Source organism: Stegodyphus dumicola, chromosome 4 (assembly GCF_044657685.1).
Source record: "Stegodyphus dumicola isolate Sdum_Otavi_A_Nest chromosome 4, ASM4465768v1".
NCBI lineage: Eukaryota > Metazoa > Arthropoda > Arachnida > Araneae > Eresidae > Stegodyphus > Stegodyphus dumicola.
In genome coordinates, this window is record NC_140771.1 from 58,392,546 (window position 1) to 58,969,261 (window position 576,716).

General features: G+C 33.6%; 6 protein-coding genes and 1 non-coding gene across 16 annotated transcripts; 3 read left to right on the forward strand and 4 right to left on the reverse strand.

Moving 5' to 3' along the window:
- Positions 1 to 2,854: 2,854 nt before the first annotated feature.
- LOC118179717 (uncharacterized) lies at positions 2,855 to 27,736 on the reverse strand. The gene is made up of 3 exons (XM_085814956.1): positions 27,367 to 27,736; positions 24,443 to 24,589; positions 2,855 to 3,868 (listed from the first exon to the last, which is right to left on the reverse strand). Exons 1-3 carry the CDS (start codon positions 27,586 to 27,588, stop codon positions 3,239 to 3,241), a joined length of 999 nt encoding a protein of 332 aa, XP_085671082.1. The 5' UTR covers positions 27,589 to 27,736; the 3' UTR covers positions 2,855 to 3,238.
- An 84-nt stretch (positions 27,737 to 27,820) lies between these two features.
- Positions 27,821 to 87,064, forward strand: mr (anaphase promoting complex subunit morula). Of its 2 annotated transcripts, XM_085814954.1 has the most exons (12): positions 27,821 to 28,087; positions 49,337 to 49,802; positions 52,631 to 52,736; positions 59,361 to 59,493; positions 60,095 to 60,190; positions 67,938 to 68,130; positions 68,729 to 68,846; positions 70,381 to 70,556; positions 71,709 to 71,995; positions 79,583 to 79,841; positions 80,628 to 80,857; positions 86,783 to 87,064. In XM_085814954.1, exons 1-12 carry the CDS (start codon positions 27,986 to 27,988, stop codon positions 86,993 to 86,995), a joined length of 2,379 nt encoding a protein of 792 aa, XP_085671080.1. In that variant the 5' UTR covers positions 27,821 to 27,985; the 3' UTR covers positions 86,996 to 87,064. The 2 variants fall into 2 exon arrangements, with proteins under 2 accessions (XP_085671080.1, XP_085671081.1); XM_085814955.1 differs by lacking the exons at positions 49,337 to 49,802; positions 52,631 to 52,736 and having other exon boundaries at positions 27,868 to 28,087.
- On the reverse strand, positions 50,774 to 50,846 carry TRNAT-UGU (transfer RNA threonine (anticodon UGU)). The gene has a single exon. It is a non-coding gene; the product is annotated as a tRNA-Thr (tRNA).
- An 18,096-nt stretch (positions 87,065 to 105,160) lies between the features above and the next one.
- On the reverse strand, positions 105,161 to 164,965 carry LOC118195396 (spliceosome-associated protein CWC27 homolog). Its single transcript, XM_035366699.2, has 11 exons — positions 164,713 to 164,965; positions 154,538 to 154,747; positions 151,605 to 151,748; positions 151,420 to 151,518; positions 142,862 to 142,953; positions 139,068 to 139,137; positions 129,161 to 129,390; positions 126,638 to 126,732; positions 120,397 to 120,509; positions 119,253 to 119,356; positions 105,161 to 105,471 (listed from the first exon to the last, which is right to left on the reverse strand). Exons 1-11 carry the CDS (start codon positions 164,854 to 164,856, stop codon positions 105,327 to 105,329), a joined length of 1,446 nt encoding a protein of 481 aa, XP_035222590.2. The 5' UTR covers positions 164,857 to 164,965; the 3' UTR covers positions 105,161 to 105,326.
- Positions 164,966 to 165,181: 216 nt separating this feature from the next.
- Positions 165,182 to 288,940, forward strand: LOC118202658 (uncharacterized). Of its 4 annotated transcripts, XM_085814964.1 has the most exons (8): positions 165,182 to 165,439; positions 186,260 to 186,331; positions 262,533 to 262,868; positions 269,864 to 270,028; positions 278,598 to 278,664; positions 281,996 to 282,160; positions 282,595 to 282,694; positions 286,503 to 288,940. In XM_085814964.1, the coding sequence occupies exons 1-8, from the start codon at positions 165,367 to 165,369 to the stop codon at positions 286,602 to 286,604; spliced, it is 1,080 nt and encodes a 359-aa protein (XP_085671090.1). In that variant the 5' UTR covers positions 165,182 to 165,366; the 3' UTR covers positions 286,605 to 288,940. The 4 variants fall into 4 exon arrangements, with proteins under 4 accessions (XP_085671090.1, XP_085671093.1, XP_085671091.1 ...); XM_085814967.1 differs by lacking the exon at positions 186,260 to 186,331 and having other exon boundaries at positions 165,190 to 165,439; XM_085814965.1 differs by lacking the exons at positions 165,182 to 165,439; positions 186,260 to 186,331 and adding an exon at positions 195,921 to 196,056.
- Tsc1 (tuberous sclerosis 1 protein hamartin) lies at positions 286,405 to 473,465 on the reverse strand. 6 transcript variants are annotated; one of them, XM_085814959.1, is made up of 23 exons: positions 473,322 to 473,465; positions 446,977 to 447,118; positions 442,697 to 442,800; positions 436,762 to 436,914; positions 433,685 to 433,829; positions 429,731 to 429,897; positions 427,558 to 427,599; positions 418,853 to 418,926; positions 401,627 to 401,772; positions 382,377 to 382,559; positions 372,821 to 372,906; positions 365,636 to 365,708; positions 364,258 to 364,410; positions 349,924 to 350,658; positions 343,592 to 343,758; positions 342,330 to 342,460; positions 324,669 to 324,765; positions 318,287 to 318,524; positions 308,842 to 308,930; positions 301,097 to 301,165; positions 300,494 to 300,596; positions 289,469 to 289,591; positions 286,405 to 286,575 (listed from the first exon to the last, which is right to left on the reverse strand). In XM_085814959.1, exons 2-22 carry the CDS (start codon positions 447,116 to 447,118, stop codon positions 289,485 to 289,487), a joined length of 3,204 nt encoding a protein of 1,067 aa, XP_085671085.1. In that variant the 5' UTR covers positions 473,322 to 473,465; the 3' UTR covers positions 286,405 to 286,575; positions 289,469 to 289,484. The 6 variants fall into 6 exon arrangements, with proteins under 6 accessions (XP_085671085.1, XP_085671084.1, XP_085671089.1 ...); XM_085814958.1 differs by having other exon boundaries at positions 289,469 to 289,609; XM_085814963.1 differs by lacking the exon at positions 442,697 to 442,800 and having other exon boundaries at positions 289,469 to 289,609.
- Positions 473,466 to 553,994: 80,529 nt separating this feature from the next.
- Positions 553,995 to 555,278, forward strand: LOC146997557 (uncharacterized protein F54H12.2-like). Its single transcript, XM_085814346.1, has one exon. The coding sequence runs from the start codon at positions 553,995 to 553,997 to the stop codon at positions 555,276 to 555,278; it is 1,284 nt and encodes a 427-aa protein (XP_085670472.1).
- The last annotated feature ends 21,438 nt before the right edge of the window (positions 555,279 to 576,716 follow it).

A 576,716-nucleotide genomic window follows, 5' to 3' on the forward strand; every position in this document is an offset into this window, starting at 1 on the left:
CAATTCTTATACAAATAATGTTTGACAAACCTTAACTGAAAATTTTAATATTTATAATATTCAAGATGCCTTAGAAATGAATGTCAGAATGCCACCTATCTTTAGAACCTTCAAAGTTACAGTAATTCGTCTCCTTTACACAGTCAATTATATAAGCTTAATTTGAGCATAACACATTAACCTTTCAGATATTAAAAAATCTATTAACACAGATTTAAATTCTAAAATTTACACTTTTTATTGTAACATAAAACCCAAACAGCACATTTCTTTAAGCTTTACAAAAAACAAAGTTGACTTAAAACAGTTATGTGAACTTGTATACTAAATTACAGAAATAAATTAAATTATTTTACTACCTCAATATAAAAATCCAAACTTACCAGTCTGAATTGTATAAGTACTCAATATAAAACTTACCAGTCTGAATTGTAGACTTGAATGGTTGATGCTTGGAAAAATGAATGCTGTCATAGCTTAAGATTTCTCACATTTTTATGGACGCTGAAGATCCAAGCACTTATATCACAACACACTACAACTTTCACAGCACTAAATTTTCTCGAGCACAAAGATGTTCACACACGTATCACTTTTTTTTTTCTCACTACACTGCACCTTCACAAAGATATGATGATCTTCAGACAAGGCTGGTCCGCATACTTCTGCATTAATTTTTCTCGAACACAAAGATGATTGCACAATTTATGCTGCTGAAGATGAGCTGTATTCAAGAGACTGTCGTTCCTTTTTAAACTTTTTTGTCTGGACTGGTGTCACTTCACTGCTTTAAAGAGCTGTAAATCACTTTTTCGAACTGATGTTCGTAACTTTTCGTGCCACACTTCAGAACCTGACGGTCTGTAATATCTCCAAAACACTGATGAAGTTCAGACAATGGCTGTCCTACAAACTTGAGATGAATTTCAGAGCCTTACGGTCTGCAATCTCTGCATGGATTTTCTTATTTCATCGTTTCGGAGAGCTATAATCACTTTTTTGAACTGATGTTTGTAACTTTTCGTGCTCTTCAGAACCTGACGGTCTGTAATATCTGCAAAACACTGATGATGTTCGGACAATGGCTATCCTACAAACTTGAGATGAATTTCAGAGCCTGACGGTCTGCAATCTCTACATGGATTTTCTCATCCCACCACTGCCACCATTTTAATTAAGCCGTAACGTAAGAACACCCGTGTTGGGTGCAAGGAAAGACAGGTTGCCTTTTAAAATATTTATTTTGAAAACTTAATAAGAAATTCTTGAATTTTAAAATAATTGAATAATTTCATCTATAATTCATGCAAAGGCCACTGATGCGACAATGCTAAAATGCGTCTGCTTTCACTCGTTTACAGCATCAAAAGCTTTCTACACAACAGTTCCAGACAGTGCTTTAAAAAGAGGTCCCATTGCCCAGAAAAAAAAAAAAAAAAACTGAGACTAGAGACAATATTACAAGAACTCCCAAATCTTCCAGTTCTGTCTCCTTGTCAAAATGTGTCGGTGGAGCCAGAGGGAGAGGTTATAACCATTCCTTTAATATAAACTCCTGCTAATATAAAATGTTGGACTAAATGTAACAACAAGGGTGCCGTCTGGTGAGTAGCCAGAAAAAGGCTTCAGTAAAAGCCAAGTGTTTAACCTAATAGGTTGTTTCAGACTCTTGCTCTGTAATTTTCTTAATATTAAATGTAATGACCGTGTGTAACTTAAACCTGTTAATAAATAATTGTTACACTATAAAGGACTCTTATATGAATTAACACGACCCCTTATAGCTCTCACAATTTTAGCTCCTGAATGTTAATTATATTTATTAATATCTTTTTTATTAAACTTACTTGATTTTTTCTTCCAGAATTAGAAATTTAGGTTTAATCCAAATATGATTCGCACATTTTCATGACCTTTTTAAAATTTGTATTTTTGAATATCTTTTATAAATTTTTCCAAAAACTTTTTGTATTATAACCTATAAAATTTTTAACACTATCTTAAAGTAGACATATTTCTAGGTGCAAATGCAAAAAATTAAGCGTTTTTTTGATCAAAATTTTGTAAGATATACATGACTTTATATATTGGCACGTTTTGAAATATGTTATAAGCCATAAAATGCCAAATGTGGTTTACGCACTTTGTTAAAATTATTTGAAAGTATGTTTTGATGACTTTTTTCCCGCTCGTGTACAATTAAAAAAAGGGAAAGGAAAGTAGGCTGCTATAGATTAAGAAGTTTGCCAAGTGCCTTGCCGCAAACCCCCCAAAAATGCGTCAAGATAAATTTTTGAATTTCTCCGTAAATTTCACACCAAATTTTACAAAAATTAATATTTAGGCATCATTTGAATCGTAGAATCGAAATATAGAAAAACATTGGCATGCCATTTCAGAAAAAGTCCGATTTTTGTGTCAAAATACTTAATTACAACAATGCTATATATAAATCTAATACATCCTAAGTTGCGCTTTCGAGACATGAAAAACGCAATTTGAATTTCGTCAATCGGCCCAGTAGAACAAGAGATATAGAACTGTCCCTTTATTCTTCTTTTCTTTTGCACACGCTCAGTGTATGTTCTAAGCTATCTACATGTTATGCCATCAACATTGCTACTATATATGTATAGATATTTAATATGATGAAACTGATGGGCATCTTGCATTTTCATCTACCGCTATATGGAGCTTGCTGTAATTGTGAAGAACTGCAACACTGTTGCTGAGCCTCATGAAGTTTGTCATGTGAACAATTTTTTACGAAGTCCAGTAATGCAATATAATAAATACAAAAACCCATTCTGTAACCAATAATTACTTGAAAGATAGCAAACAAATGGACACAAAATATATAAATAATATTTATTATTAGAATACATATTTTTACATTTAGAAATTATTTATAGAAATGAATAAAACTAATGCAAAATATAATTTTACAGATGAATTTTTTTTTATAAATAGTAAAATTATGAGAAAATATGAGCTATGTAAATAAACTGATCTTGCTTTAAGAGATTAAAAAAGATTATCTTTCACATAAAAATGCTTAACAAGCTTCAAACAATATTTGCAGCAACTGCTTGAAACAAAGGGTAAGAATTTTAAATGATTTCAAAAGCAAAAAATTGAAAACTAATTGTAACAGTCAAAGCAATTTATGATCTTTTAAACTAATTTTTTTTTTTTTTTTTTTGTTTACAAAATAATACATTAAGACAATTATTCTAAATCACCTATTAACAAATGCATATATACTAAATGCTAATAATGAGCCTAACAAAATTAAGCTTACTGATGAATGAAAATTTAGCCTGGAATTAATGTTTTCTTCAAAATTATTTAACATGTGTTTAATATGCATATCACTAAAAATTTCACCATTTTCTTCTGAACCTTTATTTAGTTTATCACTTACTAACACACTTAAATTTTTTATACAATTGTCAAGCAATTCTTGATGAAGTTTTACTTTTGATAACAAATCTTCTCCCTGTTTTCTATCATTCTGAATCAGAAATGGATTTATAAGTTCTCCATTGAACAAGAAAGGAAAACTCAATTTATCAATTGTCTTCTTTAATTCGTTAACATCACATGATATGTTACCTGCACAATTTTTGATATCTTTGACCTCTTTCCTGTATCGCCATACATTCACAGTAGATGCAATTAAACCTAAAAAGGCACCTACTGTACCAGCTATCAAAGATAAATACTTTGTTTTTTCTCGATACATCTTCTCATGATCTTGACTGTTGTTTATTGCTTGTGCTAAATTTATCTGTTGTTCTCTTTCAGTTTTGTCACATATAGAAAACATCTCTTGGAGTTGCCTTTGCTTTTTAAGTAGTTCATGAACCTGAAATAAAAATTAAAATATAGTATGTATTGACTGTAATCATAATATATTACTTTGTGCTAAGTTAGAAATTTTGAAATTTAGAATACAAATTTGCTGTTAAGATATCAGTTGTATGACACAAAATATTTAAAACTCATTGTTTACTATTATATATTACTAAGATTTAATATTAGAACAATTAACCAAACTTTACATATTAGTACAACCACCAGAGTAGATGCACAAAATTTTCAGTACATGCCATACTCTAGTAACCATGAACATTGCAATTCCTCAGTTTTATGTCGTATTCGAAGTTCCAACAGTTTTTATAGATAAATTATTTTATGCTTTCATTTAAGGTATAAGCTTGTGTATTTTATCTGCAATTTAAAAAAAAAACTACAGTAAAATTTCTGAAAAAATGCAGTATTTTGTGCAAAATTGCCAAAGGGAACAATGGCTTTGAATTTATTCTTATGGGAACAGCCAAAAAATTTCCACCAGAACAAAACAAACAAAAACATTCTTGTAAGTAAATTTATTGATTTATTTTCAAGATAAGTACCTAATTAACACATGAAATATGATAGCAATAGTTTCTTGCAATTATTAATTATCATTCCTTTTCTTCTGTGTGTATGTGTAATTGAAAACTTAAACTCAACCAAGGTGGTTGTGCTAATACATAAGCACCATTATTTTCAGGCAGCTGGTCTAATAAAATATCCCTCATTTAAAGCAGAAAATATATGATCTAGATTCTTTTTCAAAATCATAAATATATAAATAGTTCTAGGATGTTAAAACTTTAATATCAACATAATGTTCACAATAGAACATGTGGAGAGTCTCTATTCTTAACTTCACTTTGGCATTCCTGGTAAATCATTATCACCACATGACTATTAACACATTGCAGTTTAAGAAATAATGCACACAGCAATGCTGAATCATACACTTTCAAATACTTGTTTTAACATTTCAATGTAACAAAATCCTTCTGTCATCAACTGATTTGATCTCTATTTATGTTAGTAACACTGTTTCCCTAAAACTTGGACAATAGATATCCATGATTTATTATTTACAGTCCCTCAGTTGTTTTTGCACTTTCAATGCATGAAGATCCAATCAAAAGTCATTCTGTTTATCAGCTATAATATAAATCAGACTAATTACAAAACAACATTCACACAATTTCCATTTGCATTCTGGTAGCCATTAATAACCAATTAAAACAATAGAGGGTAAAAACAGCAAAACTAACATTTTCCAATTTGTTATATAATAGGATGCGACAGCTAAGGTTAACTGACTGATCCTTATAGGAAGGACTACTGTGGCCAGAAAAATCTCCTTTTTACTCAAACCTGTGTTTGATAAAGTTTACACAATATTTTTTTAATGCACATAATTGAACTCTGAATTTTATACTCAATTCTGCATAAAATTCTTTTTCATATTATATAAAACATTTCAGTTTAATTAAACATTACAATTGAACTCTGAATTTTATACTCAATTCTGCATAAAATTCTTTTTCATATTATATAAAACATTTCAGTTTAATTAAACATTACACTTCTATTGCATACACTATAAGGTATTTCTCTCACTTCCCTAGCATGCCTTCGTGGTGTAACGGTAGCACGCTGAACCGATACTCTAGAGGTCTGTGGTTCGATTCCCGGTGAAGGCGGTTGCATATTTTTCATCTTTTCTGCTTCCAATTAACCTAATGACTCTACAACACAAGTCCAAAATATGAAAATTAAAAGAAAAGTATACACAGTTTGGTCATTTGCATACACATATTTATAGAATAAAGTCCGAAATTTTGATGTCCACTTTCTAGAATGATTTAAAATTGAACCAGGAACTTTTTTTATGCTTTACACTTGCACACTTGGTATTGTTTCATAATAAAATATGTGGAAAGTCTTTTTTGCACTTTGGCACTGATGCCAACCCTGTGAATAATTATCATCACATGACTATAAACACATTACAGTTTGAGAAATACAGTAGAGTCCCACAAACTTGACATAATGTGGACTGAAGGACTGTCAAGTTTTACTGAATAAGGGATGGGCTTTTCAGAACTCTTAATATTTAACTGTAAATTACTTTGGACATTTGTACCACATTTTTGGACACGGAAAATTACAGCATACAATTAATTTAATATTGATTTTTTGTCAAGTTCTAGTACCATAGGAGTCATAAAAAGAACAAATACCCTAAGATAACTGAGCAAAAAAACTTATACACAAAAATGAAGAAAAATTATTAACAGTTCTTGATAGAAAATATTATGTGATGGTCTCTCAAATATCATTCCATCATCGTGAATTTTCATTCCATAGGTGACGGATCAACAAAATGTCCATACCAGATGCATCTTGCTCCTCCATGTAATGCAGCATTCCTTCAGCGGCCTTCAGTCCGCCACTATGACTCAGCATTTTATCTTTCCCATTGTCTTCAATCTCTTCGATTTCTGATTCATCTTCATTTTTATCCACATTGTATTTTACCAGTGCAACTATTTCTGCATACCCTAAAATTTCACACTTTTCATCTTGTCCCATCCATTATTCCAACATTACCTTCAGTAACTTCTTCGCTGCCAGAAATTTTCTGAAGTAAATCAACTATTTCACAATTTTTTGTCTCTTCTCTACTTTCGTGAAATTCATTTCCTGAATTGTGAATCCTTTCTCTAGGAATGAATGAGGCTTATCTGCTCAATTTCACTCCAAGAATGAACTATCCCTTCAACATATCTATTTTCTTCAGTTTCTCAATCATATCACACACTTCCTCCATGGCTAGGACATGAAAGTTTATTTCTGTATTTTTTCTTCAATGCCTCCAAAACAACCTGGTCCATCGGCTGACACATTGAATTTACGTTAGGAGGGAGAAACATGTCTCTTATATCTTCGTCTCTTCACCATTCTACATCAGGATGGGATGAAGCATTGTCTAAAATGAGAATTGCCTTCCTGAGTAGTTTTTTTTACTTTAAAAACATTTCCAGCAATGGAACAGACTGCTGATGAAACCAATCATTAAATATTATGCCATTCATCCATACATTTGATTGATTAAGGTACCAAACAGGAAGATCACAGTTTGTTTTCTGTCCCATTAGTATACTTTTTTAAGTTTTTAAATGCCCGGAGATTTTTAATTTGTCTATAAGCGTTAGTTCGAGCTTATGGCTGCCTGTTGCATTGCTGTATGCCAATATTGACGCTCTAATTGCTTCTTTTGTAGCCAGGTGCTGATATTTCTTCCCTGGTCGGTGACGTTTTCGAAGAAGTCTCCTTTTCATCAATGTAAGGAAGAAAATCGTACAAAGTAGAATTTTTTCCAACCGAATTACCTTCTTTAAGGGATTTATATTCTTCGGCAAAAAACTTCTTTTACTCTGATCTTATCCAGAAATTTTCTGCTTCTTGTAACTCTTAAGCTGTGAGAGTTCCTTGAATGTCGCTAGTTTTTCTTAATTTTTTAATGAAACATGTTGTTCAAGCAGTGACTCTTAACACCTCCTCTAATTTGCTATATTTTGATATGTCGAAAAGATCATCTGTACTTTTTTCGATTGTACATTCAAGTTGATGTATGTCACTGGATCCCTTTCGGTATTCCAGCTTGTTTTTATCTATTGTTTCTTTAATATCTAATCATGGCCAAAGTTCGTGAGGGAGTTGAAGGCACTGGGGACCTTGCGTTCAAATGGTCTCGGGGAGAGGGGGAATTTGGGGAATACGAGATCTGCAGGGTTGTCGACACCTGGGCAATAATGCCAATCTTGAGATGAGCTCAATTTTTGTATTTCTTTAACACAATTCTTGACAAAGGGTTTGAAAGCTTCAGGTTGTTTTTGGATCCAAAAATAAGTAATTGTTGAGTCTGTCTAAAAATAACACAGAATTTTCAGTTTCAGTACTTTCAGAATATTGCTGACTAACTTAACCGATAACAATGCCCTCATTAATTCTAACCTCGGTAAAATAAGGGATTTTAGTGCGGCTACCCAAATTTTAGAAGAGACAAAGGCCATTTTGATTTCTTTATTTTCTGTCGTGAAATGTAAATATGAGACTGTACCATAGGCTTTGACACTTGCATCTGAGAAGCAATGTAATTCGAGATTTTCGACATTAAAGTTCGAGGACATGAAAAAGTAACGAGCAATGGAGAATTCAGCCATTTGAGATAGCTCTTCACACCACTTTCTCCATTCAGAGGATAAATCTTCAGGCAACGGTTCATCCCAATCTATTTGTGATAACCCAATCTTCTGTATTAAGCACTTTATTCTAACGGTGAAAGGTTCTAAAATTCCAATTAGATTGAAAATCCGACCCAACACTTGTAAAAGAAATCGTTTTGTTTCTATTATTTTAGATGTGAAAGACAATAAGTTCCGAACATCAAAATACAGTAAGTCTTTTGAATTATCCCATGCCATACCTAATACCATAAATGGGAAATTTTCTCTATTAAAATCTTCAGAATTTTCATCTGGAACGATACCCTGTTTTACACACAATTCATGTAGTTGTCTCGAGTTACTATGCCATTTGTGAAGCTGCATGCTTGCTTCCTTAAATACTTGGACCGATTCTAGACTCGTAGTTAATGCTTCATTGATCGTTGGTTGGCTTCCTATCACATCATCTATATTTACATTCTTATTCAAAAAGTGAACCATTGTAGGATAAAGTGTATTATATTTTTTCAGATGATGTTTAATGGTAGCGGCTAATAGAAATGGACTACTATTTATTTCGAATAAAACTCTAGTGAACCTATATATGTCAGGAGAAATGGTTTCATCATTAGGGAATTCGGAAAACGGAAACCTCTATACATCCCGATCATTTTCATGTATGAGAATTTGTAAAAAGGCTTGTTTTGTATCTGCGGTGAAAGCTATTGGATTATACCGAAATCTTAACAATAATTCCAACATATAGACAGTTATTTAAAGAAATGGATCCCGGGACATGTGATGATGCATCATAAACAATACGTAATTTACTTGTAGCTCGATCCTCGTGTATAACTTCCCTATGTGGTAAGTAAAACATGACATCCTCTTCATTTGAAATTTCTGTAACTGGTTCGATAATATTTTGTTTTAATTGATCTCTTAATACGTTCCTGTATTCGGAAAATAGATTAGTATTTTTTAAAAATCATTTTCTAAGTTGATTAAATCATTGTTCTGTGATTTCCCTATTATTATTTAGATTTGATGTGTCATGTTTCCAAGGCAATCTAACTTTATAGCGAGAATTTTCATATGTTATATTTGATTCGAAATATTTGACGACTTCATTTTCAGTTAAACAGAAGTTTTCCCTTTTATGAATAAGTCCTGAGTTTTCCAAGTGAAAAAAATTTTGTTATTTGTTGGAAATCAAATCTTTCCCTACAACTACTTTGAAAGCTAAAGAGACATCATCATCACCTTTTTGTCCATGTAGGCACCAGCCGAAAATAGTTTCCACTGCAACAAGATTTTTCCTTAAGTATTTAACGTGTCCCATTACTATGTTGTAATAATAATCTGCACCAATTAGAATGGCAATGGGTTTTTTACAATCGGGAAAATCTGCAAGCATCAAATTTTTTAATTGTCTGTTTTGCTTAATTTCTTCTGATTTAGGAGAAGGAATATCTGTACCTGATATATGATCAGTTACTAATAATTCAACTTCTATTTTAGAATCGGAAGAACTTGTATGTTCTAAATTTAACTACGTCATAATTTTTTTGGATAGGTGAGGTATTCTTAAAAGTGTAGACAGACAATTTTTCTTTTCTTATGACTTCGAGGTTTAATCTGTCCGCTAACTCACGAGCACAAAAACTTTTCATACTTCCACTATCCAAGAGAAGTCTGGCAAACACCTTTTCCTTAGCTGTTTTAACTTTTATCGTGCAAGTCTGTAAAAGAATAGTGTTATTTACACTATGCGAAATGGCCGAAAAAATTTCTTTCTTCTGTTCTTTAGTTTGTGTATCAATTGTCGAAATTGATATACTATCCTTTTTATCACTTGGTGTATTTTTAACTATTGAACAGGATTTAAAACATATGGCTTCCGAATGTTTACCTTTGCAAATTTTACAAACTTTAGTTTGACGTTGCCGGCATTGCGAGATTTTATGCTTAGGGGCAAGACAAAGGAAACAATGCACTTGGTTCTTCAAAATATCTCTCTTCTCATTAACTGTGAAGCATAAACAGGACTCTGAGTCATGGTTTTGAAAACAAAAAATGCAGTTTCGATTTGATGACGGTTTGATGATGTGTGGTGACAGTTTGTTTATGTTTCGGTGTCAGTGGATATCTGTTAATACTTTTCATTTCCGGTTTGACTTGCGTGGAAAGGATAAGGAATTAATTTTTTCTTGCGATTCTATTTCTAATGAGAGAGAGTCTAGAAATTTGTTTAAATGATAGGTTGAAGGATTTCCAGTATTTGTACAATGAAATTCTAAAGTTATATCGTTCGGGACAATTTTCATCAAAATTGGAATAAACATGTTCGAATATATTTCTGGTTTCACATCGAATGCTAAAAGGCTTCTTACTTGAACGTTAATTGTATTCGCAATGTAAGCTTTCGCAATTTTGCCACTTCACTTGAACTTTGAATGGGATTTAATTTTAAGAGATTAGAAATGTGTGTATTGATAATAAGGTCACTTTGACCAAATCTATTTTTAAGAATGTCTATAGCAGTAGCCTCTGAGCTTGAGAGACCCTCTATGGCTGATGCTGCATTTCTACATAAATAAGTTTTCAAATAGTTAAATTTTTCGAGCTTCTAAATTGTAACATTGCCATGAATAGTGACCTTGAATGAATTCCAAAAATTCATCCAATCGTTATAGTGTCCGGAAAATTTGTGAATTAACAGTTTGGGTAATTTCACATTGCTTTCAATTTGTCTTTTGGTTTCAACTTCTGCAGATGAATTATTTAAATTCATGTTAATATTTTGAGTATTGTATTTCCTTAAATAACAGTTGATTTTAGACTTTGTTATTATTATTTATCGTTATATTCCATAGAAGTGTTAATATCTGTTTCTAATTTTGATTCATCTTCAATTAAATTTTGTATTTTTTCGTTTAAATCATGTAATTCCGTTTCTTTACTATTTAACAATACCAAACAATTTTCTAACTCTTCTTAGTTTTCTTCTTTTAAATACTCATCTACATTTTTAATAATTTGAGTTACAGAAGCATGTATATGTGCTCGATTCTTATTTAGTGTCTTCTGTTCCATTTTAATATATTATCTAAAGAGACTTACTGTGAGTAGTCTTCACTTACAAAGCTACCAAAAGGCGAAAAATACAAAATTTCAAATTAATCAGATTCTTTCCCGTAGCGGATGCACCATTTGAAAACGAAAGTTATTCTAGATCAAATTTGAATCACTCATAATCCAAAATGAGATGCATGGCCTGGAGGGTTTTATGTAAATTTTAATTAAACTTAATATTTACATATATACAATGTAGGCTAAAATGCCTGAATTGAATATTAAGGTTCAAAAAGCAAGAACTGAATAGTTCCATCAAAGAATCTAAATTGAATTCTATTGCGTAGTGCATCGAATTCCACCTTCAAGAAGAAGATTATTTTTTCAAGTCACGTGTTCAGAAGGGGACGAGTCAAGTAAGCCAATAGATGACTTCTAACGCCATCTCTCAACGATATCAAAGAATATTCCTTAACAGAACAAAACAATTTTGACTGACAACTTAGTGAGAATTCTTGATGTGACAATAACAGAACTTGAACAATGGAACTTTGCAACTGAACAAAAAATTATATCTATCTATAGAATTAAAGAGAAAGGAATAGCACAAAAAATGAAGCAAATTAAACAACTTACATTCAAAGAAATGTTTAATAAAGAAAATAAATAAATAAATCCTTCTTTCTTTCCCTTTTTTTTTGGGGGGGGAGGAAATTTTGATTCCCTTAAGGTAAAAAACATTTCTTTATTTCATAAATCACTATTTCATGTTTCTAATTTTATAATTTCTACCTGTTGTCTTATTACATTTAAGCTGATGATCTAATTTCTGGAATCGCCAAAGTCCCAATGAGTCTGGATCCCACACTTTATACTGCATACAGTAAAAAATTTGAATGATCTAACATCTGGACCAAATCTAATATCCAAATAATAATATCATATTCAGAATATTCTAATAGCTGGACAATCATCTTTTTAAAAAATTGTAATGTATTTATTTTTTTTTACAAAGTCCAGGAATGGATGATACTCAAAACATAAAAGCAATTCTTCTCCCCATCAACTGAGATTCCTGCATGCAGGGACGGCGTCAGAGCATGTGCAACTGGTGCAGCCAAATGCATGGGTGCAAAATTCATAACATTTAGGAAGTTACTGGCATCAGGTTTTGGGAATCAAAGTGATTGCACTGGGTGGCAAAAAGCCTGCTGGCACTGCCTGCATGTCACTTTGAAACACATGCTGGCTACAGAATTACACAATGATTAATGAAAATACACTGATTGATACTGGCTGAGACTAAACTTTCAGCCTTTAAGTAAATGTGGGTGCGCATGAGTGAGTATGTGGGCAGGGAGCTAAATGTTTTTCTAAATAATAAATGAAGAACCAAGACATATTTATTTGGAGTAAGATTCTGAGGAAATTAAGTTCAATTAACATAGAAATTTGTGCTCTTCCTTAACTTTCTATATTTGAGCTCATTATCTTTTTAAGGCTATTAAAGCTCTCTTATCAAAATTAAGGTTTGCATTTTCAATTATATAGAACAGAGTGCCTAATTCTGGAGCTGCAGTAGGACCTGTAGAGCAAAAGCATGTTCCAATATCAATCAAGTAAAAAGTGGAATTGCTGCAAAACATAGATAGAAGTACATCCATTTCAAAATTGCGCAAGTATACAATGGCAAACCATACTAAAAAAAGTCTGGACAGCACATGACTTGCTGCAAATTCCGTGTTAAGACATGGAACTGGCTTTTTTGTTTGGATATGAAATTCGCATATTCAGTGTCAGTGGCATACATGGAATTAGTAGAATAGCAATGAAAATTATGATTTACAGAAAGTCACTTATAAATGAAATCTAATCTATCCATAAACTTTATGGGTCAGTGTTGATTACTCATTTCTTATTAGTCTATTCTCCCATACAATAGACAATGATAATTATATGTTCTCATCCTTTGATTTGAAAATATTGCATCAATTGTTATATATCCTCTGGTCATAGAGTGTTCTGGATTCATAAATCAGTGACTTAACAATCACAGAATTTTTAAAAGGAGTGTATCTTCAGAATTCTTATTAAAGTGTTAAGTGTTTTCATACATGGTTTTTTATATTCACTATATTATTTATATTTGCTATATTATTTCTTTACAAATAATACATAACAGTAACATTTGATAGCAGCATCTTTTTATTTGAAAAGAGATTTGACAGTAAAACGAAATGTACACAAAATTGAGGCTAAACATTTAATTGTTTCATAAAAAAGCTCATCTTGATAAAGATTATTCTTGTTGCGTTTTACAAAATTCCAAGAATGCATTTTATGTTTATAAATGTAATATGCTGTTCTCAATTACATGTATATTTTAAATAGCAAATTTGAGAAATTTTGGATTATCTCATAATACATTTTTTTATGAAAGTATTCATAACTTCAAGTACAGTATCGTTTCCAGGTTATCAGTTTTAGCTAAAACCTAATACATCGGTATAAAAGTCTTAAATACTAAAATTGGTTAAAAAAAAAAGGAGAGATTCTCTTTATAACAAGTATTTCTGGAAGTTTCATATAAGAGTTAATATGGAGAAAACAAAAATTATTATACACATACAGACACACAGATATAATAGTAAAAAATCATATAAAAATATTATAGAGACCCTAAAGTGGTGTTAAAGATTCCAAAGCAAGGCTAATGATTTTGCCATGTGCTACAAATAAGGAAACCACAAATGTAAATTTTTCCAAATTGGAAAAAAATACATGATGTTGGCATTTAAAGGATTAAAGATTTCTCACATCATCTCTCATTCAAATAAAACAGCACAAATAACACATATATTAATGAATAATAAATTCTGAAATAATTCGTTTGAAAATAATTTCATACACAAGGCTGGGCAATATTTGAAATTGGTTAGTTTACCACATGATGTAAAAATTATCCTAATTATAAACAACTGTTTAGCTCCCCTTTCATTTAGTTTAAAAACACCCAGTCTAAGTTTCAGTTAAAAAAATCTGTCTTATTTTTTCCTCCAAACTGTAAACCCATCATTCAGCCAATGGATATCAGAGAGCTCCACATACTGAAATGCACTTATAAAGCTGCCTTTTTAAAATTTTCTGAAAAAACAATACCATTTAAACATTACTGAAATATTTAACATAAAATAGTCTATGTGGAGCACTGCAAGATCATGGAAGGATGTATCTGCAGATATTATAAAACATATTTGGTATAACTTTATGGCCAGCTACTGCAGTTCATGGTGGTAATGGTAAATAGCCAGGAATTTCAAGGTTTTTAGATATCACAAGCAAAACACTAAATTTTCTATTTAATAGAATTTGTTATGAAATGACAAGTAGTGACAATAAATGAAGCTGATAAATGATGATAGTGTAATAAATGATAAATAGTGATAATAAATGATGATGAAGAAGTTTTCCATTGTGATGACAATGCCCAAATCATCCATCAAGTAACATGTGGCAAAATGTGCAGTATGGTTTTAAAAACCAAAAAATATCACTTCTGATAGCAAAGAAAGTGACAAAGAGATTGTTAAGAGAGAAAAAAAATGGACTGAGAGTTTAGAGGAAATTCTTAACATGGCAATTACAGGATTTGAAGAGTGGAACTTTATAACTGAACAAGAAATTATTTCTGTCATATTAAAATCTATATCTATCATATTAAAGTATTAAAGTTTCATATTAAAGTATCATATCTGTCATATTAAAGTCTATATCTGTTAAACTAAATATATGTCATATGACATTAATTATTATTAATTTTTTGATATTAAAGAGGAAGTATTAGCACAAAAATGAAGCAACTTAAATTATATTGAAAGAAATGTTTAATAAAACAAAAAAATATTGAGCTTTGTTTTGTAAACTTTGATTAGCTTAAGGTTATACGTGCTTCATTATTTAAAGAATTCTAGGGATACGGAAATTTCTGGAATTCTAAAGATTCTGGATCTTGGTCTTTGTATTTTATAGATACAGAAAGAAAAAGAGAGCAATAATGTGTCATAAAAATCTCCACATACAGTCAAAAGTCGTTAATTCGGACACCCATAATCCGGCATGATCTATAATTTGGACCTCAAAGCTACAAACTTTCTGTGCATGCGTCACGTTGACGCACGCGCGTAAGACCTTTACGGCTGCGAATATGCGCATGCGCATAATATGTTTACGCATGCGTGTTTAATGTATAACGGACGGTATAAGCTAAGCTAAAATTATCTAATTCAGTTAATATTGCAGATTGCGTTATTCCTTCATCTTCGAATTGGATCCGGCTTATTATTTTTTGCAGACTGTTAGAGCAATTTTATAAAAATAAGCTTGAACTTTCGATTATGTCAAATAGAATTTCTGATATATATTTACCAATATGTAAAGGATCTACAAAGCGAAAGTATGTTTCGAAGTCCATTAAACAAAAAGTGGAATTGCTGCAAAAAATGGATAAAGGCATATCCTTCGTTTCTCTAACCATTCCGAAATCTGTTTATCAATTTCACGCTGCTCTGCGGCGGAGAGAAACGCCGCAGCGCGCAATGAATTGGAAGTTGATCTGTCAGCACTATCCTTATCTTCAAGGCAGATGTTTTTATTTAATTTGACTTATAATTCCTTACTAAATGTAGTATTTCATCTCGATGTACTCCGTCTTTGATATGATTTAAATCAAATTCCTCCTCATTATAATTCGCTTCCGATAGTGAAGAAAGTGACACAGAGGTTATTGAAAATGAAAAAATTTCGATTCACAAATTAGTCGGTATTCTCGACACAGCAATTATAGGACTTGAACAGCGGAACTTTTTAACTCAAGAAGAAATTATGTCTGTTTATAGAATTAAAGAGAAAGTATTATCACATAAAATGAAGCAACTTGAACAATTTACATTGAAAGAAATGTTTAATAAAGTAAACAAATAAATATTAAGTTTTTTTTTTTTTTTTTTTGTAAATTTTGATACCCTTTCGATCATAATTGTTCTTTATTTCATAAATTACGGTTTCATATTTTTAATTTTATAATTTCTGCATGCTATTTTACCAGATTTAAACTGATGATCTATAATAAGGGAAAAATCGATAATCCGGAATCGCCGAAGTCCCGACGGGTCCGGATTAACGACTTTTGACTGTAATACATGTTCAATGCGCATGTAAAAACGCATGTTAATATGCACACCATCAGTCTCAATGAATTAGCTAGTTTTTATGTTCATTCAGGAATTGACTACATATTAGGTAATCAGATCATAAACCTTACAGAAGAGATAGTATGCTTCACAGCAATTAAACATGAACTGAAACCAAATCATTCGGAACCAAAGCTTTCATCTTGAACATATAATATTCCTGCACTTTATGTGCTGTTCTTCCAACATGTCACCACTTATCTCTTTCATAAATCGTATAACCATAATGAAGTAAAAATGTCATCAAGAATGCTATTCCACATTGCATCTAATGCACTATTACATTCAAGTTATAATTGTTCTTTTTAAGAACAAAGAAATATTAAAATTGACCACAGCTGCAGCTACTTTATGCATCGCCATGTCAACAGCTTCTAAGTCATTACTTTCTGATTTCTAAATTATTCACACATGTACATATACACAACTGGTGCTTATAATAATGATCCCTCTCATCCAGAAAGAAAAGGAAGTTACTACGAATGTTGCTGTAACAGACACAATACACTCTTACTGACTGATTGCTTTTCGTACTGTTCATTGATTTAAGATCCAGCAGTCGATATAATTATAACATGCACTAATTGTATACATATATATATAGAGAAAATTAATATGGGATAGAATGTTACAAAAAAAGATAGCTATAGGCTTTATTTCCTTTAATATTAGTCCTTGCTATGTATTTCCAGTTATAAAGTTCCTCAAAATAAGTATGTAGAGAAATTTATGAAAAGACTTTTAGTGTAATTGGACACAAAAAAGACTTATAAGCATAAAACTTATGCAGAGATACATAAAATCAAATTTACTGTTTATGCATAACATAAATGACTTTTTTTTTTTCGATTAATGGTTTTGTAGTGAGCAAAAATATCTATCTGTTATTAACTTTGTACTAATTTTATAAGTCTACATAAATTATTAATTACAAATATTTAACTTTGCTTAAAAACCTATGGAATTCTCTGCACTTATGAAAGTATAATGAACATTTTATTCATTTAGTTTTTCTGCTTTAAGGGAATCATACTGAGAGTTAGATTTTGCGCACTTACAAAATCAATTTCCTCTAGTGTTTAAATTGTTCACATACAATTATCTTTAAAAAACAATTATAAGTTACTAAATATTAAATGTTGCCATTTACAAATTATTAAATATTACATCTCCCTTTTTTAAAAAAGAGTGCAAAAGTTTTCTTTTTAACAGTCTAAAATCAGTCCAAATACCTAGCCAGCTTTCCAATCACTCTCCCATTTCTAGTTTTTTGCTCACCATCAATTGTTTCTGAGTTAGCAGAATTTCGTAGTTGATCTTCTAAACTTTGCCCTTGACAATATTTGGAATCATATCCTTTCACATCTGTTTTCTGTGCATTAAGTCCTTGTTCTGTTCCTCTGATATTCTCTTCAACAGCTGAACTGTTTTCTCCAATGTTTTTTCTATTTCTTCTCAATATTGATCCTACCTGATCTCAGTAAATACCATCTAGGTGTCTTGTACACTTCTTCTACAACTGCTGGTTTCCAGCAATTATCTTGATATACCCTAACACAATCTCCTTTGCTTAGTGATGGTAATGTTTTTGTATGATAATCATAATATGACATCTGCTTAGTCCTTTCTTGGGTGATTTTTTTCTTTTACACAACTTTTACATTTTTACGTTTTTCACAACTTGAGGTTAATTCTTTGGATGTAGGAAGAATCGTTCTTGTTCGTTGAGGTGGTGATCCTAACATCTCATTAGTTGAGGTGTTCCTAAGAGCTAATAATGCTAAATAAGGATCAGCATGATCTGCTGGAGTTTAGACTGTGGACTGCTCGTTATATGTTTAAATTGGTATTTCTTTCCAAATTCCGCAAATTCTTTACTTGCAAACTGAGGTCCATTATCAGATATCACTATCAATGGTATACCGTATCTTGCAAAATGAATTTTCATGTAACTGATCACTGTCTGACCTCGAGTATCCGGTAATTTGGAGATTTAAAAAAAGTTGGAATAGTGATCAACAATTAATAAGTACAATCAAAAGTCTTTAATCCGGACTAGTCGGGACTTCGGTGAATCCGGATTATAGATCATCAGTTGAAATCTGGTAAGATAGCATGCAGAAATTATAAAATTAAAAATATGAAACTGTAATTTATGAAATAAAGAGCAATTATGATCTAAAGGGTACCAAAATTTACAAAAAAAAAAAGCTTATTATTTATTTGTTTACTTTATTAAACATTTTTTTCAACGCACGCATGCATAAAGCATACATTACGCATAGTCGAAATTAGAAAATTGCAACCAGAAAACTATTTGATGTCATCTCTAGTTCTTTTCTTACAATTTTCTATCCAAAATGACCCTCATGAAATGAATTTAACATATCTTTTTGCATTCATAAAGGAATAATTACCTTCCTCCTTTGAAAAATAAGTCATTTTCCATTGTCCGCTCATCTCTATAGTCCCCAAATACTTTCACTTAAGGTTCCACCTGATGTTTCCCTTCTGGCCAATCCCTCAGAATATAATTCTTTAAGCACTGTAGTGTAGCATCACATTCGTTTTCTTTCTTCAGTTCATAAATGTCGTCATCAGATGCTGGAATCAGAATACAAATTTCTGTATCTTCATCATTACCTTCTTCAGTTGTATTCAAATATGCTTTACTCAAAGTATCTGCTATTAATAAGTCTTTGCTCTTTTTGTATTGTACATCTAGATAATTTTTTTTGTAAATTTAACAGCATTCTTTACAATTGCTGCGGTGCCTTAAAAAGAGGTTTCTTAGCTATGTTTCTAATGGTCGTTGATTAGTTTCAACTGTAATATGTTTGCCATATACATACATATATATATATATATATATACAGTCAAAAGTCGTTAATCCGGACTCGTCGGGACTTTGGCGATTCCGGATTATAGATCATCAGTTTAAATCTTGTAAGATGGCATGCAGAAATTATAAAATTAAAAATATGAAACCGTAATTTATGAAATAAAGAATAATTATGATCTAAACGTATCAAAATTTATAAAAAAAAGCTTCATATTTATTTGTTTACTTTATTACACATTTCTTTCAATGTAAGTCGTTTAAGTTGCTTCGTTTTATGTGATAATACTTTCTCTTTAATTCTATAAACAGACATAATTTCTTGTTCAGTTACAAAGTTCCGCCGCTGTTCAAGTCCCGTAATTGCTGTGCCGAGAATACCGACTAACTTGTCAATCGAAATTTTTTTGTTTTCACCAAACTCTCTGTCACCTTCTTCATGTCTTTATCCATTTTTTGCAGCAATTCCACTTTTTGTTTGATGGACATCGAAACATACTTTTGTTTTGTAGATCCTTTGGGAGCTCCGGCATCGGAAATTCTATTTGACATAATCGAAAGTTCAAGTTTCCTTTTATAAAATTGCTCTTACAGTCTGCAAAAAATAATAAGCCGGATCCAATTCGAAGATTAAGGAACAACGCAATTATCAACATTAACTTAAAGAAATAATTAGATAATTTTAGCTTATACCATCCGTTATACATAAAACGCGCAAGCGAAAACGTATTCTGCACTTGCGCACACGCATATGCGCAGTCGTAAAGGTCTTACGCGCACGCGTAAATGCCTATGCGCATGTGTCAACGCGGCCGCATGCGGAGAAAGTTTTTAGCTTTGAAGTCCGGATTATGGGTGTCCGAATAAACGACTTTTGACTATATATATATATATATATATTACTAATTTAATCAATATATATATATATATATTGATGAAATTAATAATCATATTTTTTTACATATGACATCTAGATCATATATACTCAGATCAGGTGGATCAGTATTGAGAAAAAATAGAAAAGACATTAGAGAAAACAGTTCAGCTGTTGAAGAGAATATCAGAGGAATAGAACAAGGAGTTAACGCACAGAAAACAGATGAAAAAGGATATGATTCAAAATATTGTCAAGGGCAAATTTTAGAAGATCAACTACAAAATTCTGCTAACTCAGAAACAAGGGATGGGGAGCAAAGAACAAGAAATGGGAGACTGATTAGAAAGCCAGCCAGGTATTTAGACTGATTTTGGACGGTTAAAAAAAAAAAAAAAAAAAGCACTCTTTAAAAAAATAAAGATGTAATATTTAGTAACTTGTAATTGGCAACACTTTGGATAGACATATAAATATAGAACTATGCCCGCATTGCACTTCTCTGTAATATAATACATTCTATGATTTATAAATAAACAGTTTCTATAATCTAAATAAATCTTTCTATAATACATTGTAAGCTAAAAGTGCACTCTCATTATTTTACACTTATTCAGATAAAATTTATAATTGGAAGTATATCAAAAAGATCAATAGCTAAGAAAATAAAATATGTTGATATCTCTTTTATTTTTTTAATAAGAATTCTTTGCTTTTAAGTAATATTACAACAAATACATATTTAACAATACAGTCAAAAGTCTTTAATCCGAACTCGTTGAGACTTCGGCGAATCCGGATTATCGGTTTTTCCGGATTGTAGATCATCAGTTTAAATCTGGTAAGATGGCATGCAGAAATTATAAAATTAAAAATATGAAACCGTAATTTATGAAATAAAGAGCAATTATGATCTTAAGGGTATCAAAATTTACAAAAAAAAAAAAAAAAAAGCTTAATATTTATTTGTTTACTTTATTAAACATTTCTTTCAACGCACGCATGCATAAAGCATACATTACGCATAGTCGAAATTAGAAAATTGCAACCAGAAAACTATTTGATGTCATCTCTAGTTCTTTTCTTACAATTTTCTATCCAAAATGACCCTCATGAAATGAATTTAACATATCTTTTTGCATTCATAAAGGAATAATTACCCTTCCTCCTTTGAAAAATAAGTCATTTTCCATTGTCCGCTCATCTCTATAGTCCCCAAATACTTTCACTTAAGGTTCCACCTGATGTTTCCTTTCTGGCCAATCCCTCAGAATATAATTCTTTAAACACTGCAGTGTAGCATCACATTCGTTTTCTTTCTTCAGTTCATAAATGTCGTCATCAGATGCTGGAATCAGAATACGAATTTCTGTATCTTCATCATTACCTTCTTCAGTTGTATTCAAATATGCTTTACTCAAAGTATCTGCTATTAATAAGTCTTTGCTCTTTTTGTATTGTACATCTAGATAATTTTTTTGTAAATTTAACAGCATTCTTTACAATTGCTGTGGTGCCTTAAAAAGCGGTTTCTTCGCTATGCTTTCTAATGGTCGTTGATTAGTTTCAACTGTAATATGTTTGCCATATACATACATATATATATATATATATATATACAGTCAAAAGTCGTTAATCCGGACTCGTCGGGACTTTGGCGATTCCAGATTATAGATCATCAGTTTAAATCTTGTAAGATGGCATGCAGAAATTATAAAATTAAAAATATGAAACCATAATTTATGAAATAAAGAATAATTATGATCTAAACGTATCAAAATTTATAAAAAAAAGCTTCATATTTATTTGTTTACTTTATTACACATTTCTTTCAATGTAAGTCGTTTAAGTTGCTTCGTTTTATGTGATAATACTTTCTCTTTAATTCTATAAACAGACATAATTTCTTGTTCAGTTACAAAGTTCCACCGCTGTTCAAGTCCCGTAATTGCTGTGCCGAGAATACCGACTAACTTGTCAATCGAAATTTTTTTGTTTTCACCAACCTCTCTGTCACCTTCTTCATGTCTTTATCCATTTTTTGCAGCAATTCCACTTTTTGTTTGATGGACATCGAAACATACTTTCGTTTTGTAGATCCTTTGGGAGCTCCAACATCGGAAATTCTAAATCGAAAGTTCAAGTTTCCTTTTATAAAATTGCTCTTACAGTCTGCAAAAAATAATAAGCCGGATCCAATTCGAAGATTAAGGAACAACGCAATCATCAACATTAACTTAAATAGATAATTAGATAATTTTAGCTTTTACCGTCCGTTATACATAAAACGCGCACGCGAAAACGTATTCTGCACTTGCGCACACGCATATGCGCAGTCGTAAAGGTCTTACGCGCATGCGTAAATGCCTATGCGCATGTGTCAACGCGGCCGCATGCGCAGAAAGTTTTTAGCTTTGAAGTCCGGATTATGGGTGTCCGAATAAACGACTTTTGACTATATATATATATATTACTAAGTTCATCAATATATAATTAGTAATCATATTTTTTTACATATGACATCTAGATGATATATACTCAGATCAGGTGGATCAGTATTGAGAAGAAATAGAAAAGACATTAGAGAAAACAGTTCAGCTGTTGAAGAGAATATCAGAGGAATAGAACAAGGAGTTAACGCACAGAAAACAGATGTAAAAGGATATGATTCCAAATATTGTCAAGGGCAAATTTTAGAAGATCAACTACAAAATTCTGCTAACTCAGAAACAAGGGATGGGGAGCAAAGAACAAGAAATGGGAGACTGATTAGAAAGCCAGCCAGGTATTTAGACTGATTTTGGACGGTTTAAAAAAAAAAAAAAATTGCACTCTTTAAAAAAATAAAGATGTAATATTTAGTAACTTGTAATTGGCAACACTTTGGATAGACATATAAAAATAGAACTATGCCCGCATTGCACTTCTCTGTAATATAATACATTCTATGATTTATAAATAAACAGTTTCTATAATCTAAATAAATCTTTCTATAATACATTGTAAGCTAAAAGTGCACTCTCATTATTTTACACTTTTTCAGATAAAATTTATAATTGGAAGTATATCAAAAAGATCAATAGCTAAGAAAATAAAATATGTTGATATCTCTTTTATTTTTTTAATAAGAATTCTTTGCTTTTAAGTAATATTACAACAAATACATAATTAACAATACAGTCAAAAGTCTTTAATCCGGATTCGTTGAGACTTCGGCGAATCCCGATTATCGGTTTTTCCGGATTATAGATTATCAATTTAAATATGGTAAGATGGCATGCAGAAATTATAAAATTAAAAATATTAAACCGTAATTTATGAAATAAAGAGCAATTATCATCTAAAGGGTATCAAAATTTACAAAAAAAAAAAAAAAAAAAAAAAAAAAGCTTAATATTTATTTGTTTACTTTATTAAACATTTCCTTCAACGCACGCATGCATAAAGCATACATTACGCATAGTCGAAATTAGAAAATTGCAACCAGAAAACTATCTGATGTGTATTCGTGATATTTATAATGACGAGGAATTCAATTTAAATAATATCAAAGATGGAGTACATCGAGATGAAATACTACATTTAGTAAGGAATTATAAGCCGAATAAAATAAAAAACATCTGCCCTGAAGATAAGGATAGATCAACTTCCAATTCACTGCGCGACAACGTTCAGAGCAGCGTGAAATTGATAAACAGATTTCAGAATGGTTAGAGAAACAAAGGATATGCCTTTATCCATTTTTTGCAGCAATTCCACTTTTTGTTTGATGGACATCGAAACATGATTTCGCTTTGTAGATCCTTTGGCAGCTCCAGAATCGGAAATTCTTTTTGACATAATTGAAAGTTCAAGCTTACTTTTATAAAATTGCTCTAACAGTCTGTAAAAATAATAAGCCGGATCCAATTAGAAGATTAAGGAACAACACAATCTACAACATTAACTTAAATAGATAACTAGATATTTTTAGCTTAGCTTATACCTTCCGTTATATATTAAATGCGCAGGTGTAAAGGTATTATGCACATGCGTAAAGGTATTATGCGCATGCATAAACGTATTATGCGTTTACGTATGCGCAGAAAGCTTGTAGCTTTGAGGTCCAGATTATAGATCATTCCGGGGTCCGGATTAAAGACTTTTGACTGTAATTGAAGAATGAAATGCATAAATGTCCCTTTCCAGTTTTAATTACGTTTAAATATTTAAAATTTCTCGAATACTAAAGGAATTAAATGAGCAATTGTTCTAATTTTAAAAATTTTTATAATATGCAGAAGATGAACAATTAGATACATGAAAAGAAAAAATGAACTTCTACCTGTGTAACAACAGAAATATACATGTCATCACCCATGGATGTTTTATGCAATATATCCTGCATTTCTTGTAACTTCTTTTGAACAAAGAATATTTCTTCTTGCACTTCACGACGTTTCTCCTGGGTATTTTGGAGTTTTTCTTGAGCCTATAAAATGATCATTCTTTACTTCATTAACATAATGAATAATTAATTAAGCCAAAGAAATATAATGAAACTTTAATAAAATAATAGTTGACTGACTGGCTGCCAATCAGCTTTTATTTATTTATTTTAGTCATTTTTATAATGACATTATGCTTGAAAATTACAAATAGAAAGGAAAAAATCCTCAGTGATTAGTTCATATTGTTTAATAGGTATGGCTAAACTGCAGCTGTCCGACAGCTTAAAACTACAGCTCTTTCAGGGTTTGTACACATTTCTGCATATGGAAATTAAATACTTTTAAGGACCATTAATGAAAAAAAAATTAAGGACCCATCAACAAATGGGAAAAAATAAATTCAATTAAAGATATTAGTTATGCTGAACTTCACTTTTGTGATACCCTCAGGCAGATGCAAACCTAGGAATCAATTTAAGGCTTTTCTTTTTCATCAAAAAAAGTGGTACTTCCAGCAGAATTGGTGTTTTGAATGGATTTAACTGCATTAAAGGCACAACAAAAGGGACAGAGAAAGTCATTTACTCTCAGCCTGTAGAAAGTTGAAAATGATTTGGTTAAAGAAGTTATAGATATAAATAAAGTTTCCATTTTAATGCTGCAACTTATTGATAAGTTCCAGAGACTTGAACATTGTCAGTCACTGAAGTTTACTGAAAATTGAATATGGTAGGAAACTGTACACTGATGATTTTGAAGAAGCTAAAACCTACAGAGACGGGCATGCAGAAATTTGCAGAAAACTGTAAAAGCGACTGCAAAAAGCTTCTGCAGCTAGAAATGAAAAAATTTAAATTACTGAAAATTGAGCTGAAGAAATTTTCGAATGACCCAAAAGATTATTTGCGCTTCTGGAGCGCATTTCAGAAGATTCATGAAGACAAGTCTCTAATTGATGTAGATAAGGTGCAATATCTGAAGCAGTCTGTGGAGTTAAAATCGAAAGCAGAATGTCTAATTCAGAGTTTTTCAGCAACAACAGAGAATTACTCAAAGGCCATTGAACAGTTGAAAGAATGATTTGGAACAGACAATTTGCTGGTCCACATTCACATTTGTGATTTATTAAGCATCTTCCAGGTAATGAATGATGAAGATTGACGTATCTGGACAAACCAAAGCTGATTCGACAGCTTTATATGATAAGCTGGAAGCTAAATCGGGTGCTTTGGAGAGTTTAGTAAGAATGAAAAAAAGAATTTGGGAATTTTCTAATTTCTGGAAAGCTGCCTCATGGAAGAAGTTCTGCTTACCTGGGAAAGAAAGAGAAATTATGAGTCAAACCACTCTAAGAATTCTGAATGAATGAACTAGCTGATGAATTTTCTTCGCTAAGAAATTCAAGGTGAAATGATGTCATTAGTAAGATCAGTGTTTGGTTCTCACCTTAATCTTAAAAAGAGGAGCCTCTGACGTTCAAACATACACTTTTCTTCCTACAAGCAGGACACTCATAATGACTACTAAGTAAACCTTCATTTAAACAACCAGTCAATTAATGTTTTTTCCCTTTCGTTCGAAATCGTACAGAAACTTCAAATTAACCTCATTTTAGCTATTTTACCATGTAAATCCTCAAATAACATACATCTTATCCAAAATCCAACACATAAACAAGCCTTTCCAAATATTTTTCCATCATTCAAATTCACAGCAGTCAAACAGCCAATTACATTATAAGAGTTTCCATAGAATTCAGCTGCTCAGGTTACCATAAATGACAGAACGACTTGGCGATAAATGAAACAACTCAGCGATAACCCAAGGGGCACCCTTAAATCTACTCTAACTGCTGATTCCTGTTAATTTTACTTAATAAAAGCAAAAGTTAATCTGGGATAGAAATCAGAAATTTTAATCAAATTATGGGCCAGAGTTTATGGTACTTCCATATTTTCCCAATTATTGTGAAAGTTAATGGAGACTTCCACCTAAATTCCAGAATATTTAGGTTACTGCCACACTTTTGCTTCCAATTAAATAACTGAGACAAGAAATAAACTGTGAATATGCCAATAGTAATTACTTTCAAATTCCATCTATGTGGAATTAAATTTCCCAAATTCAATATCTTCACTCAGACAATCATTCTTGCTGTAAATCCAGGAATAATGAAGTTCTGCGGGAGAGATGGAATACCTAATACAATTATTTATAATCAATTTGACGATATTCCGAGACGTTTGCCAAGGAGTGAAGGTCACTTTGGTTAATTGCTGGGTTAAATCTAGCTGTATACTAAAGCACACTGCAGTTAATAAGAGTCATAGATTTCACATTTACGTTATAGGCTGTCATTTTAAACCATTTTAACTCTTATTTATTTACTTAATTCGGCTCTAGTGTAGAATTGGGTGCCCCTTTGATTAGCAACAATTTTTTGTAAAATTTTGGCGATGAAATCTCATTTCTGGTTACCATGATAGTTTAACTTTGCTTTAGCTTCCTAATTTTTTTAAAAAGAAAAATAGATTGATGTGTACATGGACAAATTTAAAGCAGTGCACAATGCCTAGTTTGTGCAATTCTGGGATGTTTTTTTAAGTGAAAGCAGATCGATGTGTACATGGACAGAGTTTATGCAATTCTTTGACTTCTTATTTTGGTTTTGTATACCGCCCATCTTGCAATTGTGTCTTCCTGGCGCCGATCTTGGCGTCAAAAAAGAATCGCGAATAAATAAGAGGCACCTAGTTGTAAACTTTTACCCTTAATTCTGAGGAAGGAGAAAAATGCAACTTTTTGAAACTTCACTTACTTCTAAGACTTTTTCATGCTCTTCTGACAACTTCGTTATTCCAAATAAATCTTCGTATTTTCTCATCCAAAATTTTATTTTTGTCTCCCACTTTCCTGGCACTTTATCACTTATATTTATATTACGTTCTTCTTGATATAGAAGAGAGAAAACTTGAAATTTCCTTTTTCTAATAATGTTTAAAGATGAATAGAAACCGCGTTGTTTATTTAACTTCAACATAATTTTTCGTATTAAACTTAAACAGAGAACATAACTGTTAACTACATAACATTTAAATAGCTACATAACTACATAAATTTCTTTGATAATCCTTCGCTCCTCAACAGCCTTTATTTTCCCTTTTCCCTCCCAACTTTTCCCTTCCACATTTTTTTTAAAGAATTGTTGCAGCCATTGGCAGTTCTTATGGCTGGGCTATCATAAGTAGAAGCATGGAATGGATTTAACTTTAATGTTGCATATTATTATTTTGGATACAAAGTTGGTATTTAAAAACAAATTATGTGTTCATAAGTATTCTGGAAGTGCAAAATGTGCATTATTTCTGTTCCTATTTTACCATTAGTATACTTTTGAATGGCAACCACGAAACAGTTATTTGAAAAACACATATTGTATGTTTTTTATATACGTTTCGCGCTTTGATGACATGGAGATAAACTCTGTGTCGTCTGCATGGAAAGTAATAACTGATGCTCTAAGACCAACTAGAAATGAGGTACTTTATAATGTTACGGTTTCTTTTTATTTATTCGCTGTTGTTTAAATTCTTTTTGCATAACGTTTGATTATCAGAAATGTGTTAATTTAGTTATACTATTTCTTTTCGGTAAATGTAAGACTTGTATTAAAAAAATATTTCGCTTTAAGATACTTAAGGAGATAGATCTTTTTTAATGTTTACAGACAATTGTTTCTTGAGAAACATGTTTAGTATGCTTAAATGTAGGAATAACTATATTAAAAAAAGGTTTTTTTTGGCTTTACTAACTGGGATAAATAAGTATGTATAGTGTTTATATACCGTGCAAGTTCCTTTAAACAGTTTTTTTGCCTGCTAAAAATGGCTTGTTTGAATTGTGGCATCAGTTCATTGACGTAAAAAATGTATTCTTATTACTGATCAACAACTTACGAACATTTTCTTCATTTGACAAAAATTTGCTTGACAGATGAAAATAATAATGTATTTTTAAATTATGTTTTGAAAACTATCCGGTTCAAAATTATCCAGTTCACTACTTCAGAGCAGAATTTATTGGTAATTGCAGTGTTATTAGTATTTCAGAATGTATTATAAGAAATAAGGGTAATCTTCTGTTATCAGACCTGGACTCAGAAGTGTGTGTATGTACATGTGTATGTGTGTATATATATATGGGTACACAAGCACATTTGTATGTACATACATGAACATATCCATCCATTTATGCATGCATACATGCATTTCTGGACCCGGTCACATGATAACATAACAGTACCGGAATAAGTGTCAATCTGTATTTCCACTAGAAAAACTCTGTACGTGGTCTCAGAATAGGGACTAGGGTGAGTGCCTCAGGTAAACAAATAGAAGTGGTGCCAAGCAAAAATTTTAAAAGAAATTTTGATTTTAACTTTGGAATAGACCAAAGAAAATGAAAAGAGTTTTGTGTTATAAACAATCTTACTAGATTAAAAGAAAAATTAATAACTTTTATTTATTCACAAAAGAGACGAGGTTTCAAAGTAGTGTATATGTTATTTTCTAACATTGAAATTTATTATTGAAATTAGCATAATGAAATTATTTTGCACTTGTGTAAAATCCTAGTATACGGTGCAGCCTTTGCATGATTTTGAAAATTATCACCAACACCAAAATGATCTGTTTAACTACTCATTGTATATGTCTCATTTACTGCTCATGATAAAGTAGCCAAATCCCTTGTGCACCGGATACTAGGATTAAACCTGCACTTGTTGCAAAGAGCTGTATAAGCTAAACTTTCATAGAAAATACTATACTGCTAACATTATTCTGTTTACCAGTAATTTTCATTGCTTGTACATCACCACAACAAGCTTTCCAAAGTCCACTAACTGAGCATAGACAGTGACATAAATGGTAAGTTTCTTGCAGCATAACTCACAAAGGCCCGCTGAAATAATATCGGAAGATTGCACAACGGTATATAAAAATAAAATGTACCTGATTTATTTTTTGTATAAAATTTGCCATTGAACAAGTTGCAAAGATGGAGGTTTCTTCTTGTATCCATATTTAGTTTGCATGGGAACTGTACATATGGTTTCATTTATGGTCTTTTCTGAACCAGATGCATATTGCTAGATGGATTAATTGAACTGGTATGTAAGTTTGCATCTTTATCAACTGGAATGTAACTTGTAAAGGAAGATATAATTTTGCCCCCTTTTTTTTAATTTTTATTATTTATAGTGAAATAGTAAAATGAAGTTTTTAGCTTCAAAGAAATAAAAAAGGAGATTTAAAATTTTGAATATTTTGTGGAAGATCTAAAACTGTTCTGGCTAATTCTAATGTATTTGATTTTGATGCAAAAGAACATACTTAAAAGTTTAATTTTATTCCTTGGTTGTAAGGATATTCAATATAAAAAAACATATCTAAAAGAAACTTTTTTTTACTGAAGATAGTTTTAAAAATACAATTTAGAGAAAGACTGAAATATGAAGAAAGACATATAAATGAACTGTTAATTTAAGATTTAAAAAATATATATATATACATATGTGTGTGTAAGCTAAAAAATTTGTAAATCATCTTCATTTTTAATTTGGTATGTCCTCTCTATTTTAAAAATAATAACTTTTCTGGACTGTGCCATTTCTACATTAATCTATGTCACATGGCTTACGTAACGCCAATGATGTAGCTAATGGGAACTTGAACTGAAAGTTTGAGAACTGAAACTTTTCTAAACTGAACCAAAAGTGGTTAGAGTAGAGAGAAGGTCACTCTTGTATTATCACGAAGTTGTTGTTTCATTTATGATAGCTTGAGTAGTTGAATGTTATCGACACCCTATTATGATGTAATCGGTTGCATGATTGCGGTAAATTCATCATGTTTATGTGTGTTGGTTAGGAAGTATATTGCTTGTTTTGTGGTTTAGACAGTAAAATGGCTGAATATGTTAAGATTAATTTGAAATTTCTGTACGATTTGGAAAGAAAGGGGAAAAGAGCATTATTTGACTGGTGTGTACATGAAGATTTACTTGGTAGCCATTATTAGGTGTCCTGTTTGTAGGAAGGAAATGCATATAGTTGAATGCCAGAAATGCATACTGTTGAATGTGGCTACAGAGGCTATTTTTTACCCTGATTTTGTGAAATTATGTGGCGATGCCAGTATACACATTTTAGTTCAGATAATTTTAGGAAGTTTTTGGATAATTAAGACACAATAACACGCCAAACAAATACTAATTCGGAAGTCAAACAACAAAAATCAGCGTTATATTTTCGAAATTTTCACAGGACTAGTTTCGATGGTTTTACCGAACCACCATCCTCAGCTGCAAAACCGCAGATGAACAAGATAGGAAATGATGGTTAGATAAGATAAAAAAGCCTGGGCAAGAATAATCAAGTGGCACCATCTGTTCATGAAACCAGAACTAAAACATAATTTCTTTAAAGGCCGAAGGCAAAGTTGGACTAGAATTAGGATCGTTAACTAGAACAGAAAGATTTTTTTGAATGTGAAATGCCTCTAGAAAATCCAGTTCTCCAATGGAAGATGTTTTTTGAATAATTTTGGCAGCAGAAAAATTGAGTGTGATTTTCGGACCAACAATGTTGAGCAACAGAAGACTTCTGTGTTTCCTTTTTTCTAACATATGCCTCATGTTCCTTGACGCGAAATTTTAAGGCTCTCTTAGTTTGACCAATGTAAATTAAACCACACTGGCAAGGAATCCTATAAATACCCCAGGAATTCATATCCGGAATGGGGTCCTTGAGTATGGAACTTGAAATTTTATTGATGGGAGTATAAACGACCCGAAAGTTAAATTTCTGCAGAATATGTGCAACTTTATAGCTAATTGATGGAAAGAAGGGAATGACAACAGAATTTTTATAATCTTCTAAAACAAGAGTGTGCCTTTTAGTGTTGAGATGAGAATTTTTTAACTGCTTTATTAGCAGACATGCTAAGATATGGAGATATACCACAATAAGAAAGGACAGCCCATCTGGGTATCGTGCCTGTGGTGGTGTGAGCCTTATCGCCTCCCACAATCACCCATACATTGCTCTCCCTTTGATGACCTCCCTTCAAGCTGTGGCAGTTCAGATTAATTTACGCTTTTCAATCTCTGTATGCACCATTTATTTACCCCCGCATGAACATGTTGATCAGCGAGAGTTGGGCAGAATAATAGAGCAGCTGCCAGAACCTTTTTTTGCTTTTAGGTGACTTCAATGCCCATAGTACCTTAGGCTGCGTTCAGACGGCAGCTTAAAGGCGGCAGACGGGCATAGAGGCATTGTCATAAGGGCATAAAATACAGGAGTTCCGTTCACACCTGCGAGAATGGGGTGTGTAGAATGGGGCCAGTAGTGTATATGTTATTTTCTAATATTGAAATGTATTATTGAAATGAGCATAATGAAATTAATATGCACTTGGGTAAAATCCTAGTATACGGTGCAGCCTTTGCATGATTTTGAAAATTATCACCAAAACCAAAATGATCTGTTTAACTACTCATTGTATATGTCTCATTTACTGCTCATGATAAAGTAGCCAAATCCCTTGTGCACCGGATACTAGGATTAAACCTGCACTTGTTGTAAAGAGCTGTATAAGCTAAACTTTCATAGAAAATACTATACTGCTAACATTATTCTGTTTACCAGTAATTTTCATTGCTTGTACATCACCATAACAAGCTTTCCAAAGTCCACTAACTGAGCATAGACAGTGACATAAATGGTAAGTTTCTTGCAGCATAACTCACAAAGGCCCGCTGAAATAATATCGGAAGATTGCACAACGGTATATGAAAATAAAATGTACCTGATTTATTTTTTGTATAAAATTTGCCAATGAACAAGCTGCAAAGTTTGAGGTTTCTTCTTGTATCCATATTTAGTGTGCATGGGAACTGTACATATGGTTTCATTTATGGTCTTTTCTGAACCAGATGCATATTGCTAGATGGATTAATTGAACTGGTATGTAAGTTTGCATCTTTATCAACTGGAATATAACTTGTAAAGGAAGATATAATTTTGCCCCCTTTTTTTTAATTTTTATTATTTATAGTGAAATAGTAAAATGAAGTTTTTAGCTTCAAAGAAATAAAAAAGGAGATTTAAAATTTTGAATATTTTGTGGAAGATCTAAAACTGTTCTGGCTAATTCTAATGTATTTGATTTTGATGCAAAAGAACATACTCAAAAGTTTAATTTTATTCCTTGGTTGTAAGGTTATTCGGTACAGTCGAAAGTCGTTAATCCGGAGTCGTCGGGACTTCGGCGATTCCGGATTATAGATCATCAGTTTAAATCTGGTAAGATGGCATGCAGAAATTATAAAATAAAAAATATGAAACCGTAATTTATGAAATAAAGAACAATTATGATCGAAAGGGTATCAAAATTTACAAAAAAAAAAAAAAAAAAAAAAAGCTTAATATTTATTTGTTTACTTTATTAAACATTTCTTTCAATGTAAATTGTTCAAGTTGCTTCGTTTTATGCGATAATACTTTCTCTTTAATTCTATAAACAGACATAATTTCTTGTTCAGTTACAAAGTTCCGCTGTTCAAGTCCTATAATTGTTGTGTCGAGAATACTAACTAATTTGTCAATCGAAATTTTTTCGTTTTCAATAACCTCTGTGTCACTTTCTTCACTATTGGAAGTGAATTATAATGACGAGGAATTTAGTTTAAATCATATCAAAAACGGAGTACATTGAGGTGAAATAGTACCTTTAGTAAGGAATTATAAGCCAAATAAAATAAAAACATCTGCCCTGAAGATAAGGATAGTGTTGACAGATCAACTTCCACTTTATTGCCCCCCCCCCGGCATACCACCATGAAATTGATAAACAGATTTCGGAATGGTTAGAGAAACAAAGGATATGCCTTTATCCATTTTTTGCAGCAATTTCACTTTTTGTTTAATGGACTTCGAAACATACTTTCTCGTTGTAGATCCTTTACATATTAGTAAATATATATCGGAAATTCTATTTGACATAATCGAAAGTTCAAGCTTACTTTTATAAAATTGCTCAACAGTCTGCAAAAAATAATAAGCCGGATCCAATTCGAAGTTTAAGGAACAACGCAATCTGCAACATTAACTGAATTAGATAATTTTAGATTAGCTTATACCATCCATTATACATTAAACGCGCATGTGTAAACGTATTATGCGCATGCGAACACGCATATTCGCAGCCATAAAGGTCTTACGTGCACGCGTAAACACCTATGCGCATGCGCAGAATGTTTGTGGCTTTGAGGTCTGGATTGTAGATCATTCCGGGTTATGGATGTCCGAATTAACGACTTTTGACTATACTTCAATTTTCTCAGATATTCGTACAGTATTACAATATCTCACAGTAGTTATCTTTTAACTACTCAAACGTTCAATAGAACTTAATTCAAAACAGCTACAGAAAGCTAATCCGCGAATTTGCTACAGTCAACAAGAGCAGTTTTCTAAACAAACTAACTAAAAATAACAACTACGAATTGAGAGGTTTTCATGCCGCTTATATAAGCTTTTTAAATCGCGCACGAGAGTTTTCTGGAACTTTCTCGAAAGAGATATTTATTTATTAAATTTTAAATGCACGTGCTCCTGTATTTTTTATTTTCTGGCTTAGCTTTCCTTTAATATTCGTCACGCGCTGCACTGTATAGGGATTTAAAACAATTTAATTTATAATTCAACTAACATTAGCTATTTAAACACCAAATACGTAATACTGCCCCCTTCCCAAGGACTGCACGTCCCGGGCAGTGCAATCCCTGGACAGGATACCAAACTTACAACTAAAGCATAAATGCAGTAATAAGCATTACATTACAATAACAAACAACATGAACAATAAATGCAATAACTATAACCTTTAACAAATTAAATGCTATCAAATACTAAATACAAATCAAATACTAAATGCAAATCAAATCAAATACACATTTAGAAACAAAAAAGACTATGGTCTTGCACTATTTACAAGTATTTACACTACGTACTGTGGTCATAGTAATGAGCTAACCTGTCGTAATTAACAACTTTAGGTTTAGAGTTTGAAGAGTTACGGATCCGAACCACAACGTCATTCAGCCTGTTTAGCACTGTGTACGGCCCATACCAAGGTGACTGTAATTTTGGACAGAGTCCCTTCCGTCGAATCAGATTCCACAACCATACCTTGTCTCCTTCCTGGAATTGATGTTCAGTAGCTTTTGTGTCGTATCGAGTCTTTATCTTCTCCGTCGCCAAGTTGACTCACTCTCGTGCAAAATTGTGCATCACTTCAAACCGGGCCTGGAGATCTTGAATATATTCCTCAGGCGATGAAGGAGCATCCGGAGGGCGACCAAACAAGAGATCAGAAGGCAGACGAAGGTCACGACTGAAGAGCATCTGTGATGGGGAATAGCCGGTAGTCTCGTGGACAGCCCTGCAGTAAGCCTATAAAAACAGTGATAATTTCTTGTTCCAGTCCTGCTGGTTTCTGGAAGTCACTAATGAGAGGTTATTAAGGATGGTTCTATTGGACCTCTCTACCATGCCGTCCGACTGGGGATGCAATGGCGTCGTTTGGGTTTTGTAAATGCCGAGTAGTTTGCATAGTTCTTTGATTACTGCCGAAGTAAAATTCTTTCCCTGATCGGAATGTAACTGAAGAGGCACTCCGAACCTGAAAATCCAGTGCTGTATCATCACCTCAGGTACTGTGACAGCCTCTTGATCAGGAATAGGATACGCTTCAGGCCGCTTGGTGAAGTAATCAAAGACAACAAGTATGCATTTGTTGCCATCAGCAGTTCGTGGAAGAGGTCCCAAGATGTCAAAGGCGATACGTTCAAAAGGCACACCTATGTTGTAATGTTGCAGCTTGCCTCGGCTGCGTTTCCTTGGTCTTTTCTGACCTGCAGAGGCATCGCAAGTCGGCACGACTTTTGCACGTCATCTTTTGCATTATTCCAGTAAAAGTGCTCGCGAACTCTCTGCAAGGTCTTCATTATTCCAAAGTGACCTCCTGTAGGGCTGTTATGTAGTTCTTTAAGGACATCAGGAATCCTGGATCTTGGAAGTATCAATTGCCATCTGAACATCTTCCCATCATCTGATTTGAATTTCCAATATAAGACGCCGTTTCGAATGTGAAGTGAATCCCAGAAAACCCAGTATTGTTTTATGGTAGGAATATGGATAAAAATGTCCTGCCATGTAGGTTTTCTGTTTGATGACTCCATTAAATCGTTTATGGGTTTAATGCCACAGTCTTCCTGCTGGTCTTTCCTGACTTCGTCATTACTTGATACATGGGTCTTGATTAGTCAATGTTGATGTTGTAATTTGTCGTGCGACCGGACTTAACAGCTTGTATTTTGCTTCCACTCTGGAACAATATCAGCAGCTCTCTGAGCAAGGTCTTCTAGACAGGGCGTCGGCATTTCCGTGTGATGATCCCTTACGATGACAGATAGTGATATCATATTCCTGGAGTCTCTGTATCCATCTGGCTATTTGACCCTCAGGATTCTTGAAATTTAAAAGCCAGGCCAATGATGCATGGTCTGTGCGGAGCAGGAATTTTCTGCCGTATAGATAATGATGGAAATGTTCTATGGCTTTGACTAATGCGAGTAACTCTTTCACACAGTAATTCCTCTCCTCCTGGTGACACAGTAATTCCTCTCCGGTTTAGACAGGCACTTGCTCCAGTAAGCTACTACATGTTCTTGGGACAAAACAGCACTTTCATTGCTCCCGTCCATGTTGAGAATAAATGGTCTGTCGAGCTGAGCATACGTCAGGATTGGAGCAGATGTTAAAGCTTCCTTTAAGTTGTTAAATGCATCCTTGCATTCTTTTGTCCACAAGAACCTTTGCTGGCTGTCTTTCAACTTGTGAAGGGGTCTTGCGATGGAAGAAAAGTCCTTCACGAATCTCCTATAGTAGGTGCAAAGCCCTAGGAAGCTTCTCAGCTGATGGACATTTTCAGGACTTTTCCAGGATTTAACGGCTGACACCTTTTCAGGATTCGTGCACACACCTTCTGCAGAGATGACATGTCTCGGGTAAGTCACTTCCTTTCGGAACAATTTGCATTTAGCGGGACTCAGCTTCAGATTGGCTTCTTTCAGTTTCTGAAGATCTGCGAATACCCACTCTTTAAATCGAGTGTTGAGAACCACTTGCTTCCAGAAAGAGTGTCTAGAATTTCGTCAATTCTAGGAAGAGGGTAACTGTTTTTCTTTGTAACCTCATTCAACCTGCGATAGTCAATGCAAAATCTTGTTCAGCCGTCTTTCTTCCTGACGAGAGCGATGAGAGATGCCCATGGACTTGCTGAAGGCTCGATGACATTGCCTTCTTTCATATCTTTTAACAATGTTTACACCTCTTCCTGTTTAACAAACGCTAGACGTCTTGGATATTGCTTGATTGGGGAATAATCGCCGGTATCAATTCTATGTTGTGTCAAACTAGTTCGACCCACATCAGAAGACGAGCGGGAGAAAACAACTTGAAGATCTTTAATGGCGCAATCGGCAGCATTCCTCTCTTTATCGTTTAATTGCGTATTCTGCAATAATTCCAATGTTATGCTGTCTGAGGACACTTCTGGGATGTCACTCTTTCTGTCAACGCTGGTTACTGGAGTACATGCTGCAACCACTTCACCTTTCTTAATAACTCTTGCCTTCTCAGTTACATTAGCAACTCTCACCGGGATAATCGTTTTGGATAGGTCGATGAGTGTTGAGGCTACTAGTACTCCTTTCGAGCTATTACAGTTAGTGGGATATTCTATAATGCCGTAGCGGAAATTTCTATTTTCGGCTATGGATCCAGGAAGTAAAAACTCGGTTCTTGTGGGTATTGTGATATTATCTTGAGCTATAATTTTGTGGATAGATTTCACTCCATCATTTATTCCAAATAGGGCTATGACCTCAGATGTAGAATGCAATTCATTATTTTTAAAGTCCAAGGAAAAATTGTATTTCCTTAGAAAGTCCAATCCGAGTATGCAAGAATCAGTGATCTCTGCTACATATGCCGTGTGATGGTAAGCGGCACTTCCAAACGTGATGTTAACATTTACTTTTCCATCGATGTCGATCTTCTCACCGGACACAGTCTGTAGGGTAACGCAGGGCAGATAAGTTTGCTTCCCAGTTGTTCAGCCAAATCTTTTCGGATGATAGTAACGTTGGCTCCTGTATCTATCATCATATTGCAGGGAACTCCGTTAATATGTCCTATTATGAAAAGTCCATTACTGCTGCCTCTTACTGCAGAAATCTGAAGGGCTTTAAACTGGGGCTTTTCATTATCTGGCAACCTCCGCCCCGCAAGATGGCCAGTAATTAGTTTCCCTGCTGTTTGCTAGGAGCAGTCTTAACATCTGTACCCTGGGGTGTTCTGCAGTTCCGCCATATGTGTCCTTCAGCTCCACAGTTCCAACATTTTAAGGTCAGCTTCTTTTCACTAATATTTCTTCTCAAGGCATTGAGTAGTCTGGTTATATCGTCTAGACGAACAAGTGACTTGATCCCTTGGCTCCTGGACATGAGCTCTGATTGGGTGGCGGTCTCTACGAGTTGCTTGCTGGGCTGCCTTGAATTTCATGGCGTACACTAGAGCACTTTTCAAGTATTTAACATCAGCCATTCGCAGTGTTTTCTGTATCTCAGGGTCCTGGATGCCATCGATAAAATATTGCAGCGATAGGATTTCTCCTGTTTCGGTCGGGCACTCCCAAAAGGCGAGATGGGACAGCCTTTCAACATCCGTGGCAAGCTCCTGAAGTGTTTGCATGGGTTTCTGTTGACGAGATTTTAATTTAAGCCTGTTGTAGTTCTTTAAACACTTTTTCCCAAAGCGTAGCTCCAACGTGCCGGACAGAGCTTCGAAATCTAACCTTTTGCTTTCGGGAAGAGTCTAAAGGATATCTGCTGAATATGCACTCAAAGAAGCAGCGAGATAACAGGCCTTAGCTTGGGGATCTCATTCATTCGCTTCTGCCACTATTGAGAATTGTGTCTTATACACTAGCCAGCATGTCTTCCCATCATATGTGGATAAGTTCAGTGAGGGATGAGCAGGCATGGGTAAACATTTAAAACCATCCGAATTGCTCCCTGCTATCGCTATGAATTTCCTTAAAGTATCCACTTCTTTGGCAACTGCAGAAACCCTGTCATCAATTTGTTGTTCGATTTGGTGTTGGACGGCACAAACTCTTTCTTCAATTTGTCCAACCTTACTTTCGATTAAGTCTATCCTATCTTCTATAGCCTCGAATTTGTTTTCTATTACGCAGGTAATTTCTCTTTTCATCTCGTCTTTAACGCATTCCTGTCCCGCTTTCATTTCCTCTTTAACAGATCTCATCTCTCCTTTAACGGAATCTTCCATCTTTTCCTGACCAGATATCATCTTCTCTTTAAGCGATTTAATCTCTTCTCTAATAGAATCTTTCATCTCTTCTTTAAATGCAGCAGAGGCTGCCATGAATTGCCTTTAACTGTTCTTCCATCGCTCTTGTGATTGGCATTCAAATCTCACTTCTGACACCAAAAATTGTTGCGTGTGTACGGGTTCGTTTGGAATTCAGTGCACAAGTCCGATGAAAAATGAATAAGATTTATTAGTATCACAAATAAATAAAACACAATACTTCAATTTTCTCAGATATTCGTACAGTATTACAATATCTCATAGTAGTTATCTTTTAACTACTCAAACGTTCAACAGAACTTAAATAAACAGCTACAGAAAGCTAATCCACGAATTCGCTACAGTCAACAAGAGCAGTTTTCTAAACAAACTCTTAAAACAACAACAAACTAACTAAAAATAACAACTACGAATTGAGAGGTTTTCATGCCGCTTATATAAGGTTTTTAAATCACGTGCAAAAATTTTCTGGAACTTTCTCGAAAGAGATATTTATTTATTAAATGTTAAATGCACGTGCTCTTGTATTTTTAATTTTCCGGCTTAGCTTTCCTTTAATATTCGTCACGCTCTGCACTGCATGGGGAATAAAACAATTTAATTTATAATTCAACTAACATTAGCTATTTAAATACCAAATCCATAACAATATATTATAAATATATGTTTGAATATTGTTACTATTTTTAAATGCATTAATTTATATATGTAAATACAAGGCGTATTCGGAAAATAAGTACCGTTTCGAAAAAAAAATAGTAAAACTATTTTTCGAATCCAATTTTATTTTTACTTGAAAATACATGTCTTAAACTATTTTTCAACATAGTTTCCGCGAATGATCAAACACTTGTCATAGCGGGTGACCAGTTTTTGTATACCACCATCAAAGAAACTTCCCGCCAGTTTCGATGACCACGACTCCACAGCATTTTTCGTGTCATCATCAGATCCAAAGCGCTTGCCACCAAGCTCGCGCTTCATGTGCAGAAACAAGTGATAGTCGGACGGCGCCAAGTCCGGGCTGTACGGCGGGTGATTGAACTGCTCTCAATGAAACTGTCGAATTAACGATTAAATGACACCAGCAGTATGGGGCCGAGCATTGTCATGGAGCAACACAATTCCTTTACTGAGCATTCCTCTTCGTTGTTTTGAATGGCACGCCTTAGTTTTGTTAAAGTCTCACAATATCATGCCGCATTAATGGTTTCACCTCTGGGAAGAAATTCAGTAAGCAAAACGCCTTTCTTATCCCAGAAGACAATGCACATGATTTTTTGTGATGACATTGTCACTTTGAACTTTTGTTTTTTTTTGGAGAATGAGTGTGTCTCCACTCCATTGATTGTTGTTTCGATTCTGGTGTGAAATGACACACCCAAGTTTCATCACCTGTCACAGTTTGGTTTAAAAAGTTTTCTCCCTCATCACTGTACTGCGTGAGAAATGTCAGGGCGCTACCAAGTCGCTTTGTTTTGCGAACATCAGTGAGCATTTTTAGAACCCATCGGGAACACAGTTTGCGATAATCCAAGCGGTCAGACACAATTTCGAACAAAACAGTACGTGAAATTTGTGGAAATGCCTCTGAAAAAGTTGTCATTGTGAAGCGTCTGTTCTCATGAATTGCGTCATCAACTTTCCTTACCAAATCATCGGTGACAACAGAAGGCTGACCACTCGGAGCCTCGGCGTGGACATTTGTTCGATCTGCATTAAATGTTCTTACCCACTTTCTCACCATTCCATCACTTATCGCATATTCACCGTAAATTTCTGTCACTTGACGATAAATTTCGGCCGGTTTAACATTCCTTGCGTTCAAAAATTTAATCACGGCACGAATCTCACAGTCAGCAGGAGAACTAATTGTCTTAAACATTTTGAATGTGCACAGCAAACTGAAAACACAACATAGAGCAACCAAAATGGCGACAATTGAAAGACAATAAAACAACGGTACCTAGAACCATGGAATTTTGAATAACGAAATCCTCCATCCTAATATAGGCATCTTGGAGGGCAAAATTTGGAACTGGGAATTTGTTTTATTATCTATTTCATATTTTGTAAAGCATTTATGAGTGTTTGATTAAGAAACTGAATGATTTCAAAGCGAGGAATGGCAACATTGTATGGAAAAAAAAAGAGGAAAAAAAAAAACATTTTCATTTCTAGCGTGCGAAACTATGTATCGGAAATTCTAAATATATGCTCTTTTTAAATTATATGATCTTGCTGTTGAATTGAATTTTATGGTTTAAATGCGAAGAACATAATATTTAATAAATAAATGTAACACGCAAAAAATTTAAAAAACCGGCCTTTTGGGAGTAATATAAAATCTGAAAGCTATCAGATTTTTTTTTCTTTTTGTGTGTGTGTGTAATTTTATTACGTTTTAAAATTGGTTTCTAAGGGAGGACTTTCTGAGGGAAACTGGCTTGTATACACATTAGACATGGGGAAAGCCACGAAAACGCCGTTGCGGGCAGCTCGTTTGTGGGATTCGAACCTCGGACCAAACTACCTGCGTTCAGCGACTCTACCGCTCGGCCACTGGTGCGCTTATTAGCAGACTTATACTCTATTATTTTTGTTTTATGCTATAATCATATTGTTGCGTGCGTGCGGGTTCGTTATGAAATGAATGCACAAGTCCCATGAAAAATGAACAAAAATTTATTATTATCACAACAAAAATGCTTAAATTTTCTCAAATTATCATGCAGTATTACAATATCTCACAGTAGTTATCTTTTAACTACTCAAATGTCCAATAGAACGTAATTCAAAACAGCTAAAGAACGCTAATCCGCGAATTCGCTACAATCAACAAGAGCAGTTTTCTAAACAACAAACTAAGCAACTACTACGAACTGAGATGTTTTCCTCCTTTTGTAAGATTTTAAAAATCACGCGCTAGAATTTTCCAGTACTTTCTCGAAATCAAAAAGAGATATTTATTTATTTAATGCACGCGCTCTTGTATTTTCAATTTTCCGGCTTAGCTTTCTTTTAATATTCGTCACGCGCTGCACTGCGCGAGAAATAAAACCATTTAATTTATAATTGAACTAACATTAGCTTTTTAAATACCAAATTCGTAGCACTGCCCCCTTCCCAAGAACTGCACGTCCCGGGCAGTACAATCCCTGGACAGGAAGCCAAACTTACAACTGTGGCGTAAATGCATTAATAAGCATTACATTACAATAATAAAGAACATGAAAAATAAATGCAATAGATAACTTAAACAAATGCTATCAAATACAAATCAAATACTAAATGCAAATCAAATACTAAATACAAATCAAATCAAATACACATTTAAAAACAAAAAGGACCATGGTCTTACACTATTTACAATTATTTACATTATGTACTATGACCATAGTAATGAGCTAACCTGTCGTAATGAACAACTTTAGTTTTAGAGTTCGAAGACTTCCGAATCCGAACCACGACGTCATTCAGCCTGTTTAGGACTGTGCACGGGCCATCCCAAGGTGACTGTAATTTCGGACAAAGTCCTTTCCGTCGAGTCGGATTCCACAACCACACCTTGTCTCCTTCGTGGAATTGATGTTCAGTAGCTCTTGTGTCGTATCGGGTCTTCATCTTCTCCGTCGCCAAGTTGACTCGCTCTCGTGCAAAGTTGTGCATCACTTCAAACTGGGCCTGGAGATCTTGAATATATTTCTCAGACGATGAAGGAGCATCCGGAGGGCGGCCAAACAATAGATCACAAGGCAGACGAAGATCACGACCGAAGAGCATTTGTGATGGAGAATAGCCGGTAGTCTCATGGACAGCACTGCGGTAAGCCAGTAAAAAGAGTGGTAATTTCTTGTCCCTGTCCTGTTGGTTTCTGGAAACCACTAATGAAAGGTTATTAAGGATGGTTCGATTGAACCTCTCTACCATGCCGTCCGACTGGGGATGCAATGGCGTCGTTTGAGTTTTGTCAATGCCGAGTAATTTCCATAGTTCTTTGATTACTGCCGAGGCAAAATTCCTTCCCTGATCGGAATGTAACTGAAGAGGCACTCCGAACCTGGAAATCCAGTTCTGTATCATTACCTCAGCTACTGTGACAGCCTCTTGATCAGGAACAGGGTACGCTTCAGGCCACTTGGTGAAGTAATCAATGACAACGAGTATGTATTTGTTGCCATCAGCAGTTCGTGGCAGAGGTCCCAAGATGTCAAAGGCGATACGTTCAAAAGGCGCCCCTACGTTGTAACGTTGCAGCTTGCCTCGGCTGCGTCTCTTCGGTCCTTTCCGACCTGCACAGGCATCGCAGGATCAGCACCACTTTTGCACGTCATCCTTTGCATTATTCCAGTAAATGCGCTCACGAACTCTCTGTAAGGTCTTCATTATTCCAAAGTGACCTCCCGTAAGGCTGTTATGTAGTTCTTTAAGGACATCAGGAATGCGGGATCTTGGAAGTATCAGCTGCCATCGGAACGTCTTCCCATCATCCGATTCGAATTTCCGGTATAAGACGCCGTTTCGAATGTGAAGTGAATCCCAGAGTGCCCAATACTGTTTGGTTGTAGGACTACAGATAGAAATGTCCTGCCAGGTAGGTTTTCTGGTTGATGACTCCATTAAATCAATTATGGGTTTAATGTCGCGGTCTTCCAGCTGGTCTTTCCTGACTTCATCATCACTCCACGGTTCTCGATCAGCCGATGTTGATGTTGTAATTTGTCTTGCGACCGGAGTCATCAGCTCGTATTTCGCTTCCACCCTGGAACAATATCGGCAGCTTTCTTGGCAAGGTCTTCTAGACAGGGCGTCGGCGTTTCCGTGTGATGATCCCTTACGATGACGGATAGTGATGTCATATTTTGAGTCTCTGTATCCCCCTGGCTATTTGACCCTCAGGATTCTTGAAATTTAAAAGCCAGGTCAATGATGCATGATCGGTGCGGAGCAGGAATTTTCTGCCGTATGGATATTGATGGAACTGTTCTACAGCTTTGACTATGGCGAGCAATTCTTTCCTGGTGACAAAATAATTCCTCTCCGGTTTAGACAGGCACTTGCTCCAGTACGCCACTACACGTTCTTGGCCGTCTATTTCTTGGGACAAAACAGCAACGACACTTTCATTGCTCGCTTCGGTGTCGAGAATAAATGGTCGGTCGAGCTGAGGATACGTCAGGATTGGAGCAGATGTTAAAGCCTCCTTTAAGTTGCTAAATGCATCCTCGCATTCTTTTGTCCATAACAATCTTTGCTTGCTCTCTGTCAGCTTGTGAAGGGGTCTTGCGATGGAAGAAAAGTCCTTCACGAATCTCCTATAGTAGGTGCAAAGCCCTAGGATGCTTCTCAGCTGTTGGACATTTTCGGGACGTTTCCAGGATTTAACCGCTGATACCTTTTCAGGATCCGTGCGCACACCTTCTGCAGAGATGACATGTCCCAGGTAAGTCACTTCCTTTCGGAACAATTTACATTTAGCGGGACTCAGCTTCAGATTGGCTTCTTTTAGTTTCTGAAGCACCTTCCTAAGATTTTCTAAATGTTCTTCAAAACTCTTTCCGACGATGATGATGTCGTCCAGGTATATCAGGCAGGCTTCGTAGGAAAGGCCTTTCAAAACAGTCTCCATAAGACGTTCGAATGTTGCCGGCGCATTACACAGTCCAAACGGCATCACCTTGAATTGCCAAAGCCCTTGTCCCGTAGTAAATGCCGTCTTTTCTCGGTCTTCAGGCTATATTTCTACCTGCCAATACCCACTCTTTAAATCAAGTGTTGAGAACCACTTGCTTCCAGAGTGTCTAGAATGTCGTCAATTCTAGGAAGAGGGTAACTGTCTTTCTTCGTAACCTCATTCAACCGGCGATAGTCGACGCAAAATCTTGTTGAGCCGTCTTTCTTTCTGACTAGGACGATGGGAGATGCCCATGGACTTACTGAAGGCTCGATGACATCGCCTTCTTCCATATCTTTTAACAGTGTTCGCACCACTTCCTGTTTAGCAAACGGTAGACGTCTTGGATGTTGCTTAATCGGGGGATGATCGCCGGTATCGATTCTATGTTGTGTCAAACTAGTTCGACCCACGTCAGAAGACGAGCGGGAGAAAACAACTTGAAGATCTTTAATGACGCGATTGGCAGCATTCCTCTCTTTATCGTTTAATTGCGCATTCTGCAATAACTCCGATGTAATGCTTTCTGAGGACACGGACTCTTGGATGTTACTCTTTCTTTCAACGCTGGTTACTGGAGTACACGCTGCAACCACTTCTCTTTTCTTAATAATTCTCCCCTTCTCAGTTACATTGGCGACTCTCACCGGGATAACCGTTCTGGATAGGTCGACGAGTGTTGAGGCTACTAGTACTCTTTTTGGGCTATTACAGTTATTGGGATATTCTATAATGCCGTAGCGGAAATTTCTATTTTCGGCTATGGATCCAGGAAGTAAAAACTCGGTTCTTGTGGGTATTGTGATATTATCTTGAGCTATAATTTTGTGGATAGATTTCACTCCATCATTTATTCCAAATAGGGCTATGACCTCAGATGTAGAATGCAATTCATTATTTTTAAAGTCCAAGGAAAAATTGTATTTCCTTAGAAAGTCCAATCCGAGTATGCAAGAATCAGTGATCTCTGCTACATATGCCGTGTGATGGTAAGCGGCACTTCCAAACGTGATGTTAACATTTACTTTTCCATCGATGTCGATCTTCTCACCGGACACAGTCTGTAGGGTAACGCAGGGCAGATAAGTTTGCTTCCCAGTTGTTCAGCCAAATCTTTTCGGATGATAGTAACGTTTGCTCCTGTATCTATCATCATATTGCAGGGAACTCCGTTAATATGTCCTATTATGAAAAGTCCATTACTGCTGCCTCTTACTGCAGAAATCTGAAGGGCTTTAAACTGGGGCTTTTCATTATCTGGCAACCTCCGCCCCGCAAGATGGCCAGTAATTAGTTTCCCTGCTGTTTGCTAGGAGCAGTCTTAACATCTGTACCCTGGGGTGTTCTGCAGTTCCGCCATATGTGTCCTTCAGCTCCACAGTTCCAACATTTTAAGGTCAGCTTCTTTTCACTAATATTTCTTCTCAAGGCATTGAGTAGTCTGGTTATATCGTCTAGATGAACAAGTGACTTGATCCCTTGGCTCCTGGACATGAGCTCTGATTGGGTGGCGGTCTCTACGAGTTGCTTGCTGGGCTGCCTTGAATTTCATGGCGTACACTAGAGCACTTTTCAAGTATTTAACATCAGCCATTCACAGTGTTTTCTGTATCTCAGGGTCCTGGATGCCATCGATAAAATATTGCAGCGATAGGATTTCTCCTGTTTCGGTCGGGCACTCCCAAAAGGCGAGATGGGACAGCCTTTCAACATCCGTGGCAAGCTCCTGAAGTGTTTGCATGGGTTTCTGTTGACGAGATTTTAATTTAAGCCTGTTGTAGTTCTTTAAACACTTTTTCCCAAAGCGTAGCTCCAACGTGCCGGACAGAGCTTCGAAATCTAACCTTTTGCTTTCGGGAAGAGTCTAAAGGATATCTGCTGAATATGCACTCAAAGAAGCAGCGAGATAACAGGCCTTAGCTTGGGGATCTCATTCATTCGCTTCTGCCACTATTGAGAATTGTGTCTTATACACTAGCCAGCATGTCTTCCCATCATATGTGGATAAGTTCAGTGAGGGATGAGCAGGCATGGGTAAACATTTAAAACCATCCGAATTGCTCCCTGCTATCGCTATGAATTTCCTTAAAGTATCCACTTCTTTGGCAACTGCAGAAACCCTGTCATCAATTTGTTGTTCGATTTGGTGTTGGACGGCACAAACTCTTTCTTCAATTTGTCCAACCTTACTTTCGATTAAGTCTATCCTATCTTCTATAGCCTCGAATTTGTTTTCTATTACGCAGGTAATTTCTCTTTTCATCTCGTCTTTAACGCATTCCTGTCCCGCTTTCATTTCCTCTTTAACAGATCTCATCTCTCCTTTAACGGAATCTTCCATCTTTTCCTGACCAGATATCATCTTCTCTTTAAGCGATTTAATCTCTTCTCTAATAGAATCTTTCATCTCTTCTTTAAATGCAGCAGAGGCTGCCATGAATTGCCTTTAACTGTTCTTCCGTCGCTCTTGTGATTGGCATTCAAATCTCACTTCTGACACCAAAAATTGTTACGTGTGTACGGGTTCGTTTGGAATTCAGTGCACAAGTCCGATGAAAAATGAATAAGATTTATTAGTATCACAAATAAATAAAACACAATACTTCAATTTTCTCAGATATTCGTACAGTATTACAATATCTCATAGTAGTTATCTTTTAACTACTCAAACGTTCAACAGAACTTAAATAAACAGCTACAGAAAGCTAATCCACGAATTCGCTACAGTCAACAAGAGCAGTTTTCTAAACAAACTCTTAAAACAACAACAAACTAACTAAAAATAACAACTACGAATTGAGAGGTTTTCATGCCGCTTATATAAGGTTTTTAAATCACGTGCAAAAATTTTCTGGAACTTTCTCGAAAGAGATATTTATTTATTAAATGTTAAATGCACGTGCTCTTGTATTTTTAATTTTCCGGCTTAGCTTTCCTTTAATATTCGTCACGCTCTGCACTGCATGGGGAATAAAACAATTTAATTTATAATTCAACTAACATTAGCTATTTAAATACCAAATCCATAACAATATATTATAAATATATGTTTGAATATTGTTACTATTTTTAAATGCATTAATTTATATATGTAAATACAAGGCGTATTCGGAAAATAAGTACCGTTTCGAAAAAAAAATAGTAAAACTATTTTTTCGAATCCAATTTTATTTTTACTTGAAAATACATGTCTTAAACTATTTTTCAACATAGTTTCCGCGAATGATCAAACACTTGTCATAGCGGGTGACCAGTTTTTGTATACCACCATCAAAGAAACTTCCCGCCAGTTTCGATGACCACGACTCCACAGCATTTTTCGTGTCATCATCAGATCCAAAGCGCTTGCCACCAAGCTCGCGCTTCATGTGCAGAAACAAGTGATAGTCGGACGGCGCCAAGTCCGGGCTGTACGGCGGGTGATTGAACTGCTCTCAATGAAACTGTCGAATTAACGATTAAATGACACCAGCAGTATGGGGCCGAGCATTGTCATGGAGCAACACAATTCCTTTACTGAGCATTCCTCTTCGTTGTTTTGAATGGCACGCCTTAGTTTTGTTAAAGTCTCACAATATCATGCCGCATTAATGGTTTCACCTCTGGGAAGAAATTCAGTAAGCAAAACGCCTTTCTTATCCCAGAAGACAATGCACATGATTTTTTGTGATGACATTGTCACTTTGAACTTTTGTTTTTTTTTGGAGAATGAGTGTGTCTCCACTCCATTGATTGTTGTTTCGATTCTGGTGTGAAATGACACACCCAAGTTTCATCACCTGTCACAGTTTGGTTTAAAAAGTTTTCTCCCTCATCACTGTACTGCGTGAGAAATGTCAGGGCGCTACCAAGTCGCTTTGTTTTGCGAACATCAGTGAGCATTTTTAGAACCCATCGGGAACACAGTTTGCGATAATCCAAGCGGTCAGACACAATTTCGAACAAAACAGTACGTGAAATTTGTGGAAATGCCTCTGAAAAAGTTGTCATTGTGAAGCATCTGTTCTCATAAATTGCGTCATCAACTTTCCTTATCAAATCATCGGTGACAACAGAAGGCTGACCACTCGGAGCCTCGGCGTGGACATTTGTTCGATCTGCATTAAATGTTCTTACCCACTTTCTCACCATTCCATCACTTATCGCATATTCACCGTAAATTTCTGTCACTTGACGATAAATTTCGGCCGGTTTAACATTCCTTGCGTTCAAAAATTTAATCACGGCACGAATCTCACAGTCAGCAGGAGAACTAATTGTCTTAAACATTTTGAATGTGCACAGCAAACTGAAAACACAACATAGAGCAACCAAAATGGCGACAATTGAAAGTCAGTGAACAAGAAAGACTAGTGTGCATGCGCGGGATGCCTATCACAGCACTGCGACGGCGCTAGAATGAAACGGTACTTAGTTTCCGAATACACTATGTACATAGTATATAAATTGATTTTACTTTTATCTGAGGCTGAGGAAATCTTTTGCATTTTTCAATAGCATTTAAAATGAAATTTTTGGATTTGAAATTGCTATGTCTAACATTATTTTAAAATTGTTTTTCTTCTAAAAATTTTGATTTGCCTATTGCAGGAAGGAAAATTACCCCCATCTGACTCAGAGTTTTCATCTGCTGTTGCAGTTTTACATCAGTATGGAATGGCTCACATAATTAAAGAGTGGTTTATAAATTCATTTCAAGAAGATATGCAAAATGTGATAATACCAGAATTTTGGAAATGTTTCAGAAACTGTGAAAGAGGCAAATTTTGGAAATTTCCTTATGCATTAAATCTTCTTTACAACTGTTTGCAGTCATATTTTCCAGCAGTTATTAAACTACAGTCTCTGCAAGAAAACTTACTGCTTCAAGTACATGCACTACCCCCTGATGCTCAGAGAAGTGTGGAAGCTGTGAAAGTGTCTGTAATGGATGAATTTTTTTCTGTTGCCAGATGCTTACTTTTTGCAAAGTGGCCTGTAGATTTTAGAGCTGTGCTTGTAGATTTTTATACCCAGGCATTTAAAGCATATCAGTCTAAGTTCAAATTAATTAAAGGTATGCATATTTTTGTTTTATATATAATATACAGTATTGTTTTCAAATGGTTGGTATTGATTTGTTTTCTTGTCTTTCAGTTGTAGCTGCATGCAAATCATATTTATTTCTTCTGTCAGTTAAAAATTAATACAGAAGCCAAATGCAATTAATGCCAAATGCAATTTAAGCTAGAAATTATTTTTAGTATTAAACTATTAACTTCTCCTTGCATTAAATACATGAATGCTATTTTATCATTCCTGAATATTTTTGTAAAAGTATACAGAATGAACATAAACTGTTTTTCTGATTACAAAAACTTTACATAAAATAATGTATGACAGAAATTTGAAATTTTTATTTATTGCATAAAACTTGCAATAGATCATAAGCAGGACATATTAAAAAATAAAATGCCATTAATGAAAAAAAAAAAAAAAAAAAAACCCTCAGTTTATGTTATAGTGTAATGAAACAAAATTACTCTTCTCTTTTCTGTGGCAGGTCAGAAGTTTGTGTAGATGTAATCCTGTGGATATTAAGTATTAAATAAGAATATTAGGAGCGGGTAAGAACATTTTTAAAATGGTGTTTGTAACCTTCTGAGAAGTGGCAGGCATACTGTGAGTAATGAGCTTGAGGACCGTATTTGTTATTCGTCTTGGCACAGGCCTGTTAAATTAACTCATGCATTATAGGAACTTCAAATGCCGCAGAGAATAGCAGTCCAAATTTTTCACAAACAGCTTGACTTATGTGCTCTCAAGTGCATTGATTTTGCTGATGAGATGCAAATCCACATGTATTTTTCTGATGAATCAAACTTTCTTGTATCTGGCTAGGTAAATATGCAATAATGTGCATATCTGGAAATCAGAAAATCTAATGCTACTTTTCAAACAGAAAGAGATAGTAGTGAGGTGAATTGTTGGTGTGGCCTAATGCATAACATTTGTTATTTAGAAGCAGAAAACAGGAAAAATTAGCAACGCCTTCGCCGGGGCTCAAACCACGGACCTCTCGAATACACGTCGAACGTGCTGACCACTACACCACGAAGGCATACTAAGAAGGTGGGAGAACTACCTTATATACTCTCCCTTCTAAAAAGCAACTGGTGTTTTAGAGACTCATTCGCCAAATCCTAGTGGTGATAAATCATCATCCACCACCTTTTAGTTCGGGTGCCACTGTAAAGACATTAGGTTATTTGGAAGCAGGAGACATTAAAAATGAGCAACCCCTTTGCAGGGACTCGAACCACGACCTCTCGAATGCGCATCGAGCGTGCTGACCACTACACCACGAAGGCATGCTAAGAAGGTGGGAGAAATACAGTTTAAGGTTACTGAACCTTTTTTATTTATCAGAACAAGCATTGTAATTATTCTTTGCACCTCAGTTAGAAAATGTAAGCCGTGGACTATTTACCTGCAAGATAGTGCATTTTTTTCCTGGGCTCTGTCGTTCATCAATTCCTGTATACAAAAACTTCCAGCCAGATGAATCAGAAAGGTTGATTCAACGTTATGGCCTTCATACTCACCTGTTATTACTCCTCTTAATTTCTTCATCTGGAGTTATAGATAGGCTAGAGTCTTTACCATACTATTTTGTAAAACTAATGTTTTAAAAAACGAGGATAGCGTATGCTGTGTTAAGTATTACAAAGTTAATGTTGAAAAACATGTAGTCAGAACTGGATTTGGCATTGTTCCAGGCTACAAAGGAAGCATATGTTGAATTTATTAAGAAAAGCATTATTCTTAAATACTGGATTACTGCAGGTTACCATTTCCAGAAACCATTAATTTTTGTAGCCAGGGGAAGATTTTATGTTCATTGTATAGCATGACTTTTTTTTTTCCCTTCAATAGATAAATTATTACAACTTTGGAAAATTTTATGTACAATCTTTATAATATATTCAATAATTATGATGTCTGCCTCTCTTTATATAAAGAGAGGTACATATCATTTTCTGCTTTTCCAAATTATCTTTTAACCTTTTTAAATGTCTAATGGAAATTAATTTGTTGAATGGGACTTTTTATTTGAGCATATTGCTAAAAGGAAAAGAATAAGCTGATAACAGGTTCTTCCTGTTATCAGCTTATTCTTTTCTTTAGTTCTTTTCCCGTGTGCCTTAACTAGGTAATTTTCAATTACTACAGGTTAGAATATTCTGAGTATTTGCTGAACTCTGTAAATACTTTGGACAGACATTTGGTAGGTAAGATGTTACTGTGCCTTCGGCATAAGTGAAAAGATTGATTAATATTTATGAATATACATATTAGTACAAATAATACTTAAAATAATAATTTAAAGTATTTTTCAAACATGAATCATTCTAAATAATTGAACATAGTTTTTAAAACATTGGTTGTATGAATTTTTCAGTAATGCCATGCTGGAATCCAGTACCTAATAACATCCTGGAGAAAAGAAAAAAAGATTAAATAAAATAGAAAGTCCTCCACAAAGGCATCCCTCTCCTTAGGCAGCCGTATTCTTAATACACACACACACACACAAATTTTAGGTAAAAATCAAAATAGGTAATATTAATACATATTTTATTTCTATTTACACATGTTTCTAAGCTAAGTGAGTTTATTGTTTGTTGATACACTCATGGCAAATTGAAAATGTCATTAAACCAAAAACTTTTCTAATGTGTCTAATTTAATGACCATCAAAGTAGTTTAGAAATAATCCAATAATGTAAACTGTCAAATATGTCTTTCAAAACTATTAAATTATGATTACTTAATTGTATCAACTAACAGTTAAAATATATCTTGATAAATGCATTCATTTAAAGCAATATAATTATTTTTCAGAAGAAGAATCTGAACCTACTTTGCAGTGTTGTTATTGTGATAATAGTACAGAGGCTTGTTGTTGTCAGGAATATTTGGATGAATTTTATGCTGCAACTAACAAATTGTAAGTATTTTTTTTTTTTTTTTTTTTCTAAAATATATTTTAAAATTTAATACTTTTAAAGAAATGTTAACAGAAAACATTGCAAATTCTTAGACTTATAGAATATATTTATTTTATGTATGTTTTATTTAATTTATCTATTTTATGTATTGAAAAGCTGATATGTCTTGAACTTACCAATGGCCAGATGAAGGAAATATTAATATTTCTCCATGGGTTCAGATCCTTATAACTGAATGCATTATCTGCAGTGCTTTTTCCCATGTAGAATACTAGCTATTTTTTAACCACCAACTAGGTACTGGTTTTTATCTAAAATCTCAGTTCTCCAAAGCTCACAAGAAATGCATATTTTATTGATTATAACTGAAGAAATAATACCCTTTCTATTTTGTATCGATTTCTTTCCCTTGCAAGATACTGATTCATTTATATGGGAATATTTAAAAAGTATTGTTACAGATTTTGTATTTAGTTTGTATTTTTAGTACTAGAATTGTAATTAAAATGTTTTATTTCCCCATGCAATGCAGTGCGTGACGAATTTTAAGAGAAAGCTATGCCAGAAAAGTAAAAATACAAGAGCATTTGCATTTAGCATTTAATAAAAGTTTATCTCTGTAATTGATATTTAATTTGAATAAATGTAATTGACTACAATGTTAACTGTAATTCTTTTGCTTTCCAGAAACCTCAAGAAAATGGAAATTATCAGAATGTTCTTGTTGAACGTTTAAAAAAGCTTCACGAAGCCAGAGTAAAACATCTCAGTTCAGTTGTTTACTAAGTTGTCGTTTTTTACCTAGCTGCTGTAATTTTGAGATCAGATTAGCTTTCTCTGCACTTTGAATTGTATTCTATTTAACGTTTGAGTAGTTAAAAATATAACTATTGTATGATATTGTACGAATATCTGTGAGGAAAAATTTCAGCATTTTGTTTTATTTCTTGTGATAAGAATAAATTTTCATCAGACTTGTGCATTTAATCTATTACGAACTCATACGCATGCAACAGTATGTACAATGAAATTTTGTTTCATAAATTTAATTTGTTCCTGAATGCAGTTCATAAACCTTAAGTATTTCCCCATAAGAATTAATATAAAATGGATTAATTCATTCTTGGACCATCCACATTTATTTAAACTTTATAACAATATTGTATTAAAAAAATCTATAAAATCTAAGGCAGAGAAAGATAAATGTGATATTAAATAGATAACCGATTTGAAAACTTAATTTAAATTTACGGTATCTGGAAGAAGAAAAGTGATGAGGAAGGGGGGAAAAGAGATGTTATTGTTTATATGAGGTATCCCTTTTCAAAATGCACTTCTCTTTGTGGGGCATCTTTCATCTTTTCCTTATCTCTTAGTGCTTACTTATCTCTGCATGAGGCTCATTGAGTCTCCATTGCACCAAAAATTTTTACAAGTGATTTATTGTTATCTATGTTTTAAAGTGTTTCTAAAGTGGCACTTTTATTGATATATGCTCTACTTACTACAGATTTATTAAAATGATATCAAGATTTGAATGTAAATTTTGTATCTTGCCCTCTTTCGTAAAAATTTTACATATTGTGAACTAAGATAATCTTTTCTTTCTTCTTCTGAAGACATTGCCTTCACAGTCGGCTTTTGTTGCAGAACTTTACTATTCTCTAGAAATTCCTTCACATGTTCATTGTTAACTTTAAATCCCAAGTTAGAGACACAATATCATAAAGAACAAGAAATGACCTATGTATTAAAACTAAGTCTGTGCCTGCAATACACTCTGGCCATAACTTCCTCAAGGCCAAGTTCATGCTTCGCTAAGTCACTCGCTACCGGGCTTTATTAATGAGAGTTAAGCAACAGGAAATATTAAAATTTTTCAAGATGTCCCCAAGTGTTAATTTTGTAGTTTAAGTTACTTCAAAACACCTTTGAAGTTCATTTCTTATGAACTTGAGTATTTGTAATTCAGGATACAATTTATTATTTGAGCTATTTTTCGTTTATGATAAATGTTTGTGATATGACGCATTCATAATCCAAGGTTTAACTATATACATGTAGTAGGGGAGTTGAGAATGCTAGTCCAGGGTCCATTAACAAGTCCAATGTTTCCACACCACGAAACATTTAATAAAAATAACAGAAAAGGTACAGATTGAATTAAATACAAGTGCTGTTATGCCTTCTCGCACTTGTTAGATATAAACACCGTTCTTTATCACTTTTAGAATTTTATAACTACTCGCACTAGCTGTCGTATATGCAGTCAAGTTACCACCTTCACGTGGAAACATAGAGTTCATTATTTAACCACGTTCTCGTGGAGAACTACGTCTTACTACCTTCTCGTGGAGACATCTTACCACCTTTGCATGGAATAGAAGACTCTCTGTCTAATGTCATACTCTTGTTTCACCTCGCTCTCGCTGCTGGCGCATAGGTGAGGCCCTCTGGTGGCTTATATACATATAATAGTACCCTTGTATCTGCAATTAATGCACTGATCATCAAAATTAAAGAATAATGACAAAATATGCTCACTAAGTTAATGTTGCAACCAATGCACAGTGCTATAATTATTTATGTCAATTAAAACAATTGAACACAAATTGCACTTTTGTGCATACGTTAGTGCCGGCAATAAGAAAATTCGGTAATTGATAATGTGGTGCACAATGGACACATGTTAGAATTCCAATCTGTAGTGTTGTTTAAAGTGAATGTGGTTTCTGAGAGTGATCACTATTCAGTAGTTATAGAAAATTTAAAATACATACAATTATGCCTTTTAGTTCTGTAAATGTATAACAGATGGCAGCACTGGTATTCATTCATGGAAATAATGTAAAATAAAAATTCTTTGCAGGTCTAATTTTGAAGCAGTTTTTTTTTTTTTTTTTTTTTCTTAATTTCTAATGAAATTTAAATGGTTTGAATAACAACTTTTGTTGTTAGAATGATTATTTTCATGTGAAAGTTTCCTTTTGTAATAGAAATTATTTGAATTCATATATATTAATTAAAAATGGTTGAAATTAAAAGGTGGGACAAATATGTCCCACCGCGCATGTAGGAATTGCTGCTACTAGATGGCAGCACCCGTCCAATTATTTTTAAATTCAAGTATCATGTTCATTTTATATGTTGATAATGCAAATTTATATTTTTTAATGAATTGCAATAACATTAATACTTGAAAAATATTTAGTATTTTTCCAAAAGAAATAAAAATATAACTCTGTAACATGGAATGTCATTGAATACTGAATAAATATGTGAGTGTGATTCACAATAGAAAAATATCCTAAGCAGAGGAAAGAGAGGGGAAATGTAAATATACATGATGGCCTTCTAAATATCTTCCTTTTCAAACCTATAGCAAATAAAGTACTGGAGCAAAAATCTTCTCTGTTTCAAATCTATTATGATATCATTAAAAAATATCTAAAAAGTCATGCTGAGAGTGATTTTTTTTTAAATTAAGTAATTTTTTTTGAAAAAAATATTTTTTATTTTGCCAATATGATCAATATTTTCTAGACAGTTATTCAAAAACGTTTTTATATCTTCATTTTCTAAAACTAGCACTTTAGATAAGCATGTAAGGAGAATTTACGCTCATGCGAAGATGCTATTTTTCTGCTCTAGATGCGCAGTGGGACAAGCAGTATCCCACCATGTCATGGATTACCTTAAAAGTTTACCTGTTTTTTTTTTGTTTCCCCCCCTCCCCACATGAAATAACATTGCATTAGGGGCTCATTGAGCATCTATGGTGTTATAATACTTGCAAACAGAAGGTACCTTTCAAGTGGATTTCGATGAGCCTGTGTGGGATGTTTTACGGTTCTGAATTTCTGTGCGAGAAACACCTCTTTGGACCCTCCAGGAACTGAAAAGTGCACTTTTAGAAGAGTGTCATACAGTTCCACAAGACTTGATCTTTTCCACTTTACACTTTGGTAAAGTCTATGAAATCAAGATGTGAAGTATGCGTATCTAAGGTGACCATACATCATATTAAATTTCCACAAGAGGTGATTTAGTTTTTTCATCATTTTCCAATTTCTATAAATTTGATTTTAATTTCAATATTTTGCAAATAATCAACTGCCAAACGTAATTTATGTTAACTAAGGCTTTTGTGCAAATTCCAATTAATAATTTTCCATTCAGTTATGCTTTATTTCTTTCATTATTCTTTAATTTTGATGATCAGTATACTTTCCAAAACTAATCTTGGATAATAGTAAACACATATATCCAAGCAGGATATAAGCCAGGATGTTTGCAATATGCATAATTCAGTTTACTTGATATACTATTTAAGTAAGATGTTATTAAAATTGATATAATATGATAATAAAGAATTCTGTATACATTAATACATGATATATTTTTAAATAAATTAATTTAAAGCAGACTACTGTGCACCGTTATCTCGTGTACTTATGGCAGCAAGGGGTTCCAACATTTTTTTAACCCATTCCATTAAATGATAAGTGAGAATAATAAGTTCTTTGCTGATATGTTAGTTTTTTAACAGTTTATTAAATAGTCTAAAATCAAGAATTAATAAGAAACAAATGAAAAAGTAATTGGAAAAAAAGTATGTAAAATTTCATGGTAATCGGAGGTTGCTTACTTTTACAAGACATGAAAATATGATATTAATAGAGTCAGTAATTTTGTGGACTGACTGCTGTGTGAGATCCTCTTTGTACTGTATCTCAAAATGCAGAGGCACATGTATATTATGTGTTAACAAGCTATTAGTCTAAGCACAGTGGTTATATCAGCAACATCAGAGTCAGGCAGGCATGTTACAATGGTCATCATCAGGCATGTTACAACATCAAATTTTATTATCATACTAAGCAAAATGACAACCAAGACTGTGAAAATGATCCAGCAAGTATATACTGAAAAAGCCATTGCCTTTTTTGTACTGTTGTGGCACAAATGTTTTGTGGAAGGTAGGAATGGTCTGGATGATTATGTGCGTAACTGGTTGGCCAGGATAGGCGAAAATGGATTTTCAAAGTGGTGATGCTTAATTCTGCTTTCTTTATCACAGCATTTCCTTCATCACATTGAAAGGGGTTATGCGTAGTATGTCATAACTGTCTCATAAGCGTTCACAATAGTTATAGCTTTAAAAAGTTTTGACTTACCTTGTAAATATTGAATTAAAAATGCTTTTGTTGTAGTTTGCATTTTTCTTAAAAATGCCAATAAAAGAGGTAAATTTGAGATAAAGCTATTTTCTGAAAACTTAATTGATTTAATTAAAAATTTTAAATGAGGTTTTGTTTTGATTTAGTTGGTTATGATAAAGCACAATATGGCTATCTGCTTAAGGGAAGGGATACCTTCGTAGAGAACTTTTCAAAGGGAAACTGTCTCGTATACACATTACACATGAGGAAGACCATGTAGTCAGCCCATTCATCTGGAATCGAACCCAGGTCAGAACTACCAGTGTTCAGCGATTTTACTGCAAAGTTGCTGGTAGGCATTTTAAGTTAGGAATAGAACTTTTTGATTATTTGTATCTCCTCTGAAAACTCGCAGATTTGTTGCTGACCATGGACAGCGATAGCAAACTTGTTGGTGGCTGATTTTTCATCAAATTAATGCACAAAGGCAAGAGCCATTTTCAAAACAATGGCATGCCCACCAGCGGCCGAGCGGTAAAGTCGCTAAACACTGGTAGTTTGGTCCGAGGTTCGAATCCTGCGAACGGGCTGGCTGCATGGGTGTTTTCGTGGTTTTCCCCATGTGTAACGTGTATACGAGCCATTTTCCCTTAGAAAGTCCTCCACGAAGGCATCCCTCCCCTTAGGCAGATAGCCCTAGTGTGTTTTGCCATAATTAAATACACACACACACACACAAAACAATGGCATACTAAGAATTCTATAAAAAAGCAATCATCAATAAAATTTTAAAAATAAAGAACATCAGTAATAAATTCTTTACTTTTTCAAGAAATATTTCTGTAATTTTTTTGCACTGTTATTTTCTCCCTGTGCTTAGCAATCTGTTTTTGTTTAAAAATAAAATCAGTACAAACTGGGCACTGGCATAAATAAAGTGAGTAGCTGTTGTAAATGAGATACAGCTGTCTTCGAACCTAACTTTGACCCACATTCTAATACTTTGCTTGAAATTTTTTCTATTGCATTTCTATGAAATTCAGTTGTTTAAGAAACAGAACTTGATAGAATGTGAATTTTTACATTCTTTGTTGTTGAGCAAAACTTCAAATTTCCATTATGATTTGTTATGAGAAAACCAAAATAATCAAAGCAAAAAGAAATGCTAATCAGAAAAATGATGGCTGAGTTTCAAAAGTCAAAATAAAGGTACTTGCTTATGCACATACTTAGAGTGTTAGGTAAATGCTATCAGGTAATATGGGTTGCCACATAAATATTTTGGCAACATACTGCATTGCAACCTGCCAGTGAGAAGTCTATGTAATCAGAAAATACTAAGATTTTTTTTTTTTTTTTTTTTTTTTTTTTTTTTTTTTTTTTTTTTTTGCATGTGTAGTTTTTAAAAATATGTGTTAATTAAGCAGTGTGTGAAACAAACTAAAATTATTTATGTTCCAGGTATGAATTACAATTCTTCCAAATGGCTGTTGGAGATGTTCCTATAAATGTTGCACAAGATGTTGTAGAAAAATATATACAAGATTCTTGCAAAGGAAATTTTGAAATTCCTCTGTTAAAGATCTTGAGATTAGTAAGTATAAGTGTTTGAATTTTATAATTATAATGTATTATTTATATATAATACTGGGTACAATATAAGGGTCTTGAGTTTCTGAGTTATCTTTTCTTGAGTGGATAATAAAAAGATAGGTAGCTAGAAAAAGAAGAAAATCCGCAATATCCCACTGTAAAAGACCATTTGCTAGAAAAAGCAGGAAAACTCATTTGACAGTTGAATTTCAGTGGAACAGATAAGCATATTAATTAAAGTTATAAAGAATGAAGCAATAATAGTAATATTGAATGTGTACTAATAATGTAAATAAAAGATCAACCGGAAGAATCCTTTTGTAGAGAACTTAAAGGAAACTGTTTAAATATTGATCCTTAAAAACTCTGTTTTTAAATTCTTAACATCTGTTATTTCAATTTGCCGTATGTTATATTAAAAATTTGAAATTTTTTTTTTGGTAAAGCAGGTATATTTATTATATATGTAATAATTATAGTATATACTAAATTTATACAGATTATTGTATTTTATTTTACAAAAATGTATTACTTTATGAGTTTATAAGTTTTCAAGAAAAATGTAAATGTGAAGCTTACCTGTTTACTATTTTTAATTTTAGTGGCTAGACAACACAGTTATATCGTGGCTTTCATCATTCTATTGTGGAATAAAAGGTGATGACGATCATGTCAGTAAATTGTTGTCTGAATATAAGGTAAATTTCAAAATTTCCATCAAGGTGACTGATTTTACTATTTTTTAAAATGATTTATTCTTGTGTATTTGCTACTGTAGTCAAATTACACTGTAGCAAACCCAGTTTATGACAAACCCCTGGCTATAACGAAAAAAAGCCTTTTAGTCCTATCTATTTCCTTTGCACTTAATTTTATTTAATATGTCTATAGTGAACCTCCAAATATATGAAAATCGATGTAATTTAAATTTTAGTGGCTATAACATTATGAATATCTTCTACTAAAACTTTTTTTACATTTATGTAGCTTTTTCCAAAATTTCTACAAATTTTAACTGAAAAATTACTACTTTTTAAAATCATCAATATTAAATGTGTTAGATATCATCTAAGGCAGAGAAGTGAAAAAACACTTTTACAAAAAGGAAGTTTAGTTCTTTTTATCTATGCCCTCACTTTTCTCTATGTTCAGAACAAACGCTAAGATAGGTGTAAAAGATAGGTAGCTAGAAAAAGAGGAGAATCCACAATATCCCACTGTAAAAGACCATTTGCTAGAAAAAGCAGGAAAACTCATTTGACAGTTGAATTTCAGTGAAACAGATAAGCATATTAATTAAAGTTATAAAGAATGAAGCAATAAGAGTAATAATGAATGTGTACTAATAATGTAAATAAAAGATCAATCGAAAGAATCCTTTTGTAGAAAACTTAAAGGAAACTGTTTAAATATTCATCCTTAAAAACTCTGTTTTTAAATTCTTAACATCTGTTATTTCAATTTGCCTTATGTTATATTAAAAATTTGAATATTTTTTGGTAAAGCAAGTATATTTATTATATGTGTAATAATTATAGTATATACTAAATTTATACAGATTATTGTATTTTATTTTACAAAAATGTATTACTTTATGAGTTTATAAGTTTTCAAGAAAAATGTAAATGTAAAGCTTATCTGTTTGCTATTTTTAATTTTAGTGGCTAGACAACACAGTTATATCATGGCTTTCATCATTCTATTGTGGAATAAAGGGTGATGGGTCCCATAAGGATATATAATAAGTATATCTTAGTATATCATATGGTGTTCATGACCTTTGAATCAACTTGAATGGATGCTGGGATTCCATTTAAGCTCTTTGATTGAGCTTTTCAGGTGGTGCTTTATTCAAAGCTGATGCTATGACAGAAATTATGAAATTTTTACTAACAAGAAAAGAAGAAATAGTAAATAGATTTGTATGAGCAGATGGCTATATAAACTCTTAGACAAAAAAAAAAAAATAAAATAAATAAAATAAATAAATAAAATAAAATAAAATAAATAAAAAAAGATGCACCGGGAAGATATAAAGCAAATTGGACACAAATTGATATGATTAAAGGTTTCGACGTAAAACGCAAAATTTTACATTTTGGCTGCCAGTGAATGAACGGTTGTCGCTACATCGCATCTGGCAGGATATTTAAGAGGAGAAATTACAATTGCAGGTCATAAATTCTTCATGAATTTCATTCCGTGTACTCTGGTAGACAGTAACTATGCCTTGCATGCAGGTGTGTGAACGATATGCACAGATGTCAGAATTTGAGAGAGGTCATGTAATTGGGCTCAAAGAAGCCAGTTGATCTTATCACCGAATAGCTTGACATTCTGCCACCATCATCTAATAGTGATGCCACTATTAGATGATGGTGGCAGGAATGGGTGAACCATGGCCACACACAGCATCAAGAAGGAAGCAGTAGGCCTAGAGAAACAACAGAACGTGAAGACCGAGCAATCATCAGAGCGGCACTCACAGCCCCAGATGCATCATTATCATCGATTGTACATGCAACTAGTGCTTCAGTGACCACAAGGACCATTCATAGACAGCTTACAGAAAGGGGGCTGAGGTCATAGAGCCCCTTGCGCTGGCTACCATTGAACTCTGTACAACGTCAAGCTCGTTTGCAGTGGTGTCGGGCTCATTCGCACTGGAACGTCACTGACTGGTGTAGAATAGTATTCATTGATGAGTCCTGCTTTGAAATGAGCCCTGATGACCAGCGAAGGCGAGTCTGGAGATGCCCAGATAGCACTGTGATACCAATCTGACTGTCTTCCGGCAGACATTCTTTCCGGCCGACATCCAGGAGTGATGGTCTGGGGTGCCATTTCATTTCATAGTAGGACCCCTTTGGTTGTCATCCTTCGCAACCTTACAGCAACAGCGGTACTTCAAAGTTCTAAGGCCCGTTTGTTGCCCTTCATGTCATGCCACCCTGGGCTTACATTTCAGCAAGATAATGTCCGCTCCCACACTGCACATGTTTCTACTGCTTGCTGAACATTACCTTGGCCAGCAAGGTCACCAGATTTCTCTCCTATTGAGCACGTGTGGAGCATTATGGGCAGGGCCCCCAACTAGCTTGGGTTGTTGACGATCTAGCGCGCTAGTTGGACAGAATTTGGTACGATATCGCTCAGAACATCCGCAACATCTATCAATCCATGCCAAGCCTAATAACTGCTTGCATAAGGGCCAGAGGTGGACGAACACGTTACTGACCTTTTCACTTTGTGAAGCTCTAGCACTTCGATAAATCATCCAATTTTTCTCAAACTGTAATCATTTGTTTTTCTGTACATGTATATCACTTCTACGAATTTTCATCCCATTCGGATTCTTCTTGGTGCGTCCTTTTTTTTTTTTTTTTTTTTTTTGTTGTTGTTGTTGTTGTGTGTTTGTTTGTTTGTTTAAGAATGTAGATTATTCATCTGCTTCAGTACTGAAAACTGTGAAAGTTCTAGCATCTGAATGGGGAGATTTGCATTCTTTAAATCTTTTGTAAGGTTTAGAATATCCTTTATTAGGGCTTTTGTATATTTTCTTTGCAGCTATAGATATCTTGGATGAAACTAATGCATTCTCACTAAACATTAGATAGAGCAGATAAAGAATGAAACCGTTTTCATTTTTCATATTTCCTGTAAAAGTGAAACTTATTTAAAAGGTTATTTAATCTAATTCTCTTCACCCTGTACTGGGGATATTTTAGTGGCTAAAATTCATCTGTAAGCTGAACAGTAAATATGCAATGTTAATCTGTATGCAAATGACTTTGTATTGTAGGCAACGGGAATGTAATTTGAAAAATGCTGAAAGAATATAACCAAATCGGTATCTACCGGGAATGTAGTTTTCTACGATCTAGAATAAAATACTCAAGACTTGATAATTTCTACTCACAGGTAAAAAAAAAAAAAAAAAATTATGTACAGTTAAAGACTGTCATAAGAAATCATTAAGAAGTGTATAACTTTCTAATAAAATTAGTTAACAATTTTTAAGCAGGGGGAATTTTTTTCTGAATATAAGATAACATTTCTGAACTTTAATTAACATTTTTTATTAATCAATGAGGACCGAGGGTCTTCTTAAAAAGTATATTAATGTTCTGCATATTTATTATGGCTTTCTGGCAAATTACATAGAAAATTTTTAATCTATTAAAAAAGTAATTCGAATAAAAATATTTCAAATGCGTTTGTCCACCTCTGGCCTTTATGACAAAAAATTATTTTAAAATATTAATTTTATTGTTGTTTTTATTATAATTTAAAATCATAATTATTGAACAAATCAGCTAAAATGAAACAAAATTATAATTTTAATTCAAAAAATCTGTTTAAGAATTCATTCAAAAATAATAAACTCTGTCATATTGTTTCTGAATTAGTTTTTTAACCATTATTGAAGAACTGAAAGTTTTGGAATCCTCCGTTGGAAAACGAAAAGTGGGCTTGATAATGATTGATGACATCTGAGTTAACTGAAACTGTAATGTTAGCTAGGAGGCTCTGGAGTATGCCATGAATGGGAATCCACTCTCATGTGATTTATTATAATGACGATGATTTTTTTATTTGAATTGAATAAAAAAATTCACATAGTTAAAAATTCTTTGCACTTTATTTACATGTCATGATACTATTAAGTTGTTACAAATGAAATGGTCCTAATGACGTAGTATGCAATCTGCTGTTTTTAGTTAGTTCCTTCACACTATCTCACAGAAATATGGTGGAGATCCATAAATGGGCCATGCTGTATTACATTTGTAATGTATATGGCTGAACGACTCATAAAAATGGTTCTTTTAAGGGCATATCCTGCTTTGGTATTGTAAAATTTGAAGAAATCAAATGTAATGGAATTGAAAATTTAATACATTATTAAATTAATTAAAGAATTTTCATTTAAGTATTCTTGATAATTTTGATTTATTTTCATATATAAAACAGTGCTTTAGTGGCACCATCTAAGAAATAACTAACTAAAAGGAGTAGATCACATACTACTACTTACTTAAATGGTTATTGAATGACATTATATTTCTATTTGTTTCTGTTATTGCAAATACCTGAGGTTTAAGCAAATTTTTTGTGTCATATGACAGCATTACATATGGGTGATGTGACTGAAGTACTTGTATCATCCAATGAGTATTAAACATTGAATTCTACCAATAAATTAGTATCCTACACATTTGAGTTTAAATTTGAAAATTCTTCAGGGGCTGAAGTCAAAACATCAATAAAGCACTAGGGGGAGAAAAAAACTAATGAGCAGAAACATGTAATTTACATATTAAAAAAATGGTAATTCTACACAAAAAGTCAAAAATGATAATTTTGTGTTCATATTCAAAAAGGGGGAAGAATACATAGCAAATAAAATAAAAAATAATGAGAAAAAGTTCACAACTATGTTTTTGAAATTACTGTAATCACTGTAGTTATAGGGGAGGGACTGAAAGTTAACATTTAGTCTCAATATTCTTGTGTTTTTCCCTTTTAATAATAGCTATGATATTGTATGTACTAAAATATCTTTCAGCATCCATGCTAATAACAGGACTATGAAGGCATTGTATAGCTAAATGCCTTTCCAAAATTTTTGTAACAGAATATTAAAGCTTTAAGAATCTGTATGTGATTTTCGTGAATGTCTTGATTGAGCACTTTAAAAAGCTGTGCATGAAAGTGATTGCATCTGTTAATGAGTTCATCTTTTGGTTTTAATCATCTTTAAAAAAATTGTGTCTTAGAGAAGTTTTTGATATTATATCGGGTTTAATAAAAGTTTCCCACCACTGCAAATATCACCTGTGCAAACAGTTCATGCGGCCATGTTTAATCATATTTTGTAAAAAAAATTTTGGCATTTGAAAGAAAGAAACTTGCTTTAGAACACCGTGTTGTGAAATTTGTAAAAAAAAAACATCATTATCATTAAGAACAAGGTGCCTAAAATGAACTATCACACTACCAGATTAGAACTATCATTTACTTCCAGTTCTATTCTGAAAAGTCAGCTACAAAATGTTAACAAGTCATGTGTACAGCTTTAACTACTAATGTCATTCAATAAGCAGAGCGCTCTGGCCGGCCTACTGATGTTGATGAGGCCCATCTGCAAGAATTTATGGAAGAAGACCAATATGCAGCCACTTGAAAGTTTTAGTACCATGTCCATTAGTCGTGCTATGCATCGCATAAACTTCACGTACAAATTCATTCGCTGGGTGCCGCATGAGCCAACTCAAGCAGATGACAGACATGTTTGGGCCTACACTAATCTGCTTGAATATGAATGCAAGGACAAAATTCTGGACTGGATCGTCACATGTGATGAAAAATGGATTTACTGTAACAACACAGGCCGAAAAGGGGGTTGGTCTGTGCTTGGTGAGCATGTCAGCTGCATCGCAAAGTGCAATTTGACTAACAAAAAGATCATGCTTTTTATCTCATGAGAATGTCGTGGTATTATCCACAGAGCATCTAGAAAAAGATAAAATCCTTCACAGTAAGGTGGCCGTGTTGATTTTACTATCAAGGAAAAATGCCGAACTGAGTATGACACAAAAAGGTAATGTTCCAACAAGCTAATGCAAGATGACATGTGTCTGCATTCACCAGCTGTACTCTGAACATACTCAAATGGGATCTTTTGCCACACCCGTCCTGTAGCCCTGACATTTTTCCTTCGGACTTCTACCTTTTTTCACACCTGCAGCTATATCTTGCTGGTGCTATCTTTCATTCGGCACAGAACATCCAAAATGAGATTTATCTGTTTTTGGACTTGTGGCCACCAAGTTTCTGGACCGAAGGCTTTGAAAAACTACCAAAATGTTAGCAGAAAATCAGAGATTTGGGTAGTGATTACTCCCTGCACTAAAGATATTACTTTCATGATTTTTTTCCTGACTTTATTAAGAACTTTTTTTGGCAGAAAACTTTCATTACAACCAGATATTTGGCTTTAATTTAGCAGTGTTCATGTCTGCAGATAGACAAAATGATCTATAAATCTGCTGGTAGGATTTATTTGTTGCATTTGGAGCATAAATGTAGCTAATTTATTTAAACTTTTCTGTTCTGCCGTCATCAACATAATTTTGTGCTTCTGATCAGCTATTCCTCTTTCATTTGTCTAAACAAATTTTGTCTTATTCCCAAAGCAATCGTAATTTTATGCTCAACAGAAAACTTTTAAATCACTTAACTGACTTCACAAGATGTGAGCAAGTATATAGTTTGATCCTTCTAAATTTTGATTCATTATAATTTTTGGGCAGAATTCATATTTCAAAGCCATTTCGCCTCATATTTTATGAAATAAAATTTCATTTTCAAGATATTCCTTTAGGAAACTGACAAATGAGTTGACATCTACATTATTGATTAAGAAATGCAACAATCTATTCCTTATATATTCACTCAGGTATATAACAGAAGAACAAGTTTTCATTCAGAAAGGTTCAGAAACTGTATTTCATATTTAATTGTTAGTACTCATAAATTTTGCATTTATTTGCAAGTATTTTGTAAATATGAAAATTAGGTATCTCTATTAATGAAAGATTCACTCACGATTCATTTATAAAATTTCATGCAGAAGATTTAAGGCTGCAAACAAACCCAATGGCAATGATCATTTTTCCATTCATTTGAATGAATTAAAGAATTTTTGGTGATTGTGTCCTTAATTGCATAATATAATTAAGGTAAATAAGAGTAGACATTTCAACTATAACAAAAGAATATATGAAGTGCTAAAATTACAATCAAAAATACATTACAAAAATTGAAATAGAGCTCAGAACACAGTTCATGCCATTGTCACGTACTGTTTCCTTACAAGAAGTCCAAGTGAGAACTGATGTCACTTCACTGCTCTGATTACCAACTAGATTTGACAGGTGGCACCAGCTCTTGAATAGAAGTTAAAGTATACGTGAGACCATCACAAATTTAATGAAATCAGATACATGACAAATTGTATAAGAGGTCACCCAGACACAAAATGTATATTTTTCAACTGTTTCACAACACTTGGCATTAATAAAAAAAGTAAAAAAGCTTGATAAATGCTTGCCTCATGAACTCATAAAAACAAAGCCAAGTCTTTGGAGATGTTTTCCTTTCTTACAAATAATTAAAGCAGAAAAGTTTTAGCAGTGAACTGGGACTATGGATGAGAAGTGAATATTCTATCATAAGCACATACATTCATTGCTGTAATTGGGAGTGAAAGGTGCTTTAGAATGTGTTTAAAAAGCACATTTGCATCCAAAGAAGATGCTGTTTAGTGTATATTGGTCTTTCCTGGCATTATTCTATGCTATTTCACAGACTGAAGTTTTTTTAAATTCTTGTTTTGTATGTAAAAGTTTTGTAATAGCATAGTTATATTGTTTTTCTTAGGAACGTTTGCTTAATGTTCTTTATGAAGCATTTGCTGATGTTCGTATGGATCAGTTATTTGATATCATCATTGAGTTTCCTGAATCTCAAGATGCCTTAGAAGACTTAAAAGAATGCTTAGCAATAACTAATATGAGATCCAAACTTATAAGTTCTTTGAAATCATCTTTGGAAACTAGATTGTTACATCCAGGTAAAGTAGAATATTTCATAAGTTAAATATGTTATAATAATAATTGATTTTCAAATTGTAAGATTTTACATCGCTTTTGTGCGTAAAAATTTTATCTTTGGAATGTATAATTTTAATTTAAATTCTTTAAAAAAAAACTAAAAAATATATATAAAATAAATTTAACAGTTACTTATCTGCTTTAGGAATGGAATGATCTTTGCAAATGTGTAACCATTTTACTTTTTCCAATCATTCCGTTTTTCTAAATCGTATTTGAGTTTCTTATTATGTATTTAGACTGACTGATAAGCGACATCTGCTGCTGTACACCATTATTAATGATAGGTGTAGAAAATGATCGGCATGTGCTTTTGGTAGCTGTAACTGTTAGGTGCAAATAAGCTTAATATCATTTCATTATTTAACTTTCATGGGTAGCAGCTCTTTTAGGCATGATTACTGCTTAACTATGAGTTACATATAAATAATTAAAAATAATGTAAATAAGTATGGATTGTTGATTGTATTTCCTTAAATTGAAAAATAAAATATAATATTAATATTTTTGAGGAAAAAGTTAAGATTTAAAACTATTCATGCTTAATTTTCTTTTCAGGTGTGAATACGTCTGACATATTAACAGCTTATATTTCGGCTATTAAAGCTTTGAGAGTATTGGATCATACTGGTGTAGTCTTACAAGTAGTTAGTGAACCAGTGTGTAAATATTTACGGTAAAATATATATTTATTACTAACTTAAATGTTTAGTTATCGGATTGTGATTTTCACCTTGCTAAGTATGATAAGTTTTTTACTGCATTTTATGTTTTTTATATAGTTTATTTAAAAAGATTAAAGTTTTTGTAAAAAAAAGTTTTTAACTTTCACTTTATCCCATTTTGTACAAATTTTATGGATCACATAACTAGGAACATCCTCCTTTCTGTCTTCTGAAAACATTTCTTTCACTGCATTTTGGTCTATCATTTGTTGTGAGTTTACTTGTTTGCATCTCAAGACATAGTTTGTCATCCAAAACATTTTTATATTGGAAAATTTGTGTATGTTCCAAGGGTCCACTATAGTGTCTTGTTAGTATTTACTTTAAACATACTTTTTATGTTATGCATTTTTAAAGATAATTTATATAGATATTATTACTTACATAAGTTTAATCACTGGGGGTTTAGTTATTGTCACATTATAACAATAGATATATTCATTTGTGAAAGACTGGGATTATCATTGGCATCACTAATAAATGTCTAGGAATGTTTTGACAGTCATCTTCATGCTGTTTGTAGGATAATGCATAGCTGTGTTAGTGTAGCTTTAATGTTAGGGATTTTGGTGCATCAGCATCTTTATTAAGTCTAGTAGTATTCTTTAAAAAAAAAAAAAAAAAGAAAAAAAAAAAAAAAAAAGAAAGGCCAGAAGGGCTATTAATTTTGTTTTGGTATTTTGCATTGAAAACTTTAAATGTCCGTTTCACTTTTCAAATTGTTGCCACCACATATTATTGCCCTGTGTTATATTCAAAGAAATTAAATAATGAAGAATCTAAATAAATGTGCGTATGTTTCTCGATTTGTAATTAAACAACGATACCTATAGCCATCAAATTTTGAATAACGTATGTTTCCACCCGCATAATGGCATCTAGAAGCCCAAATCTGGAATTTTTTATCTATTTAATATTTTATAAAGCATTTATAAGTTTTTAATTAAGAAACCCAGTGATTTCAAAGCAAGAAATGACAACACTGTATGGGGAAAAAAAAAACATTTTTATCTCTAGGCCGCAAGACAGTGTATCGGAAGTTCTAAAGATATGCACTTTTTAAATTATTTAGCAAGCTTTGAATTGAATTTTCTGATTTAAGTTTGAAGAACATCGTATTTCATAAATAAAGGTAACGCACAAAACGTTAAAAAAAGCCCCTTTGGCCGTAATATAAATTCTGAAAGCTTTCACATTTATTTATTTTTTGTATGTATAAATTTATGCAAGGAATATTTTTTCCAGAAATAAGTAAATAAATTTGAAGGGATATTTATTATATAATGCTTTCTGAGCCATGTTAGATCAAAATAAATCATCGTTTATGAGAGATTTGGATTTTGTTAACCATGTTAAATCAAAATTGTGTAACAAGCATCCTTGGAAAAAAGGGGAATAAAAATACTTTTAGGTACCACTTAAAGAAAACTATTGTATCTTTTGCCATACTGTATAGAGTTTGAAACTATGTTAATATTCCTACAGGTCACGAGAGGACACCGTTCGATGCATCATATCCAGTCTTCGGGAAGACAGCTGTGGAGAGCTAGCTTGTGAATTAATGAAGGGAGTTCCTTTGAAGTTGGAGGACACTTATCAAAGCGATGAAGAAGTTGATGACTGGGAAAAATGGTGCCCAGATCCAGTTGATGTTGACCCTAGTATGCATTTCATTAATCTTTATTTTACATGAGTTATTTTACTTATTTCTCTCCCAAAGAGTTGATCATACTTAGAATATATTATGCAGAAATATGATTTATTTTACAGTGTACTATATTGCATAGGAATATGACACCCTATCATGAAAAATTTTGTAAATAACTTTCACTGGCATCCAGATATAATCAAACATGACACACTGTATTATCAAAAATCTTCTACAGAATGCTTCAGCAATATTGTTTTTTTAAGTTTTATAATAATTGAGGCTCATTTCTGTTACCACAATATTTTAGATATTTGTTTTAGAAAAAAGTCAAATCAGATGGCCACTATCTTTGGTTATTGAAGGAGAAAGGAAATTCGTTCATGGTGACACAGTATATTTAGCTGGTATTTTTCTTTTCTCAAATTTGTGCTGTGTGTCCTTTATAAGTCACAACCAATGTTGTTAAACAAGGTGGTGTGGTGGTGTATTTAATTATGGCAAAGCACACGAGGGCTATCTGCCTAAGGGGAGGGATGCCTTCGTGGAGGACTTTCTAAGGGAAACTGGCTCGTATACATGTTACACATGGGGAAAACCACGAAAACGCCCATGCAGTCAGCCCGTTCGCGGAATTCGAACCTCGGACTGAACTACCAGTGTTCAGCGACTTTACCGCTCGGCCGCTGCTGGGCCCTGTTGTTAAACAAGAAATACCTACTTGCAATAACATATATAGCTATCTTGAACAACTTGTGGGAAGACATCACACCAAGTCTTCACTTTAGCATGAATCTGGAACAGATATTATAGCTTCTGAGATGGTTCCCACTGGGTTTATCACCAAATTGATTTGATCTCACAGAGCATTAGAACTTGATTTTACAGGATTTTGAAGCCTTTTTTTTTTTTTATGGTGTTTAAACCCAGAATATATATCATGGCTTCTAAGATAATTCCCACTGGGTTATCACCAGTCTGATTGATCTCACAGAAACATAAAACTCGGTGTGCATTTCAAAACGTTCAAGGCCACTTTAATTAAAATTTTCTGTATAGAATAAGAAAAGTAATATAGTTAGTTCATTCAGGTACTTCCTAGTAAAATATCCTATATTTATTTCTTAATAAGATACATCCTAAAGATGTTTAATTCTGTTTGCAGGCAAAACTTCTGAAAGTCAACGATCGTCAGATATCATTGGAATTTTAGTGAACATATATGGAAGCAAAGAACTGTTTGTAAATGAATACCGCAGTTTGCTTGCTGACAGATTACTTACGACATTCTCCTATAACACAGAGCGTGAAATCCGGTATCTTGAGCTCCTGAAGTTAAGATTTGGAGAATCGCAGCTGCATTTCTGTGAAGTGATGTTGAAAGATATTGCTGACTCCAAGCGTATCAATACCCATCTTAATTCAGAGGAAGTGAAAAATCGTGAGCAGTGGGTAAGAATTCTCACATTTTATGGAATATTTTGTAATCTTAAAAAATTCTAATTTCTCTAAGTAGTTATCCCTTTATGTTTTATGAGACCTACTGTTCTTAATAGGAACTGTGTATAATATTAAACAATGCCATATTTGTATAACGTGTATAAAATATTGTAATGGCATTTGTAATTTATGGTGTTTCTATTTTTAAAAAGCCATGATGTAATTTTATATGAGGGAAAGGTGAAAAGTTTTAGCCTAACAGTAAGGGTGTATTTGAGCTAGAGTTCCTGATTATTATTTCTCTTCAAAATATTTCCCTATATCAATGTACTTATGCATTCTGTATTGCAATTTGTTTACAATCATCTTAGAAAGTCATTTGTACTGAGTCTGAAGGCCCGTCTACACGAAGCGATTTTCTCAGCTGACTTTCTCGTAGAGCAACAATTTTAAGGATCTGCACGTGCGTCAAAAATTGCTCACATTCTCTGCTGCGATTTCAGAACTAGTGTTCACTGCTCACTAGCATACAATAAAATCGGAGTCTCTAGCCTATAAAATTGCTTTGAGTGATCACGTGCTTTTCACCTCATTTGGAATAATAAACATGGCTGCATTTCGTTTGAGCGAAACTGACATTTTTCAATTAATAGATTTCTATAGAGAAAATGTTGTGTTGTGGGGCACAAGTAATGTAAATTTTAAAAATAAAAAATTAAGGGATTCTCTTATTTTGGTAAGCTTTGTCTTCCCCATTACTTTATATATTCAAATGTTTTCTTTTCGGGGGGAAAGTTATTATAACTTCCCCAAGAAAAGTTCTAAAAACTGTTAATGACGCCATGTCATGGGTACTAGATGAAAATATTCAGAAACTGCGGTCGCACTTATTGAAAAAATTCAAAAAGCAAAATCTCCAGTCAAGAAATTAGGGGTCGATTTAAAGCAGTGCAGAGACTCATTGACTTCACCGAAAATGGGAGTTAATCAAGTGATGAGGTACACAGCTTTTCCGACACCTCCTACGCGAGCAATCATAGCCCAGTGGTAAAGAGCAGAACAAGTTTTCTCCACACATCGAGATCGTGGGTTCGATCCCCCACCTTAATTTTGGACTTTCTGTGCCTGCAAGAACTTCTTAATTTCATTTATCCATCACTAAATTTGAACTTCATGACTTAAAAGTCATTTTTTATTTTTTTGCCTATGGGTGTAGTGTTTATTGAATTTGAACACCTTTCTTTTTATTTTTCAAATGGCCGTTGGCACGTGTTTTAGATCTACTGGTCACAAGAAAGTCGCAAGTCACAAACTCAGTTTTGTGTTAATTGAGTTTTGCGAAAACAAATTACAGCCTAATTTAATACAATATCGCTAAATTTTATTAACTGATTAAAAGAAAGAGTAATATGATCATAGTTTTCTTTTTTTCCCTCCTTCTGTAGCAGTAGCTAAGTTTAAAATTGTAACTGTATCTATAGCAGCAATTTAAAATAGTCATCCATTATTTTAACTATTTGATGACACTGTAAACTTTGGTTACAAATCGTAGACAGTGTGACACTGTAGAGGGCGGGAACACTTCCTTTCACAGTGATTGGCTGAGTGAATTCCTCTGTACTAACAAGAAAATCGTTCCGTGTAGACAGGCGAGTTATCTCAGATATTGTCGGCGAGCTAAGTCGGCCGAGAAAATCGCTACGGGTAGAAGGGCCTTGACACCATTAAATGACTGCCTCAATGACATCATCAAAGCAAATTCTTTAAAAACAAATGAAAATCTGATGGAATCAGGTTAGGGAAATAAAGTGAATGAGAAATTATGTGAAACTGCAGTTGACCACAGCTGCTTGTACAATTGTGGCATGATGAAGAAGTGTATTGTTTTGATGCAGGATGCGTCCATTCTCAGTTTTTCCTGGCTACTACTTCTTCATATCATGTCTCAGATTGGCATGATGTCTCATGTCCATTTCATCCTAAAAGTCAGTCTAAAATTATCCCTTCTTTTACCCCTTCATTTTGGGATAAAATTCTGAAGACCAGTGGCACTGACACTTTGATCATAGACTGTTGTTGATAGATGATATATGACACACATTTGATCAAGATCTGCAAACTTTCAGACATTGTGAGAGCTAGAGTAGACTTTAAGGTACCCCTTGTATTATGGCGAAGTTGTTGTTTGATTTATTGCGAAGTTGTTGTTTCATTTATGGTAGCCTGAGTTGTTCAATGTTATGGGAACCCTATTGTGAGGTAATCGGGTGCATGATTCTGCGAAATTTTGAATCATGGGATGTGTTGTAAGCGTTTTTATGGTGTGTGTTGGTTTGATTCTTTAGACGGTAGAATGGCCGAGTGTAGTAAGATTAATTTGAAGTTTCTGTACGATTTGGAGCTAAAGGGGAAAATAGCTTTAATTGACTTAATGTCTAAATGAAGGTTTACTTAGTAGCCATTATAAGTGTCCTGTATGTAGGAAGGATATGCATCTAGTCGAACATAAAAACAGTTTAGATGGATTTGAATGGGTTTGTAGGAAGAAAGATTCAGATGGTCACTATGTAAAGCATTCGATCAGAAAGAGTACCAGGTTTGAAAAAAGTCATTTGAGTATGATTGATATTTTGATTTTTACGTGGCTCTGGGTGTACGAAGCGAACTCTAAAATCATGGTAAGTGAATATTTGCTTTTGGTAGTGCTTAAATGTATAACATGTTTTTCCTTTTTTATGTTATTTTATTGTTTGGTTTAAAATGTATTTTATTGAGATTATGTATTTTTTTGCTCCTTTGACTTACGTTTGTGCAATTCTGGGATTTTTTTTTAAAGTGAAAATATTTCGACATGTACATGAATAAAGTTAAAAGAGTGCGCAATGCCATTTTTGCGCAATTCGTGGATTTTTTTCAAGTGAAAATAGGTCGACGTGTACATGGATAAAATCAAAGGAGTGCGCAATGCCATTTTTGTGCAATTCGGGGATTTTTTTTTTAAGTGAAAATAAGTCAATGTGTTCATGGGTACCGAGTTTGTGCAATTGTTTGTCTTGTTATTTTGGCTTTGTGTAGCGGCGATTTTTGCAAAAATAACGAGTCAGAGAATTTGCACAAAATCGGTATCCATGTACCGCCAAGGGGTACCCTAAACTATACATTTACCATTGTGTGCACTGTTGTACAGTGATTATACACAGTACAGCATTAATGATTTTCTGCACTGTGTAGTCACTGGGCATACTTCTTGTTTTTCATTCAAAATGCTTTTGCATCCACATTTGAAATTGGCGATCCACCGGTTAACAGTTATAAATGCTAAGGCTTCATTTCTTGATTCTGCAGCATGTTCTGATGAATTTCTGTTGCAGTGAGGCTCTTTTGAAATATGTACTGAATCACAGCCTGTAACTTATTCTGTTCTTTGACACTGCATTCATTTTCCACGTGGTGAGAGGAGACACAAAGAAGAAAATGCAAATTTCGTGAAATTTTGCAAAGTGTATCATTAAGCTTTACCTAACTTCCTATAAAATTTTAACTGTTCATCACTATTTCTTCTCTGTGAGGCTCAAAACATTTACTCTTTCTATTTATATGTAATTTTATTGGAATTTTCCTTAAGTATGCGTTTTTGGTAAGATAGTTGTGTCTGTTATATGATTTATTAATAGCATTCAGTTGAAATATTTTTATTATAATGTTTGCAATTATTTAAATGTATCAGCTCTTACTATCTGATGTTAGAGAGCTCTCGTCTCCACCTAATTTAGTAAATTAGTTATGCGGTCATAAGACATAACGTATATTGGAATAAAGGGGCCAAGAAAATTGTCAAGGTCTCAGTTATAACGTAAAATGATTAATTTTTATGCGACTGTAATTTTCTTCCTTAAGATTTTTTATATTTCTTTCCCATGAGGATTTTTACAGAAAGTAATCATTTCCCAATCTTCTTAGAAAATGTTAGCATTGACTCTTGCTGCCATGTACTTCTGAGTTGATTCAAAGGTGGAAAAAAGGTTCTAGCTAATTCTTTCACTTTTTTTAAAAGTGAAGCACGTGTTTGCTAAATTCTTGTCTGTGAAAAGTCATGACTTAGGGGTGCAGGCTTATGTGATTTCTTGCAAGTTTTGAAGAACGATATTTCGTTGGACCTATTTTGCCTTTGGATGGCTATCTGCCATGAATCAGTACTGTAAGAAAGACATTTTAGGGTTATTAGAAAATGTTGGAAGTGTGTTTTTGCCAGGCAAATTAGCAGTCTCTGATTCCTTGAACAAGGCTGGAGAAGTAGGAAGAAAATGAAAAAAAAAAAAAAAAAAGTAGCAAAGGAGATCTCTACGAGTTTTGAGGGAGGTGGGTTAGATGACCACATAATAGCACTGGTAATTTAGCCTAATATGGGCTTCCTAATGTAAAATTATTATTTTAAAAACACCAGCATTCAGCTTCCAAGTATGGAAGATTCAGATTCTGCTATTAGCAGCTGCTCTGTGTGCTATTTCATCTTCAAGTAAATCTGTCTTTGCAATTTTATTTTGCTATATAATTTATGAAAATTGTACTCAGCTAAATTATATGTAGAATGCATTTTGATAATTTTTAAAAATGATCATTAGTCATTCAAATTATTTACGAGTTTGGTGCTTCCATCAGTGATAATTCAACAACCTTCGACTAGTTCCACTGATCAACAATTCTACAGGTTACAATAATAAATTAAACTTGTTAAGTAAAGTTTTATATATTGTTTAACTGTTAACATATGGGAAGTATTATGTCTTAGATATAAAATTACTGAAGGCTAAATTTGTCAACTGGAGTAATTTGTTTATTTTCTCACTGACCATCAATTGATATTATGTTTAATTGACAATTCAGCATTCCACTGCCTATAGATATATATTTTGTTATATAAAAAGAAGTAAAATTTGTAAATTAGAAATTTTGTTTGCCCTCTCACTGTGTGTTAATATTACATAACAGAACTAGAACAGTAACTAACATTTTAAGTACAGGGTGATCAACGAATAAGCCCTGATTTCAAAGTTAAATATCTCTACAACAAAGATCGATAGAATTATGTAGTAAACTGAACGCTTGTTATCAAAACTGTAAAAATTGTATACAAAAGTTTAGAAAATTTAGTTACGAAAATTGTTAACAGATGGCGCTCTGCGCTGAAAATTCTTTCTCTGATAGGAGTCCAAAAAAAAGTGAAGCAACATTTGCAATCAAAATACAATTTTTTAAAAATGTTCACCGTTCGAAACAATGAGGTGGCGTAAACGAACAAGAAATTTGACATCACGTCTTGCAATGTCTCAACAGAAATGGAATCACATGCAACACTAATCAATGATTCAAGCTCATCTAGAGTAGTGGGATTGTTTTAGACAGTGTCTTTCAATGCGCCCCACAGAAAGAAGTCACAAGGACTCAGATCAGGAGATTATGGAGGCCAAGCTATTCCTGTGTCAGTAAATTGTGGATAATCTAATGCAATTATTCTATTCCCAAAGTATTCATGAAGAAAGCAAAAAACTTTATCTGTTCGATGGGGGTCGATCCTCCAATGCTAGTTGAGTGCTGACAAATTGTTCCAAAATTGTAACGTTCAGTAGTTATCGTTTCTCGTATGAAAAAGGGTCTGATAATGCCTCTGGCGCATACCGCAGCCCATGCAGTAACTTTAGGCAAATGCAGTGCTTTCTCTTCACACAAATAAGGATTTTCAGAACCTCAAAATCTCCAGTTTTGTTTATTAAAGATTACATTAAAATGAAAATGTACCTCATTTGTGAACCAGATGCAGCTCATATCAAATCTGTCGTTGTCGATCATTATTAGAATCTGATTCGCAAAGTCAGCCCTTTGTTGCACAGCTTTCATGGGTATGGCTTGATGACTTTGGATTTTGTATTGAAATAGCTGTAGGCTTTTTTTTTTTTTTTTAATGTTTTTTGCGTGCTCGTGTACTTCAAACCTGTCTCTGATGCAATTCGTCGGATGCTTTTCCTAGGGTTTTGCTGAACAATTCCAGGAACTTTAGCTGCATTTTCAGGAGTGACTACAGTTTGCCTAGGCCCAACATTTCCCTTTCGATCATCAGCCAACCTGCCAGTCCGTTTGAATTTCGCTAAGAGCATGCAAATGGTTTTCGCATCTGCTCCAACTAGAACATTGAATTGGTTTTGAAAACTGCGACGTGTTGTCATAGGACTGTGTTCTAATCGGTGAAATTCCAGAACCAAAAAAACATGTTGTTCAATGGAATACATTATTTCACTTTCTACGCTAGCCTCTTTTCACTAGCCAATGGTCGTACTGATCACTTTCAACTTCGAAGCACATTTTAAAGGCTATTGATAGGTCATTGTGATTAGATCGCCATCTGTTAACGATTTTCGTAACTAAATTTTCTAATCTTTTGTACACCATTTTTACAGTTTTGCTAATAAACGTACAGTTTACCTCATAATTCTATCAATCTTTGTTGTAGAGATATTTTGAAATCAGTGCTTATTTGCTGATCACCCTGTATTAGCCTGATATTATGACTTGGATTTCCAGTTAACTGATATTTTATTTTTCAGAAAGATTGCATGAAAAAATTCAATTTCACTTCCAAAAATACTTATGCAGTACCAGAATATTAGATAGAAAACTATGTAGAAGGTTATTGATGACTACATCCAAAGAGAATATACAGATATGAAATGTGTTAAATACTAAAATTATAACCTTCCAAAGTATAAGACATATGGAAAAGAAAAAGCTGGAAACCAGTTTTAAAAAACATTTTTTTCCCCTAAATTCCTTTTATATATATATATATACATATACCTTTCATGGTGATACACAAAATAAGTAAAACAGAAAATTTCTCTTAAACATTTAACAATAGTCCATTTTGAAAGTATGTTAGTGTTAAAAGAAATATCCCTGTGTGTTCCCGTGTGGTATCCTTATTTTGTTTTAGCCACACACCTATATTTTCTTATGGTTCTCAATTCTGGGTTATCAGACTTTTGAAATGCACAGTGCTGCTCATTTAGAATATAAAATATCATGCTTATACAACTTCAATTGGCATGTTAATTAAGTTTGAAAGGATGACAATTAATACTTGTGCTAAGAAGTGTTTTTTAGGTTTTAGCATTTATGAAAAATTGACTTATCTAAAAGTGTAAGATTGACCTATCTAAAAGTGTAAGATTTTATATGTATTAAGTGTATCAATAATCTTAACTAATAGGTACTCACTCATAGTAGAAAATAAGCAAGTTAACAGCAACATATGTTAAAACACTCCTAACCTTTCAGACTGGGACAATTTCATATCACCATTCTGGAGTTGAAAACTGGAATAAGATCAACTGCCACAGGGGCTGCTAACTGCCTCCTGTCCAGTAAGCCATCACGCTGCACAGCCTTTCTGTCTGTGACATTATATCCTGTAATAGACTCCTTTCAGTTCGATCTATGACATGGATGTTGAAAATTATTTATTTACCCCAACTGGTGTACTTCACATGAACTTACTAATTATATACTGAAACTTTTATATATCAAGATAGAAATATTTTTTTGCAGGATTTTCCTATGAATGCTATGATTTTATCTGCTCAATTTTGGCCTTCTTTCAAAGAAGAAAAGTTAAGACTTCCAGAACATATTTGGCAAAATCTAAAAAAATATACAACTGAATTTGAAGCATTAAAAGGTAACAGAACACTTGTCTGGAAACCACATTTAGGGACTGTAGATTTAGAAATTGAATTGAAAGGAAAAACCCTTAATGTCTCTGTGAGTCCAGTTCATGCAACGATTTTGTGGCATTTTCAAGAAAAGTGTAAGTTTTTATTTATTTATTTATTCTACATGTATATTATCAAGACCTTTAATATTTTTTTTCTATTTTTACCTTAATTATTTAAATTTTCTAATTTATTTTTTATTATTTTGTATCTGCTTATTTTCAGCACTATGCCCAAACCACAAATTTGTATTTTTTGTTTGTTTGATTTAAATTATTGTTTTTTTACTGTTTCGCTTTATGTGAAAAAAGAGATATACATATTTTGAGATGAATATACAAAAATTATGTAAAAGTTATAACTATATTTCCTCAATGTTTAATGTTCTTTTTAAGCTATATTTCAAAACAACATTTTTGGATTTGTTAGTATAATGCAAAGTTGGGACCTTTTAAATTTTTGTGACACAAAAAAAATTCAAAAGTAGTAAAAAATTTAAAAGTAGTAGTAAAAAATTTAGAAGTAGTAGTAATTTAAAGTGCAATTAGTAGTTGCTTATTTGTAGCATATGAATCAATGTAATGCTAATAAAAATATCTTCTGGAATACTTTCTTATATCTTTTAACTAATTGCTTGATAATTTTTTTTTTTTTTTTACCTTCGAATTCTGATAAGTTACTAACCGCAGTTCTCAGCAGAATGCAGTACTAACCGCATTCTCAGCTGATAAGTTACTAACCGCAAGATGTAAGTTATGTAAAAAATTTTATTCCAGACTCTATCTTCAAAATATGTGATATTACTTTTTATAATATTATTGTGAACATGATTAGGTAAAAATTATCATAATAGAGAAAATATTTTTTTTCCTATTAAATAGCTCGATGGACTATAAAGGAGCTGAGCACTGAAATGCATATGCAGGCATCAGCATTACGGCGCAAAATAACTCTGTGGCAGAGTCATGGGATATTGCATGAGGAAGAAAGTGATGTCTTTGTTTTATTAGAAGACCAGAAAACATCAACCCGAGATTCAGTTGTGCCATTTGGAGAAGAAGAAGAATCTGTCACAGCATCTTCCCAAGATATGAAAGAAGAAGAACTTCAGGTTAGTTGTTTTATTATACTATTCTTTTTAATATGTGTTCATGTACAAAATTAAGAGAATTTGCAAGTTATTTGTATTTTAATTGGAAAGTATTAAATCAAAGGTAATAATTATGCCACCAAAGAATTATGCAGATATTCAGAGTCGAATATATAATCTTACAGATAGTCTGTGGAGCTATGATTGTGGAGGGGTATAAGTGCATAAAGAGTTTTCGGCAATTTGTGTGCTCATACTCCTTCACGATATTCACCATGTTTTTTGCAAACGTCGGGTGACTTTTATTAGGTATCAGGTAAAATGAGTAGCCTGGAACTTATGGATGATGGAATGAGATGGAGAATTATCAGTAGATTGGAGACAAGCCATTTACAAAAGCAGGTAGCTACAGAGCTCAGTGTAACACTGAGTGTTGTTTGCAATTTGTGAAAACAGTTTCAGGGCACTGGATCCATATCGAGAAGGCCTAAACAAAAGATCAATCAAAATTGACAACAGTGAATAAGGATCATTATTTGGTACTTTAAGTGTGGCGACACAGGACTACTACAGCTTCACAGCAGCTGTATGATGCCACTGGAATGCAAATTTCATAGTCTACAATTGCCCAAAGAATTCATGAAATAAGAGAGCATGTTTAGCATGGTGCAGACAACATGCACCTCTGACCAGACTTCAGTAGAGTACCATCCTTTTTGGAATTGAATCAAAATTCAGCTTCGACGTTGATTTTCGGCATACCTTCATCTGGAGAGAACCTTGAACATGATACTATTCCTTCCTCATCAAGGAAAAGGATCATTACAGTGTTGGAGGTGTTATGGATTGGGCAGCATTATGTTGGATGGCTGCACAGGCCTGCATGTGTTTGATGAAGGCTTCCTGACTACTATCGATATAGAGAGGAGATCTTAAGCCTGATGTTTGACTTTTCAGGGGGGGTCAGTTGGTCCTAGTTCCTGTTAATTGATGACAATGCTCGTCTATTAACAGGAACAGGTCTCAGCTGATTGAAGATTACATAGAAAGTAAAGATATTTGCTGAGTGGATTGGCTGCTCAGATCATCTGACCTTAACGCTATAGAGAATGTCTGGGATGCTCTTGGGAGGGCAATTTCATCTCACCATTCTGGAGTTGAAAACTGGAGTAAGATCAACTGCCACAGGGCCTGCTAACTGCCTCTTGCCCAGTAAGATATAACACTGCACAACTTTTCTGTCTGTGACATTATATCCTGTAATAGACTCATTTCAGTTCAATCTATGACATGTATGTTGAACATGCCCACCCTATGATCTTTACTGATGATCATGTGTACATAAAGTTACTTTTGAATGGTACACTGCACAAAAAAAAAGCAGGGGGGCTTTCTATATCTCCCGATCCATTGGTCCGATTGATAAAATTCAACCTGTGTTTTTCATGTCTCAAAAGCGCAACTTAGGATATGTATTAGATTTCTATATAGCATTGTTCTGATATAGGTATTTTAACACAAAATCGGACTTTTTCTGAAATGACATGCCAATTTTTTCCATATTTTGATTCTACAACTCAAATTATGCCAAACTGCCAAGTTTTGTAAAAATTGCACGAGTAGTTTTTGAATAATTAGCTCTCAAAATTTTAGGTCCTCAATGTTAATTGAATTTGATATATATTTATTAATCTCTCTTTTTTATTAAACTTATTTTATTCTTCCTTTCACATTTCAAAATTTAGGTTCATTCCAATTAAAAATCGCCAATTTTTTTCTGATTTATTTTTAAAATCTGTATTTTTAAACAATTTTTATAAATTTTTCAAAACAAATTTTGAATTCTAATCTGTAGAGACATTAGAATTTTTTGGAAGCAGGAAAGATGAAAAATGAGCAACACCTTCGCCAGGAATCCAACCACGGACCTCTGGAATATGTGCCCAGCGTGCAGATCACCTCACTAAGAAGGCGGGAGAAATACCTTATATACTCCCCCTTATAAAGGATAACTGGGGTTTTTAGGGGACCCAATCGCCAAATCCTGTGTGTGGAGAATCATCATCGACCACCCTTTTAGTTCGGACGCCACTGTAGGGACATTAGGATTTTTTGGAAGCAGGAGAGATGGAAAATGAGCAACACCTTCGCTGGGAATCGAACTATGGACCTCTGGAATACTAGCTGAGTGTGCAGACCACCTCAACAAGAAAGCAAGAGAAATATCTTATATACTCCCTCTTAGAAAGGATGACTGGGGTTTTTAGGGGATCCAATCACAAATCCTGGGTGCAGAGAATCATCATCGACCACCCTTTTAGTTCGGGCACCACTGTAAAGACATTAGGATTTTTTGGAAGTAGGAGAGATGGAAAAGGAGCCACACCTTCGCCGGGAATCAAACCACGGACCTCTGGAATACGCGCCCAGCGGGCAGACCACCTCACCAAGAAGGTGTTAGAAATACCTTATAAATCAATCTATGAAATTTTTACCATCATCTTAAAGTAGATGTATTTCTAAGCATACCTGCAAAAAATTAGAGTGCTGAAGATTCAAAGGTTTTGAAGATATATGTGAATTTATTGGCGCATTTTGAAATTTGCATTTTTGTTGAAAGCGATAATAACATCAAATATGGTTTAGGCACTTTGTTAAAATTATTTGAATCTTGGGAAGTCTGTGACCTTTTTTCACTCATGCACAATGTAAAAAGGCAAAGGAAAATAGGTTGCCATATATTAAGAAGTTTGCCAAGTGAATTATTCTTGGCACAAACTGTAAAATATGCATCAAGATAAATTTTTGAATTTCTCGATAAATTCCGCACCAAATTTTACAAAATTTAATATTTAGGCATAATTTGAGTCAGAATCGAAATATGGCTGAAACTTGGCATGTCATTTCAGAAAAAGTCTGATTTTGTGTCAAAATACCTATATTAGATCGGTGCTATATATAAATCTAATATATACCTTAAGTTGTGCTTTCAAGACATGAAAAATGAGTTTGAATTTTGTCAATCAGCCCAGTAGAATGAGAGATAAAGAACTGTTCCCCCTCCTTTTTCTTTTTGGTGCAGTGTACATATCTTTCTCTCTTATGAATGTAAATTCTACCAAATTTCATTAAAATCTGCCTGTTAGTTTTTCAGAAATTTATCATCTTAATTTTACACACTAATATTTTTTAAATACATATATTTTAGGAAGTGGTATATTTCATTAGTAATGGGAAATACTTTTGATGATTGTATGTTTGTTAACCCCTAAGTGGTAGTAACATCTATCACATGTTAAGTTTATGAGTACTTTATTGTATGGGCATATTTTATTATGTGCTTATAACTTATGAAGAAGACTAGTTAACAGATCTACTTTCTCATGTTGGATGGAATTAATATTGTTACATAGCAGCTTTCTTCAATAAATACTAAATATTTCTGGTTACTTCCTGTGTTTTCCACATAGCATGCTTTCACAAGATCTGGGGAATTGATTTTAGTGTAGCTATTTTAGAGCTCATGTTCAGTGTAGGAGTTTGCTGTCTTTTTTTCTTTTTATGTAGTGGTCTTGCTGCAATGATTGAATGCAGGAAAAGAAATCTTCTTCAGGTATTAAAAAATATTTTTTGAATATGGTGGTTAATGGTGGTTACTTTAGTAATAGCATTGAAAACTCGCATGACACAGAGGGAAACAGAGTTAAGGAAAGAGGTAGTGATTTAGAAACTTCTGAAAATGATAAAACACTGCAGGGGGCCAAAACACTTAAGCTGACATATTTGTTGCAAGACATTTTTCAGACTCTTTTCAACAAAATAGATAAACCAACAAAGATGATGCATAAAATTTATAAAAATATATTTTATTTGGTGTGCAGGCTTTTTTTTTTTTTTTTAATTTAATTTTATTTTTATATATATAATCTTTCTGCAAACTATGTTTAAATAATACCTTACATGAAGTCATCTGTAATTATTTCAAAATAAATTTTTCTGTACTTCTGAATTATTTTATGCATGTGTAGTCCATTTTTATTTCAATTTTAACCCACCTCTCTCTCTTAAAGAGCGAGAGAGAAAGAGAGATCTAGTTGTGCCAGTATACTACTGTGCAAAGTCAGCATAAATGGTTCATCACAAGTCCATGTTCAAGAAACTTAACCCACTGTGCAGGAGGCATGTCGTGTATAAACTTCCATTTAAATGGTTAATAATTATGATAAGCGTTCTATCTACATCTAAAAATATTTTTAAATTTTATGAATTTTAAAATGCATGCATGAAACTAAAGATATACACTGATGAGCCAAAACATTATGACCATCCCCTCATTTTTCAATGAACTCATGTGGATGTCACATGAATAAGTGGGAATGGTATTTAACTGCTGCTGGGGAAGGTAAGGAATCATTCCTGCACTTAACTTTTGTGAGTAATGGAAAAGGCTGCTGATCTAAGCGAATTTCATAGAGAGCAGATTGTAATGGTCCAGACAGAAGACTTGGAACAAGTATCTCCGAAACTGTAAGACTGGTATGTCGTTCACGATCTGCCAGTAATTATGCAGAGTGAATAGATGATGGTGAAACCAGCAGTAGATGTTAAGGTGTTGGGTGTCCATGCATCATCAAAGGATGTTGAAGACTGTCCAACTTGGTACAGCAGAATCAGCACCAGGCAGTGGCACAGCTGACAGCTCAATGCACGTCCAAGTACTTCAGAACAGCCGTGTTGGATATGGGACTGTACAGACATCCCACTCATGTGCCTCTGTTGACCAAGCATCATTGTCAACTATGCCTACAATGAGCCTGGGAACATCAAGACTGGATCATGGGTAAGTGGAAAACAGTTGCCTGGTCGGATAAATTATGATTTCTCATTCATCACGTCAATTCTTATGCCAGGGTTCTTCAGGCGAATAGATGCCCCCCCCCCACTGTACAGCAGGTCATACACAGGCTGGTGGTGATGGTGGTATTATGCTGTAGGATACGTTCTTATGGGCAGCTGTGGAACCCTTAGTTGTGGTAAAATAGACCATGAAAGCTGCAGTCTATCTGAACATAATTGGAGATTAGTTGCACCCTTACATGGCATCTGTGTTCCCAAATAGAAATGGAATCTTCCAGCGGGACAGCATCCTGTGTCACAAGGCTTGAATTGTGTTGAAGTGGTTTAAAGAGCATAAGGATGAATTCCAGTCAATGTCCTGGCCACCTAACTCATCGCATCTTAACCTGACAGAGCACATTTGGGATGTCATGGAGCAGCAGCTCAGAGCTCAACCATCACCATGTCAGAATATCTCGACTATGCGTGACCAACGCTTTGATATTTGGTACAACCTGACTCTAGTCATCTTCCAAGAACTTGTAGCATTCATGCCAAGGTGAGTTGCAGCTGTTCTTCAAGTTAAAGGTAACTCATTTTGTTATTGAGTGTAATGTTTTGGTTCTTCAGTGTATGTTGCATTTATCTGAATCAGTATTTATCAAAATTGCATTCATTTAAAGTGAAAAATTTCATAAATAGCTAGAAGAAAGCTTTATTTGTAACAGATTCAACCAGTGGATGAACAGTTAAAACTGTATTTATGCAGAAGTGAGGGCAAAATAAGTTATGCCTGTAGACTTTTTTTTTTTAATTTCCCTTAAAAATATTATATATTCGAAACAGTTTAATTTTGAAAATTTTCTATATAAAATTTTGTTTTAATATATATATATATATATTAAAAAAACAAGTGAGTTAATCCTACATTTAGCATTTTATTTCACTTAAAATGACTTATATACCAAAATTACCAAAAGAAAACTAAAATTTATTATTAACTTATTTTGAGAGAATTCATGAAAATTTTAAATGAATTTTGTAAATCTATAAATTTATCGTTATTAATCCTTAGGTAATTTTTCACAATATATTTTTATTCTCTTTTAGACTTTCTGGTCATTTATTGTGGGCATGTTGACTAACATGGAATCTCTGCCACTTGAACGAATTCACAGTATGTTGCGAATGTTTGCTCTACCAGGTACTAGTACAAATGAATGCTCTATACAAGATATGAAGCAGTTTTTAGAAAAAAAAGTAAGAGACAGGCAATTAGTTTGCACAGCTGGCATGTTCAAACTTCCAAAATATGATTCTTGAAATGCACGATTAATTTGATTTATTTATATTTACTGTATATACTTTTTCTATTAAAATTAAAAATTATAATTACTTGTAGTCAATTTTTTTTTTGGGGGGGGAAGGTACAATAATCTATTTTCCCATAAAATCATCTTATTTTAAGAAATAAAACTAGAAATTCCAGTGATTATTAATGTTCCAGTAATTTTTCAGTAGCATAATATTTTTTCGTCAAATGAACAATTGGTCAAATTCTTAAGATGTTTGAATAACTATTTTCATGAGTGTTTTTTTTTTTTTTTTAAATATATATATATATAATTAATACAGTAAGCATTATTTTTAGAAAGAGAGATGAGGAATGGAATTCATCAGACTTCTAAGATTTCATTATTAAGATAACTTAAAGCTTAAGTATCTAGTGCTATAGTGATGTATAGTACATTTGTGGTGTTTAGTAAAGATCTGCTCTTTTATAATTTTGTTCATTTCTGTACAATTTATATTAAGAAAACGTGAAAATTCATTGAATAATGAAGTCATAAATGATTAATATACTTGTGAATCAATAAGTAGTTTTCAAAACTAACCTTTTCTCCACTTTTTTAATAATGAAAAATGCGCTGAATATTCCAAACACTTGTGCAAGATGTATAACTACAAGAGAACATTTAATTCTATATAAAGCAAAATTTTTCATTACGTAAAAGTAGCATTCTCTGGTGTAGGAAGCTGAAATTTAGAATATGTAATCCAAGTAAGATAAACAGAAAAACTGTATTTATCAATTTTATACAAAATGGACATTAATGTACTATAGTGGAATAATTAACATGGTTTGTTATCTCCCAATTACAGAGAGATTAAGTATTAATACCAGTTATTTATGTTTCTCCTCCCTCCTTCATTCCACAGGAAAATCACAAGAAAATTATGAAGGAAGGAGTAAAAGCTAAAGGGTAAAAAGATATACAAGGTAAACAAAAAAGTTCTTGCTGTTTCTGATATGACATTAGAAGAGTGAACCATAACATAAAAATAGTTGCCAAGATTGTAGAAGTCCAGACATTGACCAAAAGTATAAAAACGCTTTCCATCAGTACTTCAAACATAACTCACACAGTGGCTGATTGAAATGGACGCGTCAAAGGTGCTCGTTCAAAGTTGTTTGCTGTATGATTTTAAAGTGGACCTGTCTGCAGCAGAATCAAGTCGCTGAATTTGCCAGGCCTTTGGGGATGATGCCGTTAATGCACGAACCACTAGGCAATGATTCCAGAAGTTCCTGTCAGGGGATATGTCTCTTAGTGATACATCACACAACGGTCAGCCACAAGCACAGGACAATGAGACCCTACAAAAGAGTAGCCCTATGAGAGCAGCCATAAAGAATGATAGTAGCCAAACATGTGGTGAGCTTGCTGCACACTTCCAGGTATCTGATGAAACGATCAGATTCAATTTGCACCACATAGGAAAGGCATACAAGCTGAGCAAGTGGGTACCCCACTCACAGTCCGATGGAAACAAGCAACAGCATATTGCTGCCTGTTTATCATTGCTTACTCGGCACCACAATGGCATTCATATTTGATCAAGTACTCACCAGTGATGAAAAGTGGGTCCAATATGATATACCCAGGCATTACACACATTGGTTGTCACCATGGAACCCTGTGTCTCACACTGCGAGACCTCTTCACCCATTCAAAATCATGCTCTGTATCTGGTGGACTAGTCGCCAAGAGGTGCACTATGAGCTACTGCCAGTGGGTCAAACAATCACGTCAGGCCTGTACTCATAGCAGTTGGAATGTATGCATCAGGCATTGATGCATAAAGGGCCACCTTTGATCAGTTGTAGGATTGTACTCCTCCTCCATGGCGATGCAAGACCGCATGTGGCTCGGGAGGCCAGGGACAACCGCAAGCACAGGACAATGAGGCCCTGAGACCATCCAGCGACTGGGATGGGAGACACTACCCCATCTACCATATTCCCCAGACCTCGCACCAACAGACTACCATCTTTTCCATTCCCTGGACAGCCATCTTCATTGGATATGAAATAAATAAAATGACTATTAAACTCATTAATAATTTTAAAATTAAATAGTTCATTATTATCAAATTAATTAATAGCTATCTAATTAATGTTTATAAATTTTTATTTAATAAATATTTATTATATAATTAAATAATTAAAATTAAATGTAAAGAGATAAATTAAAATTTAATAAGCGATTTTTAATATAATTTTATTGCTAAAAATAAAATTTTCGAGATAAAATTTCTACTGAAATTGTTATTCAATTACATAAAAGAAGTGCCGCAACCTTCTTATTAAGAGCTCTGGTGCGCTCCTGCTTGAATTATGATTTATTACAAAAACTAAGAATCATCGGAGCGGGCATCCGGTGGGCTCCGTCGCAATGTAAGCTCTGATCGTAGGAGGGGGAGTTCTTTTATCATCACAAAATTTAAATATACTTAAAATATAGCTGATGAAAATTCAGATAATGCTAAAAGAGGGCGAAGCTGAATGAGGGCATGAATGGATGGAAACAAAAAATTAGGGGAATCTTGATGACAGAGAACGTTCTCTTTCACCACGGCTCTTTGCTGATATAATTATAGCCATCCAGAGGATGTGTATCAAGGTTAAAATGAGTTCTGAATTTGACTCCTAAGGATGAATGTAAAGTTGCTGGTTATGCTTTTTGCCCCCCCCCATATTTGGTTACATTAGTGGATACTCTGGGAAGTCAATGTATAGGACGTGCTTGAGCAATTTATCTCAGTATTTCACTGTTACTGTACTCGCTGTCACTTCACGCACATTTAAGAACACAAATTTTCCTTCCTGAGAGGATAACTAACTGTAACCATTGATAACAATACACTAGATACGATGACATGGCGAGAAATGTACGTTTTCCTAAATGCACTCTCCCAAATTTATTGCCTTCTTAAAGGGAAAGGTTTCCGCATGTGAGTGAGGGGACTTTACTTGAACGTCTCATGTTCTCATGAGCTCGTATTTCTAGGGAAATAGAGTATTGCAAGATCTGCTTATTGTTAAACTAAAACGTTAAGGATTCTAATTTTTTTTCTTGAAATTGTGGCTCAGTTTTGTAAAAAGAAGTACAGGAGCTCATGTTATTTAGGGCTCCGGTGCGCTCCAGCTAGAATTGTAATTGATCTTAAAAATTCAGAAGTACCGGAGCTAGTCTCCGGTGGGCTCCGGTGCAATTTAAGCACTGATTAGATGATTATCTCAAGCAAGGTATTATTGAGAAAGTGTCAGATGAAAATATACGTATCGGTAAACCAGTCTTTTACCTACCACATCAACCGGTATTTAGAGAAACAAGTGCTTCATCGAAGACTAAAATAGTGTTTGATGGCAGCTCACATGAGTTCGTCTATGGACAGGGACAAATTTGAATCCTAACTGTTCCATCTGCTAATTAATTTCGGATTAAATAAAGTTGCAATTTCAGCGGATATGGAAAAAGCAGTTTTGCAGATTGCTTTGGCAGAAAAGGATCAAGACGCAGTGCAATTCCTGTTTATGGAAAACATACAATTAAATGATCTAAAACTAGCGACATATAGATTCAAGCGCGTAAATTTTGGGGATTAAGTCAAGTGTTTTTGTTGGCTGCAACAATTAAAGAAAACATTAGACAATATCGAGATGAGCAGCCAGATGTATTAGAAATATTGAATTCTTGTGTTTATGTTGATGATGTTATTACTGGACAGGATAGTGTAGAGGAGGCTCTAAGCTTATCGCGTACAGCTAAACAAATTATGAGTGATGCAAATATGAACTTGCGTAAATGGGTATCCAATGATCCTGAGCTGATGAAAAAATGGGAAGAAGAGTTCGAGATACATCCACATAAAATCAATGACTCAAACGATACACTGAAGATTTTAGAATGTTTTGAGATACTAATGAAGACAGTCTGAGTATAGACACAGACAGTTTGATGGAATTTCTTAAGAATAAGCGTAATACGAAACGATTCATCTTGAAAACTGCAGGGAAGATTTTTGATCTCTTTGGCTTAATAACTCCATTTACTGTTAGACTTAAATTCTTGCTACAAGAACTTTGAGTTCGAAAATTGACGTGGGATGATGAACTACCTACAGATATCTGTCAAGAGTGGGCAAAGTGGTGCTGTGAGTGTCATCATCTAAGTAAAATTGCAGTTCCAAGATTCATTTTGAAACCCGAAGCCGATTCCATAGAGATCCATTGCTTCTCGGATGCCAGTCAGAGGGCGTATGGTACTGTTGTCTACATAAAACTGCGTAAGCAAGAAGAAATTTCTGTGAATTTCGTTGCATCAAAATGTTGTGTTGCACCTGTGAAAAGAATTACGTTACCTGGTCTTGAATTACTTAAGTGCATTACTAGCTGCGCGTTTAGGTTCTGGAGTGAAAAAAATTGCTCGATCAAAAGAAATCTTCGAGAATATTTTATTGGACTGATGCCAAAATAGTGCTATGGTGGATTAAAGGTTCCAGTACCAAATGGAAATCTTTCATCGAAAACAGAGTTAACGAGATTAGGAAGTTCTTATAGCCGACAGAGTGGTTCTATTGTTCAACAAAAGAGAACCCAGCAGATGTTATGACGCGTATGTTCAAACTGACTTTCTTGTGAACTGTTCCAAATAGTGGTCATGCTGTGACTTTCTAACATGCTCAGAGATTCCTCATCAGGACTTATCAATTGAGGTTGCTGAAGAAGTGTGTCCAAATGAACTTAAAAAAGACAATGAACTGCATAACGATTCTAACTTGTTTTCAATTGCATTTAATGAACCAAACCTCTTTAAAGATATTCTTAATTTGTCTTCTAATTATACTAAACTTATTCGTATTGTTAGTTTCAGGTTTATCCATAATCTTAAGAACTCCCAGGTAAGGAGGTATGGAGTACTTGATTTAGAAGAGATAAAGGATGCTGAGGTGTATATTTTATTAGAGGCTCAAAAAAGTGAGTTTCGAGAAAAAAATCAATTGAAAAGAGGTAAGTGTGTAAACGTCAAAAGTACTAGTGTGGAACTCAAAAAATTGCAAAAATTGGTTGAGTGTCCAGATGAGAATTTAACGAGTTTTTATACCACTGAAGGTATAGAGTAGAAATTTATTCCTCCAAAGCCGCCAAATTTCGGCTGAATTTGGGAGGCCAGGGTGAAATCATTTGAGAGTCATTTGAAGAGAGTTATTGATAATCAGTGCTTAACTTTAGAAGAATTCTTAACTGTTTTAACAGAAATTGAAAGAGTATTGAACTCAAGACTTCTTAACTTCAATTTCAGCTGATTACAACAATTTTGAAACTTTGACCACAGGCCAGTTTTTGGTTGACAGACCTATCACAACTCTTGCTGAGCCAGATTTATCCAAAATAAATGAAAACAGACTTTCTAAATGGCAAAGAATCACTAAGCATACACACACAAAAAAAAAAAAAAAAAAGGAAATTGTGGAAATGTGATTACTTAATAATTTACAAGAACGTCACAAGTGGAAATTTTTAAAAGACGTTCAGTTGGGAACTCCTGTATTATTAAAAGATGAAAATTTGCTTTTAATCAAATGGTAGCGGGAAGAATAGCTGAGGTTTTTCGTGGTAGGGATAACAAAGTAATAGTAGTAAATGTAAGATTGTCTAATCAACATTTGCTAAAACGAAATGTTCGAGATATACGTATACTTCCTGTAGAATGATTGTTTATCTCTATTATAAACAGGAATTTGTTGTAATGATTTGAGTGTATATTCTTCGATATTGTGATTTGTTATTGTAAAGCATTTTATTGTAGTGCCTTTATATTTACATTTATTGTCAATAATTTTGAAATTGTTAATTTCAACAACAGGAGTGTTTTGCATTAGCTGAGAAATACTTGGCGACAGAGGAGAGTTTTGTCTAATAGCGCATGCGCCACCAGAATCGGCGCTGAAATATAGTCTATGAGAAACTTGATGTTTGTTGTATATTCGGAGCTGAGATTCATATGTTACGCTGTAAGAAACCTAGCGCCAGTGTCGCTATGGAAAATAAATGTATTGAAAGTTTGAGTGTGTTATTTCTGTAATGTGTGTGGTGTTATTTTATTGTGATATATAGCTATAGACGGGAAACAGAAAATTCAATTCATATTCCTTTGTCCACAAGAATTTTTGTTTACTTTCTGTCAGTTTGTGAAGAGGTCTTGCGATGGAAGAAAAGTCCTTCACAAATCTTCTATAGTAAATACAAAGCCCCTGGAAACTTCTTAGTTGATGGACATTTTCGGGGCGTATCTAGTCTTTAACTGTTGACACTTTTTCTCAACCCGTATACACACCTTCGGCCGAGATGACGTGTCCGAGGTAAGTCACTTTCTGTCTAAATAATTTACATTTAGCGGGACTCATCTTTAGATTAGCTTCTTTCAGTTTCTGAAGCACATTTCTAAGATTTTCTAGGTATTAGGTATTCTTCAAAACTCTTCCCGACGATGTTGATGTCATCCAGGTATATCAGACAGGCTTCGTATGAAAAAACTTTCAAAACAGTCTCCATTAGACGTTCGAATGTAGCCGGCGCATTGCAGAGTCCAAACGGCATCACCTTGAACTGCCAAAGTCCTTGTCCCGTAGTAAATGCCCGTCTTTTCTCGGTGTTTAAGACGTATCTCTTCTTGCTAATTTCCACTCTTTAGATCAATTATCGAAAATCACTTGCTTTCAGAAAGAGTGTCCAGAATGTCGTCAATTCCAGGAAGAGGATAGCTGTCTTTCTTCGTAACGTAATTTAACAGGCGATAGTCAACGCAAAATCGAGTTGAAGCGTCTTTCTTCCATACGAGAATGATGGGCGATGCCCACGCACTTACTAAAGGGTCGATGACATCGCTTTCTTGCATGTCCTTTAAAAGCGTTCTTACCTCTTCCAGCTTAGCAATCGGTGGACGTCTTGTACGTTGCTTGATTGGTGGATGATCACCGGTATCGATTCTATGTTGCATCAAACTGGTTCGACCAACGTCAGAAGACGAGCGGTAGAAAACATCTTGAAATCCTTGAATGACACGTTCGGCAGCATTGCTCTCTTCATCGTTTAATTGCACATTCTGCAATAACTCCGATATAATGCTCTCTGAAGACACAGATTCTGAGATGTTACTGTTTTTTAAACGCTGGTTACTGAAGTACATGCTGCAACTACTGCACCTTTCTTAATAACTCTCGCCTTGTCAGTAACATTGGCAACTGTCACCGGGATAACGATCCTCAATAGGTCGACGAGTGCTGAGGCTACTAATACTCCTTTCGGCCTGTTACAGTTCTTGGAATATTCTATGATGCCGTAGTGGAAATTTCTGTTTTCGGCTATGAATCCAGGAAGTAAAAATTATGCTCTTGCGATATCGTTTTAATGTATTGATTTTGTGTACAGGTTTAACTCCTTTAGCATTAATTCCGAAGAGGGATATATCCTCAGAGGTAGAATGCAGTTCATTATTTTTAAAATCCAAGGAAAAATTGTATTTCCTTAGAAAATCCAATCCCGGTAAGCAAGCATCTGTAATCTCTGCCACATATGCCGTATGACGGTTGGCGGCACTTCCAAACGTGATGCTAACGTTTAATTTTCCGTTGATGTCGATCTTATCGCCGGACACAGTCTGGGGAGTAACGCAGGGCGGCGTCCAAATAAATTTACCTTCCACTTGTTGAGCCAAATCTTTTCCAATGATGGTACAATGGCTCCCGTGTCAATCGTTATATTGCAGGTAGCTCCATTGATATGCCACATGATGAAAAGCCCATTACTGCCGCCACTCACAGCAGAAATCTGAAGCGCTTTAAACTGGTGTTTTTCATTATTGTGAGGGTGACGTCTTATCATCAAACAGAGATCTCACTCACGATTCAAAGCATCAGATTTTATTCCTTTTTTTATAGAAGAAAAGGTAAACGGAATAAGTTTGTACAAATGGATTAAATATGTTTAGGAGAGTAATCACAACACATTTCAGTATAGAGATGTAAAAGTCACAGCTGACCACCTACGTGCGGTCACTTTAGATAAGTTCCAAGTCCGATCGCCTACGCGCGACCAGTAAGCGTCTAGTTGTAGCTCCTTCGCGAGCGTTCTGTTAGACCGCTTCTCTCGGACTTCTCGAACCAACTGAAGATCCTGGAACCTGGAGAGTTCCTACAGAGTACAGATAGATAGCGACATCTGGTGCTTCGTTGAGGCACGATTCCCACACGCTCGGCCATCGACAGGTGAGGACCTCTGAACACTTGAATACATCTTTAAAATACAAAACAAAAAAAAAGAGAAACATTTGAAAATTAGTTTGCAAAATGATCTCAAGTTGCGATGTCATCAGACGAAGGCTTCATGTGGTCTGCCGAAGTGGAAGTTGCTTCAGGTCCTTCATGAGATCCTACTTTGGCTACATCGTATCGATCATGTGGCTTAATCTTAATCTCTCTATAAGGTCCTAAGAATTTAGGTCTTAGCTTGAGACCGCTTCCTAACTGGGTTCTTTTAATGGCTACTAGGTCGTTGACTTTGTAGAGTGGAGCGGTTCTATGACGTCGATTGTATTGTCGTCGGTTCTCCTCCTGCAGTTTTAAGATATTCGCTTTAGCCTCTTCACGAATAGACTCTTTCTCCTGGATGGTGGAGTTCAGGAATTCTTCATCGAGAATTTCTTTAATTCTTTGGTCTGCCTTTTTTCGCATTTTCACGCCTGTCATCAGCTCGAAAGGAGTGAATTTTGTTGATCTACTGACGGTGCTGTTGATGATTCTTTGGACGTCAGGCACAAATTTGAACCATTTGGCAGGATCATCTACTGACAGTTTTGCAAGCACTGGGATAAGGGTTCCATGAATTCTTTCGATATGGCCGTTGGCTCTTGGAACGCCTGTTGTGATTTGTATGTGCTGAATTCCTTCATCTTTACAGTATTCCTCAAAGTCCTTTGAAGTGAAAGCAGATCCCTTGTCAGAGATAATTCTTGAAGGATTTCCGAAGACAGCTTGTTGGATTTTTAGTTTCTGTACAGCTTCTGTCATTGATGTTGTCTTGACTGGGTAAAACCAGACAAATTTTGTAAAAGCATCTACCACTGTAAATATATGTCGGTATCTCTTATCTGTAGATGTCAGGGGTTCTACAAAATCTATGTGATATGTGCTTAACGGAATATTGTCCTTTGGGATTGGGTTCAATAGACGTGCTTTGCCTCGCTTTTTATTACAGAGGATGCACTCGACACAGTTCACTATAACGTGCTGTATTTTCTTTGTAGCATTCGAAATATGAAAATCTCTTTTCAACAGATCTTCTGTCTTTTGTACAGCAAAGTGTCCTTTGTTATGTATACCACGGATGATATCGAATTCCATCGCTTCCGGCACAACGATGAGTTCTCGACCTCTCTCCTGCAGATACAACACATTATCTTTTAGCAGATAGTCATCTCTAAGGCCTTTCTCGACCAGAGTTTTCAATAATTGAAGACGCTCATCAGCCTGTTGCGATCTTAGTAGTGATTTCACTTTGCGAACGAGTGACCATGCACACAGCATGCCTACTTAATGCGTCGACATGTCTCATCTGTTGATTGGGTCTGTGGATAACTTCATATTCGAACTCTTCGAGTAGCAGTGCCCTTCTAGCTATCTTTGGTGTCAGATCTTTTTTCTGCATTGTCTTCTGAAATGCATCGCAGTCTGTGACTATTTTGATTTTTGTGCCTAAGAGATAACTTCGAAATTTTTTCAAGGCTTCGACGATCGCTAGCACTTCGAGTTCATAACTTGACATTTTTTCTTGTTGAGGTGATGTTTTCTTGCTCATATAATGGATTGGATGCAGCTGTCCATCATCTGAGAGTTGAAGCAAAACTGCACCGAAACCATGACTACTAGCATCCGTGTGTAATTCCAAAGGTTTTGCCTGCTGAAAGATGTTAAGTACAGGACTTTTGCTCAAAAGTTCTTTAAGGTGGTCAAATGCCTGCTTCTGTCTTGGCCCAAATTCAAATTCTACACCATTGCGAAGCATATCACTCAATGGTTTGGCTAATTTCGAATAACCAGGTACAGATTTTCTAAAATAGCCTGCGAGACCTAGGAAGCTTTGCAATTGCTTAACGTTCTTAGGTTGAGGAAAATTTTTAACTACAAGGGTCTTATTTGGAGATGGACGAATTGTACCTTCTTCAATTAAATAACCGAGAAATTCAATTTTTCTTTTAAGGAATTGACATTTTTTAAAAGTAATTTCTAGTCCATATTCTGAAGCTACTTTTAAAACTCGTTTAAGTTTTTCTAATCCCTCTTTTTCATCACGGAAAGGTATGATAAAATCATCCATGTAAATTACAACTGTATTATACCTTATTAATTCCCTGAATACATTGTAGATAAATCTTAAAAATACACTAGGACTTGTGGTCAAACCAAACGGTGCTCTTAAAAATTCAAATAAACCTGCATGACAAATGAATGCTAAATATTTGGTACATCTTTCATCGACTGGAACGTGGAAAAAACCATTTTTCAAATCCAAAGTTGAAAAAACTTTCGCTTCCCCCAAATGATCAAGTACTTCCTCTACCTGGGCAATAGGGAAAGAATCTTTCACTACTTTTTTATTTAACTGTCTGAAGTCTACGCATAATCTGTGTGTTTTATCACGTTTCTTACATAACAGAATTGGAGATGCATATTCGGAACAAGATGGTTTAATTATCCCCTTTTGCAACCACTCGTCTATCTGTTTATCAACAATTTTTTTCTCGGCAAATGGTAATCTCCGAGACCGTTGCGATACTGGAATATCATCTTTTAACACAACATTCAATTTTAAATTCGTGTCTTTAGTTTTATTTGGTTTATAATTATGAATCAATAACGATAAATCTTTATGAATGTTCACATCAATAACATGCAAGAAATCCACATCACATTCGTCAATCACATTTGCAAAATTTAATAAAAAACACTCTTGTAATGATGATTCACTTTTAAAATCATTTTCGGTATCAGGATTAGATGTTTCATTTTTGTCTTCCCGACTTACTTTTAGAAGTTGAGAATAAATGTTTGGTGTTAAAATTAAAGGAACAGATAATTTATTTACGACTGCAACAATGATTTCTAACCTTGGTGAATTGCTATTTAAAGATAATCCTATTCTAGCGATATCTGCCTCTTTTTTTTTCCGTCAAAACATGAGCTAAGTATTATTTTACCGTCCAGCGGTGTCTTTATTTAAATGAATGATGAATTTATGACCGGAACTTCGCCTGAATCGATAAGTGCTTTTATTTCTTTATTTTCTACGAAAATTTCAGCATATTGCAACTCGTGAATAAAACTGACGTTATTAACACTTGTTTTGTTTTTTCTTTCTGTTTCCTTATGCGATTCACTTTGTTTACGTTTTACGCAATCCCTAGCGAAATAAAAATTTTCACCCCTTCCCCCGCAGACGTAACATGATCTCTCTGGCGTCGACGAAATGACATCGTGTTTATTTTTAGATTTGCTACGACGGAATAAGTCATTTTTAATACTTTGGTTTTGAACACTTGGGACTTTCGATTCATTAGACTGAACTTTAGGGTTATGTATTTCAGACAGTAACATGATCTCTCTGGCGTCGACGAAATGACATCCTGTTTATTTTTAGATTTGCTACGACGGAATAAGTCATTTTTAATACTTTGGTTTTGAACACTTGGTACTTTCGATTCATTAGACTGAACTTTAGGGTTATGCATTTCAGATAATGATTTTCCTCGGGATGAAAAATATAAATCACATTCTCGCCCTAACTGTGTTGGAATAAACCATGTTCTCCCCTCGCGAACACCTATGTATTCTTTCGTTTTGAAATCCAAAGTTTCATACAATTTATCTGCAACAATTAAATGAAATAACTTTTTAAAATCCTTTTGTGTCTGCCTAACCTGACAGTAGTATTCAAATGTTGCGGTCAATCGCGATGCAAATTGAACATGCGACTCGTTTGCTGCGCGTTGAGCATGTTTAAAGGTGTTCAGAATCTCTCTTGGTGTCGGCTGAAATTCAGCTAAAAACAACTCTTTTAGTTTTTCGTAATTCGACAATTTTTCTTCAGTTGCATACATTAAAACATTATTTGCTTTAACCCCTAGCAAATTAATTAGTATCTCAGCTTGTAAGTCTTTGGGAACTTCTTTGGTGGCAAAAGCTTTTTCCAATGAAATAAAAAACAAATGCAATGCCTCTGGCCGCTCAGGAACAGAGATTGTAAGCGTTTTAACGCTTTTCAGTAAATTTTCAGCACTAGTCTGTGCGTTTCTGCGATCACCCGATAATGATTGTGATTTTAAATTTTCTAGCTCAATCTGCTTCTCAATTTGGGCTAATTTAAGACGTTCGATTTCTAACAGATAGTGTTCATTACTTGTCTTAGGCGTCCGATCCTCGACGATCGATTTGACAACGCCACGAACAAATTTAATGTTCGTTTTGAAGACATCAGAATTTTCTATAATTTTTCTAATGTCAACTTTTTTAGCATTTTCTGGAACATTCTCTCCAATTCTTTCGGCAATTAATTTTAAATCACTCTTGTTTGAATTATTTAAGAAACTCATTTTAAAACGAAATACTAGTATCACTATGTTAAAGAAGGAAAAAGTTTCACAGTACCTTTTTTGAAGTTCGCTGGCTTGAAGCCCCCATAATTGTGAGGGTGACGTCTTATCATCAAACAGAGATCACACTCACGATTCAAAGCATCAGGTTTTATTCCTTTTTTATAGAAGAAAAGATAAACGGAATGAGTATGTACAAATGGATTAAATATGTTTAGGAGAGTAATCACAACACATTCCAGTATGGAGATGTAAAAGTCACAGCTGACCACCTACGTGCGGTCACTTTAGATAAGTTCCAAGTCCGATCGCCTACGCGCGACCAGTAAGCGTCTAGTTGTAGCTCTTTCGCGAGCGTTCTGTTAGACCGATTCTCTCGGACTTCTCGAACCAACTGAAGATCCTGGAACCTGGAGAGTTCCTACAGAGTACTGATAGATAGCGACATCTGGTGCTTCGTTGAGGCACGATTCTCACATTATCTAGCAATTTCTGCCCCGCGAGATGGCCACTAATTAATTTCCCTCCTTCTTGATAGGCGTGGTCTTAACTTCCGTACCTTGGAGTGTTCTACAGTTTTTTCGTATGTGGCCTTCAGTTCCGCAGTTCCAGTACTTATGGTTTGGTTTCTTGTCACTCTTACTTCGCCTCAAGGCATTGACTTGTCTAGTGAAATCGTTTAGACGAGTAGTCAGTTGATCCACTGGCTCTTGTACTTGAGTAGCTCTGACTGGGTGGCGATCTCTGATAATTGCTTGCTGGGTTGCCTCGAATTTCATGGCGTACATCAGAGCGCTTTTTAAGTCCTTGACATCTGTCATTCGTAGAGCCTTCTGTATTTACGAATATACTGCAGGGACCTTCAGAAATATATATACTGCAGGGGCAGTATTTCCCTTGTTTTTCTTGGGCACTCCGAAAAGGCGAGCTGAGACAGCCTTTCAGCATCCGTGGCGAGCTCTTGGAGTGTTTCCGTGGGCTTCTGTTGAAAGGGGATTTTAATTGAAGCATGCTGTAATCTTTTAAACACTTCCCGTCTCAAAGCGCAGCTCCAACGCACAGGATAGAGCTTCGAAGTCTAGTCTTTGGGTTTCTGGAAGAGCAGCGTCTGCTTTCAGAGAAGCGGCGAGATGACATGCCATAGCTTGGGAATCCCATCTATTTGCAACCGCCACTATTAAAAATTGTGAAAAAAATATTCCCATTATACGTGGATAGCTTCAGAGAGGTAAGAGCAGGCATGGGTAAAAATTTAAAGCCGTCAAAATTGCTTCTTGCTGTCGCTATTCATTTCTTTAATGTGTCAAGTTCGTTGGCGACGAGAGCAGAAACTCTGTCTTCAGTTTGTTGTTCCACGGCAGAAACTCGCTCTTCTATTTGTTCTTTCACAGAAGAAACTCTGCAATCGATTTGTTGTTCCACGGCAGAAACTCTCTCTTTTATTTGTTTCTTGACAGAAGAAACTTTGTCTTCAGTTTGTCTAACTTCATTTTCAACCACGTCTATTCTGTTTTTGATAACATCAGATTTGCTTTTTATTATGCAGGTAATTTTTCTTATTTCTTCTTGACCTGCTTCTGTCTTTTCTTGACGAGCTTCCATCTTTTTTTTAACGGTTGCTTGGCCATCTTTCATCTCTTTTTTTAACGAAATCTGACATTTCGTTTTTAAATGCAGGAAAGGCTGCCATAAGCTGTCTTAACTACTTCTCCATCGCCTTTGTTATTGGCATTCAAATGCCACTTTTGACACCAAAAAGTGTTGCGTGCGTACGGGTTTGTAATAGACTGAAGGCCCAAGTCCGATAAAAAGTTAATAAATTTTATTCTTATGACAAGAAATATAATAAAACGCTGGATTTTTTATCAAAGATATTCATACAATATCGCAATATAATCAGTAGCTATATTTTAAACTATTAAAACATTAAATAGAACGTAATCCAAAGCGCAGAGAAAGCTAATCCGATCTCACCGCGAATTCACTATAATCAACAACAACAGTTATCTAAAAAACTGAGCTGACTTTTTAATGCTGAGAGCAGCTAGTGTAATTAATTAGCTGTGTTCCGGCTCAGTTCAAGCAAAGTTAATATGTAAGTATAAGAAATACATAATACACTGACTACAAATAAGTATTTGGACACCTGTGATAGAAAAAAACTAACTTTATTCAAAATCAATAGTTGGTAGAGCCTCCACGAGAGGTAATTACAGCATGGAACCTCCGGAGCATACTTTCCACAAGTCTTTGTATGACAGCTTGTGGTATTTTCTTCCACTCGGCTTGGAGAAGACATAGAAGTTCCTTCACCGATTTTGCACAGGCAGTGCACCCTTGAATTCGGCGATGCAACTCGTCCCAGACGTTCTCGATAGAGTTCAGGTCTGGACTCTGGGCAGGCCAGTCCATTCGATGAACTCCATTGGCACCATACCAAGCCTTGGTTAACGTCGAAACATGACAATTGACATTGTCGTCCTGAACGTTATAGGGATCCAACCCGTAAAACTGCCACAACGTAGGAAGCACATTGTCATCCAAAATAGTGCAGTAGGCATCGGAGTTGAGCTTACCATGAATAGGGACCAAGGGTCTTAGCCCATACCAGGAGAAACACCCCCAGACCATAATTCCACCTCCGCCGAACTTGACTGTTGACACAATGCATTCTGACAGGAGACATTCTCCAGGTAGACGCCAGACCCAGACCCTGCCATCCGAGCGGTAAAGGGTGAACCTTCATTCGTCACTCCAAAGAACCCGTTTCCACTGATCTATGGTCCAATTTCGATGTGCTTTGCACCACATTAACCGAGCAGCGCGGTTGGACTTTGTGATCAAAGGCTTATGGGCAGCAGCACGACCATGAAAACCAAGCAGATGTGCTTCCTTATGGAAGGTATTCATTGAAACAATACTCCCGGATGCCTGTTGAAACTCCTCGCGGATGAGGGCTATCAGTTGGGTGTGGTTCTTCCGAATTTCTCTGGACAGCACTCGTCGGTCTCTATCTCCCAGTTTCGTTGGTCTGCCGACTCGGGTGACGTTCAGACAATCACCGCTCACCTTCCACTTCTTAATCACATAGGCCACTGTCTATTTTGGGTACTTCAGATCGCTAGATATGTCCCTTAAGGATTGGCCACATTTGTGATACCCGATAACCTTTCTCGAAATCAGAGAGCTCCGAACTGCAAAGCATCTTGCATGTGACTAAAGCCGATGCTGTTTCCTACACGATATATACCGGCGAAGTCCGTGCCGTACCTTAGGACCGCAGATATCGTCATTTGCATAGGTGTCCAAATACTTATTGGTAGTCAGTGTATAAAAATACAAAGTAATAAATGTAAAGGAAACGGCCAAAAACATAACTGGCCTAGGATGAAGAGTCCTGAAAAGTGAAAGTAAAAAGCTATGCTTAAAAGGTGGTACAGCCTGAGGTCTGGTACAGTTGTTACTCTGTAAATATGTAACTGGAATTGTTCTCCACGCCCGCAATGCACCCTTCTTCCATCTTGCACTATCGTCTTCGTCCAGCATTTGTTTGCACTGCCCCCAGCAGTTGCCTTGAGCACAATATGTATTTATAAGTGTGTCTTTTGTTCAAGTTATTTCCGTCAGCGGGGCTACCTGGCCGATATGCGAACTACGGCAGCCGGTGGAAAGAAAGAAAGGTACAGTTGTTCGCAGTCATCCTTCGATATAAGTACAAGAGAATTAAATATTTAGTTCAATAAGTCCACGAAACTGCAGGGCAAGCTGTAGTTTTTCATTCTGCGAGTTCAAATCTTGAATAATCTTGGCAAATTCTACAATTTTGCCGAAGAATCCAGCAAATTTGCTTAATAAATTAGTGACATGCGAATCACACTTTAAAGTAATGTCCGAAGTCATTAATTTAGCATCTGCAGTTTTTGAAGCAGCAGTAACGTCAGAAGTCGATTTTCTAGACTTTTCAGCTTTCTTTTTAAATTTATTGGGCGGCTCGAGAGCAGTCTTAGTTTTTGAAGCAGCAGTAACGTCAGAAGTCGATTTTCTAGACTTTTCAGCTTTCTTTTTAAATTTATTGGGCGGCTCGAGAGCAGTCTTATCATCTTTGCTAGTATTACGAACTTTTAGAAAATATACGCAACCTTTATAAGTTAAAATGCGCGATTTTTTACACCTAACACAGGCGGTTTCTTTTTTCTTCTGTCAGAGCACAAGTGTAGGTTCGGTGCTCAGAATCAATTTCAAACACCTCGGTTCAATGTTGCAGAAAAGCTGTCAGTGGCCAAATCTTTGGCATCGGAAGCATATCATGGCATTTCTATTCGAGCTGAATCGTCGGAATTTAACATGGAGACCCGGAATAGTTTTCAATAAAAGCTCAGAATATATTGGAGATACAAAGTTAAGCAGGCGGAGCTGTGTGTCCATAAATGTGTGGGATTCAGCTTGTGACGTCACAATGTATTCTCGAATTTACTCTATTTGTACTTTCTATTTTCTCCTAAAAACTGACTCTTGACCAGCTCCTATCTTTCTTTAACGGATTCCTGTCCTGCTTTCATTTCTGCTTTAACAAAGTTGACGGCCTCTTCCATCTTTTCTTGGAATGCAGCAAATGCAGTTATTCAATTACCTGAACTCTTCTTCCATTGCTCTTGTAATTAGCATTCAAAACCCCACTCCTGACACCAAAAAGTGTTGAGTGCATACGGATTCATAGTAAACTGAATGCACAAGTACGATGAAAAGTGAATAAAATTTATTCTTATCACAACAAATAAAACAAAATGCTGAAATTTCCTCAGAGATATTCGTACAATATTGCAATATCTCACAGTAGTTATATTTTAAACTACTAAAATAATAGTTGAATAGAACTCAATTCAAAGCAGAAAAGCTAATCCGATTTCACCGCGAATTCGCTACAGTCAACAACAAGAACTAAGTAAACAACTGAATTGAGATGTTTTTCTTCGGCTTTTATAAGCTTTTTAATCCTGCACAAGAACATTCTGGTATTTTCTCGATTTTTCTGGACAGCAAAAGAGCACAATTACGAAATATCTATTTATTAAAATGTTAAACGCGCATGCTCCTGTATTTTAATTTTTCCGGTGTAGGTTTCCTTATCAAATAAGTTCGTGCTACATTGCACGGGAATATAAAACAATTTTAATGACAAATTCTACTAAAAAATAGATAAATACAAAATCCGTAACAATATTAATGATTATGATCCCCCTGTTAATTTTAAATAATATATCTTTTATTTTATTATAAATTTTCATTGTGGTCTTCCTTTTGCATTTTGGAAATTCTAGAATCCTAAAAACAATTTTAAAAATTAACAAGTCTTTAAAATGATTTTTCTCAAGTTAGCACATACAACAATTTGACATAATATTTTTGGAAATAAGAGCTTGATCATTAAGAAATATTAATGTGACATGATGAACTAATTTGACCATAAACATTATTGTCAAATAACCTAAAACATAAAGAATATGAGAATAAAATTTATTTATAAACATCATATGTACTATACATAATTTTACAATGTCCTATATATATCATACCTGTATGTACCTATATATATCATACTTGCCCTATATATATCATACCAAAACAAACATTTATTTACATATGTACAAATGAAATGAAAAACTTCATGTTTTTTGTTTCTTTGCTTTCCTCCTCCTTTCGGTAATAGGATTTCGAGGATCAGATAATTCATATCGATCAGCTGAAGGTAAATTTGCATCTTTGGCCAAAACTACTTTCTGATCCTCAGCACAAAGGGAATGCACCATCCTGAAAATAAATAAATAAATAAAATAAACCAAATGCTAACAAAGTAAACTGTTAATATATATCTCTACAGAGGTTTTCAAATTTCTTAACCTTTGATAATCCATGGATCAATTTTTTCCCCTATATATATTGCTTGCAATCTATTACATGTGTAAGTGTTGTTATTTATTTGAGGCTTATGATTTTATTTGAAGATTGATTTGATATTCACTTCCAAGAACTATAATAATTTCCATAAATTTCTAAATTAACAAAAATCTTTTAATAACTCTATCTATATGATCTCAATCAAACCATTACTTACCAAATCATCATGAAAAATAGGACTCCATTATTAATAAGATTAAGGATTTTCACGTAATCTTAAAATTTTTATTTCCAATGAATACAATAAATTTTCTAACCATTACACTTTTTCCAAATTCCATAAAATACCATTTAAATTCAGACTGCCAATGGGACTTAAAAATTATATATATATATATATAATACATGTTAAAACAATGATTTCTACTTTGTACAAAAATTTAAAAGGATTAATGATTTGATTTTTAACTCTATTAGAAAAGAACACAATTTTTGCTAGAGCATTAATTAGTTTAACAATAATTTCTACTATTAAAGAACTATTTAAGTCTCTTACAACTTAAAGATTAGACTTGTTTTCAAAAATGTTTACAATAATTACAACAGATAAATGGATAACTTACCTCAAATGCATATTGTTTAACAACTGTATTAAATTTAATAATACCATTTTTAAACAAGTAAATGGAATTCCTATGGGCAGGAACTTCTGAACACAACTTTCTGACCTTTATTTATTTACTAAAGAATATAAGTTTCAACAATGTCTTGACTAAAATTTAAAACGTTTTGCAGGTGCCTACAGATATGATATATAGATGATACTAAAAAATTCTGATGCAATAGAAAAATTTCAAATATATCCTTTTTGCTTAAAAATTAATAAAACCAACAAGAATAAAAAAGAAATAGAGTTTCTTGATCTTATATAATTAGTTAAACTTTTCTAGAAAAGGAGAATCTTTAATTTTTCTAAAATTAAACTGTAACTCCAATGTCTTTAGAAAAATTATCATTAACACAATACTCAACCATGCTAATAGATTTAATGAAGAGACAGTTTTACTTACACAAGTACTGAAAGAAAATAACACAATTTCATTAATTATTATCTTAATAAAGCAGGCATTAAATACCTTATCTAATCTTTAAATTAACAGGTAATCATAAGCTTGTCTTAAACCCTTGGGAGGACAAGAAAGGACAACTGTGAGATTTAAAGATTTGCATATTTGTAATTAAATTGTATAAAAAGATGTTCTATTACTATTCTGGCTGTCACCCATTTTTCGCTGAAAATTTTTTCCTCTTGAGTTGACTTTCAACCAGAATTAATTTTAAAATTCAATTTTACTCTGCTTTTTTAATTATGCAGTTCCTATCTTACAGTTAAATAAATAATAAAAAAGTCTTGTTCAGTCCCAGTCTTGTTCAGTCCAACTGCAATGCCTATGACACCACTGCAGATGTGTAATATGGTGCTGAGACAATGAGACATACACAGCAGATCTATGGGCATATAGTCCTTCTTCTTCCATAAATCTGATTACTATTTTTCAGGAGATCTACTGTCCTGTAGCAGCAAAAAAACTCATTTGCTGCCAGCTGAGATATGATGCACTAGTTCTTTTTGCCAATACAGAAATGTACCTGTCTTCGGCAGGAGTCTATCAACACTACAAATAACTACTTGTGTAACGAACTAGTATGCCTGAGGACATAAACAAATAATGGTACTGATGTTTGTAATACTATTCTGTGGATGACCATATCCTAAACATGTCTAGACCATTAAATATGTACTAACACAACCCCAAAATCTCAACTAAATAATGAAATTGTACAGTACAAAGTCCGAGATCCAGAACTGCCCGCAATTTCAGATTTTAGATAATCAGTTTAAATCTAAGTTTAACATTATGATAACATTTAGACATTTAAAAAAAATTATAAATATTTCTTTAAGAAAGATATTTTGTGTCAAGGAAGAATTTTTAAAACACCACCATGAGACTTGAAACCAAAATGGTGATATTTTCCAAATTTAAAAATGTATTATCGATATTTGCTATTCTGTTAATTGTTTGATGTTTGAGGCATTGTCATTGCAATGTAAAAGTTCCATTATATAATCTTCATTTAGCATTTCTTTATAAAAAACCATCAGATGCATGCCTCTTAGCATCAGCATGAAAGCTGTTTTAGCTGGCATCATGTAACTGGTTATTACAGGGGCATAGCTAGAGGGGGGCAAGGAGGGGCATCTGTCCCCACGCATAGAATCCAAGGGGCGCCAAATTGATTTTACGACATTTTAGAATTAAATGTTTTCCATCCTTGGCAAGCAGTAGGGGGTGCGAAATCTTCAGTTGTCCCTGGGCGCTGAAAACCCTAACTACGACTCTGGGTTATTAATTGCACCAAGCACTTAAAAAAATATCTTCATTCACATCCTCTCATGGTCCTGCATTCCCCCACACCATATTTTATATTAAAATGTTTCTAGAATTCATGGATGATATTTCAGCATTGGTTTTTAAAAAGCTACCTGCATTTAAATGTGCAAGTTCTGATATCCAATGGAAAACTCACAGAAGCACAGTTTTGAGTTAAAAGTAAAATGAAGACGTTATCATTTGCTAATAAGATTATAAATAGACTTAACATTAGTAATAAGCTGCTTCAAACCAGAATATTAAAGGGAAAGCACAAATTACTCTGTTAACTAAGCTGGGCTCCTTGGAATCTAATTCTTTCTCCTTTCTGTGCTGCTATGTCAACAAAAGTAAACCGGTATGAGCAACATCCCATTCCAAATAAATATATGTTGGGTTTTACTTATCATTTAAATCAAACAGCAAAATGACAACTTCTGCCCCACCCCTAATTACTCCAAAACTGAAAGTGGGTCATGGCTAATCAATGTATTGTCATTGGCAATGGTGTGATTCCCTAGCCAGGATATGTCTGAAAATACATACAAGAATCTCAGTTAGTTAAAAGAAACTCTCTTTTATGGTACATGTTTCTTTCTCAAATATTATATTTGTTATTCCTAGAATTATTATTATTATAATTTTTTTAAGGAAAAAGAACTGTTAATGGTCTACATAATCCAGATTTCAGACTTTGTACTGCATTACCAATTCTTAACCATAAATAAAGCTACTTTTATGGAAGGCAACAGTTAATCATTCCTGAATCACAGATTTTATTCTTTCGCGTTGTAGTGTGATGCATCATATAAGCTTGATTTGGTAGTTATTGGAATGTTCTTTAAATAATTCATCCCATTCCTAAATCTAATATATTATAGTTATTGTCATTTATTTATTTTTAAAATTTTCTGCCAGAATTGCAATGCATAGCAAATCAACAATCAACTAATACCACAACAGTTCATTACTGTTTTTGATATTATAATTGGCTGGGTTTATTTTGAAGCTGAAAGTTCATTTTCCACAGATTATGATGCATAAGAATAAAAAATTTTAATTTAGAAATATGACTAAAAATTTATGAAGGTGTTGCTAGTGGTCTGTAGAAAAATGAAATAAAAATATAATAGATGGCTGAAAGAATAAGATGCTCAAATTTCAAACTGTTTAAAAAAAACCCGATGTGTACACCACATGACTTCCTTGTAGGGAATATGAAATTATTGCTTTTTCCTTGCATTTCATTTAAACTTATTGGATTGAATTAAATCTACTTCTTCGATAGCACATAAACCACAATAGAATAAATGAACTCCTTAAAATTGACTATACGTATTTACAATAGTGACACTCTAGCCCTAAGTTCCCTTAACAGCCTTACACTTCATTCGTTTTATAACTCAGAATGCACAAAACTTATATCATCTGAAGAACTATCTAATTGTTGCCACATGCTCTTTTCAAATATTATAGTAACTCTAAAACGTTGTATAAAAGAAATTAGAAAAAAAAAAAAAAAAAAAAAAAAAAAAAAAAAAAAAAAAAGGTGTTTTACAGATGATTTTGTATTTCTCAATCAATTAATTCAGTCCTCACTTTGCTACAAGGCTAAAACACATAAAAACTCAAAATATCTATATTAAAATTACTAAATAAGTAAATCTTAAACACTTATTTCCTTGAATAAATTTCAGAATGGATCAAGCATGATTTAATTTGCAATAATAATAAAAGAAGGCATTATCTTTGTTGTTGCAAAGCTTAGTTTCTCTAGATTGACAACAAATCCACTATTCTACCAAGTTTCAAATGTAAACAAACATGGCCACCATGGCAAAAATAATTAGGCTTAGCCTCATTTAAACAACTTTTAAATTGTTGCTAATTCTACAAATATTTCATGCAGATTTACTAAAGGCATAAAAACCTTAACTGGAAGATAAGAACAACATAATTAAATAAATTTTAAAGCAAAAAATGCACAATTTACAAGCATATAAGACTAAAGAAACCGAGCTCACTGAGCCAAGTAACAGAGTGGATATGTATATATAAACATATATTTATATAATTTTTGGTGCGCCCAGTTGCAACCAAAATACGAGGCGCATGTCTACATGTTATAGCAGTCCTACATACAAAATTTTCAATGTTCTCAAGTTATTGGTTTTTGAGTTATGCGAGATACATACTTACGCACAGACGCCATAAAAAATTCTCTTCAGAATTCATTTTAAATCAGTTTTATAATTTTTTTCGGGAAGAGAGTCTTTTACTCTGTCCTTACGTACAGATGTCACGCAAAAACATTGTTAAATTGCATTCAATAGTGGTGAAAATGGAATTTTTGTTGAAATACGATGCCCAAAACTTTTCCTGCTTATAATACTTCCTTTTCACTTTGTACAAGGAAGTAAAAAAAAAAAAAAAAAAAAAAAAAAAAAAAGAAGACTATCTGAAATGTTTCAGATTTTAAATTACGTCCAAAAAGGCATTTTTTTAACATTTTGTGTGCTACCTTTATTTATTAAATATCATGTGCTTCACACTTAAACCATAAAATTCAGTTCAAGAGCAATATCACAAAATAATCTAAAATTGAGCATATCTTCAAAATTTCCGATACGCAGTATCACGCGCTGGAGACAAAAATGCTTTTCTGTACAATGTTACCATTTCTTGTTTTAAAATCATTTAGGTTTTTATTCAGAAATTTGTTGTAGTGTTACAAAATATGAAATCGATAATAAAATAAATTTCAAATTCAAATTAGGGCTTCCACATGCCCATATTCTATGGAAGATTACATTAGTCAAATTTTTATGGTATCGTTGTTTTATCGCAATGCGAGAAACATATATACATTTATGCAGCTTCTTCATTACAGGGCAATAATATTTGGTGGCAACGATTTGAAAAGTAATACAGCCTTTTAAAGGTTTCAACATGAAACAAAAACAATAGTCCTTCAGGGCAAATTGCCCCTTTGGATTAAAAAGAAATTGAGTAACCATAAGAAAAATTAAGCTCACAGATTTCATTGGTTGTATAATGAGTGTTTCTGAGGCTGCTAAACATAATTTGTAATGTAAGACTTTTATATTTTCTAAAAAATTTTATTTATAGCATAAAATGTGTTCTTCATATCTAAAAATGTTAGTCATTTACTGTATCTCAGAAAATTAATAAAATATAATTTTTTCCTAAGTTTCTTTTTTGCTATTTCATCCACCAATTATATTTGTATTTAATTTCATTAATATATCAGTATTAATAAACTAACTAACCACACTTCAGTATTTACCAGTAACAGGTACTAAAAGCCATGAATAGAGTGAATTTACTATGCAAATAGGTAATCACCATCACTGATAGTCATCTTTTCTAACATGATCAGTGGCACAGATTAAAATTATCTAGAAGCATGGGTGACCCTCTTAGAAAGGATTCACTACATTAAAAAATAATAATTATCGAGAAGTTTGGACTTAGTATGTTGCTAATAATCTGATAAAAGTGTAATAAAACACCCATAATGCTGGGTAAACTGATGGTGTTTCCTTTTGCAATAAAACAGCTGCCCAAATAATATCACTGAAAAGTTTTTTTGATTAATGATTATAAGAATGTATTTACTATGATTGCACAATGGCTATCACCCTTAAATACACCCTTTTCTTCTTTTTTTTTTTCCTTCAGAATTTTTGATTGACAGGTTATAACACATATTTTCTTTCCCTTGAAAAGAGAATAAACCAACTGGCATAAAAGTTGGATCAACATATTTGGGATTTCTGACACTGATTCCCATCATCGATGTGGATGATGAAGGTTGTTTACTCACAAGCTAGTAATACCACTAATTCTGCAGTTAATCAATATAAAGTTTTAGAAGAAACACCAGAATTAGCAAGCAATCCTCCCCCGCAGCCAGCCGAAAATCCAACAATAGTCCGTGTTTGACACATATAAGTTTATAGCGATATTTCCCACCTCGGCTTTGCTGTGTGCAGTCGATTTAGCATTAGTTGAACTAAGGAGCCAGTCATTAGATTATCTTAATTTACTACTGAATTGTCATATTATTTTCTGTTACGTATCCACAAGTGGTGGTGATTTGTGAGCATGAAGTGCATGCATCTCTTTTAATTGAGATTTAAATAAAAAAGTTATTTAATCCTTTCATCAGCAGTATTTATTCTTAAAGACATAGCGAGAATTCGCTACTTAGTCTCCGACATAGGGTTTAAGAGTGTATGCTCCCAAATAATAACCGAAGACTCTATATACTGATCTTCAGTTTTCTGATTCCCCCAATCATTAAAATTTAACACCTCAAGATTCGAATTACCTCAAAATTTTTACCTGGAATGCCAATGGCATTATGCATAAAATGCATGAACTCCGAGATTATATTACGGAGAAGGGCTTTGATATTACCCCAGTCTAAAAAACCAGACTTCAACTAGGGAGAGTTCCCAAACCCGCAAACTAGTTTTTATCATAATGACAGGATAACAGACAAGTTCCAGATTATTCAAACTTCACCCTCCCTAGTCCTGATGTCTGCATATCTTCCTCCATTGCACGGAAATGGTGTAAAATTTCTGTTGATTTTAACAAGCTGCTCACTATTTCAAACAATATCATTATCGGCATTGATGTTAACTCTGCTGGTCGTGGCCTCCTAAACAAGCTCAATGCACCCAAATTGAAATTATTTTGCCATATTTCCCAACACGAATTGGAATTTAGGGAGCCCCTAAACACATGATCGTCATGTGACTGTGAAAGTTGCTTATCCTCAGATCATAACTCCATGCTTATTGACCTTAATTGTTATTCTTTTAATCAAAATTCTCCAGCACTCATCTCTACAAATTAGGACAATTTTTTGTTTAAATTAAAAGATAAAAGTTTACCCTTCCTTGAAATTAAATACACTCATGATACTGAAAAGGCTCACTTAACTTCTACCTTAACAGATATTTTTAAAGAATCATCTAGCATCTCGCCTTCGCCTTAATTTTCTTAATTTGCTCCTCAGACTCAAAATCATGATCAAACTCAAAATTCACGAAAAGAATAAAGCATGAAGACTTTAGCAAAGATCTAGGTGTCCTGACTTGAAATTACAACTTTGTACTACTCTCCAATAGGCATCATGTGACCAGTTCACCCAATAACAATACTTAGAATACATTCAGTCTCTAATGAGCAATGAAAACCATGCATCAAATACTGCTCTCCGGAGTTGGCTAGAAATGAAAGGATGCATCTTGTCACCACTTATGTCACAATGTGTATTTAGCTCAGGAGACAACTCCATCTTTAGTAATTGAGTTGCTTTCAGTAGACAGCAGATGATTCAATTTGGGATAATTTTATTGATATTCAGCAATCTGTGCAAAACTTGTTACATCCAGTTAATTAGTAGCAGCAATTTGTGACAACGTATCTGCCACAATATTTTCTGGTCCAGGAATTTTCCAGGCTATATAATGTGTCAGTTTCTGGAACACATTATATATCGGTGCTGAATTGGGTAATATAATTCATATGCCTAATTTACCTGGATGATGCAAAATCTGAATTTTTTACTAAACAAAAATAATAGAAGGAATAATTTGTATATATTGTAAAAACTTGTCCATCAAGATTATGTTGAAAATCCCATACAGCGCAGTAGATAGCGAACAATTCTTTATTGTATGTTCTATACTTAGATTCAAGTGAGTCAATTTTGGGAGAAAAAAGCCAATGGTTAAAGGCCATTATCACGTTACAAGTGCAATGTGGCTCCAATAGCAGCATCTGTGGCATCGACCATCAATGCTAACTGCTGACAAGAGGCATGGTAACCAAGTGTCACTGAATCTGTTCGAACAGTTTTACATTTTCCAAAGGCGGCAGTTGTTTTTCTGTCTGCTGAATGAGATGTTTATCATTTTTCTTAGAATCTTTTAATACAGAATGAAGTGGAGCTTGGATAAATTCTTTGATTCAGACATTGTTACAGGCTTAGAAAAGTCAGAAATGATTTTAATATTTTCAGAAAGAGGCTGAGCACCTAAAGGGATAATTAAATAGCCAAGAATTGATGCCAATGATTTTCCCAGAATACATTTAAAAGGATTCAGTTTTAATTCCTATTTTTGCAATCTATCAAAAATCAAATGGAGGTGGCTCTCCTGCTCATTTTCATTCACTGAAGCCACAAGCAAATCATGAAAGTAAAGAACACAAAAGCTAAGCACTTCTGAATAAATCTTTGGAATGTTTGGCCTGCATTTCGCAAACTAAATGGGGTTTTAAAGAACTCAAACAATCCAAATAGACACAGCTGTTTTATGCATGTCCTCTGGGTTAATAGGGATTTTATGGTACAACCTAGCCAAATCAAGTGTTGAAAATAGTTTAAAAAAAAAAAAAAAAAAAAAAAAAAAAAAAAACACTATTAATTACAAATTTGTAATAGAAAAAAATTTGAAAGGTTTCAGATTTTAAATTATGCCCAAAGGGGCATTTTTTTAACGTTTTGTGTGTTACCTTTATTTATTAAATGTTGTAATTCTTTGCACTTAAACCACACAATTCATTTCAAGAGCACTATTGCAAAATAATTTTAATATGAGCATACCTTTAGAATTTCCAATACATAGTTCTGCGCGCTGGAGATAAAAAGGTTTTTTTCCTGGTAGAGTGTTGCCATTGCTCGCTTTTAAATCATTGAGTTTGTTATTCGAATTTTGGTCTCCCACATGACCATATTCGTAGGAGGATTATGTCATTCAAAACTTGATGGCTCTATGTACCGTTGTTTTATCACAATGCGAGAAATATACATACATTTATGCAGATTTTTCATTAATTAATTTCTTCAAATATAATGCAGGACTCTAAAATTTGTTGGCAAGAGTTTGAAAAGTGAAACGGACATTTATAATGATTCAACGCAAAATCGCAAAACGAAAACAATAGTCCTTCAGGGACAAAGTCCCTTTGGACTAAAAATTTGTACACCCCTGAATATACAGTGTAAGACACTGGTCAGGAACAGTCACAGCATTCAAGTGGCGATAATCACCACAAAAGTGCCAGTCACAATTAGCCTTATGGATCTTGTTAGGAGGGCTTATACAAGTACTTTTGGATGTCCGAATGATTCCCTGCGACATGAGGTACTCAAGCTCCTGTTGTGCTGCTTAGAGTAAATCCGTGACAAACGATGAGGTTTACGAAAAGTGGTGGGACCTTTAGTCTCAGTATAATGGAAAATTGTTCAAGTTTGATTATTATTGGTTACATAAGAAGAATATTGAGCTCAGGATTCTCCGCTAGTAATTTATGAAATTTAGAGTCACCAAGCGGTACAGATATGCCTAAATCAAGTGAACTCTGAAATAATTGGCCATGTAATCACAAATCAGCCCAGAATCTATAAGGCAATTATTAGCAACATCTACAAGAATCCATATTTTTTTAAGGAAATCTCCACTTAAAATTGGCTGATTTATATCCACAACAACAATTAACCAAGTAAACTTGCAATGAAAGTTTAAACCCGAAGTAGGATATTTAAAGCCAAGCATGGGAATCTTACTTCCATTCACAGCGAACAAAACCAAATCTTGAGAAGGCCTAGAACACTTAGCATATTTCGTTTGTAAAACTGTCACATCCATCCCAGTATCAATTAAATATTTTAATTTTGAAAAGGGATCAGCCAAAAATATACGATTTACCTGGTGTCCACTACCTTGGCCAGCAAGTGATTTGAAAATTCCCATTTTATGAAAAGGACTATGGAGACTGACATTTACTGGCATGCTCACCAAAATTTACATGATAGAAACAAAGGTCATGTGTTTACTCTTTATGGTTGTAAATGCTTTTGTATGAGCCACCGTGCTGGTATGAATGATGAAAATTGTGCTTAGGTCTGCGAGAATTATGTCCCAAGGCAGAAGTTAACTTACCAACTTGCTTTGTCAGTTGTGCTACCTGAAGTTTCACACAAGTTGCAGTAAATTCGCTTGGCCCAGGAGTCACAATAGCCATATTTACTTAATAGTGAGATATGAGCTCAGTAATCTTATCAGCGACGTAAGCCAATTTACTAAAATTATCTTCATTGAAAGCAGCCAAAAAAGAAAAAAACAAAAACTATGTATTATTGAAGACCTTTGTAAGCCACAAAGATCTTAACATAAGTTCACCATGGGTATCACCTGCTAAAGCACGCATATGAGTCAACAATTAGAAGGGAACTGGTAACAAAGCTCAAGATTTTGAAACAGAGTACAAATTTTTGACGCTTTGTTTTCAAACGGCACTACAATCATTCTTTGTTATAGGATGCATTTGCTAGTAGTCAGAGATTTCAAAATGATATCACTATTAGAATTTAGAACCACAGCAGCAGTAACATGGCTAAATTTTGTTAAATCCAGTTATATTGAAATCAAGTCATACTGGAAAAGGAAAACTGTGATTCCAATCTAACAAACCATAATGCTCAGTTTGTTTTCCAAAAAATGTGGTAATTCTACTGAAACATGTGTTACCTGCATAGCTGCTATATTTTCAGTTGGAAAATCATCAACAGAACTTTCATTACATGACATGACTATTAAGCTCAAGAAAGATATATGATTCTAATTGCAAACATATAAAAAAATCAAATATACAAGAAAAATCTCAATACTAAAGGATGCTGTAAAAGGATGGAAGAACTATCACGCATCTATATCCATTACGGATACACGAATATTAACAAAATGTAAAATATTCACCTTGTAAAAATATGCTGTGCACATTTTCAATAAAGAAAAACTGACTCCAATAAATGCCAAGAACAAGTGATAAAAAATATTTTCTTTAAAAAATATGCGTTAAAGACATTCTAAAAATCTTTCAAAAATCCAATAAAATTATCAGTTAAAAAACTTCTTCTTCTTTTTTTTTTTTAACATTTACTCTTAGATTCCAAAAAACAATCACATGAAAAAATGATTTAGTCGTACATGCATTAAAAAAACTCATAATTTAAAAGGTAATCCAGTTTCAGCACCAACACCCAAATTGATGAAAATCTTCATCAAAATATTCTTAATCATTTGCATTGATGTAATACCACAGTGAAATCATGAAATCCATCCAGGTTTTCAAAACAATTCCTACAGCAACATGTAAAACTGCCACATATTTCATCTAGATAAGTTCTGGACCACAATATTTTATAATTGGAGAAGCGACTTCTGTACAAAATCATGGGAGAAATCACAAACAGTTTTCAAGGCAGGTATAGCTGCAATGTATGGTGCACCAGTGCAGCTCTTATTTTAGGTCGCCATATATGATAATGTTTCATTGCCATCAGATGCCATCCGAAAGTCATCAGAAAGGCCTAAAAATCACAAACTTCAGCTAATAGTTAAAACCAACTTTATATAATATTTAAAACAGGAAAGCCCATCTTGCAAGAGGTTAAATATTTATACATTAACACATATGCCAGCTAACACCAGATATCAGCAACGAACAGGCAAAAGAAAGGTGAGAAGTTAGTAGTAAGTAAGTCTCGGCGAAAAAGTTCAAATTTTATCTTTATGATATGGAGAACACATATGCATATTGTGCAACAAAGATGAATGTTGCCTCTTAGTGCAATGAGGATTTCCTTGTTTAACTAATATTCAATAAATGCATGTCGTATGGCCAGCTTGTAATTGCCCTCGAAAATTTAATAGCTGTGTTTTATACAATGTTCTGTGACAGTCAACTGCATTATTATTTATAAGTTATTTTGTTGAAGATGTTAGTTTTTTATGTATTTGATGGTGAGATATTTATAGAACTTCTCGTTATGCATGAAACAGTGAATGTTTGTATAATTAAGGAGCATTTTCTGAGGCCGGAGAATTTGATTTTGTAGAAATTGTAATTTATTTAGGTTTTTGTTGCTTATGGTGGTAAGCATTTGAATATATTGGTTGGATGATTGCATTATAAATATGCAGTCTGCACCTTTAAGGATAATTTGAAAATTATACCAATCTGTGGTTTGAGAGAACTGAGGAAGCCATAAACAGTGCTAATGGTTTTACTGATACAGCCAGTTATAATCTCTGTAAATAAAAATTCATTACAATGATTCCGAAGCCATATTGAAAAGACTACTGAAACACTGAGCCATATCGAAAAGACACTAGAAGTTCTTTTAGATTATGACATGTGATACTAACAAAATCAGCTATTAGTTGTTTGTTCACGTCACAGATGAAAAAGGTTGAACACAAGTTAACTCAGGTTTATATCCTATAGATAATGCAAATTTATGCCATTGGAAAAAAAAAAAAAATATCTGCATCTATGCTGTGAGCATATTCATGTGGTCGAGCCTTTAGATGTTTAACCATGGTCTGCCACTGATGCCGGCAATGGCATAAATGAGATATCATGTATTAAATTCTACTATTGTAAGACACAAAATGCTTTTTGTTTAATGAAAATTCATTAACTATTTAAAAATTAATAAATAATTTTCAGTAGGGAGTTAACTCTCACTCACCCTATATAAAATTGAAATAATAATTGCTCAAAATGCATGTAGTTTCATTTTTCTATCTCAAGGGAACAGTAATAAATTATCAACCTAACATTCTAAAACATGACCACGAATCTATACTTGCAGTGACATCCAGTATACCTAAGTAACATGTTCTTTCAATTTATTTCACTAGTGTGCCATGGCAGAAATTTATGCATATTTGTTCATTTTCAGAAGGCTTCAATTTTTTTTTTCCATTTTAAACCTGTAAGACATGATTAATTTTGCATGAACTAATGATAACACTGCTCTTTGTAAAAGAATGATGTTTCACAAATTGCCTCTGAGAGCGAACATCAATAAGGGACAGCTGTGGGATATTGCACAGTAATTAATGTGTTGAACAGACAGTGTTTTGATCACTTTTTAAGTGTATCATTCACAAGCTTTACTGAATGGTATAAGAATGAGAAAACAATTGAAGGTAAAATGTTTGGAGAGGTGCAACCTTCCATCTGAAAATTATAAACATAGTGCAATAATTGATTGGTAACCTATTCATTTCAAAAAACAAAAAATTGAAAAAAGTATTCTGTTCTGTGGAAGCTCACAAGAAGTGCTTCCATGTTTAAAATACCATTCTAAGAACAATAATTCAGAACTTAAATAAATAAATACTACACGAAAACAGTTCCTTTAATTACCATGCTATGTTATCATCATCTTTACCAATAGACTCTTCATCAGAATGGCTTGACCTTTTGGCTGTTTCTAATGAATTTTTAAACTTTTCTAAAAATTTTAAAGTCTGGAAAAGAAAAAAGAAAGCTTTCAGATGCTATTCAGTACAATATTACTCATATGCATAATTAATGAGAAAAATGACTAAATTATTTGCTGAAAAGATGAATGAATTCATCATTAGAATGCTGTGCCATTCATTCTAATGATGAAGATATTAAGTTTTATATTTCAAAGTTAAGTAAAAACTAATTTATTATACAGCAGCAACATACATCTGGATAAATTAATATATTAGCAGTGCCCATGTGAATAATTAATGAACTGTGCATCTGCTCCTGCAGATTAGTGCAAGTATGAGGTCTTACATTTCATTAGGCAGAGGAGGCAGGTTGAGAGAAATGTTGCAACTCTAGCTTGAAACTTTGCCAGCCTAAGCCACATACTGGGGAGGTGGCCCTTTTCAATATATTAAGGCTAGCTGGAGGAATATTCAAATCTCTGGTCATCCACTGTGATGAGTCTGTCCACAGGGATCTAATCTAGGAACCTGATTTGTGAACCCTGAGAAAAGATTTTGTCTGAATAAAAATCTCAATTAATGTAATAAATTACCCTGGAGAAGGGCAAATAGATGACTACTAATAAATAATATTTCACCACAAATGTGATTCACAGTGGTTACTGAAAGGATGGACTTTTCATTAGTCTTAACAATATGCAATGTGAATACAGGCTAATTTTGCTTAGCATATCCTTCACGAAGGTGTCCCTCCCTTACGCAGATAGTCCTCATATGCTTTACCATAATTGTTAAAACAATGAACAAGTAGACATAGGAAATAGAGATAACTTTAAATTTGTAATTTTACTCTTGACTGCCAAATTTCATAATGTTTCACAAATATCTATAAGAATAATGAATAAGTAATTGCACATTAAACATGATCCAAATAATTTCTCCAATCAACAGAGTTATGTGTCATATAAGCCAAAATATCTTCTCAGTATATGTAATTTTATTTAAAACACATAAACATTTACAGATTCAGGTATTACAGATTTACAAATTTTGAAAATAAATTTGTGACAGTTAAAGATTAATACCTGTTGCTCTCTTTCTGTAGTACCCTTACATGAAATAGATTTTGATTTGTTTGCATATTTGGCTAACTGCTTATGATACTCGGAAAGCACACTGTTCTCTTCTTTAACTTCCTCTAAGGGAGAAAAATCAGTTTTAATTTAATATGACTAAACAATGTAAATATTATAATGAAATTATTTTACCAACTGCATGAAGTACATCTTTTTCATTCGGATATTTTAAATTTGATTCTGATGCCTAAATTCCATATATACATAGACCAAACAATATTATGCTTATAAAATACAGCTTATTAATAGTATAACAAGTTTGAATAATGTATCTTTTTTTACTCTATACACAGGCTACTTAAATACAATGAAACCATTGAAGGCATGCCATATATTAGGCCTCAATTAATTGAAGTTTCATTTTCTTAGGTTAAAAATGATATGCTAAACAATGGAACATATAAAATACAATGTAACAACAATGTATCTGCTGTTAATTATCTGTACTGAAAAATAGTTTAATACATGTAATCCAGAATTATTAGCCAGTAAGTTTTATCGTAAGTGACAAAAATTGTGGAAGTAATATACACCGAAGAGCCATTACATTATGACTACCTTTCATCTATAACAATGGGCTTCCCCAGGAACTAAACCACTGGGTGTGTGGGGCTGATGTTGAAGCATATAAAGTGGCTATGCATTCTTTTTCCAAACACAGCACGATTAGCAACATAATGGGGAAAAAACAGCTGATTTATCAGACTTTGATAAAGGTCAAATCGTTATGGCTTGATGACAGGGAACATAATATCAGAAAGGTCGTGTTTAGTAAGTTGTTCACATGCAGTTGTTGTGAGCATATATTGAAAGTGGTGTATGACTGGTACAACGACAAGTTGTCAACCAGCAGTGTGTTGTCAACAGCGCATTGATTCCAGAGGAGAGCGGATATTGCTATGCATTGTTCGCTGTGATCGAAGAACTACAGCAGCTGAGATCACCAACAGTGGCAACCCAGACAGTGTTTCTCAATACACTGTGCCACATACATTGCTGTGTATGGGCACGGAGGGCATAGCATGTCAATGAATTGACAGCACGTCATTGCCAGCAGCATCTGCAATGGGCCAAGAAACATCAGATTTGGACATTAGAAGAATGGAAGAAAGTTGCATGGTGTGATGAATCACATTTTCTGGTTCATCACAACAACAGGCGTGTACTAATATGCCGATTTCCAAATTATACCCTGGTTCCCACAGTTGGATGGAGACAAGCCGGTGGCGGGGTGTGATGTAGTGGCTGAAACTGCTATGCAAACCCTGGGTTGTGACACCAGGTTGAAAGGAACTCAGCATAAAAATGTTATTGAATGCTAAAAAAAAAAAAAAAAAAAAAAAAAAAAAAAAAAAAAAGGGGGGGGCAACATTTAAATTAACAAGAGAAAAACCTATTTTTTTCAAAAATCAAATTCTATACATCAATCGTTAGAGAGCCTTATGTGGCTCTTGAGCCTGCGTTTTTAACATTACCAACAATTTAATATTATTTTAATAACAACTACTGAAAACGTATTTGGAAGTTAAATAATTCTCAGCAGGAGATAGAGTTTACCAACAGGATAATGCACCATGTCATAAGGGTTGAATCGTCAGGCAGTGGCTCGAGGAACATGCCACTGACTTTCACGTCCATGCTGCCATGCTACCCACTTGCAAAGTGCAGGAATTGCAGGACCAGTTGGTGAGTGCTTGGTACCAGATACCTCAGACTAACTATCAGCACCTTACGGAGTCAATGCCATGCTGGATGTTGGTAGTTTTGAGGGCTTAAAGTTGATTCTACATGTCATTAACAGGGTGGTCATAATGTAATGGCCCTTCGGTCTATATGTACAAGGTGTTTCATGAAGGATACCTAAATTTGAAAATAAATAACTCAGAAATGGTGATAGACAGAAGCATAAAACTAGTGGTATGTTTATTAAAAAAAAACTGTTAAGAATCTAATAGATTAATCTCAAAATTTATTTACAAACTGCACTCATAGATGGCATTGCAGATGATATTACGGATTCGTATAAAGAGACAGGTACACCGAGAGAGATCATTCTTCAAAGATTTTGCTATTGAAACAGTAAAAGAAATTCCTTAAATGACACATTCCATGGAGGAACATGTGTTTATTATGTTGAAGTACCACCAATTAAATCACAGCCTTACTGCCACAAGAAGTTTTCAAACGCGATTTCAAGTCACAAAAGGCACAAGTGGTAAAACAACTCAGGCACTATACAAAAATTTCAACAGACAGGCAACATGGCTGATGTGCTAGTCAGTAATATGGATCCCACCCACTTCACCACATCATTATACCTGAAAATGCAACAACACTTGCTGCACTTATTGAGCATCATCTGAATAAATATGTCTGCAGATTTGCAGTTGAATCCAGAATCCCGCCATCCACAATCCTCCAGACGATATTTCTGTATAGGATTTGATACCAGTCCAGAAGAATGACAGGATTTTGCTAAAGAGATGCTTAATATTGTTCCTTTTTTTTCCTGACAAGAGTTGTTACGTTATTTTCTTCTTTCATGTTTGTACGGGGTTCGTGAGGATTTGGGGTGAATAATGACAATACTAGTTGATGAAGTACCGAAACACACTTTATTGGCCAGTATTGTCAGGACAGCTCCAAAACATATTTTTACAGTCGTCGATGAACTACTACAAACAGGCTGACACGATCAGCGACACAGCCTCCAGGCTATCACGGTGGAAACAACTTCACGGCAAAGCACTAGAGTACAGCTCTCGACTCAGCTTGGTCGTTCTCGGAACTCCACGTACTCTCGAGACTCTCCATGCTACAACTCATGATTTTTTCGGTGCACTCAACCACCCAATCGGTACACCGTTCCTGTACATTTCGTAACACTGCCCCCTCCCAAGGACTGCACGTCCCGGGCAGTACAACCCTCGGTCAGAAGCCAAAGTCGATAAAATCGAAACGTTTTACAACATACAAATAACATAACTAAAGAAACAAATATTTACACTATATCAAGAAGCTATATACACAAATTAAACACATAACAATTTTAAGTTATACAAATTAAAGTTCATAATGAATTTCAGTCTCACTCTTTTCAATTATTTATACCCAGGTCAAATACTTTTCCACTGCAGTTCTCAGATTCATTTCTTTTTTGCATATCACAGTATGAAGGTTCAGTCCTTTCAGAGTTTTCATCCACAGGAAGATATGAAACAGTTTGTTCACCACTCTGTAGTTTATTTCCACCATGTATACAGTTCTACTCATTTCGTTTCCTGGAAACGGTGGAAAATGGAAAATGAACATGTACCAACGACTGAACTGTATTTTCAGCCGTTGGTACATGTTCATTTTCCACCGTTTCCAGGAAACCAGCTCCAAATTCTGCATCAGAGTCATGAACGGAACCCGATTCTTTACAAACAGAAGCATCCTGGTTTAGAATCAAGTCCTTGTCTGAAAAATCTGCACTATGAGACGCACACATAATTTGCGAGGTGGGTGAATTTTTTTGCAATACTGGAGCACACTGCTTAAGCTGTACATCAGCTTCTCCTATCTCTGCATCACATGCACTTTCAGATAGTTCAACACTTGCTGACTGCGTTTTCATAACTTCACTATCAGTTTCTATGAACTTGACAGTCAAATTTTCACTTTCTTCTATCTCTACTTCAGGCACATGAGAATCAAAATTTTCCTTCCTGTCTTTTATTTCTTCATGTTTTCGTTCTTTTTCTTTAATCCCGTTAGATATTTCATTGATTATTTCTGGATCTTTCTCAGGCAATTTGTTAGCTGCCTCTTTCATTTCTTCATCCTTGGATTCTCCAGATGCCACTACTGTCATTTTCACATCTTCTTTTATGGCTCTAGTTTCTTCTGCAAGCTCCACTTTCACATGTCTGAGTGGCTCTCGCACCTTTTCTTGGCCTTTTCTAGCACCTTTTCTTGAGTGGCTCTTCTCGTAAAGATTTCATATCAGCTGACATCTCTTCATATCCAGCTTTTATCTCATCATATCTGGCTTTTATCTCAGCATATCCGTCCTTTATCTCAGCACATCTGGCTTTCAACTCCTTCTGTCCAGCTATGATCTTGGCTAAGAAGTCCATCAAAGTCTTTGTTTCTTCTGTCATGGCTTTCCTCTGCAGGCGGGTCACTGGCATTCACTAGCAAATCCCACTTCTGACACCAGTTGTTACTTTTTTTTTTCTGAACGTTATTTTCTTCCTTCACATTCGTATGGGTTTCGTGAGGATTTGGAGTGAATAATAACAATACTAGTTGATGAAGCATCAAAACATAGAAACACACTTTATTGGCCAGTATTGTCAGGACAGCTCTAAAATACGTTTTTACTGTCATCGATGAACTATTACAAACACGCTGACCCGATCAGCGACACAGCCTCCAGGTTATCAGGCTATCACGGAGACAACTTCATGGCAAAGCACTAGAGTACAGCTCCCGACTCTGCTTGGTCGTTCTCAGAACTCCACGTACTCTCGAGACTCTCCACGCTACAACTCATGATGCACTCAACGACAGCTCCCGACTCTTCAGTTCAGTCGTTCCCGGAGCTTAACACGCTCTCTCGACGATGCACTAACCACGATACACTACGAGACTCTTTCGGTGCACTCGACGACCCACTCGGCACTTGCTGCCCGGCTGTCAACTCGATCGACTCCACAGGGATTGACTCACTAGGCGAGACACACTCTCTATCAGCTCGCTAGGCGAGACACTCACTAACTGACTGCAAACCAGCAGGGTTTATATAGCTTTCGGCTTGTGTTCGAGAACATTCTGGGCTAAACCGGTCAGAATTCGTTCCAGAAGGTTCTCCATCCGTCCACGGCATATTGCCAATTTTGTCACCAAATGTGCGATTTATCACCAAATATGGCAAACTTGCATTCCCTTGTCATTTTATAGCAACCCAGAACTGCTTTGCAGGGAAGCTATCTCACCGCTCCTGTACATTTCGTAACAATATGATTGATGGTTCTAGTTTCAATGTTGGCCAAATATAGTTCATAGATAATCTTCCATTTTCATCTGGATGGTGTCATTAGCAGACACAACTGGCAATTTTGGTATACCAAAAACCCACATTTGTCTCATGCATGACTACTCCATTACTGAAAACTAACCATTTGAGTTGTAATCTCCTGCAAAGGAAAGGCATCATTGGGTCCTTTTTCTTGTGAGAAATGTTGGCGACTGACCAATATAGTGCGATTTTGAAACAATTGTTGCTATTCAACAAGCACTAGATGATCAACTAAGCACAGTGTAGTTCATACCACATGGGGTTCACCCACATCATATACAAGACGTTTTTGACTTTTGGTTGAATACTTCAATGATAAAATATTGTGTTGAATTATTTGGCAGTTAAAAGGCATGGATTGACCTCCATATTCACATGACCTCACCTCCTGCGACTAGTTTCTGTGGGGCAGACTGAAGGATGTTACTGACCACAACAATCTTTTAGCATTCAAAGAACCTTAAGGAGGATATCTATCACACTTGTGTGATGATTTTTGGCGACACACTACACAGAGTCATTGACAAGTTCTTTTTTCATTTGTGACATGTGTGTTAGCTGCACATTTTGAATTGCTTTTGATATGAATGCAACAAGGGCTTGTATTACCTACTATGTACATCCTATTTATGGTAAAGCCACCTGTGGCACCATCTATTGGCACAATTAGTAACTAAAACTAAGGTCTCTATATCAGATCCTTAACAGTTTTTTCAATAAACATACCGCAGGTTTCATGCTTCTATATATCATTGTTTCTAAGATATTTATTTTCAAAGTTACAGGTGCTTCAAGAAAAACTCTGTAAAAAGTAATTCAATATTTTATGATTACATAAGATCTTTCAGTGGGCATAAACTATTTAGTTGCACTTTCTCTTGGTTGCAAAATGTTTGGTTAGTATGCTATGTGCTTTATATATTTTAAAATCTTCCTTACAAATAATTACTAAAATGAATGAATAAATAAAAAAGCAAAATATTTTTTAAATAAAACTTCTTTTAAGAATTTAGGATTGCTCTAAAAGACATTAGTACTCTGTGATACTTAATACACATTAATATAGAAATTCAGAATGTTTAATATATCTTAACAATTGTTTTAACTTTTCCGCCTTAATTTTACCTTTTTGAACTTTCTCCTCAGGAACCTCAGATTTTGCAGATTTTTTCTTACTTAATTCTCTTTTTAGTTCTTTAATTTGCTTTTGAATTTCTTTCCTGGGAAAAAAGTGAAGTAAATACTCTCATTCATAAAAAATAATATTAGATATACTATTTAATTATTTGCTTCAAATGCCTACTTTTAAAACACTAAAATTATTGTTACTTATGCATTATTGAAACTTAATCAGTTTAGTGGTTTTTTATGAAAGAAAATTGAAAAAAAAAAGTTTACTATGCACTTACATATTATTGCATATATATATTTGATACTTTAATTAGGTATTTGCCTAAAAATCAACCAATAAACTTAATTCACAGTGATGGCTTAAAAAGTACATTCAAAGCAATAGTTCCCTTTAGCAATTTTAAGACAAAAACTTTACAAATTTTATGCATTTTGTTTCATTGTAGGCAAATCTTGCAAGCTCTTATTGCTCTCTCAGATGCAAGGTCTCAACCTAACAAACGATTGCAACAAGTTAATTATCTAATCAGGGGCTGAATATTGTCAACTAACTCCAACTCAAGGTAGGTTCAATACTATGAAGGTAGCAGTGTTTTCTCCTTCACCATCTTCTATCTCGTCCTCCTGGACTTTATGTGCTGCGCTCATTCTACTTTAAGCACCATTCTATGCGACACAAAGCTCCGACAGCTGGAACACAGCATGAACTTTTCATTCTAATCTCGGCATACAGCGAAGTTGAAGTTAGTTGATAATATTCAGCCCTTGATTAGTAATCCTATCTCCCCACCAGATGTAGAATGTGACCTTGGTATATCTTGTCCCTAAACAGCTTAAAAGTGACATGCAACACAGATTCTTTCCCCCTTTTTGAAAGTCCACTGAAATTACAAAATGTTGTTAATTAAATGGGTATATCTCAAAAACTATTTCAGCCATCAAAATGTACTTTATTGTATGTGAAAATCCTCCCCCATTCCCATTGTTTTCTGCCAAGCGCGTTCAGAAAAAATGAGTGATGCAACGTTGAATCTTAAGTTACAAAAACCAAAATAAAAGGTAAACAAATTAACACATAGATTAATTAAAATACAAGTTGTATAAGCCTAATTTGGAATACAAATAGATTAATTTTTGATAAGACTTAATTAACTTAATTTTGCTACACAACAGAAGAAATCCTCCCTTTCAACTAGCACTCTTCTGTACAGCTACCGTTGGTGGCGTACAATGACATTTCTGAGCATGGGTTCCTGTGCAATTCTTAATTCTTATGATGTGTCCTACCACACTCAGAAGTTTGTCGCAAGATTTACAGGACACACTGTATATTTTATTTCATTTCATTTACTTTGGTACTTTCCGATTATCCACATCTCCATCAAAAAGGATGGGGTCTTTGGAAACTATTTGTGAACTTATTAATGACTAATTTTTTGCCAAGCTTACACAGCAAAGGCAAGAGCCATTTTCAGAATGGTGCACTAAGAATTCCACTGTGCACCACACTGATATTGTGCATCATCCAAAAATAAATAAAGCGAATAGCTGCTGTAAGCAAGATATAGCTATCATCAAACTAATTTCCAAAACATGGATTCTAACACTTTGTTGGCAATTTTTCACATCGCATTTCCATAAAATCTAGCCTGTTGATGAAAAAGAAAGTGATGCATTTGTGCAAAAATAAGACATTCTGCCCAAGAATAGAGAATGCAAAAATTCACATTCTATTGAAGTTCTACTTCTTAAATGACCAAATTTTATGGAACGGTTTGAACATAGCAGTATCTCATTTACAACACCTATTCATTTTATTTATTGTTTTCTAGTATGTAATGTAAAAGTTGTGTTTTTCTCTGATGTTTTTGTAAGTGAAAACATATCATTGGGCTCATGAAGAGAACAAAAGTAGACACACACACACACACACACACACACACACACACAAAAAAAAAAAAAAAAAAAAAAAAAAAAAAAAAAAAATCTCTTGCTTTTTTAACTTTACTGACTGCTTTTTTATGGAAATCTTAGTGTGCCACTATTCTGAAGTTTCTATTTGTCGCAATAATGGCCTAAAGTATAAGAGTAATGACGCTAATAAAGCTAGAGTACTAATAGTGGTGTGCAACTATTATTAGTGCTGCTTAGAAAAATTTAAATTGTGCAATTTACTTTAGATTAAAATGACTGAATCCTTTAATGTTATGCATATGAGAAAGAGAGAAAACAAAACTTTTGGCATTAATTTATTTAGTAATATGGCCCATAATGCAATATACTTGATTAAATATTGTTAATGTCTTTTAGTACATAATGTATCACTATAATTTGACCTTATTTATCCACAGTGGGTCAAAAAAAAAACTTTCAGACATTTGTTGAAAGAAAAATCAACGGGAATTCAATCATGGAATGGAGAGAATCCATGCTTCATAAATACATTTAAAATAAATGGTATTGTGAATACACATCAATCTCAATGCATAGTAATTACACAAAAATATCTAGACTAACCTTTCATCAACTGCACTATCTTCCAATTCCTCTTTTTCATTTGAAATTTTTGGCTCTTCAAGAGATTTATTTGTAATCGCATGCTCAAATTTCTTTTTTACATTCTCAAGAGTTATAGCTTTTGATTCTTGATAGGATGTTCTATTATCAGATAGATTTATTGCTGGAACTGAACTTAGTTTTGGGTCATTAGCTAAATCATGACTACTTTTACTCTGGCCTTTATAAACCTAATGGAGAAAAGAGAACATTACATTATGTAATGATTTAAAATGAGAAATTAAATATTTGATTAACATAAAAATCTCTTCAAAATAACTCTTATACTTTTGTGAACTGGTAAATTACAACTGCATATATTTGTTGAAATAATATGGGTAGTTTAAAGAATTCGAAACATCTGTTTCTTCTAAAATTATGCACATATGCTTTTTTGGAATGTTTTTCATACTTATTTAAAAAAACTTTGGGAGGTGATAAATGCAACATATATTGCATAGTTTATTTTCATTAGCAGCTTTTTTAAATAACTAATATTTTTTATGGTTAATAATAAATTCATATATATACTTTATTTAAGTCTCCCTGAAAATGTTCTCAATTATTTCAGAAAAATGAATTATTTTGATTTAGACATAATCACAAGGGTTATTTGACTGTGCTCCATCCTAATCTGGTCTGAGTCCTCCAAGAGATAGAATCCAAGGGTGTCATACCTCTTTTCTGACTCTGCCAGTTGTCAAGTGATTAAGGCTGGCTATTACTAGGCGTTCCACCTGGGTTCGAACCCAGATGAATGGGATGGCTGCATGGCTGGGTTTGCTCATGTGTAACATAAATATCAGCCAATTTCCCTTACTACTTTTTTACTTAGTCTTCTACAAAGGCATCCCTACACTTAGGTAGGTAGCCACTGTGTGCTTTGTTATGTTCAAATAACATAACTGAATCCATACATCTCTTCTTAGGGTTCACACACACTTTTGCACATAGAAATACTTAAGGACCATTAATGAAAAAAAATGAAGGACCCATCAACAATGGGAACTGAATAAATTCAATTAGTAAAGATATTAGCTATGCCTGAAATTCTTTTTTGTTACACCAGCCTAAGAATAAAATAGATCCACAAGTAGAATGCATTATTATTAAACACAATTTAATAAACATAGTTATAAAACAAATTTAAGAATAAAATCAACTTTATAAAGTTTATCAGGTAGCATTAAATATTTTACCTTTATAATAGTTGGACATATTTGAAAACGAAGATTAGTGACATTTTATTTACGTTTTACTAGATTTATGTTGACTTTTTTCTTTTATGTCGCATTTTGTCACGTACTTGCTCAGTTTAGAGGTTTAGTAAACAGCAGTCTTACGTCTAACGGCATAGGTTAAAATGAGAAGTAAAATCATAATCAGCATGATTCGTTATAGAAGACTGACTGTTGCCACTGCTTCTGCTTGCTTAGAGAGAGGCTTGGTGATCAGAACAAACCTGAAAGCACAGTTGGTGCAGTTAGTGTCATAACTTCGTGTATGGGTTACCTGGGGTTATAACCCAGTTAGTATATTTTAAGGTTCCAATAAGCCACTAAAGCACCAGAGGTGATAAGTTGTTTTGTATTATTTTAAATCTCACTAGAATGCAAAGAATTAAGTTTTACATTTTTGTGCTGTATATTGTGACTATGGTAAAGATTAATGAAAGGCAATACCTCTCTTTAATATGCAGAAATAACATTTAAGGGTGACCAGTTAGTTATAAATAATTAAATTAGTTACTTTGATACTCTTCGTCATTATAGATTTACATGGCCACTATCAAATTTACTTTTAAAATATTTGTTAAAAAAGCACTATTAAAAAAAGTATGAAAGCTTTCAGATTTTATATTATGCCCAAACGGGCGTTTTTTAACTTTTTGTGTGTTACTTATTTTAAATATCCTGTTCTTCCCATTTTAACCATAAAATTCAATCCAACAGCAATATCTCAAAATATTTAAAAGGGCATAGCTTTCGAATTTCCTATACACAGTCTCACAGGCTAGAGATAAAAATGCTTTTTTTCCAGCGTATACTGTTGCCATTGCTCGCTTTGAAATCGTTGAGTTTCTTAATGAAAAACTCATGCTTTACAAAATATGAAATGAATAATAAAACAAATTCAAAATTTGGGCTTCTAGATGCCTATATTCGGGTAGAGACATACATTATTCAAAATTTGATGGCTCCAGGTACTGTAGTTTTTATCGCAGTGTCAGATACATACATATATTTATACAGATTCTTCATTATTTAATTTCTTTAAATATAATACAGGGTGATAATGTTTTGTGATAACAATTTCAAAAGTGATTCCCCATTTATAGTGAACTGACCCAAAATACCAATACGAAATTAATACCCCTTCTGACTTAACGCTGCTTTGGGCTAATTACAATCTATTAACAAGTCACAGCTTAAAATACATGTAATTTATGACATTGACTCTTAAATGATATTAAGATAACCACACATTAAAAGCTACAAAACATTTACATTTTGTAATAACAATACTCAACAAAATATTTGTGCATCTATTTCATTTGAAGCCTTTCCAGACATTCTGGCTAATTTATATCAATTTTCTTCTCTTTAAGCATCTTTTCTAACAATTAGAACTTTGTTTCAATATGCAAACCAATATTCTCACTAGTTTCTGTGTGTTTTATCTCCTAACTTGTCATTCTTTTGACTATGTACCTATGAGGTTTTATTTGATCTGATAAAAGTTAAACAGTCCAAAACCCCTGATAAACATGAAGCAAAGTATCGCTATGTCTGAAAGTAACTACGAAGTCAGACAAAGGTTTAAATAAAAATTCTATTTAAAAATACCTTAGAATATAAAGGCATGTTCTTATGCTAGCAAAATCAACTACAGAAACAAATTCTGTCTTACAACCCCAAAACCTCAGTTTAAAAACTAGCTAAGTGATTTTTCATTCTGATGAGGAAACAGAAAGGGAAAATTACAAACAACTGCTTAATTTGCATAATAATAACTGTACATATCTTTGACGAATACTTTTTCTTGCTCTTTATTAATTTGGTTTCTTTCTTCAATATGTTACTTCTTCATTTTAGAATTTTTGGATCTAATTAAAGATTTCTGTTATTCTAAAAAACTAAATTCATTTAGAATGTAAAAGAAAAGGTGCAAATTTTATTTCCTTAGACATGTGAACATTCAGAATAAATATGAAATGATATATGGTAAGGGTTGGCTACAGAGCGGATGTAGCAGAATTTTCAGAATTTACTGACACACCGAGCAACAAAATCTAGAAAATTCAAAGCAGCAGAATTTATGAGCCACAGGAGACTGCATCAGGTGGGAAAATGCGTAATGCCAATTCTGTGTATGATGCACAGAGCCGAAGCTAGGGTTTTCAGCAACCAGGGACAACTGAAGATTTTTGCAACCCCTTCTGTATGCCAAGAAAGAAAAACATTTCATTCTAAAATTTTGTAACATCAGCTTGGCACCCCATGGATGGCCCAAAGATACATGTCCCTATTCCTTGCCCCACCCTAGCTACGGCACTGATGATGCACTGAGACATGTTAAGATGAATCTTTTAAATTGTCAGTTTTCAATTTCTTAATTAACAGAAAAATTCCTTTCCATAAATGCCTGTCTGTGTGATAAGATTAGATGCATTTTTGATATTTTCCATTCTTGTGTCTAGTGAAAAGTAGAAAATACAAAAGGAAGATAAACATGTTAAGAAAAAGACTTCTAGTATCAGAAGTAAAACATTAAAATATTATGTTTTCATTGTTTTTCCAAAAATTCTCCTAAAAGTACATCACATACTTTCTGTAAAATACATCTATTACGTGTTAATACTATAAAGACATTTTTCTGGAACCTTCTAGATTCATGGGTCTATAAATATTGCCTTGAAATCCTTCTAAACTTTCCAAGTGGCAATGTCTAAAATCTTAAAGAAAAATTATCTCTACCAGAACTGTAACAGCAAAAAGCCAGAAATATGTTGGGGGGGGGGAAAAAGAGAGCAAAAGTGTAAATTTAATTTTAAAGAGAAAACTGATGCATATTAAGAAAATTACACAGGAAAAACTCTTACCATGAAAAAATTAAAAAGGCATCTTCAGTTAATTACATAGCATCTTTTGCTAAAAATTCACAAACTGTGTTAAAGCAAAATTTAAGCAATTATTACCTTAGTTACTTTTCAGATGCAAAATATTGAATAATAAGTCACCAAAATAGAAAGTAATGTCACTTTATAATATGATAGTGAAAAAATTTTTTTTTTCATTTTAATGTTATTTCTTGAATACAATTTCAATATATTAGCATTATTTTACTGAATTTCATCAATGTTATAATGTTTTAAAAAAGTATCCTCGAAAAATTCCTAGATTTCCGAATTTAAAAATTTTCTTTAGGAACTGATCTTAAATTTGCCAAAATGTTGATAAGTGCCAAATTTGGAACCGTTTAATAAAGAATTCACATTTCCAAAAGATAATAGATGTTTAAGAGCTCTTCATTAGAAAAAATGAAATAATTTAAAAATGCTTATGTTTCACTTCTTGCTCAGAAACTTGACCATCCTACCGTTTGTATTAGAAATACAGACAAATTATAACCCATGAACCTATTTAAACATTCAAAAGATTTGTCAATTAAAGATATTTATTTATCAATGAATCGCCGATATTTGTCCAAAATGTTAATCCACATTCAAAATGGCAGTCATAAAAACAGACAGAAATTTCAGATGATTAAAATTAAAGACCTCCTGCCAAATCTGGTTGAAATTAAGGACTTTTAAGGACCAAAAATCAATTTAAAAAAAACCTAAGGTCTTTTAAGGACTCTCATGGACCATATGAACCCTGCTTCTGTGACAATCACTTCTTTCAATATATTTTTGGCCTGACATATGTGAAGAGTCCGCATATCACACAGATATTATAGTTACAAATAATCATGCCTTATTTGGGATTTGCAACCAGATCAAATGTATGAGAATTGATTAGCCTCTGCTACCCACCATACTATTTGGGATGGTAATCCTGGGAAATGAAAAAAAGAACATAGAGCTTATATTATATAGTTCTATCTGGATTAGAATGCAATTCTTTATTGTGCTTACTTTTACTTGTCTTTTCTTTTTTTCTGAATAAGCTAAGTCCATATTATAAAGATATCAGAAATGCTCCAGGAAATAGATTTTGAATTTTAAGCCATTCTTATATTACAATGGTTATTTACAACCCAAAATTAAGTTCATTATGATATATTCATTATTTATTTATGTTCATTACAAGAACATTAAGAATTATAGATTTTTGAAAAACAAAAATGCAAAGTTAGCAAAATATTAAATTCTAGTTGCTCATTTCTTTTTTTCCTTGCTGTTAATATTTTCTGAAAACTTTTATTTTCTTTTAATATGTTCTGCTGTGTCAATATTAGCTGCTAACTTTCTCAAATCATTTCATTACATTTCTATTTCATAACTTACTAGTAAGAAAAGTAATCAAAAACATTTTGCAGAAGCCTTCTTAAGAGCAAATTACATTTATGACACATAAAAAGAAAATTCTTGTTCATATAGAACTAAAATTTGATTTGTTAAAGCAGATAAAATAATTTTAAACAATAAAAAATTTGACTTATCAAAAGTTTACATTAATTTTTAATTCCATAATTCAGTATTCAGATTGACTTATAATAATTTTACTATATTATACATGATACAAATATCAAACAAAAAACAACACGATAATCAAAAACTAACATTTTTAATTGGCCAGACATTAGCATTTAAAAATGCATTTCAATACTTGAATTTCGATTAATTACTCCCAAAACCAGACAGTATGAAAACAAATGGTGTAACAAAGATCTATATGAATAAATTTTATGTTATTTATTTTTCAGTTCTTAAAAAGTTGTCAGGACTAAAGAAAAATGGAAACATGAAAACGTGGGAAATAAAATTTTTACAGCATATTTTAATTCTTTATACTTTTCAATCAATACTTATTCTTAATGCATTTCTAATTCATTTTTCAAATAGATTTTTTGAATTACTTACATAATTTTTCAATTATATATTTCTCCAAAACTAATAAGATATATAAAGCATTTAAAAAATTTATTACTTTTCTCATACATTTTTTGTACTTTTTCTAATCCGAAATTTGTAGATATGCTCTGAAGTTAAGTTTCATTGATAATTATAAGAATACATTATAGTTTGAAAGATAAATACAAACTGATTGAAGAGTACATCATTTAAAAAATGTTTTAGATACACTCTATAACAACAACAAAAAAAAAAAAAAAAAAAAAAAAAAAAAAAAAAAAAAATCGAAGCACCAAGAAGGAATCATTTGATTGCTTTGAATTTTCGTATGTGTAAATGTTTTGACTACATATTCAGATGATTAAAATTTGGTGTTGAATGAATGAATAGTGCAATCTCCAGCACATCCAGCAGATGTGTATAAGGAACTGTTGTTAATAATTTTGGTTGCATTGAAATTTAGGAATACCTTTCAACAACTGAAAAAAATGCCTTGCTGCATGATTCAAGCTCATTATGAGCAACTGTCAGAGTTTGAAAGAGGTTGGATTGAAAGAGGCAGGTTGGGCAAATCGGAGAATTGTTCATCATATGAGTCGAAGCGATTAGAAGATGCTGGCAAGAATGGGTGGACAATGGCAGATTTCAGCATCATGATGGTAGGGGTCAACCTAGGGCTACAACAGATCGGGAGAACAGAGTGATTGTCAGATCAGCTGTCACAGCACCTGATTTATCACTATCAACTATCAGATGTGTGACCTGCACACAAGTGTCCACCATGACCATTCACAGATAGCTGAGAGAGCGAAATCTATGCTCGTACTGACCATTACACCACCTGCTACTCCTGTTGAGCCAGATCACAGTGGTGCTCGGCTTAATCAGGTTGGAATGGCATTGAATGGGGATGTATAGTCTTTAGTGATGAATCCTGCTTCCAACTGTGTTGTGATGATCATCCAAGAGGTGCCTTGAGATGCCTAGAGCAGCATGCCGATCCTGCTTTCAGTATTACATGCCACACAGGCCCTCCACAAGGAGTTATGGTCCGGGGTGCCATTTCCCTTGATAGATGGACCTCTTTGGTCGTCATTAGAGGTGCACTTACAGCACAGCAGTATGTCGACAACATTCTGAGAACTGCTTTACTACCGCTCCTTTTGCAGTACTCTGGCCTTAGTTTTCAGCAAGATATTGCCAGACCACATACTGCACATGTTGCTCTGAACTGTCTTACAGCTTGTCAAACACTTCCTTGGCCAGCCAGATATCACTCCCATCGAGCATGTCTGGGATATGATGGGAAGGCGACTGCATCTACCAGGGAATGTTGATGACCTAGCTCGACAATTGGAGCAAATTTGGCTAGAAATACCACAGGAGACTCTCCAGGAGCTTTATCAGTCTATGCTGTGCCATGTGGCAGCTGGCATCCAGGCTAGAGGTGGGTCAACACCTTTATTGAGCTCGTTATTGTGTAACTATGTAATTCTGAAATAAATCATTCAATTGTTCTGAAATTTTAATAATTTTCTATTCTGTACATAATCTTCCTATCCACCAATTTTTGTCTTCATCGGACTACTCCTTCTTGGAGCATTGATTTTTTTTTTGTTGTTATAGAGCAGGGATGGGCCAACTCCGGCCCGCGGATAGATTTTAATTTGCCCGTCCAAGGCAAATTAAAAGAAGTATATATTTATATATTATATATCCATCTCCTTTTCTACTTTGTTTAAATATTTTTTTCTTCCTTTTTTTTCAAAGAACTGATGATCTTTTTACTTTCTCTATTTTTGTTTTACAAAACATAAATCGACAAAAATTGCAAGCACACGGAGCTTTCAATCGGTAACGTGTTAAAAGCAAAAGGTCTTTGTTAGTTTGTAGGTGTAGACTGGCACCAACAAGCTTTATCTCTTTCTCGAGCAGACATATGGGAATTCAAAATAGGTGAATTAGACCTCTTAGAAAAACTTAATCTTAACTCAATTATCTTAATAAAACTTAATCTGTTTGCTGGGCATCTAGCTAAGAAGTTGTCTCATTTCCCAAGGTTAAATTTACCCTCAGTATATGAAGAGAAGCTTAAGAATTATGAAGATGGCTTGAAAAAACTGCATTTTGAGTTTGAACACAGATTTCAGTGCCATTCAAACAGAACTGGATATTTTTATCATGGCTTTCAACGTAAATTGTGAAGGAGTGAGGTCCTATTTGCACCTTGAATTAATTGATTTGCAATCTAACAATGATCTCAAGAAGTTGTTTCTAAATATGCCAAAGTTTGAGTTTTACAATTCATTATCGAAAGTAAGTTTCCCAAATTTAATATCTCATGCCCAGAAAATCAGTGCTATGTTTGCTTCATCTTATATATGTGAAAAAGTGTTTTCAACTATAAACCTTGGAAAGAATTATTTCAGAAGTAGACTGACAAATGAGCATTTAGCCTCATTCCTTAGAATCAGTTCGAACTTCAATATAAGGAATTTTAAAAATGAAATCGCAATTTCATTCATCTCATAAACATATTTAATTTGTAATACTTGTATATTGTTTTTAAAATTTTAGAAAAACTTATCTTGGCCCACAAAACTGTTTTCTTTCGATTTTTGGCCTGTGACCAAAAAAGTTTGCCCATCCCTGTTATAGAGTGTATTTTGGTGTTTTTGGATTATTTACAATACCATCAAAAAGTTACATAAAAGTATTCATGAGGCAAAGCAGTATGTAAGCAAAATAGTTATATGGTAGTGGTAATGCATGCAGCATATGTCTATTTTGCCCAGTGTACGATGCCGAAGTTGTACGAATGCCGAGTTGTGCAGTTATCTGATTTTTTTTTTTTTTTTAAAGTGAAAACAGATTACTGTGCACATGGAAAGAATAAAAAGGAACAAAAAGAAAATACAGGAAAAAAAGGATTTCTCAAAAAAGGTATTTTGAAAACGGTTGTTTGATATTGCATATTAGCTTGGCGAAACAATAGTCAGCAATGAGTTTGCGAATGCTTTCTAAAATCAGTAACAAGTTCAGAATTTTTTGGTTTGGTTGCTAATAGTCAGAAATTACAAACATTTTATTTATATTTATAATACTTGTGTAGGCAACTGAAATTCAATATTATTTATTTATTCTTCCTTTATTTTTTAATTTGGTAATTATTTATTCTTGCTCTGAGCTAAATACTTAAGCAATGATTTGGAAATTATATATAATTTATTACGGCACAATTTTTAGTTAAATAATCACCAACTTTTATCAGCTCTATAAAACTGCTTTTGAACTTTAAAATACTACTCTTATATTTTCAGTATATCATAATCTATTTTTAATACAGATTTCTTTCTTTATGTTTAAATATATGACTAATAAGCTCTTGGGCCTTGGGCTTTAAAAACAAATTTAATAAACTCAGATAAACATCTATTTCCTAATTTAAGTGATTTAAATTATGATAGGTAATAACTAAATAGGTAAAATCTGACAGATTTGCTTTATACAATCAAATGGATTAAACTACCTATGAGAAATCGCTTTGACAAACATGAATCTAGATTTATGTACCAGCAGATTCAGTATTGATGATGGCAAATTACCCAGATAAACTGAATAAGTTGACTGCTTCTTGAAATGTGAAATGAACAGAAAAATTATTAATGTTTCATAGCACTTAAATACCGTATATGATATGGCACAAAATTCCTCTTAAAACTCCTTGACCATATCTACATATTTAACGAAATATTTGATTGTGAAATAGTACATGAAAACCAGACACACCTCATTTACAGCCTCCATTTCAGCTTCGTCTTCTTCAGCTTCTTCTCCAAAAGACAATAGTTTAAAATTTCTATATCAAAAATTTTAAGAAGACAAATTTGAAAAGAAATTTTAAGTACAAGAAAAATATTTACACAAGATAGATATAAAAGCAGTTAAAAAAACCTCATAAATCAGAAAAGAACAGTTGAAAGAGAAACCTACTTTCTAATTATCTGCATTTCCATTGAAGTCTTAAAAAATGCAGCATGCCACCAAAATAATTGTGAGGCAATTCACAATGGCGGCAGAAAGTATTTATGTGGCAACTCATGTATGTGGGGTAATACACTTCTGTTTAAGTATATGTGGATTTGTACTTTAGAAATTCAAACATCATTTTTCTGATTACTGTTTCTTTTGTAATTGAGTATAAAAAGGGCGAGATTTGGAGTTGTCAGGAACTTGGTGATTCTGGATTTAGTATTTTTCTGGACATAAGATCATCACTTTTAATCTAGTAAGATAACATATGGAAATAATAATAATAATTTAAAAAAAAAAAAAACATGAAATAGAGCATTTATGACCTTAAGGGAATCAAAATTTACAATAAAAAAAAGTTCAATAATTATTTGTTTGCTTTATTAAGCATTTCTTTCAATGTAAGTTGTTAGTATGCTAATATTTTCTCTTTAATTCTGTAGACAGTACATATGATTTCTTGCTCATTACAAAGTTATATTCTTGCTGTAAGCCCTGCAATTGCCATGTTGAGAAATTGTCAATTGAAATTTTTTTGTTCACAACAACCTCTCTGCCACTTTCTTCATTATTGGTTGCAATATTTTCTGTATTTGGAATCATACTACAGATCTGCCATCCATTAGTTGACTGATGACTGGGGCACTGTGATCACAATGAAAAACTTCTATTATATCAACTTCAAAATATTATATTATATCACCACAAAAAAGTTGTTTAGACATGGCTGCAAGAGTCATTTCTCAAGCTGCCTTTTCATTGATAGTTATGTAATAATGAAAGTAAAAAATAATAAATAATAATTTGCCAGGTTAGCAACAGAAGCTATTAATAGGTAGGTGGATATAGAATGTTTTGATTTGAGATGTATGCAAAATAAAAAGGCAGCTAGGGAATTAAATTATTGATCACATAAATAGATTTATGCTAATAAAATACTGTTTCTTCAACATGGAGGTATGTTATTTAGGAAGTGAAAATTGAATCAAGATTCTCCATATTTCATGTGGAAAAAAAAAAAAGAAAAAAGTATCAAATGAGCATGTGTAAAGCAAAAAGGGGGGGGGACTTTCAAAGTTTACGAAGAAAATCTGAAAGCTTTCAGATTTTATATTATGCCCAAAGGGGCATTTTAAAAAATATTTTTGTGTAGTGTTTTAGGTAGCAATCATTTTTAAAGGAAACAAGGATATTTCTAACGCTTTTATGAATTTTTATGCTTCTAATCAAAGTTTGAGTGGTGAACTTAAGAGAGATTAAAAGCTGACGAAGAAATTGATCAAGGACTCCCATAAGACTTTGGACAAGAGATTTTTGATAGAGATTTTGGCATTTTAGAACTAGAAGAAGCTATTATTTTCCTAAAGATAGGAAAAATCCAGGCCCAGATAATATGTATCCAAAGTTTATTAAAAATCTAGGATACAATGCTCAAATGTATTTTTAATCATTGTTGAAACTCTTATGTACTCTCTACATGGAAAAAAGGAAATTATTATCCCTATTTTGAAAAAGGATAAACCTGCAGATAATATTAAAAGCTATCAACCTATTGCATTGATTAGTGTTTTGTCGAAGATTAAAACTCAACTTGGCTTTATACAGGTGGCTAAGACAGAATCTGATGCTTTGGAAATGAACGAAGATTATCTAATTTTACCTCCTTCCCATTTGTCTCTTGGACTTTTTGAATTTGAATATATATCTTGATATCATTCAAATAGTTGTTAAAAACAAAATGAGCATGTCACAATTAAGATCTATTGCAATAGAAACTATTGGGGTTGGCTATCCTCAAAATGAGTGATTGCATGTCTACACTGACGGCTCTAGGTTGGCTATCCTCAAAATGAGTGATTGCATGTCTACACTGACGGCTCTACCTTAGAGAGAGCATGTGGTGCTGGAGAAAGTATCCATAGCGAGCTTTTTAGTTTCTACTTACCAATGGGCCCTCTTAATACTGCCTTTGATGGGGAAATCGAAGCTATTGCTGTGGCTATTCAACAACTGTCGATTTGTAGCCACTCTTTTGTAAAGGCAGTCATATTGTCAGATATCAATAGTGCACTTCAAGCTCTTCTGCGTAATCAAAATAGTTCCCAAAGAATGTTAGTCTGTAGGCCTTTGATTAACACATTCATGCCAGTGTGGGCCACCGGTGGCCCACACTAGTCTGTCTCACTGGGTGGCACGTAACACCGGTGGCCCGCACTAGTCTGTCTTATCGTGCGGCACGTGCGACTGATGGTACGCATTCGATTGTGTTATTAGACACTGATAATTAAAATAATAAAAAATTAATGTTTATTTATTATAAAAACTTTATAATAACAATTATAATTAATAACTATTAGCAAATATACAACTCGTATACAGGTCTGAACAGATAATAATCGCACGCCACCAAATGAAACGCAGCAAAAATTCGTGCGCCGTCTCATGGCGAAGAACATAAATATTGGCCCCGGCGTGAACGTGTTAAGGCAATGGCACCCAGGATTTCTTTCCAGTGGATTCCAGTACACCGTGGAATTATGAAAAAGCTGATACATTGCTTAAGAAAGGAACTTTCATAATTCAACGCATTAATTGACCACTTTCAATTTATACGACTAAACTGTCTGTTAACCTGACTCTTAAGAAAATTCTTAAGCAGGATATGATTCAATATGCTATGGGTAAGAGTTGGAGGTTTCTGGGGGAACACATAACTTTCATTCCCAGTTTTTCAAGAAAGACAGCGGTAACTCTATTTAGACGTCTGAGCAGACATGACTGTTTCCGAGACCACCTCTACAGAACCGAAATGGTGGATTCTCCAAACTGTATTTTGTTTGACTCCAGTCAGCCTACGTTTTTTTTAACATTTCAATAATTGTACTGCACTTTCTCGGTATGAGGACATTGTTAAAAAGTACTGGAGAGCCTGTGAGGGATTGGGATTATTCAATTATGGCAAAGCATACAAGGGCTATCTGCCTAAAGGGAGGGATGCCTTCATGGAGGACTTTCTAAGGGAAACTGGCTCGTATACACATTACACATGGGGAAAACCATGAAAACGCCCATGCAGCAGCCCATTCGCGGGATTCGAACCTCGGACCAAACTACCAGTGTTCAGCATCTTTACCGCTCTGCCGCTGGTGGGTGGAGAGCCTGTGAACGAATGGCTTAAGTGCTAATGTTTGGCAGTTTTAAAATAAATAAATAAATTTGTTTTACTGAATCCAGATCATAGGGAGGACAACAGTAGGGGGGAAATTACAGATTTATGGGACTTTTTTGGAAAGTCAGGTGTTTTATTACCCATGATTCTTCCTTTTAAAATTTTATTGATTGATTGCTCTTTTATGGAATTCTTAACATGCCACCATTTTGAAAACTGCTTTTACCTTTCACACATTAGTTTGGTGAAAAGTAAGTTGACAGTGATTTTACAAATGCTATCCAAAGTTACAGATGAATTCACAAATTTTGGGGGGAGGCTGCAAATAATCAGAAAGTAGGTCCTCCAGAAAAGTAAAAAACTTAATAATAAAAAAACATACTTTTTAACTTTTTCTTTTGGTTTCTCAGGAACATCTTGAGGAACCTGTTCCACTACCCTTGGAATAATATCCGGAAATGGATTAGATAACACCTGTTAAGAATTTTCATTCATTAAAAAATCATAATAAAGAAAAAATTATTAATAGTATAATAAAATAATTTTTATTATGTTATTCATCAATTTAGTCTCAAAAGTAATTTTTATTATCTGTAAAATTTTAGTTTCAATATTAAAAACTAAATCATCTTTGCAACATGGCAATATTAACCACTTGCGCTAAAAACACGCGCCACGCACGTCGAGACGCTTTTGTCTCAAACTGCAAGCGACGTGAACACCACGTCGATAGGGATAGGCATTTATCGCAAAAATGAAAATAACGTGGTGCACACGTCGCCTAACAACGAGATTGTTTATGTTTAGGAACGTGCACGAATTCAGTTAATACACAATAATTTAATAATGCAGATATTTTGTCGCATTATAATGTAGATTTTTCGTGGCAACAGCTGTTTTTTTTTATATATTACTTTGAGCTTGATAACTCATGGAATGTTATTCTTTTTGTAATGTTCAGAATGCTAAATAAATAAGTTCGTTGTTAATTAGGTTTTCTCTGCGAAATATATTACCATTCGTCTGAAGTTACTAAATAAATCAAGAACTGATTTATTTCAAACAGTTTATATCTCAAGTTACAGCTCTGGATCACACTCGCAGATGTGGAGCGGCATAAATGAGACACTTTACTGCTTGTTATATTGTAGCGCACAGCACTGCAAACGTTAAGTTTAATCATAGCGCAAGTGGTTAATAACACAATCAGTGTTTACATTAAATCCCGAATAAAAATGCTTGAAAAGATATTTTATTATGAGTTTATAATAAGAAAAATTCTGGAAACAGAAGTAAATAGAAATACAGGAAAAAATGAATTATACAATTTCCAAACATGTTACACATTATTATTTTAATAATCATGGAGTAAAAGTCAAAATTGTTATAAATCTAATGCAACACATATAATGAATCACATACATAAGACTTTTTAATTTAGTAGCTTATGGACTGATGTGGTTTACTTCAAGATATAAATCTGTGCCAAGTCTGCAATGTAATGAAAAAGAAATACTAATGATCAAAATAATGATAAATATATTAATTATCAAATAATAAATACATATGAATAATATGAAGTGATTTTTGCATTAGAAAACTAATGGGAAAAAGTACAATGTAAAAATTTTATTTTAAATACTTGATTTGAATTAGAATGGGATACTATGATTAAAAAATTAAACACTCTCAGATCTAAATGAAATAAAGTTATACATCAGACGATAAGAAGTAAAGTTATACACTGCTCGATATTGAAAATGCAACACCAAGACGGAGTGGTCAGAAATTTATGCAAATTTTAGAGTAGACACACGTCACTGAGTTATGTGAATGATGTGAAATGTGCAACTCTCCGACGCACGTGACGTAAAATATAAGGTAAGGAACGTGCAGAATGGGCAATATTCGTGTTGTTATTTCTGACAGACAAATTATCAAAGAAAGTTGGTTTTTCTCCTGGAGAATACATGTAATAAGAGAGAATGCTAGGCCACCGTCAACGAAGGCACTTCCAGCAGATAGACGATTTTACGAGGGGTATAGTGATTGGTCTGAGAAGGGCAGGTTGGTCCTTACGTCAAATTGCAGCCGATACCCACATGAATGCGAGCACGGTGCATCAGTTATGGTGAACATGGTTGGAACAAGGAAATGTGGGAAGAAGGAGGGGTGCAGGTGCAGCAAAAGTGATGTCGGCATGCATGGATCGACGCATCCGCCGACGAGGTGTGGCGGTCCCTCAAGTCACTTGTACCGAGATTCTGCAGCATGTGCAAGATACCCTGGATGTTCCTGTGTCGACCAGAACCATTTCTCATCGATTGGTTGAACGTGGCCTGCACTCATGTCGTCTGTTAAGAAGACTGCCATTGACCCAACAGCATACACGCCAACGTTTAGAATGGTGCCGGACTGGAGCGATGTGGATGAAAGATGAAACGTTCATCTGAGAACACGATGTCGTGTTCTCAGATGAGTCCCGCTTTTGTTTATCCAGTGACAGTCAGCGCATACGTGTGTGGCGTCTATGTGGAGGCAGATCTAATCCTGCAGTAACTGCGGAACACCCCACCGTGTGACAATATGGCATAATGGTTTGGGGCGCTATTGCCTATGATTCCAGGTCACCTCTAGTTCGTATTCAGGGCACTATGATGGCCCAACGATACTTGGATAATGTATTGTGGCCGGTGGCAATCCCCTACCTTCAGGGGCTGCCTAATTCAATTTTTCAGGCGGATAATGCCTGACGACATACTGCTTGCATCTACCAACATGCTCTGCAAGGTATACAGATGCTTCCCTGGCCACCGTACTCTCCTGAACTGTCACCAATCGAACATGTGTGGATTGTGATTGGATGCGGTTAGCAGACTCTGCCCCTGCCTCGTTCAGAAGACGAACTGTGGCAAATGGTTGAAAGGGATTGGAGAGCCATCCCTCAGGACACCATCTGCACTCTCATGGACTCTATGCCCAGACGTGTTTCTTCGTGCATCGCTGTCCGCGGTGGTCCTTCATCCTACTGAGCCGATGTTGTTCTCGCTCTGTATTCTGACTATCATTTTGAAATAAAGATCACTTTATTGCTGCTTGCTGTCTCTGTCTTTTTTCCAAATTTCATCACTTTCTGACCACTCCTTCTTGGTGTTGCATTTTCAATGTTGAGCAGTGTACATCAGATGATAAGAAGTAGTGATCACCAAGACCTGGATTTTGATGACATATGCATTAAAAAAATAAAATAAGGTATTTTCTTCTTTTAAAGCATTTAAAAGATTTTTTAGAGCATTGTTTTGACATTTCAGAGCATTCTGAGGTATATTCTAGTAATCAAACTGAAAAACAAAGTTGCCCTTGAAACAATACTGTCAATACTCCTATGAAATCATTTTCACTACGCAGACATGTCCTATCCACAGAAAATTAATTAATTAATCTGTTATAATGTTTCTATCAATAATAACAGGCCTTCCCAAAGACATGAGCATCACTTCTAAAAACTGTCACCTGCACTTCTTAGCTATTTAAGATTTCTGTGCATATTCATTCTATAGAATCACATGCAATCCACAGGCAGTTTCATGGAATTACATATTCATAGTCATGTGCAATATCTTTTTCTACTTGATAGCACCATACATGGTTAAGTAGAAAAAGCAATAAAAGGATTTTATTCCATGCTGGTGCCTGTGGCTTGTCTTGCTCATGAAGTTACATCATTCTTACTAAAGAAATCTGTGCATATTACCCTTATATTTATAAACTCGTATCTAAAACAAAGAAAATGTTTTTTAAAAGATCCATATCGTATACAGTATTTTTAATTCAAGTTGCATACAGATTTGCATTTTCCTCCATAGACAAAACTGAAGGAAATCTTGCATACATAAGATCCACTTTCAAGTTCAAGAGCAAAATATGTCCCCCCCCCCCCGAAAAAAAGCAATAATTAGTTCAAGTAACCAATAAAATATTATTTGAAGTTTAAATTGCAGTTTACGTTCTTCAAAAACTGTTTGTTTGGTGCAAGATGGAAATGAGTTTTCTCAAGGAGGGGGAAAAATATGACTGAACATGGATAAACGCATAAATTTTATTCACAATAAATCTGATTATGATGTTTTCTTTCTCACACTTGATTTCATGAGTGTAACATTTTATTCCTGACTTTGCCCATTTTATTCAAACTCAGACAGCAGATGCTTCATTTTTATTGATAAATGCTTCAAGTTTCTCAAAATAAGGTTACCATAAAAATTCCTTCTGGCTTGGAAATTTTAATCTTGCACCAAATAAATGGTTTTTAAAGCTAATATTATAAATTGCAACTGAAATTTCAAGAGATCTACTATTTGTAACCATATAGGAGGGTCAATCATTAAATTAATTTGCCATTAATATGCATTTCGTAATTTCTAAAATTTTTGAAAGCTTGATGCACACAACATTTTAGATTCATGCACCTTATATATTTAAATTTATATGCATTATACTTTCCACTTGAAAATATTTATACAGGGGGATTTGCTATCAGCAGAACAATCTTATAGGAGATGTAGGAGGCAAAGATGATTCAGAATGACATAGCACTGCACAGGAAGTTGTGTGAACAGCTATCGTGTTTAAAATCAGCATTTGCAAACAGGTCTGTCAGGCAGTAGGATGGATGAGCATTCAAATGCTGAACTGGCTGACATGCACCTCGTGTATGGTGGCACCAGCAGCTGTGAACGGTAATGGACATTATGTACTTGTACTAGGAACATTTCTTGCACAGGTGTGCTCCTCATCATACGATCATCATGTGTTTGCACAGAAGGTTACGTGAAACCTACCATGAATCGAGAGCAAACAAGGATGCTAGAATCGAGAGCAACAAGGGAGAATGCAATGTGGCAGAAGACAATCCAAGAACGAGTACGCGAGCGATAGCCCATTAATTGGGTTTGCCCCAATCCATTATATGGAGGATACTGTCAGGAAACCAAATGCGTTCATACCATCTACAATGCATCCAAGTATTGTAGATTGTTCACTCTGGAGGAATTTTGCTACTTGTTATTTTCCACACAGTGTGACAGATAGTGTATTTGCTGTATATGTATTGTTCATGAATGTAGCATTTTTCACAAGAGAGGGAGCCTTCAATTAACATAACACCAATTTGTGGTCTTTGAATAATCCCATGGTACACGAACATGTGTAGCTCAAAGCCATTTCTCGGTCAATGTGTGGGCCAGCAATGTTGGAGACCACCTCCTTGAACCATGTCTTCTGACCTCTCATCTGGACAGAAGGTATACTTGATCTTCCTATGTGAAGTCCTACCTAAACTTATTGAAGAAACATATGTTCCTCAGTCATTGCATAGCTAGTGTGGTTACAGCATAATGAGGCTTGCTCACACTTCTACAGACACTTCTACCAGGACTTTTTCAGAACATTAAGAATTCCACGTGAAGCGTGTGTGACTGCTTCTGCACATCATTTTGAATATCAAGGCATATAGCCTTTCGCAAATGTAAAACTTGTAATAAAATTAATTCTGTTACACTAACGTGCTGTTGTTTCTCTTTTTTTTATTATTTATTTTTTTAACCTCTTTTAACTATAGCTTAGATAGAAGACATTTCGAACCCTACAATGCTATACGAATCTGAATAAAATGAAATCTGTTACACTAACCTGTTGCTGTTTCTTTTCTTTTCTTTTCTTTACTTTTTTTTTTTTTTTTTTTAACCACAGCTCAGGTGGAAAGCACTTTGGACCTTGTAGGGCTATGTGATTTTGAATCGTCTTTGTGTCCCCTACATCTCCTGCAAGCTTGTGGCATCTGTAGCAAATTACTCTGTATGTACACAAACAATTCTAATTTTCATGCATTTTTTGACTTGGACAAAATAATTTAGCATACAAAGCAGAATTAACAGCTATAAGAGCAGCAAATGAATATATACAGTACCATCCACTGGATACAAAAGTGATATACAGTGACAGAGTCTACAGTCTTGCCACGATCTCAGTAAGGTGAAGTTGGCATAACCCTCAGTTATTCAAATATGTAAAATGGTACTTGGAGTCCAGTCTATAAGAGGGCAACTCTTTGCTGGGTGCTGTCTCCATCTAGCATACTGGAAAATGAGCAGGCATATAAAGTTATGAAGAATGAGCCAATGATGCTTTCCTTTTGGAGCATCCCACTTCACTATCAGGTACATTTTTGTGGCAGATGTATCTATTGGGGGATGCTGAAAGTTAAGACAGAACTGCAAACTGAAAATCAACTCTTACTCAGTTTATAACAGTTCATGGCATTTTTCTGTCCTATCTAAGCCAATCTGGGTGTAGTGAGACAGACAACTGAGAATGTGGTGGGGTTAGCAATCCCAACTACTGCATATTTGAGTGCGCTTTCACTAAAGATCACCATCTCAAATTTCTGGCTCCTGATAGCTTGAGCAAGAATATATTCTCCAAAAACTCTGCAAAGTTTAGGATTGAAAGAGGTATTATTGTGCTATATGTGAAAATTTCTCAATGGCAGTAAAAACTTTGCTTTTTGAGAAATATATATATACATATATATTGTTTCAAAAGAATGAATTGAATGATTGAAGAGTTAGGTTAGGAGGCAACTTCCCCTTGATAAGTCTGTCTTCTGCCTGCTCAACAGTCATTCACTTATGCATTTTTAAAAAAAATTTTAGATTAATTTTAATTCACTAAATTGGTGAATTTATTTTCATGTTTTGGTTTTGCACTTAATTTACTTATGCTATCTGAATTTAAATGCTATTGTAAATTAGTTTGAAAATTAATTCTTTTATGTGTTTGCACATTATTTTAACTTACATTTTTTTTTTTTTTTTTTTTTTTTTTTTTTTTTTTTTTTTACGTATCTACATGTTTGTTAAAATTTATATACATATATATAATAGTCATGTAATACTCCTCCTATATCCCATTTCTGATTTTATAAATTTTGTATGGTATTTTTAAAAAAAATTATTTATCCCATGTATTGCATCACATCTCATTTGTACATTCAAATGCTTTTGAATGTATCTTGGCATTAGGTAAATATTTATAAGGAACTGATAGTGTGTGAGAAATGTTCATCATTACATGAATCCTGAGTGGACTGAGACTTTAATTGTGAGGTTACCAGCTCTACTATTCTCTTTCACCTTAATTTATCTTTTATTTCTTTTATTTAATATTAATAAAATAAAGCAGTAAGTATGCTTTAAATGTGTTCTACTGTGTGTTTTATACTAGGATACAGTACAAACTCTTTAATCTGGACTCTTCGGGACTTTGGGGATTCCGGATTAGGGGTTTTTCCGGATTACAGATCATCAATTTAAATCTGGTAAGTTGGCATGCAGAAATTATACAATTAAAAATATGAAACTGTAATTTATGAAATAAAGAGCAATTATGATCTCAAGGATATCATAAATTAGAAAAAAAAAAAAAAAAAAAAAAAAAGCTAAATATTTATTTGTTTACTTTATTAAACATTTCTTTCAATGTAAGTTATTTAAGTTGCTTCGTTTTTTGTGCTAATACTTTCTCTAATTCTATAAACAGACAAAATTTCTTGTTCAGTTACAAAGTTCCACTGTTCAAGTCCTGTAATTGCTGTGTCGAGAATACAGATTAACTTGTCAATCGAAATTTTTTCATTTTCAGTAGCCTCTCTGTCACTTTCTTCACTATCGGAAGTGGTATTTTCTCGATCTAGAACAATACTACAGATTTCGCTGTCTGTTAATTGATTGACGATTAGGGCATTGTCATCACAAAGAAAAACTTCTGTTATATCATCTTCATTTATTACTGCTTCTCCACATTTCTTTACAAAATCCAATAACTGGAAAATTTCACCTTTAGTTTGCGATGTCAGAAAACCTTCAAATTCGTGGTTATCATCTTCATCATCCTCACTATGAAATATGGTAGCTAGTCATAAATTATGTTAAGCATTTTATAACGTATCTGGAGACACATCCTTCCATGATCTTGTAATGCTCCACACAGCAGATTTTATGCTAAAAAATTTCAAAAAGTCTTGAATTTGGTTAACCAACTTGTCAAAAATGTGCACTCAGTGTTTAAGTTCATTTCTTCATGAAATATTTTGGCTTAAGCCATTAGCATTAGACCTGTCAATGGCCCGTCCTCGCTGCAATGCTGTCTGACCCATTCAATCATCATTTTTAGCATAACGAACCGTTTTTCTGTTATTCATTGCAAGTGGGGTGTCGGAATCCACAAAAAATTCGAAAAGTTTCTTTTTCTTTTTGCTTACGTCATATACAATTGAATTTTCAGTGTCATACTCCTTGCATAATTTTGAGACAGATATGCCTTTATCCATTTTTTGCAGCAATTCCACTTTTTGTTTGATGGACATCGAAACATGCTTTCGCTTTGTAGATCCTTTGGCAGCTCCAGAATTGGAAACTCTTTTTGACATAATCGAAAGTTCAAGCTTAAATTTTATAAAATTGCTCTAACAGTCTGCAAAAAATAAGTTGGATTTAATTAAACGATTAAGGAACAGCACAATCTGCAACATTAACTGAAATGCGTTAGAATCAGTACAGATAATTTTAGCTTAGCTTAAATCGTCTGTTATACATTAAATGCGCATGCGTAAAGCATACAATAAAAAGTTTGTGGCTTTGAGGTCCGGATTATAGATCATTCCGGATAATGGACGCCTGGATTACGGACTTTGTACTATAATAATGATAGCTGAGTAAGATTTACTGCAATAATAATTTTATAAATATATAAAAATTTATACGATACTGCAATAAAATTTTATAAAATTCCTGGAAAAATTAGCTAATAACAAATGTCCAATACCATAATCTTCCCTTCTAGTGCAGGTAGAATTTTAACTATTGTCAATACTTCACATACCTTGCATGATATAATTTTGTGAGGATATAGAGGCTTGTCATCAGCATCAACTAGACCTTCTTCCAGTTTCAGCATGTTATATAAAGTATTTCCAGTAACCTGAGAAACAGACATTTAACCTATATTTGGATATACGAAATATATAAAATCTACTTATGAAGAATGAATATAAGAACACTTTTTACCTTGCCAAATATAGTATTTTTATTCTGTAATTCAGGTGTAGGGCCAAGAGTAAAAAAAAATTGACTTCCATTATCGTTTTTACCGGAATTTGCCATTGCAACCAAACCACGACGAACAAATCGCAGGCGACTGTGAAACTCATCCTAATATTAAATGCAAGAAAAAATTATTTTAGCAATATTACATATATAATAAGTAAATAAGGTAATTATTTGTAATAAATGTCAAATTCCATTCATTTTTTTATCTCTATATTAAAAATATTTCTTAAAAAACTTTATTCAAATTTCAAATTTTGTGAAAATACTTACTTTGCTGAACTGAGGATCAAAATTAAAAATATAACTTTAAAGTCTTATTTATTATTACAATACAAGTTTAGTTAATATAAGTTTAATCACAGATAAGAAATATATCTTAAGAACTTCTAATTCTCTGATTTTTACTTTGTAACTTGCTACACTTATATTTCTATTACATTAATGAAGAATAATGGATACTCTAAATGTTTTTTTAATGTTACTGAAGAAAAAAAATTTTATAATTAACTTTTTTGAGATTTAAAATTCATGAATTTTAAAATAATACAAAATAATAACTTATTTTAAAAAAAGAAGACAAATAATCAGATAAGATTATTACACAAAAAATAAAAGAAATAACTTATCAAAAACAATTATAATAAAATCTCTCATAACCAGCTCCCGAGTCATTGGTAATATTAAAATAATGGCCTTTTTTGAAGGTCTGAATTTAAATTTGAAACTTAGGTCTATAAGATAAAAAAGATATAGAATGGATTAACAATCTGAAATTTAAATGTGGAAAACATTTGTGTTATGTTCTATCACCCATTGTTAGAAGCCTTATCCAACCAATGAATCAAAGAATTATCTCAAATATAAAGATGAATTATCAATTTCTTTTTATGGATAAAATGTGAACTTTGAAGACATTGTCTATAATTTTCAGAAGCAATTCCCACTGAAAGACTACTGATTTATTTCATCTCGTTTTGAAAAAGTAATGAGTATAACTTTATGTCGCTGTTAGTATAAATTGTGGCATGTGGATAACAAGTTGAATGATGAAGGTTCTCTTAATTTTAAAATGCATCTGGTGCCTGAAGTTGACATTCTGGATTCAGTTACATGTTCAGAGAAGTTTAGTACAGTCAAAAGTCGTTAATCCGGACTCGTTGGGACTTTGCCGATTCCGGATTATCGATTTTTTCGGATTATAGATCATCAGTTTAAATCTGGTAAGATGGCATGCAGAAATTATAAAATTAAAAATATGAAACCGTAATTTATGAAATAAAGAACAATTATGATCTAAAGGGTATCAAAATTTACAAAAACAAAACAAACAAAAAAAAAAAGGCTTAATATTTATTTGCTTTTTTTTTTTTATTAAACATTTCTTTCAATGTAAGTTGTTTAAGTTGCTTCATTTTATGTGATAATACTTTCTCTTTAATTCTATAAACAGACATAATTTCTTGTTCAGTTACAAAGTTCCGCTGTTCAAGTCCTATAATTGCTGTGTCGAGAATACCGACTAATTTGCCAATCGAAATTTTTTCGTTTTCAATAAACTCTGTGTTCTTCACTATCGGAAGCGAATTATAATGAGGAGGAATTTGATTTAAATCATATCAAAGACGGAGTACATCGAGATGAAATACTACATTTAGTAAGGAATTATAAGCCAAATAAAATAAAAACATCTGCCCTGAAGATAAGGATAGTGCTGACAGATCAACTTCCAATTCATTGCATGCTGCGGAGTCCCCCTCCCCCTCGGCGCGGAGCAGCATGAAATTGATAAACAGATTTCGGAATGGTTAGAGAAACGAAGGATATGCTTTTATCCATTTTTTGCAGCAATTCCACTTTTTGTTTAATGGACTTCGAAACATACTTTCGCTTTGTAGATCCTTTACATATTAGTAAATATATATCGGAAATTCTACTTGACATAATCGAAAGTTCAAGCTTACTTTTATAAAACTGCTGTAACAGTCTGCAAAAAATAATAAACCAGATCCAATTCGAAGATTAAGGAACAACACAATCTGCAACATTAACTGAATTAGATAATTTTAGCTTAGCTTATACCGTCCGTTATACATTAAACGCGCATGCGTAAACGTATTATGTGCATGCGCACACGCATATTCGCAGCCGTAAAGGTCTTACGCGCATGCGTCAAGTTTGTAGATTTGAGGTCCGGATTATAGATCATTCCGGATTATGGGTGTCCGAATTAATGACTTTTGACTGTATTAGTGAAGAGGTGGAGCAAGCTTTCATGGATGCAGACAATTCTGTTCATAATACACTCTCTCATGATGGTGAATTTATTGGACATATACAGGGAAAGGAGAAAGATGAAAAGGAGGGTGAAGACAGCATGCAGAACAAGGAAATTACATGGAAAGAAGCTGACTCCAGATTGCAGACTTCCATTTTGCCGAGCATATGTTTATCTATGTCAGCACTAGCTAGGATGCTTCATTGTATACACACCAAATTTTTAAAACTATAGTGACAATCTCTTGAACAGCACATCATTTGAAGTTAAATGTCATTACACTACGAAATTTGTAACTTTAATGTGAAATTAAAAATGTTGTTTCATTTTTTTGTTCTGAAATATAAAATAATGTGTAAGTGTTTTAATTTTTAATCATCTCAACTTCTTTCAATGTTATTTAGTTGAGGCCGATACTTCAAAAACACTAATCATGGATACAGCATGCTACAATTTCTACAGATGGCATCACAAAAACATCAGCAAGTAATTTCTAGAAACAGATATTCAATTATCCAGAAAAATTTTTAATCCTATTGGTGATTTACCATTGCTACTTGTTAAAATAGATTTGTAATGTACACTGTGTTACAAAAATTAAATGAATTTTATTTACCTTAAAAGGATGACCATATATAGATTCTCCACCCGTACCATCTCCATTCGGATCACCACCTTGAACTATAAATTCTTTTACAACTCGATGAAAAGTTGTTCCATTGTAATATCCTTCCAGGCATAACTGAACAAAATTACGGCAAGCTTTAGGGGTTTCTTTTGACCACAATTCAATATCTATATCTCCAACAGTAGTATGCAGGAGAATCTGAAACATGAAACATAATCACATAAATAAAAAACAGCTGACCTTTTTTAAACATTTCACTCCTGTTCATACTCGCAACGGAAAGTAAGCTTTGATTTAGCTCAAACCAAACGTCAAAAACTAGTTATGGAATATTAAACCTTTGGAATTTGCCTCACCTTCATTAAATTTATTAAAGGATATAACTGTTGATGTCATTCAAACTTAGAATCAATTTTTTTTTTCAACCAACAAATGAATTAAACTAATTTAGAGTTAATGAACTTTTCTTAGATAAGCTTTTCTACTAAGCGCTTTTCTTAGATATCAACAAATTGGATTCATGAAGTAGGAATTTATTCTGTTGACACACAGCATCCAGTTTCTTGGATGCAGAAATTGAAGAAAACATGTATTTTAACTTTCTATAATTGTTTAGTTCATATTTGTTTGCTTCAAATGCCACAGTATTTTGTACTGTATTTTTCAATGCATATCAGAAAACAATTATGTTTTTTCTCTTGAATATATATATGTATTTTTTGGGGGGTAGGGTTTGGGGGATGCAGAAACAAATTTATATATATATATATATATATATATATATATATTGGGGGGAAGGTTTGGGGCATGCAGAAACAAATTAAATAAAGCTTTTTCTTTCCTCATTTTCTAATCATTTTTTCAAATCATCCTTACTTATTTCAAATGCATATTATTTGAACACTATGCACTACATTCTTTGATGTATTTGAAAGAAAAAAATGTGAATGATAACCTAAACCTTACTGAGTTACCAGCACAATGTATCTGTGATGACTAAAAAAAAGTTAAAAATAAATCAAGTATCTTCTTTGTAAATTGGCATATGTTTAGCATTTGATGGATCAAACAAAGTAAGAGTTTCACCAAAATCAAGAAAATAAATGGAAATAAAAATATTAGTTTATTAATATAATAAAAATTAGTTTTGTACATAGTCAGATAAATTTTAAATACTGGAGATGTTTGAATAACCCATATTTGTAAATGCATGGCATTATTTATTTTTATTCTTACAATAATAGCTTGCAAAATGGTAGAGAATAATTTTACACTTTCATAAACAAAATCCTAAAATCCATTCACATTCAATATAACATTATTGCAAATCTAAGGTTTTTAATTTTGTCTAATTTTGAAGCTGGCAGAATTTAGGGGATTGGTAAATCATGTATTATCAGAATTTGAATATTTTTAAACTTCATATGCCCTTCAGGACATATGCACAGGATAGAAATGAACTTTTATTTTCTGTAATCATATAAAACACTATGAATAAAGAGTAAATTGCAAATTATCATCAAAAGTGTAAAAATAATTTGTATTTTTCGGGTAAGGGTCATGACTAACTGTTAAACAGCATCACTGCAGTTCCTAATCTTAGTGTGAAATTTAACTAGAGACAGGAATAGAAGCTCTAACAATAGGTACAGCTTCATTAAAGAATGACAATTTTACCCAAAACAGGGAAAGGGGAACAAAGACAAATATATAAATTCATAATTAAGAATACATATAATTTCCTCAGTTAACAGTAACTTATTTTTAACTGTAAGCAGTGATTTATTTCTAACTGCAAATGAAAGAATTCTATCAGCTCCAGTAGCAGTAATTCCTTCTTAAGTATGAACAACTGTAGTTCTATTTATATTTCAGTATACCCTCCTCCTTTCAAAAAGCAGAATTATTTTTAAAATGCCTGAACCTAAGATTTTTAAACCAGGCACATCGAAACCATTAATTTCATTCACCAGAAGGCCAAAAATTTTTCCACACTTTTACTCTTAGACACATTTTCAACAGACTAATTAATAAAATGGACAGTCATGAATAATATTTTTAATAGTATGTAGAATGACATATGAAGTAATAACACAGCTTTTTGAAAGGATAATTAGAAGGGATTTAAATTCAAAGTTAGGGACGCACCGCCCATATGGGCAAGGTCGTGGCACAATGGCACCAAGGCCATGGCACAGTGGCACCAAGACCTTAAAGGTTCGTACGAACTACCAGCACCAACCGATGGTAAAATTACCCTTCTTCTTCTAGGGCAGGGGTTCCAACACTATGTCCACGGGCACCATAGCGCCCACCGATCGTTTAACGTGTCCCCACTGCTGTGCGATCACAAGAAAAATGTTTTGGTTTTCAATAAAATTCTATGTGAAAGTTTTCTCATTTTTAATGAAATAGAAATTGTGTTGAACACAGAACCAGCACAAAGCGAAATGCAACCGATCTCTCTCTCTCTCTTTTTTTATGTGTATATATAGTTACGAAATGTACAGGCGTGGTAAGATAGCTTCCCCGCAAAGCAGTTTTAGGATTGCTATAAAATAGCAAAGGAAGGCACGGTTGCCACATTTGGCGAGAAAATTCGCAATATACCATGAACGGATGGAGAACCTTCTAGAACTAATTCTTACTGGTTTAGCCCAGAATGTTCTTGAACACAAGCTGAAAGCTATATAAACCCTGCTGGTCCACAGTCAGTTAGTGTGTGTGTGTGCCTCATCTAGCTAGCTGATAGTCAGTCATTGAGCGAGTATCTCGAAGTCTAGCACTGAGTTGGTCATCGAGTGCATTGAGAGAGTCTTTTAGTGCATCACTGAGTTTTGTCTTAAACTATGCTGAGTCGAGAGCTATACTCTCGTGTATCTTCGGGTGCATCTCGTGGAGAGTCTTGAGAGTATGTGGAGTTCCAAGAACGACCAAGCAGAGTTGGGAGCTGTACTTGGGTGCTTTGCGGTGAAGCTGCCTCCAACGTGATAGCCTGATAACCTGGAGGCTGTGTCGCTGATTGTTTCAGCGATTTATTGTAGATCTTCGACGACTATAAAATGTGACTTTGTAGCTGTCCTGATTAATACCAGCCAATAAAGTGTGTTTTGATACTTCATCAAGTGTCGTTGTTATTCACTCCAAATCCACACGAACCCCGTACGAATGTGAAGGAAGAAAATAACATAACTACTGGTGTCAGAAAAGAAAAACGCAACAACTCCAAATACTAACCTAAAGTGCCTGTAATACTTCAGTTTCCCATCAGCTCTATACCATACGAATCTTAGATAGTCTTTATCCTTCGGGTTGAGACTTATTTGTAAGAATGTTTTTCGTTTATCTGCAGAAACTCCTATCCTGTTCATTCAGAATCTATGAAGAATTGAAGGATTTTCAATAAAATTCTATGTGAAAGTTTTCTCATTTTTATTGAAATAGAAATTGTGTCGAACACAGAACCAGCACAAAGCAAAATGCAGCCGATCTCTTACATGGTACCTACACATACAAGGTATTATCCAGAAGTTTTGAGTGCATAAAGCTAAACTTTACCCTCTAAATACTTGAAACAGAATTCTATTAATTGAAAACAAGTTACTCATTCATAAATCCATTTTGCGTCCCATGCTTTTTCATGTCTGTCCAGGCTCGGCCTACTCTCTTCTCTATAGGAAAAAATTACACGCAGCACTGAACTCTGTTCTCTGACAAATTACTAATGCACCATGGTATATGCACAATACTGCAATTCATGCAGAGTTAAAAACTGAACAGCTTTACACCTTCTACTATTATCTGGGCAAAAATTTTCCTATTAAAATGAGACCCATTCCTAATTTAGAAATAAGAATTTATAATTATTGCAGCACTGAAAACAATAAGAGGCCAATGGCAAATTTTAAATCTCAGTATTGTGGCTGAAATTTAAATATATTTATTGCACCTGTATTATATCTATTTTTTTATTACACTGTATTGCAGTACATTATTTTGTATGCAATAAACTCTTTTATTGGCACTGAGTGATTGGTACTTTATGTCTTATGCACCAGCTTAGCAACTTTCCATACGTTAGATGCTGTTCTCTAGAAATTTTATATATTTAATTACACTATCAAAGTTACCTAAAATATTAGTATTAAAAAAAAAAAAAACCAACCTTAAGATCTTTGATTTAAGTTAATATCGGAATTTATTCACAATTTTTAACTGCATTTAATTAGAGGTGGGGTCTCACATCCAGATATCCTGGTGTCTAACACCAGTACTCCAGAGACTGTTTTTCACCATTTAACTGTGAATCACACATTTAATTTTGTTGGTCCAACAATAGGTGCTCACACCCAAAATATGGAAAGATTGTGAGGTTCTGTTAAATGATGAACAAAAAGAAAGGGATATGGCTTGACATTATCTAAAGCAGCGGTGGTCCATGATAACTTTTTGCTGGTCCGCAGAAAAATTACGACATTATTTATATTTTTATGAAGATCCAGTTTAAAAAATGATGACTAACAACACATATTAAGGAAAATGGATTATACTTAAAAAAAAAAAAAAAAAAAAAAATTAGCTACTAGTTTTAGCAATATTCCTTCTGAATTTAGCAACTTTTTAGCTACTTTTGCAGGTGTATCTAGCAACATTTGAAAGTGAGAGTTAGCATCCATGGAGATGCTGCTGTTATCAATATTAGGATGAACTGGAATTCTCTTTCCTTTTGAATTACAAACATATGCAATTGTAGTCGTTAATAATACAGTTTTTCTCTGTGTCAATGGGCAGCTTGATGGATTATTATGAGAACCATCTGCGTTGCTCTTTATAATTCCACCACTAGAAGTTTCCGTTTTTGTTTTGTCTAATTGTTGATCGATAGCGACATTGCTGAGTAAGCAATGATTATTATCTTTAGAATAATTAAAAACTGGCAGCATAACACTATCAGTTTACTGATATTGCTTTGCGTTTGCTGATTTGTTCTTGCTTTTCGTGAAGTTCCTTATCAGTGATATGGAAACGTGAAGCTTAAGAAGAAGGTAAGATTTTTGTACTTTTCATGTAATTTTTCAACTTGAATGAAATATGTGTAATTCGCTGATTATTACTGTATAAATGTATTTACCTTTTTCCTTAATTCGTATTAGTGGTCCACCAAATATAAAATTATATATGTAGTTTGTGAAGTTCTAAGGGTATCCATGGAGATGCTGCTGTTATCAATATTGACTGCTGATCTAGAGTCGTATCTTTCGAATTCATGTGGCAGAAGATAAGCCTTTTGATGCCATATTAAAAGCAATCGCGTAGATAATGCAGCCAGAAACTAAGTGCGGGTAGTTTAAAGTTGTTGATAATCTTGGCGGCTGTTCTGACAGACAGACAAAGTAGACAGATGTCACGTTTTGCACCCACCAAGTCTTACTGCATCGATGGGTCAAAAATCAAGCTTAGGTGCAAAGTAGAAAATCAAATAGTACCATCAGATACAGTTACATTGGCATTCAAGCCAATCACAGTGATACAAGGACTAGATTAAAACATTACCATTTGGCAACTTCTCACCAAATTTGGCGGCATAAATTAGCTGCAGAAACCATTGCCAGCTTGGCATTATCTTGCCAATATAGTGAGATAGTCATTTATCTTAATGTTTAAATAGACCTGCCTCTGTAATCTTATGTTTTGTATGAAGCTTCACTTCTTGGGGCATTTCATGTTACAATATATAAAATGTGTAACAATATATGGACCGGATTCAGAAACATATGCATGTAATACGTGTTCATGTATGCATGTATATATGCACATCAGAGCTTAAACTGCGCCGGAGCCCACCAGAGCTCGGCACCAGTACTTCTCAGTTTTTAAGATAAATTACGATTTTAGCCGGAGCGCACCGGAGCCCTAAATAAGTTGAGCTTCGGTACTTCTTTTTATAAAACTGAACCACAATTTAAAGGGAAAATATTTAGAATTCATAACATTTTAGTTTAACAATAAGCAGACTTTGCAATACACTATTTCCCTAGACATACGAACTCATGAAAACATGAGACGTTCAAGTAAATTCCCTTCATGCAAAAACCTTTCCCTTTAAAAAAGGCAATAAATTTGGGGGAGTTTGTTTAGGAACGTGTAAATTTCTCGCCATGCCATCTTATCCAGTGTATTGTTATCGATGCTTACAGTTAGTTATCCTTGCAGGAAGGAAAATTTGTGTTCTTAAATGTGCATTAAGTGACAATGAGTACAATAAGAGTGAAATACTGAGATAAACTACTCAAGAATGTCCTATACATCATCTTCCCACAGTATCCACTAAGCTATAATTATATCAGCAAAGAGCCGCAATTAAAGAGAACGTTCTTCCTCATCAAGATTACCCTCATTTTTTGTTTCCACCCACTCATACCCTCACTCTGTTTTGCCCTGGAATTTTCATCAGCTATACTTTAAGTATATTTAATTTTTGTGATGATAAACAAACTTTTCTCCCTACTATCAGAGCTTAAATTGGGCCGGAGCCCACCAGATCTCGCCTCCGGTGCTTCTTAGTTTTTGTAATAAATCATAATTCTAGTCGGAATGCACTGCAGCCCTAAATGCTGCACCGGAGCTGCATTCTAAACGGAACGCACCACAGCCCCGAGAAGGCTGCGGCACTTTTCTTATGTAATTGAATAACTTTTTCAGTCGAAATTTTATCTCGAAAATTTTATTTTAACAATAAAATTATATTAAAAATTGCTTATTAAATTTCAATTTATCTCTTTACATTTTATTTAATTTTAATTATTTTATTACTTCAATCGTTAATTATTTCAATAAATAATAATCAATTATCTAATGATTATCAATTAAATTGTAATTAATTATTATACAATAATTATTAATTAGATAACAATTTATAAACATTAATTAAATAATAATAACCATTTAATTTATTTACTCATGTTCCTCTTTGCTGAGGGTCTTCCATACGGCTCCGGCACTTCTAATTTTGGAACTTAAGCCCTGATGCACATACAAATGTATGTGTGTGTATACATATACACATATACACGGATAGATGCATATACCCTTAACAGACAGAATGTACCAATATATTTACACAAGCATTAAAAAATTAATTTTTAAATTCAGTAGAATATACACATAAAACTAGAGATTTATTGCTGGTGAATGAATAAAATGAAATGAAAAATCGAGCAATTTACAGAAATTCATGATCCATGTGTAATAAAAATAATAACAACACAAAGTACTACTGAGTTAAATATTTTCATTAATGAAACAAAATTCCTTTTTAGATCAATATATATTATGAATGTACTTTTTTAAAAATTCATTTTCACATACGTATAAAAAAATTATAGATAATTTGACGAAAGTGCAGAATCGGCCACTGCTTGGCGCATTTTTAAGAATAGCACATATTCGGTATCTATGTACGCATCAACCTATTTTCCCTTAAAAAAAATTCCCAGAATTTCACAAAAATGGCATTGTGCACTCCCTTGACTTTATCCATGTACACATTGACCTATTTTCACTTAAAAAGGTCAAAGAAAATGGACAAAAATCCAATTCTTCTTATTCTTGTAAAAAGCGCCAAACAAACGCAAATAAAATAAGTGTGCGATTATGTACTTTAGCAGATAATTCTGCCCCATGTTGAACCTTTCATAAGCTGAAATTTTGTTTAAATATGCATTGATAACAGACATTTACAGATTATCTGAGTTCTACTACACTTATGATTCACTATTCTAGCAATTACAGAATTCAGAACTTATTAGTTACATGCAGATTGTAAAGTAAATGCACCGAGTGACTTCATCAGTTCATCAGATAATGAAATCACCAGTTTACTAGTCTGGCTGGATACAGAAAATGAAAATCACATAAAATTTTCCAAACTCTTAATCTTCTAGTCAAGCGATCTTCACATGTTAACAATTCCATAATCATTTAACAAGAATTGGTAAATCGACGGAAATTTAAGACTTTTCAACTCAAAAGAAAATAAAATTTTTTCCATCAAGATATTTTAAAGATTTTTGATAAAATTTCAGTTAATTTTCAGTTGGGAATTAGCTAAATTTCATGAAAATGTATACTCTTTGAACCAGAGAGTTAGATGACTTGGGCAGAAAATGGATGAGAACATTATTTCGGGATAAATTAATTTATACTTTTTGAGTTGATTTCAGAAAATTGAAAATATTTTACAGAAAAAGTATTTATGTCAAAATTATGACATATTCGGAGCAGGAAAGCTCATTCTCAAAGGCCTTGAATTCAGTACAAATTTTCTTTCATATATCATGTTCAACTGGTTAATTTTGAATTTTCACTTACATATGCTTAATATATTGCTTTCTCTGTTAACTTGGATTAATGTTACTTATTCTTCAATGGATGAGCGGCAGATGGTAAGGAGAGAGCAGTGTGTATGGAGCAGGAATTTCCCTTTTCATCAGAATGTTATTATTGATGTGTAAAATAAAGATTATATATTTTATACTTGTGTCTTGCCTCACGATGGAACTCCTACAAATTAATATGGTTAACCCGTAACTGGGAAGGTGCGGTCTCAGAGACCGCTACAGGTGTTGTTCCTATCACCCCTATTCTATATTTAGTCTGACTGAGTGGATTCTCCTGCTAGCTTCTCCTTTTGTGACCTTAATAATTCTCACATACTGGCTAACATTTTTTGCACCTGCTTCATTGTGAAATTCTACTCCATTGTCTGAGAGCGGTATGTCAGACCGCATCTTCCTCTCAGTGTTAGGATTTCTGTCCCAGGTGGAAACATGGCTCTGAGATTCGGTCCGAGAAATATCATATTTCTAATTCGCATTATGCAGAAGTGCTATAAAGAATTCTTGATGAAGTGGAAAGTTAATTTAGCGATTAAGGTGAATGGCAAGAAGATTTTGCAAATGAAAGTTCACATTCCACGACATCAGAATTTTCTGAATCTGACAATGAATGCACTGAACCAGAGACTGAATCCATTTCATCTATAAAATATTATTATGGGAGGAACTGCTTCAAGTGGTCATCTATTGAACCTCAACGAAATGTGAGAACTCCCGTGCATGATATAGTTCATCTTCCAGGATTAAGAGTATATGAAAAATTGGGTGAAAATACGGATCCTAAAAGGGTTTGGGAAGTCCTTTTCACAAACGAAATGTTAGAGAAAAAGAAAGAAATGAAAACTTCGTTTTTATGCATAAGTTGTAAAACGCCAGTTTGTTTGGTATGTACACAAAAATTATGTCATGAATGTGCACAAGAATATACTGAGTAAGTTGATATCTTTTGCAAGAACACAATGGTATTACTGATAATAAGGTACTGTCATGTTTTTTATGTGTCGTACAATATTTGTATTTTTCATCTGAATGTATCTATCATATGTTAAATTAATGGAAAATAATTATAATTCATACAAAATAATAGTTATTCTGGTTTGTTTTGCATAATTTACATTTGAAAGTGGTTTTTCATAAAAAAAGTTCAAGTTGCAGAAAAGATGTTCCTAGTGTTGATTGATTTCTTTGTAAAATATTTTTTCTTTTTTCTGTTTCGAAGATAAGTGTTTTTAGAATGTAAAGGTACAATAAAATTTTAATATTTTGATTAGAACATTTTATTTAAACCATAACGAGACGCGGTCTCTGTGACTGCACGTCCCCGGTTATGTCCCAATATTTGATCTCCCCTGTTACGGGTTAATATACTGTTTTCTCGGCTAACTTGAATTTATATTACTTATTCTTTAATCATTTTGATTATATGCACTAAATACCAGATTTAAGCGGCAAACTTTCATGTGTTTTAATATCTGATAACCGTACGCGGACCATCCTCGGCGTCGATCAACCATTGGTGGACTTGGCGAGTAAAACTGCAACGGCGCCAACGGGTTATTTGCGGATGAAAACCCTTGCAATTAAATGAAAATATGGGATTCCTTGCATTTAAAACTTTATCATATATTAAATGGCGTGCGAGGAAGCTTGATATCTTAAAACTATGATAATCTTAAAGTAATTCATTATACTTTACATTCATTATACATTACATTAAAAGGCATAAAAATTCATTATGCACTTTGAAAACATAGATTAAGGGCTAACCTTTCCATTTGTCGGTGGCTCTTGGATGTAGATCTGGCTCATTTTTCTTAAAGTTGATTGGTATAAAAGTTCAAAGTTATATAAACAAACGCTGCACTTGAATATCAACCTTTCTGCCTGAACATCAGGTGCCATTGGCAACATGGACTTTCGTATTTTCCGTAGTTTCAGAGTGCAGAGAAAATTTTGTTGTATACGAAAGAAAAGTACTTTGAAATAAAAGTAGTAACAGAAACTAAAGCCATCCTTTTATTTCTGATGAAGAACAGAGCTACATTGAAAGTTTTCCTTCATATTTAGCAGCAAGTTTTTTTCCCCCCCCTGGCGGACAGTGGATCGTAATAATTTAGTTTATACATTTTGAACCTCTAATGAAAATTACAGAGCTTTTAAAGCATTTTTTTTTTTTACATTACTATAATAGTGTGCGCTTTGCATTCAAAGGGAGTAAAAATTGTTGTAGCGCTGTCGTAGCGCCTCAGTGGATGTTTGAAATAAGACGGTTAGTTTGTGTTTTATTTACGATTGCTACATTTAGAGATTTGATGATTGGTGGTGTTTACATTTGAGAATTAAAACTTGGAAATGCAGATTTCGAAGATGTGTGGTATCTTCTAGATAAAGTGTGTTATTATAACGTGATCTGGAAAAGCCATGGGATGGATTTTTTTCATATTTTGTGCTGCACTTTGTTCTGCAGCAAAGGATGTTCAGCAGAGTGATGAAGGTGAGAGATTTCAAAAAATTAATTTTTATTCTTAATGTGCCGTATATTTGATTAGAAGGAAATTTGAATACATGGAATAACGAAGCGAGTGAGATATAACACTGCCATTTTTTCATGAAAACTGTATTTTATCATACGTAATCATATTGGTATATTTTTTCATATCTCTTTTTCTGTTATTGCATGCTATACAGCCCAAAAATTTATCTAACATATCTTAACTGCATAGATTTTTCACTTTCTGTATTTTCTCAAATTCGTTTCGTAAGAAATAGAATTAGTATTAAAAGTATACCAATTCTATTTCTTAAATCTTAAAACCAGAATTCACTGAATTGCGAATTGACATCGAATGTAAAAAACGTTGGAGAAAGAAGAAAAATTAATTTAAATTAACTCTCTTTTAGCCGTGGTTCAATGCATTGAACCTTCATTTTTCAATTAAATTGCTCGTTGCTTCCAGAATTTCAATTTTGACTGTACAGGTATTGTGGATGCACTACATGCAGTGTTTGTAAAAGATAATTTTCTGAGATAAACAGTTGTAAAATGCTTTACCTTAATGACATTGTATTGGCCTGGAGTAAAACATCCTGTAATGTAAGATGAACCTAAAATTGTTCAAGGATTGGTTGATATTACTTGTAATGTAAGATGAATCTAAAAGTATTCAAGGATTGGTTGATATATGATAAATTTCATATAAGATATTATATGGCTTGCATCTAAGCTGTTCTATTCACCAGGAAGACACAACAAAAACCTACAGTTCTATGGCACTTCAATTCCATGGGCCAAGCAAGTCCTTTATCTTGGGGTGATCCTCAATAATACTCTTACACGATTCCCACACATCACATCTATTATCCAGAAGTTTCGAGTTCGTAAAGCAATGGATAAAGTCAGAGGAGTGCGCAATGCCATTTTTGTGCAATTCGGGGATTTTTTTTTAAAAGTCAATGTGTACATGAAATAAGTTGAAGTGTACATGGATACCGAGTTTGTGCAATTTTTTGTCTTGTTATTTTGGCTTTGTGTGGATTTTTCCAAAAATCGCCGCTTTGCAAGCCAAAATAACGAGTCAAAGAATTGCACAAAATCGGTATCTGTGTACCGCCAAAAATCGCCAAGTTTCGCCAAGGGGTACCCTAAACTATACTTTTACCATAATATTCTTTCATGGATTTAGACTTCCAATATTTGTGTTTACCTTGTCATATGTCATTCATTACACCAGCTCGACGGCTTCTGGCACCTGTAACAGCTTGCTAAATGCTCAGTTTGTTCATGCCAGTAATTGATTATCAAAGTCTAGAACTAACTACTAATATCCAGAAAATTAATACAAAAAAAAAAAAAAAAGAGCCTAGTGCTCAGGCGCCCAGGTGTAGCAAACACCGTTCCATGGAGGAAATATAAGACGCTTTTACATGTGTGAGTCAATAATGTTGGAGTATTCTGAAAGAAGGTAAATAATATAGTTTTTAAGTATTAAGTTGTGCCCATAACCTGTTAAAAATTGCATTTAGAAAAACATTGCTTTCTTGGCTGAAGTCGTGTTTTTATTGTATTCTGGACTTTTGTTTCGCACATAGGATAATTGCAGTTATAAAAGACATTTGAATTTATTATTTATCTTTACATTATATTAAAAACAAGTATTTTAATTTATTATTTAGCATGAGAAGGCATTAATCATGTTCTTTTCACTTGTTCCACTTTTTGGCATTAAGCATGTTCACAATTTTACATAAGTTTAAGCTACTTCAAAATTAAAACAGCCATTGCATAACATTTTGATGACATTTGAAAGATGAAGATGAAGTCATTAAGGCTGCTGATTTTGGCAATTAAAAACAGTGTTCACTTTAACAAGAATGTATGAAGATTAGGTTTGGCTTAGATCAGTTTTTAGTAACACAAACTGTCAGCTGTATTTTGAGTATCAGATGGGGTATTCATGATGAAACATCAGTGTGTAATTATTATAATGACTACAAAAGGTAACATTTCCAATTTTGAATTGGAGTAAGGATCTTTTGACATCTATATAATAAAAAGATTTACTTCAATGTAGGTGCAGTGTAAAATACTAGTATACGGTACGGTCTTTGTGGGATTTTGAAAGTTGTCACCAACTTCAAAATGACCCGTTTACTGCTTATAATAATGTCGCCAAATCCTGTGTATACCGTATACTGGGATTAAACCTAGTGCAGTAATAATTTAAATAGTTACAAGTTTTCAGTGATTAGGAATAACTGTGATCATTTTCAGGATAATTACGAATCAGTTTTATTTTTTGATATGAATAAAGTAAATATTGGTTATTTATTATGACAAAGTATTAAAATAATTAAACTTAAAGATTGCTTACCTCTTATAATTCAGGGGGGAAAGATCACAAATTATATTGCAAATTTAGTTGATTTGGAGGTAAAAGTTTACAATTGGTCGCCCCTTGTTTTTTGGTGATTCTTTTTTGACGCCAAGATTGGTGCCAGGAAGATGCACGATTTCAAGATGGCTGCTACACAAAACCAAAATAACAAGTCAAAGAATTGCACAAACTCAGTGTCCATGCGCACATCAATCTGTTTTCACTTGAAAAAAATCCCAGAATTGCACAAACTAGGCATTGCGCACTGCCTTAAATTTCTCCATGTACACATCAATCTATTTTCATTTAAAAAAAAATCAGGAAGCTAAAACAAAGTTAAAACTGTCATGGTAACCAGAAATGAGGTTTCATCGGCAAAATAATAATAAAAAAAAATTTCATTAATTGAAGGGGCACACAATTCTACACTTGAGACATTACTTAAAAAGAATTTAACATTTTTGCCAGATATAGTGCTTTTTTAATTAAAAACTCCCCCAATGGTGATAAAATGTGTAATGTGGCTTGTTTTTACTTATATGTAATTATGGCAACCTTTCAACCGGACTCTTTAGTATTGAATTCAGATTTTCTTTTTATGATGCATAATAATTATATATATATATATATATATGAGCTTTAAACTGAATTTGTAATATTCCTTAAGTTCACGTGTCATGCTTACAAAGCAAGTATGCATTCTTTTATTAAAAAAAAAAAAAAAAAAAAAAAATTTGTTCCTTCTTCCAATTTGTGCTGTATTGGTATCTCACCGAGTAAAGTCTACACTTGAGTGTCCAAAGACTAACAGAGTGGTGGAGAACTTTGCTCCATCTCTCAATATATCCAAACCTCCATGTTGGATTCCAGAGAGAGTTAATAAATTGTTTTTGTGCATAAAAAGAACATTCTCTGTAGATTTTTTTTTAAATCATCGAAAGTATCATGAAATATTTTTTTTTTTTTTTTTTTTTAAATGTGAAGTCATTTTATGTTTTTCCTTTTCCTTTTTTTTTTTTTTTTTAACTAATTTACAGTGAAATGAATTCTTTTTGTAAATACTAAGTGCTATTTGTAATAATAGTATATTTTGCAATATATTCAAATAATTAATTAAAGGTAAGAATCGAGTTAGAAAAGCCTAAAACTTGTGCTGAAGCTGCATAAACATTCATTAATAAGAAAATTATCTTCCAGGAAGAGAAAGAAAAAAAAAATGTAATCTTAAATGTTAGTGATGTAAAAATATTTTTAAATTTGTTAAATTCATGAACAACGGAAAATACTTGAGAAAAATATACATATACAGGAAATAAGTTTGTATTTCTTATTTTATTAAATATAATTGTATAAGCAGTATATTTAAATAAACAGCCTATATAAATATAACTATGTTTCTGCACTGTGTGTATACAGACTATACCTATGTTTGTGCACTGTATGTGAAACTGCACTTTAAAAAAAACCATGTATTTTGAGTTGTTTTTTGTATTTGTAAACAATTTCTAGTTATTTGAACGGTTTATAGATAGCAATTTATTATTACAAAGAATTCATTTCACTGTAAATTAGTTAAAAAAAAAAAAAAAAAAAACATAAAATGACTTCACAGTTACAAAAAACCTATTTCATGATCCTTTTATTGATTAAAAAAAATCTACAGAGAATGTTCTTTTTTATGCACAAAAACAATTTATTGATTCTGTCTGGAATCTGACATGGATGTTTGGATAAATTGAGAGATGGAGCAAAGTCTCCACCGCTCTGTTAGTCTTTGGAAACTTAATTAATTTAATTAACTTAATTAACTAAACTTAAACAGACTTTAATCAGTGAGATAGCAATACAGCACAAAATGGAAGAAGGAACAAATATTTTTTTAAAACAAAAGAATGCATACTTGCTTTGTAAGTATGACACATGAACTAAAGAAATATCTCAAATTCAGTTTAAAGCTCATATATAATTATTATGCATCATAAAAAAAAAAAAAAAAAAATCTGAATTCAGTACTAAAGAGTCTGGTTGAAAGGTTGCCATAGTTACATCTAAGTAAAAACAAGCCAAATTTCACATTTTGAATGAATTGCTTGTGTTTATCAGTAATCACCTGTTTCTTGCCAAGGCCAAACAAATATCGGAACTAACAAATATCGGATTATATTATTATAACTAACAAATATCGGATTTAGTGTGTAACATTCATAAACAAACAAACAAACTTGAAAATAAATAGATTTGGTATATTTTTATGATCCATAAAAATACCTGGTAAAAGTATATTTATGGGTACCCCTTGGCAAAAATTGATGATTTTTGCAGAGCTATGGAGTCGGGTAGATTTTGGGGTAAAAGGAGTTGGAGCTTGAGTCGCTAAAAACAGGTCGACTCCGACTAGTTTTTGTTGGACAGTTTGAATTTGAAATTAAATTGAAATTAATTGAAAAAAATTTAATAGTTAATAAAGCTGAGTTATTATTTTTATTTATGGACTATATACATTAATAAATAGTTATTTTCTATTTTATTGACATATTAATAAATAAATATAAGGGAGGAGGATGGATGTGATATTTGCCATTAGTGATTAAATTGATTCATTTAATTACAAATTTCATTGGTAAATTTAGGTAAGCAGCAATACTAGCAAGAACTCCCAAAATTGATGCCATTCTTAGGAAGCGAGCAGGAAAAGGAGCAATAATTGGTCAAGCAACGCAATAAGGAATAACATTATTTGATGATAAAGAGGTTGTTATAATTAAGAACTTTTTTTAGAAGAAACTGATCCCGTTGGAATCAGGTCAATTAGAGATTCTATCTCATTCCTTTTTGGTATATAAGTTGAGAATAGTTTATCTGGAACTATTGTTTTAGTAATTGCATCTTTGGGCATATAGATTATAGAGATCTCATTGCCCAAGTCCAGGCATATGTCAATGTGGCTTTTCAGACCAAAACCTGTCCTTTGGCACCATGTGCCATTTTTATTCAACCTATACATGGCTTTAATTGCTTCTCCGCTCAAGAATAATTTCAAGGGTGGAACTTGCAATAAAAATTTTAATGCAGCAGTAGGGGGACTGTTTAAAGACCCATTAATGCATAGGCAAGCAAGTCTTTGCATCTTTTCTAAATTGTTTAAATGTGTGCTTTTGTTAATAACATTGATCCAGACCACGCACCCGTAAGAAAGCATTGGCCGGACTATGGCAGTATAAATCCATAGAATAGATTTTGGGTTAAGACCCCATTGTTCACTAACGATTTGACTGCAAAGTACGTGAAAACTATGACCTCTGATTTTTCAGCAGAGAAAGATAGGCCATTTGTTTTACCCCAGTGTGATACTTTATTCACAATTTGCTGAGCTTGATTGTGTAGGGTTCCAATATCGAAACCCTGTAGTAACACAGTACGGTCATCTGCATAAGCCTGTGACGTGCCAGGTTCCTCCTGTAGAAGTACTAAGAGTGAGTCGAATATCAGGTTCCACAGGAATGAAAAAAGAACACCACCCTGTGGACACCCTTTAGTAATATCTCTCTTTACTTCACAGTCAGTGAGACTAACGCAAATATTCTTGTTTTTAATCATAAAGATGACCCATCTAGTTATCATAGGATGAATATGACTTCCAATAAGCGCTTTATGTTTTTTCTCGAAACTGATGTTATCAAAGGCTCCTACCAGTAGAATCCAGTACCTATCCAGTAGAATCCCAATGGCAAAGTATCCATCTATAATTATTTTTTCTATTCTCCACACCAGTTGGTGTAGAACCGACTCAGTGGAGAAGCCAGGCTTAAAACAGTGTTGGTCTAAGTCAAAAGTATGGTTCAGATTATTATTTGACTGGAGGTGCCAGAAAATCAATCGCTTCAACAGCTTGTGGAAGGATGTTAGCGTAATCATTCTAAATGAGTTTGGTTTCTCATATGTATCTTTTCCTGGTTTGAGGAGAAACACACCTCGTGAAGTTTTCCACACCTTAGGAACATATCCTAAAACCAAGCTGGATTCGAATATGTCCACGAGAATGTGGCCAAAAATATCCCAGCCTTTCTGAAGCAGAACTGGGTAAATGCCATTGTTCCCTGGAGATTTAAAGGGAAGAAATACATATAGGGCCGCTTTAGCCTTTTCAAAGTTCACTATTGTTTTAGCAAAATCCAAATCTAATGGACTATGAAGGAGTTCCAATGGATTTTCGTGGGAGGGGGGTCAGAGGTGACACTTGTGTCCCCCAGATGAAAATTCAAAATGGTTGTATCCAAAGGGTTTATAGTATAACTGCCATCTGGTCGCATAACTGATGAGAGTTGAGACTCCTGAGACCTCTTAAGAATCTTATATACTCTAGCAGTCTCATCATAGAACAGAATATCTGTGCAGAAGGATCTCCATGAGTTGCATTTAGTTTAACCTGAAGGTTAATGACATTAGAAACCAGGGAGTCCTTATAAAGGTCCCAATTTGTGTTTTTAATGTTTCTGAAAAATTCAGCTGGAATTTTATCTTTAATACAAAATTGTATTAGGCGGTGGTCTGAAAGTGAGGGATTGTCACTTATACTGTTATCACATACGATATTTGTTGACGGAACAAAACGTTTGAAGGAACAGTTCTGAGAATCGCTTTTCCGCAAAATTGGGTTATCATCTTCACTTTGTAAATAGGCTGAAGGCCAAACAAGAATCAGTTATCGATCAGATTGGCGAAAGTGACGTTTGCTTTCAAGTGACGTTTGCTTCTTTGTGTTGTTTTGTATCGCTCACACTTTTTTCGTTTTAAACTTCATTGTTAGTTATGGAAGATTATAGAAAGGTGATTGCTATCAAGTTAATCACTTTGATCTCCACTCTGGCAAAGTAACAGATAAACACACTTCTGGTTATAGCAATCAATTACATCAGTAATAGCTAAATTCTGTATACACTAAGACTAGTTTAAAACATGTGCTGGATAAGTCTGTTTATTAGACATTACTTATGTGTATTTTCTGATGTCTGCATTCCAATGAAAATTTGATGGCTCACTGGAAAATTTGTGACCTGGTGAAAGCATTTTCTTGACTAACTTTATGGCTCATAATTATTGTTTTGTCCGTAAGGATAAACAAACGGACAAAAAAAAAAAAAAAAAAAAAAAAAAAAAAAAAACAAGACCTTCTTTGACAAAAATCTATGTGGCTGATATTTGCATCCTCACAGCCGGCAGATACTATTCAGCAAAATGATTAAATAAAGCATATGAATACATGAGCAATCAAACATGTGCGAGTTGTTTACTGTCCCATATAACACTCGGTAATATACCTAAAATACATTAATTATACCAAATCTAGAAATTAGGTGGTGCACATCATGAGTTTGTTTTATGTGATTACGGCAAAGACTCGAGGGATCCCTTTGTAGAAGAATTTTTAAAACTGGCTCGTATATTAGCTACAAATGGGTTAAACCAAGAAAATGCCCATGTAGCCAGCCCATTCGCGGCATTCTAACCTCAGACAAAACTACCAGTGTTCAATGACGTTTCGGCCACTAATAGGCCTGTGCACATAATTAGAAAGTACAAGTTTTTCATTATGTAAACACACATGAAGGTGATAATCAGTTGTGCACTGTTTTAAGTAATCAAATGTTATAAATGCATAGCTGTTGCATTTCTTATTATTTATTAGTCATGTTTATATTATGTAGATTATACATATGATGTCATTATGAATTAACCCCAAAACAAAATGTGTACACTCTTTAGTAGTCAAATGCTCATCAATTATTTTTCAACTGATTATTACATGTCCATAATAATTTGCAAAGAACTGATCACTACAATTGCTTCCAATTACATGATCGTTATATGAATTAGAAGTAACTTCAAATAAACCTTTTGGCAATGTTCATTTTTGTATTCATACATATATTCTAATATTCTATAATATTCCACACATCTTATAAGTCATATATTTACATACAGATAGAGAGATGCGATGGTTTAGAAGTTGTTGACATATATTTATTAGTATTAACGAATAAGATTTATATTAATGAATGCATGTACAAATGTTTTTCATCATGCATAATCCATAAATTTCCAATGTTTCAATATGTAGCATTTACAGTAAAAGTATAGTTTCTAATGTATTTATAATCCAAAAAGTATTTCATTAATAACATGAAAATAATAGACAAATTTAATGAGTATTCTCATTGTTGCATAAACTATGCTTTTCTTTTTTTATGCTGTTTAAAATGTGTCACTGATTTATGCAATTAACAATTTCAAAGATAAGTAATTAGGATAAAAGCCGCTCATATACTAACGGATTAAAAAAAAAATTCAACTTAAATTTAAGAAATAAAATTCTATTACATAACAGTGATAATACACGGTCGGCACGAAATACGACAAATTTGGCGAACTTTTGGCGACGAACAATTTGTAAACAAAGTCGAATTGCAAGAACGTCGTAAAATACTGTCAACTCTGAAATGTCCACGATTATATATTTCATGAATATATAAACATTTTAAAAATGACTCAAGCAGTTATATTACAACAAAAGAGCAATAATTAAATCGGCCTCTATTTCCACCGTCCATGACTTCACAGTGAGAGCCATCGCCATATTGAAAGTTACCGGTCATCCTTCAGAAGCAGAACTTTCGTCTGATTGGTTGTACGTACGAGGAACACGTCTCCAGACGGAACATTTTCGGGAAAAGTTCAAAATGTTGTTCATAGCCGGGACATTTTCCTCCTATCTAGACGAAACATTTCTCGGAAACCTCCGGCTTAAAGCAGTGCTACTAGAATTTCGTTTCTCGGAACTGCCCGCATAGCCGCGCGCGTCTCTAGAAGTGAAAGCCTCTTTACATGCCAGTTCTCAATATGGTTATAAATGTCAGAAGAAGTTAGTATGAGGCCAGTGACCTCTTCTCTTTTTCTGTTGACAAAGGTAAGGCGATTTTCCCTGTTTACCCAAGTTAGGTTGGTATTCATTATAAGTTCCTTGAGTTTTTCTCCTCTAGGATTGGTATCAGAACTGCCCCATGATAGGTGATGAGCGTTAACATCACCACCAATAACCATAGGAATATTGTTTATTTCACAGAAACTCACAAGATCTATAAATTCTTGCGGAATGTTGAGGTCATGAGCCATGTAAACCGGACAGAAACAAATATTTCCTCTCAGTGTATAAGGTATTTCTCCCGCTTTCCTAGCGTCCTTCGTGGTGTAGTGGATCTGCACGCTGGACCGGTATTCCAGAGGTCCGTGGTTCGATTCCCGGCGAAGGCGTTTGCTATTTTTCATCTTTTCTGTCTCTGCAATTAACCTAATGTCTGTACAAGTGGCGCCCGAACTAAAAGGATTGTGGATGATGATTCTCCGCACCCAGGATTTTGCGACTAGGTCCCCTAAAACCCTAGTTGCCCTTTATAAAGGGGATTATATAAGGTATTTCTCCCACTTCGCTAGCGTGGCTTCGTGGTGTAGCGGTAGCACGCTGGGCCGGTATTCCAGAGTTCCGTGGTTCGATTCCCGGCGAAGGCGGTTGCATATTTTTCATCTTTTCTGCTTCCAATTAACCTAATGACTCTACAAGTGAACTGTTTATGTCCTTGGTTAAAGTAGCAGTCAAGTCCTCTGATGTAAATTAAAATAATGTCATAGCCCATTTATATTTTTTGAAATGTAAATGCTAGTTCTAGGTCTTTTATCAGGTCCTTCTGACGAAAAGAAGTGTGCGTTCATGGGCCTACCAAGGATTTTACCTTTTACCGTTGGTAGACCCAATGTTCTTGAATTAAGGCAACAAAAGTGCCTTGTTTACATAATTGAGCAGCTGAATTGTATAAGGCTGCTGTACTATGTTGCAAGTTTAGCTGACTAACCTTAACCATTAAAACAGGTTAAATGAGAGATAAGAACTTACCCTGGATGATTTTAGGAGAGAGTTAAAAGCCGCCTCTTTAACCCACAACTTCCCTTGAAGTCAGGGGAAACCTATTCAGAGGTCTTCCCCAGAGCCTCCAAAAAAGGATGGTTCCAAAAAAGTCATGGAACCATGACTGGTTCCGACTCCTTTTCGGTCTTCCCTTCTTCCATCAACTGTTTCCTCGGAGGATCCTTGGGCTAAAGAATTGATTTCCCTTTTGTCTTGGTTTCTTCAGCTGTACAGAGCCACGGGCACCACAAAAAGTTTGAAATTATGGGCTTTCAGGTAATCCATGAGGTCAGGTTCCACTCCCTGCACCAGAGTGTTACCTCCATCTCTAGGGATGACTGGCTTGATGGCGATCTTAACATCCAAGCCCTTGTTACAGGCATCAAGGAGCTTGATGTTATCTTATGGTGACCTGTTACTAGGAAACCAAGCGAAAAACCTCTTCATGGGGGGTGAGGTCTGTCCCCGGGAGCCATGGCATGATAACCGGGATGGTTTTCTTCAGGGCCAGGTAGGTCATTGATTAGGGTCTTTAGGACGTCCACAGTCTCCTCGTCCTCACACGCAATGTTGAGTCCGTTCGGCTGCAGGACTGTCTTGTGGACCGTACAGGTGGTGATGGAGCCATCGATAATTGGGTCATCAATCATAGAAGTGATGAAGTCCGAATCTGCCGACGTTATGTATTTGGAGTCATCCTTGCAGACGACCCACAGAGTAATTACCTTTCTCACAGCTTGACTATAAAGCCGTCGTTTCTTGAGAGCCATTTCCGAGGTGTCACCAGCAATGTGTTCTCTCTTACGAGAATCTTCATTGCTTGGAAGGCTTTCCTTCACCAGTTTGGAGGTCGCTCCAGAGGTTCCAGCTTTATCTGTTTTCTCCCTCGCTCCCTTCTCCCTGGTGATCGAGATCCCTTCCATGGCCCTCTCCAGCCGTTTCTGCTCCTTCTGGCGTTGTCTCTTTTCTCTTCTTTTATTTACAACCTCTATCATTGGTGACTGGTCATCCGCTTGCGCATCTGGCTGAACTGTTATACTGTAGTTCTGACTGAAACTGTATTATTTCTAGAACAGAATGCAAAATTAACATATGGAATATTTATTCAAAGCTACCATTAACACGACAGAAATAAACTGTATAATATCTACCTAATTATTCAGAAAATCTTAAACAAATAAGTAGCAAAAAACTTGGGAGCATTACATATATTATCACAGGTAAAAGAATCATGGTTTCAACAGGAAGCTATTTATCGCAAATTGTTACTTTTGGATCCTGATATCAACAAATATTAATAGTGACTAGCGGGCAAGCCCGCCAGCTGAGCGGGCTGAAGACCGCTTATCATTGTTCGTTTTTAAAAGATATCCTATGTTAAATTTGGCCGGTATTGAAAATTTGAACCGAACTACCATTTTTTAGCGGCATTCCGCGGGCTTCCCCCGCTTTTTTCACCTATGCATCCAGAAGTTACCGCATACACTATACATATGCGGAAAATCACGAAAACACCCATGCTTCCAGCCCTTTCGCGGGTATTCGAAATTTGGACCGAAATACCAGTGTTCAGCGCTTTTGGGCGGGAGCCCGCCCAAAACAGTGTTCACGTGTGCATGCAAAAGATACTGCGTACACCGTACACATGCGTAAAATCACGAAAACACCCCTCCAGCCAGCCCGCTGCCGATTCGAAAGTTGGACCGAAATACAATTTTTCAGCGATTTTGCGCGTGCTGTGCCCGCTTTATTCACGTATGCATGCTGAAGATGGTGCATAAACGATACACATGCGTAAAATCACGAAAACAAACATGGAGCCTGTCTGTTCGCCGGTATTCGAAAGTTGGACCGAATTACCAATGTTATGTGGCTTTGCGCGGGCTCTGCCCGCTTTATTCACATATACACCCAGAAGATACTCCATACACTATACACATGCGTAAAATCACGAAAACACCCATGGAGCCAGCCAGTTCGTCGGGATTCGAAATTACCGCATTACCAGTATTCTGTGCCCGCTTTATTCACGTATGCATCCATGAGATACTTTATAAACGATACACATGCGAACAATCACGAAAATACCCATGCAGCCAGCCCGCTCGCCGAGATTCGAAAGTTTGAGCGAACTACCAGTGTTCAGCGGTTTTACCCGGTATCCGCGCGCTGTATTCACGTATGCATCCAAATTTTATATACAGTACCCCGGAATTCGAAAGTAGGACCGAAATACCAGTGTTCAGCGATTTTGTCGAGCGGGCTGCGCCCGCTTTATACACATAAGCATGGAGAGGATACTGCATAAACGATACACATGAGTTAAAGCAAGAAAACACCCGGGGAGCCAGCTCGTTCGCCGACACCGAAAGTTGGATCGAACTACCAGCGTTAAGAGGTTTTGAGCAGGCTGCGCCCACTTTTATCACATATGCATCCAGAAATCACTTTATACACTATACACATGCGGAAAATCAGGAAAACACCCATGCAGCCAGCCCGCTCGCAGAGATTCGAATGTTTGACCGAACTACCAGTGTTCAGCGGTTTTACCCGGTATCCGCGCGCTGTATTCACGTATGCGACCAAATTTTATGTACAGTACCCCGGAATTCGAAAGTTGGACCGAACTACCAGTGTTCTGTAGTTTTGCGCGGGCTGCTCCCGCTTTATTCAAGTATGCATGCAGAAGATACCGCATACACGTTACACATGCGAAAAATCCCGAAAACACACATTGAGCCAACACGGTCGCTTGGATTCGAAAGTAGGACCGAACTACCAGTAATCAGAGGTTTTCAGCGAATTTCGGCCGCTTTATTCACTTATGCATCCAGAAGATGCTGCGTACACGAGGCACATGCGTAAAATCACGCAAACACCCATGGACCCAGCCCGTTCGCCGGGATTCGAAATTAGGACCGAACTACCAGAGTTCAGCTTTATTCATTTATGCATCCAGAAGACACTGCATACACAACAGATATGCGTAAAATCACAAAAAACATGAGTGTAGCCTGCCTGCTCACCGGGATTCGAAAGTTACCGTATACCATCTCAAAGGAGCAAAGAAAAATCTTTAATCTAAAAAAAAAAAAAAAAAAAAAAGTGTGAATTTAATTTCTATTGGTGCGAACTTATTTAAAATATCATTTGCATTAAAAGATAATATCTAAATTAAGTGCACGTATCTAATAACATAAAAAAATATATTATTCCAAAAAATCAAATTTATTATTAAAAAAATAACAACATATTTTTAAAAAATAGCTTTTTCAGATTTTTTAATTAATATCCCAGCTGATTAAAGTTGTACAACTTCAAGAACGTCATCATTTAAATTTAATGTAATATAATAACTTTTATTCAATATCAATAAAAGAATTAACGTGACAATCATCCTAACCTGAAATTAAAAAAAAATTGTGAAAAGCAGCTGTTTATTTAAAATGCCTACATTAACGAAATATTTTTAAAATACAGTTAGGTAACATGCAATCGCGTGCTTTATTCATCTTTAGAATATAACCTTGATTTGTATCGGCGGCGATTCAAGAAACTGTTGCAATCGGAAAAATGAGCCCGAAAATTAGCGTTTTCACAGTTTTTAATTAATATCTCAGCTGATTAACGTCCTACGAAGATGAGAATGGTATCATTGGATTCGTAGAATTTTTTGGAATCCGCAGACGCCTGCCTCGAATTCCAACTCAGCGCCGTTCCATAGAAGTTTAAGAAAAAAGAAATTGACACGTGACCTTTCGCCAGCACAAATCTCGAGCGGAAGCAATTGTCATCCCCCCGGCGCTTTCGAAAAAGCAATTTTATCTCAGCTAATTCCGAGACGGTTGCCACTCCGAAAAATGAAATAACGTTTTGCAGTTTTTAATTAATAACTCCGCCGATTATTGTCGTACGAAGAAGGGACCGGTATCGATGGATTTGTTGATTTTTTTCGAATCCGGAGATATGCGTTTCGAATTCCAACTCGGCGCCGTTCCGCAGATATTCGAGAAAAACGAATTTGGCACTCGGCCAAATCCCTAAAATAGGGGAAACCCGTGAAAGAAAGTGCAAAACGTAGGGAAACGTAGGGGAAAATTCAGTTTTTAATTAATATCTCGGCTAATTAAAGTCGCACGAAGATGCCGATTGTCAATATGGCGAGCCACGGGCATTCTGAATCCAACGGTACCTTCCGCTAAGCTCTACACCCAGCCGTTCCCGAGGAGATGATGTTACAAACACACAAACAGACAGAGGCACACAGATTTTAATAGTATAGACTAGCGGGCAAGCCCGCCAGCTGAGCGGGCTGAAGCCCGCTTATCATTGTTCGTTTTTAAAAGATATCCTATGTTAAATTTGGCCGGTATTGAAAAGTTGAACCGAACTACCATTTTTAGCGGCATTCCGCGGGCTTCCCCCGCTTTTTTCACCTATGCATCCAGAAGTTACCGCATACACTATACATATGCGGAAAATCACGAAAACACCCATGCTTCCAGCCCTTTCGCGGGTATTCGAAATTTGGACCGAAATACCAGTGTTCAGCGCTTTTGGGCGGGAGCCCGCCCAAAACAGTGTTCACGTGTGCATGCAAAAGATACTGCGTACACCGTACACATGCGTAATATCACGAAAACACCCCTCCAGCCAGCCCGCTGCCGATTCGAAAGTTGGACCAAAATACAATTTTCCAGCGATTTTGCGCGTGCTGTGCCCGCTTTATTCACGTATGCATGCTGAAGATGGTGCATAAACGATACACATGCGTAAAATCACGAAAACAAACATGGAGCCTGCCTGTTCGCCGGTATTCGAAATTTGAACCGAATTACAAGTCTTATGTGGCTTTGCGCGGGCTCTGCCCGCTTTATTCACATATACACCCAGAAGATACTCCATACACTATACACATGCGTAAAATCACGAAAACACCCATGGAGCCAGCCAGTTCGTCGGGATTCGAAATTACCGCATTACCAGAACCGCATTACCAGTATTCTGTGCCCGCTTTATTCACGTATGCATCCATGAGATACTTTATAAACGATACACATGCGAACAATCACGAAAACACCCATGCAGCCAGCCAGCTCGCCGAGATTCGAAAGTTTGAGCGAACTACCAGTGTTCAGCGGTTTTACCCGGTTTCCGCGCGCTGTATTCACGTATGCATCCAAATTTTATATACAGTACCCCGGAATTCGAAAGTAGGACCGAAATACCAGTGTTCAGCGATTTTGTGGAGCGGGCTGCGCCTGCTTTATACACATAAGCATGGAGAGGATACTGCATAAACGATACACATGAGTTAAAGCAAGAAAACACCCGGGGAGCCAGCTCGTTCGCCGACACCGAAAGTTGGATCGAACTACCAGCGTTAAGAGGTTTTGAGCAGGCTGCGCCCACTTTTATCAGATATGCATCCAGAAATCACTTTATACACTATACACATGCGGAAAATCAGGAAAACACCCATGCAGCCAGCCCGCTCGCAGAGATTCGAATGTTTGACCGAACTACCAGTGTTCAGCGGTTTTACCCGGTATCCGCGCGCTGTATTCACGTATGCGACCAAATTTTATGTACAGTACCCCGGAATTCGAAAGTTGGACCGAACTACCAGTGTTCTGTAGTTTTGCGCGGGCTGCTCCCGCTTTATTCAAGTATGCATGCAGAAGATACCGCATACACGTTACACATGCGAAAAATCCCGAAAACACACATTGAGCCAACACGGTCGCTTGAATTCGAAAGTTGGACCGAACTACCAGTAATCAGAGGTTTTGAGCGAATTTCGGCCGCTTTATTCACTTATGCATCCAGAAGATGCTGCGTACACGAGGCACATGCGTAAAATCACGCAAACACCCATGGACCCAGCCCGTTCGCCGGGATTCGAAATTAGGACCGAACTACCAGAGTTCAGCTTTATTCATTTATGCATCCAGAAGACACTGCATACACAACAGATATGCGTAAAATCACAAAAAACATGAGTGTAGCCTGCCTGCTCACCGGGATTCGAAAGTTACCGTATACCATCTCAAAGGAGCAAAGAAAAATCTTTAATCTAAAAAAAAAAAAAAAAAAAAAAGTGTGAATTTAATTTTTATTGGTGCGAACTTATTTAAAATATCATTTGCATTAAAAGATAATATCTAAATTAAGTGCACGTATCTAATAACATAAAAAAATATATTATTCCAAAAAATCAAATTTATTATTAAAAAAATAACAACATATTTTTAAAAAATAGCTTTTTCAGATTTTTTAATTAATATCCCAGCTGATTAAAGTTGTACAACTTCAAGAACGTCATCATTTAAATTTAATGTAATATAATAACTTTTATTCAATATCAATAAAAGTATTAACGTGACAATCATTCTAACCTGAAATTAAAAAAAAATTGTGAAAAGCAGCTGTTTATTTAAAATGCCTACATTAACGAAATATTTTTAAAATACAGTTAGGTAACATGCAATCGCGTGCTTTATTCAACTTTAGAATATAACCTTGATTTGTATCTGCGGCGATTCAAGAAACTGTTGCAATCGGAAAAATGAGCCCGAAAATTAGCGTTTTCACAGTTTTTAATTAATATCTCAGCTGATTAACGTCCTACGAAGATGAGAATGGTATCATTGGATTCGTAGAATTTTTTGGAATCCGCAGACACCTGCCTCGAAATCCAACTCAGCGCCGTTCCATAGATATTTGAAAAAAAAAAAGAAATTGACGCGTGACCTTTCGCCAGCACAAATCTCGAGCGGAAGCAATTGTCATCCCCCCGGCGCTTTCGAAAAAGCAATTTTATCTCAGCTAATTCCGAGACGGTTGCCACTCCGAAAAATGAAATAACGTTTTCGCAGTTTTTAATTAATAACTCCGCCGATTATTGTCGTACGAAGATGGGACCGGTATCGATGGATTCGTTGATTTTTTTCGAATACGGGGATATGCGTTTCGAATCGCAACTCGGCGCCGTTCCGCAGATATTCGAGAAAAATGAATTTGGCACTCGGCCAAATCCCTAAAACAGGGAAAACGGGTGCAAGAAAGTGCAAAACGTAGGGAAACGTAGGGGAAAAAGCAGTTTTTAATTAATATCTCGGCTAATTAAAGTCGCACGAAGATGCCGATGGTCAATATGGCGAGCCACGGGAATTCTGAATCCAACGGTACCTTCCGCTAAGCTCTACACCCAGCCGTTCTTGAGAAGATGATGTTACAAACACACAAACAGACAGAGGCACACAGATTTTAATAGTATAGACTAGCGGGCAAGCCCGCTTATCATTGTTCGTTTTTAAAAGATATCCTATGTTAAATTTGGCCGGTATTGAAAAGTTGAACCGAACTACCATTTTTAGCGGCATTCCGCGGGCTTCCCCCGCTTTTTTCACCTATGCATCCAGAAGTTACCGCATACACTATACATATGCGGAAAATCACGAAAACATCCATGCTTCCAGCCCTTTCGCGGGTATTCGAAATTTGGACCGAAATACCAGTGTTCAGCGCTTTTGGGCGGGAGCCCGCCCAAAACAGTGTTCACGTGTGCATGCAAAAGATACTGCGTACACCGTACACATGCGTAAAATCACGAAAACACCCCTCCAGCCAGCCCGCTGCCGATTCGAAAGTTGGACCGAAATACAATTTTTCAGCGATTTTGCGCGTGCTGTGCCCGCTTTATTCACGTATGCAGGCTGAAGATGGTGCATAAACGATACACATGCGTAAAATCACGAAAACAAACATGGAGCCTGCCTGTTCGCCGGTATTCGAAAGTTGGACCGAATTACCAGTGTTATGTGGCTTTGCGCGGGCTCTGCCCGCTTTATTCACATATACACCCAGAAGATACTCCATACACTATACACATGCGTAAAATCACGAAAACACCCATGGAGCCAGCCAGTTCGTCGGGATTCGAAATTACCGCATTACCAGAACCGCATTACCAGTATTCTGTGCCCGCTTTATTCACGTATGCATCCATGAGGTACTTTATAAACGATACACATGCGAACAATCACGAAAACACCCATGCAGCCAGCCCGATCGCCGAGATTCGAATGTTTGACCGAACTACCAGTGTTCAGCGGTTTTACCCGGTATCCGCGCGCTGTATTCACGTATGCGACCAAATTTTATGTACAGTACCCCGGAATTCGAAAGTTGGACCGAACTACCAGTGTTCTGTAGTTTTGCGCGGGCTGCTCCCGCTTTATTCAAGTATGCATGCAGAAGATACCGCATACACGTTACACATGCGAAAAATCCCGAAAACACACATTGAGCCAACACGGTCGCTTGGATTCAAAAGATGGACCGAACTACCAGTAATCAGAGGTTTTGAGCGAATTTCGGCCGCTTTATTCACTTATGCATCCAGAAGATGCTGCGTACACAAGGCACATGCGTAAAATCACGCAAACACCCATGGACCCAGGCCGTTCGCCGGGATTCGAAATTAGGACCGAACTACCAGAGTTCAGCTTTATTCATTTATGCATCCAGAAGACACTGCATACACAACAGATATGCGTAAAATCACAAAAAACATGAGTGTAGCCTGCCTGCTCACCGGGATTCGAAAGTTACCGTATACCATCTCAAAGGAGCAAAGAAAAATCTTTAATCTAAAAAAAAAAAAAAGTGTGAATTTAATTTTTATTGGTGCGAACTTATTTAAAATATCATTTGCATTAAAAGATAATATCTAAATTAAGTGCACGTATCTAATAACATAAAAAAATATATTATTCCAAAAAATCAAATTTATTATTAAAAAAATAACAACATATTTTTAAAAAATAGCTTTTTCAGATTTTTTAATTAATATCCCAGCTGATTAAAGTTGTACAACTTCAAGAACGTCATCATTTAAATTTAATGTAATATAAAAACTTTTATTCAATATCAATAAAAGAATTAACGTGACAATCATCCTAACCTGAAATTAAAAAAAAATTGTGAAAAGCAGCTGTTTATTTAAAATGCCTACATTAACGAAATATTTTTAAAATACAGTTAGGTAACATGCAATCGCGTGCTTTATTCAACTTTAGAATATAACCTTGATTTGTATCTGCGGCGATTCAAGAAACTGTTGCAATCGGAAAAATGAGCCCGAAAATTAGCGTTTTCACAGTTTTTAATTAATATCTCAGCTGATTAACGTCCTACGAAGATGAGAATGGTATCATTGGATTCGTAGAATTTTTTGGAATCCGCAGACACCTGCCTCGAATTCCAACTCAGCGCCGTTCCATAGATATTTAAGAAAAAAGAAATTGACACGTGACCTTTCGCCAGCACAAATCTCGAGCGGAAGCAATTGTCATCCCCCCCCCCCGCTTTCGAAAAAGCAATTTTATCTCAGCTAATTCCGAGACGGTTGCCACTCCGAAAAATGAAATAACGTTTTCGCAGTTTTTAATTAATAACTCCGCCGATTATTGTCGTACGAAGATGGGACCGGTATCGATGGATTCGTTGATTTTTTTCGAATACGGGGATATGCGTTTCGAATCGCAACTCGGAGCCGTTCCGCAGATATTCGAGAAAAACAAATTTGGCACTCGGCCAAATCCCTAAAATAGGGGAAACCCGTGAAAGAAAGTGCAAAACGTAGGGAAATGTAGGGAGAAAATCAGTTTTTAATTAATATCTCGGCTAATTAAAGTCGCACGAAGATGCCGATGGTCAATCCGGCGAGCCACGGGCATTCTGAATCCAACGGTACCTTCCGCTAAGCTCTACACCCAGCCGTTCCCGAGGAGATGATGTTACAAACACACAAACAGACAGAGGCACACGGATTTTAATAGTATAGATTATACTGATTATACTTTACTTTTAATATGCTAAAACAGATAGTTTAAGAAGATTAGAATTCATCTAGCATAATTTGTATAAACCTTAATACACCCTAAGTGCTTGCACTCAGTGTTTCACATCCAAGCTGAGTTGTAACAAATTACAGCCCAGAATGTTTTTATACAAAGCAACAAATTTAAGTATCCCCAATAAAACAGATCTACATATTTTTTTCATTATTCCTTTTTTATTTTTATAGTTTATAATATCATATATTTATTGCATCCTCGTATAGGGATGCTTGTAAAAATATGAATATAAGCTCACATAATTATAGAAGTATGCAACTTATTAATGAAGCGGTGAAGTGTTCCATAACACTTCATAAGATGCGTATGCATTAAAAAATGCCATGGTTTGGCTATCGCTCCATCTCGCCATTTTCGACATTATACAACTCACTGTCACGACGTCTCTGCGAACGCTGCTCGGAGTAACTGCTCAGATCAAGGAGGTTAGAATAGCAGGCGGGAAGGTTCAACTTAAACGATGAAGGTTGGCGGCCATGTTCCTGTTATCGCTGTCATTTGTGTAAGGAAGTCTGTAATTGCAATATATATATATATTTTTTCTTTTCTTTTCGAAGCATGTCAGCTTGTGTTGCATATGGATGCACAAATAGATTTTCGAAAAAGATTCCTAAGATTACTTTTCATCCGTAAGTATTGATTTTCTTTTTCTATGTAATTTGATAAATATGTTAAAAAATATCACAATGTCATGCTGTTTTTTTTTTTTTTTTTCCGGATGTAAAAAAAAAGTACGTAATAATAATCAAAATACCTTAAATATATTTTAATGTTTCTGTTTATAGCTGGTATCTTCGTTCTTTAACATACAATGATATATGCTAGGATTTAAACTGTATAATTTGAACGTTTTAGGTAATTCGTTTTATAATTTTCATTAAAAGTAAGAAATCAATTGTTACTATTTTTATGAATTGTAAAGGTGTTAAATAAAGTAATGCTTTTCTTTATGTATTAATTATTATTCATTTTAAAGAGTTGTGAACTGTTAGGAATATAATTTGTGCATTTGATCAAGATAAACTAACTTTTCTGTTGTTAAAATCTTTTTGCATAAATTCACAAATTTGTGGGCAGTATAGCGATAAAAGTAAGTAAAATATTTACACAACTGAACATGTAGAAAGATGTATTCAAAAATTTATATAGGTATATTTCTGTAATTCAGCTTAATTCAAGGCAATTTCTTTCAGGTTCATAAATATGAAACGCGTATAAACTGAAATCTCTGAATTCACAAAAATCTGTTTTATTTTATTAATATTTATTTTCTTGTTATAAGGTTGTTGGTTGGGAAAAGAATCTATTTAAAACTTTCATTTAAAAAAAAAAAAAATGCAATCTGTGACTATTTTTTTAGATAATTATCTGCTATTAATTTCAGGTTAAAATTATTTTAAATGATTCTTTAATAATTTACAATATTGTGTCAAATCAGAAATATCACTTCTTAAAGGAAAAATTGGAAAGTACATCCAACAGGTTGCTAATAAAACCTAAACAAGTTCTCGAAATATGCAGAAACATTATTTTTAAAGGCTTTAATGTTATGCACATGCATTTGGATTTCGAACTAGTTCCTAATGATTTTCTCTTCATAGTAAATTACGGATATTATCTTTATAACTCTAAAACAAAACAAAACAAAAAAAAAAAAAAAAAAAATAACAATAGCGAAGCATTTCATTATAAATTTAAGATATTTTTACTGGAAAATACATGCACGGAAGAGCTTAGAAACATGTACGTTTCACTGCCGTAATGCAATGTTCTGAAGTTACAAACATGGACGCCGCTTGTTCGGTGGAGTTTCATTCCCCGATAGTGGAGGAAACTGCGAACCCTCCCTCCTTCTATTCTAACCTCCTTGCAGATAGATTTTTCAACAGGTTCAAAGTAGAAACGGAAGCGCTGACTCATCTCCCCTACGTTTCTACTCGGTCGAAGTGAGCGTTTACATTGTTAAAGTAATCGTAACGAGCGGCTCGCTATGAGCTGCTCTGACAGGTGTAAACTGGCCTTCAACCCCGGTATGGCACAGGACTTTGTGGCAGTTACCCATTTAGCACCACCCAGGGGGCACGTGTGACTTAAGGATAATCACGGACGCGGGTAACATTACCCCCTACAGTAGCATATACACTATTATTCGATTAATGAATTTTTTTTTTATCTACCAAAATATTTCCTTGATTGCAGGGAGCCACGCATTCAAACAGAATATTTGCCAACATGGCTAAATAATTCAATACATTTTTATCAAAACATAAAAGTTTTAAAAAAAAGAGAGAAAAAAATAAAGGAACTCATAAAAAGGAAAACTTAGGTAATATTTCAAAATGGCTTTAATCAAACAATAAGATTTAATAAACAAAGCAATAAAAAAACTAGCTACTTTAACAAAATATTCCAAATGCCTTTTTAAAGTTAATCGATTACATTTAATTTTGCTGTGATTCCCAGGGAAAGTTTTCATAATCAACGTATTCTTTGAAATCATCAGTTTATTTTTGCAGAGAAAGAAAAACTTGGATATTAAGATACTTAATAACAGTAAGCTGATGATTATCTGAAATTTCTCTCACTTTCAATGATGATTGACACTGTACCAAGATTTTCACCTAAAGAAAAATTAAACCATACATTTAGTTTTACACAAGAATATTAAAATTTTCACGTCAAAAATGTTTTTAAAGCGTTTTACATGAATTATGAGTTTTTAATTTCTCATGTTCACAAACATCATCACTTGCATTCTTATAGAACACTTTTTAAAAGTTAAATTGACAAAAATAAAGTTTTATTATTATTTTACAATACACATTATGTATATTGTAAAGTAGTTATTATTTGTAATAAAATTAATTCTATAAATAATAGCTAATAACTATTATTTGTTACTTAATAATAACTGTTGTTAAATAGTTAATAACTAACTATTAGTTTGAATAAAATTTTCTGGAACTTGTAAATTTACGTACTTTTTCCGCAATTAACTCTAAAATCATTGACTATGTACATAAAATATACATTCATACACACATAATTTTCTGATTTTTCAAAAGTTTTTAATAAATGTATCAAGACATTACTTACTCAAGGTCACAAGAGTGGATATAATTTTTATTCTATCGCTGTTTACATCCACGAGTAATTATTAACAGTACATTCTATATTTGAATTCTGTGTTTCCAACAGAATGAATATAATGTAATTTACAGAAATACACATTATGTTATGAACAGTGTTTTTACTAAGAATATTTGGGAATTTCTTTTCAGAGTTCTATTCAGCTATGTTAAATACAGTAGTAATAACCAAAGGGTTATTGCTACCATATTTAATATACATGGTAATAACCCTTTAGGTGAAAATAGGCTTTAGTACTAACGCGATTCACCAAAAAAAAAAAAAAAAAAAAAAATCATTAAAACGTTTTAACACTATGTTGTATCTTACATTTCAAAATACACAAATTTTAATGCACATACATAAATCAAAATGGAAACAAACCAAAAATATACATACCTTATAATTATAGAATACACAATCGTCTATCCGTTAACACATGTAAACAGTCGCCATTGCATTTTCAAAAGATCGAATCACGGGAAGACCAGGCATGGACTTAATGCTCTGCTTTGATTGGCTGCAAAGTATTCTTTTAAAAATGGTAAAACGTTTTACTAATTAGATGGTTTCGCCAAATTTTAGCGTAACGGTAAGATCAAGTGAATCATGTTTTGGAGCTACCTCTTACTTTAAACCATTAAAAATGGTGTAACACTGAAGTTAAATTTTTTAGTGTAGCTACGAAGTCAGTATTATTGTTTCCCGAAAACTAAAAGTTGAAAAACTTGGAAAATGCCTCCATGTTCTCTTTGATGCCCAATATACATCAGTACGGATTTGTCCAAATAGCTTCTCATGCAGAGAATTACTTTTCTTTTAAAATTAGATAGATTCATGTAAATAAAAGAAAAATGCGGATTTGGTTACTATTTTATCAGAAGACTTGGAGAACAAATTTCAAGATTTCAAGTTTCTTTTCAGTATATTTGCTACTTCATTCTCTGTTAACATTAAAACTGTGTGCGAACTTGCAAATAGATTGTATAGAGTTATGATATGTAATGTAAATAAAATGAATATAAATGGAATTTTAAAAGATAATCTTGCGTAGAGAAAAATATCTTGTTTTACACAAGCAATTCGTATTCACGATGTATGTTTTTGGAAACATGTATGTTTGCGAGCAATTTTTTTTTTTTTTTTTTCAAAATCCTGGTATGAAACATGTAAAACTAAATAGTGCACATTTCATGAATAGTTACTTCAGAATCCCTGTGTTGCCCATCAGATTATATACACAAGCATTGATATTTAACTGTATTTCCAAAAATGTTCTTTTGTTCTGTTCATATTCCTCTGCCCCTAATAAATATCTTGTATTAGGGGCTTTCATGCTCTACGCCGGCAGTTTCATGATACGTATATCATTCCAACGCCTTTTATGGTTTTCCAATGCATTGATCATTTTACGCAGGAAAAAAAGTAGATGTCGCTTTGGAAAATTTCGAAATTTTTTCACTGTAACTATAACCATATAGAGCTCTATTGTAAACCATTCAGAGCTGTATGGTTCATGGCAGTGTCGAGCGCATACCATCAAATAACTATATCTGGCATTTGCAAACGCTGTTTGCCTGAGCCGACATTTCATTTCGATTGATCGACCGGATATGCCGCTAATTCGTATATCGGAGAAGTTTTTTTATGACAACCTGTATAACACACATATTGAAGAGAAAATAATTAAATATATGCATAAACAAAAACAACAAAAAATAGTTAAATCAAGATTAGATCACGAAAGGGGAACGATCCTGTAACAGAGAGGCCCTCAACTAAGGGGGATTCTCACCTAGAGGATATTTTATAGTTTCAGGGGAAGAATGCGCAGTCAGCCTTTTATTTAAATATTGAGTTTTAATTTATGAATATAAATTTTTTTTTATTATTGTGGTATTTATCGGCATTTTCTGTGTTTTTTTAAAATTTAATTTATCAAACACATTAAATATATATATATATATATTATATTGAAAATAGGGTCAGTTTGAATGCCTAGCAGGCATCAGACCACACACACACACACACACATATATATATATGTATTATATGTGTTTTTCGAATTTTTGGAAAGATGGAAGGGGGAATGATCGTCTAGTAGTGGTAAAAGAGGTGCTTGGGGGCAAAAAGGTCGAAATGTGTGAACAGAAAGTACACATATCAGAATTAAAACAAAAATATTTCAAAATTACAATGTATCATCTTAATTTGAAATTTCTCACTTTTGTTTATATGTATTATTAGACGCACTGGTCATCAGCAAAAGTTAGAAATTGTGCCACGTTCTTCAAATTTACCATTTTCATTTGAAAATTATGTAAGATTACCGGTAAATGTGAGAAATTCAGTGAAATTTGCTAAGTTTACCAAAAAGGATTATTACCTTTCTTTTTAGTAGAATCTCTAACCTAAAAGTGTGTATTTTTTAAAATTTCTATGTGACAATAAAAATGAATGTATATATGTTTCGATTTGGAATAATTGAAAATAGTATTGGAAAGTTTGCAAGAAATTACTTGAAAATTTCTGCCATGTTAGTTTCCCATATGTGGGTATCTGTCTTCAAAATGTATTACGGCGAAGCAGTGATTCAGCTGCTAAAATATAAACAAGCTTTTCTTCAGGATGTGCGTCAAGGTCTAAGATCATGTACTCAGTTTTGATTAAATTCCCATTACAGCGCTATAAAGGGAAACTTATTTTTAAACAGAAAAGCGATGCATGACGCAGTTCGTGGGAGAAACCATTAAAATTTGTTTTCGTGAATATTTTCTAATGCCTATAAAATGCTTCAGATAAGAGTTATTAAAAATGAAAAAAAACTTTAAAATAACTTATTTAATAAGAACGTACGGAAGTAATTATTTTGAACACAGCTGTAAAAACGTTCAGGGAGAAAATTCTGCGTTTGAAATGAATTTTGTGTACTTTTCTGGAGGAAGTCTGGCAAGGTACAAGCTTTTAAAATCGGTTCTGAGTAACGTTTGCTCATACTATAATAAGTATTTTATATAAATTGTTTTGTACTATATGTTTGTAAAAGATGGCTGTGGATTTTATTTCTTAAATCCTGGCCCTAGATAGGTTCATCCAATTATGCACATATTTTTCAGAACATGCAGAATTTTATGAAAATATTTTTTATGTTGTGGATGGTCTTGTGAATAAAATTAACTTTTTGTATGGTTCCGGTAGGTTACAAATTTATATTAGAGAAATGTTAATTATGCTTATTGAAAAAGCTGCATACATTTACGTACTGTATTTCCAGACACAAGTTTAAATGAACCGAGAATATCAAAATAAAACGCTCAGCTAAATTTAATCACCAACGCTCTTTTACCGAATATAGAAACAAAACGAATAACTTTTGATTTATTGTTGTACCAAAAATTTGTTCCAAAGCATTCAAAGCATTGTGAATTGAAATCGATAATAGGTATAGGAAAAGATTTAAGCAATGACTTCTAAAATTCGTTGTCGAATATCTCTGCGAATTAAACACGTAAAAGTGTCGAACTTTTGTTCGTGACTAATTAAAGTAAAAGAATGTTGTGTTAAATGGAATGTACTATACGGAGATGCTGTGAAATACACTGGTGTGCAAAAATTAAGGACGAAGTCGAAAAATTAGCATATCAGCTGAACGAAGAGGCAGAGCGGACAGAAAGACCAGTCAGGAGATTAAGTAAGGTGATGTACGGTAGCACATGCGCAGATATGCAGGTAGACTTAATGGGGGAGTGTCTGAGTAGTATAAAGCATGTTGTCGGTGTAAGATCAGTATTTCTGGCAAAGAGATTGCACGCCGTATAGCAGTTAAAATCACACCGAGTTGCTGCCTCAGCGAAAAATGGCGAATAAATAATCTGTTAGATGACATCTGGATGCTTTTACCCGAGGTCGAATCATTGGGAAGTTGGAGGAAGGCCGCAGTGTGACAAGTGTGGCTGCAGAGTTCGGAATTGCTCACAGCATCGTTTCACGACTTTGGAGACAATTTCAAACTACAGGAACAGCTATCCGGGGGTTTAGTAGTGGTCGTCCATGAGGAACCACACCTGCAGATGACCGGTATATTGCCTTACAAGCCAGAAGAAACAGGCGGCAGTCAGCGGGAGAAATCTCTAGACACACGACACAGGCGACTGGACGACCGATATCGCGTTTTACCGTGGCCAGAAGACTGCACGGTGGTGGTCTGTTTGCACGACGTCCTGTTTGGTGTGTACCTCTAATGCCTGCTCATCGGAGAAGGCGTTCTCTGTGGTGCCGGGAACACCGGAATTGGAGAGACAATGAATGGGGACGAGTACTCTTTACAGATGAGACAGATTCAGTCTGAGTAGCGATTCTCATCGCATACTCATCTGGAGAGAGCGGGTAAGCCGCAATCATGCCTCGAACATCATTGAAAGGGACAGGTATGGAGGTGGCGGTGTTCTCGTTTGGGGAGGCATCATGCTTGGTAGTCGTACAGACCTTCAGAGCTTCGACGCAGGCTCAGTCAACGGGACCCGTTATTGTTAACGAGATTTTTCTTCCATATGTGCGTCTTTTTAGAGGCGCTATGGGTCCGCAGTTCCTTTTTATGGACGACAATGCACCATATCATCGCACAGTAGCTGCCGAACAGCTCTTACAGAGTGAGGATATTGAACGTATGGATTGGCCGGCACGATCTCCGGATCTCAATCTCATCGAGCATGTATGGGATTTTCTAGGCAGACGCTTGGCAGCTCGTACCTTACCACCAGTAACGATTCCGGAACTTCGATTGGCGCTGCAAGACGAATGGGCAGCAATGCCTCAACAACTCATTGACACCCTCATTCTCAGCATGGGCAGACGCTGTGAAACCTGTCTAGCAGTCAGGGGAGATCATATCCCCTATTAAAGACCGGATGTTTCTTGCTGGACACCCATCACAGGGATGTTTCGGCCTTCAGTCGCATTGCGCTCCATGCTACTTTTTCAATAAAGCTTCTTTTTATCCCTCGGATTTCTCTTTTAGTAAGTGTTGCTTACATTACTCATGTCCTTACGTATTGGGGATCTTACGGTATTAAATGTGTTGATTTGGAAAGCTTTTGTACAAAGTTACATTGAAAAAGCCATCTTGTCCTTAATTTTTGCACACCAGTGTATGTCTGACCGCTTGAACTAACCCCACCCATTGTATTTGAGAGTTCTTATAAAACTCTTCGTCTTATTTCTAGAACTCTAAGGACGTATTTTTAAGAAAATCCCATTGCTAGCTGTTTCCACAACTTCATTTAATTCGTGTGCTTCTGTTAATGTGTTAATAGTTAACATAATCACAAAATGGAATGCTAACAGAATTCTGTAAGAGAGATGAAATATTGGGTTTTATTTTTAAGTATTGCTTTAGGCTTTTATTATTTTGTTTATTGTTGAAAACTGGTTTGATCTTTTTAGGTTAAAACTTAATTCTTAGAGAATAGTATGTATAATACTATATATGATCTTGACCAAGACTGACCTGGTTTGAAAGATAATGTATTTATTACAGTCCAAATTGAATGTCCAAAATGAATTGGCCAGATTCCGAAGTAAGCAATAAATGACGACACTTTGTGAATTTGATGAAGAATCCATATGAGTATTTTATCGAGTGTATAAAGTATGTTTATATCCGTAGTCTAATTTTTATCTTTTGTGATGTATGCGCAATTATTTGTGTTATAATTACATAATACGGAGAAATTTTAAGGGATTGATGAAGGCAACTGTTCTTTTAAAACGGGTCAGTGCAAGGAAAAGTTTGAGAATTTCTGGTCCAGTAAAAGTGGGAGAGAGTGGCATTAGAGCGAAAATCAATTGAAAAACTTTGTCGCTTTTTGTTGAAAACGGGATGTTTCAATTATCGGTTCGCTATCTGACCGTTAAATCATTAGAACACGTAAAATGGGTGCGATTTCTGATGAGAAAATAAGTTACATTATATTTTTCATAAAATATATTCATAACATTATGTGTGTATGTTTAATTTGATTTTGCTATAAGTGAATATTAAAAATCAAGCAACTGTATCCTTACTACATGTTCTTCTTTTATATTTGATTTATCAAATAAAAGTTATTCATTTATTTAAATAAATAAGATGGCGTGAAAGTAGTAAAATATATATTCGATTATTAGCTCAAAAGAGACGTTAGTCCTGAATGGGATATTAGTTTCACTATGAATTACTGCCAATGCCAATGATTTGAAAATTTCGGAGTGCCTATGGTTCAAAACCATTTACCTCCACATCAGAATTACTAAAAGTGAGCAGAAATAGGAAAAATTTGGCATAAGTGATTTACTTGATGCTCAATAGAGGGAGCCACAGGCTCGAGAAAGTTTAAGGATAGAGATGAGAAAATAAAAACTTAAGTATCATAATATTTTTTTATAAGTTTTAAGGTTTTTATAATTTTTTTGTATTTTATATTTTATACTTTTTTTGCTTTTTATAAATTTTTTATACACAATACAAACACTAAAGCAAAAAGCGGATAGGAAAGAGTTTAAGATTAATAGGCTCATTGGCATGTGGCTACTATGAATTACTATAAATCAAACGGTGTGTCACTTTTCAAATTATTGCCACCAAATATTATCGCCACCAAATATTATTAAAGTAAATACACAAAACGTTAATAATAAAAAGACCCCCCCCCCGAAAAAAAAAAAGGTTTTGTACAGCCTTTCTTGTTGCGAATGGATAGATTACTAATCTACTTCTTCTTCTTAGAATTTTATTTGGAACTCATTCTTTAAAACCACATAAGCATTGATGCCAGTTGCATCAAGAAAATTATTTCGTTACACTTGTTCCCAAATTTGCTTTGTGGCTACCTAAAGGTGGAGTAATTACGCGACAATTCTTCTTCCTTTTGATTAATAATGTATAATTAGCAATCAAAACGTGCAATCAAGTTCTCAGTTCACAATACTAATTCAATTTAAAAGTTCATTCCAGAAATCTTGAAGGTAACATAATAAGTCACGACAGTTTTTGGTTCATTGGCGAGGCAGAAAGAGATTCATTAGGCAAAGAAAGTTTTCTTTCTTCTTTTGGATCCTCTTCAACTGATGAAGACATCTCCAGAGGGGCAGTTTTCTGAATGGATTGTACTATCTGTTCGTAAGCTGTTCAGAATCTTTCCATCAGAGAAACCTTATAAAATCTCTGTCATCTTCATTCATGGAATTTGTAAGAATGCTTTCCTTCTATCTGAAATAATACCTATCTTCTCTCTAAATTTAAGCAATATTGCTGGAAGCAACTCTAGGAGATTTGGTGCTACTTTGGTAAACGGTTGCACGGATTTTGGAGTTTTTTTTTTTGCGAGTGATACGACTTATGGTAAACCCATTTCTCGACAAGTTATTTATGGTAACCATGGAGGTAGGAAGTAAGATGGTGTCGCCCTAAACAAGTTTCTCCGTACCCTGCTCTGAAGCACCGGCGATCCCTACGTGGTGACCAAAACATTGGGTCATTTACCATTGAGTTCTATGGGATTTGACGCGTTCGGGTGTAAATATTTTGTAACTACGTCGCAAATATACATATAAATGTATATATTTTCTTTTTCTACAACACTTCAGAGTCCTAAGTATGTGAAAACAACATATTTTTAAACAACATTTCATTCTGAACGGAATAAAATGCTATACTTTTCACAGGACAGTTTTCTCAGAATGGTTTAATTTGAATGAAATATTTTCACAAGTTTTCTTTAATTACATTAGAAAAAAAAATTAAGGTAATTCAATTTTATTCGGTTAAGGTACAAAAATTAAGATCAAAGTTTATTGTATTATTAATATTAAAATTATGCATTATTTCTTTTCTATTTATAGAGCTTCTTCCTAAAATACTTTCTTAAATATGACATGATTTTTTGGCTTCTTTTAAATCGAAAAATGTAAGTCAATTTATAATTAATGCTCTATTCGGTTCATTTTAAATTAGAGAATTATTAGGAATTAGCGAAATATTTTAAATAAGTATTTCGCTAATTCCTAATAATTAAATAGGTATTAAATAGTATTTGACTTTCTCTGAACATTTCTGAAAGGGAATAAATAAGTTTTTTTTTTTTTTTTTTTTTTTTTTTTAAGTATTATTTAAAACTTGTAACTGAGTTATTATAAAATGTAAAGGGAATAATTCTTTTAATTATACTTATCAGATTTTTTTTTTACCCTTCATTTCAACAATACATATTCCAAAACTCTTTATTACGTTCTTAAGTGCGCATCTTATAGCATTTGCTTTACAATACCTTTTAACAGATTGCTTTCCAATACGAACAATTCTTGCTTAAATAGTTTTATAACGTATTTGTCAACAGGATTTCAATTTATGTTTACAATTCAATATTAAGGTTATTATACATTTAGATAACATTTATAATCATTATAAATTAGATACATTTAATCATTAGATTTCTTCACGATACTTTCACAGTTGTTTATAAGTGAATAAATTCTTCATTTCAAATACATTTATAAATAATTTAATGAATATTTAAGTATTTTGTCAAAGGCAGATACATGCTTTTTGCAAGCACGTGCATAAATACCCATACATATTTCCTATTTATCATTTCCGGCATGTGCAAATCTTTATAATTTCTGTGTATTCACTATATTTTTCGCGTAAAGTAATTTACACTAATTTAGCACACACCCGAAAGTTTTACATAAAAAATATATATGAATATAATTTGAATGAAAATTATAAGTATTATTTTTAATACCCACTCAAAGGTCAGTTTTTCTTCAAAATTCCTCCACGATGGCATCTCTGTCTTTAGGCAGATAGCCCTTGCATGCGTTACTCTATTTAATAAAAACTTAATCTGACCTATGTGCCTAATTACAAATATTTTAACATACATAATTTTATATTTACATTTAGCCATCAAGTTTCAAACTTTTCAAATCTTCTAGAAAATAAATTTTGGCAGATCTCTTTTAGCAATTTTCTTAAAACCTATATTTTTGTAGTGCAACAGCTTAGAATTTTATAAAACAAATTCATAATCAAAATCGCTGTTGTTAGTTATCGAAAAATAACCAAGATGTGATTTTTGCGTAAATGTCAGTAAACTATACAAATTGCTATTATCCATCACACTATGAATGTTTCTTTCATGCGAGAGTGTCCCTTTTTCGATTTCTATGGAACTGTCGTGTGTCGGAATACTATCAGAATCTTGTCAAGCGAGCTTCTGAATGTAAACAAAGAACACCCCGTCTGGTGATCCAAGCTTCAAAGCAGTGCTTCACTTCTAGCGCGGAATGGCCCCTCCTCCCTTTCCTACCTCCATGATGGTAACCGATACTTTGTTGTCATTTTATTTAAAAAATAATGCGTTTTATTATGCATAAATTCCGTGTTTTAAATATTATTTATGCCTTCTAAATATTAAAAATCAATTTAATGTTGCATTTTATTTGAAATAAAAATTTTATTGTTTATGATATTTTATGAAATTTTATGTTGTGGATGATGTAATCAATCACGTCACCTTACTTTAAACATGGACTTTATAAGAAATAGACTAACCCAAATGGGTTTTCTCCCTCGTCTGAGGCGTTCCCGGCCGTCACCTACATCCGGAGGAGTAGGGACGACTTGCAGAAATTTAACAGTGGTTGCCTGTTGCAGCGTGTATAATTGTCAAGAAAAAGCTGGTTGTAGCGCCTCATTTCACAAATTAGAATTTCTACATATTTTTATTTTTGAAACTTAGATTGATTTTTAAAAATTTAGCATATTTATCAAGCATAATTAGCGTTCCAAATAATTATAAAGCTATTGCATTCTTTCAGGGCCGGATATTTTTTTAGCTTTTCCTATGCTGTAAGGAAATTTGTAACTACTTCTTTTAGAAAATAATATTTTAAATCTGAACTAATAGAAAATTTCAAACAAACAATTTTTATGCTTTTTATTGGTTTAAATAAGTAAAAAATACTAAAATATTTAAAAACGAATTTTTAAAAGTTTTGTTTAAAATTCTTAATTGTGCTGCTTTTTTAAAATTGTAGATAAGTATTATAGCACAATTTCTGTAAAGGAATTAATTATATTTCAATTAATTTCAAAATACATCATAGTGATAAACACTGACTCCTTAAAAATTTTTATACATTTAATTCTAATATTAAAATTGTATGTAACTGTAATAATTAATTTTGCTTGTATTTTATAGTGATTATTTTTTAAATTTATTTTTAGTTCTGCATAAGATTTTTTTTTATTTATTGTTAATTTAATTTATTAGCTCAAAGGGGTTAGTTTCGACGGCATTTTGGGCTCTTTTACTATAAATGTCCGTCTCTCCTTGCAAATAGCGGCCGAGCGGTAAAGTCGCTGAACACTGGTAGTTCGGTCCGAGGTTCGAATTCCGCGAACGGGCTGGCTGCATGGGCGTTTTCCTGGTTTTCCTCATGTGTAAACGTGTATACGAGCCAGTTTCTCTTAGAAAGTTCTTAACGAAGGCATCCCTTCCCTTAGGCAGATAGCCGTAGTGTGCTTTGCCGTAATTAAATAAACCAAATCAAACCGTCTCCTTGCAAATTGTTGTTACCAAATATTATCACCATGTATTATATTTAAAGGAATTAAATAATGAAGAATTTGCATTAATACATATATGTTTCTTGCACTGTGACAAAAACGACAGTATCTAGAGCCATCAAATTTTGAATAATGTAAACCTCCACCCGAACATAGGCCGAATTTCCAATTTGTTTTAATCTATTTTATATTTTTTAAAACTTTAACAAATTTTTGATTAACAAACTCAACAGAGCGAGTACTGTACGGAAAATAACAGTTTTATCTCCAGTGCGGAAATTCTAAAGATAAACTGTTTTCAAATGTATGGGGTTTACGGGCGAAGAACATGATATTCAATAAATATAGGTAACTCACTAAACGTTAAAAAAAGGTTCCTTTTGGGCGTAATATAAAATCTGAGTGCTTCTAGATTTTATTTTACCTTTTATTTCCCCCCCCCTTCATTACACTCAGAAAATTTTATGCTCCGAATTTTATAAATTACTAAAATAAGTATTCCACTTTAATGTTAATAAGTTAATGATGATATATTCAAATAAATGATTGTTTTATAATGTTATTATAGTTTTGAAAATCACTGTTTGAAAATGGTCATTAAATTAAAAAAAAAAATTTCAGATCTTGTTTAATTTTACCTTATTTATTTCAAAGCATCACGTACTATCAATCTTATTTAATTTTACGTTATTTGTACGCAAAATTGAGTTCATAAATTTTGTGCTTAGAGTTTTTACTGTTTTACCAAAGTAAAGATGTTTGTAGAAGAATTACGCGTGAAAAAAATGCGCGAAATGCAGTAAAAAGTGCTTTAACGAGATATATTAAATGCTATTTGGAAAAAACCGTGCCTTTCATAATCTCATCACTATACAACGTATCACATTTAATAATTAAAAACAGTTATGTGATACAAACGCCATAGGTTTCAGTGTTAAAGTAGACCAGATAGTCCCTATTCTTTCTTGCCGACATGTCGGTGACGCGCGCCCTGCCCACTGGGTTAGTCTATCTCTTATAAGGTCCATGATTTTAGAAGTAATTGATTTTAATATCTATAAATTTAATCTAATGTTTTAAACATTATTTATTGCTGTTAAGTATTAAAATACAATTTAATTTTGCATTTTTTTTTGAAAAATGGTTTTATTATGTATGATTATTTAAATAATTTTAATTCTAGGCGTGATGTAATCAGCTCTCTGATTGGTTACAGAATATTTGTGCATTAACGAGCTGTAATCAGCTCCCTGGTTGGTTACTGAAAATTTGTGCATTACCGCGCCATTTTAAAATTTAATTCATATCTTCAAATTCCTTTAAAGATGTCTCTTTCAAGGATGAATGTTGTTATTGGTAGGTACCAAGGATTCTTGGTATCGGAATCAAAAAAATTGTCCTGTGAGAACTTATTTTGGCCAGCCTGGCTTTTCTAATCAAAGATTTATTTATAAATTGTTACAAGGGTCAGAGGAAATTTATTTTAAATTTTTGGAGGAAACCTCGCTAATTGCTTCTTCAATGAAGGGCAAGAAATGTGGATCACAGATGAAGATGGTTAAAAGAGCCGATTCTGAGGACGGCCGTATATGGTATTGTGGTCACGGTAGAAGAAATAACCGCTGTAACGGTAAAAAAAAGTATTAGACATTCCTCCTTTTTACCAGCAGTAAACTTCCAATTGCTGTCATTTTAGCTCTAGTGTACGAAATGTTCATGGGTTCTTCGTGCGATCGAATTCAATGTGAGCTCAGTATTTTTTCAGAAGCTGTAGCCGACTGGCGCAGTTATGTAAGCGACATTTTAATTAATTTTGTAGAAACTAAAACGGAGAAGATCGGAGGACCAGGGAAAATTGTGTAGATTGATGAGGCCAAAGTCTTGAAAAGAAAGTTTATCAAGGGTCGATTCGTTGAAGGGCAGTGGGTTTTGGGGGGAATAGAGCGCGATTCAGGTCGCTGTTTTTTGGTTGCTGTGCCAGACAGAACAGCGGATACTCTTTTCGCTTTAATTAAGGATTGGATCGAACCGGGAACCCAGATTATTTCGGACTGCTGGAAAGGTTATGACCGTTTGAGCGAAGAAGGTTTCAATCACTTGCAAGTTAACCATTCACTCCATTTCGTAGATCCTGAAACCGGAGCTTATACTAATACAGTTGAAAGACAATGGCGTGACTTCAAAAACTCTTTGACGGTTTACAATCGTCGAGGAGATTTTGAAGGATACATAGCCTGGTATTTGTTTAGGAAAATTTGCTCTGCATTGAATGAGCATCCGTATGTTAAATTTCTCGAAATTATTCGAGATATAAACTGGGATGATTGGCATGTACTTCAGGGAGGGTTAAAGGATCTTCGAAATCTTAAAAACAATACCTATTATTGGAGGGGTTTTTTTTTTTTCAAATATTTTAATTTTAATCTTCATGACCCATTAATTTGGCTCTAAATTGCTTTATCTATTTATCTATTTTTTTTGTTTTTAAAATTTTTTTATTCCTGCCCTTGATATTACATTTTTCAAATATTTTTCATTGTTATCTAAATTATGATTCCGATTTTTTTTGTGGTACTTATCAATAAACGACAGGTTAAATGACTGAAAAAAATGTAAGTACATATTTTTCTTTTACTTATCCTTCAATTTTTGTTAAAAAAAATTAATAAACTATTTTCAAAAATTGCTGAGATAATTATTGTCATATATGCTTTAATGTTAATTATATTCTGTATAACGTACTTTAAATTATTTCAATTTAAGTAATATTTTAATTCCTTTAAATGTTGGTATGATGTTTTTAATTTCGATATTCAATTTAAGTGATATTTTAATCCAATTAAACGTTGGCGCAATGTTTTTATAGTAGTGTTTTTATTCTCTTCTTTGCTATATGAAAGTAATAATAACTTTAGTATTTTATACTCATAGTAAATGTATTTATTTACACTTGTCTGCCATCTTAAAAAACGACATTTTTAACAAAAAGTTAATCCATTACTTTTAACGATATTTATTTATTTTTTAAATTTTTTTTAAAGTTTCGAATACTTTACTATGCGTAAAATACGTTAAAAACAGAGTTTTTCAAGATGGCTGACGATTGTAAAAACCGCGCCAACAATTGCGCCAACGTAAATCCCCAAAAATCCGTGCAACGGTCTACCAAAGTAGGACCATTTTTTTTATTAGGATAATTAATATTTGTATTAAGGATATGGCTTTTTTCATTGCAATTTTTTCTCTTGAAAATATAAGATAAATTATCATTAATTATATATACTTTGCTTCTCAGAATTTTTTGTTTTTTGTATTCTTTTATGTTATTTATTCTTCATTTCACTGTTTTTAAGATATTGAAAAGTTTTGAGTGATTTTTTTAGGAACCAAAGTTCTTAACCTCCTTTATACTATTTGAGTTCTGAAGATTTTGCAAAGTGAAGTTGGTTAATTTATTTATTAGGATAATTAATATTTGTATTAAGGAATATTGCTTATTTCATTGTAATTTTGTTATACGTAATAACTTTTTTTTTATGAAGTTGTTCTGCAGAGTAAAATTCTACGCAGTTTTTAAATTTAACATTTGGTGTTTCCTTCTGCCATTTTTCCGGTACATTTAAAAGTCAGACGAAGGCTGGCAGCGAAGCTGCTAGTATCCTATAAAACTTATTTTAAAGGATTCGAATTTAAGAAATATTTTAATTCTTTTAAACGTTAGTATGGTTTCGTTAGTAATTCGATATTCGATAGGTAGTTTAGTTGGTAATTTGATATTCAATTTAAGTAATATTTTAATTCTTTTAAAAGTTGGTATGATGTTTTTAATTCGATATTCAATTTAAGTAATATTTTAATCCAATTAAACGTTGGTGCAATGTTTTTATAGCAGTGTTTTTATTCTATTTCTTAGCTAGTATATGAAAGTAATAATTTAACCTTACTTTAGTATTTTATACTCATAGTAAATGTATTTATTTACATTTGCCTGCCATCTTAAAAAACGACATTTTCAAGAAAAAAATAATCCATTATTTTTAACGATATTTATTTTTTTAAAGTTTCGAATACTTTACTATGCGTAAAATACGTAAAAACAGCGTTTTTCAAGATGGGTGACGATTGTAAAAACCGCACCAACAACTGCGGCAACGTAAATCGCCAAAAATCCGTGCAACCGTGTACCAAAGTAGCACCAAAGAGGTGGCCGAAGCTATCAAGATTTCTAAGTAGTTGGCTCTTAAATATCAAATAAGCTTGGCGAAGCTATAAAGGACCTGAAATACGGCCGAGCGTAGTAATAGCTTAGAGAGAGAGACGTAGCCAAAAGGCAAACACGCGCTCGTCAGTAAAGGCCCGTTTCCACTACTGCGTATGCGTTGCGGTGCGTATGCGTTTCTCCAATCAGCGAGCGAATTCACTTTGATTGACATCTGCAATCCGGTCGGTGTGCGGTGACGGATGACATACGGATGGAGTTCAACAATGTTCAACTTCTATCCGTATGTCTGCGGTTGCGTTGGGGTCACGTGGTGAAAAAGGAGCAATCAGGTGCAGTGACTAAAAATTAATGGCGGCAGAAGTAGCGATGAACGCTCGCTAATAGGGAAAGAATGTTTTGCTAAAAAATACTTATTTCTGAATTAACATTATAGCGAGAAATCTGCGTGCTGAAAATGACAGCAATCAGCTGAATTTAGTTTAAAATGATAAGTAAAACAAGATAACTGCAACTACAGTACTTGTTCATTCAAGAAAATCAGCGGCAAAAATTATCATTCCAAGTCCATGAAATAGCAAAATTTGTTCTGATAATCATTTTTTAGTTCTGCATACTCATTTAGCTTTAATGAAAATGAATGTCTGACTATATCAAACTGCTATAGCAAATTAGATATGATTAAAAGATTTGCTATTTTTTTCTTTTGAAACAGGTAAAAACTAAAAACGTTAATTATAAATTAAATTTGATAGCCTTTTAAATACTCCAGTTCATTGAAGAGTATGTTAAATTTGTATTTCCCTTTATAAATATATCTTTTTGGATAACATATATTTGTAAGCACATGAAATATATTTTTAGCAGCCCGTTTAACTTCAATCGGAACGCCACTTTAAAAGATAATGATTTTTCCAAAAAATGTACTAGAAGCTGAAGAACAAACTCTGGTGAATTTTTCAGACAATAGCAAAGTGAAATAGGACCAAAAAACTTAAGTTTTAAGAATTGATTTACTTGATGATGTATATAACCCAAAATATGCATGCGACTTACGTGTAATCCTAGCTTAGTGGTAAAGCTGATGGTAACGATGTCCACTTTTTGGAGTCGTGAGTTCGAATCCCATACGCTTTTTGCACCATGTCTGCAACTTTCTTACCTTTTTATTCCAATTTGATCTATATTCGTGTTTTATAATTTATTTCTATTATTATATGCATTAAATATATTGTTTTATTTATGCTCTTATTTATTTAAATTTTTCCCGCAAAAAAGTTTGAAAATTATATAATACTAATTTAAAGCATATCCTGTACATATATATTTGAATTTAACAAACATTCTCTATTCGTAAAAAGCAAATTTAAAGTTAATTAAATTTAAATGAAATTTAATGCAAACAAAGAAATGATTAATTATTGCTGTGCAAGTATCAAAATCCATGAATAAATATATAATTCCAAAAATTTATTAATCCTTAAAAAATTTATAAAAATGCATAAGTGAATAATGGGATAGATTATTAATCCTAAAAAAATTATAAAAATGCATAAGTGAATAATAGGATAGATTATTAATCCTAAAAAAATTATAAAAATGCGTAAGTGAATAATAGGATAGCTTATTAATCCTAAAAAAATTATAAAAATGCATAAATGAATAATAGGATAGATTTAATCCTAAAAAACTTATAAAAATGCATAACTGAATAATAGGATAAATAAATTTTTGGAATTATATATTTATTCATGGATTTTGATACTTGCACTTGATTTACATATGCTCTCAGAATTTAAATGATATTGTATATTAGTTCGCAGCAATAATTAATCCTTTATTTGTTTGCATTAAATTTCATTTAAATTTAATTAACTTTTAATTTTTACGAATAGAAAATGTTTGTTAAATTCAAATTTCATTCCTTGCAGCAATGGCGCAAGAGAATTATTTAAATTTAATTTATTTTGAAACCCTGCAGATATATATATATATATTTTCGTTTCACTTTTATGTGAATGTATATACATGTGCTCAGACTTTGGGATGTTTACGACTCTAAACTTTCATTCCAATTAACATGAGACAGTATTAATGCCCTAAACATTTTTTTAACAAAAAATTACTATAATAATTGCTTTTAAATTCAGTCCTCTCCTGCAGAAGCGCAGGAATTAATTAATAAAATATTTCCATTTTCTTTACCTAATGTGTGTATATATAAAGAGAAAAATCTTATTTTTATAACTTCTTGTATAAAAAGAGATATGAATTAAAAATGTTTAAATTAAAAATAATATTTTATGGATTATGTATAAAATATAACTGCCCATAGTGCATTTTAAAACAAACGAGATTTCTAATAAATTATCCAGCTATGACCCTGAAGTCAGCGGTATACAAGCATAGCAAATTTTGCTTAAATATTGTGAACCTTTCCTTACAGTTGCTCTGTACTTTTAAAGTACCAACTATTTTTTAATCCCTTTAACTTTTTTATTTTATGTTATTTATTTGTTTACTTTTTCACTAACAGTACATTTTAGTTTTAATAATATATATATTATTTCATAATATTTAAGGCTTCTAGAAACACAATTTTTTTTTTTTTAAATTTAGTTTAGCTTCTATGGAATTCGTGATGTTCATAATATGCATTATAACCTTACTTATCTAAAATTCCATATCAAATCCAAAACAAACAATACTCGCTTAAGCTGGAAAAATTCAGATGTTCAGCGTCGTAACTTGCGAACTGCTTGCGCCAAAATATTACAGTGACACCTAGCGGCGGAAAATGAAAATATTTTACGCATACGCAGCAGTGGAAACGCTTGTACGGATGCCGTAGGCGTGTCTTCAATTGACGCAACGCGTTCGTACGCAGTAGTGGAAACGAGCCTTAACTCTGGCTTTATTTAACGGAGACAACCAGGGGGGGCCCAAGAGCGATGCGCAGTGCAGGGAGAAAGTTATGCCACATACGCATGACGTCATGTGGGTGACAGAGTTAGTTCTTGGCGTTTGTTTACTTTCGTTGCATCAACAGTTTGATTTGATTTGTGTTGTTAATTTGCTATTATACCTAAGCGGAAGTGGCAAATTGTGCTATAGCGTTGTGTCAGAATTATACACGTTAATACTTTTTTTGGCGGAAAACACTTTTTACAATCAGATAAAATAACTATTTTTAATGAATTTATGTAGTTTTCATACATAACTGTGATGTAATTTTACATTTATTTTTCATTTTACTGCTATTTTACATTTAAATTGAAAAATTTCTCATTTTAAATCATTTTTTATCATAATCTTCATTTTGTGTATGAGACTTACATCGTAGTGAGATATTTAAACTCAGTGTCATGTTTACCAATACTGAGTACCTAAATGATTAGTTAATAAATTTGCGTATCCAACTTCATTCACATGTTTTGGTTACTTTCTTTACATCCCAAACGTAACTCTATGTATTGAAGCAGCGTCTGGGTTAAGCTTTGCGAACTAAGTAAACTAATACATGCCTCACCGTGAGGAAAGGACAATTTCTCGACCACACTATGCTGCAAACATCGAATGAGTGAGTGACATATTTCCTTCAGTGTTATTTAACTGATGCATACAGGTATGTGTGATGTAATTTAATTGATATAACTTACACATGCTTGAACCTGAAGGAAAACAAATCTGTGTATAATGCTAGAATACAAATAGCGAAAGAGAAAGTAAGATATTCTGTTCAGTGTTATTTAACTGCTGCATATGTTTTAATTTTGATTCCATATAACTTGTTTTTAATTATAAGAGAAAGAAAAATAATTCAATACTGAACACATATTTCGAGTATAACAAAAGTATTTTAAGAAACAAGCTAATAAAAATACATTAGTAATTAAAAATATTTAATTTGTGTACAGACTGAATTGAAATTAAGATGTGGTGGTGTATTTAATTATGGCAAAGCACACTAGGGCTATCTGCGTAATAGGTGTGATGCCTTCGTGGAGGACTTTCTCAGGGAAACTGGCTCGTATACACGTTACACATGAGGAAAACCACGAAAACACCCATGCAGCCAGCCCGTTCGCGGGATTCGAACCGAACTACCCAGTGTTCAGCGACTTTACCGCTCGGCCGCTGGTGGGCCGAAACTAAGATGTAAGGCAAGTTTATTATTATTATTATTATTGTGTGTATATGTGTAAGAAAATGTATTTTAATTGTTCCATTTTTAATGTATGAAAGGAAGAATAGGATGCCAATATCGAAGATTATTTACTATAGCAAATAATCACGTCAGGATAAATGTTATATAGAAATCTTGAGAGTGTAAGGGATTATAAGAGTACTTTTAGATTATACTGAAAATATACGCACTTCTGCTAAAATCTGAAGTGAATCAGTATGAAGTGACTTTTCACTTTAAAAAGAATGTGATAAGTATACTATTTAAAAGTATAATGACGGATATTAAGAAATTTGTAGAATTTTATGGTATTTAAATATGAATTTGTTAAGTCAAATCTTTTTATATATATTTTTGCTTGAGATATGTAATTTGAACTGAAAATCACGATCATATATTTCTCATGGAAAGTGCATGAGCAATGAAAATAAATAGAATAATACTTTTTGATTATGTTTCTACCATGGTCTTAGCAGTTATGCCATCATGTGTTCTGTTCAACAAGATTTATTTAGTGCAAACAATACTACGAAAAATATTGAAAAATACCTTGCTTTACAATATTTATTTCCCTTAATTAACTTAAATATCGTTTTTCATTTTCTAATGCTTTCCTTTACGAAAAGAATTTAATGTTTACAATTATTTTCAGCATTCGTACGAATTCTGTGCATAAAATAAACATTTTTTTTAACAAAATACTTAATCGGAAAGTATATACCCGGTATATCTACCACATATAAAATGATCATTTTGCTTTAGTTTACATTTTTTCCATTACCAAAATCATGTAGCAGACGCGTCGGCCGATGCGTCTTGTCTCCCGGGTGACGTCACTACCAGCAACCAATGGCACGCTTTTTCCGTTCCTGGCCTAACCTTAGTATATTAAAGAACCTTGGGAGACAACCCATCTCCTAAACCAGTTTTACTAAAGACATAAAACCCGTACGGGCAGCAAGTTGAAAAATCTGAGCTGCAGTCATAGCAGAGCTAGTCGACACATGGAACTGACTCCGTTAGCTCAGATAAACCCCAGTGGAACGGCCCTTAACTCAGTTGAACTTCGACTTAAATATCGCTCTTACTCATTTGCATTAAACGCAATTCTAAAAACACATTCTGGTAGGAAATTGTAAGCCGAAATTAGGAAGATTAGGAAAGCAGCTTTAACTAAAGATAACTGTTAAAAACTTAGGATAAACCTTACAATACTTACTTTATCTTTAAGCATTACGTCCTTATACCACAGCATTGAGAATTGATAGATACTAATCTACTTTCTTCTTAGAATTTTATTACGAATTTATTATTTAAAACCAAAATTAATTCTAAACATAAACAGTGATGCCAATTGAACCAAGAAAATTATTTCGTTACGCTTATTGCCAGATTGCTTTGTAGCTATCTAAACGTGGAGTAATTACGCAACAAAACCATCTTAATAAGAAAACTGAATGTTGATATGATAAACTTAATTATAAATGTAATCTGCAATGCTGCTTTTATAATTTTCGGAATTTTGCTGTTGAATTGTATATGGCCTAAGTACAAAGTAAGTGATGCTTGATAATAAAACTTAAAAAAAAAAAAAAAAAAAAAAAAAAAGCGAGAGCGTAATAAGTTTCAGCAAACTCGTTTGAGTCAAACTTCTTCGAGATATTTATTGTTTTTACTTCCTTGTACGAAGTAAAAAGGGAGTATTGTAATCGCGAAAAGCTTCAGGCATCATATTTCAACGAAAATATCCACTTTGACCGCTTTCGAATGCAATTTAACGATGTTTTTGCATGATATCTGTACGTAAGGACAGAATAAAAGACTCTTTTCCTCCCCCCCAAAAAAAAAAAAAAAAAAAAAAAAAAAAAAAAAAAAAAAATTAAAAAACTGCTTTAAATTGAATTCTGAAGAGAGAACTCAAAAACGAGTAGCTTCAGAACGTTGAAATTTTGTATATGAGACTACTATAACATGTAGATGTGCACCTCGTATTTTGGTTTCAATCGGCCGCGCCAAACGTATATAAATATATTTATAAATTATTTATCAAGCAAAGCAGTAATAACAACTTTGAAAAACCAATTTTGGTCTAGAAAACATCTTGCGCAATATGCTGCAAAATAAGTAAAATATAAAAATTGTAGAAAGCTCGCCTAAAAGTTACCAAGAGCTGCTGCTCCAAAAGGTTTAAGACGTTTTCAAAAATTAATACACATGAAAAGCAAATCATTAGACACGTAAAACATAAATAAAATTAAAAAACAGAAAAAGTTAAAAAGTAAGCGGAAAATGGTAAATTAGCCCAATTCGACTTCCAAACAGGCTTTTCAAGGTAAATTTCATTTATTTGAACGTCGAATCAAGCTAACCCCATTACGCGTTTCGCCGAAACAGACAATTGAAACTTTTTCGCTAAAAAAATTTTTTGACAAAGTGTCTTGGAAATTTTAATAGTCTCAATTCTCTGTTCCAATTTCCCGACGCGTCCGCTCAGAATGACACATAAAGGTGTTAAAATATGTTAATCAAAATCAAAACTTCCTAAATCTAGTCTAAAATTAAAATCAAAACGAAAATAAATAGCGATGAGCTATTAGTCCTAAAAATACAAAAACATACGGGCTGGGCCTGCAAGCTTAAAGATTAACAATTTAATTTTAAAATAATAGATTTTAGAAAACTGTAAGAAAACCTGTAATTAATATAAATTAAAAAAATTTTGTAATTAATATAAAATAAAAAATTAAGAAAAGAACAAACTCAGTGGGTCTTGCTAAGACCAAGAAAAAGTTGAAACAAAAGAAACAAAAAACTGACCTTTGGCGATGCAAAGCTGTCCCTCTGAAAACATGTAGAAAAATGGCTGCTAACTTCTAGCGTCTTATTTTGGATGACGTACGTAGGGGGGAGCGAAGTGCTGTGGGCGTTTAGCCAATGCGAAGTGATTTTCGTTATCTGCAACTCGTCTCCTATTATCGAAGGGAGCCGGAAACCTCGGAAACCGTGTAAAGATCTCAAAAAATGGCGCTTGGCTTGTAGTAGGATGGAATATAGGGAGATAGTAGGATGGAATATATTTATAAATATATCCACTCTATTACCCGGCTCAGTGATCTCAGTTTCTTTACTCTTATATGTTTGTAAATTGTACATATTTTGCTTTAAAAATGATTGAATTATGTTGTTTTTATCTTCCGGTTAAGGGTTTTATGCCTTTAGTAAATCTGTATGCAATATTTTTAGGATTATCAAGAATTTTAAAATTGTTTAAGTGCCGCTAAACCTAATTTGATGGCGGCCATTGCTCTTGTTTACATTTGAAACAGCTGAGTAGCGGATTTGTTGCCAATCTAGAGAAACTTAGCTTCGCAACAACCAAGATAACGCCTTCATTTATTATTTACATCATGCTTAATCCTTTCTGGAATTTTTTCGAGGAAATAAGCGTTGAAGACTTACTTCGTAATTTTTAATACAGATATTTTGAGTTTTTATGTATTTTTGCCTTGTCGCGAAGTGAAAACTGAATTAATTGAATGAGAAATACTCAATCGTCTGTGAAAAATTGTTTCTTTTTTGTTTTGTTTGCTTAATTTCTTTTATACATAGTTCTAGCTTTATTATAGTATTTGAATAGAACATGTAGCAACGATTAGATAATTCTTTAAATGATATAAATTTTGTGAATTCTGAGTTATAATATGAACGAAATATAATACTGTTAAGTAAACCTAGCGCCAGGGTGTCGGTATGGTAAACAAAGTGAATTTTAAAGAATGCATTTATTCTATTAAGGTTTATGCGCTGTCGGCGAAGTAGGTTTAATTCAATCTAATAAGTTTAAATGAAATGCAAGAAAAAATGCGTATAATTTAATATTCCGTACAAGGAAGTCATGTGATGTACACATCAGATTTTTTACTTTTCGATAACATCCTGTCTGCAATAAATAGATGCTGTTGGCAATCGACTGTGTGCAAGATTTTTTATCAGTCTAGGTATTAACTCTTTAAAATACAGTCGTCAAAAGTGAAATTACACCACCATGAAGGAATGCGCTTAGGGATTTGAAAATATCAGGATCGGTAGATGTCAGAGATATATGCAAATGAATAAATTCGCCTGCGCATCTGATCACATGATACCCAGGTTCTGGCTCTAAAAGCCAGTAGCTGGCTCCCTCTGTGTAGGCTATCACTGGCAGATTGTTGTAACGGAACTATTGAAAAAGGGTAGATGTCCAGGAGACATCATCGAGTTGAATATTAGCAGCTATCGTCTGAGGAACGAGAACGTGTCCTAGAACTGCATGAGCTGTATTTGTCAATGCGCGCAATTGCCAGTCGTGTTGGGAGGGACGTAAGTACAATTCAGCGATGTGTGGCACGATGGACGCAGAACCATCTGAGAAAACGGCAGAGAGGCAGTGAATCATTCAGGCGCACGTCAGATCGCACTGATAAGGCAAATTCAGGGAATGTTTCGTGGGAACCCGTTCGCCATGGTAAGTCATATTCAAACTTGCCTACCATTTTCAGAAGGGGCATCTATCTCCTGCCAAACCATCCGTAATAGGTTGCATGAGGCAGGGATGCGAGCACGGCGGCCAGCCGCTGAAGTTTCTTTAACCACTCGACACAAGGCTGCCTGTCGGGCTTGATGTCGATATTATTGGGGATGGTGGAACGAATGGTATCGGGTATTGTTTTCAGATTAACCTCGAATTGGTTTATGGAGGAATGACGGTCAGGGACGTGTGGCGGCTTCCCGGAGAACGTAACTCACCAATCCATATCGTCGGTCGTCGCACTGGCCCCACATCGGGATTCATGGTTTGGGGGGCATCATGTTCGGACAGCGGACGACCCTTGAGTACATTACTGGCAGTTTAACATCGCGGCGGTGCGTCACACAAGTTGTTATTATGCCTGTGGTTCGGCCATTTGTGCAGGTCGCGACAGGCACGTTATTATTGCAGGATATTGTCCGGCATCGTGTCGTACGTCACACTGTGAACAACATCAATGGAATTGGCATCCTTTCCTGGCCGGTAGCCTCACTCAATCTGTCTCCCACGAGCATATGTTTGGGCTGTCATCGGACATGTGCTGCACAAGGCACCACAGACGCATACCGTAGAGCAGCGGTTCTCAACCTTTTGACTAAGGCGTACCATCTAAACAAAAACTGAAAATTTTTAGTATCACCACTACAAAGTACTACTACCACCACCACCACCACTGAGAAAAGCTCATATCGCAAAAATTTACAGGTCTTAGAGAAAAAAATTCAATCAGGATGTTGAGGTTTTAATTTTTGAATTTAATAGTTAAAAATACTTTGCTTCTTTGCGTACCACCTATTTTTTTCTTGCCTACCACCAGTGGTTTGCGCACCACCGGTTGAGAACCCCTGCCGTAGAGGAACTGAGAGCTACAGTGCACTCGGCTTGGCAAGGAATATCTCAGGAGACGATAGACAATATGCCTCGCCGTTCAGAGGCTTGTAATAACTACTCATGGTGGCCACATTAAATACTGAATAAACAGTTTAATTTTTTTATATCTTTGTTTATTTCTTTAATCATCTGCATATGTGTCTTATGTCTACCCTATCCTGTTATTATCACACCGCTACGCGCATTCAGGGCCTTTTCTAGGCCATTGGCTGCCCGCGTATGAGATTGCCGCCCTAAAATTAAAAAAAAAAAGTTCAATGATTAATATAATTTTTATTTCATGTTCACTAAGTGCTTACATATTACAAATTGTATAAAAAGTACTTACAAGGAATTTAATGAATTAAAAATATTTAGGCGTGGTATCGCGGGAGTCCGGCTGCCTCTGAATTTGGCCGCCCGCGTACTTTTACGCGCTGCAACCCCGCTAGAAACGGCCCTGCGCGCATTCCTTCATGGTGTTCAGTTTGACTTTTGTCAAGTGTAATCATTCATGATACCTGGAGTTTTTAACAATGTTTTCAAGCAAGTATTATTTTATGCCATGAGTGGCATAAATAAAATAGCTTTCGAACAACTTCTAAAACGTCGAAAGTAAATTTCTTATTTGTGTTCATTGTCGTTTTCAGCCAAATAAAATCTTACCAGTTTCGATGAAATTTTGCAGAACATCTAAGTTGCGAGTCATTCTCACTTTTTGGCATTTTACATTCAAAAATAAAATGCAGAAACAAACAAAGATATTAAAATTAAAACTTTTTTAATTGAGTTTTAATTAATTCAATAGTAAATATTCAGTTTCACAAGTTTGCAGCAGTGAATACTGAGAAAAAGTGCGAAATATTTTTATCTTCATTCATATCTTTTAATTTTTTAGTTAATTCTGATTTCGAGTTGTTAGACTGTAAACTAAAATTTTCAGATTCCTTAGTCCCCCCCCCCCCCGCCGACAATCTTCTAAAAATTTATAAGAAAACCTCGTCGAGATGTTTCGTGATTCATTTCGCGAATTTCGTGTTTTGGCAAAATAAAAAGTATTGCCCTTGAAACAATTGTTGCAAGCCTTGTGCACAGGTGATTCAGTGAAATTAAGTGGGCAATTATATGTTGGATAATTTTCTTCCTTTATTAAATAAAGTGCATAAGTCTGTTGTTTGCGAAGAAGTAATATCGTAGTGTATTTCCCCCTCTCTACCATTTTGAACAGCTCATTTTAAATATAATATTCTATATTCACCATCTTTAATTTCTGAGAGACTAAGCCTTAAATTATTTAGCCTGTTATAACTGCTTAGCTTAAAATTGTTTCAGATGTTAAATTGAAATCTGCTTGCCAAAATCAGATTGCAGTTTATTTTTAATCTTATGATTTATATATTTTTTAATGTTTTAGATTTGTTTTTAACTGTTTGGAACTTGAATAGTAAACTCTTCGAAATATTAGATTATGATCTTAAGTTTTTAGATTACATCTCATCCCACTCTCAATAACATTATTTAACAGCACAGAACTGTCGCTCATTTTGATTCAGTTAAGTTTAATCATAGACAGCATATCTTTCGTTAGTTTGCTGTAGGTTTTACTTTTATTTTGAAAGCGCCAAATTTTCGTGAATATCCAATATTTATCATCCGCACTGGATTCCATCTCTTAAGCATTTTTGTACAGACAAATTTTCTGTTTGGAAGGTGCAATTCTTCTTTTGTATTAGGTAAAATTTTGCTGAACACCATCTTCAAAATCGGAATTATTTTGATTTTTTTCGAAAGAGCCTGTTTAGCATTGCTTTCGTATTTACATAGCTTTCTTTTTTGAAAGCAATTTAAAGTATCTCCATCGCAATTCTTCGGACAAATGATATCTGGAGGTCATTGTTACAAATTGGCTATCCCAGATTTCTTTCCTCAATATGACAGCAAAATCTGTATGCTGCAATTTTACTCAGCAATTCTTGTTTGACAACATGTTTAAATTGTATACGGATTGGTTTATTTTTGAACGATTTATCGCTGTTTTTCTGATTTTTCCTTAATTTTTGGAAACCAGTGTATATATCCAATTATTCATAATAGAGATCCACGAAATTGAATTTTGTGAAGACCTTTTTTTTCCCATAATTTATAGTTTGTTGAATTTAGTCTTCGATCATGCACAGTTTCGCTGCAATTTGCGTTGCAGAGTGTTGAAAGTGGAAGGAGTTACCGCATCCTCTCGTGCGTGCGTTTATGATGTAAGTGTTAACAAAATGGAATATCCAGCAAGTAAATTGGAGGATCTGTGGTTCGAATTCCAGGAGGGTACCGCTGATTTTTCATGTTTTCTTCTTTGGCAAAACCTAATTGCCCTTATAACTGCAGCTAAACTGTAGAACTAACGAATTGTGAAACCTCTTTTTCAGGACCCTGTACAATTCAGTAAATAACAGTGAGATATGCTCATTGATGAATTAAATCATTTAAAATTGCTTAATGATTTAATTCATCTATTGTATAAAAAACATTGTAGCAAACTGACAACATAAAAGTTCCACAGTACAGCTATATTGCGTTTTCGCTATTCTATGGTACTGAAATATATCAGTGCTTATAGCTAATCTTGACACTATTCTAGAAGAGTTTCGAAACAGGAAACACGGTTATATAACATACAGTAATTTCGTTTTGATTTCAGGTGTTTGTAACTTTTTGTAAATATTTATGCCTTCAAAGGCGCAAATGTAAATTTTTGTTACATATTTTTTTCATTCCATAGTATATTTCAGTTTGTACTGTTAATGTTGTAATTATATTATAACGAAAGTAATAATAGTAAGAAAAATAAGTGTTATTTTTTAAAATTAGTTGCTCATATTTTCTGCCTAATTGAAAATGTATATATGTGTAAATTCAAAGTTTGAAATAAAAGTCGGAAATTTCCATTTTTATTTTGTACGGAAATGCGTCCAGAGTCTGATTTATGGGGTCGACCAAAGCGGTTTCGCGTCCTTGAGGAACCCCAAAGTAAACATACCCCATGTGTTTAAGCCAAGCTTAGGGGCCCTAAGAAGTCACCATTAATTTAAAAAAAAAAAAAAAAAATTCCAAAATTCAAATGAGAGCTGCTTACTTCATAAATTCGCCATTGAATGCGATTCTCTTCTAAATTGAGAAGAGACGCTTAGATGATTTTCACTGATATTCTTGGAATCATAAGCTCCTATAGTCAGACAATATGATTCTGAAAATATATGTATATTTTGCCGGATATAACAGTATGGTATGTTTCGTAGTTTATTTTTATGAAAATTATATGAATTCAGAATGGCTGAAAATAAAATCGAATTCCTGGTATCTAAGCTTATTGTTCTGTTAAAACTTAATTTGATGAAGATAACTAGTTTTACTGGTTCTGTTTTTCTGAATATCAATAAATTAAGTTTTCAGTAAGAAAACATAAAATAATCATGAACATGAAATCAAATACTTCCAATTATTTCTTGAGCATATTTTCTTTTGCATTCATTCACTGATCGTTTAAGAAAGAGGCATTTGTAGAGACAGCATTCCTAGATGGATCCTAAATGGACTAGGCGGTTGCTAGGGGCAACCAAGACGGAGAGCATCCGTTGCTGGCGGTCTTGTTTCATTATCATAACCTGCACGGTACCGTTTTTATAGATATCCCACATACTGTTGTCCTCCCATGTGTTTTCCGGATGGCTTGCGAACCTGTACTTTATTTGTGGCTGTTACCCTTTTCTGTTGTGGGGGAAGCGAAGGGTGGCACATAGCACGCTTTCCAGGTAAACATATGGTAGAGTATTTTTCTTACGCAGCCTGTTCATTCATTAAACATCTGCCTCTGTGTTTTATATTCACCAATCAAGTGTAATTCGAGAATTTCGTTTTATATTTGTAATGATTTGTAAAGATTGAGGATAATTTAAGAATAGTGTACAGATTTTTAAAATGTCATATTCTTCTGAGGGTACAGAATTTACTATGCGTTTACATTTCTTATCCGTTTACTCGTCGAATTCAGTTACCGTTAAAATTTGTTTATTCTCTTCCTTTTAATTATTTATTCATATATCTTGTGTTTGATTATCTAGTTTGAGGTGTGTGTGTGTGTGTGGAGAGGGAGGAAGAGAAGTACAGTGAGAATCGAATCTAGAATTTTATTTACCGACTGGAGAGCATATACCTAGTACTGTATATTTACAATTGTGAATTTAATGACTTTTAATTCTGCGGTTTTCTTATTCATGTCGCTGATTTTTTAAAAAAAATCATTTATGCTTAATGACCTTTATTAACAATGTAACATTTTATCTGTTTGAACAATTTCTTTAAAAATGTTATCTTATTTTTTAAATCAATTCCTTTCAGTAGTAATTGAAATAAGTCAGCTACTGCTTAAAATCCACACGGTAATTTAAGAAAAAAATTGAATAATAAAATTTGATCATTGAAATGAATTATAAAAATAGTAAGATTTGAATAATAATAGTTTAATATCTTATAGCTTAAAATTTGGGAATATGGGCAGGTAAAATTTGTAAGGTTTATTTTAGCTAACGCGTTTTTCAATATTAATTCTTTTCCGTATTATCTATGTCTTCGTCTACCCACCCTCACCAGAAAGCAGTTAGGCCGAGATTAAATAAGGAATGAATTTTAGTTTATAGAGAAAGAATTGTGACAATCCGCCAGTAGAATTGCTTACTTCGAGATGACCTTTTTTAGCTGAGCTGCCTCTTTGAAGAAAGATTTTTGTGTTTGTTAATCTTACAAGGTTGAAATCTTACATTTGGACGTTAGCTTCTTTATTTTAGTTATTTAAATACTTCATTTACGAAAACTGAAAGAATAGCGTTGGTTAGTATTTCTTAATTTGTAATTGCATAAATTTCAATAAACCTTTTAGTTTAGTTTTATCACTTCTCTGTGTTCCTGAAGTTTATACGTCTGATAAAGACGAATATTCTTGAGAAGATTAGACAGAGTTAAAACCACTATTTTCGCGTGGTTTTCTTAACTCCAATATTTGTATAATTAGACGCGCAAGCAGCTAACCGCTTAAAATAGTTATCATTAAAAGGGAAAATATATAATAATTGTAATGAATTGCGCTAATTTAATTTGATACAAATATTTAATATTTCTAATTTGAAATCCATGAAGTTAAAAAGAGGTAATATATTCTTGAGAACTGCTTTTATTGCTTTTAAGTCGCTTGGTTTCTAACTCAGTAACAGACAGATTAAATATGGAAGTTAAATATCTTACGTTTTGATTGGCAACATGCTTTGGCGTGGAAGGTGAAGGTATTTTATTTCAGGCAGTAACAACACATTGCTTTTAAATATCCAAGTTGGTTGATTTAGATTGAAAGATACACAGATGGATCCAAGTCAAAAGATCAGGTCGGGATGGCATTTGTAATCGAAGATCACATGGAGGATAGACGCTTGCACCATGCTTTCTCTGTCTTAACATCTGAACTAACTGCAATATATTATAGTCTTTTGTACATCTCAAGGCTCTGCCACAAAAAGTTTATAGTTTATACAGACTCCTATAGTGCGCTTAAATCATTAGCTTTTTCTAACACTCAAAATCCAGTCATAGTGGATGTTCTCAAGATACATATAAACTTAACGAGTCGTGGATATGAAATCCTGTACTGCTGGGTTCCCGGTCATGTGGGAATAAAAGGGAATGAGATGGCAGATATCACAGCGAAATGTGCTGTTGAACTGTCCAATTGCCTCATCCCTTTTGGAGACATCTGTTGTGTAGTCAAAGTGAAGATCCGAAAAAAATGGCAGCAACTTTGGGATGTTCAGCTTCAAAACAAGTTAAGACATGTAAAGCCTAGAATTGAGCATTGGGAATTAACTAGAAACCTTAAGGAGGAAGTTCTTTTGCCTCGTCTCAGAATTGGTCACACTAGAGTGACACATAACTACCTTTTAAAAGCTGAGAGTGAGCCTGTTTGTTCAAATTGTAATGTTTGTCTATCTGTCCGTCATATTTTAATTGAGTGTCGCTGTTTTAACAGTCTGGCCATCGCATGATTGTTACTACTTTCAATATTACCTCTAAAAAATCACTAAGGAATTCCGTTAGACACAGAGGGAATTTTACTAAAGCTAATTGAATACCTTTACTCTAGATCTTGAATTTATTTTTGGATCTACTTCTAGTTTCTGTGAAGCAGGCGAGAGTATTGATTGCACCTTTTATAGATTTACTAATATTATTTTTGATATTGCAAAAAAGTGGATACCAAGAGACAGTCAATTTATATATAATCCTTTCTAGAATGAAAGTCTTGCCATTGTTAAAGAAAATCTTCTATGCCTCGTACTGCTGCTGAACATTCCAAGAGGCCTGAGGACATTCGATACTGTATATAGTGTGCTGGTATCCTTCGTAAAGAAATGTTTTTTACTAAAAGGAACTGTTTCAATGGTTTCATTTCTAAAATTGACTATAGGAAGGATGGGGAAAGAGTTTACAACTATGTGAACAAATTACAGAATAAAAAGATTGCATCTACTAGAGAACCGTTGAAAATTGGTAGTCGTGTTTTAACTGATGACAGAGATATTTCTAACGCTTTTAATTCTTTTTATTTTTCTTGACAACGCTTGAGGAGAGACCTCAAGATTCAACAGAAGTTTATTAGACGGAAACTTCGTCACTCTGCCTCTTCGCTAAATTGTGGACATGAGCTTTTTTTTTTTTTTTTATTTTATCAAGGCTTTAATACGGCAGAACTTAGAAGCTATTAGATGTGCCAGGAGTGGCAAGAGCCCTGGTTTCAGCTAATTTTCACCCCGATTTCCTGAGGCACTTTGGCAGAAATGCACTCTCTGTATTATTAGAGCCCTACAACTACAGTTGGAACACTGGTATTCCAGCGATTTGGAAAAAGGCGATCATCATTCCTATACTTAAAAGTAATAACCCTCCCGATAATTTAAATAGCTGCTGACCCATTTCTTTAACTAATGTTTTATCCAAGGTCATGATAAGAATGATTACACCTGGTCTGAGTTGGTTTCTCGAGTCTGATAACCTTTATTTCTCCAACTCAGGCCGGATTTAGAAAATGGCTGTCCACAAGCCAGCAAGTTATCTGAGTCAGTCCATAAAGGGCGCTCTCGTTCAGAGATGCTCTGTTTTGGCTGTGTTTGTAGATATTGAGGCTGCTTTTGATAAAGTTTGGCGAGTCAAATGTATCCAGAAATTACTAAATCTGTGTGTGTGCAGTAATATGCTCTCTTGAATCAGGAGTTTTCTTTCACAACGTTTCTGCCCCACTCGTTTTGGTGATTCGATGTCCATCTTTAAACAAAGTGAAACTGGCTTACCACAGGACACAGTGATCATCCCTATTCTATTTAATATCTTTATTGATGGCATATCGAGTATCTTGACTTCTGATGGATTTACTAACGCTGTCCTTTTTGCAGTCGATCTTGCTATTTGGTGTTATGCAACTAAAGGTGATCAATCCAAGCTAAACATGGTCCTGAAAAAGTCTCTCGAGAGGCTGGAGAGATGGAGTTTGAACTATAATATGACTGTAAACTTGGGGAAGACTACTAGTCAGTATTTTACTTTAAATAGACAGCCGTTCACTTCTGATCTTGTTTATAGAGGTTCTGCCTTGCAGCATAATGATCTTTCAACTTATCTGGGTTGCATCTTTCATAACAAATTGAAATTTACTAAGCATGTTGAATACGTCATCTCAAAAGCCAGGAAGAGACTCCCCATTCTTAAGAGACTAATTGATGCTGAATGGGGATGTGGCAGAGCTACCGTCAACACTGCTTATAAGACTTATGTCCAGCCGGTTTTAAATTATTGCAATGAAGTGCTGGTCTCTGCCTCGGATAGAGTCTTGGGTATACTTGATATTTTCCAAAACCAGGCTTTATGCTTGATCATTGGAGGTGCAAAAACTACTCCCGTACTTGTTATGCATTTCCTTTGTGACCTGCAGCCAATGACTAACCTGGTTCGGAGGAATGCAGCTATATTTTATAATAGACTTACTAGACTCCCAAATATTTCTTTTTGGCTTGAATACGATTGTAATAGAGTACGTAATCTAAAGACTCAGAAGTTCTTCATTCAATGCGCCCAGGAGAACGCTTAATATAATACCATTAACGACAAGGCCTATGAATTATTAATTCATAAAATCCGCTGGAGTTAATGGTTCTCGATGTTAGATTAAACTTGACTTTGATTGTGAGGAAAAACGACCTATGCAAAACTGCTCTTAGTGCCATCGCTTTGGAAACCATTAATATTCGCTATTCTTCGGGTGAGTGGCTTCATATCTACACTGATGGTTCCCTTTAGGATTTCACCCAGGGCGCTGCTGCTGGCGTCTTCTGTTTTCCTTTTACCTACATGTTGCTCTCGTAGAACCCATTTTTACGGTGAAGTCGAGGCTATCTATTTAGCCCTTCAACAGCTTTCTGCCCATCTCTCTCCTCTTGATAAGGCTATAATTTTATCGGACTCAAGTTCAGACTTCAGGCTTTAGCAAATTACCTAGGAAAACAAAGTGCTTATGTCCAGAGCTGCCTGAAGTTTTCGAGCAAAATTCAGACAAAGGTTGCTTTCCAGTGGGTGCCATCACATTGTAGCCTTTGGAGAAATGAGATGGCGGACCTTTTGGCAAAAAAAAAGGTACGGATATTCTCGAAAGGTCTTCCAGAGACCCATCTTTTTACTCTGCTAAACTTGAAATAAATAGGATTATAAAAAAATCCTTTCGTAATACTGCTGTTAGTGCTACTGAAAATAAGTCATGGAGGGTGCTATTAAAAGTCGACTGTGTCTCGGACTCTCCTCGTGGTACTGCTGTGGCTGAGTTTAGATTATTGACTGGACATGACTGCCTTGGTGCTAATTTGTTTCGCTTTAATCAGACTGCCTCACCTTTATGTACTTTGTGTGAACATTATTTTTAAAAACTAGCTTACTTACATAATTTTACATAGTCTTTCTTTGTCAGTTTTCAATACTCTACCTTATGCTAAAAGAAACAAATATATTCTATAACATGCGTATATGAGAATTATTATGCAGACGTCATAACTTGATTTTTTTTCAAAACCAAGAGTATGCGAAAGTCTATTTTTCTGCAAGGAGTGGTTTTGCAGATTCGTGGGATGTGGCATCGTACCGACAAAATATAGGTTTCAGCTTTAAAAAGGTGTAATATAATACTTATTTTATTAATTGCCAGTTATTTCTATTACGCTTTCGTATCTGATGAAGTTTTCTTTGAATTGCTACAGTAACTTATTAACGATTTAATTTTTCATGAATTTATAAGTATAAATCGCAGCCTAGAAAATTTCTCGAAGTTTCGCTATTTGGCCTGCGATAAAATTGTTATCTGAATAATGATAAGCTGCAGTTGCTGTTAAACTTTTTTTTTTTTTCCTAATCAAACACTGAACATAAAAGAAGAAACCCATACAAAGCGTTTAAAAGAAAGATGGAGAAAATAAAAAAATGAATAAATAAAAAACGGTTAAAACAGATTTTCTGTTTTGTCAGTGTATGGCTAATTCGAAAAGGCATTTTGAAGCAAGGAAATAAGCTAACGTTAACCGGAAGATGATTATAGTAGGGAGACTGAAAAAGTTAGAATGAGCGTTGGAGAACTAGAGTTTTGATTCTTTTGCTAGAGGAGTGGGAAAGTCAGTTTGTAGAAGTGTCAATCCCTCCAATTTTTTTAAATTTATTAAATAAACCCTTCGAAGCTGAAGCAAAATATAAAAGTTTTGATCTAATCTAGCGTGTGGATTGCATACCTTTGCCTTCCAACAGCATACGTTTGAAAAAAGAGATAGATGATCGTAAAGTAATTTGATCGTAAACTAATAAATATCTGAACTAACTGAAATAAATGTCTGTTCGTAATGCATAAGTTATTAAAATAGTGAAGTAATGGAAATGAATATACAAATCGCTGCCGTTTTCCTAGTGTTCTCATTTCCATTATGATTTTCTCGTTTAATTATTTTATCGTTATGAGAAACCCGTTCTTATATCGTAGAGAAATAATTTCGTATGCCTTTAATCGTTCATAACCTGGAATTTGTATTTCACTTAGAGAAGACTAAAGAGCAGTTTATAGTGCAAGATATTATATCTAATCCTTATCAACTAAATTCTATAAAGCCGTGTTCCTAAAACCGATAGAATTAAATCCTCAGAAACCAAGTTCGGTGACCGCGTGAGTTCGCTAACTCTTAAAAGCAAAAAGAATGTTATATTAGGAAAAACATTTTTCTCTCGTTCACTGAAACTCTTATTTACTCCATATAAATGGCGGCGCAGTGACCTCTATAACCTTTTCACAACACTTCCCTCCTATACTCTTTAATGAGAGTATACAAAATTTACTCAACAATATTAACATGGCTTAATGCTAAGAATAATATATAGTAACTTAACATCAAAAACACAAATGATACACTATGATTAAATGGATATAATAATCAATGATATAAACAATGTAAAAGCTGAAAATGGCATCAAATATCCTAAATTAAATTTCAGAAGGATATAAAATCTGAATAGCTCATCTGAATTGTCCCTTTGGTGTACAAACGATGCACGCTCGTAAATGTCCATCTCGACCCACAATTACTTCTTCCAACTACTCCCAACAACTATCTCAGAATAGCTTAGATTGTTTTGGCCCTTCTACAAACATAACATCTCTGGTCTTAAGGTTACGCTCAGTTTGAAGGATTAGCAAAGTTATGTGCGTTTCTAAGTAGTAAATATTGCTCTTTCCACTTGATCCATGTTAATTTTAAGAGCTTAGATTGGTAAAGCTTCTGTCTAGTTAAAGTTTCTTTGTCTGGCATTTTGTTGAAAATTTCCAAAAAAGGCTCAGGAAAGTTAAATGTGTCATGTCCTGGCAGTGAAAACTGTGAATGTGTGAGCGGGCGAGAGTCACCCAGCTCGTTGTTCTTGTATGTTAAGGGCCTATTGTTTAACACACACTCAAGTTCATTTAATATTGTAGAGAGCTCTTCGAGAGTCAGTAATATTGGCCCTAAGATTTTCTTCAGAGGTTCTTTGATAGTTCTCATCAAACGCTCCCAGAACCCTCCCCACTATGGGGAACGCTCATGGATGAACTTCCATGTAATTCCTTCGGATGTCAGAAAATCTCTCACGATAGGATCTAGGCCGACTCTTTTAAATATTTAATTATTTCACATGTGCTGCGGAAATCCATGGCTTTATCAGAATAAATCACCCTGCATATCCATCTTCTAGCTATAAAACGTCGTAATGAAAAAAATTAAACTTTTTGCTGACATATCTGAAACCACTTCAATATGTACAACACGAGTGACGGCGCATGTAAATAAGGCTATGTACACCTTTTTGTGAATCTCCAACAATTTTCTCTAACAGTAACACCTCCAGTTAAGTTAATACCTACTACTGTGAAAAGATTACTTTAAACTACACGATTCCTTGGTAACTGACCTGTTAGCTGTTTGACGTCTTCACTGCCAAGTTTTTACACACCAGGCAGGCGTTATATAATTTTCTTTACTATTTGTCTTCCTTTAGATATCCAAAATTTATACCTGACTTTGGACAATGTTGCCATAACTCCTGAAGGGAATCCTTTTATGTGTTCACTAAATATCACTAGTTCTGTGAACTTAGACTTTGGCAATGTAATAGAATGTTTTTCGTCATCTATTAATTCTGCTTGTTCCAAACGACCTCTGACACGCAAAATACCTCTACTTTCCAGATATGGTGCTAAACTGTAAAGCTTCGAATCAGGTGTTATTAAATTATTCCTCTCTAGTTGTTTATCCGAAAAATAATTCTCTCTCTGTACTTGTTTTATCCACTGTTCGTCAGCTTCTTGGATCTCCAATACAGTAAGAGGACCTTCTTCACAGGTACGTTTTCATAGCTTGGCGACAAACCGCTTTACCCAAGCAACATTTTTCCAGACTTTTCTATGTTATTATTTTGGCTGTATGCTAATCTCCTTATTTTATATTAGTTTTAAATTTTACCTTGAAATTTTGTTTAAAATCAAACGGCAAATCGTAGGTGTGCCTAGACTGGACTCGCCGATTATCTAAGACTACTGAGAGTCTGTATTCTTTGTTTCTCCGCTTCTCATCTGTCAGTTCATTGACAACAATGCTCGTTTCAGCACTCTTTTTCGAAGCTCTATTCAATGAGTGTGCCACTTTGGGCACACCCACAGAATTAAAACGATAAGTGCTATCTTCACAAAATTTTACTTGTGTACTCCTCTAGGCCTAATTAGACTGCCTACTTTTTTTTTTTTTTTTAAATCAAAATTCCGACTTTAAAAGGTAGCGTGCCGGAAAGGGTTAATACCGCACCTCTACATCAAAACACCCATCCACTCTCTCTCACTGAAACTCTTATATTAACTCTATATACGTGGCGGCGCAGCGTCCCCTATAACTTTTTCTATAATAGTTGTAGAATTATCAACAAGTTAAATGTCGTTTAAGTGCGGCTAAGCATAATATTTTTACCGTAACAGCCATAGTTGTTTACATTTGGAACTGAGCAGACTAGCGGATTTGTTGCCAATCTAGCAAAACTAAGCTTCGCAACAACAAAGTAACAGCTTCTTTTGTTATTGCGAATTAAATTATGCTTAATTCATTCTGGAATTGTCATTGAAGTTGTTCGCGCCTGCGCATCTGTAATGTAATCCACGCATGCGCATCTGTAATGTGATGATCAAACGAGTTTGAGAATCGCCATCGACGGTATAAGAGGGCTGGTCACAGCTATGAGTTAATTGTAATTAATTATGAGAATTAATAAAGAATCGAACCAGCGAATTTATTTAGTGTGTGTTATTTGGGACGAGACCCAAACATATCTGGTCGTAGTCGACCGGAGCGTGAATAAATAGTGTTTCGTTTTTGAGAACACAGGAGTGTTTGTGTTTGCCAGTATTCCAAGCTTGTTCTTTTTAACGAATATCGCTAATTTTGGATACGGATATTCATCAAAAGTGAATCACTGTAGAGGTAAGTGTACTTTCTGTGCTTGTTCTGTTATAAATAACAATGTTATTTAAGGGTGCTAAAAAAGAAGATTTAAGGCTTATTGCCTTAGAAATAAATCTAAATGTTGACGAAAAAATGACTATAGCAGATTTGACTGATATTATTGAGAATAGTGAAATTTTCAAAACTAAACAAGATTTAGTAAAAGAGATAGCAAACTCTATTATCGAAAATAGAAAACAGGAAGAGCAAAAAGAGCAAAAACTTGTCGAGTTAGAAAAAATAAAACTTGAGAGATCAAAGAATGAGTTAGAGTTGGCTAAGCTTAAAGCAGAAACTAAACTTGATGGTGTAAGCGAAACCGAAACAAAATCAGAGTCACTAGATCAATTAATAAAAAGTATCAGAACCTTAACTGTAAAAATTCCTATACGGCCTGAGAGTTGGGGATTTTTCTTTTCGTCATTAGAACGAGCGTTTATTACAAAAAATGTTTCGGAGGACTATAAAGCAGAAATTCTGTTAAATCTGTTAGGAGACAAAGCTTCGAATATAATAACCTATTTACATGATAAGGATATCGCGAATTATGAAAAAGTAAAAGAAGTAGTTCTGAAGGAGTTTCAGCCAACACCATATTCGTGTTTAGAAGACTTCAGAAAAACTGTTAAACAACCACATGAAACTCATGTGCAGTTTGCGTCACGCTTAGTAACTGCTTGGGATTGTTATTTAAAATTAAGGAAGGTAACTGACTTCGAGACCCTCAAACAACTAATAGTTTCAGATAGGTTATACCAATCTTTAGATACGGGAACAGCTTCTCACATTGCTGTGAGGCAAGGTGATTCATGGTTTTTACCTAGTGAGTTAGGTAAAGAAATAGATTTATATTTCACGTCACGAGGACAACCTCTTATTGAGAATTCTCATGTTAATCGTAAGTATAATAGCTCAAAAAGTGTAGCTAAAGTGTTTTTATCAGATGTTAAAACAGAGAACTGTATTTTATGCCAGGAGAATCACAGATTGGCAAAATGCCCATCGTATTTAAAATTACCAGTACAAGAAAGAGTACAGGTTGTGAAATCTAATAAATTATGTTTTAACTGTCTACATATGCATTCAGTATCAAATTGCCCATCGAAATATTCTTGTTTTTCTCAAAAACGGCACCACAAAACTATTCACTTTCCGAAAGCAAATAATATCGTAAAGGAATCGGAACAAAATAAAAACAAAACAAATGTATCTGACTGCAACATTCCCAAACGAGATGACTCATCGACCTTGAATGTTAATGCGCAGGAGTTCATTCAAAAGGCATTTATTAGCAATTATTCGAATAAACAGAGTACAGTTCTGCTTTCAACAGTCGTATGTTTTCTAATTGATAACGAGGGAAAAAAACACAGAGTGAAGTGTCTGCTGGAGGGGGCAGTATGTCGAACTTTTTGACACGGAATTTTATTGAGCATTTGCAGTTAAGAGAAAGAAAAAACAAACATTTCCGTTTCGGGAATAAATGATGCTACTTTAACAATAAAGCATAAAATTAATGCTTCGATATGCAATAAAGAAGGAACTTTTATAAAGAATTTGGACTTTTTAGTAATTCCAAAAATAACTGCTGATTTAACACCTTCGCGCAAAATTAAAATTTCAGTGCAAGATCTTCCTAATTTAAAATTAGCAGATGAAGGATTTAATGTTCCAGAAAGGGTAGATATGTTGTTGGGAGCGGGAGTTTTTTATGAACTTTTGAAACCGAGTCAAATTCGAATGAATAATCCTGATCTTATTTTTCAAGATACAGTTTTTGGTTTCATCGTGTCTGGAAGTATTCCAACAGAGACTGAAAACAGGGTTCATTGTGGGTTGATAAAGGAAGAAGACAACTTAGATAAAACTCTTAGAAAATTTTGGGAATTAGAAAATATTGATGAAACTGATAAACCCAAAAACAAAGAATTTTTAATTTGCGATAAACATTTCGTAGAAAATTATACACGAGATAAAACCGGTAGGTACGTTGTTAAAATGCCATTAAAGGAGGATCCGGACACTTTAGGAAGTTCTAAACAAATTGCAACGAGTAAATTAAATTCCTTATGGAAACGCTTAGTAAAGAATCCCGAATATTTAAAATTATATTCAGATTTTTTAAAAGAATATCAACAGTTAGGACATATGGTTGAGGTGAGTGAAAGCGAGGAGGAACGAGGTTCATATTACATTCCTCATATTGGAGTATATAGGGGAGAAGAGAAAAGTAAGTCGACTCCCTTGAGGGTAGTATTTAACGCTTCTTCTTTGACAACCAAAGGAAACTCTCTAAATTCTATACAGTGTAATGGAGGTGTGATACAAGATGATTTATTCTCAATTATGCTGAGATTCAGGAAATATATTTTTGCTTTCACTGCTGATATACAAAAGATCTATCGAGCTATTTCTATCCATCCAGATCAATGGAAGTTGCAAAGGATTTTATGGAAAGAAGGCATTGATAAGCCAGTTAAAAACTTTGAGCTAACCACTGTAACCTATGGAACTGTGAGTGCACCATTTTTAGCAATGAGAACACTTGTACAGCTGTCAAAGGATGAAGGAGATAAATTTCCTTTAGCAGCACCTGTACTGAGAGAAGACATGTACATGGACGATATTCTATCTGGAGCTGAGTCGCTAAGTTCTGCGTTAGAACTTCAAAATCAGTTAATAGGCATTTTGAAGAGTGGAGGTATGTTACTCCATAAGTGGTGTAGTAATGCTACTGAACTGTGTCAAACAAACGACAAAACATATCCCTTTGGTAAATCAGAAGAATCTAAAGCATTAGGTATTTTATGGAAGTCAAAAGGAGATTGTTTGAGCTTCAACGTTAAAATCGAAGACAACGTAAAGGTTACGAAACGGCAAGTGTTATCCGTCATATCTCGCATCTTTGACCCGTTGGGTATCATTTCTCCAGTTATAATTGTAGCAAAAATATTTATGCAGAAATTATGGCTGTTAAAATTGAGCTGGAATGATGTTTTGCCAGAAAAGGAGGCTAAAGAATGGAAAGAATTCTCCATTACCTTGCAGCTAATTAACAACATTGAAGTCCCTAGATGTATTTTATTACCGGATAGAATCAAGATTGAATTACATGGTTTCTGTGATGCCTCAGAGGCCGCCTATGGAGCAGTTATCTACTGTAAAGCAATATCAGCAACAAACCATACATCAATGAGGTTGGTGTGCAGTAAATCGCGTGTCTCCCCCCTAAAGAAGACTACAATCCCAAGACTTGAGCTTTGCGCAGCAGTGCTATTAGCTAAACTGATGCATCGAGTGAAATCATCATTAAAATTGGAGCTTACTGCTATTCACCTTTGGACCGATTCTATGATTGTGCTGTCATGGATCAACAAAGAGCCACACCTTCTCAAGACATTTGTTGCAAACCGGATTTCAAAGATACAGGATCTGACTGAAATAGCACAGTGGCATCATATCGCTTCTGAAGAAAACCCATCAGATCTCATATCTAGAGGTATGTCTGCCAAAAAACTGCAACTAAGTCAACTGTGGTGGAACGGGCCTGACTTCTTAATGAAGGATGAGTACCCTATAAGAGTTATACCTGAAGCAATTAATGAAAAGGACAGTAATGAACTTAAAAACTTTGCTGATTCTGAACTATCTACATGTTTAAATCTGAATGTGAATAATTTCATTAATGATTTATTGAATTGCAGTAATAAGTATTTAAAATTAATTCGTATTATAAGTTTTTGTTTTAGGTTTTACAAGAATTGTAAGCAAGAACAAAAGCAGGTAGGTAATTTACAAGTGGGAGAATTGAGAGCAGCTGAAGAAACTTTAATAAAATTAGTACAGGGTGAGTATTTTATAAATGAGATAAATGATCTTAAAAAATCAGGTATTGTTCCAAGAAATAGTTCTATTAAAAGTCTTAACCCTTTCATTGACAGTAATGGACTGTTGAGAGTTGGAGGTAGATTAAAAAATAGCAATTTAACTTATGAGAAAAAATTTCATCATATTCTGCCTTCTAAACATAAATTAACAGAGTTAATAGTTAATTATTATCATTTAAAATATTTGCATGTGGGTCCTCAGTCTTTGTTATATCATATAAGACAAAAATTTTGGATTGTAAGTGGTAGAAATGTTTGTAGAAAAATTGTAAAAAATTGTATAATATGTTTTAAAGCTAATCCCATTGTAGCTCAGCAAATCATAGGTGATTTACCCAAGGAAAGAATCACAGCTAATCTTACATTCAATTGTACTGGAGTTGACCTCTGTGGCCCATTCTTAATTAAATACAAAAACCAGAGAAAAGGTATATATCAAAAAGTTTATGTGTGTATATTCATTTGTATGGTTACTAAGGCCATTCATTTAGAGCTGATAACAGATCTAACATCTGAAGCATTAATAGCCACCTTGAAACGTTTCTTTGCACGAAGAGGTAAAAGTTTAACACTATTTAGTGATAACGCTACGAATTTTGTAGGTGCAAATGCAGAATTAAAGAGGTTAAACAAACTAGTGAACGAACAAGATGAGCTTTTAGCTGGTTATCTGAGTTCTGAGAATATCGAATGGAAATTTCTCCCTCCCAGAGCACCTAATTTTGGAGGCCTTTGGGAGGCTGGAGTTAAATCTTTTAAGTACCATTTCAAACGTGTCGTAGGTAATGCAAAATTGAAATTTGAACAATTTTTAACAATTATGATTCAGATTGAAGGAATTTTAAATTCCCGACCATTGACACCCTCGTCTTCGGACATTGATGATTTAGAGGTTCTAACACCGGGCATTTTTTAATTGGTAGAGCAATTAATTCGATCCCTAAGCCAGATATCACGGAAGTTAACATTAACAGGTTAAAATTGTGGCAACAGATCACAAAACTAGTACAAATTATCTGGAAAAAATGGAACTCCAATTATTTAAGTCATTTACAAAATCGATGTAAATGGCAAAGTTCTAAAAACAATATACAAGTTGGAGGATACAATATACAAATATATGGTCTTAATTAAAGATAATTTGCCTTGTTGTAATTGGGCGGTTGGTCGTATAATAGAAATATTTTATGGTAAAGATGGAAAGGTTCGCGTGTGTAATGTAAAAACTAAAACTGGAACTTTCAAACGACCAATTACCAAATTATGTGTCTTACCAATACAAAAATGAGTATTGTCTTTATAGTTATTGTACAGTATTGAACGTGTTTCACATAAAATGTCATTATGTTATATTGTATTACTGAAATGTTATATTGTATTGCTTTGAGTTGTACGCTAATGTATATGGTTGTCACATTCTTGCCACTAGGTGGCGGGCATCTCTTCCTTTACTTTTGCTGTAATTAAGTTCCGAGAAGCAGTCGAGATTGGAACCGCTTTGAGGAGCGTAAAGACTCAGAGTTAAAAATGTACTGTCTTAAAATAATTATCACTTACCTTGTAAGTAGTGTATATTAGCGTTTTCTTTGAATAAATAATTAAAAGACAAGATGGCCTGCTAATTGTAATAGAAACTCTTACTGGAAAACGTGATTATTAGAAGCCTGGCGTCGAGAACACTGAAGATGCAGCAGGTAAGGAATTTTACATTAATTTTATTGTAAATAGAAGAACCTGATGCAACATTTTTATGGCGCCCGAACAGGGACGCCAGGTATTTTGAAAAGTTCTAATAAAGTGAATTCAAAAGCTGAATATTAAAATTGAAGATTTTAATACTTGTTCTTGAAGTATTCAGCAAAAGAATAATTTTTGTTTTCTAAGTAAGAGTTAAATATTTGTTTTTCATGAGACGTATATTTTTTTTTTTTTGTAAATGTTTGAATCTAAGAAAGATAATGGCTGAAGTAGATAAATTAAAAAAGAAAAGAAGTATCTTAAGAACTGCCGTTACAAAACTATTTAAGAAAATCGAAAGTGAATTAAATAAATCTGAAGGTAGTATTAATGAGCTCGAAGAATTGTTAGAACAGCTTAATGCTAAAACCGAAACGCTATCTAATGCCGATGTGGAAGTTGAATCAATTCTGAGTGTAGATGAATTCGAAATTACAGAACAATATCGCGAGAAGATAACGTTATGGAAATCCAGGCTTAAGAAACGGATTAAGGAACTTATTCATGACTTAAATGCACCGAACACACAGCAAAATATAAAAGATACACCTAATGTTAAATTACCAAAACTTTCGATTCCCGTATTTTATGGGAACAGTAGTCAATGGCTTACTTTTTGGAATAGTTTTGAGTCCTCAATACATAATAACGAATCATTGAACAAAGTAGACAAATTTAATTACCTGAAAGCATATGTAGGAGGAACAGCTGCTAGCTGCGTTCAAGGACTTCCGTTATCGCCAAAGCATTATGATTCAGCAATTCAAATCTTACACGACCGTTTTGGAAGGAGAGACATTCTTATTAATGCGCACATGAATCATTTGCTGAATATTGAATCATTAAAAAATGCGAATGACATAAAAACATTTCGTAATTTGTATGATAAAGTACAAACACAGATTAGATGTCTCGAAGCGTTAGATGTTGTATCGGAATCTTACAGCGCTTTGCTGTGTCCGATGATTTTGAAGTTATTGCCTTCAGAATTAACGCTTGAATTTCATAGAACACAAAATGTTGGCACCGATTATAACATAAAAGATTTAATGTCATTTTTACACGCAGAACTTTCATCCCGTGAACGCACGAGGTCAACGGTTTCGCAACAGCAAAAAGTATCCGATCGGCGACAGTCTTCTTCCCCCCCTGGAACGAAAAGCGCATATGGTTTCTCAAATAGACATAATAAACCAAAGATTCCGACCGCTACTGATTTGTTTACAAAATCCGAATGCAGAGAGGAAAATATGAACTGCGTCTTCTGTAATCAATTCCACAAGATTTATGACTGTAGTTTCGTTTCTGGCTTATCATTACAAGAAAAAAGGGACATTTTAAAAAGAAAATGTGCTTGCTATAAATGCCTAAAATTACACCATTTGGCTCAAAACTGCAGAACAAAAATAACTTGTTCTATTTGTAAAAAACAACATGCAACTATTATGTGTAATAAACAAAATCCTTCTGTCGAGGTTTCGGAAATTAAAAAGACGAACAGATAGAAAATAAAGTACTTTCAAATCAAGCAGGATGTTCAGAAGTATATTTGCAAACTTTAGTTGTTCGCATATATGGAAGAGCGAATAACCAATTTGTTCGAGCGATAATTGACACCGGAAGTCAAAACTCATACATAAGCAGGTATGCAGCAGAAAGGTTACAATTAAGAAGCTTAGGTGAACAACGTGTAACCCACGGACTTTTCGGTGGCATAGAAGTTTCGGAAAAACATAAACGTTATAGAATAAAATTGGGTAGCGTAGATAAACGGTCTAATTGCGAAATCAATGTATTGGATGAAAGAAAAATATGTTCTTCGGTCCCTAAAATAAAAAATATACACTGGATTAGGGAACTTAGAAGAAGAGGAATTTACGTCAGTGATGTTTTTGAAAATGGAAATTGCAGATTATTTCAAGAGAACCCCCAAGAGATTCATTTGTTGTTAGGGGCAGATGTTGCTGCAAATTTATTTACAGGTAAAATCGAAGTTCTTCCTTGGGGAAGATTAGTTGCTGTAAGTACAAGACTTGGGTGGACAGTCATGGGGAAAGCGAACACTGACAATTACGAAATAGAAAATTCCTTTTCCACGCTTTCGTTATCTTTACATATTTCTGATGCCACTCTGTCAGAACTGTGGAGGCTTGATGTTATCGGAATAAAAGATCCAGTTACAAAGAAGGCTAAAGAGGAAAGGGATTTGCAATCAAAATTGCAATTCGAAAATTCTGTATCTCTAAACGAAGAAGGGCGTTATGAAGTCGCACTTCCGTGGGCGGAGAATCATGTACCACTCTCCACCCACAAGGATTTAGCGTTGAAACGTCTACAATCTACCACCCAGAAACTTTTATCTCAAAATTTATTTTCTTCATACAATGCAGTTTTTAATGACTGGTGTAACTTAGGAGTGATCGAAGAAGTTAAAGAAAATATTGCGGTTGACTATGGACATTATTTACCGCATAGACCGGTGATCAAAGAAAATAGCTCAACACCAATTCGACCGGTGTTTGATGCGTCTGCGAGGAAACAATCGTCTCCTTCTCTAAATCAGTGTTTGGAGTGTGGACCAAATTTGATAGAACTAATTCCATCTCTTTTGTTGAGATTTCGGGAAGGCAAGTTTGCTGCTATAGCAGACATTGAAAAGGCTTTCTTACAGATCAGTGTAAGGCCTCAAGATAGAGACTGGCTTCGGTTTTTCTGGTGGAATGATGTGGAAGAAAGGAAAACGAAAATATTTCGTCATACTAGGGTAGTATTTGGGGTCAAGAGTAGTCCTTTCCTTTTGGCAGCTGTTATAGAATTCCATCTACAAAAGTACATGACAAATTCTTCATATGATACGGAGATGATAACTAAACTCTTGCGTAGCTTCTACGTAGATAACGTTGTTGCCAGTTTTGACAAAGAATCCGAGATGATCCAGTTTATAGAAAAATCTCGAGAAATAATGTATGAAGGAAAGTTTAATCTTCGAGGTTGGTTACATAACGGAGATAACTTGAAACAGGAAACTATTTCACCCGTATTGGGTCTGTTATGGAACTCTCAGAAAGATAATTTAACTTTGAATCTGAATTGGCTAGAATATTTTGAAATGGGTATAATAACGAAGAGAACAATTCTCGCTGTAACACACAAAATATTTGATCCTATTGGTATTGTGAGTCCTGTTCTCTTGTATCCTAAAATATTGTTGCAGAACCTATGGAAAACAGGAATTTCTTGGGATACTGAAGTTGACGAGAGTACAAAACAAAATTTTGTGAATTGGTATAAAAGCCTTTTTCTCTTAAAAGAAATATCCCTCCTACGTTGGATACATTCCAGCAAGGACAATAGGAAGTTCTGCAGCATTCACACATTCTGTGATGCCAGTAGTAATGCGTATGCTGCTGCAGTTTTCTTGAGAATTGTGACGAATTCTGGAGTTGAAGTTCATCTGTTGGCATCGAAGTCTAGAGTAGCTCCCGTAAAATCTATTACGATCCCTCGTCTGGAATTGATAGCTGCCACGATAGGTGCCAGACTATGCTCTTCTGTTTTAAATGGTTTGCAATGGCAAAATATGGAAACGCATTTTTGGACGGATTCTACAACAGTTTTGACATGGATTCAAAGGGAAGAGATTGTCTGGGCTGTCTTTGTGGAAAACAGAGTCAGGGAGATTAGGAAACTGACGGATCCAAAAACGTGGAAACATATTGCTGGAACAAAAAATCCAGCTGACCTCCCATCAAGAGGTTGCACCGCTAAACAACTTTTAGTAGTTAGATGGTGGGAGGGCCCCGACTGGCTGAAGAAAAATCAGGAAGAATGGCCTAGACAAAGGGAAATACCGGATATGGAAATAGTAAATTCAGAAAAAAGGAAATCAGTCATTTCTGCACTAAATACGCAAAGGGTAGAACATTTTTTTGAGAAATATTCATCTTACCATAAAATGTTAAGAATAACTGTTTGGATATGCAGATTTATCAACAACTGCAGAAGACCAGATTCTAAACAATCAGGAGAACTCACGGTCCCTGAAATAGAAACTGTAGAAAAGAAAATATGCAAGATAATACAAATAGAAGCATTTGGCAAAGAACTTAAAGTTAGCAACCTTTGTACCTTTTTTGACTCAGATGGCCTTATTCGGTTAAAGACCAAGATTACTAGAAGAGAGGAAGAAGAAAATTTTCTCTGTCCAATTGTATTGCCCTCAAATCATGACTTAGTTCATAGGTTAATTTTAGATTACCATTTGCGACTATCCCACGCTGGTGTGCAATTCGTACTAGCCAATATTCGACAGAAATTCTGGGTCTTGAGAGGAAGAAAAACAGTACGTAAAGTTCTTATGAAGTGTGTTCGCTGTAGAAGATATAGCGCAAAGAATATAGAGACTGTTCCAGCACCTCTTCCTGAAGATCGAGTTCGAGATGCTCTGGTGTTTGAAGTGACCGGAGTCGATGTAGCCGGTCCTCTTTATTTAAGAAAAGGAAAAAAGGCATGGATCTTGCTCTTTACTTGCGCGGTCTATCGCTCGATACATCTTGAACTGATAGAAAGTTTATCAACAAATGCGTTCATCTTGGGATTAAGGAGATTTATTGCCAGAAGAGGTCGTCCAGGTATTATTTACAGCGACAATGGTACTAATTTCGTTGGAACTGAAAATCTGTTAAGATCGATAGATTGGAAAGAAATAGAATGTCATTCAACTAGTATGAGAATACAGTGGAAGTTTAATCCCCCAACTGCTTCATGGTGGGGCGGTTGGTGGGAGAGGTTGGTACAAACAGTCAAGAAGATGTTGAGAAATGTTCTCGGAAAGTCCTGTGTCTCTTACGAGGAAATGTTGACTATACTTTGTGATATCGAATCAGTGATTAACTCAAGACCCCTTACGTACCTTTCAGAAGATCCAAATGATCTTACGGCACTAACTCCTTCAATGTTTCTACAAGATGTGCACGACGTCGGAGTGCCTGACTTAGACTACCTGGATACCATCAATCTGACAAAAAGATACAAGTTCGTGCAGAACTTAAGAGAACATTTTCGCAAAAGATTTCGTGATGAATATTTAGCTATCCTAGTGCAAAAACCATCTAAACGATCTACTCGGACTATCAACAAAAATGACTTGGTGTTTGTCGGCAGCGACAACAAGAAGAGAATAGATTGGCCAATAGGTCGTGTTGTAGAACTATATCCTGGGAAAGACAACGAAGTACGTGTTGTCAAAGTGAAAACTGCAACGGGTGAACTCCTAAGACCTGTGAAACGTATTTATCCTCTCGAACTTGATAGACCTAACTTGTTTAGTGACTTCACCATGAACAGAAAAAACTCTGCCGATAAGTGTGACAGTGATATGAATTATCAAACTAGATATGGACGTAAACCTGTAAAACCTGTTACATATTTTTAAATTGCTATACTAATTTTTGTTTCTTTTCAGTATTTTAGAAATTTAATTGTCCTAACAGTTGTCAATTGGAACATGTTATCTGGATATGGTATGAATGTAATGTAGAAAATGTTTAGATGTGTAATCCTTCTTTGTAAGTATTAATTTTAGAGCATTAGTTACTTTTCATATTTGTGAAAGTTGTACTTGAATTTTTGTTTGATTATTGATAAATTTTGTTTTGATTTTCCCATCTTATCGAGGTAAAATCAAAAGGTGGGAGGATGTCACATTCTTGCCACTAGGTGGCGGGCATCTCTTCCTTTACTTTTGCTGTAATTAAGTTCCGAGAAGCAGTCGAGATTGGAACCGTTTTGAGGAGCGTAAAGACTCAGAGTTAAAAATGTACTGTCTTAAAATAATTATCACTTACCTTGTAAATAGTGTATATTAGCGTTTTCTTTGAATAAATAATTAAAAGACAAGATGGCCTGCTAATTGTAATAGAAACTCTTACTGGAAAACGTGATTATTAGAATCCTGGCGTCGAGAACACTGAAGATGCAGCAGGTAAGGAATTTTACATTAATTTTATTGTAAATAGAAGAACCTGATGCAACAATGGTAAATGTCTAATTATAAAAATGATTTTTATGTAATAGTACTTATTCAAAATTGTTTATGATATACTTGTTTAATTTTTATGCTATATCTTAATTACAATAGTTGAATGCTAAGCATTGCAACGCGGGGCGGCATGTTCGCGCCTGCGCATCTGTAATGTAATCCACGCATGCGCATCTGTAATGTGATGATCAAACGAGTTTGAGAATCGCCATCGACGGTATAAGAGGGCTGGTCACAGCTATGAGTTAATTGTAATTAATTATGAGAATTAATAAAGAATCGAACCAGCGAATTTATTTAGTGTGTGTTATTTGGGACGAGACCCAAACAGAAGTTATTAAATTATCTCATATATTGACTCGGCATAGCGTCCACAACAAATTAAGGCAGTTTCTACGCGTTCAGTGTCCTCCTGCCGAGTGAGATCAAAAGTAAACTTTCAGTTTTGTGCTCCGAAAAATCTACCTTCTTGGCCGCTGGCCGAATTGCTTGTTTTTACGTAGAAATTTTAATTGTAGAAATTGTTTTTTTAATTGTTTTGACTGAACATGGTATTTTATGTTCTTGTATATCTTTCAATTTTTAATGAAAATATTTTGAGTTTTCATGTATTTTTGCTTGCCGCGAAGTGAGAACTGAATGAATTAGTAGCGCATACGCATTAGGTAAGCGGAGCTAAATCGTCTGTGAAAAGCTGTTTCTTTTTTATTTGTTTAATTTCTTTTATGCATCGTTTTAGATTTATTATGGTATTTGAATAAAACATGTAGTAATTCTTCAAATGATATAATTTTTGTGCACTCTGAGTTATAAAATGAATGAGATGTAACGCTGTTAAGTAAACCTAGCGCCAAAGTGTCGCTGTGGTAAATAAATATAGTGAACTTTAAAGAGTTCATTTATTCTATTGTTGTGTATGCGCTATCGACGAAGTAGATTTCAAAATTCGTTAACTGTTTTAATTCAATACGTTTAAGTGAAATGCAGGAAAATTGTGTATAATTTAATATTCCGTACAAGGAAGTCGTGGTGTACACATCAGAATTTTTTCAAGATAATAACCGTTTTAGGACACGATGCGTCCTGGCAGGTGGGCTTTTAAAGTGCAGCCTACGTAAAATTTATAAATTTTCATATTCGAAGTCTGTTTCTGCCTAATCATGAGACGCAGATGGTCTATCTGAAGATTTCTTTCTTGATTTTATTGGACTCTTACGTAACAGACTATATTTAATGGTGTTAATATCAATAAATTTTAGATTATCTATTTTTCTATAAATTTATTAAGAGTTTCCCCACCCATTTGTAGCGTATTTACCGATCTTTCCTTCTACATTGAGCAAGGGCATTAAATACAAATTTTTAGCCCAAAAGGAACAATTTATCCAGAAGGCTTATTAATTTCGTTTTGGCATTTTACGTTGGTTCGCTATAAACGGTGTTTCACTTTTTAAATTGTTGCCACAAAATATTAGAACCCTGGATTATATTTAAAGAAATTAACTAATGAATATATGTGTGTTTCTCAGCACTGTGAAAGAAACAACGTTACTTACAGACATCAAATTTTGAATAACGTAGTCCTCCACTCGAATATGGGCATCTGGAAGCCCAAATTTGGAATTTGTTTTATTTTCTATTTCACATTTTGTAAAACTTCAACGAATTTTTGATAAACTAAACGATTTCAAAGTGATCAATGGCAACATTGTATGGGGGATTTTTTTTTTTTTTTATTTCCATTGCGCAAGACTGTGTATCGGAAATTCTAAAAATATGCTCTTTTTGCTTCTTTGTGCGAAGTAAAGGAAGTATTGGAATCACAAGAAATTTCGGGTACCATATTTCAACGAAAATATCCATTTTGACCGCTATTGAATGCAATTTAACGATGTTTTTGCCTGATATCTGTACGTAAGGACAGAATAAAGGACTCTTTTTCCCCCAAAAAATTATAAAAACTGATTTAAAATGAATTCAGGAAAAAAAAAAAAAAAAAAATTCGTGGCGTCTGTACGTACGTACGTATGTATCTCGCGTAACTAAGAAACGAGTTGCTTCAAAACGTTGAAATTTTGTATATAGGACTGCTATAACATGTAGTTGTGCACCTCGCATTTTGGTTTCAATCGGCCGCACCAAAGGTATATAAATATATATATACACTGTTGGCCATTAAAATTGGAACACCACGAAGGAATGATATGACGAACGTTAAAATCACATGAAAGGAAAAAGAGGCTGGGATATGCAAATGATTAGTATTTAAAGCGCATTTCGTTTCTTAAGTGACGAAGTCATTCGGTCAGATTCCTGGGACATTTCCCTACCCTGTATGTAGCAACGTAAGGTGGTGTGCATATCTTACGCTGCTACATACAGGGTAGGGAAGTATCCCAGGAATCTGACTGCGTGACTTCGTCACTTAAGAAACGAAATGCGCTTGAACTACTAATCATTTGTATACGACGCAGGAGTGAGAAACGACATCTGTAGCACTGCATTAAAAAAAAGTTGTGTAGCGAATTTTTCTTTTAGAAAGCGCTTTGTAAGGACGAAGTTTTCTCAGAATATCGCATTATGCCTCGAAAAAGAAATGCTGATTGGCAAATGTCGGAATTCGATAGAGGCATTATATTTGTTTGTCGAGAGTGCGGATTACCGTTCCGTAATATGACTGTCGCGCTAGTCGAAATCTAACCACTGTCATGCGAATATGGATTCGATGGGTCTGTGAGAGTCATACTAAACGGCATGAACGGCATGCAGGATCTCAACGCCCTCCCATGACTAACTCCCGAGAAGACACATATTCTGAGGTCAGCCCTGCAAAACCGTACAACCACATCGCAGAGCATTAGTCAGTAAATAGGCATGTTTGCAGGACGCCCGTTGGCTATTAAACCTATACTCACGGTATTATCCTTTCCAGCCCCCCGAAAAAAAATCGCACTTAAAAAGAAAAAAAAAAAAAAAAAAAGATTTTTTTTTATTTTGTTTGAAACTTCATAAGTGTTCTTTATGCAATTTCAAACTTATCAGTTTAATCGATTTTTTAAAAAGGTAAATTCTTAACATTGTGAATCAAGTGAATTATTTGACTGTTGTGATCATTTCAGTGTGTTTGGCAGTTTATTACAGCAAACACCTTGTGCCCGCTCCCAAAAAAAATTCTGACAGGTTTCAAGTTTTAACAATTGCCCAAAAGAATTTGTTTTTGATATTCACGCTGAGCCTGTAATTTCCAATCTGCTGTTGCACTCAATTCTGCTAACCCAATTCTTTTTGTTTTTTTTTTTAGCTTTAATAAGCTTTATTAAGATTTTCTTTGCACTTTCGCCATATACAGTACAACAGCAAAATTACATAAATATTAAAAGCAGCATATGTTTAGAATTCCGGATGCAGTGTTAAATGTTGGCATAAAAACATTTTTCAGTTTTGTTCAGTCTTTCCTCAGTTCATCATATTAGTGGCTTGCAGAACTTTTTTTTAAATTTTTTTATTATTATTAACATTTTCTGTGTTAGCTTTATTTATTAAATATCTTGTTCTCCACTTACACCACATAAAATTCAATTCAATAGCAAAACCACAAAATAATTAAAAACAGCAGATCTTCAGCAGTCTCACACGTTGGAGATAAAGATGTTTTATTCCTTACAGTGTTGTCATTGCTGGCTTTCAGACCGTTGAGTATGTTAATTAAAAATTCATTAAAGTTTTATAAAATATTAAATATAAAATACGAACTTTAAAACTCGGCTTCCAAGTGTACATGTTCGGGTAGAGGACTACATTGTTCAAATTTTGATGGCTCTGGGTACCGTCATTTTTTCAGTGCGAGGAACATACATACACGCAGATTCTTAATTATTTAATTTCTTTAAAAATAATACTGTGTGCTACTTAATGGCAACAATTTTGAAAAGTGATTCACAGTTCATAGTGAACCAAAGCAAGGCGGGAACCTGCATTATCTAATGAGTTCTGAAACAGTACTTCGCGAAGGCATACCTCCTTTAGGCAGATATGCTTTGAGTACTTTTCTGTAATCTAACAAACAAGGGGAACACGAGAACCCAGTGGTTCTCGTATTCCCCTTGTTTATTCAACATCCTTTCGCATGTTCCAACTGTAAGTTTATAACTTTAAGTCCCTATCACATATGCTTCCGATACGCGGGAGTGGACGTTGGAAGAAACATTTCTCAGAACCCATACATTTCCACGAAACTTACGTAGCTAGGTTACCATTTTCACTTACTAAAGAGACTTGAACGCCAAACAGTAATCGATTATCGCGTGATCCTTCAGAAACAGAACTTTCTTTCGTCTGATTGGTTGATCTCTACCCGGACAGAGCTGCAGACGGAACATTTTCGGCGAAGTTTCAAAATATACCGCGTAGCCGGGACATCGTTTCCGTAGCTAGGCGGGACTTGGCTTCCAGCGGAGTTGTTTTTTTTTTTTTTAGGAATCCTCTCATTTAAATCAATGCTACCAGAATCTTGTTTCTCAAAGTCCCCCGACTAGCGAGGACCGTCGCTAGATGTGATGACCCCTTTAGAATTAGGCATTTCATGGTAATTTTCTCTCACCCGGCTTGTCTTGTAACCGTGTTAACGACAGCTGCGGCAGATGGTCTTGTCCTTTAATATTTTTCCCTCACTTCATTTCCATGTAGCATGTTTCGCTCACTAAAAGCACACTAATCCGTCTGTAAACCGAACGTTCAGTTACATGGGCATCTAGTTAGAAACATATCCCAGTAGAGCAACATATTTACACTTTTCGAATGTTAACGAGGATAGTAATAGAAAAATAAGATACAAGTCCTTGGGGTAATGTGATAAAAAGCACACTGATGAAGGCTGTATTGAACTAATGAAGTGGAGAAAATAAGTGCTTTGCGATGATGACGGTACGAGAAATGAAGCAATGCTCTTATTTTAAAAAGTAATATACTTTAGCATTGTTCAGGTGTTTTATTCACTTGGCATGAGCCGAATTCGTGTGAAAATGCGGTTCTATGAAAATACGTGAGAATTTTCCTGATTACAATTGCGATTTTGTAATTAATTGTTCCCGCTTTGATATGAAGGTAAGATCGAAAGAGGGAAAGATCCTTTCCTTTCTGCTGTAAATGGAGAGCTAGCACACATGAAAATTGAAATAAAGCTCTCCTTTCTTTTGCTATTTTGTTTGACCTCATGTTATCCATTTGCACAGAAAAAATACTCTTTATGTATTTTTATGTTGAATGTTTTTTACTTGCTTACTTTGTGGTTTTAAAAATTAAAAGATTGAGTTGTAACACGCAGATTATTAACTTTTGAATCGAAATTTAGCGTAAATATTTTTATTCCATTTCTTTCAGACTTTTAACATTATATTATAAACAGAAAAAAATATTTACATAGCTATTCTGCGTTTCTACTCGATCTTTTATTCCATGATGGATATTTTCACCGTAAAACCAGATGTTAGTGGATTTCCAGTACTTCGACATCTGTGGTAAATCATGACATATTTTTCAGTTGTTATTCATTCCCAGCGTCTGTAATAACAGTAAAATTTTGAATAATTCAGTTTTTACCGATCATGTTTTATTAGATATAAAGCTTTTTTTTAGTGCGCAGCAAACTCTAGAAGAAACCAGTTCTGAACTCGCATAAATATTTTATAATGTTTGCACTCGTAAATCATCAAATTTCTTACATCAAAAGGATAGGACTGATAGTAGTTCGAGACTTACTGCTATACCGTAATTTTTTTAATCAAAAATATAGGCAGACCCCGAACAGTTATCAGAAACAGTTGTTCATCAGATCCCGTATACTATACACACTACAAGATATTCCTATTTTTCCAGTCGGCTTTCACCAGAATGCAGATTAAATGTAAATAGAGAATGAGATTAGTCTTTAGAGAAGGTAAGGTAACATCCGTTTGTTTCGGAAGAATAACTGTTTGGAACAATTTTTCTGCTTTGTCACAACAGCCAGTCACCACAGATCGGTTTGGGATTAACACAGGGAAAACTGGTTCTCCATTACAAACAAGCTAATAGCTGATTGGTTGAAAACAACTTGCAATTTTTTTTTTCCGAAAGGAAGGAAAAAATCGCGCGTCTTTCCTTCAATAGTAAACCAGGCATAAAAATTGTCCGAAATGGTTGTTCCTGTGAAACAAATGCGTGTGTGATATGGGCCTTAGCCAAGACCTCGCAACTTTGCCCCCCCCCCACTTATTCCGGTTTTAACTTTTTCTTAAGTCCGATGTCTTAAACTGGCTCAAATTTGGCGAGCGTTTGTCAAATTAGCATACTAATTAATAGCACTAACTTTCACAGTGCAGATTAATTAACGCTTTTTTTTTTTCGGTTCGATCATATTTTAAACGAAATTACTCAGCATACAATACAATTTATTATGATTTGATCGTGTTTAAGAACTAAGCACTGAAATAAACATGAATTGGAAAGACTAAAAATGTTTTTCTTTGTAATTCTGATTTAAAAAAAAAATCCAGACAAATTAAGCTAAGGAAAACTAAAACGCGGGAATTTATAAATAACTCCTTTAGTAATTAGTCTATTTAGCTAGATTGATATTTCTGTCTTTGGCATAAGACAGACAGAGAAAGGTAAACAACAGTAAAGCTTTCATATTTTATTCTTGGAAGACAGTATTTTAATTTACGGTTACTTAATTAAATTAAATTTCATAGCAGAAATTATGAAAATCGTTTCACTGAAATGTGTTATGACTTATAATTGTTATTTAAAAAGGAATCAACAAGATTAACATGTATGACAAACGGCTGCGTTCTGATCATTTAGCTTTTAGCTCTATCAGTGTTAGGCACAGATATTGCAATCAGCATTAATGAATGGTTAAAGCTTTGACACTGAAAATAGTTAAAAAAAGATTTCTATAACTAAATTTTGGAAGATTGATTCAAAGTAATTTATCTCGGGAAAAGGAAATTATATATGAAATGTAAGCATATATATGTATGTACACACACACACACACAAAAAAAAAAAAAAAAAAAAAAAGTTAATTATTCAAAGCATTCGAATAAAATGAGGAAAAACTCAAAATTAAATAAAAGCATATTTCTAAGGGATAAGATCGACTTATCTTTTTGAACATTTTGCATCAGCAATGTTTCCAAAACTGCATTTCAGTTTATTAAAATTTTATTATTTCAGAAAATGCATAGGAGTTTTCTCTATATGTAACATGAATGGAAGCCAGCTTCTCTTAAGATATCTCCACTAAAGCATCCTTAATTTAGGCAAATAGTGCCTTGCATAAACTGTTAAACAAACAAACTGAAAATGCAAAGCACTGATAAGTTTTGATCGTAATTTGTTGTGGTATGGTCGTAAATTTTATAATTAATAAAAACTTCCTCCAGAAAACTGGAGAGTCGCATGCTGCTCGCTTCTTAATAAGCATTAATTTTATTTATGAAGAATATAATTCATTTCTAATGAAGAATATAATTAAAATTTTTCGAAAATATCTTCGCACTACGACGCTTGTTTTTATGTATCAGTAACGTAATTTTTTGATAACATTATTGTGCGTATTAAGTCAAAGTAATAAACGAAAGAAAAAAAAATCGTTTTTGAACTTTGGAGGAATTGTTTTAGAATAGACATTAACTATCGAAGCAGCATAACAGACATATACGTTAGGAATAAACTCTACCAATATATCTTACTGAATAACATCATGGAAATAATAGAAGAAAAACATCATGTAAAAAAAGGCAAGATTTTTCATGTATTCCAGACAATGCACTACCAGAAATAGAAAAATATAAAACTGAATATCATGCAAACGTATTGCAAAGAATTTGGCTGATTTATGAAAAATCGTTTTCTAGATAATTTGATACAGATTTGCATTTCAAATCAGAAATTCTACAACGCCAAGCCGTAAATAGAAATTGTCGTAAAGCTTTAAATATTTCATTATCACTCATTAGGGAAAATATAATTATTTCTAATGAATACAAAAATATTTTTTTGATACACGAAGATTGAGTTCCTTGTCATGCTCCTTTAAAAGAAAAAATGCGGTTGAAATACTCGAAGGTATACAGTGGTCCCTCGTTTTTCGCGGTTAATGGGGATCAGAATCTTCCTCGAAAGCTGAAAAACCGCGAAGTAGGATTTGCCCCTAGGAATTTTCGTGTATGCGGGTATAAGAATGTTTTAAATATGTAAATAGTATTTATACCTTCCATTTCATTACTTGAGACAAAACATTGGAATATTTCAGATTAATTATAAGATATGATCATATATTAATTCAGAAGATGATGGTTCGGTAAAACCATCGAAACTAGTCCTGTGAAAATTTTGTAAATTAACGCTGATTTTTGTTGTTTGACTTCTGAATTAGTATTTATTCGGCGTGTTATTGTGTCTTAATTATGATCATATATGTTACTAAACATTAACTGTATGTATTATAAAGTATTTTCTGTTTTCTTTCTGTATGCCTTCGTGGTGTAACTGGAAGAACTCTCGACCCGTATTTGGGAAGTCCAGAGTTCGAATCCCGGCGAGAACAATTGCGGATTTTTTTCAGTTTCCTTACCAGAATGTAAATTGAGTTAGTATTTAAGCCGAGGCTTTTGGATTGTAAGACAGAGCTTGTTTTCGCCAGTCGTGGCCACGTTCCTGTCAGCTGTGATAAGTTGATAGAATTATTCGACTATGTGTTATTGCTGTCGACATTTAAAATTGATACACTGGTTAGAGTTTTTGAGCCAACGTAGATTTAAATGTAATTGCGTACTACTATTTGACTACTTGTCTACTTTTTAAATTTTAATGACTGTTATTTCAGTTACATCACCTCAATTGGTGAATGTTTCTGTTAGCACAAGAAGTGCGTTTATGTTCAGAATTCTGTTTCAATAAAAAGTTTGTTTATAAACCTTTTCCAAGTGCTGTAGTTATTTCAGACACTGCGATAATTCGCTATAGGTCTGTAAGGAGTTTGGAATTAGTTTATGCTCCCAAAGCAAGGCAAACTTTGCAATATTTTTAGACATGACAAAATGTTCATTATCGCTGTCAATTCATCAATTTGTCGCTCACTTAAACTGGTAAAATATAACTCCTCCCCTTTCCTGTCTCCTTTCTGATTTATAAACAAATCGGATAATTATCAGATAACTGTTGCTTCCTTTTAGGCCGAATATTTACGATACCTCTTGATCTACTGTGGTCGAATAAAATTTAGTGCCTGGATGTTTCAAAGGTAAATGGCCTATCTTTTGTGAATTCACGGTTTGTGTACTTTCGAATGTAGGTTGCGTGATCGAGCAAAAAATATGTATGCACACAGAACCATTACCCGGTGTGCGTACTTAACAAATCTAGAGTGAATGAGGTGCGTTTTGATGCAGACGGGGATGACAGTATATTGCGGATGAATAGTTATCATTGTATATGTGTTTTGCAACGTCAGTATCTTTTTTATTTCTTTACAGTATTTCATACATTATACATTGAAAGAGATCCTTTGCTTTAGGGTATTTTAATCTATTTTCATCTCAGCTGTTTTAAGAGAATTACGTACTATAGTTTTACGGAAAATTTTTTCATTAGAAGCAGCATGCTGCTTCCTGTTTTTGCCTCCGTATTTTCCGATTCGCAAAAATCTCTCCGCGCAAGTTTTATACATGTAAATACTTTTATTTTTTTTATTATATGAATGTGTAGAAATATTTTTTATTTATTTTGTTGTTATATTTATTTTTATTTAACTAGAATAGTACTTTAGTATCTTGTTAATCCACTAGTGATCGAATGAATAAAACCGCTGAACACTGACAGTTCGACTTGGCTTCAAATCACGGCAACAAAGCTTGCTCGTATGTTATTTTCCCGTGTAATTATTGCGTTCTCATATCTAGCGACAAGTGATGCTAGAAGGAGCTGTTTGAAAAAACGAGTTTCTCTGAGCAGTGACTTAACCCATTAACCGCCAAAACTACAAGGGATGTTTCTTTTCTCGTGAAAATAGTAACAAATGTTAAATTTAGCATTTATAACATAAATTTACATTGAAAATAAAAAAAATGGTCTTACCTGTGGAAAAAGCGAGTGTTGCGTTCGCGCAATGTCAGCGGAATAAGACTACGGAAGTTTAAGTGAGTAGGATTGTACTCGTGTGATGTTTCTTTTGAGTGAAGCGCAGGATTACTTTTTAGCTGTGTAACGTTTTATGAATCTACAAATCACTTTACTTGTAATTAATTTAATATTAAAATATACATTGTATTTCTTTTACAAATACAGATTATTTCATTTGAAAGATTCAAGCATGAAAAGCTTGATTATAATCATGATGCAAAGCTACATTACATACTTTGCATCTATAAACAGTCTGGCTATGGTACTCTGTACAACAAAGTCTTTTGTTATCAACGGACTTTACGATAATATGTCTACCATCTCCATGCAATGGTTTTCGAATGCTGAATTTACTAGGTCTTCCTGTTGCTGATTTATTTCTGGCTAATTCTACACTCTCAATAGGAGTTTGCAAAAGGAATAATGTATTCTTGCGTCTGAAATCTAAAAGAGACTTTATATTTCCAGTAGTAAAAAGTAGTGATATTTAGTAAGTTTAGATACGGTCTCACCTCATATAATTTATCAGTATTGTCAATTTGACTGTTGTCAAATGCAAATTCTGCTTCATATTCCTATACTGCAAACATGATATCGATTCTCGTACAACAGGAACAGAAATATTCTTATCAAAAGACCAATACATTTTTTCTTGAGGTAAAGAATATCCTGTAAGCAATAATATTCCAATAAATCTTCAGATGCAATAAATTCTGTGCTTTTTTTTTTTTTTTTTCCTCGGTGCTGAGCGTTATATATTTGTCTGTTCAACGAGAAGAGAGTAAATGTCTAAACCAAAAAGAAAATCGAAAATCTGTGCACTAGTTTTACCTAGTGTTTTGTCTTTTATAATTTCTCTTCTATCTCTTTCTTCATGTTTTTCCTGAGACATAACTAACAGTTCCTTTTTTATCCACTTAGAGATTTCAGTCTTCTGCTTTTTAAATTTTTTAGTATGACTATAACTGCTTTTAGAAGACTGAAACATACTTCTTACGTGAATTTCAACTTCCCCAGCAGTATCATTTGGTAAAATATCATTATCGTTATTTAAAACATTGCCATTCCTTTCTTCTTCGTCACTAACCTCTGCAATTTCTGGGGGAACAACAACAATATCACTTTCATTCTGGTCATTATTAACATTATCATCATATGTTTCTTCATCAAAAATCTTTGAAGGGCTTCTTCTAATGTAAGATACCTCGTTCTAGTCATTTTTAAACAACCACAACATGAACCAGAACATCGAAAGGAATGAGTGAAAAAGTATATTCACTACCCGTTTCCTGCTGACGTTGGATCAACGCAACACCTGCTTTCCCTTCCTTCCCAACACAAATATAAACATCTGATTGATGTAATGTTATGATAAACGGTGACCTTGACTAAAAATAAATCAATCATAAAGACGGCGATTCTTCCGTTAAATATTTTCGGCAAAAATACCCGGTCGAAAGTATGAGATTCATTATTATAAACAAAATGATTGTTGAAGGCAAATATTTTTTTACGGAAATAATCTTCATAATATTCCCTACACAAAATCATCTGCTGGTATAAAATATCTTAGGTAGTTATATTTATATACGCATTTATTTTGACCTTTGCGTCAACGCAACACCAGCGGCTAATTAAATGGGAAGGTTTCTATCCGAAACAACTGCGCCCAAAAAATTAGTTTTCGCGAAGTCAAATAATTATATATCCTGGAAACCAAGATTTCTAAAAATGTTTCTTTCAGCGCTCTGCTGAGGATATTTAATAGACAGCGCCGGACTTAGCATTTTTCCTAGGCGGGGCAAAAACTTAAAACTGCCGCCCTCACTTATCTTCCTTTAAGTTTCTCTAACAAATTTCAATTTTTTTTTTTTAAATAAGCATAGAAATAGGTAGGGTTTGAGATAAAATGTAAAATCCATTTTATAGAAAGAAATTCTTTATGTGCCATTTTTGTTATAAAAGAAATATACATAGCAAGTTGTTTAGTTTCTTTACTTACGGCAAAGCATAAGAGGGCTATCTGCCTAAGAAGAGAGATGCCTTCGCTGAGGGCTTTCGAAGAGTAATTGGCTTGTATGCAAATAACGCATGAGTGAAACGACGGAAACTCTCATGGAGCCAGCAAATTCGCCGGGATTCTAACTCCTGACCGAACTACCAGTGTTCAGAGTTTACCGCTCAGCCGCCGGAGGCCCGACGTACGGTGTATTTAATTATGGCAAAGCACATTAAGGCCTAAAGGGAAGGATGCTTTCGTGGAGGACTTTCTAAGGGAAACTGGCTCGTATGCACGTTACACGTGGGGAAAACCACGAAAATACCCATGCAGCCAGCCCGTTCGCAGGATTCGAACCGAACTACCAGTGTTCAGCGACTTTACACTCGGCCGCTGGTGGGCGGAGGCCCGACTTACATATCAAAAGGTACACGGATAAAAACCTCGCGAACCCTCCTAATGCATCTGTCTCTCCGGTGCAATGAAATAATCAAATTTACATTTTCCCTGAAATAGGCATTTTTTCAATATTTGCAGCAATAGTTACTCATACTAATAAATGATACTAATAGAAAATGATTCAATACAAAACACTAAAATAGTTCAGCACAGTACAAAAACGAGAATCGCACATTATTAAATAATTAAAAATTTCATGTAAACAAATATAAGCGAATTACAAATCACTGATGCAATGGATTGAATAATTTTATACCAATTTCTCTATACTAACAGTAACTTTAACCTAGCACGTTAAAATTCGCAATAATGCCTTTATGTAAACTACTCAAGAACTCTATTATCTTCGTCACACAGCTCGATAACCTAATGAACCAGCTCGATAACATATATTTATATATTCAAAGTATTTACATATTCACACTATTTTTGCACTGTAATTATCAAATTTACATAGAAATTCTCTGAAATATGCAGTTTTGAAATATTTGCAACAATAACTAGCCAAACTAATGGAAAATGATTCAGTCTTAAATACTAAAGCAGTTCAGCATAGTACAAAAAATAGGAATGACACATTACTAATTAATATCTGAAACAAATATATACAAGTTACAAATCACAAATGCAATGGATTTAGTAATTAACACACCAATTTCTCGAAATTAACAGTGATTTTAACCTAGCACTTTAAAATTTCATTTCACTATAACGCCTTTATGTAGACTACTCAAGAACTCTACTATCGTCCTCACACAACCCGATAACAGTATAAATATTTACATATTCACACAAAAGAAAGAGCTCTTGGTTTGTATGTTATGGCAAAGTACCCGAAGGATATCTGCCTCAGCCAACTTGTTCACCTGCGATTGAACTTAGCGTACAGCGGTTTTCATTTCGGTGACTAGTAGGAGCAAATTTTCAAGATAAACTGGCTTGTAATCACGTTACATATGAGGAAAAGCCACGAAAACTGTCATGCAGCCAAATCATTCTCTTGAATTTGAAACTTCAGTCAAATTACCAATGTTTAATGTCTTTACTGCTTGATCGCTGGTGAATGCACAGCTCTTGAAATTAGTCTTATGAGATGCTGTGTGTTAACAATATATTAAAGAAGATAGAAGGTATAATATTAGTAAAAGCAAAAGTGCGCTGAATCTGGTAAATGAATTATATTTATCTCTATGCAATTGTGAAACATTATATCACAAAAATATAAAGGAAGAAGAAAATGTAATCAAAATATTAAGAGCATTTACTATTATTTTCGGTATGGCTGAAAATTTTTATAAAAATTGTAAATGAGCTATACTATTAATCACGTTAACTTGTATTATAAATAGCGACAGTTAGAGATATTATTAGCATAACTCAGCATCATCTCTCTTTAAAAATAGTTTTATTGAAACCTAAACCTAAACTGAAAAGTAAGATGCATACTAACGATTCATCAACATGAAGACGTTAGAAACATCTTCTGTTAACTAGAGTTATGATGCAGAACTTTCTAAAAATTATCATTTAAATACAAATTGGATGAATACAATACAACAATATACAAATTCTCATGTATAGCAAAAAAGAAATATATAATACAAGTTTAAAAAGAAATGGGTGAACAGGACATTAAAAATTTTAAGCGATGAATAGAAGGAAGTTAGAAATTTTTTCTATAATTATGAACATGTTTCATATGTTCATAATGATTAATTAAACATGTATGTGTTTAATTAAATTAAATGTGTTTCATTGCATATCGGTGAGAGAAGTATTGGGAAACAAATTAACATTTCTTATATTTCTTAAAATATGGAGTCTGTAAGAAATTTAAGTAACTTAAAGTTCCGTGATTAAAAATTGGAAAAGTAAATAACGGCTTAATATGACATATATTATAACAATATTTGTATGAATTTAGAACCGTTTAACAAGCCGAATTTCAGGATTCAATGAAAAGAATTTAAAAATTAGAATAGAACTATTTACCTAAAATGTTGAATTTGAAATTTGAGATCTAAGAAAATTCATAAATATTTATCTAGGGGGGAAAAATTAAACTGCGTTACAAATTAATATTAGTACCGTAGTATCTTCTCTTAAATCCGATATTTGATAGGTTGATTTAATATATGTAGTAGATATATATATCAATTTCTTGTAGGTTCATTAATTTATCTGGTTTACATACGTCAAAACTGATATATTAAACATTACCTCCAAAGTGACGTTAAAAGTGGACAAGTAATGTTGAAACTAAATAGGAGAAAATTCAAATCAAACTCGGTTATTACACTTCTTAAAATTACATCAGTAAATATGGATAGTAATTTTAAGAAACATGATAACTCAGTTTAATTTCAATTTTTTCCTATTTAGTTTTTGACATTAATTGACCACTTAATTTCAAGAACTGGGAGATAATATTTTAGTACATTAACTATCGCTTTGCAAGGTTTTAACTACTTAATTCCCAAATTTCTTCTTTACATAATAATTGTCAAAAATAACATATAGCAGCTAAAAGTTGCAACTTGAGAATTTTTTAATTCCTGTGGAGCATAAACAAGTTCTGACTCATCATTCTTTATTATAAAAATATAATATGAGTATAAAAGAAAGTAATTCGTTCGTAATTCATAGTTTCTTCTTTGTGTGTCACCCTTTGTACATTAAAGTGAGGGACTGAAAAGTTGACCATTGTTAGTTGTGGAGGAGAATTGCATGGAGGTAGGAAATAACCTCCTTTCTTATCTCCATAGAGAATTGAGGAGGGCTTCAATTAATTCCGCGAAGTTGGTATACGACCGGGCAAGACATTTTGAAGTGAGCTTGCATAAAAGGGGCAATATTCCCTTTTGGGAAGGCAAGTGAACGGCAGTGAAAAATCAAATGAGGTTGGTCACCCACCCAGATCTATTATATTTCAGCCGAGTTGAGTTGGCAGAGTTGCAAGCCTCGAGGACAGGGTCGTCTGACCTTGTCAGTGACGCCTGGAGTTCCTCGATTATCCTCTCTCTGATCTTATCTTTATAGTCGTATTCGGATGTACTTAGCTTTCTTTTAACTGTTTGTTTCATTAAAATGTTTCTTAGTAATTAATTATAAATATTCTTAAAAGTGGTCTTTAAAATTACTAATATTAAATCAAAAATTAGACAACATTCCAAATACGATCCAGTAACACGCTTGAATTTTCCGCCCGCAGAAGTTGCCGCCCAGGGCACAGACTCTGGCTTGCCCCCCTCTAGATCCTTAGACTGCTTATAGATCGGATAGCGTTTAACATGGATAACCAAGAGCTTTCTTAGAAACTCCTTCAGGAAGGCATTCCTGTCCTTAGGGCAAATAGTCCTTTTACGCTATGCCGTAATTATCTTATTTTTAATGCTACATAAAGTGCATAGTGCATGGACCATCTATTGCGATCTGCATTATTTTGACTGTATTTTTACTATCATTTAAAAACTGTATTAATTTTTAAAATAAAAAAAATTATGTTAGCGATAAAGTAACGTTTTAGAACACACGCAGACTAATTTTTTAATGTATTGATACTGCTAATTCGAATCCAAATGAGATATTAGGAGCCAGTTTAAATATTTAACATTATATATTTAACTATTGGTTACTCACTTTAAATAATTATTATAATATATATATGTATATGCAATATAAACAAAATTTAGAAGTACTGATGAAGGAACACTGAGACGAAAATCGGTAAAACGCTGAGATCGGTAAACGCAGAAATACCGATGGCGTAGATACGAGGGCCATCCAGGAAGTAGATTACGTTTCCGTCTGTGTCCGCTAGGGGCGGGGCTAGCGCGGCCATCTTGGGGTCAGAGCGTTGCGCAGCTCAGTCTGCATCTAGCCGTGCTAGTGAGAGGTTCGTGCTGTGCTCCGTTCAGATACTGTGACGGTTTGAAATGTCTGCGTTAATTGAAAATCCCGCGAGCTGCGAGGTGCGCTCAGTAATAAGGTTTCTGACTGCAAAAAACTGTAAACCGATAGAAATCTATCGGCAGCTTCGTGAAGTGTATGGGGACAACATTATCACTGAAGGTGGAGTGCGTCAGTGGGTCATAAGATTTCAAAATGGCCGAACCAATGTTCACGACGAAGATCGAAGTGGGAGACCCAGCATAGTGACCGCCGAACTTCTCGAAAAAGTCGATGCTAAAGTCCGTGAAAATCGAAATTTCACAATAACGGAACTTTCTTTGAGTTTTCCACAAATTTCGCGAAGTTTGTTGCATGAAATCATCAGCGAAAAGCTTGGTTACCACAAGTTTTGTGCAAGATGGATTCCAAAAATCTCTACAGAGGACCACAAAAATCAGCGAATGGCTGCAGCGTTGAACTTTTTGGACGCTTACTATAAGGATGGTGACTCTTTACTCGATCGCATCGTTACTGGTGACGAAACATGGGTGAAACATGTGAACTGTGAACTGCGACTTCCACCTATTCCCAGCAATGAAGAAGTGGCTGGCTATGCAGCGTTTTGATGACGACGCACAGCTGCAAGAAGAGGTAACGAAGTGGTTGAAGGTGCAGGCGGCCGAATTTTTCGACGAAGGAATTTCCAAGCTCGTACATCGCTACGATAAATGCCTTAATTTGTATGGTGACTATGTAGAAAAGTAGTATTTGAGTGTGGCTTTCATCTGTATATAATAAAATTTGTTTCCTATACTTTGTTTATTTTTTTATTCCAAAACGTAATCTACTTTCTGGATAGCCCTCGTAATATGCCAGGTTACTATTAAAACATTGAGCCACACTCCTTTTTGTTAATTCAATCAAAGTTGAAAATACGTTTTCATTAATATGCTGTGAATGTGATATTTTGCATTTCCCTCGTACTTTGTAGCTTAGAACGTAGTTGATGCATACTGAAGAGGAAGAATTTTGATTGTATAGAATGCTAATCCATAATGAATAGAAAATTTGGCCTTTGGCCGTCGAGGAAGATTATTTACGTTGACATTTGTGGCCACAATCACTTGGCACTGTAATCTTGCCTATTTCCAGAACATTTACAATTTTTAATATCATTTTGATAGGAAGACAGTATAGCGTAATTGCGTCTGAGCAGCACAGAGGTTGAAGCTAAAAGTACGCAGTTATCCAAAAGGGAAGCTCACCAAACTGAAGGTTTTGGTTAGAAAAGTTTTAGTTGTCAAAATTTTAAGTTTAGGTTCCAAATTAACTACATCATCAGCGTTACGCAAGCTGTGTGTCATAGATGGATCTAGAAATGACGTAGTTCAGAAATGTTGTTATTATTTTTAGAATAGAGAAACGAAATACCAAAATTAAAGATGAGGAAGAAAAATAAAGAGAGATGATAGGAGACTATTACTAAGTTAAATTATAAAGCCGATTTACATATTTTTATCTCACACACACACATATATATATTTTTTAATGAGGGCAGTTAGTGTAATAATATTCGAAATGAAGAACTGCGTGTATTGCTTTTAAGTCACTTAGTTTGTGAATCAATAACAGACTGTTTAAATTTGAAAGAAAAAATAAGTATCTGATACTTTGCCAAATAGCAACACGCTGGCGTGTGGAACATAAAGATATTTATTTCTGGAGTGGCAACTAAATCCCTGAGACTGTAGATTAAATTTTAAAGACCTGTATTTTTTGCGTTGTCAAGTGACAACATATCTCAGTTAAATCGCTGAATTTTCTGATTAAATTTGGAACAAATATCTTAACGCTTTGTCGAGTGGTAACACATTACTTTTAAATCCTTGCATTTGGTAATTAAAATTTCACTAAGTTTGCACAAAACGGAAGATAAAAGAAGTAAATAGGAAACAAATCTGAAATCCACAATAGGGGCTTCAAGGTATAGAAACTGTGAATGGGATAGCATCTTTGGAAGATGAAAACAGCTGTGAAAATATATGCCCACACAAAATAAAAAGGAGGTTTCACCATCATTAGAGTTTTAAATATGATGGTTTTATTGGGATGACAGCAGAACTGGCACATTTATATCCGTCATTAATATTTAAGTTGTTCACAAGACATCGTAGTATTAATAAGAATTCAGATACGTTTGTGTATAATAGCTTAGTCGTATGAGTCTTACTTTTAAAAGAAATTATTTAATATTATGGGATCTCATTCAGGTAATAGAAATTATGTCATATTACTAATGAGCAGGGATCCTATTTTACCAAATGATAAACTAGACATATAACTTCGTACAATGATGTGAAAACATGCTTCGAGTCCACTTGTTCAAGAATTTAAGTGAAGTTTGCTCTATGATTTAGCCTTCATGTAACATGAATACAAGCCACCTTTATATATATTTTAACAGATTACTACCAAACAGTGAAATATGATTTCTTTCATCGGTAAAATGTTCCATTAAATGATCCACACATGTTCCATTAAATGATCAAATACATTTTTTTATGTTTGATAATTTGAGCTATGTCATTTGTGGACATGCGCTTTTTTTATATATTCAAAATTATCTTTCTTGTTCTACCGTTATAAGAGATAAACTCTATGAACTCAGCTGAGTTTCAGGTTAAAGAAGCAAGGCCAGCACTTGTGCGTCCATTTTAACATATCGCTGGACTTTGCGAACTGTTATCGTTCCGCATTGGATGGAATTTCAAGAAAGGACGGCCCCTTGGGGGGAAGCAGTCCGAAGGTCTTTCACTCCTCTTCCTTTACCCCCAACCTCTCGAGAGGATTTCGACTCGCCGTATATTTTGAATGCCACCTTACTGCACAGTCACTATACACTTACAAACATTCATGCCTTCTTCGGATTCGAACCTAAGGCCTTTGGTGCGGTTTAGTTACGTTTATTTTATTTACAGCTTGGTCCAGATACATGATATACAGTCAAAAGTCGTTAATCCGGACTCGTCGGGACTTCGGCGATTCCGGATTATAGATCATCAGTTTAAATCTCGTAAGATGGCATGCAGAAATTCTAAAATTAAAAATATGAAACCATAATTTATGAAATAAAGAACAATTATGATCTAAAGGGTATCAAAATTTGCAAAAAGAAAAAGCTTAATATTTATTTGTTTACTTTATTAAACATTTCTTTCAATGTAAGTTGTTTAAGTTTTGCTTTGTTTCATGTGATAATACTTTCTCTTTAATTCTATTAAACAGACATAATTTCTTGTTCAGTTACAAAGTTCTGCTGTTCAAGTCCTATAATTGCTGTGTCGAGAACACCGACTAATTTGTCAATCGAAATTTTTTCGTTTTCAATAACCTCTGTCACTTTCTTCGCTATCTGAAGCGAATTATAATGACTAGGAACTTGTTTGCGTTCCCCCCGCCGAGCAGCGTGAAATTGATAAACAGATTTCGGATTTCAAAACATACTTTCGCTTTAGATCCTTTACATATTAACAAATATATATCGGAAATTCTATTTGATATAATCGAAAGTTTAAGCTTACTTTTATAAAATTGCTCTTACAGTCTGCAAAAAATAATAAGTTCGAAAATTCCAATTCGAAAATTAAGGAACAACGCAATCATCAACATTAACTGAAATAGATAATTAGATAATTTTAGCTTATACGTCCATTATGCATAAAACGTGCACGCGAAAATGTATTCTGCACTTGCGCACACTCATATGCGCAGTCGTAAAAGGTCTTAGGCGCACGCGTAAACGCCTATGCGCATGTGTCAACGCGGCGCAAGCGCAGAAAGTTTTTAGTTTTGAGGTCCGGATTATAGATCATTCCGAATTATGGGTGTCCGAATTAACGACTTTTGACTGTATAATAAAAAGCAATTTAAAAATTACGAGCGGATAAGATCGATGAACACTGGTAGTTTGACTAAGGATCAAATTCTGGCAAACAGGCTGGTGGCCTGGAAGTTTTCTTGGTTTTCCCCAATTGTAATGTGAATACGAGCCATGTTTCATCAGAAAATTCTCCGCGAAGGCATTTCTTCCTCTTAGTAGGCAGGTAACCCTCCTGTGCATTTTCTTAGTAACCTTAAAAGTTATAAAATGTAATTAAATTAAATCACTTTGATTTTTTTTAAATAAATAAATTTTAATGTACAGCATTTTCAAATGTTTGCTTTCTGCAATTATAGTCGGATAGTCTAATATTCCGAATTACATTATTTATTAAATCTGTATTTACAGTTTTAATAATGTGAGTACTTGCTTATTTTGTGGGGTAGGAAATTCTTGGAGAGATTCTCTCTCTAAGAATATTTGCATTCTCTCTACATTTTCTGTTTGTTCCAAGATCTTTTACTTCTTTGATCAAAAAGGCTTTTGCTTTTCTTACATCATATAATAAAGTAAGAGAATTTAAAAGATATTAAGAAAACATATTGAAAATAAGGCTACTTTCACCATAAAATTTATTGTGTAATTATCACTGTAGGGGGTTTCATAACGTGAATGTGCGAGTTTGTGTGCCGTGAGATAATTGATTAAATAAACAACCGACTACACTGAATATGCACTTCTTTATTGAAAATTTTTTATTAGATTCATATCAAATTGCGAAATAATTTCAATTATTTTCATAAAATATTCTAAAAGATAAGAGATTTTTTTCTAAAGGATCCAATATTAAAAATTTTGCAGACTAAGAAAGAACGGCGTAAAATATTTGCATATACTAGCTCGTATAAACTGTTATATAATACTAGAAAGCCCGGCGGTGATACGAAATAACCGCTGTTCTAGATATTATAAATTGTAATTAAAATGATTTGTGCAAAGGTGTCTGTTAATTCAAACTGGATTACCCAGGGCAGGTGGCGAGGATGCCCTTTTGCTTCCTGCCCCATGTGGTTTCTCTCTCCTACTTGCGTAATCGCTTAAAGTAGAGTGCAATGAAAGAAACCACTGGTGGTACATTTCTTAAGAGCCACCGCTACCTCAATAAATAAAAGTGATTAAAAAATAAGATGTTAATTCACATGTCAAAGATGTCTGTGTACACAACATTTCTTGTGGGAATCATTCCATCATTTTTAAGCTTGTCTTGCAGAGGACCATCAATTATTTTTAATTTTACGTCCGTTCTTTCACGAACTCTTGAACAGGCAACATAAAATTTACTGTGTCCAAATGCAGGCTCAGGTAAAAAAATGCCAACACGCTTAAGTGTTTGTCCCTGAGACTTATGGAGGATCATAGCAAAGGCAAGTTATACAGGGAATTGTCTACGTCTCAATTGAAACAGCAACCCTGTGCTGTGGCAACTTCACCCCATTGGCTAGGATGAACTGTACGGAATCTAAGATTTGAAGATAGCATCTTGAAATTGTGGCTGATAGACCCGAGTCAAATACAAGAGCTATTGCACAAAATGGAAGTGTGAGTCATCATACCATTTCGAAATAGTAAAATGAAAATCACTTGCACTCCATCAAGTTTCAGCGAGTACAAGCTTTGAATCCGCAAGACTATCCTCTGCTTCTAAGCTTCTGGTAGCAGCTTTTGGAACAATTTGTATTGCAGCTGGACTTCACAGCTCATGTGCTATTTACAGATGAGGCAATGTTTACCCAGGAGGGTGCATTTATGTGTACAATTCTCATGTGTGGGCAACTGAGAATCCAAATGCAATGAGACCACATGTGTCTCAAGAACAAATCAGTGTGAATATGTGGTCGGGTATCATCCACGACTTTTTAATTGTCCCATGCCTACTACTGCAGTGACTTAGCCGCATATGGTCAATATTATCTTGTTTTTCTGGAACAGGTGTTACCAGAACTGCTGCAAGATGTTCTGATCTCATTTCATAAGAGAATGTGGTTCTAGCATGATAGAGTGCACATGCACTTCAGCACTGATGTGTGAAATTACCTGAATGCCACTTTTGGGGTGTAATGCATTGGCTGTGGTGGACCAGTCGCTTGGCTACATCAGTCTCCCAATTTATGAAGCCTCGGTTATTTTTGTGGGGACATCTTAAGAGAGTAGCTGCTGCATATGGGTGTGAAATACCTGGCATCCTTGCCTGTGTAGCCAGTTGCTCCACTGACACTGTTAAGCATATACTGCTGTTGGTGGGTGTAATTTTGAGAAATATTTGTAAACATCTTGTTTTAATTGAAGTGAGGGACCCTGTATTTATGATTAAATAAATGGATTGCGACCTGGGTTTCCTATGTGAATATTATTCGTACTTTTTTCTGTACTTTCCCTCCACATTTGTACCATGAATTTGAAATCATCCTGATAAACAAAAGGAAAGTAGGACTATTTTAGATTCCTGTGCCTGTGGCTGCAAAGATTTAATTACTAATAAAATTAGTGAAATGGAAATACTTCTATCAGAAGTGCAAATTTATCCAAAAAAGGAATTGCAATTTGAAGTCAACATCAATTTCAATCAACAAAGTAATTTAAGTACCAGTTCCAAAAAGTACAAAAATTGAAAATAAGTAAACAGAAAAGAATTTCTTAAAAACAAACCAAAATTTGTAAAATAATAATAAAAAAAAAAAGTTTAAATGAAAAATAAACATGAAGTGAAGAGGGGAAACAAAAAGAAAAATTGTCTCTCAAACATTAGCTAATAGCAGTGGTAAAGCTAATTCAATTGAAATGCAAATTAAACGAAAATTTTACTTACAGAAACATGAACAACTAAAATGTTAGTGAGACAATGCTGATTCATCAAGGGCGGATTAGTTTATCTCACTCTTTTACCAATTGCTCAGATATTGTATTTCCTCCTTGTCATGCATATATAACCTAAAAACAATATATATATATATAATTTTTATTCATTTTAATTATTAGTGAACCAAAATTAGCAAACTTGCATGTTCTAGATTATTTTAGTTCAAGTTTATTTTTCTTTTACTTTTTTTTTTTTTTTTTAAATTCTTTTCTATTTATTTATTGTCAATTTTTGTTCTTTGGATCCAAAATAATTACTATCTCCTATAGTTTAACATGGTGGTGACTTAGTCGTGGTTTGGGGTTGTATGGCTTCAACTGGGGTAGGGAATTTAGTTTTTATAGATGGCCTTATGAATCATATGGTTTACTTGGATATACTCCACAATAATCTAAAAGAAAGTGCTAAAACGTTTAGATGGAAATTTCATATTCTATCACAATAATGACTCCAAACACATGGCAGATAATGTCAAAATGTGGTGTCGTTTTCATTGTAGTTATACACCACCATCACAGTTCTCAGACATCAATGTCATAGAAAATCTGTGGGCCACACTCTAAACACTGGTTCCAAAACACAAAATTAAAAGCAAATCACATTTAAAATAAGTCTTGTAAGAAGAATAAGATAAAATATCTTCAGATATGACCAAAGGTTGGTTGACTCGGTACCATAACATTTGGAAGAGAACATAACAGCCAAAGGACATGCAACAAAATATTGTATACGAGATATTACAAAAATTTCATTGGTGTATTCTTAATTTTTAGAGGCAAAAATCTGCATATATTTATTTAAAATGCTTCTGAATTTTTTACATTAAATTAAACCATTTGTTATGTGTAAAAATAAAAACATGTTTGCTCTTCATGGTAATGTGTTATTTATATTGAAAGTTAGATTTATCAAGTTAAAGTAAGGTTTATCTCAATTGTTGAGCCACTGTATATCCAACTAAATGACAGCTGGCTTATCTTACCAGTTTTCAGTAATCCGAGATAGCCTTAGTCCTCAAATAATTAAGATTTTTTATACTGAAGCATATGTTACACATTTGTGAAATATGATAAAAATAAATCTTGTAGCATTTCAAGATTTACTCAAGTACATAAAATAATATTTCATTGTTTCTTTTTTTAGCTTCTAATGTTGAAAGAGATCTTGAAGAGTTTGTTAGAAGATTAACGCATCAACCCCTCCAGACTACCCAGGACATGCAAGCAGCTTTGGTACCGCAGTTAAATTTGCCATTATTAAGGCATCGAGTAGATGAATCATCTCGAGACTCTGATGCTTCCATTTCCTTGGGCAAGTTTCCATTTCAAAGTAGTTTAAGTAGAAGTGGAGCACACAGTTTTGCAATAGCATCTGTCTCTCAGAAACGGCCTGATGAAGGTGTTGAAATAAATGCAAAGGCTTCTGCATATGCATCTGTCAAAGATGTGAATGATGAGGAACATTTAGGACAAAATGGAGGTAAGTTCTACTTATTTTATAACTAATACTCTCTCCTGAGGTGCCACAAAACAACTTTTAATATTATGCATCTGTGGTGTAGTGATAAGGAGCATAGAAAAAAAATAACACCTTGACAGTGCAGATTCTTTGAAATATTGTATGATTTGAAGCTGTTACTTTGATTTGCCATGAGAGGAATTGGGGGAAACTCTGCAGTGCTAGAAACTCTTTGGGTGCCTTGTTGCTGCCAATAAATATGAGAACCCTAAGGAAGTTTTTGTAGAAGTGTAGAGAGAACAGATACTGTTCTCTCTGAGGGGTACAGTTTAGTTTATAAGAAAGCACAGCAAAAACATATGTGCAAAAGCACCAAATCTAGCAAATGCACCCATTTAGCCATGTGTTATATCCAGAAAACGTCCATTTAACCAAGCATAAATTTAGATTGTTCTGCATTTTTAAGTCGCCACTAAAGTACTGGTTTCACTTTTTAATTCTTTTTTGATAACACTGTGGATCTAACAATTTGGAAATTGCTGAATGCTGTCAGCTGTAGAATTTTTTTCAAAGATAGAAAATTGTACTCAAACTACTACAGGAATAAATTTTGTGATTTATTGATAGCTTAACAGAGAATTGGCACTACAGAAAAAAATCCTGTAATGAGAAGAAAGGATTAAGAACTCGAAATTGGTTCTAAGGATCAAAAATCCCCTCCCTTACAGCCATGAGATTCATCTATTTTTGGTGTCAGAAGATAACATCTATGATTTTTTTTAAATTCAGGTGAAGATGAACCCTAATACAAGTGTAGCCTGAAGAAGGTACATGCATGATGTGTGTGCCAATGCTTATTTGTTCGGCCAAAGTTGAAAATTGGTGGATGTGACGAGATTATTGAAGTAGATGAAAGCCTTTTCACTAGAAAAAAGAACAATGTTGGATGTGTTCTTCTGTTATAGTGGATTTTCAATGAACTAAACAGAGAATCAAATGATTAATTTTTTATTCATTGTTCCAAACTAATCTAAAGAAATTTGTGGATCCCAAGAATGTATGTCATATACAAACAATAGAGTGGCTATAGGGCAGTGGTACAGCATATAATAAATGGCACTGGGGCACTGCTCGACAGTAATGTCTCGCTTTAACAGGGCTTATGCTTCACGCATGCACAGTAGACATTTCTACAGCATGGTAACCCTTGTCTCTTGGCAACAAATACAGACTTCAGCCATAGTCAATTGATGAAGAATGTGTGTGCTATGTGAACAACAAGAAATTTAGCAGAAATTCCTTTCTATGTGCAGAAAAAAAAAAGGGGGGGAATTAAACAGTATTCCAAGAGAAAAATATTTAATACTGTTTGGATTAAAAATTGCTGATTTATTATTCAGATAAGTCAAGATATGCAGTAGTTTATTTACTTGGGACTTCGAAAACATGCGGAAATAGACTTTTTACTGTTTTTCATTTGTTTATGTTTTTGAATTGCTATAAATTAATGCTGCAGGTTTCTGTAACATGCAATAATCAGCTAACTTTATTTCACAATTTATTTTTGTTCGATATCTCATCCCATAATTACTATTATCATAAAAGTTCCTCTTTTTCAATTTATTTCATTTTATGGATACTTTTTTTCAATCAGAGTTAGCAGTGCTGGGATTTACACTAGCCACTTTGCAGTGCAGAAAACATTAAACCCTGATACAGAGAAGTAAAAAAAAAAAAAAAAAAAAAAAAATTGAAAAAATAAATAAGGTACTTTTAAAATATAATTACTTTCATGATCAGGTATAAATCTTGGATCCGTAGGATGTGGGACAAATGTTCAGAGGCCTGAATCAATATCCTAAGTGAAGCTTGTGTTTTGAAGAACTTGACAGATTTTGAACCTTTAAAAATTCATTGTAGAATATAGATGTAGAAAAAAGTATAATTTTTTATGAATGGTTAAAAAACAGAAGCTGAATTATACAAAAATGACCTTCTGTGAGTGGGAGGTGAAAATTATAAAATTGCTGTCAGATGGGTTTGAACCAGTGATCTGAATTTCTAAAATGAGCTCTATCCACTGCACTTATGCTTAGATGGAAAGAAATGAGAAAAATTGAAGACACTTAAAATAAAGAAATTAAAAAATTTTCCAGAAGAGACAATTATGTAAAGAAGCAATTACATATATTGATATAACATATTGAATAGACATGCTATGCACCATCTGTAAAAATAATCTTCAGTAAAAATTAAGATTCTCACAAAATTTGTTGCATGATTTGTTTTGGCATTACAGCAGAAATTTTTTGTTTAGCTTATTGAGGTAGTCTTTAACATAATCAATCTTTAAATCTTTATGCAGATTCTTGTTTCTGAGAAACCAAAGGGCTCCAGTAATAAGATGAAGGAATTTGTGTTGCAAAATTTGTAGCCTGTCTTCTCTCATATGGTGTCCTTTGTCGCCATTCTCATGATATGTTTGCAATAGTGTATAGCAGATGCCAACCAGTTAATGCCAGCAAATCATAACCTATTTTAAAACAAGGCGCTAATTGTTCAACAGCATTTCGATTCTTTGTTCCAATTTATATGGAGACATTTACACATACACACTTAAAAGAAAAGGGAGGGGGGAAAAAGCCGAAATTTTCTTTCAAAAATCTTATGCCTTTCATTTGATTTCAGTTTAGACATTCTTTTATGAATTATAATAAAAAATGCATTATATGAAGTTAACATTTCATCTAAATTAAAATAATAATCTTGAATAGTTATTTACTATTATGCTCCCTTTCCTGAGTTGGTGTTACCATAATTATTTTAGGCATCGTTGCCATCAACAATTAGTTAGGCAATTTTTTACGGTCATTATAATAGAATTGTACCGATCCTTGATTTGATGGTATTCCTTTGAGTTGCCATCAAAGGAATGGGAGGGAACTGTGTGTTGATAGCAATAAGGAATGTTCCTTATGGCTGCGTTACTGCCGATAAATATGACAACTGTAAGGAGAAGTTTTTGTAGAAGCACACAGGGAACCGTGACCATCTGCCAAGTGGTGCGCATTTGAGGTATTGGAATAAAAAATATTCTGTATTGTTTATTATGTCTGATTTAAGTTCTCGATGAATGCATTGAGAATATGTAATGTGCTATGGACAATGAACATCAGTACCATTCCATAGATCCTTCAGTCAAAGCTAAAGTTAACCCAACTAAAAAATTATTCGCACAACAGAAATGTAACACAGAAAACATATATGGCATTATTATGCTACTGCATTATAATTTCAAACATACCAGTTACATATTATATACTATTAAAATATTGATGCTAAATATAACTATGTACTCGTAGTATGTGTTCTGGTGAAATGTACTATTTTAACAAGGGGGAACTGGTGAAATGTAAACATGGCTTCACTCACACATTTGATAATGAGCATTTTGTGGATGTATTTTAGATTTTTCATTGATGAAAATTTTGATTTTGTGCTCATAGACCCCTTTTTTTTTTATTAATTGCTTGTTTTCTACATGTAAAGAATTGTGAAACAATGATGAATTTAATTTATTAGTGCATTTTAACACAGCTTATTTTCAGATATTGGTAAATCTAGTTATGTATAGTTAAGATTTAATACCATTTGATATAAAGTGTACTTTATTTAATTTTGTGTGAATTAAAAATATTACTGTTTTAATATTTATATATTATTATTATTATTATTATTTTAATTCAAGCTCCTTAACACAGATTTTGTACAATGAACACAATTCACTTGTTTCGTGTTTAAAAGAGTTTTTTCTGATACACATTTGCTACAGGAATTTTGTTAGAAATATGTAAATAACATGGGAGGTTTGAGTAACAAGAGAATAACATTTAGCTATTTTGCAAACCAGGTTTTTCTTATGAGATTTCTTTTTTTTTTTTGGTGTCTAATGTTTATTGGTTATAATGTGTGTTTTAAAAAACAATAATATTCTGTAATTCTAAATGCTTGGTCATTTAAGGCTTCCACTTATATAGTAGCTCTTCATGTGAAAAACTATGTATATGAAAAACATTCATCATGCATGCCCTTTGAATGCATTCTACCCTTTTCTGTTGAATATAAAAATGGAAATTCTGTGTTTTTTTAGATGTAAGATATTGTTTTTTAGTGAATTTACTAATGCTGAAGATGTGATCACTGTTCTAATCTGCTGCTATACTATTAAATATATACTAGATGAATATTTATGTTGAATAAAGCTTCTAAGCTCTAATCTGTTTTAATACATGTTAAATCATTTTTCGTACTGAATATAGACTTTACTAGGTAAGTACTAAATTTTATTGAGTTATTAGTATGAGAGCTGTTCTATTAAGTTTTGGTCACTTTAATGTTGCTGAGAAGTTGATTATTTTATTACTTGAATTTGACATTGGTTTAAGATGTTAAGCTTGCAGGTCATTGCTGTATTTGTAGTGGTTATAAAATAAGCAATTTTAAAATATTGATAACATGACAAAACATTTACAATAAAAAATTTTGTAATTGTAAATGTTTTATCATGTTATCAATAGCTAAAAAACACTATTCAGAGCTGACAGAATGCTACTAGAATACAGTTTCAATACAGTTAGGATTAAGAAAAGTTTGAATGCTGTGCAACTTAAGTCAGAAAACAGGGTAGATGTTAGTGAAAAAGACACATTGTGTAATTTTTGATTAAAACAGTGATTAAGCAATTTTTCAAAGCATGTAGTATTGTTGCATTCTACAGGTTCATGGATTTGGAGTAACTGATGATAACATCTGATGATGAATCAAAGTTCAATTTATTCTTCAGTATTACAAACACGTTTACAGTCATAAAAAAACTATGATAAGCTCTGAAACAATCAGCAACACAGCCTTCAGGCTATAATGGTGGAGACAGCTTCATGGCAAAGCACTAAAGTACAGCTCCCAATCCGGTTAATCACTCTCAAATTAATCTCTGATTTGAAGACACTTCTTTCTCCTCATACTGGCAGTGTATATATAGCTTTAACCTACCTTAAAGAATATTCTCAAGAAAAACCACCAAGAATGCATTTTAGAATATTCTTGCTCCATGAGATAAATATCACCAAATGGGCAATTTCATGCTAAATCTGGCAACCCTAACTTCACTTTGCAGGAAAGCTATCTCAAAGCAGCTGGGCATTTTGCAGCAATATTGTTGAGAATCGAGCATTCAATTAATATTATGTGCAGTTTCAGTGGCATCATTGTTTTATTGTTTTATGCATCAGGCATCACTGTTATTTTTGTCATTCTAAAATTTGTCATGTAAACAGTAAGACGTACGTAAGTTCTCTTTACCATTTTTGTTAATAAAGTCCAAAATTCAATTAGCCATCACTCTGCATGTTAATTTTATAACAGGTTATGGGTTTTAGCGACGTTTAACTGCGTAAATAAATTAACGATGGCTATGTTGACGTATTTGAATCACGAATTTTTTTTTTACTTTCGTTTTCGATTTCAACACTTCCATCTGAACAGTGTGTAGGTAGATGCTACAGTGTACTGATAGCCTTTTTATTTTTGCTGCATATTTCGTGGTTAATAACGACATAATATGGAAGCTAAAAATTTTTTTCAGTGTACCAAATTGGAAGGTTTATCCAACTGGACTAATTGGAAATTTGAAATAAACTCTTTAAGCTGCTGTGATCATTCGCACAAATGTATTGCCAAATGTTTCAAATTTGATCCGTATGCATGGTAATTCTGCACTAGCGATATGGAATGAGTTATTAAGTAACTTTGAGAAGGTGTCAAGAGTAAAATTGGACACTCTTCTGCAACAGTTTTTCACTTTTCGGATTGAGAAAGACGAAAGTTTAATGCAATCACTCGCACGTTTACGTTCACTGTGGGTGGATCTTCAACGTGAGCAAGAGTTGAGCGGCAAAGGAAAGTTGCTGCAGAAGCTGTTACCACCACGAATCTTATCTATTTTTCCTGATGACGAATATATAGAGTTCAAATCACAGTGGGATTCAATGCCAAAGACAGAAAAGTCACCTGAAAAACTGATCGAACAGATCAACATGCGACTGCAAAGAAGAAATCAAGAGCTTAGAAACGAAAGTACAATAACATTTGTAGCAAATGCTAATTACAGCACAAAACATAGTGGAAAGAAATGGAAAAAGGGTAGTAAGAAACCTCAGATGGTCAGCCAATCCCAACCCTTGACAACAAATAATGCCAAAACGATGAACAAACTTAGTAAGACCAGTAATGGCGTGAAAGGTTTCAAACAGTAAGAAGTTCATGTAAACAGTAAGACGTACATAAGTTCTCTTTACCATTTTTGTTAATAAAGTTCAAAATTCAGTTAGCCATCACTCTGCATGTTAATTTTATAACAAATATAAGCATTAATTTTGCTTTTATGTTTGCATATTTAATGTTTATATAGTGGCATTAGCATATAAAAATTTGGCAAATTAAGTTTACAGATAGAAAATAAAAAGCAAGTAAAATCAAGTACTTAGATTTTGAACTTTTCATGTTAATGCATAAAAGTAAGGGTTCTGTAAAATTTCTTAATTGATAAGATAGGCATGTTAACTTTAAAATTAGATAATATTGCACTTGGATGTGAATTAGATTAGACTGGCATTAATTGTATCAAATACATAGAAGGATTTTTTAAAAATATTTGTACTGTTCATGCTTGAATTTAATTTTTCATTATTCCAAATTTATCAGTTATGATGCAAAAATGAAATCTGAATATAATATTATAGAATCATCCTTATTACTAACGAATGCTGTAAAATACTCTTAATGTATTAATTAGCAATAAATTGTGTTTGCGGAACTAAATGAAGAAATATAAAATGAAGCTGGCCAATAATGCTTTAATACCATTTTATGTATTTGATTTTCTGTTTTATATGATTTTTGGACATTTATTGAAATACAAGAGGTTGTTCTTCATTATATTTTGTGTTATCTTACAGTATCACCTGAAGAATTTTCAGACCAATCAGACAAAGTATCTCCTACACCAACTGAAAGAACTGAAGATGCAACTGCAAGAAAAACTGCTCCATATACTCTGAAACGGCAGCAGACTGAGTCTGTCATGAAGGAAGAAGATTCCTTCAGTGATATTTATTTTGTTGGTTAGTATTGTTATATTTGCTGTATCTATTTTATTAATGGTTAATTCTTTTATATATCTGTCATCTTATATATTATATTACATCTTATATACTCATATTTATTTTAAAGTCTTAAATTGTATACGATATTCACATAAATTTAAAATGCACCTATAAACTATAAATTTTATATCAAATAAAGTTATGAATATGTAATAAAATGTAGAAGTGTTTGGTGTGTAATTTATGCAGGAATTGAAGAACTTCTTAAAATATGCTTTTGTTGGTAAATGTTTTCAGCCAGTTATGTTCTGCATCTGGCATGTTTTCAAACTGTAAAACTGAAGGCCTTGCTTTTTGAACAAGCATGTTATTGTGCTGAAACAAAAAAGATCAATTAAAAAATTACTGCCACAGCACAGAAAACATACTGCTTTACCCCACATGTCTTACCTCAATACATGTAAATTTCACTACCAATGCAACAAACCCTATAACTACCATTTGACAAACCCAGGTATGTCAAGTGTTAAACTTCAGATATCAGAGGACCTTAACCAAATAAGCAAAGTCTAGAAAAATTGTTCCCACCAGTAAATTCTATTCCTGGTGCACAAAAACTTCAAAATTTTTATTTCCCAAGCTCATAGTAACATTTTACCAGAATGTCAGTTGTTATACCTTTCTTCACTAAGGTATCTGGATCTGAGCTGAAAATCGTCTTCAGCAGTTGCTAAGGCCCACGGATGTGATTTGTTTTGTTGTACACTTCAGACCGTTTTGATTTCGGTCTGTCAGGATTAATTGTTAAAGATAATGATTTCATGGTATTTCAGTTTCATTCATAGTAGATTGGTGCACGTTCAATTGAAGTTTTTCTGACTAAATGATCAAATATCTGAACTTCAGTCATATTTACTTCATAAAAGCCAACTAAATAAGCTGAATTTCAGATGTGTTAGGTATTTTCTGAGAAAAGATTTTTTTTTTCTGATTGATAATTTGCAAGCACTTTAGTAGCATTGCATAGCTGATGGAATAGCGATTAATGATACTGACTGCCATACTAAAAGGCTCAGGTTTGAATCCCAGAGAAAGCATGGATGTTTGCAAGCATATAGTGTTTATGAAGAAAGGGCACATTCACAATATGGTGCATGCCAAGATCCTCTTGAGAAGTTGGTGGTAGAGGAAAAGGGGTGGGAAACCCTTGGATCGCATCCTGAGTGTTTTTCCTCAGGTCCAGACTTCCGCCCAGGACAGAAGCTTAGCAGTTAGCGAGGCCCAGCAATACTTAATATGCCTATTTGGATGCAGAGGTGCTAGCATTGCTTCAAACTTAACCTGTAGTATTGCACACCATTGTGTTTGCTGTTATAGTAGTGATAACATTAGTTCACATCATGCAGACATTGCTCTTATGTAGCTAAGAAATGTTCATTTATTTCTAGCTGTATCTTATTTACAGTACAAAATTCAGACATCCAATATTCAAACTCCAAGACCACAAGCAAAATATATATATTAAAAAGGACTTTTTTGGGGGGAACAGAAGTACTTGAGAAAAAGAAGGTGGGCCGTAAAGTGATTTTTCTCCTAACTGAGATTCTTGCATGTCACTTTTGAATGCCATCTGGCTAGGGAGTCATGCCATGGCCAATGACAGACATTGACTGATGTTGGCCATGACCACACCTTCAGTCCTTTAATGAATGTGTTATTTTTTTGTCTGACCTAAGCAATAAATGAAACCAAATATATTTGTTTGGACTAGTATATTGTTCATACTGGTTTTCTTTTGTTGGCAAGCAGCAGGAAAGGGAGAAGGAATTTAATTCTGAAAAACTGAAGTTCTGTTAACATAGCAAATTTTACTCCTCATTTACTTTTTAATTTTATCTAGCTTATTATTTTTTGCAGGCTATTATCATTACAGTTATCTTAACAAAATTAATGTTTGAATTTTTGATTATGTTGAAAAGTTTCTAATTTTGGAACTACAAAACATATTTTAATGTCAGTCAAGCAAAAAGTGAATAAAGATATATCTGCCTCAAAATTATCCAATGAGTTAGTTAGTTAGTTCTGATCACTGGCCCCAACCCACCTAGCAGGCAAAACCTGCTATATGGCTATGCCACCAAGGCATTAAAAGAGGGGGGGGGAAACCATAAAGTAGATACATACATTCCAAACACTCTCGGTGAAATATTATATATATGTGTTGTTTCCATTTCTGTGTTTTTTCCTAAGTTTAAAAGCTTTATAAGTTTTACTTTCAATTAATTATTATTATTCAAATCTTCTTTATATTATCAAAATTCATCTTAAATTTTATAAGTTACCTCAATTATTTCTGTTTTCAGTATGATTTTCTGCTTTGTTATATCTCAATACCAATATTCTTCTTATTCTCATTCACAGTTTGCATAATATCTCTTGCAAATTTTTTTAAACAATTTATAATTACTAAATAAATCCTCAAACTTCGCAAATATATATTTTTTCTCTCACACTTCCACTCAGGCAACAGTCCTTGAAGAAATGCTTTGAATCGTTGAATTCATTACAAACTTTACATATATCATTTCTCTGGAGGTGGAACCTTTTTAAGTAAGCAGGGAACCTTCCATGTGCAGTGAGAATTTGATTGACATCTGCATCTCCTAAAATTTACATTTTTTTGCTAATTTTTAAACATTTTAGATAGTTTTTGTTTCTTTCAGAGAGATCCTATAAATTTTTCCAGTCTCTAATAAGCTTGTCATATATTATAGTACATGTCTTCTTTTTCGAATCTGAATAAGAAACCGTTTTGGTCCCAACCCCCAGGGAAGCTTCTTTCGCTAGAGCATCTGCTCTCTCATTCCCATAATGATCAGCGTGAGCTTTGATCCAATGTAAATTTAAAATATGCTTCTTTCGTAGTTCTAAATATATATGCTTAATTTCATTAACAATATTATTCTTTTGCAAGGGCCGGGAAAGTGCCATAAGAGCAAATAAGGCATCTGAGTATAAATTAATGTAATACCCCATGGATAATTTCTTGATCCAGGATAAAGCCAATTTAATTGCCAAGAATTCTGCTTGATAAACTGAATTTCTTGGTTTTAAAGTAAATGTTTTGTAATCAATTTCAGTAGCATGGAAAAATGCAACAAGGGCACAACCGATGCTCTCCACAAACCCTGATCCAACTGTATAAATTTCAATTTCTCCAGCAGAAATATAGTCCTTATCGTGGGATATACCATGTTATTTGCTAGGATGGCTTGAAGTCAGATCATGTTCTAAAAAGGCCTTGCTGGTAATTGCTTTATCTTCATACATTATTTTCTGTTTTATATCATATTTCAGACAAAATAGCTTAAGCTTACTTGTCATAAGTAAACTTAAATTGTAGTGAGAGAGGCGGTACATCAGCCAGTAAGCACGCAACTTCTGTCGGGACTGTTCTAAATGATCTTGTAATTGCAAGTGTCCAGTCCCTCTGCAATGAGTCTAATTTCTGCCTTGTCTTGACCAGCTCCCCTGCTTGATCACCCCATGCGCCAATACCATAAAGAATTTTCAGTATAATAACATTTTTGTAAATATCCCTCAGGGTAGAACTTTTATCAGAAAGAGTGATTAGAGTAACATTTTTTTATAATAATTTTAAATTTTTTCTATCTTTTTTATTGACTTAAAATGCTCTATGAAATTCAACTTATCATCGATCACTACACCCAGGTATTTAAAGGTATTCACAAATTTTATTCTTTTTTGATCATATTTCAGTTTGGGGGTTCTAACATTTCTCCCTTCCCGAGGGAAAAACATACCATTTGTTTTTTCAATATTAAATTCTATATTTTGCTCAGTACTCCATTTCTTAGAAACATTTTCAAGCAGGTTAAAAATAGCCTCTATTTTTCCGAGGGAGTCTCCTGTTATAGTTACCATAACAGGTAATATTCGTATCAGGTACATTTTCTTGCAGTAATTTATTGAGTATGCTAAAAGTGACAAACATGATGATGTGATGATTAAATGGGTGAGACAGAGTCACAATGAGGGCATGTCATTCACGGGTTCTATGCTAATGTCTCAAACCAAAATATTTCATGAGAAGATGAATTGAAAAACTGAGTGCACACATTCAACAGGTTGATTAATCAAATTTAAAAATCAAATGTAAATTCATCAAACTCATTAATAACAAAAAATTAACTCAAAAGCAAATTTATAATAGTGACTAAATTTATAAACACTTGTTCTTTTTTTTGGCAGTATGAGCCCTGAAATATATTGATGTTCTCTGTAAGAACAATGGAACAACACAGGAATGTAAACTTTCTGTTATCGAGGGGGGGATAGCATAATCTCGATCATTTAAAACAATAAATATTTTCCCCATCATCTGTCTTTCAAATAAAACAGCATGGATGACACACAAGCATTAATCAATGATTTGTTTGAATTTGAGGCTCGGCAACATTTGAAATCGGTTGGTTAGCTAGATACAAAAATTGTCTTGATTATAGACAACTGCAGAGTTGCCAACTCTCCCGGTTTAGGCGGGAGACTCCTGATTTTTGACCGCTCTCCCGCCAACCCGATTTACAATAGATTTATCCCAATTTTTTGATATTCTTCAAATTTCTCACGATTTTTATGGAACTTGATTGAATACTTCGTTATGTGACAAAAAAAAAAAAAAAAAGTGATTTTGGATGTCTCAAAGCAATTGCATTTTCTCTAGATTATATCAAAAACAAAACCTTGCGAATCAGATGAGAATTTCTGCTTTGTGAGTGAGTGCATATGTATCCAGAAACATCGTTCTCTAGTTCTCCAATGGGCATCGAGCTCCACTGCGTGTCATCTGGCATATATTAGTCAATGAGCACAAAGCAAGATCAAGCCTGTTATTTGGATGTTCTTTAGTTATTTCGTTCATCTTGTCCTGAGTTGTGTGAGTGCTTCCTCAAGGAAATGTAATAAACTTTCGATGTGTACCATCTGTCGTTGAGATTTTTCGATTTCGCATGGTGGAAGGGCGGATGTTCTCAAACATGTGCGTACTCAAAAACACAAGAACAACATCAGTTGTTTTGAAAAAAAGAAAAAATTAAATTTTTCTTCGGAAACAAAGGACCAAACAGTTATTAATGCAGAATGTCTGTTCCCTGCATTTTTACTGGAGCACAACCTGCCAATGAATGCATTGGATCATGCTGCAGCTCTATTTAGAAAAATGTTTCCCGATAGTGAAATCGCCATGAAATACTCAAGTGCAAGGACCAAAACAGTTGCAATTGTTTGAAGAAATGGGTTTGAAAAATAAATTTTCAATTATTGATAGCATTAAAACAGCTCTGTTCTGCCTCTCTACGGATGGAAGCAATAATACCGATTCAAAACTGTATCCAATTGTTGTTTCTTTTTTTAATCCAGAGTCTTCAGAAATTGAGTGCAGTTTACTTTCTCTCCACACCTTAGAAGGACATTTGACAGACTTTAATATAGCACAGCTAATTATTAAAACTTTAAAAGAAAATTCAGTATCTCTGGATAATTGCTTAGAACTTGGTGCCGATAATGCACCAGTAATGGTAGGCTTGAAGACTGGTGTTGGAGGCATCTTAACAAAGAAAAATTCAGATTTGCAGATTATGAGGTGCACCTGTCACCTTTTAAATTTAGCAGCTTCTTTACCAATAAATGTGGAAGAACACATAGTTGATATTTATTATTATATTGAAAGGAGTTCTAAAACGAAGGAAAAATTGAAACAATTCCAACAGCTGCATAATACTGAAATGAGAAAAATTTTGAAACATGTATGTACACGCTGGCTGTCTTTAAAGAAATGCTTATCTAGAATTCTCAATCAATGGAACCCACTTCTTGCATTTTTTAAAGAAGAAGTAAATGCCGCGAGAGCTAAGATAAAAGGCTCTGTTGAAAGTTATAAAATACCTAAAGTAAATTGAGATGTAGTTACTACTTCCATTGTTAAAAATAGGTTTGAGAAAAATAAAGTAATTTCTGCGCCATTCAGCAATTCAACTGGCATTCTCAAAATAATCCTGCAAAATATAAGCATAAAACTGATACAAATTTCTCTCAAAATAAAAAAATTGCTCAACACACGAAAAATTTTCCGATTACTGTAAGTTTATCTTGTGAAGAACAAATATTTATGTTTTTTTCTTCAGACCTTAACAAAGCTTTCTGCTTTTTTTTTTTTTTTTAAATCATTTTGCCATCATCCGATGTTCTTAACACAGTTCTACAAAGCAGAATTCCATTACTTCATGTTTTGCAATCAGTGATTTATGATCTGTTTAAAGACATTTTATCAAAGTTTTGTAAAACCAGTCTGTGTTTTGTCTTGTAATTCTATATATGATGTGATTTATGGTGAAATAGAAAATGAGAAGAAAGATGAAGATTTGGTAATAGGAACTGCAACTACAAAAGTAGTGGAAGAACGTTCAGAAGACAAAAGTAAGTTTCATCTTCATGTTAGAAGTTATTTCTGTCGAGTATGTGATTACATACTACATAAATTTCCAGTGAAAGATGAAGTGATTTTGCATGCTAAAGTTGTTGATGTTTCTGCTCTAGCAAATGCATCTTTTTCTGATATAAGGTACTTTTTGAACAGATTTCCTGTGTTACTTCATTTAGTCATAAAAGGTGATGATATTGATGTTGCCACTGATAAAATATTGCAGTCGTAATTTTGCAGTTTACAATCAGAAAACTTGGATGAAGTTATAAAATCAGCTAGGATTGACACTTAGTGGAGTGTAATTGGAAAACTGAAAGGTGCTGATGGAATTTTAAAATATAGTGAACTGTCTAGAAATATGTTAGCCATCTTGACTGTTCCCCAGTTGCTGAGTGTGAGAGGATTTTCAGTGTTGTTGCGAAAACAAGGACTAAATTTAAATCTAATATTAGTGATGACACATTAGAAAAAAAAAAACTTTTATTAACGAAAGCAGGCCTATGTGGCAATTGCTATGAACAAAATTTTGAAGTTTCTTAATGAAAGCAAAATCTGCCCCTGTTCATAACATTTGTACAAAAACAGAATAAAGTTTTTTTTTTGTTTGTTTGTTTTTTCTTAAATTGATGCAAGTAATAAAATTTTTTTTTTTTATGTGTAAGGTAATTTTGTATTGCTTGCATTTAAGAATTAGTAACTATTTAAAGTTAATTCATTATTAAAAACTATATTTTTATCATTTAAAAAGTCTTTTTAACATTGTGAAAAATCTCCTGATTTTTGAGTGTCATAGGTTGGCAAGTATGCAACTGTATGGCTCTTACTTGAATTAAAGTTTCAGTTACCGATAACATCTTCATATGATTTTTTCCTACAAATTTTACATCCATTATTCAGCAAATGGAAATATGTGTGCTGCTTACACTGAAATACAGATATAAAGTAGTCTTTTTAAAAGTCTATACAAAATTTTTTGAACAATGGCAAGACCATTCAAGAATTTATGAAATACTTTAACATGAAATCTACTGTGTGGAGCATTGCAAAGTCATGGGAGGACATGTGCACACATATTTTAAAAAAATACTTGGCATAATTTATGCTACTATTTTTTATGATGAAGATGATGAATGCTGCAAAATTAATTATGGATACCACAAGCAAATGGTGAAATTTTCCAATTAATGAAATTTGTGGAGTGATAATAAATGAAGATATAACAAAAGTTTTTTGCTGTGATGACAGTGCCCCAACTATCAATCAAGTACTTTCATTTCAGGCTATTTTTGTGTAAAACAGGAACATGACGAGAGTAATGTATTCAGATAACGTGGTGATCCTGATGAAGAATGCATCTCTTAGTGCAGCTACGAATGCATATTAATGCAATGAGTCAGTATAATTTTAAATCCAGAAAATATCGCTACCCTTACATAAAAATGATAAAGAGGAATATGGGAATAAAACTATTTCATTTGATAATTTAGTGGAACGATGGTCAGAGTTAAAAGGCGGAACTCTGTAATTGAACAATAAATGATATCTTTAAAGTTACTGAGAAAGTATTAGCACAAAAAAAGAAACAGCTCATATAATTTACATTAAAAGAAGTGTTTAATAAAACAAATAAATAAATATCGAAAATTTTTTTGAAATGTTGCTTCTTTTAAAATCATTAATGTTTCATTATTTCATAAACTACTGTATCATATTTTTAATTTTATGACTTCTAAATGTCTTCTTACTAAATATAAACTGATGATCCAGAATAATTGGAGTTCCAGCAGTTCTGGATCTTACACTTAGTTACTATATATATATCCAACTTTTAATTGAAATTTCATTAGTCTTACGGGAAAATTTTAAAAGCAAAAATTTTCACATAATTTATTTTTATGAAAATTGATCAGCTGTGATATTTCATGGTTTCATATTGATTCAAACCATAAACTTATAATATTTCAAAAAAATTTATGCAATACTATACAGAAAAAGCACTCACGTGGTTTTCTGTACAGTGTTTGATTCTTTTTCAGGTATACCAAGTGCTGAAGAGTAAAAAAAAAAATTTTTTTTTTTTAATAGCTATAGTTGCTGGTTGTTGTGCTGCTGGAATATTTGGTGTCATATCAGCTGGATTTTGCTTTTATAGGTATTATTTTTACTTAAAAATGTATCCAAAAATATTTTATGAAAACTGAGGTAAAATATTTAACAGTAGTAGTACTAATATTCTTATTTTATAGATAAAAATTTTTTTTTTTTTTTTAAGTGTGTTATGATAGTTTTCTCTGTCGTATGGTATTATATTATAAATAAAATAAATCAATAAACTTGTGCAGTTATAAAAAAAAGGGGAGACTTTCATGTATTAGATTAGATAAAAGTTGATTAGTGGTAATGTCATTTATACATTTATGCAAGCCAGTTAATTATTCTGGATTTCAAAATTGGTAGCTGTAATTAATTGATAATTTTTGGATATTTGAAAAATATATAAACAAACATTCAAATTAGATTACTTTATATAATTTTGCATAAAATAATTGTTTACAATTTTGTTTTTCTTCTTATCTTTAAAAATTAAATTTTATTTTTGTTACATATTTATGCTTTTAAATATATTTCTGCATATGAAGTTGGAGCCAAAGTAGTGAGTAAAGCATGTGCCTCAGGTAAAAAATGAGAGATTATAAAATATGAAGCATTGAATAAGCTGTAAACTTTGGGTTACTAAACTAATAGTTTTAGGTTGATGACACATGACGAAATGATTACATCATGGAAGTGTAATAAAAAAGCTACTCCCAGTGTTAAAGAAAATCTTAAAATGGGCTGTAATGTCAGTATGCCCACTGAAAAAGGGTGTGCCAAAGTTGAGAATTTTATGATAGAAAACAAAAAAGTGATGTGCTCAAGTTGAGGTGATGGAGTGACATTTTTTCAGATTGCTGTGAAAATGGACACCAGCTTTGAATGTATAGTAAAATTCATAAGAAAATCTGGAGATATCATAAGTCTGCACTAATTGACCCAGAATGTTGACACCAGAAGAGGAGAAACATCTGACTAAATTTCTTGAAAACTGCTCTCTGTGATATTTTCAGATGAGACTTTATTCATGCCCAGAGACAGGAAATATAATATGGCTTCATTACTGTAACTTAGAAAAGAAATTGCTGTCAGGAATATTCACCGTGCTTCCACTCGTTGGATTTTCTTAATCCTACAAGTTCATGACAGAAGAGAGACAGCTGCTTAATGATTCCACATGAAGTAAAATATGACTATGAATAACCTATTAATGCTGCAGTGGCAAGTCATAAAAGGTTAACTGCTATAGAAAATTCAGCAGAAAAATATTGTTTTCCTCCTAAAGTAAAGTGCTCCAACACACAAAGCTAAGATTTCGTGGACTGCTATTTAGCAGTGCAGACTTCAGCTTTCTTTTCTGCCTCCACTATATTTATCAAACTTACCCCAAGTGATTTCTTTTTGTTTTGAAGAGACATTAGGTTAGTTGGAAAAGCCGGAGAGATGAAAAATATGCAGCGCCTTCACCAGGAATCGAACCACGGACCTCTCAATTACGCGCTGAGCGTACAGACCACTACACTACGAAGGCTCGCTATGAAGGCGGGAGAAATACCTTATATACTACCTCTTTTAAAGGGCAACTGGGGTTTTTAGGGAACCCAATCGCCACATCCTGGGTGAGGAGAATCATCATCCAACACCCTTTTAGTTCGGGTGCTACTGTAGAGATATTAGGTTAATTGGAAAAGGCGGAGAGATGAAAAATAGGCAACGTCTTCATCGGGAATAGAACCACAGACCTCTCAATTATGCACTGAGCGTGCAGACCACTACACTATGAAGGCAGGAGAAATATCTTATAGTTTCGAAAACTGAAACAACACATGCATGGTTCACATTATGGTGAAGATGATTTGATGGATGCTATTCAGGAATTGTTTTGATGCCATAAAATATTTTCTTCTTCTTCTTCTTCAATGGCCAGATAACCCAGGATAGGCCCTTGCCTTCCTCAGAATCGAATTCCAAGCTCTTCTATCCCTGACCATGGACATAAATTGGTTATTTTAAAAATTAAGTCTGTTTCCAAACAGTCATGCCACCTAAGTTTAGGTCTCCCTCTTTTTCAGGTGCCGAATGGTCTGGCCGAGAGGAACTTTATAGTTACTCGATTTTCATCCCTTCTGCACAGGAGTCGTGCCCATATAATTCTCTGAATCCTTATATATTTTACTACATCTATTTCGTTAAAGGATTTATAGAGTTCAGAGTTAGTTCTTCTCCAGATATTATTACATTTTATGCCTCCAAAAATACTTTTCAAAATTTTTCTTTCAAAGACAGAATAAATACTTTTAGCTTTTTCTGTCACTGCCTAGGTCTCAGCAGAGTATGTAAGAATGGGTCTGATTAAGCTTTTGTAAATTAAAATCTTCGTTTTTCTGCCAATGAAGTTAGACTTCAAGTATTTTTTTAGACCGAAAAAACATCGGTTAGCATCTGTTACTCTACTACTTTTATTAACTTCTGATCCTAAATATTTAAATTTGCTAACAGTTTCAAATTTGTAATTCCCAATTTCAAAATAGGGATTACTGTTATTACCACATGGCATGTATTTAATTTTATTTTGGTTGATTGCTAGATGCATTTTGCTGGCTGCAGCCTCTAGAGATGTAAAAGCCTCTCTAAGTAACTCGGGAGTGCATACGACTATGTCAGTATCATCAGCAAACGCAAAAATCTGAACAGATTTGTTAAAGATAGTTCCACGAGTATTAATGTTGGAGTCTTTTATGATTTTTTGGAGGGCAGCAAGCAGGCCAATGCATCACCCTGTCTGGGCCCATTTGAAACAACAATAGGCTCAGAAAGATTATGCTGGATTTTAACCCTAAGTTTTGTCGCAGTAAGAGTAATGGTGACCAAATTTATAAGTTTTTCAGGTATTGCAAATTCTCTCATAGCTTTAATTAAATATTTTCTGTTTATTAAACCGTAGGCAGTCCTAAAATCAATAAAAAGGTGGTGCATTGCAATGTCATATTCATTATTTTTTTTCCATGAAATATTTGATTCTTGATGTATAACTGTGCTAAGTGCATTTAAGTCAAGAGGAACAGAGAAAAGGATTTTAAACATTTACCTTAGACAAGAGTATTAGGCTTAAAATATATTGAATGCTCTGTATGATGTGAAAGCAATTTAGAAATTTCCATCCAGTTTTAAACAAGTTGATGCTATTTTTAGTAAGTTTTACTAGTGTTGAACAGATAAATGTGGACATCTTTCCTGTGCCATATCATTTGTCAGTGAACTGTAATTAGTAAATTATTTATTACATATCTTTGAAATCAGATTTTATAACCTTCCTAGGAAAAAGTGAAGTAATTGGAGATATGTGGCTTTATATGATGATGTTCTGATTAAATTCTTATTTTGTACAGGCTGCAGAAAAATAGAAAAGCTGCAATTGATGTTGATTATCCTGCATATGGAGTGACTGGACCATGTAAGGATGTATCTTCACCTAATGGGGACAGAAAGTTAGCTCAGAGTGCTCAGATGTATCATTATCAACACCAGAAACAGCAGATTATTGCAGTTGAAAAGTAAGACATAATACTTTGCTTTTTATCTCTCAAAAAGCATAACATATTGAAATCTTGAATGGGAATATAGCTTTAAAGTGGCTTTAAAACTTGGCATTTTGTATAATCTCCCATCTAATTCAATAGCAATAGCATAATCTAAATATGTATACCGACAACTTGAATGTAATTTAATAAGTTTTGAGTTTGGTGTTGACCCTTTCTTTCATCTTTTAATATTGTGGTAAAACATTTAAGAATATACTATATGTAAACATTCTTTATCCCTGCTTTTATGAAGAAATTGGCATCATGTACATTAATTTAAGAGTGGATAGCCATATTACTTTTAAGCAAAAGAATGTCAATGAAATTTGAGTGAGAGAGTTACACTAATACTTAAATTATTTTAATGTTCTTGGAATGAAGCAAATGAATTTATTAAAAAATTCCAGAGCTGGATCCACAAAGAATGCTTCTGCTTCAGATGTTGATTCAGAAGAGGAAAATGAAGAAGGGGATTATACAGTTTATGAATGTCCAGGATTAGCACCAGTAAGTACCTCATTTCATACATGATGATCATTATTTATTCATAAAAATCAGTCCCTTGAATGCATGTACAGTAAAACTCCACTTCATGTTAAGTTAGGTTCCATCAAAGTACAGCATTATATAAAATGGCATTAAACGAGGTCATCTCATCATGTAAATTATGGGGTTAGGGGAAAATGGGTATAAAATAAAAAAATTGTTCAAGTATTCTGTTATTTCAATTCATTAAATATGTTTTTATAACAATACAAAATAAAGACTTATTTCTTACAAATATTGAAACATAACAAATGAATATATAGAAATAAATAAAATTTTAAGTCACCATTTATATTTTAGATCATTCAGATTTTTCTGCATTTCCAATTTTCTGTTTTTTTATCAAGAAGGTATCTATGTCATTTGCATATTTTGCACTTCGTAAGAAGTTGTCAATAAGGGGACAAGGCATCCATAACACCCTCATCTTGTCTACTCCAACAATTATTAAAATCTGCATCATTTTCAGTAAATAAGTCCATAATTTCTTATTTAATGGAAGCTAAACTGGTTTTTAGAAATGCCATCGAAAGTTCTTTTCACTCTTCTTTAGAGTAGCTATTTTTAATATTTTGGGTTCTTGATCCGCTAATTCCTTGAGCTCGTCATTAGAAAGACTTTTTGCTGTTTCATGCAAAATTTCTTCGAGATCTTCCACATTTACTTCATCTAAACATGTTTGTTTCGCTAATTCCACTATATTGTTCAGAAAGAATCTCTAGTGTCGTCATCCTTGTTTAAATCTGGCCAAATGTTTTTCCACACTCCTTTCAAACATTTTCCCATTACCTCATTCCAAGAAAGATTTTTGTTTTCTATAGCATCCATATTATAGTTCCTCCAAAAATCTCTTATTGATTGTTTATCATCTCTGTCTGTTTTTTCAGACATTTATCCAAATGTTCGCAACCAGTTATAAGTTTTAAAATTTGATATAATACCTCAAGCCACGGGTTGGATTAATGCAGTTGTGTTAGCCAACAAGAAAACCACTTCGACTGGAATCCATGTTATTTAAGTCAGATAAATTCGTTGGGTTGCTTTGAGCATTACCCATTAACCCTTTCACGCGAGCGATATTATTTTTATAATTTTTAAAAATAAAAACTCTAGAAATTGAATATTATGATCCTAGAGACAAATAATATATGAATTTAAAAAAATCTAGTCTTGCCCATTGTTCCGTGGGTGGTGGTCGCACTGTGAAATCACTGCGCGTCTAGGACTTTGAAACTTACCTAGGTAGTAGGGGGGATTTAACTTTCTCAGTGTGCGTTTCCAATAAATGACAAAATTTACGAATTTTTAAAAAAATGTATGTAGGAATTGCATAATATATAATTTTTTTTACATTATTTTACAAAGTAAATTGTCAGAAAAATTAAAAAATAAACATTTATGTAATTTTTCTATAGCAGTGAAAATATAAGTACATACATAATAAGGACGTTTGGCTAAATGAATTAAAAAACTCAGTAAAATAAGGATTAAAAAAAAAAAAAAAAGAGTCCTCTTTTTTTTTTTTTTTTTTTAAATTTCAAAGAACAAATATTTTTTGTGACACTGTTCAAAGCATGTTTTGTCTTTTTGGTACATGCATAGACCCACATTGCACGTTTCGCACATGTATCATACACACTGCCTGGATCTAAATTTCACTGGTACATGTCCAGCGTTATTTAGTTTCTTTTCATCTGGCACATGAAATTTGTGGTTTTTTTTTATATTAATGGGGTGGGGGGGGGCTTGGTCTTTTGGCTGTGGTATGTATCATTCATTTCCCATTCATACTTATTTGTTCCAAAATATTCAGAAAATATTTTTAATTTAAATAAAACTTTACGTGATTCCTATTCTTAATTATAGCAAAGTATATTTACGTTAAATTTAAACCACAGGAAATAAAATTTGTAAAATCACAATACTAGCTTGGGGAGCAAGTGTGTTGAGGTCAGAGAAAAGTCTCTGGAAAAGAAAGACCTTTTCACTGAGCAGGTGCATGTATTGTTTACTAATAAAATAACTCTGTGGTTTCAAAACTCCTTATCTATATATGGGTAAAAATAAACATTCCTATTTGAGAAGCAAGCAAACGCCATTGTGAAGAGCTGTGGTTTCAAGGTGCGACCACCGAGCCTCTAGAGCATTGTGACACAATGCACTAGTGGTGCAATGGTTGCGCCCTGAAACCACAAAGCAAATGCCATACATATAGAGGGTTTTTTTTACATATGTAGTTTAAATATTGCTATTTTTTATTGTTTATGATAGAAATCATAATGTGCGATGAATAACTTTTGAAATTTAAAGTTGTTTATATTAATAAAAGTTATTATATCTCATTGAAAACGAATTTTAAAAGGCATCTGATTTGAAGTACTAAGACCTAAAACATGTATGTTTCTGCAGTCATTTTGTGTTATTTAGAGGTAAAAGATCAGTAATCAATTGATTTTCACTCAAAAATTTCGGAAGGAAGAGGAGAAAAAAATTCGAAAATGGGTGGTTTCAAAGTGCGACCGCCACGCGTCAAAGCATTAAAAGAAGTGCTTTTAGTTCATGTTTTTTGATTTTGAATAGTGTTTAACAGATGGGCAAAATTGTTCAGTGAACCAATTCTGGAAAATTTTGAGTTATCCATGATTTATTTATTTAACTCTCAAATGACAGTTAAAGTTGATTTTGATATTTCTTTCATCAGTCTTGAGTTTTGGCAGTGATAAACCAGAAGTGGCATTAATTTAAAGTCTCCATTAGCATTAGCACCCAGGAGAAGCATTAAGCATTCACAGTTTTAAATCTTGGTGCATGATAGAAATTTATGTTTTGGCATTTTTTCCAAAATAAGTCCGTTTCATCGAAATTAAAAACTAATTATGGAGGATAGTTTCCTTATTCAGTTATTGTTCTTAATGTTGCTGGGAATTCAGCCACCGCTTTTATATCTCTTCTTGCTGCTTCTCCTGTAATCTGTATGTTATGAAGATTATTTCAATGTTTAAATCTTAAACCATCCTCGACTTGCAACAAAAGTTTCAGTTGTGTCACCTGTTTCAATCTGAATGCGATTAAAAATTTTCGCTTTTTCCATTATAATAGCCTGGCTTAATGGCATATTGTATCTTTCTATCACTCTATTTTTAAAAAGGGTTATCCTAGTTGCAGAGTTTTTTGTAGTTGTAGTTGCGGATGGTACTATTTTTCTTTATTGAGAATTGTTCTTATTGTTGAAGTTGTAGCAATCTTATATTCCACTGCGTGCCATGTCAGATGACATCATATTGTTTTCGTAATAATCGCAGGCACGACTAGTGAACTCACTCGCATTGCTCTTATCTTGAGTACGAAAAGTTTATGTAAAAGTTTCACTGTTTTAATGAACAGTTGTGTTTTAGCGATGACTATGTCTTCTAAGAATATCTACCGAGCTATATCCTTTACACCTTAAAATGGTGATCCAGATGCGATTTGAACATGCAACCGTCTGATCAATGCAACCAGATCAATCACAATATATGTATTACAGAGTACTGAAATAGTTAATGCAAGCTTAAGAATATAGGTATAAGTTGTTTTCTCATTGTAGGGCAGGATTGAATAATTTTTTTTTTTAATCTCCTAAGAGGGAAAAATTTTAATAATTCTTTTATTAATGAATGAAAAACACCTGATCACTCTGAATGAATAGATTTTATTGTTTCTTGTTCTAGAATTTTTGCATAATAAAAGCTAATCATAAATCTTGTACAAAACGTATTTTCAATTTCAGACTGGAGAGATGGAAGTGAAAAATCCATTGTTCCATGAAGACTCGACTCCAGTGTCACCTCCTGTACTCTCAACTAAATCGGACAAGAATACAAATAATTAAACTTTTTTTATCCATCCAGAATATATTACAAGCTCATAACTCCCAATTCCTTTCCCCTTTATTTGAAAAGCCATTTTGTCGTACCCTGCATTCCACTTACCAGTTTCTTGTTTATCTTATAAATGCAGTAATTTATTGTTTACATTTTTAAAAAAATTATTTTTGCAACAAAATATAGAAATACCTTGCTAAGTATCAATATACAAAAACACTTTTCCATGTGCAAGCTAAAAAATTTGTTTCAGTTATGGCATTTTAACAGTTAGTATATTTTATTAAGAGCACAGAAGTTATATATTACAAAATGTTGATTATTAATATTTTATATGTATATATTGTTTTCCATTTTCTGAGAAAAATTAAGAACTCTTAATAAATAGTGTTTTATATTTAGGCACTTAATATTCAGGATTATAATTTCACAGATAGTAGACAAATTCTGTTCTAGATTATTGATCCATTTATTTGACTCTTAATTTTACATTCCAGAATAATTTAGAATTGTTGCACTGCTTGTGGTAATGAATCATACAACAGTGCACTTAAGTATGCCTTTATACTTTTATAAAATTTGACTTCAAAACTTGTGTTATACTTCAAAAACCCTTCTAATTTTTTGTCAGTGCCATGAAAAATGGAATATTTAAATGTAGACATTAAAATTATGGTTTTATGTACATAGTATTTTTTGTTCCTTGCATAGATTTCTGCAGTGTTTTAAAGTTCTTGGATTTAAAAATGTTTATTTTTATTGAACTCTATTCTAGTCAGGTGAAAATGAGTATTTACTAGATTTAAATTTATACATGTTTTAGAGAAGTTTTTGTTAACTTCATCCTAGTCATCATTAATGCACACAATAGGAAATTGTTTGTATTTCTTACAATCGGCATTTTCATGTGTTTTAAATATATTGTACAGTTTATGTATTTGAACATTTCATGAAATGGCAGAGTTTATATGCTTATAGTTTATTACAAAATAGTCAAATATACAAGTAGAAAAAGGTTAAAGCTTTCAAGTTTCTGAATTAGAAAGCGATTAAAGATTTGATTACAGTATGAATTAAAATTACATTTTAAATTATGTATGAGAAAATTGTTAATATATTTTATGAAAAATAAGATAAAATAACTATTTGCATTATCCTGTAGTTTGTATTATTTAAATATGTTAGAGCTGACTAAAGATATTGATTGAATTATAATTTTAGTGAAATATAAGTTTATCAATTTATAATGTTAAGAAACATTACTGATGGCATTCAAGCTTTGCATTTTTTATGAAGAATATATATAAATAATGCTGCATTTATTTGTACTTCGATAATTTTATAGAGATGTGTAAAATGGCATTTTGTAGTGAAGTTATCTTCCAATTGAACTCTTAGAAAGTTTCAATTAAATATACATATATGCAAGTCAAAGTGGTTTATGAGCAAACGTCAATATGATGTAACTTCTGCTTACTTAAACTGAATTGTAAATTAAATAAACAGCTGCTTATTCAAATGTGTAAATATAAAGTTTAAAAAATTTGCTGAATTTTATTTTTACAAAGCATAACTGTTGATGAACTAAAATTATCTCCCTCTTCAAAGAACTCTGAAAATTGGATTATGCATATCAAAAAATTGTAAAAGTTATTTATCTACTCAACTTTAGCTTGGGTTTGGCACTTTTAAATAGTAGTGAATGCAGTTATACAATTAGCTTGTGGAAGATGCAATTTTTTTTTTTAAATTTTAAATTGGACAAGCTTCAGAAATGTGAAATTGCATTTGTAATTTTTAAATTAATTACATGGCAAAATAACAATTTATCCTTTAATATTATTTATAAGACTATTCAGTATGTGTTCTCCTTGTTAAGCTGAATGTCTTGATAAACCCAAAACTGTCTCCAGGTGAATGGTTATCTTCAGGTTTAGAATAATTAACCTTTGGTATATGTGTGATATATGGTATTCCCATAAGCAGAGTCAGCTGGTATATGGGTCCAATAGATGACAGTTTGTGATTTATTTTCAGTTTGACCATTTGCACTTTCACATTTCCTATGCTTATTCTTAAATGCAAGTAGGTTATTTTATAATAGCTTTGTAAAACAAAAACATGCAATACATTCTATGCTTAGATCATTATGTATGTTAGTCACTAATTAATGTAAGTGCTTAGTCAATTACGCAGTTTAATTTGTATAGAAGTATTTTTTCCTGAATTTTATTTATCTCAAGAAAATTCTGTGTCAAGAGTTCAATAACTTAAGTCAGCATGGTTGTGCTTCCTGTTGTACATATATATACAAGTACAATATTAATAAATCGTTTTAACCCTTTTTTAGACTCTTCATAAATAAATTGCCCATTACAAGACTAATTACATTAATACTGTTTTATATTACTAAATATTTATTACATTTGTTTTGACATCCATAAAATAACAATGAAAATAACTTATTTGTACAGGAATAATCAATCGGCTTTTAATTTTTTTTTTAACATGCTTGAAAATTATGAGCTTTTTAACAACCATGTATAGAATTCTCTTCAACTAATTACTAATTAATATACTTAATCATATTATAAGTAATACACTGGATACTAAAAACTGATATATTATTATCTTCAAAGCAAATATTCAGTTGACATAGCTGTCAGGATTTGATTTACAAATATGTACTTCGCTAAAAGCATATATAGAAATGTCAACAGTATTTTTATTACAATTTTTATTTTAGGCAAATAAGAATGTAATGTACAAAATACAAAAATAGTCATACAAATGAATATACAATATTTTAAAACATCTAAATAATAAATGATACCGCTTTGAATAAAGTAGCCAACGGTTTTTTTCTCCCTACTTTTTAACTGAATTACTCAGCTTAGACTGCCAGGAAGCTGTTCTGTAACTTGAGAATATGCAGTACTGTCAGATGAATTCATATTCATGCTGGCTTCTACATTCTGTTGTTTCTCAAGAATTTCTGACAAATATTTCATTGCTAGTAATTATTTTTGTTTTATTTACACAGTAATTTCTTTTATCAATTATAAACATAAAATTAAAAATAAATAATTATTTGGTATGGTAGTTATCCATATAAATAAATACAAACATGAGCTTGTTATACATTAGTTAGTAATAGAAAATCTTTTGAAAATATTCTAACAGTATATTTTACATTCAGAGATGCTAACTATACTCTGTAGAAAAATTTATTTCAAATTTAATACATTATACTGTACTACTGCCTACTGAATTCGATAATTATCAATAATGGTCCTGGTCACATAACGGTGTTCTGGTTCTTGTTCTCAAAAGTAAAAAATTATTCTTTTGTTTCAAATTATCATCTGTTTACTTTAACTAATCTATTAAGGAGTGATCACAAAATTTAAAGTATTCAATATTCAACAGTCTTCCATTAGTTTGAATATAGCCATAAAAGAAAATGCAGTATGGTGACGAAAAGATGTTTCTTAAGGAACCATAACATCTCATTCAGCTTGCAAAATGAAGCAAAAAACAAAAAGTTCTTAGAAAGGTATATCACTTCCCCCCCCCCTTCACAGAGATTGTGAATTTTGCAGCTAATACTAAAAGCCAATCTCATTTTTCTTCTAATGATAATAATGGAAACAGAAATCAATATGGAGGGTGATGCTAGAGAACTCCTGAATTCCGTTGATCAGAAACTCAACATGGATAATCTGCAAAATCATTCTTTAATTTTATTCGATTTGCAAAATCAAAGAAATTGGGGAATCTACAGAAAAAATATGATAGTTTTAAAATTAAATCAAATCAAACTCTAAATTTTATCAAAACCGAGATGAAGATCTGAAAAAGGAGCAATTTTAGCAAATGGATGTTAATTAGATAACTGAAACAAGTCACTTTAACCTGAAAATTCTTGTTAATGGAGAGAGCTACAGCTATGCAAGTGAGGTAATGGTACAGTAAAGTAACTACGCCCGACCTAATGCAAATAACAGCAGCGCCCTCTAATGGTGAAATTTGGACGACAGCCACTGCAAACTAAAAATGAAAAGAGAGAAAAATTTCCAATTAAAAAGTTTTAGAGCATCAATTAATTACCAGTGACATTTGGCTCACACGGATAACATAAATTGTCGCCTGTCTACCCAAAGTTGTCTGTAATCGATGCACTCTTTTGTGTAAACGTTTGAAAGGAACAGCCAGAGGTATACAGAAATATGCACCTTTTTATTGCATAAAATACATATTTACGTCAATACAGTTTGATAACATATCCCCCTCCCAAAAATGCGCAAAAGCAAACTGTCACGCAATGATCATACTATTGCAAGCATCTGTAATACGACGACATAGATCCAGCAGACTTTGTATGTGGAGTTGTATAATTTTGATCTTTAATGTTACTCTACAGGAAAAATCCAACGCAGTGAGGTCCATTAATTGTGAAGGCCACTCAACACCACCACCATACCTGATAATTTGCTGTCCAAAACAATGGTTGAGAATGCTTTACACTTCCAGGTATTTGGTGTGCAGGGGCACTGTCATGTTGGAACTACAAGGACCGTAATGCAGACAAGGGAAATATCTAGAAAGTCAGGTATGATGTCCTTTAATAGTTGAAGGAACACTGTGCAAAAAAAGGGGGCCAGTTCTATATCTTTGGTTCTAATGGGCCGATTGATGAAATTCAACTTGTGTTTTTCATGCCTCGAAGGTGCAACTTAGGATATGTATTATATTTATATATAGCGTTGTTCTAATATTGGTATTTTGACACCAAATCGGGCTTTTCTGAAATAACATACCAATTTTTTTCCACATTTCAATCCTACGACTCAAATTATGCCAAACTACCGAGTTTTTCAAAAATCACACGAGTAGTTTTTGAAAAAAATTAGCTCTCAAAATTTTAGCTCCTCAATGTTAATTCAGTTTGATATATATTGATTAATCTCTCTTTTTTTTATTAAGCTTATTTGATTCTTGCTGATTGATGATTGATGTGAAAGGTCACATTTAGAAATTCAGGTTCATTCCAAAAAAATTCACCCATTTTTTTATGATTTAGTTTTAAAATTTGTATTTTTAAATAATTTTTATAAATTTTTCAAAGCTATAAACTTTTTACCATTGTTTTAAAGTAGACATAGTTTTTTTATTCAAACTTTCCGAAGATATACGTGAATTTATATACTGGAACATTTTGAAATTTGGCATATTTGTTGAAAGCGATAAAACATCAGATGCACTAAACTTAATGTTTAAACACTTAGCTAAAATTATTTGGAAGTAGAAACGGTGTGACTTTTTTTCCGCTCATACACAATGTAAAAAAGTAGAAACGAGGTGCCTTTTTTTATGCTTTGGCATAATGGAAGGAAAAGGAAAATTGGTTGCCATATATCAAGAAGTTCGGAAAGTGAATTATTCTTGGCCAGACTGAACAAATTTTGGCAAGATAAATTTTTGAATTTCTCTGTAAATTTCGTACCAAATTTTACAAAATTTAATATCTGGGCATAATGAGTTGTAGAATCGAAATATGGAAAAAAAAATTGGTATGTTATTTAAAAAAAAGTCCGATTTTGTGTCAAAATACCATGCTAGAACATATATATCTAATATATATCCTATGTCGCACTTTTGAGAAATGGAAAATGCAATTTGAATTTTGTCAATTGGCCCCCATAGAATAGGAGATGTATAAACTTTTTTTTTGTGTGTGTGTGCAGTATAGCTGTCTGTTTAATGTGCCTTTGTAGAACACAAGTCCCAGTAAACAATCCTTGTAGATACCATACCACCACATTAATGGACCAGCGCACTTGGTGTGGGTAGTCCCCACGAGGGATTTTCCAATTTCCGACGGTTTAATACCCTGGTAAGCTGAAACACTGCATCATGCACCCAAACAGTGTTAGATAAAAAATCTGAGTGACCTTCAACATTAATCAATGCTCAGTTATACAAATCAAATTGACACTCATTATCCTGTGGCAACCGTGCTTGCTGCAGTGTGACACGATAGGAAAGTGCATGTTGACCCATGTTAAGCCACAAGCCATGCTGATATCTCTTGTACTGCAGTGTGGATGGAGTTAGTGCATATGCCAAAATACTTGCTGGCATCACACGCATACCTGCACTCACTGGTCTTCCAGAATGTGAATGACTTATAGTGCTTCCTGTCTTGCTGAGCCATTGCACTACATTTGCAATGGTAACCACACTTGCATGTGACCCAGCTGGAAAACAAACAGTATATTCACGAGCAGCATACATTGTGTTTCATTGGCATTTGCCATAAATAAGCATCATCTTGTAATATTGGAAGTCAGTGAAGTTCGCCACTCTCACACAGCTCCAAAATTCTAAATCTAAACTTCAACAAAAGATTATTTTTAATACACTACTTTGAGAAATGTACCTTACACCATCTTGCAATATTAAAAGTCGGTACAGCTCACCATTTGCACACAGCTCCAAAATTCTAAATCCGAACCTCAACAAAAGATTATTTTTAATACACTACTTTATGAAATACACTACTTTATGTACCTTTTGTAGGATCTCATTCATTTGATATGATTCATAATTCCATTTACCTTGACACTCTGAAAGAAAGAATGCAACGATTGAGATTGCCACAACACAAAAAATAAAATTGCATTCGGAATAAAATTATTGATTGCCATCGAGATTATAATGAGGTTTGAGATTATGCAGTTTATATGAAGTGAGTGCCAACACCTTTTTAACTAAAATTTTAAGTGCATTGGAAATTTACAGACATTACACTACAGTACAGTACGTCAGAATCTGCATTTGCGCACTGCTACATTTCCAAAATGTGAATATGCAGAGTAGAGTCATTGTGCATTGATTGCGGATATTTTTGGGTATGAAGGTGACAATTTACTGTGTGAATCAAATGCCATTTCATATTAATTTACTGATGCTCTAAAGCTTTATAGTTGGAAATTTTACTGTTTTTGCGCTGCTATTGTTTCTATTAGGTCAGGTGCAGTCGTTTTACTATACCGTTACCTCACTTGCATAGCCATAGTTCTCTCCGTTCACAAGAATTTTCAGGTTAAATGGACTTTCCTATCCACCCTATGTGTGTGTGTGTGTGTATATATATATATATATATACACACACACACTTATTTACACACTTTTATCTTATATATATATATATATATATATATATATATATAAGATAAAAATATGTAAATCAAAATTATAATTTAAACTAGTGATAACCCCAACTCTATTCTAAAAAATGTAACTCTTTTTCTGGACTGCGTCATTTCTACATCATATGACTTGCGTAACACTGATGATGTAGCTAATTCAGAACTTGAACTAAAAATTTCGAAAACTTATTTTACTCTTAATATGCTGCTGTACTGGATAACTGCAAACCTTATGCTTCTAGTTCTCTTGCTGTTAAGATGCTACTTCACCTAGACATGTCACTTGGCTTCTGCTAGCTACTGTCCGTTGTTCTAAAAATATAATTTGTATAAAACTGTGGGGTGCATAGCGCACCCACAGTGTTGACCTGCAATGAAAAGAATACCTATCCTAGGAATTAGTTATCAAGGAATCAAATTATGTATTGGGATTATGGCTACATCTGCCTTCAAGAGTTATCTGCCTAAGAGAAGGGATGCCTTTATGAAATACTTTTTAAGAGAAAATGGTTTGTATTCATGTTCCACAAGGTGAAAAACCTTAAAATGCACTCATGTAGCTAGCTCATTATCTGTTTTCAAAACCCTGGTTGGACTTTCAGTCTTCAGTATTCTTTACCACTTGGCCACTCATGGGGTTTGGTGTCAAACTTCTACCACTTGGCCACTCATGGGGTTTGGTGTCAAACTTCTACATACATATGTTGAGAATAGGTAGTGAACATCGATATAAACTACATTCATACAGAAAAGCAGACAGGAGTGAAAACAGATAGGATTTAAATTTGCTTATTAAGCTAAATGTAAATATTTCAAAATGTGAATTTTCCTCATCTATAGCTAATTTGACAATTATAAAACTTTGATTTTGCAATGTTTGTTAGTTATTAATTTTTTATATTTTTGTTTTTGCTTTTATTGTGTAAAAATATTATGCCAAAATTCTAATTAACAGTACGTTTAATATTATTCCTTTTATAGCGATTAAAAATAAAACTAGGGTGGGGAGAAATCAGCTTCAAATCCGTAGCCTATATACATATTCTTTAAATTTTATTCTAGTTTTATTCACACAATACACTCTTGCTGTTACCTCTGAAGCTTTTTCAGGTCTTAAATTGCTTCTTATTTTGCTGTGTATTAAACTAAATTTAGGAAACGTGGCTTTAGTGCCATCAAATCATGTCTTAGGTGAACATGCTTCAATAACTTTCAATTCCTTTATTCCAATGCAATCTCTTAGTGTAGTTTTGATTATACAATAATTTCTTAAGTGAGATACTTTTGTGAAGGACATATCTAATAACAAATTGACCAGATTGATGAAATAAATAGATAAATTGACAAAATAAATAGATAAAGGCAAAATTCAACTTTAGTTTGGCATTAAATTAAATTAAAAAAAAATCTAATAACAAATGTCAGTTTAAGATTGAATGTTTGTTTGATTTTATTTTTCCATTTTAAACCAATGCCAGGGTAATTTTGAATCTTTACCTAATTTTATATCTGACTTCGGAATACACCATTTCTTATATTCTGTTAAACTGGTTCTCATACAAGGGTCACTTTGAAATTTTTGAGATACACATAGGTTTAAAGTTATACTTACAAAAGTTTAGAAATGTTCAGAGTAGTCTTCTCCATCAGCGCACTTCTGTAGGTAAATTTTACAAAGATTAAAAGCCTCAAGCCATTCATTTCTTGGAAAAGATGAAAAAAATGCATTTATAGCATAATCAATCTCGTCATCGAAATGAAAATGACGTCCATGTAAGTTCTTTTTCAAATTAAAAAAATAACCAAAAGTCACACATAGCTAGATTGGGTGAATGGGGTGGATGATTATCAGTTTGATGTGTTTTTGTTCAAGAAACTCAACTGTCAATCTTGCTGAATGAAGATGCTTTGTCATGGTGCAGCAAGAATCCTCTAATATTTACTTCTTGAAGAATTTATGGTAGACAATGGTGTACCAGATAGCCATGACTGTCTTCTGTCTCTCAAATTTGAAGGCTTTGACCAGTCCTGTACTTCTGAAGAAAATGGCATACATTACTCTTTTCATGGCAAGTTCTTTTCACCATTGTGGCGTGGGGGTCATTATCAAAGATCCATACTTTATTTTCTTGACATGTCAGAATGTCAAAAAATGGTATGTACATATCATCACCAGTTACAATTTTAGAAATAATATGGTGGATATTATCTTTAAATAATCTAAAGCTTTCTTTACTGATTCTGACATGCTCCTATTTCTGGAGATAGGTTAAATTATGGGGAACTCAATGGCAAACTAGTTTTTTCATATAGAATTTATCATGAATAATTTTATGTATGGCAGCAGATCCAATTCTAAGTTACTTCCGTATCATTTAGTAGGTGCAGCCATTATCATTAATTGGCATTTTCTGTATGGCAGACACATTATCCAGGATTACTGCCGACAATGACCTTCCTGTGTATTCTTCATCGTAAAGAAAGTTATGACCACTGTGAAATTCATCTGAATAAATTAGCACAGTACAGACCTTCATTTCCAAATGCTAACTGTAGATGTTGAATACATTCTTCTTGATTTAATCTCATTTTAAAATCGTAGATAATGGTCTCGCATTAACTGCATTTTTTCTTTTGCCTAAAATTTATTCTACAATAAACTGCTTGCAATTGGCAAATAAAAAAACCATCTGCTAGCCTAAAATAGTTCATATTTTCAAATCTAACTTAATTTTTTTCTGCTACTTATCATTTGTGCATATGAAAAATTTCAACAGTGACCTCTGTATTCACATTACATATGGGGAAAAATCTTAGGCATTAAATCTCTTCACTAGGAATCAAACCCAGAAAGAACTATTAGTGCTTGGGTCTTGTCCACTGGAATATCTATTAAAATATGTTACAACCTGTTACTGAATGCATCACATCATAGAATGAAATTACAGAACCACAAAAAATGATCATACAAAGGAGAATATTTACATGGACAACTTAAAGCTAATTCATTTAGAGTTATATAAACATTATTTCTTATATAAAAAAGTAAATTTTTCCATTGTATGTACGTTTTCCCTTCTCTGTAATTTTTTATTTGTACCTAATTAATACGCAGTCCAAATTTGGTACCTGTAGGATCCAGCTGTGGTCGGTGTTGGTGTCTTGCCCATAATTTATTAACTCAAATTAACTTTTTCATTTATTCACACACACAACCTAAACTTTATACACTTTACACAAATAGAAAAACATCAATTGATAAACGGTTTAAAGTTACCACACTGAGCATGCTGACCATTCGGCTTCTCCCGCCGAAAGCCAATCTCCAACTCACCCTTTTTTGATTTAGAGGGTGCTTTTGGGGATTACAGTTTTGGAGGACCAGGCACTACATTACCATTATATTAATTAATAATGATTAAAATTATATTCTGTAGCTTTATTTAACTAGGGGAACTTATTTCTAATGTCTTCACTCCTAGCTACGGAGAAAGAAATTCTCCAGTAGGCCTGTGACATAGGAGCCCTAGCAGGGACAAATGTTACTGTGTGCATACTTTTAGTAAAATAGCAAATAATACTCATAACAAAAAGGTTAGCACTTAGAACATTCCAGTTGATTATGGAATTCTAACATCATTTACTGCTTTTTAAAATTCTAAATAAAATGTTCCATTTTAGCATATTAGTTATGATAAGGTGACACTTCACTCTAGTATCACATTTGATACAATGGAAAACTGAAGCCTAACATATATAATATGCTGGGAATAGAAGCAAACCTATTATATACAGGTCCTTATTTAACATGAAGTGGGTTGTTAAGGCCGAAAAGACGTGAAACCAAGATCTAATGTTTTGTTATTGTTTAACTTGAGGAATCTGGCAACTTTGAGTAGAAGAGAGGGATGTAAGATGGCTGCCATTATTTTGTGTGTTCTGGTTATGGTTCTAAAAAGGTGGTTGTGCTGATTATGTAATATGTATTTTAAGGTGCAGATGGCAAAAGTGTCCATCCAAGTAGATATGTAAAAATTCTTATTTGTGTGCCTAAATTTTTTTAAGAAAAACAACATTAAAAATAATACAGTCCGTTACGTTTGTGTGTGAATTTCATGACATTTGTTTTCAAGTGTCATTAAATAAAACGATTGAACACAGGATAAAACAGCAGACTGAAAAGTGAAGAATGCTATACACTTCTATATTATAAAGTTCGTGATATCTAATTTACTATTAATATTAAAAAAATAACAACTAGCTATAAATGAATCAAGCATAGGAACAATATGGAAAATTGAAGAAAAGATTGTCTAGTGTCAAAACTACAGACAATATTCAGGAAAGGTTGTTCAAATTTTAAGAAGAATTCTGGAGTTGGAAAAGATAGAAGAAATATTAAGAGCTTCATTTAACAATCAAGTAAAAAAAAAAAAAAAAAAAAGGGCTTAGTTATAGATGACATTGCTGTTTGAAATAAAGCTTTAGATATTTTCGCTTTCATTTTAAGTAAAGATGGGCAGTTATTAGACAAAATTTACATTCAAACAAGCAAAAATTGGTTTGAGAACTCTAAACATGGATTTAATTTGCACAGTGTAAAATTTCAAGGACAAGGTGTCTCTGCAAATCAAGAAGAAGTAGATAGATTCAGTCTCCAGATTTTTAAATTCATTGAAGCGATTTTGAAATTTGTTACGTTCCACAACAAGTTTTCAATACAGACGAGACAAGCCTTTTTTATAAGTAAATGGGTTAACAGAGCTACATTACAAAGGCTGCTCTAGATTTTAAAGTTTTTAAGGATAGATTCACTTTATTTTTCTGGGGGGAGCGGTGGAAACAGGCAGCTCAGTTGCAAACTTCTGCTTATTTATTAATCTAAAACACCTCATGCATTGCAGAGGAAAAACTTTGAGCAATTGCTCATTGCATGGAAGGGGGTGCTTCAAGCAGCTCAAGTGCAAACTTCTGCTTATTTATCAATCTAAAACATCTCATGCATTGCAGAGAAAATTCTTATTGCAATTCTCTGAGCAATTCTTATTGCATGGAAGGAAACAGAAAAGCTTAGCCAATAAAATGTTTCTTTAATAACTGGTCTGAAAATTTGTTTATTAAAAATATCAAGCATTACTTAGAACAGCAAAAACACAGCTTTAAAGGTCTGCTAATTTTTGATAATGCACATGCTGCTGAAGGGAAGCAGGACAAACTAATGGAATTTTGAATAAACAATTCAACATAAGTTACTGCATAAAAATAATTAAATTTGCATGCGAACAAGTGAATTCATCAATAATTAATGCTGACTGGCATCACCTCAGGCTAGAAGTTATCAAGAACAATTAAAGCATTTCCAATGAATGAAGTTCCATTCCGAAGTTGAAAATGAAGCTAAAGAAATTGTAGAAATTGCAGGAGGAATTGGTGACAAAGGATTGTCAGACAGGGAGAACAAGTCAAAAAATTAATCAAGAATGATGAATAAAGAACTACAACATCTTATAATACCATCTGAGAGTGAAAGCAGTAACAGTGAAGAAGATAAAATGCTTTTAACTTACAAGAAGTTAAATTATTAAAAGAAGGCATAGAAATTGCTGTGGTTTTGAATTAGAGATTAACCAAATGAAGAAAGAAGAGGACACTTTATGAGAAGCATTGAAAAACCTCTGCACTCTTTACTGCAAAACTTTTTTTAACGAGTAGCCTCAGTCATTGTCCTAAGCAAAAATCATGATCTTTTCAAAAATATATTTGTATCATATATCTACTTATGGCACAGTTTTGAAAATCCTTTTAATTAACAGTTTCATTTTTTCACTTTTACTTAAAAAATATTTAGATTTGTTTAAACAGTACATACTTTCTTAATTTGAACTATACCTAACACATTTTTTCAATAGAAAGTTAACTTTATGGAACATGTTTTTGCCATGCATGCAGTGTATTAATGATGCAACTCCTACATTCAGGAAGAGTTAATTGTATTACAGTTCAACAAAATTATATTTCTCCAGCTATGTATAATTTCTCTCTATTTTTTGTAAACAAGAGTATAAAAAGCCTTTTAAAAATATTCTTCATATAAAAAAGCAATCACTTTAAAATTATTTTTTAAAATATAAATATTAAATTAGATATCATGAACTTTATATATAAAAGTGTATAGCATTCTTCACTCTTCAGTCTGCTGTTTTAACCTGTGTTCGATCATTGTATTTAATGACAGTTGAAAACAAATATCATGAAATTCACACACAAACGTAGTGGACAGTATTATTTAAGTGATAAAATATGTGTATAATTTTTGAACTTATCAACGCTTTCAATTTTCTGAGATATCAAAATTTTGGATCTTTTTTTACTAACATACCATGTATGAAAATAATTCTAACAATGGATAAATTTAATGGAAACAATCAAGATAATGTGTATGTGTGCAAAACTGCATTCTGCAAATCACCCTTGACAAGGTTTGACTATACATGCAACACAATAAGCAAAAATTAATCTTGAATTAATCCTTCTAGTTGTTTTATAGGCCATCCTAAATTTATTCACTGCTTTTATTAATATTAATGTTTTTTCCATATTTTGTGAATTAAATGAAAATTTTTGAGTTGAAAAATTGAGAAATGAAAAATTCAAGTTTTAATTTATATAAGGGAAAGACTTACTTATTTTTTCAGATAAACTATCAATTTCTTTATACAGGTTTAAGATGTGAGCATCTTGCTGGATTGAAATTCTCTTTAAATCTGTAGCATATTCATCCCGTGCCTGCATTAAAACAGTGTTCAACACATAAAGTAAAACTATAGCATTATATGCAAAATAATAAAATATTTACGCGTTTTTGCTATGTTATACAACTATTATATTTGGTAATTCAAATGAAATTGGAATAAGTACAAATCAAATTAAAATCTTATTTATAAACAAACACAAGGAAGTACAAATTTGTACTAAATTACCTATAATTGGAAACCAAATTTGAGCAAAATAGTCATCTGCACATTGAATACAAGGCTTTCAGAATTAGATACAGTTACATAATCAGTTCAAGGTTCAAGACCCATATAAAACTGAATACCTCAGCCAGAATGGTACAGCAGATTTACAGTACTATATAATTATTGAGAGCAGATAACATATTTGTCTGATGGAGGTATTAATATTTTAGAGAGATATTTACAATTTGGGTCATATGATTCTCAAAAGATGATTAAAAGGGTAATTTAACAAATAATCAGAAAAAAAAAAAAAAAAAAATTAGTTACCACAATTTCATCTTTATGAAATGATTTCATGTCTTCAATCATTTGGGCTTGTTCTTTCAATTTTGATTTCTAAAAAAAGTAAATATACTACTTTTCTCCATTATTTTAACGAAACTTTATTTTATAAAAATTTTATTTTTTAACCACATATGTTCAGAGTTATGGCAAACTAATAATATACTAGATTTTATTTTTCAAATAGATTTTCAGAAAAAATATTAATTTTATAAGAAATACTTTCCTTACAAAATAGAAAATGATAAAAGGTACAAACTTAAAAAAAAATTTTACTACGGAAGGAATAACCTCTGCCACACTCTATAAATCGATTTGAAGCCTTGCAGATTTAAAATCACTGTATTTTTACCACTTAGTTTCACCCATGTATTAAAAATCAGTTCAAATTCATGCTTATTTTAGAACAGACACACCAACAGTTCAATTTCTTCAGTATTTCAAATCATCTTAACAGTATATTAATGCCCTCTACTTAAACTATATAAACTGACAATTTAAACTATCTAAACTGTTAAAATATACACCAGCATTTCAGCTACACAATGTAAGAAGTCTCGTAACAAAAGTTCAGTAATAGCTACATACAGAAAGTAGAATGTTTAATGCTTTTTTTTATAATATTATATAAGGTTTTAATTCTGGCTATAACTTAATTTATGTATATTTTAAATTGAAAATCTTTCAATAAACAATGTAACTTCAGCCAAACCTTTGTTTTGACAAACTAAAACTTTAATCATCGTGGAATCAATACAGAAATTAATAACTTGCAAAAATTTCAGTGATCTATTTTTGATAAAATTAATGTCGAAAGGACCTACATGTTAAGCCTTCTCTGCAACAGTACACACTGATCAGAAATTCAAAAACAACTATTATAAGTGAATTATCTAATAATACTCAACATCAGTCAATTGTTCCTCCTCTTGATATCTAAATTCTGCAGTATTTAGACTTCATTTTTTCTCTCTTAAAAGTTTAAAAAATATCTCATTTTTATACTTTTATGCACAAGCTTATGACATGTATCCACTACAAAATCTTAATTTCAATATACTAAACTGTCTAAAAGGCATGAATACATTAAACTGCTCATGATATTTATTCTCAATTCATATATATATATATATATTACCACGTTCATCAAAATTTTTTCTAATTTTCTTTGATAATCCCAAATTTATTAAAAAATATTAAATTAAACAACAAATACAGTACTTTACATACAGGTCTAAAAAGCAATGCTACTCAAGGTTTAAACTGACCTAACTGCATGCATGCTCTGTACACAGCAAATGGATGAAGCAATCTTATTGTATATAGCAGGGGTGGCCAAATTTCATAAGTCTGAGCTGCATTTCATAATTTAGGAAACTTTGAGAACCACAACTAGATTTTCCAAGAATTAGAATTCTGTATTTACATTATTTTAAAAACGTACTTGCCGACCTACAACACTAAACAAATCAGGAGATTTTCTCAATGATAAAAATAACTTTGAAATGATAATGATATATTTTTTAAATAATAAATTAACTTTAAATAGTTACTAATTCATATCTGAAAATTCAATTACTAATTCTTAAATGTAAACTGTGCAAAAATACTTATATGCATGTAAAAAAAAAAAAAAAAAAAAAAAAAAACTTTTATTATTTGCATCTTTTAACAAAAAACAACACTTTAATCAATTTTCATACAAATGCTATGAACAGTGGTAGATTTTGCTTTCATTAAAAAGAAACTTCATAATTTTGTCCATAGCAATTGTCATGTAAGCCTGGTTTTGCTAATAAAAGTTTTTCTAATGTGTCATTACTAATATTAGATCTAAATTATTCCTTGTTTTCGAAACAATGCTGAGAATCCTCTCGCACTCTGCATTACTATGGGGAATTTTCAGAATGGCCAAAATCTTGACTATTCCCCATAGAAATCCTAACAATTCAACATAGGATTAGAGAGATCACTATACTTTCAAATTCCATCAGCACCTTTCAGTTTTCAAATTAAGCTCCATTGGGTATCAATCCTAACTGGTTTTTATAACTTTATCCAAGTTTTCTAATTGTAAACTACAAAATTGCAACTGCAGTTTATCAGTTACAACATCAATATCATGATGAATAAATGAAATAAAACTGGAAATCTATTCTAAAAATACATCAGAAAAAGATGCATTAGAAGAAATGTCTCCAACTTTAGCATGTATAATCACTTCATTGTTGACTAGAAATTTATGTATTATGTAATCCCATTGTAATTATAATATGTAATCACATACTCAGCTAACATGGAAAAATAAAACATTTTTGTCTTCCTCTGAGAGTTCTTCCACTATTTTGTTAGTTACAACCCCTATTACCGAATCTTCATCTTTCCTCTGTTTTTGTGTTTCATAAATCACATTATATATAGAATTAGAAGACAAAGATTCGTTTTATAAACTAAAATTTCTTTAAAGAGATCATAAATCATTGATTGCAAAACATGAATTAATGGAACTCTGCTTTGTACAGCTGTGTTACGAATGATGACAAAATGAATTCTAGAAAAAAGAAAAAAGCTTTGTTAAGTTCTGAAAACAAAAGAAGAAATATTCGTTCATCACAAGATAAACTTACGGTAATTGGAAAATGTTTCTCTATTTGAGCAATATATATATATTTTTAATTTTGAGAGAAATTTATATCAGCTTTATGCTTATATTTTGTAGTACTATTTTGAAAACTGCCGCTTAAACTGCTCACTGGTGCAGAAAATATTTTTCTCAAACTTATTTTTAAGATTGAAAGTTGTAACTACATCTCCATTTACTTTATAATTATTTAATATTTTTTTATATTTATTTTTAACTTTCAGTTTTACAACTTTCTCTTTTATCGTAACTCTAGAAGCATTTACTTCTTCATTAACAAATGCAAGCAGTGCGTTCCATTAGTCAAGGATTGTAGATAAACACTTCTTTAAAGATAGCTAGCATGTATATACATGTTTTAAAATTTTTCTTATTTTAGTAAACTGTATTATTTATTCAGTATGGCATTTTACTTTAGTATGCTGCTGTATTATTTAGTACGCAGCTGTTAGAATTGTTTCAATTTTTCTCTTCTTTTAGAATTCCATTCAAGATAATAAATATCAACAATGTGTTCATGCTCACTTATTGGTAAAAAGGCTGCCCCTTTTTCAGATGCTAAATTTAAGAAGTGACAGGTGCACTTCGTAATTTGCAAATCTGAATTTTTCTTTTTTTAAGATGCCTGAACTTGTCTTTAATGCAACAGTCTTCAAGCCTACCATTACTGATGCATTAGTGGCACCAAATGCTAAGCAATTATCTAGAGGAATTGCAGTTTCTTTTAAAATTTCCAACGATTCTCCGGCCGACAATGGCGGGAGAATGGTTGGAAATCAGGAATCTCTCATCTAAATCAGGAGAGTTGGCAACTCTGTAAAAGTAATGAAACAGCTTTCCAAGTAAATTAATAAGAATTTTCACATTTATATGTAATGAATAGGGTTATATATAATTTTTTTTTTAAAAAAAAGATCTTTTATTTCTCTTGCACTATATATCCTGCCCTTCTCTATGACATACAAATGTGAAACGTTGTAGATGCAAGTGCTTCTTTTTTCTATTTTTCTAACAAAACCCCCTTTTTCATAACTCTTGGCAGATTTTACAGAAGTAAACTGAAATCAAAAGAAAAATTGTAACTGATTTTGTGGGCACAATATGGTAAAAAGCTTTTTATTTGAATGACACATAATTTCTTTATTCTTCACTCAAATTAGAAGCTTTAATCTGAAAAACAGATCTAGTAATTTTTTCTCCTAACTGATAGGCACTTTTTTGGCAAAATAATTTAAATGGAACAGCATGCACTATGGAGAAAGGTTTGTTTGTTTTAGTATGGCAAAGCACGTGACGGCTATCTGCCTATAAGGAAGGCTGTCTCCATTTAGGATCTTTTTAACATTTTGCTTCTTTTAAAGATTGGACACCTGAATATTCAAAAAGATTTGAATTTCCAAAACTCAAATCTCTTTACACTTTTTTCTATCATTTAGAAAACTGCTGACTGCTTTACCTCAAAACTCTAGAAAGAGTAATTTTACTGATGTTCAACTGAAGTATCATTCACGTTATTTTAAAGAAGACTCTTAAATTTCAGTGGCATCTGAATTGCCCAAATCCCCTAACCATACCCTTGAATGCCACACCACTTCAGTATGGCATCGAATGAAATCAGCCTTGAATTTTCAAGAAACAAGTATGCTGTGCTTTCTCAGAAATTCCTGAAATTAATCCTGGAATCATCTCAACAATTCTGGACTCAGATGAACTACTATGAACGGGCTTTAGATGTTTCTAACAACTCACGGCATGATATATGAATGCTGGTTCATGAATATGACTGTACTTGTCTTATCAGTCATACTATTCAGCAATGGTTGCAGAATTTTGAAATGCTAATTGAAATTTAAGATGCTACTTAAATATGTTTCCCAAACTACATTGAAAAAATGAATTTCAAGATTTAAAAGTTTAATTATATGCAAGGAATTTTCTTCTTTCTTACCACATGCCTTTGTGATATAATTGGAAGCACATCTCGCTAGCCATTGGGAAGTGTAGAATTCGAATACCAACAAAAACATCACAGATTTGAGATTTGTCATGTTTCCTGCTTTGGGAAACCTAATAACACTACATAAATACTTTATTATGTATACATAAAAAGAAATTTCATGAAATAAGCCCAACTGAATAGTTGAAGGTCTGAAGAAGGCAAGTGCCCATCCTGGGCTGTCTTGGCCATTGAAGAAGAAGAATAGTTGAAAATGTAAGATGAGGATGATCAGCCATGCAACAGAAGATTCACATCAGTATTGCTACCAAAATTTATTGCAGAAAATGTATTTCAGATGATTATCTTAATCAAGCTTTTACTGATGATGGAGATCTTCCCATATATTATGAAAGGTTTTTGATTGTCTACATTGTAGGCTGGATACTGATGTTACTACGAGGGAAATCCCCAAAAAAAGGTCTCCTATATTTTTAGATGTAAAAGAACAGTTTATTTTCTATAATCGCTACACCACTTTAAAGATTGAAGAATGCTTTATTTTTCAACATAATCGCCACTTCGGTTGGTGCATTTTTGTAGACGCTGTGGCAGTTTTACAATGCCCATATCATACCAGCTTGCCGCCATGCCCTTCAGGAAGTGTTGAACCTCATCTTTCACCTCATCATCAGAGCAGAACCGCCATCCAGACAAATGTTCCTTCAACTTAGGGAACAGGTGGAAATCGCTGGGTGCCAAGTCAGGACTGTAGGGTGGGTGTGTGATGACGTTCCAACCAAAATTTTGCAGGAGATTGACAGTTTGACGGGCGACGTGAGGATAGGCGTTGTCGTGGAGAATGCTTACACCCTTGCTCAACATCCCTCTTCTCCGGTTCTGAATTGCCCTTCTGAGTTTCTTCAGTGTTTCACAGTACCTGTCAGCATTGACTGTTGTCCCAGCAGGCAAAAAGTCGACCAACAGTACCCCCTTCCTGTCCCAAAACACAGTTGCCATGACTTTACTGGCAGATTGTGTTTGCTTGAATTTTCATGGCTTGGGAGAAGAGGGATGCCGCCACTCACGTGACTGTTGTTTTGTCTCAGGTGTAAAGTGGAATGCCCAGGTTTCGTCACCTGTGACAATTGAGTCCAAGAAGTTGTCCTTTTCGTCTCCATAGCGGCGAAGAAATTCGTGGGAAAAATCAACCCGTTACAGTTTGTGGTCTTCTGTCAGCATACGCGGCACCCATCTTGCACACACCTTCCGATATTGCAACTTTTCCATTAAAATCCTGTGGATGGTGCTTCTGGAAGCCTCAGGAACCAAAATGCAGAGAGCATCCAGAGTGATCCTCCGATCTTTACGCATGAGTTCCTCAACTTTCGTGATTGTCTCGTCGGCAATTGACAGCCTCCCGCTCCTTTTTTCGTCGTGAATTTCAGTACAACTGGCTGTAAACTCTCTACACCACTTGCGAATGTTTTTGACATCCATGCACGACTGTCCATACACTTCCGTCAATAGGTGGTGAATTTCAACCGGTTTAACGCCTTTTGCTTTCAAAAATCGAATAACTGTGCGCACTTCACACTTGGCGGTAACGTTTATCAGGAGCTCCATTTCGAGTGGCTAGCAAGCCAAGACTGAGCGAAGTGCCTGCATGCTTATGTGGTAGCGGAGAAGGCACCACTCACAACAGTGTTGCCAACAACCATATTAAAACTTTCTCTACGTTCCCCAAAAATAGGAGACCTTTTTTTGGGATTGCCCTCATAATATTATTCTGAAATTCACTCTTTTAAGTATAGAGAAACTATCAATTAACGATGATAAGAAATTTTTAATATATGATCTAAACAAAAATATATCTAGCATAATTTAATTTCATGAATGTTACATATTGAAAAATAAAGAATTCTGCCATCTGTAAATAACGTACATAATTTTTTTCCTATGTCTTCAGTTCCCCCCTGTTATTATTGTTTTCATAAGTTATGTCATATCTGTCTATTTAAACCTGTTTGACACTGAACTAAGAGGTTCTAGATTTGAAGGCACCTCCATGAATCTTTTAATCAATTTTGATACTGTTCCACATATCCTGTAAGAAATCTTATATTAATTTCTGGTAACCCCTAAGAGAAAGTTGTACACACTTTTGCAGATGAAGTTTTGAGACGAAAGCAAATATCAGCTTGAAACCTCCAAAGTATAAGAATTTGAAGTGACAAGTGTTTGAAATGCAGTATTGTCACTATAGAAACTCAAAAATCATATTTCAAAATTGATAAAATATGGCATTTCAAATTGAGAAAAGTATAGGAAATCAAAAATTTCAAAATGGCAAGATTTTGAAAAAAATTTTATAGTATACTGAATGAAGTTTGCAATAATCAAACATCAGATGATCCAACTAGGTGAATCATAACCCAGTCTTCCATAGAGCTACCCACTTTAAAGATGAATGCATCAGTTACAGGAAGTGACCAAAAGTCAAGATGATCACAATAGAAACAGAAAAAGAATCATCAGGGAACATTCAATAGAAAAATCTCAATGTTTCCACAGTATCAATATAATCTACTTTAAGAAAAGCTTCGCATGGGAAAAAATTTTTGTTTCAAATCAATTCCTTACATCTTGATGCAACTTGACTGAAATGAAGATTTGATGACAGAGGTGACTACAAATATTTATTTTGTATTATCTTGAATAATTTGATGAAATCTGGATTAGAGATTTTGTATCAAAGTTGAAACTGTGATCAATTCTGTGAAAAAATCCATCTCCCACAACACCAAAAATTTCAGTGTGAACAATCTAAGGAAGTGATAATCTCTAAAGATGATTACCAAGGAATCATAATAAAAAAGAGTATATTATACTCTGAGCATGAAATTCATCATCACATAATATGTTTTATCATGTAAAATTTACAACTCTATAATAAGATCCAGCTAATAATAACAATAATACAGCTCATAAAACCATATACCATTTTTAATATTTGGTTTAAACTTTTAGTTTCTAGATAATACAAGATACTTTAGATACTTTTAAAAATAACTTGCTTGAGTTTGAAAAAAAAAAAAAAAAAAAAAAAAAAAAAAAAAAAAAAAAAAATGGGGAAAGAAAAATTTTTATTACCATAATATTACATTGTTGCTCCATATCCGTTACTTTTGACTTATAAACATCCAAGTGAGAGTTTTTCACGTCTAATTTTTGCTTCAAATCTAAAGCAAAAGGGAAAAAAAAAAAAAAAGTTATTTTTGTTTTTAAAAGTTATCTATTCTAAACAACTGCATATCATGTTAAAATTATGATTAAATTTAAAGGGTGCTTTTTAAAGAATTGCATGATATAGACAAATTAAATATGCAAATCAATTTGTAATTATTGTATGTAATTTATTTGATATATTATTAATATAAAATATTTTACAATTTATGTTTAATTTCTAAATACTGAAAAATATTTATTTGTACTGCTATTTTCTGAGGAAGGGAGGCCGTAAAGATTGGCTGTTTAATAAAATGAGCATTGATCAGTAATATATTAATGAAAATTTCATGCAAGAGAATTTAATTACATTGCCATGCTAATAAAAATTTAAAACTAAATATATAAAAAGAAAATTATTTAATTATATAATTTCTGATATTTTTACAACTTTTTAAATATTTTCAGGCTACAGTTTGTTCAGATTTGATAATAAGTCAACACCATTAACAGATAAATAAAATTTCAGCAAATATTATTTTTATGAAGTATTAAAAATTATCATAAATTAAGAGAAATGGATTGACAATTAAAACTTCATAAATCGAAGCAGAAAAAATCCGATTATAATAGTCCTGTCAGATGGAATTCTGCTAGTCAAAGTTGTGTATAAAGTATACCTAATTTGCATTTAAGTTTGAAGTGTTACATATTTTAGCACTTTCTAATGATTTATGCAGTTTTTGATAATACTTTCTGCAGCACATTCAGCTGCAGATTTCACATTCTTATCCTGTTCCTTTTTTTTTTTTTTTTTTTTTAATGCTTATCAAGCTATGTGAATGAGTAATATTTTTAACTGTTATTCTGGTTGCCCATTCTTGAAACCAGATACTACGGCAACTTTCTCATCAAAACACACAATTTTTGCTTATAATTTCTGCAACTTCTCCTCATTAAAGATTTAAATTAAATTTTTAAACACTATATTTCTCATAAAAACAAAATAACAAATGATTTAATATAGGTGTGCATGTGTAAAAGTGCATAAAATCTCTCAGAAATGTAGACTTTCAAAATGAGATTTTACTAGCACCTGTCTCTAAAGATTTTTCACATGAGTATACAACAGATTCCATTCAGATACTTATACAATTTAATTAATATATTTAAGAATAGCATGGGGTCACAATTTTTTTTTTAAACTTTATGTTTACATTCTCTTTGATCACATATGCTGAACATGCATGCTTAAAAGCTAACAAAATGAAAAGTATTATATATGTCTAAATATAAGGTATTATATATGTTTAAATATACACTCATGTCCATAAATTAAGGATAATTCGGAGTCACGGAGAAACCGAACTCTAAAATAAATATATCACCTGTAAAATCACTACACACACTTCAAGAATCAAATGCAAATTTCAGGAAGTAACCAGATGACACCGATGGTACATCACAATGACGAGAGTGTAAGAGAGTGATATATAAAGAATACAGACAAAGAAGTAAAATTGTTCGCAGGCACTTTATAAGCATTTCAGTGCAATAATCGAATAGTTATGACACAAAGGATGCATTTGGATGATTTTTTACATGGTAGAATTATCGGCCGTCTGGAATGTGGGCGTCCCCAACTGGAAGTATCACGAACTTGAAATTGCCCAGTGTCATCTCCAAGCTTTGGCAATGATTCCAAGATGATGGTAATGTGAGTAAACGCGTTACAGCACAGGTCGCCCCAGACTTACAATGCCGAATGAAGACCAGTATTTGGCAGTTACTGCCAAAAGAAACAGGCGAAGCACATCCTCAGACCTGTCTTGTCAGCTCTCTTCAGCCACTGGTACGACAATTTCAAGGCAGACCGTGTACAGACGCTTAGAGCAGATTGGTCTATATGCTCGTAGACCTGTCAGATGCGTTCCACTTACTGCAACTCACTGTTGCCTGCGGTTAGCCTGGAGTAGAGAGCATGCCTTGTGGACACCACAACAGTGGGCTTGTGTGATGTTTTCCCGACGAGTCCAGGTTTAATTTGCAGTCTGATTCTCACCGGAATTTCATATGGAGAGTTCCAGGTACCCGTTACCACCAAGAAAACATCATTGAACGACACCGTTACGGTGGTGCAGGGGTGCTCGTTTGGGGTGGAATTATTCTGGGTTCCAGAACTGACCTGCATGTTCAAATTGGAACCATGACAAGCCAAATCTATTGGGACGTCATTCTGGAACAACATGATAGTTTGTTTTGGGGTGCCATGGGTGCACAATTTGTGTTTATGGATGACAATGCCCGTCCTCACTGTGCAAAAATGGTAAGCGAATGCCTTCAATCGGAGGATATTACCCATATGGACTGGTCAGCATTCTCACCGGACTTGAATCCAGTAGAGCATGTGTGGGACATGCTTGGCCGACGAATTGCGGCCTGTCAACCTCCTCCTACATGTCTACTGGAACTTCGCAGAGCATTGCTTTTTGAGTGGTGTAGTATCCCCCAAGATCAGATCGATAATTTGATACTCAGCATGCCTAGGCATTGAACGGACTATATTGCATCATCTGGGAGACATACAATGTATTAACAATCATACCAACTATGTAATATTGTTTTTTTGTGAATAGGTTTTTTTGGTGATTTCTGCAGGAAGAAAAAATCACTAATTTTTTTTAATAATATCAAACATATAGCATCTTTTTTTGCTCTTTACCTTTTTTTTTAATAAATAAGCTTTACAAATAAGTCAAATTTGTTTTGCTTCTAACTCTTCCTTTGCCTTATTTTGCATTATCCTTAATTTATGGACATGAGTGTATATAATTTTCCATTTTTAAAGCTTTACAAGAACAAAAAAATTTTGAAGATAATCTACATAACTTTTCTTCCAATGCTTGTATATTTGGTCTATAAACACTCATTGGGAACTGCGAATTATTAAGCCCAACAGTCAGTCAGTTGTTTTTTGCCATGAACATGCCCAGTGTGCATCAGGCAGAATGACCAACATTATGCCCAAAAGAAGAGGAACAGACAACTACAAAATCCATGCCTTCTACATGATTTGAGCCCAAGCTAAATGATACTAGCACAAAGGCCCAAGATTCAGACTCATCAAGATCTCAACAATCCTGAGTTTTACATTCTCATTTTAAACCTACCAACATGACACACAGAAACTGTGAAAATAAAAATACAGTCAAAAGTCTTTAATCCGGACTCGTCGGGACTTCGGCAACTCCGGATTATAGATCATCAGTTTAAATCTCGTAAGATGGCATGCAGAAATTATAAAATTAAAAATATGAAAACGTAATTTATGAAATAAAGAGCAATTATGATCTAAAGGATATCAAAATTTACAAAAAAAAAACTTAATATTTATTTGTTTATTAAACATTTCTTTAGAGCGTGAAATTGATAAACAGATTTCGGAATGGTTAGAGAAACAAAGGATATGCCTTTATCCATTTTTTGCAGCAATTCCACTTTTCGTTTGATGGACATCGAAACATGCTTTCACTTTGTAGATCCTTTGGCAGCTACAGAATTGGAAATTCTTTTTGACATAATCGAAAGTTCAAGGTTACTTTTATAAAATTGCTTTAACAGTCTGCAAAAAATAATAAGGCGGATCCAATTAGAAGATTAAGGAACAACGCAATCTGCAACATTAACTGAAATAGATAATTAGATAATTTTCACTTAGCTTATACCATCCGTTATACATTAAACGCATATGCGTAAATGTATTATGCGCATGCGTAAACGCATATGCGCATGCACAGAAATTTTGTAGCTTTGAGGTCCAGATTAGGGACATCCAGATTAAAAACTTTTGACTTTAGCAAATATTTGTTCAGAAAAACAATGAAGCATTTATGATTTTAAGGGAATCAAAATTTACAAAAGAGTTGCAATATTTTCTGTTTGCTTTATTAACCATTTCTTACAGTGTAAGTTGTTTAAGTTAATTCACGTAATTTCTTGTTAGTTACTTCTAGTCCTGTAACTGATGAGTTGAGAATGCCCACTAAATTGTCATTCAAAAATTTTCTTCTTCACAACCTATCACTTTCTTCACTATTGGTAATGATATTTCTCACATTTTAAACCATACTATAGATTTCATGTAATGCCTCATTTTAATGTAGCTCAATGCTGAGTCCATTATATACTAATGCCGATATATTTCGAGACTAGTAACTAACTAAAGACATATTATTCCAGTAAATTTTGTCCTGCTTCTAACCATGTATTGTGGAGTTTAAGCCTGAACTACATTAGTTATTTATTATATTTGAAGGGCTAGCAGACAGAAGAGCCCAACTCAACATTTTTTAAATTTTGGAAAATTAAAAAAAACTTTTCAAAATTTCATTTTTTTACTTATATTTTATACATCTGTGCTCATTAAAAGGCTAGTAAAAATGATTTTTTATGACTGCTGCAATGGCTTTTTACTCCAAGGAACTATTTTTGTTTAAACAAAAAAGACCCATGAACACAAAATCCACGGGCAGAACTTTCTGTTAAATTTTCTCGTCGTTAACACACTGCACAGTTGGCTGAAGTCTGCTACTGTCACCAAAGCCCCGTTTACATACAACACTCCTTCGCACATCTGCCGTTAACAAGAGGAGAAAAAGGAGACATGAAAGAGTTTCGTCTTTAGGACCCGTTCACTGTCTTCCTTTCCTTCACACCTAAGCCTCTGTGAACAATCACGTCTCCGAAATGGCAGATTTCTAATACCGTTTAGACATTTTTAACATTGTTTACTGTTGTTAATTTTGTAATCTGTACTTTCGCAACTGGTACCTGAACTTAATAATGGTTCCTGAAAAATATATGCTTTTTAATTATTATTATTATTACATAAGCTGTTATTTAGCTCACTTTTGGTGCTTGTTGCTATGGTTAAAAGATGGTCATGGATTTTTAAACTGCTTCCTGATGAGATATAGAACTCAAACTTTGTACATAGACTGCTTTTGGATGTGGTGTCACGCCTTTGATTTTTTTCAAATTTAAAGTTAAAACAATTTTTTGCGAATATTAACAAATAAACTGAGAATCTTAGAATATTATAGTTTTCACCATAACACACTGTGGAGGAAAAAAAAAATTAAATGAAATTTTTAGCGTAATTTTTTAAAAAATATTTTGGGAAAATTTTTGAAAATCATTCATTTTTTTAGACTTTTTGACGTCCATTAATTTTAAAATTTCATATCTAAAAATATATCGGTTACAAACTTCCGACATTTTCACAGCTTATAAAACAAACTTTTTGCCTTTAAAAAAATGATAAAGGAAATTAATTGGATGATTTTTTTACTTTTTGAAAGATATGAAATGAAGCAGAATGGGAAATGTTAATTCTTCTTGGGCATCAATTCGAAACATCGGTTTCAAAGTATTAATCTCATTATACCACAGTATTTTTATGACGTTATTTATACTATATAAGTTGTTATTGTTGCCAGTTGTTAGTTCAGTGTGAGATTGGAGATATTTCTGAGTTAACTTTCTCTTAAGATGCGTTTAACATTCCGTTGTGTTTAACATTCTTATTAGATTGAAGCATAACTACTGATTATACTTAGTAATATTCTAAACACTTGTATGAGTATTTCTGTGGAAAATTCCAGAACTTTGAAGTGTTTCTGTTGATAAAATAAATTTAATTAAGCTATCATCGGATTTGAGTGCAATGACAATCATTTACAAACTATTATCAATCTATTACAAACACGTACACATGCAACAATATTATAATTAATTAATGTATTAAAATTGTTTTGAACGTGTTTTACAAAACAAAAAACAGGTAAAGAAAAATTCTGCTTGCGTTTTATGATTTTTTGCAATTTTTCTGGCCACATAAGGTTTTAAAAAAAGGTTTGTAATTTATGTTTATACTTACCAATTGAATAAATAGCACTAGGTTTGATTTATATATATATATATGTGTGTGTGTATTGAAATTCAGTAATAAAATTATGCAAACCTTTTGCATTTTTTTTCAATAAATCCTTTTACATAAATTCCTATGGACTAAATTATTTATTATTTTTACTGCTTATTTAAAATTATATACTTTATAGAAACAAGGATGGGTTTTGCAAGTACTGAAAAGAAAAATTATTTGAAATGAAAATGTGACTGAGATCATATTTGTTTTAAAGACTTTAGATATATGTGTATTTTTATTTTTTCTCAGAAAATAATTCATTAATTGCAAAATCATTCCTTGAAGTTATTAAGAACACTCTAATAATACAATAAAAAAAACTGTGGGGAGACATTGAAAATTGTAGAAAAGAGACATTTTTATTGTAAAATTTTTCTTCAAAAATTTTAATTTAAAAAAAATTACTAGCAAAAACTTTTTTTCAGCTTAAAATTATTTTGTCTCACAAAACGATTTAATAATATTTATAAGAAGTAGATGAAAATGCGGAAATTTTTTTTAAAAAATCATTCAAAAGGTACCGAGTCCCTTGTCCCATTGAAGCCGATTATGCACTTGTCTTAACTTTAGTTTTAATTTGAACAATATTTCTGGAATACCTAGCATCAGGTAACTTTGCTGTATTTGTCTATAATTTCCGTATCTTGTACAGTTTTATTTTTTGGGGGGGATGCTATCACATCCCCAGACATCCATCAGCACGATTTTTTCGCTGACAGTCCAGCAAGCAGTAACTAAGTGAACCCATGCAGTATAGTACGGGAAATCTCCTCATTTGGCCTGCTCCTGAGAGGTAAGGAACATTCAATTAAGTTCTACCTCCAATTTGGTGAGGCAGTTAATGCTTGTTCCATGTGAATGGGACACGTTGGAAGAACCGGTTTTCGCTACCGGTCGAATCTGCTCATGTGAATGGGGCTCAAGTGTAATGACAACATGAAATATTACTATGATGCTTAGTATTCAGTTACTAATATTTGGGAAAACATTTGCATTCAAAGGCATCAGAGTCATTTCTCAAGCAGCGATGAGCCGAGTTACGCTAATGAAAGCAAAAATTAATTAGGTTGTCACCAGGAATATAAGTTATTCAGTAGGTGTAAAATCATTAACCTTACATATTTAAAGCAATAAATGATTGTGATTTGTGTTTCTTCAAGATGCAGTTGTTTTATTTAATGCTAAACTGAAATTAGGAATTGGAACTTTTCACATACTTTATTATGAAAAAATGTCTACCATTCCTGCATGAAGTATTAAACATATACTACAGCAAGATCATATTTTCAGAATTTAATTTTCTCTCTCTTTTTGCAAGAAAATTTCCTTTAAAAACCTGATGTGTACACGACATGAATTCCTTGTGCGGAATATTAAATTATAAGCATTTTTTCTTGCATTCATTTAAACATATTTGAATTGAATTAAATCTTTGTCGATTGTGCATAAACCACAATAGAACAAATGTACTCTTTACAATTCAATATATTTGTTTACCATAGTGACACTCTGGCATTAGGTTCACTTAACAGCATTACAGTTCATTCATTTTATACCTAAGACTGCACAAAATTCATATCATCTAAAGAATTATCTAATCGCTGCCACATGTTCTATTCAAATACTATAATAAATGCAAAACGACGTATAAAAGAAATTAACACGTTGACTGCCGCGTGCATTGATGTGGTTTGCCCATGATGGCAGCTTGAAATTTTTATTATGCGATGTATATTATGTTGAAATATTATCTACAGAAGATAATGTGATTTATATATAATCGTGCTTAATGCATTTTTCGTGAAGGGGGTCACTGGCGACCTCCAAACATCTGTAGATCATTTTTGAGATTTATAATTTACATTTTTACGATTTATTATTCTTCAAACCATTACAGTAACAATGGTACTATTTAATTTATCAGTAATGATATTTACTCTAATTATGTATTTTACTATTGGTCGCATCACCAGTGGTACCCACGGCGCTGTAGCCAAGTCGAGTGCAGGTCACAGGTGACTCCCATGGCAGTCGTGTTAAACAAACAACAAAAAAAAAAGTTTTTCACAGACGATTCAGTATTTCTCATTCAGTCAATTCAGTTCTGACTTCGTGACAATGAAAAATACATAAAAACTCAAAATATCTATATTAAAAATTATGAAGTAAATCTTAAACATGTATTTCCTCGAATAAATTCCAGAATGGATTAGGCATGATTTAGTTCGCAATAATAAAAGATGGTGTTATCTTTGTTGTTGTGAAGCTTAGTTTCTCTTGATTGGCGACAAATCCACTATACTGCTAAGTTTCAAATGTAAACAAATATGGCCACTACAATAAAAATAATTAGGCTTAGCCACACTTAAACAATTTTTAAATTGTTCATAATTCTACAAATATTGCATGCAGATTTACTAAAGGTAAAAATGCCTTCACAGGAAGATAAGAAAACATAATTCAATCATTTTTAAAGCAAAAAAAAAAAAAAAAAAAAAAAAAAAAAAAAAAAAAAAAAAGACAGTTTACAAGCATAAAGAAACTGAGATCACTGAGCCGAGTAACAGAGTGGATATACATATATATTTGGTGCAGCAGACTACAATCAAAATAGGAGGTGCACATCTACATGTTATAGCAGTCCTATACACAAAATTTCAACGTTCTGAGGCGGCTCGTTTTTGAGTTATGCGAAATACATACCTACAAACGTACCTATGCACAGACGCTATGAAAAATTCTCTTTAGAATTCATTTTAAATCAGTTTTATTTTTTTGGGGGGGGTGGGAAAGAGTCCTTTATTCTGTCTTTACATACAGATGTCATGCACAAACATCGTTAAATTGCATTCGCTAGCAGTCACAATGGATATTTTCGTTAAAATATGATACCTGAATTTTTCGCAATTATATAATAATTCCTTTTTACTTCGTACAAGGAAGTAAAAAAAAAAGGGGGGGTAGTTGTCCAGAGGTCAGGATATTAAATCATTCTGGATACTGGATGTCTGGATTTCAGACATAGTACTGTAGTAATTAACTCTGCTAACCACAATGCAGGAATGCACATCAGAGATAATTTAGTGATCTAAACATTATAAGCTAAAATGAAGTGAAGTGAAAATGTTTCCTTTGGAACATAAAATTTATGGAATAAATGATAAATTATTTCATTTTTATTACATTATATAAAATGACTGTAAATTATATTATGGTTTTCAAAATCTTCAGGGAAAAATATCTTACAGTCAGACCAATATGATATGTTGCCTTGTACTTTTACCGTATGTTGACAAGATAATTAAATGTACCCTATCCAAACTGATTAAAATTTAATTCAACTAAAACCTAGAAAAATGCAGAAATATATATCAAAAGTCATACCTCTGATTTCCATCACAGAAGCTTCTTGAAGAAGGTCTAGTTCAATATCTGGAATTGGAGGTTCTTTCATCATTTCAATTTTTTCTTTGTAACGACTGTTAAGCTCTTGCAGAAGAATTAATTGCTTTGATAAAAACACAGCATCCTTTTCAAGATTCTGACACTGAACCATTTCATTGTGACATAGATTTAATTCAACTCTTAAATTAAGCACTTCAGACTGGCACTTTTTATACTCCTTAAGAAAAAATTAAAATTATAACTAAAGATAATAAATGAAAAAAACTTTACATATCTACTGAAAATACACATTTGATTATATATAGTTATATATTTGCTTTTATATAGTTAATGGATGTACCAAAAATAATTTACAAAGCAAATGTTAATCAATTTTATAAAATCTATTATTTTTTAAATAAATTCAGTAAAAGAAAACTTGTAAGGGAAGAAAAAAAGAAGACAACCGGCTTTTCTTTTGTTTTCAGTAACTGAAAGAACATTTCTTCTTTTAGTCTGAAATATTCTGTGTAATGTGAATGTGAATCCTATTAATTGCAAATATTGCAATAAAAACCTGACTTAATTTTCCTTTTCCAGTTCATTTTTACGTGGATGAGGGGGAATTTTGCACCAACTTATGTAATATGCAGCATTACAGTATTTTGTCATAATTACAATGATGTTACAAATGTTCATACAAATTTTTAGTTACACATAGTATATATTAAGTACTGCAATAAATTATTAAGAAAATATATTAAAATTATTAAAAATTAAAACAAACATTTATATTATTAAAATTGTATTTATTGTTTTTCAAATGCTCAGAAGCAAATATACATTTGATTGAACAGAAAATAAATTATAGATCATATGCTTTGCTAAATGACAACACTCTGAGAAATGGGTATTTGTGATGCAAAATGGAAGTAAAAAATCTCATGTTTCTTGCAATTACAATCTTGAATGATATATGCATGGTGGTGTATCATATAATTTATCAGAATGTAATTCGATCATATAAAGGATACATGAAACTTGCCAAAGTTACTCATATTTAAGCATCATCCTAAGAAAGGAACCTCTGCAACCCTAAACACTAAGAAAGAAATTTTAGTACTTTTTCATTAATATGATGCCACTTAACATCAAAACATAAGCACTGGCATGGAATCTAACTAGATGGTGGCAACACTTCAGATACATAAAGTTTCATAAAAGAAAAATTTAAAAATAATATGAAAATTTGAAAAAATGAAATACCACAATTATGTAATGTTTATTGTGTGCAATGCTAAATTTGTGCAGTTCTTGGATCTTTTTTTAAGTGAAAACAGATTGCTGTGTACATCTCCCTATGAACACAGCCCTCTGTATTCTCTGAAATATCCAAGAATTGTACAAATTCAACATCAGGCATAGATTTGGCATTGAGCACATGAAACATTATACAGGGTGTCTTAGGATTATCGGGACAAACTTTAAGGGGAGGTAAAGGATATCATAACGAATTAGACTTGCAGAACAACCCATGGTTGGAAACGTCTTCGTTCGGTGCTATGTGGCATTGTTCACAAGAGCACTGGAAGAAACAGACCTGCGTTGCTGCAGTCATTTGAGCTGCCATCACCACAGAGGAGTACAGAATGTCTTATGAACAACGAGCTGGCAGATATCACCTGATTTAGGGATTGGCAGAAGGAAATGCACGAGCAGCAGAAAGATTGTATCCCACAGAGAGATGCACCAGACCGGGGAATGTTTACTAATCTGCATCACAATTTGTGTAAATATGGATCATTAAGAGGTAATAGTCATAGTGAGGACAGGTCACGAGTGACTCGAACTCCTAGCATGGAAAAAAATGTGTTGGATACCATTCGAAAGAATCCAAGTACCAGCACATGAGCTGTTGCTGCTGCTGTTGGATCTCGGAGTAGTGGTCATCTAGTTTTGCAATGTCAAGGCTTTACACCCATACCTTCTTCAAAGAGTAGCTAGGCATCATGAGCTTGGTGACTAACAACAAGTTCTTCCATTAAATTTTATCTTGCTTCTATCGCGCACTGAGACAATTAAGCCTGAATTGTATTAGTTTAGTTATTTATTATTATACTTATGTGTATTTCTTGCACATGCTTAAGGCTTATCAGAGTTCTTAATAAATAAATTCCATCATATACTTAAGCCTTATTGAGGGCCGGTGCTAGATATCTTACTGCCTGATGCAGTCTCTGTGTGTTCTAAATTCTGCGACTCTATGCGGCCATACGAGCCTTGACGCTGGTTCTGGATTTATGTGAATAAAAAATCAGTTATTCTTCATTCAAAAAGCCCTAAATGTAATCTTTGGGTCAACAAAATCCATTTTTAGCATATGGAAAGAAATTTTTGGTAAATTTTTTCCTCGTTAACATATTTTAGCGCATTTAAATCTGTAATCATCGCCAAGCGTAATGTCAACATAAAAGGTTACTATACTTCTTTATTATTCAATTGCTAACACAAAAAAATTGTTTAGGCATTGCTACATGAGTCATTACTCAAGTTGTCATGTTTTGATAAACATGCGGTGATGAAAGGAAAGTATAATAAATAATGACTCGCCAGGTTGGCATTAGATCAATGATGTCTCTATGTGGAATGTTTCGGTTTGAGATGTTTGCCAAGCAGATATGCAGCAACGGAGCCAAATTACTGATTGTACAAATTTATGCTAAAATGAGTGTTTCTTCAACAACAAAGTATTTTATTTAGTGTCGAAGTGAAATTAACAATCAGAACGAGATATTTTATTATGCAGAGGGGAATCAAATGTGCATGTGTAAATCCTACGAGAAAAACTTTGTTGGTGGTTTTGAGGTCTGGATTTTAGATCATTCCGGATAATGGACGTCTGGATTTCAGACTTTGTACTGTATATCGCATTACAAGTTTAGTGCAACTGTTATTACAAATTACTATATTATTGGTATTACAAGTTTGCTAATTCTGCTGACTAATCTTCTAATTCTGGAGACTGACTAAGATGACCGTTTTAATACGAAAGTACCCATTTGCACCTTTTCATATAATTGGCGCCATATCAATTTGATGAGGTAGGCGTCTAGATTGGTGGCCAGCACTGGTGTAGAGAGGGGGGCAAGGAGGTGTATGATGCCCCAGGCGCCGCTCGCAAAGGGCACCAAATGGTCTCCAAACAAGATTTTCCAGAAAATTTCATTTTTTATTTTGATCGATTTCTGGGAAATGTATTTAAAATTAATAATCATTGTAAGATAATTAATTATTTATTTCCTTGTATTGTCTGATAAAATGTGTAATAAAATGTTTGCAGTTCATCAACCAAATATCTTCGTATACAAAACATTCTTTCTTACCACTTTATTTCTCTTCACTTCTCACCACTTTAGAAGATTCCTGGCTACCGATTCTACTAAGTTGTCTTGTTGAGACATCATATATTGATTGCTACAAAGCATTCCACATGTGTCAATTGTTTTTAATCTCCTACTACAAAAGGAATGCTGCAGGTCACTCCTTATCTAAAACACATAGTTTTCAATGTCACAGACTAAATTTGCATATTCCCAACTTTGTAAACATTATAATTTTCCTTTATAATCTCTTCTATTTCCTTTTCTTAAAAAGGTTGTCAATTATATGGTTATTGCATACCGAACCACAATATCCTTTAATTACTTTGAGTAGTGAATGTGACTGCAAGATGTTCTAAAACTTCATTATAGATCTATAGAGAAAATGTTTTTCCAAACCTAAGAGTCACACTTCAAATACCCCTTACTATTTCATTATAAAATCCTAGCTATGAACATTCGTTCAGCAAATTAAAATAAATTTTGACATATTTACAATCAATGATGAGACAAGATCCCCTAAGTCATCTGGCAGTTTTAAATGTGGAAAGAGAAGAATTTGGAAGGATTGACTTTGATGCAGTAATTGATAAATTTACTTCATCCATTGCAAGAAAAATGTATACATAGTAATTAATTGTGTTAATGTATTATAATATTATATTATTATTAATAAATATATCTACTTATCTATAATATAAACTTTTAATTGTTTAAAAATTGTACTTTTTTAAAAACAATTATAAAAATATGTAAAATAAATAACACTTTTTTAACTAATTCTAGATCATCATATGCCTGATTTTTCCACCAACACAGATACATTTCTGAATCCAATATGCTAATGTAGTTAGATAGTGACTATTTTTAATACATTTTAGAGTATTTTATGGCAGATTCAGTGTTTTAATATCATTTGCATTATTTTTTTATTATGAATATATTCTATACATTATATTACTATAAGTGTTTTTTTTGGGGGGATGCAAAAAGGTATTTTGCCCCGGGCGCCAGTTATGCTTGCTACACCACTGGTGGTCAGTGCTATGGCAATGTTTATTTTGCCATTTTGCACATAGCATTTCATCAGCAGTTGAAGCTGTCTATATCCAGCAACTGACATTACATTTATTTATGTAACTGAAACTATAGAACAAAAAAATTTATGGGTTGATGCTCATTGTCATTTTTCTTGCTTCTTCAGAATGATGTCAATGCACAGCTATTCATGATGAGCTATAAATAGGTTACCACATGGCAACTGGCACCCAGTTAACAGAAAAGTACCAGAATTTTGTTTATGAAATTATGGTCCAAATTTGGGTTAATGATTTTTAAAAAAATACATGACGAGCACTGCTCATGATTATAAGAACATACACAAGGGCTATTTGCCTAAGGGAAGACATGCATTTATGGATTACTTACTGACTTGTATTCAAATTACACATGGAAAAAACCTATGGCACAAGTCACAATCATAGAAATTAAAAAAAAAAAAAAAAAAAAAAAAAAAAAAAAAAAAAAAAAAAAAAAAAAAAAGTGGTGAAAATAAAATTTTAAAAAGAATCTTTTATTGAAATCATATGATAAACCACTTACAGAAAAAATTAGTCCAATAAGATTTTATATTTTGATTTGCAAAAATATGTCATTTATTTTTTTACTAACTCTTGATCTTTCTGGTGAAAATTTAAAATACCATCCATTTGATTGTGGCCCAATACAGAAAAGGCATTAATTTGAAATTGTAAAAGGTTTGGACTGGAAAAATCAAAAATGTTTTCAGGCATTTGTGAATAATTCAAGACTTATTCATATAGTTTAAAGGAATAGGAAGCCTGAAGATATTTAGTCAGAAATGTCAGATGAAAACAATCTATGGTTATAGCTAATATATGATTATTGTAAAAATTACTTCACATAATACCTGGGAATAATTCAAAAAACTGCACTTGAAGCTGGATTGAAATGATCATCAACCCAGAATAGGAATATATATACACACACCCCTTAAATTATTTCTGTAAAAAATCCAATCATATCAACTAATAAATGGTACATCACTACAATAAAGAGAAAATGCCATGAGCTAAGTTGATTGATGTTCCTGGATGTAACAATTTTGTTTATAAACATATCCATCATAAGTTTGTAAACAAAGCTGGCATATCTAGGAAAGAGAAAATCCATATGTATCAGCTCAGCAAACACTTCATGTAAAACATGCCTGTTTGATCTGGGCAGTTTCCAGAAAAAGAATCATAGGACTTAGTTTCATTCAAGATATGATAAATTATTGCAACAGTTTACTGCAATATATATGTCCTGGAAGATACATAAGAAACTTTCAGAACTCCTGCTGTCTTTAAATTCCTTGAAGAATACTTTCAACTCTTATCAGACACATACCAGTAAGGATTAAATAGATTAGCAGAAATCTAACAACATTGGAAGAACTGGAACAAAATACTTGTAATGCACATCTCAGTTTTCATCGATACCTAGCAGCAAATGGCTAAAAATGTAATTGCATGGTTGTGATATGCAATTCTTACAATGTAATCAGTTTGAAAACATATTGTAACTTTCCTTTATTGACAGACATTTATTTAACATCTATTTAACTATTTTATTTAGTTTTATATAACTAACAATTTAAAAATCTACTTTAATGTTTATATACAATGTTCCATACCAATTCCAGGGACACAATTGTCAAAAATATTAACTATTTCTACCACATTATCCAAATTTTATTTACATTAAGTGGCTATTCAATAAACCTAAAATCCCTCCCTTTTATCTGCAGTGATTTCCAAGATACTCAATCTTTAAAGTTAGAGATTCATTTCTGAGACACCCTCAATATGTGGTATACATGCAAATAAAAATACAGTGAGGCAATACAGCATATTTAATTCTTTTTATAACTAGTTGACATTATTGCAATTTATTGAGATTTTACATTTTCTTGAAATCTGCAGAGGGATTTTTCTTACCTCTCTTATTTCATCATTCTCTTGTTTTTGACAAACCAACAAACTCTGAAGTTTTTTATTAGAAAAGAGCAACTGAGAGTTTTCTTGACTTATCTTTCTGCACAAAAATAAATGAAAAAACATTACTTAATGCTCCTAAGAGATAAGGTAATAAACAAAAATTAAAGGTACACACTGCTCAAAAAAAAAAAAAAAAAAAAAAAAAAAAAAAAAAAAAAAAAAAGGACATCTTCTGTTCTACTGGGCTGATTGACAAAATTCAAACTGCGTTTTTCATGTCTCGAAAGCGCGACTTAGGATATATATTAGATTTATGTATAGTACTTATTTAACATAGGAATTTTTACACAAAAGTGGGCTTTTTCTGAAATAACATACCAATTTTTTTACATATTTCGATTCTACAACTCAAATTACGCCTAAATATGAAATTTTGTAAAATTTGGAGTGAAATTTATGGAGAAATTCACAAATTTATGTTGGCACTTTTTTTTTCTAAGACTCAAATTATACCAAAATGCCAAGTTTTGTAAAAATTGTACGAGTAGTTTTTAAAATATTAGCTTCCCAATGTTAATTGAATTTGGCAAATATTTATTAATATCTCTTTTTTTTATTAAACCTTTTTGATTTTTCCTTTCACATTTCGAAATTAAGGTTCATTCCAAATAAAATTTACCCATTTTTTGTGTTTTATTTTTTAAATTTCTATTTTTAAATAATTTTTATAAATTTTTCAAAAACAATTTTGAATTATAACCTATAAAATTTTTATCATCATTTTAAAGTAGGTGTATTTCTAAACATATCTTCACAAAATTAGACTTTTTTATACAAAATTTTCTAAGATATACACGAATTTACATATTTTTGCGTTTTGAAATTTGGCATCTTTTTTTGGAGCGATAATAACGCCAAATGTGGTTTATGGATTTTTGTTACAGTGAATTGCCACAGCTATTCTTAACCTTAAATTTCAAATAAAATTTTACAGAGAATTAATTACTATATGAACTTTTTTTCCCTCAGTGATGCGTAATAAATATTTATTAATACTATATGAAAAGCTATTTTTTTAAATTAAAGATGATATTATTCAAATTTTTAACTATTTTTTTTAATTTATCTCTTTTTTCCTTTTTTTTAAAAAAATAAGAGTTAATTTTTACCTTCGGCGATTTATCGTGTGCTACTTTACTTTAACTTCGTTTAAATCGAATTGTGTCACACTGAGAACTTTCGTTTGATGTTTATTTGAATTTTATGAAAATATTTTATGACATTAACTGCATAATTTATTTCTAAACAAACTGTTGCTTATGAAGTGGCTGAAAGAGCAGCTGATACTATCATCCATATTTTTAAAGCACAGTATATTTTTATAGAAACATAAGATTTAGAATAATCATTTTTATAAAAGTCAAATTATGATATAAACATACAACCCTCTAAACACCGAATTAATATAAGTTCAATGGTTATGTAGAAATGATTTGCAGCTACTTAATGGCTGGATAAGCCATCAGGTTCTGTGGACAAGTAAGAATAATTATATAAACGACACCCAACATTCTGGATTCAATTAACAACGAGGGTACGATGTTTATTAAATGAATTTAAGAAGTTTTTAAACATAAAAAGTCAACTCATTTTTATCCTAAAATGTATTTTTGTGCATAGCGTACTGTCATTATATCCTTAAAATCCTAATTTAGACTGTAATTGTCAAGAACTGAATCCTAATCATCAGTAATATAATAAGTAATTATTACTGTTATTAATAAATCCTTCTTATAAAGTAATTACAAATATTTCAAAAAACTTTGTCTGAATGGGGCCCACCAATGACCGAACGGTAAAGTCACTGAACACTGGTAGTTCGGTCCGAATTTCGAATCCCGCGAACGGGCTGGCTGCATGAGCGTTTTCGTGGTTTTCCACATGTGTAACATGTATACGAGCCAATTCCCTTAGAAAGTTCTCCATGAAGCCATCCATCCCCTTAGGCAGATAGCCCTCCAGGCTTTGCCATAATCACACACACACTTTTTCTGAATGCAAATATTTTTCTATGCAAATATTTCTAATTTATATTAATCAAGAATGCACACGATATTATTTATTTACACTCCAGTTCTTATCGTCAGCTCTAGTAGAAGTTACAAATCAATTATATTTAATTAAGGAATGACCATCTAAGTTTAGAAACAGTGTACCGTAACCAGCAATTCAATTATTGGCGCCTTATCTTTCATGTTACTCCCGATTGGCAAGTTACATGATTTTTAATGAGTATTCGGGTTCTTCTAGTAACTTCACTTGGAAATCGCGCTTAAACTAGGTTAGTTGGTTACATGAACATAGAAAGAACATGGGAGCTATTTTTTTAAGATGCTTTCATAGAAAACCTTTAAAGAGAACCTAGAGAACTAGCAGCCTGGGTTAGACTTAGAAACAAACAATTAATATTTAACAATCTTTCAAATGCTAGGCAACTGGTGAGGCTCCAATTAAATCTCCAAATTAAAATAATATTTGTAAATATTTAAAATATTATTGTATTCTTAGACACAAAAAGCTGAATTTAAGTTTTGTTAACTCGTTAGTAAACTACCAAGCCATAGTGCAAATCAATATTCAATTTCTTTTGCAATAATTGTATTCACTTAATATTCTTGGAATATGAGCTAAGGAAGAAACATTCTCGGAAGATTAAAGAAGTGTTGAAATCCAGTGCTATTGCGTTTGTCTTACAAGCTCAGGATTACAGCGATTCTGCAATTGCCCAAGTAGTTGACTTGTAAATGACTGTGAATTAAGCAGAAGACTTTTAATCTTACGTTACTCGGTCAGAAAATGTATTCCAAATGTTCTATATTGCATGACAATGCATCTTTTCATTATTAAATAACCAATCAGAGAACCGCTTGTGTTCCGAAAATAAGTATGTGTACTCAATCGTCCTGCATGTTCTTCAAATTTGTCTTCTTGCGATTTATTTTCTTTCCCAAAAACTAAAGTTGCCTCTCAAAGGAAAGTTCCTGACATTGAAGAGACAAAAGGAGTATGACATCTACTTTTAGAGGCATGTGAAAAACAGATGAACAAGCCTTCTCTTCCATTACATGTTGTGCATTCAGACAAAAAGTTGCATCAGCGTAAATTCTATAATCTATTTTTATTACACTCTGTTTACTTTATTAACATACAGTGAATATATACTAAACCTTTTACTTCAGCTTCAGTAATTTCTAAATTTTGACGGAATTGTTGTCAGAACTAGGACTTAGATGATAAGTCAAATTAAATATTTTGATAGCCGAATAAATTCAAGGTTGAAGTTTCAATATTTTATTTTCGGAGGGAGGCGAAATTTTTTTAGTTTTGGTCCATTATCCTAAGTATATTTGCTTGATTCTTTATTTTTTCCATAAAAGCAAAAATTTTACACATGGTATACATATAACGCTTAGCTTCAAATTAAAATTTAATAATATACAGAGTAGTTATAATTAAAGTTCCACATTGAAACGGTCATAAAAGGAAAACTACTGGAGCAAATGTTATCAAATTTGGTAATCGTGTAAAGGAGATCATGAGAATTTATTTTCCACGAAAAAACGAAAGTTCGAAACCTCACCATCAGAGGGGAAATGGCACTGTATGCAATATTGTTAAACGAAATATGGGTCGAAATCTAACTTAGCTTTTTGTTACACGGGTTTAATATGTTGTATACCCCTAAGAAACTTTGAAGTAAGCAAATTACCATTTAAAGGCATTAAATTCGATAAAAGTCAAGTGTGCCATCCGTTTAAGTGAGAAATTCGTCCGTGAAAACCAAGAATTAGCGATTAGAAAATAAGAGATCACAAATCACTCGCACAAGTGCGTACAATCTGGAAATTGTTTTTTTACAGATCGCTAATTTGTAATTTTTGAAGCCTGAATTTGGCCCTAAAACATGAAGATACTGATTCAAAACGCTTTTCATTAATTTGGGCCAAAGAAATCTCTCATATTATCTACCTAGTTCCATTGCATTCTCCTACTGCATTTGATTGCATAGCAGTCATTCCAGACAGCTAGATTTATAACTGATCCCCCCCTTTTTTTTTTTTTTTTTGGAAGTGCAGTCGACAGCTGGACCACTGTGATTGCAGCTCACTTAGAGAAAATGTTTCATGATACATGAACTGCAGTAACTTGGCATTTTAGATAATACGATTTTTATGCAGGGCTGGGCCCCACCTCACGTGTGTCGCACAGTTACTTAGGCAACATTTCACGAATGACACTTCCCCTCTTCCCACCAGACCTCAACCTCTGTGACTTTTGGCTATGGGGTTATCTTAAAAGCATTGTTTATGGTGGTAATCTAAACAATTTGGCAGAAATGAAAAGTGTGATACACCGATATGTCCATAACATTCCTCCTGATATGCTAAGAGCTGCTGTTGAGAATGCAGTAACAGGATTTAACTTGCTTTCGGAAAATGCTGGACGCTACATTGAACATTCTTTGTAACACGTATTGGAAACTATTAAACACATTTTAAACAGATGTTTCTATGTCTTATTTCATTTAACAATATTGCATACAGCGCCATTTTTTTCCTGGTGGTGAGTTAACCCCCCCCGGGGAAAATAAATTCCCATAACCTCCTTTACACGATTCCCAAGTTTGATAATATTTGGTCTGGTAGTTTTCCTTTTATGACCATTTCAAAGTGGAACTTTAATTATAACCACCATGTAAATTAAACTTTAAAAGTTTGACAATTTGGCGTAAGTCCCAGCTTTAAAAATATATATATAAATATAAATTTTTATATTAATCCTCTTAGAAAGAATGTTTTAAGAAGCTAATTTTTCTCTCGTGTTATAGATTGTATAAAAAAAAACATAATCTTTTATATGATTTAGAATGTTTCAGCCGATATGAGAATCGGATCACTCAATGGTACAGAATAAACACTGCTGGACTGTTTTATTTCTTTGTCATTTAGCAAAAATCTTTTAATTAAAATATTTATCCTTTGGACTTCGCTTTAAACTTTATTTACAGTTAAAATGACTAGAAAATGAAAAGCTGTCTTCAGCTGAAACTCAATTCATGTAATTGATATTTTAAAAAAATTGACAAGAATGCAAAATTTATGGAAGTCTAGCAATCTAAAAATCTTAATTTTCTTGTGTGAGCACTGAAAATAACTATAGCAGGAAAGAAGAAAATTAGGGAGAAAAGTAAGCAAAAATTTGCAGGGAAGTTTGGCTGTCAGAAATACCAAGATGGTTAAAAAAATTGGATGCTTTTGAATATACTTTCAGGATACTTAAAAGAACTTAGGTGTTCAAAGAGAAAACACTTGGATGTGTACACCAGCAAATACCATCAATTGAGCTTATGGTTAACAGAAAAGACAAAAACGATATCATTGCAAATTAAAGTGAAGAGTGACTGGTTTTAGACTATATGGTTGTATAAATTTAAATTATGTTATAGAACATAATATCGTATCATAAATGGAGAATCCCATGATTTTCTCAGTCGAATTATTTGAAGATTCAGGAGTTTATCCAGTAATGTATGTGGATGTCACCTAAAGACGTTTTTTTTTCCTCCTGATGAAACAGCGGCCGAGCGGTAAAGTCGCTGAACACTGGTTATATCCAAGGTTCAAATCCCGCGAAAGGGCTGGCTGCATGGGCGTTTTCGTGATTTTCCCCATGTGTAACGTGTATACGTACCAGTTTTCATTAGAAAGTCCTCCACAAAGGCATCTCTCCTCTTAGGCAGATAGCCCCAGTGTGCTTTGTCATAATTAAATAAACCAAAACCTCTTGATGAAACCAGTCTTTCCTTTTATCTCATACCTTCAAAATGCTTAGCCTCTAAAAGCTGATAAAGGCTCTGATGAAATGGATTGAATTGAATTATTAAGTTACGGCAAAGCAGGGCTATCTGCCTAAAAGGAAGGATACCTTCCTGAAGAACTTTCTAAGGGAAACCAGCTGGCATACTTTTTACACATGAGAAAATCCATGAAAACGTCCATGCAACCAGCTCGTTTACCGGGATTCGAACCCCAGAGTGAACTACCAGTGTTCAGCGACTTTACCGCTTGGCCATTTGTGGGCCTTTATGAAATGGAAGGCGATAACTTTATTTAAAATGATTGTCAGAAATATCAAGATATTTTGAAAAGTTGGATGCTTTTTAATATACTTGCAGAATGCCTAAAGAAAAAGATCAAGAATAAAGTAGAATGCCTGAAGAAAAAGAGAAGAAAAAATAAATTTTTGCGTAAAATTTAGTATTTGTATCTTTTTTTAATTTAAAACTTTTTAATCTTATGATATTTGATTCTTGCGATTTCAAAAATAAAATATTTGACTAAAATATGAATAACATTTTAAGAAACCAAATGTAGGATAAAACTGTGTAAAGCAATGGGCACAATGATAAAACTGTTTAAAGCAGTGTATGCAAGTCATCATAAGTTAAAATGTCAGTTATACATCTCTCTTATTTGTATATATCTTTTCTGAATGGAACATTGAAAGGCGTGTTAACTGTGCTTTATTGTATTTTCTCTTTTAATATATGCAGTTTTCAAACGCATCGTAGTTTCGGGTACAAAGTATTCTTCCGAAAGAAACACAATTCAAATAAATAAAATAAAATTCAGGAAAATTTATATTAATAAATATATTTAAAATGCTCAGTTCGAAAGAATAAATAGAAAATTTTAAAACAATTATCTGAAGAGACAATGCAACACAAACAATTAAAATAAAAGTATAAAAATTTAAAAATTACCTAAAATATATAAATATACCTATGACCAAAAATATATATAAAGAAAACTATTTGAAAAAAAAATAAATGCTGCACTTTTATTAACGCAGTTCGAATAGGTAAATAGAAATTTTTAAAACAGTTATTCGAAAAAAACCATGCAACTTAAACAATTAAAATGAAATTCGAAAAAAAAATTAGTTAAAATAATAACAGTTGTAATTAAAAATTAATATAAAGAATATTATTTGAAAAAAAGGAACGATTGTGACTTTTTTCCCTCTCACGGGAAAGGAAACTAGGTTGCCATATATTAAAAAGTTCGCCAAGTGAACTATTCTTGGCGCAAACTGAAAAAATAGTGCCAACATAAATTTGTGAATTTCTCCGTAAATTTCGCTCTATATTTTACAAAATTTCATATTTAGGCGTAATTTGAGTTGTAGAATCGAAATATGTAAAAAAAATTGGTATGTTATTTCAGAAAAATTCCGATTTTGTGTCAAAATACCTATGTTAGAATAGCACTATATATAAATCTAATATATATCCTAAGTCGCGCTTTCAAGACATGAAGAACGCAATTTGAATTTTGTCAATCGGCCCAGTAGAACGGGAGATATAGAACTGTCCTTTCTCTCTCTCTTTTTTTTTTTTTTTTTTTGGCAACATATGAAAACATAATTTCGCAATTTAAAATACAAGTTTGAATTATCAAATAAGAATTACATGATACATTAAAAAACTAAAAAGCTCACATTCTTCTTCAGAACTTTCTGCAACTTAGAATAACTAGAATAGCGCTAACCTAGAATTAGTTTCATGCAATGCAATCCTCAGCAACAACTGCTATCACAGAAATCAACTTCCTAGCTGTTCCCTTTAGAAAATTTTTAGCAAAATTCTGTGTTCTTGTAAGAATTTGACTGTAGTTTTTTCCATTGCTCGCAAATTCTCCAAGCTCATACTTTAAAACAAAGTTTAAAGAAAAAAAATCACGATTTATTTATAAAAACTGTTAGAGTTTGGAATACAACAAAAAAAGAATGCATATGAAAATGGTGGCGTTGGACTGAAGGACTGTTATGCGCATGGTTGCCAGAGTTTGGCATATTATGAAAATTTGGCAATTTCTACTTAAACACCCTCTCATATGAAAGATGGTGAACAATAGTTCAATGCATTTGCTTCTGAAAGATGACTTGAATCTAGCAAATGGCAGTGGCAGTACTACCAATCCCTTCCTAAAGTTTGATTCAGCATATCTTTTCCCTCATAATGTCCTGATGACATAATGGTTAAAATACATGCCTGCTAATCCTAAGATGACAGGTTTGATTTCAACTCTAAGGTTCTCCCCACCCCATACCAGGTCATATACAACAAAGATCCATTACATTATGACCACTCCTGTTAATAACATGTAGGACCACATTTAGCCCTTAACATTGCCAGCACCCTGTGTGCATTGACTTCACAAGGTGCTGATACGTAGTCTGAGGTATCTGGTACCAAGCACTCACCAACGGGTCCTGCATTCACCGCACATTGCGAGAAGGTAGCATGGCAGCAGGGATTGGTTTCCCAGGTGGGACCACAAATGCTCCATTGATTAATGACAGGTGAATTTGGAGGCCAAGACCTAACTTAAAAGTCATTGGAATGTTCCTCGAACCACTTCCTGACGATTCGAACCTTATGAAATAGTGCATTATCCTGTTGGTAAACACCATCCCCCACCAGAAATACTGTTGTCATGAATAGGACAACCTGGTCTGTAATGATATTCCCATCAAGGATATGTTCAGATGTCAAGGATAGTTCTATGGGGATTATGGGTCCTAATGTGCTCCATGAAAACATTGCCCACATCATAATACCCCTGCTACCGGCTTGTCTCCATCCAATTGTGCATTCGGGAGCTAGGGTTTCATTTGGAGATTGCTGTATTAGCACATGCCCATCGATGTGATGGACCAAAAAATGTGATTCATCAGACCATACAATTTTCTTCCATTATTCTAATGTCCAATTCCGATGTTTCTTGGCCCATTACAGACGCAACTGGTGATAATGTGCCATCAATGCAGGGACAAGATATGGCCTCTGGGTGCCCATACGCAGCAACGTATGCTGTACAATGTGTTGAGAAACACTGTTCGGGTCGCCACTGTTGTAGCTGGTGGTGATTTCAGCTATTGTAGCTCTTTGGTCAGGGTGAACAATGCGTAGCAATCTCCGCTCTCCTCTAGAATCAATGCACCATCCACAACACTCTGCTGGCCGGCGACTTGTTGCTTTGCTATCCATAACCACTTTCGATATGTGCTCACAAGAACTGCATGTGAACAGCCCACTAAACATGCCATTTCTGATATTAATGTTCCCAGTCTGCAAGCAATTTGACCTTTATTGAAGTCTGATAAATCAGCTGCTTTTTCCATTATGTTGCTAATCACACTATGTTTGAGAAGACAATGCAAAGCTGATTTATATACTCCAACATCAGCTGCGCACATGCAGTGTTTTTGTTCCTGGGTGAGCCCACTGTTATAGATAAAGGATGGTCATAATGTAATGGCTCTTCAGTGTATACTAGCTTAGTTTTACACTCTGACAGTCATGACTCTAGGCGCATATAATACGAGTCTGGTTCTTACTATCTTAAAGAAGCAACTCTGTGCTGTCCTAGAGGGCAGTTAGTTGCTTTTATGGAAACTATCTGACTAAACTACCAGCACTTCACGGGCCTAACCCGGCAACACTTAATCATTTCTTATACTGCCCGCTAGACCTAATCTAGCCTTTACTCGGCATTTACTCCCATGCTGCTAACATTATTTTGGACCTTTTATACTAGGGCCTCTCCTTTGTTCAACCACATCAGACAAATTAAATTTACTTAAATTTTAATCTTTTTAAATCTTATATTACAATAATAAACTTAATCATATCCAAAAGCTGACATCACTTAAAGCATCTTTCAGCTTAAATTAAATATCATTAACTTACAAGTCGTATTTGATTTTAAATTAATTTTCTTTCATTAAATTACTTAATCATGATCTCAGACACTTTTTAATCTTAATTCTAACTCTTAATACCCTTTAGAAACCTCTTATTCGATTAACGCAACTGTAGAACAACTAACTGAACTCCCCGCTTCTTTCTCCCTTTTTATCCCATATTTAGGTCAAGGACCCTTCCTCACCCTCCCCAACCACTGATCAAAACGGTTCGAGCTTGCCTCAACACCTTTTTCAACTGCTCCATAACCATTCATGCTGGCACATGCCATTAATTGATTCCATTTAGCACCTCGATTCACTGCACATTTTATCTCTACAGGAAATTCTCTCCTGCTCTCCACTTGGTAACCGTAGACAATCTTTTATTCTTGTCTCATGGGGAACTCTTATTCAGCTCCTGTGTTAAACCAGTAACAGTTCCCCTTCGTTTTAGCTAATGCTGACACTTACTTAATTTACTTTTCTTAATTATGATGTGGAAGTAATTGCAATTAATTTGCAAAGGTACTCCGGAACCACATGCTAGGTCCTAGGTTCATCTGAGCGGGAGAGTAATAACCTGTCCTTCATCGACTCATCACCCCATGCCCTTCATGGCACTCTGAGTTCTGAGAGTCCACAACTCCTGTTTAGAATGGTGTGAATCAAATGGGTGAGCCATGTACTGTGGCCCTTAGACAATAAACAGAACACACATAGATTTATTTATTCCTTTATAAACAATTGTGAGGTGATTTTAATTGACCACAAATTTGTACTCCTAGAATCTATTGCAAGTTTCCCATTAATGCATGGCTTTCCAATTTTCTTCATGCCTTGCACCCTTAAATTTTTTTAAATTTACATTCTCATACCCCCTAAAACCTTTGGTCATCGGTGAGTTTACTAGCCAGGTGGACCGGGCTTTGCCCTCTCATATCACCACCTGAAACTAATTTAAAAGGGTTGCTCAAAAGTCAAATCGGACTCTTTTAGCTTACAATGATTCAAAATTACTACTTGGAAAATTTGCAGCATTATGCCGGTTGCTGAAATATTTTTGCAATTTAAATAGCTACAGATCTGCATTTGAAAAGACAGCACCACAAAGTATACACTGGGAGTTCTGCACATCAGCAGTTGTTTTGGTATACGCAAAACCAAAGTTGTCAAAGTCATTATTCTATTTTCTTTTGTTTGACATCATGAACATTAATAATAATTTAAATATAACCTAAAAAAAGGAACAAGTTAATCAGAAGAAAAAAAATGATAAGTAATAACATAACCTAAGTATACCACCTATTTATTAAAAGTGGAAGAGAAATGAGCAAGGCATGAAAACAAAATCACTACAGAATGCATTGAGAACTAATTAACGTGTATTATGATGCAAAAGGTATATGATGTTACTTAAGGCCGTACTTTAGGCACTAGATAGCTTCCCTGTAGATTTGTGATAGCTTAGGCTATATCCTTTTAGTTAAGTTCTATTTCTTAGTATTCCTGAGTTCAAGCCCACGTGGAAGCTTTGCTGTAAACTCCAAGAAGGATCAACTGTTAAATTCTTATAGTAAGAAATAAAGAGTATTTAACCCTTCTTTCTGTTCTCTGTCTACTGAACTAAAGCGATTATTCACTTAGCAGTTTTCAAGGTTCCACACATTTAGCTGTAAATTATAGGTTGAACATAACACTGGCACCCAAAGAATTGTGACGAACTATGCCGTTAGAAAACGAAAAGTTTTCATTGACCCTTTCGAACTTTCAAGTCCCTCAGACTTTAATAAATCTGATGGAAGGATTCAGATTTATCATAAAAACTATGCAAGCCGCAACATTCAATGGCAAAGGCTCAATGATGACTTTCCTGGAGCAGCTGGAACTGCATTTTACCCTGTATCCAGTAAACCAGCTACAGAAAATCAGAATAGCTACGGCGAACCTAAAAGGTCAAGCTCTCAGCTGGTACAAAGGAATTGGAAAGTTCTTGTTGGGGGATCCAAGTTCGGAGACTTACAACTAGAAAAATTTCAAGGCTGCTTTGTAAAAGCATTTCCAGTTGTGAAAGACCATGCAAAGCTAGAGTCAATTATTTAGCAAATATCAAACTAGTTTTGATGATATAACAGAGTTAATCTTAAGAAAAATTCAAATTTTTCATCTATTATATGGGAAGAAGCCAGACAGCGAACTTATTGAGGTGATTTTACTGCACCTTCTCCCGTCAGCTCATGACTTTCTTGATGTCCGGAACCCGCAAACATTAGAAAACTTGTTCCAATTAGCGGTAAAGTTCCAAAGCAAAAGAAACACGGAGAACATGCGTCCAACTTTGTTTTGCCAGCAATCAACATTTCCTCTGCAGAAAAAAACCTCAAGGTCAACAGAACTCGTATCGGCAGACAGGGAAATGTGAAAGCCTGAAAGCAGAAAAACTGGTAAAGCTTAAGTTTTCGGATACAAAATTAAGCAGAAAGAAGGGGTGGAAAAACAGAATTTAAACTAACCGAGGTGATCGAACAGGGGTCCCAGTCACTAAGTGAAAAAAAAAAGTCCCCCCAGAAATCCACATGAACATAGTAGTGGTACAAAATTTGGCCTTGCCGAAGATACATATTCTACTAAATGATGTCCCAACTACTGGCCTTCTGAATACAGGAGCTCACTGTAGCTTCCTCTCAAAAGTTTTTAAAAAAGCATTTTTGTCGTTATAGACTTTTCAAAACCGCGGGACAACGGGTAATTGCCACCCAAGGCAAACACTGAAAATGCTTGGGAAAAATCAGGTTGCATGTACAAATTAAAAATGAAATACAGAAAGTAAGCTTTCTGGCAGTAAAGGATTTGTTAACTTCAGTAATCTTGGGGGTTGATTTCTTATGCACAGCTAGCGCGAATGTTAATTTCCAGAATTCTACTTAGATACACATGGACACTGTGGATGAAGATACACATGGACACTGTGGATGAAGAAGAAGGAGCAATGTCAGAAGAAGTTCTTGATCTCCTGGACCAGAGGAGAAAGAAAAAGTTGGTAAGAAAATTTTTCACTTCATTCAATGAAAAACCTGGCTTCTGTCAAGTACTGACACATGCCATTGACACAGGAAACGCCCCTCCAGTCCAGTCTAAGCCGTATAGGTCTGACCGTGTTAAAGAAGATATCCTGGAACATCATATTAAGAACGTGTTAGATAACAAAATCATTGTGCCAAGCACTAGTCTTTACGGAAGTCCGGTAGTTCTTTGCAGAAAGAAAAACTTGTTCTACTAAATTCATGACATTAAAACTGACATCAGGCTATTTTCAGATCGCTGTGTGATCGATGTCAAAAAGACAGCTTTTATTACAAAATCAGGCGTTTATGCCTTTTTAAGAATGCTGTTTGGTTTAAGCAGAGCTATGGCTACACTTCAAAAAGCTATGGGTATAGTTTTCAGGCCAGTTTTGGGCAAAGTACAATAACAATAATTTACCTGGATGATATAATAGTCACCAGTGAGACAATAGACGAACACATTAAACATTTGCAGAAAGTTTTTACCTTGTTAAATGAGGCCGGCTTCAAGATAAACAAAGAGTTGCGATATCTAGGGTACAAAATCTCAAATAAGGGTATCGAGACTGACAATTCCAAGATTTTAGCAATTAAAAGCCACCATTCCCCAAACACAGTTAGGAAATTACTTTCCGTTTTGGACATGTGTTCTAGCGGTACAGAAATTCAGCGTTTATTTCGGAAGTGCTCTGATAACAGTATACTTGGACCATGCAGTAGTTGGCCGCTTGTATTCGGGGAAGAATCTGTTACCCCACTTTATACAGTGGACATTAAAACTACAAGAGTTTATTTGATTATAAAACACAAACTAGGGAAAGAAAATGTAGTAACCGATGCACTTTCAAGAATTAAGATTCATGAGGAGGGGAACACAGTCAAACATGCTATGCTGACCTTGAAAGTTATCGAGTCCCGTGAAACAATAATTGAGGAGTTTAGAAAGGAACCTGAATTTGAGGGTATTTACACATATCTGGAAGACCTCGAACATTTTGAACATGTAGACTTAACAGCTATTCACAATAGGGCGGCTCATTATGAAATAATTAATATACTACTGTTTTACACGAAATTAACTAAAGAAAGTCGAGAATACCAGCCAGTGATCCCAGCAAGTCTATGTTTAAATATTTTAGAGAAATTTCATGATTCGCCAATTCCAGGACATTTAGGAATCAGAAAAACTGTACAGAGGGTCCGCGAAGCGGCTGCGATATTAATTATAGCCTGACCGGGTACTTAAAAAATATAAAGACACCTTTTCCAAATGAGATAATTGGCATTGATTTGCCTGGGCTTACCCTAGAACAAAAATAAATAAAAACAGATATTTGTTAACCATTATAGATCATTTTTCGAAATGGGTTGAAGTAATCCCCCCTTAAACAAGCTTCAGCAAAAGTAGTTGCAGATTCGTTTTTAAATAACTATATTTTAAAATACAGGGTCTCACTAAAAGTAATATCAGCCAATGGCAAACAGTTTGTTAGTAGTATATTTAAAAATCTTGTCACTGGACTTGGCATATGCCATCTAAAAATGGTAGCATATAAACTGCAATCCAATATTGCAGAACACGTAAATAAGACTATTGTAAAAAATATTAGGGGATACGTTAAGAATTACCATGACTGCTGGGACAGCTGTGTCAATGAGTTAAGTTTTACCTGAGAACAGTAAAGCATGATACTACACAAAAAACCCCTGCAGAACTATTTTTAGGAAGAAAGACTTTAATGCCTTTAAACAAGCTGTTCTTTGTACAGCAAAGGCAAGAAGAATTTAAATTGAAAGATATACAGGCAATTATTAATGAAGCAATTAAAAACTCCGACCTAGCAAGGCAGAAACAAAAAGTTTATTATGATAGAAATAGATGGGACGTAAAATACACAGCTGGTCAAAAAGTCCTAAAACACTCTTTATCATCCGCTTTCAAAAACAGAGTAGCCAAGTTTGAACCCAGATTTGAAGGGCCGTATATAGTGGAAAAAATTGAACAGACCACCTTTTATTTAAAGGGGGAAAATGGCCAGCAAGTGATTGCTAATATTGATCAGCTGAAGACATATTACAATCATACTTATTTTCAAGTTTTACAAGATTTATTGCAGGATCCTGGGAAGTAAGCAAAGATTGTCAAGTCAGACGCTGAGCTGGAATCCCCCAACAGCAAAAAGAAATCAGGCCGAGAGATCGAGGAATTGCTGGCCAAGCAGATCCAACCACCGAAAGATCCAGGTTCAGGAAAAAGGAGGAAAACAAAACCCACAAAAGAACCTGCCAAAATAGTGGATTCACAAAGAAGACCAGTACCGGGAGTAAACAGAAAAAGTCAAGCTCATGATGTTTCAATAAAGCAAGTGGAACGTCAAGGGTCAGAGTCAACAAAACACAGTCTACGCTTCCTGGCCAAATCAAGGCCAATCAGGGAGTTTCAGAACAAAGAATAAAAAAGGGTAAATGATCAACCGACACAGGAGCCGTGCCAGCCAAGCAAATGAGAAGGTCAAAGCAGAGATGGAAAGATCCTCAACAACGAACGGCCCCTCAAGAAGTAAAAAGAAAACTTCAATTTCAAAACCCACAGCCATCAGAAGAAGCTGGAACTGCTGAAATATCCTAGTTTTAAAGAATTTTGTCTCATCAGGATGGAGGAATTCAGGAAAAGAAAAGATAAGTGAAAATTTCTTTGTTTGCCTATTTTACAGAGAAAGTTCAATTTATGTCATGTGGCTTTTAGTTGCTAAATGCTGTTAAAGAAAAAGTTTCAATTCGCAAGTTGTGAGAACTTAGTTGTAAATATCCTTTAAACAGAAAAAAATTTTGTATTCACAAGTTGGTGAGAATTTAGTTGTAAATATTTCTTGTTAAGAATTTGCAAGTTTGAAAAAATCGAGTGTGAATATCTTTTAGTCAGAAAGATTTCATTGAATAGTGAAATTTGGTAACTTAAAGATTTTAGTAAGAGATTGTAAATTATATATAGCAACCATAAAATTGATGTAAAGTGAATTTAAAACGTGATGTGTTAAATATATGAAAATTTTGTGTTGAAAGTAGAAATTTTAAATGTCAGTTTTGAAGTGTCTTAAATTTAATAACGTAATGATTAGTATAAGGTTAGGCTCTCCAGCTAACACGTAAAAGTTAAATTAAGCTCTCGTTTAACATATTAGGATAGTTTGGTGCGCAGGGAGTCTTTTGAGATCTAAAGAGTCAAGTTTAATAATGTTAGATGATGTTGTAAAGAAAGAAGTAGAGGGCGCTGCTTGGCAGTAGCGTAATGCATGTAAGTAGAAACGAAATGTCGTTTGATTAGGCAACATGATTTCTGTGAAGGTAGTCCACCTAACAATAGGACAGTTGTAAATATGTAAATATAACGAATAATAAATAGCATTAGAAAACTGAACCATCGGATGTTTTGTGATTGCTCTACGGGCCGCCATGGATAAATGCAGGTTCGTCACAGTGGTGCATCGGCCGGGAATCGAACCCGGGCCGCCCGAGTGGTTGCTCCTCACCTGTGAACTCTTTAAGTTCACAGATGTTTCGGGGTAGTGTGTGTTTGCTGTAACACAACATTATGATGCTCAGTACATTCAGAACAAATTTCTGGAGAGCACTGGGGAAAGAGAAGTTAAGTATGCATGACTGAAAATTTTGTGAGGGCCAAATGATGTCCATAAAAGAGCATTTGTAAGGAAAATGGAAATTTTTTATAAAAAGCAACACTAATACTGTTTCCTTCCAGATAATTTGGAAGGACCAAGACGGATAACGTACCAAAACTCAAGTTGAGGCAGATGATTGTACCAAATGAAATTGCAAATTTGTAAAAATTATTTTTTTTTAGTTTTATTCTAGATTTAGATTTTGAGTAAAGTTGGCCCTAAACAGAAAAGTTTAAAGGAAAACTATGTAATGTAAAGTGTTAGGAAGTGTTATATTTAACTTACGAAGTTTTTTGAATTTAAAATCTTAAACAAGGTCATTTTGAGACCTTATTTTGCGAGTATTTAAATTCTAGTCAGGAAAATTGTAAGGTTTATCCCAAGTTTTTAACAGCTAATTTTGAGCTTAAGACACTTTTCTATTCTTCTTAATTTCAGCTTACAATTTCCTGCCAGAACATGTTTTCAGAATCGCAGTTAAATGCAAATGATGGAAGAGCAAGTACTTAAAGTTGAAGTTCTACTGACTTTGTTAGAGAGAGCCAGAGATTCTGACCAGCGAGAGTTCGACTTTTGGCTATACTCTCTCTAGAGCTATTTCTATGCTCGGCCGTACTTTAGGCCCTTGATAGCTTCACAGTTTAATTAGCGTTAAAGGACCAACTCCTGTAGATTTGTGATAGTTTCAGCTATATCTTTTTAGTTAAGTTTTATTTCTTAGTATTCCCGAGTTCAAGTCCACGTGGAGGCTTTGCTGTAAACTCCGAGAAGGAGTCAACTGTTAATTATCATTGTAAAAAATAAAGGGTATTTAACTCTTCTTGAGTTCTGTTTGTTCTCTGTCTACTGAACAAAAGTGATTATTTGCTTACCAGTTCTCAACACTCCACACATTTGGCTGTTAATTATAGTCTAGAACATTACAGATAAACTTCATAAAAAATTATTAAACTGAGGATCAAAAGCTATTGTCATAAATACTGAATTTTATAAGGTTTTCATGCAAATGAATTTTAAGTAATCTTTGTTAAAATTTTAAAATACTTCAAAGATAAAATAAATAAATTGAAATGTTAATTCAAAATTAGTATAACAGGGGCTTTACTTACGTTATATGTGAATTCAATTCATTTTCGGTTTGCTGCTTTTCTGTTTTTAACTGCTGATATAATTTCAATTGATAAGCAAGTTCATTCTTCAAATCCTGATTATCTTTTTCCAATAGACTTATTTTCTGTTTCTTTAATCAAAAATAATAAAAAATACTTTAATTAAATAAATGTCCACAAAATAATTTAGATTTCTAAAAATCACATTATATTCTACTCATTGTGAATTTAAAAAAAGTCATACATAAATGCTCATCTTCATTTGACATGATTTTTGTAGTTTAAATCAAAAATTTTTAACTTACATTTTATTAACATAATATAATTAATCCTATACAATTTTAAATAAAAAATTTCATGCAAGCATATAATGCAGGATTATTATATAAGATTTAATGGGTTTCAAACCATTATATTTTATAAAGTATAGCAAACATTAAAAAAACACAATAAATGAGACAAAATCTTCTAAAATTTTTGTATATTGCTGGTCATAAGTTTGAGAAACCTTAGTGGCCATAAGGACAATGCAAAGTCCTCTTCTGCATGTGAACTAACCCACTGACACATTCTAGTACATAATTTACAGAATTATGAATGTCTATAAAAAATGCAATACAGAAGAAGTGTAGAAATCCGCATCGCTTGAGAAAAGAGGTTGTGCGGATTTAAGGATTTTGCGGATTTCAGGACAGAAAAGATAATATTCAGACTAAAAGTGCAAAATAAATAAGGCATATTAAGTACATTTAATTAAATTATTCTATACATTAATACAATAATTAATTATATGCATTAAATTATTATTATTACATATATAAACTGATCGAGGTTACATATATAAACCTCGATGCAGATTGGAGGGAAAAAAACTCTTGTCATGATGCCAATAATTTGGTATTTCCATTATGACTCATTATTATTCGGTAATTAGGACATCATTATCCAGTAAGTATTTTTTCTTCGATATTTCGCACTCCATGTTGCGGTTTTCGGAGCCTATAAACTAAATGTTTATATTTTGAGAAGCAACACGGACTTGAGGAGTTGGCAGATTTTTGGTATTTGACTGTACTCTAAAAATTTTTTTCATACATACATTTTTTCAGTTTGAAACACTTAACATTATTTAATACTTTTTATTACAAACTGGTTCATGCTCCCTGATGCACATTTAGACATGCTGGATAAACATAGATACTGAATGTTTTAGAGCTTGATTCTAAAGTGCCAAAATCTTTGAGATAATTAAATTTAATTACCAAAGCAACAATATTTTCTTCTTGCATCTTACATTTCTTAGCTCTTCCTAAAATTCTTCTGTTGCGTTCACTATGCACATTTTTTCTGTGCCTCTCGAATAACAACTGATTATGCAATAATAATATTTGATTCCTTAAAATAGCAATTTCATCAGGAGGTGCCTTTCCTACAATCAAAAAGACATATATTTACAATTTTAGGCTTTAAAACTGATATAATAAAATAGGAATACTTGATAAAATACAAAACATTCAATTTACAGCAAGAGTTCTATTTTACATTTAAAAAAAAAAAAATTATATAAGAAAAAATTTATATCTTGTCCTTAGGGATTTAAAGCTCCTTGAAATGTAAGACATTTCGATATGAAATCTGAATAAAAAAAGTTCCTTTTCTAACACTATTTTGGTCAGCGTTAACTAAATTGAAATTATAACATAAATCACAGAATAGTATCAACTGAAACAACAGTTAAATAATCTGCTTATTTAAAATAGAAAAGTATTAATGTACATTCTAATGCATATAATTAGAAAAATATTAATGTACATTCTAATGCATATAATTAGAAAAATCACCCAATTTTAAAATAAAATACATTCAAATTTTAATAACAAGCTACCCAAATGCCACACTTAGATTTCAACCAGATACCATTGATAATGATCCGAAAAAACACAGGACTACTTAAAATAAAATTTGATTGCATTTTTGAACTTGATAATGTAAGAACTCATTTCAAAGGAAAATGAATTGTATAAACAACTTCTTAGACAAAAAAAGGAAAACCTCCTGCAAAGATCTCTCGGCATGCAGTTGTTAGGCAACATATCTAGCTTCAGAATGAATTTCCATTCTCTACCATAAACAGATGCCTAGTCACAGCAAATTTTCTAAATGAGTCTGGTTGAATTGTATCACAATAATGCAAATAGCATTAAGCAAAAATGTTTTCTATGAAGTTGAGCAAAAATACAGGTAAAACTTTTTTAAAAGGAAAAACAAGCATACAGACAGCATGCATTACTGACAACAACACAAAAAATACCCCTTCAGAAGGCCATGGAACAATTAGATCATAACTGATCAGAAAATTAAAAAAAAAAAAAAAAAAAGAGAGAGAGAGAGAGAGAGAGAGAAGAAGAAGCCTTTTGCCATGGTCATGAAATGAAAGCTCAGAAGATTTTAAACATGGAAATTGGATAAAAATGATATAGGAGTGAGAAATCATATATGGCTAGATCATTAACAATAAGGATTAATGCAGGAAGCAAAATTTGAATTGATTTGCATTACAAAATTTCAATTGATTTATATGGAATTTTAACCCAAAAATAAGCCAAGTGAAAGAAAGATACATACCAGACTTGTTCAGAAAAACCTTATATTCAAGAAGACAGAGAAAACAAAAAAACTGTATGGTAGAGATTTTCTGAAATGCAAATGGAAATTTTACTCAAGACAATTATAAAATCCATATTTTCTAGGATGATCTAAAATAAATTATCACAGCCAGGTGTGACAAACGACTTAGCATATCCCAAAAAACGAACATAATTAAATATGCATGTCTTTCCTAATCTTAGTTTTACAACATATTTTCCTTCACATTTAATAAATTTCATATGAAAACATAATTTTTGCTTTTCAAAACAACTGAATACATATTTTCATTCTAATAACTGCAGGTGTAACAGAATCACAATTTCTTTGTTAACAGATATAGAATCAATTATTTGGAAATAATTTCTATTCTTCATGCCACCATTCAATGGATATAAAATAAATAAATAAGTAAATGCATTCAACATATTAATGGATATAACATCAAATACAAGTTTGGAAACACTGTACAAAAGCCAATTTTCATTAAAAATCCTCATATATGGTGTAAATATAAAAAATATTATTAATATAAAAAATATTAATAATTTAGTAGCTAGAAACAGGAATTGATATTATTGATAAAAATAAATTAGTTAATATATATCTGGCTAGAATAATATTTAAGTTTGTTTGGTTTATTTTATTATGGAAAAGCCTTGAGGGTTATCAGCGTAAGAGGAGTGATGATTTCGTGGACAACTTTCTAAGGGGAACTAGCTCGTATATACGTTACATATGGGGAAAACCATGAAAATGCCCATGCAGCTTGTGGGATTTGAACCTTGGACCAAACTACCAGTGTTCAGTCATTTTACCACTTGGCCGCTGATAGGCCAATATTTCATTATTATTTTTTTTAATAATTAATAAAAGATCAGATATATAAACACTTAAAACTGACATGATTAAAAATGTTTATAAATTTTTACAAATTTATGACTTTGTTATAACTACTTTAGAATTACAGGCTTTTTGAATTCTAGTGATATTATTTCTCCCTATCTTGGAAACAGCCTTCTAATTCATGGCACTGACATGTCATAACACACATCTTCTGATCATGACAGATTGCTATACAATAATTTCATTCTCATTAACTACCATATAATCACTTGATTATGATAACAGAGTGTTAAAATGCAAAAATGCAATACAATCAATATCATGGAATAAACAACTCTATCATCTGCCATCTAAATTATATTTTCCCATGATATAAGCAAATTTCAAATTTGTATCATATACGCTTTGCATTCTTTAAAATATAATATCAATAAATACTGCTAATATGGTTGAAAGGGAGAGAATAACAGAAAAATACTTTGTTATTTATAATATTAACACACCAAAAAGCCTTCTAATGTCCATTTAAAAATACAACAGCTCATAAAACTTTGCAGAGATAACAACACAAGGGGAAAATATCATCGTAAAAATCATCATAATAGAAAAGAAAGGAAGGAGAAAATAGCACCATTCTAAAACATTATGGTAAAAAAATACAATGGTACAAAAATTTGTAATTTTAAAACATTGTCATATAAAATACCACTATGAAAATAAAACAGCTTATTTTCTGACTGGGAGGGAAAAAAAAAAAAAGTAAATTTGTGCATAATCATTTGTGAGTGCAAGAAGAAACAAGTAATATTTTTAACTCAATATTTTATATTTTTGTATTAACTAATGATTTTTTAATGAAGAAGCAAGAAGGAAACTTAAAGCATCCAAAATCTGAAAATCAGAAAAATTAATGCTATATACGAACAGTCCATGGAATTTTAAACTTAAGTAAGTTGCTAATTGCTATTTAATTAATTAATCTCTTTTACAAAGAAGTAATAGTAGATTTTCATTAAAAAATACAGTATAAAAAAGATTAGATTGTAGAAGAGGCATAAGTTTAAAATTCAATTAACTGTAGTAATATGCAATCTACCAGGTTTAGCCATTTATTTACTTATTAGATGGCATCACTAAAATTGGTTTATAAGGAATGTTTTCTCTCCTTTCAACATGCCTTCGTGGTGTAATGGTAGATTACTCAGTACGTATTCAAGAGATCCAGGTCAAATCCTGGCTAGTGCTTTTCATGTCTTCTTCTTCAAATAAACCTAATGACTCATTAGTCATTAATGCATTGGCACCCAAACTAAAAGGTGGTGGACAATAATTCATCAGCACCAGGATTTGACGACTGGGTCCCTCAATCCCCAGTCACCCTTTAAAATGGGGAGTATATATGGTATTTTCTCCCCCAACATGTCTTCATGGTAAAATGGTAGTACATTCAGCATATATTCAAGAGGTCCATGCTTGACTCCAATAAGGGCACTGCCCATTTTTCATGTCTTCTTCCAAAAAAAAAAAAAAAAAAAAAAAAAAAAAAGCTTCTATAGGTTAATGTATTAATAACTTCATTTTTTCTGCCATTTTATTGCATGTTCGATTATGAAATCTATTGAATTTTTTATTTTATGAAGCTATGATTATTGAATTAGCAGATCTCCATAGTAGTTTAGCACAACAGTTTACTTATTTTCTTAATTAATCTTTTCCCTCCCTCCAATTAAAGGTACTGAAATTAAGAGATTTGTCTTAGAACCCATGGCCTCTTAAACTAAAAGAAATATAGTATTAAAAAATGAAAAGCTGAAACAAAATTACATAGTTGAGCTTTGATGTCTAACATTTAGAAGCATACTTTAAAACACATAAAACACAATTCCCGAGACTCAGAGGATTACATTAATATCAAATCATAAGAACTTCCTTACAAGAGCAGCATTTTATTCAAATATTAGTGATGATAATGTATGAACTATCACAGCTATATGTAGAAGATATTCACATTCCACTGATAGATAATGAAGGAAACGAAGACATTAAAATATCTCAGTAAAATTTTCATAATTTGAAAAATGCATTTTCCAAAACATGTACTTTTCATATTTAAACTGTCCATGCAATGTTTCTTAGACCTATCACTGTTTATGCTTTATAACTGTTATAAATTGAATAAACATGGTAATTCAGAAGGAATCATCTAATTTCAAATTTTTAGCCATTAGAAAATTAACACTATCCATGAATAAAAAGGAAAAGTATAAATTTTATTTACAAATGCTTGATATAACCTCCTTTAGTTTTATGTGTAATGTCAAGGCAATATAAAAATTCCTGCCAAATGCATTTATGCCAATAGGTGTTTTTTTTTTTTTAAACATCAACAATGTGTTTTTTAAGTTTATTTATGTTTGTAGATTTGAATTGACCAAACACCTGACTTTTCTCATCTCCCCAAAGGAGGATGAAACAATATATAATATCTGAAACCTGGATGGCCAACTATTTAGAACTAAACCATATCATCCCTTAAGTGGCCAACAAAAACATTTCAATTACAGCACAGCAATTTCAAGATTTTACTTACTTGAAATTCAAGTTTGCATTATTTTCATTTCCATTAAAAACGAACATAGTAATGCACTAGAAAATCTATAAATGGACCTAATTTCCAATGTGATATAAATGTTATTCAAACATTTGAAAATGCATATTCTGTTAAATTTTATTCATACTTGTTAAAAAATAAACAAGCTTTGCTATGAAGACTAATAATAATCACTTTGGGAATACACTTTTATGTGAAAAACATTTTTTCACAATTGAAAATTAACAAGAAAGAATCAGATTGAATAATGAGCATTTACAATTTGTGATAATATTTTCTTTACAGCTAGAAACTTTGTCAGAATGGGAAAGCCATTAAGAGTCAAGCCATAATAAGAAATAAAGAAGTTTACAATTATTTACATATGTATTTATATTTATGCATCCAAGAAAAATTTAATAAGTGAGAGATGTTATGTTGCCATTAATTATTCTTAAGTTTTGTCCCATTTGATAAATGCTCTCTCAATACTCAGAATAATTAAATAAAAGTTTCCATAACCTATTTCCTTTTATTTAAATTTAATGACTAATTAAACACCTTAAATTTATTCAAAAAATGACAAGCTAAGAGTTTTATATATAGCTGTTTATGCTAAGAGTTTAATATATAGCCGTTTATCTACATGTTTAATATATAACAAAAATGTCTAACAGATAACAAATTTTTCATTACGGATAGAAAATAAGATATAAATAAAGAGAAAGAGTTTTTCCATTTGTGATATTATTACTAATGCTATTAATTAGTGATATTATTACTAACGTTTATGCATGCTTTGATAAATATTTAGTGAGCAAAATTTTAAATTAACTTAATATATGTTTTGTTACTAACAGTTTCCATTTTAGGAAAAAAAATGCCCTTCTGTTGTTTTTAGACCATGCATTTGCCCCGCATGCAGTACAAGTTTGAGAACACTGCCTTAAAGAACACAAAGTAATATCTGATGACCTAGGTGACCAGCTGTTTAAAACCAAATCCTCTGGTCTACTACATCTGACTGATATTGTGCAAACGACAACAGGCAAAAAAGCTCTCTGCTCTTTAGATATTATTTTCCCTTTTTTGTCCGAAAAAAAAAAAAATCAATGACAAACCAGGCTTTATCTGTTTTTTATATATTAATGCTCAGAGATTTTTTTTTCTTTGCATTCACGTAATACTCATTATTTTATTCTGTTGATCTTTTAAACAGTAGAAATTTGAAACCAGATAATTCCTTCCAAATTACATTGTGTATTTTATTCAAAAATATACATATTTAGTGCTTTCAAAAATTTTTACAAACACATATTACATTAGAAATGCATTAAAAACACAAGAAAGTAATGTAAAAAATTTTTGCAAGCAATTTAAGATTCACAAGAGATGCTGGTATCATGTCATTTTAAAATGTATTAAAATTATGCATACTAAATGATTACATTGGCATTAACTACCAAACTGCTTTAAAATTTAAAATCTTATAACGTGAAAAATTATATTTACCACCAAAATGAGTCCAGTCAGTATTTATTGTTGAAGTGATGGGTATAGAATTTAAATGGCTGAGATATGTCACACTACCCAGTTGAATATAATGATCCAGTAATCCTGGTGGTGACAAAGTATTAAGAAAGGAATTTCTGTTACAATAATTAGATGAAAAATCTCCAGGTTTATTTGCATTAGATAAAAAATTTAGAGCCATCGGTATTAAATCATTGTAGGTAGCAATTCTGTCCTTGGATATTACTGAACTACTTTCATTTAGGGAAACGTATGTACTTGTTGCATCCTCATTACAGCTAGAAGGCTGGGTAGCATCTGATTTTGAACACTCATTACCAGTCAAAGCAATAGATGGAGATGGCAGTACTGTTGGACAAAAGTTAGCTGGACAAGACCTAGATCGATACGTTTTTCGCCTGATGACCTGAGAAGGAATATCTGGAGGTGGACCACAATGACTAAAATAGCGATACCGACTAAAAGTAGGTACAAAAGCATCCATATCAATGTCTTGTAAACTAGGCATTTCATCATTATCTTCAGAAGTATTGCTCTTAGTCAAACTGTTTGGCCTTGTTGAACTTGAAGTTTCTGTTTTATGTAAATTATCTGGTTCATCTGTCAAATTTTGGGTAGTACAACAAAAAGGTGTATTTTGTCTTGCTTCTACATCATTGGATTTCTCTGGAGAATTTTGATTTGACGTTAAATCACAAACTTCCTTATCAAGATCTAAAAGGAAATACATTAATCATCATATTACATTCACTGTAATTAAAAAAAAAAATAAATAAAAGGAAAAAGGATTTACTCCAAACAAAAATATATTTTAATAAAATTGAGAAAAATTAATATTTTATATTTCTACACATTTAGTGAGAAATTTTTTTTAAATATTTCTTTAATATTTTGCTTCATACATTTCTTTAAAAAGATCTTGTTACTAATCATGCACACTGAATGTATTAGACACCATTTTGATCTGATAAATTTTTTTTAGATAAAAAGAACAACATATTTAAGTACTTTTTAACAAGGCTATAATTATTCATTTCGATAATGGACACATAACCACAACATAGATGGGTCCTTCTATTTCTGTGAAAGGGCAAAAATTCTACAGTGTTAACAAAGGCATCGAGGGTCTAACACAGGAATACCCTTGCTGGACATTTCAGTTTCTATTGCAGCTGCCCAAAATTTACCAATGATTTGGATTCAGCATAGATTTTCAATCTTGTACAGATTTTATAAATAGCAGTGATGATATGGACAAAATTTCTAAATGTAGCATGTACAGCATGAAAATATATTGTACAAATACACTTTAAAATTGATTAAAAATTTGAAAATTATTATTCATATCTAATTTACCATTATCCTAGGTCCATGATCTCCATATACTATTTACATTGTATACACTATGGAGACTACCACGTACTCATAGTGTATAAAATGTAAATAATATGCTAACCATGGACCTATGTGTAGATAAATTTATCAATTCATGCATTTACTTATTATTTTATTAATTGTAAGTTATTTATTGACATTATTGCTTTAGTATTGTATTTAGATTATGTTATTAATTTTCCCCAGGTCTACGTATGGCTTTTTGTCCAGGGACTATACTGCCCGAAATATGTAATCCTTGGAAAGCGTGTAATATTACGAATTTCATATACCTGTAAATAATTTTAATGAAATTAAAGGTAAATTTTAGTATTTTTTGCATACGTAGAATGAAATGCCTCAAAAGGTGAAGCATAATCAGAAAATATGGGTACAGAGGTAGATCCATTTAATATCGAGGTAAATGGATATCTCATGAGTGCCAAAGCTGGTGATGGTTTTGGCAACTATTTTTTTGTCACCAATGTTGTTATGTGTCATTGTTGCCAATTCAATGCGTAATTGTAACTGTATATTTGTGTGGGGGGAAAAAACTTTTTCTCCCCTTTTCTACTGCTATACCCCAAAAGCCTAAACAAAATGGAAAAAAAAAAAAAAAAAAAAAACAATGTTCTCAAATAAAATCTTTGGTTTGCAGATCATGGCTCAAAGTTTCAAAAAATGGCAACATTTTGATATTTATTATCAATTTTCACAATTTTTATATGAAAACATTTTTATTTCCTTTTGCATAGCTAGGCAAAAGGCAACTATTCCAGGGTATTTTGATAAAAAAATGACAAAATGTGTTTTTTGTCCCATCCTGCTGTGTATGCCTTCCAGCAATTTTGAGAAACCGAAGGTACTAGAAATTTCTATGACCGACACGATAAACCATATATAACATCAGTTTTCAATTTAGCTCAGAGTATTGAGAGTTCAAAGAATTGAGAGATCACCCTGCAAGCTTTCACTTTTTGGTGTGCTTTTGCATTGCCTCATGTTCAATGTTTTTAACAGTTTGAACTACTGATTGTGTTCTGTCATACTGAGAACAGCTGTACGAGCACTTTTGTGTGAAAAGTTCCAGAACTGTGAAGTGTTTTTAGAAAATAAACTTCATGAAACTTTTGTCAGTTCAGGATGTTGAAGATGATGTGTTCAAATACACTTAACATAGCAGCTTTTCTTAGCTACATTCCTTGAGTCCCTTCCGGCCCACACAGGCGTTGCAAGAATGGCACCACTTCTGCACGTCAGCCCTTGCTTTACTTGAGTAGAAGTGTGCTCGAACTATATGCAAAGACATCATTATTATTCTGAAGTGGCCTCCTATCAGACTGCTATGCAGTTCAATAAGGACAACTGGGATCTTGGAAGTACCAGCCACCACAAAATGCCTTTGCATGATCCAATTCGAACTTTCAGTACAAGACGTCATTTCAAATATGAAGTGAATCCTGGGGAACCCATACTGCTTTGTCACAGTATTATAGATCGAAATGTCCTGCAATATAGTTTTCCTATTTGAAGACAACAACTATGTGTTTAATGTCACCATCTTCCAATTGCTTTTTTCTTAACTTTGTCACTCCAGTTTGGTTAAATGATATTAAATCTGTAACTTAATGTACAACAGGATTAACCAGTTCACATTTTGCTCTGAGCCTGGAATATTATTGGCAGCTTTCTGGGCAGGGTCTTCTAAATACGACATCAGCATTTCTGTGTGACAATACTTTCTGATGACGGATAATCATGTTATAACCCTGGAGTCTCTATATCCATCTGGCTATTTCGCCTTCAGGATTTTTTACATTTAATAGCCAGGTCAACAATGCATGATCTGAGTAGAGAAGGAGTTGGAAATGTTCTATGGCTTTAACTATGGCCAGCAACTCTTTCCTGGTGACACAGTTAATTCCCGTTTGACTTAGACAGACTTTTGCTCCAGTATCCTGCAACCTGCTTTTGACTATTTAATTCTTTGGATAAAAGAGCATAGACATTCTAACTGTTCACATCAAGAATAAATTGTTTGCAAGTTGAGGATATGTCAGGATTATTGCAGATGTGAAAGTTTACTTCAGTTTATAAAATGAATCTCACATTCTTTCGTCCACAGCCAGTCTGTGAAAAGGTTTTATAATTGAAGAACGTACTTCAGAAATCTCCTCTAGTAGGTGATTGACATTTTTGGTGCATTTCCAATCTTAAACTGGCAACATTCTTCTGGATTGGCAAACACACTTTAAGCAGAGATGACATGTTTGGTAAGACACTTCCTGTCTCAATAGTTTACATTTGGTCTGAATAGTTTATATTACATACTTAACTTTAGATTGGCTTCCTTCAGTTTTTGAAGCATCTCAGTATTTTCTAAATGCTCATCATTTTCCTGACATTGATGATGTCATCGAGATATACCAGTAGGCTTCATGAGGAAAATCTCTCAGCACAGTCTCCATGAAGTGTTTGAACATTGGCGGTGCATTATATAATCCAAATGGTACCACCCTAAACTGTCCAAGTCCTTGTTCGGTAGTAAATAGCATATTTTCTTGGTCATCAGGCTGTATCTCTACCTTCCAATATCCCCTCTTTAAATTAAGCATTGACAACTAGAAAGAGTGTCCAGAATGTCGTCAACTCTAGGAAGAGGATAGCTGTCTTTCTTTGTAATCTTGTTCAACTAACCATAGTGAACCCAAAATCTAGTCGAATCATCTTTCTGACAAAGAGGATGGAACAGGCCCAAAGATTCAATGAAGGTTCAATAACGTTGCTTTCTTGCAAGTCCTTTTGAAGTTTTTCCACCACTTCTAGTTTAGCAATTGGTAGACATATTAGATGTTGTTTCACTGGCGGATTACCTCACACATAACTTTCACTCTGTGCCAAACTCTTTTGACCTACATCAGAAGATGTACGGGAGAAAACATCTTAATTCTTGAATGACCCGTTCTGCAGCACTCCTCTCTTTGTTGCTTAGTTCTGCATTCTACAATAATGTCAATATTAAGTTCTCCGAAGACACAGAGACTGGAGGACTGTATATGGACTGGAGGACATTGAAGTATATGCTGCAGCTACTTAACCTTTCCTAGTGACTTTTGTATTATCACTTACATTGGTACTCTCACTAGAATGATGATCCTCGACAGGTTGATGAGTGCCAAGGCTACTAATATTCCTTTTGGGCTCATACAATTCTTACATTCCATCATCCTATATCTGAAATTTGTTTTCAGCTATGGATTCAAGAAATAAAAATTCTGTTCTTGCTGGTATTACGATATTGTGTTGAGCTATTATTTGGTAGATGGATTTAACACCTTTACCTTCAATTCCAAATAGGATTATGTACTCAGAGGCAGTTCATTATTTCTAAAATCCAAGTAAGATCTGTATTTCTTCATAAAGTGTAAGTTGAGTATGCACGTAATATATACGACATATACCACGTGATGGTAGGTGGCACTTCCGAACTAAATGACAACATTCAACTTTCCCTCGAAGGCAATTTTATCACCGGACACACTGTGGGGGGCAACACAGAGTGGCGTCTTGATGAATTTACCTTCCACTTGTTGAGTCAGACCTTTTTAGATGATGGCAACATTGGCTCCTATACTGATGCCATATTGTAAGAACTCATTTTTATGTTCCATGATGAAGAGCCTACTAATGTCACAACTCATTGCAGAAATCTGAAGCATTTTCAAATGTGGCTTCTCAATAGCTGGCAACTTCTGCACCATAAAACGGCCACTAATTTTTTTCTTGCATACTTGCTACACAGTGGTCTTATTTTCTTTGCTTTGGGGTGTTCTGCAGTTGCTTTGTACATGGCTCTCATCACCGCAGTTTCAGTAGTTTAGGTTCAGTTTGTTGCCAGTCCTATTCTGTCTCAAGGCATTTACTTATCTGGTTAAATCACCTGTCTTAATTTCCATGTTATGGGGTGTTCTGCAGTTCCTTCATATGTTGCCTACAGCACCACAGTTCAAGCGCGTTAGAATCGGTTTGCTGCCACTTCTGTTCCATGTCAAGGCATTAACTTGCTTGGTTAAATCATTTATACGAGCCATCAGCTGATCCATTGGCTCCTGTACTTGAGCAGCTCTAACTGGGTATTGGTCTTTGCGAGTTGCTTGCTTGGCTGCCTCAAATTTCATGCCATACACTAAAGCGTTTTTTAAATCTTTGACATCACCATTCTCAGGTTGGTCTTGCAGAGCGATGCCTGACCTGCAAGATGACTTCTAATTAGTCTGCCCCCTCCTCTTAGTTGGGAGCAGTCTTAGCTTCCATGTCTTGTGGTATTCTGCAGTTCCTTCATACATGGCCTTCACTACTGCAGTTCCAGCACTTTATGATTGGTTTGTTACTGCTCATACTCTGCCTCAAAGCATTGACTTGCCCGTTTTAATCATCTACACAAGCAGCCATTTGACCCACTGACTCCTGGACATGAGCAGCTCTGATAAGAGTGATGGCATCTATGGGTTGCTTGCTGGGCTGCGTCAAATTTCATGCTGTGCATTAATGCACTTTTTAGGTTCTTGACATCTGGCATTTGCAAGGCTTTCTGTATCTCAGGATCTTGGATGCCATCGATGAAAGGTGTAGGATTTCCCTTGTTTCTGTTGGACAATCCAAAAAGACAAGATTAGACAATTATTCAACATCTATGGTGATCTCCCTGAACGTTTCTGAATAGTTTATATTACACTGCTGGCAAGATTTTAGAAGAAGCCTTCTATAGTCATTCAAACCATTCTCACCAAAGCACAGCTTTAATGTGCTGAGTAGAACTTCGGAGTTCAGCCTCTAGTTTTTCGGCAGATTTTAAAGGATAACTGCTGTGTCTATTCTCAGAGAAGTGGGGAGATGGCAGGTCTTAGTTTTGGAACCCATCCATTTGCATCCACCACTATAGAGAATTGAGTCTTCTTGCCAGGAGATCTTTATATGGGACAGCTTTAGAAAGGGTTGAGAAGACAAAGGGAGGAATTTAAGCTGGCGAATTGTTTCCAGCTGTAACTATGGATTTCATCATATTGTCAACTTCTTTGGTGACAGTAGAAACTTTTTCTTCAACTTTAATTTTCACACTTTCTCTTCAGCCTTCTATAGCTTTGAATTTGTTTTCCATCACAGCAGTAATCTATCTTTCCATTTCCTCTCGACTTGCTTCAGTCTCTTCTTGGACTGACTTGATGGCCCTTTCCATCTTTTTCTAGACTGTTCTCATCTCTTCTTTAATAGATTTAAAAGCCCCTTCAATCTTTTCTTGGAACTGTGACGAATTCAAAAGACAAGAGGTAGCGTAACTGAATTTTATTTGGGTTCTTTCTAGGCTATATGCAAAAAAAAATAAACTTTTAAAATATTGTACTCACAGTAGGGTGAATAAAATGAAAGTTCTTGTTTGGAAATAGTTCAAGATGAGGGTAGGCTCATGATGAGGCTGTCTTGAATAAATCGAATCTCTAAGCCGATGGTTGCCAGAGTGAGCTGTGTCCTAGCAGGATGCTCTTTGTAAGGTAGCGGCGAACCCGGCTACCTCGCTGTAAATCTCTTGAAGGAGATATTAATATCACTCTACACAGAGTGAAAAAACATTTTGCTCGTGGCCGAGCTAGAAAACCCGAGAGAAGGTTTCTCTCTCTACTTACTGCAACTAACTCTCACTTTTTTCTCCCTCTCTGGAACTGCGTTCCATGATTTTGTTCAAGTTGTCCTGGGCATGTCGGAAAAACTTCTAGGATCCTTATTTGTCCATAATTTTTAGAAGCGTCTCTTGATTGGCGAGAGCACATTGATTAAAAACTTGATATGATGAAGACAGCCTAGGAAAAAGTCTGTGGGAACTTTTTGATTCCAACTGGGGGTTTCAAACCATGTGGTCTGAGACACTGAACCTATAAACTGATGAAAGAGAACTGAAAAATGTCTCCTTTCGAACACCTATAAGAGGAAGAAAAGGCTGAGATTGTTTTGTAACTACTGGTCACTTCCTCTTTCCGAGAATTCGCTAAGAAATACTCTGTCCGTGGGAACTTTCGAGGTGGTCATTCTTTTTCTCAGAACTTTGTGGTGGTCGATAAAATAGCTTAAAACATTACAGAATATAGCAAAGGATGTCATCAGCTGTCTTAGTTGTTCATTTATCAGTGTTGACACCAGTTTCAATCCCACTTCTAACACCAAAAACTGTCACATGCATACAGGTTCACAATGGCTCGAATGTATACAGATTCGATGAAAACTTGATGAAATTTATGTCCCAAAAACAATTCACAGGTCCTTGAGTGTGGGAACTAAATTGAAAAACTGATGCTCTCTCCAGCCCTATGTATGGTTTTCCCCTGTCCACTAGAAAAATTTCCAGTAGCTTAAGTTTCTCAAAGTGCTGAAAGGTATACAACGTTACAGTCACATAGGGCTTACAGTTACACAGGGATCGGACCAAAGTGTCGCAATTAACAAGAAAGACAACCTTTGTCCCATTATTTTTACAGCATAGTTCGCATTCTGAAGCTTTTTATACTATTTACACAAGATGTAATATAATTTTACTTAAAGTTATTTATGTGTATACAGAATTCATAACAATGTCTTTTACCTTTAAAAAATCAAATTATTCAGTTTGAATTAAATAAGCTATAATTAATCAATATGTTTTACTTTTTCATCTTTATTATCATTAAATACAGAGTAGTATGTGAGGGAGAAATACTTTTTCATAGAAGAGGGGAGAGAAATTGGAGAGGAGGTTTCTGAAACAGTGAAAGTAATGACTGAGAGGTTATTGCTTGTGTTTCTGTTTGAGTAAAACGTATTTTTTTTTTTTATTCTGTGTCTTCCATTTTCATTTATTGTTTATAGCATGTGCTTTTTTTATGAATATGTCTGACAGTGATGACAAATGACTGTGTGGTTATTACTCGTGTTTCTGTTTGAGTAAAATGTATATTTTTTATTCTGTGTCTTCCATTTCCATTTACTGTTTGTAGTAGGTGCTTTCATTACGAATATGTCCGACAGTGAAATATGATTACTTTCCATCATCTTCAGGATCGGACAACTCAGAATATGATATTACATCAGATGAAGACGATTGTGACTATTCTCTAAAAGATGCTCACCATTGGGTACGACTTCCTACGAGAAACTTGCCTGTGGTGTAAGAAATTTTATTTGAAAGTCTATTTTAGTCACCAGGAGCAGGCGTAAATGCTTAATGATGCATATTTCTTGTTTTTGGATCTGGCAACACCAGTTGAATGCGTATTGGAATTGAAAAAACCTGAAGATTGAAACCAGATTCGTATCTTCTTCGCCTTTGATTATATTGCAATTTGAATTGAATATAATGCTTCTTGAACCATGATCATATGAAAACTTTCAGATTTAATCATTTCGATTATTATCCTGTCACCCAACAGTTGCACACGAATGAACTTTTTGAGATTTCAGAATGCATTTTAGAAGCTGACACTAACCCTAAATGATGCAGTATCTATGATGATTAATCTATATTGTTGAAAAATTATTCCTTCGTAATGAACGTGACAGGATCATCAATATAAACAAGCATATAGATTGAGAATATTTACGATTGCTTGCCCTTGGAATAAGAGTTAATAAATTAGGATTAAATAGTTAAAGACTACACCGGGTAAGCGAATAAAACTATTTTTGTTGTTATTATGGCAGACAATATCATTAAATTACAAGCTGCAGAAACACTATGAGAGACTATTTCTAAAAAATGTTTTAGAACCTGAAATTAAAAAAGACATTTGGGATAAAAATATGGTAGAGGAAAATTTGTTTTTACTTACTTCTAAACAACCTGAGTTAAAAGAAATTAATGAAAAAATACTGGATTGTTTTAAAGGGGACGAGTCCAAAATAGAAAAGGAATGTAATACTCTGTTAGATTATGATGAAAAATTAGTTTATGTATCTTTAGGGCTAAAAAGAAACTTAATTTAAATTCTCAGACTGTAAACATTGAAAACCAATCCACTGTTGACTGCAGTGCTGCCATTAAGATCGAAAACAAAACTAACATTTGGTTACCTAAAATTTCAATACCTAAGTATTATGGTGATCGTAGTTTATTTTTGGAATTTTATAATTCTTTTGAAAGTGCTATTGGTAACAATAATGAGTTAACAAAGTTTACTCATATTAAATCCTTACTTGCAGGACCTCCTTTAAGTGCAGCATCTGGGTTCCTTCTACCCAATGAATATTATGATGGTTCTATAAGTTTAATCAGAGGAAGATTTGGACAATCAGATTTGGTTCGCACATGAACAAACTCTTGAATCTTGAACCTGTTAGAAGTTCGTCCAATGTGAAAGGTCTAACAACATTTTACAATTCTTGTAAAATCAATATAAGAAGTTTAAATTCTTTGGGTATTGTGTTGGAAGCTTATCGGAGCCTTTTAGGGTCAGTTATTTTAAAGCTTTTACCGGATGATGCAAATTTGGAATTTAATAGAAAATGAAACTCTAAACAGCAGTTTAGCCTAACAAAACTGCTCGAATTCATTAAATTAGAAGATGAGATTTGGGAAGCTACTAATTTAACAATAAACTCAAAGAAAAGGGACACAAACTATGGTGTTAAGCAGAATAAAATTAATTACTTAAAAGGGGCAAGCGACTGCTTCAGCATTAGCCACAATGACCAAGTCGGACTATTTTTATTGTAATCAAAATACACATGATGTAGGAAAATGTGAGAAAACAAATGAGCAAAAAAGAGTGAAATTTAAAAAACTAGGGACGTTGCTACATATGTTTTAGGAAAGGACATGCATCATCGAGATGTAAAATGAAACTTCAACCTTGCGAGTTACAGTAAGTAGTTGCAGTACCAGATTCTAGCAGATTGTAGTTGCATCTCTATCCTTTAACTCTAAGACTGTTTCTGAAACTGCTGATAAAAGTGTGTATTTACAAACTTGTATTGTTTACGCTTCAGATACAGATAATACTATAAGTCAAACAGTAAAAATCCTAATTGATAGTTGGTCACAGAGGCCATTTATTAGATCAGATTTAGCTAAAGAACTAAAACACTTTATGAAAAAAAGGTTATATACTTATTCCTTTGAGTATATTCAGCGTACACTAATAGAATATAATGTTATTCAAATTACCCTGAAACACATGCATTGCTCTGATGATTCGATCACAATTGAAGCTCTTACAGACACTATTTCTAGAGCGATCATAAAAATTCCCTCGAAAAAAATGTTGGAAATATCAAAATCAGAAAATTTAAAATTAGTCGATAATGGTGACGCAGCTAAAATAAATATATTGTTGGGATCTGATTCACGTTGAGAAGTGCAAACAGGGGAAAAGAAAAGAGTAAGTAAGAATTTATTTGAGGTTTCTTCTATATTTGGTTGATCCTTGGTTGGATCTTTGGAAGTTGATCAGTCTAGTTCCTGTATGTTTTCGACTGGCACTTCTCCTTGCTTGAAAAGAATATAATAATACAACTAATGACTGTTTGGGAAGGTTTTAGACTTTAGATCACTTGGGTTTAGTGGGGAAGGAGAATCCTGATGATAAATCAGTCATTGAGAAATTTGAAAAAGAACTGCATTTCACTAATGGTAGATATGTAGCTCATTTGTTATGGAAATCGCATCATAAAAACTTGGGTAATAATTTAGAAAATGCCAAGCGACATCTAGTGACTTTAATTAATAAACTAAAAAAAATAATAATAACTATAATAGCATAATAAGCAAACAGGTAAAAAATAAAATAATTGAGGAGTGCGAAACTGAAAGTCTTGATAATAATAAAATGTATTACATGCCACATTTTCGAAGGGTAAGAAAAAATCAAAAACTAAAGACTATATAGCGTTTAACGCATCTTGGAAGTGTAACAATGAGGTATCTCTGAACCACTGTTTGATGACTGGTCCAAATTTGAATCCTTCTGTTTTGGACTTGACATTGTGGTTCAGACAACACAAACGTGTGTTTAGCCAATATTCAAAAGGCATTTCTCCAGATTGGAATATCTGAAATTAGCAGAGATGTGTTACGGTTTTTTATGCTTCGATAATAATTACAATTTGAAACATTATAGAATGACTCGCATTCCTTTCGGTGTTATTTCTGGCGTGGACTATAAAGAAACATATAAAGAAAATAGTGGTAGAAAACCCAGATATTTTTTAGATATTGAACAGTTTGATGGGGCTGATTCAGCAAAACAGGTTTTTAAGTTAAGTACTGGAGCCTGTTGTGGCTTACAGATGCCGGAAATGAAGTTGTGTCAGTTTAATACAAATTTAGAGGAACTCAAAAAACTTTGAGATAATAATGGAATAATTAGGTCAAATAATGAATGAAATAACTCCTTAAAAGTGTTAGGGCTTAACTGGTGTACGAGTAGTGATATAATTTCCTTGAATATAGATAACTTGTGTGAAACATTAAATAGTTGTAGAAATACAACAAAAAGAAATATATTAAAGGTAACTGCTACTATTTTCAATCCAGTAGGTTTCCTTGTGCCATTTGTATTATGTGCAAAATTGACAATGCAAAACCTTTGGCAATTGGGTTTAGAATTTGACGACGAGGTTCCAACTGAATGTAAGCAGTTGTGGTTCGAATGGTGCAGTGAAACTGAAAAGTTAAAGAAATTTAAAATTTCTTGCAAATATTTTCCAGGAAAATTGAATCAAAATAAAGGTACTGAACTACATTTATTTTGTGATGCATCTATTAAAGCATATGATGCAGTCACATATTTTACATCAGTTGAGGAAGGGCAAGTAGCATTCATTATGGCAAAATCTAGAATTGCGCCAATAAAATAAAAACTCACACTTCCAAGGTTCATTGGAAGATTAACTTCGGCAAAACTTGCTAAAAATTTAAAAGAACTATTTTCAATTCATGAAAAAAATATCTATCTGTGGTCTGACAGAATGATAGTGGCTCACTGGATCCATAGTGATCCTGAACGTTGGAAAATGTTTGTGAAAAATCGAGTATCGGAAATACAATCATTAACCTGCCCAAGTAACTGGAGACATTGCAGTGGAAAGTCCAATCCAGTGGACATTTTATCTTAAGGCTGTTCAGCTGAATATTTGTTGTCTTCAAAATTATGGCACTCTGGACAAGACTGGGTCAAAAATTATGGCACTCTGGATCAATGGGTGCTTGGCCTAGTAAATCTATTGTGACAACAGACTTTACTGATGCTGAATTAGAGCAGGGAAAAAGTGTATAAATGGTACCACAAATACTCCCATCTATTGCAGAAAAATCTAATCCTCTGCTGAATATTGGAAAATTTAGTAAATTAATTAGAGCTATTAAAGTGACTGCATGGATCTTTAGATTTATTCACAATCTGAAAAATTACACTGACAAGAAAACAGGACCTTTGGTAGCAGAAGAACCCTTTGCTGCAGAAATATGTTTGATAAAAGAAGTTCAATATGAACATATTTTGATGAAATTAAAAGTTTAAAGTCTGAACAGTTGATTTAAAAAAATTCTAAAACTTATGAACTGAATCTTTTCCTAAGTGAGGAAAGAGTTTTGTTAGTGGAAGGAAGATTGCAAAAATCCTCTTTAAGTTTTTAGGAATAGCATAATATAATTATTCCTTTAAAAACTCCTTTTACAGATCTTCTGGTACATAATGCATATGAACGAGTTCTTCATACAGGTGTAGCTAATAATCTCATGTTCCTCCATGAAAAATACTGGATAATTAGATCCAGACAAAATGTGAAACAGGTTATAAGAAACTATGTTTTGGGTCAGCATTATAACTCCAAACCAATCCAACAAGTCACAGCACCATTACCTTCATCTAGAATTGAAAAAGCAAATCCCTTTGATGTTACAAGACTGGATTACGAAGGTCCACTTTTCATTAAAAATGAAGATATGGAGTATTATATCCTATTATTTATGAGTGCAGTAATTAGAGGCATTCCACTTGAACTAACAAAAGATCTTACAACCACATCTTTCCTACTTGCTTTTCATCGATTTATACCAAGAAGAGGATTATGCTTTTTAATATACTCAGATAACGCACATACATTCAAGGCAGATGATGTGGAGCTCAGAAAGATGTGGCAAGCATTAAACCAACTTGATGCAAAGAATTATTATGCCACAAATGGCTTTCAGTGGAGGTTCATCACCGAAAGAAGAGCTTGGTGGGGCAAATTTCATGAGAGACTTGTGCGATCTGTCAAAACAATATTAAGGAAAATCGTTGGTAAAACATCACTGCTACCCGAAGCATTGGAAAGTGTACTGACTGAAATTGAAGTGGTGATAAATCATCGACCCTTGACTTACATCCAAGATAATGAGCCCCAAGTTCTGTCACCTGCTCATTTTCTGCTAGGAAAGAAATTTGCTGAGTTGCCTCCTGTCAAATACACGATAAAGTGTGCAGCACTAATGAAGTTCTTTTAAAAGTGCATCTATGTCGTGAAAAACTATTGAATAACTTTTAGAAAATCTTCTATAAAGATTATTTGCTGAATGTGACATCTGCAAATTGTGTGAACAAATCACCGTACAAAACAAAACTTGAACATGAACAATATATTGATAATACATGATGAACATTTACCATGTAATATGTGGAGGCGTAATATGATTTATACCACATGATATACCATGTAAATATGATTGTGCCCCCAAAATACTGTTTTAAGTTTCCTCACTGTTGAATAAAAACAATTTCTAATCATTATAATACTACATTAAATTTCAAATCTAAAATAAAAATCATAAAATATAACTTAAATATTACAATACATTTGACTATTTTAATCATGCTTTTAAGATTAAGAATTAAATCTTTAATTATATTTAACATGCATTACTAAAAATATACTAACCATCTTCTTTTGCTTCAACACCAGGCAAAATACTTTCTTGTTCAAAGCTTTCATTACAGTGAGTATTAGCCGTTTTCTCTTTTGACTCAATATGTTTACTTACAGTTGGATCTTCAGTAGAAAGGTCATGATCAGTTTCAATATTTTTAAAATCTATAGGAATTAATAATTTAAAAAATAATGAACGCTCTTCAATAAACAGTTTAAAAACTACTACAGTCAAAAGTCGTTAATCCGGACTCGTCGGGACTTCGGCGATTCCGGATTATCGATTTTTCCGGTTTATAGATCATCAGTTTAAATCTCGTAAGATGGCATGCAGAAATTCTAAAATTAAAAATATGAAACCGTAATTTATGAAATAAAGAACAATTATGATCTAAAGGGTATCAAAATTTGCAAAAAGAAAAAGCTTAATATTTATTTGTTTACTTTATTAAACATTTCTTTCAATGTAAGTTGTTTAAGTTTTGCTTCGTTTCATGTGATAATACTTTCTCTTTAATTCTATTAAACAGACATAATTTCTTGTTCAGTTACAAAGTTCCGCTGTTCAAGTCCTATAATTGCTGTGTCGAGAACACCGACTAATTTGTCAATCGAAATTTTTTCGTGTTCAATAACCTCTGTCACTTTCTTCGCTATCAGAAGCGAATTATAATGACGAGGAACTTGTTTTAACTCATATCAAAGACGGAGCATATCGAGATGAAATACTACATTTGGTAAGGAATTATAAGCGAAATAAAATAAAAACATCTGCGCTGAAGATAAGGATAGTGCTGACAGATCAACTTCCAATTCATTATGCGCCCGCCGCGGCGTTCCCCCCGCCGAGCAGCGTGAAATTGATAAACAGATTTCGGATTTCAAAACATACTTTCGCTTTAGATCCTTTACATATTAACAAATATATATCGGAAATTCTATTTGATATAATTGAAAGTTTAAGCTTACTTTTATAAAATTGCTCTTACAGTCTGCAAAAAATAATAAGCCAGGTCCAATTCGAAAATTAAGGAACAATGCAATCATCAACATTAACTGAAATAGATAATTAGATAATTTTAGCTTATACGTCAATTATATATAAAACGCGCACGCGAAAACGTATTCTGCACTTGCGCACACTCATATGCGCAGTCGTAAAAGGTCTTACGCACACGCATAAATGCCTATGCGCATGTGTCAACGCTGCGCATGCGCAGAAAGTTTTTAGTTTTGATGTCCTGATTATAGATCATTCCGAATTATGGGTGTCCGAATTAACGACTTTTGACTGTATCAAAAAAGTAATTTTCTTTTATTACATATGAAAAATTACTCATATACAAAATGTTCTCACAAATTCAAGTTTTAATATTAAAAAAAAAGGCACCTTTAGAAATTATCTTTGGAACAGCCTTTTCCTTTTCATGAATAACAGAACCACCATGCTCCTCTTTCAAAACCTATGAAAGCAAAAAATACATATCACATAATGTTTACCTAAGACTTGAAAAAATTCTTATGCACATTTTTCCCCTCTTTCCCTCACTATAGTACATAACATAGCACATTCATTGCTACTCATGTGCACATATATGTGTGTATATATTTATAAAATATATAAAAGAGTAAAAAATTTAGAACTTATTTCACACAAAGATAAAAAAAAAAAAAAAAAAAAAAAAGTGAAATTCAATTTATTCACAATGTCTGGAAATCTATATATAAGTATGGGGTTAAGACCAATTTTGTGAAAAGGATTCAGATTTCGGGAATTAAACTCCCGGATGGCAGTGTTACTTTGAGTTTGAGTGATACAATTGTTGCTATAATGACAAAGAATTTCCCAAGAGATAATGTGCTTGATGATAGAAATTCTCATAGAACTATGTGAGTCTGATGGACCTTATATTTCTTTTATGGACTGTCTGTTCTCTACTTTAGAAGTTAACAGTGTTATTAAAAATCTCAAGAAGAGCAAATCACCTGGGCTTGACGCTCTTTCTAATGAAATTGTACAGCACTTTCATGCGGTGGATAGCACATTTCTACACAGACTTTTCAACCTTTGTTTACAATTAGCAGTTTTTCCAGCACAATGGAAGCGAGCTCGGATTGTTTTGATTCCTAAAACTATAGATACAAGAACCCCTTATCTTGATAATATTAGATGCATTAGTCTTTTGCCTACTTTGGGAAAATGTCTTGAAACTATCTTCATTAACAGAATAAATTGGTATTTGAGACAAAAATGCTTTTATAATGATTCTCAGTTCGGATTTACTCCTCAGAAGTCCGCTGAAGACGCCATTATTCGCCTTTGTAATATCTTCCAGTGTGCAAAGAAAATGAAGTATACTACACTTCTTATTTTCCTGGATTTCAAAGGAGCTTATGATAATGCTTGTTGGCCATCTATCTTAAAAATTTTAAAAGATGCTGGTATACCACATAATATCTATAACCTTCTTAAAAGCTTCTTGAACGAGAGGACTGCTGAGCTTCAGCTTGGGAACGAAGCTAAGGTTTATTCTCTAGAAAAAGGCTGTCCTCAAGGCTCTATATCCGGACCTACTCCTTGGAACATAATCATCAATGATCTTTTAAGTCATCTCGACGGTTGTTTAAAAATTGCATTTGCAGATGACTTACTATTAATTTTCCAAGGAAGGATTTTGAATAACATTCTTTTGAGAGCACAAGAAGTTCTAGATTTTGTCTCCAGTTGGGCAATTTCTCATAAACTCACTTTCAATCCTTCAAAAAGTAAAGCTATGCTTGTTCCCAGTACATTTGATGAACAAAATATTGCTTCTTTGATGCTCGATAATTCTCCGTTGGAATTTGTAGAAAATGTTAAATATCTTGGTGTCATTCTTGACCAAATATTAACATGGAAAAAGCACATTGAATTCCTTTCTGCTAAATGTGGAAAAATTATTAATGGCTTTCACCGAATTGCCAAAAATACTTTTGGAGTAAGCTACAATGTTAAGAAACTCATGTATAAGCAGTGTATTGTACCTTTCATTTCGTACAGCTGTCGTGCTTGGGGAAATGTTCTTGCCAAGAAGGTTAACAAAAGAAATTTAAGAAAGATTCAACGGAGAATTCTTCTTCATATTATTAGTGGTTATAGAACCTTAAGCTATGAGGCTACTTTTGTTCTTGCAGGAGTTCCACCTATTGATTTTGAAATTGCATATAAGAATAATATTTTTGAGTCATTCGCAACTCATGCTTCGGAAGACTGTATTAATGGAATTGTCCCCTTCACTGATCTTCCTCATCCCGCTTCTTTAGAACCCATAAATTTCTGCGATTATAAAGAGACTGCTGAAATAAGTTTTCATATGGTTTTCTTTACAGATGGCAGCAAGATGGACAACAAGGTTGGCCTCTCATTTGTTCTTCTTGAAGGCCATTCCAAGATTTGTTTTCTTAGACACCATATACGGAATGAATGTACATTTTTTCAAGCAGAACTTCTGTGCATTTATCTTGCCGTCAAGTGGATCCAGGATCATAGGACAACATCCTCAAAGTACCTTATTTGTTCTGATTCTCTTTGTTCTCTTCAACTTTTGAACAGTATTACCAGCTGCGATAAATTAGTTATCGAAACCCTAGTAACTGTTACTTCACTTAGAATTAGAGGTATTGATATCTGCTTTGCTTATGTTCGTGCTCATCATGGTTTCTACGGAAATGAAAGAGCTGATTTCTTAGCTAAAGATGCCTTAAATTTACCCATTGATATCAACATTAGCTTTCCAAAGAGTTATTGGAAGTCCTTTCATTATAAAAAGCTTTTAGCTATGTGGAATGAGGAATACATTTCATCTTGTAATGCTGAAGTCACCAAAAAGTTCCTTCCTTCTATTTACCATAGACTGAATTCCGAGTCTTTCCTCTCGTTAACTTTTAAAGTGTCTCAGTTTTTATCTGGTCACGGTAAATTTGCAAGTTATATGTTTCGTTTTAATCTACGATCAAACAATTTATGTGAATGTTCAAAAAGAGTTCCTCAAGATGTGGAACATTTGATGGCCCTAGATTATGCTTATAGAACGATTTGAAAATGTTCGGAGTGACTTGGCCAGTGAACTTATCTGTTTTCGTGAAGTCCAGACTGCTGTTCTCTGCTTTTGTTCGCTTTATTTATGCATGTAATTTTTAATGTTTATTTATACATGTAACCTTTAATGTTCTAGTTAACTTACTTCTGTAAGCCCCGTGTTGTACATATGTGGTGCACGGGGAGTCTGTATGTTCTCAAAGGAAAAAAAAAAAAAAAAGAAAAAAAAGAAGAAAAAAAAAAACCAATAAATTTCAAAATATCCTAGAAATATACAAAATAAGAATTTAAGAAATGTGAAATTAAAATTTAAAAATCTAAAAACCTGAATATATAAACCAAAACCAGGAAAAGAAATAAAGATGAGGAAGTCAATAAAATCTGGTGTAACTCTATCAAGAGGAGGATACATCAGACTCAATTACAATCCCCTTCCACTTGAAAACCCTTGTGTTTCTGTATTCAAAATTAGCCAATGAACTATTCTAAAACTTTTTAATTAATAACAGTTCATCCAAAAATTCTGAAGTCCTCCTCAGCGCAAGGAAAAGTCAATGTCAAATCAAGTAAAAGGGAAAAAAATAAGACTTTTTCACTGACTTTAAAATTGAAATAAAAAACAAAAATAAACAAACATAAACTAAGAACATGAAATAAAAACTAACCTAGAGTTACTTATATTTTTAGGTTTTAATTTCATATTTCTTTATAATTCTTATTTTGTAATATTTCTAGGATATTTTGAAATTTATTGGTACTGAATTCCACTTTTTAGGGGTCTTTGTGTAAAATAGGTTCCAAATTTCTTACTTTTTGTCTACATTGATCAATTTTCAGCAACATATTGCACAAAAATACTTTGAATAATTACGTTTTTAAATAAAAAAAATGTGATACATGAAAAAAAGACATTTATAGAAACATATATTTGAAACTACATAGAAAAAATATACATTGCTTCAAAAAAAATTTATATTTAAAGAAATTAAATAATGATCAATCTGCATAAATGCATATATGTTTCTTGCATTGTGATAAAACAACAGTACCTAGAGCCATCAAATTTTGAACAATATACATTTCCACACAAATATGGGAACCTGAAATATGGAATATGTTTCAGTAACTATTTCATATTTTGTAAAACTTTAACGAATTTTTCATTAGCAAACTCAATGATTTCAAAGCAAGCAATGGCAGCCCGGTTCAGAAAAAAAAAAAAAAAAAAAAAAATTATCTCCAGTGCTCGAGACTGTGTATCGGAAATTCTAAAGATATGCTCACTTTAAAATGATTTTGCGATATTACTATTGAATTGAATTTTATAGTTTAAGTGTGAAGAACATGATATTTAATAAATAAAGGTAACACACAAAATGTTAAAAAAAGCCCATTTGGGCATAATGTAAAATCTGAAAACTTTCAGTCCCCCCTTTCTTTCTTTCTTTTTTTTTTTTTTTTCAGGGGGCATACAAATTGCGATATATATAGTGCATCTACAAAGTTTAGGACCAAGTTTTTTTAAAATGTCTAAAATCTGCCAAACAAAAATTCACAGCATTTACTGCTCTAACATCTCAACCTGCTTTTCCTAAAATATCATCTGCCCCTTTATTTTCAGCAGAGAGAATTTCCTATGCAGTTAATTGCTTGCTTTGACCCATTGAATATCTGCTATCATGGATTCAAAGGCAGAGCAATAGGTAGAAAAAAACATTTTGTTGTAAAGCAGTATATTAATTCTGATTTTCACACACAAATTTTGACAAGAGATGAAATTTGAAACATTTTTTATGGTTTTAAACAAAATGGTAATAATTTGCTTTCATTACAGAAGATTCACTATGGCCACATAAACTTCAGTTTTAGGAATTTCAAAGACACTGTTGTAAAACATCCTCAATTAGAGAAGGATAATTCACATAGGATTTTTTTCCATGAGAGAACAATGAAATTCATCAAGACATGGTTAACAGATCCCTGAAGAGACTTCAGTGCATTAAACCTGGAAAAGCTCTCCCTCCCTCAAAAAATGGAACAGCTTTCTAATCATGATAACCACAGCCATACAATACCATTCTTGCCAAGACTTTTCTTGCAAAATAAGTCTCAAATCTCAACCATCTCCTTATTTATCAAATTTGATAACTATAGACTGCTTTCTGTTCCTTACAGTAAAGACTCATTTTAAAGACTATTATTTTCATAGCATGGAAGAAAATATGGGTTCTATGAAGGAATCAAGGAAATACACAAATGTGCCATGTATTATATAGATGTATAAGGATTATATATTGAGGGCTAAGGCATAAGAATGTTGTTTTCTTTAGTTTCTGATTTTGTATGAATTACCATTACTTTCTTAAATGCTACCTAAAATGGTACTTCCTTTTTATAGAAGCCTTGGTTCAATTCGGGCTTAAGAAAGTGCAATTCGCTGCTAAATACTAAAAACAGCCATTAAAGTGAAACACACTAAATGGCAATCAATGTAAATCAAATCATTCGATATCTGTACAACACACTTTTTTAATATACACACGCGAAAACAATTTAATATAATTTATGCATTATTTTATTTAATACAATTTTATGAGCAATGCTTAAAAATAAATAAAATACATAAACACACCCAAATATAAATTTTTAAGACATATTATAGTGGCCACAGCTCAGCTATTGCTGAGCTGTGGCCACTATAATCTAACATAAATTTTGCCATTCAGGCAAAATATCTAAACATAAATTTTGCCATTCAGGACTCTGAGGGATGGCAAGGGGTATCCCCATGTGTTTTATTTCACCATTTCCTAATCCCCATATGCATTCTGCTTTTTTGATTACAGCCTCTTTTATACTGTGAGCAGACAGAAAATAATAAATATATTAAATACTTAACAACAAAAACTATTATATTTTAAAGAGAAAATTTTCACTAGCTGAAGAAATATAAACAATGCATGCACAGGTCAATCAGCAGCTATTTGTTTTTTGTTAAAGTGGAATGGTGCATATTAAATATTTAACAGAAACAAAAAACAAACAAAAAATCCACTCATATATTTTCAAAGAGAGTATTGTACAGTCAAAAGTCGTTAATTCGGACACCCATAATCCGGACCTCAAAGCTAAAATCTTTCTGCACATGCGTCGCGTTGACACATGCGCATAGGCATTTGCACGTGCGCGTAAGACCTTTACAACTGCGCATATGCGTGTGCACAAGCGCAGAATACGTTTTCGCGTGCGCGTTTAATGTATAACGGATGGTATAAGCTAAAATTATCTAATTATCTATTTCAGTTAATGTTGATGATTGCGTTGTTCCTTAATCTTCAAATTGGATCCGGCTTATTATTTTTTGCAGACTGTAAGAGCAATTTTATAAAAGTAAACTTGAATTTTCGATTATGTCAAATAGAATTTCCGATGCTGGAGCTCCCAAAGGATCTACAAAACAAAAGTATGTTTCGATGTCCATCAAACAAAAAGTGGAATTGCTGCAAAAAATTGATAAAGACATGAAGAAGGTGACAGAGAGGTTAGTGAAAACGAAAAATTTTCAATTGACCAGTTAGTCGGTATTCTCGGCACAGCAATTACGGGACTTCAACAGTGGAACTTTGTAACTGAACAAGAAATGATGTCTGTTTATAGAATTAAAGAGAAAGTATTATCCCATAAAACGAAGCAACTTAAACAACTTACATTGAAAGAAATATTTAATAAAGTAAACAAATAAATATTAAGCTTTTTTTTTTTTTTTTTTTTGTAAATTTTGATACCCTTTAAGATCATAATTGTTCTTTATTTCATAAATTACGGTTTCATATTTTTAATTTTAGAATTTCTGCATGCCATCTTACGAGATTTAAACTGATGATCTATAATCCGGAAAAATCGATAATCCGGAATCACCGAAGTCCCGACGAGTCCGGATTAATGACTTTTGACTGTATTAAATCTTTAACTATGAATTACTATTATGTTTGATGAAGGAGCAGAAATCATATGCATATTTGCAAACTGATAGCTTTTTATTTTTCACCGAGGCAGAAATGGATCTATTCCCATTTCTTGCCAAACAAGGGATGTACCTGTAAAAGTCTGTGGACATACTAGGCATATTTATAAATAGTCATAAATTTATTTTGTTTACTATAGTGTTTAATCATGAATATATAACTGAAGTGCTCACTTTCATGTAAAATTTTGGGTCAGTCAAACCATAACTTCTTCAGTTGTTTCAAATTTGCATCTAACTAGCAGTATAGCTTGCCATATGCAACAGATACAAGTGAAGCATGCAAACCTAAAACCTTTATTTATCATTTAAGCATAAATGTTTTGATACTGTTAATAATGTAATAATGTATTTTAAATAATGTAACTAAATATTAACAATCATCTAACTTAATTTCTTTTATTACTGAATAGCAAAACTTTTTCTATCCATTTAATAGTCATAGAGCTTTTAAAAAAGAATAATATGCATACTTCTGGCTTTGCTTCAACTGCAAAGTCTAACAGCACATTTGACTCCATAGACAACTGTGTATTACAACTTTTTGCTTCCCACTCACCTTTAATAAAACAAATCAAACAGTTATAAATAAGTTTCAATTCAATTTCCTCTTCCAACATATTACTAATATATAAAATACTGTATATATAAAAAGATATTTAAATAATTATTGAAACTACTCGATATTATCTCTGATTCTATTAGCATAATTCCTAATACTCTAATTCCATTTAACAGACTTTGACAAGGGTAAGTGAAAAATGCTTTGTCTTTTAGAAAAATTTAAGGCTGTTTCCAATTTAGTTGCAGAGAGTGTGATAAACAATGTGTATATTTTCTGCTTCAAATTACTAACCTCACAACAAACCTGAATATTTTGCCATTTTCCCCTAAATGAACTTTTTGGACTACTTACCGATATTTTATACAGAACCGAGTTCAAAATCTGAACTCATTAGGATTTCAGTGATTCTAGATCATTAGTTGAAATCTAGTTAGATGACCTGTAGAAATTATAAAATTAAAATATGAAAGAGTTGCTTTCAAAATAATGAAGCCGATTTGCCCTACAAAGAAACTTTTACAAAAAAAAAAAAAAAAAAAAAAAAGAAAAAGAAAAAGAAAAAAAGAAAAAAGAAAAAGAAAGAGTTATCTTTGCTTTATTTTCTCTCATGATGTTTTCACCTTGTGTTGTTTTCCCCACGACGTTTTGGGCGGACACTGAAAAAACCCATTTTGAATCCATTTTACAACACATTTGGAAAAGTCCTTTATTCTATCCATACATACAGATGTCACACACACACACACACACACAAAAAAAAAAAAAAAAAAAAAAAATTGTCAATCCAGATTCGGGAATGGTCAAAATAGATATCTTCGTTGAAATCTGATAAACGAAAATGTTCACAATTACAATACTTCTTTTACTTCATACAAGTAATTAATAATATAACTATCACCTCCTTATATTAGAAATCTATCTTTAAAGCAATAATTAGTTAACTGATTCAATCATGCAAAAAACTTCCTGCTTTCAGAGAAATGTATTCATGATGGGATTTTTTAGGGGAACTAGCTTGCATTCCCGTCATAAATAGGAAAATATGGTACTCACAGATTAACACAATCACCTTAGTAGAAGTAGCTGAATTTTCAAAATGTGCCAAACTCTGGCAACACATGCACAACAATCTTTCAGTCAAGCAATGCCGCTATTTTCGTATGTGTTCTTTGTTGTTATAATCAGAATTGCAAAACTTTTTATAAACAAATCATAATTTTTGCCTTTAACTTAAGTTTAAAAATATCATCTTCTGAAATTTGCCAGCAATGGAAGAAACTGCTGTTACATTTCTGCAGGAATACAGATTTTGCTGAAAATTCTCTAAAGGGAACAATGAGGAAATGTGTTTCCTAGATAGCTGCTGCTGCTGAGGATTGCATGAAGATGAGTTTGGACAATTCTTTGATTTTTTTTAATGCGAAAACAGATTGCTGTGCGCTTTGGAAGAAGAATAGCACAAAAAAAAAAAAAAAAAAAAAAAAAAAAAAGAAGAAGAAGAAGAAGAAGAAACAAAGATTTAGAAGAATTTAAGAAGTTTTTAATTTTTTTAATTTCATAATTCAAATTTGTATTTTAAATTGCTATGATATATTTTCTTTTCATATGCTGATAATGTTTACTGACTCACAATAAATATCAATAGTTTGAAAATCTTCCCGAAAACCACCAACTTGCACCTGATAAGTGACTTACTTTTTCAACTGTACAAAAACTACCATACTGTACTAGTGTGGTTGTTTTAATATTTAACTACTGAAAAAGATGTGAAAATATCATACATTCATTCAATAAAAACCAAACCTGATGAGTGGTTTCTCTCCAGCAACTGAGCAATTACCATTATATCAACTTTCACGAATTTGAGTCCTGTAATGATTCAAAATTAATCAATAAATATCTACCTAATAACCTTTAAAAACTGCAAATTCAGGGCTCAATCATACTTTATATTTCGTAACTTCTTATATTTTAAGACAATAATCTGATGAATATAATTACATTAGATGAAGTGGTAAATATCTTGAATTTGCATCTTCTAGAAATTTTAAAGTTTCTTGATTTTTATGCTGCTATACACACCAGTGTTAAAGTTGCATATTAGCACTCATGTTCAGTGAACTGACAAGCGCTTCATCTCTTTTAGGACCCAGTCATTTGCTCTTTTCTTTACCCATTTACTACTTATTCTTTCCTGGATAATCTAAATAGATTCCTGTTGATCTAAGTCTCTTAAACTGCTGATTAAATTAGTTCTTAAGTGACTAATATAGACTTAAATGCAACTCCTATTATTATTATTTTGGTACAATTTAGGATAAGAATACTTTCATTTTCTTCAACTGAAGTGTAAGTTCCCTGTTTCATATCAGGACAATGACACACTGTTTAAATCTTGGGTTTTTCTACCAGATAGCTTATTTTAAGGTACACATATTTACATAAACAACTAAATTCAACACCTTGAAATACAAATTCAATCTCGAGATCTGGATACTAGTATCATATATATTAGCTTTCAAAAGTTTAATCAATGTAAATTCCCAATTTCTGAAAATGTAGTTGAATTTCAGTGGGTGAAAAATGCCACAGATGCAGATGGCAATATCTAAATATCATATGTTACAGCCAACCATGATTGACTATCTGAACTAATGCTAATTAAGGAGTCAATGAAAAGATCAGCATTCTGAAGTGTTTGAGGAGTTAATTCATATGCTGATACTAAATTATTTAGAACCTTTCGTACAATAACTTTTGATGATATTCATGTATCTATAGCTGAAAGATGACAAGTGGCAGACAGCGAGTCTGGTTCGCTATCAGACACTATCAAGCAGGACAATCAAGCAAAGCTGTCGCATTTTTCTTTGCCAGTGATCATTTATAATTTCTCGAACGTTGAAACAACTCATTTGCTTTACACAAATCAATGTTCTTTCTAGTCTCTGCTTCAACTAGTAAAGCTTCTATTACTTTACTAACACAATAAAAATCTGATAAACTGCAAATAGCCATAATCCATGCTCATTTTTAGATGTAAATGAACTAATTCCAATTTTCACAAAATTCATAGCAAATTTTTCTTATACAACCTTTGTCAGAAATGTTCCCGGACAAAGGACATAAAAAAAATAGAAAATTGCATTTACCAAGTAATGATCCTAGCTGCTATCAAAGTAGTAACCTTGGTTATCTATACACATCTGCCAATATTTTCTGATGATCTTGGAAGTAAGCAGGGAAGTCTTCAACTGCGATGCTCACAAGCTCACTTTTCACAGCCCGTTGGATGTCTGCAATAATCTTGAAGAAGCTTTCATTTCAGCCAATTTTTCCTCATGGAAACAAAAAAAAGTCACAATTATCTTCCACACAAATGTGGGATCACTTCTGGCTCTATCCAAACGATTCTTGCATAAGTTTCCATTTTCCTAAATCTTCATGTAAAATCTGATGACATACATCACGATTTAAATTCAGTTCTTCTAATATCATATGCACAGTTACACGATGTTTTTCTTGCAATAACTACCTTGGACATTCCCCGTTTGCATCGGTATGTGGTATAAACGGGTGACCAACTCTGGGATTGTCCTACACTGAATCTCTGCCTTCGCAAAATTTTTTGTGCCACTCGAAAACATGACTTCTTGAAAGTTCCTTGCCTGCATATGCTTGCTTAATCACGTTCCATGTTTCAAAAGGGGTCTTCTCGAGCTTAACGCAGAACTTAATGTTCACTCTTGAACTCAACGTACTCATGTTCATAATCACCTTAACGAATGCGACGACAAGAATCCGAACAATGTGCTGCTAAGCACAGCCCTACCACCTACTAATTTTGCATGGAAACATGGCGCAAGTCTTAGAGCTTTGGCAAAATTTTCATAATGTGCAGCTTGCTTCGCATTCTTGCTACGTTTCTCGCACATTATAAATATTTGTTACATTTGGAGTTGAATGAGTAAATGAAAGGGTACCCCCCCCCAAGTTGATGAGGCAATAAAATATCTTTATTTATCTAATGATGAGCTTGTTGGTGACCCTGAATTAGATAGGGAAAGCAATTGTAAACTTATCAACTGTATGTATGATCTAAATACCGAAGATGGAAGTTATGATGCCAAAGAAAGAGCAGGTGAAGATGAAGCAGTGCCACAGACTCAAATATTGAAACTGATAGTATAATAGAAAATACAGTACAAGGTCCGTAATTCAGACTCCTCGGGACTTCAGCGATTCCGGATTAGGGTTTTTTCCTGATTATAGATCATCAATTTAAATCAGGTAAGATGGCATGCAGAAATTATACAATTAAAAATATGAAACCATAATTTATAAAATAAAGAGCAATTATGATCTTAAGGGTATCAAAATTTACAAAAAAAAAGTTTAATATTTATTTGTTTACTTTAGTAAACATTTCTTTCGATGTAAGTTGTTTAAGTTGCTTCGTTTTTTGTGCTAATACTTTCTCTTTAATTCTATAAACAGACATAATTTCTTGTTCAGTTACAAAGTTTCACTGTTCAAGTCCTGTAATTGCTGTGTTGAGAATACCAACTAACTTTTCAATCAGAATTTTTTTGTTTTCAATAACCTCTCAGTCACTTTCTTCACTATCAAAAGCGACGCATTACGTGCATGCATAAAGCATACAAAAAAAAAGTTTGTGGCTTTGAGGTTCAGATTATAGATCATTTCGGATAATGGACATCCAGATTATGGACTTTGTACTCTATTTCAGAACTAGGGAAAGCTAAATTAATGATTCTCAAGTAACTTCATATTATATTAAATGGGGTAAAGATGGTATAAATTACATGCTGTTTAATGATATTATTTTTCAGAACAGTAATAACATAATGCACCCGCAATGTTCCGATCTTGAGATCTCCTCGCGCTTAATACAAGTTTTTTGTATATATATTTCATTCAAGAAATTATGTAAATCATTATATCAGAAACCAACAGGTAAGCGGAGCAATGTATACATAAATCAATGAACAGCAAAACCAAAAGGTTGCATATGCTGTTGGAAACCACCTGATGCCGTAGAAATTATGAAATTTTTGGAAATTATTTTTGCAGTGGGGATTATCCAAAGTAATATTTTGTGTATTGTGGGATTAAAAAAGAAATGTAGACTATGAATTGCTGCTCTCATATCAGACAATACTTTTCCTAAATGATAGTTTTAAAAGCAAAAACCGATGCAAGGCATCTAGAACAGACCAATTATCAAGGGGTTGTCTTCTATCAATGACAATGCTTCGCTCCCTATTTTGACGAATATCAAAGACTTAACTGTTTATGTCAATTCCCCTTATTCATCAGATCTTGTCGACTCAGACTTTCAGATCACTTCAAAATTCTCTGAAAGTCTTGGAGTTCCCCTTTTCTGGAGACTATCAATAGCATTTCAGTAACTTCTTTGTGAATAAACTTTTTAAAAACAGAAATTTTCCAGCTTCCAGAGAGATGGGAAAAAAGTTATAGAACCTACGTCAGGAACAATTGCTATGTGAATGGTGCAGGAAAATGATTAAACCATGAAGGTATTACACATTATTAATAACCAACATATTGAAAATATACAATATTTATTACCTTTAGTATGAACACGGTACATTATAAAAACTATTTTTTAACACAAAAGTCATGCATTGGACTTCGCTTTTTGATGAACTGCACTTTAGCCGAAAATGACGTTTGGGGACTTAAAATGTTTCAAGGTGTGTACAGTTTCCAATTTGCCCACAAAACACTTTCATAAGTCTCAGGGAAACTTGGCCCTATGTCTTGTTCAATTTTATATATTTCCAATGTTCTGCACTTAGACTTAAATTGAAAACTAACAGAGAAATTCCTGAAAGTCGATAGGAATAAACTAATGCACATCAACAGAAATAAAGTTGCTACAATTTCAAATAAAAATAACATTTTGAAGTGATAATAATAATGTAGATGTGAATCAAAAAGAGACATATAAACCACTACATTGTCAAATTTATAATCCAAGAGAAGGTAATGAAAATAAAAATATACTGTATTTGAGGGCATATAAGACGCACCCTTATTTAGAAGGCCACACACAAGGAAAAAAAGTTTCAATAGTCCGCACGAAAGCACGGTACCACAATAACTTAAAATGTGGTTTCTTTTAGTTCTCATGTTTCGTAAAAGCCAAATAAACAATCATTGAATGCAAATACCAAACATATTTTATTACGGAAAATTAACAAATGGCAAGCTATTTTGAACATGATATGTAAATTTCAATAATGAATAAATGAATGAATGGCAAGCAATCAAACATAATACAAAATAAAGCAAAAACAACAAAAAACACAGATTCAAGGAAAATGTTGCCTATCGTGAAATTAGCCTTTAATCACTTTCAAAACCATAAAAATCCTTTTCACTAGCATCGTTATCGAAAACGAGAATATCGTCATCACTACTGTTTCCGTCATCGCTAGTATCACCTTCTTCAAATAATGCGTCGTCTTCTGTTCCGTTCAGCCTTTACGTCCTCCCAAGATCTTTTTACCCATCGCACACTTGTGAAATAGAGGGCTGCTTCATTCTACCTGAGGGTGTGAGGGCATGATGTGGCTCACCTATCCACTTGTTAAATCGTTCTCCTATCCACTTGTACCATTTTTTTCTTAAATGGCTTATTCACAGATACATCTAAAGGCTGCAATTGGCTAGTCAGTCCACCAGGAATGACAGCTATCTCGGTTTTTAACTCTCTCGCTTTATTCTTTACGGTTTCAGTTCTATGGGCGCTAAGCTGATCCAAAACCAAAAGAGAGGGTTTTCTTAAGAATACACTAGGTCGCTTCGCCCATACGTTCTGTAACCACAGTTTCATTCCAGCTTCATCCATCTAGCCTTTCGGATGAATATGAACAATTACACACGTTGGAAGTTTTTCTTTCGGATGAGTTTTTCTTTTGAATATGAAAAATGGCGGTAGTTTTGTGCCATCAGCACAACATGCTAGAACTACCATACATCGGGTTTTTTCATTACCTGTGGTTTTTATGGTTATTGATTTAGACCCTTTAATATTCACAGTCTTGTTGGATGGTACATCAAATGTGAGTGGAATTTCAACCATATTTCCTATTTGACCGAGCTCAAAAGACGTTTTCTTGCATGTATTTATAACAAATCTATGAAATGCTAGTATTTTTTTCTTCCTAATCTGCTGGCATTTTCTGTGCAATACAGTCAAAAGTCTTTAATCCGGACGTCCGTATTCCGGAATGATCTATAATCCGGACCTCAAAGCTACAAACTTTCTGCGCATGTGTCAACGCATAATGTGTTAGTGCATGCGCATAATACCTTTACTCATGCACATATGCATCTACGCATGCACATAATATTTTTACACATGCGCGTTTAATGTATAACGGACGGTATAAGCTAAGCTAAAATTATCTAATTATCTATTTCAGTTAATGTTGCAGATTGCCTTGTTCCTTAATCTTCTAATTGAATCCAGCTTATTATTTTTTGCAGACTGTTAGAGCAATTTTATAAAAGTAAGCTTGAACTTTCGATTATGTCAAAAAGAATTTCCGATTCTGGAGCTACCAAAAGGATCTACAAAGCGAAATCACGTTTCGATGTCCATCAAACAAAAAATGGAATTGCTGCAAAAAATGGATAAAGGCATATCCTTTGATTCTCTAACCATTCCGAAATCTGTTTATCAATTTCACGCTGCTCTGCATTGGGGGGGGGGACGCACAATGAACTGGAAGTTGATCTGTCAGCACTATCCTTATCTTCAGGGCAGATGTTTTTATTTTATTCGGCTTATAATTCCTTACTAAATGTAGTATTTCATCTCGATGTACTCATCTTTGATATGACTTAAATCAAATTCCTCATCATTATAAATATCAGGAATACACATCAAATAGTTTTCTGCTTGCAATTTTCTAATTTCGACTATGCATAATGTATGCTTTATGCATGCGCACATTGAAAGAAATGTTTAATAAAGTAAACAAATAAACATTAAGCTTTTTTTTTTGTAAATTTTGATACCCTTTAGATCATAATTGCTCTTTATTTCATAAATTATGGTTTCATATTTTTAATTTTATAATTTCTGCATGCCATCTTACCAGATTTAAACTGATGATCGATAATCCGGAATCGCTGAAGTCCCGACGAGTCCGGATTAAAGACTTTTGACTGTAGTTGTTTTTATGCGCATTGATAAGCCTTGCCTTTTCATGAACCTGTAGCACCAGCCTTCAGACCCTGAAAAGTTTTGATTCCCATGTTTTTCTGCAAATCCTTTGGCCTCACTATCATTTTGGTTGGAACACTTCTCCCATATATCCTCTTATCTATCACCCACATTTTTACGGCATTTTCAAGTTCAGGCCAAGATGAGGCTGGGCATCGAAGGTTATGTTTTTGTGTTTTTGCAGTCTTCAGTTGATCTTCCTGCAGTCACCAAGTACATATCATTTTTTAGGTAGGTGGTGGACCGAAATGCCTTGCTGCTGCTCTGTTTCCATGCACTTTGGCGTAGTTTAACACTCCTAGTTTATACTGAATTGCATATCTTAATCTCTTGTTTCCTGTAGTCATATTTTCCAGGTTATTTTTTTAAAACAAATAGTTTTAAGCACCAATACCAACACGCTTATACAGAGTAGCACCGATACCGACACGTGCGTCGGCTGAGTCAAAGAAAGTCTATGGAAAGAAGGAAAGGCTCCATAGACGTAATGTGACCGTCAAACCTGTTCGAACTTCGACATCAGCTTCGAGCTTTGCCGCTTTTTGGCGACAGATATTTCACGCATGCACAAAATAATTATGGCAGATGTAGAAAAAGTTATGTGTGTCTAGACCTTTATCCGGGCTAAAAATAGCATCCAGTATTGAAAGTTAACCTGTGTCCTTCACGTATAAGACGCAGGTAACTTTTTTGAGACCAAATTTAGGAAAAAAAGTATGTCTTATATGCCGTCAAATACGGTATATGTTACTTCTGATTTCTCTCTCAAATGATCTGTATGCGAAATGCTTCACCAGGAGTATAATTTACAAGTGATTGCACAATAAAATAATAATTCAGAAAATGGCGGATGCATAAATAAATAATGCTATTTATGAAGAATTTCATTCAGAATAAAAAAATCAGATACCATTGAGCAATGATCATTGCAAGAACTAATATCACTCCAAAAGTTCTACAGTTGTCAGTTTCACCTGATGTTAATCCTGTTTTAGCAAAAACAGGTTACATTTCTAATTAAAGCATCAATGTAGCACATCCAATTTTAGAATTAATTAATGCTGAAAAATATGATAGTTGATTCAACGATTACTGCTGCAAAATAGATGACAATACTTAGAGTATAGTGATCTTCTACATCTTAAATATTAATGTAAAACAATAGATGCATATATATATATACTTTTAATTGGTGCAGGTGAAATAGCACTGCTGGCTTCAGAAGGAGTAGAGAACCCACATGCTTGAGAAGGGGACCACATAGTATCTTCATTAGAATTCATAGCAACTTTTACTAAAGATCCTGAGTCAACATTCATAGACAAACTATTGCTTCTACAACTCAAGCTCTCCAAATTAATAGTATCTAAAATGGGGGGAAAAAAGCAAATTTTATCTCTATGTTTAAAGAAATAATTCTTTTATATTAGCATACAAAGTTTAATTTTCAAAAATAGCTTTCATTTCTTCATAACTGCAAAATATACTCACCAGATAAAACATTATAACCATCTCTACACCATGGCAATGCACTTGTCAAAAAGATGTAGATGACATATAACAAAGATGTTATTTAACATCTACCAGGGATAATGAGGAATCATCTTGTGGATTGCAAGTGCAAGTAAAGAGAAAGGTTGCCATTTTAAGCAATTTTGATAAAGGACAGACTGGGATAACCTGCAGCTAGGAGTAAGTACCGCTGAACTGGCACTATTTATCAGGTGCTCACAAGATTCCTGGTTGGATGAATCACAATTTATTTTACATCATGTCAATGGCTATGCCATCCTCCAGGTGAATAGTATGTGTACTATGAGACATAAAATGGCCAACAGTGGAGGTACCATATTTTAAAAGATATTCTCATCAGCATTTCTGGGGCTAATTATTATTGTAAAACACACCACAGCAGCTGTGGATTGTGTGAGCATCATAGCTGACTAGCTAAACTCTTTCTTGGTTTCTATTCGAGAAGCTAATGGTCCCACTCACAAAGACTGAAATGTCCTACAATGATCTGAAGAACATGGTAATGAATTCCAGTTAACAACAACTGGCCTTATTTACCTTGATGAATATTGATCCTAAGCACATCTGGTATGTCATGAAGCAGCAGCTCAGAGCTCACAATCACCTTGTAATACATTGGAATTGTGTGACTTCCGCTTGCAAATCTGGTGTTGGTGTATTTAATTATGACAAAGCGCACGAGGGCTATCTGCCTAAGGGGAGGGATGCCTTCGTGGAGGACTTTCTAAGGGAAACTGGCTCGTATACATGTTACAGATGGGGAAAACCATGAAAATTCCTATGCAGCCAGCCCGTTCGCGGGATTTGAAACTCGGACCGAACTACCAGCGTTCAGCGACTTTACCGCTCAGCCGCTGGTGGGCCTCACTTGCAAATCTGGTACAATCTTCTTCTGGGCACTTACCACAGACTGGCAAAATCCATGCCATGGCAGGTTGCAGTAGTTTTACTGGCAGAAAGTGAAGTAACATCGTGTTAAGAGAGGGCCATAATGTTTCGGCTTCTTGGTATATATTCAAGGGTGGAAAATGTTTTTTTTTTTTGCAGAAAAGCACAAAGGATTTTTTTACACAGTTTTTCACAAATATTTTTAAAAAACTTACAATATTTTTAGGACTCTCTTGCATTATCCTCACATATTTCTCACACTTTGTTACCCTATAAAATTTTTCTTTTCAAATCCATAATTATTAATTTGAAATATACAACATATACAAATTTTTTACGGATACTGTACTATTCATCATGCTGCATTAATAAAGTAACCCTTCAGAAAGAGTCGTAAGACAAACGAATCAAATTTCACAAATATCGAAAACTAAACAAATCTACGTTAAAAAAGTACCTTTTATAAGTAAAAATATTTAGCATAAAATTCAGATTTGAGATATGCTGTCAAATTAAACACATTAGCAATGACCAAGACTTTAATATTAATTTTAAGATACAGCTGTCTGCATTTTAATGTAGAGTTTGTATATTATGCAAAGCTTACCGACTTGAGAAAATTTTTATTAAAACTTGTATAACAATATATCTTCCAAAGTACAACTTGTAATGCATTCATATCAAACCTATCTAAATAAAAGCTCTACATATTTTCATATTAAAATATCCGAAATTATGCCAATACATATCAATCATTAAGACCTGAACTCAGGCATGTGTTTAAATTATGTATAATTTCAAAATAATTATGTATAACTCATATAAATACTAGTTTAGTTATTAAATAATTGCACAGATTTATATAATCATAAAGTGTTTGAATGCAGTAATGTAGGTATGCAGTATTTAAAATAGTAAATAATTATGAAAATATCTCGAATTTATTTATATAAATACAAAGTATTGAAAGCATTTACATAATTATGTAATATTAAATATTACAAATACTTAAGCTAGCAAAATGCCTAGAAAATATTGCAACCATACTTATAGCATTCTAAAATAAACTTGCAGATGTTAAAGAGCGACACTTATCTTCTGATATAAAAAATTCACACTTCTCTGTTTTCAAGAACGGGTTAAGAAATGTAAGTCAGCAAAAAATCAAATTTGATACATGAAATTCATAAAGGCATAATGCAGTACAAAAGATGAGCATAGTATAGTGGCAAAAAAATGAATTGGAGCCATACAGCAGAGAATGAATAGAAAAAGACTTTATTGGAAGAATGGCATTAGTACAAAATATTGTCTGGCCAAGAAAAAGAACAACAAACTAAAGAGCCTTAGTAAGGAATATGACCTCCTCTAACTGCAATGGTTGTGTTGTATTTATTATCAGTCAATACCAGAACACCAGATTATCTAATAGTTTTGGGGGTAAGAGTACCCATTCTTCAAAAAGCATCAGTATCAGGTGCCTGGTGTTCTCCACAGGGTAAAATCGTATCACTGGCCTTCTCCCTAAAACATCTGACAGATGTTTAATGGGATTTAAATCAGGGAAGCATGTTGGCTAATCCATTCTGAATAGCTTCACTTTCCACAAGCCCCTCAACAGCATGAGTACATGCATTGTTATCCATAAAAACAAATTTGGTACCAATGGCATTCCAGGAAAAAAAAAAATGTATGTGGGGAAAGATAACTTAGTCATAGTAACAATCTCCAGTAAGTAAACCTCTGTCGAAAATGCGGAACTCTGTCCGTTCATTCATTGTAACGCTCCTGCCATTACGCCAGGACCATCCCAATGGTCTCTTCTCTGATATTAGTGGTCTGAAAATGTGTCCCTATCGCTTCTCATATTAATTGGCACAGAAAATCATTTGTAAGACTGAACTAAGAGGACGTGACTAGCTCTCCAAATTATTGCTATCGTCACATGAGGATCTTGCTCAGCCAGCAGACGTCTCTATTCGAGAGTTTTAGAGCATTCTGAGTGTTTGCTACGCCTGAAACATTTTTTAGACTGAACTAGTCAAGCCCTTTTAACTTTTTGGTTCTATTTTGCATTATCTATTTCATTATAGTTGAAGTTACGGTTTTTGTAATGTCAAGTGGCAGCATTATTGAATAAGTTATTACTTTTGTAATATTACAGCACACTGTCTTCTATATAGTAACAGCTTGACGATTGCGACTTGAGGGGAGACTACACACATGAATTTCTTACCTTTGTGTGGCCTTCTGTGCATTCTCCTTGTAGTTCCATTGTGATGATACATAAAAATCAGGAAGCCAGGGAAATACATATGACTGCAAGAGCATGTTTAACAAGTATCTTGTTTGGTGTGATTTACAGATGTAGGCTTTAAAGTATCAGAAGAGTAAGTATCCGGGTCTGTACTACAGATAAATGCTAGTTTAACCGGATGAACTGATATTTTCTGTGAATGGACAACCTGAAAAATTTTGCACCATGTTTGAGCACTTTAAACTGGGTTCTTATACAGAGGATGTAGTGGCCATCATACTCCACCACAACACACAAACACATGTGAGCATATTTTCAAATCTTTGTGAATAAATACTGCTTTTGTTGCATACGATCCAGTCGTTTTTGATACAGCCTCTAAGTTGTTTGACAGGATCAGTATCAGCATTTGATGCACAAAAAAAAAAAAATAAAATAAAATAAATCACATGATATTTTTATTGTAAATTTGTACACAAGTTCAGTGACAGTGGAACCAATGTTTTCTTTGAAAGCCATCCTCAGACCAAGTAACAAAGCTGGTAAAGTATTTGCAATTCTGGAGTTTCACTGAATTCTGGAGCATACTAAAATATTACATATTAATGCAGATTAGACAACAATGTATGTATTTTTTCAACAATGTGTGTATTTATATTTAAACAACAATGTATGGGTATTATTTGAACAATTTCCATATATTTATTATGCACCTAGAAATGTTGTTAGAGCCTTGAATAAACAAGACTCAAATTGACATCTTGATTGTAATGGTAGTTGCAACAATAAAACAAGAGATTTGGTTCATGTAGAAAACCTACACAACTTTCATGGCTTGAATATTGATGACACAGACAGCTTCAATCCATCCAGTACCTCGATAGATAGATAGCTGTTAGATAATATGTGAAGCCATTTGAAAGTGGAAATGGACTGATGAGATGTAGATGAATATAATGAAATCACATACAAATTTCACTAAATGATTGTGAAAGGGCTGAATTGTGTTTGTGTTTTTTGATACGAAATACACTGTCTTGTCCAGTTTCTGGTGCCTTTGTTCATATTTGGCCACAAATATCACCAATGAACTAATTTTAGCATAGTGGGAATGATTGAATAAGCTAAATTATGTATGCAATTAAAACACAATTTTCAAAATGACCTGGGAATATAAGGTCTTTCTGTTCCAGTAGATGTATCACAATAAAATATTATTTCTGAATTTCACAGCTTGATTTTTTTTGTGGTATTTAATATTAATTGTTAGTATTTAATATTTTCTTGAACTCTTAATCTGCTGTTTGTACTTTGACAATTTCTTCAATCCATGAAACCAATAACTTTAATTTCATGAATGTCAGACAATGTGCCGGCGATAATATTATCAGTTCCGTTTATACATTGAATATGAGTTGAGAAATACAGTCTGGTTTACAATTTGGACGTGAGAAGCATTTTTGAAACTTTTATTTCAAAGCAAATATCAGTGGTTTGTGCTCAGTAAACACTGCAGATTTGTGTTTCTATAACATGTGTATAAATTTTCAAATAGATTTTTTTTTCTCAGTGGTTGCGATTTCTCTAAGGGGGAAAAAAATGCTACAGACTTGAGTTACAGTTAGTAACTTGATATTGAGATCCACCAATAGCAGAGTGAAATGCATCTAAGAATACAAGACGCATGCTAATAACATAGCATTTGCTAACTACTATTCAGCATTATCAAAAGCTTCGCTTGTTTGAATTGACCAAGGAATTTTGTATTTGTCATTCTTTTTTTAACCTTCTAAATATTCACTGAACAGTGCTTGGTTATGAGCTGCATATGGCAGATAGCTACAGTAAAAATTTAGAAAGGCTAAAAACTTTCCTTTAATCTTCAAGAGCTTCCGGTTTTTGAAAATTTAAAATTCCCTCTACTCTTTCGATAAAGGCTTACTTTCATTCTTGGTTACTAAATGGCCTAAGAAATCTATTTCAGGAACACATTTGAAGTTAATTTCAGACCGCATTCGTTTCGTTTTGGGAAAACTTTGGAAATCTGTTGTTATTCTTTTAACTTTGTTGCTGCAATTAGAATTACAATCACATTATAATTGTAATTAGATTATAAAATTACTTTGTAATTACAATGACAATGGATAATCGATTATATTTTAAAATATTTTTAGATATTTTTTAAATCAAATATTGGTCCCTTTTAGGAGATGTTGATATTATATTGGATGTCTCTAAGTTGGGTACAATATGCCAAAATTTGGTGTTATTGCTGATCTAATGCGATATTTGATATCCGAATAGGTGGAATTTTTAATACCACCATATTAATACGTTCTGCAACAAGTTCTTGTTGCTGCGATTCATTTTTGAAAGATGGGTTTCTACCAAAATAGAACAAACGGAAGATTCTCAGGAAAGTGTTTAGTTTCACCATGCAACCCTCTGAGGTTTGATTTTGTTCATTTTGGCGAAGCACTTGAAAGCAATCTACATAAAAGGAGGACTTTCTGAGAGAAACTAGTTAATATACACATTACATATACAGAAAATAATGAAAACAGCCATGCAGCTAGCCCGTTTGCTAGATCCGAACCTCAGACCGAACTACCAGTGTTCAGAGACTATGCCACTCGGCTGCTTTTGGGCACCCCTCCCCCCAGTGAGAAAAAAGGGGACTTCTCTAGACCAGATGTTTGATAACATTAACGTATAGCTATAACAAAATGCAGGGAAGTAAAGAAATAAAGAAACGTTCCTCACTGTAGCTCTCTATTGCTTCTTGTTTGTTATGCTGAACTCATGCCTTCGCAAATTTTTAGAAGGTGCACTATTGAAATATAAAACATATGATATTGGACCACTCAACACAAATCACAAAATATACACTGTTGTAAACACAGTCACTAACACTGTATTTTCAACACACTGAAGTGAGAATTAGAAGGTCTTGTGAAGCAGACATGTAGCAAAAATGGATGCCCATTTTCAAATTCCAGAAAACTCTAAAGACTGAAACTGAACTGATTTGATGCAAAGAAATTTCAGGTGTCTTTCTGTGAAGTTACTTAGCGAAAATAAATTTAAGTTTCCACATTGCCATGACAGTTGTTCAGAATGCCTTTATTAACCAGTGCAAAGCAGGAGTTTTTATTGCAAAAAAGTTCATACAAAGAGTTTCGTTAACACACTTGAAGACGCAGCTGACTCGGGAGTTATTTAAGTTTTGCGGAACAAACGTTTGTTTATCAAGTGCTATAGCTATTAATAGTTTGTGAGTTCATAAAGGTAGTTAGTTCTCAGTCCTGGGTCATCAGTGGGGGTTCAGCGCACTAGTAGTTTGATTTCATTATAGTGAAGATTAGGTACTGAACTAGAAACATATTTATTATAAATCTATGCAAAGTTGTATTAATAATGCAATCTGTACACATTTCTGCACATGGAAATTAAGTACTTTTAAGGATCATTAATGAAGCAAATTCAGGACCCATCCACAAATGGAAACTGAATAAATTCAATTAAAGATATTAGCTATGCCTTAATTTCACTCTTGTGATACCATCCTAAGAATAAAATAGATCCACAAGTAGAATGCATTATTATTAAACACAATTTATTAAACATAGTTACAAAACTAATTTAAGAATAAAATCAACTTCATAAAATTTATCAGGTAGCATTAAATATTTTACCTTTATAATAGTTGGACATATTTGGAAACGGAGGTTAGTGAAATTTTATTTACATTTTACTAAATTAATGTTGATTTTTTTTTCTTTTATGTCTCATTTTGTCACAGACTTGCTCAGTTTAGTGGTTTAGTAAACAGCAGGTAGATTTTACATCTAATGGCATAGGTTACAATGAGAAGTAATATCATAGTCAGCATGATTTGTTACAGAAGACTGGCTGTTGCCACCACTGCTGCTTGCCTAGAGAGAAGCCTGCTGATCAGAACAAACCTGAAAGCCTGATGTAGGTACAATTGGCAAGTTTTGAAAGTTAGTTGTGCTCTGCCTGCTACAAGCAGTTAGTGTCATAATTTTGTGTAGAGTCCCTGGGGTTGTAACCTAGTTAATATATTTTAAGGTTCCAATAAGCCACTAATGCATCAGAGGTGATAAGTGGTTTTGTATTATTTTAAGTCTCACTAAATGCAAAGAATTACGTTTTAAGTTAATTTTTACATTTTTGTGCTGTATCTTGTGACCACAGTAAAGATTAATGAAAGGCAATAACTCCCTTTAATTTGCAGAGATAACGTTTAAGGGTGACCGTGTAGTTACAAATAATTAAATTAGCTAGTTAGATACCCTTAGTCATTACAGATTTATATGGCCAATATTAAATTTCTTTTTTTTTTTTAAACTTTGCTCAAAAAGAACCATTAAAATCAAAAGTAAAATCAATTCTTAAGCGACATTAATATAACTACACATTTAAAGCTACAAAACATTTAACTTTGGTAGTAACAATACTCAACAAAATATTTATAGATCTTTATAATTTGCAGCCTTTCCAGGCATTCTGGAGAATTTACATCAATTTCCTTCTCTTTAAGCACCTTTTCTAACAATTAGAAATTTGTTTCAATATGCACAACAATATTGCCACCAGTTTTTGAGTGTTTTATCTCCTAACTTGTCATTCTTCTCAGTTTCTCAACTATGTACCTATGAGGTTTACTTGACCTGATGAAAGTTAAATTTGTACAAAACCCTTGACAGACATGAAGCAAATTATCGCTATGTCTAAAAGTAACTAAAATCACATAAAGGTTTAAATAAACCTCTCATTTAAAAAGACCTTAGAACATAAAGGCATATTCTTATGCTAGCAAAATCATCTACAGCTTATGTGATCCATTTAAACAGGAACAGTCAAATCAAACTCAAAATGTAGACTAGTAGTCAAAGACTACACAATTTAATTTTAATCTAAGCTGGCTCAGTAACTTGTTGTAACTTAATTATTATGTAACAAATTAAAATATCGGTAGTGCTAAAACAAAGCCGAATAATTACAAATTACCAGAGTTGGTAGGAACTAATGCAGCATGCAATTGGAAACCAGAAACACACTCTTACACTCTAAAAACCTCAGTTTAAGAACTGTTGACACAATTTGCATTCTGGTAAGGAAAGAGAAATGGGAAATTATAGTATAGGCTGAAATTATAAACAACTGGGTAATTTACATAATAATAACTGTACATATTTTTAAAGAATAATTTTCTTTCTCTTTACATATTCAATTTCTTTCTTTAATACGCTTCCTCTTCGTTTTATAATTTTTCAATTTAATTTAAGATTTCTGTTATTCTAAAAGACTAAATACATTTAGAATATAGAGAAAAAGGTGCTAATTTTAATTCTTTAGTAACATGAACATTTGGAATAAACATGAAATGATATATGGTAAAGGGCGGTTAACAAAATTTTAGAATTTAGGATCCATAGGGGTAGATTGCATCAGGTGGGAAAATACATAGCACCAGCCCTGTGTATGATGCACAGAGCCATAGCTAGGGTTTTCAGTGACCTGGGACAACTGAAGATTTTGTGCCCCCTTTTGTAAGCTATGAATGAAAAACGTTTCATTCTAAAATTTCTTAACATCAATTTGGCACCACATGGATGTTGCACTCGGGGAACAAACATAACCCCTTGCCCCACCCATTAAGACATATAATATGAATCTTTTAAATTGTCAGTTTTCAATTTCTTTACTAATAGAAAAATTCTTTTCTATAAATGCCTGGTGCATGTATTAAGATTAGTAGCATTTTTGATATTTTTCATGCTTGTGTCTAGTGAAAAGTAAAGACAACAAAGGAAAGATAAACATATTAAGAAAAAGATTCTAGTATCAGAAATAAAACATTCAAATATTATGTTTTCATTGTTCTTCCAAAAATTCTCCAAAAATTTCATCACAAACTTTCTGTAAAGCACATCCATTTCGTGTTAATACCATGAAGATATTTTTCTGAAATCTTCTAGATTCATGGGCCTATAAATCTTGCCTTCAAATCCTTCTAAGCTTTCCATGTTGCAATGTCTAAAATCCTAAAAAAAATTACTCCTACCAATTCTGTAACAGCAAAAAGTCAGAAGTATGTTGAAAAAAAAAATTAGACTAAAAAGTGTAAAATTAATTTTAAAGAAAAAACTGATGCATATTGGGACAATTACATGGGAAACACTCTTACCATGGAAAAATTCAAATGAAAGCACTTGTAATTAATTACGTAACTATTTTGCGTTTGCTAAGAATCCTTTGGAAATTGTGCTAAAGTGCAATTTAAGCATTTATTACCTTATTTATTTTTCAGATTAAAATTATCGTATAATAAGTCAGCAAAATGGAAAGTGTTGTCACTTTATAATATGATATAGAAAAAATAAAATGTTTCATTTTAATGTTATTTCTTGAATATAATTTCAGTATATTAGCATTATTTTAATGAAACTGATCGATGTTATAATGTTTTTTAAAAAAATTTGTTGAAAAAGTCCCAGATTTCCGAATTAAAAATTTTCTATAGAAATTGATCTTAAAATCGCCACAATGTTGATAAGTCGCGAAATTTGGAATTGTTCAAGAAAGAATTCACATTCCTAAAAAGTGAAAAGTTATTAAGAGCTCTTCATTAGAAAAAATGAAATAATTTCGAAACACTATGTTTCACTTCTTGTTCAGAAATTTGAGTTTCTCACCATTTATATTAGAAATAGGAACAAATTATAATCCATAATCCTATTCACCCATTCAAAAGATAATTATATTTGTCAATGAATCACAAAACATTTGTCCAAAATGCTTGTTCACGTTCAAAATGGCAGTCGTAAAAACACAGAAATTTCAGATGATTAAAAATTTCCTGCTGAATTTGGTCAAAATTAAGGCCTTTTAAGGACCAAACATTGATTCCAAAAAACCTAAGGACTTTTAAGGACTCTTAAGAACCATATGAACCCTGTAATACAGTACAAAGTCCAAGATTGAAACTCTTTCGGACTTGGGATTTTTTCAGATATTAGATCATCAGTTTAAATCTAGTAAGATGGTATGTAGAAATAATAAAATTAAAAATATGAAATCATGATTTATGAAATAATGAAGTATTTATGATCTAAAAGGTATCAAAATTTAAGAAAAAAAAAGCTTAATATTTGTTAACTTTATTAAACATTTCTTTCAAGTTGTTTAAGTTGCTTTGTTTTTTGTGCTAATACTTTCTCTTTAATTTTATAGACAGACATAATTTCTCGTTCAGTTATAAAGTTCCATTGTTGAAGTCTTGTAATTGCTGTGTCTAGAATTCCGAATAACTTGTCAATTGAAATTTTTTCGTTTTCAGAAACCTCTCTGTCACTTTCTTCACTACTGTTAGCGGTATTTTCCTGATCTAGAACCAATCTACAGATTTTGCCATCCATTGATTTATTGATGACTGAGGAACACTGTCACCACAATAAAAAACTTCTTTTACATCACCTTCATTTTTAACTGCTTCTCCACATTTCTTTACAAAATTCGTTAATTAGAAAATTTCAACTTTGGTTTGTGATATCCAAAAACCTTCAGATTCGTAGCTATTATTATAAAATTTTGCTATCATTCACTATACATATTTGGCTATATATCATGAGATTCGCGACTAAAGACAAGTTGTTCTGCTAAATTTTATCTTGCTTCTACTGCATACCGAGACAATTAAGCCTGAATTGTATTAGTTTAGTTATTTATTATACTTATGCCTATTCCTTGCACATAATTAAGGCTTATCTGAGTACTGAATAAATAAATTCTCACATACATAGGCTTATTGAGGGCCGGCGCTAGAAATCTTGCCGCCTGATGCAATCTCTGCAGGTCCTAAATTCTGCTACCAAGAACCTCTCTTTGTCTTCCCTAAATTCTGCCACTCGGTGTGGCCATACAAGCTCTAGCACTCATTGTGGATTTATGTGAATAACAAATCAGTTATTCTTAATTTAAATACCACTAAATGTAATCTTTTGGCCTATGAGTATCAATAACAAAATCTATTTTTAGCATATGCAAAGAAATTTTTTTAATTTTTCCTGTCAATAGTTTAGTGTATTTAACTTAAATCTGTAATCATCGCCAAGCATAATGTCATCATAAAAGGTTACCATACTCTTTGTTATTCAATTACTAATATAAAAAAAAAAAATTGTTTCGGTGTTGTTACATGAGTCATTACTCAAGTTGTCATCTGTTCATAAACATGCGGTGATGAAAGCAAAATATAATAAATAATGATTTGCCAGTTTGGCACCAGGGATATAAAATATTAGTACGAGTAAAACCAACGGTGCATCTATGCAGAATGTTTCAGTTTGAGATGTATGGCAAGCAGATATGCAGCTACAGAGCCAAATTATTGATCATACAAATTTATGCTAAAATGATTGTTTCTTCAATAAGGAGGTATTTTATTTAGTGAAGTGAAATTAAGAATCGGGACTCTTTACATGTCTTATTACGCGCTGGGGGGATCAAATGCGCATATGTAGACCACACAGACACACACACACACAAAAAAAAAAAGTTGGTAGTGGCTTTGAGGTCTGGATATGCGCTGGGGGGATCAAATGCGCATATGTAGACCACACAGACACACACACACACACAAAAAAAAAAAAACGTTGGTAGTGGCTTTGAGGTCTGGATTTTAGATCATTCTGGATATTGGACGTCCGGATCTTGGGTTTAGTACTGTATAATAATTGACAATTAATATTGAATGTGACTACTTAGAAGGTAAATTATTGTCCTCATTATGTGAGAATGTAACACATTTTGAGACATTTTAGCAATTTTTAAAATACATTTTGAAAGGAATCATAAAAATTATGCCAATTAAGTTTTCATAAAAGAATAAAGTAAATGAAATTATAAAAATAGGAATAAACTACACATAAAAAAGAAATAAAAATTTTAATACAATTATTTTATTTTCAATTTTTTCTATCCTGATATTTTTAAAAATAATAAAGTGATCTTGCTAACTGGCAAAAGTCTCTAGATGAGAGTTTAACAGCGCTCTGCTATGTTGCTCTGTCTGAAACAATCTGCAGGCTGAATTAATCACCCCCTTTTTATTTTTCAGTTATATTTTACATCTCTGATCTGTTACAGTTGAGGACAACATCAGAGAAGCTACAGAATCCCTGGCTGGCCAGCCCTCTGATATCAAGGTGAATGACAGACACAGTGTATTCTGCTAAAAAATCTTCTGACACTGATCATAAAGTTATGGGCTTTGTAGTATCAAGTGAAGGCATTATTGAACTAGTTATTGCTTGCCTCTGTAATATCAGAGCATGTCGTCTCGAAGCTCATAACTTATAGACTGCAACTTGCGAGGGGACTGCAGACATGAATTTATCTTTGTGTGGTCCGTCACAGCACGAAATAAAAAATGTAAATTTTTTAACAATTTAACAATTCTTCTGCTATAAACGGTACTCTTAGAAATGATATAGAAAACAAAATTACTTTTCAATACTCAGAACAAAAATCAAGAATACTGAAAATCAAAATGTAAATGAACCAGTATTGCTTTGCTTATTTATCCATTTCTTTAGAAATAGAAATCATGCAAAGCAATTACAGTATTAATTCTTCTTGCAAAATATCTGTAACAAAAATGTTCTGCCAAAAAAACATTTTTATTAGAAGTTAGTAAAGGAAACATGAAAGAAGTACCTTTAGTGTGGGTACTAAGCACCACCGAAATCTATGATTTTCTGATAACGTTTTGGTAGTTTTTTAAGCCTTCAGCTCAGAAAGTTGGTGGCCACGAGTCCAAAAAAAAAAAAAAAAAAAAAAAAAAAAAAAAAAAAAAATCAACCTAATTTCAGACATTCTATGCAGAAAAGAAAATAGCACTAACAGGATGTAGCTGTAGGTGTGATAAAAGGCAGGAGTCGAAAGGAGTGATGTCGAGTCCATATGGTGGATGTGGCAAAAGATCCCATTCCAGTCCGAATACATTCCAGCTGGTGAATGCAGACACATGTGGTCTGGTCTTGCATTATCTTGATGGAACATTACCTTTCTGTGCTAGAACTCTTCAAAATTTTTCCTTGATAGCAGAGTCAACAAAGACTAGTATCTCGCTGTACACCTTACTGTCGAGGGTTTTACCTTTTCCCAGACACTCTTTGTAGGTAGTACCATGGCAATCCAATCAGATACAAAGCATGATCTTTTTGTTAGTCAAATTGTCCTTTGCGACATTGCCGGGGGGCTTACCGAATGCAGAGTAACCCCTTTACCAAGATTTACCGTTGTTAAGGTAAATGTTGTAAGGTTGTTAAGGTTTACCAGGATTTACCGTTGTTAAGGTAAATCCAATTTTCATCACAGGTGATGATCCGGTCCAGAATTTTGCCGTTGCGTTGATATTCGAGCAGATTAGTGCAGGCCCGAACATGTCTGTCTTTATCTGTTTGAGTCAGCTTACGCGGCACCCAGCGATTGAACTTGTGTACAAAATTTATGCAATGCATAGCATAACTAATGGACATGGCGCTAATGTCTAACTCCTTAGCAAGCTCTCAAGTGGTTGCCTACTGATCTTCTTCCACAAGTTCTTGCAGGCAGGTCTCATCAACATCAGTGGCTGGCCAGGGTGATCTGGTGCTTGAATGTCATAGTCCTTGTTTTTGAATTTTCAGTACCAAATCTTCACAGTGTCATATGATATAATTTTACTTTTTGTTGGGTAGAGGCGAGTGAACTTTTTGGTGATAAGACTAATGCTGTGTGGTGGTCAATATGATTAGCTGCGTGCACTTTTTATTCATTATTCGTGTAAATAAAGTGTGTTGTCCTAAATTGATGGCTTTTTTACTCTAAATATGGGCCTCTGAACAACAAATGGTAGCAGGTCCATGGTTATATCAAGAAGAATTGGATATAAAACAGTACCAAGTAAAAACCAAAACTGTCTTAGTGGAAACCAAAAATGGAGAAGTGGAACGTTCCCGAATTAACTGGCAAGAACTATTTTATCTGGGCATTGAAAATTAAAGCTGCCTTATCACTGAAAAGACTTGACTAAGTAATTTCAACTATAAAACCGGAAAACTTGGATGAAAAAGATGAAAGATTGTGGAATGAGAAAAACGCTGACGCCATAGCGTATATAAAACTTTCACTATTGGATCAACAGGCGCTTCAGTTCTCCACAGAAGAGAATGCAAAAATTCTTTGGGAAGAAATAAAATCAAAATTTATGGAAGAAAATGTTGATTTCCTTTCTTCCCAAAGATCACAAAACAGATGCTGGTAATGAATTAAAAAATTTAGAAATGAAGTTGCATGAATCGGTAAATGATTATATCACAAGAGCAAGAGGAATAGCAACTAAGTGCCAATCACTAGGGCTAGAAGTATCTCCTCGGGAATTGGTGTTTTACACAGTCCGTGGACTTCATGGAAAATTCTCTCGAATTAAGGAAATTGTAAAAATTCAGCATGAAAAAACAATTGATGAAGTACGTGAAACACTCCGCGAGGAAGAATCTACACACAGTTCAACAAACAGAAAACGACCTGATGGAACCAGTGCTGAGGCGTTCATATCAAGGAGAAATAAAAACTATAATTCAAGAATTTGTTACATTTGCTGACAGCCTGGTCACATCACGAAAGATTGCTACTACAGAAATAAGGATCCAAAAAGTGAGTTATCCAAGGTAACAAAGAAAGAAATCGCAACCTACAAGTGTAAACGTTTCATCTCATTCTGATGAAAGAGAAAGTGATTTCGCTCTTCAACTTACGCATGGAAGAAATTATGAATGTGTCAAAATTTGGTTGCTGGATAGTGGTGCAACTGGACACATTTTGGTTTCAGAATATTACATCAGAGGTGAGGGAGATTTACCAGGCAGGTAAACATTCAAAAATATTTTCAGAAGGTAGTGGTACTTTTAAAGCAAAAACTATAAGTTCAAAGAATTCTAGTTCTGTTAATTTAACTATTAGTAATGTTAGTTATATTCCTGATTTCAGAAATAATTTATTGTCACTTACTGCATTAATGGATAAAGGATGTAAAATTGAATCAAGGAATAATTCTGTATTAGTTTTTAGTAGGTGTAATCAATTACTTTTTAAAGCATTTAAGAATAACGGTAGGCTTAAAGTTAATTTAGAACCATATTATAATTCTAAATGGTGCATCGCTAATGATTGTACTGGTAATAATTATGAAATTTGGCATAGTAGATTGTGCCATTTAAATCCAAAATATATGCTTAAAATGAAAGAATATATTGATATTAATGATGTAAGTGATTTTAAGTGTGAAACTTGTGACATAAATAAAATAACTAGAAAAAGTCATCCAAATATTGACATTAATCAAAGTTCAGAAATTTTAGAATTGATTCATTCAGATCTGTGTGGCCCTGTTCATACTGAATCAATTGGTGGGTCTAAATATTTTATGTGGATCTAATATATATTTAGTGGATGATTTTTCTGGAATGTATTTTACTTATTTTCTTAAAAGTAATAACGACATATTTGATGCATTTTCTAAATTTAAAGCTAAATATGAAAATTTAACTGGTAAAAGAATTAAAAGTTTGAGAACAGACAATCGTTTAGAATTTGTTAAGGAACAATTAGATAATTGCTAATTATAGTATTTTTCACAAAAAAAAAAAAAAAAAAAATTCCATGTAACAGTGAAAGTAATGGTAAAGCTGAACAGGCAAACAGAGTTCTTTTGGAAAGGGCTAGGACATTACCACATGAGAGTGAGCTTCCGGTAAAATTCTGGGCAGAAGCAATTAATTTTAGTACTCAAGTATCAAATTTAACACCCCAGAAAAGAAAAGAAAAAATTCCTTTAGAAATCTGGACTGGTAAGAAACTCAAATTAATTTATCTAAAAACGTTTGGATGTGTGGCATACTTTCACATTCCAAAAGTAATGGGAAACAAATTTGATATACCACGAAAAAGAGGGATAATGTAAGGATATGCTAGAGAAAGAAAAGGATATCGTATTTATGATATAGCAAGTAATAAAATAATTGAAGAACAATCAGTTAAATTTAACGAATCTTTAAAAGATAGTAATTATATGGGGGAAAATAAAACCTTAGAAACTTGGGATATTGAAGAATTAAAAGGAAGGGGAAACGAAGTAGATCAAAACCACACCTCGAAATGATTGTTACAGAAAATACTCAAGCAAGCGAATATGATGACTCATTAAATTTCGAAGTCGCCCACGACATGAGCCGCTGTAGTGGGGGTGATGACAGGGGGAATAAAATCCAAACATCTGATAGCTATGAAAAAAGTAATAAATATGGAAATGAAATACCTTAAGACCATCCCAGAGACTCAAATCAAAACAACTAGGCTCAAATATAATTAGTAATGTTCTGAATAATTTTTCAGAAGCAAAGAGCTAATTGGTATGACTGGAAATCCCCGATGGAAAGTGAATTAGAATAAACATGAAGTGTGGGAAACAGTAGAGAGGCCTCAAAAAACCAAATTAGTAAAAAGTAAGTGGGTGGATATTTTGAAGAAAGGAGACACTGGGGAAGTAAAATATAAAGCACGATTAGTAGCGGCTGGGTTTAATCAAATAAAAAATAAGAATTATGCCGAATCATATTCACCAGTAGTAAACATTGAATGTTTTAGATTATTGTTTGCACTTTCAGCTAAATTAAATTTGACTGTTAAATTTTATGATGTAAAAACAGCATACTTGTACAGTGACTTAAGTGAGGATGTGTATATGACTCCTCCACCTGGTTATGAAAAACTGATTGAAGAAGGAAAAGTATGTAAATTAAAGAAAAGTATTTATGGGTTACCTCAATCGGGTAGAAATTGGCATATGAAAATAAAAACTGAATAAGAAAAGCTTGGTCTGGTACAATTAGCATCTGATAATTGTATATTCATTTATAATGATACCAAAACCATTTTTATATTATGTTTGCATGTTGATGATTTAGCTGCTTTCTGTAATAATGAAGAAATGCTTGAAAATATTGTTTCTAAAATTAAAAATGTATTTGAGCTACATGAAAATACTAATTCAAAATTTTTGGGAATGCAAATAGAAAAACTTGAAAATGGTATATGTTTGTCTCAAACAGAGTATATTGAACATTATTGACTAAACACAATCTAGAAAATTGTAAAACAGTAAAAATGCCAATCGTTAAAGGGGCAGATAAAGGTTTTTCATGTACAAATGAATAGATTGATACAACTTTGTATCAGGAAATAATTGAGGAGCTTTTATATTTAGCGAATAGAGAGCGTGCTGATACAGCCTTTGTAACCTCTTATTTGTCACAATTTCATCATGTACCAGAAAAAAGGCATTATCTTTTTGCTAAAAGGGTATTAAGGTATTTAAAAGGTACAAAAAATAAAAAACTTTTCTATAGCAATGATTTTGGAGTTTTAAATGCATATGCTGATGCTAGCTGGGGAAATGCAGAAAATGGTAAGTCATTTTCTGGTGGTACTATTTTACTAGGTGATTCATTGATTTCTTGGAAATGTCGTAAACAAAGAAGTGTTAGTCTGTCTACTTGTAAAGCAGAATTATTTTCTATTTCTGAAATTTGTAAGGATGTTATATGGACTGTAAATTTATTATAAGAATTAAAATGTAAACAATTTTTGAATGGTGCAGTGGTTTTGAATACAGACAGTCAAGCTACTATCCAGCGGATCAACTATGCCAGATCTTCTACGAAATCCAAACACATGAACTTACGTTTCCGTTTTATGAAGGACTTAATAAAGGACAATGTCATTAAGATGGAATATTCACAAACTGATAATATGATTGCAGATTTTCTTACTAAGAGTATCAGTGAAGAAAAATTAATGTATACATTGAAAATAATTTCCTTAATTTCTTAATGTAATGTGTTATGTATTGTTTGCATTTCATTTTTGTATTGAAAAAATGTTACTTGTAGGAGGAGTATGTTGGGTAGAGGTGAGTGCTCATGCGTATTACTTATGCTGGCACAGCTGTCTCTTCTCCTGACACATACGTCATTCGAGCATCAGAGATGCTGATTGACTAATGCAGTGTCATGGTCAATATGATTTGCTGTTATTTTATTCATTATTCGTGTAAATAAATGTCCTAAGTCGATGGCTTCTTTACTCTAAATATGGGCCTCTGAACAACACTTTTTGCAATAAAAAATGGAAGTAAATGATGGTTCTAATCTGGGAGCGTGATACTTCCATTCCAGACACCTTGTACTTAATGATACTTTTTTACAAATTTAACAACACGGTGTTCTAAAGAAAGTATTTTTTTTTTCAAATGCCAAAAATTGTTTGTCAAAATATGATAAAACATGCCAACGTGAACTGTTTATGCAGACAATACTTGTGGTAGCGAGAAACTTTAATAAACTTATTATTATATAAATGAGACTACATTAAGATTTAACACAACACATTAAGATTTTTTTACACATAAAATTCTCTTGTTCTTATTTCTAACATTCAACTCAATTCAATTCATTTCAAGAAAACAGGGAAAGCAACAGTTATGAGAAAAATGTTCTTTGATGCCCAGTTTTCTACAAATACTAAATATAATACTGTAATAGTATGAAATATTCTAAACATAATATTATACATAATATTATGAAATACTTCTAAACAGTTTATGAGCCAAAACTAATAGTTTATACCTTGATTGGAAGTACTACTTTGACCAAAAGCTACAGAATCAAATGGCTGCTTTTTCTGTCGGAGACCTTCTAACGAACCTTCGCTAGAATCGATAAAAACTGAAGCACAATCGACTATTATATCATGGTAAGCCATCTTTTTCCACCTGAAAAAATATTTTCAGACCTTTTGAATTTTACAGAAAATACATTTTGAATGGCATCTTAAAAATTATACCAATTTACATTTTCATAAATGAAAAATATAAATAAACTAGAGATAAAATACAGTAAATAAAAATTTTAATTAAAAATATATTATTTTCAATTTTTCTCAATCATTATATTTTTAAAGATAATACAAATGAAGTTTGTAGTTCTTAATCTGCAGTCCTTAATACAGCTAATTTTTAAAAATATAGTTAATAGTGGGTTTTTAAAAACAAAAACTACCATTTAGTTAAATACATCTATCCATTTTTGCCAGATAATTAGGCTCATAAAAATCTATATTTAATGAATAAGGTAAATAAATACCATTAATGAAAACAAAAAAGTACAAAAAATAGAATATTGTTTTTAGATCTAAGAATTCAGTATGACTAATTTGTTGTTTCTAAAAAAATTACACCACAATCTTTTTATATATAACTAGCAATGTTTAATTAAACATTTATTAAAATAAACATTAAATTTACGCATACATATTGTATCAATTCAACTTTTCCAATCAAAAATCTTATAACATTCTCCCTCCCTTGAATGTTCTTATTCTAACAGATTAAAAGACAATTTTGATAAATAAAACACTTTTTTTTAATTTACTTATTATTTTTATAGAATAAAATCCAGAATACACATTAAAAATGCAGTTGTGTGTCTTTTATTTAGCAGATTTTCTTTTGATACATAAAATATGTATTTAGAATTATTTTACTGAATAACAGAACAGGATTTCAAACCGGAACTGAACTGAAAACTAGAAAAAAAAAATTGTTAGTCGAAACAAAACCCGAAACTGAACCGCAAAGAAACAGTGGTTTATTTCGGTTTGGATATATCTTCAGTCATTTTGTTACTTAGTCTTATCTTAGTCATTTTGTCATAAGTTGGTTAAAACTTATCACTATTTTCGAAGTTAACGTCAACCACATTATTATCATCAATACATGTACTTTGCTTCTGTATTTACAGTTTTGATGTTCACTAGTACTTTTGTGTTTCAATATTGCATGAAACTACATGTACAAGACAGATTTAATTCAGTTGATTGAACTAGAAATATAGATGATTTTTTAAGAAAAATTCCAATCTGGGTTATATTTTTTCGCATCCATGGATGTTTATATAGACTATTTAAATAGACAAACCAGCTGCTCAGCAGGAAGTATCCAGTGCGGGGGCGCAATAACACAAAAAGGGATTGTGATTGTATGTATAAAAACACGTGCCTCTCTCTAATTGGTCAGGAGATGTAAAAAGGCTAGTGACAGTCAGTATTAATTCCTGGGGAGTAAACACAATAGTCAACTAGAAGTAAATAGTCAAGTAAATAATAAATTAAAAATCATGTGTAACTCTCAACTGGCTCCCTATTCTTTTGTTTTGCACTTAAAACTCAGCTGCGCCCGTGGTGGCCACTTTTTCGTCAAGTCTTCAAACGACTAAATCTTCTGATATTGTATTACTGATAATGTAAGTATCTGTGTATTACTTTTTTTAATCTATTTGTTCTGTAAACTGATAGCACATTTTCTCAGCATTTATTTCAAAACTTTTCTATGATTTGTTCAATATAAAAATTGAATAAAAGAATAAAATACAACAAAACTTCTTTTTTTCAATGCTTACTTTTATGCGAGTTTGAATTAACATGTTTAGAATATCGCTAAGTACACATTTTTTAAGTCCAAAGAGCTTTGTCCCTGAAGGACTATTGTTTTCGTTTTGCGATTTTTCGCTGGTTCACTATAAATGTCCATTTCACTTTTGAAACTGTTGCCACTAAATGTTAGAGTCCTGCATTATATTTGAAGAAATTAAATAATGAAAAATTTGCATAAAAGTACGTATATTTCTCACATTGTACAGAGAGCCATCGAATTTTGAATGACGTAATCCTACTGCAAAAATAGGCATGTGGAAGCTCAAATTTGGAATTTGTTTTATTATTGATTTCATATTTTGTAAAACTTTAATGAATTTTTGATTAACAAACTCAAGGACTTCAAAGTGAGCAATGGCAACGTTGTACAGGACAAAACATTTTTATCTCCAGTGCACGAGACTCTGTATTGGAAATTCTAAAGATATGCTCAATTTAAAACTATTTTGCGATATTGCTCTTGAACTGAATTTTATGGTTTAAGTGCAAAGAATGTGATATTTAATAAATAAAGGTAAAAAACAAAATGTTAAAAAAAAAGCCCCTTTGGATGTAATTTAAAATCCGAAACCTTTTAGATTTTTATTTTTATTTATTTATTTGAGAAGCACAGTTTAAAAAACCTTCAAATGGGAGATTACACTAAAATTAATACTTAGATGTTAGTATACATGCCATTTCGAATATTATCTTCTGCTACTAGGTTGGAATCGGGCAGATTCTACACAAACGGAATCTAGGACAGAATGCAAGTGTAAAATATTTTCTATATATATTATACATTGAGTATTTTCACACAATTTTCTGAGTAACCAATCTACCACGTAAAAAGAGGTTTTGTGTTAGTGAGTTAGGGTGGCCCAGAACATCCCAAATGGCATTAAATTCCTATAAGGGTGACCCAGAAATAAAAAGAAACTATGAAATATTTTCGATATTTGTTTCGGTTTTATCAATATATGTTGTTTTGGAAACATCAAATAATAAGACAGCTAATCTCCTTGCCATTTTATGTCCGACATTTTATCGACGCTGATTTAATCTGACTGCAGCTGAAGGTGTGTTGTTGCTGTTTTTGTTACTAATCTTCGAGTCTCCGGCTTCTGCAAGACGAGGTCTACAAGTTTATTCACCTTCAAAAAGTCATAAACTAGCATAGGAGACTTAATTAGGTCATCATAGGACAAACCCAGACACCTAAGGATATGTGCCGGAGAAACCTGCTCATTGTTGCATTTCGGACAAATCGGGTGTGTCTTTTGACCTCCCTGGAAGGCAAGGCTTCTTAAATGGCACTAAGAAAGCAGGAGAGTGCCGTTTGGGTGCATCTCTCACAGTTCATAGTGAGGCATCCAACAGGGGATTCAACCTGGTACCAAGAGTGTGTCGGAGGGACAAGCCAAGTCATTTTATCAGTATATTTTCTGGCAGAATACAGCTCAAGGTAAATCAGAGAATTGGAAGTAGCCAGAGCCTCCTCAGCGCCCTTCTTTGCCAGGACGTCTGCTTCTTCATTTCTCCAAATGTCCACATGTGAGAGAATCCACTGAATGTGCACATCACAAGAAGATGAGACTTGTTTTAATTTAATGAGAATTGAACTTCCAGTTTTGTCACCAATGTTACACCAGTTTAACACATGTTGGATGGCACTACAATTATCAGTCATAATCCAGATAGCTTTAGGGTCTAAAAATGACATTATATAGTTCAGTCCCTTATCGATAGCACAAAGTTCACTTTTGAAAACTGAGCTAAAGTTAGGAATTCTTTTCTTTATTTTGACAATTCCATTGGGATCTTTGATAAGTACTCCACTGCCAATGTGGGAATCCTCATGTTTGCTACCATCAGTACACATAAGTTAGTGCCATTTGGGATGTTATTTATAATTTCAAGGGCAAACTGCCGAATTCAAATCCGCACATCATTTTTCTTTGTGACCCTCGACAGTAGTTCAGTATGGAAACTGACCCTTGGAAGACCTACTGAAGGGTCAATGCATAGCTTCAAGAAGAATTGTTCTACCGTAGGGTCAAGTAAGTTGCTGTTTTCAATCTGACTAAACGGGCTGTGTTTCTTAAGTCTTTTATTATTATGCCAATGCTGCAATAAATCCGAGGTATGATTTAGGGAACCATAGCAATCAAGTTTATTGTAATACTTCACTACGCTTGACTTCCTTCCTAGACTCAGAGGCTGAAGATCTCACACAACACAATATCATTTGGGCAGCTGTTACGTAAGCCAGTTAGAACACGAGAGGCATTAAGCTGCACTCTCTCCAATTTCTGGAGGTTAGTTGTAGAGGCACAACAGTAAACAGGAAGGCCGTATTCCATGATTGGACGGATAATAGCCAAACAAGTAGCTCTTAAAGTTAACATGTCAGCACCCTAATCTCATCCTGAGATATATTTCAGTATATTAAGCCATTTCCTACTCTTCAGCACTAATACCTCCACATGCTTATTGCTAAATTCAGGGTTTAGTTAAAACAAAGATATTTAGGATGCTTCTCGAATTTGAGAGGTATATCAGCCCTAAAAATTTTTGATAATTATACAACTGCTTATTAGTAGTAAAAAGCTGACAATAGATTTAGTTGGATTAAAAGTCAGCTTATGATCTTTGGAAAAGTTCCACATGTCTGCTAGGATAAAATTAATATTATACTCAATTTTGTCCACATCTGAGCTAGAGCTCCAGAGGGCAATATCATCTGCATATATACTGACTTCATATCTCTCCTTTATTACCTTTTAAGCACCAGCATATACAGGGAGAAAAGAATAGGGCTCAACACTGAGCCTTGACTCATCTTAAAGCTATTTGACATGGTAGTGTTGAGCTTCACTCTGAACAGTCTGTCTCTCAAGAAATCATAGATCCAAGATAAAGCCTTTCCAGTAATACCAAAAACCTTGTATAGTTTAACAATCAATTTATGTTTCGACACCCTGTCAAAAGCTTTTGACAGGTCCAGAAAAGCAGCCACTTTATGATTTGTCAGACGCAGGTTTTGAGCATCTCTAATCTTCTGGCAGAGACAGAGAAACTGATCTGTTGCACTGTGATCCCTTCTGAATCGATACTGTTTCTTTGGGAAAAGGTCACGATTGTCAAGATGATCAAGCAATCGTTTCTGGACCATTTTTTCCCATAACTTTGCAGGATATACATGTCAGAGCAAAGGGCCTATAATTATTGGGAGATCCATCCACTTGCCCTGATTTTTTGATAGGAACTATAACGGCTTTTTTCCCTTCCCTCAGCAGTCGCCCGAGATTCCAAGACTGATTAAAGATGTTTAAAAATCTTTGCCTTGCATAAGTACCGAGGTGATTAAGCATCTGGCCGTGGATGCCATCAGGTCCATGGGATTTAGTTAGGTCAAGATCTTTCATTGCCATCTCCAGCTCATTTATAGAGAAGATTTTACCAAATAAAGTATTGCTCGATACTGAACTACATCCGCCATGGGCAAGATTTCTAGATTTTCTCTATTGTCTGGTCTAGAGCAGTAAAAGTTAACTTACTTAACTTCTGATAGTACATTCCAAGTAAGTCAGCTGCAGTTTTTTTGTGCTTGGAAATATTTCCATCCCAATCCAGAATAGTATCACATTTCTCCATCTATTGTTGGTCTTTACTTATATTTTTGACCAATTTCCATAGTTTCGAGTTGGGAGATCTGGCATCGAGTCTCTTGCATAGGTCCAACCAGTTTCTTCTCTTAAGCAAAGCACAGGCCCGCTTTATTTCTGCGTTGATTTTGTTCAATTCAATTCTAATCTGGTCAATATTGCCACTGTGCATAATTTTATGCAGATTTTCTCTTTTCTGAATCAAAGGCAGTAAAAGAGGAGAATTATGGGAATAGAGAGGAATGTAATGCTTTATAGTTACTCTAGGAATAGTCTTTTTTGCTGCGTCAAAGAGTAGGGTCTTAAAAGCATCCAATATGGGGAATCTCAACCCCTAACCAGAGAGGACTGGATCTTATACATATGGTAGGCGATGCTGGTTTTATGTTCCTTAACGATAGCTCTTCAACCCATTCGTCTTTTAGTTATACTACATCTGTAGCCCTCGACATCTTTATTGTAAGCCCTATTGTATTTCCAAGCTGCACTTGGAACATATTGAAAAATATTGGGAGCTATTTGCTATTTCTAATTGAAATAAATAAGAAACAGAGTTAGCTGAAGGTGTTTATTATTTGAGGTTTTTTTAATAAGATATCTATACTGATAAATTGGAGAAATAGGACTTTTCCTTGGTCTCATCTTTTTTTCTGGACTATTCTATGTTTGTTCCTTCAAATATAAGTTACCATTATCAGTTATATAAATTTCAGTGGGGATTAACATACATTTTTCAATAAAATGTTTAGAATAAAACTACCGCAATTCTCAGAAGAAAGGCCGCATCAGTAAATGCTGCACACGATGAAAATGGTGCAAAAAATACCAAAATTGCACAGAAACAGTGTAAATGCCATACTAATGCATGGCATCACTGTAAAAGTCACAGATGCACAATTTTGACTTAATCATGTGCTGGCCATGGTCGAATGGGTGCGGTGCTGATCTTGGACACCGGAATTCGTGAGTTTGAATTCAACTGATGATATGGTTCACAGCCATTTGGAATTGGTTTTTAGGAAGTAGATCATGGTCTCATTTGCTCTCATTTAAGCAAAATAGTAGACCGCAGCGCTCTAAACCAAAGTAAACCAATAACAATCACTATACTGAAGAATATGTAACTCACAGAATACCTGCAATTTAAACTGACATGAATGTGAGGGAAGAATGCAATTGTTCTGAAATCTCATTTAGGGTGAATAAAGCATTAATGGTTTCTTTTTAATTGTACATAAGCGATGCATCGGTAGAAGTGTTGCACCAGCTGAATATTTAAACTTCCAGAAATTATGATAGAGAGAAAATAAATTATCCAATATATATTTGCTTTCTGCAATATTCTTCGAAAACGCTCATATTAATTCTTAAATGTGGTGATGATATCTTATAGAAAATTAATGACCTTTTTGACTTTTCACCAACAAAATTACTGTAATCATTCATCATCTCACAGAATAATAAACTGACTGTCAACATTCTATCTAATTACTAATCTTCTGTCAAGCATCTAAATAATATACTATGTAGTATACTATACTTTGCGATATAATACTAGATTATTATTAGAGCCATACCGAGCACTTGGTACACGGCCAAAATTTAACCTTGGTATTGACCGAGTACCAAGTAGTAGTACGGATTTAATATTTTTTAGCAGTGCAATAACAAAGATAACGCCTTCTTTTATTATTCGAATTAAATCATGCTTAATCCATTCTGGAATTTATTCAAGGAAATAAGTGTTTAAGATTTACTTCATAATTTTCAACACAGAATTTTGAGTTTTAATGTATATTTGCCTTGTGGTGAGGTTGAAAACTGAATTAATTGAATGAGAAATACTGAATCATCTATAAAAAAACTATTTCTTTCGTTGTTGTTGTTGTTTGCTTAATTTCTTTTACACATCATTGTAGATTTATTATAGTATTTGAATAGAACATGCAGCAGCAATTAGATAATTCTTAAGATGATATAAATTTTGTGCATTCTGAGTTAAAAAAATGAATGGAATGTAATGCTGTTAAGTGAACCTAGGGTCAGAGTGTCGCTATGGTAAACAAATATAGTGAATTTTAAAGAGTATTCATTCTATTGTGGTTTATGCGCTATCACCGAAGTAAATTTAATTCAATCCAAAACATTTAAATGAAATGCAAGGGGGAAAAATGTGTATAATTTAATATTCCATACAAGGAAGTCATGCGGTGTACACATAAGATTTTTTCTTGTTGTTGTTGCAAATCTGTCTTGCCTCAGAAAAAATAAGCTCACTGTAAAACACTGCTTAGTGGTGCACATAAAAATTTTTTTACAATTTTACCTGAATTGAAAAAAATTTTATAATATTTTTTCCCTTTTTATACAATGGAAAGAAACTATAAGGCTAATAAATTTTCTAATAACATAAGCTACATTTTTTAATTAAAAAAATAATAACGAAATAAAGTTAGGAAATGTGAAACTTTCGTATTGCTCAAGGAATTGTCACTTCAGCAAACAAACAAACAATAGAAAATCATTAAATAGTAGAATATCGGGAAGAAATAGATTGATGAATCACTTTTAATTTCATATTGGTTAATTGCACATTTTATTAAAAATTCTTTTTAAGGTGAATATTTGGTTACATTTCAAACTGAAATAAAATTTATGATTATATGCTTCAAATTCATGCATTCATTTCAATAAATGCAAAATTCTTCATGAACATATCAGTAGAACTTTTTTAAACCAATTACTCGGCACTCAGCCGAGTAGTAAATGACTGAGTACTATATACAGCACTAATTATTACTTAATTTATTTTGGGGGTTGGCCCCATTCTATAACAATAATTTAATAACTATGTATTTTTTAAAATTCATTTGATCTATTTATTTTCCCCCTTTTGATTTTAGAATGGGGAGAAATAATAAACATTAGCAGGAAGTTTTCAACATATCACAAAACATTAAGAGTACTTGTAATATATGAAACACTTCTATGATTGGAAATCATGCTGCCAATTTAGAACGACATTTAAAAAGACATCATATTAATGAATTTTAAAATCTACAGTAAAAACAGAAAATTAAGTCGAAGATGAGAGATAAAGCTACTCCATGTACAAGTGGTTCACAAGACACTTTATATAAATACATAAAATCAGAATTTTTTGAAGTAAAATTAAGCAAGGAAATTGTCCTTAAAGCAAGTATTGAACTTATTACTGTTAATAGTTGTTCATTTTAAATTTAGAATATTCAGGATTCAAAAAGATTTTTAACCCAATTGTTAATGCAATAGGTAATAATTTTTCAGTAAATTCAGACAATATTAAATTATTAATGCCAGAGACAACTGTTAAAATTGTTTCTGAAATAAGAACAGCACTCAAAAAAAGTAATTTCTTTAAAAATTAACATAGCTACCAGATTAAATAGATCAATTTTGGAAATCAATGCTTACTTGATAATAGGCGGAAAAATAAATTTGTTTACTTTGGCAATGACAGAGTTAAATGAGAAGCATACTGGAATTTACAGGGTGGTTATAATTACAGTTCTACTTTGAAAGGGTCATGAAAGGAAAACTACTGGACAAAATGTTATTAAACTTGGTAATCGCGTAAAGGAATTTATTTTGCACGAAAAACAAAGTTCAAAAACTCATCACCAGGGGGGAAATGGCGCAATTTGTTAAACAAAATAAGGGTTGGAGTCTAACTTAACCTTTTGTTGCACAGATTTATCATGTTGTGCACACAGAAACATTAACCTAAAGAAAATTGCCATTTAAATGTGATAAAAGTAGAGTGTGCCATCCATGTAACGAAGAAATCCGTCTGTGAAAAACCACAAATTAGCAATTAGAAAATGTGAGATCACAAAAGTGTGAGCAATCCTGAAATCGTTTTCTAACAGATCGCTATTTGTGCTTTCTGAAGCCTTAATTTGGCCCTAAGACATGAAGATATCAGTTTAAAATGTTTTTAATGAATTTCTAAAACAAAACTGTTTGTAGAGTTATGCCAAATGGCTTGCAATTGGCTTACGGCAAGAAGAAACAAATGATTTATGCAAATAATTTAAACAATTTGGCAGAATTGAAAGATGCAATACACCTGTATGTCCGTAACATTCCTCCTGATATGCTAAGAACTGCTATTGAGAATGCAGTAATACAATTTAACTTGTTTTCGGAAAATGGTGGAAGCCACATTGAACATGCTTCTAACATGTTCCAGAAATGGTTAAACACATTTTAAACTGATGTCTTATTTCATTTAACAATACTTCATACTGCTTTATTTGTCCCTGGTGGTGAGTTTCTTATCCTTTTTTCCCATGGAAAATAAATTTCCATGACCTACTTTACACAATTACCAAGTTTGATAGCATTTGGTTTAGTAGTTTTCCTTTTATAACCATTTCAAAGTGGACTTTAATTACCACCCTGTATATTAAAAATATGGTTGAAAAAGTATCAGAAAAATATAAGATCGGTATTCAGCAAATTTATTCAATTACTGTGGACAATGGAGCTAATATGATTTCATTTGTCTGAAATTAAAGACTAATGAAAATTTCAAAATTAGGGATCACATTAAAGACAGAGTATTCTTTGATCAAAACTTTTCTTTTAATCAACTTATCGGAATAAGATTTGCTGCACATACATTTCAATTAGCAATTAAAGACTCTATAAAAAACGCCGCTTTCAGCGAATTTATTTATAATGCTCGGGAACTGGTGAAAATGTTGCACGTTCCATCTCTTATGTTAAAATTTAAAGATGCTAATATTAAAAGAACAATTTTGGATTGTTCAACTAGGTGGAATATTACATATAACATGTTAAAATCTTTATTGGAATGCAAAGATTTTTAGCTCATCTTTAATGGAAAGTAATTTAGATTATTATTTTGCAGACAGTAAATGGGTGAAATTAAAATTAATTGTTGATACCCTGCAACCCCTAATGGAAGCATCTTTGAAACTACAAGGTTTTCAAGTTTAAAATTTATTCTCTGAGACAACTGAAGTAATCTCAGTGAAACCACATTGGAAAGACATATTAAGAATTAGAGCCAATTTTCATATGCTAAATAAATAAAAATATTTTGTCAAGGCCAAGTATAGGATGTGAGCGGTAAGCAACAAGCAATGAGGGTATACATAATCGACATGATCATCAACCTAGTTGTCAAATGAGATTTTAATAATGGATAAGAATGCAAATGCTCCCCATTCTCTACTCATCACTCGTATCAAACGTTCTGGTTAATTCTATCGTTTTACATAGTGCACCAATTAAAAAAAGAAAAAAATCTTCTAAATTTTGATAGAATTACAATTTTTTGTTTATGATAGAATTATATTTTTAGTAGAAACAAGAATATACATAAAATAAAATTATTCACTCCAAAATGGACCAAAAACCATTATTTTTGGCGGAAAGAAAACCGGAACTGAACCCAGTATACTTTTTTTTTAGTTGAAATGGAACGAAAAAATTGCAGTTCGAAGCCCTGTAACAGAATATTAATTCAACAAATTGAACTGTAAATTTTTATTTATTTAAAATTATTATTTATGTAAATTATTAAGAATTTTTTTTCCAACAGGAATATTTTTTAAATTTAAATCCACGTGAGATATATAACAAAATGTTTATGCATATACAAATATTACTTACACCGTTAAAATTTAAAGTTTCATGTTCAGCTGTATCTTTAGCTATTTCCATTGTGATTACCTTCATTCACTATAGTTATACTAAGAAGGTGAAGTCCATGTAATTGCAATTTCCCAATGAAAATGTGCTCTTAATTTTACCAAGGTGTGTTTATTGGAGGCAGAATTTCCACGGATTATCCAAGAAGAAAACTTTCTAGCAGCACTATTTAAACTATAAAAATAGTGCAACAGAATGATGATAATCCATACCCCTTGTATCAAAGTTTGTGCGAATTAAAGAGCTTTGGAGATTATAATGTTGTCTGAGTTTTGTTTATATTTCTACCATACCAATTTTTACATTAAATTTTAATTGTTTGGACACAAGTAACTACCATTACATACTCATATCCTAAAAAAAATTCATAATCAAGTTTTACAAAATGCAAAATTTTGAGGAAATAAAGGACTCCTCTTAAAAAAATGCGTAGAGTCTTTAGGCTTTTTCTGAAGCAGGAGAGGTAAAAAAATATGCAGTACCCTCTCTGGGACTAGAACCCGGACATCTTGAATATACGCCAAGTGTGCTACCATTACACCACAAAGCCATGTGAAAAGGAGGGAGAAAATACCTTATATACGCACCCTTTTAAAGGGCCACTGGAGATTAAGGGATCTACTTGCCAAATCCTGGTGGTAACAAATTATTGTCCACCACCTTTTAGTTGAGGAGCCACTGTAGAGTCATTAGGATTTTTTTAGGCTGGAGACGTGAAAAGTTTGAAGTGCCCCCTGCCAGGACTCGAACCCTGAACCTCTCGAATATGCGTTAAGTATGCTTCCAATTACACCACGAATGCATGCGGAAAGGAGGGATGAAAAAATACATAAATGCCTAATAAATGCATAAGAATACTTTATCTGAACAAAATGGGTATATTTACTAGCAATCTTACTTATCAGAACAAAATTAGTGTATTTATTAGGTAAATTTTAAAGTAACTTTCTTGATTTTAAATGAAAGAAAAAAATAGATGCATAACTAAATACATTGTTAATTAAATTTTCTACAGTAAGATTTTCTCTAAATATAAACTCTACTCTAATTCCTCCATTATGTTCAGCACATAGGCAGTTTGATTAAGAATACTATAAGCCAGGGGTGGCCAAAGTGCGGCTCACGAGCCTGATATGGATCTCGCAGGCAATTTGTGCAGCTCATGCATATAAAATAGATGTATGAAATATCTTAAACTAAAACTATTAAGTGTCCAAAAGGAAGTAATTAGTCAGGGATTTCTTTCTATTTAAGACCTCTTTCACTACTTCTATAATGATGTAAATATGAACTTGTGGCTTTTAGAAAATTCTGGATGCAGCTCTCTAACATTCCTGAATTGAAACGTGCGGCTCTTACTGACCTGAATGATGACCTGCTATAAGCAATTAACTAAAATTACTAGAACTAAAATTTTGTGATTATTAATGTTTTAGTCCATTTTTCTCTACCCAACCTTTCCTTCTTGATGATAGAAAAAAACCTCTAAAAATGCTGTTTTTAATAATCTAACCTTATTCAAAGCCGATATTAACAAATTTGTTTGCTAGTTGCATTAAATGTAACAAGCTGCATTTAAGTTAGAATTTAGCCTCTAAAAAGTTACAGAAAACTAATTCTTTACACATGTTAATGCATAAATTTTAAAAAATTTTTAAATACAAATTCACAAACAAGGGACTGACCTATACCAAAAAATTTGCAGAGATTCGTAATCTATATTTATCATAAGATAAGAGCTCTGATATACATGAAGAAAATAGTAACTTCACTAATAAAATAAAATTTGCTTTTCAGTCTCAAATATGTCATACATTCACTTTTGTTAAAAATTTATAAGTATAGAAAAAGTAAAATTTTAATGTTGAATTTTTTAAATCAAAATTTTGTTTGTTTACACCAAAAAATCAGTGCAACTTGTGGGAATTCGCGGATTATCAGAATTCTACTGTATAAAATAGGAAATATATTTTTCCTCCAAAGTCATATCAAATCATGTGTAAAAAATCCATGCATAGAAATGATTTCTATTGCGTTGTACAGAAAGTTCATGCCGAATATTGGTAGTGGGTGTTCAAGGACATGTCTAAATATATCGAACAGCTGAACAAAATGACTTAAAATAAATGACAAGTGCACATTAAGACACGTCAGTGTCGTTTATATTCGTTTACGTTTACATTAACGTTTACGATATGTACACACACGTGTACATATCGTAACATGTACGTTAAGTGTATGTATCGTAAAAGATGGTGTACTTCAGGCATATTTGGAAAAAATTAGGTTTATGATATGTTAATTTTTGTCAGTTTTCAATATGGAAGAAAATAAAGTGCATTTTATGCATTTAATACTTTCTTTTATTGTAAAGGCAAAAATGTTACACAAGTGCCAAACAAGATATGCACCATTTATTGTGAAGGTGCCGTAACTGAAAGAACTGTGCAAGGATAGTTTGCAGAGTTTAAAGCCAGTGATTTCAACCTTAAAGATTAAGAACACTCAGGTAGGCCCTTCACCACAGATGAATATCAAATTAAAACACCATGTCAAAATCTACCATTTATGAGCATTTTGTGAAATTTGGCTACATAAACCGTTTTAATGTATGGGTTCCCTACGATTTAACGGAGAAAAAATCTGATGGATCGCATGTCCATTTGCGATTTCTTTATAAACACAATGAGGAGACACCATTTTTGAAGCTTGTAATGATGAGAACTGAAAAATTGATCATTTATAACAATGATCGCCAAAAAGTCGATCGCGAACTGCTAATATCTCATGGGGACATCTTCGGCAGATTGCGTTAACTATCCTCGATTCGAGGACATCTTCGGTTGCCTAACCTTGATTGACACTGAGCTGACACTCACAACAAGACACTACTGAAGTGGAGTTGGAACTGACAGATTTTCAAAAAGATTTATCTGTAAAATCACTTTCTTCAAGCTATGAAAATACTTGGCCTCCTGTTAAGAAAAATACCCAATTTTCGTTCAGGCTTTTCTCAAAGTGAAGGCAACATTCAGCTCTGCATATCTGTGCGAGATTTGTTTTTCCAGTATGAAATTTATTAAAAAATGTACAGAAACAGACTCACTGATGAATACTTGGACAACTGTATTCGAATGGCAGCCACAATCCACTCTCCTAACACTAAAAACTTATTCAGAAGTCAAACAACAAAAATCAGCGTAAATTTACAAAATTTTCACAGGACTAGTTTCGATGGTTTTACCGAACCATCATCTTCAGCTGCAAAACCGCAAATGAACAAGATAGGAAATAATGTTTAGATAAGATAAGAAAGCCTGGACAAGAATAAGAAAGTGGCGTCATCTGTTGGCGAAACCAGAACTAAAACATAATTTCTCTAAAAGCCGAAGGCAAATTTGGATTGGAATTAGGATCGTTAACTAGAACAGAAAGATTTTTATGAATGTGAAATGCCTCTAGAAAATCCAGTTCTCCAATGGAAGATGTTTTTTGAATAATTTTGGCAGCAGAAAAATTGAAAGTGTGATTTTCGGACCAACAATGTTGAGCAACAGAAGACTTCTGTGTTTCCTTTTTTATAACATATGCCTCATGTTCTTTGACGCGAAATTTTAAGGCTCTCTTAGTTTGGCCAATGTAAATTAAACCGCACTGGCAAGGAATCCTATAAATACCCCAGGAATTCATATCCGGAATGGGGTCCTTGAGTATAGAAGTTGGAATTTTATTGATGGGAGAGTAAACAACCTGAAAGTTAAATTTCTGCAAAATATGTGCAACTTTATAGCTAATTGATGGAAAGAAGGGAATGACAACAGAATTTTTATAATCTCCTAAATTAAGAGTGTGGCTTTTAGTGTGTTGAGATGAGAATTTTTTAACTGCTTGATTAATAATGTTGGGTGAAAAGCCCCTGTCAATAGCTATTGCTTTTAAATAATTTAGTTCTTCATCAAGGGCTAGTTTGGAGGAGCAAACTTGAAGAGCACGGAAAACAAAGGAATAAAATGAAGCTAACTTTTGTTTAGTCGGATGACATGATTTAAAGTGTGGTGGAAGGCAAACCGATGAAGGTTTACGGTAAACCGTAGTACTGAAGTTGGATGTGTTACGTGTGACCAGAATGTCGAGAAACGGAAGAGAATTGCAAGTCTCAAGTTCAAAAGTGAACTGAATAGCAGGATCAATAGAATTCATTGTTGAAAGAACTCTATTTAAATCATCTTTATTACCTTCAAACAGGGTAAAAGTATCGTCTACGTAGCGGAACCATGCCGGGAAGTTTAAAGTTTCAAACAATTTTGATTCATAATAATGCATGTAGATATCAGCCAGGATGGGCTTCCCGGCATGGTTCTTAAATGGTTTTGCAGCTGAAGATGATGGTTCGGTAAAACCATTGAAACTAGTCCTGTGAAAATTTTGTAAATTAACGCTGATTTTTGTTGTTTGACTTCTGAATTAGTATTTATTCGGCGTGTTATTGTGTCTTAATTAAAAAACTTGTTAATGACATAAAAAAGCTCCATTCTCCCCATTAATGTTAATCAGTCTGTTAAAAAAATGTCTGTTATTACATTTGTTATTTATTACTAACTACATTTCAACAGTGTAGTTATTCACAAGTCAATTTTAATCTCTTTTTGTTATATACAGTTTAATTAAAACTGATTTCAAATGTACTAGAAATGTAAGTTTATAAGCAAATACAGTACAAAGTCCGTAATCCGGACATTCATTATCCGCACCTCAAAGCCACAAACTTATGCGCGTCTGCTACGCATGTGCATAAAGCCAGTAAAGCGTTTACCCATGCGCGCTTCCGATAGTGAAGAAAGTAACAGAGAACGTTATTGAAAACGAAAAAATTTCGATTGACAAGTTAGTCGGTATTCTCAACACAGCAATTACAGGACTTGAACAATGGAACTTTGTAACTGAACAAGAAATTATGTATGTTTATAGAATTAAAGAGAAAGTATTAGCACATAAAATGAAGCAACTTAAACAACTTACATCGAAAGAAATGTTTACTAAAGTAAACAAATAAATATTAAACTTTTTTTTTGTAAATTTTGATACCCTTAAGATCATAATTGCTCTTTATTTCATAAATTACGGTTTCATACTTTTAATTGTATAATTTCTGCATGCCATCTTACCAGATTTAAATTGATGATCTATAATCTGGAAAAACCCCTAATCCAGAATCAAAGAAGTCCCAACGAGTTACGGACTTTGTACTGTATAAGATTTTTAAAAAGAAGCTGGTAGTTCTTTTGGGTAGCCCACAATAGATTTAAAAATGGTAAGGTGGCTTAGAAGCTTCATGAGTTTGGCGACCACTGATTTATAATAATCTTGGGAAAAGTGGAATGAACCACCATTAAGCACCCCAAAAGCGGGTCTTCATCCAAAGAAGCTCATGCTCTGTGTCTGGTGGGATTGGAAAGAGATCCTGTATTATGAACTTTTACCAAACAACAAGATGATAAATTCAGAATATTGTTTCTAATTAAATTAATTAAAGACAGCAATTAAACAAAAAGATCCAGAAATAATGAAATGGAAGGCTGTCTTTTTCATGAGGACAATGTGCGTCCTAATGTGTCTTTGATTATTCGACGAAAGTTGTTGGAGCTCATTTGAGATGTTTTACCCCTTCCATCATATTCACCAGACCTCGCATCATCTGACTTCCATTTATTTCGATCATTACAAATTTCCTTAATGGAAAAAAAGTGCAACTCTTTGGTCCAAATAAAGAAATCATCATGTAAAAACATTTTGGCTGAAAGTACTGAGAGATTCTGGAAGAATGGAATTATCAGAATTCTGAAAGATGGAGAAAGGTCATAGAACAGAATGGCACCTATATAATTTAATAAATGTGCACTAAAATTCAAATCTCTTGCATTTCAGTTTTCCTTCAAAATCGGCACAAAATTTCTGGACAACCTGATACTATTAGTTACATGAATAGCTATTTACCTGCTAGGACTGAGTTCCGTTTCCTTAGAAGCTGTAACCAAAAGAGGATGCAATCTCACACACTCAAGTAATGGCTGGAAGCACAGTTTTTAAATGGTAAGTTAACAATTTGCATATTTGGTAGTATAAATTTAGAGAAAAATGAAGTAAATGACAATCAGGTTAAGATATTTATATCATTTAATATTTTTTGCACAAAAAGATATTAATATGTTGGTAAGTTGAAAAATAAGTTTCCCCTGTCGACTGTGGTCAGAGTTGTGTATGAAAGTCAAAAAATAGAATGAGACATTAAAGATATGACATACCTTGAGTTTATTATTCTCATACGAGTACGTTGAGACATTTGTCATATTGCTTGATAAGCTTCAAAAAGTCCTCCAAGAAAAATTCACGCTTTGCATATGCAAGAAGCGTTGAACGGCTATGGGCGAAAGGCGACACAGCAGGAAAACATGCAAGTCACCGATACACCATTGGGTAGAGGTCGCTGCAAATCAAGCAGATGGCGCTGTTGCAGTGCCTGCGCAAAGCGAAGACAAGCCTCTCATTTGAGCCCCGGTAGGTATGGAGAGAAGGTGCGTTTTGAATTCGTGGTCAAAGGAGGAAGTGAGAGCGGTTATCCACTATGAATGGGCACGTGGAGTATCAGGAACAGAAATTCATAACCGCCTCGTGGAAGTCTATGGGCCAGGTGTGATGTCAAAGCAAATGGTGCAGAGATGGTGTCGCACATTCAGTGATGGACGTCAGCAAGTGGAGGACATATCGAGAGCTGGACGGATGCGCACGGCCACTATAGATGCAAATGTCAGGAAGGTGGATGACATGATTAGAGCGAACCGGCATATCACCATCGATGAAGTAGCGGAAGAACTTGGAATCTCACATGAGCGAGTTCAAAACATCATCCACGACATTCTTCGATACAGAAAAGTGTCGGCACGATGGGCGCCCCGACAATTGACCTCGACACATAAGGAATAACGCATGGGAGTCAGCCTGGAACATCTCAAGCGTTACCATGAAGATGGCAATGACTTTCTGTTTCGGATTGTGACGGGGGATGAAACGTGGGTCCACCATTTCACACCAGAATTGAAGGCCGCATCTATGGAGTGGAAACATCCGTCATGACCTGTCCGAAAGAAGTTCAAGACAACTCCTTCTGCAGGTAAAGTGCTCCTCACAGTTTTCTGGGATGCCCAAGGAGTTTTGTTGCTGGACTTTTTGGAGGTTGGAACCATCAATGCTACGCGCTACTGTGACACCCTGTCGAAATTGAAAGAGGCGATTCGGAAAAAGCGGCCTTGCCTTCTCACATCTGCCGTTCTGCTGTTGGATGACAATGCCAGACCACATTCGGCGACGGCAACGCAAAACCATATTGCAACTCTTGGTTGGGAGTGCCTACACCATCCGCCATACAGTCCTGATCTCGCACTAAGTGACTTCCATCTGTTTCCGGCTTTGAAGAAAAATCTCGGGGAAAGGCGCTTTGGAAGCAATACTGAAGTGAAACAAGCCGTTCAATACTTCTTCCATATGCAAAGCCCTGATTTTTTCCTGGGGGGCTTTTTGAAGCTTATCAAGCGATATGACAAATGTCTCAATGTATTGGTACCTATGTGGAAAAACAAAAGGTATGTCATATCTTTAATGTCTCATTCTATTTTTTGACTTTCATACACAACTCTGACCACAGTCGACAGGGGAAGCTTATTTTTTAACTTACCCTCGTATTAACATTACTTCACATAAAAAGACATTATTGTATTACTTATTTTCATATATAATACACATTTTATTTGAATTTTCTAACAAATAGGTTACCTTATGTGACTATATAGTTATAATTAATAAATCATTTGATTACTTCAGCTTTAAAATTGTACTATAATTTGCAAAATTTTTAAACACAGTTATACCTTATAATCTTAGCAAACAATCATCATAAAGTTGAAATGGTAACTATGATATCAGAAAGATGAAGTGAAAAAAGTCCTCTTTTATGAAATAATAATTTTAAAAAATTAAAGCATAAACAACTAACACTTTTGTCCAAAATACTGAATGCATTGCAAAAATAAATATGGGTATAATCTCTAGTGACCATCCATAAGTCTATGCAATTTTAATTTTTAAAACCAGAAAAGAAGCATTTAATAATATGAAATCAACAGCCAGTTGCTCAATTTCATGAACAACCAATTAACAATGCATTAAAACATATAAACACAACAGTAAAAATACGCATCAAACTAGTGCAAATTATCAGGAATGATGCGTTAAGACTGAACTAAACAGCTAACATCATAAAAAAGCCATAAGGAAGCAGAAAGGTCGGTATTTTTGGAAGTGTCATTTTTAGGCAAGATACAAAATTACTCTTCGACAATCTTTTTATTTATGTTTACTTAGTATTATTACTTAATTAATCATTAGTTTTTAACAACTGCAAAATCAATAAAATCATTGTCTGTTCCTGTCCTACTGTAATTTAAATTCTTAAAATTAATATAATAAAATACAACATAACTAGGTTGTTTCGGCCACCAGAGCTCTCTGCCTGTCTGTGAGATATTATTTCATAATGCACAGATCATATGCGCAGCTCGCACTTTGTTCTGCATTCTTGCAAACGCCAATTGTAACTTTCTCACTTTACTTTTTGTTGTGATGTGTTCTAAAGCTGAAATCGCTAAAAATAAAAGTTAAACTACAGTCCACTCACAAACATGTATTCTTATGTTTATTAATTTAAATTTAAGATACCGCTAAGCTACATTAATTTGGTCGTCATACGCCAGAGGTTTCAAAAAGCCACGCTTGTGAATAAGAATTCTACGTCTTCATAATAGTGTTGATAATGCACTTTAGAATTCTCAAGAGTTGCGCAATGGATGCAGTGTTCGAGGTGAGTGAAATAGTTATAACGTATTTTAATTGCATTTGACATTTCCTTATTGCTACTTATTGTAATTAAAGTATTGGTAAAATCGAGAATTTAGAATATTTTCAAAATGTCAGATATAGAAAAAAAAGAAAGAGAGTTTTGAAAACACAGTTAACGAAATTCATTGAGAAAACAGATTATGATAACATAGATAATGCTGAAGCTGAATTAATCTTAGAAAAATGTAAAATCTTTAAGGAAGATTTTAAATCTCTATTTAAAAAAATTTATACAAATTGAAATGATGATAAAATAGACACTTTTGTTGAGGAAGAAGAGTCGATTTTAGAGAAAATTGAGGAGGTTCACTTAAAAATTGTTCGTAAGTTAAAGATTTACAAGGTCGTAAATGCAAATGGCGACAAACCTGTCGTGCCTGAATCAATCTCTGAAAGTTTAAAGTTACCAAAATTATCCTTACTCACATTTAGCGGAAATTTAATAGAATGGATAACATTTAAAGATTTATTTAACGCTAGTGTTCGCAACAATCCAAATCTTTCTGGAGCTAAAAAATTACAATATTTAAAGAGTTTTTTGAAAAATGATGCTTATCGCATTATTCAGTCAATTCCCATAGCTGATCAAAATTTCAGTATTGCTTGGAATTTACTAGAAGAGAGATTTTCTAATAAAAGAGAACAGATATTTGCTTTTATTAAAAGAATTCTTAACGTTTCACAAATACAAACGGAATCTGCATCCTCGATATTTAGTAGATAATGTAAACAAAATAAGTCGAGCATTGGAAATATTAGATCAAAAGATAGATCATTTTAGTGATACTTTGTAGATGTATATTATTTTGCAAAAACTTGATGTTTCAACAAAGTTGTGGTGGGAGTGTCAATTAAAAAAAGACGAAATACCAAAGTTGAATGACTTAATAGAATTTTTGAAGAATTACGCTAGAACATTACAGAACAGTAAACCTTTAATTAGTAAAATGCATAAATCAGATAAACCAGTGTATAACAAGGTTACTTCTCTGATTACTAATTCTATTTGTTTATTTTGTAAAAAAGATAATTTTTTACACAGGTGTTCTAATTTTTTAAATTTACCAGTGCAAAAACGAATAGAGTTTGTTAAGACTAATAAACTTTGTTTTAATTGCTTGTCTAATGTCCATAAAGTTAAAATGTGTAAGAGTGAAAATACTTGTAAGCTTTGTTTTAAGCATCATCATAGCATTTTGCATTTAGAAAATAATTTCAAACCAAAAAATGCATCTTCATTCCTTTCACCAGAAGCACAAGTGTTTGTTCCGAAATCACAAATTAAAACAGAAAACGACTTGAGTGAGGTTTCTCCAACTGTTTGTGCAAACAACTATGAAAATCACCATTTTGGAGCTCTTGCTAATGGTAAACGTAGTCATGAACTTTTGTGTACTGCTTTAATTAAGGTTCAAAACTCAAAAAAATAAATTCATAAATTGTAGATGTTTACTAGATTCAGGTAGTGAAAAATCATTCATTCGTCGGAAAACAGCTATCAATTTAGGATTGAGCGTAAAGGATTCGAAGATATTAGTGTCATGCTTAGGTACTTTCGATACAACTACTACTGGAGAAGTTGACTTGTTGTTTACATCTCATTTTAATACTAGTTACAGAATTTTAATGTCCGCTTACATAATAGAAAAAATTACAGGAAACATTCCAAGTGTAACATTACCTTTGAATTTATATGAAAGCTCCCAAGATTTAACTTTAGCAGATTTTACATTTCATGAAACGGGAGAAATTGATATTTTGCTTGGAGTTAACGTATTCCTTTAATCAATGGAGAAGTAATTAAAAGGAACAAAAATCTTCCATTCGCATTTTGTTCTAAGTTAGGATGGGTAATTGCTGGAACTACACAGTTTGAATTCCCAAACTGTAAGCAAGTTTCAATCAATACGCTAAACGTAAACACGGGTGAATTAGTTAAATCATTTTGGGATTTGGAACAAATTCCCACATCGAAACCTTTAACTAAAGAGGAAAGATCGTGTGAAAACCATTTCGTAGAAAATCACATCCGTAGTGAAAATGGTCGTTACTCAGTGAAATTGCCATTCAAGCCTAAAAGAAATGAGTTAGGTAATTCCAGATCATTAGCCTTGCACAACTTTCTTAGTCTGGAACAAAAACTAATAAAAACTCCTGAAGTAAATCAACAATATAAAGACTTCATGTCCGAATATTTATCACTTGGACACATGGAAGAATTATCCTATGATAATCGAGATTTCATTATTATTTACCTCATCATCACGTGCTAAAGGAATCAAGTCTTACCACAAGACTATGCGTTGGTTTCAATGCTAGTGCCAAAACTACATCAGGGATATCGCTTAATGACACGCTAATGAATGGTCCCAAGGTACAAGACGACTTATTTACTATTCTTTTGAGGTTTAGATGCTATCTCATAGCCATCACTAGCGACTTATTGAAAATGTATCGACAAGTTCAAATTCATGATGAAGATCACAATTACCAAAAAATATTGTGGAGAGATGATCCATCAAAGCCGATTAAAACTTGCAGGTTGTGCACAGTTAAGTATGGCACTACTTCAGTTTCCTACCTGGCTACTCGTGTACTCAAACAACTAACAATTGACGAAGGAGCTAAATTCCCAAAGGCAGCTGAAATAATATTACACAATTGTTATGCTGATGATGTCCTATTTGGTTCAGACACAGTAGAGAATGCAGTAGAGTTAATTTCATAACTGAGTGAACTTTTACAAAAAGGTGGCTTTTAATTGCATAAATGGTGTACAAATAATCGCTCGATTTTAAAAACTGCCCTGAACGCTCAGAAAGCTAATTCTTCATGTACAGTAGTTGATACTAAATCAATAACATTATTGGGTTTGGAGTGGTATCCAACGCAAGACTAGTTTACTTGTCACTTTGAAAATCTCGAAAATAGAGTGTTCTACTAAAAGAATGATTTTGTCTTCTATTTCGAAAATCTTTGATCCACTTGGTTGGTTAGCACCTTTCATAATTGCAGCAAAAATCTTGCTTCAAGATATGTGGAAATTACAAATCTCATGGGATGATCCCTTACCAGATGAAATCAATCAAAGATGGAAAACCTATTGTGAAGATATCACAAATCTTGAATGCATTCGTATTCCTAGGAGAGTATTATTGCCCAAAGCCACAAATGTAGAACTTCATTGTTTCTGTGATGCATCAGAGAAAGCTTACACCACAGTGATCTGTTTAAAGTCTTCAAATCATTCTTCAGTTTCGTTTCAGTTACTAACATCAAAAACTCGTGTAGCTCCCCTGAAAGTAATTTCTGTTCCTCGTTTAGAACTCTGCTCTGCAGTTCTATTAGTGCATTTGGTTCAAGCTGTGCAGAATTCATTGCAAATTTAAGTTGACGATATTTACGCATGGAGTGATTCAATGATAGTTTTGTCATGGATACAATCAGAACCCACACGCTGGCAAACCTTCCTAGCCAACCACGTTTCAGAAATTCAATCAGTCTTACCATCATCGCATTGGAATCACATAAAAGGGAAGGAGAATCCAGCTGATTGTGCATCAAGAGGTCTTTTGCCTTCAGAGCTTTCTACTCATGACTTGTGGTAGACAGGTCCTCAGTGGCTTGATTCAAATAATATTCTGTTTTCTATCAACTTACCATTTTCAGAAGAGTCTTTAAAGGAACAACGTAAAAATGTTTCTTGTTCAATTGGAACAGTCGCTTCACAAATTCCAGTCTTTAATGAAGTTTCATCATTCTTAAAACTTAAAAGAATCATCGCATGGTGTTTTCGGTTTGTGAATAATTCAGGTAAATCTACCATAACAAGTATTAAGGGTTACCTTAAAACCGAAGAATTGCAATACGCTAGGAAATGCAATTGTTAGAGTAGTTCAAAGGGATGAGTTTTTTAATGAATATAATCTTCTGAATAAGAACCAACCGTTAAACTCAAATAGTAAGATCCTTTCTTTGAACCCCTTTATCTATAAGAATGGACTTATAAGCATCGGAGGAAGATTAAGACAATCCAACATCGCGCAGGACAGAAAATATCCTATTTTGTTGTCCAAGAAACATCACATAACCTAGATTATAGTGAATCATTTTCATGAATCCCATTTTCACGCTGGCCCCCTGCTATTGCTATCAATGATTAGAAGACAATATTGGATAAGCCACGCTAAATCAGTTGTAAGACAACAGATTTTCAAATATGTAAAATGTCATCATGTACGAGCTAAAACATCTACTCAGATAATGTCTGATTTACCATCATCTAGAGTCGTTACGTCAAAGGTTTTCTCCAAGGTTGGAATTGACTACACCGGACCATTTCAAGTGAAGCCCAGGCAAGGTCGAGGAGTAAAACAAATGAAATACTACATTTGTGTATTCGTGTGTTTTACTACAAGAGCTTTACATACTAAATTAGTAGGTAATCTAACATCAGAATCATTTACTGCCGCTTTGAAGCACTTTGTATCTCGAAGAGGAAAACCAATAGAAGTGCATAGTGATTGTGGCACAAATTTTATTGCTGCAGATAAGGAATTGAAAAGACTAATAAATTCCTTGAAGGAAAATGAATTTGTTAATAAGTATTGCTCTACTGAAGGTGTTAAGTGGATATTTAATCCTCCCGCAGCGCCGCATTTTGCAGGAATATGGGAAGCTGCATTAAAATCTACAAAGTTACATCTCAAGCGAACCATAGGTGAACAACTTCCACGCAAGAAGAATTTACGACATTGCTAGCTCAAATTGAAGCTTGTTTAAATTCACGACCTTTGTGTTCAATGCCTGAAGATCCATCAGAATTTTCTGCATTTACGCCAGGCCATTTTTTAATTGGCACCCAGCTAACTGCCTTATCTGAAGAAAGTTTACACGATCAAAAAATTCCCATATTGCAACGTTGGAAGCTTGTTGAGAAAATGTTTCAAAGCTTTTGGAAAAGATGGTCCAATGAATACATTTCTAATTTGCAACGACGTTCAAAATGGTTTAAAGTACAAACTAATTTAAAGATTAATGATTTAGTTATCATAAAGGAAGACAATTTACCCCCCCCCCCTATGATGGAAATTAGGAAGAGTGCTGGAAGTTTTTCCTAGCTCAGACAATATTGTGCATATCGTGAAGCTCAAAACTGCTAATGGTGTTTTCAAAAGGCCAATTCACAAACTTAGTGTTTTGCCTATCAGTGATTAAATTCCCCCCCCTAAAGCATTATAACATTATACTTTGCTTTAACTATAATTAAGTCCCTGAATTGTATCAAGGCTTCTGTGCATCTGTTTTGAGAACAATTTAGTTTCATTTCATATTATGTTTTCCTGTGAATATTTTAATGACACATTTTTGCATAATTTAATATTGTTATGAAATTTCATTTTTTAAAAGCTATTTAAATTTGAAACGATGTTTCAACACCAGGCGGAATGTTTCGGCCACCAGAGCTCTCTGCCTGTCTGCGAGATATTATTTCGCAATGTGCAGATGGTATGCGCAGCTCGCACTTTGTTCTTGCATTCTTTCAAACGCTAATTGTAACTTTCTCGCTTTACTTTTTGCTGTGTTGTGTTCTAAAGCTGAAATCGCTAAAAATAAAAAATTAAACTACAGTCCACTCGCAAAGATGTATTCTTATGTTTATTAATTTAAATTTAATAATGATGGAGTTTGTTTGTTTTAACGATTTAAAAAAAAAATATTCGATATTTGGTAACTGACTTTATATTTACCATATGGATTGAAGGAAGCCAAATTCTACTATAAGTTATAATCTATGGAAGAAAAAAGAAAGCCGTTGAATCATTTATTGGTTTCCTGAAACAAAAGATAAAATTGCCTAGAATATTAAAGTTATGGTTTGCAGTAATGAAATAATTTTTTTTAATTTAATTAACAATCATTTGAAAAATTAAAATTTATAAAAAATTTGAATGGCTGACCTGATATTCAAACTTGCAGAAGACAAGTGCAATGACACCTCACTGACCTACTGGCATTCAAAGATGCCTCAAAGAATGTTTGGAAAAGCAGAATTTGTCCAAATGTGCAAATCATACATAAAATATGGCAAACATATACATACATATTTGTTGTTGCTGTAGATTATGTTACCTTTTTCAAAACAGTGAGTGTCAATTCACATTCTGTTCTTTTCCCTTCATCCCACAACTGTGATATTATTTCAATCACTGGTCAAAGTGTCAAGCATGCAGTAGAAATAAACAGAATGAATGCATTAGGAAATGTAGTTGAGTTTAACAAAAAATTTTTTCAAAATATTTAGTGCTGAGAGCATTTAAGTAATAAGGATGAAATCAGATTCTGATATGCTATTTGTTGTTTACTTTTTCTTCTTGGTTTGTAGTATTCTGCCCTTCTAGAAATTAATCAGATCTTTCCCCAAAATCACAGAATTAAATACACAAGAAAGTTAAATAAAACTGGAGGCTTTTAAAGTACATTTCATTAAACATAGAATAAAATTAATTAACATTTCAGGAATTTACATTAAAGGAACATGAGGTAATCAAAGTATTCTCATAGATTGTGAGACAGGTTTGGTTTATTTGATTATGCACACAAGGACTATCCGCCTAATGGAAGTGATGCCTTCGTGTAGGAATTTCTAGAGCAAACTGATATCTGAGTTACACATAGGGAAAACCACAAAGAGTTTCCTACGTAAGAAGTTACTGAAAATTGCATATAAAATTATCCAGAAATGAGGTCTTGCAATATCATACTGTGTAGAGAATAGCAAATCCATTATAATTCAGACTTCAACAATATTGTCAATGACTTAGCTAATAATAATAAGAAATAAGAAAAGTAACATTTTAGAACACTTCACTAAGATAAACTTAAAACATTAGTAGACTTTAAAAATAAAAAAATGTTTTAATTTATTCCCCTGCATGTCATTTTAACATTTTGTTATGCGTTTGATGAGGACTGAGAATGGCAGAAAATTCACGGAACATCTCAAACAGAACTCTAGCTCATCACTGTCATCCAGGAATAAGCTTAAAAAATACACATTTTCCCCTACAATTTAAAATCCAAAAGATAGAAATGATGCAAGAAAATATTATAAACATATGCAATAGACTACAAAATTATACATATTTCTCATCACAGATTGGCACATATACAATTCCATTAGCTTCATCTTTTATCTTAGTTAATCTTATGGCTAAAAAAATTAAAATATCTTAAAAGGCCAAAAATTCATTAATTAGATGTGAGCATATTGATAGGTCCATGTCTATACACATAAAGACAGACTGAAATAAAATATGCATAATAATAAAAACTGGACCCATTATTACATACACCACAAAAGTCCTTACCAAGCTATTATTTTTGCAACTGTTCGTCACAAACATATACTTTTAATTACAAATGTTTTTAAATGATGCAAAGATTCTCCGTGTTTTGGCATTTTTAAATTTAAAAATTACATACTCAGTTTTAAAAAATTACAAAACTATCTCTTATATAGTTCCCAATATTTATATTTATATCATGTAGTTATCAAAAATAATGTTCCAACTCCAAAAATACTTTTTTAAGATCAGATGCATTGCTTGTGGTAAATGTTAAAGGTAATAAATTTTAGTTATTCTTTATCAATAGTTTAAAAAAAAAAAAAAAAAAAAAAAAGATTATTTACTAACAAAATAATTTTCTAAGCACTAAGCACTATTTATTTCAACACCTTTTATAGCTTTGAAAATAATATGTGTAACACTTCTTTTGAATAATATTCTCGGATACTTCAATTTGTAGCTTTGAATATTCTCTGATACATGAATATTAATTCTGATTTTAGATTACTGAATGTGTTATTTTTAATTATAGCTTAATATAAACTGACAAAGATATGATTAAAAACTTATATACCTTGATAACTAAAGAGAATATCCTAAAAGTTTCTTCATTACTGTCTCTACCTCCATAATATGAGCGTAGATATGCTAAGAAATTACAAGGAAACATGCCATACAAGTGATGAAATAAAGAATATACTCCAACTTGAAGATGTAACATGTATATATCCTGAACAGAATCTGAAACAAATATTTATATTCCTAAACATATCAATATGTTTAAACATAAAGCATGATTATAAATACCATCTCCATTTAACCCATTCAGGACTGCGGTCACACAATTCTTCTTTCACTGCCCATGGTATCATATATGTAATCATCCTTTCTATGTCTTGAAGCCCATGATAGTAGTAGTGTGATTTCAAATTGGAGCATTTTATTCAAGTTTTTAAATGATACTAGATAGCAGTTGAAGTGAGTAAGCTTTTCAAATAATGTTCCACAAAATTTTCACCTTCAATAGCTCTTTTTTTTATTATTATTGGTGTAATTTGAACATGTAAACAACTCCGCAAAAGGCTGTGTTTTATAAAGCGCTGGATTTTTATTTATATTTTGACAAACTCAAGAAGATAATAATCAAAAAGAGTTTATTAAAAAAAATGGCAAGTTAAATTACTAGGAATGCAAAATGCAAAACTTTTTCCCGAACAATGCTCTTATATTTTATTATATGCAATATACTAATACTTTATTTACATTTTGAATACTTCTAGTAGGGTTTATCAAATTTTTGTCACTTATATACACTGTCGGAAAAAATGGACAGGTAATTTTTTTAATTTGCCAAAAAACTACTAAACAAGCACAAGGTAGATAATTACACACTAAAAGGACTCTATAAATGCGAATAGTTCATTCATTTCATTACATTTATTATTTCATTATTTGGGCATGTCATGTAGTTTTACTAGTAAATTGTTCCTTTTACAATGCCCATTTCCCCCCTGGGAAAGTGTACATATATATATATATATATCATTAAAATAAAACCATTTTCTTTAAAATTTGCACTTTTTTTAACATCACAAAAATTTTATTACAGTATATTCAGGTAATATTAATGATAATAAAATGCAAATTTTGTTATATTTAATTACAGTAATGATTTTAAATGAAATTAGGCTTAACGAGAAAATCACTGGTTCTCTGCATACAAATACTTTCAAAGCGCAAGGACCTGGGGAAGTGCTTCTGTCTCTTTTTACAAGTTCTGAATGGGTTAAAAGCATCTCTAAAGATAATTAACGGCTAATACTGAACTATGTTATTTAAGTTTCAGTGACAGGAAAAATGCAAAAAACAATTTCAGGCAAATGGAATCTGGCAATGTACAATTAAAGGGTTATATGTACCTAAGAATAATAGCAATAGTTTAGACAACATAATAATATGAGATGCAGCAGATGTTGAAATGAAAAGTTTCATAAATTTCACTTTACTTAAACCGTCTTTTTTAGAAAACTGAATCAATAAAATAATGCTATTAATCCCTCAAGTGGCATGACTGCCTTTAACTGAGATTTTTTGTTATTTGGTATATGTTAGCTTATAATTTAAATTATTTTTTCTTAATTTCTTTAATGATATAAATATCATTTTAATAAATGAAAGTTTAGACTTACTAAATTATATTATTTACAAATTTAGCTATTAGACGATGTTTAAATATAGTTCATATATAAATTTCTTCATGAGCAGATCAAAGAAGCTGGGTCATTTGGAAGATTAAGCTACATAAATTTCAAAATTATTCTGAGGAAGAAAATGATGCTTATACCTAGTTGTTGAATGTTGACATGTCCATTAATAATTGCAGGAGAGACTAGAACACCTGTTACCACTGTTATAACTGTGGAAACCAATGATGAAAGAATAAATTTCCTTACCTACATCTTCATTCGACTTTTAAATATCTCAGAAAAAGAAATTTAATGTTTTTCTATACACTACTTACAGTACAACAGATTTCAAATGCCTTACTGCAGTATCAGAGATATCAATACATAAAAAATCTCTAAACCCATAATAAGCTTTGTTACATAGTTATAGATTAAGCCACCAGGTGTTATTTTTCTTTGCAAAGTGAATTGCACTAATAAGTGTACCTAAACATGCTGAAACAAATTACAGGAATATAACAATTATTCCCAATTACAGGAAGATAGAAAAATTATTTTTAACAAGATGGGACACATTTTCATGAAGGCATTTGCACTTAGCTCAATGCAGAACTTTCTAATCATTGTACTGGCACATGTATTATCAAGATTGCTTACATTTGAAGCCTCCATACTCTCCTGACTACTTCACACGATATATTCTTCTGAGCTTATACTACAGATTGTGTGTTTGTGTACCTTCCGGCATATGATTTAGTACAACTGCAAGAGAGGATTCTGCATGCAGTCATTGGTATCAATTGCTCACATGTTGTGACATGTGTGACAAAAACCTGAATTTAAGATACAAATCAATAGAGATATACATATGAGGCATTTGTCAGGAGTACGGAAAAATCGGACAGATTCTTAGTGCACTGATATGACACTTTTTATTACATTTGTTACAGGTAATGAGCTATAAACTTTTAAACTCCCAGGAGCAAATTATGAGTCACTTTACAGACTAAAATGAAAAAAAAATCTATCCCTTACCCAAAATTCAAACCTCAGCTTTTTTGAGCCTCTATTATCCTCAAGGTTATAAACGCATGTACTATGGTAAATAACGTACCTCAACAATATAGTGGTTTTAGCTCCAGTGAAAATGTGATTAAAATGCATTTTGAAAGAACATATTCCTCTTTTTCTATAGTTACAAGAATCTGCTGTTATCTTATGCATACAGTATTAAAATATTACAGACAGAATATAGCTACATTTTAGATCAGTACATATTTTGATTTAAACAATAAAATTTTGTTAATAAAGTAAAGCAGTTATGTATTCTTAAAAATCTATCATTTCTTTTCTTGAAAATAATAATAATAATATATTCAAAAATCACTGTCAGTTACCCCCACCACCACCACCACCACCACACAAAAAAAATTTGCTTGATGCTAGAATCATTTAAACAGTAGATGCTGTGTCACACATTATAAATGTATACAAGTATGGAAGAATACACTATGGCATTTTTACCTATAACTTAATAGTGATCTGTATATAAATCTTAGATGACAAAGTAACAAACTGAATTAATTTTGTAAAATAAAACAGCAAGTTTTCCTCTGTGTTTAAAAGTAATCTAAGAAAAATTTAATTTTAAATTTTGGGGAGAAAGAAGGCAGCAAAATACTTTCACCAAAGTTTTACTTCCTCATTAAATATGCCTTCTGGCTCCATAAAATGCAATAGCTTATAAAAAATTACTTGCAAATGCAATGATTCTGAGATAAATGATTTAACATATTATACTGGGTGTCAAAATTATTTGTTTTGAAAGATGCAATTAAATTAAATAATTTTGCACGAATATGATTTGCATTCTATGTAAAAATTTCCTTATGTAAATAATTTTTTTCTCATTTTCGGAAGCTTTTCCTAGATTTATATGCAGTCAAGTTAGCAAGAATCATTTGTATTATTCAAGAAATTACTGTACACATTTTGCAACAGCATTTGAGGTAAATTTAACATAAATTCATTCAGACAACTTTCATTTATTACATTTATGTCAAAATTTTTCTTTTTATTTCTTGAATACTCTATTAGTTTCTAATAAAAATCTTTTTAAAATGCTTATTAATCTTTAATAGAAATCCTTTTATTGCAAAGCATACATTACGCTCATGCGCATTCTTCACAACAAAAAAAAAAGTTTGTGGCTTTGAGGTCCGGATTATAGATCATTCCGGATAATGGACACCCGGATTACAGACTTTGTACTGTAATAATTAAAATACTAATTATGCTATAATGGCTTCAATTACACATATAAAGCAAAAATCCATACATACTAGGTTTCCGGACATTCCAAGCTGCTAGTCTAGAAAATATATCAAAAGTTTCATTCAAGAAAGGCCCAAACTGGGAAGGAATCATCGGCAAAAGACAGATGAGGCAAAAGATACCACTCATCAGATTAGGAGCAGATATATCTGTCTGAAATGATATACCAAAAAATAAATCTAAATAAAAGTCAGACAATTTGTACTAAAAGACCAAAATTCCACAGTTTGGGACCTGAAATTGTGCATATTTTACAGTTTTACAAATTATATGTTCTAAATAAAAACTCATTAGCTTTTGATTGCCAAATAAAGATGAACAAAATAAATTCATAAAAATATATAGAAGAGTTTCTCTTAATTTTTTTACACAGAAATGTATATTAAATGCATTATAATTTTAAATAAAAAGAAAAAGCACATAAAAGTAATCCTTTATATTTTACAAATATCAATTAACAACAGTTTAAGACTTTAAATATGCTAATCTGAATTCCCCCTATGCAGTCATTAATTCTTGATCAACAAAGTTCAGTCATTCTACTTTCATTTTCCCTATTACTTATTAATAACTTGCCGTTCTGATACAAAATAATAACTTTACTCCAAATCATAATAAAAGTAACAATTGTGATATTTTTTTGCTAATGGACCTGGAATAGCAAAATAAACTTAATTTTAGTACCCACCACTTCACTTCTGTTTTAAAGGAAATAAGAGTTTATTAAATGGTCGAGTTTAACAGATGGCGATTTGTGTATTGCAAATCATAATATCAGTTTTACACTTTTCAAACAAAATTATAACTAACAACTAAATTAATAATAAATCCTACAGCAATTATTAAAAATTAATGTTAAAAGCAAGCTATTTACACAGTTTGAATATTCCTTTTTGCTTCCTTGTATGAAGTAAAGGAAGTATTGTAATCATGAAAAATTCCGGATATCATATTTCAACAAAAATATCCATTTTGACAGCTATCGAATAAATTTAACAATGTTTTTGCGTGACATCTGTACGTAAGGATAGAATAAAGAACTCTTTTTTCCCAAACGAATTATAAAACCGATTTAAAATGGATTCAGAAGAGATCTTTTCATGGCATACGAACATATGTATATATGTATGTATCTCACATAACTCAAAAACGAGTAACCACAAAACATTAAAATTTTGTATATATATAACATGTAGGAGTGCACCTCCCTTTTTGGTTGCAATCGGCTGCATGAAAAGTATATAAATATGTATATATCCTTCTGTTACCCTGCTCCATGTGCTCAGTTTCTTTTATTCTTTAAGTTGGTAAATCGCACATTTTTTGCTTTAAAAATCATTGAATTACATTATTCTTATCTTTTGGTTAAGGTTCTTATGCCTTTAGTAAATCTGCATGCAATAATTGTAGAATTATCAACAATTTAATGTTTAAGTGCAGTTAAGTCTAATTTTTCTTACCACAGCAGCCATATTTGTTTACATTTGAAGCTTAGCAGCATAGTGAAAGTCTTTCTGCATCTTCAGTGTCTTTTTTCCCAATCTGCAACCAAAAGTAAACTTTTGGTTTTGTGCACCGAAAAATCTGCCTTCTTGCCTGCTGGCCGAATTGCTTGTTTTTGTGCAGAAATGCTAATTTTAATTGTAAAAACTGTTTTTTTAATTGTTTTTAGTGTATTTGATGTTTTATATTTTTCTGTATCTTTCAGTTTTTAATGAAGGTATTTTGAGTTTTTATGTGTTTTTGTCTTAAGTGAAGTGAGAACTGAATTAATTGAATGAGAAATATATCTCTAATTAAATTCGAGGAAATAAGTTGTAGAGACATTAGGTAAATTGGAAAAACCGGATTGGTCCACCGGATTGCGTGGGTGGTGAGAAGGTCTCGTACTGTGAGACACAGGGTCCCATTGTGACGGAATGCCTGGGTATGTCATACTAGACACACTTTTCATCGCTGGTGAGTACTCAATCAAATACGGATGCATTGCAGTACCGAGCAAGCAATGACAAATAGGCAGCGACTCACTGTTGCTTGTTTGCATTAGGCAGTGAGTGGGTACCCACTTGCTCAGCTTGTATGCCTTTTCTATGTAGTGCAAAGGGAGTCTGATCATTTCATCAGATACCTGGAAGTGTACAGCAAGCTCACCACAAGTTTGGCTACTGTCACTCTCTATGGCTGCTCTCAGGGCCTCATCCCCCAGTTCTTATGGCTGACCACTGTGTGGTGCATCACTAAGAGCCATATTCCTTTACCTGAACTTCTGGAACCATTGCCGAGCGGTTTGTTCGTTAACAGCATCATCTCCAGACACCTGGCAAATTTGATGACTTCATTTTGCTGCTGACAGGCCCACTTTAAAATTATACAGAAAAAAACTCCGAACGAGAGCCTTTGACATGTCCATTTCAATCAGTCGCTGTTTGAGTTATGTTTGAAGTACTAATGCAACACGCTTTTATACTCTTGGTCAACGTCCGGACTCCTATCCTAATCACTTCACCGCCAGGTCTGGCGACTATTTTTATGTTGGGGGTTCACTCTTACAATGTCATATCAGAAACGGTAAGAACTTTTTTGGTTACCTTGTATAAAAACATATATTTACATGTACTCAAATATGTGGGTAGTATATGCAGGATTGAATGACTATAGTCACATGAATGCTTGAAAATAAATTTGGAAATTCTATTATATACTGAAACCAGGGACTGCAAATAACCAGAAACTTTTTTTTAAAAGGTTAAAAATAGTCATGATAGAAGGGGAGCTAAAGAATAGAGTAATTTTCTTTCAATAAATCCAAAACTTTAATTTTGGCACTTTTTGCAGTGTTAGTAATCCAACTGTCATGTGCAAGATGGCTAAATTTGTATAAGAATCCAATTTATAGAAATCACTGCTGTGGAGTTCTTTTAAACAATACATTTAATTTTTTCTCAAACTAAAGAGCATAATTTTTTTTTAATAATTTCATTAGTGGATATACTTTTACATAAAATTCATTGATGCCATTTTACAAAAGGAGTTTCCTAAAAATCACTTAACATTCATCATTTTATAACTAACAAAAATTACTTACTTTTAATACTTGAAGAAGGGTACTTATTACTTTGTGATTGGCAATTCTATGTAACCATGATGGTTGGTTATATACAAGATTGCAAAGAAGCTGAAGAGCCTGATAACGGGTACTCTCATTTTTCATCAACTCATTAATTTTGTCAAACAGATGCTAAAAAATTAAAATAAGAGAATTAATATTTCTCATCTTAAACAGCTAAAAATTTTTTCCCTAAAACATATTAAAAAATTGTAACATTTTAGGTCAAATTTATATATACTTGTAGCACTGATCTCAATTACTCAATTTAATCCAGGTTAAGAACAGTATATCTAGAATGTTCAAAAGTATAAGACATGAAATCGTACCTACTTTTGACATTGCTTACATAAATATAAATGTAATTTTCTTCTACTGGGCTATTTTGAGCCAGATGTTAAAAATAAATATGAAACAATTTGGAATAATAAATGCTAATTGAGAATTACCACTAAAAACATTTACTGGGAAACAAAAATAATCAGTAATGCATTTTTATAATAAACTGATTTATATTAATCCAGAAATAACTTGAAAAAATTACAATAACTTAGTAATGATTCTTCCTACTGCATGAAAATTAGTTCCAGATGCACCAATTTATGAAAAAATACTGAAAGAAGGTATTATTTCCAACTCAGAATACACATAAAAAATTGTTTAATATGAATGACAATGAGATATTTATTGCTTAATAACCAATAAAAGAGAACTACTCATTAATCTGAAATAAATCAAAATCAGATATGGCATTATAGATAAACATGAGTTCATTGGGTATCTACATCTCATAGATTCAGTTTTCTAATGTAGGTTCCAAATAAAAACATATAAATGCACATGTACTCAAATATGTATGTACTAAAAATTATATACTGATCATCAAAATTAAACGGTAATGAGAAAAAAATATGTTCACTAAATTAATTTTGCAACCAATGCCCAATGCTGTAATTACTTATGTTCATAATTAAATACAACTGCACAAAACTGCACTTCCGTGCATATGTTAGAGCTGGAAATATGCAAATTTGATGATTGATGATGTGGGCACAATGGATGCATTTTGGAATTCTGGTATGTGGGAAGAACTAGTTAAAAAGTTTTGTTTACTTGAAAGATTGGCCGATGCAGATTTGACCTTCCTCAATTTGCATGCCTAAATTATGGAAACAAAAGTAGGTCAGAAAGTAATGCTTTCAAACACAAGAAATGAGGTAGAAAATTGCCTAAGCATGAGCCAAGCTACAAATGGGACTTACATAGAGGTGTACTAAAACTTATTAAGTTCTTTTAACCACATTGCAATAAATATTTTAATTTTGAACATATGCATAATTTTTTCATCTTTTTTTCCTCATGCACCCTTATATGTACAATACGTTTAGGTTACAGTGTAACTGCTGATTCATACCAAGCTTAACAAATAACAGAGTAATGGACTAGAAGAGAAACACGCTAATGTGACAATCAAAATCGTAAAAAACAACTTTATATTTAGCGTAGGTATAATGAAACACTCAATCGATTTCGAGGGCAGCTAAAGGTCCCTCCTCATCAGGAGAAAGAAATACATAGAAAGAAGAAAATAGGAATCACAGAAACACGTGGTGCTTATCAGCACTGCACGTGGTTATAATTATATTTTTAATCAAAGTTGCACTGGCCGCCTACTTTTACTGAGCCAGGCTGTCTGATCAAGCATAAAGAAATATTAGCGAAGTTAAAATAGGGATGATAAATAATGATTATTTGAAGTTCAGATTTTGAGCGTAATGTCCATTTGCCCCTCGCTCCCTATTTTAACTTCGCTAATATTTCTTTATGCTTGATCAGACAGCCTGGCTCAGTAAAAGTAGGCGGCCAGTGCAACTCTGATTAAAAATCTAATTATAACCATGTGCAGTGCTGATAAGCACCACGTGTTTCTGTGATTCCTATTTTCTTCTTTCTCCTGATGAGGAGGGACCTTTAGCTGCCCTCGAAATCGATTGAGTGTTTCATTATACCTACGCTAAATATAAGGTTGTTTTTTACGATTTTGATTAACAGAGTAATTTCAATAGGAAAACACTTATGTAAGAAATTCTCAAAACCTGATACACAGTGTGGGATATCCTTAACACTTAGTTCTATCCAGGAATTTAACTCTGGGAGAAAGCTTATAAATGTTCTAAAGAAATAACGGCATTAACTCCTATATACACAATTGATGCATATGAACAACATAGAATATGGCTGTCAGATCTGCTTTGCAACAGGAGTAATGACAGTCTATAGAAGTAAAATACTTTTACATGCATATTGGTTCATAATGGACTGAATGCACACAGAACCAATGATAGCTTAATAAAATTTATTCTCACAAATGAAAAACTTTACAGTTCTGGAAACTTTCCACAAAAGTTTGCTCTTTAGTATGGCTGAGCACAATCAGTAGTTACAACTTCAAATTACTAACAACGTTAAACACAGGGCACTGCAAAGCGCATGTAAAGAGTAAAATTCGCATGGAGATCGATCAATACTCCAAAGTCAACTCTGAACTAAAAACTTCGAAATCATTCTCTCTCCGTGCTTATATAGTTTTCCACCGGCTACCCAGAAATCTCTAATAATTTTCATTTCTTATAATTACCAGAATGCATATTCAGTTAAAGGTTACTATTCTGGTATCAGAACCGAATTTTTAAAAAATTCGCATTTTTAAAAAAAAAAAAGCATTTATGCATACAAGAATATATGTGTTCTTGTATCCATGTATATGCATACATACATATGTATGTGTGTATACATACATATGCATGTATGTATTCATACATATGCATACATACATAATTTTCTGAATATGGTCCTGATAACAGAAAAGATCAGTTGACAGACAGACAAAGACAGATGTCTTGTTTTGCACCCGCTAAGTCTTTCTGCACCGATGGGCGAAAAATCAAGCATAGGTGCGAAGGAAAGGTATATAGAAAGGGGGCAATTTCGTATTTGAGGAGAGTAAAAGGGAACTTCGTACATCTTGCACGAGTTCAAAAGGTCAGGAAGAAAAGATGGGACAAAATAAAATTTAAAATAAATGGCACAAAAATAATAGAGAGGAAAAAAAAAAAAGGGCCTATAGAAAGAAAAGGAAAAGAAGTAGAAAATATCCTAAAATACGATTGTGTCCATGAGTGTAGTTAAAAGGAGGAAAATTTGTCTTCATTTACAATAAATAGTGTCTCACAAGTGTGTGTGTGTGTGTGTGGTGAGTGTGTTTGGTAATGATGAATAGATGTGTTACTGGGGGAGAAAAAAATATTGACGGTGTTAAATTGCTTCGTATCAAGGTATTTAGCATGAAATACAAAGTAATATGTATGCTGAGTATATGCAAAGTAATATGTATTGCATCCTGAGATATCAACAAAAGTCATCATACAAAGTATATATTAATTTAACTAAAGTAAATTGTGCTATTTTCGTTCCCAACATTTTCATACATTTTTGCAAAAAACAGCAGCAGACAAACAAGATAGAACCACAACCACAATACAATACCATACAATACAAGACCACAACCGTACACACAAAAAAAAAAAAAAAAAAAAAAAAAAAGATATATATATATATGTGTGTGTGTATGTAAATTACTGAGTATATGTATTAAAAACACAAATTAAACATAGTATTTATTAATTTATATATCATAATTTATTACAAGATTTATTATTTTGCTATCATAATTTATTACTACTTAATTAATTAATTACACAATTAATTACTTAATTAATTACACAATGAGGGACATCGTTGTTTATATAAGCTCATAGTTCTAAGAATTTATTTAAGGCAGTGACGAATAATCCATCCGTTACATATGGACATTTAACAGATAGCAAGGAACAGTATGAGAAAAAATCGGTGAGGTATAATATTATTTAAAGGCAAAAAATATTTAAGCGATCTAAAAAAAAAAAAAATCCAGAGGATCCGAGAGGAAATAGCGCGATGCCGTGAGTCCCCTATTTTCCCTCTCACGAGATTCCTCAAAGCAAGATAAGGGGGCTTTGTAAGTGACGACAGACATGAACTGATAACATTGGCGTCTGTTCGGAATTGTTTAACAAAGGAAGCCACAGGCAATAAGCAATTTCAAGTATTTTTTAATGCTAAAAACTGATTAAAAGTTAAAATTTATTGATTTAAACGCACATATTTATAGAAATTTGATTGAGTTTAGATGAAAGAAGGGTACTTATAAAGATCAGTTGAAGTTGCATATAAGGGCTAAATACAGTTGCAGTTACATATAAGTATCAATTATAGTACCAATTATAACTATACAAGGACCAGACCAAAATGTTGCCAAATGGTTGCCAAGTTTGGAGACTTTTGGAGATTTCTTGCCAAATTTGGTGACAAAAATTAGTCGATTAAATCATCACCAGATTGAAGATATCTTGGCAATTTAGCGAGATAGCCATTTACCTCAAAGTTAAACAAACTTGCCCCTGTAACCTTATTTTTCTGGAAGAACTTCACTTTTTCAAGTTTGTTATGTTACATTATATAAAAAAATTACAATTTCACTAAAATTATTGACATATACACAAAATTTGTAACAATACTTTGTGCATTCATTCTAACATCCCATTTCCAAACAACATCCTTTATCAGCAATTTCTTATCAGAAAATGTTTCTCAAATAAAATAACTTTATACTGCAATCAGTGGCGTAGCGAGGGGGGGCAAGGGGGTATATGATGCCCCGGGCGTCGCTCGCAAAGGGGTGCCAAATGGTCTCCAAATAAAATTTTCATCATATCACTGTTTTTTTTGGGGGGGGCAAAAAGGTATTTTGACCCGGGCACCAGTTATGCTCGCTACTCCACCGACTGCAATCAAACCCTGCTATAATGAATTCATTTTGGTCCTGTCCAGTTTCCAATAATGTTATTTTATAAGGCTGTAATAAACATCCAAATGTATAAAAATAGGATATTACAAACTTTCTGCAGCTTTCAACTGAAAAACAACTGACCCTTAAATTCCTAATGTTTAGTATATTAGAATAATGAAAAACATTTTTAGGTTACCGTTCTTTAATATTTATCCCCCTTGATTTGTATTCTAAACAAAAGACTATATGAGGCAGGCATACCACTCAGTTCTTGAAAAACCAGGTTACATATCTTATGAGATACTACTGTATCATGCAGAGCCAAGAAAAATGGATCTATTGAGACAAAAAACTTAAACTGATTTCTTTGATTCAATTCAAGTTTGTTGGTTGAGCTGTTACATAGCACTCTGTTCAAGGCTATGCTTATTCATAATCGTAAATGCATATTTTAAATTTAAATGTGTAACTGGAGGGAGGAGACTAAACTGACTTTTATGCAAAGTATTTATTATGTAGAATTATTAATGTATGGTTACACTGAAAAACAACAAAAATCAAATTCAGTAATTGCATATAATAATCGTAATTAATTTTTAATATGTTTCTTAAAATTAGAGTTATTATTAATTTCTTTTGGGAGATATAACTTTCTTTCAGTTAGATTCATAATTCAATTTTTACACTATTTTGTGAGATGCCCAATTTTTCCTTTATCAGAACAGTTAAAACAAACTTCTTCAGTCTCTTGATAATTATTATAGCATGCTTCAACTGCATTTAAAAACTAATAAATTAATTCCTGTTTATATCAAATTTAATCAAATTCTTCTTGCAATTTCTTTTTTAATACTATAAAGTTTTTTCCCTTTCCATTTACTTAATTTAGGAATAAAATAATTAGAAGAATATTTCAAAACACATTGGACATAAATAATATGGCATGCTAATATTTATTCAAAATTTATAAATTTAACGAAAAAATGTACTCAGCAAAGCATTTAAAAATGAAATGAACATGCTTACTTTGTCATGAGGATCTTTCACTCTTAGAAGTATGTCTAATGAACGCTTTGATTGAACAGCCAAATAATAATCCAAAAGTATATATAAAAACCTGGAATCCTTGGCTTTAAAAAAAAAAAAATATATATATATATATATATATATGTATATATATTGTTGCATTTTAAATACTCTTCATTTTTTTTAAAATAATTAAATTAAAGGTAAGACAGTTTTACACTCAGAACAAATATTTTTGATTAAAAAAAGAATAAGTGTTTATTACTAAAAAAATTACAATTTTGATAGTTATGAAAATAACAGAATGAAATGCAATCATTTAAAAATGTTAATATATTTGATTAATGGGGGTACTACTATATGCCAAATATAAATGCTGGTGTAAAATCTAACTGGAGACAGGAATTGCAACCCTAACAATATGTACAATTTAATAAAATTAATATTACTTTAAAATTATATTACTTAATTAAATAAAAAATAATTTATTTAAAAAATAAGGCTACTTTATTAAATACAAAATAAGTTTAAACTAAGATAGAACTTCATAAGAATGTGTGTAATTATTTCAATCAACAGTTGTACAGTGATTTATTTTTAGTTTCAGTTGATAAAATTCTACTAGCATAAACTTTTGATAACAGAAATAAAAAGAACAGCTGTAAAAAGTGCAAGAACCTTGGAACCAGCATCTGTTAAGTAAACATTTCTTCCAGCAGCAAGATCTTTCACTGTTGCATCATATCAGTGCTTCAGCAGCTATAAAATATAATTTCATTCTGCGGTTTTTGAAAGTCTTTTGGTATGGATGACACCTTTGCATTAGGAAAATTTAATGCAGTCATTTAGCAACCACCAAATCATGTAATTCATACTATTCTTTCTTCAAGGGAGAAAAATCAACACTTTTAACATAAATGCAACTGGAAATCTCACAGGCAAATTACTAGATTGATATTCATTCTTCCCACTTATTTGCAATAAAATCATTATGTAGCTAGAAATAAAATGTTCCAAGTTGGCATTCTAAAATTAATTGAGCATAAGTAAGAGCTTTCACATGTGATTTGTCTGTTTTGTCAGTTGGAGCTGGATATGGTACAGTCAAAAGTCGTTAATTCGGACACCCATAATCCGGAATGATCTATAATCCGGACCTCAAAGCTAAAAACTTTCTGCGCATGCGCCGAGTTGACATATGCGCATAAGCGTTTACGCGTGCGCGTAAGACCTCATACAACTGCGCATTTGCGTGTGCGCAAGCACAGAATACGTTTTCGCGTGCGCGTTTTATGTATAACGGACAGTATAAGTTAAAATTATCTAATTATCTATTTCAGTTAATGTTGATGATTGCGTTGTTCCTTAATTTTTGAATTGGATCTGGCTTATTATTTTTTCCAGACTGTAAGAGCAATACTATAAAAGTAAACTTGAACTTTCGATTATGTCAAACAGAATTTCCGATTATGGAGCTCCCAAAGGATCGTACAAAACGAAAGTATGTTTCAATGTCCATCAAACAAAAAGTGGAATTGCTGCAAAAAATGGATAAAGACATGAAGAATGTGACAGAGAGGTTAGTAAAAACGAAAAAATTTCGATTGACAAGTTAGTCGGTATTCTCAGCACAGCAATTAACGGGACTTGAACAGCGGAACTTTGTAACTGAACAAAAAATGATGTCTGTTTATAGAATTAAAGAGAAAGTATTATCACATAAAACGAAGCAACTTAAACAACTTACATTGAAAGAAATGTTTAATAAAGTAAACAAATAAATATTAAGCTTTTTTTTTTGTAAATTTTGATACCCTTTAGATCATAATTATTCTTTATTTCATAAATTACGGTTTCATATTTTTAATTTTATAATTTCTGCATGCCATCTTACGCAATTTAAACTGATGATCTATAATCCGGAAAAATCGATAATCCGGAATTGCCGAAGTCCCGACGAGTCCGGATTAACAACTTTTGACTGTATTTCCAAAAATGTATACGGTCAAAAGTCTTTAATCCGGACTCATCGGGACTTTGGCGATTCCGAATTATTGGTTTTTTCGTATTATAAATCATCAATTTAAATCTGGTAAGATGGCATGCAGAAATTATAAAGTTAAAAATATGAAACTGTAATTTATGAAATAGAGAACAATTATGATCTAAAGGGTATCAAAATTTACACACACACCAAAAAAAAAAAAAAAAAAAAAAAAACTTAATATTTATTTGTTTACTTTGTTTGCTGACAGATCAACATTTCTTTCAACGCACGTATACGTAAAGTATACATTACGCATAGTCGAAATTCGAAAATTGCAACCAGAAAACTATTTGATGTGTATTTGTGATATTTATAATGACGAGGAATTTGATTTAAATCCTATCAAAGACGGAGTACATCGATATGAAATACTACATTTAGTAAGGACTTATAAGCAGAATAAAATAAAAACATCTGCCCTGAAGATAAGGATAGTGCTGACAGATCAACTTCCAGTTCATTGCACGCTATGACGTCCCCTTCTCCCTCGCAGAGCAGCGTGAAATTGATAAACAGATTTCGGAATGGTTAGAGAAACAAAGGATATGCCTTTATCCATTTTTTGCAGCAATTCCACTTTTTGTTTGATGGACATCGAAACATGCTTTCGCTTTGTAGATCCTTTGGCAGCTCCAGGATCGGAAATTCTTTTTGATATAATCGAAAGTTCAAGCTTACTTTTAAAAAATTGCTCTAACAGTCTGCAAAAAATAATAAGCTGGATCCAATTAGAAGATTGAGGAACAACACAATCTGCAACATTAACTGAAATAGATAATTAGGTAATTTTAGCTTAGCTTATATCGTCTGTTATACATTAAACGCGCATGCGTAAACATATTATGCGCATGAGTAAACGCATTGCGTGCACAGAAAGATTTTTAGCTTTGAGGTCCGGATTATAGATCATTTCGGATTAAAGACTTTTGACTGTATTTCATTGATGGGTTGGCATTTCCATGTACTAGTGGGCAGAAAGTTTGTAAATATCTTTTTATGCTTGGCTATTTTTGCTGAAATATCTTAGATGTTGAAGAGATACACTGGGTTTCTTCATTTGTTTCTTCATTGCAGACTGAGAAAGTATACACTCCTTGAAGTATCTGTTGTAGTGGCAACTTATTTGCCTGCTCTTGATTGATGCACAGAATTATCAGATCGTACGGGAATGTTCCACTGAATTTATCTCTATTAAATTTTTGCATCATAAGCAACTTTACTTTTTGAGAAATAACTGCATAAGCTTGTCTTGTCTTCACAAGTTTTTTCACAAAATCAGAAGTGTATCTATCGTTTGTTAAAATTTATAGGATGTATACATATTTATTTTCATAAAATGTGAGTATGGAATAGAAATCTTAAATAAAAATAAAAAGCAGCTCTTTTATGAGAATAAAATGAGAAAAAAATTATATCAAATTATAGCTGGATTTCCAACTAGTTTATGATAAACTATGAAGAAATCTGCCATTTCTTAAAATCAAGAATTGGATGCTATTGTTAACTTTTTTATTGATCATAAATGTAGGTTCCTGAAGTTTTCAGAAATAAATGAAAACAATGCTTTAAATTGATCATTTAAATGTTTCCAAAGGATAAAGATATCATCAATGCACCTCTTTCAAGAAATGGATTTTGGGGAGAACTAAGTGACAAAAAAATTTTCCACTGGTCCATATAAAATTCAGAAAATAAAAGACACTGATGCTTCCATAAAGGTTTGCCTTTTGGCAATTATATTAAACTTGCTTAATTAAATGAAAAAAAAAAAAAAAAAAGCTACATTTGAATATCCTATTGACAAAAATTTTAAAGTTATGCTAAGCAAAGGCTGATATATTCTTAAAAACTGAGTAAACTACACAAGGCTAAAAATACAAACAACATCTACTCTAAAAAGAGATAAAAGGAAAATATTGTTATTAATAAAGATTATTCCTTGAAAAGCTTGAAAATTAAAGATAATAATTCCCAGTGATTTAGCAATTAAGTGCATAGAAAAAATATAAATATAAAGCTAACTCCACACAAATATTGGCTTGGGAAGGATTAATTTACACAATTATGTAACACAGAATCCTGATTTAAATTATTTATTATCCTAAATTATATATTATTATATGACCAGAAAATGTGTAACATCAATTACTCCAACTATGCCTAATCAAACATTTAGCAATGTAAATAGGACAGTAATTTATATAAACTGTTAAGTCAAATCAAATTTCCATACTTCCTGAAAGGTTTTCATGAATCATATTTTTTACACTCTCAACTGCTTCAGGATCAGATGATTCCAGCAAATTGAAGAGATCATGTACTTCATCTTGATGTCCATGACCAGATTTGTCTACTCTTTCCTTACGTTGGTACATCTAATCAAATGAAATCATATTTAATTAATGGAATAAATTCTTCAAAATAATTCCAACAGTATAATTTAAAATGATGTTTTTAAAATCATAAAAACTACATTATCAAAAATAAACACTACTCGACATTGAAAATGCAACACTAAGAAGGAGTGGTCAGAAATTTATGCAAATTTTAGAGTAGATGCATGTCACTGAGTTATGCAAATGATGTGAAATGCGCAGCTCTCCGACGCACGTGAAGTACGATATAAGGGAAGGAACGTGCAGAATGGGCAATATTCGTGTCGCTATTTCTGCCAGACGAATTATCGAAGAAAGTGGGCTTTTGTCCCAGAGGATATGTGTAATAGGAGAGAATGCCAGGCTGCCATCAACGAAGGCACTTCCAGCAGATAGGCAATCTTATGAGGGGTATGGTGATCGGACTGAGAAGGGCGGGTTGGTCCTTATGTCAAATCGTAGCTGATACCCACATGGATGCGAGCACGGTGCATCAGCTATAGTGAATGTGGTTGGAACAAGGAAATGTGGAAAGAAGGAGGGGTGCAGGTGCAGCCAGGGTGACGTCAGCACGCGTGGACCGACGCATCCGCCAACAAGCTGTGGCGGTCCTGCAAGTCACCTGTACCGCGATTCTGCAGCACACGCAAGACACCTTGGATATTCCCATGTAAAAAATATGACCAGAACCATTTCCTGTCGATTGATTGAGTGTGGCCTGCACCTCCCAGCATTCGTTAAGAAGACTGCCATTGACCCCATAGCATAGACGGCAACATTTAGAATGGTGCTGGACTGGAGTGATGTGGATGACAGAATGGCGAAACGTCATGTTCTCAGATGAGTCACGCTTCTATTTATGCAGTGACAGTCGCCACATACATGTGTGGCGTCAATGTGGAAACAGACCTAATCCAGCAGTAACTGTGGAACGCCCCACCACGGGACAATGTGGCATAATGGTTTGAGGCGCTATTATCTACAATTCCAAGTCACCTCTAGATCGTATTCAGAGCCCTATGACAGCAAAACGATAGTTGGATAATGTACTGTGGCCGGTGGCAATCCCCTACCTTCAGGTGCTGCCTAATGCAATTTTTTCAGCAGGATAATGCACGAGCACACAGTGCTCACATCTGCCAACATGCTGTGCAAGGTATACATATGCTTCCCTGGCCACTATACTCTCCTGACCTGTCACCAATCGAACATGTGCAGGATGTGATTCGACGCCGTTTGCAGACTCCGCTTCTGCCTCCTTCAGAAGACAAACTGTGGCAAATGGTTGAAAGGGAATGGAGAGCCATCTCTCAGGACCATCTGCACTCTTATTGACTCTATGCCCAGACGTGTTTCTTCGTGCATCACTGTCCGCGTTGGTCCTACATCCTACTGAGCCGACGCCGTTTTCGCTCTGTATTCTGACTATCATTTTGAAATAAAGATCACTTATTGCTGCTTGCTGTCTCTGTCTTTTTTCCAAATTTCATCACTTTCTGACTACTACTTCTTGTGTTGCATTTTCAATGTCGAGCAGAGTATTCTTATCTAAAATTAGGCAAAGCAGCAATTTTAGTTTGGCACAGATTTTGAATAAAACTCATATATTGCAAGGGTGATATGTAAAAATACCCGACAGTTCGGATACTCTGAAATAATTTCATAACCTATGTCGTTCCTTTGAATAGCCATTAAAGGAACTGGGGGGAAACTCTGTGGTGATGGCGATAAGGAGCGCGCCTTGCGCCCTCCGATAAATGTGGCAACCCTAGAGGAGAAGTTTCTTACGAGTAGCGAGCAGAGCGAAACAGGCAGGCTGTCGGGGAGTATGCGCGATGTTCCTAAATAAAGTTTAATTTTTATTGTGCACTATGTCTTGTTAATATTTATATTAATGCATAATCTGTGATATGGAATTCGAGGATTGGTGGTAAAAACATAACAGGAAATTTCCATAATGGTAACCTGGACTGTGTTAAATCGTATGAACAGTTCTCAAGCACTTTCGGTTTTGACTACAAGCCATCACTCAAGATCTCCAAACCAGAAGTAATGGATTACATCGGTTTTCGTCCTCCGGATCACAGATGAGTAGTAATTATAGATCATTTTATAATTCTGTTTTCTACTTATCATTTAATTTCATTTTCTTTAGTTAAATTTTTCCTTTTATTTTGGCTTAAAAACCTTGCACAATGTCTGATGTTTATGCCGTCCAAATTCCGGTTTATAACCGATCAGACCCATCTTTATGGTTTATTATGTGTGAAAGTACCTTTGCTCTTGCCACCCCCAAACCTATCACAGAATCCATTACTAAATATAATTATGTAGTTGCTCATCTTCCTCCAGATATTGCTTCAATAGTACGGGATTTACTTATGAAACCAGACCCTATTGATCCATATACAAAGCTCAAAACTGAGTTAATAAATCGTTCAGGAGAATCTTCTCAGCAAGAAATTCGCCAGTTATTATCTGGAGAAGAATTAGGTTCTCGAAAACCTTCCGATTTGCTTAGAAATATGAAACGTCGAGCAGAATCTTTAAATGTTCCTGATAACTTAATGTTAGAATTATTCCTTCAACGTTTGCCTTCGACTGTTCAGTCTATTTTGGCAGCGGTGTCCAATTTAACTGTAGATAAAGCTGCAGAAATTGCCGACAGAATTTTAGAAGTAAATCCAACCCCAGGGACTTGTGCCGTTTCTCGCACAGTCGATCAGTCTCTTGAGGATAAATTATTTAAACAAATAGAAAAATTAAACAAACGTATTGATCGCATTTCTCTTTCTCGTGGTCGCTCGCCAAATCGCGGAGATCGCAATAAGGAAAGAAGCAATTCCAAAAGGAGAGATTATTCTGTTTGCTGGTATCATAGACGTTTTGGGAAAAAGTGTAGAGATGACAAATGTACAAAACCTTGTTCACGGCAGGGAAACGAAACCAGCAAAGAATAGAGGAGACTTATTCTTTGCCTCAAGTTTCACGTCGCCTGTTCGTTCGTGACCGTAGAACAAACCTTTCATTCTTGGTCGATACCGGCTCTGACGTGTCCTTACTTCCAGCAAATAATTCTCAAAAACGGAATTCGTCCCAACAAACACTTTTCGCTGCTAATTCTTCTACTATTCATGTTTATGGTCAAAAAACACTTTCTTTGGATTTCAAATTAAGACGACAGTTTACATGGACTTTTCTTATAGCAAATGTTAGTACACCCATTCTTGGAGCAGAATTTCTCCATTTCTTTGAATTGGTGCCTGATCTCAGAAACAAATGTCTCAAAGATTTAAAAACGCATTTTAAAACCGTCGGTTGCGTGAAAAATGCAAGCATTTATTCAGTAAAAACTGTATTTAGTGATACACCATATCACAAAATTTTAAAAGAATTTCCTTCAGTTACTAGATTACCAGATCCTAACCAACCTGTTAAACATAACACCGTTCATTATATCATAACTAAAGGTCCACCTGTGGTTGCAAAACCTCGTCGGTTAGCTCCAGATCGCTTAAAAATAGCAAAACAAGAATTTCAAACTATGATGCAATTGGGGCATTTGAGACCTTCGAGCAGCAATTATGCATCCCCACTTCACATGGTTCCAAAAAAGGGAAGTCTGGAATGGAGACCTGTAGGAGATTATCGAGCATTGAACGCTCAAACAATAAAAGACAAATACCCTATTCCATGTTTAGCCGATTTTACTGCTGCATTGCACGGTACTAAAATTTTTAGTCATGTCGACCTGATTAAGGCATACCATCAAATACCAATTAACCCAGCCGACATCCACAAAACCGCCATATGCACACCATTCGGTTTATTCGAAAGTATCCGTATGCAATTTGGCTTATGCAATGCATCTGCAACTTTTCAACGTTTTATAGATGAAGTCACGCGGGATTTAGAAGGCGTTTACGCTTTTGTCGATGACTTGCTCATAGCCTCTAAGGATTCTGAGGAACATTGCAGGCATTTGAAAGCTTTATTTTCCAAACTTCAGGAATATGGACTTTGCATAAATGTTTCAAAATGCACCTTTGGTCAAACATCTATTGATTTCTTAGGTTTTCACCTTAGTGAAAACGGAATTGAACCTCTTCCTGACAAAGTCAAATGTATTTTAGATTTTCCTCAACCTACCACTCTCACTCAGCTTCGCCGATTTTTAGGCATGTTTAACTTTTATAGATGTTTCATACCTAAAGCAGCACATATTCTTTCTCCTTTAATAAAATTGTCAGAAGGCTATATTAATAAAAAGAAATCTCGTTCTCGTGTTCAGGATTCATCCCCACAATTAAATTGGAACAAGAATGCTGAACAAGCCTTTATTGCTGCCAAAAATGCCATTGCTCAGGCTACCCTTTTGAGACACCCTATTCCCGGAGCCCAGCTAAGCATCTGGGTAGATGCCTCAGACGTCGCAATCGGCGGCACACTTATGCAGTTGTCTCAACAAACATGGGAACCTATAGCACTTTTCTCTATGAAACTCAGTAAAAGTCAACAGAAATGGTCCGCGTACGATAGGGAATTATTTTCTATTTATTCTGCAATTAAGAAATTCCGACACATGTTAGAGGGCAGAAATTTTATAATTTATACGGATCAAAAACCGTTAATATACGCTTTTAAACAGAACCCTCATAAATGTTCACCTCGACAATTGCGACATTTAGATTTTATTTCTCAGTACTCTACTGATATTAGGCATGTGCAAAGTTCAAAAAACGTCGTTGCTGACGCTCTTTCAAGAATTGAAATTGATTCCATAACAAAATCTCCATTTTTGGATTTTAAAAAATTTTTGGAAGCTCAACGGCATGATCCGGAGGTACAAGACCTTCTCAAAAACAACACATCATCTTTGAAACTGGAATTTAAACAGTGCCAATATTCTGATGGTAATATTCTTTGTGACATATCAACGGACATTCCTCCTTCATTTGTTCCGAATTCCTTTCGCAGACTCATCTTTAATCATCTGCATAATCTGTCACATCCAGGAATTGCAGCTACTACGAAGCTTATTTGTTCTCGTTATGTAAGGCCCGATATGAAACGTCATATCAAAAATTGGGTGAAATCCTGTGAATCTTGCCAAAAATCGAAAATTACTAGGCATACTAAAGCACCACTGGGCACATTCTCTCTTCCTGATGCACGTTTTTCAGAAATCCATATGGATATCGTCGGACCGTTACCTCCATCAGAAGGCAACGTGTACCTTTTGACTCTAATAGATAGATTCTCCAGATGGCCTGAAGCCATTCCCATCCCGGATATGAAAACGGAAACCATTTGCAGAGCCATCTTCAACTGTTGGATATCTCGTTTTGGCTGCCCATCGATCATAACAACAGACCAAGGTTCTCAAATGAGATCCGCACTTTTTGCAGAATTCCACGCGCATTTTGGGTACGAACAGAATCACAACAACAGCCTATCATCCAATGTCAAACGGCATTGTTGAACGATTTCATCGACATTTAAAATCTTCTCTCAAGGCTCACAAGACCAATAACTGGACTGAAACACTACCAGTTGTTATGCTTGGTATTCGGACAGCCGTAAAGGAAGATCTACAGTCATCTTGTGCTGAACTGGTGTACGGCACAACTCTCAAGCTGCCTAGTGATATGATAACGTCATCTAAGACATCTCCGTATGACACACAATTTATCACGAATCTTAGGCATAGAATGCAACAATTGAATCCAATAGCAACATCTGCACATTGCCAAGAAAAATGTTACGTAAGTGCTACCTTAAAGTCGTGTACGCATGTATACTGACGTCTCGATCGAGTAAAGCCACCTCTGTGCCAACCATACACAGGTCCGCATAAAGTCCTTTCTAGAACGGACAAAACTTTCACAATTGATGTTGACGGTCTGAAATCTACTGTGTCTATAGACCGTGTGAAACCAGCCTATTTGCTTTCGGACTCTAATTTGCCTGAACTGAAAACAAATAAAGACTTAAAGACAGTTCAGCAGAATAAATCTGCAAACGAACTCTCTAAGACACAAACTGTCACCAGATCGGGAAGACATGTTCACTTCCCTAAGAAACTTGCTTCTTACATAACAATTTAAAACATTTTTTTAAAATTCATATCTTAACATATTTCTAGTTATTTCATGTTTATTATATGTGTCAATACCTTGTTATATATTGAATTTCATTTTGATCTTTTCTAATTTTATATTCTAATTTTGTAATCATGTAAAAATACCCGACAGTTCGGATACTCTGAAATAATTTCATAACCTATGTCGTTCCTTTGAATAGCCATTAAAGGAACTGGGGGGAAACTCTGTGGTGATGGCGATAAGGAGCGCGCCTTGCGCCCTCCAATAAGTGTGGCAACCCTAGAGGAGAAGTTTCTTACGAGTAGCGAGCAGAGCGAAACAGGCAGGCTGTCGGGGAGTATGCGCGATGTTCCTAAATAAAGTTTAATTTTTATTGTGCACTATGTCTTGTTAATATTTATATTAATGCATAATCTGTGATATGGAATTCGAGGATTGGTGGTAAAAACATAACAGGAAATTTCCATAATGGTAACCTGGACTGTGTTAAATCGTATGAACAGTTCTCAAGCACTTTCGGTTTTGACTACAAGCCATCACTCAAGATCTCCAAACCAGAAGTAATGGATTACATCGGTTTTCGTCCTCCGGATCACAGATGAGTAGTAATTATAGATCATTTTATAATTCTGTTTTCTACTTATCATTTAATTTCATTTTCTTTAGTTAAATTTTTCCTTTTATTTTGGCTTAAAAACCTTGCACAATGTCTGATGTTTATGCCGTCCAAATTCCGGTTTATAACCGATCAGACCCATCTTTATGGTTTATTATGTGTGAAAGTACCTTTGCTCTTGCCACCCCCAAACCTATCACAGAATCCATTACTAAATATAATTATGTAGTTGCTCATCTTCCTCCAGATATTGCTTCAATAGTACGGGATTTACTTATGAAACCAGACCCTATTGATCCATATACAAAGCTCAAAACTGAGTTAATAAATCGTTCAGGAGAATCTTCTCAGCAAGAAATTCGCCAGTTATTATCTGGAGAAGAATTAGGTTCTCGAAAACCTTCCGATTTGCTTAGAAATATGAAACGTCGAGCAGAATCTTTAAATGTTCCTGATAACTTAATGTTAGAATTATTCCTTCAACATTTGCCTTCGACTGTTCAGTCTATTTTGGCAGCGGTTTCCAATTTAACTGTAGATAAAGCTGCAGAAATTGCCGACAGAATTTTAGAAGTAAATCCAACCCCAGGGACTTGTGCCGTTTCTCGCACAGTCGATCAGTCTCTTGAGGATAAATTATTTAAACAAATAGAAAAATTAAACAAACGTATTGATCGCATTTCTCTTTCTCGTGATCGCTCGCCAAATCGCGGAGATCGCAATAAGGAAAGAAGCAATTCCAAAAGGAGAGATTATTCTGTTTGCTGGTATCATAGACGTTTTGGGAAAAAGTGTAGAGATGACAAATGTACAAAACCTTGTTCATGGCAGGGAAACGAAACCAGCAAAGAATAGAGGCGACTTATTCTTTGCCTCAAGTTTCACGTCGCCTGTTCGTTCGTGACCGTAGAACAAACCTTTCATTCTTGGTCGATACCGGCTCTGACGTGTCCTTACTTCCAGCAAATAATTCTCAAAAACGGAATTCGTCCCAACAAACACTTTTCGCTGCTAATTCTTCTACTATTCATGTTTATGGTCAAAAAACACTTTCTTTGGATTTCAAATTAAGACGACAGTTTACATGGACTTTTTTTATAGCAAATGTTAGTACACCCATTCTTGGAGCAGATTTTCTCCATTTCTTTGAATTGGTGCCTGATCTCAGAAACAAATGTCTCAAAGATTTAAAAACGCATTTTAAAACCGTCGGTTGCGTGAAAAATGCAAGCATTTATTCAGTAAAAACTGTATTTAGTGATACACCATATCACAAAATTTTAAAAGAATTTCCTTCAGTTACTAGATTACCAGATCCTAACCAACCTGTTAAACACAACACCGTTCATTATATCATAACTAAAGGTCCACCTGTGGTTGCAAAACCTCGTCGGTTAGCTCCAGATCGCTTAAAAATAGCAAAACAAGAATTTCAAACTATGATGCAATTGGGGCATTTGAGACCTTCGAGCAGCAATTATGCATCCCCACTTCACATGGTTCCAAAAAAGGGAAGTCTGGAATGGAGACCTGTAGGAGATTATCGAGCATTGAACGCTCAAACAATAAAAGACAAATACCCTGTTCCATGTTTAGCCGATTTTACTGCTGCATTGCACGGTACTAAAATTTTTAGTCATGTCGACCTGATTAAGGCATACCATCAAATACCAATTAACCCAGCCGACATCCACAAAACCGCCATATGCACACCATTCGGTTTATTCGAAAGTATCCGTATGCAATTCGGCTTATGCAATGCATCTGCGACTTTTCAACGTTTTATAGATGAAGTCACGCGGGATTTAGAAGGCGTTTACGCTTTTGTCGATGACTTGCTCATAGCCTCTAAAGATTCTGAGGAACATTGCAGGCATTTGAAAGCTTTATTTTCCAAACTTCAGGAATATGGACTTTGCATAAATGTTTCAAAATGCACCTTTGGTCAAACGTCTATTGATTTCTTAGGTTTTCACCTTAGTGAAAACGGAATTGAACCTCTTCCTGACAAAGTCAAATGTATTTTAGATTTTCCTCAACCTACCACTCTCACTCAGCTTCGCCGATTTTTAGGCATGTTTAACTTTTACAGATGTTTCATACCTAAAGCAGCACATATTCTTTCTCCTTTAATAAAATTGTTAGAAGGCTATATTAATAAAAAGAAATCTCGTTCTGGTGTTCAGGATTCATCCCCACAATTAAATTGGAAAGAGAATGCTGAACAAGCCTTTATTGCTGCCAAAAATGCCATTGCTCAGGCTACCCTTTTCAGACACCCTATTCCCGGAGCCCAGCTAAGCATCTGGGTAGATGCCTCAGACGTTGCAATCGGCGGCACACTTATGCAGTTGTCTCAACAAACATGGGAACCTATAGCATTTTTCTCTATGAAACTCAATAAAAGTCAACAGAAATGGTCCGCGTACGATAGGGAATTATTTTCTATTTATTCTGCAATTAAGAAATTCCGACACATGTTAGAGGGCAGAAATTTTATAATTTATACGGATCAAAAACCGTTAATATACGCTTTTAAACAGAACTCTCATAAATGTTCACCTCGACAATTGCGCCATTTAGATTTTATTTCTCAGTACTCTACTGATATTAGGCATGTGCAAGGTTCAAAAAATGTCGTTGCTGACGCTCTTTCAAGAATCGAAATTGATTCCATAACAAAATCTCCATTTTTGGATTTTAAAAAATTTTCGGAAGCTCAACGGCATGATCCGGAGGTACAAGACCTTTTCAAAAACAACACATCATCTTTGAAACTGGAATTTAAACCGTGCCAATATTCTGATGGTAATATTCTTTGTGACATATCAACAGACATTCCTCGTCCATTTGTTCCGAATTCCTTTCGTAGACTCATCTTTAATCATCTGCATAATCTGTCACATCCAGGAATGGCAGCTACTACGAAGCTTATTTGTTCTCGTTATGTATGGCCCGATATGAAACGTCATATCAAAAATTGGGTGAAATCCTGTGAATCTTGCCAAAAATCGAAAATTACTAGGCATACTAAAGCACCACTGGGCACATTCTCTCTTCCTGATGCACGTTTTTCAGAAATCCATATGGATATCGTCGGACCGTTACCTCCATCAGAAGGCAATGTGTACCTTTTGACTTTAATAGATAGATTCTCCAGATGGCCTGAAGCCATTCCCATCCCGGATATGAAAACGGAAACCATTTGCAGAGCCATCTTCAACTGTTGGATATCTCGTTTTGGCTGCCCATCGATCATAACAACAGACCAAGGTTCTCAAATGAGATCCGCACTTTTTGCAGAATTCACGCGCATTTTGGGTACGAACAGAATCACAACAACAGCCTATCATCCAATGTCCAACGGCATTGTTGAACGATTTCATCGACATTTAAAATCTTCTCTCAAGGCTCACGAGACCAATAACTGGACTGAAACACTACCAGTTGTTATGCTTGGTATTCGGACAGCCGTAAAGGAAGATCTACAGTCATCTTGTGCTGAACTGGTGTACGGCACAACTCTCAAGCTGCCTAGTGATATGATAACGTCATCTAAGGTATCTCAGTATGACACACAATTTATCACGAATCTTCGGCATACAATGCAACAGTTGAATCCAATAGCAACATCTGCACATTGCCAAGAAAAATGTTACGTAAGTGCTACCTTAAAGTCGTGTACGCATGTATACTTACGTGTCGATCGAGTAAAGCCACCTCTGTGCCAACCATACACAGGTCCGCATAAAGTCCTTTCTAGAATGGACAAAACTTTTACAATTGATATTAACGGTCTGAAATCTACTGTGTCTATAGACCGTGTGAAACCAGCCTATTTGCTTTCGGACTCTAATTTGCCTGAACTGAAAACAAATAAAGACTTAAAGACAGTTCAGCAGAATAAATCTGCAAACGAACTCTCTAAGACACAAACTGTCACCAGATCGGGAAGACATGTTCACTTCCCTAAGAAACTTGCTTCTTACATAACAATTTAAAGCATTTTTTTAAATTCATATCTTAACATATTTCTTGTTATTTCATGTTTATTATATGTGTCAATACCTTGTTATATATTGAATTTCATTTTGATCTTTTCTAATTTTATATTCTAATTTTGTAATCATGTAAAAATACCCGACAGTACGGATACTCTGAGATAATTTCATAACCTATGTCGTTCCTTTGAATAGTCATTAAAGGAACTGGGGGGAAACTCTGTGGTGATGGCGATAAGGAGCGCGCCTTGCGCCCTCCGATAAGTGTGGCAACCCTAGAGGAGAAGTTTCTTACGAGTAGCGAGCAGAGCGAAACAGGCAGGCTGTCGGGGAGTATGCGCAATGTTCCTAAATAAAGTTTAATTTTTATTGCGCACTATGTCTTGTTAATATTTATATTAATGCAGTACGAACATAATCTGTGATATGGAATTCGAGGATTGGTGGTAAAAACATAACAGGAAATTTCCATAGATGCAATCTTTAAAAACTGAATGATAAATTCTACCGATAGATGAGAAAATTATCTGAAAGTGGAACTTCCGAAGCATATATTCAATTTTATAAAAGACAGAAACAAAAAGTCAAGGTTATTAATATTAATTTGAACAGCAGAATCTATTTGATGGCAAGATGAAAATTTTGTAATTCTTTTATCAAAGACCATAGGAGAAAATCCTAAGTCAGAAGCAACTAATTTCAAATGAGAAAGTAAAGATTTTGAAAAACTTTGAAGACACAATATATATGCGAGGTTTTTATATATCTAACATTTTTGCCGATAAAAATATATTTACGGGTGTCCCTTAGAAATTTTTGCCGCCACATGGACACCGAGTTTGTGCAATTCTTTGACTTGTTATTTTGGCTTTGTATAGGCTACAAAAAGCCAAAATAACTACACAAGGCTAAAATAACAAGTCAAAGAATTGCACAAATTCAGTATTCGACCTATTTTCTCTTAAAAAAAATCAGAGAATTGCACAAACTACGCATTGCGCACTCCCTTGACTTTTGTCCATGTACACATTGATCTACGAGGGCCATCCAGGAAGTAGATTACGTTTCCGTCTGTGTCCGCTAGGGGCGGGGCTAGCGCGGCCATCTTGGGGTCAGAGCGTTGCGCAGCTCAGTCTGCATCTAGCCGTGCTAGTGAGAGGTTCGTGCTGTGCTCCGTTCAGATACTGTGACGGTTTGAAATGTCTGCGTTAATTGAAAATCCCGCGAGCTGCGAGGTGCGCTCAGTAATAAGGTTTCTGACTGCAAAAAACTGTAAACCGATAGAAATCTATCGGCAGCTTCGTGAAGTGTATGGGGACAACATTATCACTGAAGGTGGAGTGCGTCAGTGGGTCATAAGATTTCAAAATGGCCGAACCAATGTTCATGACGAAGATCGAAGTGGGAGACCCAGCATAGTAACCGCCGAACTTCTCGAAAAAGTCGATGCTAAAGTCCGTAAAAATCGAAATTTCACAATAACGGAACTTTCTTTGAGTTTTCCACAAATTTCGCGAAGTTTGTTGCACGAAATCATCAGCGAAAAGCTTGGTTACCACAAGTTTTGTGCAAGATGGATTCCAAAAATCTTGACAGAGGACCACAAAAATCAGCGAATGGCTGCAGCGTTGAACTTTTTGGACGCTTACCATAAGGATGGTGACTCTTTACTCGATCGCATCGTTACTGGTGACGAAACATGGGTGAAACATGTGAACTGTGAAACGAAATTGCAATCAATGCAGTGGGGGCACACAAGTTCTCCCCAAAAACCCAAGAAATGCATGCAAACAATGTCGGCAAGGAAGATGATGGCGACTGTTTTTTGGGACAGAAAAGGTGTAATTTTGGTGGACTTCCTCGAAAGAGGCACTACAATAAACTCTCAAAGGTATTGTCAAACTCTCCAAAAACTCAGAAGAGCAATTCAAAACAAGCGCAGAGGAATGTTGAGCTCTAAGATCTTGTTGATTCACGACAACGCCCGGCCCCACATGGCAAATGTCACTCGTAAAGTTCTTGAATCTTTTAAGTGGGAGTTGTTTCCTCATCCGCCGTACAGTCCCGACCTGGCACCGAGCGACTTCCACCTATTCCCAGCAATGAAGAAGTGGCTGGCTATGCAGCGTTTTGATGACGACGCACAGCTGCAAGAAGAGGTAACAAAGTGGTTGAAGGCGCAGGGCGGCCGAATTTTTCGACGAAGGAATTTCCAAGCTCGTACATCGCTACGATAAATGCCTTAATTTGTATGGTGACTATGTAGAAAAGTAGTATTTGAGTGTGGCTTTCATCTGTATATAATAAAATTTGTTTCCTATACTTTGTTTATTTTTTTATTCCAAAACATAATCTACTTTCTGGATAGCCCTCGTATATTCACTTAAAAAGTCAAAGGTGCAACCAACAAAAAATATATAATCTCAATAAACTACATTTTAAATGAATGAAACAATGAACAACAATGAAATAACATAAAAAAGGAAATTCATCTTAGCACTACACGAAGGAAATATCCATTTACCTTATTTACGAATTTCCGCGTCTTCAGCCAAACAAAATTCCTTAACAGCATCCAAAAACTTCCTCAAATTATCTGAACTAGAATGTGTATACTGGAGTCAGCACATAAATTCACAAAAATAAGAGTCAAAAATATCCTCCATGACGTTGGTATCCTGTCCGACCATACACATTTCCTTCCTACAAACAGGACACTTATAATGGCCACTAAGTAAACCTTCATTTACACACCAGGTCAATTAATGCTTTTTTCCCTTTCCTTCCAAATCGTACAGGAACTCCAAATTAATCTTACCACATTCAGCCACTTTACCATGTAAACGACAAAATAACAATGTACTTCTTATTCAAAATCCAACACACACAAACATTTCCAAATCTTTTCGCATCATTTAAACTGACCGCAACTGCACATTCAATTACGCCAAAATAGGGTTTCCATAGCATTTAACTATTCATACCACAAATGAGGTTACCATAAATGAAACAACAACTTGGCGATAATGAAACAACTCAGCAATAATCCAAAAGGCACCCTTAAAACTAATCTAAACCTTTTGGCTCCTGCATTATACAACTTAACTGTTTACTGCACGAATGTAAATGATAGAAATGTTGCCAGTTTAGTTTTTTAAAAAAATCAAACTGAGATGAACAATGTTACTTTAAAATGCTAAATATGTATTAATGTTTATTTTTAAATTTGCAAATATTGTATTTATTAAATTTGTATTTAAGATGACTAGTGACTTACTCAAACAAAGCCCAAGACAAAAGCACACAATAATGGTATCAGAAATGGGATTAAACAAATAATTGTTTAAGAATGACATTTTTGTATTTCATTACTTGTGCTTATGGATTTGGATATTCAACCATGGAACTATACATTTCTGATGCAAATAAGTCAACTTCAAAAATTTGAATTTTCTCATATATTACAACATGAAAATGAATATAAAAAAAAAATACAAGTTGCTTTGAAATATCAAAAAGTAGAGAATATTAAGTTACTTCGTAAATTTATATTTCATAATGAAAATAAGAGTAAAAAGTAACATTACTTTTCAAAATATTTCATTTAAGTCATAATTAAAAACATTTTTTTTTTTTCTTTATTAAAACAAGCTAATTTTTGTTGCGTGATAGTTATTATAAAAGGGCAAACAAAATATAGGAATATGTATTTAAGAAGAGAGAACAATATTTATGAATAGAAAATAAATATATACACAGGCTAGCAAAGGAAGGATGCCTTCATAAAGGACTTTTTAAGAGAAACTGGCTCAGATTCGTTACATGGTAAGAAAAACCACAAAGCTCCCATACAGCCAGCCTGAACTACCAGTGTTCTGTGGCTTATCACTTCACCACTAGTGGATTCCAAGGACTGTTCGAATCTTTCATAGAAATCATCAATTATGTGTATAATTATCATTGGTACAAAATTTACTCATTGTGATAATTTAATTTTAGCTTTTAAATCATAATGATTAATTACTAGTAATAAATTGAGTGATTAAAAATATAAGCTCCTTTATTATTACCATTTACATAATTTAATTCATAAAATGTATTTCTAACACTGGTACAAAATTTACTCGTTATGATAATTTAATTCGATTTATTTCAACTTGAAACATTTTTTGGTACTTTTCCATTTTGCCGGTGCAAATTTCGCCAAGCTAACTTTATTAGCGACAACATACAGTATACACATAAAAAATGTTAACATATGTCAGTTCTAAGATTTTTTTTTATTATGAAGACATAAACAATTTAATATTGTTTAAAATTTTATAAAAAGCCAATAAATAAAGACATAAATTTGTAAAAAGACATTAATTTAAAAATTCACTATGCTTTGATGGTTCAACATCCTGATTCGCTTGTTCATATCACATGATCTCATCTCACGCAAACTACGGTACAAAAATCTAATTCTCTCAGTGATTATCTACATTAATTTCAAGTTAAATCTTGATCTGGAATGCTAGAATTATTTCAATTCGTACGAATAGCTTACTTAGAAATTATGTAAAACCACAGTGCTTTACTTCGCTATTGCATTCTCATTAGAATTGATGAATTTGCCTATTCTATATTTTTGCCTTCGGGTGAGCGGTGTGATTGACTTGATTATCGCGAATGGCCTTAAAGCATAAAATTGAACTATCTGGTAAAAATTCTATCTAATTGTATGCAGTATTGAAAGAAACAATCAATCTGATATGAAAAGGCTATGACTTCTTTTGAAAATGAGGTGTAAAAGGTTGCCGGTGAGGATATTCTGTTTGGCATCAGTTATACCATTATTGGCAACTTTATCGCCTGCACCGGCAAAACGGAAAAGTAAACTTTTTTTATTTACTTATTTTAATAACAGAATCTAAGAAACTAAAGTAATATATACTAACTTGAAAATGCATTTACCAGCCTTTTGTAAATTTCATTACTCATAACCATATGACTCATTTATGGCAGTGTTTCAAGAATTTATCTTAGCAGTACTAAGTATTGAAAATTAAAGAAAGACTATTTTTTGGAGTATTCTAATCAAGAGGTTATTTTTTAGGATTGTTATTCAGGCTAGACATATTTATCCTTGACATGATTTGTTGATGATCTACCATTTTTTTCTGATCATGAAAGTTGGGTTTGCCTTGGCGACAAAAGATTGTCGCCAAATCAAAAAATCGGCAAAAGGACTAATACTAAAGCTGTTCCTAAAGAGGTTGAAGTTAAATCTTTACAATTAAAACAGCAATTAGAAGGAAGTCATGCTCGAAAAAATCTTGAAAATAAGCTGGCTTGTTAGAAAAGTAAACCTGAAGATCTACAGTTTCAGTTTGAAGAAGAAACAAACACTAAAGCTGAATTAGAGATGCAACTGAAAAAATAAAAAAATCTGATTGTGGAACATACTGAAAAATTTAATTCTGAACACTTGGGGAATAAATTTTAAATATTAAAGAAATTATTAAAAATCAAGAAAATATGGTACTATTCCATTACTGTGCAGTGGAGTCATTTAAAAATGAAGAAAAACTTAAAAGAAAACAGTGCTACAACAACACGCCAAATATCGTGGCTTGAGATTTCTTGTTCTTGTTTGAAATCTAATCACTCGTTATTTTTTTGCCATATTTCAGCATTATTTTAGTACAATGGATTACATAATTTAGCAGTTACCTAATGACTGAAAGGTTGTCATAAGATTTTCTCAGGATAAAAGAATAATTCATAGCAATAGACTTTGTTCTAAAAATCATCTGATGAATTTAACCTTTGACTCAAACAAAGCTCCTACATGGCGCTGTTACATACGTTCTTGCTGTGCGAAAAATAAAGGATTGAGAACCAAAACATGGTTTGAAGACTCTTGTTTCCTTTCCCCAATGCCGTTCGTCTGTGGTCTCGTTCGTCGTTCGTCTGCCGCCAATCTACCTGTGGTGTCCAGAATTAACATCAACTGAATTTTGATAACTTCAGTTAGAAATCAGCCTCAATTTAACAAAAGGCTGGAACAGCTACTTTAGTCTTTTTACAAAAAGAAAAGAGCAACATTGAACATGTTCTTTTGGAACAATGGTATTCAGGGGTTTATGTCGGGAAAGCAAGGATGTAAAAAAAGAGGAATTAAGAAATGCTGGGTATGAACTGTGAATCACAGTTATAATATTGTAGACCCCAAAACTGGATGCCATACCCAAACTGTGAGACACTGCTAAACGAAGAAATAAAAGTCAGTGGAGCACTGCTTGCCACCATGTAGATCAGCAGTTATCAACCCTTAGAACTTCACAGGCCACTAATATATATAATTTTATATTTGGCGGACCACTACTATGAATTTAAAAAAACTTAAATCAGACCTTAAAAACAACATATTAATACACAAAAACAATATTCAACTTTCCAATACATGTAATTCTAATTTTCATTTGTTAATATAATTTTTGAAACATTTGGTGTTCAGCAGCATGCCTTTATGGAAATTCAGGCCATGCCCCTGATTATGAGTAACAATTAAAACTTTATTAACATCTCACTAATACACATATTTCGTTCATATTGAAAAATTACATGGAAAGTAAAAAAATCTTACCTTCTTGTACAGAAAGCTTCACATTTCCATATCACTGTAAAAGGAGCTTCACAAAAGCAAGAACAAATCGGCAGACGCAAAGCAATATCAATACACTGAAAGTGTTATGCCGCCAATTTTTAATTATTGTAAACATAATAATCATCGCTTACTCAGCAATGGTGCCATTGATCAATAGTTAGACAAAACAAAAACGGAAACTTCAGGTGATGCAATTATAAACAAGAATGCACATGGTTCTCATAAAAATCCATCAAGTTGCCTATTGACACATACAAAAACTGTGTCATTAACGACTACAATAACATATGTTTGCAATTCAAAAGGAAAGAGAATTACAGTTTGCCAACTCTCACTTTCAAATGCCACTAGATACACCTGCAAAAGTAGCTAAAAAGACGCTAAATTCAAAAAGAATTTCACTAAAAGTAGTAGCTAAAATTTAAAAAAAAAAAAAAAAAAAGTATAATCCATATACCATAATAGGTTTTGTTACTCATCATTTTTTAAACTGATACTTCATAAAAATATAATTAATGTTCCAATTTTTCTGCGGACCACCACCGGTTGGTGACCGCTGATTTAAAGTCCTATTTGCCAGAATTTATGTGGTGTCGGTTACATTCAAAAACTGAAATTTTTTCTGCAATATTGAATAATATTTGTAATTTTATGCCATCTGTTTAGATTGAATTTCTTTTTGTTATTTTTTATTTATGTGTAGAGTATTCTAGATCAAAAAATGTTTTTAAAAATTTACATTCTTTAAGAATTAAGAAATTTTTAAAAAAACTTACTTTTTACAAAACTGATTTCTTTTTAGTCTTTTGAACTCTATTATTATTTCACAATTTTATTCTCGGCAACAATTGGTGGCAAAAAAAAGCGCCGCATTTTAACTCACCCTGCTCTAACGGAATAGTACCGAAAATTTAAGTCCAGTGAAAGATGAAAAGACTGCAGTTCATGTTGAAAGTTTGAAACAAACTGAAGAACTGCAAAAAGCTCTACACAGTCTCCAAGAAGAAAAGGAGAAAATTTCCCTTGATGCTACTCAGTTACAAAATTAAATGACTAAGATTAAAGCTGACCTGATGATTTCTAACAACACTTTGCAAGAAAAGGAAGGTGTGATTTCAAATTAAAAAAAAAAAAAAAAAGAGTTAAGTATTCAACTTGAAAAAGTTACACAGCTAACTGACAATAATCAAAATCTGAATAAGCAGATTGGTATGCAAGCCGAACACCGATTAAAACATATTAACCTGGATTGATGAAACAAATATCTGAACCGCGACTCTTCTCCTAATTGTACTATGTTTTTTGTTTGTTAATAAGTTGTAATCAATAAGTTAAGATGACAAAATTTCCTAATTATGTTGCTAAGAACTGAAGACATATTTCAATTTGAAATATAAGAGAAAATGTTAATGATGCTGGAGTTGCAGAGATGAAGGGCAATTATGTTGCTTTTTTTTTTTTTAATTGTCCTTTCACTCTCTTCCATTATTTCTTTTTAGGTTTCAATTCAATGATGACAATGGCTCATTTCTCAGAAAAGATGATGATGCAAGATGACCAAAGACGATGTAAAATGTTCCATGAAGTTCAATTTGATGTCAAAATTATAATGTTATCAACATCGATGCACTGCAGGAAGGCCAAATGTGGGTTTTTTACTTATGTAACACAATGGTCTAACCCTTTTTCTTGTACGCTATCCAATTTAACTGTTTACAGTATGAGTGTAAATGATGGAACTCTTGCCAGTTTAGTTTTTAAAGAAAAATCTATGAAGTGAGATTAGCGATGTTAAGATGTTAAATATGTATTAATGTTTATTTTTAACTTGTAAATATTGTATTTTTCATTAAATTTTCATTTTTTTTTTTTTTTTTTTTTTTTTTTTAAGATGAGTAGTGACTTGCCCAAGATAAAAAGACAGATTCATTACAGATATAAAGTAAAGTAAGGCACGGAATCATGCATAGCTAATTTTTCGATTTCGTGATATTATTTTTAAAAAATAAAGTGGGTCTGTGAGAAAAATGGCAAAAATTAACTCTTCAGTTTCAGTATGTGTCATATGGAATTTTCAAAATCTGGTTCCCAGACATTTTAATTCTTCCTCAATTGGTAAACAATGGCTTAACACCAGTGGTGAACAGGGCCGGCGGGTGACCGGGCCGCAGAGATTTCGGCCGATCAAGAAACTCGAACGATGGAATCGACGCAGATGACTCGGCAAAACAGCACAGCACATGAGGAAACGTCAGTCCCGAATCTAGCGTGGGGCAAGCCGGGGTTCTTGCCCTGGGCGGCAAATTCAAATATAACGCTAGATCATATTGTTCGCTAAAACAGCTCTCTAATTTCTTACAATGTTAATAGTTTTAAGGCCAAGTTTAAAAACCTCTTTTAAGAAGATTTATAATTAAGAACCCTTTTAAGGGAACATGAGTTAAAATTAAGTACAGCTGTTACAACTATAAATATAAGATCAAGGCGTCACTCATAGAATCAGACTGAGCCTATCAGTTACGTCTGAAGTCCCTCTATCGTTTCCTGTCTGGGCGGGGTGTATTCAAATGAGAAACAGAAGGATAGCTTGTTGAAGAAGTCGCCTGGTTTCCATAGCAACGTCTGCTGGGACATGGAGAAACATTGTAACTATTTTCTGTGAGCTAACCCCCCCCCAAAAAAATAACCTTAGGCTATACTGGAGAAATGAAATAATTCAAATTAAAATTCATCTAATATATACAAGACACCGTCATTATGTCTTCAAGATTAAGCAAGGCATTCAGATTTTTTTGCAGCCAGTTGGCAACTTAAACTCACCTTTGATTTGACTCGGAAGAGTGGAGTGCATTTTGGATTTTATGGATTTTAAAGCTAGATTTTTTTTTTTTTTCTCTAATGTGCTTGCTTTTAATAGCCCGCACTATATTTAGCGAGACGCAACCATTTATTTAGGACTGTGCAGAGTAATTACGCCAATTCTTAGTTATTAAGGCTATTCATAGTGTATTTCATTTACTAGGTTAAAAGAAACCATCTGCGCGCCGAGGGGAGAAAAGCGGAATATAGAAAACAAGCCAAAGATACGGCGAAACAGAGAAAACAAATTTCAGCTAAGATGAAAAAGTAACTTCCCGGAAGAAGTAAACCGTCAGAGTCTGCCGCAATTCTAATTATGCTATAGGGTATTGATATTTCTTGCAATTTGCACGACCAAACATAACTGCATATGTCCTCCCCAAACAATCTACAAGTCAGCATTTGAAAGAACAACCTTTCTCATCGACATCAAACGAATAGCTGGAGGATATGAAACCATGGTATAAAGATCTCTTCAATTAGATTCAAAAGATGAAAAACTAAAAATTTCTGATTTGTTGGACCCGTGCCATTGGATGGTCATAAAAAAAAATGAATTATCACCAACAATCTTTCTTAAGCAGTCAATCAGTATTATTAGCAGGTAAACATCCATAAAACATAAACCTCAACCCCATTGAACGTGATGACAGACATTTGACATGAAATACAGAACATTAGCAAATAATGAAAAGCTTATAAGAACTGGTTTACATATTCTAGAAACAAGAATGCAATTTTTTGTACACCCTGCAAGATTCATCAGGAACATGGTGCTGCTGCTACACCATACTACAGGATTGGGAAAAAGTTTCAGAGAGATTAACTGAGCACGAAGCATCTGGAATCCACAGTGGTGCATGGTTAAGTGGAAAGTTCGAGTACAACAAATGAAATCGTGCCAAGACATCGATCACGACACTGAGCGACTCATTGACACAGATAAAGAGAGAGAAATTCTATATAGTCATGGATGTGGTACTGTAACTTTCAACAAACTGTCGTTCTTCTCTTGAGTCTGATGAAATCCCAAGTAGCCTGTTCACAAAGTGTCCTCGACTTAGCGAAGGAAATTTTCTGAATTTAATCTCTCCGCTTGCCAAACATAATCCAACTCTTAAGTACCAGTCAAAGCACCCAACAAAGAGAAAGGAATCATATTTATCCCATATGTGTCTCATACAGAAAAAATGAACCAGGTGATTCAATACATAAAAACGTGTGCTGATGTGAGATAACAGAAAATTTAATCGGTTTCATAGAAGTCGGTGAAAAGATAGGAGAATGTACTTCCGAACGCATTGTAGAAAATTAGTGTCTTAGTTTTGACACTTGATGGTTTGGATATTGGACAATGTCAGTGTCAGTCTTATGACAACGGGTCTAATATGGCTGGCATTTCTAAAACAGTACAAGCTAGGATTACAGAAATGAATAAGCTGGAGGAATTTGTGCCATATTTGGCCTACTCCTCCTATCTTGTCGGTGTGCATTCTGCTTCTTCGTGCGAGGAAGTAGTTAATCTGTTTGGAATTACTCAGAAAATACTTCACTTTTTTGTCGGATGCACTACTCGGTGGTATATTACATTATGAAAAAATGTACAAAATACAACTTAAAAGGAAGCAGCCAGACGAGATGGTCAGCAAAATATGTGGCTGTGAAAGTCCTTCTAATGAATTTACCAGAAATATTCAAATATTTAAAAGAAATTAAAGATATTTCTCTTGATGCAGAATCAAAGCACGAGGTGTGACATCTGGTACATGCTGTGAAAAGTTTGAATTTACTATCAACCTGAAAATTTGAATTAATATTTTTCTAGAAAGTAATATATAAATTATTAGAAAGTAATATATAAATTATTTGTTAACGAAAGTAATATATAAATTCAAAAGGAATTCCTCTTCCTCGTTATGCGTAGTTAACGAAAGAACTGACCAAAATGGAGGAAATATAAAAAATGAGAGAAAAATCCTATGGAATTTTGGATACTAGAGTCTGAAATAGTAGCCGAAAATATTGCAGATGAATCGATTCTGACAAAGAATTTCAAAGCACAAAAAGCTAGGATTGGGCTAGGAAAAAGCACAAGGATTCGGCTAAAGTGCAGAATCAACCACTTATTTGTTTGGTGCTTTTTACAAGAGTAGCACTTTTGACAAGAGTAAGAATTGGATTTTTGTCAATTTTCTTTGACTTTGAAAGTGAAAATAGGTCGTCGTGTACATGGATAAAGTCAAGGGAGTGCGCAATGCCATTTTTGCGCAATTCTAGAATGTTTTTATAAGTGAAAATAGGTCAACGTGTACATGGATACCGAGTATGTGGAATTCTTAAAAATGTGTGGTTAATCTTTGGATTATGGTAACTCAGCGATTTTTTGGCGACCAACCCTGCTACAGCAACCTGCTAGTTTGTTTTCACGAAGTAAAAGCATTTTTTTTTTTTTTTTTTTTTTTTCTCAGCATTTTTTTTCCAACAATCTGCTAGCCGAATTAGGCTTATGCTAGAACTTTTATGAAACAAAAGTGCTTAATCATGACTAAGATCAGGTGCGAAATTGGAAGAAAGTGCAGAATCGCAAACTGCTTGCCGCGTTTTTAAGAATTGCACATACACAGTAACCATGTACACGTCGACCTATTTTCCCTCAAAAAAACATCCCAGAATTGCACAAAAATGGCATTACGCACACTCTTGGCTTTATCCATGTACACTGCTAAAGTTCTTACCTTTATCGCCTTACCAAAATGTCACCAAACTACCTGTTACCATATTCCAAAGATTAGCCAAAGGTGCCAAGCAGTGGGCGATTCTGCACTTTCCCCAAGGATTATTTTCCTCAGAGTCGCAGCTAGGGTTTTCAGCGCCCAGGAACAACTGAAGATTTAGCGCCCCCTACTGCTTGCCAAGGATGGAAAACATATAATTCTAAAATGTTGTAACATCAGTTTGGCGCCCCTTTGATTCTGCGCCCGGGCACAGATGCCCCCCTTGCCCCCTCTAGCTATGCCTGATTTTCCTGTAGCATAATAGGTCTCCGGCAATTTCCTTACCAGCACAGTTTTCTTGAAAAAAAAATAAGTTCTTTACAGGACCATACAAATTTAATAAAAGAGATGTAAAATATGCTAAACCTAGATATTACTATATACACTTTTAATTTATATGCTTTATCATGTGTAACTCGTTGATATTATGTCTTTTCCTGCTAACTTTAATTTATACTGGATTCCATATGCTAAATATCTTGCAACTTACACCGCTAAAATGTCATGGTTAACTTATTTATATTTTACCTCTATATGCTAAATACAGTCAAAAGTCGTTAATTCGGACACCCATAATCCGGAATGATCTATAATCCGGACCTCAAAGCTACAAACTTTCTGCGCATGCGTCGCGTTCACGCATGCGCACAGGCATTTACGAGAGCGCGTAAGACCCTTACGGCTGCGAATATGTTTGTGCGCATGCGCGTTTAATGTGTGACGGAGTTATACGCTAAGCTAAAGTTATCTAATTCAGTTAATGTTGCAGATTGCGTTGTTCCTTAATCTTCGAATTGGATCCGGCTTATTATTTTTTGCAGACTGTTAGAGCAATTTTACAAAAGTAAGCTTGAACTTTTGATTATGTCAAATAGAATTTCCGATATATATTTACTACAAAGCGAAAGTATGTTTTGAAATCCGAAATCTGTTTATCAATTTCACGCTGCTCTGCGGCAGAGGGGGGAGGGCAGAAACATCGTTATTAGATTATGATAGATTAGAAAGATTATGTCAAATAGAATTTCAGATATATATTTACTACAAAGCGAAAGTATGTTTTGAAATCCGAAATCTGTTTATCAATTTCACGCTGCTCTGCCGCAGAGGGGGGGGGCAGAAACGTCGTTATTAGATTATGATAGATTAGAAAGATTATGTCAAATAGAATTTCCGGTATATATTTACAAATATGTAATTTGTGTCTACAAAGTGAAAGTATGTTTTGAAATCCGAAATCTGTTTATCAATTTCACGCCGTGGATTAGAAGTTGATCTGTCAGCACTATCCTTATCTTCAGGGCAAATGTTTTTATTTTATTTGGTTTATAATTCCGTACTAAAGTATTTCATCTCGATGTACTCCATCTTTGATATGATTTAAATCAAGTTCCTCGTCATTATAATTCGCTTCGGATAGTGAAGAAAGTGACCCAGAGGTTATTGAAAATGAAAACATTTCGATTGACAAATTAGTCGGTATTCTCAACACAGCAATTAACGGGACTTGAACAGCGGAACTTTCTAACTAAACAAGAAATTATGTCTGTTTAATAGAATTAAAGAGAAAGTATTATCACATGAAACGAAGCAACTTACATTGAAGGAAATGTTTAATAAAGTAAACAAATAAATATTAAGCTTTTTCTTTTTGTAAATTTTGATACCCTTTAGATCATAATTGTTCTTTATTTCATAAATTACGGTTTTATATTTTTAATTTTGTAATTTCTGCATGCCATCTTACCAGATTTAAACTGATGATCTATAATCCGGAAAAATCGATAATCCGGAATCGCCGAAGTCCCGACGAGTCCGGATTAACGACTTTTGACTGTATCTTATAACTTGACTGTATGCCGCTAAAATCATCGATTCCATATGCTAAATATCTTGCAACTTAACTATATACCGCTAAAATCATTGATTCCATATTCTAAATATCTTGCAACTATGCACCGCTAAAATCATTGATTCCATATGCTAAATATTTTCCAGCTTAACTGTACACCGCTAAAATCATGGACGAGCTTGGCGAATAAATACGCACCATCGCCAACGGATCCTTCGCGGAAGAAAACCCACCCTCCGGTTTTTGTTTTGAGTGAAAATAGATCGATGTGTTTGTTTGCACAAACACAGAGTTTGTGCAATTCTTTGATTTTTTATTTTGGTTTTGTGCAGCGGCTATCTTGAAATTGTGCCTTCCTGGCGCTGATCTTGGCATCAAAAAAGAATCAAAAAAAAGAAGAGGCACCCAATTGCAAACTTTTACTTACTCGTTTTCAATCAAACTCTTTGTTTATCAGGTTCAAAAGCTTCATAATATAACTATTGGGAGGAAAGTGCAGAATCGTCTACTGATTGGCGCGTTTTTAAGAATTGCACTTACTCGGTATCCATGTACACATCAACCTATTTTCACTTAAAAAATATCCCAGAATTGCACAAAAATGGCCTTGTGACTTTAGCCATGTACACATCAACCTATTTTTAATTAAAAATTCAAAGAAAATTGACAAAAATCCAATTCTTCTTACTCTTGTAAAAAAGCACCATACAAACGCCAAACAAATAAGTGAGCGATTTTGCACTTTAGCCCTATTGGGTTTTCATCCACAAAGATCCCGTTGGCGCCGTTGCAGTTCACCAACGGTTGATCTACGCCGAAGATGACCGGCATACGGTTATCAGATATTAAAATTTATGGAAGTAAGCTGCCTAACTAAGCATAGTATTTAGTGCATATAGCCAAAATAATTAAAGAATAAGTAACATAAATTCAAGTTAGCGGAGAAAACAATATATTAAACAAATGGAAGTGAAAATTCAAAATTAACCGGTTAAATGGGGTATACGAAAATAAGTTTGCATTGAATTCAAGTTAGCGCAGAAAACAATATATAAAGCTATTACATATTGTTTTTACTAACTATATTATATATGCAAACTTTCGATTATACATCGCGGATTCATAAACTTTACAAAAATTACAAATGTATTTGAAAATTTCACTAATATAAATTATTCTAATTCAGAAGTCAAAAAACAATTTCAACAATCAACAATGTAATGTTTGTTTTTTAACAATGTAATTTGTCTTAATTACAAATTATTCTGTCAATAATTGTCAAAATAAACATTTCTGAACTTTCAATGAACTGCATGAATACCTTTACAACACAGTTTATACTTACCCTTTGATTTATATATCTATTCCTTTATCTCTTCATCTACTCCCCGCAACAATACTATGCTGATATTGAAACTGTAAAACAACCTACGCATTGAAGTTGCCAGGTGTATGCTATGAGATGTCATTTGGTTGTAAATTGATTGTAGTAATACTAATTAGAGGTAATAATTAGTAACAATAACAGACTAGTATTAATATGTCTACTGTCTGATTTATAATAATTTCTTTTGCTTACTTATTTGAATTATTGCTTTCAAAAATTTGGCACCACCAGGCTAATTTCGAGATGAGTTTATTGGGGGTAGTGTCGTATTTTATTCTCGAGTATCAAGATGTAGAAGCATCTTTTTATTCCGCTTCTGATAACAATCTGGAAGCAAAAGAAAGAAAATAGTAAAGTAAGAGATGTGGGAGGGAGAAAAAAGAGAGTCAGGTCAACACTGACTGTCCTACGAAGTAGAGTCGGTGATAGTCAATTCCGCGCTAGCGGTGGCGAATGGGAGGGGGGGGTCAGCCAACACAGTGTTGGGTCAGCGCAGTATATAGTGACTTCCTATATGTTTTACCACTAATCCTCAAATTCCATATCACAGATTATGTTCTTACTGCATTAATATAAATATTAACAAGACATAGTGCACAATAAAAATTAAGCTTTATTTAGGAACATCGCGCATACTCCCCGACAGCCTGACTGTTTTGCTCTGCTCGCTACTCGTAAGAAATTTCTCCTCTAGGGTTTTCACACTTATCGGAGGGTGCAAGACGCGCTCCTTACCGCCATCACCACAGAGTTTTCCCCCAGTTCCTTTAATGGCTATTCAAAGGAACGACATAGGTTATGAAATTATCTCAGAGGATCCGTACTGTCGGGTATTTTTTACATGATTACAAAATTAGAAAAGATCAAATTGCAATTCAATATATAACAAGGTATTGACACATATAATAAACATGAAACAACAAGAAATATGTTAAGATATGAATTTAATAAAAATGTTTTAAATTGTTATGTAAGAAGCAAGTTTCTTAGGGAAGTGAACATGTCTTCCCGATCTGGTGACAGTCTGTGTCTTAGAGAGTTCGTTTGCAGATTTATTCTGCTGAACTGTCTTTAAGTCTTTATTTGTTTTCAGTTCAGGCAAATTAGAGTCCGAAAGCAAAGGTTTCACACGGTCTATAGACACAGTAGATTTCAGACCGTTAATATCAATTGTGAAAGTTTTGCCCGTTCTAGAAAGGACTTTATGCGGACCTGTATATGGTTGGCACAGAGGTGGCTTTACTCGATCGACACGTAAGTATACATGCGTACACGACTTTAAGGAAGCACTTACGTAACATTTTTCTTGGCAATGTGCAGATGTTGCTATTGGATTCAATTGCTGCATTCTATGCCGAAGATTCGTGATAAATTGTGTGTCATACGGAGATATCTTAGATGACGTTATCATATCACTAGGCAGCTTGAGAGTTGTGCCGTACACCAGTTCAGCACAAGATGACTGTAGATCTTCCTTTACGGCTGTCCGAATACCAAGCATTACAACTGGTAGTGTTTCAGTCCAGTTATTGGTCTCGTGAGCCTTGAGAGAAGATTTTAAATGTCGATGAAATCGTTCAACAACGCCGTTGGACATTGGATGATAGGCTGTTGTTGTGATTCTGTTCGTACCCAAAATGCGCGTAAATTCTGCAAAAAGTGCGGATCTCATTTGAGAACCTTGGTCTGTAGTTATGATCAATGGGCAGCCAAAACGAGATATCCAACAGTTGAAGATGGCTCTGCAAATGGTTTCCGTTTTCATATCCGGGATGGGAATGGATTCAGGCCATCTGGAGAATCTATCTATTAGAGTCAAAAGGTACACGTTGCCTTCTGATGGAGGTAACGGTCCGACGATATCCCTATGGATTTCTGAAAAACGTGCATCAGGAAGAGAGAATGTGCCCAGTGGTGCTTTAGTATGCCAAGTAATTTTCGATTTTTGGCAAGATTCACAGGATTTCACCCAATTTTTTATATGACGTTTCATATCGGGCCATACATAACGAGAACAAATAAGCTTCGTAGTAGCTGCCATTCCTGGATGTGACAGATTATGCAGATGATTAAATATGAGTCTGCGAAAAGAATTCGTAACAAATGGACGTGGAATGTCTGTTGACATGTCACAAAGAATATTACCATCAGAATATTCGCACGGTTTAAATTCCAGTTTCAAAGATGATGTGTTGTTTTTGAGAAGGTCTTGTACTTCCGGATCATGCCCTTTGAGCTTCCGAAAATTTTTTAAAATTCAAAAAGGGAGATTTTGTTATGGAATCAATTTCGATTCTTGAAAGAGCGTCAGCAACGACGTTTTCTGAACCTTGCACATTCCTAATATCAGTAGAGTACTGAGAAATAAAATCTAAATGTCGCAATTGTCGAGGTGAACATTTATGAGGGTTCTGTTTAAAAGCGTATATTAACGGTTTTTGATCCGTATAAATTATAAAATTTCTGCCCTCTAACATGTGTCGGAATTTCTTAATTGCAGAATAAATAGAAAATAATTTCCTATCGTACGCGGACCATTTCTGTTGACTTTTATTGAGTTTCATAGAGAAAAATGCTATAGGTTCCCATGTTTGTTGAGACAACTGCATAAGTGTGCCGCCGATTGCGACGTCTGAGGCATCTACCCAGATGCTTAGCTGGGCTCCGGGAATAGGGTGTCTCAAAAGGGTAGCCTGAGCAATGGCATTTTTGGAAGCAATAAAGGCTTGTTCAGCATTCTCGTTCCAATTTAATTGTGGGGATGAATCCCGAACACGCGAACGAGATTTCTTTTTATTCATATAGCCTTCTAAAAATTTTATTAAAGGAGAAAGACTATGTGCTGCTTTAGGTATGAAACATCTGTAAAAGTTAAACATGCCTAAAAATCGGCGAAGCTGAGTGAGAGTGGTAGGTTGAGGAAAATCTAAAATACATTTGACTTTGTCAGGAAGAGGTTCAATTCCGTTTTCACTAAGGTGAAAACCTAAGAAATCAATAGACGTTTGACCAAGGTGCATTTATGCAAAGTCCATATTCCTGAAGTTTGGAAAATAAAGCTTTCAAATGCCTGCAATGTTCCTCAGAATCTTTAGAGGCTATGAGCAAGTCATCGATGAAAGCGTAAACACCTTCTAAATCCCGCGTGACTTCATCTATAAAACGTTGAAAAGTCGCGGATGCCGAATTGCATACGGGTACTTTCGAATAAACCGAATGGTGTGCATATGGTGGTTTTGTGGATGTCGGCTGGGTTAATTAGTATTTGATGGTATGCCTTAATCAGGTCGACATGACTAAAAATTTTAGTACCGTGCAATGCAGTAGTAAAATCGGCTAAGCATGGAATAGGATATTTGTCTTTTATTGTTTGAGCGTTCAATGCTCGATAATCTCCTACAGGTCTCCATTCCAGACTTCCCTTTTTTGGAACCATGTGAAGTGGGGATGCATAATTGCTGCTCGAAGGTCTCAAATGCCCCAATTGCATCATAGTTTGAAATTCTTGTTTTGCTATTTTTAAGCGATCTGGAGCTAACCGACGAGGTTTTGCAACCACAGGTGGACCTTTAGTTATGATATAATGAACGGTGTTGTGTTTAACAGGTTGGTTAGGATCTGGTAATCTAGTAACTGAAGGAAATTCTTTTAAAATTTTGTGATATGGTGTATCACTAAATACAGTTTTTACTGAATAAATGCTTGCATTTTTCACGCAACCGACGGTTTTAAAATGCGTTTTTAAATCTTTGAGACATTTGTTTCTGAGATCAGGCACCAATTCAAAGAAATGGAGAAAATCTGCTCCAAGAATGGGTGTACTAACATTTGCTATAAAAAAAGTCCATGTAAACTGTCGTCTTAATTTGAAATCCAAAGAAAGTGTTTTTTGACCATAAACATGAATAGTAGAAGAATTAGCAGCGAAAAGTGTTTGTTGGGACGAATTCCGTTTTTGAGAATTATTTGCTGGAAGTAAGGACACGTCAGAGCCGGTATCGACCAAGAAGGAAAGGTTTGTTTTACGGTCACGAACGAACAGGCGACGTGAAACTTGAGGCAAAGAATAAGTCGCCTCTATTCTTTGCTGGTTTCGTTTCCCTGCCATGAACAAGGTTTTGTACATTTGTCATCTCTACACTTTTCCCTAAAGCGTCTATGATACCAGCAAACAGAATAATCTCTCCTTTTGGAATTGCTTCTTTCCTTATTGCGATCTCCGCGATTTGGCGAGCGACCACGAGAAAGAGAAATGCGATCAATTTAATTTTTCTATTTGTTTAAATAATTTATCCTCAAGAGACTGATCGACTGTGCGAGAAACGGCACAAGTCCCTGGGGTTGGATTTACTTCTAAAATTCTGTCGGCAATTTCTGCAGCTTTATCTACAGTTAAATTGGAAACCGCTGCCAAAATAGACTGAACAGTCGAAGGCAAACGTTGAAGGAATAATTCTAACATTAAGTTCTCAGGAACATTTAAAGATTCTGCTCGACGTTTCATATTTCTAAGCAAATCGGAAGGTTTTCGAGAACCTAATTCCTCTCCAGATAATAAGTAAATCCCGTACTATTGATGCAATATCTGGAGGAAGATAAGCAACTACATAATTATATTTAGTAATGGATTCTGTGATAGGTTTGGGGGTGGCAAGAGCAAAGGTACTTTCACACATAATAAACCATAAAGATGGGTCTGATCGGTTATAAACCGGAATTTGGACGGCATGAACATCAGACATTGTGCAAGGTTTTTAAGCCAAAATAAAAGCAAAAATTTAACTAAAGAAAATGAAATTAAATGATAAGTAGAAAACAGAATTAATCACTACTCATCATTTAATTCCTTAAAAACCTTGCACAATGTCTGATGTTTATCACGTCCGGGTCACCATTATAGTGACTTCCTATATGTTTTACCACCAATCCTCGAATTCCATATCACAGATTATGTTCTTACTGCATTAATATAAATATTAACAAGACATAGTGCACAATAAAAATTAAGCTTTATTTAGGAACATCGCGCATACTCCCCGACAGCCTGCCTGTTTTGCTCTGCTCGCTGCTCGTAAGAAATTTCTCCTCTAGGGTTTTCACACTTATCGGAGGGCGCAAGGCGCGCTCCTTATCGCCATCACCACAAGTACCTCCTACATGGTGACCAGACAAAAGCCCACTGGACGAAAGCGCACGCGACAAAAGCCCACAAAAAAGTCCCCATTGCGATAATTGCTCACGCGACAAATACCCACACCGATGAAAGGGCACATTGATAAAAGCCCACACAGATAAAAGCCCACATTGATAAAAGCCCACATAGATATAAGCGCACGCTGATAAAAGCCCACACTGACAAAAACCCACACCGATATATATGCTACGTTAAAATTTTCCCTTTTTTTTTCAGCTTCACAAAGCAGTTTCATGAATAAAGATAAAATAAAAAATAAATTAAATTAATAACAAATAATTGAACAATTAATTTAAATAGCGGAACACATTTCATTTTGGGGTCCAGCTGAATTAAAATTCTATATGTATATAGAACAGAGAGTCAATCAAAATAATACAACTAAAACATATACATGTATGTGTAACTTTATTTTTATATTTACGCGACAAATGGAAGTACCCTCGTACAAGTCCGACAAAGGGAGGTGAAAGGGAATACTGGATACTGCTTCTTTTAATTCTACAAAATTATAAGGAGTATAAAATGTATGTAAATTTTCATCATATATAGAGAATAATTTAACACTGCAAAAAATTTTGCATGTGATGAATTTAATAGGGAGAATTAAAGCCGAACTTTCATTTCAACGAAAAAATAAAAGTACCGTATTCTGTTATGATTAAGAAAACATTTGTGTGCGCTATCACAAACACTGTTTTAATGGTGAGTTAAAAGCACGGTTTCAAATAATCTAGTTAAATTTTGACAACTTGGATTTTACATAAATTAATTTCTTTCCCACATGAAATTTCATTCTTAATGATAATAATTATTACTCGTAAAATTTTCCAGGAAGTCATAGCTATTTTGGATTTCTTGAAAATGTGTGCTGTTTTTAAGCGGGCATTCGTTTTGTGGGCTTATGTCATGCAGTTTTCTAACTGGCCGTTGGCTATTCAGGCGGAAAACCATTGCGTTCCTTTTTCTTTTGCCCCCAGCTGTGTGAAAAAGCAGTTAAGGAAAGGAGAGCTTTGCTTACTTTATCCCCTATCGAATCTGGGGTGCCAAAGAACGGCCTCACATAAAGCTCCTCTAAAGGCCTTAGCCTCACAGAAGCATGGAGGTAGGAAGTTTCTTATCTCCATGCTCAGAAGGGAGGGGGGTGGCAGGAGAGAAATTAAAGGTTGGTCAGGAATAAATTAAGGAGGATTTTAAATGTTTTAATGTTTTTTGTTAGTTACTAGAAAATAACAATATCTGAAATTCCGCTTATAACTGAAGTTAACCCCTATATTGCATTTCTTTAGTCTAGTTCTTGAATAACGTTTTATCTAAGGATTTAGTTAAAATTTCAATTATTTTAAAAATTTCAATAACTGAAAAACGAATGGAATTGAATATTTCTTAATCATTTTTAAAGAGATAATTCACTGTTTTTGCAGTAAAACTGCAGAGTGGAAAAATATGCTAGTTTCTGATTCGATAGTGTCTCTAACAACTTTTTGATGAACTAATTAAACATGTTTGTTATATCAAAGCAAAACCATTATTTAAAAGTAAAACTACTGAACTATTTTTAAAAAAATTAAATTATTACATATATTAAAATTTACGTAAAAGTAATATTTTTCATTTTAACTTTCATATGGTTGAAAATGCAACCATATGAAAGTTAAAATGAAAAATATGAAACCATATAAAAGTTAAACTATTCGAATAATTTTAGTAACGAAGATTTCTGAATTCAAGAGCAAGAGGATTTAAGAACCATGAGCCCAGCGTTGTAAGAAAAGTAATCTTGCACATTAAAAGTAATTTTTATTTCAAAAAAAAAATATTATGTTACTCAATTGACTGTAAACGCTTAAAAACAGTTCATTTTAATTTAACGTAATTATTTATATACAAAAACTTTCAATGAAGCAAATTTTAACAGCATTTAGAAACTGAATTTTACTGCAACACTTCTTTTGTGGCTCTTAAGCTGTTATTACATGTTGAATATTATTTCGCCTAGATTAAGAAAAAGAAACACATAACATGTAAAAATTTATTATTTAGAAAAACTATCAAATTAAGGTCATTTTCTTCACCTCGAAATGCATTGTTTTCCCTATACGAATTTCGTATTCTGACAGCACAGAAATAGTGGCCACATAACCTGTAGGAGATATTTCTTATAAGCCTCGGGCCGATTAAGTAGAAAAAATACATAATTATGGAGCTAAGTTTTGAAGAATTTTTCCCTTATTGAATGAGTTCAAAAGTTTCTAATATCTTGTTTTCTAGCATGAAATATTTCACCTGTTTTTAAGGTTCTTTCCTAAGAATAATTTATTTAGCAGAAGTTAGGAAGAACAAGTAAGGTATACTAAATCAGAAGTCAAACAACAAAAATCAGCGTTATATTTTCAAAATTTTCACAGGACTAGTTTCGATGGTTTTACCGAACCACCATCCTCAGCTGCAAAACCGACAAATGAACAAGATAAGAAATAATGATTAGATAAGATAAGAAAGCCTGGACAAGAATAAGCAAGTGGCGCCATCTGTTGGTGAAACCAGAACTAAAATATAATTTCTTTAAAGGCCGAAGGCAAAGTTGGATTGGAATTAGGATCGTTAACTAGAACATTTTTATGAATGTGAAATGCCTATAGAAAATCCAGTTCTCCAATGGAAGATGTTTTTTGAATAATTTTGGCAGCAGAAAAATTGAAAGTGTGATTTTCGGACCAACAATGTTGAGCAACAGAAGACCTGTGTTTCCTTTTTCTAACATATGCCTCATGTTCCCTGACGCGAAATTTTAAGGCTCTCTTAGTCTGGCCAATGTAAATTAAACCGCACTGGCAAGGAATCCTATAAATACCCCAAGAATTCATATCCGGAATGGGGTCCTTGAGTATGGAACTCGGAATTTTATTGATGGGAGAATAAACAATCCGAAAGTTAAGTTTCTGCAAAATGTGTGCAACTTTATAGCTAATTGATGGAAAGAAGGGAATGACAACAGAATTTTTATAATCTCCTAAAACAAGAGTGTGCCTTTTAGTGTGTTTGAGATGAGAATTTTTTAACTGCTTGATTAATAATGTTGGGTAAAAAGCCCCTGTCAATAGCTATTGCTTTTAAATAATTTAGTTCTTCATCAAGGGCTAGTTTGGAGGAGCAAACTTGAAGAGCACGGAAAACATAGGAATAAAATGAAGCTAACTTTTGTTTAGTCGGATGACATGGGGCCCTAGTCTGGACACCGTCGAGATAGAAGAACGGGTCGCTTTTTGCGATCTACTCGACAGAGAGCGAGTCTGGTGTCGTCGTGTCGATCATTACAGAGATCGACGCGTCGGAAATTTTTCCGTCAGCTGGACAGCTGCCGTTTAAGTTTCTGACTGTCGTTTTAGAGCTAAACTGAGGACGGCGGAGGTCACGGATAGTTTTTGAAAGTGTACGTAATAGATATTTTAATTTCTTAAGATTTGTGAAAAACTCGAGTATTTCGCTATAGAAAAAACGCATTTGATGCTGACGATTCTACATTATTTATTTATTCTACATTACCAATGTCTTAATTAAATTTTAGTGAAAATAATATATTTGGTGTTTTCCTATTTCACATATAAAGAAGGGGTGCATACTTTTAATTTAAAATTGTAATTTTTAAACTAATGTATATATCAATGTACTTAATTTCATGTTTTGATGAGTAATTTATAAATTTTGAAATTTTATGTTTTAAATTATAATGTATTTCCCTCTACTTTTATTTGAATTTGTAGTGTATAAAAATGTAATACATTATACATGCATTAAAGAATATGCAGTATATAATTTAAACTATGCACATCCTAAATTCAACATTTACATTAAATTGCTTTGAGTTAAAAAATTTATTTAAGTAGTTTTAACTGTACCGATATCAGTGTCAATTTCCAATAGTTTCTAGAATCTGTTGTATAAAACAAGTTAAATTCCTGTATAATTTTCGGTTAAATTCTTGTCAGTATTATAATGCAAGATTTATAATTAGTTATCAGATTTTTAAATGTGGTCTACTTTTAGATATTACATCAGTTTTGTGTATATTTATTCAGATAAAAAAAGTGCTTAGTTTTGGTTTTATGTAATTACGGCAAAGCCTCGAGGGCTATCTGCCTAAAGAGAGGGTTGCCTTCGTGGAGGACATTCTAAGGAAAACTAGCTCGTATACACGTAACACATGGGGAAAACCACGAAAACGTCCATGCAACCAGCCCGTTCGCGGGATTCCAACCTTGGACCGAACTTCTAGCGTCCAGCGATTTTACCGGCCCCTGGTGAGATCAATTTAAAAAGGGTATAAATATATATGTACTGCAATTTCTTTCACTGCATCTGTTAATATATTTATACAGTTATATATATATATATTTAAAACAGATTTTCTGTGCCTTAAACTTCTATGCTTCTGGAAGTTACCAATGATATATCTGTCATTACCAATGATATATTTGTAATGACGCCCATGCGTACAGCCCGTTCGCGGGATTCGAACCTCGGACCGCACTACCAGTGTTCGGAGATTTTACCGCTCGGCCACTAATGGGATTGACTTAAAAAGAGGCTTAAATAGCAATATGTACTGCAATTTCCTTTCACTGCATGTATTAAGATCGCTGCAATGTTTCTACCTATTATTTCCTATATTTTTGCAGCATTATGCGCAAAAAATTTTTAAGACCAAATAGGTCTTACGTCTTATTACTAGTTAGCTTTACAATTTCTGTTTCGATTATAATACATTTATATATACATATAGTTATTTATTTAAACCAGGTTTTGTATGCCTTAATTTTTTATGCTTTTGGAAATTACGAGAAATATGTTGGTAATGACAGATATGGTTATCAGAGATATGTTGGTAATGCAACAAACCCGTTCGCAGTATTTGGACCCCGGACCGAACTACCAGTGTTCAGCGATTTTACCACACGGTCACTGGCGGGATCGATTTAAAAAGGGTATAAATAGGAATATGTACTGCAATTTCCTTTCACTGCATATGTTAAAATATGTATATATGTGTGTGTGCAAGATAATAAGTTTTATGATTTAACCTATAGTTATTTAATTTTTTTTATTTTTCTTCCTATTACTTTTGTTAAAAGTTTGTTATATTTTTACTCACTGCTTATTGGTATCTACGATACATAGTATATTTGTAGCTACGTGATAGGTATAATTCCTGAATAAATAAAATTATTGATATAATCATGGGTTGCTAAAAATTGAAAATTTTTTTATTCAAATTCATTAGGAATATTAAACTCGCGTACGCGGTGCTATATTTCAATGATTTGACTTATGACGTTGTTGCATAACCTTTTTAGACAAAATAATGTATTTTAATCACAAAATTCCTGTTAACAAATAGTTTACAAACATGTAACCTTTTAGAAAATTTCCATTTTGGAAAAGATCATACGTAAAATTATGTTTACGTTTCTTCACATACCTGAAGTTTTGAAAAGGCCATTTCTTTCTGCGTTTAAAATATCCATTAATGTTCCCCATTTCTTTTTTCCATACTCTTTACTAAATCCAGCAGCGTATTTTTTCGAAAAATTTCACCAATTACTCGAACTCGATTTTTTTTCTACCGCCATCCTCAGTAATAAGCACGTGCGAAACAGTCTCTTTGACAAAAAACTACTCCCTTCCCCTGAGCCTGGAGCAATGTAGAGGTGAGATAGACTGGTTGCTATGCAATAAGCGTCACTTCCGCACGGAATTTCCATTTCACTTTCCGCCGACGGAATTTGAAGGGTCCAGACTCGCTCTCCCTTCTGCTGTCGAGTGGAAAGAGAATCCCGACTGGTTTTCCGATATCGATCTCGACCGGTGTCCAGACTAGACCCCATGATTTAAAGTGTGGTGGAAGGCAAACCGATGAAGGTTTACGGTAAACCGTAGTACTGAAGTTGGATGTGTTACGTGTGACCAGAATGTCGAGAAAAGGAAGAGAATTGCAAGTCTCAAGTTCAAAAGTGAACTGAATAGCAGGATCAATAGAATTCATTGTTGAAAGAACTTTATTTAAATCATCTTTATTACCTTCAAACAGGGTAAAAGTATCGTCTACGTAGCGGAACCATGCCGGGAAGTTTAAAGTTTCAAACAATTTTGATTTATAATAATGCATGTAGATATCAGCCAGGATGGGACTGAGGGGGCTTCCCGTGGCTAATCCCTCAGTTTTCTTGTAATATTTATTTTGGAAAACAAAATGCGTTTGTTTCAAACAGAGTTGATTGAGAGGAATTAGCTCATCAATTTTGATGCAAGAGAAATGAAATTCGCGAAGTCTGGTTTCTAGACATCTTAATGCACCCTCCACTGGATCATTGGTGAATAATGATTTTACATCAAAAGAAACCATGAGTAAATTTCTAGGAGAAAGGTTTTTAACCTTTTTTACAAACTTTATTGAATTTTTTATGGTGTAAATGTTATTGTCTAATAGAGTTGAAAATCTAGAAACTAAATATTTAGCTAAGGGATACGAGGCAGTACCTAAATTTGATAAAATAGGGCGGAAAGGAATACCACTTTTATGAATTTTGGGAAGAGCATATAATCTGGCACAATTCGCAACGGATGGGATAAGCGAATGTTTTAAGTTGCTTGAAATGATTTGCGAAGATTTGATCGCAGTTTTTATTTTTGACAAGTACGAAGGTGAAGGATCTTTAGGGATCGGATTATATGGTCCTTCGTTTAAGAGTTTAGTGACACCATCGATGTAAGTGTTCTTATCCATGACGACTATCTGGCCACCTTTTGTCGGCCTTTGAAATGATAATATCTGGGTTAGAATGAATTTCGCGCATTGTAGCTCTTTCTCTCGCAGTTAGATTTGGTTTCAAAGGTTTTTTATTGAATTTCGCATTATGAGCAATAAGATGCCTAATCATTTCTTTCTGTGAATCTGAAACTTTACTGAACTTGAAAGCTTTTTCGACAGGAGCCAAAATCTTTGGAATCGAGCGTTTACGGGCTTAGGAGAAGTTAAAATTATATTTTAGAATTCTCTCTTGTTCTTTTGAAAGACTAACATTAGAAATATTAGCTATTGGCTTGATGTTTAAAGTGGGAAGATTTTTTTGAACTACTTGAACTGGAATAGTGTAAAAGAAGTTTTTCGAATTTAACTGCAAGGATGTTTTTATGACGGTTAGCTGCATTATCCGTTCTAGAACAAGACTTTTGTTCAAGGGCAGTGAATTTTGGATATGAATTAGCGAGTTCCAGATGAAGCTTATAGAGTTCATGCTCAGTTTTGGGCAATTGTTGGCGTGTATCCCTTATGATGGACCGAAGTAAGGCAAGCTTGCAATTTAACAGAATTCTTGAAACGCGACTGGAAGGTTTTTGAATAGATTTGATTTGAATAAAATTAGGGATCAATTTTTTACATTTACATATAAGTAAAAAGTCAAGATGATTCAGGAATTTTTGCCGTTTCAGGCGTAATTTAGTGAAACGATTACACGGATGAAGGCATGATAAACAATGCAGAAAATCAAACAAAATTAACTAAGCAATAATAAAGTACACACAAAACATCAGAAAAATCCCTCACTGTAACGAACAGAAAACAAAACGTTTGTAACTAAAATACATGAAATCAGACAAGCAAAGCACAATATCCAAATATATGAAACATAAACAGAACTTCAAAATTGTAAAAAAGTACTTACCGAAACCCATGCAATCACAAAATGGGGGCCACACCGCGTGCAAAAAAAAATAAGCCTGTTTGAGGCTTCTATTGTGTCTTAAGTAAGGTATACTTCAAATTTGATGTCTTTGGTTTATTAGGTCTGGCTATCAAAAAAACGTTTTTGAATTCAACATCAAATTTTAAACATAATTTTCTTTTAATTTGTGTCTTAACTTTTATTTTCAAAAAACATGCACGTAATCCATCATGTAAGTTTGATATAACAAAAGTTAGTATAAGAGAAGTGTGACAAATTAAATTATCTGTGCATTCAAGTCGCTGTTAAAAACTAATTCTGTCTAGACTTTGGGTTCTCAATCAGGAAATAGCCCTGAGGGGAATTTCAGAGTTTCAGAGAGTAATTTAGTCAACCTTTTCTTTACGTATTAAGTATTTAGATTTAGTTTATGAATATGAAAAAGCACTTTTATTCAGATTTTGGTATTTACCAACATGTTTTATACTTGTTTAATTTACATTAAAAATAATCCATATTTAAACAAATACATATGTACTTTAAAGTTTTGGGAAGGAGAAGTTGAATGGTCTTTTAGCAATGGTTTTCACCATTGCACATGAGGGAAAAACTGTTGAGAATCACTGCTCTAGACTGAGCCAACTTGAATTAAATATAGAATTTTATACTTTACGCATCTTTAGTTCTTACTGTAGAGTCATTAGGGTTTTTTTTTTTTTTTTTTTTTTTTTTATGCGGGAGACATGAAAAATAAGCAATGCCCTCTTCGATACTAGAGCCTGTATCTCTCGAATACGAGCCGATTGTACTAACCGTTACGCCACAAAGACATTTTGGAAGGAGGGAGAAAATACCTTATATACTTCCGCTTTTAAAGACGACTGGGTATTGGGGCAGCCAGTCATCAAATCTTGGTGGAGAAGAGTCATCATCCACCACCTTTTTTTTTAGTTCAGGTGTAGACTATAGAGACGTGAAAAATGAGCAATGCGCTCGCCGGGACTCTAAATTGAACCTCTCTAATACGCACCGAGTGTGCTAAACATTACACCACGAACGCATGCTGGAAGGAGGGAGAAAATACTATTCTGTTCTGTATTATTTCAGCATATACTGTCAATTCTACTTTCCGCTTCGTCACCCGAATGTAAATAAGTTAGTAAGTAAACATGTTTAGGATGCAAATGAGTTAAGAGTATTTAAGGCGAAGCTTTTGAGATTGAAAGGAAAAGCAAGAATTGGCTACGTCGACTTCTGCTGTCAGGGTTTAGCCATTTGCGGGCGTTGCATTAAGTGCGTCAGTAAGTTAATTGTCTGAGAAAGCCTGTTAGCTAATCTTGAATTCCTTTATTTACTTTATTATCTTGAAATGTTAAGCTTATTAGTTGTGCTGATACTTTAGCAACTCAATATTTTATTGATTGAGTTGTTAAAATATCAACACAAGAATTTAAGTATTGTTGTATGGTTGTACTGATACTTTAGCAACTCATTCGTCAATACTGAGTAGCTAAAGTATCAGCACATCTATACAACAATATTTAAATGTAAACAGTAAAATGCAGAATGTAAAATGCATAAGTATGCAGAATGAAGTAAGCTTTGTAAACAATTTTATGGTGCTAACTTAATTTTGATAGTAAACACTGATGTAAACAGATCATGTTTGCAAACACGCTCTTAAAGAACATCATCACGCCTTTATCTTCTGCAGTATGTAATGTCCTGAAACATATAATCTTCATCACACCTTTATCTACTGCAATATGTAATATCCTGAAACATGATGCCTGTACGCATTACAATAAATAACGCCATAAAACTTGCACCAGTACAACTATGTATCACTATATAGTATATCATGTAATGTAACGCATTTTACTTCATCTAATTTAACCCCTGGCGGTGGCAGAACTTGCAGTGTTGGCTGCAGTCACAATTTCATTATAACTCGAAGACGCCGGAAGGTTGTTGTTTTTCTAGTCAGTGTGTAAAGCTAATGTCTACTTACTTCAGGTAAATATTAGATGGATCCGTCACTTTTACGTAACATAACACTACAAGCAGTGGTCTATATGTTAAGCACAAGGTGTACTCTTGTAAATAGTTCTCTTGGATAAAAGGTTGAAACCTTTATCCTTATTCTGTTGTTACTGAACATCAAGTTGATTAGTGAGTTTGGTTTGGTGTACGTCAGCACGGAAAAACCTCGAGGACTATATGCCTGAGGAGAGAGATGCCTTCGTGGAAGACTTTCTAAGAGAAACTCGCTCGTACATATGTTACACATGGGGAAACCCATGAAAATCTCCATACAATAGCCCATTTGCGAGACTCGTACCTCAGACCGAAGTACCAGTGTTTAGTGATTAACTATTTTTAAGATAATATGGCTGAGATTATGCTATTTTTAAGGTAATATGGTCGTCAATAGATATAATTCACTATAATTATTTTCTAATGGATAATGGCATTAATTTAATCTAATGCCTATTAGAAAACGGCTATTTACAATAGGGAGATTTAAAAGCACTATAACTCTAATTAAGAGCACTGTGATTTTTCTTTCACAATCAGCTGTTATATAACATTAGCTGCTTTCTGTGTATTTTTCATGTTATATAACTGATCCATACGTCTTGAACAAATATACAGCAAATGCAAGACAAATTATTAAAAAACTACAATTTCAAACATTAATACTAATTTTCTATTACTATACATAATACTATTAATGAAGGATGAATTTATATAACATGTATACTTAGAATCTAAATACGGTGAACTTTGAATCTGATGACTCTATAAATATACTATATTTATGTAGTTACAACATTTTATTAGATGTTATTATATGCATAGTTCTTTGTAATCTTCACAATCTCTAATAAAATGCTACATATTTATTACTATAGTTTGAGGTGATTGTACTTAAATTTAAATAGATATGTTGACTTTAAGAGTTGTTTCATCCCCCCCCCAATAAATAAATAAATAAATAAAATGAAAATTAAAAACACTATTCCAAATTGCTCTAGTTGAAATATCAAGAGGTTACATTTGGAATTCATTTTCTGGCAGGGTGTCAGCTGACAGTTTTAATTTATTCAGAAATCTAAAAGAAAATATCTCTAGAAAATCGCCAAATTATAATTGTTACATTCAAAAAAGCTTTCAATGAGAAATATGTTTAAACTTTGATAATAAGCTCAGTCTAAAGTAAAGAATAAAATATCTAAGACACAATAACACGCCGAATAAATACTAATTCAGAAGTCAAACAACAAAAATCAGCGTTATATTTACCAAATTTTCACAGGACTAGTTTCGATGGTTTTACCGAACCACCATCTTCAGCTGCAAAACCGCAAAATCATTTTGCGGTTTTTCAGCTGAAGATGGTGGTTCGGTAAAACCATCGAAACTAGTCCTGTGAAAATTTGGTAAATATAACGCTGATTTTTGTTGTTTGACTTCTGAATTAATAAAATATCTCTTAGCCAAGTTTTCATTGTGCTTAACTGTTCTAATATTTCTAAACTAAAAAAGAACTAAAGGAAAAATTAAAAGAAATAAAATAAAATTCAAGTGTTTTTAATTAAAAAGTTAATAGTTTTAATAATGAAACATAATTATATTTAATCTCAGCCATATTACCTTAAAAATAGCATGTGAGAATCTCCACAATGATATTTTTCATTTTCATATACACATACCAAAGTTAAATAAGTAAATAAATAATAAAATGCAATTTAAGATTTATTATCAAAATGTTATAGCTAATCATTTAATCAGAGAGTAGAAAGTTTGCTTTCAACCTAATAAATTAAACAAATAAAGTAGTGATAAAATATACAAATAGACATGTATTTAAGACATTAAAATTCAGATTTGAATACTCCATTTAATATAAATAAAATTATAAATACACGGTTTAGTAATAAGAAAACATAAGGCCCTTTTAATTATGTGCGCTTTTATCAATGTGCGCTTTCATCGCTGTGGGTATTTGTCGCGTGGGCAATTATCATAGTGGGCTTTTGTCGTGTGCGCTTTCGTCCAGTGGGCTTTTGTCCGGGAACCCTCCTACATACATATATGTAGGAGGTACTGATCAGCGTCGTTACAGAATGTAGCAGGGGATGAAATACCGCAGAGTCAATTTAGCGTGAATTAAGACTACTATAAAGGTATCTTTAGTAGCTTTAGCGTGAATGAGTCAATTAAGGTTATAATTCTTATGTGGGTTTATCGGATGAAATGATGAAACTGAAAATTACGATGTTTTATTTCTTCGTAACAGATTAGTTATGCCGAAATATGGAACTTTTTTAGATTTTTCTTCGCGTAGTTTGCAGAAGTCATTGCAGAAGTTTAAAAATAGTTATACGAAGCGAGAGTGGTCACACATAAATGTAAGTGGAAGAAACTTTTGTATATAAGACATACAGTAGATTCTGAGAGATTGGCTAACACCAGAATTAATGTTGTTTTTTAAAAGCAACGATAAAAGGGCTCCGCCTTAGATCCTTAGATAATCTTAGTTCCTCCAGTTTCACGTCTGGTCATTCAAAATTTAGATTATTGATTCACAAGTCAAATTTAATATCGGATTTAACGAAAGCTTCCTGCCACTGTAAATATCATCTGGGCAAACATTTCGTGTTGTCGTGTTTAATCATATTTTGTCAAACGATTTTTGGCATTTGAAAGAAACACGCTTTAGAACATTGTGTTATGAAATTTGTAAACAAATATTTTTGTCATTAATAACAAGGTGTCTAAAATGGAACTGTCATGATACCAGATTAGAATCGTCATTTACTTCCAGTTCTGTTGCAAAACGGGAGCTAAAGAACGTTACCAAATCATGTGTACAGCTTTAGGTACTAATGTTGTTTCATATGACCCTGCGAAGGTTTGGTACTGAAAGTTCAAAAAGAAGGACTATTGCATTCATGAAGCAGAGAGCTCTGCTTGGCGTATTGATGTTGGTGAGGCCAAAGCTGCTTACATGCAGCTTTGGATAAGGCCGGTCTGCGAGAACTAGTGGGAGAAGATCCAAGGAGGTTAGAATAGAAGGAGGGAAGGTTCAACTCAAACGGAGAAGCTTGGCGGCCATGTTACTGTTATCGCTGTGACTTGTGCAAGGAAGTCTGTAATTGTAACATTTTTTTTTCCTCTTCTTTTTGAAGCATATCAGCTTATATTGCATATGGAGGCACAAATAGATTTTTGAAAAATATTCCTGGGATTACTGTTCACTCGTAAGTATTGATTTTCTTTTTTTTTTATGTAATTTCATAAATATGTTAAAAAAATGTCACAATGACATGTTGTTTTCTTTCCAGATGTGACAAAAAAAAAAAAAGACTTCGAAACATGTTAAATACATTTTAATGTTTTTGCTTACAGCTGGTATCTTCGTTCCTTAACATACAATGATATATGCTAGGATTTAAACTGTATAATTTGAACGCTTAGATAATTCGTTTTATAATTTTCATGAAAAGTAAGAAATCAATTGTTACTATTTTTATGAATTGTAAAGGTGTTAAATAAAGCAACGCTTTTCTTTATGTATTAATTATTATTCATTCTTAAGTTTTGTGAACTGCTACGAATATAATTTTTGCATTTGATCAAGATAAACTGTTCTGTTAAAATGTTTTTGCATAAGCTTACAAATTCCTGGGCAGTATAGCGATAAACATAAGTAAAATAGTTACACAACTGAACATGTGGAAAAGATATATCCAAAAATTTATATAGGTATATTTCTGTAATTCAGCTTAATTCAAGGTAATTTCTTTGATGTTCATAAATATGAAACGCGCATAAACTGAAATCATTGAATTCACATAAATCTGTTTTATTTTATTAATATTTATTTTCTTGTTGATATAAGGTTGTTGGTTGTGAAAAGAATCTATTTAAAACTTTCATTTAAAAAAAAAAGCAAAATGTTACCATTTTTTTAGGTAATTATCTGCTATTAATTTCAGGTAAAAATGATTCTTTAATAAATTATAATAATATTGCGAATAAATCAGAAATATCACTTCTTAAAGAAAAAATTGAAAGTATACCCGAGAAGTTGCTAATAAAACCTAAAAAAATTCTTGAAATTATGCAGAAACATAATTTTTAAAGGCTTTAATGTTATGCACATGCATTTAGATTTCGAAATATTTCTTAATGATTTTCTGTACTTAGTAAATTACAGATATCATCTTTATAACTTTAAAACAAAAAACTAACAATAGCGAAGCATTTCATTCTAAATGTAACATATTTTTACTGAAAAATTCATGCATAGAACAGCTTACAAACACGTACGTTTCGCTACCGTATTGCAATGTTTTGAAGTAACAAACATGGAAGCCGCTTGTTCCGTAGAGTTTCATTCCCCGATAGTGGAGAAAACTGCGAACCCTCCCTCCTTCTATTCTAACCTCCTAAAGAGACAGACAGACAGACAAAGTAGACAGATGTCTTGTTTTGCACCCGCTAAGTCTTTCTGCACCGATGGGCGAAAAATCAAGCATAGGTGCGAAGGAAAGGTATATAGAAAGGGGGCAATTTCGTATTTGAGGAGAGTAAAAAGTGAACTTCGTACATCTTGCACGAGTTCAAAAGACCAGGAAGAAAAGATGGGACAAAATAAAATTTAAAATAAATGGCCCAAAAATAATAGAGAGAGAGAGAGGAAAAAAAAAAAGGGCCTATAGAAAGAAAAGGATATAACGTTGCGCGCCTCCAACTTGCACGCAACCAAGAGGTGACTGTGAAAACTTGTATAAAAGATAGAGCCTTGTGAAGGGTTTAAGTCCCTTTTTATTCAACGTAATAAATTACAATTGCGTTCTCTTGACGCTTACAGACTGTGCCAACTTGGCAGTCAAATAAAAATAATAACCTGAAAAGAAAGTAAAGACAAGATTCTAACTACGAGGCTCTCTAAAATAACTAACTCACTGCGTTTTACAATACCGCTGCTAATTCAGCAGACTTGAAGCTCACTGGAACGATTACCACTACTTCCCGCCAAGCACATAGGCCGCAACGCGGGGTTCTTCAATTCTCGCTAACTACCTCCGCGCTCGCTAAGTAAGAATATCACACACCGAACTCGTTTCCTTCTATTTAAATCAGAATACTTCCGCTGATAATTTGAATCCTTGCACGTTCTACTCAAATTTACATATTCTGGCATTGGCAATTCCAGGGGAAAGTAAGGCTTGACAGGAAAGATAGTTTAAACTTAAAATAAATATTAGTTAAAATAAATATAAAGCCTACATTTGCCGCTGCCAGAATTTGGAAAACTTGGAAGCAGGTCCTACAAACGACCTGTTGTAAGTTTATCTAATTCTGAACTAACTGGCGAGAACCTCGTTTACACAAAAAAAAAATCTTATGTAACAATTATACTAAAATTCTGTTGCTCGTTACAAAGCTTTCTTCTTACAGCAACTTTTCCTGGACTTCATCAATCGATCTTGGTCTTTCCTTCCAGCATCTGGAAGGAATAAGTATTAGTATCTTTCTACATACATTATAATTTACACTTTCTTGACACAATAAATTTTTTTTTTAAACGATTCGTTTTTCTTAGTTATTGCTTACTTCACATTCATTCAATTTTTCAAGCATTAATTTAACTTTACCCTGGCTCTCCACCGTGTGTGGTGTCAAATGGGAATATTCGTGTTTTAGTCTTACAACACTTCCCCTAACCACCATGATTTGTTAGAATTCAACGACCAAATAGACACACCTTACTCGACATTCTACAACTCAATGAGATACTTTAATATTCTTAAAAATTCAAATGTAGGTGGAGAACCCTACAAAACACATTCATTCTAACTTCCCCCTCATTCATCTTTAAACATGCAGGCTTTCGCTCTAAACCATGACTTTATCTACAATTTACTACTTAAATTTTGACTTCATTGCTTTTAAGCATTCACTTTTAGCATCTACAATTTTATGCTTCTAGACTAAATTCTACTTTTACATAACCTTCAAGTATTTACATACATTTACAAAATTTTAATACATATGCTTTTTACAATTTACCATAAAATGAATAAGAGAAAATAAATTTTTACTTTACTCATTCTTCGCCAAGCTGGCGGCACTGAAAGTAAAATTCTTATTAATACAAGAATACGAAGTTATTTTTATCTCCGGCCAAATTTTGGCTTTAACATAACAGAATTAGTCTTTCGACCAACAGAAAATGCTTGTTTTTAGCTTTTACACTTAAAGAAAATAATACTTTTGCCTTAGCTAAATAAAGTAAAACAAAACTAAGTCTCAACCGAGACATATTGACTTTCGTCAAAGCATAGAACTTCGTACTTATGCATAACATTTCGGAACAAAAGAGAAAAATATTTATAGAAGGTTTTAACTTATCTTTGAGTTTGCGATGCTTGAAACTCCGTCATCCGTTTTTGGCAAAATTGATCCCAAGTTAGAGGTTTCATGGATGTCAATCTTCTCCTTATTGATCTCCGAGTGTCGTCCACGTTGCTCTTTCTTTTGCGTCCTCTACATGCTGGCCTCTTGACGGAGTAATCGTCTGGTTGTTGGCCTTTGCGTTTCTGCCTGGGACGGCTGGTCTTGACGTCCTCCGGTCTGGAGTCCTTCTTGAATTTCTTCTGTTCCTCGTATTTTTGTGCCTCCTGCTGGCGTTTCAGTTTCCGGAACGGCGGCCTTGCTGGCACCTGACTCTGTGGCCGTGTGCGCGTTCTCCTTGATGTGTAATTTCTCCTGCCATCCTTTGTAGGTGGTGTTTTTCTCTTTACCACGGTTTCTTTATCCGGTTCATCTGTATTTTTGTTTTTCTTAAACGCCGGAGTTTGAAAATCATTTTGATACCGACGTCCGGGTTGTAGAAGTGCTAGGTCTCTCTTCAGTTCTCTGTTTCTTGGGTGGTGGAATAGTTGTTGTAGTCTCTGAACCTTCGTTTAGACTTGAGTCCTGCAAGAAACTTTTAAGGATTTCAAAATCATTTGGATTATAGTATTTTTTCACCTGGTCGGGACTTGCTTTACAGATTTCCCCTCTCTCGTTTTTAAGATATAAGACTACTCCTTTGATTTCCTGAATTACATAGGGGCCTTCAAACTTTGGAGCTAGCTTTGCCATAAAATTGTCTGGGGCACTCGATAAAGAAAATTTCCGCTTCAATACTTTATCCCCAACTTTAAAATCTGCTTCACGGCGTTTTCTATCATAATATAACTTTTGTCTATTTCTTGCCGTATCCGAGGTTTTAAGCGCCTGATCAATCAACTTTTGCACATCTTGTTGTTTAAACTCCTGCTCTCTTTGTTGCACAAAGAATAATTTATCTAAAGGCGTAATTAACTTTCTGCCTAAAAATAATTCTGCTGGAGTTTTTCCCGTAGTATCATGATGTGCCGTTCTTAAAGCATAAGCTAATTCATTTATGTAGCCATCCCAGCGCTTGTGATGTGTGCTCACGTAACTGCGAATTATTTTTACTATGTTTTTATTAACTCTTTCTGCTATGTTAGCCTGTGGTCTATACGGAACCATTTTGATATGGCGTATGCCAAGTCCATTGCATATGTTTTCAAATATTTGACTAATGAATTGTTTTCCGTTATCGCTAATGACTTTTATTGGTGCACCGTATTTTAAAATGTATCTGTGTAAGAATGCATCTGCGACTGTTTTGGCTGACGCGCGTTTAAGTGGAACAATTTCTATCCATTTTGAAAAATGATCTACTATTACTAAAAGAAAACGATTTTTATTTAACTCGCTCTGGGGGAAGGGACCAAGGAGATCTATGCCTAAAATTTCATTCGGAAATGTAGCGCGAATGCTATTTAAGTACCCGGCCGGGCTGTAATTAATATCATTTATTAACTGACATTGATTGCAGGACCTGACATACGCCGTAACTATTTTGTATAATTGCGGGAAATATACCGCCTCGCGTACCCTTTTTATAGTCTTTCTGACCCCGAGGTGGCCCGCTGTTTTTTTTTCGTGCAACTCCTTCAAAATGCTTAATCGAAGCGAGGCTGGGATGACTGGCTTATACTCAAGATTTTCGTTTGTTGTTTTCGTATAGAATAATAAATTATCTATTATTTCATAGTTTTTTGCTCTATTTCTTATCGCATCGATATCTGTATGCTCAAAGCTTTCGGGGTCTTTCAAATAAGCATAGATATTTCCAAATTCAGGATCAGCTTTCAGTTCAGTAATAACCGTATCTCTAGAATCTAAAATTTTTGAAGTCAACACAGCGCATTTAAGTTCATTTCCTTCGTCGTCCAGTTTTATACGAGAAAGTGCGTCAGCTACATTGTTTTCCTTACCCGGTTTATATTTTATTGTGATATTATATTCTTGGAGTTTTAAAGCCCATCTTATTAACCTGGGCGTTAGGTTTTTTTCCCGAGTAAAGTCTACCAACAGCCGCATGATCCGAAAAGACTCTTACTGGCGATTTGCCGAAATAAACTCGAAATTTGTGTACAGCCATTAATACGGCTAATGTTTCTCTTTCTGTAGCTGTATAATTCCTTTGTGTCTGATTCAATGTTTTACTAAAAAATGCCAGCGGGTGGTTATTTTGCATAAGAACCGCACCACCGCATAGTCTGACGCATCTGCTGCAATTTCCAGGTTTTTGTCCCCCTCAGGGAATTTTAAAACAGGGGCATTAATAAGCGCTTCTTTTAATCTTTCAAAAGCTGTGTTAGCTTCCGCTGTCCACGTAAATTTACTCTTTTTTCTTTTGATTACTAAGAGTGGTTCAACAATATTAGCGAAATCTTTTATGAAAGATCGATAGTAAGAACATAATCCAAGGAAAGATGAAAGTTTCTTTGCGGTATTGGGCGGTGGGAAATTCTTAATAGCTTTTATTTTTGAATCTTGCGTTTCTATAGCCTTTTGCGAAATTTTATAACCGAGACATTTAAGTTCTTTAGTTGCGAACTTGCATTTTGAGGCGTTAATTGTAAGAGCGGCCTCTTTTAATAATTTAAAAACTTGTTCGAGGTCATTAATGTGTTGTTCCAACGTACTACTCGTTATAATTATATCATCTAGATAAATTAAAGTTGATTTTCCTAGGACAGGCTTTAGAACAATGTCCATAGCTCTCTGGAATGTTGATGGGGCCCCACACAACCCAAAGGGGATGCGTAAAAATGCATAAGTGCCCGATTTTGTTATAAACGCGGTTTTATGTATATCTTCGGGTCTTATAGCTATTTGATAGTAGCCAGACGTTAAGTCCAAAGTAGACATATATCTTGTCGATTTGATCTGTCTAATGATCTCGTCTATAACCGGCAAAGGGTAAACTGGAAATTTAGTAATACTATTTAGTTTTCTGTAATCAATAGCAAACCTCCAAGCCCTTTTATCCGAAGGAGGAAACTCGTTCTTTTTCCTACATAGTACGACTGGACTCGCGTACTCACTATTTATGGGCGTTATTATTTTATTCTTTAACATCTCCTGAATATGTTCTTCGATGATTAGGTCTTTTTGTTTATCATAACGATACGGTTTAGTCCTACAAGGTTTTTCGGCATTTAATTGAATCTTATGAGTCACGATTTAGCAGTTTCCTGGTTTTTCTGAAAACAAATGAGAAAAATTACTCACCACTTGCTGTATTGCTTTACTTTCCTGGTCATTTAGATGGCTAAGGTCCAATTCAGGTGTCTCCACAGGTTCCACCACCCTCTGGTCCATCTCCAAAACCACGAAACTATCTTGAAAATTTAATTTGGCCCTCGCGGCACTTAAAAAGTCCATACCTAAAATAAGAGAGTGTTGTAGGTCTTTCACCACAAAAATTAATACTTTGAGATTTTCCTCTTTTACCTGTAAGTTTAATGATAATTTCCCGATGCAGTGACATGTTTTTCCTTGCGCCGCTATAATTTCCGTATTTCTGGTTTTAAATAGTCGTATCCTATAAAAATTCTTTTTGAAGAACTTTTCACTCATAAAATTTCCTTCTGCTCCTGTATCGATGAGGGCTTCTACTGGTACATCGCCAACCAGGACTTGTATAATTGGTAGCTGTGAGTTTTTTACGATGATTGTGTTTAAATGTCTATTTGAGGGTTTTTTTAAAACTTCCGGGGTCTGGACCCTCCCTTTCACAGGCTTCTCTAGTCGTTTAAAGCTTTCCTTTCAATCTGTGTCTTCTGGGTACGCGGATGTTTATTTTCAAATTTTCTTTTTGGGCCTTGACCTTCGAGTTTCGATGCGTTAGCTTGATAGTTCTTTCCCCCATACGAGCGATTTCCATTTCTGGTTTCCTCCTTCCTTCGGTTACTTTGAGAATATGTTTCCCCTCTCGCTCTTTCCGCTATTCTGCGATTTTGAAACTTTACCGCCAATTCGAAAAGTTCCTGCAATGTGCTTGGGTTTCTAATTTCAAAGTAGTCTTGGACAGCGGGTAACAATCTTGGTAATATTATTTCAATTATCTCCGCATCGGGTTTTTTTCCATACAGCATATCCGTTAGCTTGATTTTTCGTAAAATAAAGTCCGTCAATTGTGCTGTATCCCGTTGATAGAAACTATATACGAGTTCGTAGTTCGGCTTCCAGCCGTGCGCGATCTTTCACTATGGGGAAGGCCTTTACTAACGATTTTTTGAAATTTTCAAATATATATGTCGGGCTTCCAAATTCCCCTAATAAAAATTTACCTATATTTTCCACCATAGCGCGGCCTGTCCTCTTAGTGCTGATGTGGCGATGGCAACTTTTTGTCTTTCAGGCACAGGGTAGAGCTGAAAGTGGTTTTCTAGACCTTCGAGAAATACCGCCACCGAATTTTTTCCGTGGAAATAGACGTTTGGCTTGATTGATGCTCTCAAAGTCTGGACCAGGTATCCAAATCCTTCTAACTGAGTTGTCATTTCTTGGTGTTGTCCAGCGGCTTCCATCCAGTTTTCGGCCATTTCAGTTCGATAAGTGTTCGGGCGCCAATATAACGTTGCGCGCCTCCAACGTGCACGCAACCAATAGGTGACTGTGAAAACTTGTATAAAAGATAGAGCCTTGTGAAGGGTTTAAGTCCCTTTTTATTCAACGTAATAAATTACAATTGCGTTCTCTTGACGCTTACAGACTGTGCCAACTTGGCAGTCAAATAAAAATAATAACCTGAAAAGAAAGTAAAGACAAGATTCTAACTACGAGGCTCTCTAAAATAACTAACTCACTGCGTTTTACAATACCGCTGCTAATTCAGCAGACTTGAAGCTCACTGGAACGATTATCACTACTTCCCGCCAAGCACATAGGCCGCAACGCGGGGTTCTTCAATTCTCGCTAACTACCTCCGCGCTCGCTAAGTAAGAATATCACACACCGAACTCGTTTCCTTCTATTTAAATCAGAATACTTCCGCTGATAATTTGAATCCTTGCGCGTTCTACTCAAATTTACATATTCTGGCATTGGCAATTCCAGGGGAAAGTAAGGCTTGACAGGAAAGATAGTTTAAACTTAAAATAAATGTTAGTTAAAATAAATATAAACCCTACAAGGAAAAGGAGTAGAAAATATCCTAAAATACGGTTGTGTCCATGAGTGTAGTTAAAAGGAGGAAAATTTGTCTTCATTTACAATAAATAGTGTCTCACAAGTGTGTGTGTGTGTGTGGTGAGTGTGTTTGGTAATGATGAATAGATGTGTTACTGGGGGAGAAAAAAATATTGACGGTGTTAAATTGCTACGTATCAAGGTATTTAGCATGAAATACAAAGTAATATGTATGCTGAGTATATGCAAAGTAATATGTATTGCATCCTGAGATATCAACAAAAGTCATCATACAAAGTATATATTAATTTAACTAAAGTAACTTGTGCTATTTTCGTTCCCAACATTTTCATACATTTTTCAAAAAACAGAAGCAGACAAACAAGATAGAACCATATACAATACAAGACCACAACCGTACACACACACACACACAAAAAAAAAAAAAAAAAAAAAAAAGATATATATATATATATATATATATATGTGTGTGTGTGTGTGTGTGTATGTAAATTACTGAGTATATGTATTAAAAACACAAATTAAACATATTATTTATTAATTTATATATCATAATTTATTACAAGATTTATTATTTTACTATCATAATTTATTACTACTTAATTAATGCTAGAGACACAATGAGGGACACTGTTATTTATATAAGCTCATAGTTCTAAGAATTTATTTAAGGCAGTGACGAATAATCCATCCGTTACATATGGACATTTAACAGATAGCAAGGAACAGTATGAGAAAAAATCGGTGAGGTATAATATTATTTAAAGGCAAAAAATATTTAAGCGATTTAAAAAATAAAAACCATCCAGAGGATCCGAGAGGAAATAGCGCGATGCCGTGAGTCCCCTATTTTCCCTCTCACGAGATTCCTCAAAGCAAGATAAGGGGGCTTTGCAAGTGACGACAGACGTGAACTGATAACGTTGGCGTCTGTTTGGAATTGTTTAACAAAGGAAGCCACAGGCAATGAGCAATTTCAAGTATTTTTTAATGCTAAAACCTGATTAAAAGTTAAAATTTATTGATTTAAAGGCACATATTTATAGAAATTTGATTGAGTTTAGATGAAAGAAGGGTACTTATCTTAAAATTCCAGCCTTTCCTAGTACTTCCTCACATTGTCCGCTGTTTCATTCTCATCAACATCGCAACTGAAAAACTTTTGAAAACGTGTAGGTATTGTAGAAAAATCAGTATTTCAAAGTAATTTAATTGGTAATCACCAAAAGGAGAAAAGAATTTTTTTCACTTTTTTACGGAGCGCTGCGAACGTCCAGCCGCTTGCCTCGGTGATCGCAGCGCCCCTCTAACCTCCTTGAGAACATCAGTATGCAACCACTCGACAAGGTTACAGGTTAAGGAGTTAGATGTTAGATATTCCAAACCCTACCCCACTTTTCGAATTTTTGACGTCATGCAAAAATCGACTAGTTTCGCCTGGATGGTAATTCTTGAGCATGCGCTGAAGGGCGAAAACTAACATAAACAGAACTGTGGCCCACACTTGTAGTAAACATTATTAAGTATGTAGTCCGAAAGTGCATTCGTTTATGTAATTGCATAGTTTGACTGTTTCTGTAATAAGAAAACTTCATTCAGATAAAATTTATTTTAATTTTTATTATCTGGTTACGGAATACTGTAGGTACTATCGTAATCTTCATACAACCTTTCACATTGGCTTTTGCCTTATAATTATAAAATATATTGTATTATAAAGATTAAATCAAAGCAAATTACTTTGTTAGACATATGAATGTTCTAACTGAATTTTCTTTTTATCTTTTATTATTTATTTCCATTTTAAAAACACATTCATATTTGACAAATAATTATCTCCGCTGAAAATGTTTTGATTAAAAACTATATTTATCAATAATGTAATAAAAACTCACTAATCTAGTGCTTCGTAGATCAATATGACAACGAATTCAAAATGTTTTAAAAACAGTTCTTTAATCTTTAGTTTGTAGTAGATGCAACTAAATGGCACAGAGAAAAAATATTTCAATAAAAAATTCTCCATGTTAATTCAATAGCAAAATTATTACTATTTCAGTGAGAAATACACTTTCAATGCTTATATAACGGAGAAATAAAACATAAGCATTTTGGAAGCGTTAAAATATACTAAGCTACAAGGGTACTATTCCGTTTTGAGGACCGTAAACAAACTGTAGCGAAAATGTATGCGCAAAAGCACCAAATCTAGCAAACACGCCCATTTAAGCGCTAAAAATCTAGCGTACGCACTGATTTCAGATTGCGTAAGTTTATATAGTTCTATATTTCTTAAGACGCTATTGAAATAATAGTTTAATTTTTAAATCCTTTTTTTGATATTCTATGGATTTAACAATTTGGGAATTGCCCATGTCGGCAATAGAAAAGCCGGCAATAAAATTTTGGGTAAAGTGCAGAATCACGCACTGCTTGACGCCTTTTTAAGAATTGTATGTACTCAAACATGAGGCATATGTTAGAAAAAAGGAAACACAGAAGTCTTCTGTTGCTCAACATTGTCGGTCCGAAAATCACACTTTCAATTTTTCTGCTGCCAAAATTATTCAAAAAACATCTTCTATTGGAGAACTGGATTTTCTATAGGCATTTCACATTCATAAAAATGTTCTAGTTAACGATCCTAATTCCAATTAGTTTAATTTTTAAATCCTTTTTTGATATCCTATGGATTTCACAATTTGGAAATCTCCCATGACGAGAAGTCTGCAATAGAATTTTGGGTAAGGTGCAGAATCACCCACTGCTTGACGCGTTTTTAAGAATCGCACATACTCGGTATCCATGTACACATCGATCTATTTTCACTTTAAAAAAAAATAAATCCCAGAATTGCACAAAAATGGCACTGTGCACACCCTTGACACATCGACTTATTTTCACTTAAAAAGTAAAAGAAAATTAACAAAATGCAAGTTATAAAAAAGTTATAAAAAGTAAAAGTTTTTACCGTTATAAAAAAGCGGCAAACAAATAAATGGGTCATTCTGCACTTCACCGAGAATGTTTTCAAAGAAAAGGCATCATTCATTATAGAAAATTTTGTTTGAACAACCAACGAGATGCTTTAGCGATAACTTGGTAGCAAAATAGCGATGCAGGCATTCATTCAGTTATGTTTAGGAATTTTTATATAAATTATAATAATGATCTGAAATAGTTATTTACTCTTATGCTTCCATTTAATCATCTTTTGCCTTTTTTATATAAATTATAATAATAAATGAGTTAGCCTTTCATCTAAATTAAAACATCAATCTTACATAGTTATTTACTACTTATACTTCCTTTCTTGCTTTAGGGTTGCCGCAATTATTTTTCGCAGCACTGGCGTCAACAATAGTTTGCGATTTTTTACGGCCCTCAAAACCGAATAGTACCTTTTATTTTTATGCAAGAAAATTACAAAATATGCTCCTTTTCCATACTTACGGCTCACATTATCCCATGTTTATTTACATATAAATAATTACACCTTCTAATCAGAATAAAATAATTTTATTTTTATAGAATAAAATATGCTCTTTCTAACTTATTGCTCGTATTTCCAGATAATTTCTAATTAGAATGAAAATTTTAAAAATTATCTACTTAATATTTAAATATATGGGAGTCGGGACTTCGGCGATTCCGGATTATCGATTTTTCCAGATTATAGATCATCAGTTTAAATCTGGTAAGATGGCGTGCAGAAATTATAAAATTAAAAATATGAAACCGTAATTTATGAAATAAAGAACAATTATGATCTAAAGGGTATCGAAATTTACAAAGAAAAGCTTAATATTTATTTGTTTACTTTAATAAACATTTCTTTTAATGTAAGTTGTTTAAGTTGCTTTTTTTTATGTGATAATACTTTCTCTTAAATTCTATAAACAGACATAATTTCTTGTTCTTCAGTTACAAAATTACGCCGTTCAAGTCCTATAATTGCTGTGTTGAGAATACCGACTAATTTGTCAATCGAATTTTTTTCGTTTTCAATAACCTCTGTGTCACTTTCTTCACTATTATTAAGCGAATTATAATGACGAGGAATTTGCTTTAAATCATATCAAAGACGAAGTACATCGAGATGAAATACTACATTTAGTAAGCAATTATAAGCCAAATAAAATAAAAGCATCTGCCCTGAAGATAAGGATAGTGCTGACAGATCATCTTCCAATTCATTGTGCGTCGCGGCGTTCCCCCTCCCCCAGCCGCAGAGCAGCTTGAAATTGATAAACAGATTTCGGAATGGTTAGAGAAAGAAAGGATATGCCTTTATCTATTTTTTGCAGCAATTCCACTTTTTGTTTGATTGACATCGAAACATACTTTCGCTTTGTAGATCCTTTGGGAGCTCTAGCATCGGAAATTCTATTTGACATAATCGAAAGTTCAAGCTTACTTTTATAAAATTGCTCTAACAGTCTGCAAAAAATAATAAGCCGGATCCAATTCGAAGATTAAGGATCAACTCCATCTGCAACATTAACTGAAATAGATAATTTGGTAATTTTAGAATATACCGTCCGTTATACATTAAAAGCGCATGCGTAAACGTATTATGCGCATGCGCACACGCATATATGCAGCTGTAAAGGTCTTACGCAAATGCGTAAAGGCCTATGCGCATGCGTCATCGCGACGCATGCGCAGAAAGTTGTAGCTTTGAGGTCCGGATTATAGATCATTCCGGATTATGGGTGTCCGAATTAACGACTTTTGACTGTAGTACCGCTACAGGTTTACTACAAAGTTTTATGTAAGAAACGTAATAATTTCCTTTCAAATCGGCATATTCGTTTCCAATAGATAACTAAATTTTTGGCAAGTTAGAGACTTAACTTGAACACACAGTATTCCATCACTTAAAATATCAATCAATTGTTCTTTTTCATTTAGAGATACGTTGGAATTGAAAATACCAAAGGAAAATAGGTCACGGATCCAACCTAATTCCTTATTTGGAAATTTTTCAAGAAGTTTTCTGTCAATTTTATCATATATTGTTTTAAACAAGAAATCTGTATTATTTTCTTTAGTAAATTCTAAAAAACATGTGTCTGTTGTTTTTGTTCAGTTCTCTTTGCCAAAGCATTAGCTTAGTTTTAAAAGCTTCAATATTGGTGCTCAGTGTTAAAATGTTTAGGCTTTTAGAAAATGTCTATGTAACTGAGTTTTCCTAACCAATCATTATTACCGTATTTGACGGCATATAAGACGCACTTTTTTTCCTAAATTTGGTCTCAAAAAGTTACCTGCGTCTTATACGTGAAGGACACAGGTTAACTTTCAATACTGAATGCTATTTTTAGCCCGGATAAAGGTCTAGACACACATAACTTTTTCTACATCTACATGTGTGTGGCCTTCTAAATAAGGGTGCGTCTTATATGCCAGTGCGTCTTATATGCCAGTGCGTCTTATATGCCGTCAAATACGGTAATGAATGAACTTTCTGATATATGTTTCTTTTCTTCCAAAAATATATAAACTGTATTTCTCAAATAAAAAATATGCAGTATTTTTCTGTGTGAAAGCCAACTGGCTTTGGTAATAATGTCTCATACGCAGACCTTATTTTATTACAGCGTATTAAAAAGAGACAACTGTTTAGGGTCTTGCCTTTTAATGTAATTAATTGCAGTAATAACTCCGCAATATCTTTGGAATTCTTCATCAGTGTCTTTTGCAACAACAGCTTGTCTATGTCATACAATGGTTGAATATTATATGGCGAGCAATTTTCATCATTAATCCCCTTAGTCTTTTTTACCTGGTAATGCTGCAGCATCATCAGTACAAACTGCAACACAGTGTGTCTAGGTAAGATTATTCGTTTCAAAATATCTGTTAATAATTTCAAATATTTTATCTCCAGTTGCTTTTCCTTCCCAAATTTGACAACATAAAACATATTCTACTGCGTCATCTCGTAAAACTTATTTCAGATAAACAATGAAATGAGACATTTTAATAATGTCGGTAGTTTTATCAAGTTGTATAGTAAAGAGAGGATTTTGTATTGTATAGTGTCCGATATGACAAAAATTTGGTGAGAGACGGTATCTTTTGATAATACCTATTGTTTTAAAATTATTACTACTATATTTTTCTCCATGCATAAATGATGTCATTTTAATTACTGAAGGAAGAATGAGCAATTCTCCAATCGCATGAGGTTTTAATTTTTTTTTTTTGCAATTTAATATGAAACTTTTAAGGATGCCCATAAAGCCTTCTCAGGAACTGTTGTACATTTTTTCAAAAATACATTTTACTTTTTCATGCTGTCAGCTCATTTCTTAAAAAAATTCTTCAGATTTATTTACCCAATTTTTATGTTTAGTTTCTAAATGTGTTTTTAATTTCGCAGGTTTCATGCTTTCCATGTGCCAAGTTTTCACTGCATTTAAGACACAATGGATATTCATTTTCCATTGATAATGCAACATGTAAAACAGTATAAAATAAACTCTTCTTGATATTTACTCAATTTTTTATTAGAAATAGAAAGAGAGCCTAGTGGATACATTTTTGTTTGCATTTTCATTAATAGTTTTTCTCTAAGTTTATTTGACGTTGGTCCATCCATCCCGTTTCTGTTGTGAACATTGGATATCTAGTTTGGGCCATTTAACCCTCATGAGTAAAATTGAAACTAAAACAAAATTGTTTTTATTGTCCTTCGAGACACTACTGAATTTTCTAATACTTAGAAAATGTTATGCGCTTACTTGACAATAAATTTGATTAGAAATAAGAAACATAGTTTATAAACGATGCGCATTATAATTACAAATTGTATGCAAAGACTAAGATAGCAAAAAAAAAAAAAAAACTACATCTTAGCTGTTCGTATGCAATTGCTTTGAAATTCAATTCGAGCTGTTTAGAAAACAAGCATAACACAGAAAAATTTAAAACTCATGACAAATGTTAAAAAACATTCAAATTTCTCTTCAAATTCCGTATATCTTTTATTGTCAAATAAATTTCTTTGAATTTGGTAAACCCCCACAAATTTGTTCATGACTCCCAAGTTTAAATTTTGTAAAAAACAATAAAACAATACAAGTTATCGATTGCATTTTGAGAAAAAAGTGATTTCAGACTTGTCTTTATCAAAACAGCATGCAATAGAGTATTTTCAAAATTACGGGAAAGTACGACTTATGTGAAAATGGATAAACATTGGCTGTCCAATGTGAAAAGTGAACTACTGTTTAACCACCGGTGCAGGTCAGTTCGACGCCAACGGTTCGACGCGTGGTCAATTCGCCACGAGGTCGTTTCGGCGCGGGGTCACTTCGACGCCTTACTTTTTTTTTTTTTTTTTTTGCTTTTGTTTGACGCCATACTTTTATTTTTATTTATTTTTAGAATAAGTTTGCATCATCATTCAAATAAATGCGATATACCTGATATAATATGTATTATAATAGATTTTTTTTAGAAAGACACATAATTCATTTTCCCTGCTAAAATATACTCTAGAGTAGGAAATGCGCTTGACGATATTGCAGGCCTAACTTGTAAGTAAACATTTGTCATCTTAAGTACATAATCCCTCACTCTGAGTATGAGGCTATTGTTACCTGACCCTCCCCATGGACTGACTCGTATATGTCAGTCTACTGATACCTATATGTGTCAGATTAGGGGTTACGAAATCGCTCCAGGATGGTTATTCTACGCTATGACAGCAAGTTGTGGGCCGCCAGATGTCACTGCTAGTGAAAAACAGGTCTGCCCGACATCCTATATTCTCTGAATACGGAAGTTGTAGAAAGCGCGCAAAAAAGTGTAGCCGCGTCGTCAATCAGGGTTGTGCAGTTGACTTACTAAGTAGACAATGGCTTTGTACAATCAAAAGTCGTTAATTCGGACACCCATAATTCGGAATGATCTATAATCCGGACCTCAAACCTACAAACTTTCTGCGCCGCGCAAAGGCGTTTACGCATGCGCGTGAAACCTTTACGGCTGCGCATATGCGTGTGCGCATGCGCATAATAAGTTTACGCATGCTTGTTTAATGTATAACGGACGGTATAAGCTAAAATTATCTAATTATCTATTTCAGTTAATGTTGCAGATGGAGTTGTTCCTTAATCTTCGAATTGGATCCGGCTTATTATTTTTTGCAGACTGTTTAAGAAATTTTATAAAAGTAAGCTTGAACTTTCGATTATGTCAAAAAGAGTTTCCGATTCTGGAGCTCCCAAAGGATCTACAAAGCGAAAGTATGTTTCGATGTCCATCAAATAAAAAGTGGAATTGCTGCAAGAAATGGATAAAGGCATGAAGAAAGTGACAGAGAGGTTAGTGAAAACGAAAAAATTTCGATTGACAAGTTAGTCGGTATTCTCGGCACAGCAAATACAGGACTTGAGCAGCAGAACTTTGTAACTGAGGAAGAAATTATGTCTGTTTATATAGAATTAAAGAGAAAGCATTAGCACATAAAACAAAGCAACTTAAACAACTTACATTGAAAGAAATGTTTAATAAAGTAAACAAATAAATATTAAGCATTTTTTTGTACATTTTGATACCCTATAGATCATAACTTTTCTTTATTTCATAAATTACGATTTCATATTTTTAATTTTATAATTTCTGCATGCCATCTTACCATATTTAAACTGATGATCTATAATCCTGAAAAATCGATAATCCGGAATCGCCGAAGTCCCGACGAGTCCGGATTAACGAATTTTGGCTGTATATGTTTTCGCCGCTGAATTTTTTTTTCATATTTAAACGAAGAATACGGTCGTAGATCTCTGAATCGGTGGCGAATTTATAGAAAATATTTTGATGCTTTTGTTCTACCAGAAGATGTTTTCATTGCGTATTTCAGATTGCCAAAATTTATAGGTATTTTAATTTGCGATGAACTGAGAGAGTATTTGGAGCCACATTCAGAAAACAAGAACGCAGTTTCTACTGAAAGAAAGGTTATTTATACTATTCCTGAAATTATAGATATAAATTGTAATTATATGCTTTAAAAATGTAGAAGATACTAAGTTTATCAAGCACATATAGCCATCCGATAACCTTCTACTGGATTTATGTACAGCAAGAATTACGTTTATTTTAAAATCTAACAGTTGAATGCCTTACGAACAATAATGTACACAAAAAGGAATGTCGTTCATTATTACGCGAAATTCACACTACTGTAAAATAAAAATAAATAAAAAAAAATTATAAAACTATAAAATAGCTTTGTAATATTTTTTCAGTAGCAGTACTACTACTAGTGTGATACATTTAAAAATAAATTTTAGCCCAGAAGGGCTATTAACTTTTTTGCCATTTTGTAGCGTTTCGCTTTTCAAATCGTTGCCACTAAATATCATCGCACTGTATTATATGTAAAGAAATTAAATAATGAGGAATCTGCATAAATGTATTGTTACGTTTTTCCTATTCTTCTGACACCAGTTGTTACGTTATTTTCTTCCTTCACGTTCGTACGGGGTTCGTAGATTTGGAGTGAATAAGGACGACACTTTATGACATATCGAAACACACTTTATTAGCCAGTATTGTCACAACAGCTTCAAAACATATTTTACAGTCGTCGATTAACTACTATAAATGCGCTGACACGATCATCGACATAGCCTTCAGGTTATCAGGCTATCACGGTGGAGACACCTTCCTGCAAAGCACCCGACTCTGCTTTCCGGAGTATAGCTCCCGACTCTGCTTGGTCGTTCTCAGAACTCCACGTACTCTCGAGACTCTCCACGCTAGAACTCGCGATGCACTCGACGACACAGAGCACAGCTCCTGACTCTGTTCAGTCGTTTCCGGAGCTCAACACGCTCTCTGACTGCGGACCAGCAGGGTTTATATAGCTTTTGACTGGTGTTCTAGAGCATTCTGTGCTAAACCGGTAAGAATTCGTTTCAGAAGGTTCTCCATCCGTCCATGGTATATCACTAATTTTGTCACCAAATTGGCGATTTATCGCCAAATGTGGCAACCCTGCCTTCCTTTTCCATGTTATGGCAACCCTAAAACTGCTTTGCGGGAAAGCCATATTACCGCGCCTGGACATTTCGTAACACTGCCCCCTCCCAAGGACTGCACGTCGCGGGCGGTACAACCCTTGGTCAGAAGCCTGATTCGATACAAACAAAACGTAATGAAACAAACATAAGGTATAAATAAATAAACATAACTAAAGAAACAGATATTTACAGTATGTACAAGTCATATACACAAATTAAACGCATAACAATTTTAAATTATACAAATTAAAGTCTCAATTAAAGTCTAATATCAAATTAAAGTCTAATTTCAGTCTCTAACTTTTCATTAAAATATACCCGGGCCAAATACTTTTCCACTGCAGTTCTCAGATGTATTTCTGTTTTGCATATCACAGTCTGAAGATTCAGTCCTTTCAGACTTTTCATCCACAGGAAGATCGGAAACAGTTTGTTCACCACTCTGTAGTTCATTCGCAGCATACATACAGTTCCCCTCAATATTTTTACTAATTGGTACATGCTGATTTTCCTCCGTTTCCTGGGAACCAACTCCAAATTCTGCATCAGTATCATGAACGGAGCTTGATACTTTACAAACGCAAGTATCCTGATTTAGAATCAAGTCCTTATCTGGGAAATCTGCACTATGAGACGCACACATAGTTTGCAAGGTGGGTGAATTTTCTTGCAATACTGGAGCACACTGCTTAAGCCGCACATAGGCTTCCTCCATCTCTGCATCACATGAACTTTCAGATGGTTCAATACTTGATAACTGCGACTTCGTAACCTCACTATCATTTTTGACGAACTCAACAGTCGCATTTTCACTTTCTTCCACTTCAGGCACTTGTGAATCAAAAGCTTCTTTCCCGTCTTTTATTTCTTCATATTTTCGTTGTTTTCCGTTCATCCCGTTAGATGTTTCATTCATCATGTCTTGATCTTTCTCAGGCAGTTCCTTAGCTACTTCCTTCATTTCTACATCGTCTTTTATGTCTCTAGTGTCTTCTGTAAGCTCCCCTTTTACTTGTCGGAGTTGCTCTCGCACCTTTTCTTGGCCGACATTTATTTCTTCTCGTCGGATTTTCTCTTCCAGTCCAGCTTTCATCTCTTTCAGTCCGGCTTTGATCTCAGCTGTCATCTCTTTATATCCAGCTTTTATCTCATCATATCCGGCCTCCATCTTTTCTTGGAATTTAGCAAAGGCAGTTACGAGGTGTGTTACTAGTTCTTCCATTTTTCTTGTCACTGGCATTCACCCTCAAATCCCACTTCTGACATCAGTTGTTACGTTTTTCCTATTCTTCTGACACTGGTTGTTACGTTATTTTCTTCCTTCACGTTCGTACAAGGTTCGTAGATTTGGAGTGAATAACGACGACACTTAATGACGTATCGAAACACACTTTATTAGCCAGTATTGTCAGGACAGCTCCAAACACGTTTTACAGTCGTCGATTAACTACTATAAACGCGCTGGCACGATCAGCGACACAGCCTTTAGGTTATCAGGCTATCACGGTGGAGACAGCTTCCTGCAAAGCACCCGACTCTGCTTTCCGGAGTACAGCTCCCGACTCTGCTTGGTCGTTCTCGGAACTCCACGTACTCTCGAGACTCTCCACGCTACAACTCGCGATGCACTCGACGAGACACAAAGCACAGCTCCTGACTCTCTGTTCAGTCGTTTCCGGAGCTCAACACGCTCTCTGACTGCGGACCAGCAGGGTTTATATAGCTTTTGACTGGTGTTCTAGAGCATTCTGGGCTAAACCGGTAAGAATTCGTTACAGAAAATTCTCCATCCGTCCATTTTATATCGCTAATTTTGTCGCCAAATGGGCGATTTCTCGCCAAATGTGGAACCCTGCTTTCATTTTCCAGGTTATGACAACCTTAAAACTGCTTTGCGGGGAAGCCAGCTTACCGCGCCTGGACATTTCGTAACAGTTTGAATGTTTCTCGCACTGTGATAAAACAACGGTACCTAGAACCATGGAATTTTGAATAACGAAATCCTCCATCCTAATATAGGCATCTTGGAGGGCAAAATTTGGAACTGGGAATTTGTTTTATTATCTATTTCATATTTTGTAAAGCATTTATGAGTGTTTGATTAAGAAACTGAATGATTTCAAAGCGAGGAATGGCAACATTGTATGGAAAAAAAAAGAGGAAAAAAAAAACATTTTCATTTCTAGCGTGCGAAACTATGTATCGGAAATTCTAAATATATGCTCTTTTTAAATTATATGATCTTGCTGTTGAATTGAATTTTATGGTTTAAATGCGAAGAACATAATATTTAATAAATAAATGTAACACGCAAAAAATTTAAAAAACCGGCCTTTTGGGAGTAATATAAAATCTGAAAGCTATCAGATTTTTTTTTCTTTTTGTGTGTGTGTGTAATTTTATTACGTTTTAAAATTGGTTTCTAAGGGAGGACTTTCTGAGGGAAACTGGCTTGTATACACATTAGACATGGGGAAAGCCACGAAAACGCCGTTGCGGGCAGCTCGTTTGTGGGATTCGAACCTCGGACCAAACTACCTGCGTTCAGCGACTCTACCGCTCGGCCACTGGTGCGCTTATTAGCAGACTTATACTCTATTATTTTTGTTTTATGCTATAATCATATTGTTGCGTGCGTGCGGGTTCGTTATGAAATGAATGCACAAGTCCCATGAAAAATGAACAAAAATTTATTATTATCACAACAAAAATGCTTAAATTTTCTCAAATTATCATGCAGTATTACAATATCTCACAGTAGTTATCTTTTAACTACTCAAATGTCCAATAGAACGTAATTCAAAACAGCTAAAGAACGCTAATCCGCGAATTCGCTACAATCAACAAGAGCAGTTTTCTAAACAACAAACTAAGCAACTACTACGAACTGAGATGTTTTCCTCCTTTTGTAAGATTTTAAAAATCACGCGCTAGAATTTTCCAGTACTTTCTCGAAATCAAAAAGAGATATTTATTTATTTAATGCACGCGCTCTTGTATTTTCAATTTTCCGGCTTAGCTTTCTTTTAATATTCGTCACGCGCTGCACTGCGCGAGAAATAAAACCATTTAATTTATAATTGAACTAACATTAGCTTTTTAAATACCAAATTCGTAGCACTGCCCCCTTCCCAAGAACTGCACGTCCCGGGCAGTACAATCCCTGGACAGGAAGCCAAACTTACAACTGTGGCGTAAATGCATTAATAAGCATTACATTACAATAATAAAGAACATGAAAAATAAATGCAATAGATAACTTAAACAAATGCTATCAAATACAAATCAAATACTAAATGCAAATCAAATACTAAATACAAATCAAATCAAATACACATTTAAAAACAAAAAGGACCATGGTCTTACACTATTTACAATTATTTACATTATGTACTATGACCATAGTAATGAGCTAACCTGTCGTAATGAACAACTTTAGTTTTAGAGTTCGAAGACTTCCGAATCCGAACCACGACGTCATTCAGCCTGTTTAGGACTGTGCACGGGCCATCCCAAGGTGACTGTAATTTCGGACAAAGTCCTTTCCGTCGAGTCGGATTCCACAACCACACCTTGTCTCCTTCGTGGAATTGATGTTCAGTAGCTCTTGTGTCGTATCGAGTCTTCATCTTCTCCGTCGCCAAGTTGACTCGCTCTCGTGCAAAGTTGTGCATCACTTCAAACTGGGCCTGGAGATCTTGAATATATTTCTCAGACGATGAAGGAGCATCCGGAGGGCGGCCAAACAATAGATCACAAGGCAGACGAAGATCACGACCGAAGAGCATTTGTGATGGAGAATAGCCGGTAGTCTCATGGACAGCACTGCGGTAAGCCAGTAAAAAGAGTGGTAATTTCTTGTCCCTGTCCTGTTGGTTTCTGGAAACCACTAATGAAAGGTTATTAAGGATGGTTCGATTGAACCTCTCTACCATGCCGTCCGACTGGGGATGCAATGGCGTCGTTTGAGTTTTGTCAATGCCGAGTAATTTCCATAGTTCTTTGATTACTGCCGAGGCAAAATTCCTTCCCTGATCGGAATGTAACTGAAGAGGCACTCCGAACCTGGAAATCCAGTTCTGTATCATTACCTCAGCTACTGTGACAGCCTCTTGATCAGGAACAGGGTACGCTTCAGGCCACTTGGTGAAGTAATCAATGACAACGAGTATGTATTTGTTGCCATCAGCAGTTCGTGGCAGAGGTCCCAAGATGTCAAAGGCGATACGTTCAAAAGGCGCCCCTACGTTGTAACGTTGCAGCTTGCCTCGGCTGCGTCTCTTCAGTCCTTTCCGACCTGCACAGGCATCGCAGGATCAGCACCACTTTTGCACGTCATCCTTTGCATTATTCCAGTAAATGCGCTCACGAACTCTCTGTAAGGTCTTCATTATTCCAAAGTGACCTCCCGTAAGGCTGTTATGTAGTTCTTTAAGGACATCAGGAATGCGGGATCTTGGAAGTATCAGCTGCCATCGGAACGTCTTCCCATCATCCGATTCGAATTTCCGGTATAAGACGCCGTTTCGAATGTGAAGTGAATCCCAGAGTGCCCAATACTGTTTGGTTGTAGGACTACAGATAGAAATGTCCTGCCAGGTAGGTTTTCTGGTTGATGACTCCATTAAATCAATTATGGGTTTAATGTCGCGGTCTTCCAGCTGGTCTTTCCTGACTTCATCATCACTCCACGGTTCTCGATCAGCCGATGTTGATGTTGTAATTTGTCTTGCGACCGGAGTCATCAGCTCGTATTTCGCTTCCACCCTGGAACAATATCGGCAGCTTTCTTGGCAAGGTCTTCTAGACAGGGCGTCGGCGTTTCCGTGTGATGATCCCTTACGATGACGGATAGTGATGTCATATTTTGAGTCTCTGTATCCCCCTGGCTATTTGACCCTCAGGATTCTTGAAATTTAAAAGCCAGGTCAATGATGCATGATCGGTGCGGAGCAGGAATTTTCTGCCGTATGGATATTGATGGAACTGTTCTACAGCTTTGACTATGGCGAGCAATTCTTTCCTGGTGACAAAATAATTCCTCTCCGGTTTAGACAGGCACTTGCTCCAGTACGCCACTACACGTTCTTGGCCGTCTATTTCTTGGGACAAAACAGCAACGACACTTTCATTGCTCGCTTCGGTGTCGAGAATAAATGGTCGGTCGAGCTGAGGATACGTCAGGATTGGAGCAGATGTTAAAGCCTCCTTTAAGTTGCTAAATGCATCCTCGCATTCTTTTGTCCATAACAATCTTTGCTTGCTCTCTGTCAGCTTGTGAAGGGGTCTTGCGATGGAAGAAAAGTCCTTCACGAATCTCCTATAGTAGGTGCAAAGCCCTAGGATGCTTCTCAGCTGTTGGACATTTTCGGGACGTTTCCAGGATTTAACCGCTGATACCTTTTCAGGATCCGTGCGCACACCTTCTGCAGAGATGACATGTCCCAGGTAAGTCACTTCCTTTCGGAACAATTTACATTTAGCGGGACTCAGCTTCAGATTGGCTTCTTTTAGTTTCTGAAGCACCTTCCTAAGATTTTCTAAATGTTCTTCAAAACTCTTTCCGACGATGATGATGTCGTCCAGGTATATCAGGCAGGCTTCGTAGGAAAGGCCTTTCAAAACAGTCTCCATAAGACGTTCGAATGTTGCCGGCGCATTACACAGTCCAAACGGCATCACCTTGAATTGCCAAAGCCCTTGTCCCGTAGTAAATGCCGTCTTTTCTCGGTCTTCAGGCTATATTTCTACCTGCCAATACCCACTCTTTAAATCAAGTGTTGAGAACCACTTGCTTCCAGAGTGTCTAGAATGTCGTCAATTCTAGGAAGAGGGTAACTGTCTTTCTTCGTAACCTCATTCAACCGGCGATAGTCGACGCAAAATCTTGTTGAGCCGTCTTTCTTTCTGACTAGGACGATGGGAGATGCCCATGGACTTACTGAAGGCTCGATGACATCGCCTTCTTCCATATCTTTTAACAGTGTTCGCACCACTTCCTGTTTAGCAAACGGTAGACGTCTTGGATGTTGCTTAATCGGGGGATGATCGCCGGTATCGATTATATGTTGTGTCAAACTAGTTCGACCCACGTCAGAAGACGAGCGGGAGAAAACAACTTGAAGATCTTTAATGACGCGATTGGCAGCATTCCTCTCTTTATCGTTTAATTGCGCATTCTGCAATAACTCCGATGTAATGCTTTCTGAGGACACGGACTCTTGGATGTTACTCTTTCTTTCAACGCTGGTTACTGGAGTACACGCTGCAACCACTTCTCTTTTCTTAATAATTCTCCCCTTCTCAGTTACATTGGCGACTCTCACCGGGATAACCGTTCTGGATAGGTCGACGAGTGTTGAGGCTACTAGTACTCTTTTTGGGCTATTACAGTTATTGGGATATTCTATGATGCCGTAGCGGAAATTTCTGTTTTCGGCAATGGATCCAGGAAGTAAAATTTCTGTTCTTGCCAGTATTGTGATATTGTCTTGTGCTATGATTTTATGAACAGATTTAACTTCTTCATCATTAACTCCAAATAACGCTATGTCCTCAGATGTAGAATGCAATTCGTTATTTTTAAAGTCCAAGGAAAAATTGTATTTCCTTAGAAAGTCCAATCCGAGTATGCAAGAATCAGTGATCTCTGCTACATATGCCGTGTGATGGTAAGCGGCACTTCCAAACGTGATGTTAACATTTACTTTTCCATCGATGTCGATCTTCTCACCGGACACAGTCTGTAGGGTAACGCAGGGCGGCGTCCAGATAAGTTTGCTTCCCAGTTGTTCAGCCAAATCTTTTCGGATGATGGTAACGTTGGCTCCTGTATCTATCGTCATATTGCAGGGAACTCTATTAATATGTCCTATTATGAAAAGTCCATTACTGCCGCCTCTCACTGCAGAAATCTGAAGCGCTTTAAACTGGGGCTTTTTATTATCTGGCAACCTCTGCCCCGCGAGATGGCCACTAATTAGTTTCCCTGCTGTTTGTTAGAAGAGGTTTTAACATCCGTACCCTGGGGTGTTCTGCAGTTTCGTCGTATGTGTCCTTCAGCACCGCAGTTCCAGCACTTTACGGTCGGTTTCTTGTCACCATTATTCCGTCTCAAGGCGTTCAGTTGTTTAGTTAAATCGTCTAAACGAGCAGTGACTTGATCCCCTGGCTCCTGGACTTGAGCAGCTCTGACTGGATGGCGGTCTCGACGGGTGGCTTGCTGGGCTGCGTCGAATTTCATGGCGTACACTAAAGCGCTTTTCAGATCTTTAACATCCGCCATTCGCAGTGCTTTCTGTATTTCAGGGTCCCGGATGCCATCGATGAAATATAGCAGGGACTGGATTTCCCTTGTTTCTGTCGGGCACTCCGAAAAGGCGTGATGTGACAGCCTTTCAACATCCGTGGCGAGCTCCTGAAGTGTTTCGGTGAGCTTTTGTTGACGGGATTTTAGTTGGAGCCTGCTGTAGTCTTTTAAACATTTCTCCCCGAAGCGCAGCTCCAAGGCGCCGGACAGAGCTTCGAAATCTAACCTTTTGTTTTCGGGAAGAGTCTGAAGGATATCCGCTGCGTCGGCTCTTAAAGAAGCGGCGAGATGACAGGCCTTAGCTTGGGAATCCCATCCATTCGCATCTGCCACGATAGAAAATTGTGTCTTATACACCTGCCAGGAGGTCTTCCCATCATATGTCGATAGCTTCAGAGAGGGACGAGCAGGCATGGGTAGAAATTTTAAACCATCCGAAGTGCTCCCTGCCGTCGCTACGAATTTCTTTAAAGTGTCAACTTCTTTGGCGACGACAGCAGAAATTCTGTCTTCGATTTGTTGTTCAATATGTCCTTGGACGGCAAAAACTCTGTCTTCGATTTGTTGTTCAATATGTCCTTGGACGGCAGAAACTCTTTCTTCAATTTGTTGTTGGAAGGCCGAAACTCTTCCTTCGACTCGTCGCTCCACATCCGACACTCTATCTTCTATTTCATCTTTGACAGAAGAATTCTTTTCTTCAATTTGCCCGATTTTATTTTCGACAGCTCCTATTCTGTTTTCCATAGCCTCAAATTTACTTTCTATTACGCAGGTTATTTCTCTTTTCATTTCGTCTTGACCTGCTTCAATCTTTTCTTGTACAGCTTTTATGTCTTCTTTAAAAGTTACTTGACCAGCTTCCAACTTTTCGTGAACTACTTCCATTTCCTTTTTAACGGATCTCATCTCTCCTTTAACGGAATCTTGGCCCAATTTCATTTCTTCCTTAATTTCTTCTTTAAATGAGGCAAAGGCTGATATTAACTGCTTTAATTGCTCTTCCATCGCTCTTGTTATTGGCATTCAAATCCCACTTCTGACACCAAAAATTGTTGCGAACGGGTTCGTTATGAAATGAATGCACAAATCCGATGAAAAATGAACAAAAATTTATTATTATCACAACAAAAATGCTTAAATTTTCTCAAATTATAATGCAGTATTACAATATCTCACAGTAGTTATCTTTTAACTACTCAAATGTCCAATAGAACGTAATTCAAAACAGCTAAAGAACGCTAATCCGCGAATTCGCTACAATCAACAAGAGCAGTTTTCTAAACAACAAAAAACTAAGCAACTACTACGAACTGAGATGTTTTCCTGCTTTTGTAAGATTTTAAAAATCACGCGCTAGAATTTTCCAGTACTTTCTCGAAATCAAAAAGAGATATTTATTTATTTAATGCACGCGCTCTTGTATTTTCAATTTTCCGGCTTAGCTTTCTTTTAATATTCGTCACGCGCTGCACTGAGCGAGAAATAAAATCATTTAATTTATAATTGAACTAACATTAGCTTTTTAAATACCAAATTGGTAACAATATTATAAATTTAAATGAATAAAATTGTTTATTTCTAAAAAGATTTGAAGTAAGCTTAATTAATTTACTCTTATCTATTTACCGTTGCTTTCATGGTATCCCATATCATTCTTTATTTCTTAGTCCTAAATTTCTACGTTAACTTTGCCCTTAAAAACGGGATTTTCCTTCACATAACATAGCAGCATATTCTGCTGCGTGTTGGTCATAATACTGTTTTGTGCCATTTTTTTCAAACTACAAATGCAGCGTGTGAGTTAGTGAAATAATTGGAGAATATTCCTAGAACTTCAGCCAGCGCTCGCTATAAATTTCGTCACTCGTCTGTACTGCGATTGGTCTAAAGCTCCTTGAAGCCTTGGCCCCTTTTCAGTAAAGTCAAATGGACCCACCAACTGAGGACCACAGAATGGCTTTCTTCGATAAGTTGTCCATACCCTTTTTTTTTTTTTTTTGAGTCAATATTGTTCGCTCAAGTTGTAGACAGATCCAGTGATCCTAGAATAGGCGTCTAGATTTTTCGTTATCTATTGCCGATTATCAACGCATGCGAATTTCTTATTTACTCTAAAGAGCCCCGTAATCTATTTGGACGCCAGTCAACATTTTTTCATTCAATGTTAGCACTTGCAATGGTAGAAATGTCTGGAAGCTGAAAATATATGACTAAGGTAAAGAAAAGTATGAGCACGATGGACATTTATACTGTTTCGATAAATATATAAAAAATGGAGCAAAAAAAAATCGTGGCGTTGTGAAGTTGAATTTTCCAAAAACAATAAATATAAAGGAAGAATTTACACTGATGCAGTTACAGGTGAATTTTTAAAACTTGTTCGCAATCCTGCTTAATGAAGGAAATGCAACACGCGTGGAAGTTGTCCGCACGTTAACATCGATAAAGCGAAGGGCTGTTGAAACACAAGAAACTCCCGCAGTAATTCGCGTTGAAGAAACGCAAGAGCTGTCTGTCGGAGCACTAGGATAGTTTCCAAGTAGAGAAGCTGTAAGATTAGTTATTAAACGACGTAGAAAAGACATAAATGCAGTCCCGTCGCAACCAGTTAACAGGGATTACATTGAAATGCCAGAAAATTATAAATATTACGGAAAAAATAACGAAAATTTTGTTATCGGCGATTCGGGATCGGGTGATCAAGACCGAATTTTAATTTTTGGAAAAGACAGTGTCAGTGACTGGATTCATCGTGTAACAAAAATTTACGTTGATGGAACTTTCAGTCTAGCACCACATCTTTTTCCCCAGGTTTTTGTTATTATGGCCGAACGCGGAGGTTTTGTATTGCCAATCATTTATGCTCACTTACCCGATAAGGCTGAAAAAACATATACACTCATGATTGAAATGATTCAAAACAACTGGCCACATTTTAAGCCAAAAAAAAATTTCTTTAGATTTTGAAATTGCCTTAATTAACACCTTTTCAAGCAAATTTCCAAACGTAGAAATTCAAGGGTGCTTGTTCCACCTTGTGAAAAATATGAAGCGCTAATTAGCAGAATTCCATTTAATGCAACGATATAATACCGATGCTGATTTTGCACTCTATGTACATATGATTCCTACGTTAAGTTTTGTGCCTATCGAAGAACTTGAAAATGCTTTAGAAGTTCTGAGTGAGAATTTACTTAATGAGTGAACCCCAATTTTAGATTACTTTGGATATTATTACGTTGGAAGGATTGAGAGAAATAATCGTCGCCGTCTTCCTACTTTTAAACCAGAAATGTGGTCATGTTATGCTAGAACTTTAAATAACGAAGGACGCAGCAATAATTTCGCGGAAGCAGCACACAGGCGTCTACAGTCCGAATTTGGTGTTTCACACCCCACATTATGGAAATTCATAGATAGTCTCAGACGTGTTCAAAAATCAATTGATCAATGTTATGAACAATTTGTACGTGGAGATGAACCGCCGCACAAGCGGAATAGGTATCTGCGAGCTGATATGAGAATTAAAGTAATAGTTGAAGATTTTGAAAATCGAGAGATAATGGAATACCTGAAAAGTGTGGAGCATAATTTTGCAATGGATTAGTATAATAACAGTTCTGTGATGTAATCTTATTTATCTCTAATCTTATTTATGTATAATTTATTTATCTGTAATCTTATGTGTAATCTTATTTATGTGTAATTATATTTGTCTGCAATATAACTTCTTTGTAACCATATGTTTATTTACCATTTCTGTATTTTGCCTTTTTGATGCAAATGTCCTTCATGTCCCGGGACCTTGACGTTGGCGAGGGGGCTTCTCACTAATCTGAGACACAAAAAATAATCCAGAACACTTTCACACATATAATTTATTTCAAATATGCATACAAACAATCGGTAATTCAATAAATAAAAATCGGTCATATTACTTATTTATATTACTTCATATTTATTCTAAAAATAAATAAAAATACGAAAAAATATATATGGCGTCGAACTGCCCCCGCGTCGAAACGTACGACGTCGAAATGTTGCCGTCGAACCATTGGCGTCGAACCGTCGGCGTCGAAACGACCTACTTCGATGTCCATAGCTTGTCTATTTTCATTATCTAATTAAATACAGAATGATCCGTTCCTTCAAGCTTCTGCCTCAATAACTGCTATCCGATCTATCCCATTTCAGTTGAACAGAAAGCAAGTGTTGTATTCTTATTCAACAATTACAGTACTCTCGCATAATACTTACAAGGAATGAGTTAGGTTATTTAACTAAAGTGCAATCAATTTTAATCCTTATTTACACGAATGACGTATCACACAATGCTGTGTAGGCTGGTGACCTTGATGATGACTCAAAATGCATCTCTGCATTCAGGCATACACTTCTTACAAGAATATAACCATGCACTGCTAGCTTTTCAGCAGGTACATTTTGCTGTGCTATGCAATCTCTGTGGGTCCTAAATTCTAAAAACGTTTCCACTCCAAATTCCAAAAATTTTGCTACTTGGTGTTTCTGTAAATTCCAAAATTTTGCACACCTGCCATAACCGCACTGGTTGTGGCCTCAGTTAATAAAGGTTGTACAAAAGGTAGCGCAGCTAACTAGACGCAGGACTGGAGTGCCCATGCAAGGCTAACTAGATATGTACAGGCCTGCTCTACCGATTTGTGACGTCACAATCGAAGGCGATCGTTCCCACGGTAGACGCAGACGACTGTTGCATTTATGTAGGAGGCAGCTTTTTATTTCAAACACAAAAGTCAAGTTAAATTAATTTTTAGAACTAATATTTCGAATTTTAGGAAGAATAACGTACTATGTTATATCGTAATGATATTTAAATACTAAATACCGTTCTACCAATTTATCAAACAGAAAATAAAAATAAGATTCGAATGATATTGTAAATTTAGCAGACCTGATTTAAATAAACTGAAACATATCTGAACTTTTATACGGAAATGAAACGGACACAAAATTATTTATAAAAATTATACGGTATGTTAATATAAAACAAAATATAACATATGTAATGAACTAAACATGAGATGTTTTCATTTTGTAATAAAAACAAAAAATATGTTAAGGCTCTCAGATGATTTTATATTGCTTAAATTATGAAGACTGATTTATACTGCTTGAATACTAAACAAACATATATAGTATTTCATAATAAAATTAATATAAATTCATTAATTGTAATATAATAAAATATTGCTTTATAATTGTTTTTCGGTGCAATGATATTGAAGTAAAATGAACTCTTTCTTTTCTTTATTCTCATAAAGATTTTTCAAGATTCAATCAGAGATCCTAAGATGCTTTCTAATAATAAATACACATGTGGACATTAAGTGAAATACATAAATCTTATTAATATATTAAAAGTATATCTGAAGTTTAGTCTACATATTGAAAAAAAGATTCATTCTAAAGATGTTTTATAGCAAAAACATTACACAGAATATTCGAAAATATATTTCAAATTCTCTTAAAAAAAGCAAGATCATAACTATGCAATCAATCCCAATGAGCATCATATAATGCTTCAAAAAATTCTTATGAAAGAAAATCTGATTAAAAATACACTCTTAATACATCTCATTAAAAATACACAATATTAAGCAATGAAAAATCCCGAGTCATTACGATAGTATAAGATACTGATTAGCCAGTTGAAATTTATCATTTCACGTCTGCAATAAGCTGTCATTTGAATTTTTTAAATATTAACCGTTTGATGGTTATGAACGAGTTCAGCTCGCAATCGAATCGTGCTTCATAATGCGCGCAAACGAGTTCTCGGGAGCAAGATTTTGACCGAAATGGTTCGTAACGAGCACTACTCGCGTAGTGAAATTTTTCCCCAATGCGCGCTGACGAGCTGACTTCGTTCGCCATTATTATTCTGCACTGATTGTGTTTCAAACGAATGCTACTCGCGAAATTTAGTTAGTTTTACTGTGTACAGATGGCAGTACGAGTTCCATGAATTTCTTTACATAATGAAGGTGGATTTTTTTTTTTACCTTGTTCATTTTATACGTATTTTGGCGCGGTTTTTAGGGTGTTTGTACAGTAAAATGGCTCAAAAGCGAAAGTTAGATAGATTTGATGATGATTATGATTGTGATACAGAAAGATTATCAAGTTTTGAATCTGATGAAGACTTTGTTCACAGTATTTCAAGCTCAGAAGACGATTCAAGCGATGAGGAAGATTTTTGGAGTGTTCGACAGTGGTGTATAATTGATTCAAGTTCTCACGCTCCTAGCCGATTTAGCCGACACAAAAAGATTTTTAGGTGATTACTGTATTCATACTGTGCTTCATAAAGTTTTAGATTAGTTGTATTTATTTAGTCCTTTCAATTTAATATTTGTCTTATATTTATAATTAGCTATTATTATTTATATAATTGGTTATAATAATTTATAATTTACTGTTTAATAATTATTTTAAAGTACGTAAAAACTGTTATTTATGTACTACAAATACTTTAAGAAATTTTTAAAACGCGCGAGGCGAGCTATCTATGACATCGCCAGAGAAAGGTGACATTTTCGGAAGAACGGCGGGGAAAAACAGCTGCCACTTTCGACCATTGTTTACTCCTAATGCTGCGCGAATTAAGTAAAAGGAAACTGCTCATTTCCATAACCGTCAACCGTCAAAGGGTTAATAATGGAACATTATTATTGTAGACTCAGATGTGAGGTCCACAAAAATAAACTTCATAAACTTGAATAAGTTTCTATGACTCACTGATATTACAATTGTTCAAAAATTCTCACCAAATTTGTTACTTCAAGAACTATTTATTACTCGAAAATAACTATCTATATCTCGTTAGTTATTTAAGACTCTACAATAATTAAATAGTTCTTTTATTCATACTCTCAAATGATGAAAACAAAAGTTACACTTAACTCTCTAAAAAGAACAACATCATAGTATGTTGCCATTCTCTGAAACATAAACTTTTACAAAACATAGATAATAATAATATGAATAGATAATGAATAAAAAAACCTATAGAGTAAAGAAAACGATTACATCTGCTTGAAGCTCGTGCAATATTACTCAGAAGCTACAGTTACAAAAAATATAAACAAAAATATTAGAGTCAAAAATATTGTTCATCCTCCCACCTTGCAATATGAAATTCGGGATTGAGTATTGCAAAATAATAAAAAATTAAACATTATTCTTACAAGTCCAATTGATGAGGAACTCTAATTTTCCTTTCTGATTTGGCTAGGGCGATTTTAAATGAGTGTGAATTATTCTATTTGTTTGTACAGGTACATCATCAATTGGAGTTTGCTCTACCGAAATATTTTCCCATGGTTGACTTCCGCTGAATTTCGATGGAAGTTCCTCGGCAGTCGATAATTCCAAAGGATAAAGATTTTGTACAGCTCTTATGACTTCTCCATTTTGCACTTCTTATAAGAGGATGATCACTTGGCAAAATAGCAGGAGTTTTGAACTCAGATGTATGTTCTCTTTGAAATATTGCTGTTTTAGTTCTAATGATCCCACAATCAATGAATGGGTTAAGACTTAAAATCCGTTTATCTTCTGTTCCATTAAAGGACTCATTTTGTATTAAACGAATCAAGATATTCTCTGCTTCATTTAAGTCAGATACAGTAAGTTCATCCTTTTTCTTGTTTTGATGTTTACAATTGTAAACAAAATGACACATCCACGCTACCAGTCTGATTGTCTTACGATAACTTGAGAATCTAGTAGCAAATATTCCACTAGCATTAAGATTTATTAAGGACTAAATAATACTTTTCTTTTTCTCAAGAGCTATTTCTTCTTCATCAGCACTAAAATCTTCTTTTGGCCATTTTTCAGGTGATAAATATAGCCATTTAGGTCCTTCCCACCATCTGGATTTAATTAAATAAGAAGCAGAGCATCCTCTACTGGGCAAATGAGCAGGATTTAGTGATCCTGGTACGGGCCTCCAGGATTCAATAGAAGTCAGTTGCTTTATTTCCTTAATTCTGTTGTGAACAAATACGTCCTATACTTCATTTCTCTGTATCCAAGCTAGCACAGTAGACGAATCTGTCTAAAAACAAATATCATCAGCTTGAAATTCAGGTATTATGCTGGATGCTAAACGTGCACATATTGTAGCTCCAAGAAGTTCCAATCGAGCTATTGTTGTCTTTTTCCTTCCGCTGGGTGCAACTCTCGCTTTAGCTTCCACCAAATGAACTTGAACTGAATCTCTTGTTTGTACTCGAACAAAGGCCACAGCTGAATATGCAAGTTTACTCGCATCACTAAAGAAATGAAGTGAGATATTTTCAATCTCACGATCACAGTTTAACCATCTTGGTATTCTCATTCTTTCCAGACACTGCAAATCATTCAACCATTTACAAAATTGTGATTTTGAATTTGAATCGACTTCTTGGTCCCAAAATAACTTAACTTCCCATAGGTGCTGAAGTAAAAGTTTCGGCACAAGAGTTACGGGGCAAGCTATTCCTAAAGGGTCGAATATTTTGTGTGTAGTAGCTAAAATCTCTCTTTTAGACAAAATTTCTGGTAGACTGTAGGTGATGTTAGTAATATTAAGGCAAAGGTAATCTCAACATCGTTCCCAAATCATTCCTAATACATTTGTGGTACTAGAGGAATTATCTGTTGGGTCACTATATTCCCAACCACGTAATTCTAGCTTGTAGCTAAAGTATCTGAAGCAACTTGTATAAATTGTTGCAATTCTAAATCATTTTTCACACTCGCTAAACAATTATCTACATAAAAACTCTTCTTCAATTGCTCAATAATATCAACTCTATACTTTGGGTTTCCATTTAGTTGTTTCAAAGTGGATTCTAGAAGATGGTGAATTACAGAAACTTGCAAGAAAGGGCTGCTTGTAACTCCAAATACTACCCTACAATGCCTGTAATACTTCAGTTTTCCATCAGTTCTATACCATAAGAATCTTAGATAGTCTTTATCTTTAGGGTTCAGACTTATTTGTAAGAATGCTTTTCGTATATCTGCAGAAACTCCTATTCTGTTCATTCGGAATCTATGAAGAATTGAAGGAATCAGTTCGATAAGGTTCTGACCTTTTTCTAGACAATCATTGAGACTAGGGGATTCTTTTTGTTTGGCCGAGGCATCAAACACTGGCCTGATTCGGTTAATACTGTTTTCTTTTACTACGTGTCGATGTGGTAGATAATGGCATGTTACATCAATTTCGCTTTTTGGTACTTCTATGATGCTTTCTTGTTCCCATTCACTAAAACCTTCTCCATAAGCATCATAAAGTTTCTCAGCTTTTAGTCGTTTTACTGTAGAAGCTAATCTCTTTACAGCTAAGTCATAGTTATCTTTTAACGGTAGATGGTTATCAAGCCATGGCAAGCTGACTTGAAAACGCCCCTCTTCGTTCACCTTTACAGTAGACAAGAAATGATCTCTTGCTTCTTCTTGAAATTCCAGTTTTCTTTTCTTCTCTGGTGGATCTAGAATTCCAAGTGAATTTAGAGACCATAGATAGGATATCAATATTTTCTTATTCAACATGGATGTGACGAGCAATGCGGAATTGTCCGAGATTTCACGCATACCATTTTTCCCGAAAAGAGTCCAACTAAGTTTTGTTTCTATAGCAGCAAGGCCTGAAGTACGCAATTTAAATCCTCCGGTCATCAACTTGCCTGCAATGTCAGCGCCAATAAGTATTTCTGTTGGTCCATTACTATCATCGCATACGGATATACTGTTCTCTTTAAGCTCTTGAATCCACTCGCCATTAGCAACTGGTGGTATACTTCCACAAATAATATCTTGGCTAAGAGCTTTGAAGTTACGATGATAAGTTCCATCCGTTTTAGACAAGAACACTGTAAAAACATCGTGGTTTATGACATCAGTACATAATCAGCCAAATAATGAATGGCTAAATCTTTCTTTAGATGTACTCTCAAATTTCATTTCATCTGCTTTTTAAAATATAAGATCGCTGTGAAGCTGAATCGATAATAGCACGAGCCTGGTGCTTTCTATCTCGCCCTTTCAATGTAACCGTTAAAGTTTGCAAAAACACATTTGTTGTTCTCGCCAAATTGGCGAGGGTTTCATCTCGTTCAGGTACAGCATCCGTATTTTCATCCTTATTCGTGCTAACAGGAACTGGAGATTTTGATTCAGCTTGGATATTTCTACATAAAAGTATGTGGTGTTTCTTCCCACAAATCACACACGATGATCGTTTCTTACATTTAGCTATTACATGTTTTCTGTCTAAACATAAAAAGCAACTGCGACTATTTAAAACTGCTTTTTGCCTTTCCTCAGACGTCATCTTTCTTGCTTTAACGCAATCACCAGATGCATGATTTCCAGCACAAAAAGTACATCCAGTTGAATTTTGTTCAGATGTTGCTATTAGAGTAGAAGCAGAAGGTGTTTTGGAAAATTCTCCACGGTTTTTGAAACCAAAGTGTTTAGCATTCCCAGGTCTAGGTGTCTGATGTTTAGTAAAGCACTGAGTAGCTATAGATGCGACGTGTTGACGCATTTTTCTCTTTTTGCTCACTACTTTCAGATTCTCTCTGACTGCGATTAATAACTCGGAATCTTTGCCATGCTCTTAATGTATCATCCGGCAATGACGATTCGACTAGAGGATATAATATCGCCGCATATTTATCTCTAGCAACACCCAGAACTTCTAACGCTCTTAGTTTCGATTCTAAGTTATCATAGAGTTTTCGTAATGAAAATTTCTGCTGAGAGTTTTTTAATAATACTTACGAAAGTAGATCTCTAACATAGACTTCTATAAGAAGGTCTTCTTTCCCAAAACGCGATTGCAGTTGTTCTAAAGCTTTACTATAACTTTCGCCACCGGGCGGAAAGCTTTTGATTAATTCTTCAGCAGATGACCCTTTTTCCATAGACTGCAATAAATATGCAAATTTATCATGATAATCTAAATTGGGATCATTATCGATCTTTTTAAACTGGGCCCAAAATTCTAACCAGCTTTTAATATTCCCATCAAAAATCGGAAGTTTAAGCTTAGGATAACGTATAGTAGCATTTTGAGTTAAGCTTTCATCAACAACAGAACCGTTTTCTTTTTCAGCTAGAAGCGAAACTAATTTGCTTTCTACCATTCTCCACTTATCAATATAGCATTCTGACTCATCAAACTCATTATTTATCACAGTTTCATCAGTTTCATCTTTTTCAATTTTAATCAATTCTTCTCTATAAGTCTGTTCTATTTCAATCATAGATTTCGCTTTGTCCTCAACAAATTTAAGTTTCGAAATTTTTCCGTCTAAAGATAAATCATTTTAATTCTTCTCAAAATCATTTAAAGCTTTTGCAAACAAACTCCTAAATTGAGATCGTTTGCACTTCAAAACATCCATTATAAATAAACGAAAGAATTCTACTTACAGATAACAGTCCAGTCAGCGGACGCCAAATGTTCAAAAATTTTCACCAAATTTGTTACCTCAAGACCTATTTGTTTTGTGGTTAAAATGCGGTTTAGCCCACTGCTTGGCGATTGTTTTCCAATGGGCAATAAACGCGCCAACATGGCTAACCCAATGTTTTGAAGCTGTGTTGTTATTCTGTTGCCACTAAACGTTATCGCCCTGTGTTATATTTAAAGAAATTAAATATTGAAAAATCTGCATAAATGTTTCTCGCATTGTGATAAAACAACGGTACCTAGAGCCATCAAATTTTGAATAACATACGTTTCCAACCTAATATGGGCATCTGGAAGCCCAAACTTGGAATTTTTTCTATTATCTGATTGATAGTTTGTGAAACTTGAACGAAATTCTTATTAGCAAACTCAAAGATTTCAAAGCGAGCAACTGCAACACAGTACGGGGAAAAAAAAAAAAAAAAAAAAAAAAAAAAAAAAAAAAAAACATTTTTACCATAAAACTGTGTATCGGAAATTCTAAAGATATGCTCATTTTAAAATTATTTTGCGATATTGCTGTTGAACTGAATTTTATGGTTTAAGAGTAAAGAACATTATATGATAAAGAAATTTAACTCACAAAACGTTAAAAAAAAAAACGCCCCTTTGGGCGTAATGTAAAATCTAAAAGCTTTCATTATTTTATTTATTTATTTATTTATTTATTTATTTTTACTTGTTAATTCTGTTGCGGTTTGAATGTTCTTATGTGGTTTCTTTTTTTAATCGAATGTTTTCCCCCCTGTGGGTATTAGCCTTTTTTCTGCATATATTACGGAAACGGCGTATAAACGTTTGTAAATTTATTTAAAGATGAGGGGGATCCAAAAGGGTTTCCCCCTGAAATAAATTCATATATAAAACCCCTCAAAAAGACTTTACATTTTTCTTGAAAAGGGTAAGTGAAAAAAAATTTTTCGTATGGTTCGTTTTAAAGTTGCTTATTTTAATATTTTGTATTTCTTTTTGGCTCAATCCTAGAAGATTGAAAAAGCTAACGTTGTGCAATTCTCTGAAATTTTTTTTAATGAATATAGATCGATATGTACACGGGCAAAGCCAATGCAGTGCGAAATGCCGACGTTGTGCGCGATGCCGAGTTTGTGCAATTCTGGGATGTTTTTTTAAAGTGAAAATAGATCGATGTGCACATGAGCAAAGCCAATGGGATGCGGAATGCCGAGTTTGTGCAATTCTGAGATTTTTTTTAAGAGAAAATAGATCGATGTGCCCATGGGCAAAGCCAATGTGGTGCGCAATGCCGAGGTTGTGCGCGATGCCGAGTTTGTGCAATTCTGGGATGTTTTTTAAGTGAAAATAGATCGATGTGCACATGGGCAAAGCCAATATGGTGCGCGATGCCAAGTTTGTGCAATTCTGGGATTTTTTTAAGTGAAAATAGATCGATGTGCACATGGGCAAAGCCAATGTGGTGCGCAATGCCGAGGTTGTGCGCGATGCCGAGTTTGTGCAATTTTGGGATGTTTTTTTAAGTGAAAATAGATCGATGTGTACATGAGAAAAGCCAATGTAGCCAATGTTTCAAATTGTGGCCAACAAATATTATCGCCCTGTATTATATTTAAAGGAATTAAACGATTAAAAATCTTCATAAATGTATGTATGTTTCCCGCATTTTGATAAAACAACGATACCTAGAAACATCAAATTTAGAATAACATCATCCTCCTGCGAATATGGGCATCTTGAAGCCCAAATTTGAAATTTGGAATTTCTTTTATTATCGTTTTCATATTTTGTAAAACTTTAACGAATTTTTTATTAACATACTGAGGAATTTCAAAGCAAGCAATGACAATACAGATAAAAACATTTTTATCTCCAGCGCGCGAGACTGTGTATAGGAAAATCTAAAGGATATGCTTATTTTAAAATTATTTTGTGATATTGCTGTTGAACTGAATTTTACGGTTTAAGTGCGAAGAACATGATATTTAATTAATAAAGGTAACACGCAAAGTGTTAAAAAAACGCACCTTTGGGGCGTAATGTAAAATCTTAAATTTCAGATTTTATTTTGTTTTTTAATTTCATTATATTTGTTGTCTTTTTTTAAATTCCCTATCGTTGACAATATTACCTATCGTAGCTTTAGATATCGAAAAGCCATAGCTTTCACAGCGCTTTTTAATAACTAGATACGAATAAATTTCTTCGGAGAGAGCACAAATGTCCGAGGACAAATTGTCAAGTAGCAGACCATAATTTATGCTTTCAAAACTATACTTGCAGTTAAAAAGAATTTCCAAGCAGACGATTTCTTTTGGAATTTTTACTTCGTAATTTGAGCAGTTAATTCATTTGCCGTTTGAATGTTCTTATGTGGTAGTTATCAATCGAGTGGTTTTATCTGTGTATTTTTGCCATTTTTCTGCATATATTTCGTTAAATAAACAATCGCTATGGATTTATCTGTGATGCTGAGAGAGGTGAGTGAATGTACATGTAAATTTATTACTTTATTGGAAATGCAAGAGAAACGTGCCGTCATTGTCAAAAAGACTTTTTATTTTCCTGAAAAGGGTAAGTGAAAATATTTTTAATTTTTAAAATTGCTTATTTTTAATATTTTCTTATTTTCTTTCATTGTGAGAAATTATATTTTTAAAATTTGTTAATGTGTAGAATTCTAATACGAAAGTATAGAAAGTGGTTTAGGAATTTAAGAAACATGGAAATGAAAGCTGTGTATGATGTTGATATTCAATAATATATATTTTCCCTTTTTTATTAATATAAAGCTTAAAAATTTTTTAAAAGTAATGAAGATTGTTTACTTACTAGTATGTAAGAGATGGTGTCGTTACGTAGCAATAAGGTAATTTTGTAAAGATGATAAAGTTAAAATGTTCCGCAATATGAAATTAAAATTTAAAAAAATCTGTTTTTATTTGTATAAATACTAAAGCTTAAAAATATTCACCCTGTATGAGAGACTGCGACGTTGTTTACAGTTTTAATAACTGTTACAATTCACTTACCGTATTTAATAGTTGGAAATACAAAAAATTTAGTATACTTATTTCTACATCTGTAGAGAATACCATGGACCTTATAAGAAATAGACTAACCCAAACGGGTTTTCTCCCTCGTCTGAGGCGCTGCCGGCTGTCACCTTCATCCCATCCGGAGGAGTAGGGACGACTTGCAGAAATTTAACATTGGTTGCCTATTGTCAAGTATAATTGTCAAGAAAAAGCTGGTTGTAGCTCCTCATTTCAGAAATTAGAATTTCTACATATTTTTATTTTTGAAATTGAGATTGATTTTTAAAAATTTAGCATATTTATCAAGCATAATTAACATTCCAAGTAATTATAAAGCTATTGCATGCTTTCAGGGCTGGATATTTTTTTAGTTTTTCCTATGTTCTAAGAAAATTTGTAACTACTTCTTTTAGAAAATAATATTTTTAATCTGAACTAATAGAAAATTTCAAACAAGCAATTTTCTCTTGCAATTTTTATGCTTTTTATTGGTGTAAATAATTAAAAAATACTAAAATATTTAAAAATGAATTTTCGAACGTTTTGTTTAAAATTCTAAATTGTGCTGCTTTTTTAAAATTATAGATGAGTATTATAGCATAATTTCTATAAAGGAATTTTATTTCAATTATATTTAATAATACATCATAGTGATAAACACTTTTGACTCCTTAAAAATTTCTATACATTTAATTCTAATATTAAAATTTTATTTAACCGTAATAATTAATTTTGCTTGTATTTTATAGTAATTATTTTTTTAATTTATTTTTTGTTCTGCATAAGATTTTTTTATTTACTGTTAATTTAATTTATTAGCCCAAAGCGGCGGTAGCCTAGAAAGCCTGTTAGTTTCGAAGCGGCATTTTGCGCTGTTTTACTATAAATGTCCGTCTCTCCTTGCAAATTGTTGTTACCAAATATTTTCGCCCTGTATTATATGTAACGAATCTGCATGAATACATGTATGTTTCTCGCACTGTGACAAAAACGACAGTATCTACAGCCATCAAATTTTGAATAACGACCGAATTTCGAATGTGTTTTAATCTATTTCATATTTTGTAAAACTTTAACGAATTTTTTATTAACAAACTCAACAGAGCGAACACTGTACGGAAAATAACAGTTTTATCTCCAGTGCGGAAATTCTAAAGATATGCTGTTTTCAAATGTATGTGGTTTACGGGCGAAGAACATGATATTCAATAAATATAGGTAACACACAAAACTTTAAAAAAAGGTTCCTTTTGGGCGTAATGTAAAATCTGAATGCTTCTAAATTTTATTTTATCTTTTTTCTTTTCCTTCATTGCGCTCAGAAAATGTTATGCTCCAAAATTTTTGAATTATTAAAATAACTAATCCACTGTAATGTTAATAATTTAATGATCATATAATAAAATAAATATGATCGTTTCGGAATGTTATTATAGTTTGGAAAATCACTGCCTGAAAATGTTCATTAAATTAAAAAAAAATTATCAGATCTTGTTTAATATTACCTTATTTATTTCAAAGCATCACGTACTATCGATCTTATTTAATTTTACTTTATTTTTACGCAAAATTAAGTTGATAAATTTTGAGCTTAGAGTTTTTACCGTGTTACCAAAGTAAAGATGTTTGTACAAGAATTACGCGTGAAAAAAATGCGCGAAATGCAGTAAAAAGTGCTTTAATGACATATATATAAATCCTATTTGGAAAAAACTATGGCTTTCATAACCTCATCACTATACAACGTATCACATTTAATAATTAAAAACAGTTATGTGATACAAACGCCATAAGTTTCAGTAAACCAGATCATCCCTACTCTTTCTTGCCCACATGTCGGTGACACGAACCCCGCCCACTGGGTTAGTCTATCTCTTATAAGGTCCATGGAGAATACATTGTGACGTCACAATCTTAGTCCCACCCATTTATGAACGTCACATAGCTCCGCCTTCGCAACTGTCTTTATACAACGTTTACAGGCGATTTTCAAAAAATCGCCGCTACTGAAAATCGCCAAGCAGTGGGCTAAAGCACATTTTCACCCTATTTATTACTCGAAAATATCTATCTATATCTCTTTAGTTATTTAAGACTACAATAATTAAATAGTTCTTTTATTCATACTCTCAAATGATGAAAACAAAAGTTACACTTAACGCTCTAAAAAGAACAACATCATAGTATGTTACCATTTTCTGAAACATAAACTTCTACAAAACATAGATAATAATAATATGAATAGATAATGAATAAAAAACCTATAGAGTAAAGAAAACGATTACATCTGCTTGAAGCTCGTGCAATACTACTCAGAAGCTACAGTTACAAAAAAATATAAACAAAAATATTAGAGTCAAAAATATTATTCTACAATATATCATCTATATCATTCTATATACCAACATGGATATAGTTTACAGATGCTTAGTATTCAATTAATTTAGATATTCTTCTTTTTTTTTTTTTCTTTTAAAAATATTTAACCTCTTTGTACACCACATACTACTACATTAATTTGTATTGTTTAAATTAATTACATTGATTTATACTGCTTAAATATTAAAAAGATATGTGATATTTCATAACAAAATTCATAAACATATTAATTTAAATAAAATTTTGATTTACATTTATGATTTTACATGCAGTCCTATTGAAGGAAAAGCCATTTTTTTTTCTTTCTCATAAGAACGTTTCAACATTCAATCCAATATCTTAAGGTACTTTTTAATTATAAACATACAAGTGAACATTTTGGGAAATGTATGAGAAAAACGTTTTATTTTAAAGATGTTTTAAAGCATGAACATTATACGAGAAATCTTGTAGCATGTCCAAAATTATATTATAAAATTCCCTGAAAACAAAGTGAAATCATAACTATGCAATCTACCCCAATGAGCACCGTATCATGCTATAAAAAATTCTTATGAAAGAACATCTGATTAAATATACACTGTAAATTTATTTAATAATAGACAAATAGTAAAAAGGTGCATGCAGTATTAAGCAATGAAAAATCCAGCAAATCATTACAATGTTATAAGATATTAATTATTAAGTTAAACATCATTAATTCACATAAACAAGAAGTTTGCCATTCAAATTTTTGAAATATGAATGCCAAAACAGGCTTATCATTGTAGCCCCTGATTTGAGGTCTACAAAAATAAACATGATTTAGCTAGTTGATTTGGCTTATGGCAAAGGATTTCGATTAATGTGCCTTGAACTACTACTTTGTTTTGGTTTTTTTATCCAATTTATTAATGCTTGACAGTTTGAATCTGATTTAAATCCAGGTGGTTGTTTCATGTAAATTGGTTTATTCAAGTATCCATCTAAATATGCAGTTTTTACATAAAAAAAAAATAAATAAATAAAATCTTATTTTGTAGTTTTCGTAAACATCGTAATTTTCTTATTGATGGATCTTTCAACTAATTTCCAGACTTCATGCGCCTCTATTGAACTTAGTTCTATCATTTCATACATCATACTACATAATCTTTTTTCATTGTTCTCGCTCGTCTTTTCTTCTGCTTTAGTTTTGGTAAAAATTACTTTTAAATCATGATCTACAATTTTTTTATCTTAAAGCTTGTCTAATTGAAGCTATATCTTTCTCTTTATTGTTTTTGATAATTTTAACAGCAATCCTTTAGTCCTTCTAGTATGAAGTAAATTAATTTTTTATCTCTTATTTCATCCCCAACTTGAATGCTTTTACTTTTCAGAATTACAGCTGTATTCATGTAAGCATCTACAGATTCGTTTTGACTCATTTTCAGTTGAGCTAATTCTTTCTACATTTGATATGAATATCTTCTGTTCTTGCTGCCATTTCATTTTTTATTTTCTTCCATCATTTCTTTGTATTCTGTTCATTCACATATTTTAACGCTTATGGAGCTGTCATAGTTTGATTCATTAGATTTCTTACTATCGCATTATTATCATCCCATATTTCCCAAGTTTTTATGTCACTTCCCGTTCGCCGAGAGTGGAACTCCAGACTAACTATCAGTTTTCAGTTATTTTACCACTCAGCCACTGGTAGGCAGCAGCAAGTTTCTATGGCTCAGTTATGCACGGTTTGCAAATACTAATTATTTAACTTAAATTACATAAAAAATTAATTAAATTTTATTTATAAATTAATAAAATTAATTAAAATTACATAAAAAATTCACCTAAATTCCAGAATTATTTAATTTACTCATTTTTCTTTTTTGGTCATTGGTTTCCTTTAAATTGTTATTTTTAACCTTACAGTAATTATTCAGCAATATATTGGAAATGCATGTGGCACAACATTTCAACAAATCATTCAATGATTTGCCACACTCACAAATACTATCATCCCAAATAATCCTGTTTTCAACTTTCTCTGTGATGAGACTTATTAATATAGAACGTTGATTTTTTGGATGAAATATATAATTTCTCATACATTTCAGACATTAGGATTGAAAATATTTTAAATGCAGAGGTATTAATGAAAAGCACGAATTCTGTTGGCCAAAATAAACCACCTCGATCAATAGCAGCTAAGTACGCAAAATCTTCACAATATTCAACTATCAATTCTTTGTCAAGAATTAATTTTTTCCTGCAGAGATTACAATTTATATGCTTCAATACAGATCTGCAAACATATCCAGAAATGTAAATTAGACACATTGTATCTTTTTCTGTAACATTAACATCATTGGATTGATGGAAAACATCAACAAATTCCTTATCAATAAGTTGATCATCATTAAAATCTTCAATATCATAACAAGAAAAAAGTTGTAAAATAAATGAACCTTTTTCAGAAGACTGCATTTTAAGCAAACTAATTAATTTTAGTTTTCTTTCCGACTCTATAATCTGCTGTAAGGATACATTATAATTACAGCCACTCATTTGTCGAAATTGAGCGAAACGTCCCTCAAGGTTATCTGTCTGAAATTTTCCTAAAAGAATAAAAGGTAATTTAAATTCTTTTAACAAATACTTTGAAAGTTCATTCAATGTTGCTGTTGTATGGAGAAGAGCAACTTGGGTTTCTTTTGACAGTTTCCCAATTTGTGACTTACAGTTTTTTGTTGTTGAGCAAAAATCGTTCCATGATATAAGCCATGAACAAAACTGTGATAAATATTCTAAGCTTTTATCTTCTGGTGTCCTTGTACATTTCGAAACTGTAAGGCCTTTTTAGAGTGTTTAACATTCACAATTTTCCACCACTTTAAAATTATATCAATAAAATATTTAGTTCCTAAGACATCTTTTCTATACCCATTTATTATTTGACCGTGTCTGGCATGAGGGCTTAATATATAAATTGATAATGATGAATTTGCCTAGAGAACTGATCTTACTCACCAGATCTTATATTGCAAATCGTTACTTTACTGTTAGCTGCAAGCAAAGTCATTCTGGATACAAAACTATCGCTGCAGGCGTCCCCCAGGGGTCCTGTCTTGGCCCAGTACTCTATCTTTTCTATGCGGCTGATTTCCCGCGGGATAAACTCAACAGAAATACATTGCTGGCCTGCTATGCGGATGACACCGCTGTAGCGGTCAGATCTATTCAGCCTAACAGGGCAATTTCTGTTATGCAGGATATAATTATGGACATTGAGGAGTGGTGCTCCAGGTGGAAGATTTCCATCAATGCGACTAAATCACAGCTACTTCTTGTTAGAAGGAAGAAAATACTGGTCTCAGTTCAGCCACTTTACCTATTCGGCCAACGTGTCCCGATGGTAAACAAGGCCAACTATTTAGGTGTTTACTTGAATCGTAGACTCACGTGGAGTACGCATGTCAATTACATTGCAAACAAGACCAGAGGAATTGCTCAACAATTACAAGTACTGCTAGGGCGCAGCTCGCAGTTAGATCTGAGAAGAAAAAGACAAATTTATATTTCCATTTTAAGACCAATTATGTGTTATGCGTCCCCTGTCTGGGCGACTGCTACGAGCTCAGATATCAACAAATTGCAGGTGACTCAAAACACAATCTTACGCACCATGACAGGAGCGCATTTTTACATCCGTAACAAACTCCTGCACGATGATTTACAAGTTGAATATATTGACAAATATCTGCAAAAACTTAACAGCAAGTTCTTTGACAAAGGCTTGAATTGCAGTAAAGGAAACTTTAACGCTGTACTGAACTATGTCTGCATTCCTGAGGACTACAATATCAGGCCTTTCACGGCTCACAGAATGAGGGATCACAATTTTGTCACTTAGCCCACTCGTTTTCAAATATGTAAATAACACATTTTTATGCGTACATTACTTCACTTTCATTTGTTTATTACATGTTCAACACTGTATCCTATGCACATTTCATGTATTTTCATTTCTTTTGCATCTTCATAGCTCTATACACGTGATTATTACTCTTGTCTTAGGGGTAAGAGTTAAGTTACTTTGATGATTGGACTTTGTCACTATGGCCGATGGGCCCTCTTTTCCTTACCCGCTCCGATTTCCTGGCTGGGAACTAGCTGATAGTTGACATTCTGATTGTCCTTAGGGGATTAGATCAATATAGCTTATTAAAGCCCAACTGGGCTAATATAAGCATAAGCAATTAGCATTTAAGCATTAAGCATCTATACCAACCCTTATTCGACTGCTTGCTCCTGAGCGTGAAGGTGCTCGTCCCCTCGCTCTGCGTTTTCGCTGTTCTGCAGTATTAACCTCTCGTTTTTCTGAGTTTGACTATTGTGACTGAGAAACTGCTGTGCTTTCTCGATTGTGCATTCAGGTCAGCATGCAAACCACTATGTTTAGTATGCTGTAAAACGACCTGCTTTTACCCTGTGCTTTTTAAGCATAGACTTTCTGCATTTCACTACTTCATCAACCGGCATCATGGAACGTTTCCTGGACTTCATTGCAGCTGAGATTACTCAGCTGGAACTCCGTCAAGAAGACAAAGGTTTCCTTACCCCTGAAGAAACAAGAGACCTGAATTTGTTCAAAAAATTCCGAGCTCTTGCTGACCAGGAATTTGTGAACTCCAGAACACAGGACGACCGTGCTAAGACCAAAACTGATGACAACCCTGGCTTCCCGCCTCTTCCAAAGATCAACGCTCGACGTGCTGACAGTCCCGCCAGGTCGGATGAGGACTTTACAAAATACAAGGCTTTAGATGTCAGCTCTGACTCCGATGGAGAACCCAAAGGAGACCGAACCAGACGAACCAGGAAACCTTCGAAAAAAGCTGTTGCACCCCTGGCTGCTGCGACTGCTCCTGAAATTCCAGAGACTCACCTTGTTGCTGATCTCACTCCGCAACAGAATATGGACACAGACCCCGCCCCAGTGCAGACACCTCCAACCAATCAGAACGCTCCGATCAACAGTGCGAGAAAACTGCCGCCGATTATAATCAAAGACAGCAGATTCACATGGAATGACTTAAAAACGCTGTTTACCCACATAGCACAAAAACATCCTTGGGATATCCCAAGGATGTTGCTCGCGGGATATGCGCACATCCTCAGGACATCCCGCGAACCTCCTAAACACCTCCTCCCGAGTGCTTAATGTCACATCCCGGGATATCCTCAGGACATCCTAACCAAGTCCCATCGACAGCGTGCGGGATGTTATTAGGATATGAACTCCTACTTACTACATCCTCAGGACATCCCACAAACCTCCTAAGCACATCCCATTATATCCTAAAAACATCCTATCTATGTCCCATCGACAGCATATGGGATGTTATTAGGATTTAAAGTCCTACTTACTGCATCCTCAGGACATCCCGTAGTATCCCAATTTCCTCCTAAACTCATCCTCCTGAGCGCTTAATGTCACATCCCAGTATATCCTTAGGACATCCTATCTACGTCCCACCGACAGCGTATGGGATGTTATCAGGATTTGAAACACTAGTTACAATATCCCTTTAACTTCTTAAATACATACTCTCAACTGCTTAGTGTCACATCCCAGTATATATACAGAGGAAAATTCCAGTGAAAGTATGTGAAGGTGTGATGATCTAAAACCTACTTTTTTTACACAGATATTCTCAAATCCTTCTCCTATGGTTACTATGGAAAAATCAGAAATGTTGAAAATATTTATACAACTTATTTTGTTTTTAAATCTGAACTTGTGAATATATTAAAACTGAGCAAGGAAATTAAAATGAATTATTAATACAAAATATTAAAACTGAAAATTTTGCTTTTATTTTTAAGATATTAAAAATCTTTTGATCATTTTTAAACATCCAATAGCCCCCAAATTGAATTATTCATAATTAAATTGTTTTACAAAATCAGTTTCTAATTTCAATTAATTTGTATTAAAAATTGAATAATAAAATTAGCCATTTAATAATCTTTACATTAATGAATCATCTTTCTTTAAAACATGTAAGGAATTTATAGTGTTTTGATGACACTGTTGGGAAATTGTTAAAAGGAATAAATTGTATTTTTAAAACTAAATCAATTCCTAGCCTCAGAATAAATAAATATGTTTTCGTAACATGAGAATGCTGCAGGCTTTTTTTATATATTTAATATTTAGTTGTAAAAATTTGACATTATGTTAACAATTCTTTATATCATTCAAAAGGTAACTCAAGAAGCTCTTTTAAAATTCTATCTTTCTGCTCACACAATTAAAAAAAAAATCTGAAAGGCCTCAGATTTTAGCAGTCACTCAAAGAGGCTAAAAGTTTATGAATGCATAGATTATCAATACAGATGGGGCAGTGGAAATAGCAAAACATTTTATAAGATACTGACACCAGAAAGTTATATATCTTCTATATATTTGAAAACTGAAGAAATATATCATGTAATTATGTAGGAATATTAAAATGTTTTCAATTAGATATATCATGAATTAAATGCATTTTAAATCAATCAGATTAAAAATTAAAAAAAGCATTGTTAAGAACTATGTGTAATGCTTTTAAATAGCTTGGCTTGTTAGTCAATAATATATTAGATTTTAAAGATAAATATGTTAAATTTTGCCAAATGGCAAGACTTGAATGAAAAGCGAAACAAGTTTACGACTGACGATATGAAGTCACATTTCAAAACTAATAGCCCTTTTAGATTAAAAAAAAGTTCTGAAAATAATTTGCAATGGTTCATTGGTATTATTTTATGCAAAATTCAGTAAAATGAAATTTACCCGTTGAAATCAGCACCAAATTAAACTTTGTAAATTCTACCGCATGTCAAAGGTTGTCTCATCCAGAATTTTATTACTAACCATTCATTTCAGAGCAAAATAAAACATAATTGCCATTTATATGACAATCAATATCAAAAATTTAAATCTGCATTTTACGCAACATAGAAAAACTTCAAAAGATCTACTGTTTACCATGCAATTAAGGCATTTTATTCTGCAATCAACTCTACCAATTATTAATTCCATTAAGTATATTAAGTTTACTCTTTCTGCTCAATATATGCTATGTAAAATTTTCCATAAATTTATTAATTCATTTTATTTTGAGGTGACCTTTTATTCAACTCTCAGTGTCAACGAGAATGTTTAGTTCATTTTTTATTCGGTCTCAAAAGAGAAATCAAAATATGTGGATTTATGTACGTGTATTTATGAATCAAAATACATGAGAAATCACAGTGAGAAAAGCACTGCTACCTTAAATTGTGATTATATATAACAAATGCAGTGAATTATAGTTAAAAAATAGTGAAAATATTTATATTTCTGAACTAGTTCATATATAACATTTTCAGTTTCGCATATGTGGCAATTTAAGAACCTTTTTTACGTATACCAATTTTTTTAAATATCTGCAAATTTTTGTATCTTCAAGGAAAGCTTATTCTTTCACCTTTAGTATATAAGTAATGGTAATTTACCAGATAAAATTACTTAATGGGGAATACAGAAAAATATCTAACCACTTACCTTTGTGACTTCATCTGCAGAGAGACTAAAAAAGTAGTTCAGCTAAATCTGCTATAATTAATATTTATAATAATGCTAAATTATGCAATATCTATTAGTATGACAAATTTTTGTAAAGCTATTTATTTGGATGAAAAATAAACACATTCAGAAATTTATGGCACTATATTATGATTAACAGAGGAAAAACACTTTTCAAAATTCAAAATAGTTTTTATTGATCCAATTTATCACATTTTATTTGAATTCATGAAAAACAATCTTATATCCATGTATTCTTATGTATATAAGAACTCTTGATAAATTGGATCTCTGTCATTGCCTTTCACAGCACCTAAAATAAAAAAACACTCACAATTACTATATGTGAATATAATTCATAATTAAATTTAAACAAATGACTATTACAATGCAAATTAAAGGAAGCATTTAAAATATTTTAACATTTAATACCTATAAACAGAGTAGCAATTATTTGATTTTTCGATTATAGTAAAATAAACATGGGGGATGCCTTTTAAAATTTTTTATGTCAGAAAATAAACTCAAACCACCAGCTGAACATATGAGCAGTTTTATCAATCAGCCACTGGTAGGTAACCTGGATACTGAATCAACATATAAAGTTGCCAAGATAAAGAGAGAAACAAAATTATGATAATCACATCTTACCTATTCATAAAACTATTTTAAATTTAATGTGTAGGCAAGTCCAAAAAGAGTGAGAATGAATTTATTTTGCAACACAAAGTAAAGTCTTGCAGGAGCAAAAAAAACTTGTCTCATGAGATTGGCAAGTAAAAAATAATTAACTGCATCTGGTAACATTTATCTGACAACACATAAGTAATTGTTAGCTACGTGCAGAAAATAAAATCTGATCAGGGGCATAGCTAGAGGGGGAAGGAGAGGCATCTGTCCCCGGGCGCAGAATCCAAGGGGCGCCAAACTGATGTTAGAACATTTTAGAATTAAATGTTTTCCATCCTTGGCAAGCAGTAGGGGGTGCGAAATCTTCAGTTGTCCCTGAGCGCTGAAAACCCTAGCTATAACTCTGAATCTGATCATGTTAATGCAATTTTAAACTTTTGAATTTAACCACAGAAATTTACCAAAGAAGTACTTGTAACAGTAGTAAATGAAGATGTGGCTAATCTTTACTGTATGGTACACCTTGGTTTCTGTCTGAAAAAAAATCGCAAAGTGGTTGTTTGTGAAATGTGGAAGCCCATTGCGTCAAATAAGTTTTTCGGTAACCCTAATGTTGATAATGTTGGCGAAAGTAGCCTTTAGGAAAAAAAAACTTTTTTTTTGTCAATAAAAAGGAGTTATTTCAAATATTGCCAACGTGTTGTGATAAATTTAGTTTTGAGCTACTTTTTTTTAATAGTAAACCTTTTGTATGGTCCCAGGTTTTTGGTTCTTACCATTCTTTTCAATTGCTGTGTTTGGTTGCACGGAAGTGGTATGGTCTTGTATTTTGAACATGCTATTTATTATTTTGGTGTGGGTACCATCGTTTGAGTATGTCTGAGGTGACTAAGAGACGAAAAATTGAATTGAATTGCTTACCTGGAGGATGGTGGTGGGAAGCCTAAACATATGCATGTGAAAAAAAAGGTACGTGAAAAAAATGACGTTTCATTTATTTTTTTGTCTCTGTGTGTTAATTTTTGTTAGAAGATTTGTTGTTTAATGTTTTTATGTTAAGAAATATGTATTTTTGGTAACTTATTCCTCTCTGTTTGTGTATTTTTGGTTGTCTGTATGTTAAGACAGTGGTGAATTTTTTCTGGTAACTATGATATTTTAAACTTTCTGATTTTCTTAAAGTGAAATAGATCAATGTGTACATGGACAAAGTTAAGGCAGTGCACAATGCCCAGTTTGTGCAGTTCGTTTTAATAGGTCGATGTGTACATGGACACAGAGTTTGTGTATGTCTTTGACTTCTTATTTTGGTTTTGTGTAGCGGCCACCTTGAAATTGGTGCCGATCCTCTCAGGTGATGATCTTGATATAAAAAAAAGAAACGATTCGCCAAGGGTTATAGTAGAGTAAATTTTTACCAAAGATGTTCTACCATAATCACCATTTCAGTGGTTTAAACACTAGTGGAGCAGTATGCAGAGATGAAGATTTGAGTTTTGTTTACACAGCATGATGGTTTAGGCACTCCAGCCATTACAGTGAACAAAATTATAATAAACATAGCCACAATAATTGCCTATAAATATTGATGTATAACACTGCATTAACTAATATGCCTCTCAAACGACCACTTCTGAAAGTGACCAATAGTTCTGAGATTATAAATAAATATTGAAGACGACCATCTCTATATAAGACCAAAGTTTCTAGAATCTTGGATAGTCATCAGAGATGTATCTTTACTGCGAAATTATCGCACGACTGTAATTCAATATCAATAACAGATCGCGCGATTGAAAAACAGGTTCTGTCCTGTAATTAGAGGGAAAAAATTTTCCTTATGAGGTATTTCTCCCGCTTTCCTAGCGTGCCTTCGTGGTGTAATAGTTCTGCACGCTGGGACGGTATTTCAGAGGTCCGTGGTTCGATTCACGGCGAAGGCGGTTGCTAATTTTTCATCTCTACGGCTTCCCAAAAAATCCTAATGTCTCTACAGTGGCGCCCGAACTAAAAAGGTGTTGGATGAGGTATATCCACACCCAGGATTTAGTGATTGGATCCCCTTAAAAAAAAGTCGGCCTTTAAAAAGAGAAGTAATATAAGGTATTTCTCCCGCTTTCCTAGCGTGTCTTCGGCCCACCAGCGGCCGAGCGGTAAAGTCGCTGAACCCTGGTAGTGCGATCCGAGGTTCGAATCCCGCGAACGGGCTGGCTGCATGGGTGTTTTCGTGGATTTCCCCACGTGTAACGTGTATACGAGCCACTTTCCCTTAGAAAGTCTTCCACGAAGACATCCCTTCCCTTAGGCAGATAGCCCTAGTGTGCTTTGCCATAATTAAATACACCACCACCACACCTAGCGTGTCTTCGTGGTGTAGTGGTTCTGCACACTGGGCCGGTATTCCAGAGGTCCGTCCTTCGATTCCCGGCGAAGGCAGTTGCTAATTTTTCATGTTTCCTGCTTCCAAAAAAATACCTAATGTCTCTATACCCAAATTAAAAAAAAAATATATTCCGTAATTAAATATATATATATCTAATTTTACCTATATTTGTAGTAGGGTTTGTAATCTGTAAGTAATTATACATGTAATTTATACATTTTTTATAAAAAAATAGAATTTTGCAAATATTCTAGAAAATGCTAATCCATTGAAAAAAATCTTTTCCATAACTAAATAAATTTTTAAAAACGTCAGAAAAAATAGCAGTTAAAATTAATAACAAAATAACAAGAATAAATCATCAATCATATCAATATTTTTAATGTACAGCATTTAGAAACAACTTAGTAAAATACATATGGAAAATAAAATAATGTGCAAGTTTCAGATGTGCAATGTCAAAAAATTAAAACTGGTAAATTTGAGAACAAATATCCTCAAAATGTTTGACAACGAAAGTCCTCCGGACAATGCAGAATAAATGTCCTCAGGATGTGAAATTGGTGAACTCCTCAGGACATCTGAGAATCAACATCTTCAGGACATCCTGTCATATCCCGGGACATAGCGACTTAAATAAGACATCCTCAGGATGTTAAATTACGATCTCCTCAGGACATCTGAGAATCAACCTCCTTAGGACATCCTGAGTATGTCCCGGGATATTGCGACTTAAATAGGACGTCCTGAGGATGTTTTGTGCTATGGGGGTAATATTAAGAATTTTTCTCTGCACGATTTCTATGGAGAAAACATGAAGGATGGAATCAAGATTAAAGTGAAATTGCCCACCACTTATCGGGAAATGGTAAAAGTGTTAGAAGAAGAAGGCATCAGGTATCACTGCTATGCGCTTCCCGAATCTAAACATATAAAAGCTGTGATACGTAACCTCCCGTCTTACATGGACCCTGAGGAAATTATGATGGATCTAAAAGAACATGGACTTGACGTCGTGCGGGTCAACCAACTCACTATCAGGCGTAACGGAGAAGTTATTAAGCTTCCCCTGTTTCTTGTTACTCTCACCCGCAAGGAGAAAAACAAGGAGATACACCAGTTAAAATTTGTGCTGGGAATGAAGATTAGTGTTGAGAGATACCGTGGCCGTAAGGGACCCTTGCAGTGTTATCGCTGTCAAGGGTTCCATCACGCCCAATCGCACTGCAATCACGAACCACGTTTTGTTCGTTGCGGTGAACCTCATGAATCATTTAACTGTGACAAGGATAAGGCAACTCCGCCTAAATGTGCCAATTGTCATGAGATAGGTCATACAGCTAACTACAGATTATGTGTGCGTTTTCCAAAACCAAAAACCACTCCGGCTGTGAAAATGTTCTCTGATCGGGTAGTGCATAATAAAACTTATGCACAAGCTTTAAATACCGGCCTCGCTCCTGAATTTCTAACTGAAGCAAAACAAGTTGCAGCTGAGCTACGTATGCTTGTCTCTGCTCTAAAAGAAACTGGATTTACTCTGATGGCAAAATCAAACGTATCTCAAGATCATACACCTGCAGCCCCTGTTAATGGCTAATTACATGAAAAAGTGTACTCCCGTACAAATAATGATATGGAATGCCTGCGGGCTACCCACCAAAATTACTGAACTGCACCATTTTTTAAGTGAGCATGATATTGACATTGCAATCATATCAGAGACTCATGCAAAACCATGCCAACGCCTGAGAATTGCAAATTATAATTCATACCACTGTGATAGACTTTCACACAGAGGTGGTGGTGTGGCAATATAAGTGAAACGTAATTATGCATCTTGTCTTATATCTGATTCAAGAAATTTTAATTGTGAGCAAACTACTGTGTGTGTCACTCTTCCTGTGTTTAATAACATCAATTTTTGTGCTGTGTATAACCCTCCAACGAGTAGACTATGTGATAATTTTCTAAATAGCATTCTACCGGATGACATACCTACCCTTGCTGCCGGGGACTTTAATGCTAAGCATATAGACTGGAACTGTCGTCGAACAAACCTAAATGGTAAAATTCTCCATGAATATATTTTACAGCATCCGGTGGCGCTACATGCCCCACCAGAATACACGCGGCTTCATAATAGAATTGAATTTTCTGATATACTTGACATTGCAGTCACTACAACGACTATCCCCGTTGCAATGGAAGTATTTCATGAATTATCCTCTGACCACCTCCCCGTAATCGCAACATTAGGAGTGACAAAAACTTCTGAGTTCTCTACTAAGCGAATTACGAATTGGAATCTCTTCAGCAATATCATGAAAAATTCACCTCCTCGACTGCAAAATCTCAATACCAAAAAAGGCATAAACACCGTAATTAATGCCTTAAGTGAAAGCATTCAAGGTGCAATTAAGGAAGCCAGTACTGAAATTACTAATCGTGATAAGGCTTTCAGACTGCCCCTTAGTAGTATTACATCGATGGACTTTGGATAGAATTTTACTCTCTTTAGTGGCGATGGTGATTTTACTCTCTTTAGTGGCTATGCTGGCGATGGTGGCGATCGCCTCGATGGTGGCGATGGTGGTTTTACTCTCTTTAGTGGCTATGGTGGCGATGGAGTCGATGGTGGCGATGGTGGTTTTACTCTCTTTAGTGGCTATGGTGGCGATGGTGGCTATGGAGTCGATGGTGTGTAAGGAAACTTGATGTTGTCGGAGTTGAGTTAAAATATGTAATAATTTCAGATTATTATGATTTTGAAATGTTTAGTCATGTCATATATTTTTTTTCTGTGATTCCTACTTTTATGAAACGAAAGATATGCTTTTTATGATGTTTTGGTGTATATACATTGTTTACAGCTTTTTTGTGAGCATATTGGCATAATAAGACATACTTATATTTTCGATTCTTGGGAATGTTTTGGACAAATTGTTGATATGTTCATTGCTTGGCGTGCCAATATGCACATAAACTATTTCAAATATCAAATTTATGTGCATACTGACACGAAAAGAAACGCATATTAACTGTGAATATTCTTCTTCTTCTTCTCTGAATATTTTGAGATTTTTTCGATATGGAGATATCTTCGTCTTGGATGGAGTGTTGATGTGTGCATTGCTTGGCGTGCCAGTACGCACATAAACTATTTCAAATATCAAATTTATGGGTGTACTGACACGAAAAGAAACGCATATTAACTGTGAATATTCTTCTTCTTCTTCTCTGAATATTTTAAGATTTTTTCGATATGGAAATATCTTCGTCTTGGATGGAGTGTTGATGTGTGCATTGCTTGGCGTGCCAGTACGCACATAAACTATTTCAAATATCAAATTTATGTGTGTACTGACACGAAAAGAAACGCATATTAATTGTAGACATTCGTTGGGAAAACAAAATATCGCTTTTTTCCTTTTCCATCTTCATGAAATCTTTCCGTATTCGCTCTGCAAAAGAAACATTTATTTTGATGTTTAAAAAATGGGAAAGGGAAAACAAAATTTGACTGATGCATATTGAATAATATTTTTTTTTATTTTGTACATATCATAGAAATATATTAAAAAATGAGCAAATGCGTTTCGGATCATGTCGATGTTGGAATCAAGTACTAATTCATCAAGAAATATCAGAAGAGTTTATCTCAAGAAATACGCATAAAATATCTGAATGCGATGTAATACTAAACAAACACTTTTCTGAAAATGTAATAAATACGTTATACAAGCGATTGGTTTTAAAATATTTAGCACATATTTGCAAGAAATTGTAAGGGAAAAAAATGATTTTTCTTGTGTTTTTTTAATATAATTTTCATGAAATGTTTGGAGAAGATTCATTTGAGTTGTTGCTGTCGTAATAGAAAGACTATAAAAATGAAGTGGACGTTACAAGATCGAAAAAAAAAATAATCTTAATTTGTCTCAGTGTTTGTATCATAGAAATTCTAATATACATATGTTTAAACTGTGTGGAAAGACAGAGAGAAGAGGAACCAAAAGTAGATTTGAACAAAACATCTTGCATATATTCTGAACATGTTGGGAGAAGAATATTTCTACATATTTGTATTAAGGATGGAAAAAGGATATATGATTTACGTTACTTTTGGAGAAATGAAACTGATTATTTGAAACCCGAAATTATTGGAGTACAGTTAAACCAAAATGAATTTAAGAAAGTTTGTTATCAATGTAAACATGTAATCTAAAGAAAAAATAATAAAAAAGATATGGATAAATTGCAAAAACTCTTGTGTTGTTTCTCTTTACTTTCTTCTATCTTTATTTATTTTGAAAAAGCACACTTTTCATTCTACAGTAACATTTTTTTTTTAAATTGTATGTTTATTTTTTTTTTCCTAAAAAATTCGAAAAACCATATACAATCAAATAGTCAATAAGGAATGAGGATCTGAAACATTTTTTTTTAAAAGAGAGAAATCCACAGCGATAAAAACACAGATATAACAACAAAAAATTTATTTATTCGAAGAACATTATACGGAGATGAGATACATTACCTTCCGTTGTTGTTAAACGATATTAAAACAATTTATTAAAAATAAAACTTATAAAAAAACACTGTTGAGAAGATGTTAAAGTTAAAACATCCAAGTTCGTGTTTGATTGTTGGTCCGAGTCAATCTGGAAAAACATCACTAGTTCGACAAATGATAAAAAATATTATCTTCGATATTCCGAAACAAAACATTAAGTGGTGTTATTCATATAGTGCACCATGGTTTCTAGAAGAACCAAATATTCAATTTATACACGGGTTGCCAGAAGTATATGAAAATGGAGATTTGATAATCATAGATGATTTAATGCATCGATTAAATGAAAAAATTGCAGATTTATTCACAGCCGCATCTCATCATTGCAATATCAGTGTAATACTAATACTACAAAATTTATTGCCTCGTTTAAAAGTTATGAGAGACATTAGTCTTAATTCTCATTACATTATTTTATTTAAAAATGCAAGAGATATGAGTCAAATTAATTGTCTAGGAAGACAAATATATCCACGTAATTCACAATTTTTATTGGATGCGTATATAAAAGCTACTGCTGAACCATATAAATATTTAGTTATTGATTTACATCCCGAGACGGAGGAAGAGTATCGTCTGCGAGGGAATTTATTTCCTACTAATGAAGGAGTTTTTTGGATTTACCGTCCAAAATGAAAAAGAATTTGAAAAAGAACTATCATTTTCTACAAGTGTTAGCCAAATAATCTCCTAATCAAAAACGAGCCTTACTGAGAACTGCAAATAACGCACAAATCGCTTCTTTGTGTGAAATTTGTTTAAACATTTTAGCTGGACATCTTCCCGTAAACGTAAAAAAACTTCAAAAATATAAAAATATCGTGAGAAGATTGGCCAAACGAACGTCTTCGATTCAAAGTAAAAAAAGACTTTTAATAAATCAGACTGGTGGTTTTTTGCCGCTGATAGCTCCTGCTATCATTTCTGCTTTAGCTGGTATTGCTGGGAGTGCTATTGGTAAAAGAATATAAAGAAAAATTATTAACATATTGAACAAACACTATAAGCAAAAAAAAAAAATTCATGATATACATTATTACAGTTTAAAAAAAAGAAAAAGGATATCATGGCGAGAAAGGTAGCACTTATTCCTGAAGAGTTGGTTTCATCGTATCATTTGCACAAACCAGAAATTCGCATTGAGGACGATATTGAAACTTTGTTAGAGAGAAACAAATTACCAGATGATATGAAAGTAAAATTATTAAGTCAACTTATCACTCGCTATCAAAAAACTATTCATACGCCCGCAGATCCAGTGCGGGTAAGCATTACTAATGAACAACTACTAGATGATGAGAAGAAGACAAAAAGAGACATTTGAAAGAGGATTACGACAACGATCCCAAGGTGAGAGATATTGTGGTTTCATCACCTCATCAGTATTCCAAATATGTACCGCTGATTGTTGAAAAACTTAAAACAAGACAATATTACTGGAATGAAAAGGGAGAATTCACCCATGATGGTATTCCTGTCAGAGGCAGCAGAGTAGCCGATTTCTTCTCCTACATGTTTCGAAATACAAAATCTCAAATTGAACCCGATCATTTTAGTGAATTTTTAAAAGCTATTAAAGAAATAAATATTCCTCTGTCTTGGATAGGAAATAAGAAATTAGTATCGAAGTTGCGCGAAACAAAAAGCGAACTAACACGAGAGAAAAGCAGAAGTGAAGAAATTTTACAAGAATCGGAAAGTAGAATATTAAAAGGAAAGAAGACTCGAAGTCATCCTTCGCTTGTTGGACCCTATTCAAGAACATGGAAAGCTCACGATCTAAAAACGGACAAGTGGCTAGAATTCTAGAAAAAATATATTATGATGTAAATAATCCAGCAGCATTTGGGGGTGTATTACGTCTTTCAAAAACGAGTGGCATTCCCATAAAAAAGACTAAAGAATGGTTAATGACACAAGACACTTATACACTCCATAAACCGATAAGATACAAGTTTAAGAGAAGAAAAGTTTTATCTTTTGGAATTGGTGAACTGATCCAATGTGATTTAGTCGACATGTCAAAAGTATCTAGATACAATAAAGGTGTAAAATATCTTTTAACTGCGATAGATGTTTTCTCAAAATATGGCTATGCGATACCAATAAAATCTAAACATGCTGATGCACTCGTTGAAGCTTTTAAAAAATTATTTAAGCAATTAAAGACAATAGTAAACTTGCAAACTGACGAAGGGAAAGAATTCTATAATAAAAAAGTACAAGCACTACCCAAAAAGAATAAGATACACCATTATTCCTCATATAGTGAGCATAAAGCTAGTGTTGTAGAAAGATTTAATCGTACTCTAAAATCTAAATTATATCGCATATTTACACATCGAAATTCCTATAAATATTTAGACATCTTAAAATCTGTTTTAAAAAGTTATAATGAAAGTGTGCACCGCAGTACCGGCTTTGCTCCTGCTGCAGTCACGTCTGAACTGGAACCTGAAATTTTTAAAAAATTATACAATTTTCAAATAGAGTCAGAATATAAGTTCAATATTGGTGATCAAGTGAGAATTTCGAAAGCAAAGAAGACATTTCGTCGTAGATATTTACCTAATTGGACTGATGAAATATTTACCATAGTTAAGCGATATCCTTCGAATCTTCCTACATATGTGTTGAAAGATTTGAAAGAAGAAATTTTAAAAGGAAGGTTCTATGAGGAAGAGCTTCAGAAAGTGAACAAGCGATCAAGTGATTTTTGGCGAATAGAAAAGATTCTAAAAACGAAAGGAACAGGAGAAAACAAAGAATTCTATGTGAAGTGGAAAGGATTTGATCATCGTTTTAATTCTTGGGTAAAAGCATCATGGATGAAGCAGTAACTGATTTTTATGTTACCTTACCAAGCAATTCCAGCATAAAATATTTCCCACAAAACACTCAATCTTCATATCGTACCAAACTCTGCAAACCTCTTATTTTTAATGATAATAATTATGTTGTAGGACTTTCTGAGATATTCATTCCGCGAAATTGGTTTAACATTGGTGATCATAACAACAAATATTCTGTTTCTTTTAGAAAAGAGGAAAGCATAGTAATGGAAAATATACAATATGACATATCTTTAATGTGTGAATCAAAAGATAGTCTTGATAATTTTTTGTTAAAAGTGAATGGAGAAACTGAAAAGACACATAGTGTGAACTCGAATGTAAGATTTGCTTCCGATGGAGACAGAAAAAATCGGATTACAATCGAAGTCAAAGAAGGATTTGAAGTCCATATTACAACAAAACAAGCTCCCATAATACTTTATATGTTGAATTTGCCGCTTAAAGATATAATTATAAAAAAGAATCAGACTTTCAGGTTTAGACCAACAGTTCAGAGACAAATGCAACAAACATTTACAATCATAAATAAAAATCCTAAAAATATAATTTCGCATATAATACCAGCAACACCTATCAAGCGTGGTGTAAATAATGAAAAAGACGCTTACAGCATCATAAATGAAAATATTGAATTATTGGGGCTTCAGAATTATGTTAAGTTTTCATATGAACCAATAAAAAAGAAGTGGAAATTAAACTTTCAGATTATGTCGAATTGATATTGAAAAAAAGCAACGCTAATTCACTAATGCAAAACCTAAATTTGAATCATGATACAGTCATAAAAGGAACTCAACGATTCGCTTGCAACCCGTTGATTTTAATAGCAGAGAGAGAACAAATGGAGTTAATTATAAAAGAATATCATCAAACAAAAAGGACAGAAATGCAAACTGAACATCTATCAGTGAATGTGGGAATGTATAAAAATGCATTAAAATTATTCGAAGAATTTAAATACATTCGATTGCAACAGCTACCGAACCAAAAGGTTGCTTTAAACGTTCCTTCCGAACATGAAGTAAATTTCGGAAAAGGTCTGGCAGACATGTTAGGATTTAATGTCTTGCATTTTAAGGCTGGAAATTATATCAGTAATTATCCACTAGAGTTGGATGCTGGAATAACTGAAATATTTGTTTACACAGATTTAATACATCCACATCATGTTGGAGATTCTTACTCACCTCTTCTTCGAGTTATACCATGTATGAATGAAAAGGAAGAACAAGTAGTAAAACACTATCATAAACCGCTTTATTTCCCGATCAGAAAGAATTTTGTTGACACAATTGAAATTGAATTAAAAACAAGTAGTGGTAATAATATAATATTTACTGGTGGAAAAACGTTTGTAGTGTTGTCCTTTAAAAAACGAAACACTCTATAATTTAAATAGTTTGAGCACAATTTTGTCATTCTTTGTTTCCGAAACGAAACAACATGCATTTGAGCGCAAAAGAGTGCGAATTTTATTACTGTTCCCAGGTTGGTGGAGGAGGTCCCTACTTTCAAGGTATAGCACATCAACGAGGTTATGGAATTTTTGGAGATTTGAGGCGATATATTACTCCATTGGCATTAAAAGCTTCACGCTATTTAGGCAGGCATTTGCTACAAACTGGAAAAAATGTCCTTTCAGACGTCGCATCTGGTGCTTCTCTAAAAGACTCGGCGCGCTCTAGATTACGTGAGACAACAAAAAAAATAAAAGATGATATTTTTAACAAATTACAACATGGAAAGGGTATAAAAAGAAAGCGAAACAAAAAATCTACTCAGTCTACTAAAACAAAACGTCGAAAAACACAGCATAAAGATATTTTTCACGATGGAATCCATTTGCTTAAAAAGTGAACTGGATCTTTTTACATCTTCACCAACACAACTTGCCATTGAAGAATCCTCATTTTTAGAAATTCATCCTGTGGCCTCGCTGAATGATAAAACTCCGATAGAGTTTTATATAAGTGGAAATGGAGAGCATTATCTAGATTTGGCACATACTCTTATACATATACAGGCAAAGATTGTGAAAAAAAACGGACACGATTTAACGGAAACAGATGATGTTGCTCCGATCAATTATTTCCTAAACACTATGTTTTCCGAGTGCAGTGTTTACCTCAATGATAGACAAATTTCTTCACAGGGAAATTACGCATATCGTTCAATCCTCGAAAGTCTTTTATTTTCTTCTAAATCTAGCCAAGAGAATATGTTAACATCCTCATTGTTTTATAAAGATACGGCATCACAACATAATGTATTTGGCAAAAATTCAACCAACTCAGGATACAAGAAGCGACACGAAATTTGTGCTAAAAGCAATTTAATGGATTTAATAGGACCTATTCATTTTGATTTAGCTACTCAACCGAAGCTACTGATTAATGGTGTTAATGTGTGCATCAAATTAGAACAAAACAAAGACATTTTTTCTTTGATGTCCAAAGACGACGAATTTAAAACTGTGATTCATTCTGCAAAATTATACGTTCGTAAGGTAAACGTCTCACCTTCCGTTTTTCTGGCGCATGAAAAAGCGTTAGAAAGTGGCGTGATTAAAATGCCAATACGTCGAATAGAAGTTAAGACCTTTGCTCTATCATATGGACTACAATCGACAACAATAGCGAATGCATTTATTGGGCAGCTACCAACGCGCATCATTTTAGGTTTTTTATCAAATGAAGCATATAACGGGAATGTTTCAAAAAATCCTTTTCAATTTTCTCATTATAATTTAAATTATCTCTGTATATTAAATGGGAGTCAAATGATTCCTTCTAAGCCTCTCCAACCTGATTTTCAACAGGATTGTTATGCAAGATGTTATATGAATCTTTTTACTGATTTAAACCGTTACCATAATTTTCAGAATATTAACATTAATTATGAGGAATATAAAAATGGATATACGCTTTATGTTTTTGATTTGACTCCTGATTATGCAGCAAGTGAATCACATACAAGCGTGAATAAAAATGGAAATATCGGAATAGATATAAAGTTTTCCCATAGTTTACCAGAGACAGTCACTTTATTGGCATTTGCAGAATATCGTAATGTCATAGAGATTGACAAATCTCGAAGTGTATTTACGGATTACTAAAAAAAAAAAAATTATCTTGTGGCGAAAGGAGAAATGAATACGATAAGTTTGTGTATATTAGCTTGTAGTGATTTAAAAATCAAGGAACATTTTGGCGGAGTATATGCATCGGATATTTTACCTAAAGTAAAAAATCAATTTAGAAGCTTTATAGTGAATTTAGATCCTCAAAATCTACCGGGCAGTCACTGGGTTGCTATTTATTTTAGATACGATGAAGCGTATTATTTCGACAGCTATGGATTACCTCCATCAAATAAAAACATCCTGCGATTTTTGAATCAAAATTCTCAAAAAGTATTTTATAACAAGTTTTGCTTTCAGAATAATTTTTCTTCCTCGTGCGGTTACTTTACGCTTTATTTTTTATATCAGTATTCAAGAAATTTGACATTAAAGGATCTTAACAAAAGAAATACAAGAAGAAATGAAAAATTTATCAAACTATTCGTGAAGAAAAATTTTAAACTGAATAGATGTTGCCACCACACATTTCATTGGGGAAATCAACGTTGTACTGCGCTTATATATATGAGCAAAGCCATCAAACATTAGTTCATCGATGAAACATGGAACGTTACGGATATCTGTTGTTTGATTCCAATGGCACAGAATATTATTATGTGCATAATGTTTTATTTAAAGATATTACTAGCTGTATCAGGAATTCAATTGAAAATGAAATGATTGGAAAACGATGCTATTTTAAAATTTTGAACAATTCGGAAGTGATGAATCACATTCATGCTCATTCGAAAGCAAATGAATATGGATATTTACTACTACAACTCTCCTGCGATAAAATGTTATTGCATGACTCATCACTAAATTTGTTTAACAATTTATTTGACTGTGTGATTATGGGGAAACAAAATATACGCGGCGGTGAAGATGTTCCAGATACAGTTCCTTGCACTAAAAAGAAGATTGGATACTTCATCATCCTTCCCGACGACGAAGTTATTCGGGAACTTCATTTGTAAACAATTATTATGTTAAAAAAAACTATGTAATCTCTTTTTTTTCTGCAATAAAAAAAAAAGTATATTTAACAAAACATGTTTTTTTACTCATTCTTATTTTATAATCACACAGACTAGATATTTTTTAAAAATATACAAATTATACTATAAGTTTCATACCATATCTTTTTCCCTCTGTCTGGCATACTCACGTTAAAAAGCATCTGATATATATTTCGACAGATTGCTCTTCATCGTGAATATGCAAGCCCTTGAGGGGCTTGCCATTTTTTTTTTTATTTTTATTTATTTATTTTTTTTTAATCGTAAAAACTAGTTTACATGAAAAAAGTAACTATACAAATCAAAATACATAATAACAGAATATGAATAACATAAAATAACATGAAAAAACATAGCATTCAAAAATATACATACAAAAAAATTATTAAAAAAAACATATTGTGTGTAGCCTGTTTTTCACTGGAGTGTATAAAATCCATTGGCAAATATATTGATTAGTTCTTTCGTAGTGAGATTCTTTCTTTTACATGATGTAAGAAATTCGGGGTCGAATAATCGACGTGGAACAACATTTCGTTGTTTTTTATCATAATATAATATATAATTTCATGTCATAAAATAACATGAAAAAACATAGCATTCAAAAATATACATACAAAAAAACTATTAAAAAAACATATTGTGTGTAGCCTGTTTTTCACTGGAGTGGATAAAATCCATTGGCAAATATATTGATTAGTTCTTTCGTAGTGAGATTCTTTCTTTTACATGATGTAAGAAATTTGGGGTCGAATAATCGACGTGGAACAACATTTCGTTGTTTTTTATATTCTAAGTAGAGGAAAAAAAAAATACATGAAACAGTTTTTTCAATTTTCTTGAAATGACTGTTGTTTATATAAAAATAATTACATATTAAAATGTGTTTTCTATACATTCATCTTCTAAAAGCAGATTTTTATGATGACCATAGCAATTGGCATTTATGCCGTCTGCTTTTAAGAACTTCTTGTCGTAAAATGGCGACAATCCTACTTTGTTTTGAAGAACAGTGCATATATCATGCTTTTTGGAAGTAATTGTATATTGATACTGTCTCATTAATGTTTCATCATACAAAATCTTTTTATATGACTCAGTGGTCAGATCTGCGACACTAGCTTTTTTAATTCCTTTTAACTTTTTTTTACATGTATTTCCGAAAGAGAATGCATACATTTTGCACTTTAACCCCACAAATTCTTTGATGGGTAAATTGTTTTCATTTTTCAAAAACCCTAATTTGCCTTTATTATTTATACTGTACATTAAATGATGTTTTTCGAAATTACTACAATCTAAAATTTCATTGAAATACTTTTTCATGTCATTAAAAATATCGTGAGTTTCAATATTCATATATAATGAGTCAGTATCAGTATAAATCAATTCGCATTTATCATTGTACACGCTCTTAAAATACTTATAATATAAATTATACATATGCAATTTCGACAATTCTAACACAGTGAAACCCACATAAATTGGTTTATCTAAACACAAATTTTGTTTTTTCATTTTATATAATGATAAATTTTCATTTATCACTTCAAAATAATCCAGTAAGGGACTTTGCAAGTATTTTTTGCTCTGAATTTCATTTAAGGCCGCTTTAACATTAACACGCTTTCTTACGTTTTGACATGTTTTGCCATAAAAACTATTATTCATTTTTTTAAAGAAAGATTTTTCAAAATCATTTTCGGATGCCGTTCTTTTATCGTTATTAAAAGCTATATAGCTTTCTAACCATTTGCATTGGGAAAAAGCCAAAATCTTATGTATCTTTTGTAGAACAAGTCCTTGTTCAAGATAAAATTTTAAGTTTAAATAATGACATATATAATTTTTCTTTTCGAAAAAATTTGGTGTCAATTTTTTGCAGGGTAAAACACTTTTCATGTTTAATTTGTCGCACATCTTTTTCGCATATGGAGACAACATGTCATATGTTATTGTTAAATGTTCTGGGGCCAACGGAAAATCATTGTGGATATCATGCAATTCAGGTGGATATAGGAGATCTACCTCTAAAATATATCCAACGCTTGAATTAGGATCGATGTTCAAAATATCGAAATGTCGTACTTCGTCAGTCGTCAACCATGTGAAATGTCCATATGGTAGCGACTGACTCATGACATATCCATACAAATTGTTAGCATCAAGTGCTAAAATATAATTATGGGGTTTGTATGGGTCATAATCTGAAGTATACGGATTATTAGCCACTACATGTCGCTTGCCTAATAAACAAATCCCCCCACGCATTTGTGATTCTATCCACATGTAATCGTTGGCATTGCTGAATAGCTGTAATTCTACTTTTGTATATTTCAATCCCGCATTCCATGTGAGATCCGCTCCTGTCACGAAATGGAAGGGATCCAAATTATAGTACGTCATGGACATTCGGCGAAAGGCCGAAAATATTTCGGCTAGTAGAACAGTATCAACATTTTGATAAAGCTCTAAATAATCTCCTATTGTTTCACAGTGAAATGTTTTGTACACGAGTTGTGCATGTTCATATTCATCATCATATGGTTATTTGTTAAAATATTAAAAAAAGCACTTTTATCTGGTAAGCAGGTTTCCTTTAAAACCGCTTCTGAATCCAGATAACTGTATGGGAATACTCCTTTCCTCAGCAGTAAAAATCTGTTTGTTTCATCTTTGAAAAAACTATTAAAAATCTCGAATTGGTGTTCGGACTTTTTTAAGTTCTCAACTAATGTATCTAGCGAAGCGTCTAAAAATTGATAAGAATCCAAAAATTTGATTTCGTCTAGAGTAAACATTGTAAATTTTTCCAAATTTACTGGTGTGATATTAATGCATTTGAAAACATCTTTCGGCATATTTCGTAAAATTAAATGGGAATCGTAATTACGCGCATTATGTATTACCACTGGAATAAAATATGTACATCTATAATTTAGATTGCATGTCTGGTGTGCTAATCCGCGTATATGTCCATCGCTCCAGTGGCAGTGATCTCGAACGCGTATCTCGTTTGGTAAAAATTGCTTTTGACATATGTGACAACAGTTTCTGTCATAAGTTTCAGAGCTTTCCACCATCGGTAGAATCCTTTTCATTTTCTGTAACAATTTATGTGATAGGTATTTCAAAGTTTTTAGAAAGTTATTAATGACATTATTTCCGGAATAGTATTCCGTAAATATTATTTCATCGTTAATGTTTGTGACAAGAATTGCATAGCTGATAGGTTCGTGGTGTTCTACTGCTACTGAAAAACTCTGAAACTCAGACGGAAAAGCTGAAGAAACTTTTCTAGTGAGAGACTCGAAATCCGCAAAAATGCAAAAAGGATGATATAATTGTTTAGACAAGTCAGTGAATTTAACTACTAAATTTTGAGGGATGCTTACTTTCTGAGGTTTTTTGCCTTCGCACAATTTTATGTGGGTTTCTAAACTGCATTTTCGCTGAAACCCTAACAAACAGTTTTTACAATAGTGATGAATACCTTTACGAACATTTAATAATCTATTTAAGTTTGTGATTAAAAAAAATGATTTTCAAAAAAAAGTAAATCAATTTCTTTCATTAAGTCGATATTTTTTTGTTTGCTTATACTTAAAGGAAAGATTTCATTTTCTTCAAACGCAAATACATTAATTTTTAAATCATTTAACTTTTCAAATTTTTGAATTCCACTTAAGGAAATCGGAAATTTTATCCCGCTAATTTTAAGACATCTCAAATATTTTTTATAATAATTTAACGTGTTTTTATTCTGTTTCCTTGGATATAGTTTTGCGATAACAGAATACAAAAAGCATTTATTATCATAACAATTAATGTTTAAAACCGCTTTTTTGTTTCTAATTTTTGCTGGCAATTCTATGTGTTTACATCCACCTCTTATTTCTCTTAAATTGCCTACTTGAATGTCGATATAGTTCAGACGCTTTATTGTCCATCCACTACCGTTTCTAATAAAGTTATCAATGCCTAGAGATATTTTTCGAAATGCATTGTCAATCGCTATCAATATCTGTCCTCGTGTTAGGATTCGTTCACATTTGGAGCAAAAATAGAAACTTTTTTCTGTTTCTTTGTCTCCATCGCCTTTCTTAAATAATATGCTTAAGCATATAAGTATTCTTAACCTAAGAATATTACTACTACTTAATAATGAAAAAATTATTTGTCGACTGTCCTGATATAGTAGATGAGGATCACTGTAATTGTTGCAAATAGCTCTATACGAACGCACAAAGCCGCGACGGGCATTTCTGTGCACATTAAAATTTAGCATACTGATTTTAGAAACTATTATTTTGGATTGTTACAAAAAAAAAAGGTTGTGCTGAACAAAACAACCTCATATGATTTTCTTAAATTACTTCAAATTGATATATTCATTTTTTTGAATAATTTTAAACAAAACGTACTTTACAAATGCTACACAATTAAAAAAATGTAGTCAATGTTAAATATATAACACATTCATTTATACATAATAACACACTGATTTCAAAAAAGAAAAATGAAAAAAAAAAAAATAAAAATAATACAATTAAATTTAAAAAAACAAGCGTTTTTTTTAAACCACTCGATTGCGTTTAATGTGATTGATCATGTGCTCGCAGGCCTGTTTCAAGGTATCCAACATTTCAAGGGGGATGTTAAACCGATTTTTGATGTCGTTATTGGAGGTCTGTCTGGATAAGCCGATGTAATGAGATCCACGGAACTCCTTGAGTTCCATGACAAGATTACGACCAAGATGTATTGAGTACGATGGGAAGAGGGTTTTTTTCTCTTCGCTTGCTAAATCTAAATCGAAGCTCTTTGCTTTTTTACGATGGGGATTATTCAATTCCACATCTTCGTCGTCAAGCAAGTTAATGTGTCTTTTCACTTTGCAGTCTAAAAAAATAATTTAAAACTACACATACTATGAACGAAATTCTAGGGAGCAGAAAAAAAATAGTTTTTTTGAAAAACATAGCGCAAAGCATAAAATAAAAAATGTCTTACCATTGCTCGTCGAAGCTGAACTTTCCATTCTGTCAGGAACTGCAAATCAAACGAGTGGAGGAATATGTTTTTCGTTGCGAGTTTTTCTCTTTAAATACGCTATTCGTGTCCTAATTTCCCTCATCGCCTCTCCAGTACATTTATATGCTTACTTTTTTCTCCCCTCAATATTATTTCTATTACCAAGAAAAAGGAGTTGCTAAACTTTATTCAGTGACCCACATTTTTTTTTTCGCATTCGACCCAATAGATTGACCTCCGCGCTAAAACTAACTGCCTTCGTTTTCCATACTTGAGGTTTCCCCTCTTCCTCTTTGCGACCTCCATTCGCGTTTCCTCTATGCAGCTTCGATGGCACATTCAAAGAAGGAAGAAGGGAAAAAAAACAACCCTCGTTTCCACATCTTTTTATGTTCCCGTCCTCGGAATACTCATCTGTTTTGATAACGTGTGCGCTCCCCTGCAATCTTTAATTTCTCTAGGAAAAAAAAACGTGCGTCCTCCTTTTTTATTATTTTTAAAGTTTTTTTTTTTACTCTTTTTCCATAAGAAAAATAAATCATGTCATATGTCAATCACAAATTAAGAACTGTTCCTTCCTGTAATCTAAATTCTCTCGAGTTTTTTTTTCTCATTCTTTTTTAAATCTTTTTCCTTCCTCCTTTTAAAAACGTTTTCTGTTCTTTTCCGAAAGTAAAAAAATACCATATATCATTCTGTCATTATACTCATATAGACTTAATAAAGAACCACACCAATTTAGTTGTCATCCTTTTAACAAAAAAACATTTTGTAATCTAAATTCGTTCGAACGTGTGTTCTCATTTTTTTCCTCTAGTTCTAAAATGGATTTTTCCTCCTTCCTTTTTCCAAGGGAAGCGAATAATTATTATCACATAGCGTCTCATCATTATATATATAAACGTGTCAACTCGATACCGAATTAAAACAATGTATATACACCAAAACATCATAAAAGCATATCTTTCGTTTCAGAAAAGTAGGAATCACAGAAAAAAATATATATGACATGACTAAACATTTCAAAATCATAATAATCTGAAAATTATTACATATTTTAACTCATCTCCGACAACAACTCCCCAACACACATCCACATATCCTCCGATTCCTAACACACTTTCGACATCCTCACACACCCTGATGTTTGTTTCCGTTCAAAACTCATATGTACTAACAATACAACCGTTTTACATACTTAAAAAAAATTTTTTTTTACTTCTCCCATCATAAAAAGCATATCTTTCGTTTCATAAAAGTAGGAATCACAGAAAAAAAATATATGACATGACTAAACATTTCAAAATCATAATAATCTGAAATTATTACATATTTTAACTCAACTCCGACAACATCAAGTTTCCTTACACACCATCGACTCCATAGCCACCATCGCCACCATAGCCACTAAAGAGAGTAAAACCACCATCGCCACCATCGAGGCGATCGCCACCATCGAGGCGATCGCCACCATCGCCAGCATAGCCACTAAAGAGAGTAAAATCACCATCGCCACTAAAGAGAGTAAAATTCTATCCAAAGTCCATCGGTGTAATACTACTCCCCTTAATATACGACAGCTTATGAGAGAGCGAAATAGACTCAGGAAATGTTATCATTTAACGTGGGACCCGGCACTTAAACGTGAAATAAATCGTAAAAATAAGCAAATTCAGAAGGCCATTAAAACCTTCAAAGAAGAACTATGGGATGATAAAATGTTAAATCTGGATTCTAGAGAAGGTACATTCTGGTCTTTAATCAAAAATTTTAAAACTTCCTTCACAAGTAATCGACCCCTCTATGACAGAGGTAATATTGCCATCTCCAATCAGGAAAAGGCAGAAATCTTCGCAGCACACCTCCAAGAACAGTTCTCGCCAAATGATTGGCCAAATGACTCTGATTTCGAATTAAAGACCCTCCTACGAGTGAGGGATTGGCTCAACGCCCCTTCAGTCAGACTTCCGATTAAATATGCTACTCCTACTGAAACGACTAATATTATCAAACACCTGAGACAAAAGAAATCTCCAGGAATTGATGAAATCAGCAATACAGCAATTAAAAATTTGCCGCCTAACATCATCTGCAGCCTGACAAGTATTTTTAATGCTTGTTTTGCTCTTTCTTACTTTCCAACACCTTGGAAAATTGCTAAAATTATTTTACTACCTAAACCGGCTAAAGATCACACCCGACCAGACGGATATCGTCCTATTAGTCTACTGCCGGGCTTAGGCAAAATTTTTGAGAGAATTATCCTGAATAGACTGAAACCATATTTTCAGCATCTTCCGCCGGAACAATTTGGGTTCCGTGCTCACCTCTCAACAACGAAGCAACTTGTCCGAATAACCGAATTCGCTGGTGCAGCTCTGCACTGCAAACTTAATGTTGCTATACTCATGCTAGACGTGGCGAAAGCATTCGACCGCGTCTGGCATGAGGGCTTAATTGCTAAATTAATTGACCTTCAACTGGACAGAGAACTCATTCTGCTAATCCATTCTTTTATCAGGGATCGGACATTCAGAGTCTCGGTAAAAAATGAATTATCCAGCACTAAAATAATGACTAGCGGTGTTCCACAGGGTTCTGTGACTGGCCCTATACTCTATCTATTCTACGTTTCAGACTTTCCGAGATTGCATTTAAATCATAATTCTATGCTAGCCTGTTATGCAGACGACACTGCCCTGGCAGTGAAGTCTGCTAACATCAATCATGCTATTCGGAAACTCCAAGACACTATTCCCTCCATAGAACAATGGTGTGGATATTGGAAGATACGAATTAACACTCAAAAATCGCAGCTCCTACTCATAAGGAAAAGGAAGAAAAATGTTCCGATCAGGCAAAGTGTTTATCTTTTTAACGAGGCTGTGCCTATCGTGAAACAAGCCAAATATCTGGGCATCACCATCAACGACAAGCTCACATGGCAGCATCACATCCAACAAATCAGGGATAAAGCGATTAAAGTCATGAAATGTTTATATCCTATGATAGGGAAATATTCAAAACTTTCGTTGGACAAGAAACGACTTATTTATCTAGCCACAATCCGACCCATCATGACGTACGCTTCGCCAGCATGGACTACCGTTACGAAGGGTGAAATCCAAAAATTACAAGTTGTGCAAAACCAATTTTTAAGAATTATCACAAATGCACACCCGTATGTGAAGAACAAACGTCTCCATGAAGATTTAAAAATGGATACAATAGTGGAATATTTAAGAAGAACTAACACGGCATTTTATGACGCCGCTAAGGAGTGCCAACATATGGACATTTTCAACCTATTTCACTATGAAATTTTACACGAGGACAGGCACCTCCGTCCATATGCCGCTTTTCTACTCAGTGGAAACCAGGATTTTCCAACATAATTTGTGTTTTTAAGTATGTAGTACTCTGAAAAACTTATTTGACTTGTAAATAATGATGTTTAGAAATCTTAGCCGGATGATCATGTAACACACACAGCCACGCCCACAAGATATTACTTATATTTTTCCTGTATATACTATTTTACTTTTTGGAATCGTATTTTATTTTCTGCATTTATGACTGCAACACACACCTTTTATGAACTGATTTAGTACTATTTTATGTATAACTATTGTAAACCTTCAGATTTACAGCGCTACGATGCCTGGATACCTCATCGCCAACCAGATGTCTTATCGCTCATCACGTGACATTGGTCACACCCCCTGCATCTGCTATCCTGTCTCCACGAGAACTACGTTCGGCATTTCCTTACCTGCAGCGCTCCTAGAAGCACCAAAGTTCGATAGCCGGAACACAACCTGCGATTTCGCAGGTTAATCGCGGCAAATAAAGCAAGTTGGAGTTTTCTATACCCAGTTCTATTATTCTGCGATTCAATTTGCAGAGCAGCTAAAGTCTTTTCATCAAAAAGTTTAATAGCAGTTCTTACATTCTGCTTCTTTATAGAAGACGGAAATAAAACTTTTCTTGATAAAGTTGGAGCCATTTTAATATTATCATTTTTTTCTATTTCATACAATTTTTTTAAAATGTAGAACACTGGAATTGTAAACAATATTTGAGTTTTCAAATGACGGTATAAAAATGTTTGGTTTGAATCTTTCTGGTTGAACCAGTTGTTTCGTATAGATTTCAATAAATGAACTGTATCAAATATTATAAATATAGGAAGATTATGCATGGTAGGGTTTATAAATGAGGATTTTAATGCACCACCACAAAGCATTTCGAACATATTTCTGTTAATTCTATTATTGTCTCATATTAGAGTTATAATTCGATAACCACAAGACTGTACATCAGGGATGTCAAACTCAGGTACACTTGGGCCAAACAAACAAGGTTTAACTTTAGGCGGGCCGCAAAAAAAATCAATATTCATAGAAACGTAGATTTATTTCGAATAATACAATAATAAACATATATATATATATTTATATAGGAAAGAACAAGAAAAATTTAATGTTTACGTCCTGATACTTGACATCTCTTCTCTGCTATTATCTTTCCTATTTCGGGAGAAATATTGTTTGCAGTGATAACTTTCAACGCTGACCCAAGGTGGGCATCATTAATACGGTTTCTAATAGGAGACTTATTACCTTTCATGACTGAAAATTGTAGGGTTTATATTTATTTTAACTAACATTTATTTTAAGTTTAAACTATCTTTCCTGTCAAGCCTTACTTTCCCCTGGAACTGCCAATGCCAGAGTATGTAAATTTTAGTAGAACGCGCAAGGATTCAAATTATCAGCGGAAGTATTCTGAGTTAAATAGAAAATAAACGAGTTCGAGGTGTGCTGTTCTTACTTCACGAGCGCGGAGGTAGTTAGCCAGAAATTGAAGAACCCCGCGTTTCGGCCTGTGTGCTTGCCTTGGAGAATTGTTAAACGTTCAACGTGATATTCCAAGTTTGCTGAACTAGCAGCGGTATTGTAAAACGCGGTAAGGTTAGTTACTTTTAGAGAGCCTCGTAGTTAGAGTATTGTTATTATTTTCTTTTCAGGTTCTTATTTTTATTTTACCGCCGAGTCGGCGTAGTTTGTGAGCGTCAAGAGCACGCAATTGTAACTTCTTAAGTTGAATAAAAAGGGACTTAAACCCGTAGCAAGACTCTGTCATTTTTCCAGTTTCAACAGTCACCTCTTTGTTGCGTGCAAGTTGGAGGCGCGCTACTCTACATTGGCGCCCGAACACTTATCGAACTGAAATGGCCGAAAATCGGATGGAAGCCGCTGGACAACACCAAGAAATGGCAAGCCAATTGGAAGGATTTGGATACCTGGTCCAGACTTTGAGAGCGTCAATCAAGCCAAACGTCAATTTCGAGGGAAAAAATTCGGTGGCGATATTTCTAGAAGGCCTAGAAAATCACTTTCAGCTCTACCCTGTGCCTGAAAGACAAAAAGTTGCCATCGCCACATCCGCACTAAGAGGACAGGCCGCGCTATGGTGGAGGAATATAGGCAAATTTTTATTTGGGGAATTTGGAAGCCAGACATATACATTTGAAAATTTCAAAAAATAGTTAGAAAAGGCCTTCCCCATAGTGAAAGATCGCGCACGGCTGGAAGCCGAACTATATAGTTTCTATCAACGGGATATAGAAGAGTTGACGGGCTTTATTCTACGAAAAATTAAGCTGACGGATATGCTGTATGGGAAGAAACCCGACGCGGAGATTATTGAAATAACCTTACCAAGATTGTTACCCGCTGTTCAAGACTACTTCGAAATTAGAAACCCAAGCACATTGCAGGAGCTCTTCGAATTGGCGGTGAAGTTTCAAAATCGCAGAATAGCCGAAAAAGCTAGAGGGGCAACGTATTCTCAAAGTACCCGAAGGAAATCTTCAAATGAGGAAACCAGAAATGCAAATCGCTCTTATGGGGGAAAGAGCTATCAAGCTAACTCATCGAACCTCGAAAGTCAAGGCCCAAAAAGAAAATTCGAAAATAAACATCCGCGTACCCAGAAGGCACAAATTGAAAGGAAAGCTTTAAACGAGTAGAGGGGCCTGTGAAAGGGAGGGTCCAGACCCCGGAAGTTTTAAAAAAAACCCTCAAAAAGACATTTAAATACGGTCATCGTAAAGAACTCACATCTACCAATTATACAAGTCCTGGTTGGCGATGTACCAGTAGAAGCCCTCATCGATACAGGAGCAGAAGCAAATTTTATGAGCGAAACATTCTTCAAAAAGAATTTTTATAGGGTACGATTATTTAAAACCAAAAATACGGAAATTATAGCGGCGCAAGGAAAAACATGTCACTGCATCGGGAAATTATCATTAAACATACAGGTAAAAGAGGAAAGCCTCAAAGTATTAATTTTTGTAGTTAAGAATCTGCAAAATCCTCTTATTTTAGGTATGAACTTTTTAAGGGCCGCGAGCGCCAAGCTGAATTTTCAAGACAGTTCCGTGGTGCTGGAGATGGACCAGAGGGTGGTGGAACCTGTGGAACAACCGCAAGTGGACCTTAGCCATCTGAATGACCATGAAAGTCAAGCCATCCAGCAAGTGGTGAGTAATTTTTCTAACTTGTTTTCAGAAAAGCCTGGTAGTTGCCAAATAGTTACGCATCAGATACAATTAAATGCCGAAAAACCTTGTAGGACTAAACCTTACCGCTATAACAAACAAAAAGACGTAATCATCGAAGAACATATTCATGAGATGTTAAAGAATAAAATAATAACGCCCATAAATAGTGAGTACGCGAGTCCAGTCGTACTATGTAGGAAAAAGAACGAGTTTCCTCCTTCGGATAAAAGGGCTTGGAGGTTTGCTATCGATTACAGAAAACTAAATAGTATTACTAAATTCCCAGTTTAGCTTTTGCCGGTTATAGAGGAAATTATTAGAAAGATCAAATCTACAAGATACATGTCTACTTTGGACTTAACGTCTGGCTACTATCAAATAGCTATGAGACCCGAAGACATACATAAAACCGCGTTTATAACAAAATCGGGCACTTATGCATTTTTACGCATCCCCTTTGGGTTGTGTGGGGCCCCATCAACATTCCAGGAGCTATGGACATTGTTCTAAAGCCTGTCCTAGGAAAATCAACTTTAATCTATCTAGATGATATAATTATAACGAGTAGTACGTTGGAACAACACATTAATGATCTAGAAGAAGTTTTTAAATTATTAAAAGAGGCCGGTCTTACAATTAACGCCTCAAAATGCAAGTTCGCAACTAAAGAACTTAAATATCTCCGTTATAAAATTTCGCAAAAGGGTATAGAAACGCAAGATTCAAAAATAAAAGCAATCAAGAATTTCCCACCGCCCAACACCGCCAAGAAACTTTCTTCTTTCCTTGGGTTATGTTCTTACTATCGGTCTTTCCTAAAAGATTTCACTAATATTGTTGAACCACTCTTACCCAAGCAGCACCGGAACGTTCCGAAAACGTTTAGAGTCCGTGTCATACCGTTCTATAACGGTGTTAGGTGTATTTAGAACGTTCTACATAACGTGCTAAAGTGGTGCGTGTAACAACCGTGTATTTAATACGTACATTTCGACGTACAACAATCGTGTTTTTTGAAACGTTCCCAGATTGAGTTATAAAATACGTTCGACATAACGTGCTAAAGTTGTTTATGTTAGAACCGTGTTCTTAGGACGTACATTTCAACGTAAAATACTGGTACTTTCCGAAACGTTCTCAACATGTGCTAGAAAATACGTTCTAAACGACGTGCTAAAGCGGTGCGTATTATAATCGTGTTCTTAGGACGTATATTTCAACGTACAACACTAGTACTTTTCGAAACGTTCTCAACATGTGCTAGAAAATACGTTCTAAACGACGTGCTAAAGCGGTGCGTATTATAACCGTGTTATTAAAATGAACATTTCAACGTACAATCCTGGTACATTTCGAAACGTTCTCAACATGTACTAGGAGAAACGTTCTAAATTACGTGCTAAAACGGTGCGTATTATAACCGTGTTTTTATGACGTATATTTCAACGTACAACACTGGTACTTTTCGAAACGTTCTCAACATGAGCTAGAAAATACGTTCTAAACGACGTGCTAAAGTGGTGCGTATTATAGCCGTGTTATTAAAACGCACATTTCAACGTACAATCCTGGTACATTTTGAAACGTTCTCAACATGTACTGGGAAAAACATTCTAAATTACGTGCTAAAACGATGCGTATTATAACGATATATGCGATGTGTTTTTAGGATGTATATTTCAACGTACATTCTGGTACTTTTCGAAACGTTCTCAACATGTGCTATGAAAAACGTTCTAAACGACGTGCTAAAGAGGTGCGTATTATAACAGTGTTCTCAGAACACATATTTCAACGTACAACACTTATACTTTTTGGAACGTTCTGATCATGTGCTAAAGTACGTTCTACAGGACGTGGTAAAGCTGTGCGTATTATAACCGTGTTCTTCGGACATGCATTTTAAAGTACAACACTAGTTTTTTCGAAACGTTCCCAGACATACTATAAAGTACGTTCTGAATGATGTGCTGAAGAAGTGTGTGTTACAACTATATTCTTATAAAGTACATTTAGACATACAATACTGGTATTTTTCAAAACGTTCTCAGCATGTGCTATAGGCCCCCAGCGGCCGAGTGATAAACTCGCTGGATACTGGTAGTTCGGTCCGAGGTTCGATTCCCGCGAACGGGCTGGCTGCATGGGCGTTTTCGTGGTTTTCCCCATGTGTAACGTGTATACGAGCCAATTTCCCTTAGGAAGTCCTCCAGGAAGGCATCTCCCTTCCGTGTAGTGCCTAAGATCGAAGCACGTTAATTAAAAAAAAATGTGGTATAAATTATTTTATACATGACACGCTAAAGCTAATTACACCGTGTTTCTTAAGATGTTCTTTTCAGAGCATCCATTGGTAATTTTCGGATGGCTCATTGCATGCTATCAAGCGCATTCTACATGACGTGCTTGTTACACCTGTATTTTTCTGTACATTTTAATATATAAAACTGCCGTGTTGTACCATGTTCTTCGTTAAAACATTTGGAGCGTGTGCTATAAAGTACATGCTACTCACATTACAATTATACTAATTACCTAGGTTTCAGGCAACCGTCAAATTATTCATTTTCCATAAATACTTCAATATCTTTTATTTTGCCGCAGTATTAGTTATAGAAAACATTTTCATTAAATATGTACTGTAAAGACAGTTCGTAAGGCTTGTATTTCAAAAATAGATATAATAATGTTACTTAAAAACTGTATTCTGTTTTGTTATGCTTCTGCTCCTGTATCGATTTAGATTTTAGATTAAGCCCATGTCCAAATGTTATGGAAGATACCAATATTGCACATAGAAAGCTACATACTATTCACATGGTTGTTCTAGTAGAAAGTTCATGACACGTTTCATGAATGTACTGCAAACACAAATGATTAATGCGAAATGGAAAAAAAAAATCGACATAATTTCATCTGAAAAATATGCAGGAACTTTTAAATATTTTTTTGAAATTCTAAATAACTTACATTTAATAAGTAAGTTATTTAGAATTTCAAAAAAATTATTTTTACAATAGTAATCAAATATTTGAACATATAGGTTTGGTTTTTAAACAATAATCAGCGTTATTTTAGCCAGTTTTATTAGAGAAAAATCTTCTTTTTAACCACCATGTTGCCAGAAAGCTATTTTTCTTTTGTTGAAGAAACACATAACTCGCTTTGTGTTGCTTCATTTGAAACTCGCTTCATTTGAAATTTTCATCGCTAAGTAGAGCAGTATGCACATATTTAAAATAAAATTATTCTTGAATAAGAGCATATTCTGTTTCATAATTAACGTTTGGATTAGCGCATGTAGAAAATATTTATTTACATTGTTGAACTAATTACGGATACGAAACAAGTATTTTATAACTCCAAATAGTCAGAGTTCTAAAGTACTTGGTACTAGATATTAAATTCTGAATTGAAAAATTTGGGTAGTTCTTTAAATCTTTTATTTGTAGGCTAAATGTGATTATTGCTCTACAAGTGAATAAATTTTGTACATACCAAGTTTTGTTTCATCAGAGATAACAGTGCTAAGTGAAATGTAAAACATTTTCTGTTCCTTATAAACAGTATACAAAAAACGGTTCTTTGATGATGATAATAATAATAAGAGTAAGTACTGAAAGGATATAGTTATAAAGGGAAATAAAATGCACTTTTAGATTTAATTGAAAAGTTGTAGATTATAATGTTCACGTAGAATTATATAAATGTTCACGTAGAATTAATTAAAATTTACCATAAAATATTTTAAGAATATTTATTGTTAAAATATCCACATAAAATTATCGCCCCCCCCCAAAAAAAAAGAAAGAAAGAAAAGAGAAGAAAAACTTAACTTAAATTGTGCAGTGTAATAAAATCTATAAAGACTTTATATTTTTAATAAGCGTGCACATATAAAATTTCAAATACACTCAAAAAATCCTTTTGCGACTACAGTATTTTAAATTGTTGCATACAATACGTCTGCATGCATATAACAGCATTCGAAACCTGTTAAAAATTTGTATATCTTCTTTTGTAATAAAAAAATTATGAGATTTTCATAAAAATTGCAATCTGATCCTGCAATATCCAACTTAATAGCTAATATGAGTTTAAACTGAAGGCATTCTGTACCATTTAAATTATACATGGCCATAAAAATTTTAGCTTAAATGACATACGGTGCATTTAAATGATGTGTATAAGCATAAAAACTTTTTATTAACAGAAAATTTATTATTTTCATAGTTATATGAAGCTAATGATCGTTATAACGTCATTTCGCATCCTTAGAAAATGTCTTTGAGTATCAACGGTATATGAAATATAAACCAAATAATTCAATTGAAAATAAAATTCAAAATAAAAATTGCACAATGTTATGGAAATAATGTTTAAAAAATATTATTCGTTTGTTCTATATTGCACGCTAGACGTAATTAACGTCAAAAAAAGTTGAATGTGATTTTAAGAGTGATGATATGCGTTCTACATTCTAGCATTATTTCGATATTTTGAAACTGTTACGTATCATGGAAAAATGTTCGCTGAATTACAATTTTATTTATTACCTGATCTTTGGATACCTTGCAGATTGCCGTGTAGAGTCATATATGGTGATGGAAAACATGGAAGGTAAAACATAGTCGGACACATGCATGAATTCTTCAGGAAAACACAGAAACTCGTTATATCTTGTTATGCTCATAGCAGGAATGAATTGCACTATTTATTTATTCGTAAAAGCAGGGATTTTTAATTTTATTTTCTGCATCTATGTAGCGCGAAAAATTCTGATAGTCATGTACAATTCACGCTGAAAACAATCTGCGAAACTAGTTGAGAAATGAGAACTGAAAGCTGTAGTCTCAAATTCCGGGCATTCGTAACTTAATACATTCTTAGGAATGGCCAGTCTTCATCAGTTATTTAGCCATTCCATCACCGAGAACTTTACTGTGAGTGCGACCGATCTTCTGCCGTGAGAAAGGGAAAAGTTTCGTCGCAGTTTTGATGGAGAACACTCCGAGGGACTCTCACCTCTCTTTCCTAGCCAGCAAAACACTCGAGAAGACTTCCGACTCGTCAGTCTTATAAATGCTTCTTTAGAACTGGTAAGTAAGAACTTAAAAATATAATATATATTTTAAAATATTTTAAGGAAAATTTTAAAAGAATTTCCATATGTTTCTGTGAGACATCTAGTTAAATAAATTGCAGTGTTTAGATTTTATTTATCTCTTACGATCTGGTCTAATACTTATTTTCATTGCAATAAAGTTAATAAAATAATTCAGCAGAAAGGTTTGCAATTAGAAATCGCAATTTACAGGAAGAAAGTGCCGCATATGAAGAGTTCTTTTACTATGCTTCTATTCTATTTGGCTATGGAAAACAACGTAATTTTGAAAATTGTTGATGCACAAAATATATTTCATAAGTAACTTCAATTTTTAATTTCAGAATAATAGGGTGAAGGGTAATAAATTAGGTGATAATCTAAACATACTATAGAAATTGCAATTTAAAAGAGAAACCCCGTTAAGGGGCCCTATGATCCAGCTTGCGAGGACTACCAAAATTACTTAAACCGACCCTAACGATACGATATGTTTTACCTAATTGTGGAGAACAGTTTTTCCTGCTATTCTGTTTACATTATAAGATTTTTTCGCCCTTCTTTCCGCATACCATCGTAGTGTAACTGCAAGCACGCTAATACGTATTCGGAGGATTCGGAATTCGAATCCTGGTGAGAGTACTGCGGATTTCTTGTTTCGTGAGTTCTAAAAAGCTTTACAAGGGGCGTCCGAAATAAAAGATGGTAGACAACAATTCGTCACTACCAGGATTTTTCGACTGAGCCACCTCATACTAATAAGTCACCCTAAAAGAAAAAGTATATAAGACTTCTTTTCCTCACGTGTTTCATGTTTCCTGGATCGATTTAACCTAATGATGCTACGATATCGTAACTGATCCTGCTATTCTGTTACTTATATAATCGACTCAAAAATAGTAACCAATGACACAAATAACAGGATCATGTTCCGAAATGTAAAGCAGGCGTTATTCACGGTAGTGTCAGTAACGTTTTACAAGAACGTTCTGAATTATGCCTATCTGTTACACCTTTTATCCGTATAATCGCACGTCAATTACCGGTATTAACAGTTTCCATTACATGTAAAGACAGTATAAAAGTGTCTCATAGACGGTAAAGTGGTTAGGGAAGCCTACTACGATACCGAAGGTCCCGGGTTCGAATCTCGGAGAAGACATGAACGTTTGTAAATATATAGTGTTGGTGCGGCATGGCGGCACTCTAAATATGCGGCGACCCGAAAGTCATTTCGTGGGGATTTGTGGAAGGGGAGAGGAGTGGGATATCCCCGGGATGCTCTCTCTCAAAATTTGGGGTGGAAAATAGAAGTCCAACCTCTCTTCGGAATAAGCTCTGGCAACCATTGTTCCATGTAATATGGACACGACAACAACAACAAAGTATAAAAGTTTACGTAGTAGAGCACATTAAAACGTGTCACATGGACAGTGTATGTTCATGAAGTGTATCTTTTTTATATGTTTAAGTATGATATTCATAAATGTCTCTTAAGAATAGTTTAATATATATAAATCAAATACGTATGTGCATTTATGGATTCTTTGAAATACTAATGTTACTTTAAATATCATTATGATGTAATACATAAAGATGTATGCTTTTTAATATTTAACAATGCATTTAAAAAGAAAGCTAAGTGTAGCGAATAGTTTATCCAACAGATGGCAGTATCTGCCAAGCTCCTTTGGTAATTGTCAATGCGCATGCGCAAGCGGAGTGTAAAAAGAAGTATGTTATTAGGAGAATGAGCTTTCGTTAATAATGTTGCTGCGCGTTTTCGCTGTGTAAATAAAAGTATATTTTTATATCATATATATTCTTTACTCTCTAATGCGAAGCACTAGGTTAGTGCACGAATCTCTTCTGATTCAGAAACCATTTTCAAACCGTGGATCACCACAACAAAAAGTGGCGTCCGTCTAACAGGACGCATTAGTTAGGTAAAGGACACTTTTGATGGTTTAACAGCAGAAATGGAAGCCTTGAAAGTAAGAAGAATACCCCTGCGTGCAGCCTTCACGAAAGCATATAATAGCCTACATGGACATTTGAATGAGTCAGAATTCAACAGTGATGTTCTATTATCGTCCCTGGAAATTCTGGAAGATAAAGGAATTCGACTACAACAGTTGGATGAAGAAATATTGGATCTCCTATCAAAATCGAAAGAAGTCTCGCAAGAAGAATATACTAAAGAATTTGAGTCATGTGAGACTTACAAGGAGAAATTAATAGCAGCCAGGATGAAAGTGAAGCAAATCACTGTGAAACTAGAGAAAAATTTGCTGACTCATGCATCGGTAAATAAAACCAGAACTGTTGATTCAAGAACAACGGCAACGAATTTGAAGCTTCCGAAAATAAATTTGATTGAATTTACAGGTGATCCACGACAATGGTTGAATTTCTGGAATACCTTTAGTAAGATACACGAAGATCCAGTGCTAGATGATCATTTGAAATTCGTATATCTGATCCAGGCTACTGCTGCCAAATCGAAAGCACGGGAAATAGTGCAGAGTTTCCCGACAACTAAAGAAAATTATCCGAAAGTCATCGAACATTTAAAGAATCGTTTTGGACGTGAAGATATTCTTATACAAGTGTACGTTCGGGATTTATTGAATCTTGTGTTGATAAATAATAATGCAACCAAAAAGGACTTTGCGCTATCATCGTTGTACGACAGTTTAGAAACAAAATTGCGTGCTCTGGAATCTCTCGGTGTGACTGAAGATAAATACGCTAGTGTTATTTTTCCGTTAGTTGAATCTTGCCTGCCCCCTGACATCTTACGCGTGTGGGAGAGGGAACGGGATAGCTCGTCACAACAAGGTAAGAGCGATCTTGAATCTATTCTTCTGTTTTTGAAAAATGAAGTGATATCTGAAGAGAGAATTAAATTAGCGCGTTTTTCTTTTGATAAAAGTAGAAAATCTAAAAGTTACATTAATGATGAGTCTAATATTCCTACTTGTAATGATTTGTATACAGGAGACAAATTTAAAGAAAATGCTCCTATTAAGAAAGTTGAGGAATCGTGTTTATTTTGTGATAAGCCACATTTAACAGAAAAATGTTTTAAAGCTAGTACGCTTACATATCAGGATAAAAAAGATTTAATATTTAAGAAGGGTTTATGTCTATTATGCTTGAAGAAAAACCATATTTCTCGTAACTGTAAGTCCAAGGTTAAGTGTTTAATTTGCCAGAAAAGGCATTTGGCAGTAATGTGTCAACAAGTTCCTTCTCAATTGAAAGAGACTAAACAAGTAGAGCCTGTGGCGAAAAATGAGGTCAATGTTTTGGCTAGCAGATCCGCGAGCTCCGATGTGTTACTACAAACATTAATCGTAAGGGTAAAAAATGGCAACAGGGAAAGGATAGTCAGAGGGATTATAGATACGGGTTGCGAGAGAAGTTATTTAACGAAAGATATTACAGATTCTTTGAAATGTAACAGTGTTGGTGAAGGGAAATTAGTTCATAAATTATTCGGAGGTGTAGAAACAAAAGAAAAATTGCATTCTAAATATATAGTTAATTTGAGTAGCCTTGATAATAAATATGTATGTAGTGTGCATTGTTTAAGTGAATCTGTTATCTGTTCTGATGTTAAGAAAATACCTAAAGGTCCTTGGTTGAAAGAACTTCGTAAATTAAATATTCAAGTGTCAGATGTAGAGGGTAATGCTCTC

Coding starts and splice junctions, on each gene's coding strand:
- LOC118179717 (XM_085814956.1), bottom strand. CDS start 27,588: ATGTTGAAGTTAAATAAACAACGCGGTTTCTATTCATCTTTAAACATT. Junction 24,590..27,366: donor AGCATGAAAAAGTCTTAGAA/GTAAGTGAAGTT, acceptor ATCATTTTATAG/GCTCAAGAAAAACTCCAAAA. Junction 3,869..24,442: donor ATATTTCTGTTGTTACACAG/GTAGAAGTTCAT, acceptor TTTTTATTTCAG/GTTCATGAACTACTTAAAAA.
- Tsc1 (XM_085814958.1), bottom strand. CDS start 447,118: ATGTACCAACGTAAGGAAAGAGTAGACAAATCTGGTCATGGACATCAA. Junction 324,766..342,329: donor GAATTGAATTCACATATAAC/GTAAGTAAAGCC, acceptor ATTTTTGTGCAG/AAAGATAAGTCAAGAAAACT. Junction 300,597..301,096: donor TTCATAAAGATGAAATTGTG/GTAACTAATTTT, acceptor GTTTTAATGCAG/GCACGGGATGAATATGCTAC.
- LOC146997557 (XM_085814346.1), top strand. CDS start 553,995: ATGGAATCCATTTGCTTAAAAAGTGAACTGGATCTTTTTACATCTTCA.
- mr (XM_085814954.1), top strand. CDS start 27,986: ATGTTTTTTATATACGTTTCGCGCTTTGATGACATGGAGATAAACTCT. Junction 49,803..52,630: donor TAAGTTCAAATTAATTAAAG/GTATGCATATTT, acceptor ATTATTTTTCAG/AAGAAGAATCTGAACCTACT. Junction 60,191..67,937: donor AATTGTTGTCTGAATATAAG/GTAAATTTCAAA, acceptor TGTTTTTCTTAG/GAACGTTTGCTTAATGTTCT.
- LOC118195396 (XM_035366699.2), bottom strand. CDS start 164,856: ATGTTGCCAATGGCACCTGATGTTCAGGCAGAAAGGTTGATATTCAAG. Junction 129,391..139,067: donor AAATGGAGGCTGTAAATGAG/GTGTGTCTGGTT, acceptor TTTCTCCATTAG/GTTTATAAAGGCCAGAGTAA. Junction 120,510..126,637: donor TGAGGAGAAAGTTCAAAAAG/GTAAAATTAAGG, acceptor TTTCTCCCTTAG/AGGAAGTTAAAGAAGAGAAC.
- LOC118202658 (XM_085814964.1), top strand. CDS start 165,367: ATGGGATGGATTTTTTTCATATTTTGTGCTGCACTTTGTTCTGCAGCA. Junction 165,440..186,259: donor TGTTCAGCAGAGTGATGAAG/GTGAGAGATTTC, acceptor TTCTTTTCGAAG/CATGTCAGCTTGTGTTGCAT. Junction 282,161..282,594: donor CAGATTATTGCAGTTGAAAA/GTAAGACATAAT, acceptor AAAAAATTCCAG/AGCTGGATCCACAAAGAATG.